Source organism: Manis javanica, chromosome 10, assembly GCF_040802235.1.
Source record: "Manis javanica isolate MJ-LG chromosome 10, MJ_LKY, whole genome shotgun sequence".
NCBI classification, from domain to species: Eukaryota; Metazoa; Chordata; class Mammalia; order Pholidota; family Manidae; genus Manis; species Manis javanica.
The window spans coordinates 59421197-59997912 of NC_133165.1; the positions used below are offsets into that span (position 1 = coordinate 59421197).

Sequence of the window (576716 nt, forward strand, 5' to 3'; positions counted from 1 at the left end):
AATATTTCTCAGGAGTTGTATTAATAATTTTACTCTGGACCAGGTTCCTTTGGTGTTTCATATTTGTATATGGCACTGTCTAGGGTCCACAGGCTCTACTCTCTGGAGCTTCTCAGCCCCTGAAGCAATGTTGTGGGTCACAGGGGAGTGGTATTTCTGCCTGGGGGGAGGAAAGAGCTGTTTCCTGCTTCCAGGCTGCTCTGCCTGTCTCCACTGCCTGAACTAGTGGGCCGAGCACACAGGTATAAGCTTTTGTCCCAGAGCAGCTGGATCTGGGTCCCTGCTTTCCACAAGCAGCTGGAATCTCAGTCTCTCCAGGAATTCTGTCTTAGCTTTCCAACCCCATAATCATGAGAGTATTATGAAAACACCATGAAATGAAGGTTTGTGCTCCCAGAGCAGATCTCTGGAGTTAGATGTTCAGCAGTTCCAGGCCTCCACTCCCTCCCCCACTCCATTTCTCTTCCTCCCACCAGTGAGCTGGGGTGGGGGAAGGGCTTTTGGGTCCCACCAGGCCAGAGCTTTGGTATGTTACCCTGTTCCGCGAGGTCTGCTCTTTTCTCCAGGTGTATGCAGTCTGGCGCAGTCCTCTTTCCTGTTGCTCTCTCAGGGTTAGTTGTATTAATTATATTTTCATATTATATGTGGTTAAAGAGGAAGCCTCTCTCTCACCTCTCACACTGCCATTTTTAATGATGACCTTAAATTTTGATAAATATTTTCCCCACAAATCATATTAACTCAGACCCTCCCAAAACCATTTCAATCACTAACACCTCTTTCTTTAAGCAGACAGATTTCATCCACATCATCTACATAAACCTTGGTCTGGCTTGACTACAAAAACTTTCACAATTCCTGTTTCTGTGTCATAGGACTTTGAATAATCTCTACTTTCTGTGTTCAATTTTTTTTTCTGATGAATAATGTTGTATACCATCTGTGGGTATTATTTTCAGTAAACACAGGGCAAACACAGCCAGATGGACAGCATGTAGTTTAACCTTTTAAGCAGGCTTACTTTAACATTTTTTGTCCCCTTTCTTTTTCTTTAATTATTTTATTACTTCCAGGTATAAATCTTTACCTTTTGATTTGAATCTCACAAAAAAATCAATTGCTGAGAATCACTGCATCTACTAGGCAGGAATTAATCTCAGGAGATGGAACTGTGCTCCAAGGGCATGTAATAGCCTCTGGTTTAATGTCCCCAGTATCTTCCTGAAAAGAAATCAGTTCTGTCTAATTAGGGAGCATAGTTGATCAATGACTTCTTTATGAGAAAGCCTTTCTGATATCACCCAGGACATTTGCCCACATCCTTCAAAGTGTTAACTCAGTACCTCCAGAGTCCCTGTTACAGACAGAATGCTGCAGTCTCCCAAATTGTGTTAAAGCACGAATCCTCAGTGTGTTGGTATTTGAGATGGAGCCTTTAGGAGGTTATTAGAGTTATATGAGATCATAAAGGTGAGTCTCATGATGGGATTAATGCCCTTATAAGAAGAGACACAAGAGAACTTGCTATCTTTCTCTCATAGGGAAGAAAAGCCATGTGGGCACACAAAGAGAAGGCAGCCACCTGTAAACCAGCAATGGAGGACTCAACAGGAACCAAATTGGCCAGCACCTTGATTTTGCATTTTCCAGCTTCCAGAAGTGTGAGAAATAACTTTCTTCTTTAGATTACCCAGTCTGCTATTTTTTTTTTTGAGAGGGCATCTCTCATATTTATTGATCAAATGGTTGTTAACAACAATAAAATTCAGTATAGGGGGGTCAATGCTCAATGTACAATCAATCCATCTCAAGCCTAATTCTCATCAGTCTCCAATCTTCTGAAGCATAATGAACAAGTTCTTACATGGTGAACGAATTCTTACATAGTGAATAAGTTCTTACATGGTGAACAGTACAAGGGCATTCATCACAGAAACTTTCGGTTTTGATCACGCATTATGACCTATAAACAATCAGGTCAAATATGAATATTCATTTGATTTTTGTACTTCATTTATATGTTGATCCCACATTTCTCCCTCTATTATTATTATTATTTTTATTTTTAATAAAATGCTGAAGTGGTAGGTAGATGCAAGATAAAGGTAGAAAACATAGTTTAGTGCTGTAAGAGGGCAAATATAGATGATCAGGTGTGTGCCTATGGACTAAGTATTAATCCAGGCTAGACAAGGGCAGCAAGACATCCACGGATGCAGAAGATTTCTCTCAAAGCAGGGGGGGGTGAGGTTCTGAGCCTCACCTCTGTTGATCCCCAAATTCTCACCTGATGGTCCCCCTGCGACTGTGCCTGTCTTAGGTTGTTCCTCCCTTGAGGAATCTTACCCGTCTCTGGCTAACCAGTCATCTTCCGGGGCCGTACAGGGAAATGTAAAGTTGGTAAGTGAGAGAGAAGCCATATTGTTTGAAAAGGTTAGCTTTTTACTTCTTTGCAGATTTATGCCCTGTGGCTTCTATGTCCAGCACTTGTCTCGAGGTATCTTTACCACCTGGAGGAATTATGATACTCGGTAAATTCGATATGAGGCACGAATTCTATTTAAGGGTTGTAATTAGGAAGGAAGAAGAAAAGCTATAGATGTAGCATATGGAAGGAAACATGGGAGGATTGATTATTTCTTTGACATATCTTCTTGTAGAGTACCTTAATTATGTATAGGTTTTAAACTACTAACTAATTTGCACACACATATTAACATAATAGGAATACAGTGACATAAACAAAGCAAATCTATAATTACCAGCCATCTCCAGTGAAGCCAAGAAAACCATTTAGGCACCCTAGGCATTTGTGAAAATTTATCTATGATATGATGGATATTGTCCAACTGTACTTGAACAATCAGACAAATTAAAGCAGCCCATTTCTGGGATCTGTTCACATCCCATATGTTCTTTTAACCGTAGATAGTCTATAGTCATGAGATTTTGGAGTGCTACAACTTGCACCCCTCCCAACTCCTGGTTGAGTTCCAACAGTACAGATCCGGTCAAATTCGTTGTCTCACTGTATGCACATGCCAGCCTAGACATCTCCCTCCTCATTCCTATGGCAAGTCCAGTAGACGGTGGGCTGGATGCAGCCACAACCGCAGCATCATCCGGATCCCTGTGGAGGCTTTTTGATGATCATCCCCTGGCACAAGTCCTCCAGAGAGTGCTGATGCTGGAAGCTCCTCCTCATATCGTATCTTAGTTCATTTTCTGGGTATCCAACCAGTCTGCTATTTTTGTACGGCAGTCTGAAATGACTATTAGAGTCTCCCAAACAGTCATAAGTCTATGTAAGTATTTTCCAAAATTGAAACCAACCCAGTAACCATTAGTTCTTCTTGCTTTGAGTAGTCCAAAAATAAGAACACATTACTAGATATTTTAGCAACTCCAACCTAAGTCATCTTTTCTTTTTCCTTTTGTTCTTTAGGCCCTGGAACCCTTATATAATTATAAGCCAATTCTACTCTGTCAGTTTCAAAACACTTTTTTCTGTGAATTTAGGAGCTATTATATCATCAATGTGGTTGAGTACATTTCATGAATCCAAGCCATCTGGCCCCAGTTGATTACAGTAGGTGTCCTTGAAGCAACATTATAAAAAATGATTACATACCTAACCACATACAGGTAAAATGGGATTTGACTTTCCTGTGCCATACAGTCAAAAAAGAAAAGACTGTTTTTTAAGATCTGTGACAACCAAATATTATACAGCAGCCTCCTTAATTTCCTGGACCCATATTTTTATCCTTTACTAAATTGTATAATCCTCATAACAAAGAAAAGTCGTTCTCACCCAGGGGTGATTTTGCCCTGAGGAGAACCTTTGGCCACGTCTGGAGACATCTGTGATTGTCACAACTTGGGGGTGGTATTTGGGGAGCATGGGGAGGTGCTACTGGTATTCAGTGGTTAGAGGCTTGGGATGTTGCTAGACATCCTTTAGGGACTAAGATAGCCTCCCACAGCAAATAGTTATTCAAACTACCAGTGCTGCTCAGCTTGAGAACCTAGGATGCCCACCAGCCCAGCTCTTAAACGTCTCCAGCCCTTTGTTTGTGGTGTTGAGTTGAATCTCTCTTCCCCATTACAATAGTCAAATAAAATCTTCTTTGCCTGGTTAACTTTCTCAGGTGCAATTTTTCTTTACCAGCACCAAGCACCCTAATTCCTTAGGCTCTGGATATTTGCTGTTCCTCCCTCTGGAATGTGTTGACCCTGAGTTTCATCTTTGTAAGCTACTCCCTCACTTCCTTCAGACCTTTGTTCAAAACACCTTCCTATCAGTGAGCTCTTGTCCCTTACTGGAATAGCAAGTTCTATCCCCCAGTCTTCTCTCCACCTTAACTTTGTTCATCCTTCTCCATAGGATTCATCATCAGGATTTACTACATACTCATTGTCTATCTCTCCCCAATTATGAATTGAGCATCAGTGGCTATATGATGCCTTTCTGTGTCATTGGAGGCCAAACCTTAAGTTTTAACTTTAATAATTCAGTTATCTAAAATTTGGTGATCCTAACTTAAACAGGCTGAGCAACTTCATTGGTATAATCTATGAAATAAGTCTGTGAATGCATTTAAAATGAGATTTTACTAGGACATTGACAGATACAAGATAAAATAGGAAAAGCAATAATTAAAAAGTAGGTTCCATTAGAAGAAACACACACCTCATAGATTTATCAATTTCCTTTGCTTCCTCTTAATTTCTGATTCAGCGACTATAGTGAGGAATCTACTAAATGCAATGTTATAAGACATAGCAATGAATAAAATGCACTTCCTATTATAAAAGATTATGCTATAATAAGAAATAAGACAATTTTGAAAGGGAAATTAGGAAGGAAGCTAATGAAAGTAATTGAACATCTGAAGCAAAATGAGGGTATATTTTAAAAGAGAAACTTGTGAATTGCTGGCTAACTGGAATATTTAGGAGAAGATATACAATATTGGGGGTTAGGATCTTTACTGTGCCCTGGACTACACCCCACTCCTCAGCCCATTCCAAGCTCTGTAACACCTAACTTAAGAAATGCTGAAAGGTTATTCTTCCTTAGCTTAGGTCTCTCCAATATTCAGAATAAAAATAATTAAAGCTAATATATAGAAAATGCTTACCATGTACCAGGTATTATTTAAAATACATGCATCATTTTATTTACTCCTCTCAACTATATGAGGTTTTATTATTAATATTCTCACTTACCTGCCAAAAGTCATGCAGTACTAAAAGGCAAAATCATGACAATTACAAAAATCAGATGAAGACATTGAATAAATTACCATATAAAATTGTGTAGGTACTAGATAAGAGAATCAGTGGTACTTAGTAGAAGAAATGTTTAATTACCCTATTTTCCACCATAAGACCCTAAAATACTTGTCTGCATCATTAATATCTACTCATAGTGAGCCCATGGGCTCCCAACACTCTCAGGAAAGTATCATTTATGATTCCCTCCTTTCACAATCTGTAGTGATCTCATTCAAATTCTGTGGCCAGTTTGAAGCACTTTGTAGGAACCCTGTTGTCAATGGTAGAGCATCATTTATTTTAAAAAATAAATTCTAATTGCCAATCTTGCATTTGCACATTGCAAAGCATGAAAATGAAAATGTGAACTCTCCAAGACCATTTTAAAACAAAAAAGAGGGAAATTAACGTTAACCTGAATAGAGGTTAAGAATGGAGTGTCTATGTCATGATTGTCAATGGCAGCCATTGTATTCCGCCATATGAAGGAACATCATCTGTTTGACCCTATTCTTCAGTATTGATGTTATTCAAATATTTGGCCATTAAAAATACTGATAGTAAAAGATGAAAAAAAAAGAATATAGATTCTAGAATCAGAAAGACAGGTTCAAAATAGAGCTTGACACTTACGGCCTTTGACTTAAGCAAGTTACTAAACTATTTGGAAGTAGTGCAGTCTTCTCATTTGTGAAGTGGAAGGTAAAATTAGTGCATATTTAAAAGACTGTTATGAGAATTAAATTAAATAATATATGTAATTTATTCAGTATATCCTACAATGGAATAAGCACTGTATAAAAGCTTTCTATTACTGTCAGCATTATTGCTATTATTTTTGCAGAATCACAAACATGTAAAGCATCAATAAAAATGTAGCTGTTCATACGAGATAGATTATTAATTATAGTATTATGGAATTTATTACAATTTTCACCTTTAGAAAATTCTAAAGCTTATTAATTATAATATGCTCTAATTTGTTTTTCTTCTTGGAAAGTCATTTGTTTCTTTTCCTGATAGACTTCAAGCTCATTGAAGACAGAGATTGTGTCCTTCAGTTCAACATATCTTTATTTCTTATCTGCTGTGTGTCAGACATCATTTTAGGCTCAGAGAAATAAAAAATAAACTAAAAAGAAAAAATCCTTACATTAGTGAGACTTTTACTTAGGGTAAAAACTGGTAATAAATAAACAAAAACATACAACATAAATAATATGCAGTTAGAGAGATATCCCCAATATCTTGAACAGGAAATGGCTCATAATAGGCACTCAATTTAAGTTTAATTCAATTTGATTATGTGAAATTATGTTATTATGAATATGCAGATGTATGCTGGAGAGAACTCTTTCAGGCTCAGGAGAGCCAATTCCATGCATTTGTTCCCAGTTCTGTGTTTAGTGATTTTGCTTTGGTAGCTTTAAATCTGCTATACTGGGAGTTTTTACACACAGAAGTAAGCAATGCTACAAACTGCAGCTATTTTTTTCCTGGAAACCATTTGTTACACATTTATCAAAACACACTAGATAAAGGCTAATAAAGTGTGGAATCTGAATTTTATACACTTCTGAAAAAAATGACCCTTAATATATCACATTAATATTGTAAGAATAGAAATAGGTTAGCATAAGCATAGCCATCTTAAAGGCCTAGAAGCCATTTTCTGAGTATGTGACTTAGAAAGAAAAACTGGAACTGGGTAAGGCCTTGAAAAACAAGTTAATCATGAGCACCGGGTGGTGGGCAGCTGTGACCCTTGGTCAGCTAACCTTGGTCAGTAAATCTTACATACCAAGCTTATCGTGCAGAACCTCCCTAACCATTGAGGAGTAGTCTTACCCTGCCCTTGCTTAACCCCAGGATATATGTCTTGCAAGAATAATGTATAGTTATAGAAAATTGCTATGAGTTAAGTGCTTTGAAATTGCTATATAAACCCTTGGCTCTGAGTGCTCGGGGTCCTTGTTGAGACCCGCTGCTTCGGGCTGACTTGGACCCCAACTAGTTGGCTGAATAAAGACTTTGCTTGAATTTACATCTCTATGCCTGTGTAGTTTGTTCTCTGGGGAAGCCTCAGAAGCCTGGACCCTAACATTTGGGGGCTCGTCCGGGATACGAGCAGCTTCCCTGAGAACAAAGGACAGCTGGAGGCAAGGTCTAATTGTCCGGACGGGGCAGTGTAATTCGAGGGTCGCCCCCTCGTGTCTGCATAAATCCATTATAAAGCGAGAGTCGCCATCCCGTGTATGGTCTCGGGTTAGTGGTCCCGAGTGAGGAAGTCCGGGCTGGTAGTCCCGGCCCCCAGGTTAGCGACCCTGGGTGAAGCCCAGGTAACCAATCCTGGCCCTAGGGTCCGAGTGACTCGGCCTTAGGAAGGCAAATCCGATCGGCAGAAAACTGGCGCCGGAGGAAGAAAAGATCGAGCTCGTCACCCTGCGGCAGTCCGAGTGGACGCCCTTCAGGAGAATTACGAGAGTTTTTGAAGACCCTGAAAGTGGTGAGTGTGGTGCGCACCAGAGTGAGAGAAGGACCGGTCCGAACGAGTGCGATCAGATGTAGTGTGTGTGTGCTTAGTGTTATCATTGACTGTTTTACTGTGTTTTGGTTTCGGTTTATATTTTTTTGCGCTTCTCATTTTAAGTTTCCTTGTTCTAAAGTTCTCCTGCTCTCTCCGTTCCTCCTTTCTGCCACTACATCATTCCCCGCGGGCACGGGTCGGGCAATTAAGAGCCATTAGGGCGCCCGCCGCTAGAAGACTCCCGTGACAGGATAAGGGGACCACAGCCGCGAATCCCAGATAAATTCGCGTCCCCCGTGGAAGGAAAACTGTGCAACGACAGGCACTCGTTCACAAGCACATACAACAGTCATTTTGTTTGAAGTGGCATCTTCATCCTTCGCCTTTGTCTCCCTCATATTCTTTTTCCTTCTTTCTCACCATGAGACAGACTCAGACGACCCCCTAAGTGTGTAAATGAATATATCTTTCTACCTCCGGATGGTATTAATGAAATTGATTTAAAGACAAGCGCTTGTGAAAATTGGGTATTCTAAAACTTCCAGAAAACCTGATAAAAAGTGTTAAGCATTAATGCTAATTTGAGTTTGCCTGAGGCGGGCATGTCCTTGTAGTTATCAGCTGCCTAAATTTACCTGAGGTCATTTAAGTCATGTTATCTGCTAAATCTTTTAAAAATAAAATGCTTAAAGGCTTGGCTTTGTCTAATATTCAGTAAAGGTCTTGTAAGTAATCTAGAATAGTTGTTACGAATGAGTGAACTAAATGACTGAAGCAAGTGAACCTCTTTTTAATTGTGTGTTACAGTGTGTATACCTACCTACTGCCTGAGAATCTTTGTAGAAACCTAAAACCTTAAAGTTTTGCTAAGTTAAGAAGGTATACTCTATGAGAGATTGTGCTGTAAAGCTCATGGTTACAGAAATTATAAAATGTGTTCATAAATTTGTCAATCTAAAGAATGTTAGTTTAACAGTTTACAATGGCCTGCTTCTCAGTGTTCACTAGAAATTAAAGTTTCTAATGGTTTTAAGTTTTAATTAAAACTATTTAAAGTAATAAAACATTTCTCTATGCTAAAAAATGTATGTTTTAATAAGAAAAAGTATAAAGAATGAAAAGTCTTCTGCATGCTAAAGAATGTGTTTTGTGATAAAGAAAGTAACTTTGTTCTAAAGTACAGCTATTTGTTTAAAGAGAGAAAACAGCATGGTGCCTTTTGTTGTGGAAGACCGGCTCAGCATGGTGCCTTTTGTTGTGGAAGACCCGCTCAGCCTGTTGCTTTGGGGGGGAGGGTCAGGATGTTTAGAGATTAAGTGAGATAAACCCAGTCAAGCCGCAGGCAAGCCCAGGCTAATTCTCACCGGCTTATGTGCTTGGGACCATAGGGCAAATGAAGAATAAATTACTATATTCTTACAGATATAGTCGTGCCTAGTGAAATTAAAGCAAGTGAGTCTTGATATCAAGTGCACAGCAAAATTAGAATCTCATTTCTAGTTAAACAGTTTTCTTTAACTGTTAGTCTGCTCTTAAATGTTGAAAGATCAAAGCAGTTTCTCATGCTTAAAATCTCAGTGAGTTGCCAGAATATTAAAAAAAAAAAAAAATGAAATCGTAATATTAAAAAGACTAAAAGCTAAAGTTTATTAACAACTGTATAAGCTTTATTTGCCTTTGAAATATTTTGTTATTGAAAACGATTGCATGGCCTGAGAAATTGAATTATTTATTCCATATATTTTTATAAGTGGAAAAATCTCTAACCAACAAATGATTAAAGTTGTTACTGATTATTTGTTTTCTTAATTTATCCTCCTAAGCAGAATGGTAACAAAGCTTTTTTCAGCTGATTAAATGCACTTAGTTAACAAACCAAAATTTATTCTTAAAAATTAAACTAGAATCTAGACAAGATTATGTTTCTCCCAGAAAAACAAGTTTCACTGTAAAAGTTTAAATGGACAAACGTGTGACCACTTTTGAGAAAGGTTGTAATAGATTTTTTTGACAACCACCAGGTCTTCTTGTTTAATTTATATGCTGTATGTTTAAAAAAAAAAAAAAACATGGGGGATGAAAGGAAAGGAGCGACACATAGCAGCAATTAACCGGAGAGTTCCGCTTTATTAGGGAAAGGTGCTGGGTTATATAAGAAGGGGCATGAATTGATTGAGGTGTCACTTCTACGGAGCTAGTGGCTGTTGGCTAGGTGCTGGGATTGGGAGGGGAGCGAGAGGTGATTGGGCTTCAGGTGGCGCCGGCGGAAACCAAGGACCCCCGAAGAGAAGCCGGAAGTTTGCCATCTTACTAGTAGTAGTCCTTCAGAGGACTCTTCATATTTTTTTTAATGCAAATGATCTTAGAGCTTTTAATAGAATTTGCATAGCAGCTTATATCTACTATTAAAGAGTAAAACATTCTTGAAGCTTTCAGAGAAGACCTGTAGACTTAAGCACTTTCTCTGCTTTTTTTTGTATCTGGTCTTGGACACTTATGCTAAGTTCAAAAAAAAAGTGCTTTTACCTCTAGTTAACTCTGATATTTTCCAGAGGGCCCCTGGAACATGTCAGAAGAATTTTTTCTCATTAGAGAAAGTATTTGACTAATTTGGCTTATTTATCTGATATATATTTATTTATTTACCAGGAAAGCACTGTCAAAGAGAATAATGCTAAACTTTGTTACTAAATGTTTTGTATTACAGAAATATCAGAATTTCCTTATGTCAACTGTCTTACAGTAAGCTCTCATCAGATCTTTAACCATTGTCATTTGTAAGTCTTTTGTCATTTATAGTATTATCCCTAAACTGGTAAAGAACTAGATTTCAGCAGAACAAGTATTAGTTACATAAGATTACATAAACTAAAAAAAATGATTTTGTGTCTTTTTGTTTCAAATGTTGCTGATAAAGTGTTTTAACCTTGTTCTCTTAAACTGACAACAGTTTAGTAAATGACTATCTTTATGAGCAGAATTGAAACTTCCTTCTCTCTACCTGATCCCTCCAGAGTTTAAAAACTTTCAGTGACTGTTTTTGTATTCCATGGCAGTATGTTTATTTGCATGAGTTCAATAAAAATCTGCTTTCCTTGTGAGAAGACTACTTAAGAACACTGGTTATACTGCCAGGGCTTTGACTGGAATGTCATACCTGAGAGACATGTGCATGGACTCAGATGTGAACAACTTTAAGGAACTAAGATTGACTTTATAAAGCCAACAAAGCCCCTTAGAAGAACTGGCCTGGTACCTTGCTTACAGAGTTCCCAGTAGCCTTACCAGGTGAGTAAAGAAGGTCACTTCCTGGCAGGTTCAGAGACCTCGAGAAGAGAAGAATTCATCCAAATCTACAGGTACTGCAGGCAAAGCCTGATGGCAAGTCTAGCTTGGCTGTCTGGCCTCAAGAGGCCTTTAAAAGTTCAATCTGAAATTCCTTACAAAAAGTTCCAGCAAAGCATATTTAAAAGAGCCTGTGTAATCAATTGCTCTTCTTGCTGCACTTGTGCAAATGATCAAGCCAGCTGTTAATTATTTTCTTAACCTGGTTACTTCTAATAAAAATGAGGGTGATTTTAGAGAAAAGTATTGTTTCAATAACTGCAGCCTCCAGAATAGAAAATCCAACTCCAAATGTTGCTACATAACCTAATAACACAATTTGTTTTATCTTGCCTAGAAGCCACAAAACTGCAAATAGTAATAGAAGCGCCAGCCTTCTGAAGCCCTCTCAACTGACCAGTAATAGAGACCTAGCTGCACCCTTTACTGCACCCCCTTCTCAGCACGAAGCAGCCAGAGCGGTCATCGCCCCTTTTCCCTAGCAGCAGCTAGAGTCCCTATCTGTAGAAGACAAAGACCGAGACTCACTTTATCCTCTGCAAGTAGGCAAAGAACCTGCATTGAGAGAGTTCCTAAAACTTACACCTCCCTCTACAACAAGACAGAAGTAATCAGCACCACCCCAGCTTATTCTAACAAGTAGTAGGCCCGCCAAACCGGAGTCACTCCATGTGTTACCTTTATCAAAGAACGCATTAGCATCGTGCAAATCATAGTGTTGAGACAGAACTATCAGAGTGTTAACCAAACAGATGACCCCTAATTTCATGATTGAAATAGATACAAGAAGAAGAGGGGAATGTAAGAATAGAAATAGGTTAGCATAAGCATAGCCATCTTAAAGGCCTAGAAGCCATTTTCTGAGTATGTGACTTAGAAAGAAAAACTGGAACTGGGTAAGGCCTTGAAAAACAAGTTAATCATGAGCACCGGGTGGTGGGCAGCTGTGACCCTTGGTCAGCTAACCTTGGTCAGTAAATCTTACATACCAAGCTTATCGTGCAGAACCTCCCTAACCATTGAGGAGTAGTCTTACCCTGCCCTTGCTTAACCCCAGGATATATGTCTTGCAAGAATAATGTATAGTTATAGAAAATTGCTATGAGTTAAGTGCATTGAAATTGCTATATAAACCCTTGGCTCTGAGTGCTCGGGGTCCTTGTTGAGACCCGCTGCTTCGGGCTGACTTGGACCCCAACTAGTTAGCTGAATAAAGACTTTGCTTGAATTTACATCTCTATGCCTGTGTAGTTTGTTCTCTGGGGAAGCCTCAGAAGCCTGGACCCTAACAATATGTTAACATATGTTAATATAATAGCACATTAATGTTTATAAATTTCAGAAATTCAAGTTCACAAATGACATAATGCAATGTTAGTCTGAAGATTATTAAAAATATATATACTTACGTAAATAGAATTATTTTCTCCCAATAATTATAACTATCCCTTGACTATTCAGGCCCATAGAATAAGCATAATGTGGATAGCCCAGAAAATCGACCAACTAAACAATGTTTCCTGTTTAATTTTAAATATACCTTTTCGATGACACAATTTGGATTTTGAATATGAATTTATTTGATATTAACCAATCTTGTATGCTTTAAACATAATAACCCACTAGCTATGGAGGGAAAAGAGAAGTTCTGGGTGTTAGGAGGAAGGATATTCGAAGTTATTTCCCTGTGGAAAAATCTCATGCAAATCATTTGGTGGACTCTAAGCAGAGCTATGATGTCCTGGGCTAGAAATTTCCCAGGGCTGCATGCCTGGGGAATATTAATTATTAAATCATGATTTTTTTAAAAAATGAAAATGATTTTAAATTCTGTTTTGTCATGTGGTTTATTGTTTAATTTTGCATCAAATTTACTTTGTGATATAATGCATCAAATTTACTTTGTTCTTATGTTTTATTCCTATTAAAATATTGGAAATAGATTTGTTTCAGAATCAAAAGTGTAAGAAAGGGAAACATTTGTGTATCCTTAGTCAGCAGGAGATCTCATAGAAAAGGAGCAAGTAAGTCTGAGCATTATCAGTCTGTTCTCAAAAACAACTTTAAACTGTATTTCTAGCCTATGCCCCAGTTGAAACATTCAGATCTTATTATATTTAGTTGCTATCATGCAAATTAAATAGCATGTTAAGTCTTAAGAGAATGGTCACATAATTTCTATTACATTAATCTGCAAGTGTTGATATTTTTCAGTGATTTCAATTTTAAATTATTTTCAATTATCAATGATATTTTTCAAAAATAATATGTATCATTTATCAAAAACTGCTCCTGTCCCAGACATAACTTTTGGAAATTCATATATAATCTCGAATGCCTATCACAACCCTATCAGGAATCTATTATTACAAATGAGGAAATTTATGCACAGAGACAATAAGCATTTCCTCCTAGGTAACATGACTAGCAAATGACAAAACCAGAAGCCTAAAAAATACCCTCTGGCTCCAAAGCTCATATGAGTTTATTGAACTTACTGGCAATTACCTACTCTTCATGATAATCCCCCTTAATTTGTTCTATGGCACCTTTTCCATGGGTGAAAGAGAATAAACATCAATTTGGCAATAGGGGCAATTATCTCCACAAACACTGCAATTCAAAACCAACTCAGAGCAGATTGAATTGGAACCAAAGGTTATCCGAGTCTTACCGTGGATGATCTGTTTTGATTAGTTTACAAATGGTACAAATTGTCCTTTTGAATTTACGCCAGGAGCAAAGTAGAAGTTTGGCTTTTATTTTTGCCAGGCTGTTGACTCCAATTTGTGACAAAGACATTGTTAAGTAAAAAGAAACTGTCTAGCTAGAACTTTCATTTCCAAGTCAAATGGCAGCCTCTGGTAAAAGGGGCCAAAAATCATTTTCAAAGGAAAGGCTGTCTCTAATGCTGGGGAGGAAGACATTTCCTCTCTCCCTCGAGGTTCTTCTAGCTGGTCCAAGAATCAAACTGACATGAGACATGAATAGGAGAAAATAAACTTTCATAAAGTTCAATTATTTATCTATCCATGGGGAAGCCATACACATGGGTTGCAAAGATAGTCAAAGAGAATGAGGTATTTATGTCATCCTGAACCAAGGAGAAGGCAGTTGGGGTCTGAGACTGGGGCCATCAAGGAATGGGGAATCAATTCAGAGGACTATGAAAAAGTAAATATTTGGTAAACAAAATACCTCTTGAGCCACCCAGAACCAATGAGGCACAGAGAGAAATTTTAACAGACTGTCATGTTCCTTCCTGTCACTCCTAGTTTTCATTATAATATAGCTCTCTCTGGTGATGGTTCTTCTGGGGGAGTTCCTCCCTCCACCTTCTTGTTCTGTTACTGGGAGTGGAGGGGGATGCCTGAAAGGAAAGGAGCGACACACAGCAGCAATTCACCGGAGAGTTCCGCTTTATTAGGGAAAGGTGCTGGGTTATATAGGAAGGGGCATGAATTGATTGAGGTGTCACTTCTATGGGGCTGCTGGCTGTTGGCTAGGTGCTGGGATTGGGAGGAGGCCGAGAGGTGATTGGGCTTCAGGTGGCGCCGGTGGGAACTGAGGACCCCAAAGAGAAGCCGGAAGTTTGCCATCTTACTGGTGGGGACCCTTCATTCCCCCCTTTCTCCTCTATGGGGTTGTGGACGTTGCTTTCTCTCTGACTGCTTCCTGCTGAAAAGGGGCGGAGAAGGGAGTGAGGGTTTGAGGATTGGGAGGAAAGGGTTGATAGGATTCCCCACAGTAAGGATGAGTAGATGTGGACTTCTTCAGGTTTGGAAATCAATGAAGGTTCCCTGTAACCATAGGTTGGCCAAGAGGATATGGGTGTCAGGAGCCAGGCGTCTGTAGTCATTGTTTCCAGGAACAGTTTCCAGTGGAGAGAGGGGTCCATCTCAGTGTGTGGTGAGGAGGTCACGTGAGGGTGAGGGATCTTCTGTGGCCAGAAGCTGGTAGTTCCTGAGTAAAAGCTGGTTGAAAGCTTGATTAGAGATTTTTCTGACTTGGGATTTGATTAACTTTATTATACAGGGTAAGAAGAAACAGGCGAGAAGAATGATTATTATGGGGCCTGCGATGGGCCAGAGCCAGGTGAGGAGGGGGTTTGTTAGTATTGACGAGAATGGGTTGGAATTGGAAGCAGAGTGGAGACGGGAGGCAAGGTCGGTGAGTTTGGTAATGTCAGTTTCTACAATGCCGGATTCGTTGATGTAATAGCAGCACTCTTCCTGGAGGAAGACGCAGGTGCCGCCCTTCTCGGCTGTAAGTAGATCTAGGGCCCACCGGTTTTGAAGGGTGACCTTAGGTAGCGAAGTGACCTGTCTTTGGAGAGAGGCTAGGGAATCGGCAGTGGATGTCAGGGCTCCCTCAAGTGTGGCGTTGAGATCTCTAACTGCCCATAGGCTTCTCCCGAAAAACTTGCCCCAATGGCTGAGGTGATCAAAGAGATGCCGACCATGATGGGAAGGAAAGTAGCTCTTTTTGTGCGCGAGGGCAAGGGAGGTTGGAGCTCAAGAAATTCTGTCATGCTGTAAAGTGTAAGCTGTGGGATTAGGGTGACGAGAATGCAGGGTGTATCGGAGCTGAGAGGCAGTGAGTTGAAAAGACTGCCATTACACTAAAAGAAGTGTCCCAGTTGCATAAAAGTCTTAGAGCCGGAGGTAGGGGTGTAGATAGAGAGGCAGTGAAGTGCGGTGGAGGGGGGTGGAGCTGGGCCTACACAGTGGTGGATGGTGAGATTATCTGCGCATTCTGGTTCCCATAGGGGTATGTCTGCCAGGGGGCAGAGGGGTTGTCTTTCTGCATGGAAGGAGTAGTTGGAAATATTAAGGGGCACAGCGGCCAGCAGTGGGCGCTGTAGTGATGCGCACAAGAAACAATTGGCTGTGTTAAGGGTGTGGTTGAGAAAGATGGTGGTGTCCTGAATGAGCTGTAATGAAGGGTAGGAGAAATGGGAAGAGGGACGGGGATAAGAAGATGAAGAGGCGCCGTCAAGAGTTTGGATAATGACTTTTTCGGAATGTCTGATATCTGATGCAACTTGAGAGATTTGGGAATGAGAGGGAACATACTTTTGAGAGATATGAAGGGTACCGTGGGGGGTCGAGGACCCCCCCCCATAGTAAACTGAGGCTGTGACTCTGGCAGCTCATTGAGAGTTCCAGGGATCTGGGATTGATAGGAAGAATGAGCCGTTGGGATATTTCATGAAACGGTTGGAGGAGTAATACTGTGGGTACTGGAAGTTACTCATGTTGTGAATGGCACAAGACCAGTAGGGACATCTCCTGTAGGTGTCTGGCTATCGCCTGCAATAGGCTTGTTTTTGGTCATAGAGGAAGAAGAGGCAGGGAGAATAAGGGTAGCTGCTAGTGAACACTTCGGTGGAGGGAGGAAAGTGGTGGTATAAAGGCTCAGAGCAGCTTTTCAGAGGGCAGTCTGGTGTGGCAATGAGGGCAGTAACTTTTGTTTGATGCTGTGTGTAAGTCTCTCTGACTTTGAATCGCCATACAAAGGAGGCTGGGGTGGTTGGGAATACAGTAGGAATGAGGAAAAAAAGCGAGAGAGCAGTAAAGGAGGAAAAAGTCATGATTCGGGTATGGATGGCAAAGTGGGTGAATGGGATTTTGGAGAAAAGAGGACAGTAAAGTCAGGAGTCTAGAGGGAGGAAGAGTCTGTAATCTTTTGTAGGTTAAGAGATCTTTTAGGTGATGTGGGGACAGAATGGTAAGGGGCGCCCTGAATGTCAGTTTATGAGCTTCCTTCTGCAAGAGCTGTCTAGCGGCTAATGCTCGTAGGCAGGGGGCCCATCCCCGAACTGTGGGGTCTAATTGCTTGGAGAGATAAGCTACTGGGGCAACGGATGGGCCATAATATTGGCTTAGGACTCCTAGAGCTTGACTGGACCTCTCATGAATGTATAATGAGAAGGGCTTTGACAAATCAGGAAGATGGAGAGCTGGGGCTTCCACAAGGGCTTGACAGAGCTTAATGAAGGAGTGTCGGGGTGAGGAGGATAATGGTTTTTTAGGGGGGCTCTTGCTGAGGTCGTATAGGGGTCTTGCCAACAGGGAGCAGGGAGAAGTTAGGGATCTACGTTCTAAAATATCTAGCCAGGCCTAGAAAGCCAGGGATTTCTGTCTTGGTTTTGGGAATGGGCAGGTCAGAGAGGAGCCATTTTCTGTCTAAGGTAATGGACTTTCCTTGTTGAGATAGAAGGAATCTGAGGTAAGTGACAGAAGGGGAAGAGATTTGAGCATTGACGGGGGATACTCGGTAACTTCTGGAAGCTAGAAGGCTAAGTAGGGAGGCGGTGTCAAGTTGAGACTGTTTCCACGAGAGACTGCAGAGTAGAAGATTGTCTATGTATTATAAGGTGGACTTGGAGTGATCATGATGAAACTGTTTGAGGTCCTGAGCTAGGACCTGTCTAAAAATATGGGGACTCTCTTGGAAGCTTTGTGGCAAAACTGTCTAAGTGAGTTGTTCAGAATGTCTTGTGTATGGGTCCGTCCAGGTGAAGATGAAAAAATCTTGGGGGCAGGGGTCTGGAGGGATAGAAAAATGGGTCTTTGAGATCTGGGACTGAGAAGTGTGATGCCGAGGCAGGGATCTGTGATAAAAGGCTGTATGGATTTGGAACTAAGGGATGGATAGGGACAACGGCTATGTTGATGAGGCGAAGGTCTTGGACAAGGCGGAAAGATCCGTTGGTTTTTTTAACAGCTAATATGGGGGTATTAAATGGGGAGTGAGTGGGTCTGTGGTAATTTTTGTTTAAGAGATCTTGAATGATGGGTTGGAGGCCTATGAGGGATTAGTGGTTAGGGGGCTGTCGAGAGCTGACAGATATACTGAGAGGGGTCATGTAATTTGATAGAGGCAGGGGGACATAGGGCCACGGAGGGGCTTGTAATGTCCCAAACTTTCGGATTTACAGGGTTATGAGGGCGTAACCGGAGCTTTCATTGGGTAGAGGGGGATTGTCGGCTATGAGGGCCATCAGAAAGGGAGTACTGGGGGCTGTGGGAGTGGATATAGTTATGGAAACGTGGAGGAGGGAAAGGATGTCTCGTCCTAGTAAAGGGATGGGACACTGGGGCATAACCAGGAAGGAGTGGGAGAAAGGTATGGGATTGTCTAGGATTGTGCATAAAAGGGGGGGGGTTAATGGGAAAATCTGTTTACCTCCTACCCTCACTATAGGAGTAATGGCTGGCGTGGTAGGGCCCCGGTATTCTCGCAAGACTGAGAAGGTGGCTCCTGTATCTAGGAGGAAGGAGATGGGGTGACCGTATACTGTTAAAGTAACTCTGGGCTCCTGTTTGGTGATGGAAATGGTCGCGTGAGAAGCCCCCGGGCCCCGTCAATCTTCTTCTGCCAGCTCCACTACGGCGGGCTTAGGATGGGGGTTGTTCGTCCAGCCTCCCCTTCGGGTGGTTGGGCAATCAGACCCCCAGTGGCCCTTTTTGTGGCATCTGGGGCATGGGGTGGTAGGAGATCTGGGGGAGGGGCACGCCCTTGACCAATGTCCCTCATTTCCGCACTTGAAACAAGCTCCTTGGTGGGGGCTTGTTTGTAGAGGGGCGCCCAGGTTGTGGTTTTATCAGCTATGCCAACATCTGGAAATTGGCCTGATCAGCTTTTTGTTTACCGCGTTCTTTCTCCTCCTCCCGGTTATGGAAGACTTTAAAGGCTACTGTTAGGATCTCAGTCTGTGGGGTAGCGGGGCCCTGTTGTAACTTTTTGAGTTTAGCTTTAATGTCGGGGTAGCTTTGAGCTAGGAAGTATGTCATAAGGACATGTCTTCCTTCAGGTGTTTCTGGGTCCAGGCTGGTATACTGTAATAGGGCTTGAGTGAGTCTAAGAACACGGAAGGGGTTTCATCTCTCTTTTGAATTATGTCTTGGAGCTTTTGAAAATTGACTACTTTACAAGCTGCCTTTTTCAGACCTGCTATTAAGCAGGAGGCAAAAATATGTCGAGAGCGGAGACCTACGGCGGTGTTATAATCCCAGTGTGGGTCTTGTTTGGGGACAGCAGTGGGGCCAGGGGGATAGGTGGGGTCAGTCCTTTGATTTTCGGTAGTGTGCGTTTGGGCGAAGTCCCAAACTCATCTACGCTCTTCAGGGAGGAGAGTATTGGCCAGGAGCATGAAAGTGTCACGATGTGTGAGGCTGTAAGTCTGAGGGGTCCATTGAAACTCCCTGATGTATGTCGTGGGATCAGTGGAAAAGGAACCTAGGCGTTTCTCTAGTTGGGCTAAATTTCCTAAAGAGAAAGGGACGTGAACACGCACGATGCCTTTGGATCCTGCTACCTCCCGGAGGGGGACGATAATTTTGGGAGGCCCTCGGGACGGAGTCTGAGGGGGACTGAAGGGTTCTGGCTCAGTCTGTGGGGGAGTGACGTGGTCTAGCCGTGCCTAGTCGAGCAGGTCCTGAAGTGCAGAAGGGGGGCAAAGAAAATAAAGAAAGATAGAATCAGACCCACGTGTCGCCAGCTAGCAGCCCAGCTGCTTACTTCTGCCGCTCTAGTTGGGCTTGAACTCATGACTCTGAGGTTAAGAGTCCCATGCTCTACTAACTGAGCTACAGCAGGGCTCTAGTTAATTGCTTATGGAATGCGTAAACAGAATGTTCTTTGTTCTCCATTACTGCCACATCGGTAAGTGGGGGAAGGGCATATCTAGAAGTAGGGGCGGTGTTTTTACACATCTTCAAGGTCTCCCTATTTTCAGAGTGCGGAGTCTTGGCAAGATATGTTTTGTGGACAGATAACTTCTAAGGACTGCACCGGTTGTTCTCTAGCTTGTGCTTTCTCATGCTGCGTTCAGACATGGGGGAAGGTGCTTTCCCATTCTCCCTACAAACATGTGAGAATACAAAGGCATTCCCTAACAGGGGAGAAACAGGTGATGAGGGCAAAGATGGAGGAGGCCCCTGGGACCTAGTTAAACGGCGGGCTGAAAGGCTCAGGCTTAATCTGCGGGGGACGAAGGCAGAGGAGGTGAGATGGGGGAGGAGATGGTGGGGGAGGAAGGGAGAAGGGCTGTTGTAGGAGAAGAAGGGTGAGGGAGTGAATGGGAGGCTTCTGCGGGGGCAGTGGCTTGCAGGCTAGGAGAACTTGGGAGGGGGCGGGGAGAGGAGGAGGCGGAAAGCTTCGATACAGGGAATCTCCTTCCATTTTTTCAGGCGCTGGCAGTAGTTAAAAAGATCGCGAGTGATGTTAGGATGAAGAGTTCCCCCTGCGGGCCATTTGTTGTTATTGTCTAGGGGGTATATCGGCCAATCTTGGGAGCAATATTTATGGAGAAGTTTTGGTTTTATATCAGGCGTCAGGGAGAGGGTAGCCAGATGCTTAAGCAGGCATTCAAGAGGTGAACTTTCAGGGAGGGATGAGGAGGCTCCCATGGCTAAAGGACAGAGAAGGAGACAAACAGGGGAAGACGAACAGAGATCCTCGGACTGGAAGCAGACCGCAAGGAGACAAAGGGCATCCCAGATGATCCTTGGTGGTCTGCGGAAACTTGTATACGAGTCGGAATTTCTTAGGAAGTGTGGTCATCGCCCAGACTTCCCTAAGAAGGCAGAGTGCCGGAGTCACGAGGTACCTAGCGCTAGGCGTTTTTGGTAGACAGAACAGATTTCGGCGGATGGAACAGAAGGAGGAGGGGGCGGGGAAAGGGAGCGTTTTCATCCGCAAAGGAGTTACCTCGTTTATGGCTGTTGGAGGGAGGGGCCTGAGAGTCTGTTGCAGCTGTGAAGGCCTGAGGCAGGGATTTATGGCTGTCAGAGGAGGGGCCTGAGGGTCCGCCGCAGCTGTGAAGGCCTGAGGCGGGGAGAGTTCCCTCCTCATCCCCGAGCATCAGGGCCTTGCCGGACGATCACGGTTAATGGCAGTGCGATAGCTCGGAGAAGAGTGGCCCACCCTGGGGAAATTTTGCTTAAAAACTTTCAGCACTAATCTATGGGACGGTGAATGCGTTTATGACTGTCGGAGAAGGGGCCTGAGGGTCCGCCGCAGCCGTGAAGGCCTGAGGTGGGGAGAGTTCCCTCCTCATCCCTGAGCATCAGGGCCTTGCCGGATGATCACGGTCAATGGCACTGCGATAGCTCCTATAAGAGTGGCCCGCTCCGGGGGGAAAACTTACCTAAAGGCCAGAGAGGAGTGGTGAGTGTGTTGAGCCAGCGCCAGAAAAAGAGAACGAGGGCAAGCTGCTGCTGGTGTCGGGGGGAAGACGGGGCCCAGTTGGGGTGTCCCGTCTCCCGGGTTTTGGCACCAATGAAAGGAAAGGAGCGACACATAGCAGCAATTCACCGGAGAGTTCCACTTTATTAGGGAAAGGTGCTGGGTTATATAGGAAGGGGCATGAATTGATTGAAGTATCAGTTCTACGGGGCTGGTGGCTGTTGGTTAGGTGCTGGGATTGGGAGGGGGCCGAGAGGTGATTGGACTTCAGGTGGCGCCGGCGGGAACTGAGGACCCCGAAGAGATGCCGGAAGTTTGCCATCTTACTGGTGGGGACCCTTCAATGCCCAAAGGATTTTCCTGAGTCTTTTGGGCCTTGACAGTTTTTCAGCTTAAAATAATCTTCATGTCACACTGGCACATCATGGGGTGGCATACCCTTGGTCCCTAAACTAATAAACTTAACTTAAAGGTAGCATAGACATATCCTAAGATTAGAGTTGAGAACAAGAGATTCAGGTCCCTCAAATAAAGCTAAGAAAGAGATTTTAGGTAAAAATGTACAATAGTTGTGAAATAAGTTATGTACAATCCAGAAATAATGAGTTCAGTGAGAAATACCATGAAATACACAGCGCCATAGTGATAAGCGCCAGAAGCCTAGTGTCTGATTTCCTGAAAACATGCCACTGTTAATTTGGAAGCATATTTAGGAGGTCTGATGTGACTTTAGGAGTGGAATATGCTTGCCTTTCTCTCTTCGTGCCTTCCTCCATTTACCCAAACATTAACAAGCAGAGCAGTTATTTCAGGCTTACCAACTTCTCATTCAGTGGCACATTTCTAAATATGCTATGAATTATGATTACACTCAACATACAGTTTCTGTAAATTTTAAAACTCTGTAACATTTAGCTGTTTGATTCATCTGGAATTTTTGTGTGAGACTAGGGATCCATTGTCTTTTTTATTTTTTCTGAATGGATACATAATTTCCCAAAACATTTAATAGCCTCTCCTTTCTCCACTAATCTGCAGTACCACCACTGCCATACATCAGGGACAGAGTAGTAATGTTTAAATGAGTCATGTCATGTGTGATAGTGCCTGCTAGATTGTAGCAACTATTATTTTTATTGTGCATAATAAAGGTAGTTGGGGTAGAGAGGAAAATGTCTCTCCAAAGATGCTCACATCCTGATCCCTGGAACCGTGAGTCATGGCAAAAAGGAATTAAGGTTGTGTAGTTACAGGAGGAAAGATCCCAGCATGAGGTGAATTAAACCAGTGAAAGCAGTGAAGCCAAAATCAGTTGAGGGAAAACCTAAAGTGGGGGAAACCCATTTATTGCTTACAAGAAGCCTGGTTCATGCCTCTCCTTCAGCTACTCCTACTCACCCATTTCTCTCCATCCAGGTGCACACTTGCCACTCACTGCTCATAAACACCTATTGATATGGAAATGGCTAAGGAGAGAACAGTTTCTCTCCACCCCTTGTAAACACATATTGATATGGAGATGGACTAAGGTCAGATGAGAGATTCTGGAAATACAGCAATTTTAGGCACAGCTCACCCCTCCAGAATTCTTGCCATACAGTCTACTGAGTTACCATCTTCCATAACAGCCCCTAAAAAGCTGGAAAACTGGAGAAGAAAGAGTGGGAAAACTGGAGCACTGTAACTAGACCAATAACATACAATAAAAACAGAAATAAATCATGATAATCCTTAAACCAGAGGATTCAGCTAGGTTCAAAGTGCTATGCAGATTAAGTCCATAGCTCCCCCATTCCACAGGAGGAGACCAGCAGCTGAACTAGTAGGGAGCTCTGAGCATGACAGCAAGCAGCAGCTGCAGCCAGGGGGTGGGTCCAAGCTGCAAGGACTGTAGAAGAAAATAACCATAAGGGCGATAAGATAAATGTCTTAATGACACCAGAATAGGCAAGTATTTTCCATCAGATAAGATGCAGGCTGGAGAGTGGTCCTGTGATAGGACAGTGGCAGGGATGGGATTTCATCCTGGTCCAGTATACCAGACTTTCACCCTGGGAGAGTTACAGATGGGTCAATATATAGGGCTCCTGGAGGTAAATGTAGTGGCCATAAAGATAAGACAAAACTCCATAAAATGCTCTCACCTCCCAGTGGTTTTAGGTACACTACTGTGATCTTTTGGGGCCACTCTATTGTTTCTCCAAGAACACACCAGAGACCAACTTCCAGGACTTGTTCTCAAGGTGCCAGAAGGGCCAGCCATTGCTGGTCCATGTCTCAAAATGTCCAAGGCCACATCCACTCAACAAAGTTTCCAGGGCTTAGTACAGTTGGGACTGGCAGCAGGATGTTGCTCTGCTGACCATATCCTGGCTTCAGTAACTCCTCTTTGGTTTGCACATACAGTTGTATAGGAGAGGCAGCAATGTGTGTTAGCATACCCACAGGGCTCAAGGCTCTTTTTAGGGCTTCTCATTCAAACACCATATTACTGTCCATAAGCAAACTGACCAGCTCTTTCTTGTTTCCAGCTGACTGTATTTGAACTCAACACATAACTCTATTCTAAGTCTCCAGCCTGCTGGCCTCCTCCATCAGACTTTGAGAGTGGCTCTAAGGATAAGCCTTCTGAATTGTTATGTGGTTTCTGGAATTGACTGTCTAATCTGATTAGATTTAATGACTATTTCTAGTAGTAAAGAAAGCATTGATAGTCCACAGCAATAGAAATACACAAAATATTGCCATTGGGTTCTCATAATTAAACACTTATAAGAATCAATGGTCTAGTTGACCATGTACTTAATACCTTTGAGCATTTTTGTCAAGCTAACAAATATAATGAGATTGGTTGGTTGTTCCTAAGCTCACCGAACATAGTGAGGAAAGAAATGGATGAGGGCAAGGATTTGAATTCCTAGCTCACACATCACATAAATGACCTGAAAGCTTCTGTGCCTGTCCTGTATTAAGGCCTGTATCTCCCGTAGGTAAGAACTGAGGTTGCTGAAAAACAAAACCAGAATCTCAATCTGTGAGTGACTAAATTACGTTACAAATCAAAATGCCAGGCTCACAAGTTATTTACTGTTGAAGTGAGAGCATAAGAACAACCTCCTTAGAGTTAGACTGGGGACGCGTGGGAAGATACTCATGAAGCTGGGAATGTTTGAGCTCCTAAATTCTGATAAATGTGTTTTGCCAGAAGAATTAACATCTCCACCCCAAGCAGAAGCAGTCCCTCCACCCCTGTCTCAAATTAATCCTGAAGCAGTTTCCATGCAAGACAACAGCTGATTCCCCTCAGGACTGACCCCCACCACGGCTTTTTGCTATTACTGTAGTTATAGACCTACAAGTAGACTGAAGTCCCCGCAGACCACTAAAGGTGAGGTACAAAGTATGACCCATGAGGAGGTACACTACATTCCAAAAAACTATTTGAGTTTTCTAATTTGTACAGACAAAAGTACTGAAATAACTAGGTATTAAAGATGTGGGATAGTGGCAAAAGGAACATAAAGTTGGATAAGACCAAAGTTGTTGATAGAGGCCCACTTAGCAGAGATTCTACATTTTAATGTTGCAGCTATTAAAGTGACAAAGAGCTTTAACAGTTTGGTTGGTTGGCCTAAATATGGACTAACAATATTTAGTTAACCATATTGCTCACTAACCAAAGTGTACAAGCTAGTAATGCCAGACATGCCTTGGTTTACTGCAGATGAAGGGATTCAAAGGCTTAGGGAGACTGGAGTGTTAGAATTAAGATCTACTCACAACCATAAAAGGGTCCAAGAGACCCTTTGGGTGTCCCTACAAAATTCATATGTTGCGGTCCTAACCCCCAGTACCTCAGAATGAGATCTTACATGGAGATTGGATCCGTATAGAGTAATCAAATTAAGATGAGGTCCTAAGGGTGGGGCCTGATCCAATATGACTTGTGTTCTTATAAAAGAGGAAATTTTAACACAAAAGCACACATAGAGGGAAGATGATATGGAGAGATGATCACATGAGGCAATCACACAAGAAGACAGTGATCCAGAAGCTGAAAAGAGGGGTCTAGCGCAGATTTCCCCTCCCAGCCCTCAGAAGGAACCAACCTGGCTCACACCTGGCTTTTAGATTTCTAGCCTCCAGAACTCTGTGACAATAGATTTCTGTTTGAGCCACTCACTTTGTGGTGCTTTGTTTTGGCAGCCCTAGCAAACTAATATACTAAATGTCCAAGAAGTGCTATTTCTGTTCTAACTTTTATTACTGCTACATTTTGGAAAGAGTAAAATATCAGTTAAATTCATTGAAATCTTTTATCTGTGTCAGAAGAGCAACTGCCCACCATTGCCATCATAAACTTAAGCTTAAATGTACTGCTTTTATGTTCAAGAGTCAGCAGGCCTACCTTCTTGCTAGCTTACTACATTGTTTGATTTTCCACTTATCTTTGTCATCCTTTACTTATTTTGTGTTTTGTTTTCTTCCTCCTTCTTGGCTGCTAGTTTACACCATTTAAACCAATAGACTTTTCCCTAAACTGTAATAGGAATAGGATTGGTCATTGCCGTTGTCTCCTTGGTCCCTTAGACAAAGTATATCACAATAAAATTTTCATTTATTCAGGAACAATATGTGTTCACATTCAAAAGAATGACATTAAAGCCTTCCTTCAGATTTTTCTCATTCCTCGTTGATTCTTCAGCATTTTGTGTGTAATAAAGATACACCCCAAGAGTTTGTACTTCAAGAAAGATACCTTTAATTGCCTTCTTAGAACCCTTTCTTCTTCCTCACAAGGTGAAGTTTTAGAAGGACACAGATCTGCTGGTTAAATGGAATTGCAGGATGTTCCCTATCAGCCTCCATCTAGACAGCTTTTTAGCTCAGCTCTTTTCTTACATCTTTTTCAAATCTATCTCACCAAGATATTTTTCTGACACAGTTTTCATTTCTGTCTGTGTAAACAAAATGATCATACCCCCATGTATTTGAAAGTGGGTAGACAGGGTACCATCAGAAGCCAGAAATCAGGGCCTATTACTTCACAAACTGGAATCACATCTTATAAAATATTTTAAAATAAATTATTTCTATAAATACTGACCCCTCCCCCATACACTGAAAAAGAAGCTATCACTAAGCTCAAGATGCATGCAAATATAAATACAGGGTGTCTCAACGTCTTAGTGAAATTATGGGCTTTAATAAATTCAGAAGTGTAAATGCTACAAACTTACAAAAACATCATTTGAAAGGTTAATTGTATTATTCTCCCACTTGTTTTTAAGTTTGAAGAATACATTTTAAAATTCTTGTTTCAGTCACCCTGTAGATGAAATTTCAAAAATTAAATGAAAATCTATTACACAATTCTAAGCAAGTACAAAAGAAATGAAAAGAATTCAAATGATGTCTCTTTTATATTTGTAAGCATTTATACTTCTGGAGTTATTAAAGTCTTAAAACCACACTAAGACTTTGGGGGCACTGTTATTAATTCACTTTTTCTCTATAATAAGTCCTTTACTCCTTTACTCCAATATGATTGTATAATTCTTGCTTTCTTGGTAGAAAAATGTTTGTTTTTCAGTTTTGAACAGGGCATATCTCAGCAGACAGATTTTGTAGTTGCCCATTAAAAGACATTGTTTGGCAACTTCCCTGCATAATAAACCAATCTTAGTCTCTTTCTACAATACATCAAAGTGTATTTCTATTGGAATTCCTCTAACATACTCATCTTAATCTCTAACTGTGGGACTTCATTGAATTTGTTTACATTTTATCTGTTATTGTTGCTGAGGGCCTGGCTTAAAAATCTACTATAAAGAAAATGTGAAGTCTCTTCCAAAAAGAATACTGCAAAACAGAGATCAAAGACACAATTTTACTACTCAATCTGTGCAATATCGGTTTACAATTAAAGAATGATTTTAATTGTCAAAATTTTAAATTTTATTAAATGTTTCTGGCAAGGCATTGAATAAATTCCAGACCTATATAAATACACAGGCAGCTGTTTGTAATTTGCATTTTGAAAAAGCACAATGTACTTCGTGCGTCTTATTTCAGAATTTGCATTTTATTATCTTTGCCTATCCACTATATAGTATGGAGTACTTGAACATTTTATTTGAATTTTCATTTTGATGGTAAATCAGATGGTTTCTGACACTTTTCTCTTTTCTCATTTTTCCCTTCTCTCAACCTCCAGGTTTATTTGCTCCCATTTCTTCTCGGTTCTAGTAATAAAACACATGAAATATTTCAATTATTTTCTTTTTCAGCATTCTTCAGTGTACCAACATTTTGTATGACTTTGGCCATTACTTACCATAAATCTAAAGGCAAAACAAAAACTAAGCTTATTGTTTTTATTCATAAATTTTCAAAATACCATTCAGCTAATTTCACATCTTTCTGAAGCTTGCTGTGTTTTGAATTTGGATGGAGGGATGGAAAGGAAAGCAAAAAATACTGTGTATAATATTGCACCATGGGGCACCCAGAATAAATGGAATGGATGTTCCATCCAATGGAGACAGATGCCTCCAGTCATGCCAGCTGTGTCCCTATCAGAAAGGACACGTGATGTCAAGGAAAGGCTGCCAATGACAATGACACCTCTACATACCTTCAACTCCTTTCCTAGATTCCCACAGACACATTTTCCTCTCCTAGTGCATCTTCCCCAGGGGCTCCTCTTACCCATTTCTACTCCTGTGGCCTTGGCTCCCAGATTTTCCTTAGAGGAACAGACCAGTGGTAGCTTGTGCTTTCTGCCTCCTTTCTCCAGCCATCCAACTGTCCACTGGAAAGTGTTGACATCTCTCTGACCTAGCAGGAAGTGCAAGGGAGGAAACTCAAGCTAATGTTTCTCTAGTCTGGTGAGGACCCCAGTTGGAAAGGATAAGAGTTCAAGGATTCCAAATTTCCCAGTCAAAAGCACAGGTAAACAAGAAAACTAACTTTATTTTGTTATAAGTCTATTTAATGTGTCTTGACTCTTAGTCCCCCCATTCTGCCTGATGTAGAAAACTTATCTAGTCCTTTGTACATAAGCTTAGTCCAAGTCAGTGATTTCTTAGTTATTTCACGTTTATATTTCAGTCACACTGAGATTTAAATTTTTCTCTCAGGGTTTTTCTCCCTTCCTCACCTCCTTGCTGCTCACCCTCATTGCTAGGGTTGGGATGGAGGAGAATGGTTGCTGCTGTGGGACAGCTTAAAAGAGGGTATCATCTAGACAATCTTGGGTTTCAACAAGGTCTGGGTCATGTGCTAGTGAATCATGGCCCAGACAACGTAGTCTAGGGTCTCTCAAACTATAATTTGCATTCTAATCATGTGGGAATCTGGTTAAAATGCAGATTTTGATGCAGCAGATCTTAGATGGAGATTCTATATTTCTAGCAGGCTTCCAGGGGATGTCGTTGCTGGTGGCCCTCAGACAATACTTCAAGTAACAAGGATTTGACCAATAGATGATAGCTTGATTTCCAATCAACTCCTTGGCAGAGCAATCTATTGAGATGCCAGCTGAGTTCTCCCCTGTAATAGGTTCCAACTGCAGAGGCATCATTCTGATGCCATTCCTTTTGTCCCAGTCAGGAGACTTTGCATAGACCCTCTCTCCCAGGAACTCACTCGCATTTGAAATTCACAAGAATATATGATGCAAGCAAGCTTGGAACTTGGAAATCTTAAGAAGCTTCTCATGTTCAACACAGCCTGCTTTCCGCTCCAACCCACCACCATCTGGTATTGAGAAACTCTCTCTAAAACTTTTCTCCCTAGGCTGCATCTGGGAAGTGCAGTACAGTTCCTCTTTATGCTCAGATTCTTATAAACTTCAAGGGGAATTCTATTATTGACCTTCCTACCAGCCACCTGGCAGAGCTGGAGGTGGTAAGAGACGAGAAGGAGATGAGTACTGAATAAGCGGCCCCACAGTGTATCTGTTCTCTTGCTGCCTTTCTGTTCCCTCCTCTGTAATTTCCAGGTTGAAAGAAAAGAGCAGCTTTGTCAGCTGACATCCCTCGTTACATTCCCTTTCTTGTGCCATATGTGGACGGTACATGTTTCATGCTCTTAAGTGACAACACCCTCCCCCAGATCCTTCTGTAATTCATATTTAACTATCTGGGATGGGACAAGAGCTGTCACTGGGACCTGAGGGGGTGAGGTGTACATCCTTTAATTCTCCAAAACCATCCCACCCACAAGGAAATCATGGAAGAAAAAGATGTGGCTTGGCAATTTGTAGTTTCATCCAGGATTTTTGTCAACTTTTCACCTCCTTCTTCCCTAAATTAAGTGCAACCACATGTGAAAACCCACACAAAATTAAGAGAAAATATACTCGGTCAAATAGCGCTACAAGCAGAGTTCTCTTGCAGAACAATAGGATTTGGGAACAGATGTGAAAAATGAAAAACAATTAACTCCAGTACATAAATATGTGTACAAGTTTATATATTGCATCACAGTTAAAGTCAAAAGAGCTTAGAGAAATAATGCTTTAGAATATTTCAGCAGTTTGTCTTGGGAAGAGGATAGTCTCTAGTCTGGATGTGTTCTGGCTCATTTTGGGAAGCTCTTACAAGAGTTTATGTATTTCAGATGATTCTGAAAGTTCTAGGCTATCGATTTAGGTAGGGACTCCCTATCAAGGGCTTTTTCTGAAAGGTTCATTTCTCTGAGAAGTAACTGAAACCATTTTATCCTGTGTGGCTTTCCAAAGCCATTGAACCAGCTCCAGGATAAGGTAGAAGAAGCTTTCAAGTCAGAGAACCACCTGAGATCAGATCTGCTACAAGCCTCTACCCTGAGGTTCTTCCCAGGGTCCCCACGCCTTCCTGGAGAACAGAGCACAACAAGGGGGAGACCACAGTTGCTCTGAACATCCTGGCCTGGAAACTTCATCTCTGATGCCCTTTCAGTCTGTACCAGCCCATATTTGTCTATGGTGGACACAGTAAGGCTGTAATGTTTTGGGTCAGCATGTGGTTTTATATCTTTGCTTTGCAGTTCAACAAAGAATGCATCTTAACGTATTATAAAATTGCTGCAACTGCTATACTTATAGCCTAGGAGAGAAATACATCAAAAGACTTCTGATAACACATAAAAATGAACAAAGATAAACACAAAAATACAAAGTAAAATGGCTAGTAGAGAAAATATCTAACTAAACAACTACTTGTTTATATGAAAATTTTCTAAATTTTCTAAAATAAGTTGCTTGAGCTTAAGAACTTGTCATTCATTTTCAGAATTATATGATGCATTAAAATCACTAGTAAATATTTACCTGTATACATCTTTTCAGTTTTTGAATATGTTTTTGAAAAAGGAATTCTTTTCTGCCATGCTGAACCATTATATGATGTTGATGTATATTTATCTGAGAAAAAAAGGAGACTGGGATTGAATATTTTATAACTTTAAAACCATAGTGCAGGAGTATTTCAAAGTTACTCTTTCAAAGCTAAGGCATCAGGGACATGAGTTTATTAAGACCATTTAAGTTCTCAATGAACATGGTTACACATCTCTTAATTAACTGTCTTATTCCTCAAATTAGGCTCTCTCCCATGAGCCTAAGCTAGACGAGAATATGATATCTCAATGTAATGGAAAGATTACATTGCTTTTCTTTGCCATGATTTTACAATTTTTAAAAAGCTTTTTTAAAAACTGGGAGGAAGGAAGCAGAGAAGGAAGAAAAGGAGAACGGAAGGAAGGACAACCTGGAAGGTACAGGCAAAGTCCCTTTCCTTCCACAAAGTGACTCCATGATGGCAGTAATCGCTCTGCCACAGTGAACTCTCTGCCCCAGGAAACCAAATATCTACTTTCCTCTGATGGCTCTGTATTTGAACAGTTAACTAACAGTGATATATTTGTGTTTTCAAGTATTACCACGCAGCTGTGATTCTCAAAGCATGGTCCACAATAATACTACAGATTTATTTTGATTTTTCCATGTTGACATTTGCACGAATGGTGCAAAAGCAATAGCAAGTGTAATTGCAGCCACCGTCACACAAATCTAGATAATGGCACCAGACAGTTCTGCTGGCCATTGTATTCTTCACAGGTCTCTGCTCACAGTAAAATAACAATAAAATTAATTTTTAAAAATTAGTAAATAAAATGACAAGCCTGCTTTACCTATTGGTATCCTTATTTTTATATGCAAATCCATACATCATTCTATTCTCAAACAAGGAGAAGAAAAACAATTTAAATAAAACTAACTTCTATTTAAATTATAAAATAAAAGACCTAAAAGAAGCAGAGTTTTTACTTATATTTCAGAAAGTACACAACATTCAGAACTCCACTGACTAGACTGTGAACACAGGAAAATACAAACATGAAATCACAGGGAGCTGAGTGGGCTTTGCAGCCCAACTTTAAAAGAGCAAAATTCATGTGAGACAGGAGGAAAAAGAGATTTGGTTCTCTCCTCCCTTGAGGCCTGTACCGCCTGACACATATTGTGATTTTGCCTATTACGTGATGGAATGATTTAGAAGCAATCTGTGTATGGTGGAAGAGATGAGACATCGTCAAAAATAATTGCCATTAACCCCCAAACTAACCCTTTCCAAAAGTAACCATGAGGTTCTCAAGAAAAGCTGAAGCACTAGCATGAAGTGATCATTGAGCAGTGTAGTAAGTAGAACAAGACAAGGTCAACCATTTGAAAACAATCCTCAAGAGTGAAGTAAAGCTATCCAGGGGGAACAGAGTGCTGTGCTCTGAGACAAAACTCTAGGGAGGTTCACAACAAATGATGTCACCCAACATATTTTCTTCCATATCCTTTAAATCATGTGTACTCCTACACATGGAAGAAATCCCTTCACTAGTTTTCTAAGATGTTATGGTGGTGATGGCCTTGAAAAAGAAGAGACGGTGGGTAACAGTGAAGATCAGTTGGACCATCCAGAAATTCCATGGGGATGCAGACTATAGACATGAGTAAATTATGTGAGTAATGAGCCTCACCAGAACAGCAGTTGGGTTTAGGTTCCTTGTTAACATTGCCTTTATTGTAGGAACTGTTCATGGGCCTGCTGTAAGGAGGTGCATTCATCGAGACAGGTTTGACAGCATCTCTCTGAGCATGGATATAGGATGCATTTTCAGCATTTCTGTTTTTATAATTGCGATGGTCCCTCATTTTATTTTGGGGATTTGGTGCCTGTACCACTGTAAAAGAAAGGGGGAAGGGAGTGAAAGAAAAAACAAGCTGATTTCTTACCCATAATTAACACATTGCATTTTTAAGTGCTTAACAGCACAATGGGAGACAATATAAGCTAAAAGGACTAAGTTTATTGAAGTTGGGTTGACATCTAAAATGACATCGCACAGTCATGATTAGTTTTTCAGGTAGAAAATACTATTTCATATTTAATCTCTTTTCAAATTATCAAAATATCAAATATAAAAGAAACTTTACCTCTCTGCATTCCTGGGCCAGGAGAGTTCTTTGGTTCATCATAAATCCATTTCCTTTTTTTCACACCTTTAAAATCAGGCTTCCTCACTGGCTGGACATCATACACTTAAAGAAGACACAAATTTTTACAGTTTTTTAAGAGATGCTTTCATCTGAAAATTACTGGAGGTGATAAAACAGACATGTGCATTCACATGTCAAGCAGGAGAAAAAAATAATGCATCACCCTAACACTATTTTTTGGTAGAACCAAGGGTGATTTATTTTAAGTACAAAAAAAAAAACTATCTTGGAAATTGATTGCTGAGAAAACTTTCAATAAGTAGTATTCCTTAGAGGAAAAAATGCTTTTCTCCAAAGGAAAGAATGGATTCTTTTAAAAGAACATACAATTACATTCCCAATGTTGTTTTTGAGTAGTTTTAGACTTGTTATTTTGAACACTACTTAAGAAATTGACTTAAGGCAAAATACCTCTAGTGAATTTTACCTAATTGTTTTGAGATCTTAAGAATTTGGGTGTATGGATAGTTTGGTGAAACAAAACTGAAGAGTCAGATTCTGTATGTGTTAAGATCTATATCATTCATATTTTACTTGCATTATTTACATCAAAAAATATATGTACATGCTCAATTTTCCATGAATTTTTAAGGTATAGTTTTACAGAGAATCTTAAACAATGGTAGAGAGGGGCATTCTTTGTTATTTCTTTGTGTGGAGATCATGAACATTCCCAAGTAACTACTTCGCCAAGGAAATGAACATCAAGTTCTCAATGTGATGACATTAGCTCACTGCAGTGGACTCATCAATCTGTCTTTGCCCTAGTTCTCTACTTCAGCATATGGATTGAGCCTTCAGTGATGCTAGGGTTCACTGCCTCTTCTCCAAATATCACACTCCACCTTTACTCTCAAGCTCCTGCTCCTAGGATTTGGAAACTATGTTTTTGACAAGTAAGCTGGACTTCTTGAAATGAACCATCGTGGGCCTTCCCTTCAGTTCCTCACTGGGATCCAAGAATATTACAGGGGTTCAATAAAATGAAAGAGGGGAAAGAAGGAAAGAGGAAAGGAAATGAAGGAAGATTCATTATTCTTAATTATGTCAAGAGAAGTAGCTCAGAGTACTGAATGGCAAGAAGCCAAATCCAGAAAAATAATCCAAAACATAATAAAAACCTGCCAATATAACCCACTATGGGTTACATTTAAAATGCTATACTAATGAATCTTCTGAAAAGCTGGCATATTATTAATGTTAACACCTAAATTAAACTAGTGGAAAGTATGTAATTTACTAGGACCTACGTCATAATTCATTGTCAGAGTTAGTAGAAGAATATTGGTTTTTAATTCTTGATCCTGAATAATTTCCAAACCTTCCTTTTTTCTTTCATTTTAAAATTCTATTTAAAATAAGCAAAATAAATCCATGGTAAGACAAATATATATATATATATATATATGTATATCTAAGGCCAAAAAGTTATAGAGCTAATGTCTCACTTGAAGAGGGATCCACTCTGCATTTCACCCTGACATTCTCAGTAGCATTTAATCCATGCGTTGTAGGTACTAGCTGGGTAGTTAGGGAACACTCTGGATCAGGATTGTCCTTGTTATCTTTCAAAGCAAATTAAGAAAATAAAATGTCAATATTAGTAGAAGTGTTTCAGTTGGAATTTCACTTTCAAACATATGATGGGTGCACCTCTTTAAATAATATGTATGTATATTAATTTTTACCATGTATCCTTGAAATTCCCTAATTACCACATTAAGTCCCTAAAGCTTGTCATTAACAAAACATTAAAAATTTGAAAATAACAGCCATTATCTTCAATATGTAAATTATATATTTCTGGCAATATTTTTAATCCCTCCAAAGTGTTAAAAGATGATCAATTTTAATAAAGATCAGAGAAGAAATAAACAAAATTGAGAAGAATAAAACAATAGCAAAAATCAACGAAACCAAGAGCTGGTTCTTCGAGAAAATAAACAAAATAGATAAGCCTCTAGCCCAACTTATTAAGAGAAAAAGAGGATCAACACAAATCAACATAATCAGAAATGAGAATGGAAAAATCATGACAGACTCCACAGAAATACAAAGAATTATTAAAGACTACTATGAAAACCTATATGCCAACAAGCTGGAAAACCTAGAAGAAATGGACAACTTCCTAGAAAAATACAACCTCCCAAGACTGACCAAGGAAGAAACACAAAAGTTAAACAAACCAATTACGAGCAAAGAAATTGAAACGGTAATCAAAAAACTACCCAAGAACAAAACCCCGGGGCCGGACGGATTTACCTCGGAATTTTATCAGACACACAGAGAAGACATAATACCCATTCTCCTTAAAGTGTTCCACAAAATAGAAGAAGAGGGAATACTCCCAAACTCATTCTATGAAGCCAACATCACCCTAATACCAAAACCAGGCAAAGACCCCACCAAAAAAGAAAATTACAGACCAATATCCCTGATGAATGTAGATGCAAAAATACTCAATAAAATATTAGCAAACACAATTCAACAGTGTATCAAAAGCATCATACACCATGACCAAGTGGGGTTCATCCCAGGGATGCAAGGATGGTACAACATTCGAAAATCCATCAACATCATCCACCACATCAACAAAAAGAAAGACAAAAACCACATGATCATCTCCACAGATGCTGAAAAAGCATTTGACAAAATTCAACATCCATTCATGATAAAAACTCTCAGCAAAATGGGAATAGAGGGCAAGTACCTCAACATAATAAAGGCCATATATGATAAACCCACAGCCAGCATTATATTGAACAGCGAGAAGCTGAAAGCATTTCCTCTGAGATCAGGAACAAGACAGGGATGCCCACTTTCCTCACTGTTATTTAACATAGTACTGGAGGTCCTAGCCACAGCAATCAGACAAAACAAAGAAATACAAGGAATCCAGATTGGCAAAGAAGAAGTTAAACTGTCACTATTTGCAGATGATATGAGACTGGACATAAAAACCCCTAAAGACTCCACTCCAAAACTACAAGAACTGATATCGGAATACAGCAAAGTTGCAGGATACAAAATTAACACACAGAAATCTGTAGCTTTCCTATACACTAACAATAAATCAATAGAAAGTGAAATCAGGAAAGCAATTCCATTCACCATTGCATCAAAAAGAATAAAATACCTAGGAATAAACCTAACCAAAGAAGTGAAAGACTTCTACAAGTCACTCTTAAGAGAAATTAAAGGGGACACTAATAAATGGAAACTCATCCCATGCTCATGGCTAGGAAGAACTAATATCGTCAAAATGGCCATCCTGCCCAAAGCAATATACAGATTTGATGCAATCCCTATCAAATTACCAGCAACATTCTTCAGTGAATTGGAACAAATAATTCAAAAATTCATATGGAAACACCAAAGACCCCGAATAGCCAAAGCAATCCTGAAAAAGAAGAATAAAGTAGGGGGGATCTCACTCCCCAACTTCAAGCTCTACTACAAAGCCATAGTAATCAAGACAAATTGGTACTGGCACAAGAACAGAGCCACAGACCAGTGGAACAGATTAGAGACTCCAGAAATTAACCCAAACATATATGGTCAATTAATATTTGATAAAGGAGCCATGGACATACAATGGCAAAATGACAATCTCTTCAACAGATGGTGCTGGCAAAACTGGACAGCTACATGTAGGAGAATGAAACTGGACCATTGTCTATCCCCATATACAAAGGTAAACTCAAAATGGATCAAAGACCTGAATGTAAGTCATGAAACCATTAAACTCTTGGAAAAAAACATAGGCAAAAACCTCTTAGATATGAACATGAGTGACCTCTTCTTGAACATATCTCCCTGGGCAAGGAAAACAACAGCAAAAATGAGCAAGTGGGACTACATTAAGCTGAAAAGCTTCTGTACAGTGAAAGACACCATCAATAGAACAAAAAGGAACCCTACAGTATGGGAGAATATATTTGAAAATGACAGATCCGATAAAGGCTTGACGTCCAGAATATATAAAGAGCTCACACGCCTCAACAAACAAAAAACAAATAACCCAATTAAAAAATGGGCAGAGGAACTGAACAAACAGTTCTCGAAAAAAGAAATACAGATGGCCAACAGACACATGAAAAGATGCTTCACATCGCTAATTATCAGAGAAATGCAAATTAAAACTACAATGAGGTATCACCTCACAACAGTAAGGATAGCTGCCATCCAAAAGACAAACAACAACAAACGTTGGCGAGGCTGTGGAGAAAGGGGAACCCTCCTTCACTGCTGGTGGGAATGTAAATTAGTTCAACCATTGTGGAAAGCAGTATGGAGGTTCATCACAATGCTCAAAACAGACCTACCATTTGACCCAGGAATTCCACTCCTAGGAATTTACCCTAAGAACGCAGCAATCAAGTTTGAGAAAGACAGATGCACCCCTATGTTTATCGCAGCACTATTTACAATAGCCAAGAATTGGAAGCAACCTAAATGTCCATTGGTAGATGAATGGATAAAGAAGATGTGGTACATATACACAATGGAATACTACTCAGCCATAAGAAGTGGAAAAATCCAACCATTTGCAGCAACATGGATGGAGCTGGAGAGTATTATGCTCAGCGAAATAAGCCAAGTGGAGAAAGAGAAATACCAAATGATTTCACTCATCTGAGGAGTATAGGAACAAAGGAAAAACTGAAGGAACAAAACAGCAGCGGAATTACAGAACCCAAAAATGGACTAACAGGTACCAAAGGGAAAGGAACTGGGGAGGATGGGTGGGCAGGGAGGGATAAGGGGGGGGAATAAGAAGGGGGGTATTAAGATTAGCATGCATGGGGGGAAGGGAGAAAGGGGAGGGTGGGCTGCACAACACAGAGAGGACAAGTAGTGACTCTACAACATTTTGCTTAGCTGATGGACAGTAACCGTAAGGTGGTTGTTAGGGGGGACCTGATATAGGGGAGAGCATAGTAAACATAGTATTCTTCATGTAAGTGTAGATTAAAAATTAAAAAAAAAAAAAAAGAAAGAAAGAAAGAAAGAAAAGGGGGATTACTCCTTGATAGGCTAAAACTATTGGTAAATCAAAGATTAATGCATGCTTTAAATATCCTTAATGTTGATCACTTAAAGGGTGTCAGATGATCAGCTATGGAGGTACTCTTTTCTGATAATATTCCTTTCTCTTATTAATAAAAAAAAAAAAAGCATTTACTGTGTGCTGACCTCCAATGAGTTCTGCACAGTGGTATAGAGGGCATGTCAAAGTGTGGGCAAAGGGTCTGTTTGTTTCTATGCAGAAGATCAAGGCCTAACTTGGATACCCAGAAAATGAAGTAAGATATGATATGAGGAGGAGCTTCCGGCATCAGCACTCTCTGGAGGACTTGTGCCGGGGGATGATCATCAAAAAGCCTCCACAGGGATCCGGATGATGCTGCGGTTGTGGCTGCATCCAGCCCACCGTCTACTGGACTTGCCATAGGAATGAGGAGGGAGATGTCTAGGCTGGCATGTGCATACAGTGAGACAACGAATTTGACCGGATCTGTACTGTTGGAACTCAACCAGGAGTTGGGAGGGGTGCAAGTTGTAGCACTCCAAAATCTCATGACTATAGACTATCTATGGTTAAAAGAACATATGGGATGTGAACAGATCCCAGAAATGGGCTGCTTTAATTTGTCTGATTGTTCAAGTACAGTTGGACAATATCCATCATATCATAGATAAATTTTCACAAATGCCTAGGGTTCCTAAATGGTTTTCTTGGCTTCACTGGAGATGGCTAGTAATTATAGATTTGCTTTGTTTATGTCACCGTATTCCTATTATGTTAATATGTGTGTGCAAATTAGTTAGTAGTTTAAAACCTATACATACTTAAGGTACTCTACAAGAAGATATGTCAAAGAAATAATCAATCCTCCCATGTTTCCTTCCATATGCTACATCTATAGCTTTTCTTCTTCCTTTCTAATTACAACCCTTAAATAGAATTCGTGCCTCATATCGAATTTACCGAGTATCATAATTCCTCCAGGTGGTAAAGATACCTCGAGACAAGTGCTGGACATAGAAGCCACAGGGCATAAATCTGCAAAGAAGTAAAAAGCTAACCTTTTCAAACAATATGGCTTCTCTCTCACTTACCAACTTTACATTTCCCTGTATGGCCCCGGAAGATGACTGGTTAGCCAGAGACGAGTAAGATTCCTCAAGGGAGGAACAACCTAAGACAGGCACAGTCGCAGGGGGGCCATCAGGTGAGAATTTGGGGATCAACAGAGGTGAGGCTCAGAACCTCACCCCCCCTGCTTTGAGAGAAATCTTCTGCATCCGTGGATGTCTTGCTGCCCTTGTCTAGCCTGGATTAATACTTAGTCCATAGGTACACACCTGATCATCTATATTTGCCCTCTTACAGCACTAAACTATGTTTTCTACCTTTATCTTGCATCTACCTACCACTTCAGCATTTTATTAAAAATAAAAATAATAATAATAATAGAGGGAGAAATGTGGGATCAACATATAAATGAAGTACAAAAATCAAATGAATATTCATATTTGACCTGATTGTTTATAGGTCATAATGAGTGATCAAAACCGAAAGTTTCTGTGATGAATGCCCTTGTACTGTTCACCATGTAAGAACTTATTCACTATGTAAGAATTCGTTCACCATGTAAGAACTTGTTCGTTATGCTTCAGAAGATTGGAGACTGAAGAGAATTAGGCTTGAGATGGATTAATGATTGTACATTGAGCATTGACCCCCCCCTATACTGAATTTTATTGTTGTTAACAACCATTTGATCAATAAATATGAGAGATGCCCTCTCAAAAAATAAATAAATAAATAAATAAATAAATAAACATAAAAAACATTTCTGAAAAGGAAGAATTTGATCCAATTCAAGATAAAAGAAGAAAGAACCCGTAGCTTGAGGAACGGATTCTATGAAAAATATTTACAAATTCAGGGAAAACAATTTACACACAAAAGGCTTAAGTGCAAAACTTCAATTGCATAGTCCCGATTAACTCCTGTAAGAAAGTCTCCATTAAGAACCGTCTCAGCTATAAGTGACAAATAAATATAAACACACACACACACACACACACACACAAAAAGATGATCAATTTAACATCAAATGGTCTGATTTTAATTAAAGTTCCAGAAATATTTAAAATGTAACAACTTTCACATATTCTATGCTTACAGCTGGGCCATCCAACAGAGCTTTCTACAACGATGGAAACATTCTAAACCCGTGCTCTCTGAAATGATTGCCACCAGTCACATGTGGATGCTGACACTTGGAATTTGGCTAGTGCAAACTGAAGAGCTGAACTTTTCAATTTTACTTCATTTTGATTAGCTTAAATTTACACAGCCACACGTGGATTGTGGCTATCATTATTGGTGTAGTGAGAGTTTTTGTTTTTATTTTTCCTTTTGATGGTTTGGGCAGACTTTCCCATCTCTGAATGAGAAAGAGGAAGATAGATTTACAAGTAATTTTCCATAAGAATAATTTGGACACAAGTGCCTTAATCTATTTTTGAGGACATTTATTTAACAGTGGAGAAACAGTAGGTGAAATTGGTTAATATTTGAATGGAGAGTATGTGAAGCCATCCTACCATCCAATTACAGGACTGGAATACTTTTAGTCTGTGAGTAAGCTGCTCAGTAGAGAGGTACCAGCTGGGATTTTGTAAGCATAGTAAGAGCAGAACTATAGAAGATGAGAAGAGAGAACTATAGAAGATGTATTTTATTATCATATCTCTTGATTAGTAATAAACCAAAACTAGTAATAATTATAAATGGGGATGTCATGAGATTAATACTCTTCACAGTATTGAAAAAAAAACTTTCTAAGAAAATTCAATCATACTGAGTATTTGAAGTTGGAAAAGAAACTAAAGTTAGGACTTGGTATTACCATTTGAGAGAACTAAGACCTGCAGAGCTAGCAAGACTCGTATGAAGTCCAACAGTCCAGTATTTCAGATAAGGACATTAGCTAAAAAAAAAAAGTCCCATTGTCAAACAATTAGGGACAGAGTCAGGGAACCTTAAGGCTCTTAACTCTTCTTATTTAGTGCATTTAGTAGTAATATATTTTTATTTATTACCTTGCCTCTTGTATTGGTTTCTAAAGCAGTCTAACTTTATGAATAACTTGTCTATTCAAATTACAAATGGATTAAAATTATAGAATGATTAATTACCTTCAGTATCTGAATGTTTTGACATGGTGATTTCTTTTTTTTCAGTTAAAGCTTTACTTTTGTCTAATCCAAGAACTATGATCCTCCGTCGGACGTAGCAGTCACCTCCTAGGACAACACCTTACTGTCAGTGGCAGTGATGGCAGTAAGTTGTACAAAGCCATCTTTCAACACAGGATTATCCACCCCCTACAATATCCCTTTTGCCCACTTTTGCCCACTTCTCAGTGATACCATCCCAATCTCTATTCATATCATATATGTTTAGATTAATACATGTGCAAATTTGAATATGAATATTCAATATGTACACTTGCATACAGATAATTTGCAAGAAAATTCATAGTCAGCACATTTTCCTTTAATGTATAACAATCTTTATTTCCACCTCTTCCACCCTGTAGAGATACAGTAAATATAATTAATCTTTCATATAATATCTTCAGAAATATGAAAGCAGTTTTTAATGCTCCTTAAAGGTCTTCTACTTTTCAGAATAAAAATCCATAGTTGATTTAAATATTACTTATATACTAAATTTTCAGATCCTTCACCATACAAGTTACCCTTCCTAACATAAAATATGTTTCAAGTAGGCTTCTTTAAAAGTGACACCAAATATGGACTACATTATGCAGAAATCAGTGGAACTGCTATAATAATAGCTCACATTTTTCTATTTGTCAGAGACTCTGTTGAGTACTTTAAATGACCTACCACATTTCATTATCTTCCTATAGTACTAATAATAATTCAATGTGAGTTTACTTTAGCTATTTGGTAGCTGAAGATGTTACTGACTCATTTGAAACTCTGTGGCCGACAAAAAATACTTTTTTCTTCACCATCTCTATCATGTCAGCTCTTTCCCAATTTTAAGAAAACCTGCCATGAATATCTTGAAACTAAATAAATGCAAGACTTTATGTTCATCCTTGTGTGAGTTTACCTTGTTAAATTTGACTCATTTTTCCAGCATATTAACTTCTAGTCATCTCTAAATTTTAAATACGTGTTCCCCATTTATCCATTCAGTTGTTTAAACATAAAATTATTTATTCTACAAATATGAATGGCATGTAAATCATGTACCAGATAGTCTACTGCAGGGATTCATTTACAGCAATTGATTATATATAGTTCTTGGCCCCAAGGAGCTTACTCAAACCCAGCAATAAAAATGTCAAAAAGATTTTGAAGAAACTAAGTTAGTTATGAGAGAGAAAATTCAAACTCATTTTTCAATATGATGATATATTCAGAATCAGCCAGTAATAAATTAACTCACCTCCATTTTCAAAAGCAGCAAGGTTAGTCCTTGGTTTTCCATCCAATGATGCTTTCATCTCCCCTTGTTTTTCACATAGGCTAAATTTTTTTGGAACTGTAAGACCGTCCCCTAGAAGTTTTTTAAAAAAGAAAATATCATCCTGGGAACTACTACATGCTTACATAAGTTTTGATAGATTCATGATGATAGTAAAATCCTAAAGGTTAATGCACATGTTGTTTGCATGGTGATATGATGAAAAGTAGATTTATAAATACATAAATTTTAGGCAAATGTTTTAATTATCAGGAAAGCAGCAAGCAAATTTATTTGCATGTGTGGATAATTTAGCAAATGGCAATTTAAAAATTCAAGCCTTCTAACACTATAGTTTGTACATAATACATTTAGTCTATTTGATTTGTTTTTCACATAATGAATTGTGATACTTCTTTTGTTTTTATTTATATACCATGAAAAGAAAATGAGTAAAAGCTATTTGCGTCTAATACTGACTAAAAAATGCTAACTGAACTGTGGTAATTAAATAAGTTTCACCATTTTTCTTATGTATCTCTAGATAATTTTCTTATAAAATAAACTGTTAAAAGGAGAATAAAAGAGAAATGAAATTCTAATACCACATGTTATTCTGGATTGGATTCTAAACCAGAAAACTCTACTTCTATTACACAGGGAGAATTGCTTCAAAATAAATATGTAAGCATAAAGGCAAATTATTTACAGAATTGCTGCATGGGATGTAGTGTCACCATATGTTTATGAAGGCTCCTCATTCTGTGGCATCTCTGGGAAAGCATAATTATATTAAGAGCAGCTTTTCATGTTAAAGTTGCGGTCATCTGAGAAAAGCACTTCATTCTCAGTCTCAATTCTGATGTCTTGTCATTTAACTCTAGTGTACATCTTACTAAATAATTCACAGCCTATTGGACTGAGTATCCTTTACAAATCACCTTGAAGTGCTGCCTTGTCATCCTTACCTTCTTGCAATTCACTGCCATTTTCCAAAGGCTTTTCTAATTCTTTTTCTGCTGTAGAAGTTAGGCTTTTTGATGATGAAATATCTGGAGAAGTATAAAATCTGTAGTATTCACCTAATCTCCCATAAGAAAAGGGATAGTTAGTATATCTGTCACATCGAATATTAGAAAAATCCACAAATGTTTGATTTCTTACCAGATTTAAAACATATCTCCTTTATTGCTCTTTCTTCTTCAATTTCTTCAGGGGTCCTTGTCCATAAACTAGATACATCTATAGGATATATTTTTAAATTAAATTGTTCCAAAGCCAAATAATCTGAAAATTTATAAACCATAATGAAAAATCCCAAATATTGTTTTCATAGATGGATTACTGTTTTTAAATCTTTGAAATCAGTAATTTGCATACGGCAAATGTTTCTAATTGCTGTTTTTCATGTATTAGAATCAGTTGAGAGAAATGAAATGCCTAATCACACATTAGGCATCTGAGATGAGAAGCAGGAGGGATAGCCTCGCTGAGATCATGTTCTTCGGAGGAGGATGTGAGTTTGGGGGATGCGGAGCTACAGCAGTAACATAAAGGAATGAGTAGTTCTGTGTATTACTGAGCACAGAGGCTGTGGTGGTCTGGAGCCCATAGGATGTGTTCAAGGGCAGGAAGGAAGAGTCTACTTTTCTGCATGTTTCTCTTGTTTGTATGCATCTACTGGCACCACAGTTTTGTGATGATATGGGAAGAATAGGATGCACTAGCCTGCAGAAAACCTGGGTTCTAATGCTGTTTTTAATTTGGCAAGGTTTCCTTGGGTTAATACAGACGGTAGCCTTTATAAACTATAAAATAGATGAGACAGATGTAAGCATATATCAGACAGAAGGATATGTCAATATTCAGTTACATATAAATAAAAGATATACAAATCAATTTTATCAATGTTCAGTTATATATAAATAAAAGAGGTTATTAGTATCCCTATGAAAAACTGTACATATTTAAACATGAGATCTGTCTCCCAGCTATTATACAAAAACCTTCCAGTCCAAAAGAGCATAAGCATGCGTAGACATAGAACAAATTAGAACATAACGATTTTAATATGCTTAATAAAATAAAATTAAAGCCATTTTCACACCCAAATCTGCCTTATATATCATGAACCTCTAACAGTTAAACAAATGTATGAAATATTATGAGGTCTTTTAATGTGCATTGTAAATCTGAGAAAAGGCTTACTAACCATTTTGTTCATCATCTTCCTCCTCTTCTTCCTCAAAGTTAATTTTTATAACTAAAGGATCATGAATGGGTAGTGATATATTCCTCTGAGGTTTCAGGGATTCCTGACTCTGGGTTGGGGGTGGAATTCCTTGCTGAGTTTCTTCCTGTAGTCTAATACCTACGAAGAAAATGCAACATTTCAGGCTTTTCAAGATACATATTATGCACATGTTCAATGATCAACCATTGTTCTCCTGATTAGCTACATAATTTGTTAAAAAAAAGATGTGTCTCCTTATTTCTGCAAAGGTTATTAAACAAACTTACAAAAATGTCAACAATTTGCTAGTTCATAGGCTTTAGGTGGTAATTATAACCATAATTTAGTTATATAATAATACCAAATTTTTTATATAAATGCAAAGTATTATTACTGTATTCTTACATTAGATTTGTGGGATGAAGACAACCAATTGCATTACAACAAATTAAAAAAGACAAATTTACATAGGCATAGCTTATAATGGTAGAATATGTATGTCCAAAAAAGGAAAAATAATCCAATGGTTCTCATTTTCTGTGGCTTGGGGCATGATTTCTTGAAAGTAAGAAGAATGATATTTTCAAATTCTTCTATTAGCCACACTGCAGATTGGCCAAAGTCATAGATTATATTTAAATGTTCTACAACCTTCAAAACCAACCTGCAAATAACAGAAAAAGCTAGAGAACACTTGTGTCTTCTATTATTGCTAACTCAGCTCCCGTTGTTTTCTAAACCAGTAGTTAACAAATCTGGCTAATTATCAGAACCAACTAAAGAAATTATTCAAAACATCTTTCAGGTCTCTGCTTCTGAACTACTGATTCAGCAGGTCTACATTAAAGCCTGAAAATCTGATAGTATTTTTTTAAATGTTTTAAGTAATTATGAAATCAGCCAAGTTTAGAAACCACTGCCCCAAATCAATGATCATTTTAGCAGGGTCCTGGGTTATAGGAAGCCTTTGGTGGATATGCCATCTCAGTAATTTGAAGTAAATCAACCCTATTCCAGATTCTCAATTTCCACACATTTTTCCTTTAAAATTGGTTTGCTTGAGAACAGACCTGAGTTCACAAAAACCTTTCCTCCAATATACAAAAAAAGAGTCCTACCCTTCACACATGTCAAAATTTACTATAGTACATTGACCAAAAAAGAAATCTTCCTTTACTGCTTAATCAAACTTCCATGAACCAGTAGGGCTTTCTCCAGTATCTTGATTTATATGACATTTCTACCAGTAGAAAATCATGATGTGGTAGGCAGAACAATGGCCCCAAACACATCTATGTCCTAATCCCTGGAACCTGTTTATATACTAGGTTCTGTGGGAAAGAGAAATTAAGGATGCAGATGTATTTAAGGATGCAGCTATCTTAAATTGGCAGGTTACCCTGGATTATTCAGGTAGGCCCAATCAAAAGGGTCCTTAAAAGTGGAAAAGAAAAATGGAGGAAGAAAGCCAGGAAAAGAGATGTAACAATTGAAGCTAGGTCAGAGTGATGCAGTGTCAGAAGGAGTTTACTACTCATTGCTGACTCTAAAGGTAGAGGAAGGGGGCGTGAACCAAGAATACAGACGTTCTCTAGAAACCAGAGAAGGCAAGGAAACAGACTCCCTCCCAGAGTCTCCAGATGGAATATAGCCCTTAATTTTAATCCAGACAAATCTGCACCGAATTTCTAAGCTATAGAACTACAAGACAATAAACTTGAAGTGTTGAATCTACTTGGTTAGTGATAATTTATTACAGCAGTGATAGAAAATGAATTCACATGGTATTAGAAATAGTGGTATTCATGTTGGAATGTTCTGAATTCAAATACACTGTCATAGTTTAGAATTTTTGTTGAAAAATTTCCTTCTTCTATTTCTGAACTATTGTCAAATAATATATTACTCTTGAAGAAAAGTCTCATACATCAATGATATGAGAGCACTAATAAGAAACTCTAAAGGGAAGACATGGTTTTAAACAAACCTTCTTAGCTATTCTTAGTGTTTTCCAATAATTATCATCAGTTGCAAAGAAAAGCTGCACTAAATATTCTAAACAATAAATGTTAGTCACATTTTTTAAAAGCTTTATTGAGATATAATTTGAGTACAAGTCACTCATTTAAGTGTTCAGTTGAATAGTTTTAGTATATTCATAGAGTTGTTCAACCATCATCATGATCAATTTTAGGACATTTGATCATCCCATAAAGAAACCCAAACCCTTCAGCAGTTAGTCTTCATGTTTTCCCAATGTCCCCAGCCCTACACAAGCACTAATATACTTAGTTTCTATGGATTTGCCTATTCTGGATATTTCATGTAAGTGGAATCATACAGTATGTGGTCTTTTCTACATGATTTCTTCCACTTACCATAGTATTTTCAAGCTATATCCATGCTGTCATCTATAATAATACTTCGTCCCATTTTATAGTCAAATATACCACAATTTATCCATTCATCACAGGATGATACTTGGGTTGTTTCCACTATATGGGCTGCTATAATATAGATAAACATTTGTGTTCAAGCTTTTGTGTAGATGTATGTTTTGCTTCTCTGAGGTATACACCCAGGAGTGGAATAGCTTGGACATATGGTGACTCTATGTAGCCTTTTGAGGAACTGCCAGGCTGTTTTCCAAAGAAGCTGTACCATCCTACCTGCAATGTATGAAGATTCCAATTTCTCCACGCCCTTATCAACACTTGTTATCCTTTTGATTAAATCATCCCAGGGCATATGAAATGGTGTCTCATTGTGGTTTTAACTTATATTTATCTAATATTAATGATGATGAGCATCATTTTATGAGTTTACTGGCCACTTATATATATTTGAGAAATGTCAATTCAGATTCTTGCCCATTTTTAAATGGAATTGTCTTTATATTACTTCTATCACCGTGGTTCTCAGAGATGATTTTGCCACTGCCACAGTAGGACATATTTGGCAATGGCTAAATGTAGTTTTGTCTGGGAAGATGCAAATGGCATCTTGTAGGTGGAGGCCAAGATCCTTCTAAACATCCTGCAATATGTACGACAAAGAAATATCCGGTCCCAAATGTTGGTAGTGCCAACACAAAGAAACCTGTTACATCGGGTTCTCTGTGAATTATTGTGCCCGTTAATCCCCTTCTCCCTTCCCACTTGCCCTCCCCAACCCTTTCCCTTTGGTAACAACTAAGCCTTTCTCAGTGTCTGTGAGTTTACTGCAATTTTGTTCCTTTTGTTTTGCTTTGCAGTTATTTGGTATTTGTCTTTCTCTACATGGCTTGTTTCACTGAGCATAATATCCTCCAGGTCCATCCATGTTGTTGCAAATGGTAGGATTTGTTTCTTTCTTATGGCTGAATAGTATTCCATTGTGTATATGTACCACCTCTTCTTTATCCATTCATCTACTGGTGGACACTTAGGTTGCTTCCATATCTTGGCTATTGCAAATAGTGTAGCAATAAACATAGGGGTGCATATGTCTTTTCAGATCAGGGAACTTGTTTTCTTTGGGTAAATTCCGTGAACTGGAATTACTGGGTTAAATGGTATTTCTATTTTTAGTTCTTTGAGGAACCTCCATATTGATTTCCACAACAGTTGAACCAATTAACATTCATACCAACAGCATAGGAGGGTTCCCCTTTCTCCACATCCTAATCAGAATTTGTTGTTTCTTGTCTGTTGGATGTTGGCCATCTTAACTGGTGTCAGGCAGTATCTCATTATGGTTTTAACTTGCATTTCCCTGATAATTAGCAATGTAGAACATCTTTTCATATGCCTGTTGGTCATCTGAATTTCTTCTTTGGAGAAGTGTCTGTTCATATTCTCTGCCCAGTTTTTAATAGGGTTATTTGTTTCTTGGGTGTTGCGGCATTTGAGTTCTTTATATATTTTAGATGTTAACCCCTTATGGGATAAATCATTTATGAATATATTCTCCCATATTGTAGAAGCCTTTTTGTTCTGCTGATGGTGTCCTTTGCTGTACAGAAGCATTTTAGTTTGATGTAGTCCCATTTGTTCATTTTTGCTTTTGTTTCCCTTGCCCGAGGAATGTGTTCAGGAAAAAGCTGCCTGTGTTTATATTCAAGAGACTTTTGCCTATGTTTTCTTCTATGAGTTTTATGGTTTCATGACTTAATTCAGGTCTTTGATCCATTTTGAGTTTACTTTTGTGTATGGAGTTAGACAATAATCCAGTTTCATTCTCTTAACATGTAGCTGTCCAGTTTTGCCAATGCCATTTGTTAAAGAGGCTGTCATATCCCCATTGTGTATCTATGGCTCTTTTATCATATATTAATGGACCATATGGGTGGGTTTATATCTGGGCTCTTTATTCTGTTCCATTGATCTATGGGTCTGTTCTTGTGCCAGTACCAAATTGTCTTGATTACTGTGGCTTTGTAGTAGAGCTTGAAGTTGGGGAGCATAATTCCCCCAGTTTTATTCTTCCTTCTCAGGATTGCTTTGGTTCTTCAGGGTCTTCCATGGTTCCATATGAATTTTAGAACTGTTTGTTCTAGTTCATTGAAGAATGCTGTTGGTTTTTTGATAGGGTATTGCATTGAATCTGTACATTGCTTTAGGCAGAATGGCCATTTCACAATATTAATTCTTCCTATCCATAAGCATGGCCTGTATTTCCATTTATTGTTGTCTTCTTTAATTTCTTTCATCAATGTCTTCTTTTCAGGGTATAGGTCTTTCATCTACTTGGTTAGGTTTATTCCTAGGTATTTTATTCTTTTTGATGCAATTATAAATGGAGTTATTTTCCTACCTTTTCTTTCTGCTAGTTCATCATTAGTACATAGGAATGCAACAGATTTATGCATATTGATTTTGTATCCTGCAACTTCGCTGAATTCAGTTATTAATTCTAGTAGGTTTTTGGTGGATTCCTTAGAGTTTTCTATGTACAATATCACGTTGTCTGCAAATAGTGACAGTTTAACTTCTTCGTTACCAAACTGAATGCCTTTTATCTCTTTGTGTCATCTGATTGCTGTGGCTAGGACCTCCAGGTATGTTGAATAAAAATGATGAGAGTGGGCATCCTCGTTTTGTTCCCAATCTTAGAGGAAAAGGTTAAAGCTTTTAGCCATTAAATATGCTGGCTGTGGGTTTGTTGTATATGGCCTTTATCATGTTGAGGTATGTACCCCCATATCTATTTTGTTAAGAGTTATCATGAATCGATATTGAATATTTTAAATGATTTTTTAGAATCTATTGACATGATATGTCATTTTTGACCTTCTTTTTTTATGTGATGTATGATATTGATTGATTTTTTAATATTGCACCTTCCTTGCATCCCTGGAATAAATCCTGCTTGGTCATGATGGATTATCTTTTTGATGTATTTTTGAATCTGGTTTGCTAATGTTTTGTTGAGGATTTTTACATCCATGTTCTTCAGGGATATTGGTCTGTAATTTTCTTTTTTTTGTGGTATCTTTGGCTGGTTTTGGTATTAGAGTGATGTTGGCCTCATAGAATGAGTTTGGAAGTATTCCCTCCTCTTCTACTTTTTGGAATACTTTAAGAAAGGTTGGGTAAAATTCAGCTGTGAAGCCATCTGGTTCTGGAATTTTGTTCTTAGGTAGTTTTTGATTACCAATTTAATTTCATTGCTTTTAATTGGTAGGTTCTCTGTTTTTTTATTTTATTTATTTTTCTTCAAATATTGAGTGCAAATCTTTTATTAGGATCATATCACCACATAAGAAAATATCTTTTTATTCTGTGGCTTATCTTTTTATCCTTTTAATGGTGTATGGTGAATGGAAATATTTATTTTAATATATCCAAATTTACTCATTCTTTCTTTAATAATTTTTCTGTGTCCTTATTACCTGCTGAAACCTTTACAAATTAGGTTTAATATACCTAGAATTGATTTTTAGATACAGTATAAGAGTAGTCCATTTTTCCCTCCTTAACTGAAAAGGCCATCCTTTACTCATTGCTCAACCATGCTACCTGTTACAAATCAAGTATTCATCTCTGCAAGAATATTTTTCAGCTTTTCATTGTGTTCCACCTGTCAATTTGTTTAGCCATTGGCCAATACTACACTGTCCTAAAGCCTATCACTTTTTAGGTTTTCATATCTTATTGAACAAGTCCTATCATTTTATTGTTTTTGAAGCAGTCTTGACTATTCTTGGTTCTGAACTTCCATACAAATTTTAGGACCTGTTTGAATTTTTATTGAGATTATTTTTCTTATATTTATTTACATAGATGATGAGTATCAAACCACTATGGCAATTCAAATGTCACTGGAATGAAATTTTTATTGTTAAATGTCAGTAATGGAAAAAGGTCAAATACATCCTTTACAACTATTTAAATTTATGATGAGTTCAGTTAGTGAAAAATATTTTATGGAATAGTTCATTAAAAATAAAGACCACTTCTTATTATACTTTACGATTCAGTGCATATCAGAAGGAAAAATTGATAGTATGGGAAAGATAGCACATTAAATGACCAGAAACTACACAGTTAGAAATATGGAATAAGAAATTCAGGTGAATTACTTGGTAATAAAGTAATGCCAAAAAAACCTTCATTCAAATAGTGGTTAAGTTTACCTCTCTATAATGGTTCAAACAATGGTGTGCTGAGAACTTTGGTACTTATCATTATGCCTTTGTTGATCTGCAGTAACTTTCCCTTGACAGCCCATAGACTGAAGGGTTTGCATTTTAAGGAACAACGATAATGTACTTCCCATGAATTTTACAGAAATGGATAACTTTTGTCACCTTGATTTTTCTACCCAAAGTGTAGCTTCATGCCGCTATCATCAACTGCAGTGTGTTCAGATATATCACATCTAACTTTTTGAAAAAGGTATTTCTTTTTATTTTGGTATCATTAATCTACAATTACATGAGCAACATTATGTTTACTAGACTCCTCTCATCATCAAGTCCGCCCCCTCACATACCCCATTACAGTCACTGACCATCAGTGTAGTAAGATGCTATAGAATCACTACTTGTCTTCTCTGTGTTGCACAGCCCTCCCCATGCCCCCACTACATTATGTGTGCTAATTGTAATGCCCCCCCCTTTTTTGCCCCCTTCTCCTCCCTTCCCACCCATCCTCCCCAGAGTCTTTCCCTTTGGTAACTGTTAGTTCATTCTTGTGTTCTGTGAGTCTGCTGCTGTTTTGTTCCTTCAGTTTTTTCTTTGTTCTTATACTCCACATATGAGTGAAATCATTTGGTACTTGTCTTTCTCCACCTGGCTTATTTCACTGAGCATAATATCCTCTAGCTCCATCCATGTTGTTGCAAATGGTAGGATTTGTTTTCTTTGAAAAAGGTAGTTTTTATATTATGAAGTAAACATGATTGTTTGTTTTTGCTTGCCACAATGTTATTCCTTCTCTTATTTTAGGTAAAGGACATAAACTTTCCTTTAGAGAATCACCTTTTTCCCATCTTCAAGTTATTTGAGTGAGGATGACATCTTAGACCCAAGACTAGCCATTCCCATGACCTAAACAGTTGTTAGGGTTGAACATGTTTCCCTGCCTCACCAGATGAAGTTCAAAGTTAAGGCTTTAAATGGAAAAATATTTATTTCTTCTAAAGTTTACTTAGAATGATGATGATAATGATGAAAATACAAGTGTTTACTCTCTGCCAGGTACTCTTCTAAACTATTAATGTTGGCTATCAATTCTTAAATACCTAAAACAATCCCATGACAGATATTTTCACTGCCTATTATGCAGATAAAGAATCTGGGCCACAGACATTAAGTTGCCCAAGGTTACAGTGACAAGTATGTGGCAAGCTGATGTTTTTAAACCCAGTCTGACACAGAGTTAGTTCTCCGTCTTTACTTATCCTGCCTCTGGGATCTACATCAGAGGCTCCTGGGGCAACCTCAGTACATGAGGAATGTTGTCTAGCCTGGAGCCATGCAATGGCAAAGGAAACCCTGGATCCAGCCTAGTCTGACATCAGCTCTGTCCCTAATCTCTTCAGTTACATGAGCCAATAACTTCTAGTTTTCCCTTAAATCAGATTGGCTTTCTCTTAAGATCAGGGGTATGCTGGGGTGGGATCAGACCAATATATGGGAACAGATTGCTAAATTTTCAGGCATTTTGTAAACCAATTGATGTTACATTTGTAGTGAAATCATCTATGGCAACATATTTCCTCCATGGAAACTTACAAATGCAGCCTTTTTTCTGTTTGTTTTTGGTAGAGTGGACATGGGTAGGAGAGCCAGTTTTAAACATTTAACAGGGCACCACTGCTTATAACCAAGACAGTCTTGTTTAGTACATATGATAGACTACTGTGTCATGCCCAGACATTTAAAAAATGAAAAACTGCTCTGTCTGCTTTGTCAAATTTCTAAACAAATTATTTTCAAATAGATGCCTTGTATGCTATCATCTAATGCAATGTTTCTTGCTATAAATCCCTTCCATAGCTAGAACATAAAGCAGAGGTAAAAAATATAATTTATAAGAATCTTTTGCATTAACAATTCAATTATTTTTAACTAAGTTAGTTGTTTTTCCCATTGCTTCCCTATACTTCCCATTGCTTGAAAGTGTAAGAAAGTACTTATTTTTATATAATTTCTAGAGCAGGGGTTCTTCAATTCTTTTTAGTCAATTCTCATTAATTTGTTAAGAGCACGCACATGTCATGGTTTGTCTAGCACATGAGAAACACATGCATAGATTTTTAAATATACTTATTTCATCTTTGTAGTTTTATTGACAAACTAATTTAACTGGGAGTAAACAACCAAAAAATTCCCACTGAAGGGAGATTCTGCAAAGTAACTGTCCTGAAAACTTTAAAATGTCAATGACATGGAAGGAAAAAAAATACAAGGAAATATAGATATTAAAGAGAGATGACAACTAACTGTAACAAATGATACCTAATTGAATCCTGGATTGGCAGACAAAACACAACAAACAACTATAAGACTACACTGTGCAACACATGATCCTGGAAACTTGACAGCTTGATAGAAATTCAGTATCTCAGGCCCCAGCCTTGACATGCTAAATCAGACTGCAATTTCACTAGATCTCCAGGTGATCCCCATGAATATCAAATTTGGAGAAGTACTGCTATAATGATCATTGTTGACAACTAGGGAAATTTGAGGATAGACTGGATCTTAGATATTAGTATTGTATCATTGTTAAATTTCCTGTAAATGAGGGTCATGTGTAGTGTAGTTATGGAGCTGCTGAAGTAGTTAGGGATGAAGTGTCAGGATGTTTGTAACTGACAAATAGTTCAAGAAAAGAAGGTATATGCATGTATATGTACTTGTACATTATATGAACATGTATGTATGCAATAAAGGAAAAAGAGAAAGTAAATGACAAAATGTTTATTGGCAAATCTGTTGATGAGCATGTGGATAGGTGGTCATTGAACTATTATTGCAACTTTTTTGTAGGTTAAAATTTTTTTGAAATGAAAAGTTGGAGGAGAAAAAGTACACTGATGTCTGAGCTCCAGCATTCATCAATTTAATTGGTGGCCTTGGTGGTGATCGGGAGTTGTTTTGGGTTTTTTAATTTTTTATCTTTGTTATTGTTAGTTATTGTTGTGTTTTTAAGCTCCTTAGGTGAATCTAATTGGGAGGCAGAATTGAGGACCTCTGGATTGTGTGAACACCAGATGGAGTACTGGGGCTTCTGGGCTTCAGATGATTAAGGAAACAAGTTCCACTGATGTATGGCCAGAAATAAATGGAGAAAAGAAAGAGAAAGAAAGAGAAAACTTTGTTTGGGAATACACTTAACTCAGAAATGCTAGAAGTAATCCATTGTTTACTGGAAATTAAAGCGAAAAAGAGAATCTTCTGTGAAATGTAAAGGACCTTAGTAGCTCCAAAAGAAAAATATAGGGCAGTGTGGAATAAAATTCCCTCGGAGAAAGCCAAGTTAGAAGGTCTCATGGGCAAGCCCATTCAAGTGACAAAAATGACTGGAGTACTCTATCTGTGTTTTTGGGAGACAGTTTTACGGTCAGACAGAACTGTGTTTGAATTCATGTATAGCCACTTATGCGATGCGCTATCCTGCCTAAAATGTTTAGCTTCTCTAGGCCTCTGCTTCCTCATTTATTGTGGGGTTTTTTTAAATTAAGGTATAATTGATATACACTCTTACGAAGGTTTCACAAGGAAAAAAGTGTGGTTATTACATTCACACTTATTATCGAGTGCCCCCATACCCCATTGCAGTCACCTGTCCATCAGTGTAGTAAGATGCCACAGAGTCCCTACTTGTCTTCTCTGTATTACACTGTCTTCCCCATGACCCCCCACACACCATATGCACTAATTATGATACCCCACAATCCCCTTCTCCCCCACTCCCCACCTGCCCTCTCCCACCCCTCCCCTTTGGTAACCTCTAGTCCCTTCTTGGAGTCTGTGAGTCTGCTGCTGTTTTGTTCCTTCAGTTTTGCTTCATTATTATACACCACAAATGAGGGAAATTATTTGGTATTTGTCTTTCTCTGCCTGACTTATTTCACTGAGCATAATACCCTCTAGCTCTATCCATGTTGTTGCAAATGTTAGGATTTGTTTCTTTCTTATGGCTGAAAAGTATTCCATTGTGTGTATGTACCACATCTTCTTGATCCATTCTTCTACTGACAGACACGTAGGTTGCTTCCATATCTTGGCTATTGTAAATAGTGCTGCAATAAACATAGGGGTGCATATGTCTTTTTGAATCTGAGAAGTTGTTTTCTTTGGGTAGATTCCTAGGAATGGAATTCCCAGGTCAAACGGTTATTTCTATTTTTAGTTTTTTGAGGAAACTCCATATTGATTTCCACAATGGTTGAACTAGTTTACATTACCACCAGCAGTGTAGGAGGGTTCCCCTTTCTCTGCATCCTCACCAGCATTTATTGTTCCTAGTCTTTTCTATGTTGGCCATCCTAACTGGTGTGAGGTGATATCGCATTGTGGTTTTAATTTGCATTTCTCTAATAATTAGTGATGTGGAGCATCTTTTCATGTGCCTGTTGGCCATCTGAATTTCTTTTTTGGAGAAGTGTCTGTTCATATCCTCCACCCATTTTTTGATCGGGTTATTTGCTTTTGGGCTGTTGAGGAGTGTGAGTTCTTTATATATTTTGGATGTTAACCCCTTGTCGGATATGTCATTTACAATATATTCTCCCATACTGTAGCATGCCTTTTTGTTCTGCTGCTGGTATCCTTTGCTGTACAGAAGCTTTTTAGCATGATGTAGTCCCATTTGTTCATTTTTTATTTTGTCTCCCTTGCCTGGAAACAGTTGCTTATATTTATATTCAAGAGATTTTTGGCTATGTTTTCTTCTATATTGTGGGGTTTTAAGTGTATCTATTTTACAGTTTTCTGTGATGATCAAATAAAATTAGGCATGCTAAGTGTCCAGCATAGTCCTTTCACATAGAAAACACTTAATGTAAGAGATTATTTGAAAACACTGAATATGAGATTTCTTCATTTCTCACAGCCCTACTTCATTTTTAAAAAATCATAATAAAATTTCAGTTTATACATTCCTCAGGAGCAAGGTTGTGGAGGTCTCAGACAGAGCTAACAAATGTTAAGCCTAGGGAATTAATATTTGAGTACCTGTCTTAATTGTTTTGCAGTTTTAGAAGTACTGTGGACCACAGATGAGAAGAGACAGTGTCCATTAAACTATTTAAAATACAATAATTAGATGATGGCTTTTCAAGACTTAGAATAAAAAGGTCATGTACACATATTAATTTAGGAGAGATGTTTTTAAAGTGAGCTAATCCAAAGTTCATTTAAAGTGGCCAAATAGTCAGTTGTTTAAGACATCTTTAGGATGCTACCTTAGGAAAAATGAGAACCAAATTATCCCAGTCCATACTCATTATAGAAAAATAACATGGCTCTTAACCAAGGAGATGAGCAATTGTTTCAATGTTGGAGCTACCATGTTTTGAACAAATGGTTTCTTAGCAAAATGTAGGGAGTTTCTTAAAAGGAAGTTTGGCGGAGTCCACTCTAATGTATCTCATAGGAAAAAGAACAAGTTTCTAGCTTGCAAAGAAAACATGAAACATACTCAGAAATGCCTAGCAAATTCTTATAATTAGAGCAAATACCAGCTGAATTTTGTTTTCTTAGCACTGTCATTTGGTTTAGCAGTTATTTGCTTTTAAACTAGGAGATGACAACTATAGAGATTATGTCTCTTTTTAAAATGTCCACTTGGGAATATTTAAATAAAGTCTCTTTCAAAAGTGTCCAAAATCTTTCTTAATTTGTTAGCAGATGAAAGTATAAATTGCAAAAAAGACTAATTGGCAGTTTTATATTCTCAGACAAAAAGTGCAAAACTTCATAATTACATTTAGTGCTTAAAGGTGACATACAACGGCAAATCAACTATTGAAAAATTGCTTTCTGCAAGTGCCTTATTCTTGAAGAGCACAATGGGTGACTTAACATTGCTGTGGCTCCAACTCACCCACTTAATATGAATCACCTGATGTGTTTCAATTCTTCAAGCAGAAGCCCTAGAAACTGTCTTCAAACTGTCACAGTTTGCACATTTTAAATATCTAAATTTTATCTTACTTTAACCTGAGACGAACTTACACATAAACTGCACAATGTGAATTGATACTGAATTATATTTTGTTACCAAAAAGTTTTCTCATAATCTCACCCTGAAATTATCAAACTATATGTACTTACTGAAACATAAAAAGGTGGATTTTAATAAAGGCACAGTTTTATAATACAATTTTTGTTAAAGGTGAGAAGATTTATAGTCCCAGTTTTAACTAATATGAACCCTGGTGGATCAGTGTTCCTGGAAATATTGTAGGAAATATTAGGTCTACAAAAGATCAAATTATAGTTTCTGAAGTATTCAACTATTTCCAAAATAAATAGATGATAAAGTAGTTCAATACATAATTCAACTGGGCATGGTAGTTTCCTAGTCTGGAAATTAAATCCTCTTTCCTACAGCAGAGAAAGGTGTCTGGGCAGAGGAAAAACAGTTGTCTGCTTAACACAAATGCATAGTGTTGAGGACTTGTTAGGGTAGAATTTGCCACTATGTGAAAGGTAATATATGTTAATATGTTAGGTGCTTGGGATTCATCAATGAACAAAATAAAGACTCCTGCTCTTTTGGAATTTTCATTCTATAAGGAGGAGTCAGACAACAATAGATGTAGTAAAGAAGTTAATTATATTTGAGAAAATTATGTAGGGAGGATGTGGGAAAGTTGACTACATATCAAATAGAGTGTTTGGGATAGACCTCATTTAAAAGTAATATCTCCTCTTACAGCACTAAACTATGTTTTCTACCTTTATCTTGCATCTACCTACCACTTCAGCATTTTATCAAAAATAAAAATAATAATAATAATAAAGGGAGAAATGTGGGATCAACATATAAATCAAGTATAAAAATCAAACGAATATTCATATTTGACTTGATTGTTTATAGTTCATAATACGTGATCAAAACCGAATGTTTCTGTGATGAATGCCCTTGTACTGTTCACCATGTAAGAATTAATTCACTATGTAAGAATTCGTTCACCATGTAAGAACTTGTTCGTTATGCTTCAGAAGATTGGAGACTGACGAGAATTAGGCTTGAGATGGATTAATGATTGTACATTGAGCATTGACCCCCCTATACTGAATTTTATTGTTGTTAACAACCATTTGATCAATAAATATGAGAGATGCCCTCTCAAAAAAAAAAAAAAGTAATATCTGTGCAAGGCCTTGAAAACATGAAGGAGTCAGCCATGAGGATACTGAGAGAAGAGCACTTCCTGTGGAGGGGCAAGGGCAGGCTACCCCAAGAGGTACCACTTCAGCGTGCAGATTACAGGTGACAGAGAGCTGAAAACAGTCAAGGCCCAAAAGACTCAGAAAGATACCTCCCTCTTCCCACAGCAACTCCATAAAAAGGATTTACATGGAAGATCTGTTATTATCATAGATAAATTACATTATAATATGAACTAGGAGTGGTAGACAAGGAGGAATTTAGCAAAATGTATTTGATGCCGGGGTTCTTGTTTGCAGAGCTGAAGAATGAACTCCGCAAACACTCAGGGTAGGAGAGCAAGGTAGAGGCTTTTATATTAAAGGTAAACTGAGAGGACAGAACTCCTGGCTCACGCTGGGAGGGGACAAGAAAGTCCGTGGTTGGCTCATTGTCTAGGGGATTTATAGTCGGTTGAGTATTTTCAGGTATCTGGATGAAGGGCTAGGGGTGCAGACTTGTACCATCTGCCCTGCCCCCAAGGTGTTCTGGGTTGTTGTCTGCTAGAGCTGTTTACAGTTGGGATTGCTTACCAAATTAGTCTTTTGTCTATGTTGCAGATTACTTGATTAGGATTAGAGAAAGGAAAACAGCACATAGGTACAATTAAAATAAACTGGGTGTTTTAGCAGGCTAAGGTAAATTTTACATTGTCATGATCTAATTGATATAGTGAAGTCACACATTAGGCTGAGATGCTGTTCTTAATTTGCAGAACACTCAAACATTCCAGGCCAAGTTGCTCCTGGCCTTTTGAGGTTTAACTGATTTCACTGAAGATGTCTATATACTTAGTATGGTATCTTTACCCTAGAGAATGAGTGTGACTTTGCATAATGCTTAACAAGGAATTTCCATAAGGACTTCTTTGCACATTATTACATTGTTCGGACTGTAATTATCTTGCTCTGCTTTTTCTCTGGAGACCATCACCCTACTCTGCTAAACCCACAGTTCCTGTCTCATATTCACTAAAATCCCTAGGTCCCAGTGTTTCTGTGTGGCCCAGAAACACTTGTTTACTACACATTTACTCTTTCATATTTCCATGAATTGCCTCCTTTTCCCTTTGAAGTCTCAGACCCCCACCTCCTCTTGTCCTTAGCTCAGGATGACAAATACACCTCATTTTGCCTTTAGAATCTCATGTCTGTGGATTCCCTTTATGAATGTAATTAAATTTGACTTTCTCCTATTAATCTGTCTGTGTGTAATATGGCAATATTTCCAGAATCATGTGCCTGGCTTTAGTGCATCTCCATATCAATAGGTGTTTCCAAAGGATGGAGGGAAGTAGTTCATCCCCGTATCAATAGGTGATTACAAGGGGGAGTGAGGGCATATCTGGACCAGAGAGGTTGAGTGGGGTCCCTTTTTTGCTGCCAGTTGTGAGAGACGGGCAAGCAAAAGTGGATGGCTGCTTGTAAGAAACAAATGGGTTTCTCCCACTTTATTTCTCCCTTTGACTGATTTCGACTTCAAAGGTAACTTGCCCCAGGCTGGGAACATATCTTTCCCCCAGAGTTACACTGTCACCATTTTGATCCTTAGACCAGCTAGAAGAACTTTGAAGAGTAAAGGAAAGTTTTCCCTCTCCAACACATGCAAAACGCTGAAAGCAGGAGCATGTTTGCATATGCCAGGACAAGCAGGAAAACTAGTGTGATTGGAGCAGAGTGAGCAAGCAGAAGAGTTGCAGGAGATAAATTCAGGGTGGTAACAGGGCACCAATCGGGTAGCATCATTTAAACCTTTGTTAGGAATCTGACTTTACTTTGAATAAAATGAAAAGCCACTGGCTAAGTAACATCTGATGTATGTAGAAAAGCATCACTCTGGCAACTATGCTCTGAACAACAGAGAGGGATAGTAGTTGAGGCAGGGAAACCAGTTAGGAGGCTATTGCAATAATCCAGGCATGAGATGATGATGGAGGCTTGGCTCAGGGTGGGAGTAGTAGGGATGATAAGAAAAGACAGATTCTGGGTATATTGGACAGCAGAGGTAACAAGATTTCTGTATGGATCAGCTGTGGGGTATGAGAGAAACAGAATTTGAAGATGATCCAGATGCCTTGAGCAGGCAGAAGTACAGAATTGTCATTAAACCAAGAGAGAAGGAGTATGGATGTAGCAGGTTTGGGAGTACAGGGGTAAAACCATGAGTTAAGTCTTGAACATGTTAAGCCGAAAATGTGTATTAGTCATCCAAGTTAAGAGCCTAAATGAAAAGTTGAAAATAGGGATCTGAAATACAGGAGTGAGGTATAAAATGCATATGTAAATTTGGGAGTCATTTATGTGTGGATCATAATCAAAGCCATGAGGCTGGATGAGAATTACCAAAGGAGCAGACAGGGAAGAGAAGAGAACAAGTAATAATTCCTAAAACATTCTAAATGTAAGAGGTTTGAAGAAAGAGGAAAAACCAGCAAGGGAGAGTGAAAAAAAAGAGTGAAACAAGGAGGGTACGGTGTCCTAGGAGCTAGATAAGGAAATTATATCTATGAAGAAGGGGTAACCAAACATGTCAAATGCTGCTAATGGTTCAAATGATACAAGGACTGAGAATTGCGCCCTGTATTTAACTGGTGACATCCCTGATATACATAGCATTAAAAGAGAATGAATGGGAGGGGAGAGTTTGATAACAGCAAGAATAGATAACTTTTCTGAGGAGAAGTGTTACAAAGGGAAAGAAAAGATAGGGTGGTAGTTTGTGAGAGTATGGATCAAGAGAAAGGAAAAAATTTTAAAATAATGAAATAAATAATGTTTATATGCTGATAGGAATAATCTAATAAGAATGAAAAAAATGATTATATAGAAGAAGGAGGGAAGAATTGTTGAATCAGTGTCTTTCAGTGGACAAGAGAGGGTAAGACCTAGCTAACAAATGGAAAGATAGGCTTTAGATAGGAGTATTGATAGCTCCTTGGAACTCCAGGAAGAAAATCCCGGGGCAAAATACTTTTGAAACCGAAATCAGTCAAAGGCAGAAATAAAGTGGGTGAAAGCTATTTATTTCTTACAAGCAGTTGTCCCACATCTCTCTTGACTTGGCTGCAGAAGAAGAGAGCTCACCCAGCCTCTCCAGTCCAGATAGGCCCGGGCTCCCCTTGTAATCACCTACTGATATGGAGATGGACTCCTCTCCACCCCTTGGAAAGACCTATTGGTATGGAGATGCACTAAAGTCAGGGGAGAGGTTCTTGAAATATTGAAATTTTACTCACGCTCCTCCTTGGTAAGAGTGGAGAAGAGGCAAGTTCAGATGCTAGTAAGTGGGTAGATGTAGTGATGGAAGTCTGTAAAGGTCCTCTTCTCATTATTACTAAAGTTTCTCAGTTCAGTAAGACACAGGTCATCACCAGAGACGGGGGTAGGAGGTTAAGGAGAGGGAAGAAGGTATGAAATAATAGTTTAGGAGAGTTTGGATGAACTGGGGAGGTACCATGTGGAATGATTGGCAGTTGCATGAAGGTCTCATTTGAGGTTTGAAGTCATGAATTTAACCCAGTAAGCATGGTTGTATATTTTTCTGCAGCTCCCTTCAGCAATAATGGATTGGCCCTGAGTGAATGGGAGTTGTGTTTTAACCAGAGTTATTGTTGCCAAACAAATATAGCGAAGCCAGGAAGTAGAAAGAAAGTGGCAGGTGTGTGCAAGGTACAGATAGAGGGAACAGAAGATTTCTAGGGGGGATGGGTTGTGAACAGATGGTGAATTGGAGGTCCCAATGGCTTTGAAGCATTATTTAGGTCAGGGTTCTAGAAGGATTGAAATAGGAAAGTCAGTCAGAGGGTGAAATGCATATAATTGAGATCATGGGGTTGGGGGTGGTAATTAACATTTAGAGGATGATTAGGAGAATGCCTGAGATGGGGGAGGATAAAACCAGTGAGAGAATTGAATTAAAGGAACTGAGAAGCTAGAGTGATGGATAGATCAAATATTTATATATTGAACACCAAAAATTAATGCAGGACTACTGTTAGAGTGACAGTGAGACAGAAGTTCATATTATTGCAAAACAAGGAAGGAGGACCTGGGTGGGTGTAGACCGAAGTGAAAACCAGCAGCAATGAGGGGTAATAATGCTATAATCTGTTCACATGGGATACACACTGAACGGTTTTAGGGAGAAATGACAGAGAATGATCTGAAAGTGGCAGGAAGGACAGGGACACCTTCTACCTCATCTCCAGGCCAAGTGGTACTGGGGATCTGGGAGAGCGAGCAGCCACCGCTCAGGAGGGTGCTGCAGGAGAAGCAAGGTCCATAAGAAGAAATGACACTTAGAGTAGATGAAGGGAAAGCATAGGGAACAAGGTGAGAAATAATGGTGCTGATAATGGAACTGGGGAGGGGTGGATGAAAGGAACCAAATAAGGACAAGAGTCACTGGTATTGACTAATGTGAAGTAAAAGAAAATACATTTGGTGTCTATCCCTGGTTCCTGGCACAAAGCCTCTAAAACCCTAGTACTTTCCTAAGTTACCAGAGCACTGAGAGCATCTTTTGTTCTAGTATTTGGTGTTTGACTCTGGTTCCTGACACAGAACTCCTCTAAGTGCAATAGGAGTGTCCTCGGTTCTAACAAGATGACTCAGGGTGGACTCCTGGTAGCTTCCAGGAGGAAGGGGTGGTCATCAGAGAGGCCAAACCACAATTAAAGGCTTGGAGCTTTCAGCCCCACCTCCCACCCCCATCCTCCAGGAAAAGGAGAGAGGTTGGAGATGGAGTTTATAGTCACTAATGCCTACATGATGAAACCTCGATGAAAATCCTAAAAGTACAGGTTTCAAACTTCCAGGTTGTTGAATACATCCAAGCACTAGGAGGGTGGCATGGATGGAGAAGCTGCTGTGCTCGAGATGCTTCCAGACCTTGCCTTATGCATCCCTTTATCTGGCTGTTCAACTGCATCCATTATGATATTCTATATTATATACATATATATATATATATATATATATATATATATATGACAGTAAAAGAGAAACCCACAGGAGTGTTTTTATTTTTCAAAAACAAACTGACATAAACAGGAATAAAGGGGTGATTGAAACTAGTCCTAACGGATTCAAAACAGATAAGTGGATGTGGATATGAGGAGGCTGTGTTGGAAAGTGAGATGGCTATATGAGGTTTCATGTCCCCTATAGATAGAGAAAAGGACGTTTGAGAAAGCAGGACTATGAACCCCCCTTATCCCCTCTTACAATGGTGGTAGAATGTCTGGACAAGGATTTGGTCCCAGTGCATGGATCTAGCTTTGACCCTATTGAGAGAGGAAAATTTACTCCAAGAGTCAGGCTCAGCCTTGACACCTGCTGAAGAAATTGAGACTTCCAAAAAAGGCTGAAAGTTAACTTGACCCCCAGATTCTATGACTAATAAATGATAATAATACATTTTATGAGAATACTAAAATGCACCCTTATAGAACTTAGCCTAGGGCATGTCTTATAGTGGGGAGCCCAATAATTATTAGCTACACATGCAGTCTACCCTTTCTTTGTCCAGAGGTGCAGTCTTTCTTTTCCTCTAGTCCTGAAAGAGCTAGTTTGAAAGCTAGTAATTTTACCCATAGACCATTAGGAAGCAAACTATTAACTAGATATAAATAATTGAGTACAACATTCTTCATGAAAAAAATCACCCTATATGTAAACTAATACATATAGTCACTTATCCAAGTTAATCACTTAGTAGGTGCAATAACTTTCACCCTGGTCTGTTAGCTTTCACTAGTCATCCATCCATCCCCACTCCATCTATCCATACATTCAGTTTTACTGAGCATCAGTGCTCCAAACTCTGTGGAAAGCACTGGTAAGGAAACCAGTTATGATCCCTATACTTACGGTGTTTACAGTCTAGTACAGAAGAGAAGCATTGATCAAGGTTTCAGAGTTTTCTGGAATGTAACAGAGGACCTAATTTTTAGTTATCTATTTCTAAGGATTACCTGAAGTCAAATTTTCAAATCCCAAAGGACTGATGCCCTGTAAGCTCATTTCTAGAATGATTCCATCATGAGAAAAACAGTGGCCATCACAAGAGAGCAGAGTAGCTACAGCATTAGTGGAACCTGACATTCCTAATTTCTTAAGCAAGCTTCTTGCCATTCACTCTTTTAGGGCATGGTGTCTTCTGTATCCCCTTTCCAGAACCTAGTTTACTGTTTACCACATATTAGAGTCTTCCTATCATTTAGGTGGGTTGAATTGTGCCACTGCTTTTGCAGCAAAGGGATTGCCTTTTCTCCAAAACTGAGGTCTCAGGAAGAACCACATTTATAGCTCCCTTCTAGAAGCCACAGTGTGTAACTCAGAGCGTGCCCTTGCTCTCCCACCTATGAGACAGGCTTTGGCACATTCACGGGGGGTAACCGTGAGACCGGGACGTCTGAGCGTAGCTCTGGTCGGTGATATAGTTTGCTGATACATGGTTTTCTTCCACCTAGTGAGGTCAGCAGTCATTCCATTTTTCAGATGAACAAAATCCTTTAAATACACCCAGTCAGAGAAAGTTTGACTTGCTCTTTCTTTGTTCCTACATCTTGTTAGCTACTTGCTGACTCATTCTAAGCTTCATCTCATGATTCCTGACAGAATCATCCCAAATCATCCAGAGGCTATTAAATCTCATTACTTACCTGGCCATACTTTATTTAATGTGTCATTCTATGCTGCTACATCAAAACCAGATTATAATATGGTATGTCCATGTTATTCAAACAATATACTCACTGCTACTTGGTGGCAAAAATAATCCATTGATATTCCGAGGTTTGCTGTGATAAAACATACAGGTGATCTTCACACAACCAAGAGGTTGAGTTTCCCAGAAGCATGAAATACTGTTTTGCTAGACAAAGGAGGTGGGGGAAATGTAATAGTCAGATGCCACATTCAAAATAAATACAATGTGCTACAACACAACACAATGTGACAAAAACTATTCCAATTACTGATTCGGGATCATGTGTGTTTCCTGGTTTCTAAACTTGCTATTTAATGGATAAAGAAGATGTGGTACATAAACACAATGGAATATTATTCAGCCATTAAAAAAATACTGTCAGTTGCAACAACATGGATGGACCTAGAGGATATTAGGCTCAGTGAAATAAGCCAGGTGGAGAAATCTCGACAAAAACCGTATGATTTCACTTATTTGTGGAATATACAAACAAAGCAAAACAGAAGGAACAAAACAGCAGTGGAGTCAGACACAGAAGTGACTGGTGGTTACCATGAGGAAGGGGTTGGCATGGTTGGGTGGGGATGGTGAGGTGAATAAACGGGCACAAAAATTCTCTGTCATAATGTAAGTTGGTCACTGGGATAGTACGCATGGTGAATATAGCCAGTGGTTCTGTAACATCTTTCTATGTTGACAGACAGTAACCACACTAGTGGGGGTGAGGATTTAATAATGTGGGTAACTGTTGAACCACTGTTTTGTATATTTGAAACCAATATAAGATTGTATATCAATGATACTTCAACAAAAAATAAATTAATAAAGAAGATACGATGGATATTTCTAAAACATGTTCTCTATTTTTCTAAGAATTTAAGTTGAGCAAAGTGTAAAATGCCTAAAATTATATACTGCGAGGGCAGAACTATTTTTTCTTTATTGTGTTTTAAGAGTTATAAGTTCACTATTACTGAAGGGAGACAGTTTTAACAAACATGATGTGGACTTAATTCTACCTGCATCTCCATGTGTCTAAATTTGCAAAGTGGCTTGAAACATTTTCGCTGTCTCCATAATGAGCACACAGTGTTACTGCCAAGGGCTTCTTCACAGTGTCGGAATCGGCACTGGGAACCCTTAAAAAAGAAAAGGTCAACAGTGTAGAAAACTCAATATACTAATGTTAGTGTTCATCAACAGTGGGGTTCTAATGAAAGAAAATATAAGTAGATAAAATAGAATCATAAAAACACTACAAAATAAGGCCGTAAATCTAAATTTTAGCAAATTAGTCTAATTTTAGTGAGAGACTGACAATATAACCTGATGCTTAAATAGTCCAACATGCCACAAATCATTGATAAAATGCTACTTTTTGTTATCAGTTAATCCATATGCCTCACTAAAGATAAATACATGAGATCAACGATAACTCTTGATCACAATCCAGGGACAAAACAACTTAATTTCTCTTTCTGAAGAAAGCCAGAAAGAATCACCAGCCATGTTCGTATTCTATTCCAATCACTGGGGTTCATTCTGACATGATCGTGAAGCTGAAAGTTTCTACATTTATTTGGTTTCATTGAGATCCATTAATCCTAATCTCTTAAATTAAATATTTTTACCACCATTTATCTTTATAAACTTGAATTCTTCCTTCGCTAATTTGTTTATATCATTTCTTTTACTTTTACCATGATATTAAATATTTCCTTTTACTTAGACTTTTGATGGGAAGATTCAGTAATTGGGTTAGTGAATTTCAAATAGGGAATCAATTAGCTTTATTAAAGTTAATTTCAATAGTGACCTGAATTTAACTCTTTGAATTTACATGACTGGAATCACATTAACCAAAACAGTATGATGATGTAAAGTTTCAGTATCAGGAATCTGATGTCTCAAGGAGCCATAATATAAGCAAAAGTACCACCTGAAAATAAAAAAGCTATATGTATGTAACCAGCATATATAAGGGTAGTTTCAATAAATAATCTAAAATTATCCCAGATCTCCTCAGAGAAAATCAGTATATCAAAAATAGATGATTAGCATTTACTTCAGATTTTAAATACATAAAATATTTTTGTGGGAAAACAGTAAATTTTGATTCAGCAATTACTGCCATATCTCATTCTACTAAAAAGCTTAAGCATATGAAGTAACATAAATTGTACAATATTTACCTTTATGCATGTGGAATTAAAAAAGAAATAGCAGTCATTCCCAACTTTTGCCATTTTCAACTCTCTTGCTGCTAATCCAATGTTTTTTAATATTAGAATTTCAGGAATGCAAATATAAGAATTATCAGTGTGTAAGGGGGTAAAGAACCTCTTTTCCACAGTCTTTCAGGCTATCAGTAGTATTCCTTTAAAACTGACCTCCTGTTGACAGTATATTACACAATAGGTAATTCTTAAAGAATTTAAGTTAGAAGATACCTTCTCCCTTCTCTAGCTTTGAAGAAATGTTGGAAGTGGTTGTTAGTAAACCACAAACTCAAAGTTCTGGAATTTTCCTTGTTACCTAATCCATTGTTTGCTCATCATAAAATGACCTCACATGTAACTGTAGGCTAGTTTACATCAGTGAATACTGTACAGTATTTCTCTTGCTGAATTCTAGCATATTAACCAAAAAGACTAGTAAAAATGAAATAGTACATTTATCTTTCACTGTCCTGATTGAATATTGAATACCTTTGGTGTATGCTAGGATCTAACATATCAGTCAGAAGGAAGTCTTTCTTTCAGAGTGTAATCCAGTAAGACCACTTTAAGTCCAGAAACTGGTAATAAGTCCTTGATGGCTCTTCAGGTTTATGAGAATCAGGCAAAGCTGCTGGCTGCTACCCATCAGCATAGAAATCCAGTTTATAACTGTGGATTGAACCTTTGGCTTTCCCCTGACTTGGGCTCTTCTGTCTCTGCCAGAGATTTTGCTCCAGGCACTAATGAAACCAAAGTACTGGGAATAGAGGGCTTCCTGAGAAATGGTAGCCATGCTGCTGCTATTCAAGGAGCAAGTGGAATGCTTTGGAAGATGATCCTTTCTCATAAATGAAGGAATGTTGAACCTAGAATATTCTGTGGCAGTTTGGGAAATGAAAGTTGATAGTTATGAGGGTTATTTAATTGTTTGTTTCCTTGAGACCCATGAAACAAGCTGCTTTTTAGGATTCCTCTGGAAGAACAAAAATTCACTGGTGCTTGACTATAAAATACTAAGAATTCTGGTCCCAATAACTCACTGCAGCCAGCATCAGGTGTTTTCTCCCCCTTAAATTTTTTTTTGGCCTTCTTGGGTTTTCCTATGAGAAATCAAAAATGACAAAGAAAGTAAACACTCTGAAATGGCAAACCTCTTCTTTCCTCTCTTCTCTCTCAATCTAGTGATGAAAACACAGTGAAATTTTTAAGGGATATTCTATTCTTTGAGAACCCCCTCATACATAGACACCTCCATTTTCCAAGGACTAAGTCAGGACAGTACCGGACAGTATGATACTTGCAGACAAGACAGAGAAATGAGAACTGGGCCTGTCCAAGCACATAAAAAATAGCACTAGACAACATTCTCCTATTTAGGACTACTAGGTTCAATGAAATAGGCTAATGTTATTTAATAATATTAATTATTGAGACTTAAATCTGTTGGTATTTGTATGGTCTTGAATTAGTCTAAGGCTAAACTCTGCACTCAGGAAATAACATCAGAACCTACTTTTGTTACTGAAAAACCTGGACTGGATCGCTGACGGAAGAACCAAGCGGCACTTGGAGGTCTTGGAGTGCTGAGGTTTTAATTTTACACTGGCGTGCTCAGAGGGGAGTAATCTCCCAAAGTCTGAGCCGCGAACATAGGCAAGGGAGAGCAATATATATCTTTCTGCTTCCTTATCTGCAACATTTCTACGAGCACAAGCAAGCAAGTGGGGGTAAGTTTACGGAGTGAGTTTAGGGAGTGAGTGCCTGGCAGAGCGGGAACTGAAGGAGGCTTCTTTTGTCTTTGCTGAGAAGCAGAAGGGAGGCTCCTGTACTAGATTGCTGTCCTTGTAAAATTTTCCCTATCACTTTGAACATATGCTGCCCAGTGAGGTATAATCCAAACAGTATATATATTTTTTTGTCCCGTGTTTTAATTGTAGCGTTTTCTAATATTCTTCCAGGAAAATCAGTTTTCTTTCCATCTTAGGATGTCTCTGAATATTTCTAAATTTCTACAGTGCTTTCCCCAGGAACTTATTAAAAAGAACGAGTAATTAGGTCTCACCAAAATGGTGTTAAATTGCCATCCGAAGTGATTTAATAAATAACTAAATAACAAAAATAAATTTAGTAAAAAATAATGTAAATAAAAAATTGTACTTATGCATTGTTATTGTTTAATTTTCATATACTACTGGTTAATAAGTGTGGTTAACTGCACACACCCAGAAGCGGATCCTTGTTTTTTTACTCTCTTCGCAACCTAGAGGACAGCGCGCGGGAGCGCGCGGCGGGGGTTCGCGCTTCTGCACTACAACTACCAGAAGGCCCCGCGGCCCGGCTCTGCTTCCGGGCGTGCGTCCCGGTCCGTGGCTCGGTGTGTGGGGCGCGGGGACGCCTAACCTGCTGTCGGGCGCGGTTTGCAGGCGCCCTGTCAGGTCGCACGGCGTGTGGGGCCCACCATGAGGCGCCTGGGTTCGGTGCAGCGGAAGATGCCGTGCGTGTTTGTGACGGAGGTGAAAGAGGAGCCCGCCACCAAGAGGGACCACCAGGTGCGGGGGTGCGGGGTTGCGGGGCGGGCGCGCGTTGCTTGCTCCCCGCGGCGCTGCTGGCGATGGCACCCGGCGCGCTGCAGCCGCCCAGCCGGCTGGGAGATTTTTTTAGGCTTGTCTGTGGAGGGCTGGGGTCCAGGTCTCTTACTCCTGAGCTTCAGGTTCTTAAACTCACTAGTTATAAGGGAGGAACTGATGGAGAGAATTTTTCTGCAGACAATTCAGACGTGCCTGCGCGTGGAAATTGAAAACCCACATCTTAAATAAGCCTCTCTTCTCAGGTTAACCCCTTCTGGGGAAAACTACCTTAAGAATTAACATAGTCCCCGCAATCCAAGCGTTACACATTTCAAGCACTTGGTGACAAAGTGGAGATTTTTAGAAGACTCGCTTTTCCTGCCCCTACTTGGGAACCGATGGCAGTGTTGACAGCCTAATTAGGTTCCCAAAGACCAGACTTCCTGTATTGTTACCTGTGATCACCTCCTTGATTCCAGCTTGTTGAAGCTTTCTCAGGGTTTAACGTTCTCTCCACTGTGTTTTACACCTAGAGGGGCCCTTAGAGAATGATGAGTGCCCTGTGTCAGCGTAATTCTTTAGTATATAACAAAAGTCCTTGATAGCAGAGCCCCCAGTTGTCAGTTGGGGGCTTCCAGCTCATCACACAAAATCAGCATGTGCATGTCGCAGACCCCCACTCTGCTTGCAGGATTTCCCCTGGCTTCTTGTCTTCCAGACTCAAAGACCTTTAAGGCCAAGACTGCCCTGTTATCTCTATGCCCAGTTTTCTAGGACCTGACACATGGTAGGCACTGGATAAATAACTGTTGAATTAAAGAATGAATGCTGGAGTCATTTCATGCCAGTTTTCCATTAATCTTAATGCTTTTTACCTTAAACATCTGGTTTTTACTGCTACCATTGTTAGAGTTCTTGGTATTTTATTCTCTGCTTATTGCATTACCTATTTCTTGCCTCCCAGAATGATCATCATTGGGTTCTTTCCTACTAAAAAGGTCACAGTTCCTACTAGTATCTGTAACAGTATCCTATTTTAAGCCGTAACCTAAATCCATGTGAACAGTGTTGCCCTGAGTAATGGGTCACTCCAGCTGTGATTCTCAACTTTGTATGTTGGGAGTGGGGACAGTTGGTAAAATTACCCTCCACCAGGAAAAATAAGCCACTTCTCTTGCCACTCTACAGTTAAGAATAGCCGATTGGTAGCATAGAATCCAAATCCTTAACTGTAATTCAAGGCTTCCTATTCATTAGGCCCATTCTACTCTTAAAGTGCCTCCTGGGCACCTGGGCTCCGTGGAAGTTGGCATATATGTCTGCAATGGAGGTGCCTACTTAAAGTGAAGTCTCTGTTCTAGCAAAGTTTGTTTTGTCCTGTAAACATACTAGGCACAATACTGTCTCTGTAATTTTATTCAGGCAATGCCCTCTGCCTGGATCACTTCTTGAATTTTTAATTTTTCAATTCATACTTTGTCTACAAAGTCTTTGATCATTTTATTTATCCCAGTGATTTCCATTACCCAGACATTTTAGGGGACCTCTTAATTAACATTCTCTATTAGTTTTTATACACACATAACTTGTTTTTACAGCCATATCTTGAAGTCTTTAATGGCAGGTAAAGGAGGACTTTGTGTACCCCTTGATATCTTATGTTGTCCTTTGAACATGTTGAGAGAAAAAGTGTAGATGATGATTCCTACAGAAGGGATATTTCAAGAGCTCCCAGCAGAGTAATCTGTCTCAGAATCTCTGATAAATTGAAATTTACACACATATACACACATTGTTAATGGGCCAGACCTTGGGCATTGTGCTACCACAGGTTAAATTGATACCCTCTGATAGTACTGTCATAAAGAAAGTAATGATAAATCCCCAGTCACTCGGTTTTGTCTTGAAAGTACTGAATCAGTACTAGGATGGAACTAATTTCCTAATTACTTGACTCCAAAACATTACTATTACTTTCACTTGTTAATCTTAAGGCCGCACACACCAGTGTAATGTTTATATTGTGCAGTTTTTCATATATGTAAGATGAATTTAGGCTGTAAAACAGTGGCATAAATCTTTTTCAGAAATTAAGATAAATTTTAGATAAAAAGTTGGTAGGGGCCATAGAAGCTGTTCTTTATTCCATTCTTGATGCTTTTTTGGCTTGTCTTCCTGAGAGTAGAAAGCCATAAATTATGCAAACAGTTTATTACTGATAAGACTGAAAGGGTCCCCATTTGTTTTTCTCCTCAGCATTTATCACACTTAACATTGTATTATGCCCTTTATTGCTGCTGTTTTCCTCATTAAAATGAAAGTTCTCCAAAGGCAGACTTTTTTGTGTTCACCTCTATTTCCAGTGCCAAGGACAGTACTCAACCTATAGGAGGCATTTAGCAAATCATTGTCAAATAAGTGAACACAGTGAACAGCTGTGCTAGGTAAGGACATGGTTCCTGGTGTCAAACTCCTTGTGGTAGATAAAGAAACATGTGAATAGTTACAAATCTGTGTGGGAAAAAAGGTACTGCGGTAATAGTGTAGAAGGGAGGGGGTGATGGGTGAGAACTTCACAGAAATAATTTTGAATTTTCTTAAAGGATAAACAGGAGATGACTTGTAGAACTACTAAAATCAAGACCATTCTGGGTGAGTGTGTGTGCAGCCACAGAAGCTGTGTATCTTAAACCAATTCTCTCTCTTTTTTTCAGCCATTTAAAGTTTTGGCAACTGAAACTGTAAGTCACAGGGCATTAGATGCAGATATACACAGTGCAATTCCAACGGAAAAAGTGGATGGAACATGTTGTTATGTTACTACCTACAGAGGTAAAATAAAACTGTACTACAAATTTTACTTATATTTCTTTAATCTATAAACTATATATATTTGAAGTGGGCATTTGTTCTTCATAAGCCCTTGAAAATGTAAGTGTAATAGCAAAATAATAAAGTCATGATTGTTATAATTTACTTATTTATAATATCATTGTTATTTTCTCGGGGGAGGAAGGGAAGGTAACTATCATTTACTTAATACTCATTAAGAGGCAGACTGACTTTATATTTGTTATCTCTAACAGCACCATAAACCTCTCCATTTCATAGATGTGGAAACCGAGGTTTAGAGAACTTAAACAATTTGTCCAAGGTCATATAATTAATGAGTGGCTGAGCTGCTAATAGAACCTTGGTTTTTCTGATCCTGGAGCTTCTTCTTACTCCACTGATCCCAGTGCTGATTCCATTGTTTTCTTTCACTGCTGGCAGTGTCTATAATTCATTTCTTTTTAATGTGACTTAAAAAAGGTAGAAATTAAAATGGGAATTGTCAGCAAATGTAAATGTAAGGGAGAAAATACAATGAAAAGAGAGGTAATCTTTGTGATTTTTCTGTGAAATAACCTCTGAATTCCAGCAGGAGAAACAGAGTAGTTAAATGAAAAATCAAATGCATTTCTCATATGAAGAAATCTCTTCTGAGATGCATGTTTTCATTTTTAATTATAAAATACATGACAAAATTTACCATCTTAACTATTTGTAAGTGTACAGTTTAGTGGTGTGTACAGTTGATATTGCGTTTCCCCCTTCTAGCCCTTGACAACCACCATTCTATCTTGTCCCTGTAATTTTAGCTCCTTTGGATATCTAATGTAAGTGAAGTTATATAGTATTTGTCATTTTGGGACTGGCTAGATGAATCACTTGGCATATTGTCTTCAAGTTGCATCCATTTTGTAGTACATGTCAGAATTCTCTTCCTTTTTAAGGCTGAGTAGTATTCCATACATGATGTTTGTATATACCACATAATTTCATGTATATACCAAGCAGCCATCAATGTATGCTTGGGCTGCTTCCACCTTTTGGCTATTGTGAGCAATGCTGCTATGAACACAGTATATAAATATCTCTGAGACCCTGCTTTCAGTTCTTTTTGTTATATATCCAGAAGTGGAACTGCTGAATCCTATGGTAATCCTATTTGTAATTTTTTGAGAAACTGTCATACTGTTTCCATAGTAGCCTCACCATTTAACAACAGTGTACAGAAGTTCCTACCAACAGTATACAAGAAGTCTAATTTCACCACATCCTCACCAACACTTTTTTGTTGTTGTTGATAATAGCCATTTTAATGGGTATCAGTGAAATAAGTTTTTTACATTTACTAGTAAAAAGAGCAAAAGGTCCATTCAGTCAGAAATACAGACTATAATTTTAACCTGGTTATTTATTGGGGTAGCTAATTAGTAATACAGAAGGTCTGAACCAAACTAAAAATAATAATTATTTAGTCTCTGATTTATATATTTGAAAAAAGTATAAGAAAATTTTTAGACTTTTATATTTATATTAAGAAATGTTATTGTGCATCATTATGTGTGATTATGTATAATGGTGGCAGTTGAACAGGATTGCCTTATCAGGACCCAAAATGGCAATGCTGGCAAATCCTGCTTATTACACTACACAATATAGCAAGGGCATTAATGTAAGGATGTGTACTGCAGCCAAAGACTTTCTCAGCAGGGGGTCTAAGTGAGGCCAGCTAAAGTTCCTATTGTCACCCCACCCTCAAGGTCCTGGCAGGACACATTTTCTCAAATCAGGACCCACTGTGTGCAAGGAACACCTTGGAAATGGGATCCATAATGGAGTCTCAACTGGAGATTTGTTCTCTTCTTGCTAGGTAACCAGCCTCAAAAACAGCTTCCAGGGTACTCACAGACCAGGTGCAACTCATTAGTCTTTAACTGTTACCAGTAAAGAATGCAGGTACATTGCCCTGAAACTTCACAGATCCTTGATCATAATGCATCACTATTACTAGTGTTTCATGCCTTGATCAGGGGTCAGAACTATGCAGAACAGTCCAGCCTAATTCCAGGTTTTTGGTAATTAACCCTTCTAGCATGTAGTTACATTTTAGGGAAGGTGTGAATACAAGCATCTGGTTAGGATTCCATTTAGTAGAGAGGTAACTTTAGTTTCTCCAGTGCTAGTTACTCATAAAAGATAGTTGTGTAATGTCCTTATGAAACGGTAACTTACTTATTTTTTATTTCATCCCCATCATCCTCTAAAAAAAGACTTAAAGTCTTCCTACATCATCAGGTACCCATAGGTAGGATATGTCTGTTAGACTACCTGTTTCCCTGCCTTCTACAGTTACTTCCTTAGATGATCCCAACTGTTAACCGACAAATTTCATACTGAAATGTCTTTCAAGATAAGTTTTATTGTTTTCATCTTAAACTTTTCTTATCCTTTTATTATTTTTTTAGGTCAGCCATATCTTTGGGCTCGGCTGGATAGAAAGCCTAACAAACAAGCTGAGAAAAGATTTAAACATTTTCTATGTTCGAAACAAAACTCAAAAGGTTAGTGAGTCTTTTTTTTTAAGTTTTTCATGATTTAAGTGAGCAGTAATTTTTGGCTTATTTCTTGTTATGGTATTTATTACATCTTTTATACAATTTTCTTGGGAAAAGAAAATTGCAGTTGAGTATCTTAATACATAAAAGAATATTCTTGAAAAATATTTTGTGTTCCTAACATTTCTGTGACTTTTTATTACATTATGTTTATTAAAACTACAAATTATTATTTATGTATTCTAATGAGCAACACATTTTGGTTTTGTGTGCCTAAGAGACAAATATAATTTACATTAGGCACAAATCTCAAAGCATTATTAATATTTTTATTACATTAAAATGTCTCAATATCATATAAGGTGATATAAGTCATCATTGTACGTCTGCTTATTCATATATATGTGTTTTTATTTGTAGTGACTCAAAAAGCCATCATAAATCTACATATACTGGGACATTGCTACTTTAGTTACACTGTTGTCCACTATTTATAGAGAGTGGTGAGCTAAAAATTGAAAATTTGAAGTGTTCGTACCCTGACCCTGAGAAGTATAGTTACATAATGAATGGAGAATAATTATATACCTGATACAATAGGGTTTGTTAGCTGTACCCACTTTGAATTTGTTTAGTATTTTGTATTTTTTAAAGTGTTGCCACATGTAAGATTATTTAACTCTTTTAGAATTTTTTTGGAATGTTGAGGAGGACTTCAAACCTGTTCCAGAGTGCTGGATCCCAGCAAAGGAAATAGAACAATTAAATGGGAATCCCATGCCTGATGAAAATGGACACATTCCTGGTATCATGAAAATGCTTCTAAAATGCAGTTTTGTGTTTAATAGTATAAAGAACAAAAGAGCCATTCAGTCAGAAATTACAGAATTTAATTTTAATCTGGTTCTTCATTATATTTATCTGTATTGCACAAAATTTCTGCATCTATGTTAAGTTTAACAATATATACTAACGATGTATTCATATCAAGAATGTTCTCTCGAATTTATAATCTTTTCTAAGAAGTGCCATTAACTACCTGTAGTCTGTAGAAATTAATAAAGCATTGTGGGAGTAGTGTATGTGTAGTTTTTGCAAAGATCCTAGACGACTTTCTCAATAGAGGGAGTTGAACATAGGTGTCTCCCACGGAGTTTTTCTGGGGATGGGAAAATTTTTACAAAAGTGTGCTGAGTAGGATACCCCAGATTAAGGTTCAGTACAACAGGGGTGCCCTGAGTACCTGTAATATTCAAAATACTTATAGGTTCTAGTAATAAAAAAATGAAGATGAGAACAGTTATCTTTGATGATGTTTTAGACTTTAGGGGAAATCCACCACTAATAGTAGTATGATTTAATAACTAAAAGGAAAGAATACACAGGGTACAGTTGGATAGAAGAGGAAGAATTCTAGTTCGACCTGCGTTGGTTAGAGGAGGCTTCTAGGCAGAGTGAGTATCTGTCCTGAAGCTTAAGAGGCAGAAGTTACCAGCAAGGAAGAGGGAAGGTCAGTTATGTAGTCCTCTGGAAATATTAGGTAATGCTTCATTGTGGCTGGAATGTTGAGGGTGTATGACATTTGAGGACACTAAAATGTTGAGGATGAAGTTTGGAATCTACTCAGATCTTACAGCGGTATTAGTATTCCATCTAAAGATGTTTGAAGTTTATCCTGAAGGTGATTATTAGGGATACAGTAAAATGGAATTACAATTTTTGAAATAGAACTATAGGGTGGGTTTCATTGGAGACTGGTAGACCAGACTGGTAGACCAGGTTATCATAGTGATCTGGGTGAGTAATGAAGGCCAAAGATGATGATGGGCACAGTGGTACATATGCCCTAGTTTGTCTGTTTTGGGGTAGAGGGAAGGCTTCTCTTCTGGCAACAGGAGTTAGCAGAGGAATTGCAATAACATTCAGTAAATGTGAAATCAGTAAGTTGTGCAGTAAATGTTGGAACAATAAATTGTAGAGCACTTACTGTATATGTCTGTTCCTGAAACTGGAGAGAAGGAAGAGAGATTAATTAAAGAAGGTTTTAATGCTTTGTCTTGGAATGGTTCTTAGTTCTTACTGAAAAGGTGAATTTTCTGGTAAAGGAGTGTTGGGTGCTCTGTAGTAAATAAGTAAACAGGTTAATTTCTCAGTAGAATAAAAAAGAAAACATTATTAAAAAATCATGATTAAGAAAGTAGTAAAACTTACGATTTTAAAAGTGGTAACTGTTTGATAGGATATCCTGAAAATTGGAAAATTTACAACAAAGATAAAGATGACCTTGTAACAATCCAAAGAAAAACAGTATAGTAAAAGCACTTTTTTCCTTAAAATGATAGGTTGGGTACCAGTGGAGAAAACCAGTAAACAGTATTGCTGGCATTCCTCTGTAGTTAACTATGAGTTTGAAATCGCCCTGGTGCTGAAGCATCATCCTGATGAGCCTGGTCTTCTGGAAATTACTGCAGTGCCACTGTCTGATCTCTTAGAACAAACACTGGAGCTTATAGGAACAAATGTTAACGGAAATCCATATGGTAAGTAAAGCCTTTTCCTTGGTCGTTGTAATAACAGTCATTTATAGAGAGAACTTTCTAGGTTCAATTTAAAAACAAAGACTAAAAACATGACTGATAAATTTGAGTAGCCTCCTAGGATTATAAACATTTTTAGTAATTTTATGTACTTGGAGAAATTTATACATAATTCTTAACATTTCACTAATGGGCTGATATTAGTTCCTCATTCTTTGCTGTACTATATTTCACTACTATTTTATTAAATGTAATTAAGGGTAGCTTCTTGTTGCTTTTTCAGACAGTGACTTGAGTTGAATGACAATCATGATGTGCTTTTCATGGCTAGATAATTAATTTAGCATTAATTAAGAGCTAAGAGTAAAGTAAATAAAGAATTGCCAATGAATAGCATATCAAACATCAAAATGTATAGGATGGATTGAGTCCATGTCCTGAGGGCGCTATGGGGCACATTGCTGTCAGGGATGCAGACACACCCAAGGATATTAAAGCTGGAATAGGGAAATCTTATATGGAGATCGGGAGCCTACGGACTTGACTGGCTCGTGGAAAAGAAGCTAGGGTAGTGAATATGCAGGGTCTCAGAGATAGGCGTGGCTTTGGGCAAGCGTTAAGTCATAGTTGAATGTGGTTGTTGGTATAGAGCAGGGGTTGGCAGACTTTTTCTTTAAAAGGCCAGATAGTAAACATTTAGGTTTTTGTGGGCCGTACCTCTGTAATAGGCTGTAGGCGGTTCTTAAATGAATGGGTGTGGCTGTGTTCCATTGAAACTTAAAAAAAAAAACAGGCATGTTGCTAGATTTGGCCTGAAGGTCATGGCTTGCCCCCCTGGTGTTACTGAGTACACAAAGGTGAATTTTAGATTTGATGGATAAGACACCACTTCTAAGTGAGAGCACTTGTAGTATCTCTGTCTTCAAGGAAATCAGCTAAACTGTTCGGTAGATTTATACTTAGTTATTTTCAAAGGCTTTTTTATTTCGAGAGGTAAATGTCGTCATTCTTTTTGAAACTTGTATGGCTAATGGCAAATTTTTACCATTTAGGGTTAGGAAGCAAGAAGCATCCGTTACATCTTCTTATACCACATGGAGCATTTCAAATAAGAAATCTACCTAGCTTGAAGCACAGTGATCTGTTGTCCTGGTTTGAAGGTTGCAGAGAGGGTAAAATTGAAGGAATAGTATGGCATTGCAATGATGGCTGTTTAATCAAGGTAATGGCAGAAAACAGCTTGTGGGATTATGTTGTCGTATGTTCTTAAAATAAAGTAGAAACGGCACTAAACTACTCTATACAAATTGCAGTAATTCTGACATGCAGTGGAGAAATTTAATTTACTCTCACATGCCACCATCCTTTGTATGATGAAATCATGTTTCCCAGGGTGTATTCATTCTCTGGTGCACTGATTCTTCTAAATGTGCTTCAGAATTAACATGATAAAAATACCCGGAAAACCCTGCATACTGCATAACCCCTTCTCAGAAATTCATGTGGCACATTATTACTCTCTGAGACATTCTGTACCAACTTAGTTTAACTCATTATTTCCCAAACTTGCTTGACTATAGAACTTACAGAGTTAAAAAAGTGCTAAGGTGACAGGTACATACATACAGAACGAATTATTTTACACTTTGTGCCCTTTTTGTCTCCCAGAATTGTCTATTTGATTTCTCACAGGTTCTTGAAATCTGTAATGTTCAAAACTAGACCTACTTACACCAACTCCCTAACTCCAGCAGTTCACTGAAGCCAAAAACTTAGATATCATTTTTAACCTCTCTCCATTACTTCATACATCCAGTGGCCAATTATGAAGTGTTACATCAGTTGAACCTGTGCACTTTTGTACAACCAATCAGCTGTTTAATTTTAAGTTAAGATTTAAGCTTGAATTATCACCCTCGTAAATTGAGAATGTTACTTCCCTGATTAAAACTGTTAAATGACGCCAAGATTTTCCTGCTTAACTTTCCAAAACTGCTCTCTTCCCCCATCTCTCTCTTAAACACACCCACAGTGTTTATATTGTAACCATACTTAGTACAATCAAAGCAAAAATCACTATTCTATCATGTGACATTTCCTTTGGTTAGAATGCCTCTCTGACCACATTTTTCAATTGGCTAGCCTCTGTACTAAGCAACAGACTCTTTATGCATTAAATATTTATGGAGCCCCTGATTATGTTCCTGGCATGTTTCCAGGTGCTGGAAATACAGAGTCAACAAAACAATGTCTCTGCCTTCATGAAGCTCACATTCTAATGGGGAAGATAGACAATAAACAAGTAAATATGTAATATGTCAGGAGGAGAACAGCTATGAAAAAATAAGGGTAAGATAAAGTAGAGCCTTACGTAGTGCCTGGCAGATGGTAGGCACTCAAATATTTGTAAATGAATGAAGATAACATAGGCTAAAGCTTTTTCTCTTTTCAGGTCCACCGCCATCATCTTGGTTTGTGCTGGCCAATTCCAGATACTTATCTGAATTCAAAACCAGTTATAATCAACATGAACCTGAACAAATATGATTATGCCTTTGATACTAAGTGTTTATTTAATTATTTTTCAAAAATAGATAATCAGAAATTTAGTAGGCTGAAAGATATAATACTTGATGTATAAACTGGAAATGCCGTTAAAAACCAGCTTTATTGTTATATTTGAATCTTCAATACCCCGCCATGTTTAAAAGGTAAAAATGGCTCATGGTTCCTAATTATTCAGTGTCTAATATAGCAATATGTCTTCCAGCATTTGAACAAATGAATTCCCCAATTGCAAATATCTATTCAAAAGTTTATTTAGAATCAACGAATGAATTTTACTTTGGTCTTGAAAATATAATAGTAAGCTCTCCAGTTTGTACAAAGGGTGGATTCTATCTATCATAAGAGGGTAGGAATTAAAAGACAACAATTAAACCAACAATTTTGGATCATTTATTTTCAAAATTAAATAGTTAAAGCTGAATTTAATCTTATATATTTAATAAAACGTGGCTCAACTTCACAACATACATATAAATGATTTGAGAATCTTAACACATAAAAGTATGTAAGTATATATAAAACTCCAATTTTAAAATCATTATTTACCCTCATACCAAAAAACTTCAAACACAAACATACAGAAATGCATCATAGCTTATTGCCTGTTTGATAAACCATAAATTACTTTAAAAGTCTTCAAAAATATACTTTTCTAATATGTTAAAAATATCACATAGTTTTATGCACTTAAACTTCCACTTTAGGTAAAAGTACAAGGTATTGGGAAGGAAATGTAGCTCAGAGACTTGCTTGACTTCCAGGTGGAATTTTAACTTAAATAGTTAATAAATGGGGAAATTAGTAGGACTTTCTTCTTCATCTTCCAGCTGTTCAGAGCAGCAGCAGGACTAGTTAATTCAACTCTAAACTGTTCAGAAAGTTTTTTCAACTTCTCTTCCAAGAGAATATTTTTTTTCACTTCTTTGTAATAATACTTCAGATCTTCGATTTCTTCAAAAAATGAAGGATCAGAATTTTCCACTTCTTTCTTCAGCTTTTTTACTTCCTCCTAATAGAAACATACAATCTTGAAAAACTGTGTCAAGGAATATAATACATTTTCTAGATTTGAACGAAGGAGATTTAGTTACAAACATGAGAGCCAAAGTAACCTGAATGGTCAAATATAAAGGCAGAAGTATGTCCTTAAGATTTTGTTCTTAAGGCCTCATTGCACAGTATAACTCACTTAACTTGTTAACTGTCAAATCGAATTATTTGTTAGTTATGTCCTAGTCTTTGACTAAAATTTATCAACTCTTAAATTACAGGGGATTGAATCTTTCTTTAAGCAAGTACTCCCAATGTGGCAACCAAAAAACTTGGCTATTCACAATATTGAAGTTATTTTGGTTAAAATTCCTTGGTTTATATTTTCTTCACAAATATCTAATTTTTAATGAATAATGGTCAAATTCTTATAAATATATTTATGATCAGGGAAACTGTAGGGCTTCTTCCTGGAAAAGAGGCATCTGGTAAAGAGACAATTTGAGCTTTAATGACCACTTAGAATGGTCACTAGTTAATTCTCAAATTTATACACCTCTGTTTATAGATTCTTAGATAAAAGATAGCAAATCTCTTTCTTTAAGGGAGCTATTCCTGAAAAGTATTTCAAAATAAACACTGTTCTCAATGTGATTCCAAACTTACAAAATGTTAATGAGCTGTATCTGTGACAATTAAAAAATAAATTTAATTCTATTTGTTTTGTCTAAGTTTCTTTTGGTAGCTCTTAAGAAATATTTATTTTTAACACAGATGAATATAATGAATTTGGCAATATCAAGGTCAGATATAAGATGCATTTTTAGGAGACATACTTAAAACTCAGATTATGATCATAAAACTAGTTTTCAAAAAACAGTGCTAATAATAGATATAATTAAACATCTAATTACCTTGAAGTGCTGCTTTTCTAGATCTGAGGTTTTGAGCTGTGTTTCTAGATCTTTTACCTTTTCCTTTAGTTGATGAGGATCTGCCAAAAAAATTAAAATCAGACTTAGCCCTTTCCCAGGCTGATAAAGGATTTATTTAAGAGAATAAGGAAAAAACTCAATGGCATCAGAGCCTGGAAAACATGGCATTTTATGGCTGAAACACTTCTCAGGCTATGAATCCTGTATGCGCTATATCAGGTATTATAATTCCACGGCAGACAAGGATGAGGCATCTGCTAGGTACCAGAAGCACAGAGTCAGGTCAACTCTTTATGTGGAAGAAGCTATTTTCCAGAGAAAACTTCTACAAACAAGAAAATTTGTTAGATACTAGAAGTACAACAGAAGCACACAGACGCAGGTACACCTGGCCTGTGAAAATACGCCGGTGAAATGCTTCTGTTCCCAAGAGTACTGGCTATTCCATGTAGGTACACTTAACAGTGTAATTACTATGTAAAAATGTTCTAAACGGGTGGGTAACACAAAGATGAATAAATCCTGATGACTTTGGTAGGAAACACAAGTATACAACTATAGCACAAGGACTTCAATTTACCAGAGTTAACACATGTCTAATATAACAAGAATCAATGGGCAATAGGACTAATTGCCATCTTTGCTAGAAACTTATTTTCTTTAAATACTACATATGATGTGTCTTGTGGTCACATTTTACAGCCACTGAAGGGTAAAATTTTTTAAATAATGCTAGTTAGAGAAAATACTGGGTAACCAATGCAATTTCATGAATGGGACAGGAAGCACATTCTATTAACGTGCCCTTGGAACAGTTTCCTCTCTAATTATAAGTTGGAGACAGGAAATTTTTTCCATATCCTCCCTTATGTGAATGGAGTCAGAACTCACCTTCCTTTGGAAGGCAGAGCAAAATCATACTTTTCAAAGCTCTCTTCACCTTTGTAGAAAGTGCTGATTTTTTTACACAGTTCGTTCACTCTCACTGGGATGCTATATATATTGAGTTGATTGTCTTAGTGGGACAATCACTATATGTTACACAGATTGGTAAGGAAATAATGCAGTAAAAGTAATTACTGTGTATCGTACTTTGCAAAAGTTAGCTTAGTGAAAACTTGTATTTGAGTAGTGCCTTAGAATTTCCAAAATAGTTTTGGTTTGATTCCGGGCTTTAACAGTATTTTAAATATGACTGGATCCTTATCTCCTAGGAGAGGATGAGGGTTCAGAAATTCTCTCTCAGGAAACTGAGGTTTAGAAAGAACTTGCATAATGTCAACAGCATTGACAGGTGGAGGGCACTGTATCTAGTAAGATGAAGCTGGCTGCCCCAGGACTGTTGAGAGGTTTATGTATGCGGCAATGCAGTGCAGTGGACAGCAGGGAAAGGCAAGCAGTGTTGGAGTTTCATAGATCTAGGTTTCATCCTGCCTCTGCCACTTCCTGGCTGCAGTGACCTTGGGGACAGGATACTTAACCTCTTTGAATCTGTTTATGGAGTCAGTGATACCCACCATACAGAATTATAATCATTAAAATGTAAAATGCTTGTAAAGCACTAAGCATAGTGTCTGGTACAACTCATACAGCATAGTCTTAATACGAAATAGCAACAGGACTGTGTGGTAGGATACTGAAAAAGCTATATGAAAATAGTCAAAAACTGTAATATACAAATATAAATTGATATTAATTGTTTGGAATAGAATTCGGCATTTCCATCAAGCTATCAAATATACAAACAAATAACTGATTCTCATTTGCAGTTCTGTTCTAGAAAGTCAACATGAACAATGACTAGGTGACGGGTCATTTCTCTTAGAACACATACACATATATCTCACATAGATTATAATCTTAAATCCTGGAAACATTTCATCTTAGTAGCTTCTATGTTCTTTTACAAAAGAGAAAACGAAGTTGAGAAGTGTCAAATGACTTCTGAGGCTGCACTGCTAACAAGTGTCAGAGCAGGGATCTAAATCCGTCCAGTTGGCCCCCAAACCGGAGTTTCTTGGCTCTTTACGGCACTGCTCCCTACTGTTTCCTTTCTCTGATCACCTCTGCATGAAAGCTGGACAAGCGCAGAACCTGTTGGAGTTCATCTGTTAAGTGTGGGTCATAACTTAATTTTTCACTGCTCTGTATCTCTGCAAAAGCACCATGAGTACTGACTTGGAGGTTATGAGTAAGTTTTAGTGAGAAGGTGAATTTGCAAGTACAGAATCTGCAAATAATGGGGATCAACTTCATTTTGTGTGTGTAGATATATATACACATACATTAAGTCTATATGTATACACGTGCATACGGGAGTCATTACTTCTGAATGCAAATGGAAGGGAATAGAAGAACAGACTGTGACTTTGTAAAAGGAAAAAAAATGTAGGCAAGATTACTTATGTAGTTTTAAAATTATCAACAAGATGACAGTAACATTTAGAAGATAATGTTCAGAGGGCTTAAAAGGGCCTGTACTTAGAAACTGGAAGCAACAGACCTAATATTAAATCTGTAACATCCATATGGAACACAAGAAGCAAAAACACTTGGAATAGTTGCTACTCAATATTACAAACAGCTCAATTTATTGTTGCATGGAGGAAACACCTCTAAAAACTTATATTATAGAGATTTGGTTTTCAAGGAAGATAGTTACCAAAAATCTGAACAAACAAAAAAGGCAAACCCTAATTCAAAATCTTGGGTTAGTAAACTTTCCATTATTAGTTATAAAATACACTTACCAGGTATGATGCTCTCAGCTCCACTTTGGTTTTTGTTAACTTCTATCTGATGGATTAATTCTGCTTTTTCTTTCTCCAGCTGACTATTAGCAAGTCTAGAACACAGTGGTAATGTGTTAAAACAAAAACACAGACATTGCTCTGTGAACTATATGGGCATTTCTTAAGAACTGTATGATGTACAGTGCTTAAGACTTGCTTATATCTATAAAGGTAAACATTTATTCATTTATCATCACTGCTCCAGTGCTACCATTCTCAGAGGTCATGAAATCAAAATTCTTCATGTTTTTCTTAAAACCTGACCTGATGTCATTTTGAAGAGTAGTTTTCCTACCAGAGGAGTCTCATGAGAGTATGTTATACAGACCCTGGCAGTGAAGAATTGTTTTTCTCTCATTATTATGTACCTCTGGAAAGCTAACGTTTGATATATTCTATACTATTAAAATTTAAATTAAATTACAAACTTGACACCCGTATTAGGATTTGGCTTGCCCTTTTTTTGTATCTATGATGTAGAAGAATGGTATAAGAATGAAAATAGGCTGATAAGCTATTTGGCAGCAAGGTTAAAAAATCCCCATCATCTCTAGACATAACAAACCTGGTTATATTAAAAGATAATTAATGAAAAAAAAGTAGGTGAACAGATAATGTTCCTAAGAACTTGAAGCTCCCACGAAGACTTTGTTCTGTCTCATCACCTTCAGGAATATGTTTGAGAATCTCAATCTTTGGGCACAGTGAAAAGTTGGAAGACAAAGTTGACATGGAAATGTATGAGGTTTTATAAAGATACACATTCCAATAAAGCAAAACATTAAAAATTGGGTTTTCAAAAGCTCATGAGCACACATTTATGGTGTTCTGTTCATTATTCATTTAACAGTTATTAAGTAACTGCTCGTGTTAGGCTTGTCCAAGGCATAGAGGATACAACATGTGAAAGAGGAAACCAGATGCCAGATCATGAAAACAGCCTTTAAATTTCATTCTGAGATAATTAGGGAACCAATGGAAGATTCTAAGAATGGGACTGCTGTGATTTTCTTTGTTTTGTTTGCTTGGCAATTACGTGGAGAATAGACTGAGTCAGGGAGAAGGTGAAACAAGGCAAGAGTAGGAGCGGGGAGACCAGTTAGGAAATTTTGCAAAAGTTCAGATGTGAGAGAATAGCTTGGCCTAGACTGGCAGTGTTAGAGGTGCTGAGACATTGTCACATTCGGGACATTTTGAAAATAGAGCTGAGATGATATAATAAAAAAGATGTGGGGTGTGAGAGAAAGGAATTAATGACCCAAGGTTTTTGGCTTAAACAAATGGGTGAATAGTGGCACCACTCTTAGACGGGCCTCTGGGGGAAGAGTTAATAGTTCATTTTTACCTTCAAAAGACAGTACCAAGAAGTGGCTTGACATACAACGGATTGTTTCACCATGTGAAAAAACAAAAACAAAGCTGCACTACTTGCCTGGTGCTCGATGTCTTCAGTATATTTCTTAACTTTTTGTTCCCTTTCTGTTGCTTGTCTTACAAGCTGTTTAAGATCAGTAAGGCTATGGTTTTTTTTTGGCAATATCAGTTTCCAATTTTTTCAACTTGGCTTCATACATTCTGAAAGTATAAAGGAAAAAAAAGATAGAGACATGGAAAAATTTTTTCTCACTGATTTAAAAGCTAGTTCGAATTTTTCCATTAAAAAAAGGAACAATATCTTGTCATATTGTTTCTTCTAGTCAAATCTGTGAGTATTTATTTAGCACTAGGTGACAAAGGTGAATATCCCTAGTTAACAGGTACATTAAAATAGGATTTAGATGTTTCCCTGGGATGGAGCCTGAATTTGATCACTGTAAAATACTAAAATTAATACCTTTTTCAGTCACAAAAAGCAGAAAGGAAAATTCATCAGAATATCAAATACTATATTATTGGATATTCTTAGGAATATAAACACTGCAAATTAAAGCATTTCACAGACACGTACCTACACACAAACATACCAAAAAATGAGGCATCCAAGTAGAAAAGAAAACAAAGGGCACTGCTGGAAGGGGAATAAGAAGAACATGCAAAAGCATGAGTGAGAGAAAGAGCATGTGATGAGGGAGGAACAAAGCTTGTAAAATTGGAATAGATTTGTAACTGAAAGAAATGATCAACAGTTCAAAAAAACCCAGACTCCAAAATAAATTTTATAACATTGTGCCAAAATGGTTTTATAAGCACATCATACCTAAAGGAAGACAACAATTAAAATATTGAAACTTCTCCAGAGACAAGAAAAAGAACACTTTGGTAACAAAATCAGGTAAGGGTAGTACAAGGAAGGAAAATTATCTTAATGCAAGCTTTTGATAAGTCTTAGAAACTTAGAAGGCAATGATCTTAGCCTGACAAACATTGCCAAACTGGTGGAGCATTAGAAGTGGTTCCCTCCTTTCTCATTCAGTTCTCAGCTCAAATGCCACCCAGTCAGAGAACCTCTCTGATGTCTCAGCAGTCAGTATAAGGCCTGACAAAATAGATACCATTAATTTGTTGAGTAAAGTATAAGGCAACTATAACGATTTCAGCATGAGGAAGATGTAGTGTGTCATGAGTCCCAGAAGCAATCTCCAAGCCACTTCACTGAGCTGGCTGTGAGATCCCAGCTGCAAACCTAAGCAATTTTTTGGTGGATTTAGGGAGGCTTGATGCCAAGGATCAGAATTAGTCTTCTGTCCAGTGGATTCCACTAGGACTTAAGTCTTTATCAAAGGGGTTTACCAAAGGCTTACTTTATGCTCAGCTACCTGTACAGTTTGTAGCTTAAAAACCAATCTAAAAGGCAAAGTCATCTTCAATTATGGTTAAATATCAACCACCCTCTCAAATGTTCATAAACTTTATAAACCCTATCACATTAATAACCTTGTCTGCATCTTCAGAGCCCTTTTTAGAAAGTAGGGCAGGGATTATCATTTCCACAGTTTAAAAAACTTGGGCTCACAAAAGAGATGTAATTTACTTAAGATCCCAGTGAGAATTAGGTATTTCTAAGCCATGAAAGCTCCCAGGTTCTCTGGAAGAACTTCGGCCAAGTAGGCCTTTTAGAAATACATTGAAAATAAAGGATGGTGTCTGGTATGCAGTAAGTACTGAATAGGTATCTGCTGAATGAACACATCCAGAAATCTTTTGAGTCCATATGTGACTGTAGAAGGAAATAAAGGACCAACTAAGAAATCAGCTGTGATAGCACTGCTGGTTGAGAGCCTCTCTGGGGTCCAAGCAGGCAAAAGTGACTCCTTTTCCCCTTTATTCTATTACACATGCTATTTCACCAAACCCTCACACTTGCCCTCTGATAGAAGTGAGAGAGGACCGCAGGGGGAACGAGTGGATCCTCAGTGCTCTTAGTAGGGTATTAAGATAGGAACCGAGGACCCTTCTGTAGGACTGCCTGGCCACCCGGGCTGCCCTCTGATCTACTTGCATAGCCTTCCCTTTGGCTGACAGGCAAGCGCAGTGCAGCAGGCCCACTGTGGGCCTTGCTGTAGCCTCAGTGCTGAGGCTCCTGTCCTAGTTGTATTGACGGTGACCAGCAATCCACCTCTTATCAAGTCCATTCTAAACAGCAGGTGGACATCAAAGGGGAAACTGGAAATATGTGGACATAAGGAAGTCTGTTAATATGGTAAGATAAAGATGACTTTGCATTTCCAAATAGGGCCAGCAGATGTTACTTCATACAAGACCATTTTAACGGGAAAGGACATGGCACAATCTCATTGCTCTCTGGCTTCTATACTCCTTGAAGTAGCTGCTGAGCAGTCTGGAAATGAGAATGACACCAAAGCCTTTTACTGACTTATCAGTCATGTTAAACTACTCATGATAGTGGCAGTGTATGTATGAATGCTTACTCATGAATTCCCATCACCGCTTTCACAGCCACAGTTTATGGGAAAGGCAGTCACACGAATTTGTAGAAATAGCTCATGGAGTGGAGAAAATCTAGTGCCAGAACGCAGAGGCCAGGAAGACACTAGAGCTGCTGCTGAATTCATCCATCGGGACTCTTTGAAGAGCAAGATGCCCAGAATGTAACTGTCAAATTGCAGAGCGGCCCAGATCTAGTATGGCGCAGGTTGTGACGAGACAGCTTAACTGTGCCTGGCTTATATTTGAGGTAGAAAATGAACACAATGAAGAAGTTGAGTTGTAGCTGGAAAAACAGAGCATGTAGGAGAAGCTGGGCACCATCAGTCCAAGCTCATGGCTGACAGCAGCTTCATGCTGCCCACCCAGCTCCAACACCCAGAGCCCAGCCTCTGCTCTGCTCTGTCCCGTGCCCTGCCACCTAAGTTCCTTAGATATTTTAAGGAAAATAAAGACTTTGATGATGCTAGGAAAGGAAAAAAAGCACCAACCAAACAGTTCATCGGGAAAGAGCTAAGTTAATCAGAACAGTGTCAGTCTTTTCAAAACAATAATGGCAGAATTAGATCTGATTCAACTTTGTGTGAGTTTTCAACTATGTGTTCCTACCTTGTAACAACAATAGATTTCCAGCTCTTGCTGTCAGCACCTTCAAGCTGTGGACTTCTGGTTTCCGCTGACTGTAACCTCTTACCAGTCTCTTCTAGTTGGACTGTCATCTTCTCAATCAAAATCTCTAAATTATTCCTGGCTATCCGCAGGTTCTCTGCAGCTTCAGTTTCCTATCATTAGGAGCCAATTAGTAATATATTCAAAATTATTGCTAGAAATTAGAAAACAAAAATAAACTCTAAATGCTGATTAAAACTGCAATAAAAATCCAACATTTCCTTTACTCTAAAACAGCAACATGATCATATTAGAACCACCAATCATGTAAATGAGGTTAGAAAAATATATTTACAAGTATTTTACTCTAGTAATTATTTTAAGTTTGTCATTTGGTTCCTTTAAATTAGTCATCTTTGTAATATAGAATAATGGGATAGAGAGAGTTTGTCTTTACACATTTAAAAATGTTTTGACTCTAAAACTTGAGAGACCTAGCCATAAACATAAATTATGTGTAAGTATCATAAATTATTTCCACTATTAAACATCCATACCCAAAGCAAAGTATCACTTTGGCTTCACAGTATATTTAGATACTATTGTATAGTAACTAGTTTAAAAATATTAATTTTAATTTATTCACTGCATCATCCATATAAATACCACCACCCACCACCCACTGTCTGGGGCAAGGAATATATTTTTGCCAGTTAAATAGAAAGGAATCTTACTGTTTAACAAAACAGTTTCACATACTCCTTAGTGTACATCAAGCATTGTTCTAAGTCATGTGCACCAATATTAACCCACTTCCTGATGTTACAGATGAGGACGTGGGGGGATGGAGAGGGGCTAGCAGCTGGCCCTGGTTTCCACAGCTGACAAGTAACAGAGCTAGGATTTGGATCCCAACCGTGTAGCTTCTACATTTACCGGCTCTTAATTCATTACTTTTTTATTTTCAAGGTTCCTCATGGTGAAAGTGGCAAGCAGAATCACAAACTTTCTAAATCTCTTTTACTATCTACTTTGAATAGACACTCTCATCACTTTTCATTCAGTTTTTATAAGATGTGTTAGTTAAAAAGTAATGATTAGCAATGAAAGTCATACTTTTTAAAGTTCTTTACGAAGCCTTTCATTTTCAGCAACAATTTTCTCTGTGCCTTTGGTCGTGGACTCACGGTGCACGCTCAGCTGACGTCCCAGGTGAGCTTTGACTTTTTCTAATTCAGCCTAATAGTAAAAACTATACATTATCGAAATGAAATAAAAGATGACCTTGTAAACTCATTAAACTTATTTCCAAATAGTTTTAGAGCCCATATTTGATAGAACTAAAGTCTTCCCTTTAATACCAGTCATCTGAAGTAAAGGTTCCCCACCTTGGCTACACATTAGAATAAAGTGATGACTTAAAAAAAAAATCACAATATCCCAAAAGAATCTAATCAATCTCAGAAATGGGTGTATAGGCATCTGCATTTTTGAAAAAAGACACACGTAATTATTTTATGTTGCCAGAGGGAGAACCATTGATCTTGAAATAATATGACCAAGTGGAGTTACTCTAATTACTCTTAGCCTTGTCTCCAGTGAAGTTTTTTCTCTGTAGTGTAAAATATCTATTGCATCCATTAAAACAATTTTATGCAGTACATTTAAAATTTTCCTAAAAAACTAATACAAATTACAGTAGTAAAACATTCTACCTCATGATCATATTTTAAATATTACCTTCAATTTTTCATTTTCCAGCTCAATTATTAGCCATTTTTTCACTGGTCATTATTCCCGATGCTTTTTTCAATTGTTCATTTTCACTTTGGACTTTTTCAACTACTTCTTTCATTAAACCAATGGTTTTTTTCTAATTCTGGAATTGTCTTTCCACTTCTACCAGACTGCAAAAGAATATATTAACTTTTTATTTGAGCAAATATTTTAGAGAGTGTAATATAAAATACCAATATTATAGGCTCATTATTATACTCACTGTTAATTCCTAATATTTGAAACCAAAGCCTGTATTACTTACATTCATTACAATAACCCTATGTGATGGGAATTATAATTCTTACTTTACATACAAGAAAATCAAGACTCACTAGAAGTAGATATTCCTCAAGTCACATAGCTAACAGCTAAGTAACAGCTAATAATCTAGCCTTCATGTCTGTTCCAAATGAATAAAGCTAAGAACCTAAATATTTTATTTAGCTAATGTCCTTTCCAGCATAGTTTTCTTTTTTTTTTAATGCATGCAAACCATGTTTATATTTTCTCATAAAAGGAAAAGATACTTCAACAGAAATAAGAGAAAAGTGCAGGATAACATTTCTCTTTCTAGAGAGGCTGAGGTGCTATGTTACATTCCACTGTCTCCAAAATGTTCATCTCGACCACAGGCACATCCCTGCTGGCACCAGGCTGTGCCAGGACATGGCAGAGGCCACATGTACAACAGCCAATTTGATTTTAACTCAAGGGACCTCTGGCAGAGAAGTGACACCACTGATATGAAATCACTATTACACGCTCAAATAATAATAAGGTGCCAATTCAGTGAAAAATGAGATTATTATTTTTTTTTCTGAAAAACATTATGTTTACTAGGCTCTCCCCTACCCCAAGTTCCCCCCACAAACCCCATTACAGTCACTGTCCATCAGCATAGTAAGATGTTGTAGAATCACTACTTGTCTTCTCTCTGTTGCAAAGCCCTCCCCTTTCCCCCACCCCGCACATTATACATGCTAATCATAATACCCCCTTTCTTCTTCCCCACCCTTATCCCTCCCTACCCTCCCATTCTCCCCAGTCTCTTTCCCTTTGGTAACTGTTAGTCCATTCTTGGGTTCTGTGATTCTGCTGCTGTTTTGTTCCTGCAGTTTTTCTTATGTTCTTATACTCCACAGATGAGTGAAATCATTCGGTATTTGTTTTTCTCCACTTGGCTTATTTCACTGAGCATAATACCCTCTAGCTCCATCCATATTGATGCAAACGGCAGGATTTGTTTTCTTCTTATGGCTGAATAATATTCCATTGTGTATATGTACCACATCTTCTTTATCCATTCATCTACTGATGGACACTTAGGTTGCTTCCATTTCTTGGCTATTGTAAATAGTGCAGCAATAAACATAGGGGTGCATCTGTCTTTTTCAAACTGGAGTGCTGCATCCTTAGGGTAAATTCCTAGAAGTGGAATTCCTGGGTCAAATGGTAAGTCTATTTTGAGGAACCTCCATATTGCTTTCCACAATGGTTGAGCTAATTTACATTCCCACCAGCAGTTTAGGAGGGTTCCCCTTTCTCCACAACCTCGCCAACATTTGTTGTTGTTTGTCTTTTGGATGGTGGCCATCCTTACTGGTATGAGGTGATATCTCATTGTGGTTTTAATTTGCATTTCTCTGATGACAAGCGATCTGGAGCATCTTTTCATGTGTCTGTTGGCCATCTGAATTTCTTCTTTGGAGAAGCGTCTGTTCAGCTCCTCTGCCCATTTTTTAATTGGATTATTTTCTTTTTGTTTGTTGAGGAGCCTGAGCTCTTTATATATTTTGGATGTCAAGCCTTTATCGGATCTGTCATTTATGAAAATATTCTCCCATACTGTAGGGTACCTTTTTGTTCTATTGATGGTGTCCTTTGCTGTACAGAAGCTTTTCAGCTTGATATAGTTCCACTTGTTCATTTTTGCTTTTGTTTTCCTTGCCCAGGGAGATATATTCATGAAGAAGTCGCTAATGTTCACATCCAAGAGATTTTTGCCTATGTTTTTTTCTAAGAGTTTTATGGTTTCATGACTTACATTCAGGTCTTTGATCCATTTTGAATTTACTTTTGTGTATGGGGTTACACAGTGATCCAGTTTCATTCTCTTACATGTAGCTGTCCAGTTCTGCCAGCACTATCTGTTAATCTGTTGAAAAGACTGTCATTTCCCTATTGTATGTCCATGGCTCCTTTACTGAATATTAATTGACCATATATGTTTGGGTTAATTTCTGGAGTCTCTAATCTGTTCCACTGGTCTGGGGCTCTGTTCTTGTGCCAGTACCAAATTGTCTTGATTACTATGGCTTTGTAGTAGAGCTTGAGGTTGGGGAGTGAGATCCCCTCCACTTTATTCTTCTTTTTCAGGATTGCTTTGGCTATTCGGGGTCTTTGGTGTTTCCATATGAATTTTTGAACTATTTGTTCCAGTTCGTTGAAGAATGTTGTTGGTAATTTGATAGGGATTGCATCAAATCTGTATATTGCTTTGGGCAGGATGGCCATTTTGACGATATTAATTCTTCCTAGCCAAGAGCATGGGATGAGTTTCCATTTGCTAGTGTCCTCTTTAACTTCTCTTAAGAGTGTCTTATAGTTTTCTGGGTATAGGACCTTCACTTCTTTAGTTAGGTTTATTCCTAGGTATTTTATTCTTTTTAATGCAATTGTGAATGGAATTGTTTTCCTGATTTCTCTTTCTATTGGCTCATTGTTAGTGTATAGGAAAGCCACAGATTTCTGTGTTAATTTTGTATCCTGCAACTTTGCTGTATTCCGATATCAGTTCTAGTAGTTTTGGAGTGGAGTCTTTAGGGTTTTTTATGTACAATATCATGTCATCTGCAAATAGTGACAGTTTAACTTGTTCTTTACCAATCTGGATCCCTTGTATTTCTTTGTTTTGTCTAATTGCCATGGCTAGGACCTCCAGTACTATGTTAAATAACAGTGGGGAGAGTGGGCATCCCTGTCTTGTTCCCGATCTCAGAGGAAAAGCTTTCAGCTTCTCGCTGTTAAGTATGATGTTGGCTGTGGGTTTATCATATATGGCCTTTATTATGTTGAGGTACTTGCCCTCTATACCCATTTTGCTGAGAGTTTTTATCATGAATGGATGTTGAATTTTGTTGAATGCTTTTTCAGCATCTATGGAGATGATCATGTGGTTTTTGTCTTTCTTTTTGTTTATGTGGTGGATGATGTTGATGGATTTTCAATGTTGTACCATCCCTGCATCCCTGAGATGAATCCCACTTGGTCATGGTGTATGATCCTCTTGATATATTTTTGAATTCGGTTTGCTAATATTTTATTGAGTATTTTTGCATCTACGTTCATCAGGGATATTGGTCTGTAATTTTCCTTTTTGGTGAGGTCTTTGCCTGGTTTTCGTATTAGGGTGATGTTGGCTTCATAGAATGAGTTTGGGAGTATTCCCTCCTCTTCTATTTTTTGGAAAACTTTAAGGAGAATGGGTATTATATCTTCTCTGTATGTCTGATAAAATTCCGAGGTAAACCCATCCGGCTCAGGGGTTTTGTTCTTGGGTATTTTTTTGATTACCAATTCAATTTTGTTTCCCGTAATTGGTCCATTTAGATTTTCTGTTTCTTTCTGTGTCAGTCTTGGAATGTTGTATTTTTCTAAGAAGTTGTCCATTTCTCCTAGGTTTTCCAGCTTGTTAGCACATAGGTTTTCATAGTATTCTCTAATAATCCTTTGTATTTCTGTGGGATCCGTCGTGATTTTTCCTTTCTCATTTCTAATTCTGTTGATGTGTGTTGACTCTCTTTTTCTCTTAATAAGTCTGGCTAGAGGCTTATCTATTTTGTTTATTTTCTCAAAGAAACAGCTCTTGGTTTCATTGATTTTTTCTATTGTTTTATTCTTCTCAATTTTGTTTATTTCTTCTCTGATCTTTATTATGTCCCTCCTTCTGCTGACTTGAGGCCTAATTTGTTCTTCTTTTTCCAATTTTGATAACTATGACGTTAGACTATTCATTTGGGTTTGTTCTTCCTTCTTTAAATATGCCTGGATTGCTATATACTTTCCTCTTAGGACTGCTTTCGCTGAGTCCCACAGAAGTTGGGGCTTTGTGTTGTTGTCATTTATTTCCATATATTGCTGGATCTCCATTTTAATTTGGTCATTGATCCATTGACTATTTAAAAGCGTGTTGTTAAGCCTCCATGTGTTTGTGAGCCTTTTTGCTTTCTTTGTACAATTTATTTCTAGTTTTATACCTTTGTGGTCTAAAAAGTTGGTTGGTAGGATTTCAATTTTTTTAAATTTACTGAGGCTCTTTTTGTGGCCTAGTATGTGGTCTATTCTGGAGAATGTTCCATGTGCACTTGAGAAGAATGCGTATCCTGTTGCTTTTGGGTGTAGAGTTCTATAGATATCTATTAGGTCCATCTGTTCTAGTGTGTTGTTTAGTGCCTCTGTGTCCTTACTTATTTTCTGTCTGGTGGATCTGTCCTTTTGAGTGAATGGTATGTTGAAGTCTCCTAAAATGAATGCATTGCAGTCTATTTCCTCCTTTAGTTCTGTTAGTATTTGTTTCACATATGCTGGTGCTTCTGTGTTGGGTGCATATATATATTTCTAATGGCTATATCCTCTTGTTGGACTGAGCCCTTTATCATTATGTAATGTCCTTCTTAATCTCTTGTTACTTTCTTTGTTTTGAAGTCTATTTTGTCTGATACTAGTACTGCAACTCCTGCTTTTTCTCCCTATTGTTTGCATGAAATATCTTTTTCCATCCCTTGACTTTTAGTCTGTGCATGTCTTTGGGTTTGAGGTGAGTTTCTTGTAAGCAGCATATAGATGGGTCTTGATTTTTTATCCATTCAATGACTCTATGTCTTTTGATTGGTGCATTGATTCCATTTACATTTAGGGTGGTTATCGATAGGTATGTACTTATTGCCATTTCAGGCTTTAGATTTGTGGTTACCAAAGATTCCAGGTTACTTTCCTTACTATCTAAGAGTGTAACAACTCACTTAGTATGCTGTTACAAATACAATCTGAAGGTTCTTTTCTATTTCTCCTCCTTTTACTTCCTCCTTCATTCTTTATATATTAGGTATCAGATTCTATACTTTTTCTCTGTCCCTTGATTGGCTTTGGGGATAGTCAATTTAATTTTGCTTTTGCCTCGCAATCAGCTGCTCCACCCTCCCTACCGTGATTTTACTACCTCTGGTGACAGGTATCCAACCCTAGGAATACTTCCATCTAGAGCAGTCCCTCCAAAATAGACTGCAGAGATGGTTTGTGGGAGGTAAACTCTCTCAGCTTTTGCTTATCTGGAAATTGTTTAATCCCTCCTTCAAATTTAAATGATAATCTCACCGGATAAAGTAATCTTTGTTCCAGGCCCTTCTGCTTCATGGCATTAAATACATCATGCCACTCCCTTCTGGCCTGTAAGGTTTCTGCTGAGAAGTCTGTTGTTACTCTGATGGGCTTTCCTTTGTATGTGATCTTATTTCTGCCTCTGGCTGCTTTTAACAGTCTGTCCTTATCCTTGATCTTTCCCATTTTAATTACTATGTGTCTTGGTGTTGTCTTCCTTGGGTCCCTTGTGTAGGGGGATCTGTGGATCTACATGGCCTGAGAGACTATCTCCTTCCCCAGATTGGGGAAGTTTTCAGCAACTACCTCCTCAAAGACACTTTCTATCCCTATCTGTCTCTCTTCTTCTTCTGTTATCCCTATAATGCGAATCTTGTTCCTCTTGGATTGGTCACACAGTTCTCTCAATATTTTTTCATTTTTAGAGATCCTTTTTTCTCTCTGTGCCTCAGTATGTTTGTATTCCTCTTCTCTAGTTTCTATTTCATTTATTGTCTCCACCGTATCCAACCTGCTTTTAATACCCTCCATCGTGTTCTTTAATGATTGGATCTCTGACCTGAATTCATTCCTGAGTTCTTGGATGTCTTTCTGTACCTCCATTAGGATGTTGATTATTTTTATTTTGAACTCCCTTTCAGGAAGAGTCATGAGGTCCATATCATTTAAATCTTTCTCTGGAGTTGTATTAACAATTTTACTCTGGACAAGGTTCCTTTGGCGTTTCATGCTTGTATATGGCGCCCTCTAGTGTCTAGAAGCTCTATTCTGGAGCTGCTGAGCCCCTGAAGCAATGTCAGGGGTCTCAGGGGAGCGATACTAGGGGTAGGAAAGAGCTGTTCCCCGCCTCCTGGCTCCTGTGCCTGTCTCCACTACCTGAGCCAGTGGGCTGGGCACAGTGGTATAAATTTTTGTCCCAGAGCAGCCAGATATGGATCCCTGATTTCCACAAGCAGCTGGAATCCCAGTCTCCCCAGGAACTCTGCCTGTATTAACTTTCCAACCCGGAGGAGTTTTCTTTACATAGAAAAAAGCTACAAAAAATTGTATCTTTAAAGAGTTCATGAGTTACCAAATTTGAATTGCAGAATTCAGCCATTGATTAGAAATTCAGTTTCTAACCAATGTAAATAGAAGAGATGTCTGAAAAAAACCTGTTGTAAAGTTACTAAGAGACTGGTCACCAATTAAGTTTAACTGCATATAATTTAAAGGGAAAACAGTTTTTTAAGAGCTGAGTAAAATAATGTTTTTACACTTTAGTCCATATTTACACTGTGCAATAATCCTAAAGTCTGAACTTTTAAATACTTTTAATATGTATTTTCATAGTTAACTTAGAAAAGGCCAAATTAACAAATATATTTTTATTATGAAATGAAATACAACTGATGGCTATCAGCAAGATACTTGTTCTGAATACTTCTTAAATAATGTGCATTATATTCACTAAATCCATCATATATCTAATAGTATTACTTGAATATGTTTTTGTATTACGATTGCTTCCATTTGTGCCACTCACCAACATGAGATCAGCAGGGGCTTGACTCTTTGGCCTTGTCCTCATAAGCAATATTTATTTATTACATAAAGTTACTACAAAATTACATGGGGAGAAAAATACAAAGAAAATTGGGCAACATATTTACAGAGCATTACACTAAGAAGTTGCCATGGATATCCTATAAAAACAGTTTAAAAAGTTCAGAATTAGACCAAGGAGCAGTTAGTAACTATGTCAGTGAACAGAAGGAGGATTCCTAAAAGTGAAATGTTTTCAAGGTGTGAAGGGATAAGCAATGAAAAAGAGATGATGTGGAGTCCAAGTAAGATAAAATGCAGGTAAGGTGTGGCAGCTGATAAAGGACATTAACTTGAAGCACAAAGAAACACTGAATGGTATTGTACACTGTAGGTGCAGTGGAATCAAAGCAGAAACTACAGGCACAGGTAAAGGCATATCAGCAGTGTTAGGACACAGCCAAACTTTTTTTATTTCCAGCTTTATCTCTTCTAAAATCAAAACAAAGACATGGTATATTCTCACATACTCACCCCTCTAACATGGCCAAGCTTCCGCTCAACTTCCGCTTTTTCTTTCTTAAGAAATTCACACTTCTTTCAAATCTCCTACTTGATTCTAAAAGATTAAAGTAACAATTTAACAAAACTACAGCCATTGAAAAGGAAAGGCACACTATTCACCTCAGCTATCAGCGCCTTCAAGTGTATAGCCAAACTGAACAAGGAGTGAATCTCTTCAGCAACAAGGAGGATTGTGAACAGACTTGTATTAACACAACAGTATTATGTATATGAATTTCAAAAAATATTTTCTACCTTATTGCTTTAAGATACAATGTAAATTTGAGCTCAGAACTCTTATTTAACTGTCTCATAAATTACATATATAGATCCTGGTAAAGAGAAACACAGACAACTGAAAACTTTGAACACTAGTTCTCACAGGGTAAGATCAGAATAAGAAGCAGAACACAATTTAGTTGTGTTATTTCCCATGGAATAAACAGATTACTATTATTCCCAGTTAGAAAACAGAACTGAAACAATTACCCAACCAAAGGGAATAAAAGATTCCCACAAACAGGGTAAGATTTGGAAAACCAAAGATAAACTTACTATGAACATTAAAAAAAAATTTCCAAAAGAAAGAGACAGCTGTCCTAATTTTTTTTAATGTAAAGACTTTCTTGTTTTAATGTTTAAAGTGTGACGATTGTTAATGGAATAAACTAACCATGCCCTTGCGTCAGGGCATTTGAATTTGCTATTTCTGTTGTCTGAAACTCTTTTCCCAGTATGTTTAATACCCACTTCTACCTGTCCCCTAGCTCTCTGCTAAAATATCACCTTTAATTATTAAGGAAGGTTTCCCCCCCAGGCCCTGACCCAACACAACACATACTGTCATGTCAGCTATGCTTTATCTCCTTGGCACTTAAGTGTAGTTGGCATACTATATATTGACTTGTTTATTATCATCCTTCTCTGCTAGAATGTAAGTTCTACATGTGCAAGGATAATTCTGTACAGCACCTAGCTGAGTACCTAACAACAAAGTAAGGTCTCAACAAATAATTTATGTTAAATGAACAGAAAGTATAACACTATCATGGCATTGTATGAATATGAGTTTTGACTCCTTCATAAGCTAATATGGTAAACATAACAACAAGTGGGAGAAAAAGGTTGTCAGGCATTAGATTTACTAACTAAAGAACATCAAAAATTTACCTTTAATCTTGGCACATCTTTATTTGCTTGTTCAAGCTGAAATTTTAGTTCAATATTTTCAGATTACAGCTTCAGGTTTTCTTTTTGAAGGTCCTGTTCTCTTTGTCCATGATCTTCTGACTCCATTTCTGAAGTCTTCAAGAAAATGAAGTTAGGAATATTTTTAAGGCTTAATAAATAAAAATGCATAAGGCATACTGGATAAGTAAACACTATGCTAAAACAGGGAACATTTTTCCTTAGAAAAATATGAGAGAATTGGAGAGCTCTAGAGAAATTCAAACCAAAATAAATAAGTCAGAATATAAAACTTGCAGGGAGATATGGTAATGGAGTTTGTTTAAATTAAAAAGAAAACAATTTCAAGTAGGACTTAACAATGTCCACACAAATAATGCTTCCATATATACTCATAATGACTAAACTGATTTATAGTGGCTTTTCGAGTCCAAAAATAAAGTATGACTTATCTATTAGGATTTTATTATGCCTCATTCCCACATTCCACCCACAAATTCATATGTTGAAGTCCTAACTACCAGTACCTCCAATGTGACTTTATTTGGAAATAGAGCCTTTTTAAAGTTTTAAACCGAGTTAAAATAAGATAATTAGGGTGGGTCCTAATCCAGTATGCCTGGTATTCTTATGCAAGAAAAAAACTTGGACATGGAGGCGGCTTGGAGGGGAGACAATGTGAAGAGAAAGGGAGAAGATGCCCATCTATACGCCAAGGAGAAGGCTTTAGAACTGATACTTCCTTCAGAGGTTAAAGAAATAATCCCATCCAGTACCTTGATTCTGGACTTTTGGCTTTCAGAACTGTGATAATATATTTCTGTTGTTTTAAACCATTATATCTATGGTGCTTTGTTATAATGACCTAGTAAACTAATACACAAGCCTGCAACAATCACTGCCTCAATCCCTTCATCCAGGAAGCCCTTTTCCTCCTTCCTTGAATGAAAATAATCGCTCCCTCTTCTGAAACCCAGTAACACTCAGATTATTATTTATGTTCAATTTTATTTCTCATTTTAAACTATCGGTTATTTGAAAGGGAAATCTGTGCTTGATTACTTTTTCTGTAAAGTGGGTAGAAGACACCTACCTCATAAGATTGTTATGAACAACAGATGAAGTAATTTTGTGAAAGCACACAGCACAGCTTAAGTTTTTTCTCCCCTGTCCCTTTCTCTCTCTACTGGCTTGACAGACTATCAATTTAGTAACTCCACAGACATTATAGTTTTAAAAATACAAAATCAAACAAATACATCTTTTTATACATGCTCTACAACATTTTTTTAATTAGCAGTAGGTTAAATATTGTACTTTCTGATATATTCAGCTTTAGGTAAAAAAGAAGTAAAAAAAATTAAAGAAATTAGAAAATAGGACATTAAGAAATAAAGGGGGGAGTGGAGCCAGGATGGCGGCGTGAGTAGAGCAGTGGAAATCTCCTCCCAAAAACACATAGAGCTATGAAAATATAACAGAGAAAACTCTTCCTAAAATAGAGACCAGAGGACACAGGACAACATCCAGACCACATCCACACCTGCAAGAACCCAGCACCTTGTGAAAGGGGTAAGATACAAGCCCCGGCACGGCGGGACCCAAGCGCCCCTCACCCCGGCTCCCGGCTGGTGGAAAGAAACCAGAGCGGTTTTTTTTTTTGGCGAGTGCTTTTTGGAAGCCTTAAAGGGACAGGGACCCCGTTGCTAGGGAGGCAAGGTGGCGGGACCGGTGAGTGGGTGACTGGGACCGGCACCTGAGGACAAAGATTATCGCGCTTTTTTTCCTACAGGACCAGTGGGTGGGCGCCTGAGACTGGCGCCTGAGGAAAGAAGAAATCGCGCTTTTTTCCCCTTTTTTTTTCTCTTTTTGGCGAGTGCTTTTTGGAAGCCTTAAAGGGACAGGGACCCCATTGCTAGGGAGGCAGGGCGGCAGGACCAGTGAGCAGGTGCCTGGGACTGGAGCCTGAGGACAAAGAATATTGTGCGTTTTTCCCTGTGGGACTGGTGGGCGGGTGCTTTTTGGAAGCCTTGAAGGGACAGGGACCCCGGTGCTAGGGAGGCAGGGCAGCAGGACCACTGAGCGGGTGCCTGGGACTGGCACCTGAGGGAAAAAAAAAATCGCATATTTTTTCCTTTTTTTTTTTTTTTCTGTTCCCTCTCTCATTGTTGCTGTTGTTTTGGTTTGGAGAGTGCTTTTTGGAAGTCTTAAAGGGGCAGGACAGGACACTTAGGCCAGAGGCAGGGAATCTGGGGATCTCTGGGCACTCTAACCCCCTGGGCAACAGGGAGCACAGAGGCCACTTATGGAGATAAATAGCCTCCCGGCTGCTCCCCCTCCAACGGGGCTCCACCACTTTGGAGGAGCAGCTCCAGCCAGGCCACGCCCACAGCAACAGCAGAGATAAACTCCATAGCAAATGGGCAGGTAGCAGAAGCCCTGTCTGCGCACAGCTGACAAGCATAAGCCACTAGAGGTCACTATTCTCCCAGGAGAGGAAGGCCACAAACCAACAAGAATGGAAGCTCTTCCAGCGGTCACTTGTACCAGCTCTGCAAACTATCTCTATCACCATGAAAAGGCAAAACTACAGGCAGACACAGATCACAGAGACAACACCTGAGAAGGAGACAGACCTAACCAGTCCTCCTGAAAAAGAATTCAAAATAAAAATCATGAACATGCTGACAGAGATGCAGAGAAAAATGCAAGAGCAATGGGATGAGATGCAGAGAAAAATGCAAGAGCAATGGGATGAAGTCTGGAGGGAGATCACAGATGTCAGGAAGGAGATCACAGAAGTGAAACAATCCCTGAAAGGATTTATAAGCAGAATGGATAAAATGCAAGAGGCCATTGAAGGAATAGAAGCCAGAGAACAGGAACATATAGAAGCTGACATAGAGAGAGATAAAAGGATCTCCAGGAATAAAACAACACTAAGAGAACTATGTGACCAAGCCAAAAGGAATGATATTCGTATTATAGGGGTACCAGAAGAAGAAGAAAGAGGAAAGGGATAGAAAGCCTCTTTGAAGAAATAATTGCTGAAAACTTCCCCAAACTGGGGGAGGAAATAATCGAACAGACCATGGAATTACACAGAACCCCCAACAGAAAGGATCCAAGGAGGACAACACCAAGACACATAGTAATTAAAATTGCAAGGACCAAGGACAAGGAAAGAGTCACATCAGGCTAACATCAGACTTCTCAACAGAAACCGTACAGGCCAGAAGAGAATGGCATCATATATTGAATGCAATGAAACAGAAGGGCCTTGAACCAAGGATACTGTACCAGCATGACTACCATTTAAATATGATGGCGGGATTAAACAATTCCAAGACAAGCAAAAGCTGAGGGATTTTGCTTCCCACAAACCACCTCTACAGGGCATCCTACAGGGACTGCTCTAGATGGGAGCACTCCTAAAAAGAGCACAGAACAAAATACACAACATATGAAGAAAGGAGGAAGAGGAATAAGAAGGGAGAGAAGAAAAGAATCTCCAGACAGTGTATATAACAGCTCAATAAGCGAGCTAAGTTAGGCAGTAAGATACTAAAGAAGCTAACCTTGAACCTTTGGTAACCACGAATCTAAAGCCTGCAATGGCAATAAGTACATATCTCTCAATAGTCACCCTAAATGTAAATGGACTTAATGCACCAATCAAAAGACACAGAGTAATAGAATGGATAAAAGAGCAAGACCCATCTATATGCTGCTTACAAGAAACTCACCTTAAACCCAAAGACAAGCATAGACTAAAAGTCAAGGGATGGAAAAACATATTTCAGGCAAACAACAGTGAGAAGAAAGCAGGGGTTGCAGTACTAATATCAGACAAAATAGACTTCAAAACAAAAAAAGTAACAAGAGATAAAGAGGAACACTACATAATGATAAAGGGCTCAGTCCAACAAGAGGATATAACCATTCTAAATATATATGCACCCAACACAGGAGCACCAGCATATGTGAAACAAATACTAACAGAACTAAAGAGGGAAATAGACTGCAATGCATTCATTTTAGGAGACTTCAACACACCACTCACCCCAAAGGATAGATCCACCGGGCAGAAAATAAGTAAGGACACAGAGGCACTAAACAACACACTAGAACAGATGGACCTAATAGACATCTATAGAACTCTACATCCAAAAGCAACAGGATATACATTCTTCTCAAGTGCACATGGAACATTCTCCAGAATAGACCACATACTAGCTCACAAAAAGAGCCTCAGTAAATTCCAAAATATTGAAATTCTACCAACCAATTTTTCAGACCACAAAGGTATAAAAGTAGAAATAAATTCTACAAAGAAAATAAAAAGGCTCACGAACACATGGAGGCTTAACAACATGCTACTAAATAATCAATGGATCAATGAACAAATCAAAATAGAGATCAAGGAATATATAGAAACAAATGACAACAACAATACTAAGCCCCAACTTTTGTGGGACGCAGCGAAAGCAGTCTTAAGAGGAAAGTATATAGCAATCCAGGCACACTTGAAGAAGGAAGAACAATCCCAAATGAATAGTCTAACATCACAATTATCAAAACTGGGAAAAGAAGAATAAATGAGGTCTAAAGTCAGCAGAAGGAGGGACATTAAGATCAGAGAAGAAATAAACAAAATTGAGAAGAATAAAACAATAGCAAAAATCAACAAAACCAAGAGCTGGTTCTTTGAGAAAATAAACAAAATAGATAAGCCTCTAGCCAAACTTATTAAGAGAAAAAGAGAATCAACACAAATCAACAGAATCAGAAATGAGAATGGAAAAATCACAACAGACTCCACAGAAATACAAAGAATTATTAAAGACTACTATGAAAACCTATATGCCAACAAGCTGGAAAACCTAGAAGAAATGGACAACTTCCTAGAAAAATACAACCTCCCAAGACTGACCAAGGAAGAAACACAAAAGTTAAACAAACCAATTACGAGCAAAGAAATTGAAACGGTAATCAAAAAACTACCCAAGAACAAAGCATCCGGGCCAGACGGATTTGCCTCAGAATTTTATCAGACACAGAGAGAAGACATAATACCCATTCTCCTTAAAGTCTTCCAAAAAATAGAAAAGGAGGGAATACTCCCAAACTCCCAACATCACCCTAATACCAAAACCAGGCAAAGACCCCACCAAAAAAGAAAATTACAGACCAATATCCCTGATGAATGTAGATGCAAAAATGTTCAATAAAGTATTAGGAAACAGAATTCAACAGCATATAAAAAGGATCATACACCATGACCAAGTGGGATTCATCCCAGGAATGTAAGGATAGTACAACAATCGAAAATCCATCAACATCATCCACCACATCAACAAAAAGAAAGACAAAAACCACATGATCATCTCCATGGATGCTGAAAAAGCATTCAACAAAATTCAACATCCATTCATGATGAAAGCTCTCAGCAAAATGGGAATAGAGGGCAAGTACCTCAACATAATAAAGGCCATATATGTTAAACACACAGCCAACATTATACTGAACAGCGAGAAGCTGAAAGCATTTCCTCTGAGATTAGGAACTAGACAGGGATGCCCACTCTTCCCACTGTTATTTAATATAGTACTAGAGTACCTAGCCACGGCAATCAGACAAAACAAAAGAAACACAAGGAATGCAGATTGGTAAAGAAGAAGTCAAACTGTCACTATTTGAAGATGACATGATATTGTACATAAAAAAACCCTAAACACTCCACTCCAAAACTACTAGAACTAATATCAGGATTAATCAAAGTTGTGGGATACAAAATTAATACACAGAAAACTGTGGCTTTCCTATACACTAACAATGAACTAACAGAAAGAAAAATCAGTAAAACAATTCCATTCACAATTGCATCAAAAAGAATAAAATACGTAGGAATAAACCTAACCAAAGAAATGAAAGACCTATACCCTGAAAACTACAAGTCACTCTTAAGAGAAATTAAAGGGTACACTAACAAATAGAAATTCATCCCATGCTCATGGCTAGGAAGAATTAATATCATCAAAATGGCAATCCTGCCCAAAGCAATATACAGATTTGATGCAATCCCTATGAAACTACCAGCAACATTCTTCAATGAACTGGAACAAATAATTCAAAAATTCATATGGAAACACCAAAGACCCCGAATAGCCAAAGCAATCCTGAGAAAGAAGAATAAAGTAGGGGGGATCTCGTTCCCCAACTTCAAGCTCTACTACAAAGCCATAGTAATCAAGACAATTTGGTACTGGCACAAGAACAGAGCCACAGACCAGTGGAACAGATTAGAGACTCCAGAAATTAACCCAAACATATATGGTCAATTAATATTTGATAAAGGAGCCATGGACATACAATGGCAAAATGACAAGTCTCTTCAACAGATGGTGCTGGCAAAACTGGACAGCTACATGTAGGAGAATGAAACTGGACCATTGTCTATCCCCATATACAAAGGTAAACTCAAAATGGATCAAAGACCTGAATGTAAGTCATGAAACCATTAAACTCTTGGAAAAAAACATAGGCAAAAACCTCTTAGACATAAACATGAGTGACCTTTTCTTGAACATATCTCCCTGGGCAAGGAAAACAACAGCAAAAATGAGCAAGTGGGACTACATTAAGCTGAAAAGCTTCTGTACAGCGAAAGACACCATCAATAGAACAAAAAGGAACCCTACAATATGGAAGAATATATTTGAAAATGACAGATCCGATAAAGGCTTGACGTCCAGAATATATAAAGAGCTCACATGCCTCAACAAACAAAAAACAAATAACCCAATTAAAAAATGGGCAGAGGAACTGAACAGACAGTTCTCTAAAAAAGAAATACAGATGGCCAACAGACACATGAAAAGATGCTCCACATCGCTAATTATCAGAGAAATGCAAATTAAAACTACAATGAAGTATCACCTCACACTAGTAAGGATAGCTGCCATCCAAAAGACAAACAACAAATGTTGGTGAGGCTGTGGAGAAAGGGGAACCCTCCTACACTGCTGGTGGGAATGTAAATTAGTTCAACCATTGTGGAAAGCAGTATGGAGGTTCATCAAAATGCTCAAAACAGACCTCCCATTTGACCCAGGAATTCCACTCCTAGGAATTTACCCTAAGAACGCAGCAATCAAGTTTGAGAAAGACAGATGCACCCCTATGTTTATCGCAGCACTATTTACAATAGCCAAGAATTGGAAGCAACCTAAATGTCCATTGGTAGATGAATGGATAAAGAAGATGTGGTACATATACCCAATGGAATACTACTCAGCCATAAGAAGTGGAAAAATCCAACCATTTGCAGCAACATGGATGGAGCTGGAGGGTATTATGCTCAGTGAAATAAGCCAAGTGGAGAAGGAGAAATACCAAATGATTTCACTCATCTGAGGATTATAGGAACAAAGGAAAAACTGAAGGAACAAAACAGCAGCGGAATTACAGAACCCAAAAATGGACTAACAGGTACCAAAGAGAAAGGAACTGGGGAGGATGGGTGGGCAAGGAGGGATAAGGGGGTAGGAATAAGAAGGGGGGTATTAAGATTAGCATGCATGGGGGGGAGGGAGAAAGGGAGGGTGGGCTGCACAACACAGAGAGGACAAGTAGTGACTCTACAACATTTTGCTAAGCTGATGGACAGTAACCGTAATGTGGTTGTTAGGGGGGACCTGCCATAGGGGAGAGCATAGTAAACATAGTATTCTTCATGTAAGTGTAGATTAAAAATTAAAAAAAAAAAGAAAGAAAGAAAGAAAGAAAGAAAGAAAGAAAGAAAGAAAGAAAGAAAGAAAGAAAGAAAGAAAGAAAGAAAGAAAGAAATAAAGAAAGAAAGAAAGAAAGAAAAGGGGGATTACTCCTTGATAGGATAAAACTATTGGTAAATCAAAGATCAATGCATGCTTTAAATATCCTTAATGTTGATCACTTAAAGGGTGTCAGATGATCAGCTATGGAGGTACTCTTTTCTGATAATATTCCTTTCTCTTAATAAAAAAAAAAAAAAAGCAGTTACTGTGTGCTGACCTCCAATGAGTTCTGCACAGTGGTATAGAGGGCATGTCAAAGTGTGGGCAAAGGGTCTGTTTGTTTCTATGCAGAAGATCAAGGCCTAGCTTGGATACCCAGAAAATGAACTAAGATACCATATGAGGAGGAGCTTCCGGCATGAGCACTCTCTGGAGGACTTGTGCCGGGGGATGATCATCAAAAAGCCTCCACAGGAATCCGGACGATGCTGCAGTTGTGGCTGCATCCAGCCCACCTTCTCCTAGACTTGCCATAGGAATGAGGAGGGAGATGTCTAGGCTGGCATGTGCATACAGTGAGACAATGAATTTGACCGGATCTGTACTGTTGGAACTCAACCAGGAGTTGGGAGGGGTGCAAGTTGTAGCACTCCAAAATCTCATGACTATAGACTATCTACGGTTAAAAGAACATATGGGATGTGAACAGATCCCAGAAATGGGCTGCTTTAATTTGTCTGATTGTTCAAGTACAGTTGGACAATATCCATCATATCATAGATAAATTTTCACAAATGCCTAGGGTGCCTAAATGGTTTTCTTGGCTTCACTGGAGATGGCTGGTAATTATAGATTTGCTTTGTTTATGTCACCGTATTCCTATTATGTTAATATGTGTGTGCAAACTAGTTAGTAGTTTAAAACCTATACATACTTAAGGTACTCTACAAGAAGATATGTCAAAGAAATAATCAATCCTCCCATGTTTCCTTCCATATGCTACATCTATAGCTTTTCTTCTTCCTTCCTAATTACAACCCTTAAATAGAATTCGTGCCTCATATCGAATTTACCGAGTATCATAATTCCTCCAGGTGGTAAAGATACCTCGAGACAAGTGCTGGGCCCACAGGGCATAAATCTGCAAAGAAGTAAAAAGCTAACCTTTTCAAACAATATGGCTTCTCTCTCACTTACCAACTTTACATTTCCCTGTATGGACCCGGAAGATGACTGGTTAGCCAGAGACAGGTAAGATTCCTCAAGGGAGGAACAACCTAAGACAGGCACAGTCGCAGGGGGGCCATCAGGTGAGAATTTGGGGATCAACAGAGGTGAGGCTCAGAACCTCACCCCCCCTGCTTTGAGAGAAATCTTCTGCATCCATGGATGTTTTGCTGCCCTTGTCTAGCCTGGATTAATACTTAGTCCACAGGCACACACCTGATTATCTGATCATCTACATTTGCCCTCTTACAGCACTAAACTATGTTTTCTACCTTTATCTTGCATCTACCTACCACTTCAGCATTTTATCAAAAATAAAAATAATAATAATAATAATAAAGGGAGAAATGTGGGATCAACATATAAATCAAGTACAAAAATCAAACGAATATTCATATTTGACCTGATTGTTTATAGGTCATAATGCGTGATCAAAACCGAAAGTTTCTGTGATGAATGCCCTTGTACTGTTCACCATGTAAGAATTTATTCACTATGTAAGAATTCGTTCACCATGTAAGAACTTGTTCGTTATGCTTCAGAAGATTGGAGACTGACCAGAATTAGGCTTGAGATGGATTAATGATTGTACATTGATCATTGACCCCCCTATACTGAATTTTATTGTTGTTAACAACCATTTGATCAATAAATATGAGAGATGCCCTCTCAAAAAAAAAAAAATCCAACAGAGGGAAAAAAAAGAAAAAAAAAACGATTAACTGGACACAGATAATTAGAATACCTTCGAAGGTAGTTAATGTTAAAACATGTATGCACTGTGCTGGGAGTATTCTTGATTCTGCCTCGGGCCGCAGTGTGAAACAGGGGGTTCCCAACCCCATAAGCCATCAGAGCAAACAGGCCACACCTAATGAGTGTTTGACCTTAGTGATTCCAGCTCTCACAGACAAGAGGATAGACAGGAGGCAATGACTGGAAGTAAGGCTTCCAGAATAAGATGGCTTGAGTTTTAAGCCTGCATCCTTCATGGGCTGGCCAAGGACTTTGAACAATTTTCTCCAATTGCATCTTCCTCAGAAGTCTTATCTGGGAAATGGGGACAAATGAGTATGCAATTCACAAGGTTGTTGTAAGGATTCAATGATAGAATCTATCTATAGTGTTTGGCTGTCAAATATATATCCTTTTACTTGCTCTTTTCCTGCCTCCCCCTGTGGGACTCCAGCCCCCTGAAGAATTCCACCTGCCACTAACAAATAAAGTGTCCTAGCCATTTAGCTGCCCTTAAATTGCCCAGTTTCTTCCCTCTGCTCCAGCATCCTGACAACTTAAACCCCTCACCTCACAGTGTCCTCCAGGAACCATAGTTTTCTACCAGATACCACTGCCATAACTTCTAGGCACTGTCCCCAACCAGTGTCACAATGGAGCCCCATAGGTGCCAAAACTGATTTGGGAGAATGATAGAAAGTACCAAGGCATATATCCTGGTACCCTGAAGTCTAACAAGAGTTTTTGAAAATGGCTCCCCCAGGTTTTACTGATGATACACCATCGTCACCACTCCACCCTACTGGATCCCACTTAGTCCATAAGGACTGGGCTAAGGGCAGGGCCACGGAACAACACAATGTTCTCAGAATTACCCCTCACCTCTGCCTTTCCAAGTCAAGTTAGTGGTTCCAAGAGATGAACCCAGTCCAAGGGGATTCTTTAGTCCCTGCAAAAAAAAAAAAAAAGGCCACTGGGAGCCTCACTAATTTTGTGGGCATATCTAACAAACGTGACCCCACTGCTGGTGAAGACAGCTGCCTCAGCAGGAGAGCTTTCCCTTGGTATAAGGACAGCCTGTAGCCCCTTTTTGGCTCCTCCAAGCTAAGCTCTCTCAAAGTACCAGGCAGCTCCCTATTCTCAAAGGGTGAAGTAAAGACAAATAGGAAGCCTCCAAGTTGGTTGTTTGGAAATCAAATCCGTTTTCCCAGTGAAACAGCGTGGAGAGGGAGATCACCATCTCTCATGTCCCAGTTCCTTGGCGAGTGCTGTCTGTCCTCTGGATGGGCCCCGTGGAGGAAAAGGGAGGTAGAAGAGTAAGAGTAAGAGAAAGGGAAGAAGTCATGCCCCCTATCCTGCAGATTTTACTTATTCCAGGAAAAGCCCCAGGCCTGGACAATGTCTTCTCCTCTTGCCACTGCCCTTTGTTTCTGACTTAATCCATTTTCCCTCCACTCACTGCAAAACCCAAACATTCTCTCAGCAATTCCTCTCCCCCAGAGCTCCCTTTTCAGGCTTCCTGTGGCTTTTTACTGTTACTGATGTTGGGTAAACCAGAAAAAGGGTAAAATTTCCAAGTGCTTTCAAAGATACACACTACAACTTACCACTGACATTCCCCAGAAAGTCCATGAGCACAGGTCTAAATCTTTTTCCCATTATACAATCCTGTATTTATTAATTTTCTTATAAACTTAGCCCACCCACCTCCAAATCTTCATTAGCCTGGGATATGTGGTCCTGAGCCTCTCTCTTTTGGAAAAAGAGGGTCTTCCCTAAGCTGCTTCCATCTTCCTTTTTCACTCGAGCTCAGGGTAAATAGAAATATCTGATAGGACTAAGAAAAAGGAAACTAATCTTAAATTTCAGCAAAAAAATCTCAAACAACTATTCCATGAGTGCTTTCCTTTATCATGGTATTTCTTCATAGATGTTATAAGAATCCCATGAGAAAATGCCACACCGATCTCGGGAAGAGGTGAAAGGATGTAACAGATGAGATCAGGGTTACTCTTATTTCTGACGCTGATCCAACTACTAGTGAATATGATGGTGATGATGATGATGCTATTTCCCATTTATTGAACCCAGATGCTTGACATTATTTGTATACTCACATGAGCCCTAAAGATACTCACTATTATCTTCAGTTCTCAGATTCAAAAGTTCAAGTCCAAAGATTATAAGTGATAAAACCATAAGCCAAATGTACTGTCAGTCACCTGTGGGCTGCTGCCTGACTCGACAATAAAACCAGCACCCCAATGAATGGTGTTCAGGACACTGCACTGTCCCGTCATCTTTTCCTGCCCTTTCTCCTATGTGTCTTGACATTGCCTAGGGTAGCAGTCAGTATTTACTGCAAAGCTGTGTAATAGAACACCCCAAAACTCAGTAGCTTAAAACAATCACCTATTCTTGTGCATGTGTGCAGGTCAGCTGCTGGGGCTTATGTGAGGTAGGCCTGGTCTTCAGTCTGAGTGAAAGTTGCATCCAGGCCTGTCCTATTCATCTTCCCCAGACTGGAGGACCAACTGGCCGGTGTTCTTTTCATAGCATGTACCTGAGTGGTAAGAGGCAAATCTAACCACATAAGCATACTTCAAACCCCTGCTTGTATTACATCTGCTGACATCCCATTGGCCAAAGCCAATCTCATGGCCAAGCCCAAATTCAAGCAGAGTAGAGTCGATTCACCATGTAGCTGTGGCAAGAGATATAGAATACTACTAATAGAGATGAAAAGTTGGGATGAATAATTTAATCTACAAACCCAAACCTTAGACAGACAAAGGAAGACTTGACCAGGGTTATGGCTCCATGATCACGGACATCTATAGCAGCAACGGGTTAGAGTTAAGTGCCTGGAAAGATGGAATGGGAAACCCTAGGGAAGAAGGTTGAAATATGGGGAATAACTTACTGCTGTGTTTGCTCTGCAGTTCATTTGGACTTACTTCTAGGCTGTGAGCCCTGAAAGCCTGGCCCAGCGGAAGCTCCAGGCACACCCAGCTGGGGCCAGACCTGCCCACATCACAAACAGAAAATGAGGAAAAGAAAATGCTTTCCAAACATCTCCATTCCTTTCTCATATGTGTTCTCCAACTTGGATTATCTCTCTAGATATGTGACTAAAATGAAGCTCAGCAAATGTGTCACATGTTAGATATCAACACTTGCAAAATTCAGGCTTTGCTGTTGTATAAACTAAGTTGCTGTTATAAAACTAAGTTGTATAATTCCCTATCAGTATATAAAAATGTCAGCTGGACAAGACCATGGGCATTTATCAATTCAAAAGAATAACAATAAGTTTAAGAAACTTTGGATGCTTATTACAAAACACTGAAAGTAGCCAAGCGTGAAGCAGTATTTTGTTTTCCTTACAATATCCGTGATACTTCGGTTCCTCACTATTTTCCCGTAAGCCTTCTCTGAAACTTAACTGGAAGCAAGTAAATATTTAATTAACTATTTGAAATACAATATTACCCCCAGATATTCAGTGAATGGCTTCTGAGAATCACAGATGTTAGCAAAAGGGTTGTGTACACTGTTTAATATCTCAGGTATAATTTCATATTGAAGGTGGTTGGAATAAGAACTTTGGTTTTTAGAGAAGCAGTGTGAGTTTCTAGAAAGATCTCTGTCCTAGTGCACCCATTAACTAACTCTACAACCCTGGAAAATTCATTCACATAGAATTGAAAGCTTTTAACACTCTGCTACCAACCAATTTCTCAAGAAATATTTTGAACTTCTCACCTTTACCTTTGATTCCAGCCTTCTTTCCCTCTCTTTCCCTCCTATCCCACTGCCTTTTCATTCCATTATTTTGCAGAACAGACAATTTCTCCATTTCATTGCATACCAAACCCTGAAGAGCCTCACTCTTCACTCTCAGAGAACTTCTAGGCATTTTTCAAACATTTCTTCTGCTATAAAATTTTCCCTGGTGCTAGTGTATCAAAGTCCTTATTTTTAACAAGTAGCAACTATTTCTTCCACTTATATCAGTATGGTAGTAGGCTTTCAATGAGATTTTTGAATAAATGTAAAATAATTATTGCTTTTATACCTACTGTGTTTTGACCACTAGTCTGACTTAAGCATTTTAGCAAGTCCTCACTTAGTTCTTACTTTGACTCTATTAATAATCTGTGAGAAAAAAGCTCAGGGAAATTAAAATAATTTTTCCAAGACCTCACAGCTTTTAAGTAGTGAAACTGGAATTTAAATCCACATCTATTTGATTCCAAAACCTCTTTTCTTGTCTACAAAAAAGAGGTTTAATCAGATAATCTCTGAGGTTCCCTCAGGTCCAAGTTGTGGTGAATCTAAAGACATTACAAAAAAAGAAAATTATCGAACAATATCCCTGATGAACATAGCTGCAAAAATCCTCAACAAAATATTAGCAAACTGAATTTAAAAATACTTCAAAAGTATCATTCAACAAGTGGGATTTAATCAGGAGATGCAAGGATGGTACAATATCAGCAAATCAATCAATGTGATAAACCACATTAAACAAAAGTAAAGATTAAAACCATGTGATCATCTCAATAAATGCTGGAAAAGCCTTTGACAAAATTCAACATCCATTCATGCTAAAAACTCTCAACAGAGTGAGTATAGAGGGGATATAACCTCAACATAATAAAAGCCATATATGACAAACACACAGCTATTGTACTCAATGGTGAAAAGCTGAAAGCTTTTCCTCTAAGATCAGGAACAAGACAAGGATGCCTACTCTTGCCACATTTATTCACCATGGTACTGGAAACCCTAGCCACAGCAATCAGACAAGAAAAAGGGAAAAAAATGTATCCAATTGGTAAGGAAGGTGTAAAATTGCCACTTGCAGATGATATATTATATATATAAAACCCTAAAGACTCTGCCAAAACACTGTTAGAACTAATAAATGAATTTAGTAAAGTTTCAAGATACAAAATCAGTATACAGAAATCTGTTACATTTCCATATGTTAATAATGAACTAGCAGAAAAAGAAATCAAGAAAACAATCCCATTTACAATTCCATCAAAAAGAATAAAATAGGAAAAACCAGCCAAAGAGGTGAAAGACCTATACTCTGAAAACTATAAGACATTGATGGAAGAAACTGAAGAAGACACAAATAAATGGAAATCTGTCCCATGTTCATGGATAGGAAGAATTAATTTCTCAAAATGGCCATCCTGCCCAGAGCAATTCACATATTCAAGGCAATCCCCAGCAAAATAGCAACAGCATTTTTTAATGAACTAGAACAAATACTCCTAAAATTTATGTAGAACCACAAAAGACCCCAAATAGACAAATCAGTCTTGAGAAAGAAGAACAAAGCTGGTGGTATCACACTCCCTGATTTCAAGCTATACCACAAAGCTACAGTGATTAGAAAAGCATAGTACTGGCCCAATAAAAGACACATAGATTGATGGAACAGAATAGAAAGCCCAGAAATAAACTCATGCATATGTAGTCAATTAATATATGACAAAGGAGGAAAGGATATACAATGAGGAAAGGAGTCTCTTCAAGAAATGGTGTTGGGAAAACCAAACAGCTGCATGCAAGAGATTAAACTAGATCACTGTCTTATACCATACACAAAAGTAATGAATTAAAGACCTAAATGTAAGACATTAAAAACATAAAACACTTATAAGAAAGCACAGGCAGGAATCTCTTGAATGGCAGAATGAGTAATTTTTTTCTGGATGTGTCTTCCCAGGCAAGGGAAACAAAAGCAAATACCATATGATTTCACTTATATGTGTAATCTAAAAAACAAACAAACAAACAGTAAAGAAATAGACCCATAAATACCAACAATAGACTGTTGGTTACCATGGGGGTTGAGGGAGGATGGGTGAAACAAGTGAAGGGGCTAAAGAGGTACAAACTTTAAATTATAAAATAAATTAGCCATAGGAATGGAAGTAAAACATAGTGAATATAACCAATAATACTGTAATATCTTGGTATAGTAGCAGGAGGTAATTATACTTATCGTGGTGAGGATTTAGCAATGTATATAATTACTGAGTCACTATGTTGTACATCTGAAACCAATATAATATTGTATATCAACTATATTCCAAAAAATAAATAAGTAAAACAAATTTTGGTGAGTCTATGTGTGCAAAAAGGATTAACTCAGTGGACCTGGGTTATTCAAACCCTGCACATTCCAAAGAACAATTTGATCCTTAACTGGCTCCTGGAAGGAGACATCTAAGACTGGGGAATACCCTGCCTAATAAGTATCCTTGGGCCACTCCAGACAGTTTATGCTAACAACATTATTTCTGATGGGTGCATGCACCATGTGGTATAGCTTGACTTCTGGAGGCGCCAGAGACTGAGTAAATGAGGTCAGCCACATGGGTGATCAGCCATGCTGATGTGACCAAGCCCCATTAAAAAGCCCAGAGAAGGTTTGGGTGAGTTTTCCATGAACGACGATATTTCATGTGTTTAGTGACACATCATTGCTGGGACAATTAAGCACTGTCTGTATACCTCTCTTGGGAGAAGACATTTGGAAGCTCATGTCTGGTCCCTCTCCTGGACTCTGCCTTTTAAGTCTTTTACCTTTGTTGCTTTTAATCTATATTCCTTTTCTGTACTAAACCGCAGAGTGAGGGTAATAACTTTTCCGAGTTCTGAGTCCTTCCAACTTATCATTTAACCTAAAAATGGTCTTGGGGACCACCAAAACCATATTGCGACTTCTCGATTGTTTGTTGTCAGCTCAGTGCTACTGCTTCTCTGCAGTCCAGAGGACAGCCCAAGAGTCACATCTCCCACAACTGCTTTCCCCATTTGATTCTGAGGATTTGCCAGTGAGAGGCTTTCTCATGTGACTTGGAAGGCAGGAGAGAGAGGAATTTCTTTATTTTTCATTTATTTTTCACTATTGCCAGAAGTAGTAGCAGCCTGATACATAGACCAGGAATCAGAAAACTTTTTATGTGAAGGGCTAGATAGAAAATATTTCAGTCTTTGCAGGCCATACAGTCTCTGTCATAACTACTAAACTCTGCTGTTCTAATGCAAAAGCAGTCATAAGCAGTATATCAACAAGTGAGTATAGCTCTGTTCCAATAAACATTTATTTGTGGACAATGAAATTTGAATTCCATGTAATCATCACATGTTGCAAAATATTATTTTGCTTTTGGTTTTTTCAACCTTTTTTATAAATCTACTCCTAGTTCACACACTGTACAAAAACAGGCAGCAGGCTAGATTTTCCCTATGGGCCACAGTTTGCCCTCCTTTCACTTGGAGAATCAACAGATACAAGATTCACACTGGCATCTGAATGAACTCTTAAGATCCATCCACTTCAGTGATTTAGGGTGACACTTTGTGGGTAAAATTGCAATATTTCCAGAATCTCTCCCCTGGCTTTAGTGCATCTCCGTATCAATAGGTGTTTCCAAGGGGTGAAGAGAAGTAGCCATCTCCATATCAATAGGTAATTACAGGGGAGAGCTAGGGCTTATCTGGAGCAGAGAGGTTGGGTGGAGCTCTCTCTCTTCTTCTGCAGCTGGGTTGAGAGAGATGTGGGACAACTGCTTGTAAGAAATAAATGTGTTTCTCCCACTTTATTTCTCCCTTTGATTTTGGTTTCAATGGTATTCTGCCCTGGCATTTCCCCCCGGAGTTACACTCTCAAAAACAGCTCTGATTCTGATCCTCTAGGCTTTCTGATGATTTGTAGGTCTTTTAATTCCCTGTATTAAAAACCCTTCATGCTGGAGCATACAGAGTGACTTCTGCTTTAATGACCAAACTCTGGCTCTTAGCACTCTGAGTAATGACAGCAATTTCAGGAAAACAGAACTTCAAAGAAGAGAATCAGGATGCATTCTATGATCTGAAAGAAGTTAAAGGAGTAATAACCTATTACTAATAAAAAGTGAGTTTTTTTTTTGATGTACAAATGCAGTGGCAAAATAATTCCTTAAATTTCCACTTCTAGTTGCCTGGAATTAAGGGTCTATAGAAAGCTAAGTGTTGAAAGACCTTAAGACTGCTGAAATAGAATGTTCTAGTAGAAAGTTTGATGACAAGGGCTATGGAGCTGACTGGATATGTAACACTGCAGCTAACAGAAGAAAAGCCTTTAAATCCCCAAGTGCACGCAGACAACCAAGAACCTTTAGGTCTGCCCTGAAAGAACTTTTTATTTCTTGTAGCTGCAGAGTTGAAACATCTGAAAATCAAAACTGTAATGGGATCCTATAGTTGGCTGGATAACAAAGAAAGTCGAACACAGTGAAATTTGTCAAGCCTCTCTTGTAAAAGTGGGGTTTTGCCTGGGAAAGATGGCCTGAGGGTCGGAATGGGCCCTTGGGGAGGTTCCAAGGGAGGGAGGGGAGAGGCCTCCTTCTCCAGTGGCGGTTGCAGGCAGATGCTGAGCAGAAGGAGATGGGAAGCACACACTCCTGCTCTTAAGGACCGCCCACGTGAGGGTTACAGACCCAGATTGTTTACAGGGGGCTGCTCTGCCTCCCTTCCCTATTCCATCTGACAGAGTGGGTCCGCTAATTCCCTACATTCAAATACAAGGAGCCCCTTCTGTTTGCTGGAATGAACACTGACTGATACAATGACTCACCATCAGTTATCCAAAATACTAGGAAATTGGTTAACATGGCCCTTCACTTACGAGCAATGTCAAACAAAAGGGTGGTGCTGACACAAAAAAGTAAGCGACGTTCCTAAACCAGGTAAGCGTGGGTAGACAGTGGTGAGTGCTCCCAGCCACATACAGCAGGTAACACGTTAGGCCCCATGTATGTTGGATATGCTAGACAGATTCAGAGGAAAGATATTCTCTCTGAATTTAGAGTTTTTGAGCCCTTTTTATCTTCATAGACCAAGCCCCTGTCCCAGTGCCTAGCATAGCAGAGCAGTCAATAAATGTTTGGCATTTGGATTTGCCTGGGCAGGATGAATGCCTCTCCACCCGAATGTAATTGACAACTTAATAGCTACCAGCAATAGTCAAAAGTATAGCATTGTCACATGAAAAGTCTCGTCTGCCCATCCACAAAGACCTTCAGATGGGGTTGTGCATTCCTTTATTTTATGTGGTCTGAAGCAACCCAACTTTCACTTCCTATTGGCAAATGTGCACATTTCTAAACAAGGTAATTTTACAACTCAGATGTATTCAATGGAATTATGACTTGTTTTCCAAAACTTATGTGAATGTGTTTTAGAACAAGAAGAACACCCTATTTCTACTGCCAAGATTATTTTCCTTGTTTTAATTATATATGACATGATTTCAACCTAAACAGATTTTTGAGGCAGGCATACTTGTCACGGAATTTAGCTTTATTACCCCAATCTTCAGAGAGAATTTCACTGAATATTTTTAAATTGCACTTGTAAAACTGCTATATGAAGGATATTTCAGTAGCATATTTGGGGTTATAAAGTAATTTCACACACATACAAAAAAATACCCCTCCTTGTGATATAGTTCTTCATCTATTTGGGTAATTGTCAGGGAGCTTTTGAAGCTAATAAAACTCAAGAAAAAATACATAAAAGAAGACTACTCTATCAATCAGTATTTCTGTGTATAGAAATATAAATGTCTTATGGGAATTAACTAGCAAATTTATGAAGTATTAGCCAATAGAGCACTTACGAAAAGTACAACTAAAAATGGAAAAGAGCAAATAAATGTGACATGTCTAAAAAAATAAATGTGACATGTCTAAAAAAATAAAAAAGTCGAATTTGATCTGTTTCTTTCTTTCTGAAGTAGCACTGGTCATTTAATCTCAACATTCTGTGTTTACTTCTACTGAGAATAAGAACTTCGAGAGTAGGCACTTTGTCTAGTTCACCACTTTAGCACTTTACTCAGCACCTAAATATCTGGTGGGAACAAAGCCCTCAGTAAATATTCTTTCAGTGAACATAGCATGGATGGATAGATAAATGATTTTCTTACCTTTATTGTACCTTTTCTTCTTTCACTCCAGCCCCACTCACTAAAGACTGCATTAAAATTTTTTTCAAATTCCGTGTCTGCTCCAATTACCATTAGCAACCTCACAAACCGTAAGTCTAGTGTTTTTTTCAAACTGTCACTTGAAAAACTTCCTTACAGACACTTCACCCTGGACTTGTGGTCTCTCCCTGCTCCCTGGTCTCTCCCTCCCCTGCCTCACCATCCCTACCATCAGTATGCCTCTGTCTCAGTAATCACTACCACTCCCACCAGCTACCTCCAGGGACTGTCCTTTATGTCTCCCTTTTCCAGATCCAGTCACTACCTAAAAGGAAAAAAAAGGGACGTGAACTCAACAGTCCAAGCAGGCTTATCGCTAAACGTGAGAGTACAGACCTCTCTGTTCTGGCCAGAAGAACAAAGAAGGCATCTCTTACAGGCTAAGCGGCTTTATATGGTCAGGTGTTCTGGGAGGCTTTTGAGGGGACAGATCAGGGAAAAGGTGGGCCTGTGGCTTGCTGATGTGTCCTCTGGAAAATGCTTGTAGCCTAAGTAAGATGAAACCTAGGTCTCTCTTAGATGGCGGGTGGGCTTATTCAAAAAGGCAGTACTCCTGTCCGGTCTCTATCACTAGCAAGTTCCATAAATTTTATTTCAAAATCCTTCTCCAATCCATCCACCTGTCACTATTTCCACTGTCACTAATCCAAGCCACCCTGTCTCTACCTGGACCTGGCAACTGGCTTTCACACTTGCCCCTGCACTCATCCACTTGCCCTCTTCCACTTCATTCCCTGTAACTCAGACACAGAGGCTTTTCTAAAACTCACATTAAATCAGGTCTGCCTCCTGCTTAAAAGTGGATGTGGAGAAAAGGGAATCCTTGCTGGTGGTGGGAATGTAAATTGGTGCAGCCACTATGGAAAACAGTACGGAGTTTTCTCAGAAAGTTAAAAATAGAACTTCTAAATGATTCAACAATCCCCTTTTAGGTACTTATCCAAAGTAAATGAAAACAGAACCCTGAAGAAATATCTGCACTCCCATGTTAACTGAGGCATTATTAACAAGGACCACATACGGAAACAAGTACCCATAAGTGGATAAATGGATAAAGACAGAGTGCATGTACACATACAGACACAATGGAATAGTATACAGCCACAAGAAAGGAAATCCTGCCACTTGCAACAACAGGTTGACCTTGAGGTTATTATGCTCTGTGAAATAAACCAGAGGATAAGGACAAATATCGCATGATATCAGTCATTTGTGGAATTTTTGTTTTAAGTCAAACTCTTAGAAACAAGAGTAGAAAACTGGTGGCTTCTGGATGGGAGACATAGTAAGAGGTTGATTAAAGGCTACAAACTTTCAACTGTAGGATGAATAGGTCTGAGGACCAAATGTAAAACATGGGGATTATAGCTGAAAACACTGTATCACAAAATTGAAATTTGCTAAGAGAGTAGAACACAAATTTTCTCATAAAAAAGATAAATATATAAGGTGATGGATGTGCTACACATGATTCCTTTCACAACATATATCAAATCAGAATGTATACTTTAAATATCTTACAATTTCAATTTGTCAATCATTCCTCAATAAAATGGAAAAAATAAAATATAGATAACCTTGTGGAGAAAAAAACACCTTTCAAAGGCTCATTTCTCTATGTCTGACACCTACCCACCTATTCAGCCTCATTTTGTGTCACCGTCCCCTCATCCATAACCACCCTGGGGTTGTGTTGCACAGACAGTGAGCCAGGATTAAATCTGAGGACATTTAGATAGCTTTAAGACTGTGTCCTGGCCAGACAGGAAGAACTGAGAAGAGGCAGGCAATAACTAGATTCGTTTAATTCAATCAAGTGGTGATGTAACCTGGGTTGGGATTTTCAAACTCAAATCAGATAGGATTAGATAGCATTCAACTTGAATCTAAGACATGTATATTGGAAGAACACACTACCTGGAGGGCATGGAATTAAAAGGAAAAAATTGTACATCGGTCAGTTGTAAGGTAAGAATCAAACAGAAGAGCAAGCCAAAAATTCTCTGGCTGGTCAGCAGCCTCAGTGTGCTGGTGCTTTTTAGCTCAGTTTGCTGAAGAGGATGACCTCCGTACTCTTAGAATAGTAAAAATGTTTCTCTGATAGACACAAGGCTGCCACAAGCAACTGTGCTGGGTGTGGACCCCCAGCTCGAGGGTCTACCTCCCACAGCCGCTGATGTACACGTTGCCCTCACGAGTTGTTCAGGGAACCAGTTATGCAGCCACATGTAGCAGTCTTCATGAGTAAGTTTATTTCCAGCAAGAATATTAATACTTTTGTGGGGAGCTCAAGAGTAAATATTTGTAATCAGTGATTTTGATCTTAGTCTGGTTACTCTTTAAAGCATTTGTAATACTGAAGAGAATTTAGCTTATTAGAGTAGCTAGAAGATTAGCTTTGTGAATCAGTAGGAAACACTAGCACACTCCAACAGGGGAAACCTGCGGAAAGTTTGAATAAAGAGACCATTAAAATGGGTAAATGCTCTGAAGCTAGTGACAGTTGGAAATGACAGTGGAAATGACCTTTCTAGGCTCAAGGAGGGGACATTACCAAAGCCCAGAGGAGGGGAGTGCTGAACGGTTTTGTGATCTTGAACTCAATTGTTTCAGTGTCCCTCCTGACTTCGATCCCACCAGCCGTTCCAAGGATTTTAACCCCCATGTTTTATCTCTTTCTACTTAAAATGTCTTGACTGGTTACTGTTGCCTGCATGGAACCACGACTGGCACAGACATTCAAAGCAGTTGGAAAGAATAGACCCTAACAGGCAGAAATGGGAACATGAATACCTTGATCTGATTGGATTGAAGACAGGGATTAGCTGGGCCCTCTGGAAAAAGGAGATATTTGTCATTCATGGATTAGCAAAATGGTTGCTTAGCTTATCACCAGTGGCTTCTTAGAATGAAGTGTCTACTTCAGCCAGAGTTTACCAGATTGCTTGGCAGCTAAACGTGGAAGTGGGTAATACAACTGTCTTGAAGAGCATAGAAAAACATTTTTAATTTTTATTTTGAAACATGGTCAGAACACCAGGAATCTCCTTAGACTGGTCTAAACAAATCTCATATCCTTAAACCATCAGGCTCATGTACATGAAAATCAATCAGAATATGAACCTGAAGAGAACCAATATAAATTTAATTCAGAGGCTCACCAGGATCTTTATGGGATGTATAGGATATTGATTGGAAAGACTGAGGCTTAAGAACTGAGATAGGATCATTGGATGATTTAGATGACCTAAACTCCACAAATCTACTAAATCTCCTAGCAGTTGCATTATCAACTGCTGCATGACAAATTACCCCAAATCTTAGTGGCTTAAAATAACAAACATTTATTATTTCACAGCTTCTGAGGGTCAGGAATCTGGACTCAGCACATCTGGGTGCTTGTGACTCAGTGTGTCTCACAGGCTCTATCAACCTGTAGCTGGGGCTCCAGTCATCTCAAGTTTTGACTTGAGTGAAGGATCCACTTCCAACCCATGCACATGGGCATTGGAAAGCCTATGACTTATTGAAAACTGCACTTGGTGGTGCCCTCACATAAACAGAGTGTGCAATCAGCAGAATTCAGAATGCAGAGAATTCTACACATGAAACAGACTGAGTTCTTCAAAGGATAAGTTTTAAGAAAAACAAAAGCATGAAAACTGAATAAATATATAGAGTAGAAAATGAGTGAAGTCAAAAATGCAGGAAAGACTAAACTAACACACGAGGGATGCACACTTGGGTACTAAAACTGAATAAGCACAAGGAGGTAATTATGATAAAAATCAGAACAGTGATTGCTTCATGGGGAGCAGGGGTCGGGACAGGACGAGGGCCCATGGGGGAGTGGTACAGATTGGGTCAGGGAAGCCACGTCTCCACCGGAAGTAGTTACAACGGTGACTGCTTTACAATAATGAAGCTATACATGTGTTCTGTGTAACTTTCAGCAATTGTGTCTTATATTACAACTTAAAAAAGTTAATAGTAATATAGATAATGGATTATTGACATGGAAAGAGTCATTCATTCAATTACTGTTTATTGATTACTCTCTCTGGGACAAATTCTCTGCCTTCATAGATCTTACTTCCTAGTGAGACAATAAACAGATAAATGCAGGAAAATACATAGTATGAATTAAAAATGCTGTGAGGAAAATGAAGCAGATAAGGAGGCTGGAGAGTGATGGAGGCTGACACAGCACATGAGGTCATGCCAGGAGTCCCGATGAAGAGAGGATCGAAGGGCACAGGCAGGCCCCGTGGGGGTGTAAGGGGGAGTTCTGTAGATGCAGCAGCGGGTCTAGTGCAGTCAGAGAAGAGAAAGTGTGGGGAGAGGAGAGGCAAGGAGGACCAGAGATGGCCTGAGGTCAGATCTTACATGGCCTTAAAGCCAGCTTTTGAGTAATGGATGCAGGTTTTGAAGCAGCACTGAAGGGCCCCCACCAGTAAGATGACAAACTTCCGGCTTCTCTTCAGGGTCCTCAGTTCCCGCTGGCGCCACCTGAAGCCCAATCACCTCTCGACCCCCCTCCTAATCCCAGCACCTAGCCAACAGCCACCAGCCCCGTAGAAGTGACACCTCAATCAATTCATGCCCCTTCCTATATAACCCAGCACCTTTCCCTAATAAAGCGGAACTCTCCAGTGAATTGCTGCTGTGTGTCGCTCCTTTCCTTTCATTGGTGCCGAAACCCGGGAGACGGGACACCCTAACTAGGCCCCATCTTCCCCCCGACACCAGCAGCAGCTTGCCCTCGTCCTCTTTTTCCGGCACTGGCTCATCACACTCACCACTCCTCTCTGGCCTTTAGGTAAGATTTCCCCCTGGAGTGGGCCACTCTTCCCCGAGCTATCGCAGTGCCATTGACTGTGATCGTCTGGCAAGGCCCTGATGCTCGGGACGAGGAGGGAACTCTCCCCGCCTCAGGCCTTCACGGCTGCGGTGGACCCTCAGGCCCCTCCTCCGGCAGTCATAAATGCACTCACTGTACCTTCCATCAGTGCCGAAACTTTTTAAGCAAAATTTCCCCGGGGTGGGCCACTCTTCCCCGAGCTATCGCAGTGCCATTGACCGTGATCGTCTGGCAAGGCCCTGATGCTCGGGGACGAGGAGGGAACTCTCCCCACCTCAGGCCTTCACGGCTGCGGCGGACCCTCAGGCCCCTCCTCCAGCAGCCATAAATCCCCACTTCAGCCTTCACAGCTGCGACAGGCCCTCAGGTCCCCCCTCCAACAGCCATAAATGAGGTAACTCCTTTGTGGATGAGAATGCTCCCTTCCCCCCCTCCTCCTTCTGTTCCATCCACCGAAATCTGTTCTGTCTGCTGAAAACTCCTAGCGCTAGGTACCTCGTGACTCCGGCAAACTGCCTTCTTAGGGAAGTCTGGGTGACGACCCACACTTCCTAAGAAATTCCGACTCATGTACGAGTTTCCGCAGACCACCAAGGATCATCGGGGATGCCCTTTGTCTCCTTGCGGTCTGCTTCCAGTCCGAGGATCTCCGTTCCTCTTCCCCTGTTTGTCTCCTTCTCTGTCCTTTAGCCATGGGAGCCTCCTCATCAGTCCCTGAAAGTTCACCTCTTGAATGCCTGCTTAAGCATCTGGCTACCCTCTCCCTGACACCTGATATAAAACCAAAACTTCTCTGTAAATATTGCTCCCAAGATTGGCCGACATACCCCCTAGACAATAACAACCAATGTCCCGCAGGGGGAACTCTTGATCCTAACATCACTCGCAATCTCTTTAACTACTGCCAGCACCTGAAAAAATGGAAGGAGATTCCCTATATCGAAGCTTTCCACCTCCTCCTCCGCATGCCCCCTCCCAAGTTCTCCTAGCCTGCAAGCCATCTCCCTCCCCTCCACACACTCCCAGTCCCTCTTCGATTACCTTTGACCCGGCCAACAAGCCTCCGCCATACAGACTTCCCCCTTCAGCCCCTCCCCCTCCTACAACCCCTCCACCATCCGCCGCCGCCGCTGCCTCTTTCCCCGCGGCGGAAGCCTCCCGTCCTCTCCCTTCCCCTTCTTCTCCTATAACAGCCCCTCCCCCTCCCTCTACTGCCGCCGCCTCTTTCCCCACAGAAGCCTCCCGTCCTCTCCCTTACCCCTCCTCTCCTCCCTCCACCACCATCTCCTCCCCCACCTCACCCCCTCCACCTCTGTCCCCCTCAACACCCCCTCCCTCAGATCAAGCCTGAGCCTTTCAGCCCCCCTCTAACTAAGTTCCAGGAGCCTCCTCTGTCTTTGCCCCCTCAAACTCGGTCCCGAGGGCCTCCCAAAATTATCGCGGCTTTGCCCCCATCACCTGTTTCCCCCGCACAGACTGAGCCAGAACCCTTCAGTCCCCCTCAGACCCGGTCCCGAGGGGCTCCCAAAATTATCGCCACCCTCCAGGAAGTAGCAGGATCCGAAGGCCTCGTGCGCGTTCACGTCCCTTTCTCCTTAGGAGATTTAGCCCAGCTAGAGAAATGCCTAGGTTCCTTTTCCACTGATCCCACGACATACATCAGGGAGTTTCAATGGACCCTCCAGTCTTACAGCCTCACACATCATGACATTTTCATGCTCCTGGCCAATACTCTCCTCCCTGAAGAGCATAGACGAGTTTGGGACTTTGCCTAAATGCACGCTACCGAAACCCACAGGACTGACCCCACCTATCCCCCTAGCCCCACTGCTGTCCCAGAACAAGACCCACACTGAGAGTATAACACCGCCATGGGTCTCTGCTCTCGAGATATTTTTGCTTCCTGCTTAATAGCAGGTCTGGAAAAGGCAGCGCGTAAAGTAGTCAATTTTCAAAAGCTCCAAGACATAATGCAAAAGAGAGACGAAACCCCCTCTGAGTACTTAGACAGACTCAAACAAGCCCTATTACAGCATACCAGCCTGGACCCAGAAACACCTGAAAGAAGACATGTGCTTATGACATACTTCCTAGCTCAAAGCTACCCCAACATTAAAGCTAAACTCAAAAAGTTAGAACAGGGCCCCACTACCCCACAGACTGAGATTCTAACAGTGGCCTTTAAAGTCTTCCATAACCGGGAAGAGGAGAAAGAACGCCGTAAACAAAAGGCTGATCAGGCCAATTTTCAAATGTTGGCCCAGCTGATAAAACCACAACCTGGGCGCCCCTCTACAAACAAGCCCCCCCCAGGAGCTTGTTTCAAGTGCAGAAAAGAGGGACATTGGTCAAGGGCATGCCCCTCCCCCAGATCTCCATGCCCCAGATGCCACAAAAAGGGCCACTGGGGGTCTGATTGCCCAACCACCCGAAGGGGAGGCTGGACGAACAACCCCCATCACAAGCCCGCTGTAGTGGGGCTGGCAAAAGAAGATTGATGGGGCCTGGGGGCTTCTCGCCTGACCATTTCCATCACCAAACAGGAGCCCAGGGTTACTTTAACAGTAGACGGTCTCCCCATCTCCTTCCTCCTAGATACAGGAACCACCTTCTCAGTCTTGCGAGAATACCGGGGCCCTACCACGCCAGCCATTACTCCTATAGTCGGGGTAGGAGGTAAACAGATTTTCCCATTAAACCCCCCCCTTTTATGCACAATCCTAGACAGTCCCATACCTTTCTCCCACTCCTTCCTGGTTATGCCCCAGTGTCCCATCCCTTTACTAGGACGAGACATCCTTTCTCTCCTCCACGTTTCCATAACTATATCCATTCCCACAGCCCACAGTACTCCCTTTCTGATAGCCCTCATAGCCAACAACCCCCCCTCTACCCAATGAAAGCTCCAGTTCCGCCCTCATATACCCTGTAAATCCCAAAGTTTGGGACATTACAAGCCTCTCCATGGCCCTATGTCCCCCTGCCTCTATCAAATTATGTGACCCCTCTCAGTATATCTGTCAGGCCCAATACCCCCTAACCACTTCAGCCCTCATAGGCCTCCAACCCATCATTCAAGATCTCTTGAACAAAAATTACCTCAGACCCACTCACTCCCCATTTAATACCCCCATATTAGCTGTTAAAAAAACCAACGGATCTTTCTGCCTTGTCCAAGACCTTTGCCTTATCGACATGGCCGTTGTCCCTATCCATCCCTTAGTTCCAAATCCATATACCCTTTTATCACAGATCCCTGCCTCAGCATCCCACTTCTCAGTCCTAGATCTCAAGGACGCATTTTTTTTTCTATCCCTCTGGACCCCTCCTCCCAAGATTTTTTTTGCCTTCACCTGGACAGACTCATGCACCAGACATTCTGAACAACTTACTTAGACAGTTTTGCAACAAGGCTTCCGAGATAGTCCCCATATTTTTGGACAAGTCCTAGCTCAAGACCTCAAACAGTTTCACCATGATCACCCCGAATCCACTTTATTACAATATGTAGATGATCTTCTACTCTGCAGTCCCTCGTGGGAACAGTCTCAACTTGACACTGCCTCTCTTCTTAACCTTCTAGCTTCCAGAGGTTACTGGGTATCCCCTGTCAAAGCTCAAATATCTTCCCCTTCTGTCACTTACCTTATATTCCTTCTGTCTCAACAAAGAAAGTCCATTACCTTAGACAGAAAATGGCTCCTCTCTGACCTGCCTGTTCCCAAAACCAATACAGAAATCCTTTCTTTCTAGGCCTGGCTGGGTATTTTAGAGCATAGATCCCTAACTTCTCCCTGTTAGCAAGACCCCTATATGACCTCAGCAAGGGCCCCCCTGAAGAACCATTATCCTACTCACCCCGACACTCCTTCATTAAGCTCCGTCAAGCCCTTGTGGAAGCTCCAGCACTCCATCTCCCTGATTTGTCGAAACCCTTCTCATTATACATTCATGAGAGGTCCAGTCAAGCTCTAGGAGTCCTAGGCCAATATTATGGCCCATCCTTTGCCCCAGTAGCTTATCTCTCCAAGCAATTAGACCCCACAGTTCGGGGATGGGCCCCCTGCCTACGAGCATTAGCCGCTAGACAGCTCTTGCAGAAGGAAGCTCATAAACTGACATTCAGGGCGCCCCTTACCATTCTGTCCCCACATCACCTAAAAGATCTCTTAACCTACAAAAGTTTACAGACTCTCCCTCCCTCCAGACTCCTGACTTTACTGTCCTCTTTCCTCCAAAATCCCATTCACCCCCTTTGCCATCCATACCCGAATCATGACTTTTTCCTCCTTTACTGCTCTCTCGCTTTTTTTCCTCATTCTTATTGTCTTCCCCGCCACCCCAGCCTCCTTTGTATGGCGATTCAAAGTCAGACAGACTTACACACAGCATCAAACAAAAGTTACGGCCCTCATTGCCATACCAGTCTGCCCTCTGAAAAGCTGCTCTGAGCCTTTATACCTCCACTTTCCTCCCTCCACCGAAGTGTTCACTAGGAGCTACCCTTATTCTCCCTACCTCTGCTTCCTCTATGACCAAAAACAAGCCTATTGAAGGCGATAGCCAGACACCTAGAGATGTCCCTACTAGTCTTGCGCCATTCACTACATGGGTAACTTCCAGTACCCACAGTATTACTCCTCCAATCGTTTCATGAAATATCCCAATGGCTCATTCTCCTTATCAATCCCAGATCCCTGGGACTCTCGATGGGCTGCCAGAGTCACAGCCTCAGTTTACTACGGGGGGTCCTCGACCCCCCACAGTACCCTTCATATCTCTCGAAAGTATGTTCCCTCTCATTCCCGGATCTCTCAAGTTGCATCAGATATCAGACATTCCGAAAAAGTAATTATCCAAACTCTTGACGGCACCTCTTCATCTTCTTATCCCCGCCCCTCTTCCCATTTCTCCTACTATTCGTTACAGCTCATTCAGGACACCACCATCTTTCTCAACCACACCCTAGACACCGCCAATCATTTCTTGTGTGCATCACTATAGCACCCACTGCTGGCCGCCGTGCCCCTTAATATTTCCAACTACTCCTTCCATGCAGAAAGACAACCCCTCTGCCCCCTGGCAGACATACCCCTATGGGAACCAGAATACGCAGATAATCTCACCATCCACCACTGTGTAGGTCCGACTCCACCCCCCTCCAGCGCACTTCACTGCCTCCCAACTCCAGCACACCCTGCATTCTCGTCACCTTAATCCCACAGCTTACACTTTACAGCATAGCAGAATTCCTTGAGCTCCAACCTCCCTTGCCCTCGTGCACAAAAAGGGCTGCTTTCATTCCCATCATGGTTGGTATATCTTTGACCACCTCAGCCATTGGGGCAGGGTTTTCAGGAGAAGCCTTGGGTCATCACTCTCTATGGGCAGTTAGAGATTTCAACACCAAACTTGAGGGAGCCCTGACATCCACTGACAATTCCCTAGCCTCTCTCCAATGACAGGTCACTTCACTAGCTAAAGTCACCCTTCAAAACCGGTGGGCCTTAGATCTGCTTACAACCGAGAAGGGCGGCACCTGCGTCTTCCTCTGGGAAGAGTGCTGCTATTACATCAACGAATCCGGCACTGTTGAAACTGACATCACCAAACTCACTGACCTTGCCTCCAGCCTCCACTCTGCTTCCAATTCCAACCCATTCTCCTCAATACCAACAAACCCCCTCCTCACCTGGCTCTGGCCCATTGCAGGCCCCATAATAATCATTCTTCTCGCCTGTCTCTTCTTACCCTGTATAATAAAGTTCATCAAATCCCAAGTCGGAAAAATCTCTAATCAAGCTTTCAACCAGCTTTTACTCAGGAACTACCAGCTTCTGGCCACAGAAGATCCCTCACCCTCACGTGACCTCCTCACCACACACTGAGATGGACCCCTCTCTCTGCTGGAAACTGTTCCTAGAAACAATGGCCACAGATGCCTGGCTTCTGGCACCCGTATCCTCCTGGCACCACCATTAGAATCAACAAGTCCTCGACCTATAGTTACAGGGAACCTTCATTGATTTCCAACCTGAAGAAGTCCACATCTACTCATCCTTACTGTGGGGAGTCCTATCAACCCTTTCCTCCCAATCCTCAAGCCCTCACTCCCTTCTCTGCCCCTGTTCAGCAGGAAGTAGTCAGAGAGAAAGCAACATCCACAACCCCATAGAGGAGAAAGGGGGGAATGAAGGGCCCCCACCAGTAAGATGGCAAACTTCCGGCTTCTCTTCAGGGGTCCTCGGTTCCCGCCAGCACCACCTGAAGCCCAATCACCTCTCGCTCCCCTCCCAATCCCAGCACCTAGCCAACAGCCAACAGCCCCATAGAAGTGACACCTCAATCAATTCATGCCCCTTCCTATATAACCCAGCACCTTTCACTAATAAAGCGGAACTCTCCAGTGAATTGCTGCTATGTGTCGCTCCTTTCCTTTCAGAGAGTAACACCATAGCATTTGGTGAGAATAATTTTGACCCCAGTGTGTTCCTTGAAAGGGTCGTGGAGTTCCCCAGTGTTTGCAGGCCACTTTGAGAACTGCTGGTGCAGACTATAAAGAACATAACTTTACATTATTTTCATAGGAATGTTAAGGAATGGGTGATAGGAGTACCATCCCTAGATTTTAGATGTAAGTCTCAACCCACATGTGTAGGATAGGATTTAATTAATAATATAGTTATACTTAATAACCAAAAGACATATAGCTTGCATTTTATATAACCTGCTTAAACTTTATATAGCCTTAGACACATATCTAAAAGTCTACATAATCTTATACACTTAAAGTAAAAATCATAGCCCACACGCTTAACCCACACGCTGTCTTATGCCATTTTCTGTTTAGCACCTAGCACGTAGCTTACATGAATTACTAATCACAATAGACTAGGGGAAAGTTAAAAATTAAATGTTAAATGGCTACTAGTAGAAGAAATAATGATATTTACTTAAGGGTAATAAGCTGAAATTATGTAAACTGACAGAAAAAGGATTGTATTATTCATGATTAAAAAATGTTTAACATTATGTAAACCTTAAAAAGATATTAAAACAAAGACCCTGCCGCTTGACATCAGGAGATGTTACAACTTTAATTGGGTGTTTCGTCTCCTCATTCATCTCACTTGCCGATGCTGTCCTTTCCTTCGTGACCCACCCCTCAGCTGGAGCTGGACTCCGGCAAGTGGCGCCCATGGTGGGGCACGAAGGTAAGCTCTTTATACTATGGCATTTGCAGGGACAGATAGGATTCTGCTCAGGGTGCTTGAGACCCCTCTGTGAAGGAAGGCAGGGTGAGAAAGGGCAGATATGTCAGAACTTTGAGAAGCCATGGGCCATACTGAGTCTAAAGAAAGAGGACTCTTTATCGAAGTTTTAATGCATATGCTTGTAGGTAGAAGTATAACAGTCACCAATAGACAATTAGCAAAATTCTTACATTTTGTCCAGGAATGTTGTCCTTGGTTTCCTGACCAAGGCACAGTGAGTCTCGCAACCTGGCAGAAGGTTGGAGATGAGAAAAGGGAATATTATGCCAGCCATGGACCTGAGAAGGTCCCTACAGATGCCTTTGCATTGTGGAATTTAATCAAAGAGGTTTTAAAACCTAAACAGCAGGTAGAGACCCTCCCATAAAAACCATCCAACTCTAGGTCTCAAGAGGAAGGCAACAGGCAGAAAACAAAAGGTAATAGGAAAGGATATGGCACTAATGAAATAAAAGACAAAAAGGAAGATCCCCTTGGGGAAGCTGATGAGGATACATTTAGTTACAAAAAGGAGAAACAAACAACACCTTTTAAAGTCATGCTGGCATCAGCTCCTCCAGATGATGATAACATTCCTGACCCACAGATCAGGCAGATTTGGAGGAGGAAGCTGCCAAATATAATAATGAGAATTATCCACCTAAATTAACTGCCCCTACTTTAAAGAAAAACCCTTCCTCCAAGAATCCCTTTGTAAGACCTTCTGAGTCTACTCCTATTAGTAAAACTCAGAGACCACCACCGTTCCAGCCTCTTCCTCCCAGATTTGATCAAACGACTCCTACCGGAGTAAGGGCTGCCTTAAAGCAAGCAGAACAAGAAGGAAACATAGAATTTGTGTGTTACCTAATTATTTTTGGAGGAGAATTTAACAATAAAAGCATCTCCTGGGAGCCCATCCCATATAAATTAAAAAATTAAAGGTTGCCTGCAAAAACCATGGTCTCTTAGCACCTTACACTTTGACATTAGTTGAGGCCTTATCCAGTAGATGGAAAACAGCGCTCCTCACTGTAGCAAAACTTCAAGTGATGCTGGCCTCTGCTCCCCTTTATGCTGAAAGATTAACTCCATAAAAGAAGGAAATTTAGGAGAAAATACAGCCCAATATAATCCTTTTAGAACAGGTGCTGCTCAACTAGTTAAAAAGCCTCCAGATTCCAAAATATCTATAATCAAGCAAACTAAAAAGAAAGAAGGCAATTAAATATTAGTAACTCAAGTCTTTGTGTCAGTTTGTCTGTGTATATGTTTTGTGAAGTGTTGCTAAGTGTAGTCATTGTGTCTCAATCTGTATGTTTATGTGTCTAAGTGCGTAAATAAAAAAAATATATTTTTAACCTCCAGGTGGTATTAATAACAATTGATTTAAAGACAAGCGCTTGTAAAAGTTGGGCATTCTAAAACTTTCAGAAAATTCTAATAAAAGATATTAAGCATTAATGCTAATTTAAGTTAAACTGAAACAGACATGTCCTTATGGTCATCAGCTGCCTAAGGTCATTGAAGCTAATTTATGTGTTAAATCTTTCAAGAAAAAATGCTTAAAGAGAGGCTTAACCTTGTCTATTGTTTTGGTAAAAGTTTTGTGAGTAATCTAGCATAGTTGTTAAGAATAAGTAAACTAAGTGTAGCAGGTAAACATCTTAATAATTGTGTTACAGTGTGTATATTAATAATGGTCAAATTATTAATTTGTGTGTAAAAATTAATATGGTCATACTATATAAAATTAAAGCAAATGAGTCTTGATATCAGGTACACAGCAAAATTAAAATTTTGTTCTTAGCTATAAGGACAAAGTTTGTTTTAATTATTAGTCTGCTTTAATGTTAACAAATTGCAAAAAGTTTTTTAATTGTTTTATCAAAGTAGTTTCTCATGCTTAAAATTTCAATAAATTATCTAAGTACTTAAAATAAGATCTTAATATTAAAAGGACTAAAAGCTAAATTTTACTAACAACTGTGTAGCCTTTTGTATTTGCCTTTAAAATCTTGTATTGCCATTCTAGTTAAATAGATAAGTATTGTTTCATAGTAACATAATTTTATTTAGGCTGTTTAGGCAAGTGCCTTAAAATTTTTCTGACAGCTTACCAAAATCAGATTTTAAGAAAGTGCTTTTACCTCTAGTTAACTCTGATATTTTCCAGAGGGCCCCTGGAACATGTCAGAGGAATTTTTTTCTTATTGAAAAAATATTTGGCTAATTTGGCTTATTTATCTAATATATACTTACCTGGAAAACACTGTCAAAGAAGATAATGCTAAACCTTATAACTAAATGTTTTATGTTACAAAAGTATCCAAATTTTCTTATGTCAACTGTCCTATAGTAAGCTCTTATCAAATCTTTAAACATCGTCATTTATAAGTTTGCTGTCTTTTATAGTCACTAATTATTTCTAAATTAGTAAAGAAATAGATTTTAGCAGAACAGGTATTGGTTACATAAGATTAAGTAAACTAAAGAAAATGATTTTGTGGCTTTTTGTCTTCAATTAATTCCAAACCTTTAGCAAAATAAAAACACCTGCTTACAGGGCAATAGAAAGAGCCTGATATTTTAATAACCTGTGGGAAAGGATATGCTTGTATTTTTAAACAGGACCCAGATACACCCGTGTGGGTACCAAACTCATCAGACAAGTCTCAACCACCACCTCCTCCCCCACACAACTTTCTGAGATGAAGTGAAAGTCCCCGCCCAAGAAAACCTTGAAGAACTTCTAGCACAGCATTTATAGAACCTCGCTATGCAAGATTCCTGAAAAGCTCACCAGACGCGACCAAGTTTCCTCCCCCCCCCCCCCCCCGCAGCAGCAGCGATTAGCAAGATCAACTCCAGGAAGTGACCCTCTGACTGAGACCAAATAAAGAAGCTGATGGAGAAAGCTGAAGCTGTAGATCGCCTTCAGGGTTTGCCTATTACTCGTAAAACTCTTTATTGTTATGCTTAGGTCCCACCCACATTAACTATATCTCTAAATGAAATATCTTTCCTACAGTCTGAATTACGGCGAGTTGTAGCATCTGTCAGACCAGTAACACTGCATAGACCCACAAAAAAAGCTGTTTATCAATTTCAAGCCTGTTTGTTAACTTTATACGCCTTTTTGCTATTTCAAAATTATTTATCTATAAATATTAGCAAAATTATAGATAAATTCATTATAAATTGTAATAATTGTACTCTACTTGTATTTTTGTAAAACCTAATGCAAAAGTCATTTTTATTGTGCACCATCCCCCATATTTGATAATTTCTGTTGCTTTAAATTCTATGTAGTTTAATGATTATGGGCTACAAGCACTTTGTGGTACCAGCACTCTCTTACTTTGGGAAAGCTTTTTGTGGCAACTTTCATTCTTGGTATTGCTGCACTCATTACCTTAGCAACTTCCCTTTCTTTTCAGCTGTAGCCCTAATACAAGAGACCCACACTGCCACTTACTGATTAGTTGTCTAAAAATGTATCATTGGCTTTAGCCACTCAAAAGTTTATTGATCAAAAATTAAAGTCTAAAGTTAATGCCCTTAAAGAGACCCTATTTACGGTCCTACTGTTTTTATGCTTGTACATCAGCCTTCTTATGTTATTCTTCCTGTAGTTTTAAAAGAGCCCTAGTATAATGATCCAGAAATACAAGTTCTTCAGTTTATTAATCATGCTTTAAGCCACCCAAAGCAGTTAGTAGCTGCCTTAATATTAGGAATCACTGCATTAATTACACTCATCAGCTCATTTGCATTATCCACTACTGCTTTAGTACAAGAAATCCACACACCCAACCACGTAGACACTTTAAGCAAAAATGTTTCAGTAGCTTTATATTTACAAGAGCAGATTAATTTAAAAATTGAGGCATGAATTAATGTTTTATAAAAAACCCTGCTGTATGTAGAAAATCAAATCCAAAATTTAAAAACCCGCTTGGTCACCAAATGTTACAGTCAGTATAATAAATTTGCATGACTCCCTACTTATATAATTCCACCGAAACTTCTTGGGACAGTGTGAAAAATCGTTTATTAGGTATTTGTGACAATTCTAATACTTCTTTAAATATGGCCAATTTACACAAAAAGATAAGAGCTATTAGTGAAACTCATGTATCCTCAGCCACAGCTCCTAAAGTTGCTAATTCTTTCCTGGCTACCCTGTGACCCTATACTACCCATACTGCTTGTTTTCCCTTTTTTATAAATTTCAGAATGTCAGCATTAATTATACTCTCCCTTCTACTCCTTTTCCCAGTCTTCATCCAACTGCTGAGCAAAAGAATATGAATAACCCATTTGAAATTGAAGATGCTTCAATTAGCTGCAAAAAATAAAAAAGGGGGAGATGGCGCAGGCCATGCTGCTCATGCTGTTTGACAAGGTCCAGGCACGAGGAGGAATCCTGAAAACAGGAAACCTCATAGCTGGCTAATTCCCGCACTTATTTTTGCAGTTATGATGTTGGTGATTGGGCTCATATATGGGAAATCTTATGTACTTAAGATTTATTCATCTTTAGTAAATAACATAACCCAAAATATTGACCAAAGCAGCAATTCCGGAAATGTAAACAGTGTTATGCGACCAACTGTTCCAGGCAGACTGCCGCAAATAAGTGAGGCAGAACAGCCCGGGCCTCTCTTAAAACTAGATGCAGTTTGTCCCCCCCTTTGTATCAATTCAAACATGACTAACCGGGATTTCTTTAGAATATTGGCAGAGAAGGAGTTATGGGAACCTAGGCCATGGAAAAATCCATTCTCCCAAGAAACTTATATGAAATAGCAAAGTAATAAAGATTAATAGTCTCCACTGCCCAGGGCCCCCCTATGTTGCTTATAATATTAGAAGACACCTCTGATAACAAATATCCCATACATAAAAGTTTATGAAAAATTTATAAAATATTAGTATATTAATAGTAAGGTAATAAGAGCAGATTTAGTGTTATTATATAAAGGATAAAGAGGACTGCAAGGCCCTGGTGCCTGTAGATGCAGGAGGAAAGGTGTAAACATCTGAAATTCTGGAATGAATATTATAAAAGAATAAGGTGTTTTTATTGTATTCATACGAATGTTAAGGAATGGGTGATAGGAGAACCATCCCTAGATTTTAGATATAAGTCTCAACCCACATGCGTAGGATAGGATTTAATTAATAATATACCTACACTTAATAACCAAAAGACATATAGCTTGCATTTTATATAACCTGCTTAAACTTTACATAGCCTTAGACACATACCACTATACACAAAAGTAAATACGAATTGGATCAAAGACCTGAATGTAAGTCATGAAACCATAAAACTCTTAGACAAAACAGGCAAAAATCTCTTGGACATAATCTTACATGCTTAAAGTAAAAATCATAGCCCACACGCTTAACCCACATGCTTTCTTATGCCATTTTCTGTTTAGCACCTAGCACGTAGCTTACATGAATTACTAATCACAATAGACTAGGGGAAAGTTAAAAATTAAATGTTAAATGGCTACTAGTAGAAGAAATAATGATATTTACTTAAGGGTAATAAGCTGAAATTCTGTAAACTGACAGAAAAAGGATTGTATTATTCATAATTTTAAAAAATGTTCAACATTATGTAAACCATAAAAAGATACAAAAATAAAGACCCTGTTGCTTGATGTCAGATGTTACAACTTTAATTGGGTGCTTCGTCTCCTCACTGATCTCACTCGCTGATGCTGTCCTTTCCTTCATGACCCACAAGTCAGCTGGAGCTGGACTCTGGCACCGAGCCCATTCCAAATCTGATGTGCAAACACAGATGTGTTCTGAGACATGCTGGCCACGTTGAAGGCAAAGGGTGTGCTCTGGCCAGCTGCACCTAGGGAGTTCGGATACAACCCTCCCCACAAAGGGGTCTTGAGACCAGTTCTCCCACTCTGTCCTGAACCAAACTGAATGTCCCAGTGGTGGAGCTGCTGTGGGGGGCAGCCATGCTCATCCTAAAGCCCCCACTGCCAGTGGGTCCTGCTCACACACTGGATGTGAAGGGCACTGAGATGGTGCTGCCAAACCCTGTTGTACTGGTCCCGCTGCTGGTTGTCAGGGTCATTGCTGCAAAGGCCGAGGTGATGGCTGCAAAAAGGAGGAAACATGGATCATTGTCTAACACTATACACAAAAGTAAATACGAATTGGATCAAAGACCTGAATGTAAGTCATGAAACCATAAAACTCTTAGACAAAAACAGGCAAAAATCTCTTGGACATGAACATGAGCGACTTCTTCGTGAACATATCTCCCCAGGCAAGGGAAACAAAAGCAAAAATGAACACATGGTACTATATCAAGCTTAAAAGCTTCTGTACAGTAAAGAACACCAACAACATAAGGAAAGGACATCCTACAGTATGGGAGAATATATTCATAAATGACAGATCAGATAAAGAGTTGACATCCAAAATATATAATGAGCTAACACAGATCAACAAACAAAAAGCAAATAATCCAATTAAAAAATGGGCAGGGGAGCTGAACAGACACTTCTCCAAAGAAGAAAATCCGATGGCCAATAGACAAATGAAGAGATGCGCCACATCACTTGTCATCAGAGAAATGCAAATTAAAACCACAATGAGATATCACCTCACACCAGGAAGGATCGCCGCCATCCAAAAGACAAACAACAACAAATGTTGCCGAGGTTGTGGTGAAAGGGGAACCTTACCACACTGTTGGTGGGAACGTAAATTCATTCAACCATTGTGAAAAGCATTACGGAGGTTTCTCAAAAAGCTCAAAATAGAAATACCATTTGAACAAGGAATTCCACTCCTAGGAATTTACTCTAAGAATACAGCACCCAGTTTGAAAAAGACAGATGCACCCTATGTTTATCACAGCACTATTTACAACAGCCAAGAAATTGAAAGAACCTAAGTGTCCATCAGTAGATGAATGGATAAAAAAGATGATACATATGCACACTGGAATATTATACAGCCATAATAAGAAAACAAGTCCTACCATTTGCAACAACATGGATGGAACTACAGGGTATTGTGCTCAGTGAAATAAGCCAGGTGGAGAAATACAAGTACCAAATGATTTCACTCATCTCTGGAGTGTAAGAACAAAGGAAAAACTGAAGGAACAAAACAGCAGCAGAATCAGAGAATCCAAGAATGGATTAACAGTTTCAAAGGGAAAGGGACTGAGGAGGATGGATGGGAATGGAGGGATAAGGGCAGGGAAAAAGAGAGGGGGCATTATGCTTAGCATGTATAATGTGGGGGGCATGGGGAGGGCTAGGCTACACACAGAAGATAAGTAGTGATTCTACCACATGTTACTATGCTGATGGACAGTGACTCTGATAGAGTTTGTGTGGGTTACCTGGTGAAGGGGGAAGCCAAATAAACATAATGTTCTTAAGGTAACTGTAAATTGATAACAACAAAAAAACATTTTAAAAGGCTGTGAATGATCTTCCTTTCTGCCTGTCTCTTAATGTCATTTTATCTCACTTTTCTTTTTAAACCTGTACCCACACCTGGTTCTTATCTGCTCATGAAAACATAAGCTCATCTCTGCCTTTAGGCCTTTGCTCCTGTGCCTACAATGTTCTCACCCCAGCTGCTGCCCCTGTTCCCAAATCTGGAACTGTGGCCATGGCCTCAGTTTTCTACTGTCTCTAAAAGACTGGCGCTGTCTACCAAAATAGCTCCTACAGTCATGAGTTACACCGCTACCTGGTGCTGTTTATGGATAAATTCTGTGATAACATCTAAATCTTCAACACAGGATACAGCTCCAAAAGCAGAGACTGTGTCAGCACTTAAGACAGCGCCGGCACAGCAGACCAAGATCATTCCAAATCTCACCTGCAATCCCAGATGTGTTCTGAGTTGTGCTGGCCATGTGGAAGGGAGAGGGTGTGCTCTGGCAAGCTGTACCCAGGGAGTTCAGATTCAAGGCTTCCCAGAAAGGGTTCTTGAGACCAGTTCTCCCATTCCGTCCTGACCCAAATACGAATGACCCAGTGGTGGAGCTCCTGTGGGGGGTCGCCATGCTGATCACAAAACTCCCATTGCCAGTGGGTCCTACTGACACTCTGGACGTGATGGGTGATAAGGTAGTACCGCTGAACACTGAGCTACTGGTCCCACTGCTCGTGGTCAGGGTCATAGCTGCAAAGGCCGAGGTGATGGCTGCAAAAAAGGAGGAGACATGGATCATCATCTAACCCAATACACAAAAGTAAATTTGAAATGGATCAAACACCAGAATGTAAACCATGAAACCAGAAAACTCTTAGACAAAGACAGGGAAAAATCTCTTGGACATAAACATGAGCGACTTCTTCATGAACGTATCTCCCCAGGCAAGGGAAACAAAAGCAAAAATGAACAAATGGGACTATGACAAGTTTAAAAGCTTCTGTAAAGTAAAGAACACCATCAACAGAACAAAAGGTCATTCCACAGTGTGGGAGAATATATTCATAAGTGACAGATCTGATTAAGGGTCGACATCCAAAATATATCATGAGCTCACACAGCTCAACAAATAAAAAGGAAATATTCCAATTAAAAAATGGGCATGGGAGCTAAACAGACAGTTCTCCAAAGAAGAAATTCAGATGGCCAATAGACACATAAAATCATGCGTCACATCGCTTGTCATCAGAGAAATGCCAATTAAGACCACAATGAGATATCAGCTCACACCAGGAAGGATTGCCGCCATACAAAACACAAACAACAAATGTTGGCGAGGTTGTGGAGAAAGGGAACCCTCCTACACTGTTGGTGGGAATGTAAATTCGTTCAACCATTGTGAAAAGCAATATGGAGGTTCCTCAAAAAGCTCAAAATAGAAATACCATTTGACCCAGGAATTCCACATCAAGGAATTTACCCTAAGAATACAGCTTCCCAGTTCAAAAAAAGACAGATGCACCCCTATATTTATTGCAGCACTATTCAAAACAGCCAAGAAATGGAAACAAACTAAGTGTCCATCAGTAGACAAATGGATAAAAAAAATTTGATACATATGCACAATGGAATATAATTCAGCTATAAGAAGAAAACAAATCCTACCATTTGCAACAACATGGATGGAGCTCGAGAGACTTATGTTCAGTGAAATAAGTGAGGCGGAGAAAGAGGAGTACCAAATGATTTCACTCATCTCAGGACAATAAGAGCAAAGGAAAAACTGAAGGAACAAAACAGCAGCAGAATCACAGAAAACAAGAATGGACTAACAGTTACCAAAGGGAAAAGGACTGAGGAGGATGGGTGGGAAGAGAGGGATAAGGTCAGGGAAAAAGAAAGGGGGCATTATGATTAGCATGTATAATGTGGTGGGTCTCGGGGAGGGCTAGGCTACACAGAGAAGACAAGGAGTGGTTCTATAGCATGTTACTAGGCTGATGGACAGTGACTCTAATGGGGTTTCTGCAGGGTACTTGGTGAAGAGGGGAGCCAAATAAACATAATGGTTTTAAGGTAATTGTACAGATACCAAAAAAAACCCCATTTTGAATGGCCGTGAATGATGTTCCTTTCTGTCTGTCTCTTAATGTCATTTTATCCCACTTTCCTTTATAACCTCTAGCCACACCTGGCTCTTCTCTGTTCATGAAAACTTAAGCTCATCTCTGCCTTCGGGCTTTTGCTCCTGTGCCAGTAATGTTCTCACCTCGACCCGCTGTCCATTCTCCCAATTCTGGAAATGCAGCCAGGGCCTCACTTTGTTATTGTCTTAGAAAGGCTGCCAATGTCTACCTAAATAGCTCCTCCGGTTGATGAGTTCCACTGCTACATGACGCTGTTTACAGATAACTTCTGTGATAACATCTAAATCTTCCCCAGCATACAGCTCCGAAAGCAGAGACTGTGTCAGCACTTAAGACAGCACCAGTTACTGCACCCCGAGGCCACTCTGAACCTCACCTGCAATCCCAGATGTGTTCTGAGGTGTCCTGGCAATGTGGAAGGGAGAGGGTGTGCTCTGGCCAGCTGCACCCAGGGAGTTCGGATTCAAGGCTCCCCAGAAAGGGATCCTGAGACCAGTTCTCCCACTCCATCCTAACCCAAAGCTGAATGTCCCAGTGGTGGAGCTGCTGTGGGGGGGCAGCCATGCTCATCCTAAAGCCCCCACTGCCAGCGGGACCTGATCACACCCCGGATGTGAAGGGCACTGAGATGGTGCTGCCAAACCCTGTAGTACTGGTCCCGCTGCTGGTGGTCAGGGTCATAGCTGCAAAGGCCAATGTGATGGCTGCAAAAAAGGAGGAAACATGGATCATTGTCTAACACTATACACAAAAGTAAATACGAATTGGATCAAAGACCTGAATGTAAGTCATGAAACCATAAAACTCTTAGACAAAAACAGGCAAAAATCTCTTGGACATGAACATGAGCGACTTCTTCGTGAACATATCTCCCCAGGCAAGGGAAACAAAAGCAAAAATGAACACATGGTACTATATCAAGCTTAAAAGCTTCTGTACAGTAAAGAACACCAACAACATAAGGAAAGGACATCCTACAGTATGGGAGAATATATTCATAAATGACAGATCAGATAAAGAGTTGACATCCAAAATACATAATGAGCTAACAGCTCAACAAACAAAAAGCAAATAATCCAATTAAAAAATGGGCAGGGGAGCTGAACAGACACTTCTCCAAAGAAGAAAATCCGATGGCCAATAGACAAATGAAGAGATGCACCACATTGCTTGTCATCAGAGAAATGCAAATTAAAACCACAATGAGATATCACCTCACACCAGGAAGGATCGCCGCCATCCAAAAGACAAACAACAACAAATGTTGCCGAAGTTGTGGTGAAAGGAGAACCTTACCACACTGTTGGTGGGAACGTAAATTCGTTCAAACATTGTGAAAAGCATAATGGAGGTTCCTCAAGAAGCTCAAAATGGAAATACCATTTGAACAAGGAATTCCACTCCTAGGAATTTACTCTAAGAATACAGCACCCAGTTTGAAAAAGACAGATGCACCCCTATGTTTATGGCAGCACTATTTACAACAGCCAAGAAATTGAAACAACATAAATGTCCATCAGTAGATGAATGGATAAAAAAGATGTGATACATATGCACACTGGAATATTATTCAGCCATAATAAGAAAAAAAGTCCTACCATTTGCAACAACATGGATGGAACTACAGGGTATTATGTTCAGTGAAATAAGCCAGGTGGAGAAATACAAGTACCAAATGATTTCACTCATCTCTGGAGTGTAAGAACAAAGGAAAAACTGAAGGAACAAAACAGCAGCAGAATCACAGAATCCAAGAATGGACTAACAGTTACAAAGGGAAAGGGACTGTGGAGGATGGATGGGAATGAAGGGATAAGGGCAGGGAAAAAGAAAGGGGGCATTACGCTTAGCATGTATAATGTGGGGGGCACAGGGAGGGCTAAGCTATACACAGAAGATAAGTAGTGATTCTACAGCATGTTACTATGCAGATGGACAGTGACTCTGATGGACTTTGTGTGGGGTACTTGGTGAAGGGGGAAGCCAAATCAAAATAATATTCTTAAGGTAATTGTAGATTGATACCAAAAAAAATGTTTTTTAAAGGCTGTGAATGATCTTCCTTTTTGCCTGTCTCTTAATGTCATTTTATCTCACTTTCCTTTTTAAACCTGTAGCCACACCTGGCTCTTATCTGCTCATGGAAACATAAGCTAATCTCTGCCTTTGGGCCATTGCTCCTGTGCCTACAAGGTTCTCACGCCAGCTGCTGTCCCTACTCCCAACTCTGGAACAGCGGCCATGGCCTCAGTTTTCTACTGTCTCTAAAAGGCTGCCGCTGTCTACCTAAATAGCACTTCCAGTCTTGAGTTACACTGCTACCTGGTGCTGTTTATGGATAACTTCTGTTATAACATCTAAATCTTTGACACAGGGTCCAGCTTCAAAAGCAGAGACTGTGTCAGCACTTAAAAGAGCGATTGGCACAGCAGACCGAGCCCATTCCAAATCTCACCTGCAATCCCAGACGTGTCCTGAGGTGCGCTGGCCATGTGGATGCGAGAGGGTGTGCTCTGGCCAGCGGCACCCAGGGAGTTCAGATTCAAGGCTTCCCAGAAAGGGTTCTTGGGACCAGTTCTCCCACTCTGTCCTGACCCAAATCCAAAAGACCCAGTGGTGGAGCTGCTGTCAGGGGCAGCCATGCTGATCACAAATCCCCCACTGCCAGCGGGACCTTCTGACACCTTGGAAGTGATGGGTGATAAAGTAGTGCTGCCAACCACTGACCTACTGGTCCTGCTGCTGGTGGTCAGGCTCATAGCTGCAAAGGCCGAGGTGATGGCTGCAAACAAGGAGGAGACATGGATCATTGTATAACCCAATACACAAAAGTAAATTCGAAATGGATCAAAGACCTGAATGTAAGCCATGAAACCAGAAAACTCTTAGACAAAGACAGGGAAAAAATCTCTTGAACATAAACATGAGCGACTTCTTCATGAATGTATCTCCCCAGGCAAGGGAAACAAAACCAAAAACGAAGAAATGGGACTATATCAAGCTTAAAATCTTCTGTAAAGTAAAGAACACCATCAACGGTACAAAAGGACATCCTACAGTATGGGAGAATATATTCATAAATGACAGATCTGATTAAGGATCGACATCCAAAATATATAATGAGCTAACACAGCTCAACAAACAAAAAGCAAATTATCCAATTAAAAAATGGGCATGGGAGTAAAATATACAGTTCTCCAAAGAAGAAATTCAGATGGCCAATAGACACATGAAATCATGTGTCATATCGCTTGTCATCAGAAAAAAGCCAATTAAGACCACAATAGATATCAGCTCACACCAGGAAGGATCACCGCCATACAAAACACAAACAACAACAAACAGTGGCGTGGTTGCGGAGAAAGGGGAACCCTCCTACCCTGTCAGTGGGAATGTAAATTCATTCAACCACTGTGAAAAGCAATATGGAGGTCCTTCAAAAAGCTCAAAATAGAAATACCATTTGACCCAGGAATTCCACACCAAGGAATTTACCCTAAGAACACAGATGCCCAGTTGGAAAAAAGACAGATGCACCCCTACATTTATCGCAGCACTATTCAAAACAGCCAAGAAATGGAAACAAACTAAGTGTCCATCAGTAGATGAATGGATAAAAAAGATTTGATACGTATACACAATGGAATATAATTCAGCTATAAGAAGAGAATAAATCCTACTATTTGCAACAACATGGTTGGACTAGAGGGTATTATGTTCAGTGAAATAAGTGAAGGGGAGAAAGACAAGTACAAAATGATTTTACTCATCTCGGGAGTACAAGGGCAAAGGAAAAACGGAAGGAACAAAACAGCAGCAGAATCACAGAAACCAAGAATGGACTAACAGTTACCAAAGGGACAGGGACCAAGGAGGATGGGTGGGAAGGGAGGGATAAGGGCATGGAAAAAGAAAGGGTGCATTATGATTAGCATGTATGATATGGGGGGGCACGGGGAGGGCTAGGCTACACACAGAAGACAAGTAATGATTCTACAGCATGTTACTATGCTGATGGAGTGACTCTAATGTGGATGGTGCAGGGTACATGGCGAAGGGCAGGGCCAAACAAAAATTATGATCTTAAGGTAATTGTAGATTGATACCAAAAAACAAAAACAGCCATTTAAAAAGCCATGAATGATCTTCCTTTCTGCCTGCCTCTTAATGTGATTTTATCCCATCTGCCTATTTAAACCTCTAGCCACACTGGCTCTTCTCTGCTCATGAAAATATAACCTTGTCTCTGCCTTCATGCCTTTGCTCCACTGCCTGCAAAATCCTCAACCCCAGACGAGGTCCCTGCTCCAAACTGTGAAGTTGCGGTCATTGCCTCACTTTACTATTGGCTCAGAAAGGCTGCCGCTGACTACCTAAATAGATCATTTGGTGATGAGTTACACTGATACCTGAAGCTCTTTACAGAAAACTTCTGTGATAACATCTAAATCTTCACCACAGCATACAGCTCTGAAAGCAGAGACACTGCCAGCATGTAAAACAGAACCTGGCACTGCAGACCGGGCCCATTCCAAATCTCACCTGCAATCCCAGACGGGATCTGGGGTGTGCTGGCCACGTGGAAGGGAGAGGGTCTGCTCTGGCCAGCTCTACCCAGAGAGATCGGTTTTAAGGCTCCCCAAAAAGGGTTCTTGAGACCAGTTCTCCCACTCCATGCTGCCCCAAAGCCAAATGCCCCAGTGGTGGAGCTGCTGTGGGGGGTAGGCATGCGAGTCCCAGAGCCACCACTGCCAATGGGGCCTGTTGACACCATAGATGTGAAGGGCGTTGAGATGGTGCTGCCAAACCCGGATGTATGGTCCCACAGCTGGTGGGCTGGGTCACAGCTCCAAAGCCGGAGGTGATGGCTGCAAAAAAGGAGCAAACATGGATCATTGTCTAACCCCTTACATAAACGTAAATTCAAAATTGATCGAACCCTCGAAAGTAAGCCAAGAAACCATAAAACTCTAAGAGAAAGACAGGCAAAAATATCTTGGACATAAACATGAGCGACTTCTTCGTCAACATATCTCTCCAGGGAAAGAAAGGAAAAATGAACAAATGGGACTATGTCAAGCTTAAAAGCTTCTGTACAGTTATGGGCACCATGAACAGAACAAAAGGGCATCCTACAGTATGGGAGAATATATTCACAAATGACAGATCCAATAAAGGGTTGACATCCAAAACATATAAAGAGTTAACACATCTCAACCAACCAAATGCAAATGTTCCAATGAAAACGTGGGCAGGGGAGCTGAACAGGCAGTTCTTCAAAGAAGAAATTCAGGTGGCCAATAGACACATGACAAGATGTACCACATCACTTGTCATCAGAGAAATGAAAATTAAAACCACAATGAGAAATCACCTCACACCACTAAGGATCACCACCATACAAAAGACAAAGCACAACAAATGTTGGCAAGGTTGTGGAGAGAGGGGAAACCTCCTACACTGTTGGTGAGAATGTAAATTTGTTCAACCATTCTGGGAAGCAATATGGAGGTTCCTCAAAAAGCTCAAAATACAAATACCATGTGACAGAGGAACACCACTCCTAGGAACTTACCCTAAGAATACAGCAGCCCATTTTGAAAAAGACAGATGTACCCCTATGCTTATCGCAGCACTATTTACAACAGCCAAGAAATGGAAAAAACCTACGTGTCCATCAGTAGATGAATGTATGCACAATGGAATATAATTCATCCTTAAGAAGAAAACGAATCCTCCCATTTGCAACAACATGGTTGGAGATAGGGGGGATTATGCTCAGTGAAATAAGCGAGGCGGAGAAAGACAAGTACCAAATGATTTCGCTCATCTGAGGAGAATAAGAGCAAAGGAAAAACTGAAGGAACAAAGAAGCAGCAGAATCACAGAACCCAAGAATGGATTGACAGTTACCAAAGAGAAAGGGACTGAGGAGGATGGGTGGGAAGGGAGGGACAAGAGCAGGGAAAAAGGGGGTATTATGATTAGCATGTCTAATGTGGGGGGGCACAGAGAGGGGTAGGCTACACACAGAAGACAAGTAGTGATTCTACAGCATGTTACCATACTCATGGACAGTGACTCTAATGAGGTTTGTGCGGGGTACTTGGTGAAGAGGGGAGCCAAATAAACATAATGCTCTTAAGGTAATTGTAGATAGATACCAGAGAGAAAAAAAACATTTTAAAAGGCCGTGAATGTTCTTCCTCTCTGCCTGTCTCTTAATGTCAGTTTATCCCACTTTTCCTTTATAACCTCTAGCCACACCTGGCTCTTCTCTGCTCACAAAAACATAGGCTCATCTCTGCCCTTGGGCCTTTGCTTCTGTGCCTGTAATGTCCTCACCAACAGCCACTGTCCCTGCTTCCAAATCTGGAACTGCATCCATGGCCTCAGGATGCCTTTGCCTCAGAAAGGCTGCCGCTGACGACCTAAATAGCTCCTCCAGTTATGAGTTATACTGCCACCTAACGATGTTTATAGATAACGTTTGTGAAAACATCTAAATCTTCACCACAGCATATGGCTCCGAAAGCGGAGACTGTGTCAGCACTTAAGACAGCACCTGGCATTGCAGACTGAGCCCATTCCATATCTCACCTGCAAACCCCGGAGTATTCTGAGGTGTGCTGGCCACATGGAAAGCAGATGGTGTGCTCTGGCCAGCTGCACCCAGGGAGCCCGGTTTTAAGGATCCCCAAAAAGGGTTCTTGAGACCAGTTCTCCCACTCCGTGCTGACCCAAACCCAAGTGTCCCAGTGGTGGAGCTGCTGTGGGGGGCAGGCATGCGAGTCCCACAGCCGCCACTGCCAGTGGGGATTGCTGACACCATAGATGTGAAGGGCGTTGAGATGGTGCTGCCAAACCCGGATGTATTGGTCCCACAGCTGGTGGGCTGGGTCACAGCTCCAAAGCCGGAGGTGATGGCTGCAAAAAAGGAGCAAACATTGATCATTCTCTAACCCATTACACAAAAGTAAATTCAAAATTGATCGAACCCCCGAAAGTAAGCCAAGAAACCATAAAACTCTTAGAGAAAGACAGGCGAAAATATCTTGGACATAAACATGAGCGACTCCTTTGTCAACATATCTCTACAGGGAAAGAAAGGAAAGATAAACAAATGGGGCTATGTCAAGCTTAGAAGCTTCTGTACAGTTAAGGGCACCATGAACAGAACAAAAGGGCATCCAGAGTATGGGAGTATATATTCATAAATGACAGATGCAATAAGGGTTGACATCCAAAATATGTAAACAGCTAACACACCTCAACCAACAAAATGCAAATGTTCCAATGAAAATGTTGGCAGGGGATATGAACAGGCAGTTCTCCAAAGAAGAAATTCAGGTGGCCAATAGACACATGACAAGATGTACCACATCAATTGTCATCAGAGAAATGAAAATTAAAACCACAATGAGATATCACCTCACACCAGTAGGGATCGCCACCATCAGGGAGACAAAGAACAACAAATGTTGGAAAGGTTGTGAGAGAGGGGAACCTCCTACACTGTTGGTGGGAATGTAAATTTGTTCAACCATTGTGGAAAGCAATATGGAGGTTTCTCAAAAAGCTCAAAATAGAAATACCATTTGACCCAGGAATATGGCTCCTAGCAATTTACCCTAAGAATACAGCAGCCCATTTTGAAAAAGACAGATGTACCCCTATGATTATCGTAGCACAATTTACAACAGCCAAGAAATGGAAAAAACCTACGTGTCCATCAGTAGATGAATGTATGCACAATGGAATATAATTAATCCTTAAGAAGAAAATGAATCCTACCATTTGCAACAACATGGTTGGAGATAGGGGGGGTTATGCTCAGTGAAATAAGCGAGGCGGAGAAAGACAAGTACCAAATGATTTCACTCATCTCAGGTGTATAAGAGCAAAGGAAAAACTGAAGGAACAAAACAGCAGCAGAATCACAGAACCCAAGAATGGACTAACAGTTACCAAAGAGAAAGGGACTGAGGAGGATGGGTGGGAACGGAGAGATAATGGCAGTGCAAAAGAAGGGGGGCATTATGATTAGCATGTATAATGTGGGGAGGGGGGCACAGGGAAGGCTAGGCTACACTACAGAGGACAAGTAGTGATTCTACAGCATGTTACTATGCTCATGGACAGTGACTCTAATGGGGTTTGTGCGGGGTCCTTGGTGAACAGGGGAGCCAAATAAACATAATGTTCTTAAGGTAATTGTAGATAGATAACAGAGGAATAAAAAACATTTTAAAAGGCCATCAATGTTCTTCCTCTCTGCCTGTCTCTTAATGTCAGTTTATCCCACTTTCCATTATAACCTCTAGCCACACCTGGCTCTTCTCTGCTCACAAAAACATAAGCTCATCTCTGCCTTTGGGCCTTTGCTCCTGGGCCTGTAAGGTCCTCACCCCCAGTCGCTCTCCCTGCTCCCAACTCTGGAACTGCAGCCATGGCCTCAGTTTGTTATTGTCTCAGAAAGGCTCCCTGTGACTACCTAAATAGCTCCTCCTGTGATGAGCTACAATGCTACCTGACGCTGTTTACAGATAACTTTTGTGAAAACATCTAAATCTTCACCACAGCATATGGCTCCGAAAGCAGAGGCTGTGTCAGCACTTAAGACAGTACCTGGTACTGCAGACGAGGCCCATTCGAAATCTCACCTGCAAACCCAGGAGTGTTCTGAGGTGTGGTGGCCACATGGAAAGCAGATAGTGTACTCTGGCCAGCTGCACCCAGGGAGCTCGGTTTTAAGGCTCCCCAAAAAGGGTTCTTGAGACCAGTTCTCCCACTCCGTGCTGCCCCAAAGCCCAATGGCCCAGTGGTGGAGCTGTTGTGGGGGGCAGGCACACGTGTCCCAAAGTCCCCACTGCCAGTGGGGGATGCTGACACCATAGATGTGAAGGGCGCTAAGATGGTGCTGCCAAAACCGGATGTACTGGTCCCATAGCTGGTGGGCTGGGTCACAGCTCCAAAGCCGGAGGTGATGGCTGCAAAAAAGGAGCAAACATGGATCATTGTCTAACCCCTTACACAAAAGTAAATTCAAAATTGACCGAACCCCTGAAAGTAAGCCAAGAAACCATAAAGCTCTTAGAGAAAGACAGGCGAAAATATCTTGGACATAAACATGAGTGACTTCTTCGTCAACATATCTCTCCAGGGAAAGAAAGGAAAAATGAACAAATGGGACTATGTCAAGCTTTGAAGCTTCTGTACAGTTAAGGCCACCATGAATAGAACAAAAGGGCATCCAGAGTATGGGAGTATATATTCATGAATGACAGATGCAATAAAGGGTTGACATCCAAAATATATAAACAGCTAAAACACCTCAACCAACAAAATGCAAATGTTCCAATGAAAATGTTGGCAGGGGATCTGAACAGGCAGTTCTCCAAAGAAGAAATTCAGGTGGCCAATAGACACATGAAAAGATGTACCACATCACTTGTCATCAGAGAAATGATAATTAAAACGACAATGAGATATCACCTCACACTAGTAAGGATCGCCACCATACAAGAGACAAAGCACAACAAATGTTGGCAAGGTTGTGGAGAGAGGGGAACCCTCCTACACTGTTGGTGGGAATGTAAATTCGTTCAACCATTGTGGAAAGCAATGTGGAGGTTTCTCAAAAAGCTCAAAATAGAAATACCATTTGACCCAGGAATACGGCTCCTAGCAATTTACCCTAAGAACACAGCAGCCCATTTTGAAAAAGACAGATGTACCCCTATGTTTATCGCAGCACTATTTACAACAGCCAAGAAATGGAAAAAACCTACGTGTCCATCAGTAGATGAATGTATGCACAATGGAATATAATTAATCCTTAAGAAGAAAAAGAATCCTACCATTTGCAACAACATGGTTGGAGATAGGGGGGTTTATGCTCAGTCAAATAAGCGAGGTGGAGAAAGACAAGTACCAAATGATTTCACTCATCTCAGGAGTATAAGAGCAAAGGAAAAACTAAAGGAACAAAACAGCAGCAGAATCACAGAACCCAAGAATGGACTAACAGTTACCAAAGAGAAAAGGCCTGAGGAGGATGGGTGTGAAGGGAGAGATAACGGCAGGGCAAAAGAAAGGGGGCATTATGATTAGAATGTACAATGTGGGGGGGCACAGGCAGGGCTAAACTACACACAGAAGACAAGTAGTGATTCTACAGCATGTTACTATGCTCATGGACAGTGACTCTAATGGAGTTTGTGCGGGGTACTTCGTGAAGACGGGAGCCAAATAAACATAATGTTCTTAAGGTAATTGTAGATAGATACCAGAGAAAAAAAAACATTTTAAAAGGCTGTGAATGTTCTTCCTCTCTGCCTGTCTCTTAATGTAAGTTTATCCCACTTTTCTTTATAACTTCTACCCACACCTGGCTCTTCTCTGCTCACAAAAAGATAAGCTAATCTCAGCCTTTGGGCCTTTGCTCCTTTGCCTGTAAGGTCCCCACCCCGATTCGCTATCCCTGCTCCCAACTCTGGAACTGTGGCCATGGCCTCAGTTTGTTATTGTCTCAGAAAGGCTGCCACTGACTACCTAAATAGCTCCTCTGGTGATGAGTTACATTGCTACCTGACACTGTTTACAGATAACTTTTGTGATAACATCTAAATCTTCACCACAGCATATGGCTCCGAAGGCAGAGGCTGTGTCAGCACTTAAGACAGTACCTGGAACTGCAGACGGGGCCCATTCTAAATCTCACCTGCAAACCCAGGTGTGTTCTGAGGTGTGCTGGCCACATGGAAAGCAGATGGTGTGCTCGGGCCAGCTGCACCCAGGGAGCTCGGTTTTAAGGCTCCCCAAAAAGGGTTCTTGAGGCCAGTTCTCCCACTCCGTGCAGCCCCAAAGCCAAATGCCCCAGTGGTGGAGCTGCTGTGGGTTTCAGGCACACATGTCCCAAAGCCCCCACTGCCAATGGGGCCTGCTGACACCACAGATGTGAAGGGCGCTGAGATGGTGCCGCCAAACACGGATGTACTGGTCCCACAGCTGGTGGGCTGGGTCACAGCTCCAGAGCCGGAGGTGATGGCTGCAAAAAAGGAGCAAACATGGATCATTGTCTAACCCCTTACACAAAAGTAAATTCAAACTTGATCAAATCCCCGAAAGTAAGCCAGGAAACCATAAAACTCTTAGAGAAAGACAGGCAAAAATATCTTGGACATAACCATGAGCGACTCCTTTGTCAACATATCTCTACAGGGAAAGAAAGGAAAGATGAACAAATGGGACTATGTCAAGCTTTGAAGCTTCTGTACAGTTAAGGCCACCATGAACAGAACAAAATGGCATCCAGAGTATGGGAGTATATATTCATGAATGACAGATGCAATAAAGGCTTGACATCCAAAATATATAAATAGCTAACACACCTCAACCAACAAAATGCAAATGTTCCAATGAAAATGTGGGCAGGGGAGCTGAACAGTCAGTTTTCCAAAATTCAGGTGGCCAATAGACACATGAAAAGATGTACCACATCACTTGTCATCAGAGAAATGATAATTAAAACCACAATCAGATATCACCTCACACCAGTAAGGATCACCACCATCCAAAAGACAAAGCACAACAAATGTTGGCAAGGGTGTGGAGAGAGGGGAACCCTCTTGCACTGTTGGTGGGAATGTAAATTCATTCAACCATTGTGGAAAACAATATGGAGGTTCCTCAAAAAGCACAAAATAGAAATACCATTTGACCCAGGAATACGGCTCCTCGGAACTTACCTTATGAATACAGCAGCCCATTTTGAAAAAGACAGATGTACCCCTATGTTTCTCGCAGCACTATTTACAACAGCCAAGAAATGGAAACAACCTATGTGTCCATCAGTTGATGACTGTATGCACAATGGAATATAATTCAGCCTTAAGAAGAAAATGAATCCTACCACTTGCAACAACATGGTTGGAGATAGGGGGGGATCACGCTCAGCGAAATAAGCGAGGCGGAGAAAGACAAGTACCAAATGATTTCACTCATCTCAGGAGTATAAGAGCAAAGGAAAAACTGAAGGAACAAAACAGCAGCAGAATCACAGAACCCAAGAATGGACTAACAATTACCAAAGAGAAAGGGACTGAGGAGGATGGGTGGGAAGGGAGACATAACGGCAGGGAAAAAGAAAGGGGGCATTATGATTAGCATGTATAATGTGGGGGGGGGGACGGGGAGGGCTAGGCTACACACAGAAAACAAGTAGTGATTCTACAGAATGTTACTATGCTCATGGACAGTGACTTTAATGGGGTTTGTGCGGGGTCCTTGGTGAACAGGGGAGCCAAATAAACATAATGTTCTTAAGGTAATTGTAGATAGATACCAGAGGAAAAAAAAACATTTTAAAAGGCCGTGAATGTTCTTCCTCTCTGCCTGTCTCTTAATGAAAGTTTATCCCACTTTCCTTTCTAACCTCTAGCCACACCTGGCTCTTCTCTGCTCAGAAAAAGATAAGCTCATCTTTGCCTTTGGGCCTTTGCTCCTGTGCCTGTATGGTCCTCACCCCCAGTCGCTGTCCGTGCTCCCAACTCTGGAACTGCGACAATGGCCTCAGTTTGTTATTGTCTCAGAAAGGCTCCCTGTGACTACCTAAATAGCTCCTCCGGTGATGAGTTACACTGCTACCTCATGCTGTTTACAGATAACTTTTGTGATAACGTCTAAATCTTCAACACAGCATATGGCTCCAAAAGTGGAGACTGTGTCAGCACTTAAGACAGCACCTGGCACTGCAGACCGAGCCCATTCCAAATCTCACCTGCAAACCCAGGAGTGTTCTGAGGTCTGCTGGCCACATGGAAAGGAGATGGTGTGCTATCTCCAGCTGCACCCAGGGAGTTTGTATGCAAGGCACCCCAGAAAGGGTTCTTGAGACCAGTTCTTCCACTCCATCCTGATGTAGTGCCAAATGCCCCAGTGGTGGAGCTGCTGTGGGGGGCAGCCACGCTTGTCCCACAGCACCAAGTGCCAGTGGGGCCTGCTGACACCCTGGATTTCAAGGGCGCTGAGTTGGTGCTGCCAAACCCTGATGTACTACTGGTCCCACAGCTGGTGGTCTGGGTCACTGCTCCAAAGCTGGAGGTGATGGCTGAAAAAAAGGAGGAAACATGGATCATTGTCTAACCCCATACACAAAAGTAAATTCAAAATTGGTCGAACCCCTGAATGGAAGCCATGAAACCATAAAACTATTAGAGAAGGACAGGCGAAATTATCTTGGACATAAACATGAGCAACATCTTCGTGAACATATCTCTCCAGGGAAGAAAAGCAAAAATGAACAAATGGGACTATATCAAGCTTAAAAGCTTCTCTACAGTAAAGGGCACCATCAACAGAATAAAAGGGCATCCCACAGTATGGGAGAACATATTCATAAATGACAGATCTGTTAACGGGTTGACATCCAAAATATATAAAGAGCTAAAACACCACAACAAACAAAAAGCAAATATTTCAATAAAAATGTGGGCAGGGGAGCTGAACAGGCAGTTGGCCAAAGAAGAAATTCAGGTGCCAAATAGACACATGAAAAGACGCACCACATCGCCTGTCATCAGAGAAATGCTAATTAAAACCACAATGAGATATCACCTCACACCAGTAAGGATTGCCACCATCCAAAGGACAAACCACAACAGATGTTAGCAAGGTTGTGGAGAGAGGGGAACCCTCCTACACTGTTGGAGGGAATGTAAATTTGTTCAACTATTGTGGAAAGCAATATGGAGGTTCCTCAAAAAGCTCCAAGTAGAAATACCATTTGACCCAGCAATACGGCTCCTAGGAATTGACCCGAAGAATACAGCGGCTCATTTTGAAAAAGACAGATGTACCCCTATGTTTATCGCAGCACTATTTACAACAGCCAAGAAATGGAAACAACCTACGTGTCCATCAGGAGATGAATTTATGCACACTGGAATATAATTCAGCCATAAGAAGGAAACAAATCTTACCATTTGCAACAACATGCTTGGATCTAGAGGGTATTATGCTCAGTGAAATAAGCGAGGTGGAGAAAGACAAGTACCAAATGGTTTCACTCATCTCTGGAGTATAAGAGCAAAGGAAAAACTGAAGGAACAAAACAGCAGCAGAATCACAGAACCCAAGAATGGAATAACAGTTACCAAAGAGAAAGGGACGTAGGAAGATCGGTGGGAAGGGAGGGATAAGGGCAGGGAAAGAGAAAAAGAGAAAGGGGGCATCATGTTTAGCATGTATAATGTTGTGGGGCACGGGGAGGGCTAGGCTACACAGAGAAGACAAGTAGTGATTCTACAGCATGTTACTACGCTGATGGACAGTGACTGTAATGGGGTTTGTGCGGGGTACTTGGTGAAGAGGGGAGCCAAATAAAAATAACATTCTTAAGGGAATTGTAGATAGATACAAAAAAAAAAAACATTTTGAAAGGCCGTGAATGATCTTCCTTTCTGGGTGTCTCTTAATGTCAATTTATTCCACTTTCCTTTATAACCTCTAGCCACACCTGGCTCTTCTCTGCTCATGAAAACTTAAGCTCATCTCTGCCTTCGGGCCTCTGCTCCTGTGCCTGCAATGTCCTCACACCCCCGCCTCTGTCCCTGCTCCCAACTCTGGAACTGTGGCCATGGCCTCAGTTTACTATTCTCTAAGAAAGGCTCCCACTGCCTACCTACATAGCTCCTCCGGACATGAGTTACACTGCTACCTGACGCTATTTACAGATAACATCTGTCTCTTCACTACAGCGTAGAGCTCCAAGAGTGTAGACTATGTTGGTACTTAAAATAGCACCTGGCTCTGCAGACCGAGCCCAGGACTGAAAGTGAGGGGAGGCTGCTGGTAGCCGGGGTGTGGCAGGGCTGGAAGATGCCTCCGTTGTGACTTGGGAATGGCTGCATGGCACAGGACCCTCCTTCCCACTTTTAGGTGGAGCCACAAAGATGTGCTTGAACATGGGACATGCTGAAGACACAGCAGGAGCTGCCGAGGCAGAAGGGTTAGCAGGTGGGCTGCTCAGTGTTCCAAAGAGAATACTGGGCTTCAGGGTGGGGACTGGGGCAGGCGGGGCCTGGGGTTTGGCAGATGTCTCAGCCTGAGAGGCTGGAGGTGAGTTGGTGGCATCACTGACTGGTATTGCGGGAGAGGCAGGGGTCAGCCCCGAGAAAGGGGCTGTGAGCCTGGGGTCTGAGGAGGGCCGGGGAGGGACCCTGGCTGTGAAGAGCCAATAGGACCCAGAAGGCCAGGTGTCTGCAGGGGTGAAAGGGCCATGGGCGTGGCTGTTAGGCAGGGAAATACATATGAGTGGGGTGGAAAGAGTACAGGGCCAGCAAAACCCCCTAGAAAGGACTCGGTTAACCAGTTAATTTTAGAAATCCAGAAAAGATTCAGAGTTAGTGAGTTAATCAGTTAAAGCTCAAAAGGTCAAGAGAAACTTGGCCTTGAAGGTTTGAATATTTCCCAGATAAAAGTATCTGAGCACAGCCCATGTCTTCATTGTGTCCATTAGATCATTGTATGATTTACTCTAGCCTGCTAAAAGGCCCACCTATAAACAGCAAAGTAAAGACAGGGAGATCCCACCTTAAAGCCAAAATTGTATTTAAAAAAACACTAGGAAGTTTCAGAAGAAAAATTCTTAACATACTCTTTAGCAAACAAATAACTCTGCCCACCTTGGAGGAAAGGCAGACAGTCTGGATAAGCTAATTTTGCAGAATTACCTAGAGGACGGATGAGTAACTTAATGTCTCATCAAAGATACTTGAGACCACTTAAGCCCACACCCTAGCCCTCTGTCACATTCCTGAAAAATCCTTAAAAGAGGGAACCCCCAACCTTTCACTGTGCTCCTATGTGAGGTCACCCGCACTTTCTAAGTGCGTAACCTTTTAACTTTAAACTCCCTCTTTTCAACCTTTCAGGGTGCTGCACTCCTCTCTCTGAGGTCACCTGCACTTCCTAAGTGCATAACTTCAACTCTTCCCAACCTTTCAGGGCACTCCTCTCTCTGAAGTTACCCACACTTTCTAAGTGTGTGACCTTTTAATCTTAAACTCTTTCTCTTCAACCTTTCAGGGCACTCCTCCCTCTCTGAGGTCACCTGCACTTCTTTCTAGCTAAGTAACTTTAAATAAAACTTTTACTCTGTTTCACTACTGTGTCTCTGCCCTTCAATTCTTTGTCACGGCGGGGACAAGAACAGAGGAAAATATACAATGCCTCCCACCCAACATTGCCACTGCAGCAGATTCTAGGAAGAAGAACAGAAAATGTCAACTATGGTATCTCAAATGTGACGGTATTTGGTGCTCTAGAAGCCTTGCTGGGCCAGGGATTCGGGAGTCAACAAATATGACTCTGGGAACCGTCTCTGGAGTGTGAAATTAACCCATATTCCTTACCAGTCTTATCCTCGAAGATTCTCTTCAGCCACTGTGACTGAGCTTGCTTCTCCTGGTAATACTCTTTGACCGTGATCGAGCGGCCGATCCAGGGAGCTGGAGGCTACCAAGAGAAAAAGGAGAAGCCAAGCCAGTCAGAAAGAAGTGAAAGAAACTTGTACTGACCCTTCCATTCCTGAGACGCAGTGGAGCCAGACTGGCGTGGGCAGGGGTGGGTGGACAGATCATACATACCAAGATCAGCAGGATCCCTCGCCTGGAGGGCACCAGGGGAAACTCGCATCTGTGTGGCTGGGAGCTGCTGGGTGTAGGTGGAGAATCCCAGTTCTGCTCCCTATATGTGGTTGTATCTGCAAATAAAGTATCAGACTTACTTTCTTCCTGCTCTCTTCCTGAAATGGAGAGGTTTGTCTATCCAGCCTAGTTTTTAATACTGAACTTTCACTAGGTGTCTCTGAGATTCTATCTTCTATGGTTTGGGCACTTGGATGGTGTTGGCAAGATTATTTCTAACAGACAAGACGACGTGAAGTGGTCATTGCTCCAAATACGTGCACATGGTTGCTTACTGGACAGAAATTGCCTGGTCTGCTCAGATTCTCCCACCTAGGCTTACCTTACCCCAAAACCCAGGTGGCCTGGGTTATGCTATATGAGTCTGGGCAACCTTTCTCCCTTACCAGACCATAAACCCTGAAGGACAGGAACATCTCTTTCTGTAACTACTAAGCCCCACACAAATCATGGCTCAGTACGTGTTGCCAGTGGGTTGTGGTCCATGCACCCTCCATACACTACCGCCAACACATGGGTGTGGCTGTTAGGCAGCCACGCATTCATCAACTTACCCTGTTCTCCCTGGGACTCCTTGTTTACCGGCGGAGCAGAAGAGTCAGATCCCTGAGGACAGTCCTCTTCTCTGTAGGAGGAAGAGGCACAATTAAGTTTAGAAAAGCACTGGATAACTTCTTACACCCTCCTAACTACCAACTGACCAAAGTCTAGAACAAAAAGAAGACAACAAAAAGAAGCAAAGAAAATTCCTAAAGAAATGAAGGGAGGCAGTTCACAGAAGCCATAGAGACACCTTTGTCTTAAAACCAGCAGAAAACTATCTTCAGAACCTTACATACAACCTGCCAAGTTTCTGAGAGTCCTAGTCACACCTCTATCTCTAAGAAAGTGGCATTCTAGTCGGGCACCTAGGGGGTCAGCTAGGGTCTAGCATGTGAAGCCTGCTGCCCACCCCCATCAGTGACTCTGTTCACTCTGTCCCGTGCAAGCCCTTCCCCTTACGCCCCAGCTCCTCATGCTGCAGCATGAGGGGAGGCAGAGGCCGGTGTGGTCACACTATGTGATGACTGCAAGGGATGAGAGTGATTCAGGGCGGCACCATCTCTGCCCTTTAGATGTGAACTATTTTGATTCTCCAATTCGGAGTCTCAGAAAGCCTAAGAGCCAAGTAAATTTCCCTCCTTTCCCACCCTCTCATTAATCCACACAGCAAATCACCGATTATCTCATTTTCTTTTCTGGACTCTCTGGTGTCTGTGAGCGGGACGAGGCTGGGCTGGAGAAGGGTGAGGCACTGGGATGCCTCTTCCAGAGCTAAAAGCCAAACACAAGTCACGTGACTGACCTTGGGACTAACATAGGATCTGACCTTCAACACAATTCTGTGGCTCTAATCCATTACTGTATATAAAGTCTCCTTTTCAAGTGACTAAAAAAACATTTCTTTCTGAAGTGGGGCTTCTGAAAAGTGAGTCCATTGTCAGTATTTGAAAGGGTTGTCATTGGCCAAACTTGGAAAAGTTGCATCAGAAAGAGCAGATACACTATACTGAGGATCATGAAATGTTTATAAAATATCATTAGTTCATAAAGATAACACAGCAAGAATCATACTGGTCACCTTTGGAGTTAACTACTGCATCAGTGCGTGCTTTTATTATCCTGCCACTCCTATAGATAGGGTTTGTTCTTCTATCTTGAATTACACAGACCTTCAGTTAACACATGCAGAGGTAAGGACAGAATTAGAACATCACCATTTTGCCACAATGGACATAGACAAAGGCAAAAAATGGCCACTAAAATCAGCAGGTGAAAAGCTCATAGGAACAATAAAGTGAAGGATCAGACTGACACCTGAGCGCAGTGGGAGGCAACCACACAGCACGTGCTCCCGATGTGATGCGATCAGAAGTGCACAGCAGCACCTCTGCCCATATCACTGAACTCGAAACTCATCAAGCCTCAGGAGCCAACTGCCCATTTACAGGGAAAATAGGGATAAAGTACTTGTCAAAATGGCACCATGACGAAAACAAAATCCAGAATGTAGTAAATTCTATAGAACATAATGACTCAGACTTTTCAAAAGGTAAGAAAAAGCATAGTAGTAGTACCGCTGATTGAGTCTAAGAGAGGCCTGACGTCCCCGCTGCGGGGGAGGGCGCGCTCGGCCGCTGCCTCAGCCCGTGTGCTACGCGCCTGTGGCGCCGGCGGCGGCGGCTGCGGCGGCGGCAGCAGCTGTGGGGACAGCCCGCGGGGGAAGCCTGACAGCTGGAGGCCGCCAGGGGGCGCCGGCCGCACGAGTCCGGAGCGCCCGGGGTGGCCGCGCTGTGAGGCCATCTACCTGCCGCCTGAGGCTCCTCGAACGGGATGAGGCGCTGGGAGCCGGGGCCCAGCAGCCGGGATAGCCGGCATCCTGGCGGGGCCTGCGCACCCCGGGGCTGTGTCTGGCGTGCCCCAGGACCGCAGAGGGGTTCTGCCACCGCGGGAGTTTGCCGGGCCGGCTGGCCGGCTGAGCAGCATGCCCGGGGAGGTAGAGGCCCCGGTGCACGCGCGCCTCCCGCAGTCGACCCCGCAGCTGCCCGTGAAGCGGGGGTGGCTTCCCGCGCGGCTGTGTGGCTTGCCCTGGGAATGCGGGCCCCGCCCCAGGGGGACCCACAGGCGGCGGAGGGCGTGTCCCTCGCCTCGCCCACCCCCGGCGTCCTGGCGCCCCGCCCCTGGCACGGAGCTCTGAGCATCATCGCTCCGCCCAGGCCTGTTAAAAGTTGATTATTTTTACCCTGTCTGCTTCTTAGGCCATCAGATACAACCTTGTATAATGCTAAGTCTGAAGCTCTGAGTGTGAATTAAGTCCCCTGAAATGTAAATTTCAGTACTTACTTTGGTGGCACTTCTTGAACGCTTACTATGGACAGTGTAGACGCATGAACTCTTTACAAGTACTGCCTCACAACTATCTTATGAAGTAGGTCAAAATCATTATTTCCATAAGTGTACAACCTTACCTTCAGATTTTTTGTTACATATATTAATTAAATACCTTTAATGCTAAAAAAAAAAGTCTAAGAGACATGTGAACCAAACACAATGAGTTGATTTTTGATCCCTGATTCAAAGTAACTGTAATAAGACAGGGAGGGTAAGAGGGGCAAATTGGAGTGATAATAACTAACATTAAGTCATTATTATTCAGAGGAATAGAGGCATTGTGGTTATTAATGTTCAAAAAGTTTTAAAAATACACTGAAGTACCTACAGGTGAAACAACGTGTTTGTACTTTAAAACACAAGAGGAAAACCAATTTGGGGTGGGGGTTGATGGATCAGGACTGACAAAACACTGTTAACTGCTGGAGCCACATGGACGTTCATTATGATATTTTTCCTTCCTTTTGTGTATGTATGACATAAAATTGTAAGAAGGGGCAATGACTATGTATGTCAGGTCTGTTGTGATCACTGATTGAGGAAATGTGTGTACAGTGCTCAGCAGATGGCCTAGTGCAGAATAGATCCAGGTAAAGCTTTGTACTCTTATGCTCTGCATTGTCAAAACTGCTTGGCCAGGGCCTTCATCTCCTATATTTGTCATTTATCATTGTGTCATTTATATTACTCTAAGAGCCTTCTGTATGGATGAAAACTTATGTCAAATTCTTTCTCCTCTCAAAAACCTCCTTCACGCATGTGTTACTTTTTTTCCAGCTCCTATATATTGGGTGCCTGCTTACTGACAAGCACTGTAATGGGTGCTTTTCAACATTACCTTCAATCTTTATAACAATCCTTTAGGGATGAGAAAAAGAGAGTCTAAGTCATTTACATGCCCAAGAGTCTATAGCTACTAAGTGCCAAAGCCAAGATTTGAACTCAAGTCATTCTGGTAGCAAAACTTGATCTGTTCTCCAGTCTACATTACATCCTTTCTAAAAATAATTATAACCACTTATTTTTAAAACTTTCATTAAATTCCCAGTGCCTAGAGGATGAATTTATGACCCAATGCAATTCAGACTCAATTTACCTTTTTATTCAAATTAGTACCATTTTTTGAATTATTCATCCTCTGTCTATTTATCTATAATAATGGCTCTGTCTTGTATCAGGTTTACACATAGGCATTCAGGGCTTTCTAGTTTGTTCCACTGGTCCATAGCAATCATTCAAGGGTTGGTAACTGCTGTTAGCTTAGAGGTGATCTCAGCATCTGACAGAAGGTGGCTAGTAAACACTGCATAATCAACTAATAAATGCAAAGAACCCAATTCTGCCACACCACCAGGTGCATGTACCTAAGAGATGCCTCCAGTAGAAGTATAGGAACTGGTAATGGCATTGCGGCTGGACATACGGATGCCACATGTGCACGTGCCCTTCGAGCAGCTCACAGCAGAGGTGCAGGTTCTCTTACGCAGCTCGCCATCTGAGCTCTGGGAACTGAGGCCTCTCTTCAGAGGCCCAGGTCTAACAGGGAAATAAAAGGGGAAAACACAGATGTGCTACTGAAAGACACCAACATTGTTTTAAGGCTTCATCCACGGTCACAAAATCGTTCTAACGCAATGGAAAAGGATAATGTTGTTAATTTTACTGTTAATTCAGCTAAACATGTCTCACAAAGTCAGAAAGGGAAAGCTCAGTATTTAAAAAATTAAAAGTATGATTCTACTTATATATACTCTAGGAAACATACACAAATCTATAGTGACAGAATGGGGACCAATGGATGCCTGGCAACAGGGACAGGATGAGAGGGAGATTTTAAGGCTTCACCAAGGGGCATTGGGAAACTTCTGGCAGTGATGGTGATGTTCACTATCTTGACTGTGGTGATGGTTTCGTGGGTGTGAAATTTAGACAAAATAGTTATTGTGGCAAGTTACTCAAAATGTTCCTCTCTGATTTCAAAGAGGAAAATTTATAGGACAATAATTCTGATAAGGATACATGTCAAAATTGATCAAATGGTACACTTCAAAGAGGCACAGTTTATCTATGTCAATTATACCTCAATAAAGGTGTTAAAAAAAGTTTAAGAGGAACCAACCACTTTTTCTAAGATTCAAACTGAAACAGAAATTCCCTAAACATCTGTCCTGTGAAATAGTCATCCAACCTTTGTGACAGCACAGACAGCTCACTGTCTCCTGGCTGATGAATGTGAACCACAGAGCAGTTTATCCCTGCACTAGATGCAAACATACTTCCTCTTTCACTTACTTCACCTATGGATCCCATCTGGAGCCAAGACAAGCCAATTGTCCTCCTTTCATGTGATAGTCCTTCAGGTTTTTGCAGGCCATTATCCTTCCCTCCCTCATTTCCTTACACCCTTGAGGTTTTTCCTCCTCTGGGCTAGTGTTTATGTACCTATAGAACCCCCTCACCCACCACCACCCCAGGACATCTTGAGTTGCTTCACTCTCTCGCAGTGAATTTCGGTCTGTGTCTGCGTCCTCTTGCAGGGCAGCACAGCCCACCAGCAGCCCTCCGCGGACAGCAGGACGAAGGCATTAGGACTACCGTTGACCTGCCTCCTCCTGGTCTTTGTTCTGCTATCAGCCCAGAGGAGGAGCATCATGTTAAATTTTGGCAGCCATATCATAGTGCTGACTCAATTTAAATATGTAACTTAACCCAAGCCTTTTCACACACATTTCCAGCCTTTTTCCCTCCCAGCCAATTCTTCCTCAAATATAATTAAGCTAAAAGGCAGAAATCTCACATTTTTCTTAAATTTCATACTGCTACATTCTATCCATTGCACAAACCTTGTGATCTTTTTGTTACATACTTGGTTATTCAGTGTATCTACAAACCCTCTTAGCCTTAGCATATTTTATGCATATTAAAGAAAAATAGTAAAAGGAATTAGACAAAATAGTTATTGTGGCAAGTTACTCAAAATGTTCCTCTCTGACTTCAAAGAGGAAAACTTACAGGTCAATAAGTCTGATAATGACCCTTTCCCAAACAGGAAACCTCATCCAGATGGATTCTCACTTACTCGGGCACAAAAGCAGCAGGGACTCCGACGGCCACCTCGGGCTTAAAAGCTGAATGGTCACTCCCACTGCTGTCATGGCACCTGTGACAAATCACAAACCCTCAGTTAGATGATACGACCTCTCCTTTAAAGTATACTCTCATATTCCTGGGATCTTATACTCTTTCTACAGAACATAGGTTCATGCTAGACAAGAAAAGGTTGCCTCACATCTCAAAGATTCAGGAAGGTCAATTTATTCTAGGACTGTCCTAATCTAATAAGAAAAGTATAAAAATGCATCAAGACCTTTTGAACTATTCAGGTGTACTGATTATTTGCTAACTTCTCACCAAAGCACTGTAATCACAAATTTAATATCCTACCATCTGTAAACTAAAGACAAAAAAACCAGTTTAGTGACCCACCTACACACATCCCCCAGTGCTCTCACTTAGCTCAGTCTGTAAGAGAAGAACTTCAAGGGTCACAGATAAGGGCCTGCGCATGGCGCACATAATCATGGCTTATTCCAATTATGGGAAACACAACACAGAGCCTTCAGTTATAGGCTCACTGGGGTCTAGACAAATTACCAACCTGGAGAACATGAGAAACCTGTTTTGACCATAAGAATAGTTATTTTCTCTCTGACCTCCACAGACCATCTCCCTCTGCCACTCCTGCTTAGTTGGCTGACATGAGCTCAGACTGCTCACTTGTAAAGCATATCCCTGTATTCATTACCTGATCTTCCAACATTACTTCCAATCAATCTTACAATGAACACACTTGCATTTATTAGTATTTCCTTACCTAATGTTGCCATCTACAGTATCAAAAATGGGCAGCTGTGAACCTGCAGGTTATGGCTAACCTGGTGTAACTGATGAGGACAATGGTTCTATTTCTCAAATGTAGGGCCCACTGTCTCCTCAGAGCATGTTTCCTTGACCACCTTATATACAGAGCTCCCACTTTCTCATGACCCTTTTATAGCACTGCTTTTTAAAAATCTTTATATACTTACAATCTATAATTACCCTGTTTCATTGATTACCCAAGTCCCAGGAGACCTTTGTCGTGCTCACTGCTCTATCCACAGTCCCTGGAGTAGGCTCTGGCACATGGTGGGTCTTGGAATTTGTTGAATTATAAGAAAATTCTTAACTGACTCCTTGGAAAGCCACAAGCAGTTCTGCAGCTTACTCAGCACCTTCAACTTCCTCTCTTTCCATCGAGGAAACAGACTGCTTCCTCTATTTTCGTTACATTTTCAAAAACCAAATAATGAAACTGGTTTTATTCTCATTACTCATAAAGCTACCATACTCCAGTCTTCACTGTTCTTTGCTAAGTATTTCCTTCAGCACAAACAAGACACCTAAGCTGATGGTCACCCAAATAACTGACCACCACAAGGGGAAGACTTTCAGCATTCTCTCAAAATAAAATTTAACACATTTATATCAAAAGTATGAAGCTGATGTGGCACTAACTGTTGGCTTTTCTCTAGTTCTTATGGAAAATGTATATTACAAAATGTAAAAATGTATGTAACCTGTGCCTAATGAAAGGCACAGCATTAAAGCGCTTGTTACCAAGCTCTTCCATGAAAGCCAAAGAAGGGGATCTGCCATTCACACACAGGAGGTGGCCTCTGATTCTTTTGGGGAGTGATCTCTCTTTCAACGAATCCCAGGAGCCCATGTGGGAGGCACGTTGAGTACTCTGCAGGGCAGGCATGTTACCTTCTTTTCTCCTCCTGACCAGCAGCAGATGTTTGGTCTTCCTCCTCCTCCACTGTCCTTTTCTTCCTCTTCCAACGTTCAAGGGCAAGCAGAACAGCCTCCTTTGACCATGGGTCTGGGGCCTTAGGGATCTGCGCTGCTCTGTAACAGAAAACAGGATTCTAGCATTAAGATATTCTGATCATCATGCTACATAGCATGAACTTCAGGTGCTGGAAATCAGAAGCTATCCAACAAGCAAAAGGGTACTTTATACACTCACACAAATGGCCCTTAGCTGTTAGGCTACAGTCTTGGGAAAAACCCAGAAAATAAAAAACTGCTCAATAACTGGAACTTGAGATTTCTCCCTCACATAAGGAGCTTCTTCCTTTCCTTTGAGTTAGTTATTCTCTCAGATGAACAACTGCAGAATAAAGTGGACACACTGGGAGTCTTTTCCTCCAGCAATGCTTACATTGGAAAACGAGCCAGGCTGCTCCCGGGAGGAGCGATCCTCACTGTCGAAGGCCTGCACACCACTCTGGAATGACCGCGAGACAGCACACGCTTCCTGTGATCACCATTCCGGCACAGCGTGGCAAGCACACAGGAATACTGGGCCTGCTGGATTGGGTATCATCTTGGACGTGTTATACCAAAGTGGTGTGGTGAAGTCCTACAGACCCTGTGGAGAATGGGAGACAGATTATGGAATCAAAGCCGCTTAGCAGAATGACAGAAAGTTTAAATTCCTTAAGAACCATGTGGGTTCAGTTATTTTTCAGAGAGCTTAAGCCTCTAAGCAATACAAAACACAGCATTTTTATGGCAACTTTCCCCATTCCACCTAAGGGCAGAAAGTGGCAGGAACTTGACAGCTGTCCCTGCAATGGATTCAACAACTTTGAGGGGGAAATTGAAAAACTGCCCACACAAGTAAAACTACAGTGGAAGAAAAGTGTGTGTAAGGACGTGCAGGGACAAATTTTACAAGAATCCTTCAATATCTTATGCTGTCATCAGAAATATACTCTCAAAGTCAACCATTTTAAAATCCTGATTGTTCACCTTTTCAAATAAATGTACTTATCAAGGATCTAGTGTTGTCACCGAAGTTTTGAATTTTGTTGTTATCACTCAACTGGGACTAAACAAAAACACAAGTCTTTTTAATCTAATCATCTTTATCAGCCAAGTTATATCCATCCAGGAAGTTTCCTGGGTACACCTCTTTGAGTTCGGCTGATACAATTTATTGGTCCAAAGATAAAAAAGTAACAAAACCTTTTAGAGCACTATACTTTACAGACAGAAGGTAGTCTCACCTGAAGAAGGGATATTTTAAGTGATTTACCAAGTATTCTGCTAAACCCATTCTGTATTAAAGTTCAGAGCTTTAAGAACTGAAAGAAGGATTTGTAACAACGTGGATGGGGTTAGAGGGTATTATGCTCAGAGAAATAAGCCAGGCAGAGAAAGACAAGCATCAAATGATTTCACTCATCTGTGGAGCATAAGAACAAAGAAAAAATTGAGGGCACAAAACAGCAGCAGACTCACAGAACCCGAGAGTGGACTAACAGATACCAAAGGGAAAGGGACTGGGGATGGTGGGTGGGAAGGGAGGGAGAAGGGGAATAAGGGGCATTAGGATCAGCATACCTGATGTAGGGGGGTAGGCATAGGGAGGGCATTATAGCACACAGAGAAGACAAGTAGTGACTATAGCATCTCACTACGCTGATGGACAGTGACTGTAATGGGATATGAGGGGGCTCTTGATAATGGGGGGAGTTTAGTAACCACAGTGTTGCTCAGGTAACTGTACACTGATGATCCCCCCAAAAATTAAAAAGTAAAAATAAAAGGAATAGAAAAATGACCCAAAAAAAAGAAATGAAAGAAGGGAACAGTTCTGGCAGCACATTTCATAGCAAAGGCTAAAGGGAGGCAGGTAGACGCGCACCAAGGTGTTTGAAGAGGTGAAAACTGCACAGAGCCCACTGAGGACTGAAGAAAAAAAAACTTTCAAAGTCAAGTCCTCCGTCTGGGGAGGGTCAGCGTGTCTTACCGGCGGGAAGGCCTCCGAGGGGACCCGAGGAAACGAGTGGGGACTGAGGGGTGAATGGGGTCACGGCGGGGCGAGGAGGCAGGCGGGGCGGGGCTTGTGGGGCGCGGGCGGCTTGCAAGGAAGGCCGGGCGCGCGGGTGGGCGCCGGCTTCTGGCCTCCGGATCGGGGTGCGGGCTGCGGGGGGCGGAGCTTGCTCAAAACTCCTCCCATTTGAAGCTACGAGCGAGCTCTGTCCGGGGGGCGAGCAGCTTCCGCGGCTCTCTCCTCCAGACTGCCTGCCTGTGCTAGCGCGCCCGGGCTAGAGGCGGGCGTGCATTGTGCGCGGGCGGGCATTGTGCGCTAGCGGCGCGCGCTCCCGTTGCCGGGAGACGGCGCGCGAATGGCAGTCAGCTTGGGGCTCGCGGCTCAGGCCCCCCACCCCCACCCAGGCGGCAGCGGCCCCCCAGCCAGCTCGACCAGCGCGGCCGCCGCGGGCACCAGGTAGCACGAGACCCGTTGGCGAGACGGCGAAAAATAAACAGGAAAGGGAAAAGAAAAGCATTTAAGTCTTTCATAAAAGTCAATTGGTATAGTGTGAACTATTTTTTTTAAGTCATCTCTTTTCATTTAATGTGGATATTGAACATATACTTCTCAAAAGACTGTATAGGAAAAATAGGAAACAACAACAAAAAAAAGCCATACAACTTAAGAAGCAAAACAGTGAAACACAAGAATTATCAACCACATCATCTGGTTATTCTTTCCATGACTGTATAATTTCAGATTAAACTAAACTGTTCCTTTGGAGAAGAGGTAAAAATCAGACCTAGGGAGTTATTGTTTTCAAAAAGAAGGTCTGATCATCCTGCCCTCCCCAAGTCTACCCCAGCGGACCACAGCGACACGTCCTGCCTCCCGAAACCAGTGCCAGCCCAGAGCCAGCGTCCAGCAGCTCCCGAAAGACCCGACCACCTCCCCTTCCCCAATGAACAGTCCTCCCCGCGAAAGGCTCCAGGCCTCCCCCCGAACAGCGGGACAAAGGTCAATAGGATGAACCCCCAGTAGTGTTTTGGGCTTCTTCCTCAAGGGGAATAAGCCTGCCCTCATCTTCAGGGGCGTGCTAGGGCTTGAGTCTAGTTAAAGGTCTAGAAGCAAAGAGATGTAGTTGGGTGAATGCTATGGAAATTTGCCTCAAGGGAAGTCTTTACAGTTTCCTTAGACAATGCAGGTTAATCTCTTCAGACTGAGAGGGAAAGACTGCTTTTACTTGCAAAGTAATGCTCCTGAAAATTCATCCCACCAACCTCCATCCCACTCCCCAGAAAGAGACCCAGAGCCCCCCACCAGGAATACCGTTCATCAGGGAAAAGGAAACAATCAGGTCCTTCAGGAGCCACCGGACACCGGCCCAGAACCAACACCGACCCCAGGAGACCAAACATGTGAACTTTTTTTTCTTTTTTATTAAAGTATCGTTGATATACACTGCTCTGAAGGTTTCACAAGAGAAACAATGTGGGCACTAACATTCACGCGTATTATCGAGTTCCCCCCCTACCCCATTGCCGCCGCTGTCAATTAGCGTAGCACGATGCCAAGGAGTCCCTACTTGTCTTCTCTGAGCTACATTGTTTCCCCGTGACTCCCCACACACCATGTGCACCAATCATAATACCCCTGAATCCTATTCTCCCTGCCATACTCCTCCTCTTTGGTAACCGCTAGTCGCTTCTTGCAGTCTTTGAGTCTGCTGCTCTTTTGTTCCTTCAGATTTGCTTTGTTGTTTTTCTCCACAAAGGAGGGAAATCATGTACTTGTCTTTCTCCACCTGGCTTATTTCACTGAGCATAATACCCTCTAGCTCCATCCATATTGTTGCAAATGGTAGGATTTGTTTTCTTCTTATGGCTGAATAGTGTAACATTTTGTATATGTGCGACCTCTTCTCTATCCATTCATCTACTGATGGACACTTAGGTTGCTTCCATATCTTGGCTGTTGTAAATAGTGCTTCAATAAACAGACAGATGGTATTCTCACCTGAAGCAGGTATATTTTAAGTGATTTACCAAGTATTCTGCTAAACCCATTCTGTATTAAAGTTCAGAGCTTTAAGAACTGAAAGAAGGATTCACAACAACGTGGATGGGGCTACAGGGTATTATGCTTAGTGAAATATGCCAGGCAGAGAAAGACGAGTATCAAATGATTTCACTCATCTGTGGAGCATAAGAACAGAGAAAAAACTGAGGGCACAAAACAACAGCAGACTCACAGAACCCGGAGTGGACTAACAGATACCAAAGGGAAAGGGACTGGGGATGGTGGGTGGGAAGGGAGGGAGAAGGGGAATAAGGGGCATTAGGATCAGCATACATCATGATGTAGGGGGGTAGCACGGGGAGGGCACTATAGTACACAGAGAAGACAAGTAGTGACTTAGCATCTCACTACGGTGATGGCCAGTGACTGTAATGGGGTATGAGGGGGGGACTTAATAATGGGGGGAAGTCTAGTAACCACAGTGTTGCTCATGTAACTGTAAACTAATGATACAAAAAAAGTTAAATATTAAAAATAAAATGAATAGAAAAATGACCCAAAAAAAAGAAATGAAAGAAGGGAACAGTTCTGGCAGCACATCTCATAGCAAAGGCTAAAGGGAGGCAGGTAGACGCGCACCAAGGTGTTTGAAGAGGTGAAAAGGACACAGAACCCACTTAGGACTGAAGAAAAAAAAACTTTCAAAGTCAAGTCCTCCGTCTGGGGAGGGTCAGCGTGTCTTACCGGCGGGAAGGCCTCCGAGGGGACCCGAAGAAACGAGTGGGGACTGAGGGGTGAATGGGATCACGGCGGGCCCAGGGGGCCGGCGGGGCGGGGCTTGTGGGGCGGGCGCGGCTTGCGAGGAAGGCCTGGCGCGCGGGTGGGCGCCGGATCCTGGCTTCCGGATCGGGGGCGGGCTGCGGGGGGCGGAGCTTGCTCAAAACTCCTCCCATTTGGAGCTACAAGCGAGCTCTGTCCGGCGGGCGAGCTGCTTCCGCGACTCTCTCCTCCAGACTGCCTGACTTCGGTAGCGCGCCTGGGCTAGAGGCGGGCGGGCATTGTGCGCGGGCGGCGCGCGCTCCCAAGTTGCCGGGAGACGGCGCGCGAATGGCAGCTCGGAGCTCGCGGCTCAGGCACCGCCCTGGCCGCGGTGGCCCCTCCCAGCCAGCTCGGCCAGCACGGCCGCCGCGGGCACCAGCACGAGACCCGTTGGCGAAATAGCGAAAAAGAAAAAGGAAAAGGAAAATCATTGAAGTCTTTCATGAAATTCAGTTGGTATAATGTGAACTTCCTTTTTCTTTTTTTCTTTTTTATTAAGGTATCATTGATATACCCCGTTCTGAAGGTTTCACAAGAGAAACAATGTGGGTACTACATTCACCCATATTATCGAGTCCCCCCATACCCCATTGCCGCCGCTGTCCATCAGTGTAGCACGATGCCACGGAGTCCCTACTTGTCTTCTCCGAGCTACACTGTTTCCCCGTGACCCGACACACATGTGCAACAATCAGAATTCTCCTGAATCCTCTTCTCCCTCCCACGACCCTTCTCTTTGGTAAAGGCTAGTCGCTTCTTGGAGTCTGTGAGTCGGCTGCTGTTTTGCTCCTTCAGATTTGCTTTGATTTAATACTCCACAAATGAGGGAAATCATTTGGTACTTGTCTTTCTCCGCCTGGCTTATTTCACTGAGCATAATACCCTCTAGCTCCATCCATGTTGTTGCAAATGGTAGGGTTTGTTTTCTTCTTATGGCTGAATAGTGTAATATTTTGTATATGTGCCACCTCTTCTCTATCCATTCATCTACTGATGGACTGCTTCCATATCTTGGCTGTTGTAAACAGTGCTGCAGTAAACATAGGGGTGCATATGTCTTTTTGAACCTTGGATCTTGTTTTCTTTCGGTTAATTCCTAGGAGACTAAAAATGGTAGTTCTATTTTAAGTTTTTTGAGGAACCTCCATACTGCTTTCCACAATGGTTGAACTAGTTTACATTCCCACTAGCAGTGTAGGAGGGTTCCCCTTTCTCCACATCCTTGCCAGCATGTGTTGTTTGTCTTTTGGATGGTGGTGTCCTAACTGGTGTGAGGTGATATCTCATTGTGGTTTTAATTTGCATTTCTCTGATGGCTAGGGATGTGGAGCATCTTTTCATGGGCCTGTTGGCCATCTGAGTTTCTTCTTTGGAGAAGTGTCTGTTCAGACCCTTGGTCCATTTTTTAATTGGATTATTTGCTTTTTGTTTGTTGAGGTGTATGAGCTCTTTATGTATTTTGGATGTCAACCCCTTGTTGGATATGTTATTTATGAATATATCCTCCCATACTGTAGGATGCCTTTTTGTTCTATTGATGGTGTCCTTTGCTGTACAGAGGCTTTTCAGCTTGATACAATTCCATTTGTTCATTTTTGCTTTTCTTTCCCCTGCCCGGAGAGATATGTTCATGAAGAAGTTGCTCATGTTCATGTCCAAGAGATTCTGCCTGTGTTTTTTTCTAAGAGTTTTATGGTTTCATGACTTACATTCAGGTCTTTGATCCATTTCGAATTTACTTTTGTGTGTGGGGTTAGACAATGATCCAGTTTCATTCCCTTACATGTAGCTCTCCAGTTTTGCCAACACCCTCTTGCCCTCTTCTTTTGTGTTTTGATGAGTTTCTTTAGTTGTACGCTTATATTCCTTTATCTTTCTCTTTTATGTCTTTACTATAGTTTTTTGCTTCGTGGTTACCATGAGGCTTACATGTAACAACTTACCTCTATAACCACCTATCTTAAGTTTATAACAACTTGAGTTTGGTCCCATTCTAAAACGTTTTTACTCTCCTTCCCCCAACATTTTATATTTTTCATGTCACAGTTTACGTCTTTGTATCTTGTGTATCGTTTAACTAATTATTGTGATAATTATTTTTGCTACTTTTGTCTTTTAACCTTCATAGTAGCTTTATAAGTAAATAGTCCACTACCACTACTATATATTTGCTTTTCCAGTGAAATGTATTTTTCATATGCATCCTTGTTAGTAATTATTGCCCGTTCTTTTCAGTTTAAAGAGAACCCTTTAGTATTTTTTGTAAGGCAGTTTAGCATGATAAACTGCATTAGTTTTTGCTTGTCTGGAAAAAATGTTTCTCTCTCCTTCAATTCTGAATGATAACTTTATTGAGTAGAATATCCTTGCTTGAAATTTTTTTTTCTTTCAGCACTTTGAATATATCATGTCACTTGCACCTGGCCTACAAAATTGCACTGAAAAGTCTTGATAGTCTTTTGAGGGTTCCCTTGTATATAACCAGTTGCTCTTCTCCTGATGCTTTTAATATTCTCTTCTTGTCTTTAAATTTTGACATTTTAATTAATCTGTCCTGGTGTGGATCTCTTTAGGTTCACCTTTTTTGGAACTCTTTGGGATTCCTGGATCTTGATGTCTGTTTCCTTCACCCTGTTAGGGAAGCTTTCAACCATTATTTCATCAAATAAGATTTCTGCCCCTTTCTCCCTCTTTCTCCTTCTAGGAGCCCTATAATGCAAATATTGGTCTGTTTGATGTTATCCTATATGTCCCTGAAGCTATCTTCCCCTTTTTTCATTCTTCTGCTCTGACTAAATTCCACTGTTGTGACTTGCTTTTGATCAAGGAAATGTTTGTTTACAGAAGGTACATGTGCCTCTTGAAGGCAGAGGCCAGTGATTAGCTTAAAACATTCTTTTTCCCTCTGCTCTGCTGAATGGCAGTGTCCCAGATGGTTATGGCTCTATGGGCCTGGGTTGCAATGGGAGAATGATCCGAGCATAGCCCCAGGTGACCAAGGAGGGGCGCTGGTACAGGTTGAATGTCTGTGTCCCCTCAAAATGCATTGTGATGATATTTGGAGGTGAGGCCTTTGGGATGTGATTAAGTTTATGCTGGCTCATGAAGAATTCATGTGCTTATAAGAAAAGACACCAGAGAACTTATTCTCTTGAATGCTATCATGCCATGGGAAGGACGCATTAAAAAGTTGGCCACTGAAAGCTAGGAAGAGAGTTCTCAGCAGCCACCAAATCTGCTGGTCCCTTGACCTTGGACTTCCTAGCCTCCAAAACTGTTAGAAATAAGTTTCTGTTGTTTAAACTGCTCAGCCTCTGATATTTTGTTTTAGCAGCCTGAGCAGCCTACGACCACCAAATTGCATGAATGGAATTTGGGTGGTGTTTGTTACTGCACCATGACCTCATCTCTCTTGACCAATATAGCGTCCAAAACCATGGGTTAATCACTGCAATACTGTCTCTTCACTGCCACCAGAAACTTCTTTATGAAACTTAATATTACTGAACAAGCCCTTTATAGTGTATTGCAGTCCAAAATGAAAGAAACCTAAAAGAACACAAAATTAACAACACACAGGAAGAGCAATGGATTGAACAGGAATCAAAGGGATTGCGTTGGAATTTGAATGGGATGGAATGGCTGAGAATGGAACTGGCTTTGTGTGGAATGCATGGAGGGATGTGGGGGTGAAATGTTCAGATAGGATGGAATGGAATGAATTGTATGGAACAGAATTGGGAATTGGATTAAAGACACAGATTGGGTTGGAAAGAACTCCTATCTTCTGGTCTCCTAGCTCCACCCCGCCCCCTGCCCCAGGGTCTCTGCTGCTTTGTGTACTCAACACACTACTGAGGAAGTGCCATTGTTAAGATGTCCCCTCTCTCATTAGCTCCACTAGACTTCAGGGATGGCCTCTGGCCTTTAATAGTATGTATGTGTTTGTGTGTGTGTGTGTGTGTGTGTGTGTGTGTGTGTGTGCGCACATGCACGCATGCACACACACACACACATGGTGAGGTAGAGGATGATTCTAGGTGGGGTACTCAGATTGCAGCCTTTGAACCAACTAGCAAGCACTGAACCAGGGGAAACATTGCTGGGTCAGGGGGCATTTGGCTGATTCTATCTTGGGGTAGTATATTTTCCTACACCATCAGCTTCCCTGCATCTGCCCCACTCTGGCTTCCCCCTCGCCCTTCACCCCTGCTCTCATTCCCTGTATCTTAACAAGTGGTTCTCTCTGCTCTTTCCCTCCCCCTCTTAGAATGAGGGAATGTGCTTGAAAACAGTTGCCGAGGGAGCAATCTTGTTTTTGAAAAAGAAACTGTAAAAAAAAAATGTGTTTGCAAGGATGCCAAAGTGGAGTGAGCCTTATTTAAGGGAGTGGGGTGGTGAGAATGTGTTTACACCACAAGAAAATGCAGGCTGGGTGTCTGCTGTTTCTTATGTGTATGGTATTTTGGAAGGACTTTATGATCTATCTTTTAGTTCGTTGTTACTTCTTCCAGCCCAGGAAAGTGTGCCTTCCTGGCATTATTCATGTAACTTGGGTTAAGCAGCAGAAAATTGACAGCCAGTCTAAGCCTGTGCTTAACTAACAAAAATCTGTGTATGTGCAGCTCAGACAGAGCCATGCACAAGTGCATAACTGGGTGCATCCATAACTGCTGTGAGGGTTAAATGCAGTGATATTTGCAAAGAACAGACCTGGCACACGGTAAGCTCAAATATGTGTTAGTATATTATTAACTGCATGCACATATGCGTGCACACCCAATCCTGCAGACACTCACTGGTAGGTCCTATCATATACACATATAAAATTACATCTTTGCACAACTGTGCACACCAATGTTAAGCACACCTGTGTGATTCTGTTTGTACACAGAACTCCATACATACCACTAATGCATATGTACAACCAGACGTATGGTCCTCTGTACACTGACTCCACTGTGTACACCATCAAAACACGAAGAAGTAATCACTTACAGAGTTTTTAAATAGATATAGATATAGATATAGATATAAGTGAATTGCAAATTTCCTCTGAAAACCTGGCGGAGGGCTTTTCAAGCATGTATCAGAGGGTCCCCATTTAGAAACATATTTCTACATTCTATTCTTTCTTGGTTCCAGATGGTGAAGTTCCATCCCTGGGTCCAGAGTACCTGGGTTCACATCCCAGCTGTACCAATTACTTGCTGTAATTGGACACATCATCTAACCTTTCTGTGCTTCACTTTCTCATCAGTAACACAGAGATCACAAAAGTATGCATTTCATAAGGTTTTGAGAGATAAATTCATAAGAATGTGTGTGTGTGTCTTGCTTCATGAGAATTTATATATGAAAAGCCCTGAAAACAGTGTAATGCATACTCAGTGCTATAGGTTACTGTTAAACTGCTATTGCTAACTTCTCTCAGACAGATATGTGCAGTCAATGGTGTTATCTGCATTTTGCATGCATGAAAACAGGACCAGAGTCATTTTGTGATCCCCCAGATGACTGCCACTGCCTCTCAGCTGTCCTCCCTGCTTGCTCCCAAGAGGGAGAGCTCCCTCATCTCCCAGACAATCATTCCTTTGCCTAGTTTCCCAGGAACTGTCAGTGATCAGAATGAGTCTTGTTCTGAGAAGACTGTTTCAGAAATAACTGCTCTAGGTCCAGCGAGGTCCCACCTCTCTGCTTGTCTGGCCTCCACATGTTCTTACTTCTGCATATCCGCAGGTTCTCATCCCCTCTCATGGGGGCTCCTCGGGTGGTTTGAAACAAGGTTTTTATGTTGGAAGGAGGTGGCGCGAAGTGGTGGGGCAGGGGGTAAGGTGCGGTACCTTAGAAATCCCCGGGGCTTGCAGCCCAAACCTGGGTTTTTCCCTTCCAGGCTGGGTGGCTACCTCCCCCTTTCTGTGCCTCATCAATAAAATGGGATGAGAGTTTTTCCAGTGTTTCCCTTCAGAACAGTGTAGAAACCATGGAGAAAGCCTGGGCTTTGCCTTCAGACTGACCAGAGTCAAATCTCAGCTCTGATTCTCCCTGATGTGGAGGTTCCTGAGGATGGCTATTCTTGAGATATGGGTCAGGGAAGCTCAGCAATGCCCAGTTCTGACAAGGAGTTCAGGATTGGCATGAGTACATGCCTGGAATGAGTACAATTTTGTTCAAGAGACTGACAGGAGTGGATTTGAGTGGCTCTTGGTACATTAATTAGAGCGTCTCTTGAGCATATGCTTTTTTCTTGATAAGCATTTGTAACATTTCTATGCCATCAAAGCATTCTTTGCATCATTACCTATAGTGGCCTCCATGGAAGACAACATAGGCTCATGGAGGTGTCCGAATCATCTGCCCATTCTCCGAGGCCCAGATTGAAGCCTGCCCCCTAGGTGCAGCTCCCTGTGACCATTCAGTTCCCAGAATTCTCTCCCTTCTATGAAGCTCTTGTAGCTCATACTGCTTGTCCATCTTTCTCAGCCCATCTTCCACAAGCATTCAATGAAGGCCTACTGTGTGCCAGGCACAGGAGGTAAAGTGAATAATAAAACAAACAAGCTATCTACTTTCAGAGAATTTTCATTGTAGTAAGGAAGAAAGAAAATAAACAATAAAGAAACAAAATAATTTCATATTGTGTTTGGTGAGGGCTAGGAAGACTGAAACAGTGACATCAGGGAAGGTTGGAGAACCCTATGTGTGGTCAATGAGGTCCCTCCTAAGAGAGACTGAACCATATAAAGACCCCAGGGAGAGAATTCCAGGGAAAGGAAACCAGGGGTGCACAGGTCCCGAGGTAGGCGTGAGCTGATGCATTCTGGGTACAGACAGAAAGTCAGCATGGCTAAAGAACCATGTGGGAAGGGGAGAGGGTTATATGGGATTGAGTTATTAGTATTTTGTGTCTTGGCTTATTATACTGGGCTTTCTGCAGTCAAGCTGTGTCATCTACCTGTTCATGTCTGATTGATATAATGGTGACTCAAGTGTGCAGTTACTGAAGGGGCACTTAAGTTGACACTTGTTGATTGACGTTAGCTCCTCCCTCAGTTGTCTATTATGAGGCGTAAGGGGTCCTGGTCCCTTCCAGTTGTTATATCCTATAAAATAGTGGAGCCCAAAGGCAGAAGATCATGACATCCTACTTGGCTTCGATGCGGTACAACTGATGAACGTCGCGTCATGTTTTGCCAATATAGTAACCCAAACACAAGCACCAAATACGAGAATAGATATCTGAGGAGAAAATTCTAGTATGTGCTCCTTGGGGACAGTTTTTACACCTCCTTGGACTCAATTTACAGATTCAGCTCTCTGAAGCTAACACGTTACAGCCTCCTTGTCACATCTACACATTGATCTATGAGAATGCTTTTGCTAGGAGCATTCCAACAGGAGGGAAATGATGATATCTCCCCAAAGCCTCCTGATACCACTGCCTCTGGCTGCAACAGGGTAGGTGAGAAATCAGCACTTTCCTTTTCAGGCTGGATGGCTTCAAGGAACAAGTAGATTCTCAGCCTCGGGGTAGAGACTGGTGTTGAAATGACCCTGGTTTCTCTCCCGTGTCTCATTTCCTATGACGACAGAAGTAGAAGGGCACGCATTTGAGCACGCAAATCTTTACAAGTAATTGGCTGGAAAAGGCAAGCCCTGGTTAGAGTCAAAGGCTTATGCAATTCAAAGAAGTCATGGAAATTCTCAGAAATTTTCTGCCCTGGCCAGCTCCAGGGAGTTGTGAGCAGAGTGAATTATAGGCTGTGGGGAGCTCCAGGAAGCCCAGGTATTTTCTTGATGTCCGAGGTTAAGTAGAAGCTCCGGTGACGGTTGAAGTCAAGGGAGGAGGGGCCTCTGCTATGTGGGATCTTCCCCAGCTGTGTAGGCATCTATGTCATCCTAGGCAGCTGCCCGTGTAGATAGCCCCACATCAGGCCTGGACCTTAACACCCTCTCAATGCTCTTTCTTGTATCTGAGCAAATTCTCTTAATCTATCCTGCAACATTTCTCTGACCAGTTTCTGAACAGGTTGATCTTTCATTTTGGTCTTGACTTTTGGCGTTTTTCCCATCCCAACTTCGTCTGTCCCCCTACAGCTAAGATGGCACATCCTTATGGGTTCCAAGGGATTTTTTCTGTCCCAGCCATCCTGAGTCTCCTGTATTGACTCAGAATCATGGGCAGGACCCAAGAAGTGACAAACCAAACTACCCTCCTTGTTTCTGCATTCTGCATCTCCATCCCCTGACTCTCTGTCTTCCAGCCTCTTTAATAGTCAGTGGATCCTCTGGGTACCTACCACATGCAAGATAAAATTATGAGTGAGAAAAGTTGGAGAGTTTGGACTAAGCCCTATATGAAAGACCAATTTCTGATTATTTTTCTCTACCAGTGCCAGAATGGGGAGTTTCCAAAGATTTGTTTCCTTGGAGACTTTATACTTGGGGAGGGGAAAGTGTGATGGTAGACCTCAGATGTGGCAGTCAATAGAAGATGAATCTGCCTATATGGCTCAATGTTCTCAAGTAGGTAACATAAGGTTTAGTAAAAATAGCCAGAAGGGTGGGTGTTTGGAACGGAGTGGGACAGAGCTTTTTCTTTGGACAGAGTATGCATATGAGTCTCAGGGTCTTTGGGGGCATAGTTGGTATTGAAGAATAAGGCGAATAAGTATGAATTCTTAAGATTTATGAGTGAATGTAGAATGGTGGAATTCTTGGGACATAGGGAAGGTGTGTGTTTCTTTGGATATAGGAGTCGTTAAGAAACAAATTAGATTGTCAGATGATTCTTGGAGAGCTGTTAAGGAAAAACACAGAAGTAAGGATGCTCTTTTATATTTGCATTACCATCAATCACTGTGCTGGGTCTAAAGAATATCTTTAATACATAGGAATGTTTGCTACAGTGATAAACCAGATTTCATAAAACAAATCCAAGCCTTCTCCAAATTATTTTCTGTGATATAATTAGGGGCAAATGGACTTGGAAATAAGTAGGCAATTCCTGGGCCTTGATGGTGTGTTACACACAGGATTGTTTTGTATGCCATGTGACATAGTGTAGATGTTATTGTGTAGGTATATAATCATTGTCATAAGAGAAATTGGGAGGGAATCTCAGAAAAGTAGATGTCAGAACACTTGAAAAAGACTTCAGCTGCAACAGCTCAGGAAAGGAAAGGAGATTACATTATCCATTTACATGAAAAAATTCTGATACAAGAAGAGGAAGTGATTTTGAGCACATATTGTTTCATCATTTTGGAGTAGTTATCCTGTCAAAAGATGGCTCTTTGCAATCCTAATTCTTAAGGCGAATGTGTTACTTGTAATGTTTTCTAATTGCTAGAAAGAGAGAAACAGAGAGAAAGGCTAAGTCAAGAGAGAGAGACTAAGTCAACCCATATATCCTTTTCTTTTTATTAAAGGCCATATCCTTGAAGAACATGGACAGAACTTGAATGACCTTGAGCAAGTTTCTTAGTTTACCTGTACCTCAGTTTCCTTGTCTGTAAAGGGAGCTAATAATGCTAAACTTCTAGGGTTATAGTAAGGATGAAATGAGAAAATGTCCTTGGGGGTCATACCTAGAACCGGCCCTGGGGAGAGAGGCATTAAGTCTCAAATGTCATTTAAGGGAGGGGAGAGGCATGATCTTCATTTAGTCTTGGGAATATTTAACATCTCTAAGCCAACTTTATTTTACTTCTTAAAGTTATTTTGCTTATAACTTTTGAATTTCTATATGAATTTTAGAATCAGTTTGTCATTTCTACAAAAAGTCTGTTTAATTTTTAAAGGGACTTCATTTAATCTATATATTTAGTTTGGGAAGAACTGACGTCTTAACAACACTGAGTCTTCTAAATCATGAATACAGTGCATCATTCCATTTCTTTAGGTCTTTTAAAATTTTTCTCAGTGTTTATAGTTTTCAGTGTACAGGACTTGTAATCTTTTATCATATTTATCTCTAAGTATTTAGTATTTTTATGCTATTGCAAACAGCATTTTTCTTCACATTCAATTTCTAATAGTCCATTACTCTTCTATAGAAATACAATTGAGTTTTGTATATTGATCTTGTGTCCTGCAAACTTGTTAAAATATTTTCTTCGTTGTAATAGTGGCCTTTTTTTTTGATAGATTCCGAGAATTCTCTACATAGATGATGATATTACCTGAAAATAAAGACAATTTTAAGTTTTCCTTCCCCAAATGGGCTCCTTTCTTTTAAAATAAATATATGAACAGAGCATCTGAGAGATGTGGGAAACATCAAGTGGTCTAATACATGTGGAGCCAGAGTCCCTGGGGGAGAAGAGAAAAGAGGAGGCAAAAAAAAAAAAGTTTGAATAATCAATGACGAAGAATTTTCCAAATTTATGAAAACTATACTCACAAACCCAAGACACTTAACAAATCACAAAGTACAAAAAACATAAAGAAATGCATACAAAAAACACATCAGAACCAAACTGCTGAAAAGCAGTGATTTACAGAAAATCTTAAAGAAGCAGCCAGAGGAAAAATGAACCCATTACATATAGAGGGAACACAAACAAGAATAACAGCAGACTTCTCACCAGGAACAATGCAATCCAAAAGACAATCATAGATGGACTACATTTTTGGGCCATAAAACAAATCTCAGTTATTTTAAAGGGGTTCATTTGCAAAGTATATTCTGTGACCACAAAAGAATGAAAATAGGAACCAATAGCAGAAAAGTATCTAGCAAATACCCTAATATTTGGAAATGAAAATATAGTTTTAAATAATCTTGGTTCAAAGAAATGTTAAGAGAAAATCAGAATGTATTTTGAATTGTATAGAAATGAAACACAACCAAGTGTGTGGGATGCAGCTTTATCAGTTTTTAGAGGATAATTCATAGCACAAATGCTCACATTAGAAGATTACAAATGATTGACCTTAGTTTCTAGCTTAAGAAACATTGACAGAAGATACAATATCAAGTCTACATCTCTCAGATGCTCTGTTCTTAAAAAATTTGTGTCTTAAAGAATTTCAGTGTTTCATTTTAACTGATTCTATATTAGGTCTTGCAGTTCACTAATATTTTCTTCTCCATTGTGTGATCTTCTTTTAATCCAATCCACTGTTGGATGTCCTGTTATATGTGTATTTCCTGTTATATATTGTAGTGTGTATCCTTAGAAGTCTGAATTGGGTCTTTTATATATCTTCCATGTTTACACTTAACATTGTATGTCCTCTAACTTCTTGAATATATAGAATTCAGTTATAATTAATGGCTTAATATCTTTGCCTACAAATTTTATCATTTGTGATGTTTCAACTGAATGATTTTTATTCTCATGATGGATTGTTTTTCCTTTTTCTCTGCATGCCTGGTGATTTTTTATTGAATGCCAGACATTTTTAATTCACATTTTAGGGAGAATATTTTTTGTTTTCATGAATAGTCTTGATAATTTTCTCTAGGATGCAGTTAAGTTACTCAAGACAGTTTTATCCCTTTGGGTATTGACTTTAAGTTTTGTTAAGTTAGGATCATAGATGTATTTATTCTAGGGATAGTCTGCCCTGATTTATGAAGTTTTCTATTATTATAGTGGTAACAGGAGCTATTCCCCGCCCTGAGTTTGCTCTGGGAATCATTCTCTCAAGTCCGTTGAAGTGGCTCTTTTCCCAGCCTTATGTAGTTTCCCAAGAAGCTTGCTTACCATATGCTAAGCACTGGGCTATGTTTTCTTGAGAAAAATGTTTGCTGGAGCAACAAGAACAAAAAAAAATTAATATTTATTGATTACATACTACGTGCTGGGTAATGTTCTAAAATCTTTTCATATTTATTTCAAATTTTTAATCCTTAAAATAAGCTATGAGTAAATCTTTTATTAAAATCTTATTATTTACTTATCTTAAATTATTAAATCTTATTGTCCACCAATCTTCAAAATGAGCAAACTGAGTGTCAGAGAAGTTAAGTGGCGTGCTTACTCAGAAAGCAATAGAACCAGGAGAAGAATTCAGGCAGTACACTTCACAGCCTGGAGGCGTGACCTCTACAACTCACTGCTTCTTTAGCACAGCAGCTCAGTGTACGTGCATGCCCCGAGGTGCACAAAAGACTTCAGGGAGCACATAAGTGAAATTATTGTAATTTCAACAATTTAATAGAAAAACTTCAGTTAGCACATCAAATCTGCAATTTTATAGGTGTTACTGCTTAAAATAAAGCAAAGATAGTGATATTAGATATGAGTTTAAGAAGAATTACTTAATAAACAATATTTAATTAGTGAATTATTTAATAAATATGGAGTGGACAAATTTGGCAAAACTATGTAAGTGTCACAAGCTCAGGAAAATTTGTTTTACATCCCCTATCCCATTGGATGGATGGGGAAACTGAGGCTGAGGTGATTTCGGATTCCTCTGACCGTGAGTGGAGAAGGCACTTTACAGTGTCTTCTCTACTTTCAGGGGTTCACAGTTCCACACATACGATCCTTTCCTCCAGTAGGCAGGGGAGTGGAAACACTGTCATATGCTGGTTAGAGAACAAAGTTCTTTCTGCTGTGAACTTACTAAGATTAATTTACAAGGGTGGTTGGGAATTATTAAGCACTTAAAAATGTTAATGGACAGAGTCCCCAATAAATCATGTCAACAGATCTTTATGAAAACAGTGGAGAGCTTTTAAATTGGACCCAAGAAGCAGTATTGGCCCACAAGTCGTACAACCTTTAAAAAAAATGGCAAATATCAGCCACACAGAATCTGGAGTCTGATTCTCTAACCACACAATTCTCAATGGGAAGTCATTCTCCTGATAACAGCTGTCATTTGTTAATGTCCACTGTTGAGCAGGAGATTACACTTGTGATTTTATATGTGCTCTTTATAAATCTGCAAATGTCAGTTTTATTGTCTCCCATTTCATAAATGAGATGATTCAGACCCTGAGAAGTGAAGGGAGTTGCCCAAGATTGTGCATTTTCTCCAAGTTCCTCTCTTAAGTGAAGCTACATCAGACCACTAACTGATCTTTTGTGCTTCTGGGCTTTTGCTGTTATCCCTTCTGCCTGGACCACCCTTTTGTCCCCCCTTTACATGGCACTGGCCATCTTATCCTTTACATCTCAGCCCTCTTGAGGAAACACCTGGTCATGGCATCTTAGAGCATCTTCTTTGCTTTAGGATCAAGTGCACCCCCTTTTTTTTTTAACATGGCTGACAAAGCAAGCCTGGAGAGAGCTTTCCTAGCCACTTCTCACAAATACCTTCTCCCATTTCCTCCCACACTCTCCCTATATCTTTTCCTGCTTTTCTCCATAGCCTCACTCTTACCTGACGTTTTGTATTTATCCATTGTGTCTGTTATAATTTCTCCCCCACTAGAATGTCACCACTGTGAGGGCAGATATTTTTGTCTCTTTTTAGCTACTGCTGTGTCCCCGATACTCAATCCAGGTGTTGTAGAGAAGCTGTCAAAGATAAGGGCAAAGGAAAGGTCACTGGATGGGATGAGTGGGAAGCCACTGGTGACCTTCACGAGGTGGTTCTGGGCAAAGAAGCCAGACCAAGCCAGAGAAAGTAGGGAAGCAGAAGAGGCAGTGGGTAGTATACACTCTTTAAGATTTCCTTTTTGTTATTAGGAGAGTCTTTTCCATTCTCATTTTACTCCCCTTCTTCGCAGCATTTGGCACAGTTACCCACTCCTTTCATTTCTGGCCATTCTTTCTGTCTCATCTCTTAGATTTTCTATGCTGTTCTATCTGCTTTGAGCATGTCTTCTTGTTCTCCCCATGTCTGATGGCTTCTCATTATTCAGGTCACATGTCTGTAATAACCATGTTTTGTAATTTCTGTATTTGGTGCTTTGAATCTGGGGACTTAGCTGGGCCCTGGTGAGACTGCCTATCCCAGGCTTAGCCAATACCTATAGATAATAAAGGGCTTGCCTCAAGCATGCCTTTCAGATGCAAACCAACCAAGCCTGAGTCCCTACCCCCAACCACCTGCTTCAAAAGGGTTCTTGTGCTGTGGATCACTCACTATTCCTCTACCTTAATCACTCAGGTCTAGGTACTACACAACTAGGGGTAGCTTCAATGTCCCAAAGCCCACCAAAATTATTCCAAGTAACTATGCCTAAGCCTGCTTACCCTGCCTCTCCCGTTCCTTCCCTTCAGGAACCACAGTTAAGGCTCCTGTTTATGTTTTCCCCTTATCCCTCCCTTTGCCTGCTGTCTGGCCCAGGTGCTTCTCCATGTGGCCCGCCCATTCCTCCTTAGGATGCATAACTATAATAAGCTATCTTTTAATGGTAATCATTTCCTGATCTCCTGGTATTTTGGCTTTGCCATGCCTGAATATTAATAAAACCTACATTTTTTTTTGAGAGGGCATCTCTCATATTTATTGATCAAATAGTTGTTAACAACAATAAAATTCTGTATAGGGGACTCAATGCACAATCATTAAGCCACCCCAAGCTTAATTCTCATCAGTCTCTGATCTTCTGAAGCATAACAAACAAGTTCTTACATGGTGAACAAATTCTTACATAGTGAATAAGTTCTTACATGGTACACAGTACAAGGGCAGTCATCACAGAAACTTAATAAAACCTACATTTTAAAACAATATCTCCCTGGAGATCCCTTTCTCGGCCACCTATGCTTCTCAGTCTCAACAAACTTGTTGGTTTCTTTCATGGAAAGCACCATAGGTTGTAATGATTTAAGATGCATGTTCATTTGTCTACTTGTTATCTCTCTACATCCAGAGTCTTTGAAGTTGTATTAATTAGAGAACCAGAACTAGAGGAGAAATAGCTGTATCTGTATTTATATCTGTATCTATATCCATATCTTTATACCTGGTGGAAGTTGCAGTTCAAAAGCCAGCAGCCTCAAGACTCAAGAAAGGCTAACTGTTCAGATTGAGTCTGAAGGCAGGAAAATGCAGATGTCCCAGCTCCAGGGATCAGGCAGGGCAAGTTCTTGCTCACTCAGCCTTTTGTTCTGTTCAGGTCTTCAACTGATTGGATGAGGCCCACATACACTGGGGTGGGTGATCTGCTTTACTCAGTTTACTGATTCAAATGTTAATCTCATCTAGAAATACCCTTACAAACACACCCAGAATAAAGCGTGTGGACGTCTGTTGGCCCTATCAAGTGAACACATGAAATGAAGCATCATCACAGGAGCCAGAACCATGTGTGCCTCAGTGGCCACTGTGTTTCTGAGGTCTTGCACACAGGAGGTGCTTAATAATGTCTGTGGACTGAATGGAGATGAGAGACATAGAGACTTATGGTTATTCTTTGAAAAGAGAATTCAGTTAAATGAGGTTGGCCATGCAGCAGAGATGAATAAACCTGGAAACTCAGTAGCTTAATACAATAAACCTTTATCTCTTATTTACACAAACTCTACCGCATATTGGGCAGCTCTCACAGCATCTCAAAGCAGTGCCATCCAATCATACGGCCTCCAAAATTGCCATGGTAGTGTCTTGGAAGTAACTTAGACCACTTCTGCCAACATTCCATTGACCAACATTTAATCATATGGTCTCAGTCTACGAGCAAAGGAGGTTGGGAAATGTAGTCTTCCTGCCTGCCCAGGTGTGGTGAACTGCCAGGCATTGTCTGTCTATACCACAAAAGGGAAGAAGGGAGGCTCTGAAGAGGCTGTGACTGCTTCTATGCAGAAAGCTGTCCAGGAAGAGTGAAAACTGAGGAGCAGATAGCGATTTGGGATATGCTCTAGCTTTTCATCACCTAGTGTCTCATTTTTCCAGCATCCTCAGAGAGGCTAGGAGCCCCAGAATGTGAAGTTAAAAAGGCATGATTCACATCCCCTTCTGCCGTTGATGAGCTGTGTGTCTCTGGGAAAGGTCACTTCACCTGTCTGAGCCCCAGATTCTTTATCAGTAAGAGTGGGTTTCAGTACCTGCCTCCTACAGTTGACGTGAGAATTGGAGGTTATATGTGCACTGTGTCTGCAGGAACAATTTGCTCAAGGAGTGACTGTCATCATTACAGTTGTTTTTACCATCCTGATAGTGAGACTGAAACCTACTGAGGCATGGACCCTACCCAGCCAAGTGGGCCGTTTCCATCTTTTTGGATTTCAGCCTCTCACATGTGGCAATTCCACAGAAGACCTCACACCTGTTTCAGAGAAGAGAAAAATACCCTGCCTGGGTTTGACTGTTTCCTCTAACAGTGATCTTCACCCCTCCCAACTCTAGTTGGAAGGTCAAATGCAATGTAGCCCTTTTCCAGGGTAATAAGTTTTTAATGTAGACACAATTAGTGAATAAGCAGTTGACTAGTTCATTATGAAAATACTGAAAACAACACCATTTGCCGTGGCAGAAGCCCTGGGAAGACAGATGCACTCCCTTTCCATTTTATCAGTCAGGTCAGAGTGCCAGGAAAGTTAACATATTTCACCATGATATTAAGCCCTTTTAACACTGAAAGGCCATTATGTCAGGAAAAAAATCCCCTTTCTGGGGGTATTAATTAGAGAAAGAGAGCTTTAAAAAAAAATCATAATCTCATTAAATTTCTCTCTTGTAGCCATTTTCATAAAGAATCTGTAATGTGAAATGTGGATAGAAAAACCTAACACTGGCTAAAGAATGTATGAAAAACACCAAGCAGCTGATCTATCATTTTTAAGAGAGACAGAAAAAAAGAGCAAAACATTTTGTCAGATTCCTGGCTCTGGATTTCTAAAACAATTACGAGCAGCCTGGCCCAGAAGTTAGAGCAATGCAGTCTTTGCAGTACAATCTCCAGCTTCCCCCAAAACTAATGATGATGGATGATCACTCTGGATGAAAATTTATGCTCTGTGTCCCAGCCCTGAGTCACTCCCATCTCTTGGGGGCATTTCTGAGTTGCACGGTCCCCTGGCTGGTGTCACAATCTAGGTCTGATTTCTTACGCATATACTTAAAAATACAGCCACTCTGCATGCCACCTACCTAACGTGCTAAAGGGCAGAAGGATACCATGGTGAATGGGTTGTCCCTGAACTTAGACACCTCTTGTCTAGTGGAGGGACTGTAGACTAGTCTGTTCATCACAAAGACTGGCGCGAGGTTGCAAACGGGATGGATGTGGGAAGGATGCAGGGCCAAAGAGGCGAATAACTGAGGATATATAGTCAGGGAAGGTCAAGAAAGGCTCCCCCTGCAGCTGACATGAACGAGGGGAGAGGGGTAACTAGGTAGGGGTCAGTGATGATTGGGGGGTGTTTCAGGCAGAGGAAACAGTATTTGCAGAGGTCCTGTGCTGGGAAATAACGAGGGACTTTTGGGAAGCTCAAAGTGTGAGTGAGCGGGGAGGGGTATGAGCTGCAGGGGCTGTGTAAGCATATTAAGGGCTGTCATCTACCCGAAGAGCACTGAAAACCGCTGGAGCATTTTAGGCGACATGATCACTTTTCCAAGTATGTGTACATGTGGACACATGTGCATACGATAGATAAAAATGCAACATTGACTGTGATACTGAATGAATTGCTCTCTCTGATCCTTTCCACATGTAGTAAATGAAACTAGTACCAAGATAGACCTCTAGTTTCAGGGTAGTTATTATATGAAGTAATCCAAGTACAAATGCTTCTCCTAGTGTTTAGTATGTCATATGTATGTAAGAATATTTCCTTCTCTCCCTCCCTCCCTTCCTTTTCTCTTTCCCTCCTTCCTTCCTCTTTCTCTCTCTCTCTCTGTCTCTCCCTCCCTCCCTCTCCTCCCCTTTCTGTCTTTATCAAACCATTATCCCCAGGGGATAAAAAAACCAACTAACCAAAGAATGTATTTTGTCTCTTTTAACTTTTAGGACCGAAGGCTAAAAAACAAAATACAAAACAACACTAGACACTCTGCTCTACTTACTGCACTTATTAAATCAATTGGTTATCAAATCCCTCAATCCATGAGTTTGAAATAGGCACTAACCTTATGCCTGGCTCTGCAGAGGTGGCCAGGGGATGGGCCAGTTCCCTACTTAGAGAGCCTGTGCATCTTTGTGGCATGATGCACATAGGAAGTCCCTCCTTAAACAGGTGGCACGAGGCCTAGAAACCTGCACAGAAACCAGGTAGCTCCCGGATGGCACTCTCTCAGAGGAATTTGTTATTGAGCTCAGCCATTAGTCACACATCCACTCAGCATGCAGAGCCTCTTTAAAGACACACAATCCTCTTGATTTTGGTTTTAAGGAGCCACACACCATGGCCCCTCCGTTCCTTTTGTTGTGAAGTAATAATGAAAAACACCATTTCACCATCACCTTCATGCTGGCGAAACAGCAACCATTCAGCCTGCCAGTGACACCTGGAGCGTGTTTTCACCTGTCTGTTTAGGCTCATAGAAAAGTGTTAAAAATATTCATATGACTTAATTGCAAGCCATTTAACCCGATGATTTTTTTTTTTGGTAAATAATTTTGATATAAATTCCTGGTGGGCCATGAGAGGAGGTGGGATTTTAATGAACTGGTGATGAAGTGGAAATATTTTGAAATGCTGAATAATGTATTTTGCTTGTCACCTAATTATCTGCCACCTAATAGCTCACTTCATAATATCTTACTACCCAATCTGTTTATCTGGCAATAAAAATTCTTCCCTGTGATTGCCGTGCACTCCCAAGTAAAGACCAGTGCGTTAGTAGCTCAACGTATAATGATGTTTTAATGGCCAGAAGATGTCTCTTTTCTGGAATGAAGAAAGGCTTTCTTGTTTCACTAAAAATTCATTTTGTGGATTCTCTGAGAATATTGTTTGAAAGACATCTATTATCAAAGGATATGAACACACACATGTCATACACACACAAAATCACCAATCCAGAAACAAGGGGTGGTTAAATTCTTGAACAGAACCAACATTTATTGTTATTTTAATTTTAACAATGCCACATGAGCACAAAGAACTGTTAAATGCATCCCAGAATGAAAACGGTGTATCCTTTGGCAGTTTATTTGGGAAGCCACAATGTGGGAATGCCATGTGCATGATTGCATACACACACATGCACACATACACACACTACATGTGCATTTTCATAAGTATAAAATTTAATTTATTGTATGTTCGTCATGTATCAGGCCCTGTGCTGCATAATATGAATATAAAGAACAAGCAGACCCTGTTTCAGACTCACAGTTGATCAGCAGTTCTCAGCTGGGAGTGATATTATTCTCGTGTCTGTGCCACCCATCCAGGGATATTTGGTGATGTCTAGAGACATTAGTGATTGTCACAACTTTTTGGAAGGAGGGTGCTACTGGCACCTAGTGGGTAGAGACCAGGTGCTAGATATCTACAGGACGCCACCCCCTTGCCCCAGTGCCAAGGAGGCCAAGATGTCAGTGTTTTGAGATGAAGAAACTGTGGTCTAGCAGAAACTAAACAAAAAATCCAGCAATAGAGACTGATAAGTAAATTCTGTGCCAAAGAAGTTTAGAAGGCTGTCAGGGGGGAAAGAATAGGGTACCTAACCCAGCTTGGGGGTTCAGGGAAGACTTCCTGGGGGAGGTGATGTCTAATAGTGTCTTGAAGGGTGAGATGATCCCAAGTAGAAAAAAACAGAGGAGAAGACGTCCTGGGGGACATGGCCCTAAGTGGAGATCAGAGCTGTAGCAGGGCCCACAGGCGGGCTCATGGTGTGGCCTTAAACACGTCCAGTCACCGCGCTGGAATTCTTCCCTTCACCATAAAGAAGAGACTGGATTAGATGATTTCCAATGCCCTTTTAACTCCATGTTTATTATTCTATGCCTCTACCTTGTATCCATTTGCAAAATACAGTATTCAATTTTTTTTTATTATGGAGCTTCTCATGTGACACCTTTCAATCTCCTGTTTATTTACCCCACCACGAATGACCTTCCCCTGGGTCCAGTCTCATGCCGGGTTCGGAGGACACACCGATTCCTCCCTCCGTAACTAAAATCCATCCCCCACATATGCTCATCAAAACTCCCCTCCACCTCTGTGAGGGTCCTCATGTGAGCCTCTCCTGTGAGTTGCAGAGCTGCGAGCCCACCAGTGCCTGGATGGTGGACCCGGGAGAGAGGCTGGTGGCCTGAATTGGGCATAGGGAGAATGGACATAGAGCTGGGGGCAGGGATGGGGACTGTGAGGTTTGAGGAGTGTGCATGAGGGGCTTTAAGGTGGGCGTAGACCCTGTCTCCGGCCACGCCTGGCCAGACAGAAGGCACAGGTTTTATGTGACCCTGGGACAGGCAGGGCTGGTTAAAAGGAAGTCTCCAGCTGGTCTTAAAGGGACTTGGGACTGACCCAGTGCTTCTCTGCAGGGCACTGTTACTGCATGGGGTGGGAAGAATCCCTGCCTGGGACCCCATAATTGAGGGACACTTAGCCACAATGCCAGTAGCTTACCCTTTATCATTTTGCCCATGAAAATATGGCCTTGCCCATCCTTCCCCATCCTTCCAAGGGTGGGTGGGGAGCGGCACCACTCCACTCAGAACATCACCTGTAAGGAAACCAGGCAAGAGAGAGCAACTCCCTGGGCCCAAAGCCATGTGGCTACTTAGTGGCATAACTGGGATTTGAACCAAGGTGCACTCTCTCTCATTCTGAAATGTAACTTTATGTATATTTTTATATTTACAACTTATCTATTTCTATTATTTACTTATATTTAGTTTTTTAACATGTATTTATATTATCTTTACTAATTTTAATTTTTACAACATACATTTATATATAAAAAACTTTTATAACTTCATCTCTGCTTTACACCTCTTATTCTGCTGAATGTTAAAATCTTACATCAGTCCATTAAGATTTCCTTAGTCCATTTGTTTTACCTTCCCCACTTGCCCCCCAAGAGGGCATCTAAATTCCAAGGGCCTGACAGAGTAGCCAGGTATATATGGAGTACAGGGCTGGCCGGTGTCATTTGGCATCTACAATGGCTTCTACCGATGGATACATTGCCCAGCCTGGTTCTTGGCTGATGTGAAGCATTCGTCCTCACAGCACAGAGGTGCCCTTTTTCTCCTTTGACCCGAGTTGTATGGACCATGCCATGCCTGCTCCCATGTCTCTCCATCCTCAAGGTCTGTCCAAAGTCGCACTGTCACTTTTCAGAGCTCAGATCTTAATCACTACCTCTTCTGTCCAGGATGGGGGGTGGGATGGGGGTCTTAAGCCAGTCAAGGCCAGGTGCTACTCACACAGTAGAGACCCAGCCCAGGGCAGCCAGGCAGAGCAAAGGGTATAGACCCCCCCACTGGGGTTCCAGATTCAGCCCAAGTCTCAGCCCCCTGCCATTTACATAATTAGAAGTGACATTTACATCTGTGAGCTGACTTTTTGACTCAGCCCTATTTTTTCTTCCCAAGTAAAATATAATTGCAGGCTTCTTGTTATAATATAACCTCATATGGAGGAGTGGGTGGGAGGGTGGGCTGAGGCTCAAGCAGATAATGGCCTTAGGGGCTGCAGCTCTTGGATCACCCACATCTCTTCTTCTTGTGTTTAATCTCTTTTTAAGACAATAACTAAGCCATGATGTTGACTCGGCATTATTCATCCATGTGGTCACTCCGAGGCTGGGCAGGGCACATGATTATAGCCTGTTTGCCGGCTTGTGGTCTTTGAGGACCCAGGGCTAGGGAGCCTCCTTATTTGCTGACTGGGGAGAACCTGATTAGCATAGAATCTGCAGTTGCTTCTGCCTGCTCAGACCCCCAGCTGGAACATCTCTCACCCTGGGCCAAGCTCTCACGTGTACTTGGGGGTCTGAGGTGCAGAGATCTGCATTTTGTTTCTACCATGGGCAGCACGCAGAACTCCATCCATGAAGATCCACACAATTACTCTCCTATCTAACTGTTTCCTTCCTCTAGCCCAGAATTCCTCCTCTCTTCTGGGCCACAAACAGAGAACTAGCTCAGCAAATGCTCATCCCTAACAATGCTGTGTTTGGAAGCTCAAAAACCTGGCATCTGACTCTTTTGTTGTCTGATTTCATTGTGCAACTCTCCGTCGAGACTCCGGCTGCCCTGTGGTCATCTGCCCAGGGAGGAGGGTCCTGTATGACAAGAAGAATGTGGGGAAAACAGGGCAGTCAGTTCTTTATAGTGTCCCAGGGCATATGAATTAGGCACAGCTAGGACCCAACACTTTTTATTTAAGAAACTGACATAGTTTGTAAGTATGTATGTATATATATCCATTCATGTGATTTTCTTTTTTGCTTAATTTTGTCTTGCCCACTAGATTATGAACTCCCAGAGGCAGGAGCTAAGTCCTTTTTTTCATTGATGTATTCCCAGTGCCTAGATGATGCTTTGCACATAGAGGCACTCCAAAACTAACTATTGAATGAATGAATGAATGAATGAGTGAATGTGATCAGGTCTATTCTGAGGTTCTGTAGAGAGAAAAACATGCTTGAACAAATGCAAGCATAGTGAAGAGAATTGGAATGTTTCATTCTCAAGTGCTCAGAGCATCTCCTCCACTCATGAGTTAGCTGTAAGTTGAGTTGGGTATGTCTGTGTGGAGAGAGAAATAGCCCAGAATCTGGAGTTGATACTCATCCTAGCCATATTTGTTGAGTAACCATGGCCAAGTCCACCCCCACTTTAGGTCTTAGTTTTGGGGTTTTTTTCTTCCATTTTTTTGTGTTTTCATCTGTAAAATATTTGAAGGGACTGGGGAGTCTTCAAGGTACAAAGCTGTACAATCTCCTGAGGAAGCTTCTGTCCCTCTCTTGGGCTTCAATCTTCACAGCTTGCTTCCTCTGATCCCCCTCTAGGCTCCTGGCATAGTAGATGGGGCTGGTGCCCGCCCACAACAGAGAGATGAGCCTCATTTATAGTCTTCAACATTTAACCACCTGGCTATCTGGCAGAGTCATCTAGCTCTCTGAGATGCTGGGGGAGCCCGCCCTGCACCAGCAACACACAACTTCCCACCCCTGTGCATTGGTCTTGGCCAGGGCCCTGGTAACAGGGAACAGAGAGGCCAGCCTCCAGCTACAGGTCTACGAGGCCTTAGAGAGAAGCCACATCAGGGCCCAGCAGTGTTGCCCAGAGAGCATGAGATGATGAAATGGCGAACAAACATTAGCGAGCTTGATCTACAACCAGGTAGTTTCTCAGAGACCACCTAGCTTATCTTTTCTGCTCTTTTCAGTAATAGTATCAGTCATTCTAGAGAAGCCTGATATTAATTATAAGGTGGTCTGAGAATAGAAACTATTCCTACCTCAGTTTTGACTGTGGAGGCTTTGAGTGTCCAGATATTTCCATAACAATAACAACTTCCTGATATCCATTGAGTGTTGACTATGTGCTAGGCATAAATATCTTTAACAGGTTTATCTTATTTTGCTCTCACAATGCCATTATAAGATAGGTACTGTGATCATCACTATTTCGTAGCTGGGGAAACAGTCAGAGATGTTAAGAAATTTTCTCAGTTACATAGCTACTAAAAGGCAGAACCAAGACTCACACCCAAGCAGACCCACATTGCTCCTCCCTTCTTTCTCAAGTAATGAGGGGGAATCTGTTAAATTAACACACAGAACCAGGTCACAGAAGTTTGGACAAGGGCTGGAGGATACTACCCCAGAGGCAGTCTATCTACAGGCTGATCTGTGTCCTCATGGTAAAATAAATAAATAAACAAACAGATCCAATGAGATCCCATGCAATCAAATGTTTGGAAACGGAAAACAGGCTGAGACATCCTTATGGATTCAGAATTATCAACACCACACAGCACTACATAGAATGAAGAATTCTACATCTCAGGGTACACATTTGGGGAAGGGTCTCCTTTTCAGAGGCAAAGTTATCCTGCTTCAGGAGACCCCTGGTGGACTCATGAGTCCATCAGAGTAATATTTGGAACCCCTGAAGTCAGTATTAATTCATTTTCTTCATCCAAAAACATGTGCTGTGCAGGTACCATGGGCTAGATATTGTGCTGGGTGCTGGCGTTAAACCAGTAAGCAAGTTGTGCTCACTGCATATTTAGTGGAAGGGATAAGCATCAATTAAATAATCATTCAAGTAAACAGATTTTGTGAACTAAGATTACGGAAGGGAAAACAGAGTGCTGTTATGATTATTATTGTTGTTACTATTATTACCATTGTTACTAGAGCAGGAGCGCCAGCTTTATATGGGGAAAGAGGCTCGAGTCCCTTGTCTGAACAAATAGATACAAGCAGAGCCCCCCAAAATGAATGGGAAACCAGGAGGACAGAGAGCATTCTAAGCAAAAGAAGGAATAAGAGAAGAGTGAGCAGGGGAATGACGCGTGCATTTGAGGGTCCAAATGAGAGCTAGTACAGCTGGGGTAGGCAGAGACTCATAGGGAGCAAGGAGCTGGAGAGGTGGACAGCTGCGGGGTCAAACAGGACCTGGTACATGGTACGGATTTTGAGTTTACCCAAGTGGGAACTGATTAAAGGCCTTTTTGCGCATACTGAAAAATTCCTGATATGGGGCTGTCTACAGGGTCCTCCAACCCCTGTTTAGATTGGTCTTTACTAGAGATGCGGCATAGGACACATTTCATCCTCCCTCCATCAGGTATGCGTGCTGTGGTAATCCTCTGCAGGACACACGCCTGAGCAGTATGTGTACTTGGTAATACAGTGTATGTATTTGGTTTCATGTTTGGTTAAGCTGAGCCCAGTTTTCTCATTTGTTAGAGTGCTTTGCTTTCTCATTATTCTCATCTGCTGTCTCAGGCATCACATCATCCATAAACAAAACACTTACCCACTGTGTGCTCACTCCAAAACGCAAAAGCAAATTTCAGAGCAATGAGCGTGGCTCTTGCTTCACCAGTGTGTTCAAACATTTCTCTTAGAGAAATAGCTGACTTTTAGGTAAAGCTCCTTGCCTGTCACATAGCAGGTGCCTGAGAAATGTTCTTTTTTCTCATCCTTTCTGGTATTAGTTAAAATTCAGTTGCATGCAAGGAGCTGAACATATCTCCTGACTTCAGGGGTGCAGGCAAACAGGCACTGGAAGTAAATAAAAATGTTCACGTGGACAAAAAGGGGAAGTAAGGGCAGTGATAGGTGTTGAAGTACATCCCTGCCAAATTGATATGTTGAAGTCCTAGTGCTCAGTATCTCAGAATGTGACCTTATTTGGGAGGAAGGTCATTACCGACCTAATTAGTTAGGATGAGGTCATACTGGGGAAGGGGAGTCCTCATCCACTCTAACTGATGTCCATATCAGAAGAAGAATTTGGACACAGATATGCACCCAAGGAGAACACGGTGTGAACAGGAAGGCAGAGCCTGGGCTTCCACATCTACAGGCCAAGAAGAGATCCTCCCTTAAGCCTCAGAAGGAACTAGCCTTGCCGACACCGTGATCTTGGACATCTAGCCCCCAGAGCTGTGAGATGATACATTTCTGCTGTTAAAGACCCCCAGTGGTGGTTACCATGGGGGAGGGGTTGGTGTGGTAGGTGAATGGGATAAAGAGGCACAAAATCTCAATCATAATATAGATCAGTCACGGGGATGAAAGTACAGCATAGAGAATATGGTCAATAGGTCTGTAACATCTTTCTGCATTGAACTACACTACGCCAGTTGGGGTGCACATTTAATGATGTAGATAACTGTCCAATCACTGTGTTGTATACTTGGTACCAATATTGTATACCGACTATACTTCAACAAAAACATAAAAATAAAATATCCAAATACATTTTTTACAAAGCCCCCCAGTCCACAGGGCTTCATTACAGCCACCCCAGCAAATGGATGCAGAGCCCCCCGAGTGTTTAGGAGCGAGGGGCCTCGGGAGGTCCCTTGGAGGGCATGAAGTTTAGGCTGACACTGGAAAGATGACTCAGAGTCGGCTTGGGAAAAGAAACAGTTAACAAGGACAGCATTTTGCAGAAGAAAATAGTGTTTTTGCATTTGGTTAATCGTTCCTTTCCAATTTGTTCTGACAAGCTTAGGTAACTAGGTTCTAATACCACAACACATTCAGAGGAGACACAGTAGGGACTGAGAGGACTGGCTGATAAAACACACGAACCACGATGGAGGGGAAAGAAAACTCTGTAAAACAATGAAATGCAGAGGAGGACTCGGGAGGAGAAGCAAAGGAGCAGAAACTCAACTGCCTTAGCGCTCTGGCCTCCTGATGGGGGCAGACATCCAGGGTTACAGCCTCTCACGGAGCCGGGGAAATGGCAGCTGTGAGCCTAAAACAACCTTAGGTCTTAATGGTGATGATGCTGAGCCATCAATGCTGAGTAAAGCCCCCTGAGAGAGGTCCTGTTTCAGAAGTGAAACCAAGAAATGGTAGTTTTTTAAACATAACACAAAGCCAGTTCAAATTAAAATGGCCCTCCTCTTCTTGCCACTGTCTTTGATGGTCTCTCTTATTTAAAATGTAGATGAGAAAGGTCTTCCACCTTCTAGAATCGGTTAGGGACTCTCTCCCTTGGGCCTGCACAGGGCTCTGTGTTTTGCTGCCTCATAGACGAACCACGCTGATGTTAAGGGTCCTCTGCCTCACCTGTGTCATTCTTGGTCCACCTCCCCTCCCAGACTGTCATCTCCATGGAGCGCAGCCCGAGACATGAAATAAATCTCTGTCCCCTAGAGCCTCGTAAAAACTGGTTGGAAGTGAACATTAAGTAAATATTTAGCAACTCCAGTTTCACAATATTCCCATCCCAAATGATCAAAAAAATTTTTTTTGCATGCTTACAGTTAGAAACCCTCGGGCAACACAAATAAATGCCTCATTTGCCAAAGGTTTTACAATAGTATATGTGCATTTTTTCTCCATTGAAAATCCCTGCTCATCCCCAGGAACCAAGATTCAATAAGATGGATTTAATTTCTCTTTCTACATAAACCTTTTCTTGTGAGAGAGAGAGCCTAGCTTGCTATGTTCTCCTTTGGCAAATTCAGGGTAATTTTGAGTTGGATGTGATTTTTTTTTTTTTTTTTTTGCTTACTTGCTTGTGGCCAGAGAAAGATCTACATGGTGTTTCAAACTATAATTTTCAGGTTTTTCTGTTAAAAACGATGCTAAGTATAAAGGTTGGGAAAGGATAGAAAGGAAAACAGAGCTAAAAGCCAGAGCTCTGTTGTAATTTCTGAATGTCTATTCTCTTTTTATGTGGTGAAGAAAATTCCAGTGTAATTGACTCCTGCAGGAACATCTCCTGCCTGATCCCTCTCTTGTGTTGGATTCTGGGACAACTGAATAATCTGGAGTATGCCCAAGAATTCTGAGTCCAGAGAGGGCCTTGTGGAAAACTAACACCCTCCTCTCATGGCCACCCAGCATGTTGTCTTGCTTCCCTGCATGATTGGAGGCAAGAAAACTTTAGCTACAGTATGTCGGATGCTTACCGTCTTTCAGGTGTGAGGCTGAGCACTGGGTACATGCAGTTTCCAAGCTTCACAGTAGCCCCATGAATAGCTGTTATGGTCCCCGTTTTAGATCTCAAAGAAAGTCTCAGAAAGGCTTTCTAACACATCCAAAGGTACCCCTGGAAAATGGAAGAGCCAGAATTTGAATCCAGAAATGACTGGCTTAAAAATTCATTCCTACTTCATTGTGTTCTCCAGGATGGTGTTGGTGTGTGTTGGGCGTGGGGAGTGATTGTAAGGCTGCATCGTGGGGCACAGAGAGTGTGTTGGAATGAGTGGGAGTGGAGAAGGACCATGGGCAAGGCCAACATGGCCTCAAGAGCCAGGCAACCTTACAAGCATTGTAAAAGCTTTGGGAAAATGTTTGGCATGCCTCTAGTTGGTAAGTGGTGCAAGAGCTGGCACCTGTCTGCTAAGCACAGTGCCCGGCACACTGTGGATGCTCAAATATGTGAGGAGGGATGGAAGAATGAGTCCAGTCAGAGAGGTCAGAACACAGGTGGGTTCCACAAGGCAGTAGGGGATTCTCAGGATTGGGGAGGCCTGCTTGTTCTTTGGATATAAGAGTAAGTTCTATTCTCTGGTTAAAAGAGGAAGCAAAAAGGCATAGGTCTGGTCAACAGATTACTTGTCTGGGTGAGAAATTTTATAAGAAGGAAGATACTCAAGATAGAAGTCTCTTTCTTCCTAGAGAAAGCTCAATGCTGAGCCTCCAGTTTCTTCCTGGTCCATGCTAGGAGCAGCCTAGCTTAGTGGAGGAAATACCAATTTTGCTATCAGACAAAAACCTGGGATCAAATCCTGAGAGTTACTAACATGCTGTGTGACTTTGGGAAAGTGCCTCAACCCCTCTGAGCTTTGGTTTCCTGATCTGGAAAAGAGGAGTGTAATACTTAGAGAAACAGGGGTACATTGTTTACATGATGAATGTGCTTTTCTGTCTGGCCTTTCTGAGTACCTGGGCTTTGTCTGAGTTGGCCTTGTTAACCATCTGCTTAGGGGAGAGAGGAGACCCACTGCTCCCACCGTGAGAGGTTCAGGGGCAGAATCCTGCTCTCAGGCCATCCAGTCTATCAGTCATCAAGGAATGCCAACCAGACAATCTTGTGCTCAGACCATACCACTGTTTCTTAACTGCTGCAGCTACCCCCTGACAGCTCAGAGCTTCTTCCCTGTGGATTCCTCCCAGAGTACCAAACAGCAGAGGGAGACAGGAGATCCTTGCCCTTGGAGTTTCTCTCACTTTGTCATCCAGCATTCCTCTCTCCACCTAGGTCTGAAGAGCAATGAGGGGAAGCTGAGTGACATGATCTCAGTCTCGCTCAACTCTCTCTCTTTTCATCCTCACAGTTTCCCAGAATCAGAAGAATCAGGCTTTCCATCCCTTTTCTGCTCCAGAACACCTTGCCAAAAACTCTGGTCTTGCCAACCAAGCCTAATTCTTACTATGCTCAAGAGTGGAGATAAAGGAATTTACTAAAAACACTTCCAAAGTCAACAGCGTGAATTTACTGTATTATTTTTACTTGATGATGAAGAATTTACTGCAAGAGCACTTTGTGGGTATCAGGAATTTGAACTTAACTCCCTAAGAGGCAGTAAGAAGCACCTATGAGCATGGCATGAATTCTAGAGTCAGGTTGCCAGGTCCAAAGCATGGCTCTCCCACTTATAAGTGGTGTGACTTTGGGCATGTTCTCTGGATATAACAGTATGTTAAAAGAGGAGACAAAAAGGCATGGATCTGTCCAAGGGTTTACTTTTTTGGGCATGTTACAAACCTGTCTGTGCCTTGATTTTTTCTTCTGCAAAATGAAGTTAATAGTATCTCATAGGTATTCTTGGGATGATTAGATAAGTTCACATATGGAATAGTGCCTGGCACCTAATAACACCTCAGTATTTATTATGTGTATGTGTGTCTTCACCCTCTTTCTCATTTATCAATGTCTTCATCATCATTCCTTCTGTAATAAATTCTAATTCCCAGTCTTACTCAGACATACAGATGCCGTGGGCCATCTGGAGCAAAGCTCATGTACTCAGAAAGACAAAAGAGAGAAACACATTAATAACTTGCAAAAGACATTGTCCTTAATGCTGTGCTCTAGTTGATAAATGTGTTTCCCATGGAAATATGGGTTAACAATTCTGATATTACTAGACATGTATACTGGAATTAAACAACTTAGTAAATGGGAAGGATCTGTGTGATAATGGGTTAGAGCTGGAGATATCAGGGGAAATTCATGTTTAGCTTAATATAGATACAGATGGCTCCATACATAAATATTTATTGATATGTGTGTATGTAAAAGTTAGGATGCACACATAGATTTCCTTACTCTGTTGGCTGAGAAGGACTGGAAGCCGTGAGCACACCTAGCACCCAGATCTTGGTTTCTACTACCTTCTCCAGGGCTCCTTGGAGAAATGGCTCATTCTAGGATGAGGCATGAAATATACACAATGAGTCTGGAGTATCTTGCATTGCCAGAAAGTAAGGAAATTATCAAAGAAAAAAAAAAAAGACATAGAAGCCAACTGAAAGAGTTTACAATGGCCAAATGTGCAACAATTTGAATAAAAGAACAAGGCAAAATCATATTGGTCAATAACTCGAAGTATAAAATGCATACCCATGTGTGCAGACTATCTACCCACATTAAAGTATACACCCTTTAATAAGTGATGAAATGAGTAATTAAATGGGAAAAAGAGACAAATCTCCCATGAAGGAGACTTCCAAATAATTTATTTAGGTACTTTACTCCAGGTGGAGTATAGCTGGCCACCTCTAAGTGTGGTTGTGTGTAATAACTTCCTTCCAAAGAGTGTGGTAAGGAAAGAGGGGGAAGTAGAGTAACTGTACAGTAGGGAAACTTGACAAACACTCCATCAGGCAATGATAAAGCTTAGCATCAGCAGTGATCAGTTCATAGTTATGTATCCCTGATAGGCTATCATGAAAATGTCACTTCATCCCCATGGTTCTCCCCGCCACATCCATAACTCCAGTCTGGTAATGGGAAAAACATCAGGCAGATCCCAGTCAAGGGCCGTTCTACAAACTACCTGACCAGCACTTCTCCAAACTGCTAAAGTCATCAAAAACAAGGAAAATCTGAGAAACTGTTAAGCCAAGAGAAAGCTAAGGAAACATGATTAAATTTAATGTGGTAAATGGATGGGATTCTGGAACACAAAAAAGAATGTTAGGTAAAAACTAAAGAAACCTGAATTAAGTGTGGACATTAGTTCATCGTAATATATCACTGTTGGCTCATTAATTATTAACAAATGTACCACACTAATGTAAGATGTTGGTAGGAGAGGAAACTGGGACTGGGATATATGAGAGCTCTCTGTGCTAGCTTTGCAGTATTCCTGTAAATCTAAAAGTGTTCTACAATAAAGAGTTTATTTAATTCCACTTATATGTGAAATCTAAAGAAAACAAAACAAAACAGAAATAGGCACAGAGAAGACTGGTCGTTCATTATCATGGGGGAAGAATTGGGGTGGGTGAGTGAAATAGGTGAAGGGGATAAAGAGATACAAAAACCCCAATTATAATATAAATTAGTCATGGGGATGAAAGTACAGCATAGAGAACAGAGTCAATAATACTGTCATTCTGTGTTTATAGACAGTAACTATGCTAATTGAGGTGAGCATTGAATAATGTAGATAATTGTCAAATCACAATGTTGCATTCTTGAAGCCAGTATAACATTGTATATCAACTATATTGCATTAAAAAATAAATTAAAAAGATGTACTGTTGTTATATCTGTGCTTCCTAGGGTTGAAATGGGGATTAAAGGAGATAGTATCTGAGGTTCTTTACCAAGTGGCTGGCACGTTATATAGGCTCCATGAAACAACACTTTGACCATCTTGTGCCTTTCTGTGCTATTCTTCCTCATGGTATGTCTTGAAAGACTTGCTATTGTCACCTTTCCTTCAAGATGAGCCAAACCAGTCTAGTTGTTACTTGTCTCTTCTGCACCGAGAAACCCAGAGCATCATCCCCGTGTTTGTGGCTGAACGTTTTTACCTTAATTGACCCTATTTAAATTGCATTCATTTCATTTCTCTGCTTAGTGACTAAGATATACCTCATAATAATGGTACTTACACAGCGGTTAGCTTGGGGTATGTCTGCCAGATGCTTCCAATTAGAGTAATTGTACTTTAACTTTCCTTGAAAACTGTTGTCAAATAGGAGGTCGCTTTTCTATTTTAGAAAGGAGAGCACGGTGACTTCTTCAACTTCTTGTTGGTTGACCCAGGGTCTTGAAAGAATGCGGCACCAGAGAACATTCAGTCCTCGTTAGTTGTTGCGATGGGTCAGAATGAGTTGCAAAACTTTAATGAGGTAGAGAAAGTTTTCTTGTGGCATTAGGCAGGAAGTACCTTCTACAGAGGTGAACTGTGTAAGATATCTCTGGAGCCGAGGTGTGTCTAGAAGAGAAACCATCCTCCTTGGGGCAACACATTGTTGGTCGGACTGGATCCTCTCAGTCATGACTGTGCTAAGGAAATGATAGCTAGGTAGCTGGATAGATAGACAGATCCATCAAATATGTGAATGGGTATGTGTACATATATACATAAAAATACATATGCATACACACATATACATACTATATATATACACATACATACATATCTATCTATCTAGCTCTATATTTCTTCTCTCAGTTGGCAAGGACAGGACTTGCAGATTATAACCCACATCTCACACACTCTTCACTCTTCATTCACCTTATTCTATTTTTCGGGGATGCCAATCTGGGCTTACTTCCCATCTACACTTTTGTTTCTTCTCCTTAAGTGGATATATTTGCAGAAAAATCACAGAAAAACTTGGTTGCCAAGTCTGGTCCATCTTCCTGTTCAGTAAAATGAAAATAACATTTAAAAAACCCAGTCACAAATGTCTGTTTAATAATTCTTGATTGCTACCATGAGACTGGATTTCAGTATTTCCGAATATGCAGTTCCTGGAAGCTAGCACAAAATGACTCTCTAAAACTGCCAGAAATTTGTGTCCTATGGTTTGGAATGTGAAGGCAGGGACGTGACTTGGGGGTGGCCACGTCTCTTCTTTTGTGAGGGTCACTTTGGCGGGCCCTCTTGGTCATGCCCACTTATATTAAGTAACTACTCTCTGCCCTTGATGTAGCTCAGGTCTTGGGAGAAATCATCCAGTAATGGCATAGTAAGTATCCTGTTTAATAATAAAAAAGGCTGTCCCAAGTGGGGAGGAACATTTCTACTTGGATAGGATACTTCTACAAAGACAGGAGAAGGGATCACGCTGGATGAGGCGCTCAAAAGGTGTCTGTCTTTTAACTAAATAGGCTAGAATTTGCGATCTATTTCCAGAAAGAAAAAAAAAAGAGACCTGCCATTATGACATTCACTGGGCATTTTCTAGGCACTACTAAGGCAATTGCAATTTCAAATTTCTACTGTATCTCTGTTGAAAATCCAGGGACAAGGGCTTTTGCATCTTGACACAATCCACTGGCCTTGCCTCATAGCCCCATGGGCAGCCTCCCTTCTGGTCAGCTACAGTTTCCCACAGGGAATCCAGGCAACTATTGTACAAGTCAGAACCCTATACTGCAAGCAACAGTAAGTAACACAAAAGCATAATAAATTATTAGAAAGGGGCTTCTTCCCTATCTCCTCTGCTTCTCTTTTGTTGTCCTTATTCCCACACAGTGAAGAACAATTTTCCTCACATGTAGGTTCAAACTCACTTCAATTCATGGCCTCCTAGCCTCTTAATCCCAAAGGTTCCAAATAGAAAAATTCAGGGAAGAACTCTGATTGGCCCAGCCTAGATCACAGGCTTGCTTCTGGCCCAATCACTGTGAGAAGAAGGAGGTGTTGTGATTGGTCTGATTTGGATCACATGCTCACATCTGTGTCCAGAGGGGTGAATTATTGGTCTGAGTTTCAACTGCCTCCTCTTATATCTGAGTAAGAGTCTCTCTGGCCACCAGAGCTACTCCACCGTGAACTTGGTGGGTTGCAAGCACTGAGGAATTACCATCTCCCAAACCAGCTCTCAACCAATGACTGATGGGAGTTGGTGTATAAATACTATGGTGCTCCTGTCCCACTGGTGACAGAATTCTGAGACATGCATTCAACACCATTTACCAGAATTCCAGAGTAGGATTAAGGAGCTCTTTGCTTAGCATTGCCCTCTTTATCGGCTCCTTTCTCTTCCCCGTGTCCCTCCGTCCCTCCTTTCTAACAGTATTTTCTGAGATCCCCTCCCAAATATGCTTGTACTTGAGTCCTTATGTCAGTGACATCTTCTGGGAAAACTCAAACTAAGACAATTACCATGAAGCTCAGCTCATCCATGACTCAAATGGGATGCAGCAGTGTGCCAAAGGAAGTGGTAGTTCTGAATATACAAAAAAAAATCAGGTATTTGTATCATATTTTTATCATGTATCATGAAAAAAAAAACCCCACAGAGCTGCAAACAATGAGAACACACAATAAACCTCTTCCCACTGGACCAACATTTAGGCACCAAAATGCACTTGTCCAGAGGAAGCAGGCAGACCTCCCCAGTAGATTGCTCTTGAGAGGAAAACTTCAGAGCACCTTGGGTCCAGGCTGCAATGAAAGCTATATTTTATGCAACACTTTTTCCACTATAATCTTGGGTCTCTCCCACCCCAGCTGAATCTCAGCCAAAAGACTATCATGGCAGAAAGATATGCTCACCTCTTCAGATGCAGTCTAGGGGCTGTGCTACTTGGCTTCTGTCTAGTGACATTCCCATTAGAGAGTTGGGTTCGGGTGATGGCCTATGCGTGTGTGGTGATAAAAATATTTTCCTTATCTCTGTGTCTCAGCTGTGGTATTCACTATTCACCTATTTTCCATTTGGGTTGATTGGTTTCTAAAGCCAAATGTATTCCATGCATGTCATGGGTTGAATTGTCTAGAAGCAGCATTTTAGAGAGGGGCTCAGGTGCATGAGACTCAGAGGGAGTGCTCTTCAGGTAAAACACACACACACACACACACACACACACACACACACACACACCTCTAAGGTTGTGAGGGAAACAAACTAAGAAAGATAAAGGGGCACCACGAGGATGGGGTCTCAGTCTCAGATAAAGTCTAGACTAGGAGTTGTCAAACTAGGGCCCTTGGACCAAATCCGGCAGCCACTGGTTTTTGTGAATAAAGTTTTATTAGCATGGCCACACCCATTCATTTACATAATGTCTATGTCTGCTTTCTTGCTACCAGGGCATAGTTGAGTAGTTGTAACAGAGACTGTATGACCTGCCAAACCTAAACTATTTATAATCTTGCTCTTTACAGAAAAGTTTACTGACTCCTGCTCTGAACTTATCCCAGTCCATGGGAGCTCCAGAGCATCCATTGTTCCATAAAGTTACCCCCACCTTGAGGCAAGGGACTGATCTCTGTACCTCGATGCCAGCCAGGCATTGGTTGCCAACCACCCCAGGGGTTGAGGGTGAGGTACATGAAGAGTTTTCAGTCCAGGGTGGTGACTTGTCAGCCCAGAACAATTTTCTGGATTCTAGGACAGCTGTGAGTTATCAGCAGCTGGCAAATAGATGCCTGTGCTGGTGCATGTGCTGGGCACCACCGGCATCTACTGCCATGTTTATCGGGACCCACACGTGTCCTTTATGAACCTGGAAAGAACATGTATGTACTGCCTGAAACAGCCACATGAACTCTCCTGGACTCCCTGTCTCCTCTTTCACTCTTGCCACCATCCCATTGCTCTCAGGGTGAAGATGGAAACCTTACAAGGTCTCCTGGGTCCTGCCAACCTCTCCAGCCCCACCTCAATCTACTCCCTCCCCCACTGTTCTCCAGCCACCCTTGGCAGTCTTTCAGTTTGTGAGAATGCAGTATTCCCTCCAACTCCAAGGCTGCTGTCCGTGCTGTACCCTCTGCTTGGGACATCCCCCCACCCTCCACCTCCCACCATACTTCTCTGCCATCTAGTTCTCCAGATCTCAACTTGAAGGATAGTTCCTCAGAGAAACCTTGCCGAACTTCTCTCCCCATGAATCCCATTCCCTCTGAGTAGCCAATATTCAGTTCATGTCTTTACTTATTTCTTCTTGTCTTTGCAAACCCTAGCACACAAAATTATACATAGGTTTTCCTTTCTTCACAAAAATACTATGTTATTCACATTCCTTGGATGTTTGCTTATTTCCCCTTAACATACAAACCATAAACTATCCAATTTGACATGTATAGAATTAACTGATTTTTAACTCATTTTTTTCTTACAGCTGCATGATAGTCCATCATACATATTATGCATATGATATAGTTATGCAATAATTTATTTAATAATTCCCTTATTGATAGAAGTTCAGGTTGTTTGTGTGTGTACATTTCACTTTACAAACAATGGTGCAAAAAAATGATTCTGAGGAAATATCCTTATATTCTAATGCTTATATTTCTGAAGTCTCAATCCCTAAAAGTGATATTATTTGGCTAACATGCACATCCACCTTAAATTTCATTACACACTGCCAGATTCCTTTCTGCAAATATACCAAATCAGCATTCACCATCCATTTATAAGACTGCCCCGTCTCCATCTTGGTCAGTACTGGTGTCCTTCAATGCTTTTAATGCTTTCCAAGCTCTTGACAAAGAAAGGGCTTCTCATTGCTGTTCTGATTTGCATTTCCTTGATTATTACTGACATTGATCATCTTTTTGTACATATACTGTTTTGATAACAAAAAGAGCTTCCATAGTGACAGGAACTTAAGTTAATTTAGAGGGGAGGTGGAAAGTTCTAGGCACATCCTTTGCCCTTTACCCATCTATCCTCAGCTGTTCTCCGATAATAAGTGTGGAGTGGGTTGTTCCCGGTATCTGCACAACCTCTGACATTGTTTCTGTCCCATCCCCAAGGGTGGGAAGTTTGGTCTCCAGGGATGTGGTGATGGTGGGGGTGGGTAAAAGGTCCTGCCCTATCTGTGACCATCTCCCACTGTCTTTGCTTGCAGACACTACCCAGATGAACAACGCAGTGCCCACCTCCCCTTTGCTGCAGCAGATGGGCCATCTGCATTCCTACCCGAGCCTGGGCCAGATCTCCAACCCCTATGATCAGCAGCCACCTGGTAAAGAGCTCAATAAGTATGCCTCCTTGAAGGCGGTCGGTAAGCACTGCTTCGCTTCTCTCTCCTCTCCCTCCCTCTTCTTTCCAGACCTCTGTCCTCCAACATTTTTCTTCTTCCATTTCTATCTTTCTCTTTCTTCTTAGATCTATCTATCATCTCTATATCTCAACATTTCTCTCTTTGTTTCTATCTGGAGCCCAAGTGACTACGGACCAGAGCCCCTCAGCCACTTTCTCTCTGATTCAGATCAAGTCCTCCCTCGCCATGTGGGGCAGGGTGGGTGGGAGAGGGTCACATGTGGGGGCTACTTCCTACAGAGCAGAGCCTGCCTGGATGCCATCTGGTCCCACTGACCCCCTGGCCCCTCTGTCATCCTCCACCTGCCCTAGGGAACCCTCAGGGAACCTAGATGCAGAATCCAGGGCACTCTGTCTCCAGGTGCCTTGCCCATAGGTGGCTAACACTCCTCATCCATGCCTGTATCCATCTTGCAAGGCACAGCATTCCCATCTCGGCAGCCTCTGCTCTTTGGGATGCAGTGGGCAGCCTGGACCCACTGCTGAGTGTTTAAATGCATTGGCCCTTTAATACACTCTGTCTCATTTTCTCATGACCATCCAAAAGGGAAAGCACAACTGTTATCCCAATGGTCAGATTAGAAAACTGAGACTCAAGGGGGATAAAACTTACCTTGGCCCAAATCAAGCAGCCCCTGGCCCACAGAGCTGAGACTTGAACCAGGAGCCTATGCTCTTGCCACTGTTCCACAGCCCTGGTCCTCCTTCAGTGCACACCCACCCCACCCCCTCCCACTCCTGCATGAGGGCATGGGTCATGCATGACCCTGACGGTGACCTGGCTCCCAAACAGATCACTCATGGAAGACTTGTGCAGGATGGAAGCAAACTCTGGGCAGGCCCAAGACTCACAACCCATGTGCTTTCTTTGATTCCCAACTGCTCATTTCATTTTCTTCCCCCGTTGCCAAGCCCCGTGTTAGAGATGGACTGAGAGACACTTGCTGATCGATTCCAGGAAATCTATTTCCAGTATAGCATAATCCTGGAAGTCATAGCACAGACACTGTGGCATGGCTCTGATGCTCACAGTAACCATGGTCTGCCAGCATCAGATTCCCCAGAGGAGCATACTGGAGCCCAGCAGAGAGCCTGCCACACACTAGGAACTAAGTAAGCATTTGAACCAGCAGTCTACCTTTAGGAACTTATGTTCTCTGATCTCCTGGAACTTCCAGATGCAATCATCCAAAGAGGAGTTGAACCTAATTTATAACAAGGGCCTAGGTTGTGCAGACTGACACATGCTTTTCTAAATCCCAAGCCTCGTACAGGCTTACATACCAGTCCCCACATTTCATGTTGAATTTCTGCACACAACTCAGTCCTCATCTATGACCCCAGGTTACCTCTATTCCATAATGTGTGTTTGCATAGCATATGCATCCTAAGCATGTTCAAATAGACTCAAATATTACTAGGGAGGGATGAGGGCTGTTTCCTAGGAGAGAGAGACTGAGGGCATCTGTGCCGATGGAGCTGCAGAAACCTTCTATTTGGTGGCCTGCCTCCCACTCTGAGCCTCGCATTTAGCTGATAAATAGCATCTGCTGTTATATTTTATTCTGCTTTTGGCATTAAAAACATTATCCCAGAGATCTTTTTCCTTTTGAACTGGTCACATTACCCTAAACAAGTCACTTCTTCAGTTTAGGCCGTGTCTTGCCACCTCCCCTGATTCCAGACCCAATAGCTCTTTGGGTAAATAATGAATGGATATTCCCACAGAGCTCCCTGATTCTCTCCAGGATTTATGCAGGGCCTCTGTGCGAGGCACATGTCTGCAGTGCATCTGGAATTAAATTTGCAGTATAAAATACAACACTTCTTGCATAACCCTTTCTTCCAGAAAAGAAGAACTCTTGAAATGTTTGCTGAATGAATGAATAAACTTGTCTTCAGCATAAATCAAAGAATAGCTTAGGTAAAAAGGAGCCCTCCTAATCTAGTGATCTCTGAAGGATCTCACTCCCCAGTCCTCTTCATCTCTGTCCTGCTTCTCTGACTATTGTGGGAGCTCACAGGGTTTATTTGGGTTACTGATGATCTTGTAAATCTCTAGGAGTAGAGGTCCAGAGAGGAGCAGAGGGACTGCCTGACCAATGGGCTACCAAGGTGTCCAACATCTACCCTCACAAATGAAATGCAAATCCCATAATAAACATTCTTTCAAGGGTTCTTTATTAAGGCATAATGTGACCACAGTGTGAATGATGAAATGCATTTCATTAATGAAATCATTACCACCCAGGAGAGCAGCTGCTTTAAAAATGGTTTGCTGTTGAAATCTCGGCCACTTCTGATAACCAGACTCATTTTCTAAAAAGTTTGACCCAGTTAATATGAGGAGGTTTGGACAGCCTTTAGGGTTAACCACCAAGTTCAAAAATGCTTCTGGGAAATGAATTTCTCTTGGCAGCTTTAATATCCAGAACACCAGGTGGGTTTGAGCCAGTCACCGTAACTCTCCGACCTCAGCTTCTTCACGTGAAAAAGGAGGAATGAAAAGTGAGGGAACTTTAAAATTAGAAAATTAACCAATTCAAATTGGCCCTTTAATAGACACTATCTAGTTGTATTAGAATATATTCTAGTTATTAGAATACTGGTGGGCCATCAATGTGCTGCATTCAGTCCCTACCAACTCAGAAGAGAAAAGGGTGGTAACTTGGATCTTTCTATTTAGTTTAGTTTAGTTCGCTTGTTGAAATCACATTCATGTTTAAAGCAAGCTCTTTTCTTTCTATAATTCTGAGATTTGGGCATGTGCACCTGGTTATATATAGTATGTGACTACAGAATGGTTTATATTCCCAAGGGGTTCACTGTCCAATTATTGTTAAAGACCAGCACGCACTATAGATGTGTCAGAGGCTAACCTCATGCGACTCCACACAAGGAATGAAGGGGCTGAATTATGGTTTGTTTGATCCATTCATTTATTCATTCCCTAGACATTCAATCTGGTATCCCTTGATTGTGGACCCCACTGAGGTATGAACCAAGTCAGTCCTATTCATTGATGTATCCCCAGCACCTAGCACCATGGGGAAGTTAATAAGTGCTCCCAGTACATATTAGTAAAGTCAGTGAACACTAGCATGTGGTAGACACCACACCAACACCACATCAAGTCAGGAGCTTGAGATGATCAGCAGAATGGCAGAAGGTAGCATGGCCCCTGCAATTGTTCAGGACTGAGTTTAAAACCTAGGTCAGACATGTATCAAGTACTTGCAGAAATTATTATTATTTAAGCTCCTCAGGTCTCAGTTTCCCCATCTGCAAAATGGCAATTAAAAAAATACACGGATAGAAATAATTGTGGAAAACTTCCCCAAACTAGGGGAGGAAATGGCCTCTCAGACCACAGAGGTACACAGAACTCCCATGACAATGGATCCAAGGAGGGCAACACCAAGACACATAATAATTAAAATGGCAAAGATCAAAGACAAGGACAGAGTATTAAAGGCAGCCAGAGAGAAAAAAAAGGTCACCTACAAAGGAAAACTCATCAGGCTATCATCAGACTTCTCAACAGAAACCTTACAGGCCAGAAGAAAAAAATACACAGATAAAGGTTTGTTTGGGAAGACTCAATAGTGTACGGAGAGTGCTGAGCCTGGCATGGAGGCAACTCTGTGAATACTGCCACGTATGAAAGTCTCCAGACCAGAGTAGCGTGTTGGCATCTTTTTCCTCACACCTCCAAAATGCACTGGTATCTGGGTTAACATGCAATTGCTTAGATGTGCTTAGAGGGAGAGAGTGTTGGATCCATATTCTTCATTCCACTTTGATGGGAGAGACATACACACATTGAGAACATGCTAAAATAAACCAGCAAACAAACAGCAAATGACTTTTCCTAGCTGTCCTGAGGACGAGCGAAGGGCCCAGACCTCTTCACTCTCCCCATCTATAGCCTGGACAGTGAAAATCCATGCCCAGACATAGGGCTACTCTAATCCATCCAAGAAAGATCCGGCTTCACTCAGTCGACTCTCTTCACTAAGTCAGAAGTGTAGATGTAAACCTTTTACATTATTGTCCATGGAGATTGAAGTCAGGAAGTGTGTGTTGTGATAGACTGAGCTCAAATATAACCTGAAAATTCAGTGAAGCACACAAGTCCCCTGGTCTCAGCCATCTGCATGAAGCATGGTTACAGATGTGAGAACCCACTTTACGGTTCCTCCAAGGTCAGTGTTTGCAAGACAGGAGGGTCACCTGATGACTCAGAGAGGGGTGGTTTTTGCCTCCAGAGCTGGAAAAAGATGACATTTTTGTGTGTGTAATTTCTGATGGGCTTTGCAGACAGGAAATTGTCTACATGTTGGCATTTATCTCCTATTAGCCCCGTGTCCAGCTTTCCCACCAGGTGTACTAAGAGGTGAACTGACCATGTGCCCTTGTGATGCTTCAGTGCAACCTAAGCTGTTTGGGTGAGAGTGAGAGAAAGAGGCTGAATGTACCAGTCTCTGTTACTCAAGGCTAAACTAATCCTAACTACTTTGGCTGGCCTTTATGGTGGCCTAAGAATCCAAATGGATGCTCAAAACTGTTTTGAGGCCTTGTTTCTGCAAGTAAAGGCCAGGTGAAGGCAAAAATATAGAAAAGGAGATGCATGACTTTGAAGCCTTTCCTCCCATTTCAGGGGCATTCTGATACCTCTCTCCCATACTCAGAAGTCCAGCCTACATGCCTGATGCACACAATCCATACTCAAAGGATCTGATAAAATTAGGTTCGTCCTAAGGTATAAATGACCATAAGGCATCTTTCTATTCTTCCTGGACTTCACATTTTATTTAAGACAAAGCCTTGTGATAGAATGTTTCGAAGAATCAAAAGGCCTATGAGGGAAATATATCTGGGTAGGAAAGGCTACACATATGGCTGCTGCACTAACATTGGCTCTAATTTAATATAGAGCGCTCCTTTTGTGTAAGGAAGTTAATGAACTTCTCAAAATGTTCACTTCCAACTCCCAGGGAGTATCAAGGGCTGAAAGAAAGGGAGGGGTGAATAATTGTCTGAAAAGGCAACTAAATAGCATCTTCAACTCCTGAGACCACATATTGTATAACTGCTACTTTAGCAGTCATTTTTATTTCTTCAGTTGCACAAAATTCTATGCATGATGTATTTCAGAATTATTTGATCATAACCTGTCTATGGTTGATAAGGAACCTAAACCACAATGCTCCCAACTCCTGGTCCACTGTTTAAGTACTTTTCTTTCTTTCTGAATGTAAACTGAATGTATATAATTGGCAGATTTCATTTGAACAACACAGATTTTGTGTATCTGAATTTAAAGTTCAGGAGTGACCAAATATCACCATCTTTTAGATTAAAGAGTGTGTGTGTGTGTGTGTGTGTGTGTGTGTGTGTGTGTGTGTGTGTGTATGTGTGTAATATGAAGGCCTCTACCCATAGAACATGACCTCTAACCTCAGCTGAGCATACTCTCTGTTTCAAGTAAAATATTCTTCCCAAGAGCTCCAAGTGATCTACAGATTACCTAATTACAGCCTCATTGCTTACTTCCTCTATCCCTTAATTCCTCTATTGACTCTTAGAGGTTAAATGACTCCGGCAGGGTCATTCAAACTCTGGTGGTCTTTTCTAAGGCCTGGTTCCTTCAGGCTTTCTGACTGATACTGCCTAGAGTTTTGAGGATCTGACACCTCCTCAGAAGGCCATTTGTTAGTGCATGTCAGCTCACTTGCTTCAACTATACAAAGTCTGCTAAATGTTGAAGTGTATTTGGTAGGCTGAATTCAGGAGAAATTTCACTATATGCAGTCCCTCACTGAGACAAAATCTTCATGACATTCTACCGATTTTTCTCATTTTCAACGATCAACTTTGTCTTTGCCACTGTTGCTCTAAGTCCTACTAGTGTCAGACCATAAATCAAAAGGATCTTGTCTATGCTGCCATGATAACCAGCATATTTCATTTTTAAAGTATTAGAGATTGATTTATCTTTCTAGGTAAAACAATGCACGAGTAAAGGGAATCACAAGGGAAATGCCACTAAGTCCTCATGAGAAAACAGCTCAGTGGAAGATGACACAGAACTTCTTCAGAAGTGTCAAAGGCATAGTGCTCGTGTAAGTTTTAAATTCTAAATCCAGGATTTCTAGAAATGGTTGATACTTTAGGTTATCAGAAATTAACAAGTCACAGGCTAAAAAAATCAACTTTATCATAAAAAACTCAACTTCATTAGGTATTTTTTATATGAATATGACCTTATAACATGAGACTTTTGTATGTAAAGCTAAACGTTTCTGAAGGGAAGAACTGACATATAGAAACTATCAATTCAATTTATTAAGTGAGGGTGTAGTAGCAAACATGCTATATAAAAATACAACTTTATCCACATGCACAAAAAACTTGGAAAGAGAACTTTAGATAAATATTCATGTCATAGAAGCTTAAAGCTACAGGTTCTTTTAACTAGCAAGCATCAGTGGAGCATTAAAAACAATTTAATTCACAAAACTGCACTTTACACGCATGGGTTTTAGGTAATAAATGGAATTTTTAAATCAAGAAACATTTTAATAATAATTTTCAGTTTTAATTTTCAGGTTTAATTTGTCTATAAATACTCAAATAATCTTGTACAATGAAAATGCAAATATCTGGAGTTAGAACAAACTAATACTATTCATTTCTCCTGTTATTCTTTCTTATAAAATAAAAACTCATCAAATTCCTCCAAAAGGAATTTGTACTTAACATGATCATTAGGTATTTAAAAAAAATTACATGAGTCACTCCAACTTGGAAGCTCATTGGTTTTCTTTTTCTTTTGATATTGAAGTGTCATTGATATACAGTCTTATATTGGTTTCAAATGTACAACACAGTGGTTCAGCAGTTACCCATTTTATTAAATCTTCACCCTCTCTCATGTGGTTACTATCAATGTACAAAGATGTTACAGAATCTGACTATATTCTCCACGCTGTACTACAGTACCCATGACCAACTTATACTATGACTGAGAATTATCGTGCCTCTTTATCCTCATCACCCCCACATCCCACACCTGCCCCAACCCCTTCCCTGTGGTAACCACTAGTCACTTCTCAGTGTCAGTTTTTCTAATTAACAGTTTTAAGTTGTTTGATTTCTTATTGTAATATGCAGAACCAGAATAAAATTTAAATTCAGAAAAGCAAACTGTTGCCAAAAAGGAAATACAGATAACCCCCCAAAATTTTAATCTTTTAAGTCATTAACCAAATAATTTAACTGAAATGGGGGAAAAAAAGACATTAAAACACCAAAGAAAGCCACTCTAAATTGCTCAAATTCTAGAATGGCTAACTTTAGAATGATAACAATTGAAAAAATATTCTGGAATTGAATATATGTACAGGTTACATATAATCCAACCAGTTAAAAACATGTCTTTTTGGTACAACTTACTCTAGTTTCTTAAAATGTGCTAACTGCATATATATATTTGTTTGACTACAGTCTCCCCAACTTGGGAGGAAGTGTCAAAAGAATGTAACAGTGTGCATGTATCTGCTTGGTTCCACTTCAACTAGAAGAGCATCCACTAATATATCCTATCTTGAAATGAGTTCTAATAAGAGCAGTGTTTCTGCAAACCAGAATTCTAAACTGAGTATTCCTGCAAAAGAAGGAGGATGTGCTTACCGTATACAGCTCGTTAAGAACCTTCACTAAATCCTCATGAAGTTGGAATGCAATCTCCTTGCTCTGTAATTAAGATAAAGAAAGAATATTTTTAAAAATGTAATGGAAAAATTTTTCTAAATCATGTACATCTTAAAAAGTCCACTGACCAAAACTACAAAATGCATGTAAAACAACAGAAGGCTATCAGAGTCCTGACATAATAAACACCTTTGAACAAATGGCCCTTTCTAAATACTAGCTACGTGCACCAACAGTCACCATAGAGGCAAACAAATGGACAGTCTGATGGCTCTCCTACTATCCAAGATGAGAGAGAATGTAAGTAAGCAGGGTGAAACACGTGCATGCTCAGAAGCTGAGTTGCAGAATGAAGTCATTCAAAGATGAATTCCAGCATCCTGTCTCCCCTCTTAGTATCATCACAAAGGAACTTGAAGTATGATTTCCAAAATGCTAATTTAGAAACCAAAAGGGGAATTAACTCTCCCTTTCTGAAATAACTAGCTGACTGGTTACAATTTTAACTTTCAAAGCAGTGAGACATTAAGACCACGTATGGCCCACCTATTTTTTGCCTCTGCATTTATTTATTTATTTTTTATTAAGACAAAAAAGAGAGTTTATTCTTCCAGTCATTGGTAAATAACAGCATTTAAAATATGCTTCCCCAGGCTCATTCTGAGAGTTTGATAGAGGAGTACTTGAATAATTTTTTTCAGCAAAATGTGTAAATTATTTTAAGGGAAATTGCATATCCACATTACATTTTTTCTGTTTTGAGTTAATTATGTTGTCAGCTACAGGGAATGGAAAAAACGTGCAGTGTGACTTAATCTACAGATTGAGATACTAACAATATCCATTGGTTCATCTGTGTGTCTTCTGCTAGACTGTCAGGGTATACTGGGGGTATGGGCCATGCCTTTGTCAGCTGTGGCCCTGGTCCTGCACTGTGCTTGGGCTCAAGGCCAGGACTAGGGTGGGGCAAGAGAGGCACTAGGGTATGGAATTTAAGGAGATACTCATGCTCACCCTGGCCCAGGTCCTGCTTGGGCACGTAGGAAGCTTTCAATAAACACTTGTTAAAGAATCCAAAAATGAGCTGAAACACTGTGTGTGTGTAATAGGTGAAGTAGTTACTACATTTGCTGAGAGCTGGCCACTGGTGAGGGGGCAGAAAGGAAGGGCCCACAGACCACTCTTAAGAAAATATTAGGAAGCAGATGAAACACAGTCTCTCTGTAAACACAAGGTCAGGGGGTCAGGCCACCCTCCAAAAAGGCCAAATGCAATGAAGTGAAAATCTGTGGAAGATAAAACAGTGTTGGATGATGACATCAGAGCAGTATCTAAACTTTGAGAAATTCAAATTTGTTACCAGTCTTTGTTGCTGGGGTTTCCTGGAGTGATAGAGTACTGCTACTTATCAAGCCCTCACAACTTTCAAAATCCCTAAACTGGAGTTAGAGATTTTATGTTTTGCTGGGTCCCTCATATGTGAAGAGGGGTGTTATGAATCAACTCAACAGTGAAAGTCAAGTCACTAGTGAGCAAACGAAGGCAACCGAAACTCGCTTTAGTTTCCCTGTCTTGTTATTCTGACCATATCCATTACACTGCAATCTCCTGTGCCTTCAACTTGGTGTTTTTTTAATATCAGGTATCACCGAAGGATCTGGGCCACCAATTCAGAACTCCAATGGGATCAAAGGGCACCAACTAACTGCCCAGCTGCCCACATTTCAGGTAGCAAGTCCAGAAAGAAAAATATTTCTTGGCCAAGACTTTAGAGCAATAACAACAAAAAAGAAACCCCAAAGGTCCAATTAGCCCCAAGCCAAGAATATTTAGAATCAGATTAAATAGGTAGGTTTGAAGTGATAAGGCTCTTGTCCAAGCTATCCTTCATCAAATATCTTAGAACAAGTGAGAGGATTCTTCATATATTTCACAGTTTACAAGATTTCAGGTAATGAAGGAGAAAACAATCTGGCATCACAGCTCAAACTGCTCTGCCAAGCAAACTCGCTTTTCTTTCTCCTTTCCCCAGAGGCCCTGAAATGTAAAGAATCTGTCTGGGAGGCAGTATAGTATAATGCTCGACAGCCAGGACTCTGGAATCTGAGGGCCTGGGTCTCAAGTCTCAATGACCTTGGGTTTCCTCGTGGCTCCATTTTAGATCTGCAGAATGAATGGAGTCATGGGGCCTATTTTGTACAGTTGAAGACAGCATTCATCAGAGTCACACACAGCACGTCAAGCAGTCCCTAACACATAGTAGACATCCCATAAATGCTGTTAAGTACTTAATTCTTTCCCATATATTGTTTGTAATGGCAACTCTCTTGAGTGAAAAGGCCATGTGGTATTTTTCTTTCTTTTGGTCTCTAAGGATGCTTGTTCCATTTATTTCCATGTTGGAAGTGCTTGGTAGATACTGGTTGATTTAATTTTGATGTCCCTCCCCATTGCCCTGGCCTTTAGATCCCTCCAAGTGACCCCTGATTTGGGAGGGCCCTAAAGCCCTTGGCTTTTTCTTATATCCATTCTCCCTTGCCATATATGCACACTAAATTTATCTTTCTATGTTCCATTTTTGTGGAGATCCTATTCCTTGTGGTACTAGATGAATTAATCACATCATCATATACCAAGCCAATGTGATATATACAACTCATGAAAGAGACCCCTTACGCAACCAGGTTCCCATGGGAATTTTATATTTTGGGAAAAATTGGTGGGGAGTTCCTTTCAAATATATACACCCCTGGCTATCCTCATGACACATCAAAGTATTTGCACACTTTAAATCAGTCTAAACTCTCCATGGTCTCATAAAAATAACCTTGAAATTAACTGCTGTCCTCTCAGCATTACTCTTTTAGTCTGCAAGCATTGTTAAAGAACTGGACTGCTCTGAAGCAGTCGTTCATGTGACCAACGTGTGAACCAGGAATACGCACACTCTTGTATTCACAGATACTTGGGCTGTACATAACATCAAGGGCTAGTCTGAGTGCTGGCAGCACAGCGCCAGTGCTCATGGCATGGGAGTACAGGGAAAGGATGACCCCAGGTTACCCCACCCCAACTTTAAACACATCTCCCACTTATTAGAGTAATAGTGAAAAACAACCTTCTCTTCTAAATACTACCCTGGACCCCAAAAGAAGCAATCTTAAACCAAACCATGCCCGCTGTGGCACTCAGTTAATATGCTGGCACACTTAGGAACCGAAACCCTCTAAGTGGACAATATCAGGATTATCAAAAGCCCATCAAATTCAATAGGTTAAATATGCCTCTGGATTCTGTTTCATTAAAAATTTGAAAACAGTGAAAGCAGATCCTTGATGCTTGAACAAGAACTGCTGAGTAAAAAATTGATACCAGTATTAAGGAGAGCAACAAAGGGTTCCTTTGTAGAGGAAAAAATAACTTCATGAAATGATATATGTTTGAAATAAAGTATTTTCTATGTTATTTGAGATTGGCTGGTTAAAATTACTCCTGCATAGAGAGTCCCATCAACTGCTTCAGGTATGAAGTTAGAAAAAGGAACAATTTTTCAGCTCATTAATGTAAGTCTATATAATATATAAGTTCAAGTAATGGTAAAAATTCTCATACACTGCAATAGGAGTCTGGAATTCTGACCCGGGGGAAAGGAAATGGTCAGAACTTCAATTCAGTAGACATTTATTAAATGTGTCCAATATGTAAGCCTAGAATTTAATACCAAGCCTATTTCTAACTGTTTATTATTGTCACTTTGATGTTCTGATACTTCAAAATAGGTTCCAAATTAACAGTCCCAATTTTTAGCTTTTTCCATTATAAAAAAAATTAAATAAATGGGAGACTATTGCAAAAATAGAAAACGACTATAATTATTTGATGTATTTATTTTAAGTTTATCTAAACATGGTTCTGAGGTATAATAATTCTATAATAATAGGGTGCCTTTTTCTACTCTGCTTTTTTCTTCAGTTATCATAAAATTTTTTACATTCTTAAATAATTTTCAGAACTATCATTACTGAATTCATAACTACCCAGTTCCAGTATGGTTTCCAATGTTTCCACAATTTTCCACCAATCACTCATTTATTTACTTATTCATTCAATTTCACCAATATGGTTTAAGCATTGAATTACTATCACAAATGCTGCTCTAAAGGCATATCTTGCATTTTATGTTGTTTCCATAAGATTGATTTCCAGAAACGAAATAACTAGGGTAAAAGGACTAACATTTTTAAGGCTCTTCATACATATCAGAAGACTATTTTCTAAAAGGGTTCTAATGAATTTATATTGCTTCCAGGACAATAGTGTTTCTCACATCATAATCTCAGATTCATGCGAGACTTGCTTCTTCTCTTTGAAAGGAAGTCACCATCCTATCTATTCTGGCTGATCCATTTTTCTCTATGTCATCAGAATTAAAAACATAAAAATAAAGATCTAATTTTGTCCTGTGTCTGTGCAAACCCCTCAAAGAGTTCAAATTTCTGAAATCACCCATAACTTACGCTGCCTAACTCATCTACTTCACTCCCACAAGCCTCAGACTACATCCTTCCTCCTGGTCATCAGCTGCTAACTCATAGGTCCCGCTTCCACATCCCTGTGCTTTCCCCGTGCCATCCCCTCTGCCTGGACTCGCCTTTCTTCTTGTGCCTAGTACAACCTTCTGTGCTACTCTGTGAAAACTTGCTTACAACTTCATCTTGTCCCCCTAAGAGAGAAATTAGATCCTCCTTCTCTCTGGTTTTATAATAAAATCACTTATTGCCATTCCTAGACCATATAATTTTGTGGTTAAGAGTTCAAACTATAAAGTCAAACTGCCTATTTTCAAACTATCTTGTTACTGTGCACCTGTTAAATAATTTTACAGGACCTCAGTGTTTTCAGTGGTAAAATGGAGATGCAAAGACTCTACCTCCCAGAGTTTTATGGGGATGGTCTTGAGTAATAAACACTTAACACAAAACCTGGCACACTGTGAATGCTAAGCTGATGTTATCCATTATTAGTTACTCTCTTCACATTTCTTTTTTCTTCTCGTAAACAGAGGGTTTCCTTGAGAGCAGGGACTACTTCCAAATCATCTTTGTATTCCAGGGTCTGCTTTAGTGCCTGGCACGATGCAGGTGCTAGGTAAAGGTCTGTTGAATGAACAGGCCCACAGCTGGGTAAGGCATGGCTTCCACCTTCCAGAGTTCTCAGCCTCACGGAGAGCCCCATGTGCCCCAAGAGCTCTCTGTGCAGAGCACGGTAATGAGCACTGCCCTGGTGGGCCCTGGCTGGGACCGCTATCCCTGGGGGCCCACACACCAACTCCCCAGAACCTACCAGAAAGGAGAAAGAGAAAGGCTGAACAAAAAACAGAATTAATATACCCATACGCAAGTACACCGAGCAATTAAGTGATCCAGGTGGTGGGATTAAATGACCAGTTTTGAGGGCTTTTGCCCTCTCACAGAGGTATTTTTAAAGTAAGTCTTGTGATGACCAGTCAAGGAATCCTGACCTCATGCTGCTTCAGAGTCGGAGTAAGAGAAAAGTAAGAAAACTAGATTAAATATTTAATGAGGAGGTCTCAAATGATTTTAGCAACTCATGCTCAGTGACTTTTGCATGTAAATCCTGGTTAAAAGGTTCAGGCCATATTTCCACAATGTGTGTGTGTTTTTAAGTTTCCAGAGCTCATGTGACTTGATAATAATAGATTCCCTTACTTCATATCCACTCAGAAGACAAGACGCAACATGCCTAACAGAGAAACTTGGGTTGGGCTTAATGGCGTAGACCACTTTCTGGGCACTGTTTATAGTGTTTCTGCATATTTCCCTTCTATTTTCTACTAAATAAAATGCACAACTAAATATCAATGCCTGGAATTGGTCTCATGATCTCCTACATTCCTGGGGAGAAAAATAATCAATATTCTTTTAGATAAAAATGCATGTAGTAAATATTGGAAAATTAGAAAGAATCTTGGATGCAGGGGAAATACAACTTCATTTTGAAATAAGACAAAATTAAAGGAACTATCTGGGGCATATCCTAGAATATTTACTAATATAACTGCCAGGCAAATGTGGCATTCAGCATCCTGGTGAGAAAGCTCTGCTCTTCCTGGGTTCAGCTTATGAGCAGTTTGAAGGTTCAAAGTCACATACACCAAAGTCACTAATAACCTCCCAGGTATAAATGGAACTTGAAGAGACAGATTAAGTAACTCAAGATTGAAATTTAAAATCCTACAGGGAATAAAGCAGATGAAACAACTTTTTTATTTTCGGCTTGCATTTCCTTTAACTCTTCAAGAAGCACAATTTTTCATACTAGGATTATTTCTCTACTAAAAATGATAATAAACTGGAAATGTCTTTTCAGTGTCCCTAAATGAATAATCACTTAGGCATAAACTTTCAGTAGCTGATAGAAACAAACCTACCTAATTAAAATCAGAATGTTAGAAAACTCTGGTCAGACTGTAATACAATGAACAAATATCAGGAATACAGTTCCAGACCATTTTCAGTATGCTGAACTAAGCAAAAATTTAGTAACTCAGCTTTATTAATAATGCTTAATATTACCACATTATTTTCTTTAGCACATGAACCTGAGTCTACTAATTTACCAGAAAACCCAACTTTCTCTCCTGAGATAAAATTGCATGTGATTATGAAGACATTCTAAGCTGGACTGACCCTCAGTGCGATTTTGGCCACACTGAGGGTCAGTCTGGCACAGCTGGCTGGAGTTATGAGTAGAGTCTGTCCTGAAGCAAATTGGTCCACACTGTAGGAAACCTGTGACCTTAGTCTTAATAGCATTGCAGTAAGACAAATCCAGGAACTATTAACAAAAAAAATCAATGAAGTAGTAGATTTTCTCATTTACAAGTCATCTGCTGAATTAGTAAGAAAAAGGCAGAGATTCTTTGAGATACTGATAAAAGCTCATTTGTTCACATACTTACTCATGCACTCATTCGTTCTGCTCATTTTTATGAGTACCTTCTACATGCCTGAGATAGAAAAGTGGCCTTAGTCTAATGAGACTAGTGAGAAAAGTGAAGAAAACAACTTTAGCCCAGTCTGATTTATGCTTATTCAAACAATTTAACCAAGTAAAATCTCTCTATATAACTCTTGAACCAAACCAAAATTTAGTAATCAATCTTCCAGAATTTAACTTAAATCAGAAACTTCCTTTAAAGATATATATTTAGCTTAATACTAATAGCATCATCTCAGAAATAGAGCTGCTTAATTATCTACAGAATTAACCATATTCAAGTAAAGGTAGCTAAAGTTCCTGTGGGTTAAGTATGCTTTTCACTAAAAACTAGGTTCCTTGAATACAACCAGTGAAATTTAGAAAACACTTGTGGCTAGTGGGCAAATGCACATGAGATGACAGCCTATTTGTAGGGGGGAACACCCTAAAATCCTCACGAAAGGTCAATGATCAGACTATTTAAATATCTTTTACTTCTCTTTTCCTCACCTGTAAAATGTAGATTACAATGTATATTACCCTGAGGTTCTTGTGAGGCTTAAATGAGATATCCACTGTTCTCTGCTGAACACAATGCCTGGCACATACTAAACATTCCATAAATTTAAGTTCTGTCATTCAAGACATACTTTCTGGGATACTTAGGCATTTGAGGTACTATACCAAGGAGAATGAAGTCCATTCCACAGAACAATGCAAAGCTACAATAAAGCAGAACTCTAATTCCCAGCTAGCCCTTGCTGACTCCAGACTGCAGTAATCATTAGAAAGTCTTCCTTAGGAGAAAGTGGAACTTTTCTCCACATAAGTCCTACCATTTGATATTAACTCCTGCAGACTTATAGAGCTAGTTAACATAAGCCAGCTTGTGGTCTTCAAATATTTGGAGACAGCTATTGTGTCCTAGCTAAGGCTTACTTTCTCTATACTAAATAGTCCCAGTGTCTTCACCTATTTCCTATATGATAGAGTTTAAAGAAATAAGAGCAAACTCTCCTTGCCTCCCAGACAGCTGCTCACTGTCTTGCAGCTAGTGGCATTAAGGACACTTCCTTTATATGTCAAGGGGTGGAGGCTAAGATCTTGGAGGGATTAGGAGGCAACACACACTTCCCAGTGATACGAGGTCACTCACAATTGCCATTTTGTGCAGGCAGTCCAAACCCATGTGTGCAGAGTTACTGTAAGTCCAAGAATCTTGGAATCACTGTTAGATTCTTTTTCTTTTTCTAGTAGACTAAAGAGCCATAAGCTAAAGATATGGAAGCCTTAAGAAAATCTGATTAGGACAGAACTTTTATAAAACAACAATGACCCCAAAAACTTATCAGATTAATTATTAATCTATATGGATAAGAACTTCTTGAAGACATTGTCATTATATGCATTGAACATATATTCAATGTACATAATTCATGATAGTGCAAGAAATTACCACCTGTTACTCATGCAACAGCTTCCGCCTGCACGAGGTTCCCCAAGACCAGTTTCCTCCATTCCAATTTACTCTTCAAAACGCTTTTAAAAAAACAAAGCTAATTACATCATATCCTTGGATAAAAAAATCTCCCAGCTTCCTTAGTTGCTTAGATGACAGTATACCAATTACTCACACAGAGAATAAAAATTCTTGCATGCCCTGACTACCCCCAACCAAACCTGCCTTTGTAGGTCTCAGATAGTTGTTATCTAGCTATATAAACTTCACCACAGTACAAGTTACACTCCTAACCCCAGCCAGCTGTGTAACTGATGTGAGCTTTAGGGCCAGGCAAAAAAGAAATGATCTAATATATCTTTAAAACTCACAACTGTTAAGAGCTGGGAACATGGTGCCACCAAGCACCCCACCTACCATCATCTTCCCCTAACATTATTTCCTAGATCAGAACACCAGGCCCTTAACTTTTGCTATTTTCTCTGTATAGAAGAATGCACTTCCCCTAATTCCTCTGTAAAACTTCACCAAGTTTAAGACATTGAACCAATGCCACTTTCTCTGTGAAGCCTTTCTCCATATTCCTTAGGCAGTGTGTCTTACTCAATCCTCTGCGTCCTTGTGGTCTTAGGGAATATCTCTGTAACAGCAGTTACCAATTTGTAATTTAACTTCTATCTTCACAGTTCACTTTCTTCTTACATTACAGGCTCCTCTAGGGTACTAACTGAGGATCTGTATCTTACTTTCATGACCTTAGAACGCAGCACTGTGCCTGTTACACAATGATAATCAATAAAGGTGTGTTGAATGAATAATGAAATGGAATGTCTACCCAGTTTTAGAAAAGAAAGCTGATTTCAGTAGTTTCCAAAGTGGAAGTTACAATGGATTTGTTGTGACTGTTCAGTGGAAGTATAATATCCTGACAAATAATAAAAGATGATTTTAGTAGACCCTTCCAATATCCATTTTTAGAGCTAAAGAGATGACATTTTTATGGTCATGTTTATTCAAGCCAGTGAACTAGCCAATTATTATTCTGTGCTCACTTGAAACTATCAAAGATTAAAAAGCAAAAATGGTACATATATTTATTTACTATCAATTATTGACCATTATTGGTTTTTCTTAATCTAAATAGTTCATATATCCAGGGTCAGATTTTATTATTTTTATATTTCCAGGTTGATCTGACAAAGTATTCAGCTGGTACAATTTTTGCTTGTTTCTATTTATTTGCTTCTCTAATAATAAAAAAACTTTATCTCCTTCAATTGAGATTTGAAAGTTACTGAAATCAATCTGACAGTCATATTCAGTCTGCAACTACATATTCTTGAGTTGCTATATTGAAGATATCACAAGTGTTTCTTAATTCAAATATTTGCTATATGCACAGTATCTTCCAATACGGCATTTTTGGCAGCTGCTGGAAATCTTTTACCACGCGAAATTAAACATGATCTTCAAATGTCAAGAAACCTTGGTGAGCAACCAGAATAATGTTCTCAGTTTCCTTAGAATGTGTTGATCTCAACTGCAGATACCTCGACATATGGTAAGAATGTTTTATCTTCATCAATTCTTTTCTTAAGGCTGCCACTTCCTTCCTGGTTGAGGGCAATGGGTAAGGATTCAGTGTCTATGGCTTTTTGAAAGTGAACATTATTAACTGCTAATCTAACTGAACCTAAATAAACCTGGACCGAACAATATTTTTTTACTCCTTTTTGTGACAGCACTGGGACTCCCATAAAATATGAGGAACTGGGTGCCTCTTGATTTATTCCATGTTTATTCATTTAATCAAGAGTTGTAAACGCTGTGATTGAAAAACAAACCAAACTGGAGTATTTCTTTTTAAAACTTGTTTGGGAAGATGGAGGACTTAATTTGGATCAATAGTTCTCAACTTGGGCCAATTTTTCCCCCAGGGGACACATTTTTAGTTGTCACAACTGCTATGATGCTGCTGGAAGTTAGTGAGTAAAGAAATCCACAGCCATCTAACTGCTGTTTTCCCATAAATAATGTATCATTTTCTCTGGTTACTTTCAATATTTTTTGTATTTATTTTTCAATGTTATTGGTGTCTTGGTTTGGATTTCTTTAGATTCATCTAGTTTAGGTTTTGTTGAGCTTCTTGAATGTGCAGGTTTATTGCCAAATTTGGAGAGTTTTATTACAATTATTTTTTCAAAAAATTTTTTTACACATTCTTTTTCCTCTCCTTCACACTCTGCTGATATTCACATCAGACCCTTTGGTATTGTCCCAAAGACCCCTGCAGCACTGACCTTTCCCACGACCCCCAATCTTTTTCCTCTCTCTGTTGCTCAGATCATTTCTATTAATCTATCTTTAAACTTAATAGAAATTAATCTGACTCTTCCCTCTGGTTAGCCATTCTGCTACTGAACCCATCTACTGAATTTTTAATTTTGCTTACTGTATTTTTCACTTCTAAAGTTTCCATTTGGTTATTTATATCTTCTATTTCTTTGCTGAAATTTTTCCCAGCTAATACTTTCATGAGCATTTGCCCTTATTTCTTGGAACACTGTTATCATGGTTGGCTTGAAAGTCTTTGCTAAATAATTCTATTTGTGTCATGCAGAATTGTTGTCTGTTGATACCCTGTTCTAACGTGAGTTGAGGTTTTCCAGGTTCTTTGTATGCTGAGTAATTTTGGATTGTATTCTGGATATTTTGAATATTATGTTATGAGATTCTGGGTCTTGTTTAAACCAAATGTAGAATGTTGATATTTTCATTTTGTCAAGAAATCAACTTGGTTGATTCAGGATGCAAATGCTGACCAGCCTTCCATGGGTTGTGGTTTCAATGTCAGTTTTGTTTGTAACACCTTTGTAGCACTACTTGGATCTGTCGTGCATATGTAACATCTAGTGGCTGGTCTGGAACCCAGGCAGTGATCTAATCCCAGTAGCTCAGTTCTCAAAGTCTTTGGCAGTTATACTGCTTAAGATTAGACATGTGCAGCTCGGGGTGAGCTCAGGAGTTTGTAAAGAACTTCACACGATTGTTTTTTCAGTCTTCATACTCTCTGTAATCTCCCTTGTACTTTCTGCTTACTTTGGACCCCTCTCCTTTTTAGTCCTCCGAAAAGAAAGCTGGGGATTTCATTACTCTTCCTTGCCACAGACTTCCCATGACTGATATCCCCTCTGATGTCTCTCTCTTGGGAAGCAGACTGAACCTAACAGTGCTGCTTAAATTCAACCCTGTTATCTTGCTGAAATGCCTTGAAATTTGTTTTGTGGTAAATACTCATTATTTATTCATTTACTATTTACTGAGCATCTACTATGTGCCAGTTACTCTTTCAGTGAACAATAGAAGGTTCCTTTCCTCTGCGAGGAGACAGGAAGTGAACAGAAGTGAAGTGAATATATGATATTTCAGAACGGGATAAGTACTACAGAGAAAAACAAAACTAGGGAAAGGACATGGGGGTACAGACTTTCATGCAGAGTGAGGCAGAAGCCCAGAGAGTGAACAAAGCAGTAACTGGATCCACCTGAAGTTAGAAGGCTGTTCCAGGTTTTCCCATTTATATATTTGACTTACCATTTCAAAGACAAGTTGGGAAGTAAGGCGACTGGAACCCACATGCAAGCTGCCATCTTACTCAGAAGTTCCCTGATTTCATGTTTTTTCATTTTAATCACCCTAATACTGTATATTCTAAGCACAGTTCTCAAGTGCATCTGGAGAATAAGGTAATTCTCCATTAATAAACAGTATCTGGGGCTGAATTAGTGACTGGGTATAGTTATCCCCCTCTTTACAGTAAAAGCTGGTATACTTTGGGCCAAGATTTTTTAAGGTTTTACTTTACAATAAATAGTTGTTTTCTTGTGTGTCTTATTCACTATGTTCCCTGTACAAAAATCAGAAATTACACATGAGTAAACAGAAGAAAACAAAAGTAACTTAGATACCTATTTAGAATTATTTTGTTCTATACACTTCCAGAATTTTTTAAACATAAATAAGTTTCAAGTGCTTTTTAACAACCGTTCTCAATGTAATTATGAGTTCAACTACTAGCATGTGAGTGTCAATACCCCCATCATGCTGTGTGACAAAATGTCCAACATAGCTGACATCAAATTTTTAAAATTTATACCACTTTCCAGTGAGAGACACAATATTACCTGCTTCATGTCCCCACTGAAAGTCTTTAATAAAGTTTCTGTGCTCATGTTGAATACTCTCATCAAGTAACTACATTTATAGCCAGATCCATCACACATGTCTTACTGTCACTAAGCAATAAAGGCAATAATAAATACAATAGGCCAAGCACCAACTGCTATTAAACACTTACTATGTGCCTGCTGTACTGATAAGCAATTTATATACACATTTAAAATACTTTCTAAAATATTTTAGAAAATCACATCATTGTGGAAATGATAGTTTGGTTTTATTTTTAGACTAATGAGCTGCCTATAGGGTTAAGAGAACCAGCTAATAATGTTAGCTGGAACTATTCTCACTTATTTATCTAGGGTCCATCAATAATTAAGCTGTACCTTGAGGCCACCAGCATACCACTTAATTCTTCTGCTACACTGCACTGAAATTGCTTTGAAAAAGTTCCTCTTGTTACATTATTTACTACTGTTGCATTAGTATACTAAATCACACTGGTAGCTCTCTGCTAATAAAATAGTTTATTTTTCAGGGGATAGATTACTCAGTGGTAAATCATAGCCATGACCATCTAAACTCCAAAAGAGCAAAAGGTGAAAATTTTATCCAAAGCATGAAATTCTAATGCTACCCTTTGATCTAATAATTCTACTTCAAGGAAGTACAGCATAAGAAAAATAAATGTCACAGATGTGTAAAAGATTTAATGCTCTAAAAGGAAAATAACATGGCCATGCAGATAGTGAAACACTATGCAGGCAGAAGTATCCTGTTGTAAAAGATTATTTCTAGATATGGAAACACTAACAGTATTTCACATGAAAACAGCAGGCTCCTAAGCTATATACATTGGGATCTCAATGTAAAATATATAATGTATGTATGTTTGTATACTACACATATACATGCATATACATATACATATGAAAACTGAAAAGATATAGCCCAAAATATTAAGAGTAGGTAGTATTAATACAGGCAATTATTTCCATTTTTATATTTTTTAGTGTTTTCTAAATTCAGACAAAGCATGTATATTTTTATACTAAAAAGAAATACTCATCCAGATTGGTAGCTTTCAGATTTTTTAAAACATATGGACCTTTTCCTAAAAAACAAGGTTAGAGCCTTAGAGATCTGTAGTGGACTAGTATCCTTAATTAACTTATATTAAACCATCTGTTTGAATATTAACTTATTTTAGATGGGCTAATGAAAACAACATTTTTACCCCTGTGAAATGTCTTTGTTTTCTTTAACACTGGGGTATTGAAACAGAATATGATTGGCTTTGATCAAAAATTTTTAAAAAGCACACAAATTCCCAAATCTTACTGGTAATCTCTCCTTCCTTTCAGATTAGGCCACACAATCAACAATACCAAAATGGGTTAACTGAATTCCTGTCAGTCTGAATCTCAGGACCTATGGTATTTATGGCAAAATCAGATAATTCTCAATGGCTTGGGGCCTGTCTCTGCTGCTTGAATCCCTGCCCATAACTTGGATGACTGACAGATTTTGCTGTGTCATCCAGAACTCTTGTTCTTCAGGATTTTCATAAAAAAATGAATAAGGCCAGGAACCACAGTGTCCCATTTTCAGAAGTCTCTGACCTATGCACTGAGTCACAGCTCCACTTCCTACTGAATAACTCCAACAAAGTGATAGTAACTATGAACTCTGAGACTTACAGGCAAAGACAAAATGCATACCAGCCAGCATGGTTCTGCAGTTTATATTTCTGAGTCTTGTTTCCTCATCCCTAAATGCGGATTCTCGTACCTGTTTACTAGGCAGCTGTAAGGAAGAGTGAGCTAATGTGTGAAAATATAGAGCAGAGTGCTTGGTGCACAGCTAGTATTCAGTTAAGTGGTAGCATACAGATGTCAGCATTACTGGTGAAGGAACAAAATTAATTATACTTGCGCAGCACATATGTAGGCAAACCAAGGAAGGATAGAAACATTAATAATTTGAAACAATCCATGGCAAAATGACAGACGTCAAGATAATTTAAACAACCCAGAGAAGATTTAACATATCCAAATGTTACCATTTTATGGTACTTCCTTTAAACTACATACTTTTATTAACATTCTTAAAATTGGAAAATAAAATCATGTGATAAGGTGCTTAAATACAATGATTACCACAAGTTGGCTGTGGTCTTTCCTGAATTTGTGACTGCTAGCATTAATTACATTTTTAAGCATAGCGTATGAGCTGCACGTTTCTTGGCTGTAGCACCACACTGGATGTAGACCACTCTCTTTCAGCATGAATAATAGAAAGAAGGCAGCAAAAAGATCTCACCACTCTGGGAAGGAAGGCTGGGGAACAGGGCAAGAGGCACCTCACCACCCCTCGTTCTTTGGGAAAGAAGTGAGGTTTGATAATGAAGCAAACCCATGTGTGCTATGATTCTCCAATTTCTGGCTGTCTCCTAAAATAGCAAAGCAGAACTTTAGAGTTAAGAGTACAGCCCTACTCTGTTCCTGTTTACACCATCCGTATCTAACGATGGGCCTGGAATTCAATACCTCTTATGGTTGAATGAATGAAGAAATCAATGAAGCCTCAAAGCTAAGACTCTTCATAAGAAATAGATGGAGGGGACCTGAGAGTCACAGAGGGGTTGGCCGACACATGTATTCACCAGCTTAGTCCTTGATTTCCCATGAATTGTTGAGGTGTGAGGACCTGAATTTTAACTCAGCTCCAAGCACAGATCCTGTGAGGGCATTCTGAGTCCACTTACAAATATGGTTCGGAATTTCACAGTGTGATGATATATAAATAACATGTGATGATCTGGGTGTGTTTATCACAGCTGTGCCACACATTTTCCTTAGAATGAGGACACATTTGGAATAATGTCTACTGTAATCTCATATTACATAATTATTACAGGCACATGGAATAAGCACTTGTATAGATAATAATAAAGATAATGGTTAGTTAGGACTTACTAAGTCCAGAGACTGGCCTAAGTGGCTTTCCATGTATAATTCATGATCTTCTAGACAATTATCTGAGATAGGTTACTGTATCTATTTTATAAATGCAGAAACTGAGGTTTAAGAGGTTTACAAATATTCCCAAGTTCAGTGGCAAAGCCAAGATTCATACCCAAAATATCTGATTTCAGAGCTTAAAAGATGAATCACTATATTATTCTGACCAATAGGCTTCATTTACAGCTCTAAAGGCCTAAATCTGAAATAAGCAATATTTGAGTAATTGGGTTCTGTTGTTTTGTTTTTAAAAATCTTTTTCTACTTGCTGAAAACTTTGTCAAGCACAGACAGCTATTTCTATTAACTGGTTCTGATGAGATTAAAATTTAAGCCTGAAGCTGTTCCCTATACCTATGCATGGAATTAGGTATTCCTATAAGTAGCTTGCTAAAAAACGCTCCTAAAATGACCTGCTCCAAAGTCTCTATTTGACAGAACAGTCTCTCTATCACTAACTGAGGTGAATACGATAGAGCTGTTTAAGAGACTGAAACTGTGAAGCACCCAGCATCTATCTAGTTCTCCAGATAGATGTGGGGACAGTTTTGAAAAATAAGGACATCTCAAAAATGTCTCCCAAGAAGGACAAGCATGATGCTCACTGAAGATTCCACAGCAGTTCTAGAGATCACTCCAGACTGGATCTGATGATTTCTTTCTGTTCTGATAGAAAATATGCTTCTGGAACCATAACAACAGAAGAACTGGAGAAGAAAAAGGCAGGGTGTTGGGGAAAAAAAGCAGAAAAGTCTAGTATTGCTTTTTAATCGAAAGAGACCTGGACTTGATAAATATGTGTCTGACCTCCTGTTCTTTCAGATAACAAATGTGTCCTCGTGGGCTGGCCTGGCTCCTCAATAAGCTCCTGTCTCTCCCTTTTGCCTTCTGCCTCTCTTGTCCTTTCTTTTCCCAGCAATAATATACCTGGCAAGGTGGGCTATGTAGTCTGCTGGGTTTGCTTGAGGGAGGTGGGACTGGGTACCTGTGGTTGTCCTGATTGATAAGTCTCCAGCCAGGCAGCAGTGGTTTGGTGTGAGAATACCACTCACACTACTAAATGCCAGAGTAACCAGGAGTTCACTGTAAAAAGGCAGTTTCCAGGAATTATAATTCTTGAGTCCCAGAAAATCTGGATAAGAAGTCCTTCTAGGTAGCAAGCAAGAAAACACTGTATTTACTATAGATTCCCCAGACCCTGTCTGTCTTCAAGAGCCAAGAACTTATTCCCCCGACTACTGGGAATGTTGGCTGTTGAAACTCACAGCTGACCCTTCTCTGGGCATTACCCTCTGGAATTAGCCTCCACCAAAGGCAGCAGCCTCAACCCAAGATTTCTCAGCCCCTCCCTAAAGGCAGCTCCAATCCAAAGACAAATCAAAGGTGAGGCCTCCTGGCCTAGGCAGAAGACAACTTCAAAGGGTCACCCCAGCTCCAGAGCCCCAGAGCCCCAGAGCCCCGGCTTCTTCCTCGGCGCAGCCCAGCCTTCCCCACTCCCTCAGAGAGTGGAGAGCACTCCTTCGAATCTGGAAGCGTCTCCCAAGATCACAAAGCAAGTAAGCAGAAGAGCTGGGATTCAAATCCAAATCCATTTGACTCTCAGCCCTACGTTTCCAGCAACTTTATCAAACCGTTGACTTGGATTTACAAAATACAAATCCTTACATTTTAGCAAAACATACAAAGTCCCTTTTTATTATGACTGTCCTTTCCAGGTCAGAGCACTCACTCCTACACAGCACAGGTCCAGTCACAACAAACTCTTTGCTTTCCCTTCCTCCCCAAAGAGTTCACTGTGCTTGTCTGCTGGCTGGCCGCCCCCTTCTCCTACAGGTCTCACTTCAAGTGGCCCCTCCCTGGGAAGAGGCCTAACCCTCAGGTACGGTTAGGATCTACAGCCTTCAAGCTCCCATAGTGGGCTGTATAGCTCTTTAACGTTAATTACTGTAATGAATTCCTGCAGGCAGGGACATGTCTTTTAACACTGCTTTCCCAGCCAGGCCTTTTAAAGGTGTTTTGTTGGAAGGATAAATGAATGAACTCAACTGAGGTGCTGATCTGAGGCCCTGGCTGAATAGCTGCTTGAATCCCTATAACTGGGAAGCATCATATAGTGCCATCCAAATTTGGATAAACTATGACATCCTTAAACATGAGGATTAGTTTTTCTTCATCTATGTTGCCTTCCCAAGACCTAACACCATTTCCTGCTCATGGAAGATGCTCAAAAAAAAAACCCTAAACCCAACGACGAGGTCTTGGTGCAAAGGGCTGACATGTGAGAAAATTATTTCATTTTCATGGCTCAGACTCAACTATTTTTTAAGATAGAAAGGATACTTCTCTAATTTTTCTCTTCTTAATATGCTCTTATTCCAAATTTTGAGAATTTCTCCTTTGTTTCCAATGTTTCTTTTCCCATTTAATGGAGCAAAAGACAACCTAGAGTTTGTTAAGTTCCATTTCTTGGCCAGAAATCAAATCTAATGTGGACACATCAAATACAACTAAGGAGCTTTCCAGCTGGTCTGATTAATACTACATCTTTGTTTTAAGGGGTCCCTTTAAACATAAATATGTCATTAATCTACAAGGTGGTTTCCCCCCCTCCCAACTTTCTGAAACTAATAATTACTTACTGAATAGAGGTACAGACACAGGCACCAAATGCCACAATTACAAAGCTGGGAGGGGGTGGAGAACCCTTGTCCTACAAACATAAAAACCGAAAGTCAGTCTTATTGGGCAAGTAGCTGCATTCTCTACACAGGAAATGGTCCAATTTTGTTATTGTTCTGCAGCAAAATGTCCAAACAACAAAAAAATTGCTGAGAGTTGATAAGAAGCCTTAGAAGCCCAATAATAAGAAGACTTAAAAGCCCACTTCCTATTTTTTTAATAGATTTGGGAGGGAGGAAGCTCTCTGGCATGTCAGGGGCTGCATTTTCTGTGCCCCACAGAATAGTTTTCATGTCTCTCTCTCATAGCCTCCACTGCCCATCTGGTGCGAGTACAAAAATACTGTGGTGACATTCTCCCAAGAGAGCAGCACATGTAGCCATCTTGTTCATGAGTCCAAAACACAGAATGTAAGGCTACTCCCCTCTGGTCTGCTTCTTCGTAACTGCAGGCAGTCCGTTCTTAAGGACAGAAGTGCAATTTGTGGCACTTCTCATTTCAGAATTCTGCTCACACGTTGTTCAGGTCACAGAGTCAGTGCGTCACAACTCTGTAAGTATGCCTGCTCAGCTTTAACTTTTTGTTCTGTGTCTTTAAAATATATGTTCACTTATTTATTTATTACCTAATATCTACTGAGTACAGTTACGACCCTTCTCAGGCCTGGACATAGGCAGAGTGGTCCCAGGAAAGCACTGCAGCAGGACCTGCGGTCGGTACCTTTTTGAACATCCTGGTGGAATCCTCACTGATCTGCATGAACCGCATAATGACGTTGTTCAGATAGATGTCACTCAGGGTCGCATGGTCTCTGCTTTCCCTCCTCACTTGGTTCAGGAGCAAATACCAGCAGTTCACCAGAGACAACAAGTTCTGGTCTTTCCTAAGAAGTGAGGAAAGGCAGAATTACCATCAATTTCAACACTGCCCCTACACAGCTCAGAGACATCACCGAGGCAAACGAGGAGCCAGATGGGTATCCCTGCTGTTCTCTCTGCTCTGGGCATTGCTCGTAGTGGGACACTCAGCTGCCAGCACGACAGCCTTCCAGGCTGTGATGGCACCGAGCCAGCAGTTCCCTAGGCCTGGAGGGAAAAACCTGGACCGAATGTTCCAGGCCAAACCCACACTCCTGACAAAGGCCAGGAGACCCTAACATACTCAGGAGGCCTTCAGCTTTAAACACGCCATTGAAGAAAGTACTGCATGTTTATATAAAAATTTACTGACTACTGCCTCACAGAGCCTGCGGTTTGCCTCTGCACACAAAGTCTGCTTTGAATGCCCAGTCTGCTGTTGGAAAACACTTGGCAAGGTGTACTTTCCATGAAACATAAATTTGAGGATTAGTTATTAATCCCCTGATATATAACCTCCAGCCTCCAAACAGTGTTCCTGGGAATCAGAACTTTGTAGCATTTTCTCAAGGTTCGTGAATAGGACCAAGAGGTACACTGGCTTATGGGCTAATGCCTTGCTGCACGTCCTGTTTAAGCCCATTAAACTCCTTCAGATTTATAAGTACTTTGTTTTATTATAGGTAAAAAAGCTAAAAGTGAGTATAATCCACAAAAGAATCATAAAAAAATCTTAAAAGAAAAACTCCATGCTCAAAAAAATAAATACAATGTTTTTTTGTTCTTTTACTTTAAAAATCTAACTGTAAAATGGCAAAATGGGGCGCTGGTAGATCCTAACTGAGGGACACTGTGCCTTTTATTGAAACATGTTATCATCTTATTCATGATCACTTATGAGTCTGAATATTTATTAAATTAGGAAAGAAATCATTAAGTTCGGTCTTTCTGCCCTTAAGTCTGTCAGCTTCAGGATTTAATACCCTATCAAGTCAAAACCCTCTCTAGAAGAAAGGGGGTAGACTTATGATGGAAGTAGGAATGGGTGTAGGGGAAGAAACCCCTGCCCTGGGGTCCTGGCACTTCTACCCTTGAACAAGCCTCCCATTCTCCCCACTGGCACACTAAGAGTTACATCCCCCACCCAGAGAATGCCATTTCTTCCCTCCAAGCCATCAGACAACAGGCAGTGGTTCTACAGCAGACAATGAGAGCCTTTCTGACATTTTCTATCCACTCAACCCAAAATTTAACATATATTTGGTGAAGAGGAGAAGGAATGTTGAGTATATACCCTAATACCAGCTGTCAGTCACATCAAGGACTTTGTCACATTTCTCATTTAATGGTCCTAAGAATCTCATTTTACAAGTTAGGAAATAGAGACTCAGAAAGGTTAAGTAATCTGACCAAAGTCACACAGTAGAGCCAGTATTCAAACCAGGTCTGTCTGACTCTTCAATAAAGACCGTCTTTGATTTTTTCCCCCAAGTCCTTTCTGTAGACTTATTATCCATCTATCTTCAGCTCCTATTCAATAATAAATTTACTCTAGTCAAAGAAAATTCCAAGCTGCTTACATTTTGATGAAAACAAGTGAACAAACCAGAAGAAAGAGTGAGTTACTGATTGACTAAGGTACATGGGCACCTGTATGTTTTCAGTTCACAATAGATTGCCAATATACAAGAATACATTAAAAAATATTTATTGAATGGATGAATGGGCTCTCTTCTTATCTGCACTTTTAAAAATGGATATTAGGTGTGCATGTAGTACTGATTCCAATATCTGTCAAGTACTTTCGGTATCTGTTCACCCTGGGAACCATCACTAAGATTTATTTCTATGCTAGACCAATACTAGAGGTTAAAATCACCCAAAAGAAAAAAGGTATTTTGTACCCAGAGTAGTTCTGTGTTTGCCTCTGTAAAGGTAACAAGGTCTAGTCCCACCCTACTTTTTATGCAGGATCCAAGACCACGGGAGGGTATAAAATGAATATGTCAAGCCAACGGTGGGTTTTTCTGCAGCCCCGACTGAGCAGACAGGCCTCCTTGCTGGCACCCTGTGCAGGCAGACAGGTGGTTTTCTGTTTTATCATCTCACCGAGCAGAGTTCTGCTCGCCCTGATTGTGGGCTGGGATGCAGTACAACAGGGCTGGTGATGGGAAAGCCTCACCTTCTGTCCCCACATGGGACTCGGAGGTGGATACAACTGCCACTTAGGTTTACAGTTACCTCCTGCTTTTTTTAGACTTGAAAATTTTCCTTACTTTCCTATGAGTTCAGTTATACAATTAAAATGATATCTATTATATTTTAATGAGCATTTCCAAGTTTTTGTAGCAGAAATACTTTTCAGACTATCTAGCCTACTGTATTTCCAGAAAAGAAAGACTGCGCTATCTCTAACATCTCCTAAACAAATTTCTTTCTTTCAACCGGCAGGGTTGCTAGTTTATGCCATCGGTCTTCCTCCCTCGATTCTCTCTTCCTCTAGTCCACAGGGCTATTGATGGTCTTTGCCATATTTTAAATTGCAGGTCTGAGCTGTTCATCCTTTCAAAAAGGCTTCCTATTGCCTCAGAAGTCCAAGCTGCCTGGTTTGATGCACAGGACTCCATGAACTGATACAATTTACACCAGTAGCCACACACCTCAGCACCTGACTACCCACTCCCACCCGACCACTTTCTGTTGCAAAGCTGCCCCACACTCCTTTCCTTCCAGTCCCTTATGTGTGACGTTCTCCTTGCCTGGAACATCCTGCACTTGTTACCTTAACTGGCCAACTAGTCCTTTGGGTCGTCACTTACATATCACTTCTTCAGACCTTCCCCTGACCTTCCCTTCCCCACCTCCATATTGAATGGATTTCCTTCAGGTCTGTCATTAGCTCCCTGCACTTAGCCCCTGTAGCACTTGTTCATCCTACTGGAGTTGTCTGTCTACATGTCTCTCTGTCTCTAGGATTTAAATTATAAAGTAAATTTAATTACCAGAAAAACCTGCATGTATTTTTGTAAATGAGTTAAGTATAATTAATTCAAGGTTTAATTACACTTGATTGTAAGTATTTTACCAAAGATCTTTGTTTTAGGTCAGTCTCAGTTGTAATGACCACAAGCATGACAGGATCAGGGACTAAACTTAAGCACTGTTATTGCTCATATGCATATAATATCACTACAGAAATCCTGAGGTCTTCACTGGAAGAAGCAACTACGCTGTTGTTGTCAATGTGCCAACTCAGTATCTACCTGTGATAGATATCAACCCTGGTTTTCTGTAATCAAGAAATTTATAAACATACACTCTTTCTTCTTGTATATATAGTTGTCCACAACTATATATTCACTAGAAAGAGAAAAACGTTGAGAATACTAGTTTAAAATGGGATAAATTGATGTTCATAAATTGTAAGTACAGAGGGTTGCTTTTATCTATAGGAATATGCCAGTCAATATCTTATACAAAAATGGAAAATTCTAAAACCAATAAGCCTGACAAAAAGGTAGGATATCACCTTAGAAAAGTGAATATAAGTAAAGTGTCTCTTACTTGTACTGCTGATGATCCTTCGTGCTTCTTGTCTCCGCCATGAACGTTTCTGCTAACTTCTCTAGGTTCCGAGAATATTCCATCTCAATTTCGGCTTTTTTCCGGAAGAAATCTTGCAGGTCCTGGAGAAGCTGAACTCGCATCTCTGTTTGCTGCTCTAGGCATTTTTGCTGTTCTACCAGTTGAGCTTGAATTTCTAAGGAGAGAGGAGAATCCATTTGATGATTTCACAAAAATTAGTGAGGTGTATTGCTATGGGCAAGATAAAAGTAATGAATCCTATTGTACAGTTAACTCTGTATTGGACCTTCATGGGATACTGTGCCCAGATTGGTGCTTTAATACGGTATCTGCTGAACCTTTAAAAGAATGAGACAAGCCTCAGGGAAGAATGCAATAAATTAGAGTTGAAACATGGGTTACATTTGTAATGCCACAAACATGCGGGGTCATGAGGGGAAAAAAGATCAAAGCCTTTCTTTCATATAACAATTCAAAACATGTGACATCTTTGGGTAGTTGAGAACATTGTAATTTTTTTCAATAACATTTTACCTTCTCTAGCCCTTTAGTATTTGAATGGCAAAAAAGTGAGCATCTTTTTCTTCCAGACTTCTAGAGCACCACACATTTGCCAGCTGGCACATAAAGACACCGACATCTGGTAATTTTTATTTAGTGCACAAATGTCTAGTTTGTAAAACACATAGCCTCAGGGTTTGCAGGGATGCCATGCCTAAAAATAATTTCTTTCTATATCCAAATAATCCATTCATAACCAGCAATCCTCAGATTCCACTTGATCATTCTTTTTACAACATCAAGGGCTCTTCACTTGGTGGTCACTTTTTACACATTATTTAACAATAACAGCTTCCTCTACACACGTAATCCTGAAAAGGATCCTTTGACAACGTTAATACACTAGGAATGTGAAGGTTAGTCATTTAGTGATTTAGCAAAAACACAGAAGCAAAAAAGTGTCATGCAAACTTCTCTGTAAGTGGCTGTAACAATGAAATGTGTTCTTTTTCAAAATGAGATACAAGTAACTAATAATGCACTGACTTGTTTTTCTTCTTAGACCTCGGGCTAGCCTCCAAAACCAAGATTATTCATACTGGAAAACTTTGTTACTTCACCTTTCCCCTTGTCAGTGCATATTCCATAAAAGTGATGGCTGAATTGATAGAAAATCAATGTCCAAATAACACCTCCTCCGTTTCTATTCTTCTTCTTCAATAGAGGAAGACTAAGTGACAATACATGCATGCGTACACACACACATGCGCACATACACACATACGACCATGTTTAATTGAGTTCATTAACAGCCAGGCAGTCAAGTTCTGAATGGGGAGTCTCAGGAAATTTGCTCAAATTAATAATAGGTAATAATAAAAAAATATTATTCTACACCCTACTGAGATAGGTTATTAGTATTATCTGCATTTCACAAAGAAGAAACTGAGGCTTAAGGAGATTCAGTACTTCAAGGACTTCAGGTAGTAAGTGGCAATCTCAGATCTGTTTGTCAGATTAATCCAAGATTTCTGCCCACCTTCTATCCATGCAACATGTTTTGAGCTTCTATTTTGTGCCAAGTCTATATCCTGACAAAGATACAGTAACTATGAAACAAGGTCTCTGCCCTCAATAAGGTCATGTTCCAAGCAACACTGGGGGAAAATAGGGAAGCATTTCTCTAGATTGTGGGATCCTATTATTAATCTCATAGAAGTGTGGGGAACACTAGAATGAAGACACTATCATAGGCTTTTAACTACCACAAACAGCATCTGGTTTTTAGTCAATCAAACTAAGTGTTTTTCAGTACATATTATAATCAGTATGCCTGCCCAGCTCTTTCCCCCACAAATACAGAACTATTTTTGTTTCATAAAGAAAAAAAAATCAAGGGTGTCGGTATTTCATTCAGGAATCCCAATAAGTCTTTTAAGATTTAGTAATTTTAGCACATCTTGCGATGCCAGGAGAAAATAAATCAACTGATTTTGGCTGTCAACTAATTTTCTCTGTTTTTTGAGTTTTGGGTTTTTTTTTTTAAGTTGCCTTGGTGCTAAATAACATAAAAAGTGGCTGAGATTACACCTCATCAGAAATACACAAAAATTCTAAGGGCTTTCTTCTTTAGTCTCATTTGTAGATGTTCTCTTGCTTACTTCCTTTAGGGTCTGAAACTGAGAAGTAGGGAGTTTTGAGCAGGAGGACTGTTTTTTTTTTAATGTTTGTAATATGGAGATTTATTTCTCACTCACATGAAGTCCAAAACAGGTGTTCCTACTGGTGGGTGGCTATCCTCTAAGTGATGTTCAGGATCTAGGATCCCTCCATTTTTTTTTTTCTTACATAGTGAATAAGTTCTTACATGGTGAACAACAGTACAGGGGCAGTCATCACAAAAATTTTTGGTTTTGATCACTCATTATGAACTATAAACAATCAGGTCAAATATGAATATTCGTTTGATTTTTATACTTGATTTATATGTGAATCCCACATTTCTCCCTTTATTATTATTATTACTATTTTTTAAATAAAATGCTGAAGTGGTAGGTAGATGCAAGATAAAGGTAGAAAACATAGTTTAGTGTTGTAGGAGAGCAAATGTAGATGATCAGGTGTGTGCCTGTAGACTATGTGTTAATCCAAGCTAGACAAGGGCAATAATACATCCACGGATGCAGAAGATTTCTCTCAAAACAGGGGGGGTGAGGTTCTAAGCCTCACCTCTGTTGATCCCCAATTTCTCACCTGATGGCCCCCCTGCGACTGTGCCTGTCTAGGAGGACTGTTTTTAGAATAGTTAAAACCTCATTCTCATTTTGCAGGGAGTAATTGCTACTTCAGTTATCTGTAATTTTGTAATCAAAATAGAACACTGGTAGAGTTTTCAATTGGGAAAATGTGGAGGGACAGAACCTAGGGTATCATGAGAAATAAAATATGGTCTAAAAACTGGAGGAGAATTTATTCAATTAACTCTTTAATTTAGGAACATTTAGGACAAATAAGGGAAAAAAATAAAAAATCCCAAGAAGATCTAAAGAAAAAAAAGTCAATATAAAAACATTACCATAAGAAATGTCTTATTAGGAAGAGAAAACCTTTGGATTCTTTATATTACACCAGAGCCACAAGGCAGCACAATGTCACAGAGGGTCACATCCCTGCACATATGATGTGGTTTTATTATATTAATATGACCTCACTAGATTTGAGCTAACCTCATGTGGCACCAAAGAATTTAAACATTTTAAGATAAATGAGGAAATAAGGACAATAAGTGGTTGCTCATATATATTTAGGCCCACAGCTCAGAACAGATCAAAGAAGTCCAAGTGCACTGGGCCACACACTCCATCAGTCCCTGTGATGGGACCAAAGGTGACCACAGGCTGTAGCACCACTGTCATTCCAGGTACTGCAGAATCATTAGGCTGGGACTTGTGAAAGCATCACATTAAGGAGTGATTTCTAGAAAAACTGTGAGCCGTATTTCTGTAGAAGGGACTGTAGTTTCTCTGCCACCTATAGGTTCTTTAAAGACACTCTTTCAGGACCCTTTCTCTTATCTTTCTTGTATTAATATTGATCTGGATCATTTTTTTCAGTCACAAGCTTCACTTTAATATAGCTGACCAGGCTATTACGGAGCTCCTGTCTTATGCTAGGCAGGCTCCTAGGTACTGGAGTTGCAAAGACTTGAAAGACACAACTCCTTCTGATAAGAATACAAATCCTAGGGGGTCGGAGCCAGGATGGCAGTGTGAGTAGAGCAGTGGAAATCTCCTCCCCAAAACACATAGAGCTATGAAAATATAACAAAGAAAACTCTTCCTAAAATAGAGACCAGAGGACACAGGACAACATCCAGACCACATCCACACCTGCAAGAACCCAGCGCCTTGCGAAGGGGGTAAGATACAAGCCCCGGCCCGGCGGGACCCAAGCGCCCCTACCCCTGGCTCCCAGCGGGTGGAAAGAAATCGGAGCGGTTTTTTTTTTTTGGCAAGTGCTTTTTGAAAGCCTTAAAGGGACAGGGACCCTGTTGCTAGGGAGGCAGAGCAGCAGGACCGGTGAGCAGGTGCCTGGGACCGGCGCCTTAGAACAAAGAATATCCCGTGTTTTTCCCTGCGGGACCAGAGGGCGGGTGCCTGAGGACGGAGAAAATCGCGCGTTTTACCTCTTTTTTTCCCTCTTTTTGGCGAGTGCTTTTTGGAAGCCTTAAAGGGACAGGGGCCCTGGTGCTAGGGAGGCAGAGCAGCAGGACTGGTGAGCGGGTGCCTGGGACCGGCACCTGAGGACAAAGAATATCGTGCGTTTTTCCCTGCGGGACCGGTGGGCAGGTGCCTGAGACTGGCGCCTGAGGACGGAGGAAATCGCGTGTTTTCCCCCCTTTTTTTTCCTCTTTTTGGCGAGTGCTTTTTGAAGCCTTAAAGGGACAAGGACCCCGGTGCTAGGGAGGCAGAGCAGCAGGACCAGTGAGCGGGTGCCTGGGACTGGCACCTGAAGACAAAGAATATCACGTGTTTTTCCCTGCGGGACCGGTGGGCAGGTGCTTTTTGGAAGCCTTGAAGGGACAGGGACCCCGGTGCTAGGGAGGCAGGGCAGCAGGACCAGTGAGCGGGTGCCTGGGACCGGCGCCTGAGGAAAAAAAAAATCGCGTGTTTTTTCGTTTCTTTTTTTTTTTTTCTGTTCCCTCTGTCATTGTTGATGTTGTTGATTTGGTTTGGAGAGTGCTTTTTGGAAGTCTTACAGGGGCAGGACAGGGAGACAATAGGCAGGGAATCTGGGGATCTCTGAGCACTCTAACCCCCTGGGCAACAGGGAGCACAGGGGCCCCTTACGGAGATAAATAGCCTCCTGGCCGCTCCCCCTCCAACGGGGCTCCACCACTTTGGAGGAGCAGCCCCAGCCAGGCCACGCCCACAGCAACAGCGGAGATAAACTCCATAGCAAACGGGCAGGTAGCAGAAGCCCTGTCTGCGCACAGCTGACAAGCATAAGCCACTAGAGGTCGCTATTCTCCCAGGAGAGGAAGGCCACAAACCAACAAGAAGGGAAGCTCTTCCAGCGGTCACTTGTACCAGGTCTGCAAACTATCTCTATCACCATGAAAAGGCAAAACTACAGGCAGACAAAGATCACAGAGACAACACCTGAGAAGGAGACAGACCTAACCAGTCCTCCTGAAAAAGAATTCAAAATAAAAATCATGAACATGTTGACAGAGATGCAGAGAAAAATGCAAGAGCAATGGGATGAGATGCAGAGAAAAATGCAAGAGCAATGGGATAAAGTCCGGAGGGAGATCACAGATGTTAGGAAGGAGATCACAGAAGTGAAACAATCCCTGAAAGGATTTATAAGCAGAATGGATAAAATGCAAGAGGCCATTGAAGGAATAGAAGCCAGAGAACAGGAACATATAGAAGCTGACATAGAGAGAGATAAAAGGATCTCCAGGAATGAAACAACACTAAGAGAACTATGTGACCAAGCCAAAAGGAATAATATTTGTATTACAGGGGTAACAGAAGACGAAGAAAGAGGAAAAGGGATAGAAAGTCTCTTTGAAGAAATAATTGCTGAAAACTTCCCCAAACTGGGGGAGGAAATAATCGAACAGACCATGGAATTACACAGAACCCCCAACAGAAAGGATCCAAGGAGGACAACACCAAGACACATAGTAATTAAAATGGCAAGGATCAAGGACAAGGAAAGAGTTTTAAAGGCAGCTAGAGAGAAAAAGGTCACCTATAAAGGAAAACCCATCAGGCTAACATCAGACTTCTTGACAGAAACCCTACAGGCAAGAAGAGAATGGCATGATATACTTAATGCAATGAAACAGAAGGGCCTTGAACCAAGGATACTGTATCCAGCACGACTATCATTTAAATATGATGGTGGGATTAAACAATTCCCAGACAAGTAAAAGCTGAGGGATTTTGCTTCCCACAAACCACCTCTACAGGGCATCCTACAGGGACTGCTCTAGATGGGAGCACTCCTAAAAGGAGCACAGAACAAAACACACAACATATGAAGAATGGAGGAGGAGGAATAAGAAGGGAGAGAAGAAAAGAATCTCCAGACACTGTATATAACAGCTCAATAAGTGAGCTAAGTTAGGCAGTAAGATACTAAAGAGGCTAACCTTGAACCTTTGGTAACCACGAATCTAAAGCTTGCAATGGCAATAAGTACATATCTCTCAATAGTCACCCTAAATGTAAATGGACTTAATGCACCAATCAAAAGACACAGAGTAATAGAACGGATAAAAAAGCAAGACCCATCTATATGCTGCTTACAAGAAACTCACCTTAAACCCAAAGACAAGCATAGACTAAAAGTCAAGGGATGGAAAAACATATTTCAGGCAAACAACAGTGAGAAGAAAGCAGGGGTTGCAGTACTAATATCAGACAAAATAGACTTCAAAACAAAGAAAGTAACAAGAGATAAAGAAGGATACTACATAATGATAAAGGGCTCAGTCCAACAAGAGGATATAACCATTCTAAATATATATGCACCCAATACAGGAGCACCAGCATATGTGAAGCAAATACTAACAGAACTAAAGAGGGAAATAGACTGCAATGCATTCATTGTAGGAGACTTCAACACACCACTCACCCCAAAGGATAGATCCACCGGGCAGAAAATAAGTAAGGACACACAGGCACTGAACAACACACTAGAACAGATGGACCTAATAGACATCTATAGAACTCTACATCCAAAAGCAACAGGATATGCATTCTTCTCAAGTGCACATGGAACATTCTCCAGAATAGACCACATACTAGCTCACAAAAAGAGCCTCAGTAAATTCCAAAATATTGAAATTCTACCAACCAATTTTTCAGACCACAAAGGTATAAAAGTAGAAATAAATTCTACAAAGAAAACAAAAAGGCTCACAAACACATGGAGGCTTAACAACATGCTACTAAATAATCAATGGATCAATGAACAAATCAAAATAGAGATCAAGGAATATATAAAAACAAATGACAACAACAACACAAAGCCCCAACTTCTGTGGGACGCAGCAAAAGCAGTCTTAAGAGGAAAGTATATAGCAATCCAGGCACACTTGAAGAAGGAAGAACAGCCCCAAATGAATAGTCTAACATCACAATTATCAAAACTGGAAAAAGAAGAACAAATGAAGCCTAAAGTCAGCAGAAGGAGGGACATAATAAAGATCAGAGAAGAAATAAACAAAATTGAGAAGAATAAAACAATAGCAAAAGTCAACGAAACCAAGAGCTGGTTCTTTGAGAAAATAAACAAAATAGATAAGCCTCTAGCCAAACTTATTAAGAGAAAAAGAGAATCAACACAAATCAACATAATCAGAAATGAGAATGGAAAAATCACGACAGACTCCACAGAAATACAAAGAATTATTAAAGACTACTATGAAAACCTATATGCCAACAAGCTGGAAAACCCAGAAGAAATGGACAACTTCCTAGAAAAATACAACCTCCCAAGACTGACCAAGGAAGAAACACAAAAGTTAAACAAACCAATTACGAGCAAAGAAATTGAAACGGTAATCAAAAAACTACCCAAGAACAAAACCCCGGGGCCGGATGGATTTACCTCGGAATTTTATCAGACACACAGAGAAGACATAATACCCATTCTCCTTAAAGTGTTCCAAAAAATAGAAGAAGAGGGAATACTCCCAAACTCATTCTATGAAGCCAACATCACCCTAATACCAAAACCAGGCAAAGACCCCACCAAAAAAGAAAATTACAGACCAATATCCCTGATGAATGTAGATGCAAAAATACTCAATAAAATATTAGCAAATAGAATTCAACAGTATATCAAAAGGATCATACACCATGACCAAGTGGGATTCAGTCCAGGGATGCAAGGATGGTACAACATTTGAAAATCCATCAACATCATCCACCACATCAACAAAAAGAAAGGCAAAAACCACATGATCATCTCCATAGATGCTGAAAAAGCATTTGACAAAATTCAACATCCATTCATGATAAAAACTCTCAACAAAATGGATATAGAGGGCAAGTGCCTCAACATAATAAAGGCCATATATGATAAACCCACAGCCAACATCATACTGAACAGCAAAAAGCTGAAAGCTTTTCCTCTGTGATTGGGAACCAGACAGTGATGCCCACTCTCCCCACTGTTGTTCAACATAGTACTGGAGGTCCTAGCCATGGCAATTAGACAAAACAAAGAATTACAAGGAATCCAGATTGGTAAAGAAGAAGTTAAACTGTCACTATTTGCAAATGACATGATATTGTACATAAAAACCCTAAAGACTCCACTCCAAAACTGCTAGAGCTAATATCAGAATTCAGCAAAGTCACAGGATACAAAATTGTCACACAGAAATCTGTGGCTTTCCTATACACTAACAATAAACTAATAGAAAGAGAAATCAGGAAGACAATTCCATTCACATTAGCATCAAAAAGCACAAAATTCTAGGAATAAACCTAACCAAGGAAGTGAAAGACCATTACCCTGAAAACTATAAGACACTCTTAAGAGAAATTAAAGAAGACACTAACAAATGAAAACTCATCCCATGCTCCTGGCTAGGAAGAATTACTATCATCAAAATGGCCATCCTGCCCAAAGCAATATACAGATTCTATGCAATCCCTATCAAACTACCAACAGCATTCTTCAAAGAACTGGAACAAATAGTTCTAAAATTCATATGGAAACACCAAGGACCCTAAATAGCTAAAGCAATCCTGAGAAGGAAGAATAAAGTTGGGGGATCTCGCTCCCCAACTTCAAGCACTACTACAAAGCCACAGTAATCAAGACAATTTGGTACTGGCACAAGAACAGAGTCACAGATCAATGGAACAGAATAGAGACTCCAAACATTAACCCAAACATATATGGTCAACTAATATTTGATAAAGGGCCATGGACATACAATGGGGAAATGACAGTCTCTTCAACAGATGGTGCTGGCAAAACTGGACAGCTACATGTAAGAGAATGAAACTGGATAACTGTCTAACCCTATACACAAAAGTAAATTTGAAATGGATTAAAAACTTTAATGTTAGTCATGAAACCATAAAACTCTTAGAAAAAACATAGACAAAAATCTCTTAGTTTTTTAGAGTCTCTTAGTTTTTAGAGGTCACATGGGTGACCTCTTCTTGAACATATCTTCCCAGGCAGGGAAACAAAAGCAAAAATGAACAAATGGGACTTTATCAAGCTGAAAAGCTTCTGTACAGCAAAGGACACCATCAATAGAACAAAAAGGTATCCTACAGTATGGGAGAATATATTTGTAAATGACAGATCTGATAAAGGGTTGACATCGAAAATATATAAAGAGCTCACACACCTCAAAAAAACCCCCAAATAATTCAATTAAAAAATGGGCAGAGGAGCTGAATAAACAGTTTTCTAAAGAAGAAATTCAGATGGCCAACAGACACATGAAAGGATGCTCCACATCTCTTGTCATCAGAGAAATGCAAATTAAAACCACAATGAGATATCATCTCACACCAGTAAGGATGGCTACCATCCAAAAGACAAACAACAACAAATGTTGGCGAGGTTGTGGAGAAAAGGGAATCCTCCTACAGTGCTGGTGGGAATGTAAGTTAGTTCAACCATTGTGGAAAGCAGGATGGAGGTTCCTCAAAATGCTCAAAATAGAAATACCATTTGACCCAGGAATTCCACTTCTAGGAATTTACCCCAAGAATGCAGCACTCCAGTTTGAAAAAGACAGATGCACCCCTATGTTTATCACTGCACTATTTACAATAGCCAAGAAATGGAAGGAACCAAAATGTCCATCAGTAGATGAATGGATAAAGAAGAAGTGGTACATGCACACAATGGAATATTACTCAGCCATAAGAAAAAAAACAGGTCCTACCATTCACAACAACATGGATGGAGCTAGAGGGTATTATGCTCAATGAAATAAGCCAGGCAGAGAAAGACAAGTACCAAATGATTTCACTCATATGTGGAGTATAAGAACAAAAGAAAACTGAAGGAACAAAACAGCAGCAGAAGCACAGAACCCAAGAATGGACTAACAGGTACCAAAGGGAAAGGGACTGGGGAGGATGGGTGGGAAGGGAGGGATAAGTGTGGGAAAAAAAGAAAGAGGGCATTATGATTAACATGTGTAGTGTGATGGGGGCATGGTGAGGGCTATGCAACACATTGAAGACTAGTAATGATTTTACAGCATCTTACTGTGTTGATGGACAGTGACTGTGAATGGGGACGTGGGAGGGACTTGGTGAAGGGGGGAGCCTAGTAAACATAATGTCCTTCATGTAATTGTAGATTAATGATATGAAAATAAAATTTAAAAAATTGTGCAAATCATTATTAAATAGAAATCATTATTTAAATAGGATTTTCTTTGTTTAATCTCATATTCATGACTTCCAAATGCCCACACATAGCAGTCTTCTCATCAGAGTTACTATTTTCTGCTTTGATACCCTACTACAATTTTCCATGTGGCTGCTGCACAACATAAGCAGAATATGAATATTCAATGAGTCCATCCTGATGAAAGTGTTAAATCCAATCTCTTGTACAAAAAGAGAAAAAAAGACAGTATTATTACTCAGAGGAAAACAAAGTTAGGCAAGAAATAGAAACTTCAACTTAGTTCTCAGAATCAGAGATAGATTAATATGTAGGGCAAATAATAAGAAAAAGATTTATTACACCCAGAAAGATGTGTAGCCCTAATGCTTATATTTTAGGAAATGAATGATAGACTCCTCCTCTTCTTGTCATTATGCTTTGACAGCTGACTTCCTTTTTTTTATTAAGGTTTCATTGATATACACTCTTATGAAGGTTTCAGAAGAAAAACAATGTGGCTATTACTTTTACCCTTATTATTGAGTCCTCCCCATTCCCCACTGCAGTCACTGACCACCAGTGTAGTAAGATGCCAGAGTCCCTATTTGTTTTCTCTGAGCTATATTGTCTTCCCATGACTCCACACACACCATGTGCACCAATCATGATACCCCACAATCCCCTTCTCCCACCCTCCCCCACCCCTTCTCTTTGGTACCCACTACTTACTTCTTGGAGTCTGTGAGTCTGCTGCTATTTTGTTCCCTCAGTTTTGCTTCATTGTTATACTCCACAAATGAGGGAAATCATTTGGTATCTGTTTTTCTCTGCCTGACTTAATTCACTGAGCATAATACCCTTTAGCTACATCTGTTAGGGAGGAAAATAGATATGAGCGGGGTGGAAAGAGAAAAAGACCAGAAAGGTCCACTAAAAGACCCGGAGTTAATCAATTAAAAGCTCAAAAAACCAGGAGCAACTTGGCCTGGAACGTTTAAATATTCCCCAGATAAAGGAGGGTACCTCAGCCTAGCCCATTTCTTTATTATGTTAATCATACAGGCTGCAGCTTATTTTTTAACTTTACCTATATGCTGTTTTTTTTCTCCTTCCTACCCTAATCAAGTAGTTTGTAACCTAGGTAACTAATTTAGCATGCAGGCCCAACCATAAACAACATAGTAAAAGGCAGGCAGGATTCCATCTTAACGATTGTATTTTCATGCGCAGGAAGTTAAGAAGTAAGTTTCCTAACTTACTCTTTAGCCAACAGACAATAACTCAGCCCACCTTGGGGGCTGGGCAGGTAGCTTTGTTTGATATGCTCCCGGAGTCAGAGAAATCAGAGCAGGAAGTTGTCCTGGAGTAGGAGAAAACAGAGCAGGAAGTTGCTTGTGTTAAGTTAATTGTAAATATTCAAAGACCACTTAACAGGTCTGCACCCCCAGGCCTTAGTCACAATCCTAAAGAAGCCTTAAAAGGGGAAACCCCCCAACCTTTCAGGGCACTCCTCTCTCTGAGGTTGCCCACACTTTCTAAGTGTGTAACCTTTTAAACTTTCTCTCTCCAAACTTTCCGGGTGCCTCTCCTCACTGAGATGGCCTGTACTTTTTCTCTCTTTAAAAACTTCAAATAAAACTTTTGCTCTGTTTCGCTACTCTGTCTCTGCTCTTCTACTCTTTGTTGTGGCAGAGACAGGGACTGAAGAAAATACACAACGCTCCCCCAACACATCCATGTTGTTGCAAATGATAGGATTTGTTTCTTTCTTATGGCCGAATAATATTCCATTGTGTATATGTACCACATCTTCTCTATCCATTCATCTACTGATGGACACTTAGGTTGCTTCCATATCCTGGCTATTGTAAATAGTGACAGCCAACTTCTTAAGGCTGCCTAATTTTGTCACCTCTTGTGCAGAGAAACAAATCTGTATACGGTTATCCCTCATTTTAAACATAGATATGCTCTTGGTGAGTATACCAGGGAAGTGCTGGTTTGGTAAATAGAATCCTATTTAAACATAACGGAGACACTTGCTACTTAAAAGAATCTCAATGTATAGCCTTTTGTAAAATAAACATTTTTGGACAATGATTATCATCTTTCATCTCTAATTTTTTAGTATAAAACTTGAATTTGTACATACTAGGTCTTTCTTTAAAGCAGTTCCCAAAACAATCAGAACCAGTGCCACCTTTAAAATTTTTTTAATTAATTTATTTTTTGAGTAATTTATGGAGGGCAGAAAAGAGAGATTGCCTGTATACTCCTTCACTCCTGCCATTTCCCCTATTATTAACATTTTGCATTGGTATGGTACATTTGTTACAAATGATGAGCCAATATTGATATATTATTATTAGCTTAAGTCCATAATTTACATGAGGACCCACTCTTTGTGTTGTAAATTCATGAATTTTAACAACTGTACAATGACATGTATTCACAAATACAGTACCATACAGAATTACCCTAATTGCCTCTTTCTTATACTTTGTAACTCCACATTTACTCTTCTAAAAGAAAATCTATAGAATATAAAATATCTGCACTTGTATTTTTCTTTATAAAATCAATTTAATATCTTATTTGTAAAATGAAGGTGAAATAAAAACAAAATAAATCATGATAAAATATGTATTTCACTATGTAAATACTCAGACTCAGCTACACTAGAAGACTTGAAGTAGAGGTTTGCAGCTACTTAGAATAAATAAACTTAGATATGATAGGTAATAAATCCAGAAGATACTCCATATAAGAGGTACAGGCAATGAATAAAAGGCAAAGGTATGTCTGAGTGTAGAATAAAAAGCAGTGTATCAATATACATTAAAACCTTGCAAAAAATACTCTAAACATGTGAAATGGAGTAAAGCTGAAGGCTCAGGTAGTTTACACCCATCTTTCACATGTATGAATGCCTGGTGGGGTAATTCTTCATTGATGGTATGAGACTGGTCTGGGATTGTAGGACATCTGGCCTTAGCCCCGACCCTTAAATGTTAATATCCCTCCTCCTCAGATACTGAGACAAGCCAAAATACTCCCTCATGTGTCCAAAAAGCCCCCAAAGAATCAAGTCAGCTTCTACTGAGAACCACTTTCTGGAAAGTCTAGTATAATTCTATAGGGTCTGGTGTCCCTATGTCCCTGAGGCTTTTTTCTGGACAATTTTTCCTGACCCATCTTCTGAATTTTCCTTAGAAAAACTCAAAACTAGATGTATATTTTATTCTGTAGGTAGGCCTACTTCATAATGAGGAACCCCCAAGGGGTGTAAGATGATCTGCTGTTGGGTTTGGAAAAACAACATTACCATGTCTATATTCTTTTCAAATTTCTATCTTGGTGCATGTTGTATTTTGTAAACAAAGCCCTACTGCAGTATTATATGTATATAATTTACTAAAAGATAAATATACAAATACTGAGGTTGCATGCTCAAAATTTTTACTGATGGGGTTATGTTTCTTTTTTTAAGTTTGCAAACCCTTATTATATGTATATAGTCAGATGCAGAGTAGTAGCTCGAACTTGTCTTTGACTTTCGCTATATCTGACAGTCTTTCAGGATCCTAGTAGTGACTCTTATTGTTTGGTTAAGGTACGTTTGTGACAGACATGAGGCCCGTTCATGATTGACCTTCATAGCAATACAGCTTCATCTCTTGCCACCAACCCCTCCGTTCTTTGCTTCAGCCACACTCCACCTCTTCCTGCTCTTTAGATGCATCTTGTCCCTCCCTCACACCTTCACACTTCTGCAAGTGCTATTCCTCTGCTTGAAACTGTTGGGAAGGAAAACTCTCCCTCTACCCTCTTATATTCTGTTTCCCCTGGGCCTGTGAATTAAACTGACAAAGGACTGATTAACAGGAGAAAAAAGTTTATTTGTATGCATACAGGAGTTAACAAAAGAATTAGCTAACTTGAAATGGTTAAAATTAGAGTCTTAGATACCTAACATAGTAGGGAAAAGGAGAAAGCAGAGAAAAAGTTTCTATTGGAAGAACAAATTGTTTTCCTCAGGAAAGATAAATGGATTTTTAGAAGAACAAAAGGGACATAAGAAAGTTTGATGTAATGTTTGTTTAGGCAGGTGTGAGAGGTCTTTCTAGCTTCTTCATGGCCATAAAATCTTCTGATGAGAGCTATTATGATAGCTTCATTTCCAGAAGTTGCTATTCTTAAGTAAGTGAAACTACAAGATTTCTTTCTGCATCAGTTGAATCTCAAATACCTTTGGCTTAAAAGAATCTTCATACAACTCTAGGATTCCAAGTGGGTCCCCATAGATTATACACATGAGTGTGCTCTGTACCTGTCAGATCCCCATCCTTTGCCTGGCTAACACCTCAACCTTTATAACCTCAGCTATAGCATTGATGCTGGGTTCTTGTTCACAGAGTCAAAGAATGAACTTCACAAACACCCCAGGTAGGATAGCAAAGGAGAAGCTTTTATTTAGAGATAAAGCGAGAGGAAAGAGCTCCTGGTGCAATCAGGGGGGGACAAGAAAAGTCCATAGTTGTGTGTTGTCCAGGGGATTTATAGGCGGTTAAGGATTTTTATGAATATGATAAAGGGCTAGGGGTGTGGACTTGTTAAGAGGTCTTAGCATTTTCATCATTGATGAGACATTAAGTCTCTTTTTTTATCAGTTCTCCATAATTCTGCAAAATTAACATAAAAAATTTACCATAGATTCTTTCCCAGAATAGCAGCTTCTTGGTCTGGGAACATATCAATCAAGACTGCCTGCCCTGCCCTCAAGGTGAGCTGAGTTATTATCCGTTTGCTAAAGAGTTTGTTAAGAACCGTACTGCTTAACTTCTTCGGTTTTAAAAGGCAATCTTATCTTTAAGATGGAATCTTTCTTGCTTTTACTATGTTGTTTATGGCTGGGCTTGCTTGCTATTATTAATTGCCCAGGTTGCAAATTACTTGATTAGGTCTGAAGGAGGAAAAACAGTATATAGGCCTGGGCCTTTTAGCATGCTAAAGTGAATCTTACCCATGATTACAAATTATTTGCATAAGAAAAACATGGGCTATGCTGAGGTACTTTCTTTTATCAGGGGAATATGAACTGATCTCACTGAAGAATGACTCTAGAGCTTAATGTTTAACACGGGGTTTTGGTAGGGGGTTTCTTTGCATATTGTTACATTGCTCTGACTGTAATTATCTTGCCTTGCTTTTTCCGGAGGCCCTCCCCCTACTCTGTCTGAATCCACAGTCCCTATCTTAGCATCATCCCGGAAAACCTTTCTCTCAACACCTGCCCCCAGGCCATATTAAGTCGCTTCTCATGCCCTGCTAGCACCTCATGCTGCCTTTGGTCAGAGCACTTGCTACACTGTGTTCTTATTATCTATTTGTCAAATCCCATTTCTGATCCGTAAATTGATGGAGCATGCTCAAATCCTGTTCCTGGCATAGAGTAAAGGCTCAATTAAGTGTCTACTGAAAAACATAAATGAATGATGACATCGTTTGACAAGTCGCACAATTTGGAAATTGTATTGCTTTTCAGAGAAAATTTCTTGTATCTGAGAAGCTTGCCTAATCTGTTTTAATGAGGTTAAATTATTAAAATGAGTAATGAAAGTAAAAGTTAAAGAGCTGTGATCCTTAACTTGAAAGTGGGAAGATCACGTTTTAGCTGAAAATAGGTCTAAGTTTGAGGCAGCCAAAGTGTAGCTTGGGTTTAGAGGCAAAAGACCTGGGCTTGGGCTCCAGCTCTGTTGCTTTACCTCTTTGACCCTTTGTTTTCTTGCCTATGAAATGACAGAAAGAACATGTAACTTAATAGCTGGAGGAAGAGAGCTCAAGTATTTAATCAGTGCCATAAACTTCAAAGCTCTGAACAAAATGTGATGTGATCTGTGAGGGCAGCCAAGGAGAAACCGATTTAATCACAGGCAGAGATTCCAGTGTGTCCAGGAAGTGGAAACATCTCCTGTGAGGGTATGTGGGGTGTTACTGGAGACAAGTCCCTGGCCTCGTTGGGACAAAGAATTGAAGAATGAAGGCAGAGAAGCTACTGAGCATTAAGAGTTTATTTGGAATTTTAGAGTTCAGGAAAAGACAAGAACACATGCCAGAGAGTTGGGGCACAGGGCAGACCCAGATGGGTTGCAAAAGGAACAAAAGGAAGCCTTTTTGGATGAATGGAGATGAATATTTACTAAGTGAGATTAGGTTTCAAAGGGAGTAGGTGGAGTCTTCCTGGAGTTCAGGCTTGCTCTACCCTCACTGTCCAGGGGGAGGATTTCTTATTCTATATTTGGTCCACTGTCATGGCATGGGGAAGTATGACTTTTACTATGGTAATGGATTTTGGGGTGACATTTGGGTCAATTTCTCCTCCATGTTGGAACTAGCCGGTTTTAGCCAGTCTGTTATCTATATTCTCACTCTACATCCCACAAGACAGCTTGCACAGAATGTGTACAATGCAATGAAGCATCCTACTGAAGTCCCCATACCTCTCTCTGCTGAAGTCTAGCTATCTACCTACTCTAACAGTGGGGCCTCAGACACTTCAGCAATCCATGAGGGCTGGGAATGCACTCTTCAAATTTGAATTGGAATCACTAATTTCTAGAAAGTTCCAGTTGCATTTGCATAACCCAAGGGGAGACTATCTAGGTGGATGTGGAGTTTCCAGATACATTTGTTTACCCACTATGGTCATAACTATAAGCTGCATATTAGTGCCAGAGATCACAATGGAGTCCGAGGAGGCAGAGCAACTAACTGCCCAGGTGGTGTGACTCCAGGACTCTCAAGAAGACCTTTGGCTAAAATGCGTCCCCTACTGACCTTTTCCCAGTGCTTGGATCTCTTTAAATATTACTCAATCTTTTAGATGGGGTCTAACATCTGATTTGGAATAAGAAAACTGTTACTACTGTCTATTATTCTTAACTAAGTCTCCACAAGGTTCTGTTTTCCTTCCAGAACTACAATAACAGGGAGCACTCATTTAGATGTGTATGGATGCAGCTCCAAGAACTTTACATGCATTGACTCACTTAATCCTCATGGCAGCCCTCTGAGTTTGGTGCTATCACTATCAGCCCATTTTATAGTGAGGACATCAGCACACAGAGAGTAATGAGTCTTTCCCAAGGACATATAGCTAATAAGTAACAAAGCTGGAATCAGACCATGGCAGTCTAGTTCCAGAGCCTGATATTTTACCACTATCCTGTTGACTATATATTTGTGGCAATGGAACAGAGTATGAACAGTTCACTAATTCCCTGTTAACAACAGGTCCCTATTTAAATGTAAGAAATTGTGCTTGCTTGCTTTTGAATGTTACTACTGTAAGGGGGAAATAACTCCTCCCCTCACTGCTTCCTGTAAAACACGGGAATTGTGATAGATGTCACTATTTAGCACAGGAAGTTCCTCTGAAGAAAGCAAAGCAGAGACCAGAACATCCTCCCTTCCCCCCAGAAACACTTTGCCCTCTTTTGAGTGGTCATCCACCTGCGGTGACAGTGGCTCTCCAGACAGCCCCTCTCTCATCTGTTCCCAAAGAGCCTCTGAATGGAGCCAGTCCTGAACTCTGGACCATTTGGATCACTGACACCAGAGGGCAGGGAAGAGCAGCTAATACCCAGCATTCTTGATGCTTGTTTCAAGAAATTAAGGGAGACTGAAACCTTCTGGCTAATGCCTGCCTTTTCGTATTCTTTATTTCTAATGGTAATTGAAAAAAATAAAAATAAGGACTAGCTCTATGTAAGAAAGCCCCCCTAAATCTGGCAAATTCTGAAATACTTGGTCCCTGTATTAGTTAGGGTTCTCCGGAGAAACAGAACCAATAGAATATATACAGTAAGAGACTTCTTATAAAAGGATTGGTTCACGCAGGCAGGTCATGGAGGCTGAAAAGTCCCATGATCTGCTGTCTGCAGGCTGGAGAGCCATGAAAGGCAGTGGTGTAGTCCAGCCCAAACCCACAGGCCTGAGAACCAAGGAAGCCAATGGTTTAAGTCCCAGTCTGAGTCCAAAGGCTGGTGAAGCAAGAGCACTGATGTCTGGGGACAGGAGATGGATGTCCCAGTTCAAGCACAGCAAGCAAGCTCATCCTTCCAGGCCAGAACAGGTCTGGGGCACCCTTTGCCTGGGAAAGCAGCTGTGACAGCCTCTTGGCTTGGTGGGTGCTGGGTGCTGACAGTAGGACAAGAGTCCTCTAGGGAAGACCTGTAATCAGGACCAGAGGAGACTGCTATCAGCCTTCTCTTCCCTCAGAGGCTTAGGTGGGCTTGTCTAGAAGTCATCAGTCTAAAGTTAATGAAATTAAATGCGGTAATGTACACAAAAGTCTTTGTAAGTTTGAGTTATGTTAGTATCAACATTAAATAAGGCGAAGGCTATATATATAGACATAAAAGGGTGGTTCAGTGATACAGATAAACATGGAAGTGTGATTTAGACTGACATAAAATTTTATTCTTTCACTCTCATGAATGTGATTTTAAAAAAATTGTGGACTTAGAATGACAGTGCACACTTAAGAAACTTGTATTAGGAGTGTTGGGAGGAAGGACTGTCCTCTACCCCTTGAGGTTTATCTAGCTGGTCTAAGAACAAATTGACAAGAGACAGATTAGCAGGAGAAAAAAAAGCAAAGTTTAATTATGCATGTTCAGGGAATCCATAGAATGAGATTTCAAAGCCAGCCAGGGAGAGTGAGGCATATCTGTCATCCCGAACTAAGGAGAAAGGGGCAGGGGCCTGGACTTCAAAGGGAAAGGGAAGCAGTTCACCACAGGAGAGTAAATGTTTGGCAAACAGATACTTGATGAGCCACACAGAACCAATGGGCCAGAGAGGAATTTTAAGAGATTTAGCCACATCCCTGGCTGTCTACCATACCACTTTTATATTACAATGTAGCCATCCACGGTGATCACTCTCTTCCTAGAGCAGTTCCTCCATCTAAACTCTTTTATGCAGTTGGGGGTGTGAGGTCTTTTGGACCTTGATTGTTTTCAGGATGATCTGCCCCTGGGCCCTACAGGAAACAAATAGGTGCTGATCCTAATAAGACTGTAGGAAAATGTATTATCCATTTGGCTTTTTCCTTGAGAGGCACTTCATTAATTATGTGTTTCATTTAGGGCCTTTCGCTTGTTGTCTTGTACCAGAGGACTGGATGACAAATTATCTTAACTAATATTGGGCAGGAAGAAACTTTTTCCTTCAACCCTTTTAGGTTCTTGTCTGGGGATCTGCACCAAAAGAGATTAACAAGAGCAAAGTCTGCAAATTTACTTAATACATGGGAGCCTTCATGAGGCAAATAAGACCTGAAGAAGCCATTAAACTTGAGCATTTTTATGCTGTGTTTGATAGAGTGGGAAGTTGTGGGAAAAATGTGATAGGACAAAAGGGGGTGAGCTAAGTGTAGTGAATGAGGGGAAACTAAGCAGCACCTGTCCCTTCAGTTCCTCCCCACCTTTGGGGATAAGGGTGCTGCATGCCTCTGGGCACAGGGAGGGCACCTCTTGCAGAGGTCTAAAGACCTGTACCGGGGAGAGGTCAGAGAGTCTGTCTAGCACCTGCCATTCCTCAGGTTCCTTTGGCTTTAAGTATTTATTATGCCAACATGCCATATTTCATGTTGAACCCCATCAGTGCTGACTGCATGTGCAGCCCTGACGGTATTGGTTTGTCTGCAGACATGAAGCTGGGGACGGGGGAAAGTCACAGAGGGCTTTTCTTCTTTCATTTGCAACATTGCCAAATTGACTCATCTTCTTGGAATGAATGTATTATAGAGGGAGTAAAGAAAAGGAAAGGATTTTCAAGAGAAAGGAAAAAGTAGATAAAAAAGGAGAAGTTGAGGGAATTTGAAGAGTGTTCTAGAATTCCTTGCAATGGGTCAGGATGGAAATTAAGCACAAAAGCCTGAAAGCCTATTTAGTCATGGAAACACCTATCATATTCTGCTTTAATCCACAAATAACTGGATTAAAGACAATGTCTATTACAACCTGAAAAATATCATTTATCCATTTGTTTATTTAATAGATACTTATGGAGGTTTTACTATGTATCAGGAATTATATTAAATGCTGGGGCAAATGTAAGTGAATAAAACAGATACAGTCCTTGCCATCAAGGAGTTTACAATAGCACAGGAGATAGACAGTATATGCACAAGAAACAAATATAACATAGGACTTAGCTCTAATAAACTTTTCAGGATTTTGTGATGGAGAATTAGGGAACCTTAGGTAGGATGGTTGTGGAAGGCCTTTGAGAAGAAATGACGTTTGAGCTCAGACCAGAAGCATGGGGTGATAAACTGTTAGAGGGTGGTGGTGGAGGGGAGTGCCCCAGGCACAGGGAGTGGTGTCAACAGTACTCATGGGGTTGAAAATATTTGATGAATTAGACAAAGGTCTACAACTTATAGAGATCTTGCCTTTGGCATTAACCAAGGAGCAGGGCTCCATGAATGCTAAAGACTTGGCAAAAAGAAATGCTTTCTTATTCCTGGGAAATTCAACTAACTCATTAGCAAATTCAAGCAACCAATTAGCAAAGAAATGGATTTCTGGAGAGTCTGTCAATTGGCATTAAGGTAGAATAGGTATGTTGGAGGGGGGGGGATGCCATTATAAAATCTACTTAGCCTGCTAATAAAGGCCTAGTTTATTCTTTTTTTTTTTGTAGATAATTATTTTTTGTTGAAGGGTAGTTGACACACAGTTTACATTAGTTTCAGGTGTACAACACAGTGATTCAACATTTATATACATGATAATTCTAGGTACCAGCTATCACCATACCAAGTTGTTACAATATGCTATACATTACATCCCGGTTACTTATTTATTTTACAATTGTAAGTGTGTACTTTTTTTTTTTTTGTGAGGGCATCTCTCCTATTTATTGATCAAATGGTTGTTAACAACAATAAAATTCTGTATAGGGGAGTCAATGCTCAATGCACAGTCATTAATCCACCCCAAGCCTAATTTTCATCAGTCTCCAATCTTCTGAAGCATAACGAACAAGTTCTTACATGGAGAACAAATTCTTACATAGTGAATAAGTTACATGGCGACCAGTACAAAGGCAGTCATCACAGAAACTTTCGGTTTTGATCACGCATTATGAACTATAAACAATCAGTCCAAATATGAGTATTTGTTTGATTTTTATACTTGATTTATATGTGGATACCACATTTCTCTCTTTATTATTATTATTTTTAATAAAATGCTGAAGTGGTAGGTAGATGCAAGATAAAGGTAGAAAACATAGTTTAGTGTTGGGGCCTAGTTTATTCTTTAACTTAACCTTTGTGCTATTCCTTATTCCAGTCACCTTAATCAATTAAGTAACATTATAACCAGACAGAAAACAGACCTCCAGGGTGTAAACAAACCTAGTAGATAAAGAATGCTGAGATAATAATCAATGCAGTTACCTAGATAACCCTATTCTTAAGACAAAGCTTCAAAGGAAATATTAATCACCTGTATACATCATGCCTCATACCGACCCCTACACCAAAGGTCCTATAAAACCCCAAACCCTAAATCTAAGTGTGCCTCCTGAGGTCACCTGCCCTCCTGAGTGTGTACTGTTCCTTTAAATAACACCTGCTTGGCGCTTCTTCTCTGAGGTTGCCCACACTCCCCCCAACTTCAAGTGTGCACTTTGTTTTAAATAAAACTTTCGTGCTGAGTAGCCTATTGCACTTTGAATTCTTTCTAATAACAAAGAACCCAGACCTTAATCAGCCTCCAGGGAACCCCTCTAACATCCCCCATTGGTGGGTGGTAAGTGTTGTGGGGACCAAGGGCAGGCTGCCCCAAGATGTGCCACTTTAACCTGCTGATTGTTTTGAGCTGAAAACCGTCAAGGCCCAAAAGACTCAGGAAGGTACTCTGACCCCTATCTCGCCTGAGGGTTTCAGCCCTGGGCAAGTTCACTCTGGATTTGATGAGACACAAAAATGACAATGGAACATTTTGGGGTAAAAAGGGGCCTATACCAAGCTTTATTCTCACCATGGCAGGTCAAGAGCTAGAATCTTGTCTGCCTCTGTCTCAGCCTCTGCCCCAGATGCTGCCTCTGCTGCAGACCCCTACCTGCTTCTCCTTGGCTCAGGATGACATATATACCTCATTCTCCCTGACTGTATTGAGAACTTGTGTCTATGGCTTCCCCATAGATATGTAATTAAACTTTCCTTTTTTTCTTCTGTTAATCTGTTTCATGCCGATTTGATTTCTAGACCAGCTAGAAGAACCTTAAAGGTTAAAGGAAGTTTTTTCTCCCTCAACAGTGTCTTTATCACTTTGCTATTCCATTCAACCTTCTAGTCTTCAGTGCAGACCTTCTTTACCTCCCTGTTTCATTTCAGAGAAGTAGGGAAAAGTAGGACCTCTGATTATGAGGGGCTTGCAAGCTCCCATCACCTAAGTGATGACCTGGACAGGACTTTGCCTTAATATTTTGTTCATTAGCAGCCTGCCCAAATGTCTTCCTTCCTTTCTTTGGGAAAGTTACAGGAACATAAACTCACTCTGTCCAGGGCTCTGCAGCTTTGCCAGTTCAGGGGTGGTAGGGATATTAACTCTTGTACTGTGCAGATCCAGGCAAACATTGGATACCAGGTGACCCTGGCTTTAGGAGTTGACAAGGGATTTGCCTTAAGCTGAGCAGGAGTCCAGTGAAATTTCCTTTTCTTCCTCTGTTCTTTCTTGCTGTCCCCTGCCTACCTAGCTGCACAGATAAAAGGGCCATTCTTCCTGACACTATTCACCTTTGACACTATTACTTTTGCTTTAATGAATTCCTTTCTTGCTTGCACTTGTTCAACCTGCTTGCTAATTCTTTCCCAATCAGAGTCAAGAAACCCTCTCCTGGATTGAGGTTTAACATAGTGCACAGGGAGAGACCTCCCCAGAGGGAACTGTCTGACAACAGTATGATCATCTTGTAAAATAACTCAGCTTTATCTTGTAGTGACTAACTCTTCAAGTACCATAAGACTCAGCAATTCTTTCCTAGGGCAGCAGTCTTCAGAATTTTTGCTCCTGTTTCTACCAAGATAATTTGTAATTTTATAAAACTCTCTACCCCTCTGAACATTTTTGGACTGATATCCAAAATGTTTTATCATATGTTCAAAGATAAATTATATCATATTGTAAGTACTCATATATTAAAATACAACTGTTATTTCACATTTCAAAATGTGTCTACTGGAGTCTATGAAAGTAATTTGGCACTCACCTTTATGAAAAAGATTGTGGAGAAGCTGTCTTTAACAGACAGGAATTTTACATTTTTTTTAATCTTTTTGAATTCCTATTTCCATTCTACTTCCCCCACAGAATTTTATCTTACCATATTTTATGCTAAAAAATGTTTTCTTGTCACAAATGGTCTCTTGTCATAAATCTGAGATAAAAATACATATATTTTAAGTTTCTTATGACCACAGGATTTAAGTGTTAAAATACTGTCTTGAATTATCATTAAAATTGTTAGTGCTACACAAACAGTATATTATGAATTTTTATCAAGTGATTATTAAATATAAAAAGTAAAGCCTCTCTGTGAAATGGATGGTGCTTTTATTTCCTAATTAGTTCATATTTCTTTGGATGATTTTTACTTATTTTTAAAATAAGACAGGGTACAGCATGGATTTGCTTTCCATTTTTCTTTTGTTTGTGATAAATTTAAATGTAATAAGGAATTTTTTTCACTTAAATAAGCAGATGGGGAAAGAATGGGTTTTGATTCTTTGAATTCTTTACAAGAAGTATTTAATAAGGTATCTTGAGTAAATTCTTTGTACAGGCATTGCTTTTAGAAGCCAGAGACTCAGGGATGAGAGGAAACAAAGTTCCTGGAAGCTTATATTTTAGTGAAAAGAGAGAGGAAGAGAAATTTTCTTCTGCAGGATTCAGTGGTTTGAGGCTCTGAGGTTTGCCTCTACCAGGAGACCCACTGTGAAGATGAAGTCAGCGATATAAGTAGAATTGAGAGATGTGACCACACCTAGTGCGGAGGGCTGAATCTCTGGATTAGTCTGTATCTAACTTCCCCATGTTGCTGGATTTTTGTTTCTGTGAGCCAGCAAATTCCCCTGTGCTGGTGGTGACGTTTAAGCAGATTTGAGATGGATTTTCTGGCATTTGCCACCCAAGTGCCAGTGGACAGAGCCCTAGAGAGCAAATCGTCAAGCCCTGTTGCCACCTGGTGGCATCAGTGACTCAGAGGGGATGTGTGTGTCAGTTCACTTCCTAATGTGACAGCTAGTTTATAAACATTTTCACAGAGCTTTCATATACATCATCTCTTTTGACTTTTAAAACTGACTTGCAACAGAAAAGTGAGAGGTGAAGGGACCAGCGTATGGCTGTACAGCAAATAGGGGTCCCTGGGACAGAGTACGGACTCTAAGCCTTGTGTTTTATGTTAGACCACGGGGAGTAAAGGAATCAAGTTCACTGATACAAAATTTCTTTAGGATTGGTTAATTCACATAGGCATCTTTCTGAGACAGTACCATGGTGTTGAATTCATATTTCCAGACATAATGAACTATTACAAGCTACAGAAGGCATACAGAATAACAAATACTCATGTTTGCTTCAATAAGCTTTATCAAATCTAATTTTGCTATTTTGCTTTAAATCTCATTTTCTCATTTTTTCCAAATAAACTAATATTGGCTATATTAAGTATCTGCATATTCCTCTGCTAATCTGTCCCTCTCCAGTCTTTTTTTATTCCCAAATTTGCACTTACCACTCATATACATGTTTTATACTTTAAATACACGTGTGAATCCATAGCAATATGTAGCAAGAGTACTGATTTAAATAACATACAGTGTTAATAGATAGTGCTGTGACTGTTTTGAAACTTTGCATGCACAGTATCATGTAATAGACATCACTCTTTAATTTGCTGTCTTTTATTCATATTTTATTTTTGAGATTTGATAGGAAAGTCCCACTTCCATCCCCCAAGATGTCCAGATTCTAATCTGTGGAACCTATGAATGTTACTACGGCTCTGGTCAGAGGGGGTTCCCAGCTCCAGGCAAGTTCACCCTGATTTGCTGAGACTGAAAAATGACAACAGAATGTTGGGGGCAAAAGGGTTTATACCAAGCTTTATTCTCATGGTGGCAGGTCAAGTGCTAGAATCCCATCCACCTCTGGCAGATCTGGATCTGCATGCAGCAAGCCCCTTTCCATCTCTGCGTCTGCTCCAGACTCTGCTCCAAGCACTGGCAGAGGTCTTTATACAGCAACACAGGCAATAATAGCTTATTGCCAACATGTGTGCAAGCACACACCTGCACCATAGGTCAAGTATTATGTCATTGCCTCTGCACAGCGGGCAACTAGATTAGGATCACGTGAGGATCCTGGCCATGGAACTTCCATCTTCCCTACAGTTACCTTCCATGGCAAACAGGAATTAAAGTTGCAAATTGACTTGAAGTTACTGATCAACTAACCTGAAGTAGGGAGATTGTCCTGGATTATCTGGATGAACACAATGTAATCATAAATGTTTTTATTAATTTTTAAAGAGAGAGGTAGAAGAGGGGGAACCACAGAGGTGGCAGTGTGAGATAAGACTCAGCCTCATGTTGCTGGCTTTGAAGATGGAGGAAGGGTGCCAGAAGCCAAGGAAAGCCAGAGGCTCCTACAAACTGGAAAACAATTCTCTCATAGAGCCTTCAAAAGGGAACACAGCCCTGCTGACACCTTGATTTTAGAATGGTGAATCCTATTTTGGATTTCTGATCTTCAGAAACGTATGATAATAATAGTAGCCATATGTAGGGGTCACGCAGAGGCTATCCCTAGATGTGGCCTTATGGCATGCAGATTATTTCAGAGCTGAAAACAAGGCCTAAAAGACTCAGAAATTTTGACCTCCCCCCAATTTAAATGCATAAAAGGGACTTAGATGGAGAAACTGTTCCAGGAGAGCTATCATTATAGAAAACTACATTATAATGTCACTCACTAGGTGTGGCTAAGTCTTATAAAATCCCTCTCTGTGACCCCCATTGGTTCTGTGAGGCCCATCAAGTAATTGTTTACCAGACATTTACTCTTTCCTATTTCTATGAATTGCTTCGCTTTGCCTTTGAAGTCCTAGGCCCCCAACCATCTCCTCCTAGGTTCAGGATGACAAGTATATTCCTTTGTTCCTGATCGCCTTTTGGAATCTTGTCTTTGGATTCCCTACAAGTGCATAAATAAACTTTGTTTTTTTCCTCCTGAATCTGTCTCATGTCAATTTGATTCTTAAACCAGCTAGAAGAATTTTGAAGGGTAGAGAAAAATTGTCCCCACCCCCAACACATAGGAAACAAGATCTATACATAGGCTTAATTTATTCACTTTAATTGTGATGAAGAATTTCCACTGCATGTGTTCATTGACTATTTCTCAAAATTATATTTGAGATTCAATCATGTTGCATCATGTACTTATAGTTTGTAGTTTCATTAGTTTTCTGTTGGATGGCCATACCACACTTTATTTATTCTCTTAATGGACATTTATGTGGCTTCTAATTTTCTGCTGTTATAAACAATATTGCTGAGAATATTCTTGAATTTGGCTCCTTATGCACATGAGCAAGAGTTTCTCATAGGGTGGTGGGTTGATAACCCACTGGGATAATGAGTCTCATGTGTAGCCAGGTTTTCAACTTAAGGGGAGTAGAATTGTTGGGCTGCAGGGTATGTGCATCATTAACCTTATTATATGTGCTAAATTGCTCTTTAGGGTGGTTGTACCAATTTCAACTCCTTCAGCAGTGCATTAAGGTGCCCATTTTCCTACAAACCCAAATTTGACTCTTACATTTTTGCCAATATGATGAATCTAAAATGGTTTCTCCTTTTTATTCCAATTTGCATTTCCCTGAATCCCCGCAAGGATGAACATATTGTTTATATATGTTCATTGGCTATTTGTTTTTCCCTCTTCCATGAATTGTCTGGATGTGAAACACAGGAGACAGACAACACTCACATAAGACATGCTGGATGTGAAAATGGAATTGGATCTTCTATGCCTTGATGGTTATTTAGGGTTTATTCATTTAAGTAACTTTAAGTGAAATTTACATGAGGAACTGATAAATGTATTACCTTTAATAAAATTTAAGTAATCATATTTATCTTTTCACATTAAGAATTAAAAACTGTTCTGGTTCTGAGAAATTTGAACATTGCTATTTTTGACAAGTTTCCTACTTTTTGTACTTCCGATTGTGCAAAGTTCCAGGCCCCACGCCATTTTTCATTCAATGAACACATCTGGTTTATGTCAAAAGAATGAAAACCTTGTAACAATAAGGATATTGTCTTGATTCTTAGGTTTAAAGGAAAGAGACTTGACAGAAAATCATGCCCAGGCAGTGGTGGATGGCTGTTCTGCTCAACGGTTCCAAAGCTGCACCGTGGGAGACAGTCACTCACTCCAAAAGTTCGTCTGTTCAAATGCCAATAGCCCTCCTTTCTCTAGTCCTGCTCTCCTCTGGCATCTCAGTAGAGAAGTTAACAAAAGCAGGCAGGAAAACCATGACGCTATTTGTAGTTGCACATCTCCCTCTGCTGGACAAAGCCTAGACTTGCACAGTCAAGGTTATCCACTTCACACTGCTTATTGCAATTAAACGTTTGTTTCTGTATTTCTTTGTAACCTAAGCTTATCTATAGCGAGCTATAATATGTAATGATTCAAAATGAATATATCTTATCTATCATCTGTCTCTATCACATGACAACTTGGCTTTCCTTTCTAAGTCTTTGTGATACGGAAATCCCCTCAACAAAGTATTTAAAAATGTTACCAGTTGATAATTTACCCTTCATTTGATGTCATTCCTCATATTCTATCTATTCTGTGCTTTTTAATCCTAATACTTATCTAGTTCTCTGATCTGATTCCCCCCAAGTAAAGCTGTGTCAGTACAAATCATTCTATTTTTTATTATTAAAGTATCATTGATTTACAATCTTCTGAAGGTTTCATATGAGCAACATTGTGGTTTCCACATTCACCCATACTTATCAAGTCCCCACAACCCCACCCACTGCAGTCACTGCCCATCAGCTAGTAGGATGCTATAGTCATTATTTGTCTTCTCTGTGCTGACTGCCCTCCCTGTGACCCACCTATACTGTGGGTGCTAATTATAATGCTCCTTAATCCCCTTCTATCTCCTTCCCCACCCACCTCCTCTACCCCTTTCCCTTTGGTAACCACTGGTCCCTTCTCTGAGCCTATGAGTCTGCTGCTGTTTTGTTCCTTCAGTTTTGCTTTGTTGTTGTACTCCACAAATGAGGGAAATCATTTGGTACTTGTCTTTCTCTGCCTGGCTTATGTCACTGAGCATAATACCCTCTAGCTCCATCCATGTTGTTGTAAATAGTAGGATTTCTTTTCTTTTTATGGCTGAATAATATTCGATTAAATCACAAACTTTCTTATAGCAGCCCATGTTTCTTTCTTTTCCTTTCCATTCCTTCCTCCCCTCCTTCTTACCTTCCTCCTTTCCTGTTTTGATTTTTTTTTGTAATTGTTTAATGAATTTTACTACAATGCAAGGAATACTGGGGAACCAGGTACAGGGAAGATGATAGTCATACATAATACTATGAGAGGGTTTGTCTATTTCTTTTGTTACTCATTAATTTAAGCCAAGGCTTTGTTAGTTTTACTCTTTGTTTGGAAATACATGCATATGATGCACAATTTGTGCAATATCAAAATGTATATAGGGAAAGTCTCTTTCACTCAAAAGCTCCCCTCCTGGGGGCAATCTCTTATTAATTCCTTAGCACACGTATTTTAAAAGCTAAATCCTCTGCACATGGCTAACAAAATGGAGTGGAAATTTCAGGGTGATGAGATTCATTCCTGATTTAACAGAAAAAAAAATCATATGCCCTCAAATACCCTTCTGTAATTTTCTATGAATCCTTTTTATACAACTTGTAGTAGTTCTCCAAATGGGAAGTTTCCCAGGATCATCATCTCCTGGGAACCTGTTAGCAATGCAAAAGTCTCAGCTCTGCCCCAGACCTACTGAATCAGAAACTCAGGGTGGACCTAGCAATTTGTGGTTTCACAAGCTATTCAGGTGATCCTGATGTTTGTTAAAGTTTGAGGACCATGACAGTTTAATACCAGTCAATGCCTGAACTCCACTCCAAACAAATAAACAGAAGAATCTCAAAGGTGGAGTAGTTAAAAATTTTCCTTAGGCATTCCTAATGGGCAGCTAGCATTAAGAACCTGGGCTGGCCTAACTGAAATACATGCCCAATTTCACCCCCACCCCCACGACCACCCATGCTTTTCTGATTCCCTTCCTTTTCATACTGTTTAATCTGTCTTGGGTGCCCAACCTCCACTCCCATTTTACACAGAAGAAAGCTGAGATTCAAAGTGATTTAGTTGCTGGTTCCATGAAAGTAATGGAATAGTGGCAGAGAGAGGTTTCAAAACTATCCTTGGAATCCCTTGTCAGTGCATTTCCTGTTTTGTAAAGTTGCGATCCCAACTTATTTGTGTACACGTTTTCTAAGAGGCTCTAAGCTTTTAAGTGATTTATAAATGTCAGTTAGTAGATGAAGTCTCAGTGTGGAGTAAATGAATATAGGCGCTCTGCTGCCTCAGCTGGGTAAGAGTTCAGCCATTTTGTCACAAATGGAGAAGCTGTAATAACAGTGAAATGCTGATCACACTGTATGGCAATTGCTAAGCAGCTAAATGGAAAACCAAGGCTACCAAGAATCCAGAAAAGAGTGTTAATGGTCTTAAGATCTAAGTATCCAGCTTTGAGCACTTTATGAATGGACTTTAATCTCTAACACTGTGGTGGTTCTAAAAGATTCTTAGTCAACTGTAGGTGTTGTCAATTTTAATTGTGCCCACACTAGGTCTTACTGCCAATTGCTTCTGGTTTATATCTATGAAAGAGAACAACCAGTCCTGTTTCCATCTGCCTCAAAGACACGGATTTGTGATGAATGAAAACTACTCTGAACGAGCATTCCAATACATCAGCAGAAAGGGCGATGCAACTCTCAGCAAGGTATCCTTACCACAAAGCAAGTGTACAATTATAAAAATTACACTTTTACTCCATAAGGATGGCAGACATTTAACTTAAGAGTTTTCTTTCTAGTCTAGTTCAAAATCTTCTTCTTTTTGGAATCTACATCCCTTATTTCACTTAAGTAAAAAATAATTAGATTTCAAGATTGTCGATTTGTGGGACAACAGCAGGATATTATGGTTGAGAGCAATCTCTGGAGGCTGACTTTTAGGTTTGAATCCAGGCTCTTTTAGGTGATGGTGGTGATTCTTGGGCAGGATTATGTAAGTCTGTCAAGAATTTCAAGATCTGATTACTAATGAGATTTATGAGCCATTTATCTTTCTCTTCTGGGCTACCACCATTGATTTCTTTTGCCTATTTCCTATTATGTTATTTTTTTTCTTGTTGAATCAGTTATTCATATATTCTGAATTCTAAGCCTTTGTCAGTTCCATTTACTACATGTATCTTCTATTTGTAGGTGACCTTTTCCCCTTCCCTTATGGTGCCTCCTGGTATTTTTAAATTTATTAGCTTTTCTTTATGGCTTCTGCCCATTGCATTTTTAAAAAGAAATCCTTCCCTATCCCAAAGTTATCAAGTTATTTTTTCCCTCTATTTTTTCCCTAAGGTGTTTGTAGTTTATGATTTTGCTTTTCATCCTATCTTTCACCTCCCTGGAATTTTATGCATGCTGTGAGGTACTGTTTAATTTCATTTTCTCCCATGTAGACAGTTGTCCCAGAACCATAAATAAGAAAGTACATTGTTTCCAATAACCTGCAATGCCCATGACACATAAATTTCCACACCTTTTACTTCTACTCATTCATGTCTTGACTACTCTCGATCCTTTGCTATTTTGAAGAATATCTCTCAGTTAGGTTCTTTCTGGTGTTTCTTCAGGAGTAAATTCAGAGTATACATTTTACCAGGAATGCCACAGAAGTGACATGTCATTCATAATGCATTCTTCCAGGAGAATGATGTATTTATCCCATTACTGATAACAGATTTGGTCACTTGGTTCAGTTGGTATCAAGTTTCTCATTGTAAATCCGTTCTTTTCTCCATAATTAATTCATATTTTGTGGGGAGATACTTTGAGACTATGTCAATCTCCTATTTTGTAATCAGTCTTTTACCCACTAATTTTAGAACCACTGGTCTAACTTATCAGAGAAGAGTGATTATTTCTGTTTACTAGAACTGCATCTGCCAGCCTATTAGGTGATCCATCCCTGAAAGCCGGACAGGATGGGCCTGGTTATGATGCTACAACAAACTTCTTTTCATGGCCTAAAATAAAAGTTTGCCTATCTTGTTCTCCTTGTTCATTGTGGGTGTTGGGGAGGGAGAAATTTCATCTACCCCTGGAGGTTCTTCTAGCTGGTCTAAGAATCAAACTGACATGAGAAAGATTAACAGGAGAAAAAAAATGCAAGTTTAATTATGTACATATGGGGAAGTCACAGACATGGTTTCCAAAGACAGTCAGGGAGAATGAGGTATATTTGTCATCCTGAACCAAGCAGCAGTTAGGGGTCTGAGATTTCAAAGGAAAAGGGAAGAAATTCACAGGAATATGAAGAGGGTAAACAAAACACTTGATGGGCCACACAGAAGCAATAGGGCACAGAGGGAAATTTTTAATAGGCTTTGTCACATTCATTCCTGTGTAGCACCCCTAAGTCACATTATAATACAGCCATCTATGGTGATGGCTCTCCTCCCAGCTAAATTCTTTTTTTGCTGTTGGGGGGCAGGAGGTCAGAGTTTCTTTCTGAGTTTTTTAGGCCTTGATGGTTTTCAGCTCACAGTAATTTGCATGTCACAACAGCACATCTTGGGGTGGCCTGCTCTTGGTCCTCAGAGTTACAAATTTCTTTTCCTGTGGTAAGGACTATATTAGAAATTATTCATACCATATAATCTTTAATTTCAGAAGTTCTACTTGCCAGGTATAGCTTTCACTCTCAAATTAGTTTACAGATCAAATAATATAGAACAAATAACATAGGCAAGGTTTTCTACATATAGTTTCCTAAATTTGGAATTAATCTCTGTAACATTGTATTATTTCTGCAGTACAAATATGCTGTCTGAAAAAAGGATTATCTTATTTAAAGATTTTGCCTAACCCAAATATAAATTCTAAGAGCAGTGAAAGTGCAGAACTTGCTAATTAATTGGAGGTTAGGGAGGAATAAACAGGAATGTACAGACTCTAGCTGGAGAAGCAGCATAGCTGGTGACACCCTTTACCGAGGTTAAGGCAGGAGAGGAAACAGGTGTGTGTGTGCATGTTTTGGAAGAGGAAGATAATAAACACAGTTTTAGTTATAGAGTTTAAGATGCATGGAAGACATCTACACAGAGCTAAGTCACTTTAGTATCAGTGACTTACAGAAGACACTATATCACATGGCAGACAACTAGTGGCAAGGGGACTCTACTTCCTTCCGAGAATACTTAAGAACAACTATTCTAGTGGCCCAGTTTTCAGTGATCTCCTTTGCGATGAATTCAGTCTGATGGATGGAGATGACTGAAATCCTTTGCTTGCACAGATCAGTGCTTCTGTAGACCTAGGGGCAGTTAACTTGAGTAGCCTACAACCACCCCAGGATCTGCAGTGCCCTCCTCAGCAGTGCACCTGGAAGGTCTCAGTCCCAGCTGATTTTAGAGGAAAAATAAATGCTGCCCCCCAGTGTCCCTTGGCTGGTCCAGAAAGATGCCACCAAATCTATTTATCCTCTAATGTCCACTCAGGACAAGTCTGGAAGATTTACCCCTGGACAGACAGGCAGGGTGGGATGAAGGGTGAAGAAAGGAGCTTAACACTGAGGATACCCAATAGGAAATAAAAATGTAACCTCAAAATCCTGGGAGCTGGAGCTGGAAACCCACCAGGAACCACTGCATAATCTCTGGGGTCGTATTTGTCTCATCTTGAGCTTGTTCTTTGCTTCTCTCATGACCCCAGCACTAAGTTAGAGCTCCTATTTCACTGCATCCTTCCAGTTTCTGCTCCTGCAGTTGACTCCCAGGTTCTCAGTACTTTCTAGTTCCAAATGGCCTTCAACTAGCTGTTTGCCTCACTTAGCACTATTTTTGGTAACTTCTGATGAAGTGGACACCTGGGTGGGAGCTCCAGGTCTCAGAAAGCACGGGGGAATTTACACTTACTGAGCATCTACAGCCATTCACATAATGAGGAGACAACAGCTCCTGGAAGGAAATGATGTCGGATGTTAACCCCCTGGTTTCACAGGAGTTAAGCCAGAGGATTCCTGAGATGATGAAGAGCCAGCCAAAGCAACAACTGAGTGCAAGGTCCCCTACATCCTTTAGGAGCCCAAAGCTCTGCAGGTACAAGGCCTCTTCTCAGGCCTTAAAGCCACTGCCCTCCAAGGGTATCAGCCAGTCTTTGCCTGAGGCTCTCTCCTCTAGTTTTACTTGGTACTTCCATGACAACTTATGTCGAGTTCAGGCACTAATTTTCTGGCTCAGACTACCCCAATCCATGTTTTTGTATGGATTATGACCAAATTCTGAATCCTGGCATCTAGCTCAACGTCATCCAGCAAAACTTGAGTAACCTAAAAGTCTAATTCTGTAGGATTTGTTCACATACATTCCCAACATGGCACATGGTCTCTCCAAATTATATAAATGACATGGGTTAAAATATTTAAACTTAGCCCTACTATTAAGTAGTAAGGAACGAAAAACAAATTAGAAATTTATATATATTTTATACATTCCTAAATAAATAAGAATTTACTTAGGAGTTTACTATGCATACTAGCTGCTTTATATATTCTTTCATTTCGTATTTACAACTTACCTGCCATATGAGGTACCATTATCTCCACTTTACATGGAAAGAAATCACGACTCAGCACAATTAGGTGGCTTCTCAAGGTCCTCAGATAGTAGGTGCAGAGGCGTGGCTTTAACCCAGGTTTTGTCTGACTCCAAAGTCCAGTATTTTCTACTACATAATGCTGCTTCCCTAGAGTGGGTTTAAATGGGTAAGAAGAGTTGATAAATGTTGAATCCTTCAACTTTGTAAAAGTGAATTTGAGTAACATTTTAGCTCCATTTTCAGGAGTGGTCCAATAAGGAAGAACTTGGTTATTAATGCTACAGACATAACAGGCCCCCCAAGGGTAACTTAAAGAATTTAAGTTTAATAATTACCTAACAACACATATACACACCCAGTATTTGAAATGATTTAAAAAATGAGAGCTTAGCTTGAAAAGATGACTAATATTTAACCTTTATAAGTGATTAAAAATGAACTTTCTAAAATATTAGTAAATCTCATTTTTAGCTATGTTTTGAATTGTTGGTACCGGTGAAGTAACATTTTTCTTCTTTGAATCTTTTCTTGTAAAATTATAGTTTTCTCTTTTTCTAGAACAGCAGGAAGTTCCTTCCAGTTCTTAATAAAGATAAAGGGCACGTCCGTGGACTTGAGTAACTGCAGAGGAGCAATATGGTAACCAGATGCATTTCCACAGCTGGCAGCTGGCATTACACCTTCTACCACAGGAACTGAGCCATGGGAGCAGGCCTCGTATATCCTATAACATCCTGTGCTTACTCCCACTGGGCACAATGTGGGATCACTCTGTAGCAAAGCATGTTGATAATTCTTAAGGCTTTCATTTGTTTCCTGAGGCTGCCACCTAGAAGATAAAAAACAACAACAACTGTAGTTTTCACTTTACTAAGCATATCTTTTGTGTAAGAAAAGATTTTGTCTTCTAATGTTAGTTAAGGAAATGGCTAACACGTCATAGAACAACAGGTAGAAGAGGTGTAAAATCTTGTAAATAGATTTCTTGAAAATATTTAAGAATTTGAAAAGTTTACAGCTACACATTTTTTACATCTAGTGACCTCCATAAAATTTCTTCATGACTGTTAATTCAGAAAATATTCTCTAAGTGCCAGGTCTTCTTTCTCTACTTCAGCCCCCAAATTCCTGCCCTTATGGAGCTCATATTCTAGTTCTAGTGGTAGAGATGGGTAGTAAGCAAGTCCAGTCAGTAAACTATTTAGGAGTTAAGTGCTGTGAGTAAAAATAAAGCAGAGAAGTAGGAGGGAGTTTCTGAGTGGACAGTGTTGTAACTGTAAATGGGTAATCAGGGAATGTCCCATGCAAGGACTTCTGAGCAAGGAGATGGAGGGAGGGGGGGAGAACAGAGTGTACAACATGCACAGAGGCCAGGGGACAGTGTGTGCCTGGCATGTTCATGGAACAGCAAGGAAGCTAGGGTAGTTGAAGCAGAGTAACTGTGAGGGAGAGATGCAGACAGTGAAGTCATAGCATCCCATCATGCAGGATTTCGATCAGGTGATGGACCTGATCTGTTTTATCAGAATTAATCTGGCTGCTGTGTTGAGAACAGACTGTACAGGGGCAAGACTAGGAGTGGAGGGAACAGTAGCAAGACACTCTCTCCTGACCACTCCTGTTTTCTCAGTGAAGTAAGCAGTAATGTCACAAGGAAAGAGTGGTTGGAAAGAGAGAAGAAAGCAGAAAACAGTCTTCCAGGAGAGGGGAGAGTACAGTGACAAGGGAGGTGTGACTTCTGGGCACCTGCTGTAATAATCTGACACCAGCAGTTTAGCTGGGATTTATGATCCATTGTTGTCACTGCCCTTTCATGGTCCTTCACTCACCTCACCTTTACTTTCTTCTTTACCCCACTTAAATTTCATAATCAATCATGACTGCAAGTACATTCCACTTCCCAGTGAGATCAATGGGCACCTTCCTCTAAGCTGTCTGGCTGCATGACTGCAGGTACGGAGAAGTATAAATGAGCTGGATTTAACCAGTTAGGGTTTGCTAGACTAGGCAATTAAGGAGTCAGATTATTACAGGGAATGAGCTGAAACATCAGGAAATGGTGTTACAGAGAGCTCTGCTGGCACTTGAGGTCATGGAGAAGATGCAGTATGAGTAATGATAAGGTCTAGGCAATGACCATGATAGTGAATGGCCAAGGTCAAGTGAAGACTCAGATCACAGCCAGAGGCAAGGGAACTGCCAGACCAGGGCCATGGAAGGACCACGTACGTAGAGTTGGGAATCACCAAGAATTAGGCTGGAGACGTTGGAGAGAGTGCAAGTATATTAGGAAATCAACTCTTCCAAGGACAAAGGGGATAAAAGCAAGGGTCAGTAAAAAACTTGAAAGAAGAAGAGTAATGGGTGGTTTTATCTGATCATGTAAGATTCAAAATGGGAGGTTTTAGGGAGGAAAAAAGGCAAATGGTCTGGAAGCAGCACTGAGAAGCAAGGACACCTACCCCACCTCCAAGTGCAAAGGTATGAGAGAGTTACAGGAATAATTCTATCCCCATTACATGAACTTTGCCATTTACACTGCCTCGCTCACTCTGTTCCGGGCACCTGGATGACTCTATATTCAAACACACACAAGGCTCACCCCTGCACTTATTTCAGGCTGGTGCCCAAATATGACCTTCATACTAGAGCTTTCCTTCACGGATCTACCACGGCAAATGCACAACTTCCAGTACCTTCCTCTCTCTATATCCCTCCTCTGCTCCATACTGTTTTACATGGCATTTACCATCTTCTGAAACACAATATATGTTACTGCTTTGTCCCCTCCAGCAAACATTTAAGTTTCAAGAGGGCATGGACTTCTGACTGTTTTGTTCACTGCTGTATCCCTCATGGCTAAAATAATTTCTGGCATATAGCAGTTGTTTGGTAAATATTTGTCAATTGAATAGATACTATAAGATTACACTAACAATAGAGTTGTGAGTTGTGCTTTCCAAAGGAGTTTCTGCTACAATTAATACAGTTTTAGATCTAGAAGGACATTTTGTAGGCATTACTTCTCTGATGATTGCTTTATATACACGAAACTCTGTTTATTTAAGAACAAACTAAATGATTCCAAACTTTCTTCTTTCACTCGTGAGCACTTGCTTCACGATTATTTTGTTAAAGATGGAAGAAACTTAACCCTATTAAGTCCATCCATCCCCCGACCCATCCAACCATCTATCCCCCACCAAGGCCTACTTATGCAAGGTCTTATGCTAGATCTGGGCAAAGAATATAATTCGTGGCCCCTGTCTTCTGGGGCGTCAGGTTCCTGAAGGTGTGAGGAATACTTCGTGCTAGTCTTGGAATACTCAACTGGTCTGCTGACCATCTCAGGGAGGAACCTAAGACCCGACTGGCATTCAAAACGTCCTGTTTATCAAGTCTAAATAACGAACATTACTGAGGAAGACTGAGCACCTGATATTTGCATAGGAGAGTTGCTATTGTTTCTCTTCAAGATGGACTACAGCTATAGGAGATTCTTCCTATTAAAGTTTATACAATCCAGTTTCTTTAATTACCAGTATATCTTCGGAGGAAAGGCAGGTAGTAATGGTGTTAACAATGTCTCTTTGGAAACCTGTACTGCCTCACAAGCGACTCTCAGACTGCAGAAGAAAATGGATGGATCAAGTAAACACAGAACTTACTGTTCTCTTGCTGAAACCCAACAAAGCTTATCATTCCCATCTTGTTTCAAAATGTTCATTAGTGCTTGTCTGGAGGAATTTTCATAAACGGTTCCTAAGAAATTGCATAAGTAAGGCCTTTCATTATGCAACATTGACCAACTTGCTTCCACCACTGGAAAATTCCTGTATCTATAAAAATAGGTACATATGAGTTAACAATATACACAATAGGATTGGCAAATTCCCATAACCCAACATCTGAGGAGCATGACCATATGGAGAGATTTAAAATATGATTTCTAAACCCCAAATTGTAATTTTCCATGTTTAATTTGGAAAAGTCCCTGACTCTACAGACTTAAAAAAGAATCTCACATTGACATCTTTATAAAATTTCTACAGAGATTATGCACCCAAAGTGCTTTGTTTCTTACATTCTTCAACTTCTATTACATGCTGCTAGGTATAAGGCACACTGAATTCAACCTTCAAAGTATAAATAGCCTTCTCTATTCATAACGATCATGATTTAATGAATGTTTTAGTTAGGTGATGCAAAGATTACAGAATACATATTGCAATGAAAAAGAGCTCTAATTCCAAAGGCTTTTCAAGCAGATTTATAAATAGAGCCTGTATGCCACACAGGAGAGGCTGGCTGCAATTGGCCCATTCTAATGGGCATTTGGAAATAACAGAGATCACACTGTGTGCCTGAGATACAAACTTCACATGGGAGGAAAGCTTTATATAACAGTCTCTCTCAGTCTTGGCGTTACTGCCATTTTGGGCCAGACATTTCTTGTTGTGGAGGCTGTCCTCTACACTGGAGGGTATTCAGCAACAGCCCTGGCCCTTACCTACCAGATACCAGTATTACGTCCTCCTCCCATATGTAACAACCAAAAATACCCCCAGACATTGCCAAATATCTCCCAGGGGTGCAGTATTGCCTCTGGTTGAGAACCAATGATCTACAATAAAGATACTGGCCTAGTCGAACAGTACCAGAATTACAAGGAGTTTTCATTCGATCAGGATGAACAGGTTATATACTGCTACTGGGAAAAGTAATTATGTTGTTTCAAAACATTTTACAGTATCAGTTCTACTCAAGGAAGAGATTCCTCAGAGTGTCTTAAGTCTGGCTATACTCAATATAAAACCTTTTGTTTGGCCCTATCCTCAACCTACTTGAATATTATAGTGGCAGGCCAGGGAATATGTCTTATTAAAGCGCTTCTGTGGTGGTATTTGTGTAGCCAATTTAGCAGCAGTCTAACATCATATCTGGTAACCATTGACAGAATAATAAATAATAAATACTGCATTCAAAAAGCATTTAGTGAGGTTTCTCACAATTCATCCATTTAACACCTATTTATTGAGTACCTACTCAGTGCAAGCACTGTTTTAGGCTTTGCAGATAAAACTGTGAACAAAAGAAACACAAATCCCCGTCCTCTGGAAGTTTATGTACTAGTGGCAACTCATTTAAAACCCTCTATTAATAGGAAGATAAAAAATAAGCATTCCACTTTGTAGACTTTATAGACATATTGAGAAGCCTTTGCCATTATTTAATTAACCTCTTATTATAGAAGAGATTTGTGCAAATTCAACCAGTCTTAGTGGCAGATGTGAGCATATTATAATCCTATCAAATCCAAGGGTACTCTATGCTCCTGATTTAATATGCCTTTAAAGTATGGTTCTTCTGTTTTTACTGTAAATTACAGAGATTAAATTTAAAGAAGGTCTATCTGCCTGGCACACACTGTTACACATCACTTCGGAGTACTCCTGATAAACTTGAAAATTCATACTATACCTTGGAGTTCTAAAACACAAAAACGTAACTCATCTGCCCTTGTCATAAAAGGCTAAAAAACACTAAAAACTTTATTATTGTTACTGAAGCATGAGACTAAACCACATTTTTTCCCTCAGAAAATATTGTACCTAGCCTCCCAGATGATCCCAGAAGAATTACATTTATTACACATTAAAAACACAACCTTCCTGATTTAGACATTTAGGTAATGTGTAATAATATTTTGCACTTACGTTGCTAGTCCTAAAGGCCACTGAAAAACATCCACATCATTAATCCAAGGGCTCTCATATATTATGAAGAGCAGCTCCACAAAGCCTCCATTTCTTTTGAGGAATCAGTTTATCCATTCATTATTACAATGTTCATTTCCAAGCAAAACAACAGCAAGATGCTGAAGTTTTTGTTTGCACTAAATTTTGTGCATAAAGTAACCACTGGGTGGCATACAAGATCTTAGTTTTTTCTCTTCCATTTAAAACAAGTACCACATTGTTCACATCAATGGAGAAGTACACTGGGACTACAGCAGGACCAGTGACAAAACTGTAAAAAAAAAAACCCAACAAAACAAAAACAAAAGTGTTTGTTACCAGAGAAATTTTAAATTTTTTTATATAAAATCTACAATAAGATTTACTCTATATTCTTCCTGGAAACAATTTCTGTAATACAAGTTTTTAAAACAACTTTGGATTATGGGGCATGGCTGTAGATTAATGAGAAATTTTGGTTGTAGGCAGATCAACTTGTATATGATAATTAAAACTGTGGTACGTTACTTTTTTTTTTCAAAACAAGTGCTGGCTAGAATTTGAATTGTTAAGCAAAGAAACACAGTTGAATAGTGTGCAAATCTGTGTAGTACCTACTGGAGAGGTTAAGGTCAGTAGTTTCTACCCCTTTTATGGTGTGAGCTATTATGCTCTTTGAATAAGTGTCTCAATCCATGGATGCGAAAGGGTTGATGAATTGAGAAATGGAGAATGGCATTATAAATATTCATGAAGTTTAAGTCTCAAAAATATGTTAAAGAAGCCACATACAATAGAATGAAACTGGATTATTAACTCTATACATAAAAGTAAACTTGAAATGGGTTACAGACCAAAATATAAAAGATCAAACCATGAAACTCTTAGATGAAAACACAGGCAAAAAATCTCTTGAACATAAGCAAGAGCAACTTTTCTTTTCTTTTTTTTTTTTTTTTGAGAGGGCATCTCTCATATTTATTGATCAAATGGTTGTTAACAACAATAAAATCCTGTATAGGGGGGCAAATGCTCAATGTACAATCATTAATCCATCTCAAGCCTAGTTCTCGTCAGTCTCCAATCTTCTGAAGCATAACGAACAAGTTCTTACATGGTGAACGAATTCTTACATAGTGAATAAGTTCTTACATGGTGAACAGTACAAGGGCATTCATCACAGAAACTTTCGGTTTTGATCACGCATTATGAACTATAAACAATCAGGTCAACTATGAATATTCATTTGATTTTTATATTTGATTTATATGTGGATCCCACATTTCTCCCTTTATAATTATTATTATTATTATTATTATTTTTAATAAACTGCTGAAGTGGTAGGTAGATGCAAGATACAGGTAGAAAACATAGTTTAGTGTTGTAAGAAGGCAATTGTAGATGATCAGGTGTGTGCCTGTAGACTATGTGCTAATCCGAGCTAGACAAGGGCAATAAAACATCCACGGATGCAGAAGCTTTCTCTCAACACTGGGGGGGTGAGGATCTAAGCTTCACCACTGTTCCCCAATTTCTCACTTGATGGTCCCCCTGTGACTGTGCCTGTCTTAGGTTGTTCCTCCCTTGAGGAATCTTACCCATCTCTGGCTAACCAGTCATCTTCCGGGTCCATACAGGGAAATGTAAAGTTGGTAAGTGAGAGAGAAGCCATATTGTTTGAAAAGGTTAGCTTTTTACTTCTTTGCAGATTTATGCCCTGTGGCTTCTATGCCCAGCACTTGTCTCGAGGTATCTTTACGACCTGGAGGAATTATGATACCTGGTAAATTCGATATGAGGTACGAATTCTATTTAAGGGTTGTAATTAGGAAGGAAGAAGAAAAGCTATAGAGGTAGCATATTGAAGAAAACATGGGAGGATTGATTATTTCTTTGACATATCTTCTTGTAGAGTAACTTAAGTATGTATAGGTTTTAAACTACTAACTAACTTGGGCACACATATTAACATAATAGGAATACGGTGACATAAACAAAGCAAATCTATAATTACCAGCCATCTCCAGTGAAGCCAAGAAAACCATTTAGGCACCCTAGGCATTTGTGAAAATTAGTCTATGATATGATGGATATTGTCCAACTGTATTTGAACAGTCTGAGAGAAATCAGACAAATTAAAGCAACCCATTTCTGGGATCTGTTCACATCCCATATGTTCTTTTAACCGTAGATAGTCTATAGTCGTAAGATTTTGGAGCACTACAACTTGCACCCCTCCCAACTCCTGATTGACTTCCAACAGTACAGATCCTGTCAAATTCGTTGTCTCACTGTATGCACATGCCAGCCTAGACATCTCCCTCCTCATTCCAATGGTAAGTCCAGGAAACGGTGGGGTGGATGCAGCTACAATCGCAGCATCGCCCGGATCCCTGTGGAGGTTTTTTGATGATCATCCCGCGGCACGAGTCCTCCAGAGAGTGCTGATGCCGGAAGCTCCTCCTCATATCGTATCTTAGTTCATTTTCTGGGTATCCAAGCTAGGCCTTGATCTTCTGCATAGGAACAAACAGACCCTTTGCCCACACTTTGACATGCCCTCTATACCACTGTGTAGAACTCATTGGAGGTCAGCACACAGGAACTGCTTTTTTTTTTTTTATTATTAAGAGAAAGGAATATTATCAGAAAAGAGTACCTCCATAGCTGATCATCTGACACCCTTTAAGTGATCAACATTAAGGATATTTAAAGCATGCGTTAATCTTTGATTTACCAATTGTTTTATGCTATCGAGGAGTAATCCCCCTTTTCTTTCTTTCTTTCTTTTTTTTTAATCTTTAATCTACACTTACATGAAGAATACTATGCTTACTATGTCTCCCCTATATCAGGTCCCCCCTAAAAACCACATTACAGTCACTGTCCATCAGCATAGCAAAATGTAGAATCACTACTTGTCCTCTCTGTGTTGTACAGCCCCCCTCCCCTTTCTCCCTCCCCCCCATGCATGCTAATCTTAATACCCCCATTCTTCTTCCCCCACCCCCTTATCCCCCCCTGCCCACCCATCCTCCCCAGTTCCTTTCCCTTTGGTACCTGTTAGTCCATTTTTGGGTTCTGTAATTCCGCTGCTGTTTTGTTCCTTCAGTTTTTCCTTTGTTCTTATACTCCTCAGATGAGTGAAATCATTTGGTATTTCTCTTTCTCCGCTTGGCTTATTTCACTGAGCATAATACTCTCCAGCTCCATCCATGTTGCTGCAATTGGTAGGATATTTCCTCTTCTTATGGCTGAGTAGTATTCCATTGTGTATATGTACCCATCTTCTTTATCCATTCATCTACTGATGGACATTTAGGATGCTTCCAATTCTTGGCTATTGTAAATAGTGCTGCGATAAACATAGGGGTGCATCTGTCTTTCTCAAACTTGATTGCTGCATTCTTAGGGTAAATTCCTAGGAGTGGAATTCCTGGGTCAAATGGGAGGTCTGTTTTGAGCATTTGATGAACCTCCATACTGCTTTCCACAATGGTTGAACTAATTTACATTCCCACCAGCAGTGTAGGAGGGTTCCCCTTTCTCCACAGTCTCGCCAACATTTGTTGTTGTTTGTCTTTTGGATGGCAGCTATCCTTACTGGTGTGAGGTGATACCTCATTGTAGTTTTAATTTGCATTTCTCTGATAATTAGCGATGTGGAGCATCTTTTCATGTGTCTCTTGGCCATCTGTATTTCTTTTTTAGAGAACTGTCTGTTCAGTTCCTCTGCCCATTTTTTAATTGGGTTATTTGTTTTTTGTTTGTTGAGGCATGTGAGCTCTTTATATATTCTGGACGTCTAGCTTTTATTGGATCTGTCATTTTCAAATATATTCTCCCATACTGTAGGGTTCCTTTTTGTTCTATTGATGGTGTCTTTCGCTGTACAGAAACTTTTCAGCTTAATGTAGTCCCACTTTCTCATTTTTGCTGTTGTTTTCCTTGCCCGGGGAGATATGTTCAAGAAGAGGTCACTCATGTTTATGTCTAAGAGGTTTTTGCCTATGTTTTTTTCCAAGAGTTTAATGGTTTCATGACTTACATTCAGGTCTTTGATCCATTTTGAGTTTACCTTTGTATATGGGGTTAGACAAAGGTCCAGTTTCATTCTCCTACATGTAGCTGTCCAGTTTTGCCAGCATTATCTGTTGAAGAGACTGTCATTTTGCCATTGTATGTCCATGGCTCCTTTATCAAATATTAATTGACCATATATGTTTGGGTTAATTTCAGGAGTCTCTAATCTGTTCCACTGGTCTGTGGCTCTGTTCTTGTGCCAGTACCAAATTGTCTTGATTACTTTGGCTTTGTAGTTGGGGAGTGAGATCCCCCCTACTTTATTCTTCTTTCTCAGGATTGCTTTGGCTATTCGGGGTCTTTGGTGTTTCCATATGAATTTTTGAATTATTTGTTCCAATTCATTGAAGAATGTTGCTGGTAATTTGAGAGGGATTGCATCAAATCTGTATATTGCTTTAGGCAGGATGGCCATTTTGACGATATTAAATCTTCCTAGCCATGAGCAGGGGATAAGTTTCCATTTGTTAGTGTCCCCTTTAATTTCTTTTAAGAGTGACTTGTAGTTTTCAGAGTATAAGTCTTTCACTTCTTTGGTTAGGTTTATTCCTAGGTATTTAATTCTTTTTGATGCAATTGTGAATGGAATTGTTTTCCTGATTTCTCTTTCTATTCTCTGTGTGTATTTCTAACACACAGAAATCTGTGTGTTAATTTTGTATCCTGCACCTTTGCTGTATTCTGATATCAGTTCTAGTAGTTTTGGAGTGGAGTCTTTAGGGTTTTTTTATGTACAGTATCATATCATCTGCAAATAGTGACAGTTTAACTTCTTCTTTACCAATCTGGATTCCTTGTATTTCTTTGTTTTGTCTGATTGCTGTGGCTAGGACCTCCAGTACTATGTTAAATAACAGTGGGGAGAGTGGGCATCCCTGTCTGGTTCTGATCTCAGAGGAAATGCTTTCAGCTTTTCACTGTTCAGTATAATGCTGGCTGTGGGTTTATCATATATGGCCTTTATTATGTTGAGGTACTTGCCCTCTATTCCCATTTTGCTGAAAGTTTTTATCATGAATGGATGTTGAATTTTGTTGAATGCTTTTTCAGCATCTATGGAGATATTCATGTGGTTTTTGTCTTTCTTTTTGTTGATGTGGTGGATGATGTTGATGGATTTTCGAATGTTGTACCATGCTTGCATCCCTGGGCTGAAACTCACTTGGTCATGGTGTATGATCCTTTTGATATACTGTTGAATTCTGTTTGTTAATATTTTATTGAGTATTTTTGCATCTACATTCATCAGGGATATTGGTCTGTAATTTTCTTTCTTGGTGGGGTCTTTGCCTGGTTTTGGTATTAGGGTGATGTTGGCTTCATAGAATGAGTTTGGGAGTATTCCCTCCTCTTCTATTTTTTGGAACACTTTAAGGAGAATGGGTATTATGTCTTCTCTGTGTGTGTGATAAAATTCTGAGGTAAATCCATCCGGCCCCGGGGTTTTGTTCTTGGGTAGTTTTTTGATTACCGTTTCAATTTCTTTGCTCGTAATTGGTTTGTTTAACTTTTGTGTGTCTTCTTTGGTCAGTCTTGGGAGGTTGTATTTTTCTAGGAAGTTGTCCATTTCTTCTAGGTTTTCCAGCTTGTTGGCATATAGGTTTTCATAGTAGTCTTTAATAATTCTTTGTATTTCTGTGGGGTCTGTCGTGATTGTTCCATTCTCATTTCTTTTTATGTTGATTTGTGTTGATTCTCTTTTTCTCTTAATAAGTTTGGCTAGAGGCTTATCTATTTTGTTTATTTTCTCAAAGAATCAGCTCTTGGTTTTGTTGATTTTTGCTATTGTTTTATTCTTCTCAATTTTGTTTATTTCTTCTCTGATCTTTATTATGTCCCTCCTTCTGCTGACTTTAGGCCTCATTTGTTCTTCTTTTTCCAGTTTCGATAGTTGTGATGTTAGACTATTCATTTGGGATTGTTCTTCCTTCTTCAGGTGTGCCTGGATCGCTATATACTTTCCTCTTAAGACTGCTTTCACTGCATCCCACAGAAGTTGGGGCTTTGTGTTGTTGTTGTCATTTGTTTCTATATATTCCTTGATCTCTATTTCGATTTGTTCATTGGTCCATTGATTATTTAGAAGCATGTTGTTAAGCCTCCATGTGTTTGTGAGTCTTTTTGTTTTCTTTGTAGAATTTATTTCTAGTTTTATACCTTTGTGGTCTGAAAAATTGGTTGGTAGAATTTCAATATTTTGGAATTTACTGAAGCTAGCAAGAGCAACTTTTTTCTGGGTATGTCTCCCCAGGCAAGAGAAACAAAAATAAAAATAAACAAGAGGACTATATCAAACTAAAAAGCTTCTGTACAGCAAAGAACACCATCAGTAGAACAAAAAGGTAACCTACAGTATGGGAGAATATATTCATAAATGACTTATTGATAAGGGGTTAACATCCAAAATATATAAGGAACTCATATGCCTCAACACCCAAAACACAAATAACCCAATCAAAGAATGGTTGGATGACCTGAACAGACACTTCTCCAAAGAGGAAATACAAATGGCCAACAGGCACATGAAAAGATGCTCCACATTGCTAATTATCAGGGAAATGCAAATAAAAACAAAAATGATATATCACCTCAGACCAATTAGGATGGCCACTATCCAAAAGACAAGAAATAACAAATGCTGGCAAGGATGCAGAGAAATGGGAACCCTCCTACACTTTTGGTGGGAATGTAAATTGGTGCAACCATTGTGGAAAGCAATATGGAGATTCCTCAAAAAAGTAAAAATAGAAATACTACTTGACCCAGTAATTCCACTCCTAGGAATTTACCTGAAGAAAACAAGGTCCCTGATTTGAAAAGACATATGCACCCCTATGTTTATGACTGCACTATTTGCAATAGCAAAGATATGGAAGCAACCTAAGTGTCCATCAGTAGATGAATGGATAAAGAAGATGTGGTACATATATACAATGGAATGTTATTCAGCCATAAGAAGAAAACAAATCCTACCATTTGCAACAACATGGATGGAACTTGGTGGTATTAGGCACAGTGAAATAAGCCAGGTGGAAAAAGACGAGTACAGTATGATTTCACTAATTTGTGGAGTATAAAAACAAAGCAAAAGAGAAGGAACAAAATAGCATTAGAGTCATAAGACACTAGGAAGGGATTAGTGGTTACCAAGGGATAGGGGTACAATAATTCATAATTACAGTATAAGTTGGTCATGGGGATGGTACTATAGCACAGAGAATATAGATAATGATTCTGTATCATCTTACTATGTTGATAGATAGTAATGCACTAGAGGGGGTGAGGATTTAATAATATGGGTAACTGTTGAACCACAGTTATATGTGTTGTATATTTGAAACCAACATAAGACTGTGTATCAATGATACTTTAATTTAAAAAAGATAATATGCACCCTATGTTTATTACCACATTATATACAATAGCCAAGATATGGAAGCAACCAAAGTGTCAACAGATGAATGGATAAAGATGTACATATACACAATGGAATATTATTCAGCCATAAAAAGAAAGAAATCCTGCCATTTGTGAAAACACAGATGGACCTAGAGGATATTATGCTCAGTGAAACAACTCATGCAGAGAATGACAGATACCATATGATTTCACTGATTTTCAGAATATAAAAACAAAGCCAAATAGAATGAACAAAATAGCAGTAGACTCACAGACACTGAGAGGTGACTGGAGTGTGTAGCTGGAGCATGTGAGGGGGATAAAGGGACACAAAAATTGCAATCATAGTATAAGTTGGTCACAGGAATGGCGGTACAGCATAGAGAATATAGCCAGTGATTCTGTAACATCTTCTTATGTTGACAGATAGTAATTGTACTAGTTGGGGTGAGGATTTAATTATATGTGTAACTGTTGAACCACTCTGTTGTATATTTGAAACCAATATAATATTGTACATCAACTATACTTCAATAAAAAATACACTTAAAAATATTTAAAAAGCAAGCTGCAAAAACTCAAAATATAACTATGTAATTTGAAACTGTAAACAGAAAGAATATGCTTCTCTGATTTTTTAAATTCACAATCAGTTTGAGCAGGTACAAAGAGTAGTTTAATAAAGCAAGGCATACACTCAAGGATGGAGTGTGGGCATGCAGCAGTGTAAACAGAAAATTTGATACACACCTAATTCATTACTGCTGTTGCCTGAGGAGGAAGGAAGAGGAAAGGGACTGGAGAACAGTATAAAGAAAGCTTCACATTTGTTGGAAATATTTAATTCCTTTAAGAGGGAACAAATCTTGGAAGCAAATAGGACAGAGAGCTGAAATTCATTAGTTCTAGGTGATAAATAAATGGGAAACTTGTATTACTCTCTCTTCTTTACTGTAGTAAAAAACATTGTCATAAAAGGAACAGACATGCTTCACAACTCACATATTATATGCTGCTTAGAATAACCAATACGACTGAAGTTTAATACATACTAAACATTTTTTTATGAAGCTATCATTGAAGGTTTATTATCAAGACCCCACCCCCAGTGCAGTCACTGGCCATCAGTGTAGTAAGATGCTGTAGTCACTACTTGTCTTCCCTGTGACCTCCCCACACATGTGTGCCAATCATGTCCCTCAATCTGCTTCTCCCTCCCTCCCAACCCGCTCTCCCCCAACCCTCCCCTTTGTAGTTCATTCTTGGGAGTCTGTGTGTCTACTGCTGTTTGTTCCTTCAGTTTTTTTTGTTTTTATGCTGCACAGATGAGTGAAATCATTTAGTACTTGTCTTTCTCTGCCTGGCTTATTTCACTGAGCAAAATTCCCTCTAGCTCCATCCATGTTGTTCCAAATGGTAGGATTTTTTAAAATTCATTTTGTTATCATTAATCTACAATTACATGAAGAACATTATGTTTACTAGACTCCCGCCTTCACCAAGTTCTCCCCACAAACCCCATTACAGTCACTGTCCATCAGCATAGTAAGATGCTGTAAAATCACTACTTGTCTTCTCTGTGTTGCACATCCCTCCTTATGCCCCCCACCCCACATTATACACACTAATTGTAAGGCCCCCTTTCTTTTTCCCCACTCTTATCCCTCCCTTCCCACCTATCCTCCTCAGTCCCTTTCCCTTTGGTACCTGTTAGTCCATTCTTGGGTTCTGTGATTCTGCTGCTGTTTTGTTCCTTCAGTTTTTCTTTGTTCTTATACTCCACATATGACTGAAATCATTTGGTACTTGTCTTTCTCCACCTGGCTTGTTTCACTGAGCATAATACCGTCTAGCTCCATCATCCATGTTGTTGCTAATGGTAGGATTTGTTTACTTATTATGGCTGAATAATATTCCATTGTGTATATGTACTACATCTTCTTTATCCATTCATCTACCGATAGGTTGCTTCCATATCTTGGCTATTGTAAATACTGCTGTGATAAACATAGGGGTGCATATGTCTTTTTGAATCTGGGATCTTGTTTTCTTTCGGTAAATTTCTAAGAGTGGAATTCCTGGGTCAAATGGTATTTCTATATTTCGTTTTTTGAGGAACCTCCATATTGCTTTCCACAATCGTTGCACCAATTTACATTCCCACCAACAGTATGGGAGGGTTCCCCTTTCTCTGCATCTTTGCCAGCATTTGTTGTTCCTTGTCTTTTGAATGTTGACCATCCTAACTGGTGGGAGGTGATATCTCATGGTGGTTTTAATTTACATTTCCCTGATAATTAGCGATGTGGAGCATCTTTTAATGTGCCTGTTGGACACCTGAATTTCTTCTTTGGAAAAGTGTCTGTTGAGATCCTCCACTCATTTTTTAATTGGGTTATTTTCTTTTTTAGGTGTTGAGGCATCTAAGTTCTTTATCTATTTTAGATGTTAACCCCTTACTGGACATGTCGTTTATGAATATATTCTCCCATACTGTAGGATGCCTCTTTGTTTTACTGATGGTGTTCTTTGCTGTACAGAAGCTTTTTAGCATGACGTAGTCCCATTTGCTCATTTTTGATTTTTTTTCCCTTGCCTGAGGAGATGTGCTCAGGAAAAAGTTGCCCATGTTTATATTTAAGAGATTTTTGCCTATGTTTTCTTCTAAGAGTTTTATGGTATCATGATTTACATTCAGGTCTTAGATCCATTTCGAGTTTACTTTTGTGTATGGAGTTAGACAGTAAAGTTTCATTCTCTTACATGTAGCTGTCCAGTTTTGCCAACACCAATTGTTGAAGAGGCTGTCATTTCCCCATTGTACATCCATGGCTCCTTTATCATATATTCATTGGCCATGTATGTGTGGGTTTATAACTGGGCTTTCTATTCTGTTTCACTCATCTATGGTTCTATTCTTGTGCCCATGTACTGTATTAAATACTTTTAAAAATACTGTTTAATCTTTCTTAAAATCAGTCACAATGGTTCTGGATTTTTTACAACCTGTTCAACCATTTCTTTGTAATGTGTTATAATCTTTTAATTTTTGTTACAAAGATGCTGAAATCTTTCTTTTACTGCTTATTATTGTTAGGGATAAAGACTAACATTTTTAAAATTCTTTTATAGACAAGATACATAGGCATTTTGCACAGGTCATCACTCAACCTCCACAACAACTGTGCAGAGTAAATTAGCCCCCTTTTTATATCTGGGAAATCTGGCTTCAGTTGCACACGCTAGAATGGCAACACCAAGTTTTGAATCAAGATTTGTCTAACTTCAGAGCTTAAGTTGTTCTCATGACACATTGGTTAACAAATACTAGAGTTAATAGGTGTTATTTAAGACTCAAAATCCAAATACATACTTTGTTTCTATGTGTACATACCATGTGACTCCTATGACATTATCTACAATGATAATATCCTCTGGGATCAGAACCATGTTCTGAGTTTGCCTTGAACAGAAGGTAGCACTGAGATGGCCAATGATTCAGTGATTATATATTTAGCAATTTAGGACAACCTGCAGAATCTGAGGGGCTAGAAAACACTTTTGGGATAATGATGATGGTACTGATTAGTCTAAAATATTTATTATTGGCTGTATATGAATACTTTCTTTCTCCCTTAGAATTACAGGCAGGCATAATCCTTACAGCATAAATCTTCCAGTCTCCTCCCCACCCAAGGTCAATTTTTTGAAGAAAGAAAAGGAAACACTGAGAGAGGTTGCATGACTTGCAGAAAGCTAGTAGGCATTAGACAGGCAATGATAGACAGATGGGACTCAAACATAGCTACTGGTCATTTGTGTGCCCAAACATTTTAAAGAGTGGCATATAAACTACTGTGTTTTTTTTTTTTAAGGACAGAAAACATTTTACAAAGGATAAAATCAACAGTTATCTAATAATATTTCAATTTCTAATTAGATTAAGATAGGTTTTGCCTAAAAATGTTTCTGTCAGCATAATTTATCATAAGAGAATCTAATAATACCATGAGTCTTTAACTATATACTGAGAGATATATCTTTATCTGTTATTGTTTATCTTTGATGTAATTGTTTTGAAGTATTGTTCATAGGGTAAGGTTCTGCGATAGAAAGCATTTTCAAATGATACTTTGAGGTATTGCCTTACATAAGCATATAATGGATGATAAACACTTATGCAGTGTTTTATAGTTCAGGAAACACTAATATGAGAGTATATATAAAATGCCAAATGAAATAATACAGAATAAAATTGCTAAAGTAATTTAAATGAAAGGGGAATCAGGAGAGGAAGGTAAAGTTGAAATCTTTCTAGGAAATATAAGTATTATGAACAAAGGCAGAGATGCAGATAAGCTAGTGATTCAAGGATATATAAGCAGAATGAGATTACATATGGGCAACAGAACTAAGTTGGAGAGACGCAGTGGGCTTGTAAGGATAAAAAGTGGAAATAGTTGTAAAGCACTTAATACTGGTCACAGAGCTTTCAGTTAATAAAGAAATGTTAGATATTAGGTGAAAAAGCAGGAAACAATATTCTAACTGTATTTATAATTTTAATTATACATAGGAAAAACACTGGAAGTAGACATGACAAAGTGCTGTTACCTTATTTTTAGAATTATGGGAAAAGTAGAATTATGAGTGATTAAAAACTCATCATCTGAATTTTCCAAGTTATAATAACCACTTATTAGTCCTTTTTATTATGTACTTATCTTAAAAAAAAGAATTTGTAATTTGAAAGTAAATGAACTTATTGCACAGGCCACTTAACCAACCATATGAAGTTGTAGCCTTGCTTGTAATGAGAAATGGCACTGAGATACTATTTCTCACCTGTCAAGTTGGCAAAAATCTGCAAAGTTTGCAATGTAGTCTGTTGGTGATACCGTGGGGAGGCAGGCACACTCACAGGTTTATCAGGATTTTGCCAAAATCCAGCAAAATTAACCACATTTATCTTTTGGCCCATAAATCATATTTCTGGGGCTCCATCCCAGAGATACACTGGCAAAAACATGAAAAGATGTAAGTATGAACAAGCCTAATCACTCCAGCATTACGTATAACAACTAAAGGTGGAAACAAATACCCACTGGTAAGGAGACAAAAACCTTCCAATCAAGCATCCAATCAAACCTCTAGACTCCAGAGTCTAGATCACACTACCAATTTACCAGAAATACAGGAATCAAAATATGCTAATAGAGATGCAATCAACAGCTTCAAAGCAAATGCACAGCAAACAAAGCAACTTCTTCACTAGTTAGACTGCAAGGGAATAAAATTTGTCTTAAATTTTGAAACACTAGATATTGGATAAAAAGTAATTTCTTCACATTAAAAAAGGTAAGTGAACTTATAAATCTGAATACTAAATATTAAAAAACAAATTTTTTGAGTCCTGAATATTTAAGATGTATTAAAAATCTTGTCAATCACAAACAGATTAAGATGGAAGAAGACATTTTATAATTTAGTCAGAAAAGTCAAGCTACACTTTTCCCTTTAAAAATTTCAAAAACTCAGAATGTCTTGGGCCTTTCTATCACAAAGGCCCCCAGTGACTAAAAATATGCTACATTTGAATAGGAAGAAACCAAAAGACAGGAACATTTTTATGCAGTATTAACTTAGCTGGACATTGCAAGACTTCTGTTCACATACCATGAAATTGGGAGCTGTGTAAGTGTTTTAATACCTGATTTTAGTCATTTATTATAATGAAAAAGTACAGTAAACTCTGTTCTCAAATTATCATTTTTATATGAAAGGAATGCTTCTAATTGCATTGATACACATAAATTAACAAAATGAAGCATGATTCATTCAGGGCACATTTGACTGCCTGGGAATTTTCACAGTTCCCTTTAGCACTTTGGTTCTTACAGAAGGAATGTCAGCCCTTAATGATAATTGGCTTTCTGGACCTCGAGGCCAAGCTTAGGTTATGTTGAAAGCCACAGAGTCAATACTGTGGAGCTGGTTATAAATCAGAGGTTCCAAAACTTTCTTGGTTCCCAGTGCCTTCAGTGTCTCAACAATTTTCAAAGTATCTTCCATGTCAAAAGAAATGACTAATGGTTCAGTTTTTTAAGTTGTTGCATCCAAACAACTTAGTATTTATGTCCTAACAGCATAAAAGCCACTTAAAAAAGCAATACGCACACACTGAAACAAAAAAAAATTCCAATTTCATTCTTTGCTAACCACAAATACTTCACAATGGGATGGATGTGTGTACCCGTTGAGCACTACACAACTTCTCACACCCTGGAATCGTAGTGGACACTACCGCTGTCTTTACTGGTCTAGCACTGGGTTTTGGATGGTACTTGGATTTTAGCAAAGCAACCATGGAAAACCCAGCTCCACAAAGGCCATCACTGAAATGAATGTAGGATGGTCTAATGCTGAGACTGTGAACTACCCTGAGTTAGTAGTTTGCATGGTGTCTGACAAGTATGATGGCATAACTGTTTCCCACAAATATTTAAAAGATTTTGTGTGCCCCTGGGTGCTTTGGTACCTAGTCTAGGAAGTACAGGTTTAGGTAAAGAAATGTAGGGTTAAAAAAATTCCTATAGGATTCAAATAGTTTGTGCGTGTGGGTCTGCCTGCACAGTTTCCTTCAAAACCATTTTTCCACTTGGCCACTAGAGAAATCTATACAAAAAACATATGTATCTTGCTTAATCTTCTTCAGCTGCTTTTCACTGTCCAAGAATAAAATCCAAGGGCCTTAATGTTGTATAAATAAGGCCCACCATGATCTAGCCCTTATCCTGCACGCCCAGTGTCAGCTATCCTACACCATTCACATGCTCTAGGGATTCTGAATGGCTTTCAGTTCCACTCACAAACCAGCTGTTTATCAGTTCTTAGCCCCTGGCAGTGCCTCTGTGGGAATATAATCTCTCACTGCCTTGTTAAATCCCATTAATCTTTTAAGATTTGGTTCAGCTATTATCTCTTCTAGGAAGCTTTCTTGATTGGCTCCATATCACCAGTTCTACTCAGACTGGGTTAGTTGCCTTTCTGCTGTATTTCCCCAACAATGTCATAGAGTGTGCACACCCTTATTATTATGCTTTATATAGAGTATGGATATTATTTGTATGTTTGTTTCAACCACTAGTCTGTGAACTACCTGAAAAGCATTTTACTCACTTTGAAATTATCAGAGCCTACTATGAGTTAACTAGGAGGCACTCAGTAAATGTTGAATGAATAAACAGTAATTCTTTTTAAAGGTGTTATGACTCTACTAATTTATTTAAGTTCTCCTATTGCATTTAAAATATGAATCAAGTTACAAAAATTCAATTTAATAATACCTTTTCCAGCTATATATTACATAATGTAAGGCTTCTGTGTGAAATATTACAATGTATTTTTGTGTGATAAAAGGTACATCTTAATTTCCTAAGGTTATTAGTCAATCATCAATCATAAAAATTCCATTAACTAAAGAATAAACATATTTAAGGAGCTCATATACAAAACTTTAAAACAGTGATTTACTCTTCTAGATTTCTCAGCATATATTTAATAGTCAGAACTTATAGTTCTCAATATTTTTTCCCTTTTCCTCTTTGGTCCCATTAAAAATTTTCCTCCCAGTCAGTACTTTCAATACCTAGAAAGTCTGGAGAAAATATTCAAATATTGAGGTCCAAGCTGAGTGTAAACAGAATATATTTTTTAGAATCCAATTAAATTGTGTCATTTTTTCTAAATTCTAGAAGCACTGCTGAACACTATACATACAAACACATATATACCATTATTACAGTAAGTAAGTTATAGATAAAATTACTAATTTCCCAGTTAGGAGTCTGGCAAATGCCTTGATAAAGAGTAAGTGCACATGCCAAACCATGCATATGGCTCTGTCATTGAATTCTATATACCTTTTGGTTAATACATAGTTTTGGAAATTCGGTTTTATAAAATAGGTATACCAAACTCATGAATGACCTTTGAATTTGAATAGTTGCTGCAATTCACCGTGCTTTTGTGGTATTCCTGCCACAATTCCACACCTTCCTAATTCAGTGCTTGTGATGGAACACTCCCATTCTCAGACTGGCTTGGCTGGAATGGGAGAATGGGTCTTAAGAAAAATTTAACTATATTGCTTTTGTATACCAATGAAAATTTTATTTGATGCCTGCACTTATCTATGGTCCAGTATTTGGCTTAATGTAGTGTCAGTAACCATTAATATTATCTATAAAAGCTTTCACTCACTGTGATGAGTAGTGAGCTCACAAACTTCTTATAGCAGTGATATCTAGAAATTCTAAAAATAGGATATTTTATCCTATCATGATTTAGAAATTAGTTCAAGTTTTCCATAAGTAGCAGATGCTCACTAAAATAACTTAAGTGGACTTGGGTAACAATGAATTAAGTAATTTGACATCTAGCTTTTATCAAATGGGTAGACATTTATGTATCTTCTGATAATGCCTGCACATGGACATTACAGGATTCTGAAGGCAATCTTATGGAGATGTGTAAAGGCCATGATGAGCAAAAGAGTCCTCCTAAGAAATAAAGGATAACAACAATAATGGAAACACAGAAAACAGAAAAAGGAGAACTGAAAGGTAGGAAGATGTTGTAGTACCTATTTAAGTAACAGTAAAAATAATAACAAGACTTCTATAGTGACTATTATGGGCCAGATACTGATCTAAGCACTGTACATCTATCAGTGCATTTATCTTTAAAACAATCCTGTGATACAGAAACTATTGCTTGCCTTATTTAAAACTTATGGAAATCTAGGCACATAGAGGTCAGAGAGCTAATAAGAGGTAAAGTTATAATCTGAACTGAGATATTTTGGCTGCAAAGTTCAGGCTCTTAACAACTCAATCATACTGCTACACTGTCCAGAGGTGACAGGGCAAACTGACTCAAAAGTTTAGTCTGTTCCACATGTATTCATATATTCATATCCTGAGCACAGGCTATGGATGTTATTGATTCAATGGTGAACATGGAATAATTTCTTCCCTTCTGAAACACAGAGATCTGGAAGTATTACATATATATTTTGATTCCATGTTTAATCAAACAACCTTCAAATAACTAGGCATCACTTGTAGCCTGCCTATATGGAAAGAATGTGCTGGTCAAGCCAATACAAGCACATGCACTGACTGTCAGGTCTATTTCCATTCTGGCTTATTTACTTGGTATTCTGGATTACATGCTTTGAACCTATGATTTGATAAGAATCAGCATTCATGAGCCTGATCAACCCTGGGACACTGATGGTATCCTTTTACTTCTGCTTCAGACCTATTTGTGGGGCTAAAATTAAATGACATAAGCTCTTTGTAAACTTAAAGATTTCTTAACCAAATGTAGTTATACTTATTTACAACAAAGAATTCTGACAGTACTTAGAATCTTTCAGTATCTTCAAGGTGACCAATTACTTCTGATTCACTTTTGGTCAAATAAAGCTGAACGTGGTGAAGCATTTAAGTTAGTACCCACTATCCCACTCAATTCAAAACTTGCAATTTCATACATATTTATTAATTTTGGAAAAAAGTTATGTACATTACTCTTCATGAGGCTAAAACTTTAATATGTCATTTTAATACAACTGTTGACTTCCTTGAATACACAGTTCTACTAAGTCCTAAGAAAAAATAGCATTGATATTTGAGAATAAGATAAAATCTCAGGTAAAAACTTTAGAAGGTGGGGGTAAATTTGGCTTTCTTTTGGGAGTTAATGCTGTTTGCTCAAATCCTTTCCTATTATTACAGTAACACTGTATACTAATTTCTCTGTGAAATCTTAAGAATTTTTCTGAAAAATCTATGTATTGTGGAAGAACTGTTAGACTAATGCACACAACACATACTTCCCCAAAACTAAAATATTAGATTTATATGCCTAATACCCATTTATTTTCAAATACTCAAATCCAACTACTGTAAGTTTAGGACTACACATAAATTTTTGAACAGCATTTTATCAATAGAAACCTGGGGGTGAGAAGAAAAATAATTATTACCAATAATAATGTAAAAACCTATAACTTTTAGAGAATGATTACTTTGAAAAGATACATGAAGTGAATTTACTTTCAAAAAACTGTATGAAGAAAGGATTAAAGGAGTGAAAATTCCAATGATTGTGAGATTTTTCTCTTGACTTTTGTGGGAAAGACATGGAATCCTAACAGAAACCAGAATCTTTGGTGCACATTTTTCCCCTAAAGCAATTGTTAGAAGAAGAAAGCAATTAAAATAATAATTAATTTTTTTTATTTCAGTAAAAAAGCAAAATCTAGTAGAAAACAACATTCTTTCATATACCGAAATTATCACAATTTTTCTAAACAAAGATATTAATTCAATTTAAAAACTTTAGAAAATATGTAATCACAGATATAAGTTTTATAAAAAAAGCTCAAAGTCTCAAGAATATGCAGGTTTTATTGAATCTAAAAAATAAGATTTCTGTGTAGGACAGGGAATATCGTCAATAATATTATAATAACTTTATATGGTGACAGATGGTAACCACACATTGTGAGCATTTCATAATGTACATAATTTGTGAATCACTACCTTGTATACCTAATACTCTATGTCAACTATTCTTCAGTAGAAAACAATTTAGGAAGAGATTTCTGGAGTACTGCAGTACAATGGTAATATACCATCATATCATGGTAGAACTCACATATGAAACATATTTTAGTAAATACAATATTCAAAACTCCTAAGAACAGCTTTGATACTATTTGAATATTATAAAAATATGTGAACATAACTATTATATGAAAGAGAAAAATGAAATTACTCTTAAGTTTACAAAGTATTTCTCTAAGAAATGGAATGCTAAATGCTTATCAACAATCAAAATGTTAAAAAATTTGAAGCATGAACTTTTCTATATAATCAGAAATATTTTGATAAAAATGAAACAAACATGGTTCGAATATGAAGGAATATTTTATAACATCCAACTTCATAAGAAAATGTTCAGGATAAGCTTTTAGCTACAAATACATATTCATGGGATTTACTCTTCTTCACAAGTTGAAGTAGAAGTATTTCCTATAAAAATATTTTCCTTATTTTTCCAGCACTTACATAACACATTGTATAGAAACACAGCAGAAGTTATTTTGCACAATTATTACCTGTAATGTGTTCTTCCTACAACTGAATTTCCTTCTCTCCACTGAGCTGTCACATCAGTGGGATCAAGTAAGCCTTCAAAAATGTGCTCCCAGAGATATAAACCTGGTATTAAAAACAAAGACAAAAAACATTTGCTAACTGATTTTTTCTGCTATATGAGATGTAGTTCTGTTCTGTTCTTTTATATATTTGAAATTAGGAAACCAGACTTTATTCCTCTTTGGTCCTTTGGCAGACAATTCTACCAAGCAATATCTCAAAATCATCAATATGGCAGCTAATGTATGAGTGACAGAACTCAGGTTGTCAGTGTAAAATGTAGCAAAATGTGGGTATTTTAAAGACAATAACGTCTCTTACTCAAAATTTGCAAAACCTCTAATTATCACTGGACCTTTACTATGTATTTCATTCTGAAATGTGTTATTATAATGTAAGTTATTATGTGATTAGAACTGTGTCTGTATTACAACAAACTGGGGGCATTCACCATTTTGTGCCAAACACAAACAGAAGAGTTCATGTATATACATATACATTCAATATTTCAAGGAGACAGTAACTCCTCCTCTCTTAAACACATATCCCTCACTGTATGATGCCTTCTGTAGACAAATGTCATTCCATCTGTTTTTCTTAGGGGAGCCCCTGATGTTTTATGATTTCACCTTAATGAAAGCTCTGAGAGTAGAGGAGAGCAGTGCCACACAATGAGGTCCTCTGTAGATAACCTGGGAGCCCTGTTCACTTTTGCTTTTGTTGCCAGTACATTTGGTGTTATATCCAAAAAATCACTGCCAAGGTCAATGTCAAGCTTTCCCCTATGATTTCCTCTAGGAGTCTTATGGTTTAAGATCTTATATTGAAGCCTTTGTTTTGAGCTGGTTTTTGTATATGGTGTGAGGTAAGGGTGTAAATTCTTTCTTCTGCATGTGGATATGCGTAAGTCCATCCACATCTTCAATCTTCCACCTTTGCTCCTTCTGGGCTACCTATGAACCAGCTCAGCCACTTGGTGGGACTTGTAAGTCCACGGGCACCCACTCCTTATTGGGACACTTCTCTCTCCACACAAAGTGAATGAGCAGATGCTCATTTTTTTCCCAAAAGCTCTGCTCATTGGGAGGATTTTCCATCACTAACATATTTCAAGGCAAACCTAGTGATGCTACAATACAGTAGCAGTCCACCTTCAGTCAGCACTAATGTTCCAGGCTTATCTCTCTGTTTTTTTTTCTTTCACCTGGACATAAGGAAATCCCAGTGAGACAACAAGCATGATTTGAGTGAAAGGCATCAATATTGTAGTGGCAGGTGCTTAGCCATAAGTTTGTTCAGTTTATTTGTATCCCCTGCTCTGCTTATGAAAAGAGAGTGGATCTTAAAAGTCCTCAGCACAAGAAAAAATACTGTTTATGTGAGGTGATGGATGTTAACTAGACTTACTATGCTGATCATTTCTTACTATATACATATATTGAATCCTTATGTTGTACATCTGAAATTAATATAATGTTATATGTTAATTACATCTCAATTTAAAAAGATAATACATTTGAATTGTTTAAGCCAGTATATTTTTGGCAAATGGTTATGGCAGCTATAGGCAACTATAAATTATGGCATCCAGAAATGGGGTGCTACTATAACATATAGTTAAACATCTGTAAGTGGCTTTGGAAGTGGGTAATGGAGAAAGGCTGAAATAATTTTGAGTTACTTCATAAAAAAAGCCTAGATTAGATTGCCTTGGACAGATTATAGGTAGAAATATGGATGCTAATGGCCCAACTAGTGAGAACTCAGAAGAAAGGAGCACAGTAAAAAAAGCCTGTATCACCTTGGAGAATATCTAAATCATCATAAGCAGATTTTTGGTAGAAATATGCACATTAGAAGTGCTGCTGGTGAGGGCTCAGAAGGAAATGAGAAACATGTTATGAGACTGGAGAAAGGGAATTCTGGTTATACAGTAGGAGGCTTAGCTGAATTGTGTCCTGTAGTTAAATGATAGGCTTGGATATTTAGTTGAAGATATTTCCAAGCAAAGTGCTGAAGCTGTGGCCTGGTTTCTTCCTGCTGATTACAGAAAAACGTTAGAGGAAAGAGAAGACTGACAGAAGAACTGTTAAGCAAAAAGGAACCAGGACTTGATGATTTAGGAAATTCTCAGCTTATTCAGATTGCAAAAGAGGTGAAAAACTGGGAGATATGCTCTCAGGAAAGCATGCTTTAGAAAGGTGGCTGAGGCTGTGATTGCATATCCTTTTACTAATGCCTCAGAAGGATAAAAAGGTCAGAATATTCAGTTACACAGAGGGCTTTTTAAGATATTTGGTATAATCTACTGATGTCCTCAACCATCTCAGCAGAAAGCAGAAATAGAGATGGGATTTCCAGAAGACCTATGAAGGAACTCTTCTATAATGGAGTGAATCCTTGTGGCATACATAGGAGATGCACAAGTTTTTTGAGAATGTTGTATCAGCAGAAACACTGCCAGCTTGGACTAAAAAGGATGGAGAGATGTTGAAATGAGAGAAGGCTGTTGGACTCCAAAAGTCCTTCCAGCAGGAAGTAGGCTGATAAAGCTACTGAGTTGCAAATATATGCTACCCTTCACAACAAAGAAAGTGTGCTCCAAGGGTGGGGGAGCTGAATGGCTGGAAGTAATGCTTTGAGCCACAAACTATTTCCCGGCCTTGAAACCTAATGGAGTTTTGCCTGGTTAGATTTCAAATTTACTTGACCAGTGCCTTCATTTTCCTTCCATTTTCTTCCTTTTTGATGGGAATGTCTGCAACTGGTATCCAATGATTGTGCCTGGAGACTAGGTTGATGAAGGTAATGTCTGTCAAAACTCATCTGGCCACTCTGCTAGACTGAGAAAAGTCTGAAATCATGAAAACCTGTTATGACATAGATTTAATTAAAAACAAGAGTAGGAAGTGGGAATTAAAGGAAAAAATTAATATAGATATTGTAAAGAAAAAAATTGCTACAACTTGAGAATTAGAGGTCTGAGTCTGGGTACTTGAAATTTAGAAGTCAGTAGTAATTTTATTTTTTTTTGAGAGAGCATCTCTCATATTTATTGATCAAATTGTTGTTAACAACAATAAAATTCTGTATAGGGGGGTCAATGATCAATGCACAATCATTAATCCATCTCAAGCCTAATTCTTGTCAGTCTCCAATCTTCTGAAGCATAACGAACAAGTTCTTACATAGTGAACGAATTCTTACATAGTGAATAAGTTCTTACATGGTGAACAGTACAAGGGTAGTCATCACAGAAACTTCCGGTTTTGATCACGCATTATGAACTATAAACAATCAGGTCAAATATGAATATTCGTTTGATTTTTATACTTGATTTATATGTGGATCCCACATTTCTCCCTTTATTATTATTATTATTTTTATTTTTAATAAAATGCTGAAGTGGTAGGTTGATGCAAGATAAAGTTAGAAAACATAGTTTAGTGTTGTAAGAGAGCAATTGTAGATGATCATGTGTGTGCCTGTAGACTATGTGCTAATCTGAGCTAGACAAGGGCAATAAAATATCCACGGATGCAGAAGTCAGTAGTAATTTTTAAGGATGTATATTTGTATTCAAGTTTGAATGAACTTATTAAACACCATGGGCTGGGCATTATTCTCAGTTTATTTTCCTCTCATCTGGTACTTTCTATCCATATCTCTTGTCATACATACATCCAACTCATGTTTACAGGCCAAATAAAGATCTTTCTGCTTCACTAAATTCTTTGACTCTTCTAATCTTCTCTGAGGGCCCCATTCTTTCATTGAGCATAATATGTAACTTGGAACACTTAAACTCTCACAGAAAAAATGCTTTTGTGGGCAATTAAGTTTAATCAGCGACATACAACCTCTCCTTCTTGGACATTCACAATGAACTCTGGCATATTAAAGGCTGTGAGAGAGGCCTGACATAAAGAACCTTGTTTTACTTTGTTAAGTTCAATGTTTTCCAAACTTACTTGGACATCAAGGGCAGGGGCCACATCTTATACTTATCAAGCGTCCAATAAAACTGTGCTCTGGTAAAACCAACAATAGAATATGTTTGTGCCTGTGTGTCTATGTAGGTAAAATTGTAATATTTCCAGAATATCTTGCCTGGCTTTAGTATATCTGCATATCAACAGGCGCTCAAGGGTGGAAAGAAGTATGGCTTTAGTGCATTTGCATCATTCCTCAGAGGCAGAGAGAAGTTCATCTCCGTATCAATGGGTGATTACCTGGGCAGCAAAGGGCTTATCTGTACCTGAGGGGGGTGTGGGGGGGCAGGAGGGGGCATGGTTTTGCTTCTGCTGGAGCAGGAAAGAGAAGGTCCCGGACTGCAGTTTGTAAGCTTGAATAAATGGATTTTAACTTTATTTCTCCTTTTAACTGAGTTCGGTTTCAGAGGTATTTTGCCCCAGGATTTCCTTTCCCCAGACATAGAGTCTGTTTACATGCCAGGAGCATCTACTAGGCTAGTGTCTTGGGGATGCTCTTTGGGAAAGGATGCTTCACAATGACTCCAGATGCTTCATCCTCAGTACTGCAAGTTCAGTTCTGCTACCCATATTTTGAGGTAAGAAGAGACTGTGTGTGTGTGTGTGTGTGTGTGTGTGTGTGTGTGTGTGTGTGTGTAAGAGATAGGACAATCTAGTTCTACTTCTTAAGATGCTTTTACTGATTAGGTAGCCAACATGGCGGCGTGAGTAGGACAGTGGGAATCTCTTCCCAAAAACATATATATTTTTGAAAATACAACAAATACAACTAATCCTAAAAGAGAGACCAGAAGACACAGGACAACAGCCAGACTACATCCACTCATGCGAGAGCCCAGTGCTTGGTGAAAAGGGTAAGATACAAGCCCAGGCCCAGCGGGACCCGAGCACACCTCCCCCCAGCTCCCAGGGGGAGGGAGAGGGAGCCCAGGACTGCTAAACACCCAGCCCCAGCCACCTGCACCAGAGCGCAGACACAGTGCATACATGGAGGGCTGGAAACTAGGGAAATAGAGCAGGAAGATCTCTGAGCGGGTTCCTAAGCTGATACCCCTGTGACAAAGAAAAGCGAGTACTTTTTGAAAGTCTTAAAGGGACAGGGATATAACAGCTGGAAGGAAACAACAAAAAGGTCACAGTCCAGTGGATGGAAATTACAGGGAAAACCAGGCGCACTAACCCCCTGGGCAACAGCTCTGAGACCCCTCACGGAGGTAAACAGCCAAACAATCTCCCCGTCCATTACCCCTCTGGTGCTGCAAAAGCAGAGAAGCAGCCTAAGGCAAGCCCCGCCCTCAGAAAGGGGGTTATCTACATATCAGCTGGGCAACACACAAAGACCCAGTCTACACGCAATTACCCAACACAAGCCACTAGGGGTTGCAGTTGTCCCAGTAAAGAAAGACCAGCAGCAAATGAAAAGTTTGGCCCTCCCAGCTGACAGTCAATAGCACCTGTCAACATGAAAAGGCAAAAAAATATGATCCAGACAAGACTAACCCAGACAGCTTTGGCATCTGCTACATCTTCCCCTGAGAAGGAACCTGGGGAGATAGGTTTAACCAGTCTTCCTGAAAAAGAATTCAAAACAAAAGTCATAACCATGCTGATGGACTTGCAGAGAAATATGCAAGAACTAAGGAAGGAAAATACAGAAATAAAAGAAGCTCTGGAAGGACATCAAAACAGAATGGACGAGATGCAAGAGACCATTAATGGACTAGAAAACAGAGAACAGGAACACAGAGAAGATGATACAGAGAGAGATAAAAGGATCTCCAGGAATGAAAGACTTCTAAGAGACATGAGTGACCAATTGAAAAGGAACAATATTCGCATTATAGGGGTACCAGAAGAAGAGAGAGAAAAAGGGATAGAAAGTGTCTTTGAAGAAATAATTGCTGAAAACTTCCCCAAACTAGGGGAGGAAATGGCCTCTCAGACCACAGAGGTACACAGAACTCCCATGACAAGGGATCCAATGAGGGCAACATCAAGATACATAATAATTAAAATGGCAAAGATCAAAGACAAGGACAAAGTATTAAAGGCAGCCAGAGAGAAAAAAAAGGTTACCTATAAAGGAAAACCCATCAGGCTATCATCAGACTTATCAACAGAAACCCTACTGGCCAGAAGAGAATGTCATGATATACTTAATGCAATGAAACAGAAGGGCCTCGAACCAAGACTACTGTATCCAGCATGAATATCATTTAAATATGAAGGAGGGATTAAACAATTCCCAGACAAGCAAAAGTTTCGTGGCTTCGTTCCCACAAGCCACCTCTTCACGGCATCCTACAGGGACTGCTCTAGATGGGAGCACTCCTAAAAAGAGCACAGAACAGAACACCCAACATATGAAGAAGGGAGGAGGAGGAATAAGAATGGAGAGAAATAAAGAATCATCAGACCGCATTTATAATAGCTCAAAAAGTGAGTTAAATTAGACAGTAAGATAGTAAAGAAGCTAAGCCTGAGCCTTTGGTACCCACAAACTTAAAGCCTGAAATGGCAATAAGTTCATACCTCTCAATAATCACCCTAAATGTAAATGGACTGAATGCACCAATCAAAAGACACAGAGTAACAGAATGGATAAAAAAGCAAGATCCATCCATATGCTGCTTACAAGAGACTCACCTCAAACCCAAAGACATGCACAGACTTAAAGTCAAGGGATGTAAAAAGATATTTCATGCAAACAACAGAGAGAAGAAGGCAGGTGTTGCAATTCTGGTATCAGACAAAACAGACTTCAAAATAAAGAAAGTAACAAAAGACAAAGAAGGACATTACGTAATGATAAAGGGCTCAGTCTAACAAGAGGATATAAGCATTATAAATATATATGCACCCAATACAGGAGCACCAACATACCTGAAACAAATATTAACAGAACTAAAGGAGGAAATAGAATGCAATGCATTCATTCTAGGAGACTTCAACACACCACTCACTCCAAAGGACAGATCCACCAGACAGAAAACAAGTAAGGACACAGAGGCACTGAATAACACACTAGAACAGATGGACCTAATAGACATATACAGAACTCTACATCCAAAAGCAACAGGATACACATTCTTCTCAAGTGCACATGGAACATTCTCCAGAATAGACCACATACTAGGCCACAAAAAGAGCATCAGTAAATTCCAAAAGATTGAAATCCTACCAACCAACTTTTCAGACCACAAAGGCATAAAACTAGAAATAAACTGTACAAAGAAAGCAAAAAGGCTCACAAACACATGGAGGCTTAATAACACGCTCCTAAATAATCAATGAATCAATGACCAAATTAAAATGGAGATCCAGCAATATATGGAAACAAACGACAACAACAACACTAAGCCCCAACTACTGTGGGACACAGCAAAAGCAGCCTTAAGAGGAAAGTATATAGCAATCCAGGCATATTTAAAAAAGGAAGAACAAACCCAAATAAATGGTCTAATGTCACAATCATCAAAATTGGAAAAAGAAAAAAAAAATGAGTCCTAAGGTCAGCAGAAGGAGGGACATAATAAAGATCAGAGAAGAAATAAATAAAATTGAGAAGAATAAAACAATAGCAAAAATCAACAAAACCAAGAGCTGGTTCTTTGAGAAAATAAACAAAATAGATAAGCCTCTAGCCAGACTTATTAAGAGGAAAAGAGAGTCAACACAAATCAACAGTATCAGAAATGAGAAAGGAAAAATCAGGACAGACCCTACAGAAAAAAGAAAGAATTATTAGTGAGTACTATGAAAACCTATATGCTAACAAGCTGGAAAACCTAGAAGAAATGGGCAACTTCCTAGAAAAATACAACCTTCCAAGACTGACCCAGAAAGAAACAGAAAATCTAAACAGACAAATTACCAGCAACGAAACTGAAGCGGTAATCAAAAAACTACCAAAGAACAAAACCCCCGGGCCAGATGGATTCACCTCAGAATTTTATCAGACATACAGGAAAGACATAATACCCATTCTCCTTAAAGTTTTCCAAAAAATAGAAGAGGAGGGGATACTCCCAAAATCATTCTATGAAGCTAACATCACCCTAATACCAAAACCAGCCAAAGACCCCACCAAAAAAGAAAACTACAGACCAATATCCCTGATGAGCGTAGATGCAAAAATACTCAACAAAATATTAGCAAACTGAATTCAAAAATACATCAAAAGGATCATACACCATGACCAAGTGTGATTCAGCCCAGGGATGCAATGATGGTACAACATTCGAAAGTCCATCAACAGCATCCACCACATCAATGAAAAGAAAGACAAAAACCACATGATCATCTCCATAGATGCTGAAAAAGCATTCAACAAAATTCAACAGCCATTCATGATAAAAACTCTCAGCAAAATGGGAATAGAGGGCAAGTACCTCAACATAATAAAGGCCATCTATAAAAACCCACAGCCAACCTTATATTGAACAGTGAGAAGCTGAAAGCTTTTCCTCTGAGATCAGGAACTAGACAGGGATGCCCACTCTCCCCACTGTTATTCAACATAGTACTAGAGGTCCTAGCCACAGCAATTAGACAAACAAAGAAATACAAGGATCCAGATTGGTAAAGAAGAAGTTAAACTGTCACTATTTGCAGATGACATGATACTATACATAAAAAACCCTAAAGACTCCACCCCAAAACTACTAGAACTGATATTGGAATACAGCAAAGTTGCAGGATACAAAATCAACACACAGAAATCTGTGGCCTTCTTATACACTAACAATAAACCAACAGAAAGAGAAATCAGGACAACAACTCAATTCACAATTGCATAAAAAAAAAAACCTAGGAATAAACCTAACCAAAGAAGTGAAAGACTTATACTCTGAAAACTACAAGTCACTCTTAAGAGAAATTAAAGGGGACACTAACAGATGGAAACTTATCCCATGCTCGTGGCTAGGAAGAATTAATATCGTCAAAATGGCCATCCTGCCCAAAGCAATATACAGATTTGATGCAATCCCTATGAAACTACCAGCAACATTCTTCAGTGAACTGGAACAAATAATTCAAAAATTCATATGGAAACACCAAAGACCCCGAATAGCCAAAGCAATCCTGAGAAAGAAGAATAAAGTAGGGGGGATCTCACTCCCCAACTTCAAGCTCTACTATAAAGCCATAGTAATCAAGACAATTTGGTACTGGCACAAGAACAGAGCCACAGACCAATGGAACAGCCTAGAGAATCCAGACATTAACCCAGACATATATGGTCAATTAATATTTGATAAAGGAGCCATGAACATACAATGGCAAAATGACAGTCTCTTCAACAGATGGTGCTGGCAAAACTGGACAGCTACATGTAGGAGAATGAAACTGGACCATTGTCTAACCCCATATACAAAAGTAAACTCAAAATGGATCAAGGACCTGAATGTAAGTCATGAAACCATTAAACTCTTGGAAAAAAACATAGGCAAAAACCTCTTAGACATAAACATGAGTGACCTCTTCTTGAACATATCTCCCCGGACAAGGAAAACAACAGCAAAAATGAACAAGTGGGACTATATTAAGCTGAAAAGCTTCTGTGCAGCCAAAGACACCATCAATAGAACAAAGAGGAACCCTACAGTATGGGAGAATATATTTGAAAATGACAGATCCGATAAAGGCTTGATGTCCAGGATATATAAAGAGCTCACATGCCTCAAAAACAAAAAACAAATAACCCAATTAAAAAATAGGCAGAGGAACTGAACAGACAGTTCTCCAAAAAAGAAATCCAGATGGCCAAGAGACACATGAAAAGATGCTCCACATCGCTAATTATCAGAGAAATGCAAATTAAAACTACAATGAGGTATCACCTCACACCAGTAAGGATAGCTGCCATCCAAAAGACAAACAACAACAAATGTTTGTGAGGCTGTGGAGAAAGGGGAACCCTCCTACACTGCTGGTGGGAATGTAAATTAGTTCAACCATTGTGGAAAGCAGTATGGAGGTATATCAAAATGCTCAAAACAGACTTACCATTTGACCCAGGAATTCCACTCCTAGGAATTTACCCTAAGAATGCAGCAATCAAATTTGTGAAAGACAGATGCACCCCTTTGTTTATTGCAGCACTATTTACAAAGCCAAGAATTGGAAGTAACCTAAATGTCCATTGGTAGATGAATGGATAAAGAAGATGTGGTACATATACACAATGGAATACTACTCAGCCAAAAGAAAAGGGCAAATCCTACCATTTGCAGCAACATGGATGGAGTTGGAGGGTATTGTGCTCAGCGAAATAAGCCAAGTGGAGAAAGAGAAATACCAAATGATCTCACTCATCTGTGGAGTATAACAACAAAGGAAAAACTGAAGGAACAAAACAGCAGCAGAATCACACAACTCAAGAATGGACTAACAGGTACCGAAGGGAAAGGGACTGGGGAGGATGGGTGGGTAGGGAAGGATAAGGAGAGGGTGAAGAAGATAGGGGGGTATTAAGATTAGCATGCATGGTGGGGTGGGACAAAGGGGAGGGCTGTACAATGCAGAGTAGACAAGTAGTGATTCTACAACACTTTGCTATGCTGATGGACAGTGACTGTAAAAGGGTTTATAGGGGGGACCTGGTATAGGGGAGTGCCTAATAAACATAATATTCATCATGTAAGTGTAGATTAATGATAACAAAAAAAAAAGCAGTTCCTGTGTGGTGACCTCCAATGAGTTCTACACAATGGTATAAAGGGCATATAAAAGTGTAGGCAAAGGGTTTGTTTGTGTTTACACAGAGGATCAAAGCCTAATTTGGCTACCCCGTAAATGAACTAAGATACGATATGAAGAAGAACTTCCAACATCAGCACTCTCTGGAAGGCTCATGCCAGAAGATGATCATCAAAAAACCCCAACAAAGATCCCCGTGCTGCTACAGGTGTAGATGCACTCATCCCACTGGTTCCTGGACTTGCCATGGGAATGAAGAAGGAGATATCTAAGCTGGCCTGTGCATACAGTAAAACAACAAATTTGACTGTATCTACACTGTTGGAAGTCAACCAAGAATTAGGAGAAGTGCAAATTGTAGCGCTCCAAAATCTTACAACTACAGACTATTTACTGTTAAAAGAACATATGGGATGTGAACAGTCCCCAGGAACGGCTTGTTTTAATTTGTCTGATTTCTCTCAGACTGTTCAAGTTCAGTTGGACAATATCCACCATATCATAGATAAGTTTTCACAAATGCCTAAGGTGCCTAACTGGTTTTCTTGGTTTCACTGGAGATGGCTGGTAATTATAGGTATGCTTCGGTTATGTAACTGTACTCCTATTATGTTAATGTGTGTGCACAATTTAATTAGTAGCTTAAAACCTATACATGCTGAAGTTACTCTACAAGAAGATATGTGAAAGAAATAATCAATCTTCCCATGTTTTCTTCCGCCTGCTACTTCCATAGCTTTTCTTCTTCCTTCCTAATTACAGCCCCTAAATAGAATTCGTGCCTCGTATCGAAGTTACCATGTATCACAATTCTTCCAAGTGTAAAGATACCTCAAGACAAATGCTGGGCATAGAAGCCACAGGGCATAAATATGCAAAGAAGTAAAAAACTAACCTTTTCAAACAATAAGGCTTCTCTCTCACCAACTTTACAATTCCCTGTATGGCCCCGGAAGATGACTGGTTAGCCAGAGACAGGTAAGATTCCTCAAGGGAGGAACAACCTAAGACAGGCACAGTTGCAGGGGGGCCATCAGGTGAGAAATTGGGGATCAACAGTGGTGAGGCTCAGAACCTCATCCCCCCCGCCCCCTCTGTTTTGAGAGAAATCTTCAGCATCGGTGGATGATTTAATGCCCTTGTCTGGCTTGGATTAACACATAAGTCTACAGGCACACACCTGGTCATCTACATTTGCTCTCTTACAACACTAAACTATGTTTTCTACATTCATCTTGCATCTACCTACCACTTCAGCATTTTATTAAAAATAATAACAAAGAGAGAAATGTGGTATCCACATATAAATCAAGTATAAAAATCAAACGACTATTCATATTTGAACTGACTGTTTATAGTTCATAATGCATGATCAAAACCAAAAGTTTCTGTGATGACTGCCCTTGTACTGTTCACCATGTAACTTATTCACTATGTAAGAATTTGTTCACCACGTAAGAACTTGTTCGTTATGCTTCAAAAGATTGGAGACTGATGAAAATTAGGCTTGGGGTGGTTTAATGATTATACATTGAGCATTGAGTCCCCTATACAGAATTTTATTGTTGTTAACCACCATTTGATCAATAAATAGGAGAGATGCCCTCACACACACAAAAAATTATTAGCTTTGTTTTTCCTTAATTTCAGAAAAGTAACAAATGCATCATTTTGTGAAAATTTATTAAATATTTTTATAGTTACTCGGTTTAAAAAAAAAGATGGTTTTACTGAAATGCTCAGTCTTCAAAATCAAGAATAGCATTGTCTATCTGTCTAAGCTTGTGGGTCCAGCTCTGTGGTACAAACTGCTGTGGCAGCTCTAAGTGTCGATCTAGGGCAGCATCTGGTGTGTCTGTCTGGGGGCAATGTGTCCCACCCAGGCAATGGATCTTGAAGGGGGAACTGGAGTCCTACCCTGATGGACTTCAGTAACATTTGTGTGTGAGCAGGAAGTTTGCATTCAAGCTGAATGGCGAGTAGCAGTAATTATAAATGATAGCTTTGTGTGCTGAGGCCACCCTTCTTTTCATCCTCCCTTCTTCCTGGCCTTTGTAGGCAACCAGGGAGAACAACAAAGAAAAGCCTTTTTCTTTCTTTGGTAAATAAGTCTCACACACCTTTACACCTGCATCTGTTCGTGGGTGATCCAGAGCAGAGCTTCTCAAACTAAGGTGCAAAAGAACCCTTTGGAGATAATATTAAAAGTGCAGGTGTGGATGTAGTCAGTCTATGTGGGGCCAGAAATCTGCATTTCTAGTCACCTCCCAGGTGAGGCCAGAGCTCTGGCGAACAGAATACACTTCAAGTAGCAGGGATATAGAGATGATTAGTTCTCAAATTTCAGTGTGCCTGTGACTCCCTGGACCATTTCCTAAAAATGCCTATATTGGACCTCACTCCTGGAGATTCTAATTTTGTAGGTCTGGAGTTTTACCTTATCTTTTAACCCTCATATACTTTAGTGTACATTTCTTAAAAATAAGACTATCCTCTTCATAATCACAGTGCAGTGATCAAAATCAGCAAATTAACCTTATTATAATAGTGTTATTTACTCTGCAGATATTATTCAGATCTTTCTAACTGTCCCCATAAATTCCTTTATAGCACATATTACCCTCCCCCACCGCCCAAACGAAAATGTTGGTCCAGGTTAAAGGGTATAGGTATTTAAAATTCTCCAATTAGCTCAGACCTAAGATAATAAGAAATACTAGGAGATGGTGGGAATTGTGGCTACCTGGGATGAGGCTCTTGCCTGAAAGCATTTCAATGAAAACATCTAAAGACCACAGTGCCTGTGGAAGCTGCCAGTCACTCACACACTCTCACGCCCCCACCCCCAGCCTCTCTGCCTCAGCCATACCTGGGCCATGACCTTGAAGTTTTACGCCTCCCAAGGGTGCAGTCTCCTCATTCACAGCTCTTAGTTCCCCTAAGAGAACTACTTTGCCTTCCCATGAAACATAACCACAGTCAGTTATGATGCCACTGAGGTGATCCATTACCCATTCAGACAAATGGGTAAATGCTGGTTATAAATGCCAGGTGAGCTTGTGAGCTTTTATGCTTGTTAAATGTGAGACACAACCATGCCTTTTTAACTCCTGATGTGATGCGAGTTGTCAAGGATTATGACTGGAAAACTAGGCATGGTTCCTTCCGCTGGTGAGAATCAGGTTCCATTCTGGTGTCCAATGCTTCCTGGGAAAACAACAGCCACTGTCAAGACAATAATAGTTCTGATTAGACATGTCTAAAAGAAACCTCCTTCCTTCAGAAAGACATTCTCCCTCCCTCGTGTTTGGAGGAAGTTGGCTGCTCAGAAGTCAGACTTCTGACTTTCCTGAAAATGGGAATCTGGGCCATCAAAGCCAGTCAGCACAAATGAGGACCTTTGTCAATCCTAGCCCATAAGCAGGACACAGTGTCTGCCCATTTGCGTGATGGTCTGCAGGTGCACATTGTCTTATCTGCTACCCCGGTGCCCAGAGGTATTCCAGAAATCAGACGTTTTTGGAATTTAGGAAAGCAATACAGACCATGCACCATGATACTGTGCAACACCCCAACAGAATCTGTGGCCATACCTCATAAGCAACATTAATATTTCTGCAGCAAGACTGTGAATAGTCACAGTCAAATGCAATAAGAGTAGATTTTCTCAAGAGTCCTGGTGAGGGTTAGTGCCACATGATTTAGGTCAGCTCAGATTTTACTTTCAAAGAAGTTGTGAAAAAACTGCCAACTTTTTACGCCTTTCTGTATTTTAGAGTTGCAGATATGGACCTGTTCACTTAACTGTTAGTGTAGGCTTTAGTCTGTTGTGCTCCATAACATAGATTTTTTAAAAAAGAGTTGCAATTATGAAAATGAAGGAAGTGAAGTGAAAGTGAGAGACATGATAAAATAGGTAATGCTGGCTTATTTTGTCCATTACAGTAAATAACATCAGGTGGAAGCTCTGTTAGGAATTAGGCTGGATGCTTTCCATTGATTACATCATGACAATTAAGAACCCAGTGAGGATGGTGCTATTATGAGGAAACTGAGGACCAGAGGGGATAAGTAACCTGCCCAAGGTTACCCTGCTAATAACTAACAGAGCTGGAAGTGGAGCTCGGGTCTGTCTGACCCCAGGGAGCCTCAGATCTACATTCATGATGCCGCTGTGACCTCACCAAGCTGGCACGCAATGTGTTCTGTTGTCTGTGCTTATGTCTGCAATTAATCGAGGGAATCATCTAATGTCTGGAAGTGTAATTGGCTATTGTGAAATATAATCAGATTACTTCTTTGTTCCTACTTCAATTTGCAACATTTCAGTCAATTCATTGATCCAAAGTCTGTTACCCCCATTACACATTATTACCACGTTAAAATAATGTGTGTGTAGCTTGTGGAAGTGATTCACTGTGTTATTTACACTTTTATTCTCAAGAGTAGTTGTGGATTAAAGATATTCTTTTAAATTTTGATACACTGAGGACTGCTAAAGAAGAGAGCAGCTATTGCCCAGTGTTAAACAACCAGTTACAAATGGAGTCCCGTGTTTAAGTGAGAGGGTCATTACTGAGCCCTACTTTGTGTGTTATACTGAAGGAGTTACTGAAGTGAGTGAAGCTCGGGCCCTAAGGCACTCATAACTGGGTGGCAGGCAGGCAAGGAGACAAGTCATTTTATGGCAGGGTGGGAAGAGCCACACAGGGATGTGAAGCAAGGAGCTTAGAGGGGAAAAGCCATAGAGGAGACTGTCACCCCCGGGCACACACAGCCTTCCCTCAGGGCTGTTCATAATATAAACTGTTCCACTAAAAAGAAGCCACAACACACTTTGTTAATGCACGTGTGTGTGGAGGGGAGACAAAACCAGTCCTGACTGTGAAGTGAGGGAAACATTAGAATATCTTTCTTTAGGGTTAAGTTTACATTTTCAAAATGCCTGGCTTGATCAAATTCCCCCCTCCTTGCCTTCAGGCCTTCTGTCTGTGACATCACCTTCCCTTCTCCCTCTCACTCACCCCACACCAGCCCTGCTGGGCTCCCTAGCTGTGCTTTCACCAGGCTTCTGTACTGGCTGGGACAGCCTTCTCCCAGGTACCTACACGGGAGGTCCTGGCTCCCTCACCTCCTTCAAGCTCTAACCCCACAGACGCCTTCTCAGGGATGCTTACTCTGATTATTCCCATGCCCTGCAATTCTGTGCACCTTCATTGTGCTGTTTTCCCCACTTCAGTCATCATGAGGGGACACATTCTGTACTTTAGCTGTTTGTTTATTAGGTATGTGTATGCAACCATACCCAGTAGCTCCCCGGGGTCAGGAGTTTTGATCTAATTCACTGCCGTATCCCTGCTTTGGGCTCAGTATTTGCTAAGCATCTGGCTTGCTCAGTATTTGCTGATGAATGAGTACATGTCTATCGTCAGCCTGGTCATAGCCTTCTGACTACTGGTGTTAGCCAAGAGTTTATTAGAGTTGTTATCCTCTGTTAATAAGAAAGAAGTCCCAAAGAATGTAACCATTTTACAATCCTCAAGCATTTTTTTCTAGAAAAGCCCACCTGTCACCACTGTCCTGGAAAGCCTTCTCTCAACAATGAAGAAGGCTTATTCATGCTTTAATGGAGGTCTTGCAAGATCGGGTGTCTGGTGAGCAGGCATACTCAGGGCTGTTACAAGTAATTTATTTCCTAGCACGTAAGTCCCTCCTCTGGTTGCTCATTGGCCAAGTACTCCAGGGTTCACATTCTTTCCTGGACATTGCCTAAGCCAGTTATATCTATATTAGGCTTTCTTTACATTTGTCTTAATTTTACTGGTTGGTTCAAAACTTTTTCTGCATTTTTCTGAAGTGATGCACAGCCCACTCTTTCTCAATCTCCCTCCCCCTCCCAGATGGAGTGACTCCCTGATGCATGTTCTGACATGTAGGCTTCTTGTTAATACCCTTTAGTTTAAACATTAATTCCTCTGGGAATAAATCGCATTTAGTTTTATGACACTTCTAACAAGGGACTTCAGGTTTCATCAGTGAGAGCACCCAGCCCCTCACGGGGGATTTGTCTGCCACGGACCAGGGCCAGGGAACCTCTTTGTCTGCTTTGCTACACACACATGCCTCTTTCACTTCTCCAACTCTCTTTAGATGACCAGCTGCCCCAAGAAACATTGTTTTTCTTTGGATGCATCAATTCCTTCCAACAGAGAGCCAAGTCTTGCTCTGTCCTGTGAGCTGCTTTATCTTGTGAAGGTAACTGCCGCTCTCTAACACCTCCATTGATTTCGCCATTTAACTCTGAGAGAGCTACTGGATTTTTAATTTCTTAGAGAGCACTTCCCCTATGGCTTCCAATCCTAATGAATGAAAATACCATCACTGTCACCTTTGACTCTTCATAGCAGACAGTGAGCAGTTCTGGATAAATAAATATGTCTTCCACTGAGATTTGTATGTGTGGCCACAGGAGGTGGCTTCTACGATTTCTGTGCACTCAGGCAAATTGTTGGCTTATGGAAACTGCGCCCTGTCTCTGTAATGATTTCTAGGCACCAATTGATTTCAGGGTACCGACTGTCTTAGAATTTTATTGAAGAGATATCCAGTGGGGCTGAGGCATAAAGTTGTCACTCTGAATACTGCATCAAGAGGACTGGAGATTCAGTGCCAAGAGAGACCTCTAGTGTTCTGCAAGAATTTTGAATCAATAATGCTGAAGAAGTTACTTTAGATGCTGTTTCCTATTTTCTATTTGTCAAACAAGAGTGTACTTTTATTCACAGTTTGCTGTTCTACTATGAAATAAAGAGGCAAAGCCTATTCAGATTTCTGTCTAGGTACTTCTAAGCCGATGAAGTTAAATGCCCCATCTGTGCTGGAAATGCTTTCTATGCAGCACCAGGACACACTGTTTCCATCAGCCTAGAATGACCCCAGATCCCATTTACTGAGCACTTACTACATGCCCTGCACTGGCACCTGGCTCAGCACAACACGCGCATAGCTTCTTGTGAGCATTAACTGCACTATTCTGAGGACCATACAAATAGCAACAGAATGACATTTAGCCATCTTCATTTACTTTACAAGTATATAATGGATGCTTCATATGTATGCAGCCTTGTACTAAGCCCTGAAGATATTGTGCCACTAGAAGGAAGACATGATCTCTGCTTACACTGAGCTCACAGTCCAGGGGGATGGTCTGGCAAGACACCAGAGCAGTGGTGTAAATGCTTTGACGGGACATGCACAGGTGCTCTGGACTCACAGGAGGGCACACAACCTAGGCTTTAACTGTGGGAGGTGAATATCAAAGAAGACTTCCTGGAGGAAGTGGCTTCTACAGGGAGGTCTGTAGGATGAGTCACTTCAGCCTGGAAATGGAGATGGGGTCGGGGGACTGTGTCAGGCAGATGAGTCTTAACTTGAGTAAGGTTCAGAGGCAAGAGGGAGCCCTGAGAGGCCTGAGAGGACCTGAGAGGACTATGCCAGCAGGAGGTGACTAGAACTGAGGCAGGAGTAGGGGACAGATAATGATGGGTTTCGTAAGCAGCCTGTAGGTTGGTAGTGCTGTCATGACATGATAGCAGAAGGCTTTGAGCTCGGGGGGTAAGTGACTTGCCCTGCCTCACACATACAGGTGGCAGATATCTGCCCTGCCCCCAAATAGGGAGCACTTTCTACATTAGTCCTCTGCAATTTTTTTCTTTCTTCTTTTACTTGGGGAAAAGTTTGATTAAAATTTGTACCCAAATAAATAATGTATCTATCTCTAATAGACCCCTCTGCTCCATTTTGACCCAGAAGTCACTTGATCCTCTCAGGATTCCACAATTGAAAAGTATTTTTAACTATTCTTCCCTGATCCTGATGGAGGCAGCAAATCACCAGGAACATGGCTCTGTGCTCAGGCCTAAAGTAGCTGTGAGCAAAAGCTTGGATGAGCCAGGCCCTATTTGCATTCTAAGTGAGAGAATCCAGACAGAAAAATGCACAGCGGTTTCTTTCATGAAATTTTTAAAAGAACCAGTTTGCTCATGGCCTTGGTTGATTAGGGGTAGGAACTTTTCATGATAATGCTGGACAGACCAGGAAAATTTGTTCACTGGCCGGTGTTCCTCCAGATCAGCTTTTCCAGCTTTAACTTCACTGCACTTAGCCCATAGGAAATACAAGTTGGTTTGAAGATTTTTTTTTCTTTGCCACTCTTAACATTTGGGGAAAAATCCAGCATAACTGCAACATTTAAGTGAATGCCACATCCCACTGATAAGTGAAAAATAAAGTTCATTGAGAACAATAAGCATTCTCATAGCTCATTAAGAACTCACAGCACCTACATCCACATGGCTACCTTCCTGGCCAAACATCTGAGGGCAGGCTTTCCATTTCATCACAGGGCTTTGCGCTGCAGCCACTCTATGTCTCCCTCCCCGGGGCATGACAGACCCCAGCTCATCTTGGAAAAAATTTGAGAAATAGGCAACAAATGCCTATGAGGATGTCAATTTGCCTTTTCTCCATCTGCCTGTGGAGGTTTACACTCCCTGGCTTAGGTGCCCAGTGCCACAAAGTTTCTCCTTCCTCTCTCATCAAAATGACACGTAAGAAGGAATCTCAAACTTAACCATCAGAAGAGAGGAAGGAGTAACTATGACAATAAGAGGCTAATGTTAGTGCACCCATTGTGCAAGACATGTGATACTCAGAGTTTGGTGTGCATGACTCAGTGAGTTACTTCAATAGATCCTTGCACTAGAATCATTATTCCTCCATGTTACAGAGAGGTTAGTTTACTTATATCATTAGAATGTGGTAGAGCATGGTTTAAACCCAGGAAGTCTAGTTTTGTCCATTGTGTTAGGAGAATGGGAATGATTTATTAACCAAGATGTTGCAGGCACTGTGTTAGATACCATAGTGCATTATTTTATTTAGTGCTAACCAGCTTCTGATAGAAGGTTCTATAACTCCAGCTTATGAAAAGGAAGACAGAGAGGATAAGTGACTTGATGACATTTTATACTTAGTAAGTGGCGGAGCAGAACTGAAGCCATGGTCTGAGTGACTGCCGATTCCACTGTCCACCACATCATTCCATCCAGGTCATCAATCACAGAGTGTCAGTCTCTTCAGATCTTGTACTTTAAAAAGTAGCAGAGTATTAAGTTGGACTATTGCAGCTATGATCATCTGAGGTGGAACTTTGGGTAGCAAACAGGAGGCTGGAGAAACATTGTATTTGGGAGTGGCAGAGCTCGTGCTGAGACGTGTGTGGACACCGAATTGTAGTTTGTAGGCCAGTGACCACTTGGCCATGCTTGCTTCCCAGCCTCACCTAGAAGCTTTTTCTCCTTGTTCTAACCCAGTATATTTGTCTGTCTTCTCCCAGTTTCACAGCCTCCCCAAAGTGGCCATTTGTGAAACTAACCTCAGCTTCCTTCTGTTCCCATCCAGGCTTAAGAGGATCCCCTAGGCTGGAAACCCCTCTTCTCCTTCCCCTGTCACGTCTGATCAGCCGGTGAGTTCTGCAGGTTCTGCCTTTGCAGTTATTTCTGGCTCATTCTCCTGTACCTCACCACTCACCCTTCTCTGTTAGGTCGTTTATCATCATTCACCTAAATTATCAGAGTTGTCTCCCAAGTGACCTCCTTACCCCCGGTTTTCTCTCTCCCCTAATGTACCATCATTGCTGCCCCTGGGTAATTGCTCTAAGATGGAAATCTGATCTTGTCACTTCCTTTCTCAAAAGCTGTCCGAAGTGGGCCCCAAGGACCTATGTAATACTTGCTTAAACTTCAGGGTATGGTCTTCAGCAGTGCACTCTTGGGGATGATGGGACGTCTCGGGCATTAAAAAAAACCCATTTTTAACTTCAAGGACAGTTTATAAATTGAGTATATGCATCTTCAAGGTCATTTGATGACCACTTGTAACCTGGGGCCAACTAGCCCTATTTATTGTCCCAAGCTATGGAGAAAGGAACAGAGATGAACTTGACACATAGGGGTGTGGTGGCCATATGACATCACATAGTTTCTTTTGATGGCAGCTCCATGCTAGTCTGACTAGAAAGGAGTGGGAAAGTTGACTCATTACTTAGCACACGGTCATAGGCATGCTGAATTTAAAATAGTGCACATGCATTTAGCAAGTGTCATGTTCACATGCCAGAAAACATTTGGCTTCAGTTGAACAAGAACATGCATTGCATTAAGTGAATTTCATTAAATTACATTAGATTGGATTTTGCTTTGTAAGTTTGTTTTGGTTTTATTGTTTATAATGGCTGTAAACATTGAGAAGTTACACCTGGGTTATGTTGGCATATATTTAAGTAATGTTGCAATAAAAAGAAGTTGTCAATACCAAGAACATTTAATAAATTCTTTCTTTCAGTTGATCCATAGTTTTTCATACCCAAGTTCAGGAAATAATGATCCAAGGACTGAGGGCAAACTCCTTAGACCAGTATACGAGGCCCTTTGTGTTTTCTCTCTCCACCCTTTAGCCTCATTCTTGCACTTTTGCCCTGTGCCTGCTCCTTCTTACTTGGCTAGAGCTCCTTGACAGCACTACTAACCTACATGAATGAAGGAATTAACATGTAATGGAAGGCAAAAGAAAAGGAAGAAGGCTATTTCCTAGACCTAATGGTGAACTCCTAATGTTAAAATGATAAGATGTCTCTTTTGAAATGCAAGCTGGGAAACCTTCCAGCCTCTCCTATCTCCTCAGCCACAATTTTATTTTTGAGTAAGTCATTTACAGGCAGAAGGGGAGGGAGGAAACGAGGGACAGAAGGAGGAAAGGAGAGAAAGAGGGAGGGAGAGGGATGGGGGAGGGAGGGAAAGAGGAAGAGCAGGAGAGGGAGATTGAGATTCAAAACTAACATCCCTAAGGGTCAGATGCAGCCTGTATCCCAAGGGAAGGAATCACCTCCCCATGGTACTTCAACTTGGAAACTCTCAAGAGATCAAAGAGATGGTCCGCTTTGCCACTGGTCCCATAGCATGTCAGCTGTTTCCCTCCCACCCCTTTTAACTTCCAAAACAAGATTGATTCATTTAAACACACTTTTATGTGTACATTTAGACCAGGAAGTTATTTGCTTTAAATGTTCATGCATGGGAATGTGAATTCAGATCAGCTGATGATGGGGGCAGACACCTGGCTGCAGTGGGGCATAAACAACTTGGCACACAGAACTGCACAGCTTATGTGATCGCCAAGGCCCATCAGTTCCAAAATTCCATGTTCATATGTTCAGATGATCAACCGCAGGGGGACTCGGCTATAATATCATTCTCCTAAGGAGCATTTGGGTGCACTGTGTAGCCAATCTCACCCCCTAAAACCGAACTTCCTTCTTTTCTTCTTTCCTTCCACCATTCAATAATTGCCAGGTGCCAGGGACTGTGCTGAGCCTGGCTAGTCACTGATCCTGATCAAACACAACAAAATTATAAAATAGGTTCCTCTTGTATCTGCATAAAGCTTTACAGAGAGACAATTTGGTTTTAACAAAAGAGGGGGTTCTTTCCCGAGAAATGTGCATTTTAATACTGCCTTTGGAGATGAGGAGACCTGGGTGTTCTCAGTTCTCTTACCTGGAGCAAGTCACTGACTTCTTATAACTTTATAAAATAACTCTTATAACCTCCATAAAATGATGAAGGAAAACACCTCCTCTTTTTTTACATAAAGTACTATGATGAGGGATAAAATAAAATGAGATGATTCATGTGAAAGCTTTGTTAACTGCATAATGTACTAAACAAAAGTCTGGGAGGGTTATGGTCCCTGGCATGTCTTTCCTGCCTCTTATTAGAACATTGCATCCTCTATAAATAAAGGCCGTTATGTAAATAAGGCCTTAGCTTCATACTGTTCAACAGCTACAGTCAACACCCTCAGTCATTCTGCTGGACAAGGGTACCAGATAGAACCAGGCTGGGGCTGGCTGCCTCGAGACAGAGGCAGACACCTACCTCCACTTGGGGGAAATGTCTGGGGGATGTGCACTGTAAATGAGGGTCCATTGGCGCTTGGAATCCTGAGCTGCAGGGAGAGATGGAAAACAGCCAGATGCAAGCTGTCCATGCTTGCTGGTGTCCTCTCCCTGAGTGCTTTCCCATGGACGGCAGTGGTTCGAGAGAACTGAAGGCGTTCCCAGAGATTCTCGGTTACTTTCATTCCATTTCTCACTGCACGCAAATGGTGAGACAAAGCCATCTTCTGCCTTCTGGGAGCTGTATGTAAACACTGGCTTTAAATCCCAGTGATAACTTAGTTTATTAATTCTGTATTGCCTACCCTCCCCCTACAGCCTCATTGCTGCCTTCTGGGGTGTCTATCCACAGGCAGAAATGCACACTGGGGAGGAAATGCTGGGAATAAAGAGCTTTTCTTGTGTTGGAAATAACCACTTTGTCCCCTGTTCCCCTGCCTTTAGGAAATACACACTTCCTCTTCAAGGGAAGAGACCTACACTGTTAGTACCAGGAGGCGTTTTTCCCACTGCCATCTTTAACCTCATATTCAGCTACTCACTCCTTCCTTTGTAAGTTTAGTACATAGTGGTTGAGGACCAATATGTGCCAGACACTGTTCTAAGTGCTTATACTAAAGCAGTAAACACAAGAGACAGGGTCCCTGCTTTTATGCAGCTTCTGTATGGAAAGTACACAGTCAGAAAAACAAGTACATGTGTAAGATGGCTTTATATACTGAGCAAAATAGAAGGAGTGACATGATAGAGGACGGGGATATCTGGGGAGGACTCTGAGGAGGTGCATTTCAGCTGAAACCTGAGGACAAGATTCTGCTGCAGGGGGGTCGGTGCAGCGCATTCCTCTTTAGGGGAACACCAAGGGCAGGTCTGAAAAGCTCCCGTCTCACTTGCTCAGAAGCCAACGATTGCTTTGCTGAAATTGGCAACAGCTGAGTGTCCAGATTCCCAGGCCAGTTTTCTTCTCTCTACACCATGTCACTAGTGGGTGCCCATAGATTTAAGAACATGCAAAAGGGGAACAATGGACTTGCCTGCTGACTGTCCCCCTCTTGCAGGGTTCTCTCCAGCAAAGACAATAACACAGATTACATAGCTGCTCTCAAGGCCCTGCCTTTCCTCCATCACCCCTATTTCTGGCTAAGCCTCTAAAACCTTTGCTGAGATCTATGCCTACAATGCTTACTGAAGCCAAAATTATTACACAATTATTCCCCTTAACTACTACTACTATTAGAAATCTTGGCCACTTATCTTCAGACATGGACCTCAATCTGAGAACTTACAATGGGCCTGATGTAATGTCCATTTAAGGAGGGATATTGGTGTATATGGGTTTGTTTTGCCCTGATGGGCTTTCTCAAGAATGGAGACTGGGGAGACTCTCTTTACAAACCAGTGATACATAAGAAAGAGAAGCAGGCTTCAGATAGGAAAATTATTTACTAGATGTTAAGAGCTGTCAACTGGCAATGAAACACCCCATGAGGACATTTTTATGTAAATTCTCCCAGACTTGTAAAGGAAATGGCTTTACAGGGTCCCTCTCCATTCTTTTCCCCATTTACATGCCCATCAGCCCTGGGAGTATTTGAAACACACAGCAATCATTTTTCCCCATTATACAGTATAAGGAACAGAAGAAAATACTCTGCAACTCACATCAAACAAGGTGAGTGTTGCAAATATACAAGATTTTTAGGCCAACTCAAGAGGCTCTTTTGTCTCTTTGATAAATAATGCCACAGGTCTTCCTGCCTTCTTGTTTAAAACCTGCCTCTGAATCCATCCAAGGGGCTGACTTTGATCTTCCCCAAGTTGTGTGCTATGCCCATCTTCATTAGGATATGCTGCTAATTTCTTCTTCATGGTAAATCTTTGCATACATCATTCATTTTCTAATACTGATGACACATTTATTAAGCATCTACTAGGAGCCTACAGCATGTCAGGCTTGGGGATACCAGCCTATTCACCATATGGACAAGGACACATGGCTCCAGCCCACATGAAGCTTGATACAAAGGGATGTAGACAAATAGGCCAAAATGACATGGGGTGACAAATACTTTGATAGAATAAAACAAGAGGTATGGGGAACACAGAGGAGAGAAAGAGGAATGCTACTGAGGTAGGGCAGGCTCATGGGACAAGCATCGTGATTAATTTTTCCTGCCTATGATAAAAATGCCAAGACATAAATAGTATAGTAAGAACAGGAGGGACTCCATCTTAAGGCTAAGATTCCATTTTAAAAACCAGGGAGTTAGGAGGTAAGATTCCTAACATATTTTATGGTAATCAACCAATAATCGACCCTATGTTAAGGCAGGGTAAGCAGTTCTAAATGATATGTCTCCACTGCTTGAGGGTAACCACTACCTTGGAGAAGAACAGGATCAACAAATTTCTTGTGTTGAGTTTATCTTACAGAATATCTAGAGGACTGACTGTGGATAGTGATATAATGTCTCTTACTGGAGATACACATCATGAGACACCACGTCAAGCCTTGCCCCTCTAGGCCATTAGCCCATTCTTGAAAACCTTAAAAGACAGAATCCTAAGCCCTTAAGCACACCTCCTCCTCTCTAAGGCTGCCTGCACTCCCCTTTCTTCAAGTGTGTACTTTGCCTTAAATAAAGACTTCTCACTGCTCAACTTACTGTGTTTGGTCTCTGTGCTCTTCCAGTGGTAAGCATCTTTGTAACGTTGCTATTTCATTCCATTTTCTAGAATATAAGCAGAAATCTTCACTAGCTGTCCTACTTCAGAAAAGTAGGGAAGGGCTACTGAGGCCTCTGATTTGGCTTCAGGTTTCTGTCACCTGGGTGACTTGGACAGGACGGCAGCTGTAAGATCATGCTCTTAAGTAGCCTTCCCAAAAATCTTTCTTTGTTTTGGGAAATTCTCAAAATATAAACTCACTCCATCCAATGCTCTATGGCTCCTCCATATCCTGGGGTGGTAGGTAGGGGTTTAGTTCTCATGCTGGGCAGATTCCAGTGGACACGGTTGCCAGGTGACCCTGGCTTCAGGAATTGGGAAGAGATCTGCCCTGTGCCGAGCAGGAGTTTAATCAACTTTCCTTTCCTCCCTCTGCTCTTCCTGGCTCTGTACTGCCTGCATAGTTGCAGCCATGCACTACTACTCTTGCTTTAATGAATTACTTCCTTGCCTACACTCATCAGACTTGTTTGAGAATTTTTTCTCAGAGTCAAGAACCCTCCACCAACCAGGTTGAGGTTTCACCTAGAGCAGAGTGAGCTGCCTTCACAGACACAGCTTCCTGACAACAGTACTATTCTAAGGAAGGGCAGAGAAATTTCCCCTTTCCTGCTGGTGTCATCTTCTGGGTATGCCCATTGCCTGTCTTCTTTCTTCTGGCTCTATCTGGCAAATCCCTGTTCTGCATCATTTTTGCCAAACAAAGCTTCACTCCTGGCCTCCTCTGGCCACCCCTGTAACAAATGGCCAATGGTTTCCTGTTTATAGGAATGGAGGCCTACTGTCTCAGTGGGACAAGGATTTGTTTGTTGTTTCCCTTTTATTTTTAATATGTTGCTTTATGTCCGTCAATTTGAAGATGCTTCTGTGATGTTGCAGAGATAATGTTTGCCTGCTGATCTCAGCCAGAAGGTTGTCACAGAAGCAGCATTCCTCAGGATGTGCAGCATTTGCTCCCATAACTTCCCAGGAGTTATGATATCCTTGTGTTATATAGGCACCTTGTGACATGTCCAGATTAAGGGCTTAGAAGAAGAGTTTTGTGGCAGTGGAGAAAATTGTGTCTTAAGATAACAACCATATATGGGAATAAAACCAGCTCCTGAGGCTTCATTAGAATTGAGCTCTAACCCAATGATACAGGGTAGAAATAACAATATTAAATCAACTCTTCAAATGAGGAGATGTGCATCACTTCCAAGTCCAATTAGTGTGACCTTCAGCACTTATTTATTACACATTGGCTGACTATACTGAGTAGAAAAAAATGCATTCATAAAGTCTATTAGATACTTCTGGGGAGGGGGTGAGATTTTTCAAGATGAACTGTGTATATTTCTGTGACAATGACCACAGATCTCACTGTGATTCTTACCCAGCCCACATAAAAGGCTCTGTTCTGTTCTAGGGACCCTCTTCCTTTAACAGAATTGTTACTTTGCTAGGGCACCCATTGGATCGAGACTGTGAATTTATAAGGTTTCGGTGTTATTTCTTCCTCCACACAGACATCAGAGGCAAACACCCTCTCCATCTCTGATTCAGGCCTTATCCGATAAGCAAGCACCATAGAGCTGGGTGAGCAGAAATCTCAGACAAGGACCTGAGTCATCTTAGATGAGGGCCTCAGTGGGGCAGAGTTCTGGGCCCCATGCTTTTCTTCCATAGCTGTGCTGACAGTGTCCTCAAAGAATCCTTGGCCTCAAAACTCCCCTACTGGTCTCTCAATTCCAGAGCTTGGAATTGTTTATTTTCTATATAACCAATCCTGGGTTTTTTTTTTCATATTACCCAGATAATATATGTTCCTTGTCGAATAGAAAATTAAAGTCAAAAGTATGAAGTTAATCCAGAAATCCAACTTCTTTAGACTGTTAACATCTTGTTGATTTTTCTGAACTCTTCAGTATGCACTCTACATACATTGTATGTGTGCATGTGTGCACAGATTTTAAATGTCTGCTGTACATGTTTGAGAATTTATTTTTTTCCGTTAGTTCCTTATGATAGACTTTTTAATATTATCACATGTTCTTCTATGTCATTATAATGGATGCATAGTTTATTATATAGAGAGGTTTGATTAAACCTCTCCATGTGGGTTATTTAGACTTTCCAGTTTTTCACAAATTTAAAAACAAAAAGACCATTTCTCACAGTAAAATTTTTGCAAGGAACTTCTCAATGTTTATTTTTAGGAGCATTTCTCTGGGTCAAGGCCAACTAGGGTGTCTTAGTCCATCTGGGCCACTCTAACAAGTACAATAGTCTGGGTGGCTTATAAACAACAGAAATTTATTCCTCGCAATCCTGGTGGCCAGTCTGAGGTCAGTGTGCTGGCCCGGCTGGGCTCCAGTGAGCCTTCTGTGAGGTGCAGGCTGCTGGCTGTCACTGCCTCCTCACGTGGCAGAGAGCAGGAAGCGCTCTCGTGGCTCTTGTAAGGGCGCCGAACCCATTCATGAGGCTCTGTCCCCACGACCTCAGCTACTTACCTTCCAGAGGCCTCGCCTTCTAACATCACGTTGTGCGGTAGGGTTTCCACATATGAATTTTTCTGGGACACAAACATTCCATCCATAATACTAGGTAACCTATGACAGGAGACAGATGCATAAAATCACAGATTCTTTTCAAGAGGAAAGTTAGTGATGCTGTTAGCTGAAATATGAATAATATTATAAAACCTGAAAGGCGGAGCCAAGATGGCAGCATGAGTAGAGCAGCGGAAATCTCCTCCCAAAACCACATATATCTATGAAAATATAACAAAGACAACTCTTCCTAAAATAGAGATCAGAGGACACAGGACAACATCCAGACCACATCCACACCTGCGAGAAACCAGTGCCTTGTGAGGGGGTAAGATACAAACCCCGGCCCAGCGGGTCCCGAGCACCCCTCACCCCAGCTCCTGGCAGGAGGGGAGGAGTCAGCAGGGAGGGAGAGGGACAGGGAGCCCAGGACTGCTGAACATCCAGCCCCAGCCATCCGGACCAGAGTGCACACACACTGCATGCATGGGGTCCTGGATACTAGGGAAACAGGGTGGCAGGACCGGTGAGCAGGTGCCTGAGGCCGATGCTGGAGAACAAAGAAATGGGAGTGGCCATTTTTTTTCCCTCTTCTTTTTTTGGCGAGTGCTTTTTGGAAGTCTTAAAGGGACAGGGACCCCAATACTAGGGAAACAGGGCAGCAAGACCGGTGAGCAGGTGCCTGAGACCAGCGCCTGAGGACAAAGAAAATTGTGCGTTTTTCTTTTTTTTTTAATTATTTATTTTATTTTATTTATTTATTTTTTTTGCTGTTGTTTTGCTTTGGAGACTGCTTTTTGGAAGTCTTAAAGGGGCAGGGCAGGACACTTAGTCCAGAGGCAGGGAATCTGGGGACCTCTGGGCACTCTCACCCCCTGGGCTATAGGGAGCATGGAGGCCCCTTATAGAGATAAATAGCCTCCCAGGCACTCCCCCTCCAATGGGGCTCCACCATTTTGGAGAAGCAGCCTGAGCCAGGCCATGCCCACAGCAACAGCGGAGATAAAGTCCATAGCAGCCGGGTAGGAAGCAGAAGCCCTGTCTGCGTGCAGCTACCCAGCACAAGCCACTAGAGGTCGCTATTCTCCCAGGAGAAGAAGGCCACAAACCAACATGAAGGGAAGTTCTTCCAGCCATCACTGATCCCAGCTCTGCAAACTATTCCTATCACCATGAAAAGACAAAATTACAGGCAAACCAAGATCACAGAGACACCAGAGAAGGAGACAGACCTAACCAGTCTTCCTGACAAAGAATTGAAAATAAAAATCATAAACATGCTGACAGAGATGCAGAGAAATACGCAAGAGAAATGGGATGAAGTTTGGAGGGAGATCACAGATGCCAAAAAGGAGATCACAGAAATGAAACAAACTCTGGAAAGATTTATAAGCAGAATGGATAAGATGCAAGAGGCCATTGATGGAATTGAAACCAGAGAACAGGAACGCATCGAAGCTGATATAGAGAGAGATAAAAGGATCTCCAGGAATGAAACAATATTAAGAGAACTGTGTGACCAATCCAAAAGGAACAATATCCGCATTATAGGGGTACCAGAAGAAGAAGAGAGAGGAAAAGGGATGGAAAGTATCCTGGAAGAAATAATTGCTGAAAACTTCCCCAAACTGGGGGAGAAAATAATCAAACAGACCACGGAAATACATAGAACCCCAAACAGAAAGGATCCAAGGAGGACAACACCAAGACACATAATAATTAAAATGGCAAGGATCAAGGACAAGGAAAGAGTTTTAAAGGCAGCTAGAGAGAAAAAGGTCACCTATAAAGGAAAACCCATCAGGCTATCATCAGACTTCTCGACAGAAACCCTACAGGCCAGAAGAGAATGGCATGATTTATTTAATACAATGAAACAGAAGGGCCTTGAACCAAGGATACTGTATCCAGCACGACTATCATTTAAATATGATGGTGGAATTAAACAATTCCCAGACAAGCAAAAGCTGAGGGAATTTGCTTCCCACAAACCACCTCTACAGGGCATCTCACAGGGACTGCTTTAGATGGGAGCACTCCTAACAAGAGCACAGAACAAAACACACAACATATGAAGAAGGGAGGAGGAGGAATAAGAAGGGAGAGAAGAAAAGAATCTCCAGACAGTGTATATAAGAGCTCAATAAGCGAGCTAAGTAAGGCAGTAAGATACTAAAGAGGCTATCCTTGAAACTTTGGTAACCACGAATTTAAAGCCTGCAATGGCAATAAGTACATATCTCTCAATAGTCACCCTAAATGTAAATGGACTTAATGCACCAATAAAAAGACACAGAGTAATAGAATGGATAAAAAAGCAAGAACATTCTATATGCTGCTTACAAGAAACTCACCTCAAACCCAAAGATGTGTACAGACTAAAAGTCAAGGGATGGAAAAACATATTTCAGGCAAACAACAGTGAGAAGAAAGCAGGGGTTGCAGTACTAATATCAGACAAAATAGACTTCAAAAGAAAGTAACAAGAGATAAAGAAGGACACTACATAATGATAAAGGGCTCAGTCCAACAAGAGGATATAACCATTCTAAATATATATGCACCCAACACAGGAGCACCAGCATATGTGAAACAAATACTAACAGAACTAAAGGGGGAAATAGACTGCAATGCATTCATTTTAGGAGACTTCAACACACCACTCACTCCAAAGGATAGATCCACTGGGCAGAAAATAAGTAAGGACACAGAGGCACTGAACAACACACTAGAACAGATGGACCTAATAGACATCTATAGAGCTCTACATCCAAAAGCAACAGGATATACATTCTTCACAAGAGCACATGGAACATTCTCCAGAATAGACCACATACTAGCCCACAAAAAGAGTCTCAGTAAATTCCAAAATATTGAAATTCTACCAACAAATTTTTCAGACCACAAAGGTATAAAAGTAGAAATAAATTCTACCAAGAAAACAAAAAGGCTCACAAACACATGAAGGCTTAACAACATGCTTCTAAATAATCAATGGATCAACGAACAAATCAAAATAGAGAGATCAAGGAATATATAGAAACAAATGACAACAACAACACAAAGCCCCAACTTCTGAGGGACGTAGCTAAAGCAGTCTTAAGAGGAAAGTATATAGCAATCCAGGCACACTTGAAGAAGGAAGAACAATCCCAAATGAATAATAGTCTAACATCACAATTATCAAAACTGGAAAAAGAAGAACAAATGAGGCCTAAAGTCATCAGAAGGAGGGACATAATAAAGATCAGAGAAGAAATAAACAAAATTGAGAAGAATAAAACAATAGCAAAAATCAACAAAACCAAGAGCTGGTTCTTTGAGAAAATAAACAAAATAGATAAGCCTCTAGCCAAACTTATTAAGAGAAAAAGAGAATCAACACAAATCAACATAATCAGAAATGAGAATGGAAAAATCACGACAGAACCCACAGAAATACAAAGAATTATTAAAAACTACTATGAAAACTTATATGCCAACAAGCTGGAAAACCTAGAAGAAATGGACAACTTCCTAGAAAAATACAACCTCCCAAGACTGACCAAGGAAGAAACACAAAAGTTAAACAAACCAATTACGAGCAAAGAAATTGAAACGGTAATCAAAAAACTACCCAAGAACAAAGCAACCGGGCCAGACGGATTTGCCTCGGAATTTTATCAGACACACAGAGAAGACATAATACCCATTCTCCTTAAAGTGTTCCACAAAATAGAAGAAGAGGGAATACTCCCAAACTCATTCTATGAAGCCAACATCACCCTAATACCAAAACCAGGCAAAGACCCCACCAAAAAAGAAAATTACAGACCAGTATCCCTGATGAATGTAGATGCAAAAATGTTCAATAAAGTTTTAGGAAACAGAATTCAACAGCATATAAAAAGGATCATACACCATGACCAAGTGGGATTCATCCCAGGAATGTAAGGATAGTACAACAATCGAAAATCCATCAACATCATCCACCACATCAACAAAAAGAAAGACAAAAACCACATGATCATCTCCATGGATGCTGAAAAAGCATTCAACAAAATTCAACATCCATTCATGATGAAAGCTCTCAGCAAAATGGGAATAGAGGGCAAGTACCTCAACATAATAAAGGCCATATATGTTAAACACACAGCCAACATTATACTGAACAGCGAGAAGCTGAAAGCATTTCCTCTGAGATTGGGAACTAGACAGGGATGCCCACTCTTCCCACTGTTATTTAATATAGTACTAGAGTTCCTAGCCACGGCAATCAGACAAAACAAAAGAAACACAAGGAATCCAGATTGGTAAAGAAGAAGTCAAACTGTCACTATTTGAAGATGACATGATATTGTACATAAAAAAACCCTAAACACTCCACTCCAAAACTACTAGAACTAATGTCAGGATTAATCAAAGTTGTGGGATACAAAATTAATACACAGAAAACTGTGGCTTTCTATACACTAACAATGAACTAACAGAAAGAAAAATCAGTAAAACAATTCCATTCACAATTGCATCAAAAAGAATAAAATACATAGGAATAAACCTAACCAAAGAAATGAAAGACCTATACCCTGAAAACTACAAGTCACTCTTAAGAGAAATTAAAGGGTACACTAACAAATAGAAATTCATCCCATGCTCATGGCTAGGAAGAATTAATATCATCAAAATGGCCATCCTGCCCAAAGCAATATACAGATTTGATGCAATCCCTATGAAACTACCAGCAACATTCTTCAATGAACTGGAACAAATAATTCAAAAATTCATATGGAAACACCAAAGACCCCGAATAGCCAAAGCAATCCTGAGAAAGAATAATAAAGTAGGGGGGATCTCACTCCCCAACTTCAAGCTCTATTACAAAGCCATAGTAATCAAGACAATTTGGTACTGGCACAAGAACAGAGCCACAGACCAGTGGAAGAGATTAGAGACTCCAGAAATTAACCCAAACATATATGGTCAATTAATATTTGATGAAGGAGCCATGGACATACAATGGTGAAATGACAGTCTCTTCAACAGATGGTGCTGGCAAAACTGGACAGCTACATGTAAGAGAATGAAACTGGACCATTGCCTAACCCCATATACAAAAGTAAACTCAAAATGGATCAATGACCTGAATGTAAGTCATGAAACCATAAAACTCTTAGAAAAAAACATAGGCAAAAACCTTTTAGACATAAACATGAGTGACCTCTTCTTGAACATATTTCCCCGGGCAAGGAAAACAACAGCAAAAATGAACAAGTGGGACTATATTAAGCTGACAAGCTTCTGTACAGCAAAAGACACCATCAATAGAACAAAAAGGATCCCTACAATATGGGAGAATATATTTGTAAATGACAGATCCGATAAATGCTTGACGTCCAAAATATATAAAGAGCTCACATGCCTCAACAAACAAAAAACAAATAATCCAATTAAAAAATGGGCAGAGGAACTGAACAGTTCTCCAAAAAAGAAATACAGATGGCCAACAGACACATGAAAAGATGCTCCACATTGCTAATTATCAGAGAAATGCAAATTAAAACTGCAATGAGATATCACCTCACACCAGTAAGGATGGCTCCCAGTCAAAAGACAAACAACAACAAATGTTGGCGAGGCTGTGGAGAAAGGGGAACCCTCCTACACTGCTGGTGGGAATGTAAATTAGTTCAACCATTGTGGAAAGCAGTATGGAGGTTCATCAAAATGCTCAAAACAGACCTACCATTTGACCCAGGAATTCCACTCCTAGGAATTTACCTTAAGAACGCAGCAATCAAGTTTGAGAAAGACAGATGCACCCCTATGTTTATTGCAGCACTATTTACAATAGCCAAGAATTGGAAGCAACCTAAATGTCCATCGGTAGATGAATGGATAAGAAGATGTGGTACATATACACAATGGAATACTACTCAGCCATAAGAAGAGGGCAAATCCTACCATTTGCAGCAACATGGATGGAGCTGGAGGGTATTATGCTCAGTGAAATAAGCCAAGCAGAGAAAGAGAAATACCAAATAATTTCACTCATCTGTGGAGTATAAGAACAAAGGAAAAACTGAAGGAACAAAACAGCAGTGGAATTACAGAATCCAAGAATGGTCTAACAGTTACCAAAGGGAAAGGGACTGGGAGGATGGGTGGGTAGGGAGGGATAAGGGGGGGGGAGAAGAAAGAGGGTATTAAGATTAGCATGCATGGGGGTTTGGGGGGGGGAAAGTGGAGGGCTGTACAACACAGAGAAGACAAGTAGTGATTCTACCACATTTTGCTATGCTGATGGACAGTGACTGTAAAGTGGTTTATAGGGGGGACCTGGTATAGGGTAGAGCCTAGTAAACATAATATTCTTGATTGAAGTGTAGATTAAAGATAAAAAAGAAAGAAAGAAAAGGAGGATTACTCCTTGATAGGATAAAACTAACTGTAAATCAACGATTAATGCATGCTTTAAACATCCTGAATTTTGATCACTTAAAGGGTGTCAGATGATTGGCTATGGAGGTACACTTTTCTGATAATATTGCTTTCTCTTAAAAAAATAAAAAAGCAGTTCCTGTGTGGTGACCTCCAATGAGTTCTACACAATGGTATAAAGGGCATATAAAAGTGTAGGCAAAGGGTTTGTTTGTGTTTACACAGAGGATCAAAGCCTAATTTGGCTACCCCGTAAATGAACTAAGATACGATATGAAGAAGAACTTCCAACATCAGCACTCTCTGGAAGAGTCATACCAGAAGATGAACATCAAAAAACCTCAACAAAGATCCAGCCGATGCTGCAGTTGTAGCTGCATCCATCCCACCGGTTCCTGGACTTGCCATTAGAATGAAGAAGGAGATATCTGAGGTGGCCTGTGCTTTCAGTGAGACAACAAATTTGACTGGATCTATACTGTTGGAACTCAGCAAAGAATTAGGAGAAGTGCAAGTCGTAGCGCTCCAAAATCTTACAACTACAGACTATCTACTGTTAAAAGAACATATGGGATGTGAACAATTCCCAGGAATGGGTTGTTTTAATTTGTCTGATTTCTCTCAGACTGTTCAAGTACAGTTGGACAATATCCATCATATCATAGACAAATTTTCACAAATGCCTAGGGTGCCTAAATGGTTTTCTTGACTTCACTGGAGATGGCTGGTAATTATAAATCTGCTTTGGTTATGTCACCATATTCCTATTATGTTAATATGCGTGGGCAAGTTAGTTGGTAGTTTAAGACCTATACATACTTAAGGTACTCTACAAGAAGATATGTCAAAGAAATAATCAATCCTCCCATGTTTTCTTCCATCTGCTACCTCTATAGCTTTTCTTCTTCCTTCCTAATTACAACCCTTAAATAGAATTCGTGCCTCATATCGAATTTACCAAGTATCATAATTCCTCCAAGTGGTAAAGATACCTCAAGACAAATGCTGGGCATAGAAGCCACAGGGCATAAATCTGCAAAGAAGTAAAAATCTAACCTTTTCAAACAATATGGCTTCTCTCTCACTTACCAACTTTACATCTCCCTGTATGGCCCCAGAAGATGACTGGTTAGCTAGAGACGGGTAAGATTCCTCAAGGGAGGAACAACCTAAGACAGGCACAGTCGCAGGGGGGCCATCAGGTGAGAAACTGGGGATCAACAGTGGTGAGGCTTAGAACCTCACCCTCCCCCCTGTTTTGAGAGAAATCTTCTGCATCTGCGGATGTTTTAATGCCCTTGTTTAGCTTGGATTGACATATAGTCTACAGGCACACACCTGATCATCTACATTTGCTCTGTTACAACATTAAACTATGTTTTCTACCTTTATCTTGCATCTACCTACCACTTCAGCATTTTATTAAAAATAAAAATAATAATAATAATAAAGGGAGAAATGTGGGATCCACATATAAATCAAGTATAAAAATCAAATGAATATTCATATTTGACCTGATTGTTTATAGTTCATAATGAGTGATCAAAACCGAAAGTTTCTGTGATGACTGCCCTTGTACTGTTCACCATGTAAGAACTTGTTCGTTATGCTTCAGAAGATTGGAGACTGACGAGAATTAGCTTTGGGGTGGATTAGTGATTGTGCATTGAGCATTGACTCCTCTATAGAGAATTCTATTGTTGTTAACAACATTTGATCAATAAATATGAGAGATGCCCTCTCAAAAAAAAAAATCTTAAAAAAATTTTATCCAAGGTTTATATTTCTGAAAATATAATTTCATGTGAACTTACTGTGAAGAATAAATGTGGTTTAAAACAAACAAAAAGAAATGGAAGGGAAGGGAAAGCAGAATGGATGAATGAACGCTGGTGGGCTGCTGAGACACTGAGACGCTGACGGGGCGCTGAGGCCGAGCCCTTTGTGCATTTCTTCTGTGGGCCTGGTGACTGCACAGCACAGTCTAAGGCTATTGATGTTTTTCAAGATCGTGGACTTTGGGGACAGGCAGGTGCTGATTCAGATCTTCAGACAAGATACTTAACCTTTTGAGTTTTAGTTTGATTCTGCAAAATGAGGGTAATAACCATCTTCACTAGATTGTTGTGAAGAATGAATATAAGACATATAAAATCCCAGTGCAATATTTGACATATAATGAATGATCAATGAGTGTTAGTTTCCATTTTTTGATATTATTAGGCATTCCACACTGGCTTTTTAATAATTAACAATTCTCTGTACTGCCTCCCCACCCCACGGCAGCACTGGCTCTTACTCTAAATTCTTTAAGGGCAGAATCTGTGTCTCGTCCACCAGGGATGCCTCAGTGCCTTGGCGCCGGGCCAATACTTCATAACTCCATGAGCAATTGTTGAATGAATGAATAAACAAACAAATGAATAAATGCGTTAATGAACAACAGCAACAACAAAAATTGTGTAGGTACTAGATAAGAGAATCAGCAGTAGTTAGTATAAGAAATGTTTAATTACCCCATTTTCCACCACAAGACCCTAAAATACTTGTCTGCATCATTAATATCTACTCATAGTGAGCCCGTGGGCTCCCAACACTCTCAGGAAAGTATCATTTATGACTCCCTCCTTTCACAATCTGTAGTGATCTCATTCAAATTCTGTGGCCAGTTTGAAGCACTTTGTAGGAACCCTGTTGTCAATGGTAGAGCATCTTTTATGTTAAAAAATAAATTCTAATTGCCAATCTTGCATTTGCACATTGCAAAGCATGAAAATGAAAATGTGAACTCTCCAAGACCATTTTAAAACAAAAAGAGGGAAATTAATGTTAACCTGAATAGAGGTTAAGAATGGAGAGTCTATGTCATGATTGTCAATGGCAGCATTGTATTCCACCATATGAAAGAACATCATCTGTTTGACCCTATTCTTGAGTATTGAGGTTATTCAAATATTTGGCCATTAAAAACACTGATAGTAAAAGATGAAAAAAATGAATATAGATTCTAGAATCAGAAAGACAGGTTCAAAATAGAGCTTGACACTTACGGCCTTTGACTTAAGCAAGTTACTAAACTATTTGGAAGTAGCGCAGTCTTCTCATTTGTGAAGTGGAAGGTAAAATTAGTGCATATTTGAAAACTGTTATGAGAATTAAATTCAATAATGTATGTAATTTATTCAGTATATACTACAATGGAATAAGCACTGTATAAAAGCTTTGTATTACTGTCAGCATTATTGCTATTATTCTTTGCAGAATCACAAACATGTAACATCAATAAAAATGTAACTGTTGGTACAGAGATAGATTATTAATTATAGTATTATGGAATTTATTATAATTTTCACCTTTAGAAAATTCTAAAGCTTATTAATTATAATATGCACTAATTTGTTTTTTTTTCTTGAAAAGTCATTTGTTTCTTTTCCTGATAGACTTCAAACTCATTGAAAACAGAGATTGTGTCCTTCAGTTCAATATATCTTTATTTCTTTTTTTTATTTCTTTTTTCTTTGGTATCATTAATCTACAGTTACATGAAAGACATTATGTGTACTAGGCTCCCCCCTTCACTAAGTCTCTCCCACATACCCCTTCACAGTCACTGTCCATCAGAGTAGTAAGATGCTGTAAAATCACTACTTGTCTTCTCTGTGTTGCACAGCCCTCCCCGTGCCCCCCCACACTATACATGCTAATCATAATGCCCCCTTTCTTTTTCCCCTGCCCTTATCCCTCCCTTCCCACCCATCCTCCCCAGTCCCTTTCCCTTTGGTAACTGTTAGTCCATTCTTGGGTTCTGTGATTCTGCTGCTGTTTTGTTCCTTCAGTTATCCTTTTTTCTTATACTTCACATATGAGTGAAATCATTTGGTGCTTGTCTTTCTCCTCCTGGCTTATTTCACTGAGTATAATAACCTCTAGCTCCATCCGTGGGCATCCCTGTCTTGTTCCCAATCTCAGAGGAAAAGCTTTCAGCCTCTCACTGTTCAGTATGATATTAGCTGTGGATTTATCACATATGGCCTTTATTATGTTGAGGTACTTCCCCTCTATGCCCATTTTGTTGAGAGTTTTTATCATGAATGGATGTTGAATTTTGTCGAATGCTTTTTCAGCATCTATGGAGGTAATCATGTACTTTTTGTCCTTTTTGTTGATGTGGTGGATGATGTTGATGGATTTTCGAATGTTGTACCATCCTTGAATCCCTGGGATGAATCCCACTTGGTCATGGTGTATGATCCTCTTGATGTATTTTTGAATTCGTTTTGCTAATATTTTGTTGAGTATTTTTGCATCTATGTTCTTCAGGGATATTGGTCTGTAGTTTTCTTTTTTGGTGGGGTCTTTGCCTGGTTTTGGTATTAGGGTGATGTTGGCTTCATAGAATGAGTTTGGGAGCATTCCCTCCTCTTCTATTTTTTGGAAAACTTTAAGGAGAATGGGTATTATGTCTTCTCTGTATGTCTGATAAAATTCCGAGGTAAATCCTTCTGGCCCGGGGGTTTTGTTCTTGGGTAGTTTTTTGATTACCGCTTCAATTTCCTTGCTGGTAATTGATCTGTTTAGATTTTCTGTTTCTTTTTGGGTCAGTTTTTGAAGGTTCTATTTTTCTAGGAAGATGTCCATTTGTCCTAGGTTTTCCAGCTTGTTAGCATATAGGTTTTCATAGTATTCTCTAATAATTCTTTGTATTTCTGTGGGATCCGTCGTGATTTTTCCTTTCTTCTTTCTGATTCTGTTGATGTGTGTTGATTCTCTTTTTCTCTTAATAAGTCTGCTTAGAGGCTTATCTACTTTGTTTATTCTCTAGAAGAACCAGCTCTTGGTTTCATTGATTTTTTCTATTGTTTTATTCTTCTCAATTTTATTTATTTCTTCTCTGGTCTTTATTATGTCCCTCCTTCTGCTGACCTTAGGCCTTATTTGTTCTTCTTTTTCCAATTTTAAAAATTGTGACATTAGACTATTCATTTGGGATTGTTCTTCCTTTTTTAAATATGCCTAGATTGCTATATCCTTTCTTTGTAAGACTGCTTTTGCTGCGTCTCACAGTAGTTGGGGCTTTGTGTTGTTGTTGTCATTTGTTTCCATATATTGTTGGATCTCCATTTTAATTTGGTCATTGATCCATTGATTATTTAGGAGCATGTTGTTAAGCCTCCATGTGTTTGTGAGCCTTTTTGCTTTCTTTGTACAATTTATTTCTGGTTTTATACCTTTGTGGTCTGAAAAGTTGGTTGGTAGGATTTCAATCTTTTTGAATTTACTGAGGCTCTTTTTGTGGCCTAGTATGTGGTCTAGTATGTGGCCTAGAATGTTCCATGTGCACTTGAGAAGAATGTGTATCCTGTTGTTTTTGGATGTAGAGTTCTATAGATGTCTATTAGGTCCATCTGTTCTAGTGTGTTTTTCAGTACCTCTGTGTCCTTACTTATTTTCTGTCTGGTTGATGTGTCCTTTGGAGTGAGTGGCGTGTTGAAGTCTCCCAAAATAAATGCATGACATTGTATTTCCTCCTTTAATTCTGTTAGTATTTGTTTCACATATGTTGGTGCTCCTGTATTGGGTGCATATATATTTATAATGGTTATATCCTCTGTTGGACTCAGCCGTTTATCATTATGTAATGTCCTTCTTTATCTCTTGTTACTTTCTTTGTTTTGAAGTCTATTTTGTCTGATACTAGTATTGCAACACCTGCTTTCTTCTCTCTGTTGTTTGCCTGAAATATGTTTTTCCATCCCTTGACTTTTAATCTGTGCATGTCTTTGGGTTTGAGGTGAACCTCTTGTAAGCAGCATATAGATGGTTCTTGCTTTTTTATCCATTCTATTACTCTGAGTCTTTTGATTGTGCCTTCAGTTCATTTACATTTAGGGTGACTATTGAAAGATATGTACTTATTGCCATTGCAGGCTTTAAATTCGTGGTTACCAAAGGTTCAAGGTTAGCCTCTTTAGTATCTTACTGCCTAACTTTGCTCGCTTATTGAGCTCTTATATACACTGTCTGGAGATTCTTTTCTTCTCTCCCTTCTTATTCCTCCTCCTCCATTCTTCATATGTTGGGTGCTTTGTTCTGTGCTCTTTTTAGGAATGCTCCCATCTAGAGCAGTTCCTCTAAGATACCCTGTAGAGGTGGTTTGTGGGAGGCAAATTCCCTCAACTTTTGCTTGTCCAGGAATTGTTTAATCCCTCCTTCATATTTAAATGATAATCGTGCTGGATACAGTATTCTTGGTTCAAGGCCCTTCTGTTTCATTGCATTAAATATATCATGCCATTCTCTTCTGGCCTGTACGGTTTCTGTTGAGAAGTCTGATGATAGCCTGATGGGTTTTCCTTTGTAGGTGACCTTTTTTTTCTCTCTGGCTACCTTTAATACTCTGTCCTTATCTTTGATCTTTGCCATTTTAATTATTATTTGTCTTGGTGTTGCCCTCCTTGGGTCCTTTGTCATGAGAGTTCTGTGTGTTTCTGTGGTCTCAGCGACTATTTCCTCCCCTAGTTTCGGGAAGTTCTCAGCAATTATTTCTTCAAAGACACTTTCTATCCCTTTTTTTCTCTCTTATTCTTCTGGTATTCCTATGGTGTGAATATTGTTACTTTTGGATTGGTCACACCATTCTCTTATTATTCTTTCATTCCTGGAGATCCTTTTATCTCTCTCTGCATCAGCTTCTCTGTGTTCCTGTTCTCTGTTTTCTAGTCCATTAATGGTCTCTTGCATCTTGTCCATTCTGCTTTGAAGTCTTTCCAGAGATTGTTTTATTTCTGTATTCTCCCTCCTTAGTTCTTTCATATTTCTCTGCAAGTCCATCAGCATGGTTATGACTTTTGTTTTGATTTCTTTTTCAGGAAGATTGGTTAAATCTACCTTCCCAGATTCCTTCACAGGAGAGGATGTGGAAGGTGTCTGGGTTAGCCTGGTCTGGATCAAATTTTTTTTGCCTTTTCATGTTGATAGATGCAGTGGTATGCTATTGACTCGCCTGTCAGGTGGGAGAGCCAAGACCTTTTCCACTTGCTCCTGACCTTTCTTTACTGGGACAACGGCGACCCCTAGTGGCTTGTGTTGGGCAGTTGCATGCAGACTGGGTCTGTTTCTTGCCCAGCTGCTATGGAGGGAGCTCCCTTGCTGTGGGTGTGGCAGCCTCAGGCTGCTGCTCTGCTATGGCAGGGTGCTGGAGGGAGAATGGACAGGGGGTGCTGTTTATTACTGTGAGGGGTCTCAGAACTGCTGCCCAGGGGTTTAGGGCACCCAGAGTTCCCTGGGATTCCCAGCTGTTGGGCTAAGTGTCCTGGGATGCTTCTGTCCAGCAGTGGAGTCCCTGTCCCTTTAAGACTTTCAAAAAGTACTTGCTTTTCTTTGTTCCAGGGGCACCGGCTGTGGGGATCTGCTCACAGGTCTTACTATCCTCTTTCCCTAGTATCCAGCACCCCACGCCTGGGTGCGGATGGCTAGGGATGGCTATTTAGCAGTCCTGGGCTCTCTCTCTCTCCCTGCTCCAACTCCTCCCACCGGGAGCTGGGGTGAGGGGTGCTTGGGTCCCACTGGGCCGGGGCTTGTATCTTACCCCCTTCACCAGGCACTGGGTTCTCGTGGGTGTGGATGTATTCTGGCTGTTGCCCTGTATCTTCTGGTCTCTCTTTTAGGGATAGTTGTATTTGTTGTATTTTCAAAAATATATATGTTTTTGGGAGGAGATTCCCACTGTCCTACTCATGCCGCCATCTTGGCTCTGCCCCCCATATCTTTATTTCTTATCTGTTGTGTGTCAGGCATCATTTTAGGGTCAGAGAAATAAAAAATAAACTAAAAAGAAAAAATCCTTACATTCGTGAGGCTTTTACTTAGGGTAAAAAGTGGTAATAAATAAACAAAAACATACAACATAAATAATATACAGTTAGAGAGATATCCCCAATATCTTGAATAGGAGCTAGTTCATAATAGGCACTCAATTTAAGTTAAATTCAATTTGATTACATGAAATTATGTTATTATGAATATGCAGATGTGCCAGAGAACTCTTTCAGGCTCAGGAGAGCCAATTCTATGCATTTGTTCCCAGTTCTGTGTTCAGTGATTTTGCTTTGGTAACTTTAAATCAGCTATGCTGGGAGTTTTTACACACAGAATTAAGCAATGCTACAAACTACAGCTATTTTTTCCTGGAAACCATTTGTTACACATTTATCAACACACACTAGATAAAGGCTAATAAAGTGTGGAATCTGCATTTTATGCACTTCTGAAAAAAATTACCCTTAATATATCACATTAATATGTTAACATATGTTAATATAATAGCACATTAATGTTTATAAATTTCAGAAATTCAAATTCACAAATTATGTAATTCAATGTTAGTCTGAAGATAATTAAATATATATATATTTATGTAAATAAAATTATTTTCTCCCAATAATTATAACTATCCCTTGACTATTCAGGCCTATAGAGTAAGTGAGACAGGGACCGTGGATGTAGTCAGAGCAGGGTGAGGGCCTCCAGAGGGGGCAGGGTGGGGTATTTGCAGTCAGAGCAATGTAACTACATGCAAAGAAACCCCCCTGCTAAAACTCTATGTTAAACATTGAGCTCTAGAATCATTCTTCAGTGAAATCAGTTAATGTTCCCCAGATAAAGAAGAGTAGCACATGTTTTATTATGCTAACCATTTATAATCATGTGTAAGGTTCACTTTAGCATACTAAGAGGCCCAGACCTATGTGCTGTCTTTCCTCCTTCAGATCTGATGAAGTGATTTTGCAAACTGGGCAACTAATTTAGCAAGTAAGCCCAGGCATAAACAACACAGTAAAAGGCAGAAGGATTCCACCTTAAAAATAAGATTGCATTTTATTACCCAAGAAGTTAAGATGTTAGAAATTCTTAACTTACTTTTAGGAGGACAATACCTCAGCCCACCTTGTGGGGCTGAGCAGGTGGCCTTATTTCATATGCTCCCAGACCAAGATGCTGATATGTCAGAGAGAAATCATCAGAGGAAGTTGCTTGTGTTAAGTTGATTCTAAATATTCAGGGACCATTTAATAAGTCCACACCCCTAAGTTTTTTTCATGTTCTCGAAAAATCCTCAACTGCCTATAAAATCCCCTAGACAGCGCACCACTACGGACTCTCCTGTCCCCTCCTGGCATGAGCTGGGAGCTCTGTCCTTTCACTGTATCTCTAAATAAAAGCCTGTACCTTGCTCTCCTACCTTGACTGTTTGTGAAGCTCATTGTTCGGCTCCACAAACAAGAACCCTAGCATCATAAGCATAATTTGGATAGCCCCGAAAATCGACCAACTAAATAATGTTTTCTGTTTAATTTTAAAGATACCTTTTTGATGACACAATTTGGATTTTGAATATGAATTTATTTGATATTAACCAATCTTGTATGCTTTAAACATAATAACCCACTAGTTATGGAGGGAAAAGAGAAGTTCTGGGTGTTAGGAGGAAGGATATTCGAAGTTATTTCCCTGTGGAAAAATCTCATGCAAATCATTTGGTGGACTCTAAGCAGAGCTATGATATCCTGGGCTAGAAATTTCCCAGGGCTGCATGCCTGGGGAATATAAATTATTAAATCATGATTTTTTAAAAAATGAAAATGATTTTAAATTCTGCTATGTCATGTGGTTTATTGTTTAATTTTCAGTGATATAATGCATCAAATTTACTTTGTTCTGATGTTTTATTCCTATTAAAATATTGGAAATAGATTTGTTTCTGAATCAAAAATGTAAGAAAGGGAAACATTTGTGTATCCTTAGTCAGCAGGAGATCTCATAGAAAAGGAGCAAGTAAGTCTGAGCCCTATCAGTCTGTTCCCAAAAACAACTTTAAACTGTATTTCTAGCCTATGCCCCGGTTGAAACATTCAGATCTTATTATATTTAGTTGCTATCATGCAAATTAAATAGTGTGTTAAGTCTTAAGATAATGATCACATTATTTCTATTACATTGATCAGCAAGTGGTGATAATATTTTTCAGTGATTTCAATTTTAAATTATTTTCAATTATCAATGATATTTTTCAAAAATAATACGTATCATTTATCAAAAACCGCTCCTGTCCCAGACATAACTTTTGGAAATTCATATATAATCTCAAATGCCTATCACAATCCTATCAGGAATCTATTATTACAAATGAGGAAATTTATGCACAGAAACAATAAACATTTCCTCCTAGGTAACATGACTAGCAAATGACAAAACCAGAAGCCTAAAAAATACCCTCTGGCTCTAAAGCTCATATGAGTTTATTGAACTTACTGGCAATTACCTACTCTTCACGATAATCCCCCTTAATTTGTTCTATGGCACCTTTTCCATGGGTGAAAGAGAATAAACATCAATTTGGCAATAGGGGCAATTATCTCCACAAACACTGCAATTCAAAACCAACTCAAAGCGGATTGAATTGGAACCAAAGGTTATCCGAGTCTTACTGTGGATGATCTGTTTTGGTTAGTTTACAAATGGTACAAATTGTCCTTTTGAATTTACTCCAGGAGCAAAGTAGAAGTTTGGCTTTTATTTCTGCCAGGCTGTTGACTCCAATTTGTGACAATGACACTGTTAAGTAAAAAGAAACTGTCTAGCTAGAACTTTCATTTCCAAGTCAAATGGCAGCCTCTGGTAAAAGGGGCCAAAAATCATTTTCAAAGGAAAAGCTGTCTCTAATGCTGGGGAGGAAGACATTTCCTCTCTCCTTCGAGGTTCTTCTAGCTGGTCCAAGAATCAAACTGACATGAGACATGAATAGGAGAAAAAAAACTTTCATAAAGTTCAATTATTTATCTATCCATGGGGAAGCCATACACATGGGTTGCAAAGATAGTTAAAGAGAATGAGGTATTTATGTCATCCTGAACCAAGGAGAAGGCAGTTGGGGTCTGAGACTGGGGCCATCAAGGAATGGGGAATCAATTCAGAGGACTATGAAAAAGTAAATGTTTGGTAAACAAAATACCTCTTGGGCCACCCAGAACCAATGAGGGCCAGAGAGAAATTTTAACAGACTCTGTTCACATTCCTTCCTATCACTCCTAGTTTTCATTATAATATAGCTCTCTCTGGTGATGGTTCTTCTGGGGGAGTTCCTCCCTTCACCTTCTTGTTCTGTTATTGGGAGTGTAGGGGGATGCCCAAAGGATTTTCCTGAGTCTTTTGGGCCTTGACAGTTTTTCAGCTCAACATAATCTTCATGTCACAATGGCACATCATGGGGTGGCATGCCCTTGGTCCCTACACTAATAAATTTAACTTAAAGGTAGCATAGACATATCCTAAGATTAGAGTTGAAAACAAGCAATTTAGTTCCCTCAAGTAAAGCTAAGAAAAGACAATTTAGGTAAAAATGTACAATAGTTGTGAAATAAGTTATGTACAATCCAGAAATAATGAGTTCAGTGAGAAATACCATGAAACACACAGCGCCATAGTGATAAGCCCAGAGGCCTAGTGTCTAATGTCCTGCAAACATGCCATTGTTAATTTGGAAGCATATTTAGGAGGTCCGATGTGACTTTAGGAGTGGAATATGCTTGCCTTTCTCTCTTCCTGCCTTCCTCCATTTATCCAAACATTAACAAGCAGAGCAGTTATTTCAGGCTTATCAAACTTCATTCAGTGGCACATTTCTAAATATGCTATGAGTTACGATTACACGCAACATAACAGTTTCTGTAAATTTTAAAGCTTTGTGATATTTAGCTGTTTGATTCATCTGAAATTTTTGTGCGAGACTAGGGATCCATAGTGTAAAGGAGGGCAGAGGGCATCAAGAGTCAGGAAAAAGGACTAATAACATTTAACCTAACTGCCTAAAGCATGGGCCACCTAGTTTTGAATAAACAACCCAAGGCTAAGCTTAGAAATGCGCCTGCTTTAAGTTAGATAACTAGAAGTGGGCAACAGCCTGGGGGCGTCATCCGTGTTAAGTCACATAGACATGCTTGGGTAAGCAAGAGATAACAATTGAAGCGGTCAGGCGACTGGAGTGTTCCCTAGAAGGTTACAATATAGAATGTGTTTTAAAATTATTGGTTGTAGAAATGCGCGGGCTTCGGTGTAACGGCTGTGAAAATCCTATATAAGCAATACCTAAAGTTGCCTGGGGGTCGGCAGCTCTGACTCGGCCTGCGTGTCAGGGGAGGTGCTGTCGACCCCAGCTTGCTGGCTGAATAAAGACTTTGCCTGTACTTACATCTCCATGCCTGTGTGCTTTGTTCTCTCGGGAAAACCCTGAGTTCCTGGACCCTAACACATAGTCTTTTTTGTTTTTTCTGTATGGATACTTAATTTCCCAAAACATTTAATAGCCTCTCCTTTCTCCACTAATCTGCAGTACCACCACTGCCATACATCAGGGACAGAGTAGTAATGTTTAAATGAGTCATGTCATGGGCTATAGTGCCTGCTAGATTGTAGCAACTATTATTTTCATTATGCCTAATAAAGGTAGTTGGGTTAGGGAGGAAAATGTCTCTCCAAAGATGCTCACATCCTAATCCCTGGAATCTGTGAGTCATATGGCAAAAAGGAATTAAGGTTCTGTAGTTACAGGAGGAAAGAATGTTCCCAGCATGAGGTGAATTAAACCAGTGAAAGCAGTGAAGCCAAAATCAGTTGAGGGAAAACCTAAAGTGGGGGAAACCCATTTATTGCTTACAAGAAGCTTGGTTTACGCCTCTCCTTCAGCTACTTCTACTCACCCGTTTCTCTCCATCCAGGGACACACTTGCCACTTGCTGGTCATAAACACCTATTGATATGGAAATGGCTAAGGAGAGAACAGTTTCTCTCCACCCCTTGTAAACACTTATTGATATGGAGATGGACTAAGATCAGATGAGAGATTCTGGAAATATTGCAATTTTACCCTCAGCCCACTCCTCCAGAATTCTTGCCATACAGTCTACTAAGTTCCCATCTTCCATAACAGCCCCTAAAAAGCTGGAAAACTGGAGAAAAAAGAGTGAGAAAACTGGAGCACTGTAACTAGACCAATAACATACAATAAAAACAGAAATAAATCATGATAATCCTTAAACTGGAGGATTCAGCTAGGTTCAAAGTGCTATGCAGATTAAGTCCATAGCTCCCCCATTCCACAGGAGGAGACCAGCAGCTGAACTAGTAGGGAGCTCTGAGCATGACAGCAAGCAGCAGCTGCAGCCAGGGGGTGGGTCCAAGCTGCAAGGACTGTAGAAGAGAATAACCGTAAGGGCGATAAGATAAATGTCTTAATAACACCAGAATAGGCAAGTATTGTCCATCAGATAGTATGCAGGCTGGAGAGTGGTCCTGTGATAGGACAGTGGCAGGGATGGGATTTTGTCCTGGTCCAGTATACCAGACTTTCACCCTGGGAGAGTTACAGATGGGTCAATATATAGGGCTCCTGGAGGTAAATGTAGTGGCCATAAAGATAAGACAAAACTCCATAAAATGCTCTCACCTCCCAGTGGTTTTAGGTACACTACTGTGATCTTTTGGGGCCACTCTATTGTTTCTCCAAGAACACACCAGAGACCAACTTCCAGGACTTGTTCTCAAGGTGCCAGAAGGGCCAGCCATTGCTGGTCCATGTCTCAAAATGTCCAAGGCCACATCCACTCAACAAAGTTTTCAGGGCTTAGTGCAGTTGGGACTGGCAGCAGGATGTTGCTCTGCTGACCATCTAATGGCTTCAGTAACTCCTCTTTGGTTTGCACATACAGTTGTATAGGAGAGGCAGCAATGTGTGTTAGCATATCTACAGGGCTCAAGGCTCTTTTAAGGGCTTCTCATTCAAACACCATATTACTGTCCATAAGCAAACTGACCAGCTCTTTCTTGTTTCCAGCTGACTGTCTTTGAACTCAACACATAACTCTTTTCTAAGTCTCCAGCCTGCTGGCCTCCTCCATCAGACTTTGAGAGTGGCTCTAAGGATGAGTCTTCTGAATTGGTTGTGGGGTTTCTGGAATTGACTGTCTAATCTGCTTAGATTTAATGACTATTTCTAGTAGTAAAGAAAGCATTGATAGTCCACAGCAATAGAAATACACAAAATATCGCCATTGGGTTCTCATAATTAAACACTTATAAGAATCAATGGTCCAGTTGACCGTGTATTTAATACCTTTGAGCATTTTTGTCAAGCTAACAAATATAATGAGATTGGTTGGTTGTTCCTAAGGTCACTGAACATAGTGAGGAAAGAAATGGATGAGGGCAAGGATTTGAATTCCTACCTCACACATCACATAAATGACCTGAAAGCTTCTGTGCCTGTCCTGTATTAAGGCCTGTATCTCCCATCGGTAAGAACTCAGGTTGCTGAAAAACAAAACCAGAATCTCATCCTGTGAGTGACTAAATTACATTACAAATCAAAATGCCAGGCTGACAAGTTATTTACTGTTGAAGGGAGGGCATTGATTGGGAAGGAACACCCTCCTTAAAGTTAGACTGGGGATGCGGGGAAAGATGCTCATGAAGCTTGGGAATGTTTGAGCTCCTAAATTCTGACGAATCTGTTTTGCCAGAAGAATTAACATCTCCACCCCGAGTAGAAGCAGTCCCTCCACCTCTGTCTCAAATTAATCCTGAAGCAGTTTCCATGCAAGACAACAGCTGATTCTCCTCAGGACTCACCCCCTCCCCTGCTTTTTGCTATTACTGTAGTTATAGACCTACAAGTAGACTCAAGTCCCCGCAGACCACTAAAGGTGAGGTACAAAGTATGACCCATGAGGAGGTACACTACATTCCAAAAAACTATTTGAGTTTTCTAATTTGTGCAGACAAAAGTCCTGGAATGTGTGTAACTAGGTATTAAAGATGTGGGATAGTAGCAAAAGGAACATAAAGTTGGATCAGACCAAAGCTGTTGATACGGGCCCACTTAGCAGAGATTCTACATTTTAATGTTGCAGCTATTAAAGTGATAAAGAGCTTTAACAGTTTGGTTGGTTGGCCTAAATATGGACTAACAATATTTAGTTAACCATATTGCTCACTAACCAAAGTGTACAAGCTAGTAATGCCAGACATGCCTGGGTTTACTGCAGATGAAGGGATTCAAAGGCTTAGGGAGACTGGAGTGCTAGAATTAAGATCTACTCACAACCAGAAAAGGGTCCAAGAGACCCTTTGGGTGTCCCTACAAAATTCATATGTTGCGGTCCTAACCCCCAGTACCTCAGAATGGGATCTTAGGTGGAGATTGGATCCGTACAGAGTAATCAAATTAAGATGAGGTCCTAAGGGTGGGGTCTGATCCAATATGACTTGTGTCCTTATAAAAGAGGAAATTTTAACACGAAAGCACACACAGAGGGAAGTGATATGGAGAGATGATCACATGAGGCAATCACACAAGGAGACCGTGATCCAGAAGCTGAAAAGAGCGGTCTAGCGTGGATTTCCCCTCCCAGCCCTCAGAAGGAACTGACCTGGCTCACACCTGGCTTTTAGATTTCTAGCCTCCAGAACTCTGTGACAATAGATTTCTGTTTGAGCCACTCAGTTTGCGGTGGTTTGTTTTGGCAGCCTTAGCAAACTAATATACTAAGTGTCCAAGAAGTACTATTTCTGTTCTCATTTTTATTACTGCTACATTTTGGAAAGAGTAAAATATCAGCTAAATTCATTGAAATCTTTTATCTGTGTCAGAAGAGCAACTGCCCACCATTGCCATCATAAAATTAAGCTTAAATGTAGTACTTTTATGTTCAAGAGTCAGCAGGCCTACCTTCTTGCTGGCTTACTACATTTTTTTATTTTCCACTTATCTTTGTCATCCTTTATCTTTACTTATTTTGTGTTTTGTTTTCTTCCTCCTTCTTGGCTGCTAGTTTACACCATTTAAACCAATAGACTTTTCCCTAAACTGTAATAGGAATAGGATTGGTCATTGCCGTTGTCTACTTGGTCCCTTAGACAAAGTATATCACAATAAAATTTTCATTTATTCAGGAGCAATATGTGTTCACATTCAAAAGAATGACATTAAAGCCTTCCTTCAGATTTTTCTCATTCCTCATTGATTCTTCAGCATTTTGCGTCTAATAATGATACACCCCAAGAGTTTGTACTTCAAGAAAGATATCTTTATTTGCCTTCTTAGAACCCTTTCTTCTTCATCAGAAGGTGAAGTTTTAGAAGGACACAGATCTGCTGGTTAAATGGAATTGCAGGATGTTCCCTATCAGCCTCCATCTAGACAGCTTTTCAGCTCAGCTCTTTTCTTACATCTTTTTCAAATCTATCTCACCAAGATATTTTTCTGACACAGTTTTCATTTCTGTCTGTGTAAACAAAATGATCATACCCCCATGTATTTGAAAGTGGGTAGACAGGGCACCATCAGAAGCCAGAAATCACGGCCTGTTATTTCACAAGCTGGAATCACATCTTATAAAATATTTTAAAATAAAATATTTCTACAAATATTGACCGTTCCCCACATACACTGAAAAAGAGGCTACCACTAAGCTCAAGATGCATGCAAATATAAATACAGGGTGTCTCAAAGTCTTAATGAAATTATGGGCTTAATAAATTCAGAAGTGTAAATGCTACAAACTTACAAAAACGTCATTTGAAACGTTAATTACTTGTATTATTCTCACTCTTGTTTTTAAGTTTGAAGAATACATTTTTAAATTCTTGTTTCAGTCACCCTGTAGATGAAATTTCAAAAATTAAATGAAAATCTATTACACAATTCTAAGCAAGTACAAAAGAAATGAAAAGTTTTCAAATTATGTCTCTTTTATATTTGTAAGCGTTTATACTTCTGGAGTTATTAAAGTCTTAAAACCACACTGAAACTTTGGGGACACTGTTATTAATTCACTTTTTCTCTATAATAAGTCCTTTACTCCAATATGACTGTATAATTTTTGCTTTCATGGTAGAAAAATGTTTATTTTTCAGTTTTGAACAGGGCATATCTCAGCAGACAGATTTTGTAGTTGCCCATTAAAAGACATTGTTCAGCAACTTCCCTGCATAATAAACCAATCTTAGTCTCTTTCTACAATACATCAAAGTGAATTTCTATTGGAATTCCTCTAACATACTCATCCTAATCTGTAACTGTGGGACTTCATTGAATTTGTTTACATTTTATCTATTATTGTTGCTGAGGGCCTGGCTTAAAAATCTACTATAAAGAAAATGTGAAGTCTCTTCCAAAAAGAATATTGCAAAACAGAGATCAAGGACACAATTTTACTACTCAATCTGTGTAATATCAGTTTACAATTAAAGAATGATTTTAATTGTCAAAATTTTAAATTTTATTAAATGTTTGTGGCAAGGCATTGAATAAATTCCAGACCTATATAAATATACAGGCAGCTGTTTGTAATTTGCGCTTTGAAAAAGCACAATGTACTTCCTGCATCTTATTTCAGAATTTGCATTTTATTATCTTTGCCTATCCACTATATAGTATGGAGTACTTGAACATCTTGTTTGAATTTTCATTTTGATTGTAAATCAGATGATGTCTGGCACTTTTCTCTTTTCTCATTTTTCCCTTCTCTCAACCTCCAGGTTTATTTGCTCCCATTTCTTCTTGGCTCTAGTAACAAAACACATGAAATATTTCAATTATTTTCTTTTTCAGCATTCTTCAGTGTAACCAACATTTTATATGTCTTTGGCCATTACATACCATAAATCTAAAAGCAAAACAAAAACTAAGCTTATTGTTTTTATTCATAAATTTTCAAAAGGTCATTCAGCTATTTGCACATCTTTCCGAAGCTTGCTGTGTTTTGAATTTGGATGGAGGGATGGAAAGGAAAGCAAAAAATACTGTGTATAGTACTGCACCATGGGGCACCCAGAATAAACGGAATGGATGTTCCATCCAATGGAGACAAATGCCTCCAGTCACGTGAGCTGTCTCCCTATCAGAAAGGACATGTGACATCAAGGAAAGGCTGCTGATGACAATGACACCTCTACACACCTTCAACTCTTTTCCTAGATTCCCGCAGACACATTTTGCTCTCCTAGTGCATTATCCTCAGAGCATCCAACAACATCTTCCCCAGGGGCTCCTCTTACCCATTTCTACTACTGTGGCCTTGGCTCCCAGATTTTCCTTAGAGGAACAGACCAGTGGTAGCTTGTGCTTTTTGCCTCCTTCCTCTAGCAGTCCAGCTGTCCACTGGGAAGTGTTGACATCTCTCTGACCTAGCAGGAAGTGCGAGGGAGGAAACTCAAGCTAATGTTTCTCTAGTCTGGTGATGACCCCAGTTGGAAAGGATAAGAGTTCAGAGATTCCAAATTTCCCAGTCAAAAGCACAGGTAAACAAGAAAACTAACTTTATTTTGTTATAACTCTATTTAATCTGTGTTGACTCTTAGTCCCCCCATTCTGCCTGATGTAGAAAACTTATCTAGTCCTTTGTACATAAACTTAGTACAAGTCAGTGATTTCTTAGTTACTTCACGTTTATATTTTAGTCACACTGAGATTTAAAATTTTTTCTCAGGGTTTTTCTCCCTTTCTCACCACCTTGCTGCTCACCCTCATTTCTAGGGTTGGGACAGAGGAGAATGGTTGCTGCTGTCGGACAGCTTACAAGAGAGTATCATCTCGACAATCTTGGGTGTCAACAAGGTCTGGGTCATGTGCTAGTGAATCATGGCCCAGATGACGTAGTCTAGAGTCTCTCAAACTATAATGTGCATTCTAATCATGTGGGAGTCTGGCTAAAATGCAGATTTTCATGCAGCAGATCTTAGATGGAGATTGTACATTTCTAGCAAGCTTCCAGGGGATGTCATTGCTGGTGGCCCTCAGACCATACTTCCAGTAACAAGGGTTTGACCAATGGATGATGGCTTAGTTTCTAATCAACTCCTTGGCAGAGCAATCTATTGAGACCCCAGCTGAGTTCTCCACTGTAATAGGCTCCAAACGCAAAGGCATCATTCTGATGTCATTCCTTTTGTCCCAGTCAGGAGACTTTGCATAGACCCACTGTTCCTCTCTCCCAGGAACTCACTCACACTTGAAATTCACAAGAATATATGATGCAAGCAAGCTTGGAACTTGGAAATCTTAAGAAGCTTCTCATGTTCAACACAGCCTGCTCTCCGCTCCAACCCACCACCATCTGGTATTGAGAAACTCTCTCTAAAACTTTTCTCCCTAGGCTGCATCTGGGAAGTGCAACGCAGTTCCTCTTTATGCTCAGATTCTTATAAACTTCAAGGGGAATTCTATTATTGACCTTCCTACCAGCCACCTGGCAGAGCTGGAGGTGGTAAGAGACGAGAAGGAGATGAGTACTGAATAAGCGGCCCCACAGTGTATCTGTTCTCTTGCTGCCTTTCTGTTCCCTCCTCTGTAATTTCCAGGTTGAAAGAAAAGAGCAGCTTTGTCAGCTGACATCCCTCATTACATTCCCTTTCTTGTGCCATACGTGGACGGTACATGTTTCATGCTCTGAAGTGACAACACCCTCCCCCAGATCCTTCTGTAATTCATGTTTAACTATCTGGGATGGGACAGGAGCTGTCACTGGGACCTGAGGGGGTGAGGTGTACATCCTTTAATTCTCCAAAACCATCCCACCCACAAGGAAATCATGGAAGAAAAAGATGTGGCTTGGCAATTTGCAGTTTCATCCAGGATTTTTGTCAACTTTTCACCTCCTTCCTCCCTAAATTAAGTGCAACCACATGTGAAAACACATGAAATATTTCAATTATTTTCTTTTTCAGCATGTGTTTTGAATTTGAATGGAGGGATGGAAAGGAATAATGTCAAATAGTCAAATAGTGCTATAAGCAGAGTTCTCTTGAAGAACAATAGGATTTGGGAACAGATGTGAAAAATGAAAAACAATTAACTCCAGTACATAAATATGTGTACAAGTTTATATATTGCATCACAGTTAAAGTCAAAAGAGCTTAGAGAAATAATGCTTTAGAAGATTTCAGCAGTTTATCTTGGGAAGACGATAGTCTCTAATCTGGATGTGTTCTGGCTCATTTTGGGAAGCTCTTACAAGAGTTTATGTATTTCAGATGATTCTGAAAGTTCTAGGCTATCGATTTAGGTAGGGACTCCCTATCAAGGGCTTTTTCTGAAAGGTTCATTTCTCTGAGAAGTAACTGAAACCATTTTATCCTGTGTGGCTTTCCAAAGCCATTGAACCAGCTCCAGGATAAGGTAGAAGAAGCTTTCAAGTCAGAGAACCACCTGAGGTCAGATCTGCTACAAGCCTCTACCCTGAGGTTCTTCCCAGGGTCCCCACGCCTTCCTGGAGAACAGAGCACAACAAGGGGGAGACCACAGTCGCTCTGAACCTCCTGGCCTGGAAACTTCATCTCTGATGCCCTTTCAGTCTGTACCAGCCCATATTTGTCTATGGTGGACACAGTAAGGCTGTAATGTTTTGGGTCAGCATGTGGTTTTATATCTTTGCTTTGCAGTTCAACAAAGAATACATCTTAACGTATTATAAAATTGCTGCAACTGCTATACTTATAGCCTAGGAGAGAAATACATCAAAAGACTTCTGATAACACATAAAAATGAACAAAGATGAACACAAAAATACAAAGTAAAATGGCTAGTAGAGAAAATATCTAACTAAACAAGTACTTGTTTATATGCATTGTGAAAATTTTCTAAATTTTCTAAAATAAGTTGTTTGAGCTTAAAAACTTGTCATTCATTTTCAGAATGATATGATGCATTAAAATCACTAGTAAATATTTACCTGTATTTATCTTTTCAGTTTTTGAATATGTTTTTGAAAAAGGAATTCTTTTCTGCCAGGCTGAACCATTATATGATGTTGATGTATATTTATCTGAGAAAAAAGGAGACTGGAATTGAATATTTTGTAACTTTAAAATCATAGTGCAGGAATGTTTCAAAGTTACTCTTTCAAAGCTAAGGCATCAGGGACATGAGTTTATTAAGACCATTTAAGTTCTCAATGAACATGGTTACACATCTCTTAATTAACTGTCTTGTTCCTCAAATTAGGCTCTCTCCCATGAGCCTAAGCTAGACGAGAATATGATATCTCAATGTAATGGAAAGATTACATTGCTTTTCTTTGCCGTGATTTTACAATTTTTAAAAAGCTTTTTTAAAAACTGGGAGGAAGGAAGCAGAGAAGGAAGAAAAGGAGAACGGAAGGAAGGACAACCTGGAAGGTACAGGCAAAGTCCCTTTCCTTCCACAAAGTGACTCCATGATGGCAGTAATCGTTCTGCCACAGTGAACTCTCTGCCCCGGGAAACCAAATATCTACTTTCCTCTGATGGCTCTGTATTTGAACAGTTAACTAACAGTGATATATTTGTGTTTTCAAGTATTACCACGCAGCTGTGATTCTCAAAGCATGGTCCACAATAATACTACAGATTTATTTTGATTTTTCCATGTTGACATTTGCACGAATGGTGCAAAAGCAATAGCAAGTGTAATTGCAGCCACCGTCACACAAATCTAGATAATGGCACCAGACAGTTCTGCTGGCCGTTGTATTCTTCACAGGTGTCTGCTCACAGTAAAATAAGAATAAAATTAATTTTTAAAAATTAGTAAATAAAATGAAAAGCCTGCTTTACCTATTGGTATCCTTATTTTTATATGCAAATCCATACATCATTCTATTCTCAAACAAGGAGAAGAAAAACAATTTAAATAAAACTAACTTCTATTTAAATTATAAAAGAAAAGGCCTAAAAGAAGCAGAGTTTTTACTTATATTTCAGAAAGTACACAACATTCAGAACTCCACTGACTAGACTGTGAACACAGGAAAATACAAACATGAAATCACAGGGAGCTGAGTGGGCTTTGCAGCCCAACTTTAAAAGAGCAAAATTCATGTGAGACAGGAGGAAAAAGAGATTTGGTTCTCTCCTCCCTTGAGGCCTGTACCGCCTGACACATATTGTGATTTTGCCTATTACGTGATGGAATGATTTAGAAGCAATCTGTGTATGGTGGAAGAGATGAGACATTGTCAAAAATAATTGCCATTAACCCCCAAACTAACCCTTTCCAAAAGTAACCATGAGGTTCTCAAGAAAAGCTGAAGCACTAGCATGAAGTGATCATTGAGCAGTGTAGTAAGTAGAACAAGACAAGGTCAACCATTTGAAAACAATCCTCAAGAGTGAAGTAAAGCTATCCAGGGGGAACAGAGTGCTGTGCTCTGAGATAAAACTCTAGGGAGGTTCACAACAAATGATGTCACCCAACATATTTTCTTCCATATCCTTTAAATCATGTGTATTCCTACACATGGAAGAAATCCCTTCACTAGTTTTCTAAGATGTTATGGTGGTGAAGGCCTCGAAAAAGAAGAGAAGGTGGGTAACAGTGAAGGTCAGTTGGACCATCCAGAAATTCCATGGGGATGCAAACTATAAACATGAGTAAATTATGTAAGTAATGAACCTCACCAGGACAGCAGTTGGATTTGGGTTCCTTATTAACATTACCTTTATTGTAGGAACTGTTCATGGGCCTGCTGTAAGGAGGTGCATTCAACGAGACAGGTTTGACAGCGTCTCTCTGAGCATGGATACAGGATGCATTTTCAGCATTTCTGTCTTTATAATTGCGATGGTCCCTCATTTTATTTTGGGAATTTGGTGCCTGTACCGTTGTAAAAGAAAGGGGGAAGGTAGTGAAAGAAATAAAACAAGCTGATTTCATACCCATAATTAACACATTGCATTTTTAAGTGCTTAACAGCACAATGGGAGACACTATAAGCTAAAAAGACTAAGTTTATTGAAGTTGGGTTGACATCTAAAATGACATCGCACAGTCATGATTAGTTTTTCAGGTAGAAAATACCATTTCATATTTAATCTCTTTTCAAATTATCAAAATACCAAATATAAAAGAAACTTTACCTCTGCATTCCTGGGCCAGGAAAGTTCTTTGGTTCATCATAAATCCATTTCCTTTTTTTCACACCTTTAAAATCAGGCTTCCTCGCTGGCTGGACATCATACACTTAAAGAAGACACAAATTTTTACAGTTTTCTAAGAGATGCTTTCATCTGAAAACTACTAGAGGTGATAATTACATGTCTGTGCATTGACATGTCAAGCAAGAGAAAAAAAATAATGCATCACCCTAACACTTCTTTTTGGTAGAACAAAGGGTGATTTATTTTAAGTACAAAAAAAAAACTATCTTGGAAATTGATTGATGAGAAAACTTCCAATAAGTAGTATTCTTTAGAGGAAAAAATACTTTTCTCCAAAGGAAAGAATGGATTCTTTTAAAAGAACATAAAATTACATTCCCAATGTTTTTGAGTAGTTTTAGAATTGTTATTTTGAACACTACTTAAGAAATTGACTTAGGCAAAGTACCTCTAGTGAATTTTACCTTATTGTTTTGAGATCTTAAGAATTTGGGTGTATGGATAGTTTGGTGAAACAAAACTGAAGAGTCAGATTCTGTATGTGTTAAGATCACTATATCATTCATATTTTACTTGCATTATTCACATTGAAAAATATATGTGCATGCTCAATTTTCCATGAATTTCTAAGGTACAGTTTTATAGAGAATCTTAAACAATGGTAGAGAGGGACATTCTTTGTTATTTCTTTGTGTGGAGATCATGAACATTCCCAAGTAACTACTGTGCCGAGGAAATGAACATCAAGTTCTCAATGTGATGACATTAGCAGTTGTGATGACATTAGCTCACTGCAGTGGACTCATCAATCTGTCTTTGCCCTAGTTCTCTACTTCAGCATATGTGTTAAACCTTCAGTGATGCTAGGGTTCACTGCCTCTTCTCCAAATATCATACTCCACCCTTACTCTCAAGCTCCCACTCCTAGGATTTGGAAACCATATTTTTAACAAGTAAGCTGGACTTCTTGGAGTAAACCATTGTGGGCCTTCTCTTCAGTTCCTAACTGGGATCCAAGAATATTACAGGGGTTTAATAAAATGAAAGAGGGGAAAGAAGGAAAAAAGAGAGGAAATGAAGGAAGATTCATTATTCTTAATTATGTCAAGAGAAGTGGCTCAGAGTACTGAATGGCAAGGAGAAGCCAAATCCAGAAAAATAATCCAAAACATAATAAAAACCTGCCAATATAACCCGCTATCGGTTACATTTAAAGTGCTATACTAATGAATCTTCTGAAAAGCTGGCATATTAATAATGTTAACACCTAAATTAAACTAGTGGGAAAGTATGTAATTTACTAGGACCTACGTCATAATTCATTGTCCGAGTTAGTAGAAGAATATTGGGTTTTTAATTCTTAATCCTGAATAATTTCCAAACCTTCCTTTTTTCTTTCTTTTTAAAAATTCTATTTAAAATAAGCAAAACAAATCCATGGTAAGCAAATGTATACATACATACATATATATATATATATCTAAGGCCAAAAATTATAGAGCTAATGTCTCACTTGAAGAGGGATCCACTCTGCACTTCTTCACACTGACATTCTCAGTAGCATTTAACACATGCGTTGTAGGTACTAGTTGGGTAGTTAGGGAACACTCTGGATCAGGATTGTCCTTGTTATCTTTCAAAGAAAATTAAGAAAATAAAATGTCAATATTAGTAGAAGTGTTTCAGTAGGAATTTCACTTTCAAACATATGATGGGTGCACCTCTTTAAAAAATATGTATGTATATTAATTTTTACCATGTATCCCTGAAATTCCCTAATTACCACATTAAGTCCCCAAAGCTTGTCATTAACAAAACATTAAAAATTCAGAAATACAGCCATTATCTTCAATATGTAAATTATATATTTCTGGCAATATTTTTAATCCCTCCAAAGTGTTAAAAGATGATCAATTTAACATCAAATGATCTGATTTAAATTAAAGTTCCAGAAATATTTAAAGTGTAACAACTTTCACATATTCTATGCTTACAGTTGGGCTATTCAACAAAGCTTTCTACAATGATGGAAATATTCTAAACCCGTGCTCTCTGAAGTGATTGCCACCAGTCACATGTGGATGCTGACACTTGGAATTTGGCTAGTGCAAACTGAAGAGCTGAACTTTTTAATTTTACTTCATTTCGATTAGCTTAAATTTACACAGCCACACGTGGATTGTGGCTATCATGATTGGTTTAGTAAGAGTTTTTGTTTTTATTTTTCCTTTTGATGGTTTGGGCAGACTTTCCCATCTCTGAATGAGAAAGAAGAAGAGAGATTTACAAGTAATTTTCCATAAGAATAATTTGGACACAAGTGCCTTAATTTATTCTTGAGGACATTTATTTAACAGTGGAGAAAATAGTAGGTGAAATGGTTAATATTTGAATGGAGAGTATACGAAGCCATCCTGCCATCCAATTACAGGACTGGTATACTTTTAGTCTGTAACTAAGCTGCCCAGTAGAGAGGTACCAGCTGGGATTTTGTAAGCATAGTAAGAGCAGTATAGAACTATAGAAGATGTATTTTATTATCAGATCTCTTGATTAGTAATACACCAAAGTAATAATTATAAATGGGGATGTCATGAGATTAATACTCTTCACAGTATTAAAAAAAAAGCTTTCTAAGAAAATTCAATCATACTGAGTATTTGAAGCTGGAAAAGAAACCAAAGTTAGGACTTGGTATTACCATTTGAGAGAACTAAGAACTGCAGAGCTAGCAAGACTCATATGGAGTCCAACAGTCCAGTATTTCAGATAAGGACATGAGCTAAAAAAAGTCCCATTGTCAAACAATTAGGGACAGAGTCAGGGAACCTTAGGGCTCTTTACTCTTATTTAGTGCATTTAGTAGTAATATATTTTTATTTATTACCTTGCCTCTTGTATTGGTTTCTAAAGCAGTCTAACTTTATGAATAACTTGTCTATTCAAATTACAAATGGATTAAAATTATAGAATGATTAATTACCTTTAGTATCTGAACGTTTTGACATGGTAATTTCTTTCTTTTCAGGTAAAGCTTTATTTTTGTCTACTCCAAGCACTATGATCCTCTGTCGGACGTGGCAGTCACCTCCTAGGACAACACCTTACCGTCAGTGGCAGTGATGGCAGTAAGTTGTACAAAACCATCTTTCAACACAGGATTATCCACCCCCTACAATATCCCTTTTGCCCACTTTTGTCAAACACTTCTCAGTGATACCATCCCCATCTCTATTCATATCATATATGTTTAGATGAATACATGTACAAATTTGAATATGAATATTCAATATGTACACTTACATACAGATAATTTGCAAGAAAATTCATAGTCAGCACATTTTCCTTTAATGTATAACAATCTTTATTTCCACCTCTTCCACCCTTTAGAGATACAGTAAATATAATTTATCTTCCATATATTATCTTCAGAAATATGAAAGTCATTTTTTATGTTCCTTAAAGGTCTTCTATTTTTCAGAATAAAAATCTGTAGTTGCTTTAAATATTACTTATACACTAAATTTTCAGATCCTTCACCATACAAGTTACCCTTCCTAACAAAATATGTTTCAAGTAGCCTTCTTTAAAAGTGACACCAAATATGGACTACACTATACAGAAATCAGTGGAACTGCTATAATAATAGTTCATGTTTATGGAGCATTTTTCTATTTGTCAGAGACTCTGTTGAGTACTTTAAATGACTTACCACATTTCATTATCTTCCTATACTACTCCTAATAATTCAGTGTGAACTTACCTTAGCTATTTGGTAGCTGACAGATGTTACTGCCTCATTTGAAACTCTGTGGCCAACAAAAAATACTTTTTTCTTCACCATCTCTATCATGTCAGCTCTTTCCCAATTTTAAGAAAACCTATCATGAATATCTTGAAATTAAATAAAATGTAAGACTTTATCTTCATCCTTGTGTGAGTTTACCTTGTTAAATTTGACTCATTGTTCCAGCATATTAACTTCCAGTCATCTCTAAATTTTAAATACAGGTCCCCATTCATCCATTCAGTTGTTTAAACATAAAATCATTTTTTCTACTAATATGTATGGCATGTACATCATGTACCAGATAGTCTACTGCAGGGATTCATTTACAGCAATTGATTATATATAGTTCTTGGCCCCAAGGAGCTTACTCAAAGCCAGCAATAAAAATGTCAAAAAGATTTTGAAGAAACTAAGTTAAGTTATGAGAGAGAAAATTCAAACTCATTTTTTAATATGATGATATATTCAGGATCAGCCAGTAATAAATTAACTCACCTCCATTTTCAAAAGCAGCAGGGTCAGTCCTTGGTTTTCCATCCAATGATGCTTTCATCTCCCCTTGCTTTTCACATAGACTAAATTTTTTTGGAACTGTAAGACCGTCCCCTAGAAGTTTTTTAAGAAAGAAAAAATCATCCTGGAAACTACTACATGCTTACATAAGTTTGTGATAGAATTCATGATGATAGTAAAATCCTAAAAGTTAATGCAAGTGTTGTTTGCATGGTGATATGATGAAAATAGTTGATTTATAAATACATAAGTTTTAGGCAAATGTTTTAATTATCAGGAAAGCAGCAAGCAAATTTATTTGCATGTGTGGATAATTTATCAAATGGCAATTTAAAAATTCAAGCCTTCTAACACTATAGTTTGTACATAATACATTTAGTTTATTTGATTTGTTTTTCACATAATGAATTGTGATACTTCTTTTTTTTTATTTGTATATCATGAAAAGAAAATGAGTAAAAACTATTTGCATCTAATACTGACTAAAAAATGCTAATTGAACTGTGGTAATTAAATAAGTCTCACCATATTTTTTATATATCTCTAGATAATTTTCTTATAAAATAAACTATTAAAAGGAGAATAAAAGAGAAATGAAATTCTAATACCACGTGTTATTCTGGCTGGATTGGATTCTAAACCAGAAAACTCTACATCTATTACACAGGGAGAATTGCTTCCAAAGAAATATGTAATCATAAAGGCAAATTATTTACAGAATTACTACATGGAATGTAGTGTCACCATGTGTTTATGAAGGCTCCTCATTCTGTGGCATCTCTGGGAAAGCATAATTATATTAATAGCAGCTTTTCATGTTAAAGTTGTGGTCATCTGAGAAAAGCACTTCATTCTCAGTCTCAATTCTGATGTCTTGTCATTTAACTCTAGTGTACATCTTACTAAATAGTTCACAGCCTATTGGACTGAGTATCCTTCACAAATCACCTTGAAGTGCTGCCTTGTCATCCCTTACCTTCTTGCAATTCACTGCCATTTTCCAAAGGCTTTTCTAATTCTTTTTCTGCTGTAGAAGTTAGGCTTTTTGATGATGAAATATCTGGAGAAGTATAAAATCTGTAGTATTCACCTAATCTCCGATAAGAAAAGTGATGGTTAGTATATCTGTCACATCAAATATTAGAAAAATCCACAAATGTTTGATTTCTTACCATATTTATAACATATCTCCTTTATTGCTCTTTGTTCCTCAATTTCTTTAGGGGTCATTGTCCGAAAACTAGATGCATCTATAGGATATATTTTTAAATTAAATTGTTCCAAAGCCAAATAATCTGAAAATTAATAAACCATAATGAAAAATGCCAAATATTGTTTTCATGGATGGATTACTGGGTTTTTTTAAATCTTTAAAATCATTAATTTGCATACTGGCAAATGTTTCTGATTGCTGTTTTTCATGTATTAGAATCAGTTGAGAGAAATGAAATGCCTAATCACACATTATGCGTCTGAGATGAGAAGCAGGAGGGATAGACTCACATGCTGAGATCATGTTCTTTGGAGGAGGATGTGGGTTTGGGGATGCGGAGCTACAGCAGTAACATAAAGGAATGAGTAGTTCTGTGTATTACTGAGCACAGAGGCTGTGGTGGTCTGGAGCCCACAGGATGTGTTCAAGGGCAGGAAGGAAGAGTCTACTTTTCTGCATGTTTCTCTTGTTTGTATCTATCTACTGGCACCACAGTTTTCTGATGATATGGGAAGAATAGGATGAACTAGGCTGCAGAAGACCTGGGTTCTAATGCTGTTTATAATCTGGCAAGGTTTCCTTGGGATAATACAGACGGTAGCCTTTATAAACTATAAAATACTCCATGCATATCTAGAACTTCCAGGATTAAATATGAGACAGATGTAAGCATATATCAGACAGAAGGATATGTCAATATTTAGTTACATATAAATAAAAGATACATAAATCACTTTTATCAATGTTCAGTTATATATAAATAAAAGAGGTTATTAGTATCCCTATAAACAACTGTGCATATTTAAACATGAGATCTGTCTCCCAGCTATTCTACAAAAACGTTCCAGTCCAAAAGAGCATAAGCATGTGTAGACATAGAACAAATTAGAACATAATGATTTTAATATACTTAATAAAATTGAAACCATTTTCACACCCAAATCTGCCTTATATATATATCATGAACCTCTAACAGTTAAACAAATGTATGAAATATTGTGAGGTCTTTTAATGTGCATTGTAAATCTGAGAAAAGGCTTACTAACCATTTTGTTCATCATCTTCCTCCTCTTCTTCCTCAAAGTTAATTTTTATAACTAAAGGATGGTGAATGGGTGGTGATATATTCCTCCGAGGTTTCAGGGGTTCCTGACTCTGCATTGGGGGTGGAATTCCTTGCTGACTTTCTTTCTGTAGTCTAATACCTACGAAGAAAATGCAACATTTCAGGCTTTTCAAGATACATATTATGCACATGTTCAATGATCAACCATTGTTCTCCTGATTAGCTATATAATTTGTTAAAAAAAAGATGTGTCTCCTTATTTCTGGAAAGGTTATTAAACAAACTTACAAAACATGTCAACAATTTGCTAGTTTGTAGGCTTTAGATGGTAATTATAACCATAATTTAGTATACCAAATTTTTTATATAAATGCAAAGTGATATTACTATATTCTTACATTAGATCTGTGAGATAAAAATAACTAGTTGCATTACAACAAATTAAAAAAGACAAATTTACATAAGGCATAGCTTATAATGGTAGAATATGTATGTCCAAGAAAGGAAAAATAATCCAATAGTTCTCATTTTCTGTGGCTTGGGGGATGATTTCTTGAAAGTAAGAAGAATGATATTTTCAAATTCTTCTATTAGCTACACTGCAGATTGGCCAAAGTCCTAGATTATACATAAATGTTCTACAACCTTCAAAACCAACCTGCAAATGACAGAAAAAGCTAGAGAACAGTTGTGTCTTCTATTATTGCTAACTCAGCTCCCATTGTTTTCTAAACCAGTAGTTAACAAATCTAGCTAATTATCAGAACCAACTAAAGAAATTATTCAAAACATCTTTCAGGTCTCTGCTTCTGAACTACTGATTCAGCAGGTCTACATTAAAGCCTGGAAATCTGGTACTATTTTTTTAAATGTTTTAAGTAATTATGAAATCAGCCAGATTTAGAAACCACTGCCTGAAATCAATGATCATCTTAGCAAGGTCCTGGGTTATAGGAAGCCTTTGGTGGATATGCCATCTCAGTAATTTGAAATAAATCAACCCTATTCCAGATTCTCAATTTCCACACATTTTTCCTTTAAAATTTGTTTGCTTGAGAACAGACCTGAGTTCACAAAAGCCTTTCCTCCAATATACAAAAAAAAAGTCCTACCCTTCACACATGTCAAAAGTTACTATAGTACATTGACCAAAAAAGAAATCTTCCTTTACTGCCTAATCAAACTTCCATGAACCTGTAGGGCTTTCTCCAGTATCTTGACTTATATGACATTTCTACCTGTAGAAAATCATGATGTGGTAGGTAGAACAGTGGCCCCCAAACACGTCTATGTCCTAATCCCTGGAACCTGTTTATATACTAGGTTCTGTGGGAAAGAGAAATTAAGGATGCAGATGTAGTCAAGGATGCAGCTATCTTAAAATTGGCAGGTTAGCCTGGATTATTCAGGTAGGCCCAATCAAAAAGGTCCTTAAAAGTGGATAAGAAAAACAGAGGAAGAAAGCCAGGAAAAGAGATGTAACAATTGAAGCTAGATCAGAGTAATGCAGTGTCAGAAGGAGTTTACTACTCAATGCTGACTCCAAAGGTAGAGGAAGGGGGCGTGAACCAAGAACACAGACGTTCTCTACAAAACAGAGAAGGCAAGGAAACAGACTCCCTCCCAGAGTCTCCAGAAGGAATATAGCCCTTAATTTTAATCCAGACAAATCTGCACCGAATTTCTAAGCTATAGAACTACAAGACAATAAACTGGAGGTGTTGAATCCACTTGGTTAGTGATAATTTATTACAGCAGTGACAGAAAACAAATTCACATGGTATTAGAAATAGTGGTATTCATGCTGGAATGTTCTGAATTCAAATACACTGTCGTAGTTAAGAATTTTTGTTGAAAAATTTGCTTCTTCTATTTCTGAACTATTGTTAAAGAATTTATTACTCGTGAAGGAAAGTCTCATACATCAATGATATGAGAACACAAATAAGAAACTTTGAAGTGAAGACATGGTTTTAAACAAACCATGTGTTTTCCAATAATTATCATCAGTTGCAAAGAAATATTCGAAGCAATAAATGTTAGTCACATTTTTAAAAGCTTTATTGAGATATAATTTGCATACAATTCACTCATTTAAGTGTTCAGTTGAAAAGTTTTAGTATATTCATAGAAACCCAAACCCATCAGCAGTTAGTCTTCATGTTTTCTCAATGTCCCCAGCCCTACACAAGCACTAATATACTTAGTTTATGTAGATTTGCCTATTCTGGATATTTCATGTAAGAGGAACCATACAGTATGTGGTCTTTTATACATGATTTCTTCCACTTACCATAGTATTTTCAAGCTATATCCATGCTGTCATCTATAATAATACTTCATCCCATTTTCTAGTCAAATATACCACAATTTATCCATTCATCACAGGATGATACTTGGGTTGTTTCCACTATATGGGCTGCTATAATATAGACAAACATTTGTGTTCAAGCTTTTGTGTAGATGTATGTTTTGCATCTCTGAGGTATACACCCAGGAGTGGAATAGCTTGGACATATGGTGACTCTATGTAGCCTTTTGAGGAACTGCCAGGCTGTTTTCCAAAGAAGCTGTACCATCCTACCTGCAATGTATGAAGATTCCAATTTCTCCACGCCCTTATCAACACTTGTTATCCTTTTGATTAAATCATCCCAGGGCATATGAAATGGTGTCTCATTGTGGTTTTAACTTACATTTATCTAATATTAATGACAATGAGCATCATTTTATGAGTTTACTGGCCATTTATATATATTTGAGAAATGGCAATTCAGATTCTTGCCCATTTTTAAATGGAATTGTCTTTATATTACTTGTATCACAGTGTTTCTCAGAGATGACTTTGCCACTGCCACAGTAGGACATACTTGGCAATGGCTAAATGTAGTTTTGTCTCAGAAGATGCTAATGGCATCTTGTAGGTGGAGGCCAAAGATCCTTCTAAACATTCTGCAATATGTACAACAAAGAAATATCCAGCCTCAAATGTCAATAGTGCCAACACAAAGAAACCAGTTTCATCAGGTTCTCTGTGAATTATTGTGCCCTTTAATCCCCTTCTCCCTCCCCACTTGCCCTCCCCAACCCTTTCCCTTTGGTAATGACTAGGCCCTTCTCAGTGTCTGTGAGTCTACTGTGATTTTGTTCCTTTTGTTTTGCTTTGCAGTTATTTGGTATTTGTCTTTCTCTACATGGCTTATGTCACTGAGTATAATATCCTCCAGCTCCATCCATATTGTTGCAAATGGTAGGATTTGTTTCTTTCTTATGGCTGAATAGTATTCCATGGTGTATATGTACCACATCTTCTTTATCCATTCATCTACTGATGGGCACTTAGGTTGCTTCCATATCTTGGCTATTGCAAATAGTGCACTGATAAACATAGGGGTGCATATGTCTTTTCAGATCAGGGAACTTGTTTTCTTTGGGTAAATTCCGTGAACTGGAATTACTGGGTTAAATGGTATTTCTATTTTTAGTTCTTTGAGGAACCTCTATATTGATTTCCACAACAGCTGAACCAATTTACATTCATACCAACAGTGTAGGAGGGTTCCCCTTTCTCCACATCCTAATCAGAATTTGTTGTTTCTTGTCTGTTGGATGTTGGCCATCTTAACTGGTGTCAGGCAATATCTCATTGTGGTTTTAACTTGCATTTCCCTGATAATTAGCAATGTGGACCATCTTTTCATATGCCTGTTGGCCATCTGAATTTCTTCTTTGGAGAAGTGTCTGTTCATATTCTCTGCCCATTTTTTAATGGGGTTATTTGTTTCTTGGTTGTTGAGGCACTTGAGTTCTTTATATATTTTGGATGTTAACCCCTTATGGGATAAATCATTTACAAATATATTCTCCCATATTGTAGAAGCCTTTTTGTTCTGCTGATGGTGTCCTTTGCTGTACAGAAGCATTTTAGTTTGATGTAGTCCCATCTGTTTATTTTTGCTTTTGTTTCCCTTGCCTGAGGAGAATTGTTCAGGAAAAAGCTGTCCATGTTTATATTGAAGAGACTTTTGCCTATGTTTTCTTCTATGAGTTTTATGGTTTCATGACTTAATTCAGGTCTTTGGTCCATTTTGAGTTTACTTTTGTGTATGGAGTTAGACAATAATCCAGTTTCATTCTGTTAACATGTAGCTGTCAAGTTTTGCCAATACCATTTGTTAAACAGGCTCTCATTTCCCCATTGTGTATCTATGGCTCTTTTATCATATATTAATGGACCATATGGGTGGGTTTATATCTGGGCTCTCTATTCTGTTCCACTGATCTATGGGTCTGTTCTTGTGCCAGTACCAAATTGTTTTGATTACTGTGGCTTTGTAGTAGAGCTTGAAGTTCGGGAGCATAATCCCCCCAGCTTTATTCTTCCTTCTCAGGATCGCTTTGGCTCTGCAGGGCCTTTTATGGTTCCATATGAATTTTAGAACTATTTGTTCTAGTTCATTGAAGAATGCTGTTGGTTTTTTGATAGGGTATTGCATTGAACCTGTACATTGCTTTAGGCAGAAAGGTCATTTTGACAATATTAATTCTTCCTATCCATAAGCATGGGCTATATTTCCATTTAATGTTGTCTTTAATTTTTCTCATGAGTGTCTTGTTTTCAGGGTATAGGTCTTTCATCTCCTTGGTTAGGTTTATTCCTAGGTATTTTATTCTTTTTTATGAAATTATAAATAGAGTTATTTTCCTGATTTTTCTTTCTGCTAGTTCATCATTAGTACATAGGAATGCAACAGATTTCTGCATATTGATTTTGTATCCTGCAACTTTGCTGAATTCAGTTACTAGTTCTAATAAGTTTTTGGTGGATTCTTTAGAGTTTTCTATGTACAACATCATGTTGTCTGCAAATAGTGACAGTTTAACTTCTTCCTTACCAAACTGAATGCCTTTTATCTCTTTGTGTCTTCTGATTGCTGTGGCTAGGACCTCCTGTAGTATGTTGAATAAAAGTGATGAGAGTGGGCATCCTTGTTTTGTTCCCAATCTTAGAGGAAAAGGTTAAAGCTTTTAGCCATTAAACATGCTGGCTGTGGGTTTGTTGTATATGGCCTTTATCATATTGAGGTATGTACCCCCATATCTATTTTGTTAAGAGTTGTCATGAATCAATACTGAATTTTTTAAATGATTTTTCAGCATCTATTGACATGATAAGTGATTTTTGACCTTTTTTTTATGTGATGTATGATATTGATTGATTTTTGAATATTGTACCATCCTTGCATCCCTGGAATAAATCTCACTTGGTCATGATGGATGATCTTTTTGACGTATTTTTGAATTCAGTTTGCTAATGTTTTGTTGAGGATTTTTGCATCTATGTTCTTCAGGGATATTGGTCTGTAATTTTCTTTCTTTGTGGTATTTTTGCCTGGTTTTGGTATTAGAGTGATGTTGGCCTCATAGAATGTGTTTGGAAGTATTCCTTCCTCTTCTACTTTTTGGAATACTTTAAGAAGGGTTTGATAAAATTCAGCTGTGAAGCCATCTGGTTCTGGAATTTTGTTCTCAGGTAGTTTTTGATTACCAATTTGATTCCATTGCTTTTAATTGGTAGGTTCTCTGTTTTTTTATTTCATTTATTTTTCTTCAAATATTGAGTGAAGATCTTTTATTAGGGTCATGTCACCACATAAGAAAATATCTTTTCATTCTGTGGCTTATCTTTTTATCCTTTTAATGGTGTTTGGTGAATGGAAATATTTATTTTAATATATCCAAATTTACTCATTCTTTCTTTAATAATTTTTTATGTCCTTATTACCTTCTGAAACCTTTAAAAATTAGGCTTAATATACTTAGAATTGGTTTTTAGATACAGTATAAGAGTAGTCCATTTTTCCCTCCTTAACTGAAAAGGCCATCCTTTACTCGTTGCTCAACCAGGCTGCCTGTTACAAATCAAGTATTCATCTCTGCAAGGATATTTTTCAGCTTTTCATTGTGTTCCACCTGTCAATTTGTTTAGCCATTGGCCAATACTACACTGTCCTAAAGCCTATCACTTTTTAGGCTTTCATATCTTATTGAACAAGTCCTATCATTTTATTGTTTTTGAAGCAGTCATGACTATTCTTGGTTCTGCATTTCCATACAAATTTTAGGACCTGTTTCAATTTTTATTGAGATTATTTTTCTTATATTTATTTATATAGATGATGAGTATCAAACCATTATGGCAATTCAAATGCCATTGGAATGAAATTTTTATTGTTAAATGTCAGTAATGAAAAAAGGTCAAGTACATCCTTTGCAACTATTTAAATTTATGATGAGTTTAGTTAGTGAAAAATATTTTATGGAATAGTTCATTTACTAACTAAAGAACATTAAAAATTTACCTTTAATCTCGGCACATCTTTATTTGCTTGTTCAAGCTGAAGTTTTAATTCAATATTTTCAGATGACAGCTTCAGGTTTTCTTTTTGAAGGTCCTGTTCTCTTTGACCATGATCTTCTGACTCCATTTCTGAAGTCTTCAGGAAAATGAAGTTAGGAGTATTTTTAAGGCTTAATAAATAAAAATGGCATAAGGCATACTGGATAAGTAAACACTATGCTAAAAAAGGAAACATTTTTCCTTAGAAAAATATGAGAAAATTGGAGAGCTCTAGAGAAATTCAAACCAAAATAAATAAGTTAGAATATAAAACTTGCAGGGAGATATGGTAATGGAGTTTGTTTAAATTAAAAAGAAAACAATGTCAAGTAGGACTTAACAATGTCCACACAAACAATGCTTCCATATATACTCATAATGACTAAACTGATTTATAGTAACTTTTCCAGTCCAAAAATAAAGTATGACTTAACTATTAGGATTTTATTATGCCTCATTCCACATTCCACCCACAAATTCATATGTTGAAGTCCTAACTACCAGTACCTCCAATGTGACTTTATTTGGAAATAGAGCCTTTTTAAAGATTTTAAGCCAAATTAAAATAAGATAATTAGGGTGGGTCCTAATCCAGTATGCCTGGTATTCTTATGCAAGAGAAAAACTTGGACATGGAGGCGGCTTGGAGGGGAGACAATGTGAAGAGAAAGGGAGAAGATGCCCATCTACATGCCAAGGAGAAGGCTTGTAGATACTTCCTTCAGAGGTTAAAGAAATAATCCTGTCCAGTACCTTGATTCTGGACTTTTGGCTTTCAGAACTGTGAGAATATATTTCTGTTGTTTAAACCATTGTATCTATGGTGCTTTGTTATGATGACCTAGTAAACTAATACACAAGCCTGCAACAATCACTGCCTCAATCCCTTCCTCCAGGAAGCGCTTTTCCTCCTTCCTTGAATGAAAATAATCGCTCCCTCTTCTGAAACCCAGTAACACTCAGATTATTATTTATGTTCAATTTTATTTCTCATTTTAAACTATAGGTTATTTGAAAGGAAAATCTGTGCTTGATTACTTTTTCTGTAAAGTGGGTAGAAGACACCTACCTCCTAAGGTTGTTATGAACAACAGATGAAGTAATTTTGTGAAAGCCCACAGCACAGATTAAGTTTTTTCTCCCCTGTCCCTTTCTCTCTCTACTGGCTTGACAGACTATCAAGTTAGTAACTCCACAGACATTATAGTTTTAAAAATATAAAATCAAACAAATACATCTTTTTATACATGCTCTATAACATCTTTTTAATTAGCAGTAGGTTAAATATCGTACATTCTGATATATTCAGCTTTAGGCAAAAAAGAAGTAAAAAAATAAAAGAAATTAGAAAATACGACATTAAGAAATAAAGATATTCTGGGCTATTTGATTCTGACTCAAGGGCATGTAACAGAACACTGTTAGAAACACTGTACGCATCCACCCAATGTCTATGTGTTTGAGGGAGTGTGTGCGCATATGCACACACACAGTAGCAAGAAAAGGATGTGCTGGTATCTGTAAACCGCAGGAATACGTCCCTACTTATTCTGTTAAATAACCTCAAAATACATTCCGATTCTTCTACAGTTAAGTTAATGCTAAGCAAACTATACCACCTGTAAGGTCCTCAGTTTTTGCATCTTACAAATGAAGCCACAAGAAGGAATAGTTATTAAGATCTCTTCAGACATGGAAATCTATAATTTCCTGTCTGAGCTCTTCTGTCTTTCTCACATTTCTTCTGTCCATGGTAGCTATCTGATTTAACAAAAAAACTGGTAAATACCTGAGTACTACTGATTGATCGACATAAATTATATTAAATATCACTCACAGAAGAGCGTAATTGTGATGAGCTCACATAAGGGTATTTTTCTTAACACAGTTCTCCCACAAATATGGATGCCATTATTATGTAAGTAAATATGGATCATCGCTCCCCCCTTAGTCTCATCAAACAAAACTAGAAGTATTAGTTGAGATTGTCCAAATTTCTGGAAAATGAATTCTAATGAAACTACCCATGAAAGTAATAAGAATAAAATTCTTAAATAATGAATTTTATGAGACTTTTACATAAGTGGAATCCTGTTAAAAGGTAGAAATTAAATTCTTAGTGGATGGGTGTTAACAATAACATGGTGAAAGTCTCAAATTTACAATTACTGATTATCAAGTGAAAAACACTATAAATGAAATAAGAATTAAGTCACTTTCATCCACCTTCTCTTAACATTTAAATGCTTGATTTTAGTTGATGTTTTTAGGACTTAGGTGACTGGAATGTGTAAGTAGAAAGGATAAATAAAAAAGAAGATAACTACTATTTTATTTGAATTGGGGAAAACTTGTCTTATTCTGTCCTGCAAGGTAAACGGACCAAAAATAGTGTATTGATGAAATGTCCATGAAGAACTGTTAAGTCAGACCTGCAGTTAAATTCTGGCTATGCGTCTTCTTGATCACTGGAGATTTTACTTACTCTCCAAGCTTCCCACGTAAATCAGGGTACTGTGAAAATTAGACTTAGGTACAGATTCTAACACAGCATAGATAGCAACCCATGCAAGCTCCTTTTTCTCAATATAAATAAGATATCCATTACAAGGCAAAAAGATGAAGAGTTTATTTTAGAATGTCCCACAGTATCACAACACGTTTTCACTGAAATTTTATCTGTAGTGAGATTTTATAGATGAGGTAGGAATTTCTCTAGCAAAACCAACACCTCTAACGTGCTCTATTTTTGTTATTGTTATCTAATCTAGTACTTTTTAGGTGAGTACCAAGGGTAAAACAGTACTAAAATGAATAAGGAAATGTATAAGCATAAATTTTCTAGGAACTAGTCAAATATGAGGGCTTAATAAAAGATGAAGTTTTAATAGTTCATACTTTTTACAAATTCTGCAGTTTATCTCCATTTGCAACATACATATATACTACTGGCTGTAAGAAGACTCTGCTAACAAAGAAGCAAAGGACTGCCGTGTACTCACACTGCTTCGCTGGACGGGCGTGTGAGCTTCAGAATCCGCCTGTGCCTCCCGCTCCGCCCACCAGTCACCGCAGCAGCAAGTATGGCTTGTTGTAGAATCACGGTGATCCTGCCCAGGAGGTCATTCTCGATGCACGTGGCAGTTGTGACTCACACCTTCAGCTGTGTCCCCCTTCCCTTCCCTTTCTCTTTCTCGCCCAGCTCTTTCTCCTCCTTGTCTTTATGTTCCTGTTATTTTTACAAGTCTTGATTATTTTCTCAATTTCAGGATTTGGTTCCTTTTTCAAATTTGGAGTTAAAATCTGCCCCAGTACCATTTGTTGACCTAAATGGACTTGATTTTTTATGTGGTCTCGCCTCAGATTTATCTCAGTGGGACCTACACTATCTTCCGCTTTGTGTTTTTCCTCATTACTGTGACAACGGAGACTATTTCTAGGTGTCTGATGATATAAGTTGTCATTGGCATCTATTCCCTTCCCATATTTTAATTCTGAACACACGGGGTTTTGTTTGTTTCCATGTAAAGTGTTCTTTTTGTGAAAAACATTATGCCTGTATTTATAATACTGGTAGCAAGGGTACAAAGAGGAGTTGTGTTACGTAACAGATTCTGCTTGAAGCAGAGAAAAGAAATATGAAAAGATAAAAGGAAAAAGACAAAAATATACACGCTCAATGTTTTAAAGACATACCAAACAATTCTATGTAATGATTCTTTATAAAGAAAAAGAAGAAACATGTCACGTTTGAATGGAAATAATGCTCTATTTTCTTTTTTTATCTAATTTTATGTTCTTATCACAGCAAAACTTATGATAACTACACTTAAAATCTTCAGAAATCATTTGTAATGAAGTTTTATGCAAAAGCAAAACAATCAAGTTTACTATTTACTGTTGTTATGTAAGAAGAATTAAAGTCAACATATATTACTACCTGGTAAAAATAAAAGTTGAGTTTACTGCATTAACGTTAATGAAAGGGATCAAATGTTTCTGACTGGATAAAGGCAGAAGTTCATTTTACTTCTGAGCTTAAAAATGAATTAAAAAAAAGATGTACACTTACTTAAGGCCTAGAATATGCATCCTTTGAAAACTGTTTTTCTAAAAGCATGGAGTTTTTCTTCTATGACAGAATCTCGAGGAAGAGCTTGGTGAGTTCTAGAAATTAACCATAGACTCTTTACTAGTCAAACTTCAAGTTTCACTGTTTTTACTATATTAAAATATAGGAAAGAAAGAAAACACAATGGATGTATTTATTAACACTGTATTTATTTTAAATTTTCTAAAATTTACAAACTTTATAAAAATAGGACATGACTATTTATATTATAAAATGACCGTCTACAGAGGATTCACTGCAGGACTCTCTTGAATTAGGAGTAAAGAAGTAAATTTTGGTTTACATTAACATTTTGAAAGAACATGCATCTAATCTATTTGTATGGAATTGTGTAAGATATCTGAATTAAACACTGGTGTTTTTTAAAACATGTAATAATTCCATATAATCCATGTGCTTCTCAAGCTTCTCAGAAAGTTCAAGCTCTTAGTGGTGACAGATAATCTGTCACTTCAAGTCTGGTCATCTGTGTGACCTACAAGGCCCTGCACATCTGTCACAACCACACCTATTCAACCTAATTATGCCAGAGTCTACCTTTATTGAGGCAATTAAATTCACTCTTACCCACACATGAAAGATTCACCCTTGCCTCTACGTCTCTGCTAGGGGTTCTCTTTCTGGAAATGTCCCCCTTCCCTTTAACATCTAGATCTGATTCTTAAAGTTTAAAAATTTACACTTGAACTGAGAGAGAAGATAAGTTCAATCTCTTCTATTAAGTCTTCTCCAAATATTTTAACCAGTATAAACTCACATTAGAAAAAAGAACAAGTAAACCTCTAAAATCATTAGGACTGCAAACTAAAGAATTTTGATCCTTGTGAAAATTGCAAAGCATTTAGTTTTGTTTTCAACATATGTTTAGATCAAGAAAAATCAGGAAGGGAAGGAGCCACTACTGAGATCAGATAGTAACTATAAATAGATATTAAAAGAAAGACAAATTCTTCAATCACTTCTTTCTTCATCAAGGAAAATTCTGAAGGATTTAAGGAATAAGGACTTAGAAGGAAAAGAGACGGAATGTAGTTTAGAAGCTCATGAGTGTTCCTTTAAAGGAATTCAACTACATATTCTCACATTACATTAACACTGACACAAATATAGACTTTAATTGAGAAGCACTAATGGTAATTTTTGAAGATTAAAGGAAAAAAGTGTGATAAATTTTAAATAGTAAATATGTTCATATCCAACATTATATGTAGGTACCAGACTTTGACAGTAATCATTAACATGATCCCAAACTTCATTAGCACACAGAAGAGGAAGTAACAGATTATAAAAAAGTAATCTAAATTCATCTTGGAAGAAATGAGTGAAACAAAATTATAAATAGTTTTAATTATTGTTACTAGTTCTGATTTTATTTTGCATTGCATGACAGTGATTATAAGAAAAGACATAGCTTGTAAAGAGACAGAAAAACAACACAAAATCTCAGAGGCTCTGCTAAAGTAACATGGTGGGGAGGAGAGGTGGTTCTGGTTCTAGGTAGAGTGGAGTGAACACTTCCAATCCTGTATCTCACAAATGCATGGAGCAGCTATTTGAGGACTGTGAAGAGTAAATATTTTAGACTAGGAAAGAATACCAGAATTTGAAGTATCAGCAAACAGGTGGTGAATGTCCTCTGGTATTTTTTGGCCTGAACACAGACAGCACTGCTGGAAATCTGAAAGTGAGTGTTAGCACCAAGGGAGAGAGCTCCAAGGAATCCATAAAGTTGAGTAAGGAGAAATGGCACTTAACAATACGAAGTGCAAAAATCCCTTATTTTTTCTTCTCTGATTGGTAGAGCTGTGATAGTTAGGAGGCAGAGCAAAAGTAGCCGCCGCTCCCCCGACTGCCCCCACATCCGCTTTCTGCCCTCTGCTGCTTGCTTGGCTGCAGGGGTGTGTGCAGTTGCTGACGTGCACAGGATAGGTAACTAAAGTTCCAATTTGATTCGAAGTACCAAAAGGCGAAGCCCTAGGGAAACGAAGCATCAGGGAGATGGCAAAAAGGGAGAAGCTCAAGAAAGGAACCTTGTTGAGTTGTTTACAAACCTCTGAACTCACCCTTGGGCTGAGCATGTATGGATCTGATCAGATCAGAGTACCAAAGACTCTTGAGAACTGAGCCAACACACAGAGGGTGGCTCTTGTGCCGCCAAGTGTCACCGGGAAGGAGCACAGCCAGATCCAAAGAGCGCTGTCAAGGTTTTGAAAACGGAACTGATGTTAGAATCACAGATCTCAGATAGCAAGTCAGAACTTGAGACCTGAACCTATTCGGACCACCCGTCTGCTAAAACGAAGATATCTACATTTCCCACAGCATTTAACCAAGATCCCTCTCATGACATAATATTCAAAAGTTCAAGAATACAATCCAAAATTGTATACAAAAACCCAGGAACATCTCAACTCCCATGGCAAAAGACAAGCAACATACCACAAACTTAAAATAACACGATTATGTCAGTTTCTATGGGTCAACCAGTTCCTTCATTATAATGGGTAGCACATTTCCATGTAATAGCTTACCTCATATACGATATGTCATTTTCTAAGTCAAAATTTCCCTTTTTTAATTCTTCCAACTCTTTTTCTGACTCCAAAGCTCACACTCCCATAACTTGGTCAACAATAATACCAGTTGTTTTTAGTTTCTTCTGTAAAGTAAGTTTCTCTTTATCAGCTCTGTGAGACAGAATCATGAAAATACACCATTCATTGTTTGGCATATTCAATTTATTAAACTGCTGCTTACTCACAACAAGACCAATATGCAAAAAATTGGATCCTTCTATATTTGCTATGAGCTAACATATTTCAAAATTATACAAAACTCCGTTTATAAATTAAGATATATTTAAAACACATTTTAAAGAAAAAATGAATCATAGGTAATATATAATTAAAACTAAGAAATTTCTCATACTATCAAGTATGATAAAACAATTTAACTTCCAAGTCAATTAAAGACTTTATACATAAGCTTACATTAAATAAACTCACTTGGCAAAAAGATCCTTCAAAGTATTCAACTGCTTTGTTAGAGTACAGACTTCCCCCTCTTTCTCTTTTAACTTGTTTCGAATTCCTTCTATTTTGGCTTGCCATTTCTTACCTTCTTCCCACCTAATTAATTCTTCTCTAGCACTCTGTAAACAATAACAAAGGAGGGAGGATTACCAATATTTTTTTCATTTTAAATCTATCACGTATAATTTACTAGACAATGGTAAACCAAACTTCCTAGAGAATATGTAAATACATTCATTTTGCTATGTAACTTAGCTTAAGGATTCTGTATTTTATAACTTGATAGAAGAAATTCTGGGGAACAGATCACTAACATTAATGCCCTTAGGAATCTCTAAATAAAGGTTCTAATACAGATGATCGTGACTGGAGTAAGCTTCAAACAAAGAATATGTATGTATAAATAACCCAATTTTGTCACCATATAGCATCACAGCCCCTTCAAATCCTCAATGAGCATTACTTCTCTTATTCAACAGATATTTGTTTAATACTAACCATATGTCAGGTACTACTCTAGGCACCAGGAACAGAAGCAATGAATAAACCAGACAGAAACCCCTATCTACATGGATATTACAGTCTAGTTTTTGTTGGTTGTTTGGATGAGCAGAAGGAAGTAAAATAAAGACAAAAAACAAGAAAATAAATTTTGGTATGCTTGCTGGTGGTAAGTGCTAAACAAACAAACAAAGCAGAGAAGGGAATTAGTAGGTATAGTGGTCCCAGTTCATTATAATTGAGATGAAGTCACCAAGAAAAATACATATAATGCAGAACAGTCCAATATGCTGAACCTTCAAACGTTCTCCTGGACATTCATGTAACTAAAAAGTCTGTTCAGTTATCTGAGCCAATAACTTATCTCCATTCCACAAACCAATTTTTTAATGGCTTACTATATACTGCATTTTCTAGGAATGAAACAGCCTTATAGAAGGAAAGACTGTAGAGATCATTTTGCTGAAAACCATACCAACCACTACATACCATTTTGGAGATTAAATTACAACTGGCAATGGTATTGTGACACACTAGCTCCCAGCAGCATGCATTCGTGTCAGTCTGTATTACAGCTCTGAATTCACATGATCATGCATAAAGGTACATGCACATGCCTACTTCATTGTGTTTTCTACTGTAGTATGCCATAGCATTTTCATGCTGAAATAAGAAAAAACATGAGTATATTTATTATTTTTATGTTATTTTCCTTTTATTTTTCTCTTATTTCATTAAGGTTATTTCAAACAATATTTTTGAAATTATGCATGTAATAGTTTATATTAACCATGAATTTCATGGGGAAAAGGAAAGAGGATATTCTGAAACACTGTATTTACTGTAAATAAGGCAATGTCGGGGCTGAAAGGGTTAAAATCCATACCTTAAAGTCATTTGCCCAACTAAAATAACTTGCCCTATCAAAACTATCTTCTCAATTTCTGGCCAACTTTTTGACCTTATTTATTTAGTTCAGCTAACAAGTAGCCTTTAAAAATATATAAAAACTTCAGTGTTTGATACTTATTAACTTCTTTTTTCCCAAAATATACAAAAGGAATTTTATGTACTTCCAGAAATGTAACTATTAATTGGGGTCATAAAGTATGTAAGTAAATATTCTGTGGCATGGAATGCTTTGCAGGGGATGGGCAATTCTGTCTCACCTGACGTTGCCATCTGTGGTAAGACTGATGGAAGCAAGAATGAAATAATTTAAAAATGAACAATAAGAAATAACAGGTAAACGTCAAAGATCTGTTACAGACCGGGGAAGAAAAAGGGAGAAGGGGAATGGAGAGAAGTTCTCTTCTCATATTTTCTGTACCAATAGCCCCCTCTATAGAGATATTGAAATGTTATTGTATTTAAAATTTTTCATTCATTCAAAAAATACTGAGCATCTACTACATGCCAGGTGCTAAGGATACAAAAATAAACAAAACAGGTAAGTTTCCTGCCATCAAAGATTTTGTCCAAAAGATGAATACATAAATAAGTAAATGTCTAGTGTGAGACAGTAACCAACACTATGGAAAAAGTATAGAAGCATAAGAAAAAGGAATGTAGGGCCTGGGGGTGGGTTTTTTAAATGTCATGTAGACTGGCTACAAATATTGTTTGCAGAGAAAAAAGGTGGTGAATTTCAATATGAAAGCATCTTTGAGTATAGAAACATTCATAAATTAGAAATACCCAGCACCTTAAAAACTGAATATTCTTACTGGATTCCTATATACAGAATTTAATTTTAGTGTTCTTCTTTGTGTTCTTTTTTCTAATTAGTAATAATACTGTACAGTGATACGGATTTGATGGCCTACAAAAGACTTTCACATTATTCATTTGACTGTCAAAATGATTTTGAGAAGTTGGCAATGCAAATGGTATTATTTTTATTTTAAGGAGAAATACACTGAAGTACAGAAGTCAGGAGTCCAGGCAAGGCCACAACGCTACTGAGGTATTCTGATTGCCATCGGGTTAGGGATTGCTGTCCGACAAAGAGGCCTATGCCCGACTAGGGAGGCAGTGAAGAAAGCAATCTGGATGAGTAAGGACACCTCGGCTCGAAATGGACCCCAACTACTCCCACCCCACTGGTGGCTCCTGCACCTGTGCTGGCTCCTGCAAATGCAGAGTGCAAATGCATCTCCTGCAAGAAGAGCTGCTGTTCCTGCTGTCCTGCGGGTTGTGCCAACTGTGCCCAGGGCGGCATCTGCAACGGGGTGTCAGACAAGTGCAGCTGCTGTGCCTGACGCAGGGGAGAGCCTGCTCCCCATGAGAACAGAGCAGCATGTATCAGCCTGTATTGTAAGGGTATTTTAGTACACCGCCAATCCGTTTTCTACATTACAGTTTGTATGAAATAGTGAATCATAATAAACATTGTTGATTATAAAAAAAGAGTAAGGACATTGCGATCTTGCAATTTTCACCAGCAAAGTCTGTGACAGCAATGTGTTGGGGTTCTACTTAAATAAATGTATGACCTTGATCAATTTTCATAGGGAAAGGATATTTTGAATATAGTCTATTATGACATTTTAATCCCATTATCTGTTTATTCTTCATTGCCATTAAAGATAGATAATTTTCCTTTCTATTGTCATGTTTATTTTAGATATCAAATATTTCATGGGTAAATTTTAGGATAAATTCTTTTCTTAACCATGGATCCTCCACTGTAACTTTCTTCAGGGGCAAACATTACTATTAACACCAATATTTTCCAGGTCACCTTTGGTATTAACAACAAGATAAATATTTTGTTTATTATTTACAACAAATTTAACTGTATGAAGTTTAGCTAATTTTAGGGTTTTGGGGAGTTGATTATTTCTATCAGCAATATCTTTTAGAAACAGTTTGTTAATCTATATGAAATTTTTTTTCTCACATTATAGAATCAATCAATGAGTGGGTTGATTATTATTGCAAAATCTGAATATATTCCAAGTCATTTTGTTTACCCTGAAATAACAGACCAGTTTATAGAAGGATAAAAAGGACACATTAAAAAAAAAAAAAAGGACACATTTGGGTCAAGGTAGAAGACTAAAAATGCCCAGCTTTCTTTCTCAAAGATTGAAAGCACCAATCTATGTGAACAATTACATTGGGGAGAAGTTAGATATGTAAGGTATATGAGGGTTTGGAGGTGCTGTAATGTCAGGGAGAGGACACGGACATATTGTAGCATCTCTGAATGACAGTTACGTTATAGGGACCTCCTCAAGTAGACTGTGAATTCCTAAAGGACAGAAATTTATCTTAGACTTCTCTACATTATCCTGTACCAGGTATAGTATGTAGTAGGTCCTCAAAAATTATGTTATCAATTACACATTTAACTTAGTCTTTCACTACCTTAAACATATTAATCAATATGTTTCCTCACATACCTTTTCTTTTATAGGTTTTAGTTCTACTTCATCCACCTTTCTTTCCAGTTGCCTTTCTAGTTTTTTAATTTTCTTTTACAGTTCTTCAGTTAGACTGTTTATTATCTATCACAGGTTTGCCCTGAAATATAATATGTATTTTTATATCTTAGGTAAAAAAAAAATTAAACAAAATACACAATAAATATGCCAATTATAGAAACTTTCTGAGGCTACAGCTAAACCATACTTCCTAAATGACACTATTGATATATAAATATAGCATGGTAGCTGCTTCTGCATTTTAAAGATGCTACTCTGAAGCTACAAATAGAATAGAGGTCAAAAAAGAATGAGCTACCTTAATCAAAGTGACTTAAAGGCTAATTCCAGCAAATATTATAAATAAAATTAAGAAATGGAATAAACTACTACCTATGTATTTTCAAGCAGACATGATCACAATTAAATACAAAAGTACCTGTAATCTACTGGTTAGTCTCTTAATTTGCCTTTTCAGGTCATCATTCTCTTTATCAATTCCATCTCTCTCTCTAAGCATTTTATTATAGGCTTTTTGTTTTTTTGTCAGTTCATTGGTTAAGTCATTCAAATTATTAGTTTGTGAATTTTCTCTGTTTTTACTTGCTTTAAGAGCTTCTTTCAATTTTAAAAGATTGTCACTTAAGTCTTCAATTTGTGACTAATGAAAGATAAATATTTAATTTATGAATCTTCAAATATCAAGGATAAAAGCAATATAATACAGAACGTATACAATTAATACTTTCAATCCAAGAACGTTTCAATCTAATTTTCTTAAGTACACAAGGAAAAAACAGCACGTTATATATATTTTTCCATCTTCATTTCAAATGAACCAAGTCTACTTGAAGTAAACAGAGCAAGAAACAGGCTAAAGCAATTCATCTTCAACAAATACTCAGAAACAAAATTTTACCAAATTAGCAAATGTTTCATTATGGCTGATTTAATTTTTAGTAAAGAGACAAGTACATATCAGTGTACAAGGCAATGTTTTACACACTACAAAGCATAAGAGTGGCATTAAACAAAACCTCTGACTTGAAGTAGTTTCTAACCTACTTTGCAAAGACAATAACTTGCAATACTGAACAATATACATAAGCCACTGGAAAGCAGTTGCTAGTTGTCCTATATAGTAAAGTGAAGGGAATGGTAGCACTTAAAATATATTTTGTTGCATAAATTATTACCGGCATAAAGCATTACCAATAACACTCATAGGAAATTAGTAGTATTATAATGTAGTTAGAAGAAAAACATAAATTGTCCTGGAGAAGTCAGAAAAAACTTCAAGAAAAAAGACCTGAGAAATATGAAGAATTCAACAGAAGATATTTCAGGCAAAGAGAAAGGTGCTAGAGACATCAACAAAGGGCTATTTTGTGTTAATATATTATTAAGAAAACAGAGTTTTACTGTCAACTATGCTCATAATCTTGATGGGTATAATGGAAGACTTAAAAAATCTGAGTAAAACCCAGTCCCTAGACAGTTTAATGATGTTGAAAGGCATGTACAAAGAAAATAAGAGCAAATCAAAATCATAAATAAAATAAAACATATAGAAAGCAAATTTTTTATTTTCTCCATAATATATGAAACTTTGTGTAAGTAAATTTGAAAATCATTATGAAATACATGTGTTTTATAAACAAAAATTTTAATCACCAAATCTAATGATCAGGTTAGAAAATAATAAAATACATTGCCAAAAAGTAAATAACTTCCAAAAAACAAGGCTTTAGAGTCACCAATATGTCAAGAGCTACATGGTTTCCATAAACTATTTTGGGGGGGTGGCTGGAAAGGAAAGCTAATTAACATGGGCAAACAAAAATTAGAAAATTCTGATAAGACAAAAGAAATAAAACAAAACAAAAACTACACATCTATCTCACTTTTTAGCAGATAAGTAAAAATCCTATGTATGTTTCTTAAATTTAATTCTATTAGGAAGAGTAGCTTATGGCCTATCCTTTGCTAATCTCCAAGATGATAATCAGTGCCTAAATTCAATAAAGATAGCTATTGTTCAAAAGCGAGTGAACATGTGTGTATCTATCTACCAATAATTCATCAGAATACTCTATTCATTATCAGAATTATTATATATCAAAGGGGATTCTGCATGGTAATTGTCAGAAATTTTGTTATATTAATGCCTGGGTTTACCTTTAGCTCTTTAGTATGTTGATCAACAATTTGTTGAACATTAAGATTTGCCTCTTTCTGAGAAGTTGCAAAAATAATACGTTCCTCAGCTGCCTCTGTCATTTCTGCCCGGAGTTCCAAAAGTGCTCGACTAAGTGCCTAAAAATTACAACATATATACATTTAAAAAAATTAGTATTTTATATGAGCAATATGTAATACAACAAAATAACTCACACTTTATTACTATTAACTATTTTCCTAAAATACCATGTGCTTAATCAGGTGCAACTTACAAACCACCCAACTCTTTCAAATGAATCTCCTTTAGTAATCGCACTCAATTCTTTCCAAATTGAATGTGACAGTTCAAGATCTTGATAATAAGAACTCAGCATTAAATCAAACAATTTGCAATTCAGAAAACAGGTATGTTTTATTTACAAATATCCAAGTTTAACTATTTATCTGAATTTCTCAGTATAATTGAATTTAAGTAGACAATGAAAGTTATAGGATTGGAAAAGGCTTAAAATTTGCCAATAAACATGAGCCAGCACAGAGAAAACAGAAGTACTTCTTAAAACAATTGTGTATTTTAAAGCTGAGAGAAATTTAAAAAACTAATAAAGCAGAAATGCCACTTACAAACTCCTTCTCATAAACTATCTCTGTGACTTGCTTTTTAAATTTTTTCTTCCCACTGTCCTATCTCCCTCTTAATACCCCAAATTGCTCAAAATTGTTCAATTATTCAGATTGTTCAAATAGCGTCAGTATCATAAGATCTCAGTAGAAAAGAGGGGAAAGATGAAGTTAAGATTTTCCATTATTTCCTACAGACAACCCACAAATCAGACTGATGACAACATAAGAAGATAAATTGGACTACACGTTTAAAATCACCACTAATAGGGCTATTTAAACTAATTATCTTGAGACCTCACTTGACAGCATGAAGTAAGACTCATACTTTTCATTAAAGCAGACAGATACGCTATCATCTGTTTCCGGTCTTCTCTTAAGAGCGATCTCCCACACGTTATTTCCAAAATGTTGTTAGTTTTCTAATGTTACTTACTTTTTGCTGTTTCTCTTTCAAGGCTAATTGACTCTTTAGTCGATCTACCAGATTTCTCACTGTGGTTATTGGAGCTCTGGAATTTGCTTCTTTTTGAGCCTGAAGTTCAGATTTTAAACTCTGTGACTCCTTTTGTGACTGGGCCAGAAGACACCTTAAGTCCTCTACTTCTCCTTTCACTTTTTTCACTTCCTCTGCATGGTTTTCTTGGAGCCTAATAGAAGAAAACATTTGGATCTGATAGACTGGTTCCTCCAATGAACACTTTGATTTATATAAATTTTATGAAGAGCAAATGCTTGGTCCTAAATATTCTTCCAAACTAAGTCTTATCCAAATCCAAAAGAACAATTCATTATTCACTTAGCTTTCTTAAACTTACATAAAATAAATTTTTTTCCCTCTAGTTTCTGTCTCCTATTTTTGGCAATAATTGCATCAAGTAATTTTGTGGCTCTAGACAAACAACACAGAGAATCAACAAAACATAGCACTTTAAATACTGCCTCCAGCAACACGTGACTTCCTCTACATCATGGTTTCCCAACCCCAAAACTATTGTCATTTTTGACTGGATAATTTTTTGTGGGGAGGGCTGTCCTGCCCACTGACAGGCTTAGCAGCCTCTCTTGCTTCTACCCACTAGCTGCCAGCAGCACCCCCTAGTGGTGACAATCAAAAATGTTTCCAGACATTGCCAGGGGTCCCCAGGGGAGGAGTGCAGAACTCCCTCTGTTGAGAACTACCACCCCATACGGTCGTGATGCAAAGACAAAATGTAAACTCTCGCAGAAGTCACATGAATTACTAGTTTGCTTATGGTCCCAAAGTCACTAGAATTTTATCTATAAGTAATAGCTGTCTCTATACATATGGAACTGGATATATTATCCGCAGACTTAGTTAATTCAATTAATCCTCCTGCTCATTCAGCATTAGTAAGTCTGATACATTGAATTATATCCAGTTCGCTGTGTATACAGACACTACATTAATAAGGTTATCAATATGGAGATTCTGAGACTTGTTGCTTACAGTGAAAACGTGTCACTTTAATCATCAAATTGGAGAATATAAGGTTTTACTAAATAAAACACAGATCTATAATCTCCTAAGACATATTAAAATATGCATACCAATGTACACACAGAGAATAAAAGTATGATTTTAGGCTAAAATGATCTAGTGAAGTATGAAACAACTACTAGAGTATTTCATGTGGCAAAAATTATACATAGCAGGCAATTTCAAAAGATGATTTTTTTACATCCAGGAATTAAATTCAAAAGCACAAGCAACTCTATACTCCAAAACATGACAGAAACTTACTATACAAAAAGTAACATCTCTGGTATACAGTTAAACAGAATGGGGAAAATTACATTAAAAAGATAGTATGTTACTGCTAATCCCCTTTTCTTTTAGAAAGTAATTTCTTAGAAGGGGCAGCTTCTTAATAAAGCAAAAATAGTGTTAATTTTGTCTTGGATAAACAATTAAAGGTTTTAATAAGAGCTTCAGAGCTGGAATGGAATTATATACTCAAGTAGTACAACTTTCTCATTTTTTCAGATAAGAAATCAAGGCTCAGAGAGATAGTTCTACAATGACTACATAATACATAATTATAAGCCTACTTTAGGTTTACAATCTGAATTCTGATAAATTAAGTGCTGAGAATCTCTAATACAAAGAATGGCTGCTGTGACTTTTACTGGTACATGGTTAATAAAAAAATAGTTGATTTTTCATTCAACAAGTATTTGTTGAACCTCTGTTGTGTGTCAGAACTGTTAAAAGTTGTAGACTATAGTTTTACATTTATATGTTGCCTTATAATTTGCAAAGTATTTTTTCATATACAGTATCATTTGGCCTTCATATAACCCCTCTGAAAGACCCAGGGTACGTACCATCATTTCCATTTTACAGATGATGAAGCAGAAGCTTAAAAATGTTAAAAACAAGATTCTGGACAAGAATGTAGGTTGATTTTTTAGTTAGATTGACTAGGTTTAAATCATGGCTTACCATACTGCCCTTAGGCATTTTACTGAGCCTTCATGTGGCCTAGTTACCTATGTGAAAAATAGGGAGAATAAAACCTATTTAAGCAGTCCTGAGAATAAAATGAAATAATATACATCAACTTTTTAGATCAGTGCACAACACAGCAAATGTATGCATTTATCCTCATTATATCATTATTACCATTTGTTTATTTTTATATTTCTAATACTTACCATAATTTGATATTTTCAAATTCTATGATTTTTAATTCAGTGATTTCTTTTAGTCTTTCTAAATATTGAGATAACGTTTTTTAGTTTCAACGAAAGTGAGGAGAGAGAGTCATCTTGTTCTGCTACCATCTGTTCCATCTCAGCCAGGCAAATAAAATGCTTGTTAGTAGGAACTAGAGTAGGAGACTGTTTTATTAAATCCTATAAAATATGAGTAAGTTAGCCAAGAGCATATACAATTCAATGCCATACATACTCCATCATTTTAATTTGGTTCCCTCAAATGATCAAAATATAGTATTTAATCTAAAATGTAATGATTTAATGGGCAATGAAGGCTTAAAGAAGACAGGACACAGAGATCTCATTCTTTGTATTCCCAAAGTACCTCAATGTAGTGGAGGATCAACAAGTGTTGACTGAATTAATGAGTTAAAACTTGACGATGCTAATGTTTGCATGTCTGGAGATGAAAGATAGGCCATTTCACACATATAGAAGGCAAAGACTTAAAGAGGCAAATGTGACCTGAATTTAGAACAGGAAAAGCAGTTGGATGTAGGTAAACATATAATGAGCAGAATTTGGAAAGGTAGAATGGGGTCAGATCTTGGAAGCCTCTGAGTACATGGCTAAGGTACATGATTTTGTAGGCAGCAGTGAGTAATAAAGGGTGTGGATATAGGGAAAAGAATGACAAGAGTTGTGTTTTGTAGATTATTCCAGCAACAAAAGGTAGGTGGCCTCTACTACAAAAACAAAAAACAAAATACCCAAGAGTGCTAAATTTTCTATTATATGGTCTCAAAAATCAATAAAGAATAGAACAAAGTTCTTAGATCTTACCTGAGCTGTTTGTTTGAATTTACCGAGTGAACTATCAGCCTATAGTTCTAATTTATGATGAAGAATATGAATGTCTTCCTCATGCTTCTTGACAATTTCTCTTTGCTCCTGTTTTACAGCAAATGAAAACTGTTATCTTAAAATAAGATTTAAATAGAGTCACATTCTGAAGATCTTAAATATTTTATTATCTTTAATCTTCCAAGATTCCTATGATAGGAAAGGAATAATTATCTGCCTGTATACATTTACACCAGTATGCATTTCCTCTAGCCCATGTTCAAGTTGACAACCTTGATCATAATTTACTTTTAATACTAGAATAATACCAATCATCTTTTAACTTATTTCTAAAAAATGTTTTAAATGTTTTATTTCCTCTCCCCCCACAAAGTTCTAGCAAATCTGATTTCTACTGATGACTAGTGTGATAGATTTCCTTCTTACCTTTGCCCGTCTTTACCTATAAACTCAACTGATATTTTTGAAAATTATATGGTCTCACCAAGATGGCTTTCCTGGTTTAGTCATTCCATAAGAGAAAGATACACATACACAAACTGCCAGTTTTACTGACAGATTTCTAATCCAATCACTTGAAAGTAACAATTCCTAGATAGAATGATTTGAAGGTAAGAAATGAACTACCACTTCAGGACAGAATAATATTTGACATTTGACTAAAATACATATTAATTAAATAGTATAACATAATACCTCTCTGGCTGTTTCCAGAAGATGTTGATACTTCTTCAACACTTCTTCCTTTTGATTTAACCTTGCTTGCATGTTTGCAATGGTCTGATGAGCAATTTTCAATGTATACTGTGATTTTGGTTCTACTTCCTTTCTGCCTAGTTCGGCTATAAGCTTTTCTCATTCTGCAGTGGCTGGTAATCGAAGCCTCAGTTCATTGATGACTTTGTCTCTTGATAGAATATTTTGCTCTGCTAACCATAAAGCAGATTCTTTTTCTTTCAATTTCTGCAATGATAAATAGTAAGAAATGATTTAAGTATATTTTCTTCTTTCAAAAAAGTTTCATCTGAATTTTAGATTAGTTGTAAACCAAAAAAAAGGAGTTTCACTTTATTAAATATTATTTGGCTATTGTAAGTATGATGTAAAAAATAAGGTTAAATTGATTAAACTCCTGGGTGACAGTTCAGTTACTGCAAGTGTACTTCATTTATTTATAATATTATCACATGTTAGAAACTTCATTGTTATGATGAAAATAAAATTGAATTAAGGTAATTTATTTAGATCTTGTAGTTTTAAAAGTAGAAATGTCTGATAGTGATAGATTTAGAAAAGAAATATAATAAATCATTCATTTTATTTTGGTCCATTGACTTTTATTTTGGTCCACAACACTAGAAGAACAATCCATCCATAAAGGTAAGCTGAGTATAAAAATTGAAATGTTAGGTCCAAGACAATGAATCATTACTATAAAATCTGAAGTTTATTAAAACAAAACAGAAAAAAATGTTCACTTTTCAAAAGATTAAGGCAAATATTTTAAGTAACTCAGGCAACTCATATAAATGACTAATAGTCCAATTACTGAAGAAAATCTAAGTTTCCTCAATTAATTACAAATGTATAATTTTACTTGCAAAGTTACTTTTAAATGTACTTACAATTAATATGTTTAGATGTAAACTAAAATGAAAATATTTAGTTTATATTATTTTCTCTTTAATACAGATTTGATCACCTACTAATCAAATTGAAGACCTCCATTAAACTAAGAAATAATTTCTAGCTCTCCTAATGCCTGAGCCACCCATAAAATGAATGAACCGAAAGCTGATCAGAGTATACAACATGCACTTCAAAATTAAATAGAAATCAATAAGGATAAAAACATACATCATACATATTGCTTATAAAACTACAACTAAATGCTTTTTGTTTCCTTTCAAGGCCACTTCTACTGATCAGAATGCCCAAAAGTCACAAGTAGTAATTAAATAGATTGTAAATTCGAATTAGCTATACATGCTTTTTTTCATTGTCTATGAGAAACATTACCTGAGAGTGGAAAAGGAGATTGGAATTACCAACAGATTCATCATTCAACACTTCATCCTTTTTAAAAAATATTAGAAAATTCCACAAACATACCCAATAATACACTGATCAAAGTGCAAATTGTTCTAATTACCTCTTCTAGTGATTTACAAGATGCCCGTGTTTCTAGGATTACTCGAACATTCTCCTTAATTTTTCTTAGAGTAATCTCAAGTTGATTTGGAAGAGGTAAACTAGGGTCTGGCATTGATCCTATTCAAATTATTAAGATACAATAAAAAAAAGCAGTTGCAGCGTTTAGAAGAACAATATTAATTTGTACAACTACTATGACAAAACATGGTTAAACACCACTTATATTGGAAATATAAAAAACATCAATTAAAATTTCATCTGACTTTAAAAAAAGTACATGCTACTGGATTAATACCTTTTGTGCTGCACTTAATATTTCATTTTGCTGAAGGTCAAAAATGTCTAGTTGACATTCCAGCTCAACTTCTCTTTGATCCTAGGCCATTTGCCTTTCTTCATGAAACTGAAAAGAGAAGGTTTTTCTTTTTTCATACATAGACACAGACACCCACCTAGCATATAACAGGAACTTTTACATACATTTCTTATTTTTAATCTCAGAACAAACCCTTTGAGGTCACTATCATTCTTCTCCTTTCGGGAAGGAAAGGGAAGCAAACTCAGAGAGGGGAAGTAACTTGCCTACGATCACAGAAATAGGCACATGTGGAGTCAGACTGTCAGTCCATCCATGTACCCATCCAGAACATATTTAATGACATGTACCATGTGCCAAGCATTATTCTAGGCAATAAAAACAAAGCAATGAACAAAACCAAATCCCTTTCACCATGGAAAAAATATACTAGTGTGGGGTAAACAGTAAATAAATGACTGAGTATGTAATATGTCAGAGGGTGATGAGTGCTATAGAGAAAAATGAAGCTAGATAATCCCCACCTGGGGAATCCTAATGGTAGGATTTACCTGTATGTAGTATACAAGTAAGCAATACACTTGGTGGCTGATGAAGGTCTGTCTCTGTGGTAAGACATTTGAGCTAAGACCTGAAGGCAGTGCAAGCATAAATACAGGTATCTCAGTATAAGTTATTTGCCTCCTTAACTATCAGAGAAGGAATAACAAAATTTCTCTCAGAGAAGGAATAACAAAATTTCTAAGACAAGCAATCATGCTTAGTGAATTTCATCTGTCTCCAAAGCCTATGTACTTCATGCTACACCAAGCTGCCATCTCCTACTCCATCAGTGAGAGCCAGTAGTAACTTGTAACTGGAAGAAGGCAAATAACTAATAATGAAATAAAAATTAACTTACCAAATAAATTTGGCATTATTCCTTTTAAGTTTAATACTACTATTAAAACATAACTATGCAATTTTAGAAGGCTTTGGAAAATAGGAAACAATATTTTAAACACAATAATAGTGGGAAATATGTTCACTAAGGAGAATAACATAGTTATCTTTAACTATGATGTTCTTATGTTTAAAATCTTAGCAACAAAACACCAAAATAAATATTAAATGAAACCTTGTTCTGCTGTACAATTTCTTCCTCTAGACTGCTGATTGTATGGTCATATTCAGAAATAATATTATTCAAATATTTTATTTCTTTTTTATCCTTGACTAATTCTCGATTTACTTTAAACTCTTGAAGACGAAGTTCTTCTATTTTCATATGCCAATTGACTACCTAAAGATTTACAATTACATATACAAATGTAAATACTACATATATAATATATATCTGTATCGATTAAAATGATTTAAATAGAAATTAATGGATATTCTATAATAAAGATAAAACTGTCATTAATTGAGTCACATGGCAGTTTATTTAGAATTTCATAGACTTTTCTAAGAGTATGTGGTAGCTTAGCATAAAACATTTTTATGTTGGAATGCAAATGACTAAAATTCACTATCATTTATTTATTTACTTTCTTCTATTTATTGGGTACTTATGTAAATACGTAACTTTTCCACTTAACTCTGACCAAATGAGGGCAAAATTAAATTATACTAAAAAATAACCATGGGCCTATTACTTATAAATAATTTTGAACAGATTATGAAGGGTAATCTTATTATGGAGGGTGGAATTCAACTTATAACTATTATAATGTTTATGAATAATTATAATTAGTATTTAATAAATATACACAGTATTTAAAATTTTTTGATATTACAAAATCTAAGTATTTCTACTAAAACTATCGCTTAGAAGAATCTCATTTTATTTTTAAAAATATTCATACAAATCATCAATACTCCTAATTTCAGGAATCTAAACTAATAAATGATAATTGGAGTTTTCATTGTATGTTAAGTATTTTTCATATAGGCACATGTTAAGAACTTAAAACTATTACATAACTCTTTTGGAAACATTGAACTAAAACAATGTTTTACCTTCTGGGCTCCCCTGGTGTCCTTTAAAGTGCTTATTAACTCTTCCAGCCCCTTTAATTTTAATTCCATTTCCATAGCTTTGTTCTCCATATTTCTATGTTCTTGCTGAGAATTTTTCATTTCTTGCATTATCTTAAGTTTGTCATTTTGTCACTGAATCATTGTTTTAGAGAACTTCTGTTGTGCCAAGGGTAAGGCTCCACTGAACTGTCGTCGTAGAGACTGAATTGTTTGGTGTAGATGTTTTGCTTTGTTTCTCCCCTTGGAATGGGTATAACAGAGAGCCTGTTCTTTCTCATCAAGTTTCTGCTCTAAGTGCAAATTATAGGCCTCCACCTTCTGCAGTTTGGATGTAATTGACTCCAACTTACCAAGGGCAGTAGCTTTGCTCACTTGAAGAGAGACAATGTGTTGGTGTAACTTGGCAATCAGCGACTTTTCATCAGATTGTGCCTAATCTAAACATATATTTGTGGTAAACTTTCAAGTTTTTCCAGTGCAACTTATCGTGGATTGAAAATCACAACTTACTAAATAAAATTTAAAAGTGTGGTACTTGAGAGACAACAAAAATCTAGCCTTGTTTTAATATAAATTATCAAAAATTTATAAAAGAATCAGAATCAAACATTTTAAATCCAAATCTGGCATCTAATTAATTAACAGTTGCAATATCACTGTTTTTGTTTTAACTCCCATATGTAAAAAAGAATTCTGGTATTAGACTGGGGTGAACATTTTTTTTAATCCTAAATAAATGTATAATGTGAGAATGTGTGAAAAACTACATATAAATATAAGAGAAAATACTATTATGAGAGACTTGGTATTTCCCCTCCCTGACTTTAACTTTGATGAGCAGCCAGCACAATGCATTTTGTGGGCATTTAAATGCTTTTTCTGTGTTATGAAATTTCATGGCATTTCAAATTAAAGAGTACTTAATAGTATTTCAAATTAAAAAGGTTTTCTAATCAGATTATACAATCAGTAAGAACAGGAGCTTCTATTTGATATATCCTCTGACTGAAGGTATAAAATCACTCTGATATCTAATGTAAATTTAGGAAAAAGGAACAAATCTGAGTAGAAGAGCCAACACCATACACACCTGGTAGTCTGACAGTTGCATTCTGATGGACTCTACTTCCTTTTCCCTGCATTGCTGTTGTGCATTCAAAATGTCGACTTCCCTTTTGGCAATATCAGAAATCTCTCTCAGTCTACAAAGTGATAAGATATTTCCTGAATGATTAAGTTACATTCTCTAAGTAAATACCAGAATTTCAAATTTCTAGACCTTTGGAAAAGCCATTAGTTTCCAATATGTCTTCTCTGAATGAAATACCAAAGTCAAGTTTTTTAAACTGTTTTCATGAAACATAATTCTATGAGAGGTTAACAAGTGGTCTGAAAAAAAACTCCATTTCCAACATTCTTCCCCCTTGAAATCATAATTCATAGTATCATATTAAATATTGAGAAGGTTTAAAGTAAAACATTATCTCAAACTGGACATGTACAGCATACAGCATCTTTAATGTATATGGCCAAAGAACACCCCCACACTTTTTTTCATAAGACAGTTATTATCATAGTTTGGCATAGCTAGAATAAGATATTAAGTAGGTTTATAACTTAAGAAGTTACTAAAGAAATTTAAAATTCCTAGATTCTCTATGTGGATGTATGTTTTTATTTCTTATTTTCATTTACAAGTTATCAAAAATGTGAAGAAGAAAGATTATATACTTAAACTAGAATTCCAAAAAAAAGGGGAGAGCTTGATGGTAAGTTATCAAATTTCTTATATGAATACTGTGATAAGTTTACATAGGTAAAGTAAAATGCATTTTACTTCTGAGCTGGAATAATTTTAGTTCAGTGTGACAGATAAGTCATACTTCCTCATATTGATTAAAAACTCATCACAAGTGATCAAAAAACTACCCAAGAGCAAAACTCCTGGGCCATATGGATTTACCGTGGAATTTTATCAGACATACAGAGAAGACATGATACCCGTTTTCCTTAAATTTTCCAAAAAATAGAAGAGGAGGGAATACTCCCAAACTCATTCTATGAAGCCAACACTACCCTAATACCAAAACCAGGCAAAGACCCCACCAAAAAAGAAAATTACAGACCAATATCCCTCATGAACATAGATGCAAAAATATTCAATAAAATATTAGCAAAAAAAATTCAAAAATACATCAAGAAGATCATACACCATGACCAAGTGGGATTCAACTTAGGGATGAAAGGATGGTACAACATATGAAAATCCATCAACATCATCCACCACATCAACAAAAAGAAGGACAAAAACCACATGAACATCTCCATAGATGCTGAACCATTTGACAAAATTCAACATCCATTCATAATAAAAACTCTCAACAAAATGGGTATACAGGGCAAGTACCTCAACATAATAAAGGCCATACATGACAAACTCACAGCCAACATCATACTGAACAGTGAGAAGCTGAAAGCTTTTCCTCTAAGATCGGGAACAAGACAGGGATGCCCACTCTCCCCACTGTTATTCAACATAGTACTGGAGGTCCTAGCCACGGCAATTAGACAAAACAAAGAAATACAAGGCATCCTGATTGATAAGGAAGAAGTCAAACTGTCACTATTTGCAGATTACATGACATTGTACATAAAAAAACCCTAAAGACTCCACTCTAAAACTACCAGAACTAATATCTGAATTTAGCAAAGTTATACAGGATACAAAATTAATACACAGATATCTGTTGCTTTCCTATACACTAACGATGAACTAGCAGAAAGAGAAATCAGAAAAACAATTCCATTCACAATTGTATGAAAAAGAATAAAATACCTAGGAATAAACCTAACCAAAGAAGTGAAAGACCTATACCCTGAAAACTACAAGACACTTTTAAGAGAAATTAAAGAGGACACTAGCAAATGGAAACTCATCCCATGCTGCTCTTGACTAGGAAGAATTAATATTGTGTAAATGGCCATCCTGCCTAAAGCAATATACAGATTCAATGCAATCCCTATCAAAATACCAACAGCATTCTTCAATGAACTGGAACAAATAGTTCTAAAATTCATATGGAACCACAAAAGACCCTGAATAACCAAAGTAATCCTGAGAAGGCAGAATAAAGTGGAGGGGGGATCTTGCTTCCCAGCTTCAAGCTCTACTACAAAGCCACAGTAATCAAGACAATTTGGTACTGGCACAAGAACAGAGCTACAGACCAGTGGAGCAGAATAGAGAGTCCAGATATTAACCCAAACATATATGGTCAATTAATATACGATGAAGGAGCCGTGGACATACAATGGGGAAATGAGAGCCTCTTCAACAGCTCGGCTGGCAAAACTGGACAGCTACATGTAAAAGAATGAAACTGGATAACTGTCTAACCCCATACACAAAAGTAAATTCGAAATGGATCAAAAACCTGAATGTAACTCATGAAACCATAAAAATCTTAGAAAAAAACATAGGCAAAAATCTCTTGGGCATAAACATGAGTGACTTCTTCATGAACATATCTCCCTGGGCAAAGGAAACAAAAGCAAAAATGAACAAGTGGGACTATATAAAGCTGAAAAGCTTCTGTATAGCAAAGGACACCACCAATAGAACAAAAAGGCATCCTAAACTATGGGAGAATATATTCATAAATGACAGATCCAATAAAGGGTTGACATCCAAAATACATAAAGAGCTCATGCACCTCAACAAACAAAAAGCAAATACTCTAATTAAAAATGGGCATAGGAGCTGAATAGACAGTTCTCCAAAGAAGAAATTCAGATGGCCAACAGACACATGAAAAGATGCTCCACATCGCTAGTTATCAGAGAAATGCAAATTAAAACCACAGTGAGATATTACCTCACACCAGTAAGGATTGACACAATCCAAAAGACAAATAACAACAAATGTTGGTGAGGTTGTGGAGAAAGGGGCACCCTCCTACACTGCTAGTGGGAATGTAAACTAGTTCAACCATTTTGGAAAGCAGTATGGAGGTTTCTCAAAAATCTCAAAATAGAAGTACCATTTGACCCAGGAATTCCACTTCTAGGAATTTACCCTAAGAATGTAGCAGCCCAGTTTGAAAAACACAGATGCACCCCCTATGTTTATCGCAGCACTATTTACAATAGCCAAGAAATAGAAGCAACCTAAGTGTCCATCAGTAGATGAATGGATAAAGAAGATGTGGTACATATACACAATGGAATAGTATTCAGCCATAAGAAGAAAAGAAATCCTACCATTTGCAACAACATGGATGGAGCTAGAGGGTATTATGCTCAGTGAAATAAGCAAGGCAGGGAAAGACAAGTACCAAATGATTTCACTCATATGTGGAGTGTAAGAACAAAGAAAAACTGAAGGAACAAAACAGCAGCAGAATCACAGAACCCAAGAATGGACTAACAGTTACTAAAGGGTAAGGGACAGGGGAGGATGGATGAGAAGGGAGGGATAAGGGTGGGAAAAGAAAGGGGGTATTATGACTAGCATGTATAATGTGAGGTGGGGGGCACGGGGAGGGCTGTGCAACACAGAGAAGACAAGTAGTGATTCTACAGCATCTTACTACATTGATGGACAGTGACTGTAATGGGGTTTGTGGGGGTCTTGGTTACGGGGGTGTCTAGTAAACATAATGTTCCTCATGTAATTGTAGATTAATGATACCAAAAAAAAGAAACAAAACTCATCACCAGTTAGGTAAGTTTTTTTTTTTTTTGAGAGGGCATCTCTCATATTTATTGATCAAATGGTTGTTAACAACAATAAAATTCTGTATAGGGGACTCAATGCACAATCATTAATCAACTTCAAGCCTAATTCTCAACAGTCTCCAATCTTCTGAAGCATAATGAACAAGTTCGTACATGGTGAACAAGTTCTTACATAGTGAATAAGTTCTTACATGGTGAACAGTGCAAGGGCAATCATATCACAGAAACTTTCAGTTTTGATCACGCATCATGAACTCTAAACAATCAAGTCAGATATGATTATTAGTTTATTTTTTTTTGAGAGGGCATCTCTCATATTACATTGATCAAATGGTTGTTAACAACAATAAAATTCTGTATAGGGGAGTCAATGCTCAATGCACAATCATTAATCCACCCCCAGCCTAATTCTCATCAGTCTCCAATCTTCTGAAGCATAACGAACAAGTTCTTACATGGTGAACAAGTTCTTACATAGTGAATAAGTTCTTACATGGTGAACAGTACAAAGGCAGTCATCACAAAAACTTTTGGTTTTGATCACTCATTATGAACTATAAACAATCAGGTCAAATATGAATATTCATTTGATTTTTATACTTGATTATATGTGAATCCCACATTTCTCCCTTTATTATTATTATTATTATTATTTTAATAAAATTCTGAAGTGGTAGGTAGATGCAAGATAAAGGTAGAAAACATAGTTTAGTGTTGTAAGAGAGCAAATGTAGATGATCAGGTATGTGCCTGTAGACTATGTTAATCCAAGCTAGACAAGGGCAACAAAACATCCATGGATGTATGCCGCGGGCTGCTGCAGGGGAAGAATGGGGACGACCCAGACTTAGAACAGATCAGGCACGGATTTGGCAGATGACAGACAGAGCCCAAACGCAAGGGAGGTTTCAAGCTGCTGCTGCAAAATTTATTATTCAAACACCAAGATATATATTGTTCCTTTTTGCGGAACAGGAACATAAGTTTTTTTGGCAAAAGTTCAGAGGATTGCAATCTCAGCGATAAGCATCTTAACAGGACCTTCTCAGTTTCAAATTGTACAGGAAAGGGATATTTTTACCATTTGCAGTTACCATGCTAGACATTGTGGTTAATACATTATGATGTGCATTCTCAAAGCCAGTTTAGATTGTTTTCTAAAACTTGTAAAATTTCTCTCATAGTTCTAGGATGACCATAAACATTATATTTTATAGGATGAGTAGTTTTTCCATAATCAGCCAGAAATATAACCACTTGCCTTCTCAATTGCCATTGTTGTTCTGCTGTCAATGTGCATCATGGAGCAAGTGCTCTTGTTATGCTTTCCCACCAGGAAAGATCTTGATATTTTATTCTCTTCCCGTTTTATTTACCCATCTGTCTAAATTACTGTCATATACTCTTGTCCATGGGGTTGGGGCATCGGTAGGCCTAGGTCTATATGGACCTCTATATCTAGGAGGTTGCCACCATCTGTTGTTTATAAGATATTCTATGCTATTATTTCTAATCTTGACTACAAACTCCATGGTAAGCAGCTTCTGCTTTTCTGCCTCCAATTTATCTTCTGGAAGGTCCTTTCTTTTCCTAGAAGTTCTTTGAATCTCCAACTCTAACCTTTGTAACTCATCAAAATATCCCCAAATGTGTTCTTTGGGATTTTCAGCATTTGCAGTAAAAGATATGCTATAGGGGAACAATCATCTGGCAAGGTGACAAGCAAAGCAAGCTTATGCAATTTATTCTCTATGTGTTTTTCTATCTGGGTGAAGGAGGATGGGTCTGAGGTTGCCGTGCTCAAGAACAGTGAGTTCACTGTCTGCTGGACCGGAACTTGTGGTTCCTCAGTTCCTGGATTATCTAATGGCACATCTCGATTCACTGAAGCAGAGGAAGTGCTGCAGACTGTTATGCCAAATATCAATAATACAAGGCACATTCCGGCCCCCATGCACAATACACCTGAACCGGAAAGCATGCTTCTAAGATATCTTTTTATGAGCATCTGCCAGGGACCTCCAGGAGATCTAGCCGCTCTTGGCGTGAACCTCGGGACTGGCAGCCATTCAAGCTCTTTGAATTCCATGCTGCACAGACTCCACTGGAGTTGGTGTGGCAGATGTAGAAGATTTCTCTCAAAACAGGGGGGGTGGGGGTGAGGTTCTAAGCCTCACCTCTTTTGATCCCCAATTTCTCACCTGATGGCCCCCCTGCGACTGTGCCTGTCTTAGGTTGTTCCTCCCTTGAGGAATCTTACCCGTCTCTGGCTAACCAGTCATCTTCCGAGGCCATACAGGGAAATGTAAAGTTGGTAAGTAAGAGAGAAGCCATATTGTTTGAAAAGGTTAGCTTTTTACTTCTTTGCAGGTTTATGCCCTGTGTCTTCTATGCCCAGCATTTGTCTTGAGGTATCTTTACCACTTGGAGGAATTATGATACTCGGTGAATTTGATATGAGGCATGAATTCTATTTAAGGGTTGTAATTAGGAAGGAAGAAGAAAAGCTATAGAGGTAGCAGATGGAAGAAAACATGGGAAGATTGATTATTTCTTTGACATATCTTCTTGTAGAGTAACTTAAGCATGTATAGGTTTTAAACTACTAATTAAATTGCACACACACATTAACATAATAGGAATACAGTTACATAACCAATGCAGATCTATAATTACCAGCCATCTCCAGTGAAGCCAAGAAAACCAGTTAGGCACCCTAGGCATTTGTGAAAATTTGTCTATGATATTGTGGATATTGTCCAACTGTACTTGAACAGTCTGAGAGAAATCAGACAAATTAAAACAACCCATTCCTGGGAACTGTTCACATCCCATATGTTCTTTTAACAGTAGATAGTCTGTAGTTGTAATATTTTGGAGCACTACAACTTGCACTTCTTCTAACTCTTGGTTGAGTTCCAACAGTATAGATCCAGTCAGATTTGTTGTTTTACTGAAAGCACAGGCCAGCTTAGATATCTCCTTCTTCATTCCAATGACAAGTCCAGGAATTGGTGGGATGAATGCAGCTACAACTACAGCATCGCCTGGATCTTTGTTGAGGATTTTTGATGATCATCTTCTGGCATGAGTCTTTCAGAGAGTGCTGATGTTGGAAGTTCTTCTTCATATCATATCTTAGTTCATTTTCTGGGTAGCCAAATTAGGCTTTGTTCCTCTGTATAAATACAAACAGACCCTTTGCCCACACTTTGATATACCCTGTATACCATTGTGTAGAACTCATTGGAGGTCACCACACAGGAACTGCTTTTTTTTTTAAGAGAAAGGAATATTATCAGAAAAGTGTACCTCCATAGCCAATCATCTGACACCCTTTAAGTGATCAAAATTAAGGATATTTAAAGCATGCATTAATCGTTGATTTACAGTTAGTTTTATCCTATCAGGGAGTAATCCCCCTTCTCTTCTCTTTCTTTCTCTTTGTTATCTTTAATCTACACTTACATGAAGAATATTATGTTTACTAGGCTCTCCCCTATACCAGGTCTGCCCTATCATACCCTTTACAGTCACTGTCCATCAGCATAGCAAAATGTAGAATCACTACTTATCTTCTCTGTCTTGTACAGCCCTCCCCTTTCTCCCACCGCCACCATGCATGCTAATCTCAATACCTCTCTTCTTCTTCCCCACCCTTATCCCTCTGTACCCACCCATCCTCCCCAGTCCCTTTCCCTTTGGTACCTGTTAGTCCATTCTTGGGTTCTGTGATTCTACTGCTGTTTTGTTCCTTCAGTTGTTCCTTTGTTCTTATACTCCACAGATGAGTGAAATCATTTGGTATTTCTCTTTCTCCGCTTGGCTTATTTCACTGAGCATAATTACCTCCAGGTCCATCCATGTTGCTGTAAATGGTAGGATTTGCCCTCTTCTTATGGCTGAGTAGTATTTCATTGTGTATATGTACCACATCTTCTTTATCCATTCATCTACCTATGGACATTTAGGTTGCTTCCAATTCTTGGCTATTGTAAATAGTGCTGTGATAAACATAGGGGTGCATCTGTCCTTCTCAAACTTGATTGCTGCTTTCTTAGGGTAAATTCCTAGGAGTGGAATTCCTAGGTCAAATGGTAAGTCAGTTTTGAGCATTTTGATGAACCTCCATACTGCTTTCCACAATGGTTGAACTAATTTACATTCCCACCAGCAGTGTAGGAGGTTCCCCTTTCTCCACAGCCTCTCCAATATTTGTTGTTTGTCTTTTGGATGGCAGCCATCCTTACTGGTGTGAGGTGATACCTCATTGTAGTTTTAGTTTGCATTTCTCTGATAATTAGTGATGTGGAGCATCTTTTCATTTGTCTGTTGGCCATCTGTATTTCTTTTTTGGAGAACTGTCTGTTCATTTCCTCTGCCCATTTTTTAATTGGATTATTTGATTTTTGTTTGTTGAGGCATGTGAGCTCTTTATATATTTTGGACGTCAAGCCTTTATCGGATCTGTCATTTACAAATATATTCTCCCATACTGTAGGGTTCCTTTTTGTTCTATTGATGCTGTGTTTTGCTGTAGGGAAGCTTTTCAGCTTAATATAGTCCCACTTGTTCATTTTTGCTGTTGTTTTCCTTGCCCGGGGAAATATGTTCAAGAAGAGGTCACTCATGTTTATGTCTAAGAGGTTTTTGCCTATGTTTTTTTCCAAGAGTTTAATTGTTTCATGACTTACATTCAGGTGTTTGATCCATTTTGAATTTACTTTTGTATATGGGGTTAGACAATTGTCCAGTTTCATTCTCCTACATGTAGCTGTCCAGTTTGGCCAGAACCATCTGTTGAAGAGACTCTCATTTCACCATTGTATGTCCATGGCTCCTTTATCAACTATTAATTGACCATATATGTTTGGGTTAATGTCTGGAGTCTCTATTCTGTTCCACTGGTCTGTGGCTCTGTTCTTGTGCCAGTACCAAATTGTCTTGATTACTGTGGCTTTGTAGTAGAGCTTGAAGTTGGAGAGTGAGATCCCCCCTACTTTATTCTTCTTTCTCAGGATTGCTTTGGCTATTCGGGGTCTTTGGTGTTTTCATATGAATTTTTGAATTATTTGTTTCAGTTCATTGAAGAATGTTGCTGGTAATTTGATAGGAATTGCATCAAATCTGTATATTGCTTTGGGCAGGATGGCCATTTTGACGATATTGATTCTTCCTAGCCAGGAGCATGGGATGAGTTTCCATTTGTTAGTGTCCCCTTTAATTTCTCTTGAGTGACTTGTAGTTTTCAGAGTATAGGTCATTCACTTCCTTGGTTAGATTTATTGCTCGGTATTTTATTCTTTTTGATGCAATTGTGAATGGAAATGTTTTCCTGATTTCTCTTTCTATTGATTCATTGTTAGTGTATAGGAAAGCTACAGATTTCTGTGTGTTAACTTTGTATCCTGCAACTCTGCTGTATTCTGATATCAGTTCTAGTAGTTTTGGGGTGGAGTCTTTAGGGTTTTTTATGTACAATATCATGTCATCTGCAAATAGTGACAGTTTAACTTCTTCTTTACCAATCTGGATTCCTTGTATTTGTTTTGTCTGATTGCTGTGGCTAGGACCTCCAGTACTATGCTAAAAATCAGTGGGGAGAGTGGGCATCCCTGTCTAGTTCTCAATCTCAGAGGAAAACCTTTCAGCTTCTCGCTGTTCAGTATAATGTTGGCTGTGGTTTTATGATATATGGCCTTTATTATGTTGAGGAACTTGCCCTCTATTCCCATTTTGCTGAGAGTTTTTATCATGAATGGATGTTGAATTTTGTCAAATGGTTTTTCAGCATCTATGGAGATGATCATGTGGTTTTTGTCTTTCTTTTTGTTGATGTGGTGGATGATGTTGATGGATTTTTGAATGTTGCACCATCCTCGCATCCCTGGGCTGAATCCCACTTGGTCATGGTGTATGATCCTTTTGATATACTTTTGAATTCAGTGTGCTAATATTTTATTAAGTATTTTTGCATCTACATTCATCAGGGATATTGGTCTGTAATTTTCTTTTTTGGTGGAGTCTTTGCCTGGTTTTGGTATTAGGTTAATGTTGGCTTCATAGAATGCGTTTGGGAGTATTCCCTCCTCTTCTATTTTTTGGAAAACTTTAAGGAGAATGGGTATTATGTCTTCTCTGTGTGTCTGATAAAATTCTGCGGTAAATCCGTCTGTCCCGGGTGCTTTGTTCTTGGGTAGTTTTTTGATTACCATTTCAATTTCTTTGTTCGTAATTGGTTTGTTTAACTTTTGTGTTTCTTTTTTGGTCAGTCTTGCAAGGTTGTATTTTTCTATGAAGTTGTCCATTTCTTCTAGGTTTTCCAGCTTGTTGGCATATAGGTTTTCATAGTAGTCTTTAATAATTCTTTGTATTTCTGTGGAGTCTGTCGTGATTTTTCCATTCTCATTTCTGATTCTGTTGATTTGTGTTGATTCTCTTTTTCTCTTAATAAGTTTGGCTAGAGGCTTATCTATTTTGTTTATTTTCTCAAAGGACCAGCTCTTGATTTTGTTGATTTTTGCTATTGTTTTATTCTTCTCAATTTTGTTTATTTCTTCTCTGATCTTTATTATGTCCCTCCTTCTGCTGACTTTAGGCCTCCTTTGTTCTTCTTTTTCCAGTTTTAATAATTGTGATGTTAGACTATTCATTTGGGATTGTTCTTCTTTCTTCAAGTGTGCCTGGATCGCCATATACTTTCCTCTTAGGACTGCTTTCGCTGCGTCCCACAGAATTTGGGGCTTTGTGTTGTTGTTGTCATTTGTTTCTATATATTCCTTGATCTCTATTTTAATTTGTTCATTGATCCATTAATTATTTAGGAGCTTGTTGTTAAGCCTCCATATGTTTGTGAGCCTTTTTGTTTTCTTTGTAGAATTTATTTCTAGTTTTATACCTTTGTGGTCTGAAAAATTGGTTGGTAGAATTTCAATATTTTGGATTTTGCTGAGGCTCTTTTTGTGTGCTAGTATGTGGTCTATTCTGGAGAATGTTTCATGTGCACTTGAGAAGAATGTATATCCTGTTGCTTTTGGATGTAGAGTTCTATAGATATCTATTAGGTCCATCTGCTCTACTGTGTTTTTTAGTGCTTCCGTGTCCTCACTTATTTTCTTCCCAGTGGATCTATCTTTTGTGGTGAGTGGTGTGTTGAAGTCTCCTGAAATAAATGCATTGCTGTCTATTTCCCCCTTTAGTTCTGTTAGTATTTGTTTCACATATGCTGGTGCTCCTGTGTTGGGTCCATATATATTTAGAATGGGTATATCCTCTTGTTGGACTGAGCCCTTTATCATTATGTAGTGTCCTTCTTTACCTCTTGTTACTTTCTTTGTTTTGAAGTCTATTTTGTCTGATATTAGTACTGCAACCCCTGCTTTCTTCTCGCTGTTGTTTGCCTGAAATATGTTTTTCCATCCCTTGACTTTTAGTCTGTGCATGTCTTTGGGTTCGAGGTGAGTTTCTTCTAAGCAGCATATAGATGGGTCTTACTTTTTTATCCATTCTATTACTCTGTGTCTTTTGATTGTACATTCAGTTCATTTACATTTAGGGTGCCTATTGAAAGATAAGTACTTATTGCCATTGCAGGCTTTAAATTTGTGATTACCAAAGGTTCAAGGTTAGCCTCTTTAGTATCTTTCTGCTTAACTTAGCTCGCTTATTGAGCTGTTATATACACTGTCTGGAGATTCTTTTCTTCTCTCCCTTCTTATTCCTCCTCCTCCATTCTTCATATGTTGGGTGTTTTGTTCTGTGCTCTTTCTAGGAGTGCTCCCATCTAGAGCTGTCTCTGTAAGATGCCCTGTAGAGGTGGTTTGTGGGAAGCAAATTCCCTCCTCTTTTGCTTGTCTGGGAATTGTTTAATCCCACCATCATATTTAAATGATAGTCGTGTTGGATACAGTATCCTTGGTTCAAGGCCCTTCTGTTTCATTGCATTCAATATATGATGCCATTCTCTTCTGGCCTGTAGGGTTTCTGTTGAGAAGTCTGATGTTAGCCTGATGGGTTTTCCTTTATAGGTGACCTTTTTCTGTCTACCTGCCTTTAAAACTCTTTCCTTGTCCTTGATCTTTGCCATTTTAATTATTATGTGTCTTGGTGTTGTCCTCCTTGGATCCTTTCTGTTGGGGGTTCTGTGTATTTCCGTGGTCTGTTCGATTATTTCCTCCCCTAGTTTGGGGAAGTTTTCAGCAATTATTTCTTCCAGGATACTTTCCATCCCTTTTCCTCTCTCTTCTTCTTCTGGTACCCCTATAATGCGGATATTGTTCCTTTTGGATTGGTCACACAGTTCTCTTAATATTGTTTCATTCCTGGAGATCCTTTTATCTCTCTCTATATCAGCTTCTATGCGTTCCTGTTCTCTGGTTTCAATTCCATCAATGGCCTCTTGCATCTTATCCATTCTGCTTATAAATCTTTCCAGAGTTTGTTTCATTTCTGTGATCTCCTTTTTGGCATCTGTGATCTCCCACCAGACTTCATCCCATTTCTCTTGTGTATTTCTCTGCATCTCTGTCAGCATGTTTATGATTTTTATTTTCAATTCTTTGTCAGGAAGACTGGTTAGGTCTTTCTCCTTCTCTGGTGTCTCTGTGATCTTGGTTTGCCTGTAATTTTGTCTTTTCATGGTGATAGGAATAGTTTGCAGAGCTGGGACCAGTGATGGCTGGAAGAACTTCCCTTCTTGTTGGTTTGTGGCCTTCTTCTCCTGGGAGAATAGCGACCTCTAGTGGCTTGTGCTGGGTAGCTGCACGCAGACAGGGCTTCTGCTTCCTACCCAGCTGCTATGGACTTTATCTCCACTGTTGCTGTGGGCATGGCCTGGCTCGGGCTGCTGCTCCAACGTGGTGGAGTTGCGTTGGAGGGGGAGTGGCTGGGAGGCTATTTATCTCTGTAAGGGTCCTCCGTGCTCCCTGTCGCCCAGGGGATTAGAGTGCCCAGAGATCCCAGGATTCCCTACCTCTGGACTAAGTGTTCCACCCTGCCCCTTTTAAAACTTCCAAAAAGCACCCACCAAAACAAAACAATGACCACAAAAAAAAAAAAAAAACATGGCCGCTCGTTTTTCTTTATTCTCCACCACCAGCCTTGGGCACCTGCTCACCAGACTTGCTGCCCTGTTTCCCTAGTATTGGGGTCCTTATCCCTTTAAGACTTCCAAAAAGCACTCACTAAAACAATACAACAACAAAAAAAAATACAAAAGAAAAAAGAAAAAAAGGTGGCCACTCCTGTTTCTTTTATTCTCTGGTGCTGGTCTCTGATACCCGCTCGCCGGTCTTGCTGTCCTGTTTCCCTAGTATTGGGGACCCTGTTCCTTTAAGACTTCCAAAAAGCACTCACCACCACAAAACAACAACAACAACAAAAAGATGGCCGCTCACTTTTCTTTTGTCCTATGGCACCAACGTCTAGTACCCACTCACCGTTCTTGCTGCCCTGTTTCCCTAGTATCCAGGGCCCTGCGCATGCACTGTGTCTGCGCTCTGGTCTGGATGGCTGGGTCCTGGGCTCCTTCTCCCTCCCGCTCAGACCTCTCTACTCCTGCCAGGAGCTGGGGAGAGGGGCACTCAGGACCCACCAGGCCGGGGCTTGTATCTTACCCCCTTTGCAAGACACTGGGTTCTCGCAGGTGTGGATGTGGTCTGGATGTTGTCCTGTGTCCTCTGGTCTCTATTTTAGGAAGAGTTGTCTTTGTTATATTTTCATAGATATATGTGGTTTTCGGAGGAGATTTCTGCTGCTCTACTCACATCACCATCCTGGCTCCGCCCCTCTATTCTTTTGATTTTTATACTTGATTTACATGTGAATCCCACATTTCTCCCTTATTATTATTATTATTATTTTTAAATAAAATGCTGAAGTGGTAGGTAGATGCAAGATAAAGTTACAAAACATAATTTAGTGCTGTAAGAGGGCAAATGTAGATGATCAAGTCTGTGCCTATAGACTAAGTATTAATCCAAGCTAGACAAGGGCAACAAAACATCCATGGATGTAGAAGATTTCTCTCAAAACAGGGGGCATGAGGTTCTAAGCCTCACCTCTGTTGATCCCCAATTTCTCACCTGATGGCCCCCCTGCGACTGTGCCTGTCTTAGGTTGTTCCTCCCTTGAGGAATCTTACCTGTCTCTGGCTAACCACCAGTTAGGTAAGTTTTAATTAAAATACAATAGAATGAGTGTATTTAAAAATTAGTTTACTTCAAAAGGTGAGGTCCAGGAGGTGGGAGGAAGGATAAAATAAAAAAGGAGTCCTTTATAATGTAAAGGCTGCAAATGACCGATATTCCCCAAAGGACTATCAAGGCTCAAAAAGAAGAAAAAAAAAAACAAAAAGTCTCTAACTTTCTGGGTAAGCTATAAAACCATTTTTACTAATTATCTGTGTTTGATGGATCAACTCAGGCCTCCTCATACTTTTCTACTTTTGTAACACATAATTACAAAGGAGAGTAAGTACATGGCATTTACCTGGCACACAGTATTTACATATATTTTGTAAATAATAAGCTAATAAACTGTTTCAACATGAAAATGAAAATAACAATGTTACTTCAGGATTATTAAGTATAACTGTATAAGTTAATATATATTTAATACCTAGCATAGTACATAGTATATTCTTAATAAATGTAAACTAAATCAAAATCTGAACTTGTTTTTATAGCAACCTTATGAAACAGGCAGAAGAGATACTATTATTGCTTTAATGAAGTAAAAAAATTTAGTTTTGAATAAATTAAACAGCCACTACCTTTCCGTCCAAAAATAATTAGTATGTAGAAAAACTAGACCTCATAGGGTCTTGATTCCAGGTTCAGTTTCTTCTGCAATTCTATTCCTGGACTCGAAAAATGTGACATCTTGAGAAATAATTTACTCTATTTACACCTATTAAAATTAATCTTAATATTATTTAACCCTGTTCCTATAAAAACAAACCACTTATTATTCTACTAAGAATATTACATCTCTACCACTGGAATTAGGTTTCTTAAAGATAAATTAGAGGAGACACATCTAATCAAGTGACTAGAAAGTTTGCATGCACTTACTTTGACACTTCAACTTTTAATTCCATCTCATTCTTCTCTAATTCTAGAATTCATTGCCTATCAGCATCACTTACTGTCTTGCTCACACTCTCAGCTAATTCATCTTAACATCTGTTCTACCTTCTGTACTTCCAAACTGATTTTGGTAAGCTAAGAAAGAGTAACAAAAAATGTTCAGAAACATCAGTTTTGGGTAAGATTTCCCTTTCAATTTAGCTTTTGGTGTAAGACAGTCTTCTTTCCTTCGTGTTAGTCCAGATACTGAAGCCGGTGTGAAGTATAATAATAGACTGAAGAGGGTAAAGAGAGAAAGAGTCAGGGACAAATTATGAGAACTCTGTTTATATGCCAAACCACCAAAGTCATTTATATTAGGCAATTCACAATCTAATAATATCTGAATCCTGGATATTATTAATTTGCTTGGATTGCAGTAAACATATTATATTTTACTTCAATTACATTATCTGTAAATAAATCCAAATGAGAAAATAAAATCTTACTGATATCTATTTAGAGACTCAAAATAAAATGAAATATGTATTTTGAAAAATATACTAATTCTAAAGGTGCTACTTCATTATAAATTGTTGAATATTTTCAAACTATATTTATTACCATCTGGTTTAATAATTTGGACCATATTAAAATAAATCCTAAAACCTATTACACTATAAAGTCCCTGAGAGCAGAGACAACTATTTTATTTTCTGCTATAACCCCAGCCCCTGTATAGTAATAGACATTCAATATACATTTGTTAAATGAATGGATGGTAGTGGAAGGCAATTTTATTATTAAGCAAATAATATCTTTTTGCACATTGTATCTAATAATGAAATGCTGATGAGAAATAACTCATTTCACAGAAACATGTGCTTTCATTTAAACTTTTTCAGATTTAAAAATACATCTTTTATGTATCCACTACATGAAACACAAGCATTAATAAATATGCTACTCCAGAGATGAAAACAAACCTCTTACAATAAGACAATGTCTATCATGCTAATTCTTTACTCTATAATTGCATGATTAAAATTGCAATATGAAACCTCAGCAAATTTGGTTTCCAATTCAAAATTACGTTCTTCCATTTGCTTTAATGAAGTCTTCACATGTTCGTACATTTTTTGAGAATGTTCAGCCCATTGCCTTTCATTTAATTCCTTCATCTCAAACCTAGTGATTTTTTAAGAAATAGATACAATTTCGCTGTTGGTTATTGATTTCTCTGCCTTATCCATGTTAGATTCGTTATCTACATGTAACAATACTTTGTTATCAAAGTTATATCCCAGACATTTTAGACATTGCATATATGGAGGAAATTTGATTCCAGCGGAAAAAAGATGAGCCTTTTGAAGTATGACAGACCTAGACTCCAGTCTTAGCTCTGTTACTGCCTGCCTGCATACTACCTATCCCATTCAATCTCTGGAGAACTTACACTCTTCATCAATCAAATGATAATAAAAATTATTCCTCTTAATATTATTGAAACAAGGTAAAAGATGTAGTGTAGAAGGTATCATATGTGGGTAACTAAAAGGGCAAATAAATATTTTGTTAGCTGAAAGGATATAAACTGTATAAGAAGCAATACAGAGAAGGGATACTGCTTTGTGATACAAGTGCAAAGACTTTATTTTTAAAGTCACACAGAGTGAAGCTGAAAAATAAAATCTGATGCCATGTGATTTAGGGATTTCGCCAAATCTTCTTTAACCATCAGTACTATGTGGCCTTTGTATACATCTAATATCAAATATTTTAAATTCTTTTATTAGTTACTACACCCTAATCTTTTTCTCTTTTTTTTTCATTAAGGTATATATTCCTATGAAGGTTTCACAAGAAAAACAATTTGGTTGCTACATTCACCCATATTATCGAGTCCCCCCCATACCCCACTGCAGACACTGCCCATCAGTGTAGTAAGATGCCACAGAGTCACTACTTATCTTCTCTGTGCTACACTGTCTTCCCCGTGACCCACCCCCCACACCATTACTACACCCTAATCTTATATGCAGAGTTGTATGGCTTGTCTTGAAACATAAAAGTCTGTGGTTAAATGAAAAGAGAATTAAAAATTCCTAATTTTCCATGAAAAGGCATTACATGGGATTGTCACTAGTTACTTAATCATTTTTTTGTGAAGAAAGAGAAAACTAATACTTTTGTTTTGCATAACAGACATGACATGCTCGAGGAAAAAAACAAAATTTGGTAGCGTTTTATTTTTTAGGGAATCAATCATATGTTCAAGGATGTCAATTATTTTAAGGACCTAAGCAGTGATTCACTTCACAGAGTCTCTGGTAACACCAATAATGCCCCCTATTTTTCTAGCTTTACAAGCTTGAGTTTAGTAACTGAGTTTACTCAAAGAACTACGAATGTTTTGGAATCAAACAAAAAGCTGTTTGGGTATCTTCCTGTTTTCAGAAGTACATCATTTTGTTCTGTATGTATCTTTCCAGATACGATTTTGGAATAACTGATCTAATAATGAGCAGCAACAATTACTAAAAGAAGCTGAGATAGTAAACCAGTCCATTATGGAAGAGCAACTCATTCAGGCAAGCATAATGAAAGAAAGAAAAATCTACTGAGTATAAATACACAAGGAACATAAAAGCCCTTCTCCATTCTATTTTGTGCTGAACAATGAGAATGAGGACAGGCATGTCACAGGGGCTGCAACAGATCAGCTATCTGTATGTCCTTGTCTTTGGCGTGTTCTTAGAGGGTAGAGCACAACAGCCTGATACCAACCAATTCTTGGATGATAGAAGCTGGTAAGGTGACACTTTTAAGCAACAATGTAAGGGCAACAGGAAGTAAGAAAAGCTTTAAAACTTCACTGATAAAGCCATGCACAGGAGAGATTAAGGGATTTGAAAATTAAGGAGTTTCCTTAGGGAATTCAACACTTATTAAAGAGAGTTGGGGTAATATGAACAGAGAACTTGCATGTAAAACTCGCTTTTACATCTTATTTTAAAATGGTATTATCTTCTTTCATGTAGGAGCTACATGCAAGGCAATTCGCTTTTATTGCTTAATGAATTGAAAATTGCATTTCTGATAGCAGCTTATTCTAGACTTCCCAATGTGAGGCCTCTCTAAACTACACGTCTCAGTTACCAGTCCAATAGAACAGCTCTATTTAGTAACAGAAACTTGGAAGCATTAGAACTCTAAGTCTTGGAAAACAAGTAAAAACACCTGATCCAAAGCAGCAAATTTATTTGATGTTGGTCAATACAAATTCCTTTCACATTTTTTGATGTTCTATGATTATCTTTTAATTTAAAAATATTCAATGATATTTTACTTTACACATAAGTAAAAAAACTCAATAGGATCATTAAAATATAGGTATTTCAAAGTTATCACCAATCTTGATTATCAAATGGTTCAAAATAGCTAATGCTTACTTATAAATTTTTAGCATATAATTTCATGAGTAAACCTAATTCAATATATAACTGAGAACCAAGCTTTGGTAGAGATTAGTACAAGATATTCATCAATTGCCTGACAAATTAAACTGTTGGGCAGAGTTTATTTTTATCAAAAACCTCATTTTCATCTGGTACATAAACTTTAAATGACAAATATTCAGTATTACATCTTAATTATTTTATATTATCAGAGTCATCATACTTACCTAACTTAGTTTTTTGTTCCCAGGCTTGCTCAATAGTGTGAAGTTTTTCCTTGGTAATCTCCAGTTCTTTGCTTACAGACTCCACTTGTTCTTTAGAGATTCATTTTCACAGTGAATAGAACAGAAACATCACCAAAAAAACACATTGTGATTAAGACTAATACCATAGAAATGACATTGTCCTAACTTTATATATTATCTCCTAAAACTCACAAGATTGTTTTTGTTTGTTTCTTTGTAAGAGTAGAAGTTCCCTCACAGGTAAAACACATATATATATATGGATACACACACACATATAAAAATATTATTTTAAAATAATCATCAAAATCTTTTGTGTCCAATATGAGGCCCTAGACTTCTGAGTATTAGCTTCTGTCATGCTCTTCCTGGCCAAGCTGGAGTACTCACTCAGCTTCACAACCTTCCCAAACCAGCTTACTTTCCTCATTCACACAGATCGTGACTGCACATTCCTAGCATGCCGTCCATGACAGGTTCTGCCTGTTCATAGTAAAAAGAAACAGACAAAATTCTGGCCTTTCCAAGTCCCACCATTTGGTATCTGTGGGTATGTAAATGCAACAGGAGTTGGGGAGGGTGTGGAAGGCAGCAGACAGTAAACAGGTGAGCAAACAAAATCATTAAAATAGTCGAGTTAGAAAGAAAAAGAGTATGGACTCAGAGAATAATAAAAGGAGGTATATCTAGACAGCATGGTTAAAGAAGGTATTAAACACTTAAAAGGTGGCATTTAAGCTGAAACTGAAGGTATGAGAAGGAGCCAATAATGATGAGAAAGCAGTCATGGAAAGAGCTGATACATTGTAAACCCAGGTGCTCTAAAGCAGGAAAGCGTATGGAGTGTCATAGGGCTTGAGCATGTGAGCAGAAATGAGAGTGAAGAATGGTTGAAGATAAAGTTGGAGAGAGAACAGAGGCAATTCCAGGCAAGGCATTGTATGTCAAAATAAGGAACTGGCATTTAGTTTAATGTAAAATAGGGGATCATTTAAATATTTCAAAGAAGATATTTTAAGCAATCATTCTGGGTGTAAAGTGGAGAATAAATGAAGGAGTAAATAGAGAAATCAGCAATTAGTCAGGAAGATACTGTAAGGTCCAGGTGAGTGATGACCTGGTTTGGACTAGGGTCACAGCAGTGAAAGCAAAAAAGAGGATACACGTGAATTAATTACATTTATGAAGCAAAAATGACAGGCAGGAGGACTAGGAAATAACTTCAATGGTAGCCTATATTGATACAGGAACAATTATGAGAGAAATAGATATCAGGAGTTCATTTTAGATATGTTAAATTTGAGATCCCCTTGAAAAATGAGTTGTAAAGTAGGTAATTCCATATAGTACTGAGAAATCAGACTGGACACATCAGTGTAGGAGTTGGCACATAAATAAAATATTTTAAAGCTTGTTTATTCTTTCTTCTAACAAATAGAATGTCTGCTATATGTCAGGTTCTCTAAGCAGTGGACTTCAGTGGTAAAGAAATTCTGTCCTAGAACTTAGGTGTTTGTGAGGTAGTTGGAAAACAAGCCAATAGGCAACACAGTACCAGGTAACAAGTATTGTGAATAATAAAACAGGGTAATGAGATTCTTACAAAAGGGGGTGTTACAATGAAAAGCAAGATAAGGAAGTAAACTGTGACTTTCTGGTAATGTGCACAATTATAACCCAGTTCTAGATACAGTAAAAACACAGAAGGAAAACAAAAGAGGACTTAGAATGTTTTAAATATCTTTCTACCCCTTTTCCTTTACTTTGAGACTCTGTCAAGAATAATTCTGGTCTTGCCCCAGATTCTGCTTTCTTCCCCAGCCCTAATAATGCCACTCACTTCTACCATTCTCATCTCTCATCTTTAGTCATTCTCTCCCTATTAGCTCTGAATTTTCTTTCCCTCTCCCCTCCAACTTCACTGGTCTCCTTCATTAAAAAACAAAAACAAAAACAAAAACTGATAAAATAAAACAAATCCTCCTCCTGATTCTACCTCAACCTATATCTATTTCTCTTTCCTTCAACCATTACATTTCTAGTATTTTTATTGCTTTATCACCCATTCAGTTTTGTATTTCCTTATAATGCACTCTATTTTTTATATTCTGAACTTGGATTTTCATCACCTTTATTCTCATGAAACTTTACTCTCAAGAGTACCAATGATTTCCTGATAACCTTTGCACCATGACTTTACACCTTTATCTCTCTCTGAGGCATCTATTAACTGTAATTCTGTGGCAAACCAGAGGTATTAAATACATAAAAATGAATGTAAATAGAGTCCTGATACCAAGAAGCTTATATTCTGGTAGGGTAGGCAGACATATAAACACTTATAATATAATGTTATATAACTAGGTACAAAATTAAGGATGAATACAGACCCAAGAGAGTGACTTTGTTCTGTGAGGGATGATGCTCCAGAGAAAAAAAAATAATGCCTGAACAAAGTATCAAAACTGGAAAAGAAACTCACTAAGCAGATGAACTGGAAGAGAGGGAAGGGCTTTTTAAAAGACAAAGGAAAGAGCAGGTATAAAAGAATATACTGAGGAAAAAAAACACTTGCAGAGAGTTGGCAGTTCAGCTTCTTAAAAAATAGTGTGAAACTCAAGAGTGTCATAGTGACGCAAGTGAGGGATAATCACAAAAGAACTGGACTTTTATTCTTTAAGTGGCAGACTTTAATAAGCAAGGGGGTGACAATGGTCAGATGCATGTTTAGAATGATCATTCTGGTGGTAGTAAGGATGTAATGTTGTAGATAGGGATATGAGTAATGGCTACTACAATAAACGTAATAAAGAATGAAAGTAAGACATTGTTAATAGATATGTAGAGAAATGCTTAGAGATCTATTTAGAGACACAGAATTAAAACTGAAATGTGAGGAGAGAAAGCATACAAACACAAAATTTTTAAAATTCTAAGATGAAAAATATTCTTCAAGAAGATAAAGTTAAAAACTACTTGATGTTTTCTACAGGAGATTCCTTACTTAAGGATTTTCTAATGCTAGAGAGGAGAGGAAAAGGACATGAAAGATGAAAAAAAAAGAAAATAAATTGTTACCACACCTAAATATTAAGAATATTCTATAAAAATTAACATAATCATCTCTCTTCAGCAAAAATAGTAAAAATTAAACTGACCATGATTATTTCTATTTAGTATTAATAAATAATGATTTAGATAATTTTGTCATTGAAAGCTATTCAGAAACTATATGTATATATGAAAGCTATATAAGTTTTGCTTTACTAAATGTGTCCTTCTAAGAAAGTTAAAGCTTTTAAGCCAACAGTACTAGATCTCATTCCACTCCTATCAGAGGATTAAAAAGAGAGTAAGGCAAAAGACATAAGCTGCCAATTCTGAAGATGAAGATGAACAAATCAGGAGCTTGTTTTGCCTACCGCGTGTAGGGAGGCCCAGTGGGTCACATTCACAGACTGAATGAGTCTTAGCATGCTCCATCCTGCTTTCCTGTATTTACAGTAAGAAAGGATGGAAATCTGCAGAGCTCATCCATGGTCCAGGAGGAGCCATTTTCTTATTCACTCTCAGTCACATCCATCCCAAGCAACACCAATCAGCCGGAGACCATGAGAGAATAATTTACACCATGATCAGAGCTAAGGGAAAGGGATGGGTCCTTAATGATGCTTCTCCTTAGATTAAAATATCCTATCTGCTCCATGCTCTTTTTTTATTTTTAAGTGCCTGGGAAAGAGGTTTGAATGAGCAAAGTCATGTAAGTGGACCAAGGAGGATGACCTGGATGAAGTCATTCAGAAGTCACTGTGTACCTATAGGTTAAGTTATCATCAAAGCAGAATGGCTAATACTACAAGATTCAAGGATTACACAAACTTACCTCTAGGTGTTCCAAGTTACTTGCTCTTTGCACAAGCATATTATCTTTTTGTAAGATGTCCTTGTACTTTGCAGTTAGTTCATTGTATTGTTTATTGGCCAATTCTAGTTTAGTCAGAGGAACACTATTATCTAGAACTTTTTGGAGAGCTGCAATCTTGAAAATGGCCATTTCCTATGTAAATAAGGATACACTGAGTTAAGCTGGTATTTCTTTCTGGTGAAGCACTAGCTATTTTTGAGGAGGCTAAGGTAATACAACTGGAAGCAAAACACAGTTCAGAATTACTTAAAAAAAGAAGATTTCTCATGTAATAAAAATATTGCAATAATTATTTTCTTTCATATAAGAAACAGTATTATTTGGCAATTTAAAATCATAATAAAAATAAAAATAAAGGGAATCCTTTTATAACTCCTGTTATAGTAAAATGGAATTCAGTTAATTTCAGAAAAATGTAATACACAGTGGCAAGGAAACATATTACTCAGAATGTATCTTTGGATGGCTTTTCTAAATTCCGTTAAGACTACAAAAAGAACTTACCTTTAGACAGCTGAATGGCGAAAGGCAAAATTAGCCTTACCACAGGTAACCTTTATAGCTCAGCTATTATACAGATGGAAGGGTTAAATAAGAGGAAACTTTTTGTTTACATTAAGGAAACAGTACTTAGGGACAAAAACCTCCCCATCATAGCTACCTGTACTAAATAATACGAAAGGCTGTAAGTTACTTGGCTCATGTTCTACTCATCAGCTGGAGAACTATATAAAAAGTCACTATTCAAATACACTGTATTAACATCAAACAAAGTTTGAACTTTGAAGTTCTCTCCAAAGGAACTGATGAATTAGTACAAGGAATAACCAAACTTATGAAGTGAGGAAGAAAGAATTTCTAACTCATTCATGAAGGAAAATATTTGTAATGGTGCTTTTAGATCTCATTTTAACAACTTCTGTTCCTAAGCAAGTATACACTGCTTTACCCTTGGAATATAGTTTCATTCATTAATGGTTGGGGGAGGGGTTTCCCATTCCTTAAAAATACATACACCTCTTTTTTGGCCTACCAATTGTTGCCAAAAAAAATTCAGGTTGAACAATCTGGTTGAAGAAAACATTTAATTCTTTTTTCCTCTGTATTTCACGCACTAGATATATTTGTAATATTCCAAGAAAAGTATATTCTACAAAATTAATGCAAAAATAAAAACAAGAATATTTCCTAAGTCTCAAAATTTCCTTATTACATGTCCAAATAAAAAGAGCTCATTTTCAACAGGTTCCTTGTTACATCAGGTGTCAGCTCTAACATCACACTGATGATATTTTATGATATTTATAAAACAGTTTTATAGTTTTAGCTCCTCCATTTAGGTCTTGAACCATTTTGACTAATTTTTATATGTGGCATGAGATGGGGCTCTGACTTCATTCTTTTGCATGTATCCAATTGTCATGGCACCATTTCTAAAAAAGACTATTCTTTCCACCTTGTGTTGTCTTGACACGTAATTTTAACATACAGTTTTTCAGGGTCATTACTTTAAAAATGGTTTGTAGTTAGCAACTTTCATTTCCTAATGAGTTAATATTTAAAAGGTTTGCTTTTTATTATCAAGTGATTAAATTTTTAAAGGTTTTAAAACCCTTAATGTTTTATTTTTTATCACATTGTGGTGACAGACTATCACATACAAATAAAATATTTTTAAAATCTTATAAACCATGTAAGATGTGTGTTTTGGTAAATGTTTCCAAAAATTTGGGAAAACTGTATTGAATCTTTTTAAGGTAAAATGTTTAATCTTTATTAATTAAACTTATTAATTATATTAATAAAATCCCTAAAGACTTTTTATGTTCTTGATTTATGGATATCAAGAATAACATGCTGAAAATTCTCTCATTTCTAGTTTTTCCAAATGCTTTTATTTTATCTTTAATGCATTAAATTTCATGGCAATTTTATCTTTACTGTGATTTTTTTCTCTTTCGTTCACATAAACTGAGCATCTTTGCATTGTCCCATACGTTTTTTTACGTTAGATTTTCCACTGTTATGTTTTCTTTCGGTTTGTGTTTATTTGATATGTCTGCCCATATGCATTAATTTTCAATTTCCTTGGCATTTTACTAATTATATTAATCTTTTCCTTTTAATAAGGAGGGTTAAAAGTCATATGGAGGAGTAAAACAAGAAAATAAAAAGCTGCTAGTTTTCTAATTGAATTTTTAAAATATTTTATCAAAGTTTATCTATTTAAATTAATTCTTATAGCTGACATATACTGTTATACTTTTTAGTAAATAATAACAATAACGACCATTGTTTAAACTTTTTGAGTCAGGCATTCTTAAGTACTTTTTTGAGCATTATCCTATTAACCCTGAAAATTAACCTATGAGGTTTACAATAATATACATTACAGATGAAGAAATACACTTTAAAGGGTTGGTATTTTATCTTTGTTTTTCTGTTTGCCTGCTTCTTTCTTCTTGTTTTCTCTTTTTGGTAAGTTTTAAAAATGTTTTTAAACCTCTATAACTAGAAAGGTTTATACATATGTTGTTAATTACCTGATAAGCTTCTTCCAATCTTATTTCATGCTTTTTTCAAAAGCATGCACTTGAACTGATATGTATTTAATTACTATTTCCAGGGAAGGACAGTTTCTATTTACAACTTTACATAAAATTAGAAAATTAGCAGTTTTTTATTTTCTTGTTCTTCTCCTCCATCTGACTTAGCTTTGCAACAATCTGAGATTTTAAAAGTGTGTGCGTGTTGTGTGTGTGAGAGAGAAAGAGGGGCTGCTTCCATTTATACGAACATTTAAAAAAGATATGCACTATCTCACTCCCCAACTTCAAGATCTACTACAAAGCCATAGTAATCAAGACAATTTGGTACTGGCACAAGAACAGAGCCATAGACCAGTGGAACAGATTAGAGACTCCAGACATTAACACAAACATATATGGTCAATTAATATTCAATAAAGGAGCCATGGACATACAATGGGGAAATGATAGTCTCTTCAAGAGATGGTGCTGGCAAAACTGGACAGCTACATGTAAGAGAATGAAACTGGATCACTGTCTAACCCCATACACAAAAGTAAATTCAAAATGGATCAAAGACCTGAATGTAAGTCATGAAACCATAAAACTCTTAGAAAAAAACATAGGCAAAAATCTCTTGGACATAAACATTAGCGACTTCTTCATGAACATATCTCCCCGGGCAAGGAAAACAAAAGCAAAAATGAAGAAGTGGGACTATATAAAGCTGAAAAGCTTCTGTACAGCAAAGGACACCATCAATAGAACAGAAAGGTACCCTACAGTATGGGAGAATATATTCGTAAATGACAGATCCGATAAAGGCCTGACATTCAAAATATATAAAGAGCTCACGCACCTCAACAAACAAAAAGCAAATAATCCAATTAAAAAATGGGCAGAGGAGCTGAATAGACAGTTCTCCAAAGAAGAAATTCAGATGGCCAACAGACACATGAAAAGATGCTCCACATCACTAGTTATCAGAGAAATGCAAATTAAAACCACAATGAGATATCACCTCACACCAGTAAGGATGGCTACCATCCAAAAGACAAACAACAACAAATGTTGGTGAGGTTGTGGAGAAAGGGAAACCCTCCTACACTGCTGGTGGGAATGTAAATTAGTTCAACCATGTGGAAAGCAATATGGAGGCTCCTCAAAATGCTCAAAATAGACTTACTATTTGACCCAGAAATTCCACTTCTAGGAATTTACCCTAAGGATGCAGCACTCCAGTTTGAAAAAGACAGATGCACCTCTATGTTTATCGCAGCACTATTTACAATACCCAAGAAATGGAAGCAACCTAAGTGTCCATCAGTAGATGAATGGATAAAGAAGATGTGGTACATATATACAATGGAATTTATTCAGCCATAAGAAGAAAACAAGTCCTACCGTTTGCAGCAACATGGATGGAGCTAGAGGGTATTATGCTCAGTGAAATAAGCTAAGCGGAGAAAGACAAATACCAAATGATTTCACTCATCTGTGGAGTATAAGAACAAAAGAAAAACTGAAGGAACAAAACAGCAACAGAATCACAGAACCCAAGAATGGACTAACAGTTACCAAAGGGTAAGAGACTGGGGAGAATGGGAGGGAAGAGAGGGATAAGAGCGGGGAAGAAGAAAGGGGATATTATGATTAGCATGTATAATGTGGGGGGTGGGGAAAAGGGGAGGGCTTTGCAACACAGAGAAGACAAGTAGTGATTCTACAACATCTTACTATGCTGATGGACAGTGACTGTAATGGGGTTTGTGGGGGGGACTTGGGGTAGGGGAGAGCCTAGTAAACTTAATGCTCTTCATGTAAATGTAGATTAATGATAACAAAATAAAAATTAAAAAAAGTAAAAAAATCAAAGTTCAATATTAAGTAACTATCAAATCAAACATCTCTTAATAATTATGTAAAAAGAATCTTAGATAAGTTGTATAAAAAGAAAACCATGGTGTATGCTATTGTTAAAAAAGATATTTATATATTATGTTTTTTGGAGTCAACTAAATGAAACAGATGTATAAAAGTAAAGGAACTATTGAATATTAGGTAAAAGTTTCATTACTTCAAGAAATACTAATTTCTAAGAGTACCTCTAACATTAAAGAGAAGGTTCCAAAATGATTGAAGATGGAATTACTTTGTATTTTTCAAATTATATATTCAACTTCAGGGCATTTAAACAATTAACATCTTGCCAGGCAAGATGAAAAAAAACCAATCATATTTATAAAACATTTCATTTTATTTCCCTATATCTTTAGTTTTATTCATTAAATTACCTCTTAATTAAAAAAAACACCTTATGATCCCATTTTCTAATTATTTCTTCCAAAAGGCTGTATCCATTTATGTTCTTCTTAGCATTCATGGGAGTGTACATTCCTCCCATATCTGCAGTATTTAGTGTTACCATGGGTTTTTGTTTTTTGCTACGTTACCATATCCTAAAGCATCATCTATTTGGAAGACCTCATTTTTTGTCCTTCTTGATTACTTCTGAGGTTAAATACTTTTTATATGCTTGTTGATCATTTGTTTTACATCTCTGGGAATTTATTTATCCATTACTTCACTTTCTCCTGGAGGAATTATTCTTTTCTTTTTTATTTGCAAGAGTGCTTTAAATATAGGAGAATAAACTTTCAACATTATATCATAAATATATCAGATGCTATGTAATATATATTTCAAATATTTTTCCAGTTTTGATTTTTATTTTTGGTGTGTCAATTGCAAAATTTTGATTTTTTTATAAAATCCATAAAGCTATTTTTTTTTTGAGAGGGCATCTCTCATATTTATTGATCAAATGGTTGTTAACAACAATAAAAATCAGTATAGGGGGGTCAACGCTCAATGTACAATCATTAATCCATCTCAAGCCTAATTCTCGTCAGTCTCCAATCTTCTGAAGCATAACGAACAAGTTCTTACATGGTGAACGAATTCTTACATAGTGAATAAATTCTTACATGGTGAACAGTACAAGGGCAGTCATCACAGAAACTTTCGGTTTTGATCATGCAATATGACCTATAAACAATCAGGTCAAATATGAATATTCGTTTGATTTTTGTACTTGATTTATATGTTGATCCCACATTTCTCCTATTATTATTATTATTTTTATTTTTAATAAAATGCTGAAGTGGTAGGTAGATGCAAGATAAAGGTAGAAAACATAGTTTAGTGCTGTAAGAAGGCAAATGTAGATGATCAGATGATCAGGTGTGTGCCTATGGACTAAGTATTAATCCAGGCTAGACAAGGGCAGCAAGACATCCACGGATGCAGAGGATTTCTCTCAAAGCAGGGGGGGTGAGGTTCTGAGCCTCACCTCTGTTGATCCCCAAATTCTCACCTGATGGCCCCCCTGCGACTGTGCCTGTCTTAGGTTGTTCCTCCCTTGAGGAATCTTACCCGTCTCTGGCTAACCAGTCATCTTCCGGGGCCATACAGGGAAATGTAAAGTTGGTAAGTGAGAGAGAAGCCATATTGTTTGCAAAGGTTAGCTTTTTACTTCTTTGCAGATTTATGCCCTGTGGCTTCTATGCCCAGCACTTGTCTCGAGGTATCTTTACCACCTGGAGGAATTATGATACTCGGTAAATTCGATATGAGGCACGAATTCTATTTAAGGGTTGTAATTAGGAAGGAAGAAGAAAAGCTATAGATGTAGCATATGAAGGAAACTTGGGAGGATTGATTATTTCTTTGACATATCTTCTTGTAGAGAACCTTAAGTATGTATAGGTTTTAAACTACTAACTAATTTGTACACACATATTAACATAATAGGAATACGGTGACATAAACAAAGCAAATCTATAATTACCAGCCATGTCCAGTGAGGACAAGAAAACCATTTAGGCACCCTAGGCATTTTTGAAAATTTATCTATGATATGATGGATATTGTCCAACTGTACTTGAACCATCAGACAAATTAAAGCAGCCCATTTCTGGGATCTGTTCACATCCCATATGTTCTTTTAACCATAGATAGTCTATAGTCATGAGATTTTGGAGTGCTACACCTTGCACCCCTCCCAACTCCTGGTTGAGTTCCAACAGTACAGATCTGGTCAAATTCATTGTCTCACTGTATGCACATGCCAGCCTAGACATCTCCCTCCTCATTCTTATGGCAAGTCCAGGAGATGGTGGACTGGATGCAGCCACAACCGCAGCATCGTCCGGATCCCTGTGGAGGCTTTTTGATGATCATCCCCCGGCACAGGTCCTCCAGAGAGTGCTGATGCCAGAAGCTCCTCCTCATATCGTATCTTAGTTCATTTTCTGGGTATCCAAGCTAGGCCTTGATCCTCTGCGTAGAAACAAACAGACCCTTTGCCCACACTTTGACATGCCCTCTATACCACTGTGCAGAACTCATTGGAGGTCAGCACACAGTAACTGCTTTTTTTTTTTTTTTTAAATTACGAGAAAGGAATATTATCAGAAAAGAGTACCTCCATAGCTGATCATCTGACACCCTTTAAGTGATCAACATTAAGGATATTTAAAGCATGCGTTGATCTTTGATTTACCAATAGTTTTATCCTGTTAAGGAGTAATCCCCCTTTTCTTTCTTTCTTTCTTTTTTTTTTTTTTTTAATTTTTAATCTACACTTACATGAAGAATACTAAGTTTACTATGCTCTCCCCTATATCAGGTCCCCCCTAACAACCACATTACGGTTACTGTCCATCAGCTTAGCAAAATGTTGTAGAGTCACTACTTGTCCTCTCTGTGTTGTGCAGCCCACCCTCCCCTTTCTCCCTCCCCCCCGTGCATGCTAATCTTAATACCCCCCTTCTTCTTCCCCCCCCTTATCCCTCCCTGCCCACCCATCCTCCCCAGTTCCTTTCCCTTTGGTACCTGTTAGTCCATTTTTGGGTTCTGTAATTCCACTGCTGTTTTGTTCCTTCAGTTTTTCCTTTGTTCCTATACTCCTCAGATGAGTGAAATCATTTGGTATTTCTCTTTCTCCGCTTGGCTTATTTCGCTGAGCATAATACTCTCCAGCTCCATCCATGTTGCTACAAATGGTTGGATTTTTCCACTTCTTATGGCTGAGTAGTATTCCATTGTGTATATGTACCACATCTTCTTTATCCATTCATCTACCGATGGACATTTAGGTTGCTTCCAATTCTTGGCTATTGTAAATAGTGCTGCGATAAACATAGGAGTGCATCTGTCTTTCTCAAACTTGATTGCTGCGTTCTTAGGGTAAATTCCTAGGAGTGGAATTCCTGGGTCAAATGGTAGGTCTGTTTTGAGCATTTTGATGCACCTCCATACTGCTTTCCACAATGGTTGAACTAATTTACATTCCCACCAGCAGTGTAGGAGGGTTCCCCTTTCTCCACAGCCTCGCCAACATTTGTCGTTGTTTGTCTTTTGGATGGCAGCTATCCTTACTGGTGTGAGGTGATACCTCATTGTAGTTTTAATTTGCATTTCTCTGATAATTAGCGATGTGGAGCATCTTTTCATGTGTCTCTTGGCCATCTGTATTTCTTTTTTGCAGAACTGTCTGTTCAGTTCCTCTGCCCATTTTTTAATTGGGTTATTTGTTTTTTGTTTGTTGAGGCGTGTGAGCTCTTTATATATTCTGGACGTCAAGCCTTTATTGGATCTGTCATTTTCAAATATATTCTCCCATACTGTAGGGTTCCTTTTTGTTCTATTGATGGTGTCTTTCGCTGTACAGAAGCTTTTCAGCTTGATATAGTCCCACTTGCTCATTTTTGCTGTTGTTTTCCTTGCCCGGGGAGATATGTTCAAGAAGAGATCACTCATGTTTATGTCTAAGAGGTTTTTGCCTATGTTTTTTTCCAAGAGTTTAATGGTTTCATGACTTACATTCAGGTCTTTGATCCATTTTGAGTTTACCTTTGTATATGGGGTTAGACAATGGTCCAGTTTCATTCTCCTACATGTAGCTGTCCAGTTTTGCCAGCACCATCTGTTGAAGAGACTGTCATTTTGCCATTGTATGTCCATGGCTCCTTTATCAAATATTAATTGACCATATATGTTTGGGTTAATTTCTGGGGTCTCTAATCTGTTCCACTGGTCTGTGGCTCTGTTCTTGTGCCAGTACCAAATTGTCTTGATTACTATGGCTTTATAGTAGAGCTTGAAGTTGGGGAGTGAGATCCCCCCTACTTTATTCTTCTTTTTCAGGATTGCTTTGGCTATTCGGGGTCTTTGGTGTTTCCATATGAATTTTTGAATTATTTGTTCCAATTCCTTGAAGAATGTTGCTGGTAATTTGAGAGGGATTGCATCAAATCTGTATATTGCTTTGGGCAGGATGGCCATTTTGACGATATTAATTCTTCCTAGCCACGAGCATGGGATGAGTTTCCATCTGTTAGTGTCCCCTTTAATTTCTCTTAAGAGTGACTTGTAGTTTTCAGAGTATAAGTCTTTCACTTCTTTGGTCAGGTTTATTCCTAGGTATTTTAGTCTTTTTGATGCAATGGTGAATGGAATTGTTTTCCTGATTTCTCTTTCTATTGATTCGTTGTTAGTGTATAGGAAAGCTACAGATTTCTGTGTGTTAATTTTGTATCCTGCAACTTTGCTGTATTCCAATATCAGTTCTAGTAGTTTTGGAGTGGAGTCTTTAGGGTTTTTTATGTACAGTATCATATCATCTGCAAATAGTGACAGTTTAACTTCTTCTTTACCAATCTGGATTCCTTGTATTTCTTTGTTTTGTCTGATTGCCGTGGCTAGGACCTCCAGTACTATGTTAAATAACAGTGGGGAGAGTGGGCATCCCTGTCTGGTTCCCGATCTCAGTGGAAATGCTTTCAGCTTCTCGCTGTTCAGTATAATGGTGGCTGTGGGTTTATCATATATGGCCTTTATTATGTTGAGGTACTTGCCCTCTATTCCCATTTTGCTGAGAGTTTTTATCATGAATGGATGTTGAATTTTGTCAAATGCTTTTTCAGCATTTATGGAGATGATCATGTGGTTTTTGTCTTTCTTTTTGTTGATGTGGTGGATGATGTTGATGGATTTTCGAATGTTGTACCATCCTTGCATCCCTGGGATGAACCCCACTTGGTCATGGTGTATGATCCTTTTGATATACTGTTGAATTCTGTTTGCTAATATTTTATTGAGTATTTTTGCATCTACATTCATCAGGGATATTGGTCTGTAATTTTCTTTTTTGGTGGGGTGTTTGCCTGGTTTTGGTATTAGGGTGATGTTGGCCTCATAGAATGAGTTTGGGAGTATTCCCTCTTCTTCTATTTTGTGGAACACTTTAAGGAGAATGGGTATTATGTCTTCTCTGTGTGTCTGACAAAATTCCGAGGTAAATCCGTCCGGCCCCGGGGTTTTGTTCTTGGGTAGTTTTTTGATTACTGTTTCAATATCTTTGCTTGTAATTGGTTTGTTTAACTTTTGTGTTTCTTCCTTGGTCAGTCTTGGGAGGTTGTATTTTTCTAGGAAGTTGTCCATTTCTTCTAGGTTTTCTAGCTTGTTGGCATATAGGTTTTCATAGTAGTCTTTAATAATTCTTTGTATTTCTGTGGAGTCTGTCGTGATTTTTCCATTCTCATTTCTGATTATGTTGATTTGTGTTGACTCTCTTTTTCTCTTAATAAGTTGGGCTAGAGGCTTATCTATTTTGTTTATTTTCTCAAAGAACCAGCTCTTGGTTTCGTTGATTTTTGCTATTGTTTTATTCTTCTCAATTTTGTTTATTTCTTCTCTGATCTTTATTATGTCCCTCCTTCTGCTGACTTTAGGCCTCCTTTGTTCTTCTTTTTCCAGTTTTAATAATTGTGATGTTAGACTATTCATTTGGGATTGTTCTTCCTTCTTCAAGTGTGCCTGGATTGCTATATACTTTCCTCTTAAGACTGCTTTCGCTGCATCCCACAGAAGTTGGGGCTTAGTGTTGTTGTTGTCATTTGTTTCTATATATTCCTTGATCTCTATTTTGATTTGTTCATTGATCCATTGATTATTTAGTAGCATGTTGTTAAGCCTCCATGTGTTTGTGAGCCTTTTTGTTTTCTTTGTAGAATTTATTTCTACTTTTATACCTTTGTGGTCTGAAAAATTGGTTGGTAGAATTTCAATATTTTGGAATTTACTGAGGCTCTTTCTGTGAGCTAGTATGTGGTCTATTCTGGAGAATGTTCTATCTGCACTTGAGAAGAATGTATATCCTGTTGCTTTTGGATGTAGAGTTCTATAGATGTCTATTAGGTCCATCTGTTCTAGTGTGTTGTTCAGTGCCTGTGTGTCTTTACTTATTTTCTGCCCGGTGGATCTATCCTTTGGGGTGAGTGGTGTGTTGAAGTCTCCTACAATGAATGCATTGCAGTCTATTTCCCTCTTTAGTTCTGTTAGTATTTGCTTCACATATGCTGGTGCTCCTGTATTGGGTGCATATATATTTAGAATGGTTATATCCTCTTGTTGGACTGAGCCCTTTATCATTATGTAGTGGCCTTCTTTATCTCTTGTTACTTTCTTTGTTTTGAAGTCTATTTTGTCTGATATTAGTACTGCAACCCCTGCTTTCTTCTCACTGTTGTTTGCCTGAAATATGTTTTTCCATCCCTTGACTTTTAGTCTGTACACATCTTTGGGTTTGAGGTGAGTTTCTTGTAAGCAGCATATAGATGGGTCTTGCTTTTTTATCCATTCTATTACTCTATGTCTTTTGATTGGTGCATTAAGTCCATTTACATTTAGGGTGACTATTGAGAGATATGTACTTATTGCCATTGCAGGCTTTAGATTCGTGGTTACAAAGGTTCAAGGTTAGCTTCTTTAGTATCTTACTGCCTAACTTAGCTCGCTTATTGAGCTGTTATATACAGTGTCTGGAGATTCTTTTCTTCTCTCCCTTCTTATTACTCCTCCTCCATTCTTCATATGTTGTGTGTTTTGTTCTGTGCTCTTTTTAGGGGTGCTCCCATCTAGAGCAGTCCCTGTAGGATGCCCTGTAGAGGTGGTTTGTGGGAAGCAAATTCCCTCAGCTTTTGCTTGTCTGGGAATTGTTTAATCCCACCATCATATTTAAATGATAGTCGTGCTGGATACAGTATCCTTGGTTCAAGGCCCTTCTGTTTCATTGCATTAAGTATATCATGCCATTCTCTTCTGGCCTGTAGGGTTTCTGTTGAGAAGTCTGATGTTAGCCTGATTGGTTTTCCTTTATAGGTGACCTTTTTCTCTCTAGCTGCCTTTAAAACTCTTTCCTTGTCCTTGATCCTTGCCATTTTAATTACTATGTGTCTTGGTGTTGTCCTCCTTGGATCCTTTCTGTTGGGGGTTCTGTGTAATTCCATGGTCTGTTCGATTATTTCCTCCCCCAGTTTGGGGAAGTTTTCAGCAATTATTTCTTCAAAGACACTTTCTATCCCTTTTCCTCTTTCTTCCTCTTCTGGTATCCCTATAATACGAATGTTATTCCTTTTGTATTGGTCACATATTTCTCTTAGTGTTGTTTCATTCCTGGAGATCCTTTTATCTCTCTCTATGTCAGCTTCTATACGTTCCTGTTCTCTGGCTTCTATTCCTTCAATGGCCTCTTGCATCTTATCCATTCTGCTTATAAATCCTTCCAGGGATTGTTTCACTTCTGTGATCTCTTTCCTGACATCTGTGATCTCCTTCCGGACTTCATCCCACTGCTCTTGCATTTTTCTCTGCATCTCATCCCACTGCTCTTGCATTTTTCTCTGCATCTCATCCCATTGCTCTTGCATTTTTCTCTGCATCTCTGTCGGCATGTTCATGATTTTTATTTTGAATTCTTTTTCAGGAAGACTAGTTAGGTCTGTCTCCTTCTCAGGTGTTGTCTCTGTGATCTTTGTCTGCCTGTAGTTTTGTCTTTTCATGGTGATAGAGATAGTTTGCAGAGCTGGTACAAGTGACCGCTGGAAGAGCTTCCCTTCTTGTTGGTTTGTAGCCTTTTCCTGGGAGACTAGCGACCTCTAGTTGCTTGTACTGGGCAGCTGTGCGCAGACGGTTCTTCTGCTTCCTGCCTAGTTGCTTTGGGGTTTATCTCCGCTGTTGCTGTGGGCTTGGCCTGGCTGGGGCTGTTCCTCAAAAATGGTGGAGCCCCGTTGGAGGGGGAGCGTCCAGGAGGCTATTTATCTCCGTAAGGGGCCTCTGTGCTCCCTGCTGCCCAGGGGGTTAGAGTGCCCAGAGATCCCCAGATTCCCTGCCTCTGGTCTAAGTGACCTGTCCTGCCCCTTTAAGACTTCCAAAAAGCACTCTCCAAACCAAAACAACAACAGCAACAATGAGAGAGGGAACAGAAAGAAAGAAAAAAAAAAAAAAAAAAAAAGGAAAAAATAAGCGATTTTTTTTTTTTTTTTTTTTGTCCTCAGGTGCCGGTCCCAGGCACCCGCTCACTGGTCCTGCTGCCCTGTCTCCCTAGCACCAGGGTCCCTGTCCTTTCAAGGCTTCCAAAAAGCACCCACCCACCGGTCCCACAGGGAAGGAGCACTCGATATTCTTTGTCCTCAGGCACTGGTCCCAGGCACCCTCTCACCAGTCCCGCCGCCCTGCCTCCCTAGCACCGGGGTCCCTGTCCCTTTAAGGCTTCCAAAAAGCACTCGCCAAAAAGAGAAAAAAAGGGGAAAAACGCGCGATTTCTTCTGTCCTCAGGTGCCGGTCTCAGGCACCCACCCACCGGTCCCACAGGGAAAAACGCGGGATATTCTTTGTCCTCAGGTGCCAGTCCCAGGCACCCGCTCACCAGTCCCGCCGCCCTGCCTCCCTAGCACCGGGGTCCCTGTCCCTTTTAGGTTTCCAAAAAGCACTCGCAGAAAAGAGAAAAAAAAAAGGGGAAAAACGCGCGATTTCCTCTGTCCTCAAGTGCCGGTCTCAGGCACCCGCCCACCGGTCCCGCAGGGAAATACGTGGGATATTCTTTGTCCTCAGGCGCCGGTCCCAGGCACCCGCTCACCAGTCCTGCCACCCTGCCTCCCTAGCACTGGGGTCCCTGTCCCTTTAAGGCTTCCAAAAAGCACTCGCTAAAAAGAGAAAAAAAAAAAAAGGGGGGAAAACGCGTGATTTCCTCCATCCTCAGGCACTGGTCTCAGGCACCTTCTCGCCGGTCCCGCAGGGAGAAACACGGGATATTCTTTGTCCTCAGGCGCCGTTCCCAGGCACCTGCTCACCGGTCCCGCCACCCTGCCTCCCTAGCAATAGGGGCCCGTCCCTTTAAGGCTTCCAAAAAGCGCTCGCCAAAAAAAAAAACCGCTCCGGTTTCTTTCCACCCGCCGGGAGCGGGGGGGAGGGGCGCTCGGGTCCCGCCGGGCCGGGGCTTGTATCTTACCCCCTTTGCAAGGCGCTGGGTTCTTGCAGGTGTGGATGTGGTCTGGATGTTGTCCTGTGTCCTGTGGTCTCTATTTTAGGAAGATTTTTCTTTGTTATATTTTCATAGCTCTATGTGTTTTTGGGAGGAGATTTCCACTGCTCTACTCACGCCGCCATCCTCCCATCAAGCTGTTTTTTAACTTAGCAATTCTATTATGTCTGAAATTAATTTTGACAAATGATGGGAAAAAAGGCTTTAGTCATCTCAATATCATGTATTTTAAAATTAATTTTCTGTATGAAACTAAAATGCATTTTTCATATTTTAAATTATTAAAGTCAGTATTGCAGAATGAATAAACACATAGGATTTGGCATTATAGAAAACCTATTTTTATCACATTGACTTCTTCAAGTCTTAGCTTCCTTAAGAAGGAAAGACGAAAATAGCAATAGATTGTTGTATTAAGTAAGATAATAGATTAAAGTATTTAACCCAGTGCTAGGTCTACAATAATCATCAGCAGATAATAGTATTGTTACTTTTATGTTTGAATATGGTTCTTGATTTTTTAATTTCTTCATTGGTTAGTGTATCCATTTTTGCAATCAGTGTCATAGTTTTGATTATTTTGTAATTTTAAGAACTCTTTAATACTTAATAGGGCAATTTTAGTAAGTTACTAAAAAATATTCATTGAGTACCTTCTACACACCTCAAATGATCTCAAAGCTTTGATCTGTTGGTACGTGGGTGAAATCAGCACTGGTTCCAGATTAACTAAGCCTAAAATCACATCTTCCCAGTGATTTGACCATTTTATCAAAATCAAAGTTTTCAGAATATCCTTTTTTGTTTGGTTCTGAAGATGCCTTTGTCCAATCAATAACAGCATTCCTTTTAGCAACATACCATTAAATCTAGTTGATATCTACTGATGGTTAATTTCATTCATTTTAATATTGAGTTTATGAGTTTCAGTCTCAAAGGATAAATTTGCATGTTCTTATGACAATACTATTGAGCATGTCTTATAACACTGGAATCCTGTCATATTCTTGAATAAGTCATGTTGGATATAAATTTTTTTAAAAACTTGAATTATACCATTTGATATGTAATATAAAGCAAATCTGTTTGTTGATTTTTGAAAAAAGGGATTGACCACTTGGACTTATCAATCTTTACACAGCACCACCCAAGAGACACAAGTAATATAAGCAGGGGAAAGCATCATGCTTGAAAAGGAATGGGCTCTTGGAAAGAAATGGATCTGGACTGTGAACTGTAGTTCTCTCCATTCCTAAGACATCTAGGGTATGATCCCTTTAAGTTTCTTGTGGTTGCCATTACAAACTACCACAAACTTACTGGTTTAAAGCAAATGTGTGCTCTTACAGTTGTGGGGGTAAAATATCTAAAATCAAGTATTTCTAAGGCTATATTCCTTCCAGAGGCTTCTGGGGAAATTCCATTTCCCTGCCTTTTCCAGCTTCTAAAGGCTGCCTACATTTCTTAGCTCAGAATCTGTTCCTTCATTTCAAAGCACATCACAACAGCCTCTTCCACTGGTCATCAACTTTCTGCTTCTAACGTCCCTGTCTCCCTCTTAGAAGGACTCTTATAATTACATTGGGTCCACCCAATTTATAGGTAATATTCCATCTAAAGATCCTCAATTAATTGCACTTATAAAAGCCCTTTTGCCAGATATGGTACCATATTTACAGATATCAGGGATGGAATCTTTTGGGGACCATTGTTCAGCTTACCACAATCGTTTTCTAAGGAAATCAAAACTAACTGGAGAAGAGACACTGATTCATAAGCTTATTTACTCATATCCAACCTACTTTCATAAAAGTGATCCATTGTATGGATGCACATTTGGTCACATGCCAGTTTTCTGAAGAACCTTGTGTCCTTCACCTGTAAAATGGAACTAATGCCCACTAATATATAGGGATGTTCTGAGAATCAAATGACATAGTGGATAAAGAGCAGTTCCCACTCCATTATACAGTAGCACTGTGGGCATTGTGCTAAAAGGTGACTCTTCAGTGCAAAAGGGATAAATTCATTTCTTGTTGCATGTTTTCAATACTTTGGGATTTCCTTCAAGTCACATTGAAATTACTTGAATTAAACTGCATGCTTGAGGAGACAAATAAAAATAATATAACATACACCATTCTACCTGTCATTCCATCAAATGGGCACTGTGAAAAATGTGAAAGAGTGACTCTGAGATGAATCCCTGAAGCTACCCTTCCTTTGTCAGGCTCAGTTTCCTCATGTCTCTCATAGCATGAGACTTTTTGGGATTAACTGCTTAAATATATGTACTCTTTCAGATATTATTGCAATTATTTACATGTCTGTTTTACACTATGAAGTACATCTGACACGGACATTAGCTTCCATATAATACCTAGCATGTAGTCAGTGCTCAATACATGACCACTATTATTGTTATGCAAATAAATATTTATTTCAAAAAAATGAGAACTCACCAATAAACTGGCAACATGTAATAAGGGAGAACAGCCTAGTAGACTGAACTGATTTTATAGTTATTACATTTAGTTCAAATCTTGAATTCTTCATTAACTCTTTCTATGGTTATTTTACTTAACCTCTTTAAGCCTCGATTGTATTATTTATAAAACAGAAATTATAATTTGATCCTTTTAGATGTGAGGATCAAATGAGAAAATGTACTTAGACTCTTAGAATATCTTCTGTCAATAAATGATAATCATTACCTAAATAACTATTTTCTTAAATATATTTATCAAACAACTTTGTGAATAGTAAACATAGGTATTATAAATGGAAAAATAGAATTATTTAAATCCTTCTGAAGGATATGAACTTGGACCTATGGTCCATTACAAATTGTGTGATACTAAATAGCTTTTCAAGGCTAGTAGTAGTCTGGCTATTTAAAATTTCATGTATGCTCACATATACAGACACTAACGCACCTTCAATGATGGCGTTCACAAGGATACAAGGAAGAATAGTGGCACAGTTCTCAAATGTGAGCAACAGCACACACATTGACCATGGTCACTATTGTGGCTTAAATTATGTTTAAGAAATATGTTTAAATCTTAACTCTTATTACCTCAGAATGTGATCTTATTTGCAGATAAAATTGTTGCATATATAATTAGTTAAGATGAGGTCATACTAGAGACTGTAATCCAAGATTGGGCTCTTAATCCAATACTACCCATGTCTTTCTAAGAAAAAGAGAATAGGCAGAGAGAATGCCATGTGAATGGAGGCACAGATTAAAGTGATATATCTACAAGTCAGAGAGCATAAAAGGATAGCTGACAACGGTTAGAAGTTAAGAGGAAGTCACGGAACCGGTTTTCCTTCAGTGCCTTCCAGAAGGAACCAACTCTGCCAACGTGTCGATTTTGGACTTCTAGTCTCCAGAACAGTAAGACTATAAATTTCTATTGTTTTTTTAAGCCATCCCAATTTGCGGTAGTTTGTTACAGAAACCCTAGAAAACTAATACAGCCACAATGCACTGCCAATCCCTTTAATCCTAAACTGACTGCATCTCTCATTGCTCTTTGGTCAAGTTCTCCTTCCTAAATGAATCACAGTAGATGAGTCAGTGATGATGCTTAATGACAGGTCTGAGTCACAAGCTCTGGTCTCCACACATCCAGAAACACATGGACCAATCATGGACTAAATCTCCAAATGGATGTTTGTAAAATGGGGTAAACTGAAGCCAGTCAGAAAATATGAATTACAAATATGAAAATAAAAATATTTCTTATTGATTAGTATTTGAAAACTACTAAATTCTGGAGGCTGAGAAATCCAAGATTAAAGTGCTAGCAGGCTGGTTCCTGCTGAGAACCCTCCCCTGGCATGCGCAACTCTTCTCTCTCTCCCTTTTCATCCTGATCTCTTCCTCTTCTAATAAGGACACTAATTTATCACGGGGGCTCTGCTGCCAAGACCTTATCTAAACCTAGTTACCTCCCAAAGGCTTTACCTGTAAATACCATCACATTAAAGGTTAGGGCTTCAATATATGAATTTGGGGTGAGGGTGGACACAAACATTCAGGCCATTGCAGAATGGAAGAAGCCAGACAAAATAATGTATGATTCCATTATGTAAAACTGTAGGATAAAGGTAAATAAATCTATCCCTATCACTGGTTTAGGGACAGGGCTGGGAGGGGTGGGACTGGAAGGATTACAAAAAGAAATTTTGAGGGTTGATGAATATACTATTATGACTGTGGTGATGGTTTCACAGGCAGGTACATGTGTCAAAAATTCAACTGTACACTTTAAATATAAGTTCATTGTATGCCAATTTTATCTCTATAAAGCTGTTTTTTAATTATTCTATTGTATACTCTTCCAGGCATTCTCTACATTGATATTTCTTACTAAACTGTGATTGTAGAATTCTCTTGTATTTCACTTGTTTTTATTGTATTTTTCCATTTCCCTAAATATCTTTTAATATTAAACTTTTGAATATATGTATCTAGAAAAAAGCATACACCGTGAATTGTCAAAAACTGAACCTACCTGTGCAATCTCTCAGATCAAGAGATAGAATGACACAGAACATCAATGGCCAGCATCACACGCTTCCTTCCAGGTAACACCCTCTTGTCCTCCCTCAGGTAACCACAGCACCAATTCATGTTGCTAGGTTTTGAGCTTCGTGTAAATAGAATCATACAGAATTATTTTTGGATTGCCTTTTTATCCAATACTGTATTTTTGAGAACCATCCACTCTGTTACATGTAGCAGTAATAATGCATATTTATTGTATATTCATAGCATTTCACTGTATGACTGCAACATGATTTAAATATCTTGTCTAGTTTCATGAATATTTTGGTCATTTCAAGTCTGGGACATGTACAAATAATACTAAAAATATTCTTGTGTCTTTGGTGCACATGTAGCTGTATATGCATTTCCTTTGTCAATATACCAAAGAGTGGAATTACTGGGCCAGGGACATGCGCATCCCTTTAAGTTCCCCAGGGCTTTTTTCATGTCCCCACCCTGTAGTTCTAAGCATCCACTATTGATTAGATTGTCTTTTCTGGGATTTCATATAAATAAAACTATATATAATGTATCCCTGTGAGTATGGCTTACTATTTTTTTATACTTGCCAAAGAGTATTTCATTGTTTGAATATATTACAACATGTTTATCAATTTATCTACTGATGAGTATTTGGGTTGTTTCCAGTTCTATTACTATGAATAAAACTGCCTATGAACATTTGCATTATGATTGAAGAAGAGAGTCTTTTGTTTTTTGGAATTTAGTGGTTTCCTCTGTGGCCTAAGTTTCTTCTGTAAATATTCCATGTATGCTGGAAAGTAATATATATTCTCTGTATCAAACAGGAAATTCTATATGCATTTAATAGTTTAACTTATTAAGTTTTTAATCTGCTTTTTTGTTTGATCCACTAAATTTCTCAGAAAGTTTTGTTAAAATCTCTAGCTACAATTTCTGATTTATGTTTCCTTGTACTGTTATTTGTTATTATTTTTAGGTCATATTGTTAGGTTACATACATATTTGATGGACATATCTTTTTGTTCTATTCTTCCTCTTACCAGTATTATGTGTCATTCATTCCCTTTTCCTTTTTGCCTTAAATTCTATTTTTGTCATGTATTAAAATTGCTTCCCCAGCTTGCTTTGGTTCATATTTGCTAGTAGACATTTAATTTTTCAACTTTTCTGTATACAGGTGTGTTGCATAGACAACATATTGTTGGACCTTATAATTCAATGTTATATAATTAAATTGAATATAATTAAAATATGAAAAATAGAACTTCAGCATGTTAGGCTAAGTCGTTTTACATTTATTTTAATGAACTGCTATGTCAGCCCTTTAGTTTAACATCTTTCATACTGCACTATTTGCCCTGTCTCCATCACTATACTCCATTAGGTTTCTCTGATGGATTACAAGTTATAGGTTCTTTGGGTATTTTTGTAGTACATGTTTTTAACCTAAGCCCCATAATGATGTCTACTTATTCTAATGATATCTTAAATTTTGCCAGTTTGGAGCAAACTATTAGCAAGATCTTCTGTTTATTTGGTCTCTCCCTTATCTCCTTTCCCTGCTTAAAGGTGGACATTATTTTCTTCTTTCTTAGACATTATCCAGTTAGGCATAATGGGGTTTAGAAGAGACGAAAGGGGGACTGGATGTGACTGGATGTGTTTGTTTAGTAGGCCACTGAATTCATGGTTCTGGGCTTAGAATCTGGATCTGGACTTCAGATTTGGAATCATTTATAGCTGAAACCACCTCTCCAAGGAGCAAGGAGAAAAGGGGTACAAAAGAGACTAGTATTTAAGGTATAGACAGAGATAAAGAAGCCTGCAAATGACACTGGAGATCCATCCACTGAAGGATACGGGGTCATTTAAAGAGACCATGTATTAAAAGTATACACACTAGAGAGTCCCAGACTTAGGTTTGACTTAACAATTTTTCACTTTTACAATAGTGTGAAAAAAAGATAAGCATTCAGTAGAAACCTTACCTGGAATTTGGATGTTCTCCTGGGCAGCACTACACTCTCTCATGATGCTGCCGCAGCTCTGTCAGCTACGCGACCATGACGGAGACCAACCAACACACTTGCAACCACTCTGTAACCACACGGCCATTCTGTTTTCATCTTCAGTACAGTATTCCATAAATTACATGAGATACTCAAAATTTTATTATAAAACAGGCTTTATGTTAGATGATTTTGCCCAACTGAACGCTAATATAAGTGTTCTGAGTATGTTTAAGGTAGGCTAGGCTAAGCTACGATGTTCAGTAGGTGTGGTGTATTAAAAGCGTTTTTGACTTAAGATATTGTCAAACTTTTGATGGGTTTATCAGGGTGTAACATATTGCAAGATGAGGAAGCTCTGTATATCCACTGTCCAGGAATTAATTTTACAGATATACTATTAGGCCGAGGTCAGATTCTGCTGACAGTCTGTGGTTACTCTGATTCCACTCCCAAAAGGCAGGCACCTGGCCTACCAGCACCTGTTGAAAACAGAACTCTGGTCAGAAGCGGCCTTGAGGTTATAAAGCCTTTTTATAGCCTCTCTCAGTTCTTTGCTTAGATAGCCATGCCCCTTAAAGAATTCCCTTATACTGCCTGCAGCTTCACAAAGCAAGAGATTCACTTGAATCAATGTTGAGATGATTAACAGGATCCATTTAAACTTCAATATGGATTAATTTAATCAGACTACTTTCCTAATACCAGAAATGAAAGCTATGGGGGAAGGAAGTAGTAAAGAACACTGAGTTTTAACCATGTAAGTGTTTAAGAAAGGACAAGCAATACTAAGTTGGCAGGGGTATTTTGTTCAAGGCAGAAACATGATACGTACTAGGTTCTTATAAAATATAATGGCGGATGGGATTGAAGACGGCGGCGTGAGAGGAGAGACAAAGGTTTCCTCCTAAAACTGAATACAATTAGAAAATTTAATTGGCGCAACTAATCCTGAGAGAGCAACAGGAAAGAGGATGGCATCCGACTGCACACACCTGGAGAAAAGAGCAGACCTCAGTGAATGGGGTAACGTACCAGAGCTGTGGCTCTGGGACCCAAGCCCCTCCCCCACCCCACCTCACGGGCAGGAGGAAGACAAACGGAGCAGGGCAGGAGTGGAAGGCTTGGGACTGCTGAATACCTATCACTGGAGATCTGCGCTGGGAGCACAAACCTACATCTCATGGTGCTTTCATGAGACTCGCATGACTACTGGGTTGGAAAGTTAATACAGGCAGAGTTCCTGGGGAGACTGGGATTCTGGCTCCTTGTGGAAAGCAGGGATCCATATCTGGCTGCTCTGGGACAAAAACTTATACCTGTGTGACCGGCCAACTGGCTCAGGCAGTGGAGAAAGGCACAGCATCCAGGAGGCGGGGAACAGCTCTTTCCTACCCCCAGGCACCAGTACTGCTACCCTGTGACCCCCAGCATTGCTTCAGGGGCTGAGCAGCTCCAGAATACAGCTTCTGGACACTCTAGGGCACCATATACCAACATGAAATGCAAAGGAACCTTCCCCAGAGTAAACTTGCTAATACAACTCCGGAGAAAGATTTAAATGATATGGATCTCATGACTCTTCCTGAAAGGGAGTTAAAAGAAAAATCATCAACATCCTAATGGAGGTATGGAAAGACATCCAAGAACTCAGGAATGAATTCAGGTCAGAGATCCAATTGTTAAAGAGCCAGATGGAGGGTATTAAAAGCAGGTTGGATATGGTGGAGGAGACAATAATTGAAATAGAAACTAGAGAAGAGGAATACAAAGAAGCTGAGGCACTGAGAGAAAAAAGGATCTCTAACAATGAAAGAATATTGAGAGAACTGTGTGACCAATCCAAGCGGAACAATATGCACATTATAGGGATACCAGAAGCAGAAGAGAGAAAGGGATACAAAGTCTTTGAGGAGGCAGTTGCTGAAAACTTCCCCAATCTGGGGAAGGAGATAGTCTCTCAGGCCATGGAGATCCACAGATCTCCCAACATAAGGGACCCAAGGAAGACAACACCAAGACACATAGTAATTAAAATGGGAAAGATCAAGGATAAGGATAGACTGCTAAAAGCAGCCAGAGACAGGAATAAAATCACATACAAAGGAAAGCCCATCAGGATAACATCAGACTTCTCAGCAGAAACCTTACAGGCCAGAAGGAATGGCATGATGTATTTAATGCCATGAAGCAGAAGGCCCTGGAACCAAGATTACTTTATCCAGCAAGAATATCATTTAAATTTGAAAGAGGGATTAAACAATTTCCAGATAACCAAAAGCTTAGAGAATTTACCTCCCACAAACCATCTCTACAGTATATTTTGGAGGGACTGCTATAGACGGAAGTGTTCCTACGGTTGGATAGCTGTCACCAGAGGTAGTAAAATCATGGTAGGGAGGGTGGAGCAGCTGATTGCAAGGCAAATGCAAAATTAAATTGACTATCCCCAAAGTCAATCAAGGGATAGACAAAAAGTACAGAATTTGATACCTAATATATAAAGAATGAAGGAGGAAGAAAAAGGAGGAGAAATAGAAAAGAACCTTTAGATTGTGTTTGTAACAGCATACTAAGTGAGTTAAGTTAGACCCTTAGATAGTAAGGAAAGAAATCTGCAACCTTTGGTAACCACAAATCTAAAGCCTGCAATGACAATAAGTACATACCTATCGATAATCACCCTAAATGTAAATGAACTGAATGCACCAATCAAAATACATGGAGTCACTGAATGGATAAAAAAACAAGACCCATCTATATGCTGCTTACAAGAGACTCACCTCAAACCCAAAGACAGGCATAGACTAAAAGTCAAGGGATGGAAAAACATATTTCAGGCAAATAATAGGGAGAAAAAAGCAGGAGTTGCAGTACTAGTATCAGACAAAATAGACTTCAAAACAATGAAAGTAACAAGAGATAAAGAAGGACATTACATAATGATAAAGAGGGCAGTCCAACAGGAGGACATAACCATTATAAATATATATGTACCCAACACAAGAGCACCAGCATATGTGAAACAAATACTAACAGAACTAAAGGAGGAAATAGATTGAAATGCATTCATTTTAGGAGACTTCAACATACCATTCACTCCAAAGGGCAGATCCACCAAACAGAAAATAAGTAAGGACACAGAGGCACTAAACAACACACTAGAACAGATGGACCTAATAGATATCTATAGAACTCTACACCCAAAAGCAACAGGATACGCATTCTTCTCAAGTGCACATGGAACATTCTCCAGAATAGACCACATACTAGGCCACAAAAAGAGCCTCAGTAAATTTAAAAAAATTGAAATCCTACCAACCAACTTTTTAGACCACAAAGGTATAAAACTAGAAATAAATTGTACAAAGAAAGCAAAAAGGCTCACAAACACATGGAGGCTTAACAACACGCTTTTAAATAGTCAATGGATCAATGACCAAATTAAAATGGAGATCCAGCAATATATGGAAATAAATGACGACAACACAAAGCCCCAACTTCTGTGGGACTCAGCGAAAGCAGTCCTAAGAGGAAAGTATATAGCAATCCAGGCATATTTAAAGAAGGAAGAACAAACCCAAATGAATAGTCTAACGTCATAGTTATCAAAATTGGAAAAAGAAGAACAAATTAGGCCTCAAGTCAGCAGAAGGAGGGACATAATAAAGATCAGAGAAGAAATAAACAAAATTGAGAAGAATAAAACAATAGAAAAAATCAATGAAACCAAGAGCTGTTTCTTTGAGAAAATAAACAAAATAGATAAGCCTCTAGCCAGACTTATTAAGAGAAAAAGAGAGTCAACACACATCAACAGAATTAGAAATGAGAAAGGAAAAATCACGACGGATCCCACAGAAATACAAAGGATTATTAGAGAATACTATGAAAACCTATGTGCTAACAAGCTGGAAAACCTAGGAGAAATGGACAACTTCTTAGAAAAATACAACATTCCAAGACTGACACAGAAAGAAACAGAAAATCTAAATGTAGCAATTACGGGAAACAAAATTGAATTGGTAATCAAAAAAATACCCAAGAACAAAACCCCTGAGCCGGATGGGTTTACCTCGGAATTTTATCAGACATACAGAGAAGATATAATACCCATTCTCCTTAAAGTTTTCCAAAAAATAGAAGAGGAGGGAATACTCCCAAACTCATTCTATGAAGCCAACATCACCCTAATACGAAAACCAGGCAAAGACCTCACCAAAAAGGAAAATTACAGACCAATATCCCTGATGAACGTAGATGCAAAAATACTCAATAAAATATTAGCAAACCGAATTCAAAAATATATCAAGAGGATCATACACCATGACCAAGTGGGATTCATCTCAGGGATGCAGGGATGGTACAACATTGAAAATCCATCAACATCATCCACCACATAAACAAAAAGAAAGACAAAAACCACATGATCATCTCCATAGATGCTGAAAAAGCATTCAACAAAATTCAACATCCATTCATGATAAAAACTCTCAGCAAAATGGGTATAGAGGGCAAGTACCTCAACATAATAAAGGCCATATATGATAAACCCACAGCCAACATCATACTTAACAGCGAGAAGCTGAAAGCTTTTCCTCTGAGATCGGGAACAAGACAGGGATGCCCACTCTCCCCACTGTTATTTAACATAGTACTGGAGGTCCTAGCCATGGCAATTAGACAAAACAAAGAAATACAAGGGATCCAGATTGGTAAAGAACAAGTTAAACTGTCACTATTTGCAGATGACATGATATTGTACATAAAAAACCCTAAAGACTCCACTCCAAAACTACTAGAACTGATATCGGAATACAGCAAAGTTGCAGGATACAAAATTAACACAGAAATCTGTGGCTTTCCTATACACTAACAATGAGCCAATAGAAAGAGAAATCAGGAAAACAATTCCATTCACAATTGCATTAAAAAGAATAAAATACCTTAGATAGTAAGGAAAGTAACCTGGAACCTTTGGTAACCATGAATCTAAAGCCTGCAATGACAATAAGTACATACCTATTGATAAGCACCCCAAATGTAAATAGACTGAATGCACCAATCAAAAGACATAGAGTCATTGAATGGAGAAAAAAACAAGACCCATCTATATGCTGCTTACAAGAGACTCACCTCAAACCCAAAGACATGCACAGACTAAAAGTCAAGGGATGGCAAAAGATACTTCATGCAAACAATAGGGAGAAAAAAGCAGGTGTTGTAGTACTACTATCAGACAAAATAGACTTCGAAACAAAGAAAGTAACAAGAGATAAAGAAGGACATTACATAATGATAAAGGGGTCAGTCCAACAAGAGGATATAACCTTTATAAATATAAATGCACCTAACACAGGAGCACAAGCATATGTGAAACAAATACTAACAGAGATAAAGGAGGAAACAGAATGCAATGCATTCATTTTAGGGGACTTCAACACACCATTCACTCCAAAGGACAGATCCACCAGACACAAAATCAGTAAGGACACAGAGACACTGAACAACACACTAGAACAGATGGACCTAATAGACATCTACAGAACTCTACATCCAAAAGCAACAGGATACACATTCTTCTCAAGTGCACATGGAACATTCTCCAGAATAGACCACATACTAGGCCACAAAAAGAGCCTCAGTAAATTCAAAAAGATTGAAATCCTACCAACCAATTTTTCAGACCACAAAGGTATAAAACTAGAAATAAATTGTACCAAGAAAACAAAAAGGCTCACAAACATATGGAGGCTGAACAAAACTCTTCTAAATAGTCAATGGATCAACGACCAAATTAAAATGGAGAACCAGTATATGTGGAAATAAATGACAACAACAACATAAAGCCCAAACTTCTGTGGGATGCAGCGAAAGCAGTCTTAAGAGGAAAGTATATAGCAATCCAGGTATATTTAAAGAAGGAAGAACAAACCCACATGAACAGTTTAATGTCACAATTATCAAAATTGGAAAAAGAAGAAGAAATGAGGCCTAAAGTCAGCAGAAGGAGGGACATAATAAAGATCAGAGAAGAAATAAACAAAATTGAGAAGAATAAAACAATAGCAAAAATCAACAAAACCAAGAGCTGGTTCTTTGAGAAAATAAACAAAATAGATAAGCCTCTAGTCAGACTTATTAAGAGAAAAAGAGAATCAACACACATCAACAGAATCAGAAATGAGAAAGGAAACATCATGAAGGACCCAACAGAAATACAAAGAATTATTAGAGACTACTATGAAAACCTATATGCTAAGAACTGGAAAACCTAGAAGAAATGGACAACTTCCCAGAAAAATACAACCTTCCAAAACTGACCAAGGAAGAAACACAAAATCTAAACAAACCAATTACCAGCAAAGAAATTGAAGTGGTAATCAAAAAACTACCCAAGAAAAAAACACCCGGGCCAGAAGGATTAACCTCAGAATTTTATCAGACATACAGAGAAGATATAATACCCATTCTCCTTAAAGTTTTCCAAAAAATAGAAGAGGAAGGAATACTCCCAAACTCATTTTATGAAGGCAACATCACCATAATACCAAAACCAGGCAAAGACCCCACCAAAAAAGAAAATTACAGACCAATATCCCTGATGAATGTAGATGCAAAAATACTCAATAAAATATTAGCAAACCAAATTAAAAAATATATCAAAAGGATCATACACCACGACCAAGGAGGATTCATCCCAGGGATGCAAGGATGGTACAACATTCAAAAATCCATCAACATCATCCACCACATCAACAAAATGGACAAAAGCCACATGATCATCTCCATAGATGCTGAAAAAGCATTTGACAAAATTCAACATCCATTCATGATAAAAACTCTCAGCAAAATGGGTATAGAGGGCAAGTACCTCAAAATAATAAAGGCCATATATGATAAACCCACAGCCAACATCATACTGAAAAGAGAGAAGCTGAAAGTTTTTCCTCTGAGATTGGGAACAACACAGGGATGCCCAACTTTCCTCACTGTTATTTAACATAATACTGGAGGTCCTAGCCACAGCAGTTAGACAAAACAAAGAAATACAAGGAATCCAGATTGGTAAAGAAGAAGTTAAATTGTCACTATTTGCAGACGACATGACATTGCACATAAAAAACCCTAAAGACTCCACTCCAAAACTACTAGAACTGATATCGGAATACAGCAAAGTTGCAGGATACAAAATTCACACACAGAAATCTGTGGCTTTCCTATACACTAACAATGAGCCAAAAGAAAGAGAAATCAGGAAAACAATTCCATTCACAATTGCATCAAAAAGAATAAAATACCTAGGGATATACCTAACCAAAGAAGTGAAAGACCTATACCCTGAAAACTATAAAACAGTCTTAAGAGAAATTAAAGAGGACACTAACAAATGGAAACTCATCCCATGCTCTTGGCAAGGAAGAATTAATATTGTCAAAATGGCCATCCTGCCCAAAGCAATATACAGATTTGATGCAATCCCTATCAAATTACCAACAACATTCTTCAACAAACTGGATCAAATAGTTCAAAAATTCATATGGAAACACCAAAGACCCCGAATAGCCAAAGCAATCCTGAGAAGGAAGAATAAAGTGGGGGGGATCTTGCTCCCCAACTTCAAGCTCTACTACAAAGCCAAAGTAATCAAGACAAGTTGGTACTGGCACAAGAACAGAGCCACAGACCAGTGGAACAGACTAGAGACTCCAGACATTAACCCAAACATATATGGTCAATTAATATTTGATAAAGGAGGGACATACAATGGGGAAATGACAGTCTCTTCAACAGATGGTGCTGGCAAAACTGGACAGCTGCATGTAAGAGAATGAAACTGGATCACTGTCTAATCCCATACACAAAAGTAAATTCAAAATGGATCAAAGACCTGAATGTAAGTCATGAAACCATAAAACTCTTAGAAAAAAACATAGGCAAAAATCTCTTGGACATAAACATTAGCGACTTCTTCATGAACATATCTCCCCGGGCAAGGAAAACAAAAGCAAAAAGGAACAAGTGGGACTATATCAAGCTCAAAAGCTTCTGTACAGCAAAGGACACCATCAATAGAGCAGAAAGGCACCCTACAGTATGGGAGAATATATTCGTAAATGACAGATCCGATAAAGGCCTGACATCCAAAATATATAAAGAGCTCACGTAGTTCAACAAACAAAAAGCAAATAATTCAATTAAAAAATGGGCAGAGGAGCTGAATAGACAGTTCTCCAAAGAAGAAATTCAGATGGCCAACAGACACATGAAAAGATGCTCCACATCGCTAGTTATCAGAGAAATGCAAATTAAAACCACAATGAGATATCACCTCACATCAGTAAGGATGGCTACCATCCAAAAGACAAACAACAACAAATGTTGGTGAGGTTGTGGAGAAAGGGAAACCCTCCTACACTGCTGGTGGGAATGTAAATTAGTTCAATCATGTGGAAAGCAATATGGAGGCTCCTCAAAATGCTCAAAATAGACTTACTATTTGACCCAGGAATTCCACTTCTAGGAATTTACCCTAAGGATGCAGCAGCCCAGTTTGAAAAAGACAGATGCACTCCTATGTTTATCACAGCACTATTTACAATACCCAAGAAATGGAAGCAACCTAAGTGTCCATCAGTAGATGAATGGATAAAGAAGATGTGGTACATATACACAATGGAATTTATTCAGCCATAAGAAGAAAAAAAATCCTACCATTTGCAACAACATGGATGGAGCTAGAGGGTATTATGCTCAGTGAAATAAGCTAAGCGGAGAAAGACAAATACCAAATGATTTCACTCATCTGTGGAGTATAAGAACAAAAGAAAAACTGAAGGAACAAAACAGCAACAGAATCACAGAACCCAAGAATGGACTAACAGTTACCAAAGGGAAAAAGACTGGGGAGAATGAGATGGTAGGGAGGGATTAGGGTGGGGAAGAAGAAAGCGGCCTTATGGTCAGCATGTATAATGGGGGGGGTAGGGGAAAGGGGAGGGCTGTGCAACACAGAGAAGACAAGTAGTGATTCTACAGCATCTTACTACATTGATGGACAGTGACTGTAATGGGGTTTGTGGGGGGGACTTGGGGTAGGGGAGAGCCTAGTAAACATCATGTTCTTCATGTAATTGTAGATTAATCATAACAAAATTTTAAAAAAGTGAAAAAATATATAGAATGGCTACTTGACGGGAAAGATGCTCTCTTTTGGCATAGTCACAGAAATGTTATTTATGAAGAAAGTGGGTTCCAAAGAACATGAATTTACCTGAGATCAAGTCTTCAGAGACTTTTAGACACTAATCTTAGTTTGAGTTCTCACTGTGCATTTTAATCATTTATTAGATAAATTTAACTTATAAGTTTAATATTTAACAAAGATATTTTATCTTAGGCTATAAATATATTTTACCTGCTGGCTTAGTTAAGGAATAAGCATTAACATAAGATATGTAATAATTTGTGGCCATGATCATTATTGATGTTATCTCTGCTAATACATATATAAATCAAATCTTATATATCAAATGCAAGCCTAAGCTTTATGATTACATTAAAACATGTACTACTTACTTTGCATCCTAAGCAATTTAAGTATATTAACATATTTTATATTTAATATATTTTTCCATTTTCTAAGTTAAAAAAATAAAATTAGAAATGTCATAGAATTAAACAAAGCTTCTGGCATGTAAACATTCTGCCATGCTCCGAAAAAGATGTTAGTATCTGATGGATGTTAGTAATTACTTTTCAGGAAATTACCCATTAATAAGGCCAGTCTTCAGCAAAATTGAAATCATTTTGTTAGTTTTCCTAGTTTGTCAATACAATGCTACAAAACCACAGCCAAATGTAATATACAACAGAAAATGGATAGGTCAGTACCATTGGTTATAGCTGCTCATTTCATTCTTGAAGCCCCATTAAGAAAACTAAGCTAATCATATCAAATCAAATAACTCATGTTTTTGTTTATAACAATTTCCTAATGATCTTAATTATGGTATTTGTCAATCATGTTTGGTAAAGGTTATTTACAATGCGATGGTTGAGCATGCATTATTTACTGTTACAGAGATACCTGCCCAAATTACTACAATAGGATATGTATATATAAATGTATGTATTTTAATGTTACTTTATGTTATTTATATATATAAATAATTATTGGAGAATATACTTTCCTCATTAAGTTATTAAGATTATATATGTATCTCCAACTTGCAGAAGATAAAACAGAGTACATACATATTAAATAACTTCCCCTATGCTATATAGGTGGCACCAGAATTTGAATCCTGGCAAATCCATAACGTAAATACCTATTTTATTACACTGACTTCCAATTCTGTATGTTATAAAACTCCATGTTTGAGTTTAACTGTTTCATTTTCTTGTTTAGTTTCTGTCACTCAGGGTTGAAAATATATCACTGTTAGGAATTAATGTAACAGGTGCCTTTCTCAGATTATTGCTAAACTACTCAGCAGCTCCTCTTTCTTTGTACAGGAAAAATCTCTTGATACATTACTGTATTTTTCATTTTAAAACTAAAAGGCAGTTCAGGTTAAGGTTTTGAAAAGTATCAATTTAATACTGAATATTTAGAAATATGGTAGACATTGACACCATGGTAATATAAAATGTATAATTTTGAACTGTTTTCTTATAAACCCTTAACATGGATGGCTGTTAGCTTCCAACAAGTAAAATTTTGAAGTTACCAAAAATTTTGGGAGGTTTATTTTAAATACCATTTAGTCATGCAATTAAGAGTTTTTTAAAAAAATAAATATGACAAATACATGGATTTCTAAAGTACAAATCGACATACAAATCTAAATATTTTCATAATATTACTCATTAAAGCATCTTTAAAGAAGCATTCTGTAACATGAAGTTGAGAGATCAAATTAGATGTAATGAAAAGGCATCATGTTTTATTAGAATTGTGTAATTCACATACCAAATATTTACATAAAAGTAAATACAAAATTGCAAACTTATTTTTTATCCTCCAAGCCATCATAAAATTACTTATTAGAGTGTTAATAAGGAAACACAAGTAGGAACAATATGAGAAAAATTAATTCTTCCTTCTCAGAAGCAGTGAAGGAGTAACATAAATTCCCCTTTGGGGACTGTCAAAGCTTTTTTAGAACTCCTGGGGAATAGGTTCTTTTAACAGAACTAAAATTACATCCTTCTGCCAGCACACAAACCTACAATAAGAATTCTTTTCCAAACACAGATGCTAACAACTCTGAATCACAGCTTAGTGAACAGGGATAAAATGTCCCTATTGCTCCACTACCCCCAAAAGGCAGCTCCAAGTGAAAAAAAAATCCATTGCCTTTTTCACCTGAATTGGAATAACATTTCTATAATGAGTTTAAAGAGAAGAAATAATCATTTTACACATAAGCAAGCCTTGATGGAGTTTAAGATGGAATAAGTTCTAGTTATCAGAGGAGCATATTCCTTATTAGAACTTAAAACATCAAAACTTAATTGGGCTATATTACTAACTAAAAAAGTTAAAACAGGAAACACAAAGAGTATTTTCTTGAACTAATTAAGAGCAGTGGTCACTAACATTGACTACAAATTAGAATTACTCATAACTTTTAGGAAAACTGAAGTATGACTCCACCCCTAAGAAATTCAGATTTAACTGTTGTGGGCTGAAGTCTACATTAAGAGCCCTCTAGTAATTCTAATATGAGGTAAGGTTTGACAAAAACTAGTTTGGAAAAATTAATTACTCAGAGTGGATGTGATTTAAATTATTTTAAATTCAAATATAGAGCACTTCCTACATGATAAGCACTGTTCTAAGTGCTAATAAGAAGGAAATTTTTTTTCTATAAAAACCACTGAGTAACATTAGTACATTTATTTTGAATAGTTATATAATCTAATTAAAATATAGTCTAAACTTTTTTATGGTGTGCTGTAATGAAAGATCTCCTATTTTGCTGAATTAGCTTCACTTGATACTGTAACACTAGTGACTAAACTCAGTAACTTTCTCCTCAAGAAGAGAAAACATTAGAATAACATAGATATCATTTTTCAAATCATTGTAAATGAGGTATCATCTTCTATCTCGAATTGCAAAGCCATAATTTAAGAAATGAAATTAGATATTGCTTTACTGCTTAATAGGATCACATATAAAGGATCAAAATGAACTATCACTAGTGTCAGTACTTGCCTAAGAGCCTTGGGGAACCTAGTTAGAGTGGGTCTTAAATGCAGACCACATTTCTTGTGACCTATTTATAAAACATTTCTTTAAAACAAGTTTCAGGAATATGGTTTTGAAACATACATAATCAGAAATCAGTTCTCTCAGAGGAACAGAAATACAGTTTCTGAAAAACTGCGTAGAAATTAGTTACTATCCCAGTATGACAGCTTGAGCTTTAACATTTTTAATTAAAACCAGATTTATTAGGTATATAAAACTCATCTGAAATAGATTTTAACTCAAGAAAAAAATCAGATGTAAATTGATACATTTAATTTGTATCTAATCTTCAACCTAACAGTTTTCAGGTTTAAATTTACTAAAACCAGCTAACTTATTAATCCTCCATTAAGCTAATTGTCTTTTACAGATGGAGAGGCCAAAAATCATGGAATTTTGGTCAAACTAAAATATGCACATATAAGAAAATGCAATAGTAATTTGTTTTCCATACTTGATGGAATTAAAACAGCTTTAACATTCTATGAAAATTCAGTAGTCAAAATAAATATTTAATAAAAATATACACCATAGCAGGATAACAAGAACCTAGTGTTTAAAAATAAACTCTTTTTTTAAAGATGTGTTTTTGGAAACAAAATTAAAATAACACTAGAGAGATAAAACTAAGAAGAAAGAGAAATTACTTTTTAACTCAAAAAGTTTAAATAAAATTATAGTTATTGGGACTTCTCAATATGACTACGACCCTTTTAATAAACATGACTAGTAAATGTCAAAGACAATCATGATCATGTGGTTCATGCTGTGAAACTCAGTATATAAAAAATGAAAATACAGTATATATGAGCACCATTAGAAATGTATGTACGTGTGTGTGCGTATATATATATATATATATATATATATATATATATATATATATATATATTATTTAAAACTTTACCTGATTAAAAACTGCATTTTAGAGTGAAGGACAAGCACACAATCATGAAAATACATTCTTATGCTAACACATCTTATTTTAAAATGTTTCATCTGTCATTCCTTCTAAAAGTCAATAGTGAAATACAACATAATGGAAGACACCATTCTTTTGTAGTGCAAAATCCCTTAAACAGAAGTTACTAAAGAAAAAAAAGAGGTGTTCAACAAGTGTTTTCAATCCACAATCAGATTCTAACAGGTAATAAGAAAATGAAGTCAGCTAATAAATGTGAATTCATAGAATAAACCAGCACATGCTGGATTTACCCCTAAAGCATTATTATCATTCAGGCCTCAGAGTATTTTTAATTGATAATAGTCAAGGTTGCTCTGCTGGAAGGATTTTTTTTCTATAACAGAAGATATGACTTTGCCACCTATAATTTAATATTTCTGCTACATTCACCAAAATGCAGAAAACTACTGTCATATCTTATATAATACATACCCTGGGGGAAGAAAAGTTTTCAGTGAAAATCTTATTTTGATCCTATGTAGAGGCAGTTCATGATAGACAATTACATATCCTTGCTGTTTTTCAAAGCTCCCAGTATAAGCAATAACATGATGTAAAGTGAAGTTCTTTGAAAGCCACTGCCACATGATAAAGAGTAATGCTATTCACCATTTAAAATACATTCAATCTCTTCTAGTCTTTTTAAAGCAGCAACTCTTTTCTTCTCAATTTCTTTGATTTCTTTTGCTGTTGAAAGGAAAGGAGCGACACATAGCAGCAATTCACCGGAGAGTTCCGCTTTATTAGGGAAAGGTGCTGGGTTATATAGGAGGGGGCACGAATTGATTGAGGTGTCACTTCTATGGGGCTGGTGGCTGTTGGCTAGGTGTTGGGATTGGGAGGGGGGCGAGAGGTGATTGGGCTTCAGGTGGCGCCAGCGGGAACTGAGGACCCCGAAGAGAAGCCGGAAGTTTACCATCTTACTGGTGGGGACCCTTCATTCCCCCCTTTCTCCTCTATGGGTTTGGGGACATTGCTTTCTCTCTGGCTGCTTCCTGCTGAACAGGGGCGGAGAAGGGAGTGAGGGCTTGAGGATTGGGAGGAAAGGGTTGATAGGACTTCCCGCAGTAAGGACGAGTAGATGTGGACTTCTTCAGGTTTGGAAATCAATGAAGGTTCCCTGTAACCATAGGTTGGCCAAGAGGATATGGGTGTCAGGAGCCAGGCGTCTGTGGCTATTGTTTCCAGGAACAGTTTCCAGTGGAGAGAGGGGTCCATCTCAGCGTGTGGTGAGGAGGTCACGTGAGGGTGAGGGATCTTCTGTGGCCAGAAGCTGGTAGTTCCTGAGTAAAAGCTGGTTGAAAGCTTGATTAGAGATTTTTCCGACTTGGGATTTGATGAACTTTATTATACAGGGTAAGAAGAGACAGGCGAGAAGAATGATTATTATGGGGCCTGCAATGGGCCAGAGCCAGGTGAGGAGGGGGTTTGTTAGTATTGATGAGAATGGGTTGGAATTGGAAGCAGAGTGGAGACTGGAGGCAAGGTCGGTGAGTTTGATAATGTCAGTTTCTACAATGCCAGATTCTTTGATGTAATAGCAGCACTCTTCCCAGAGGAAGACGCAGGTGCCACCCTTCTCGGCTGTAAGCAGATCTAGGGCCCGCCGGTTTTGAAGGGTGACTTTAGCTAGCGAAGTGACCTGTCTTTGGAGAGAGGCTAGAGAATTGGCAGTGGATGTCAGGGCTCCCTCAAGTTTGGCATTGAGATCTCTAACTGCCTATAGAGAGTGACCCAAGGCTTCTCCCGAAAACCCTGCCCCAATGGCTGAGGTGATCAAAGAGCTACTGACCATGATGGGAAGGAAAGCAGCTCTTTTTGTGCGCGAGGGCAAGGGAGGTTGGAGCTCAAGAAATTCTGCCATGCTGTAAAGTGTTAACTGTGGGATTAGGGTGACGAGAATGCAGGGTGTATCGGAGTTGAGAGGCAGTGAGTTGAAAAGACTGCTATTACACTAAAAGAAGTGTCCCGGCTGCGTAAAAGTCTTAGAGCTGGAGGTAGGGGTGTAGATAGAGAGGCAGTGAAGTGCGCTGGAGGGGGGTGGAGTTGGGCTTACACAGTGGTGGATGGTGAGATTATCTGCATATTCTGGTTCCCATAGGGGTATGTCTGCCAGGGGGCAGAGGGGTTGTCTTTCTGCATGGAAGGAGTAGTTGGAAATATTAAGGGGCACGGCGGCCAGCAGTGGGTGCTGTAGTGATGCGCACAAGAAACAATTGGCTGTGTTAAGGGTGTGGTTGAGAAAGATGGTGGTGTCCTGAATGAGCTATAACGAAGAGTAGGAGAAATGGGAAGAGGGGTGGGGATAAGAAGATGAAGAGGCACTATCAAGAGTTTGGATAATGACTTTTTCGGAATGTCTGCTATCTGATGCAACTTGAGAGATCTGGGAATGAGAGGGAACATACTTTCGAGAGATATGAAGGGTACTGTGGGGGGTCGAGGACTCCCCGTAGTAAACTGAGGCTGTGACTCTGACAGCCCATCGAGAGTCCCAGGGATCTGGGATTGATAAGGAGAATGAGCTGTTAGGATATTTCATGAAACGGTTGGAGGAGTAATACTGTGGGTACTGGAAGTTACCTATGTAGTGAATGGTGCAAGACTAGTAGGGACATCTCCCGTAGGTATCTGGCCATCACCTGCAGTAGGCTTGTTTTTGGTCATAGAGGAAGCAGAGGTAGGGAGAATAAGGGTAGCTGCTAGTGAACACTTCGGTGGAGGGAGGAAAGTGGAGGTATAAAGGCTCAGAGCAGCTTTTCAGAGGGCAGTCTGGTGTGGCAATGAGGGCAGTAACTTTTGTTTGATGCTGTGTGTAAGTCTCTCTGACTTTGAATCGCCATACAAAGGAGGCTGGGGTGGTGGGGAAGACAATAGGAATGAGGGAAAAAAGGCGAGAGAGCAGTAAAGGAGGAAAAAGTCATGATTCAGGTATGGATGGCAAAGGGGGTGAACGGGATTTTGGAGGAAAGAGGACAGTAAGGTCAGGAGTCTGGAGGGAGGGAGAGTCTGTAAACTTTTGTATGTTAAGAGATCTTTTAGGTGATGTGGGGACAGAATGGTAAGGGGCGCCCTGAATGTCAGTTTATGAGCTTCTTCCTGCAAGAGCTGTCTAGCGGCTAATGCTCGTAGGCAGGGGGCTCATCCCCGAACTGTGGGGTCTAATTGCTTGGAGAGATAAGCTACTGGGGGGCAAAGGATGGGCCATAATATTGGCCCAGGACTCTTAGAGCTTGACTGGACCTCTCATGAATGTATAATGAGAGGGGCTTCGACAAATCAGGAAGATGGAGAGCTGGGGCTTCCACAAGGGCTTGACAGAGCTTAATGAAGGAGTGTCGGGGTGAGGAGGATAATAGTTTTTAGGGGGGCTCTTGCTGAGGTTGTATAGGGGTATTGCCAACAGGGTACAGGGAGAAGTTAGGGATCTACGTTCTAAAATATCTAGCTAGGCTTAGAAAGGGCCTAGAAAGGAAAGGATTTTTGTCTTGGTTTTGGGAATGGGCAGGTCAGAGAGGAGCCATTTTCTGTCTAAGGTAATGGACTTTCTTTGTTGAGATAGAAGGAATCTGAGGTAAGTGATAGGAGGGGAAGAGATTTGAGCTTTGACGGGGGATACTCGGTAACTTCTGGAAGCTAGAAGGTTAAGTAGGGAGGCAGTGTCAAGTTGAGACTGTTCCCATGAGAGACTGAATAGTAGATTGTCTATGTATTATAAGGTGGACTTGGAGTGATCATGATGAAACTGTTTGAGGTCCTGAGCTAGGACCTGTCTAAAAATATGGGGACTATCTCGGAAGCTTTGTGGCAAAACTGACCAAGTGAGTTGTTTAGAATGTCTTGTGTATGGGTCCGTCCAGGTGAAGATGAAAAAATCTTGGGAGCAGGGGTCTAGAGGGATAGAAAAATGGGTCTTTGAGATCTAGGACTGAGAAGTGGGATGCTGAGGCTGTATGGATTTGGAACTAAGGGATGGATAGGGACAATGGCTATGTTGATGAGGCGAAGGTCTTGGACAAGGCAGCAAGATCCGTTGGTTTTTTTAACAGCTAATATGGGGGTATGTCTTTGAGATCTAGGACTGAGAAGTGGGATGCTGAGGCTGTATGGATTTGGAACTAAGGGATGGATAGGGACAATGGCTATGTTGATGAGGCGAAGGTCTTGGACAAGGCGGCAAGATCCGTTGGTTTTTTTAACAGTTAATATGGGGGTATGTCTTTGAGATCTAGGACTGAGAGGTGGGATGCTGAGGCTGTATGTATTTGGAACTAAGGGATGGATAGGGACAATGGCTATGTTGATGAGGCGAAGGTCTTGGACAAGGCGGCAAGATCCGTTGGTTTTTTTAACAGCTAATATGGGGGTATGTCTTTGAGATCTAGGACTGAGAGGTGGGATGCTGAGGCTGATGGACATGGAACTAAGGGATGGATAGGGACAATGGCTATGTTGATGAGGCGAAGGTCTTGGACAAGGCGGAAAGATCTGTTGGTTTTTTTAACAGCTAATATGGAGGTATTAAATGGGGAGTGAGTGGGTCTGCTTGAATGATGGGTTGGAGGCTTATGACGGCTGAAGTGGTTAGGGGGTATTGGGCCTGACAGATATACTGAGAGGGGTCACATAATTTGATAGAGGCAGGGGGACATAGGGCCACAGAGGGGCTTGTAATGTCCCAAACTTTGGGATTTACAGGGTGTATGAGGGCAGAACCGGAGCTTTCATTGGGTAGAGGGGGGTCGTCGGCTATGAGGGCCATCAGAAAGGGAGTACTGGGGGCTGTGGGAGTGGATATAGTTATGGAAACGTGGAGGAGGGAAAGAATGTCTCGTCTTAGTAAAGGGATGGGACATTGGGGCATAACCAGGAAGGAGTGGGAGAAAGGTATGGGATTGTCTTGGATTGTGCATAAAAGGGTGGGTGAGGGGTTTAATGGGAAAATCTGTTTACCTCCTACTCTGACTATAGGAGTAATGGCTGGTGTGGTAGGGCCCCAGTATTCTCACAAGACTGAGAAGGTGGCTCCTGTATCTAGGAGGAAGGAGATGGGGTGACCGTCTACTGTTAAAGTAACCCTGGGCTCCTGTTTGGTGATGGAAATGGTCAGGCGAGAAGCCCCCGGGCCCCATCAATCTTCTTCTGCCAGCCCCACTATGGCGGGCTTAGGATGGGGGTTGTTCGTCCAGCCTCCCCTTCCGGTGGTTGGGCAATCAGACCCCCAGTGGCCCTTTTTGTGGCATCTGGGGCATGGGGTGGTAGGAGATCTGGGGGAGGGGCACGCCCTTGACCAATGTCCCTCTTTTCTGCACTTGAAACAAGCTCTTGGGGGGGCTTGTTTGTAGAGGGGCGCCCAGGTTGTGGTTTTATCAGCTGGGCCAACATCTGGAAATTGGCCTGATCAGCCTTTTGTTTACGGCATTCTTTCTCCTCCTCCCGCTTATGGAAGACTTTAAAGGCCACTGTTAGGATCTCAGTCTGTGGGGTAGCGGGGCCCTGTTCTAACTTTTTGAGTTTAGCTTTAATGTCGGGGTAGCCTTGAGCTAGGAAGTATGTCATAAGGACATGTCTTCCTTCAGGTGTTTCTGGGTCCAGGCTGGTATACTGTAATAGGGCTTGAGTGAGTCTAAGAACTCGGAGGGGATTTCATCTCTCTTTTGAATTATGTCTTGGAGCTTTTGAAAATTGACTACTTTACAAGCTGCCCTTTTTCAGACCTGCTATTAAGCAGGAGGCAAAAATATCTCGAGAGCGGAGACTCATGGCGGTGTTATAATTTCAGTGTAGGTCTTGTTCGGGGACAGCAGTGGGGCCAGGGGGATAGGTGGGGTCAGTCCTGTGGGTTTCAGTAGCCTGCATTTGGGCGAAGTCCTAAACTCATCTACGCTCTTCAGGGAGGAGAGTATTGGCCAGGAGCATGAAAATGTCATGATGTGTGAGGCTGTAAGACTGGAGGGTCTATTGAAACTCCCTGATGTAGGTCATGGGATCAGTGGAAAAGGAACTTAGGCGTTTCTCTAGTTGGGCTAAATCTCTTGAGAAAGGGATGTGAACGCGCACGCTGCCTTCGGATCCTGCTACCTCCCGGAGGGGGGCGATAATTTTGGGAGGCTCTCGGGACTGAGTCTGAGGGGGACTGAAGGGTTCTGGCTCAGTCTGTGGGGGAGTGACGCGGTCTAGCCGCGCCTAGTCGAGCAGGTCCTGAAGTGCAGAAGGGGGTCAAAGAAAATAAAGAAAGATAGAATCGGACCCACATGTCACCAGCTAGCAGCTCAGCTGCTTACTTCTGCTGCTCTAGTTGGGCTCGAACTCATGACTCTGAATTAAGAGTCCCATGCTCTACTAACTGAGCTGCAGCAGGGCTCTAGTTAATTGCTTATGGAATACGTAAACAGAATGTTCTTTGTTCTCCATTCCTGCCACATCTGCAAGTGGGGGAAGGGCATATTTAGAAGCAGGGGCGGTGTTTCTACACATCTTCAAGGTCTCCCTATTTTCAGAGTGAGGAGTCTTGGCAAGATATGTTTTTGTGGACAGATAACTTCTAAGGACTGCACCGGTTGTTCTCTAGCTTGTGCTTTCCCATGCTGTGTTCAGACATGGGGGAAGGTGCTTTCCCATTCTCCCTACAAACATGTGAGAAGACAAAGGCGGTCCCTAACAGGGGAGAAACAGGTGATGAGGGCAAAGACGGAGGAGGCTCTTGGGACCTAGTTAAAGGGTGGCTGAAAGGCTCAGGCTTAATCTGCAGGGAATGAAGGTGGAGGAGGTGAGATGGGGGAGGAGATGGTTGGGGAGGAAGGGAGAAGGGCTGTTGTAAGAGAAGAAGGGGAAGGGAGTGAACGGGAGGCTTCTGCGGGGGCGGCGGCTTGCAGGCTAGGAGAACTTGGGAGGGGGCGGGGAGAGGAGGAGGCGGAAAGCTTCGATATAGGGAATCTCCTTCCATTTTTTCAGGCGCTGGCAGTAGTTAAAAAGATCGCGAGTGATGTTAGGATCAAGAGTTCCCCCTGCAGGCCATTGGTTTTTATTGTCTAGGGGGTATGTAGGCCAATCTTGGGAGCAATATTTACGGAGAAGTTTTGGTTTTATATCAGGCATCAGGGAGAGGGTAGCCAGATGCTTAAGCAGGCATTCAAGAGGTGAACTTTCAGGGAGGGATTAGGAGGCTCCCATGGCTAAAGGACAGAGAAGGAGACAAACAGGAGAAGACGAACGGAGATCCTCGGACTGGAAGCAGACCACAAGGAGACAAAGGGCGTCCCCGATGATCCTTGGTGGTCTGCGGAAACTCGTATACAAGTCAGAATTTCTTGGGAAGTGTGGGTCGTCACCCAGACTTTCCTAAGAAGGCAGAGTGCCGGAGTCATGAGGTACCTAGCGCTAGGCGTTTTCGGCAGATGGAGCAGAAGGAGGAGGGGGGGAAAGGGAGCGTTCTCATCCACAAAGGAGTCACCTCGTTTATGGCTGTTGGAGGGGGGTGCCTGAGAGTCGGCCGCAGTCGTGAAGGCCTGAGGCGGGGATTTATGGCTGTTTGGGGAGGGGCCTGAGGGTCCGCCGCAGCCGTAAAGGCTTGAGGCGGGGATTTATGGCTGTTTGGGGAGGGGCCTGAGGGTCCGCCGCAGCTGTGAAGGCCTGAGGCGGGGGGCGTTCCCTCCTCATCCCCAAGCGTCAGGGCCTTGCCAGACTATCACGGTCAATGGCACTGCGATAGCTCGGGGAAGAGTGGCCCACCCCAGGGAAATTTTGCTTAAAAACTTTCAGCACTGATGGAAGGGATGGTGAATGCGTTTATGACTGTCGGAGGAGGGGCCTGAGCGTCCGCCGCAGCCGTAAAGGCTTGAGGCGGGGATTTATGGCTTTTGGAGGAGGGGCCTGAGGGTCCGCTGCAGCCATGAAGGCCTGAGGCGGGGAGCGTTCCCTCCTCATCCCCGAGCATCAGGGCCTTGCCGGACGATCACGGTCAATGGCACTGCGATAGCTCGGGGAAGAGTGGCCCACTCCGGGGGGAAAACTTACCTAAAGGCCAGAGAGGAGTGGTGAGTGTGATGAGCCAGCGCCGGAAAAAGAGGACGAGGGCAAGCTGCTGCTGGTGTCGGGGGAAGACGGGGCCCAGTTGGGGTGTCCCGTCTCCCGGGTTTCGGCACCAATGAAAGGAAAGGAGCGACACATAGCAGCAATTCACCGGAGAGTTCCGCTTTATTAGGGAAAGGTGCTGGGTTATATAGGAGGGGGCATGAATTGATTGAGGTGTCACTTCTACGGGGCTGGTGGCTGTTGGCTAGGTGCTGGGATTGGGAGGGGGGTGAGAGGTGATTGGGCTTCAGGTGGCGCCGGCGGGAACTGAGGACCCCGAAGAGAAGCTGGAAGTTTGCCATCTTACTGGTGGGGACCCTTCAGCTGTTTTGTGAGTGATCTCTTTGTATTTTTTCCTAATTGTTTGTTGGATTGAGACTGACTTTTATCACTTGTTTTTATTATCTGTGCAGGTTCACTTCTGGTATCGTCTCCATTTTCAGTTGGAATTTTTTCTCCTTCTACACCTGAAGTCTTACCAGCTGGCAATATTGGCTGTTCTACAAAACTACATGAGGAAATTTTATCCCTGACTATATTCAAATGGCGCTGAATATATTCTTCATGTGGTGCTAATGCCAGTGTTTCAACCAGGCATCTTTCAGCTTTTAATAAGTCCTTCTCTTCAAAATAAACAACACAAAGATTGTGTTTTCCCTGCATATTGCTTGGATCCATCTCCAAAATCTTTTCAAAACATTTTTTTGCTTCAAGAATATCTTTCTTTTGATTCATAAGAATGTCTTTTAAAATGAGACCCTTAATATGATCAGGATAGTATCTGAGTAACTCTTCCAAAACTGGCAAAGCCATTAATTCTTTTGTAGTCTGAGAATACAGGAGAGCCAGATTAAACAAAGCACTTCTGAAGTCGGCTTGCAATTTATGGCTTTCTTCATCCACATCTCTGCTTCAGTGTCCTTTTTGTCATCCATGGCAAGCATTCCCAAGTTGAAATAACAATTAGCATCTTGTGGCTCTTCATTTATATAGCTTAGAAGTCGTTTCCTAGCTTCAGGTCTGAGTTTAACCTCACCTAAAAATAGTTTTTTCAAAAAGAAAAAAAAATTTGTATTGTTAGCAAGTGAACTAAGTCTGAGGAACAAAGCCACTTTATCTGTGTTTATCTAGTTTACAGAGACAGCATCAGAACAACTAACTGCTGTATCTAAATCCAAAAGCACAAAGCAAAAACCATGAAGTTTTTCATGAGAAAGATAATGTCTGAAACACTGAGATGATAGCTCATTTCCTTTCCTTTAAAGCAGTAAGAATTGCTCAAACACCAAAAGAGAAGCATCTCCTTATGGTATAGAATCTGAGAGCAGCAGCAGAAGAAAAGACAATCAAGAGGAAGAGGCAAGGGATTTGCCAACAAAGATGTATTCAATCTTGACTTTATGCACTGAACAAGTTATTTAACTTCTCTAGGTTATCCTACTGATTTTTCTAAGTATTACATGAGACATATAAAAAGGCTCTAATAGTAACTATTGTATAAACAAAATGTTTCAGTCTTACAAAATCAGACTTTTTTCTACATTACTTCAATTTTTTAGGACTTTTAAAGGTACAAATAAACCATTCAACATAAAGCTTACAATGTAAATATAAATTAAGATTTAGGAAACAAATAGTCATGAAACAGTTCTATTACAAATAAATACAAAGACATTTAAGTTCTACAATTACATCCCTTATGGAGCAATCTTGTGTTGGACAATTTCATGATTAGCATTAGCTAACCTTACAAAAATATTAGTTTCTCTCTAAATTTCTTTTTTTGAATACCAGGCATGAACATCTCCCTCTATTCTTTAATTTGACAATATAATGAATGAAGAAAATTTCAGAATAAATCAGTAGGCTTAAGTTCTTATCTTGGACTAGTTAGTAAATTAGCCATATGACGTTATGCTGGATTTTAGATCAATCTGGTCCTTACTCTACAATCTACTAAACAGAAGATGGGCAAAAGTAAATTCAAAGGTCCTCTTTAGCTCTAAAATAATATAATTTAAAGAATTAATTTAAAAATGTAAATATGGAGATTTTTCCAAACATAAAAATTAAGATTATAAATTATACACACTGCTTTCTGAAGTAGTACTAAAATTCCTATATATCAAATATCTTGATTTATTGTGAAGAATAAATTACTTTTGCTACATTATAGGAAATTAAAATAATATCTCAGAAAATAGTAAACTGGATATAAAATGGTACCAAATTATTTGGTCTTATAAATCAAGAGAATACAAAACACAAACTTTTCTAAAACATATAATATTCTTGGCTCCCTAGGAATAATTATGTAAAATAATTTTACAAGTTCAGATTACTTGGCCAGCATACTATTTATATTTAAGAGATTATATATTTCCATGTGTAAAATCCCAAAATAGATTAGAAAGGCATTGCTTACTTAACAGACTGCCTGACAAATCAGCCTTAACATATTATCAGAAGAACTAAGAATTAATAATGTCATATATGTTAGTGCACCCTACTTGAAAAGTTTACTCCAAGGATTTTAAATATTTTCATATAAATCATTTATGCATTTGATATAAACTGTCCACTCATAAAAGACTTGCTACATGTAGTATAAACTTTTATTGCATTTCAAACTACAATATGTTTAAATATAGAAATTTTTGAGAAAACATACCTGATTCTTGCATTAATATAGCAGAATTAAATAATGCTAGCTTATACTTTGGATTTAGTTCTAAAGCATGATTAAAGTTTTTTAGGGCTTCATTTGGTTCTTTAAGTTCAATATGAACAATCGCCAAGTTGTACCAAAGATCTGCATTACTTCTATTCAGCTCTAGTGCTTTAAGATATGCTTCTTTTGCTTTAAGAGGCTTATTCATTTTTAAAAGCAATTCTCCTCTGTGGAAAAATCAAACACAAGATTTACTTACAACACCACCGTGTCAGTTTGTAGATATTATTTTTTTATTTATTTAGTATTAAGGTTTTCCCACACATTCAGAGCTTTCCTTTTTCCTTTAAAGTTAGGCTCTTTAAGTTTTCTTTCAAACATAATAAGTACCTGAAGCTGTCCTCAACCTCAACTCAATGGTTTAGCAAATTTGGCTTGATAGGTTTCCAATATTAAAGGAAAAAGCATGCCTAACTTTAGAGGGTAGGATGTGGGGAGTTATCCGAGAAACGGGGAGAGAAAATACATTCTTTAAATATTTCTTAAAAGGACTAGACTAGCTCAGAAAACTAATGTCAACCAGAGTGGGAGATCGATTTGTCAGGAGATGAAGTAATAGCATCTGAAGAAGGAAAATAATAAATACAGTAGTAGTGATGGGGAAATTCCAGTATTCAAATCTATGTTACAAGTCTCACTACACAAAAAGCAGAACGTTTGAAAATTTTTATCTCTTCTTATATTAACTTAGTCTTATTTAATATATTCTTATAAAATCACCATTCATTAAAACAAACAAAAAAGAATTTAAAAAGCTGATCAGGTTGGGTGGGAATGCACTAGTGCCATCTGCAGGTACTTTTGAGAAACACATTTGGAACTGAGCATCACAATTAAAAAACATTACAAATCTTTCTAATATGGTTCTATTTTATGTTAGAGAACTTATGAAAGTCATTTTTCTCTAGTACATATGGACAAATTAATTTAAGTAGCAATATAAGAATAACTTTTCTTATGATACTATTATTTCCTAAAGTATCAGTATAGGAATGAAATGAAAGAACTATTAATATTCTCAATTAAACCAACTTCTAGAATGAGTGCTGGTCCAAAATATTATTTTCTTAAGGCAGAGACTGTCGAATAATTCTTTATAGGTTAAAATGACAGGTTTTATTTATAAATGTAATCCCACTAAATTTAGCAAGTTTCAACAATTGCTTGGTAAGGAGAAACAAAGACAGCTTCCAACTTAGGAAGAGATTTTTATTTCAAAAACTTAACAAATTCTGAATACATTTTACTCATAGGTATAATGTTATAAACTATTATTAGGTTTCTGAGCCAAGTTAAAAAACAAAGTTTAACATATAATTTTCCTCAAGTATAATAATGAATGATAACACTTACATGGGAAAGCATATCAATTTCTAACATGTGATGCCAAAATTTTTTTTACTGACAACTGAAAAATTTCTTTGTGGTAAAGGCATCAATTACCAGTCAATTCTCAGTATTTACTTAAGAAAGCTCTTGAGAGTTGGGTATTGTAAGTAATTATTATAAAATGTTATATTTCAGGTGTCTTAAGTAAAAATGAATTTGGTGATGAGGAGCAAATGAAACTAAGAAAGACCTACCTTTTCTTTCATTTAGAATCTGAGTTATATTAAGGTGTGAACTATAATCCAATAAACAGTGATTTAGTCCTAACAAAAATCTTATATTTTTGTGTATTTACTTCAAATTTTTTAGGACTTTCAAAGGTAAAAATATACCATTAAACATAAAGTCTACAATGTAAATATAAATTCAGATTTAGGAAACAAATATTTTTAAGTTATGGACTCCCTTATCAATTTCAAATTAAATCAACTAAATTGACTGGTAGTCTAAAACAGGCTAAGTTTCTATGCTCTTGGTTGCCAATTAAGACTACTAAAAGAAAAAAGAAAACCAACTTGGTTAAGATAGTCAAAATTTTATGCAGATAGATGCAGCTTCAAGCTCCTATAATCATAGCCTAAAGTGAACTACAATACCTGCTAATGTAAGCTTGCTTAAGTCTGGCCTCATGCTCATCGCTTGTCAATACAGCTGATCTGCTTCTTCCAGTCGGGACTCATTTGCTCGGATCAGGTTGGCCAGATTGATAGGTGGTTAGGGGCAATTCTGGCTGCATATTTTTTACCAGGAATAATCTGTTCAGAAGAAAAGGCATTTTCATAATTTGATGCTTCAAGTACCAAATTTAAGTAAAAAATAAGTATTCCTGGTTGCTTGCTTAAAATAAAAATAGAACATAAAAAGATTATGCTACAAATCTGCAAAGAAGTAAAAAGCTAACCTTTTCAAACAATATGGCTTCTCTCTCACTTACCAACTTTACATTTCCTGTATGGCCCCGGAAGATGACTGGTTAGCCAGAGACGGGTAAGATTCCTCAAGGGAGGAACAACCTAAGACAGGCACAGTTGCAGGGGGGCCATCAGGTGAGAAATTGGGGAACAACAGTGGTGAAGCTTAGAACCTCCCCGCCCCCCCCCCCCCCCCCCCGTTTTGAGAGAAAGCTTCTGCATCCGTGGATGTTTTAAGGCCGTTGTCTAGCTCGGATTAGCACATAGTCTACAGGCACACACCTGATCATCTACAATTGCTCTCTTACAACACTAAACTATGTTTTCTACCTTTATCTTGCATCTACCTGCCACTTCAGCATTTTACTAAAAATAAAAATAATAATAATAATAAAGGGAGAAATGTGGGATCCACATATAAATCAAATATAAAAATCAAATGAATATTCATATTTGACCTGATTGTTTATAGTTCATAATGCGTGATCAAAACCGAAAGTTTCTGTGATGAATGCCCTTGTACTGTTCACCATGTAAGAACTTATTCACTATGTAAGAATTCGTTCACCATGTAAGAACTTGTTCGTTATGCTTCAGAAGATTGGAGACTGACGAGAACTAGGCTTGAGATGGATTAATGATTGTGCATTGAGCATTGACCCCCCTATACAGAATTTTATTGTTGTTAACAACCATTTGATCAATAAATATGAGAGATGCCCTCTCAAAAAAATATATATATATATACCTAAAGTAAGACATTGACAGTTTTTATATACCCAACTTGCTGATTTTTATAATTTTACTAATGTAAGTAACCACTTCATATTGAAAATTGAAGAAACAAAATAAGGCATGTTTCACACAAGATAGCAGAATACTGCTTCTGTACCTTAGCATTACTTTGCATAATATTGATGGGTCACAATCATTTAACAGAGGCTTAGAAAATAATAAAAATAAAACAGCCCCCTTTAAATAATCTTTTATTCTATAAGAATTTCTAAAATTTTAACACTGCACACTGAAATAAAACATCACAAAAATGCTTAGGTTCTTTTTGCCATTTTGAAAATGGGATGGCATATGGTTTTCACATTATAAAACCATTTAAAAGGTAGGACACCAATAACAAGCACACAAATAACTGTGGAAGGAAGGAAACTGGTTGACATTAGGACCTCTGTTTCTATGGACATCTGCTTCCATATTTTGTTACTCTGATTTGTTTTATGTATCTAACCGAATAAATTTATGTAAGTTGTTCTTTCACCTTCATAAATTTGAGTTTCCTAACAGTTCAAGGGGGAAAGAATGTCTTCTTTTTATTACGCTTTATTAGTGAAATTTAAATGCAGAGAGGTATATACACTAAAAAGAGTACTTTCCCAATGGATCACAAATGGATGATTTGTAATGAAGAAATACTGAATTTTAAAAAACACTATCATCAAACAGTTCAGTATGATATCAATTTATATGTCTGAGATTTAAGTGTTTTCCCTTTAATAAAAAAGGTAATAAAATAGTAAGAGTATATAATTCACTTTCCATTTCCCGGAAGTACTTGATAAAAATAAATAGCTGGCTGTGAAACAGAGATGTTTTTAAACGTGTAGCCCTTTTCTTTTTCTTTGTAGTTAACATACAATATTACATTAGTTTCAGGTGTACAACACAGTGACTCAAAAGTTACATATTACAAAATGCTCACCATCTGTAACTATAGGTAAGTATTGGTATCACCTGTCACTATAAGTCATTATAATATTAATGACTACATTTCCTATGCTGTACTTCATACCTATGACTTATGTTACAATTGGAAGTTTGTACCTCTTCAACCTTTTCACCTATTTCACCCATCCCTCTCCCCTCCATCACGGCAACTAGCATTTTGTTCTGTACATCTGCGACTCTGTTTTTGTTCTGTTTATTCATTTGTTTTTTAGATTGCACATATAAGTGAAATCATATGACTTATCTATTTCACTTAGCATAATACTCTCTAGGTCCATCCATGCTGTTGCAAATGGCAAGATTTCATTCTTTTTTAGGGCTAGGTAATATTCCTTCATATATATGTTATACATCTTCCTTATCAATTCATCTATCAATGAACACTTAAGTTGCTTCCATATTTTGACTACTGTAAATAATGTTGCAATAAACAGGGGTGTACATATCTTTTCAAATTAGTGTTTTTGCTTTCCTTGGTAAATACCCAGAAGTAGAATCATTGAATTGTCTATTATTTCTATTTTAAGTTTTGAGGAATCTCTATACTGTTTTCCACAGAGGGTGTACCCATTTACATTCCCACCCATAGTTTTCTCCACAGTCTTGCCAACACTTGTTATTTCTTGCCTTTTGATACCAGCCATTCTTTTAAAAAACATATTCCCGATTAAATTCACGGCTGCTGTAAAGCAATTTAAATTGAAAGAATTGAAAGTGTTAAATTCACTCAAAGATGTTTGATGGACTGACTGAAGCCTAAGCTACCCAATGAGAAAAGCAAAATCTCAAAAAATCTACTGGTTCTTGGATAAGTACTGTCTCTAATGATTCACTTATTTTAGAAGTTCTAATATGTTCTGTATTAATTTTTGCCAGTCTAGTTAATATGATTAACATAATTTCCTTCTTCCAGTGGTATAAACTCTCTGTAAAAGGAAAATGGTACTAGAAAGAGCAAAGAGTTTGGAGACAAATGCTTCACTTCCTACTTCCTATGTAATATAAAGAGAACTATTCAATAACCTTGTTACTCTGTTTCTTATTAAATAATAACTACTTACTTATTGTTGATACACATATGACATCTTAGTTAATAAGTGCTTAACATGGTACCTGGTATACTTGGTAGATACTCCTCCTCTAAACTACTTATCCCTTTCAGAGGTCTTCAGAAAATATCATCATAAGAAAAATAACATGTTTAGAACTATACTTAAAACAGTTATACCTAAGGTCACAACTGCCCCTTTTTATACACATGAAATATAATTTATATAAGCCTATGTTTATTTCATTGGCACTATTCTCTATATTTTATTTAGGTTACATTGTACGAATCCTTATTGTACTGGCCAAAACTTTAATTCACCTACCCCTCCATTTTTTTTTTTTTTGGCAGAACCTGAGTTCTACATGATTCTACAATATATCTGTTTTGCATTTATTTGAGCAGTAAAGCATTCTTAGAAATGGTCCCAAAGCAGAATAGATTAATAATATCATTATAAATTCATGATCACCAACTTCAAATTGATCCTTAAGACTGCCCAGAGTCTTAGGTCTTTGGTAGGCTCACTCCACTCTCCTTATTTTTAATCTTGACTATTTTTCTCAAACTTTTGGCCCATGTCACTTTCAGCAGGTGATCACATGCCCAAACATAAAGAGAAAACCAAAGCCATTAAAGAGTACCTTCAATTCCCTGCTATTAAACCTACCAACATCCACATTCATGCTCATTTCCTTCCTTCTTGTAACACAGAAGTGAGTCCGGTCAAGCCTGAACTCTATACCCCTCTGCTCCTCACAAATATCAGTATTATCATCCCTTATTTCATTTACTCAACCACTTTCTAATCAACTGTATTCCTAAAAAATATTCTCATTGGACAATGTATCTTCAAGTTTCCTTACCTATCCATTATATACTTTGGGTATAAAACAAGTTCCCACACCCTTAAGGAAAAGATTTTTGTAGTCAGGGCAACAAGTGGCTGGTTTTAACTCCACTTAATCGACATTTCAACTCAATGAATATGTTTATGCAAGCCAAAGCCATCAGTGTTATCCCCTTGCTTCTACAAGTCAGCCAACTGAGTACTCCAATGAAAGTGATTTTTAATGCCAACAAATCAACAATCTCCCCTTAACCCCACATCAACCTGCTTCAAAATTTGAAGATCCGTCAATTCCAGATCTTTTTACTTCCCCAACAGCTACATAAGATCGGCAGTTTGTTGTGCTTGAAGCCACTGCTTGACTGGCACAGTCCTTTCTTACTTAGGTGGGCAATAAACTCAGGCTTGTCTCTCATTCTTTGAAGTATGCAAAGTGAAACTACCCTATAGACTCATCTACACTAGAAATCTTCCTTTTCTCATCTCCTAATCAAATCACACCACTGAAATAAATTTAAGTTGATTATTTTTAATCTTGACTATTTTTCTCCATCTTGACCAATCTTGACCATCTATAAACGGTCAAATCCAACTGATCTCACTTTTGTACTCAATGGCATTTGTTAGTGTTAACCATTCCATTTTTTCTTGAAATACTTTGATACCTTTCTATGCATGTGGTCTATCTCCTATTCAAGTCCATTCTCCTCTACACATCATCTAAACATGGTTTTTCAAGATATAATTATAGGCCTCTTCTCTTTCCACTCTATTTACCCCCTTCAACTATTTTCTGAGGGAGAATTAAGACCAATTATACTCAGGCATTCCTTATGTGTATGAATTAACCTCTATTCTATCCATCTAGAATGGTACTAGTTAGTTACCATCTTGAGGGAGTAACAAAAACCTCAGGGGAGAAAGGCTGCTCTATAACCTCTCCATAGGTCTTCTTATCCACATCCTAGTTTCAATTACTATTTCCGTACCAATCAATCAAATTTCTATGTGCAGCTCAGACTTCTTGACCTTTAGGTACAAAGTGCTATTCCAAATCTCCATAATGTTTCAAAGACACCTAAAATTCCAAAGACAATAGTAAATATAATCTTTCCCCCAAGCCCTATATTCTTTTGATCTTCTCTACACCTCAGCAATTAGCTTCAAATTTCTCTAGAATGCAAATTCTCTGGAAACGGGGACCTTATATTTCTTTTTATCATAACCTCAGAGCCTAAAATGCTACCTGGTACACAGGCAGCAATGAAACATTTTTACTGGATGAATAACTAAGCCTAGTGGCTACAGCCAGAAATAATACATTTGCAGTGTACTTTCTGGCATACTATAAATGCTCAAGAAAATGTTAAAGAGTATTATTGTCTTCAATAATTTAAAGCAAGAGGCAACAGAACTGCTGTTAGAAGTAACAGGAGAGTGAGAAAATTACAAAGAAACAGGTTGCAGAAAAACAATAAAATGACTTTACAAATAATCATTTACTGAACATAGTAAGAAATAGCTCAGAGAATAATGAAAATTTTGCTAATGAGAACTGAAAAGGTATATACTTCTAGCTGCATCTTATACAATACTCTGTACCAAGAAAACAAAGCATGTAACATGATCCATTTCTGCAAAAAGTGTGTAAGTTAGTTGGGTAAAGTAAATAAATATAAGAAAATGATGCCAGAAGGGATGCTTCATCACTTCAGAGTTCCTACAGAATTAGGGAAATTCATATCAGTTTTTAATTTTACACTGAATATACATGTCAAATTATGCCTGCATACCCAATTCTGATATATAATTTTAGGATAAGCTAAAATAAGTTTGTAAGTTAGGATGATGTTGAATAAAGAAAGATGCTTGTGATGAATTAAAGGCAGTTTCTTAATTAATCAACTATACGTATTATCTGCAAAAATAAGAAAGTTTCTTACCATTTAAACAGTCTTGGAGGAATCACCAGGATATCTGAGACTAAATACTCCCAAAGCCCCCAAAAAGCAAAAGAAAGCAAATACGGCAACTTTTCGAATATCTAGAAATGACTCTGTAAGTGGCATTGTTCCCATGGTCCAATCACAGCAGAGCTCTGAAGGATATAATAGAAGCCAAGCATTCAAAGGAAGGAGGTAGTTAAAAGTTAAAAACTGCCTTGTAGGAGTTGGGCTTACAGCATCTGGGTTGTCAAACCTGTATAAAGAATGAAAAATAAAGTTATTTAAACTAAGACAGTTTTAAAAACACAAAATTTATAACATAAATAAAATACTGAACAATAACCTCATTAAATATGACACATTTTTTTATGGATACCTCAGATTCTTGCCAGAGTTCAAACTGTCTAACCTTATGAAATGTCTAATTGAAAAGAATAATATTTATGAAAAACTGATAAAGGGTAAGTAGGTTATTTATTTCAAGTGTATTATTAGAACAAATCAGACATGCATACCGTAAAATTTTATGACACACTGCAGAAGTGGTTTCATTAAATTATGGGTTTCTCATTAAAAGTAATAAAAATTTTGTAAGACTCATTGTTGTATGTGTTGTACGAATGCTTCTGAAAACACTCACCAATGTTTTTCTACATGAGATGCTTCTTTCAGCACTAAATCATAGTAAGAATGTCTCCTAGAAAAAAATTATTATGTTTTGCTCTTGTCATGGAGAATACTCTTATCGCCCACGAGCTTTTCCTCTTCACTTAGACTTCCAGGGAACTAAAAACCAAATTTCCAGTGTAGAGTTACTAACTGTATAGGCCTATGTTACATTTTATATTACTTTATCCTAGTATATATTAATATAAGCTTATATCCTAGCTTATATTTCCCCAGGACATCATATATTAAACGTACATTTTATTAATTTAATCTATTTCCTACACACTAAGTCAAATAATTTATTTTAAAGTATTTCAAACGAACAGCTTTAATTTTCTACTTCTTTAGGCTATGTTCTAAATTCTACTGGCTATATTAGTGTATAGTCCTTTAAGAACCCAATTTCTCACTTTAAAAATGACTAGGTCATTGAAAAACTATCCTCTACCACTTATTTGACTCAGTCTTCTTTTAATCAAATCACTGAGAGAAAGTGAATACTATTTGAATAAGTAGTATCTTTAAAAACTTTCACATTTGAATATCTACATATATGAAAAATAGTTGAGTCTTGAGAGTCAGGGCGTCAATTTTCAAAATAACCAAGAGAACTGAATTCAAAGTTTTCTTTTTTACTGTAATCACTCTTCAGCTATTTAGGATATATAGGAGAACTGATTTAATAACTGAACTGCAGAGAAAAAGCACATGTCAAAGCAAAGCAAATCTTACATGAAACGTTAGTCACTTAAATAAAACTGAATAGGGAACTAGTGTAAATTCCATTTTAAATTTTAGTGAGAAGATGAAACGCAAAAACAATGCTAAATGCATAGAGATTGTTAAAATTCAGTATAACTTGCTTTTGGCTTTAAACAACTAAAAAACTGGAGAAGTTACATAAACTTTTTTTTAACACACTGAGCATCAGGCAAAACGGTCAGTGATACCTGAAAGAAGAAAAACAAATAAGGGAGCCCAGACTGAAGAGTTTAGTACCTGAATAGTTTTTTAGTCTACAGAGCTGTGAGCAGGAACCCTGGCAGAGCCTCGTGGTAACCCTGAGTTGAGAAGATGGAGCTGGGAGCCCTAGGAACCCAGGGAGCTGGAGTTTGTGGGCGGAATACCAGAGAGAAGGAAGCTGTTGAAAAAGAGAACGCAGGAGATCTGTACAGGGTCTCTCTCCAGTTCCCCGTCCTGTAAGAACGGGTAACGTGTACATGTGAGGATAGACCCAAGGTCAGTACGGTGGGTTGAATCACATCTCCCAAAAATTCTTGTCTACCCAGAACCTCAAAATGAAACCTAATTTGGAAATAGGGTCTTTGTTAGTGAAATTATTTAAGATGAGGTCATACTGAACTAATAGGACCTAAATCTAATAACTGGTGTCCTTATACAAAGAGGCGAGAATAAAGGAAAACACACAAGGAAGAAGGCCAGTTAAAGATGGAGCGATTGGAATGATGAAGCTGCCAAAGATTGTGGGAACCACCAGATGCTAGGAAAGAGGCATGGAACCTCCAGAAGGAAGAGCCTTCAGAAGGAACCAACTGTGCCTGACACCTTGGCTTTGGACTTCTGGCCTTGAGCACTGTGACAGAATAAATTTCTGCTACTTTAAGACACCCAGTTTCTGGTAATTTGTTTTAGCAGCCCTAGGAAACCTGATACAGTTAGGAAAGTATCTCTCAAAAGGATTAGATAAAAATTCCCAAGTAGCAAACACAGTTGGGATTATTAGCAGTTCCTCATTAACCAAAATGGATGTCCTCATAATTCATAGTCTACCAGGTAGAGCAGTCAGACAGTTGTATCAGTAGTGCAGCAAAATTAGCCCTATCCTAAATGCTGCTGGGCTCAAAAAACAAAGCTTAAAAGCAAGATAAGAATAGGAAATATTTTTCAAGTAACTTAAAAGCATCACAGAACGAGGTTTTAAAATATTTTAAGGTAAAATTCACATATGGCATCTATTAAAAAATCACCCGGCATGTGAAAAAGAAAATACCACTATGAGAAGAAAAATTATTCTATCTAAACTGAAAAGAAATGACACAAATGATAAAATTAATAGACAAGGACATTAAAGCCCTAGAACATGTATGGACATGGAACACAAAAAAAAGGCTCACACAGAACTTCTAGAGATGAAAACAATGTCTGAGATGAAAAATAACTAGAAGAATTTAAGGACACATTAGATATTGCAGAAAAAAGATTGGTGAACTTGAAAACAGTAGCAAAAAAAGTATCCAAAATGTAAATGGGGTGAAAATAGTTTTGGGAGAGTAATAAACAGAACATCAGTGTAATAACTTCAAGAAACCTAATATCCATGTAATTGGAGTCCCTTAAGAAGCAGGGAGAGAAAAGAATTTGAAAAATATTTCCAAGAACAGCTGAAAATTTTCCAGAATCTATATAAAATAAAACCTACAGAATTCTAAGAAACTCAATTAACATAAGCACAAAAAACATGAAAATAGAAGAAACAGTGGAAGTTTGTAACTTGACCACCCTTAACCAAACTTCCAGTTACGAGTCTTGGGGATATAATATACAGCATGGTGATTATAGTTTACAATACTGTATTGGATATTTGGAAGTTGCTAAGAGATTAGATCTTAAAAGTTACCATCATACCTGAAAATATTTTAACTATATGTGTTTATGGATGTCAAGTACAGTTACTGTGGTAATCATTTCTCAATATACATATATCAAATCATTACACTTTATACCAACTAATACAATGTTATCTGTCAATTATGTTCCAATATAAAAAAATAAAAACAATGATAAAGAGAAAATGTTAAAAGCAGACATAGGAAAAAGACATTATCCACAGAAACATAAAGATAAGGATCACAGAAGATTTTCCATTGAAAATAATGCAAGCCAGAAAATAGGAGAGCAACATTTATACAGTACTGAATGAAAAACAGTCAGTGTAGAATTCTGCACTCAGGAACATACTTCTCAAAATCAAAGGCAAAGTAAAAATATTTCCATGTACAAAAGCTAAAAGAATTCATCACCAGCATACCTACATGTCAAGAAGTGTTAAGGAAAAGTCCTTCAGTCATAAGGAAAAGTAGTACCAGATGAAAATCCTAACCTAACAAAGAAATGAAGAACACTAGAAATCAGAACTCTGGATTAATATAAAGGATATTTTATTAAATTTCTTTCAAAGATAATTGTTTAATACAAAAAATACAATTATGTATTGTGGAATTTACAGTGTATACTCAAGGAAAATGTATGCAACCACAAAAGCTAAGTTCTTATAAGTTTATATATTTATATTTTATAAAAACCTATGTATTACATATGTTTATACTATACATATTAACATTTATGATATATATACTTAAAATATCCCTTGAAAATAAACTGTGATAGCAAAGGATGATTTGAAAAACCCTAGAACAGTCACTGAAACAACACAGCAGATTTATAGCTAATAAGCCAACAAGGAGATAAAAATAGAATAGTAAGACATACTGAGTCCAAAAGACAGAAAAAGGGACAAACAACAGATGGGACAAAGAGAAAACAATTGGCAGGATGGCAGATTTACATCAAACTATATCAATAATCATATTAAATGTAAATAGTTGAAAAACCTCATTCAAAGATTTTTCCGACCAAAAAAAAAAAAAAAAGAAGATCCCAGTGTATGTAGGCCTACAAGAAATCCAGTTTAAATATAAAAAGAGACAAAAGGTTGGAAAAAGATAGCTGGTGTGGCTATATTAATGTACGATGAAGTGAATTTCTGAGCAAAAACTATTTCCAGGGATAAAGAGATTCTTTTAATAAGGATGAAAGGATGAATTCATCAAAAGGACATTACAGTTCTAAATGTTTATGCACTTAATAAAGCAAACAAAAACTCAGAGCTGCAAGAAGAAACAGACAAATCTACAAATCTAGTTAGAGATTTCAATATCCTTCTTTTAAAAATTAATAGGAAAAGTAGACAAAAATTACTAAGAATATAGAAGACAACATATTGTGGTGGTTTCATGAGTGGTACATATATGTCAAAACTTATTTATTTGTACATTTTAAATAATATGCAGATTAAAAAAAATAATTATACCTCAACAGAGCTGTTAAGGAACCTCAATGTAAATCAAAGACTTTCTGGAATATTTAAAATCACTTAAAACTTAAAGTTTAAAAAAAGGATGAAAAAAAAATCAAAGAAGAAACAAAATTTCATATCTGGTGAATACTGGAAGTTGAGACTGAATCACCTGCACTCGAATTACAACAAGCAATAGTGTACTGAACATCAAAACAATGAGTTTTATTAGTGTCTGCAGCATAGAAAATGGAATACTACCCTTTCCATGGAGAAACTGCCCAGCAGTGGTACACAGTAATGGCAAAGTGTACTGGAAAACAAAAAAATAGTTTTAAACAACAGTAATAATATACTACAATGTTTTAAAAAATGGAGTACTTCCTAAATACAAGATTAGATACAAAATGACTGTAACTATAAAATCAATATGGAACAACCTGTGGAACTGATAATGAATAAAACTGTGCCCAATAATATAAAATTATGTATTAATACTGAACAGTATTACAGGGTATTTTTCCAAATTGCCTAATGATTCCATTACTGAAACTGAAAAAGTAGTTCTTAAAAAACTGAAGGTGTTATTTTACTTTTCAGCGGCATGAGGACAAAACATGTTTATTTCTTGAAAATTTTTGGAATCATTATTGGTAAACTGACTTATATAATGATACATTTAGAATATAAGTTTATTATAGTATGATTCAAACAGGATAAAAAAATAGCAACAAGACAATTTATATTTCTCCTTACCCCTTGGACAATAAATACTTCGTACACACAGCAAATTCCCACAACAATACCTTGTTCTTTACACAATGTTGCAACAGCCACTAAAAACACTGTCAACACAATTGGAGTCCACACTGCAATTAAGAACAGAAAAATATAAAACTATACAAAACAATTTTATAATACCATAAAAGGATATTTTAAATTAGACAACTATTAGATATCACTGAGAAACTTTACTTGTGATTATATACCCACATTTGCGTTATTTCCCATTGACCTATACTTTATATTTTAATTGTATTTAAATGTAACTTTTGCTCCATATATTCAAAATAAAACATCAAGATGTATAATTTGAACTAGAAAAATTTTTGTGGGAAGGAAAATTATTTAACCAAATACAAACTTATAAAACAAAGATATAGTGGCCAACTTGGAAAGGAGAAACTTAAAGGCTTGAGTACTGTGATTAAAAGATGAACTTTCAATTTGAAATGAAGAAAATACATGAGAATATCACACCGGTAGCTATATATTTTATTATATCTGCAGTTTATTAAAAACTTGAAACTGAAAACTACAAATTAGTTTTGGCAAAACAGTGCCCTTCTAATTTTCAGAGAACTATGAAAATTGAAACAAGTTAACAATAAGCATTTAAGCCAATACTGTTCTTTAAAAATTCCCAACAAACTAGTCACAAGTTCTATTTAAATGGAAAGCTTCCTTCATCAACTTTAAGTAAATGTATACTATTTTTTAATAACTTGATTATAAGAAAAATGAATTGTTACAGTAATTTTGGATCTACTCTAACTTGCTTTGTGACTTTGGAAGACTCTTATGAGCTTCAGTTTTCCTACTGGGAAAACATGAACTCCAATTCTTTTCCAGTTTAGAATATATATGGTAGTATGACTGTGTGACCACAGTTTTTACTAAGACCATTAGTCAAAACAAAAACTCAGTAACTGGCTTATGTTTATATGTAAATAAGAACACAATCCATGAATCCATTTTCTTCTTTCATTGGGCTATTATATTCAAGCATTTTTGAAATTCTTTTCAGTTTTAAAGTACTTTATACACTAAAATTACTGAAAGGAAAAATAACTCAAAAAGCCCCAAAACACTGCTGGGGATGCTAAGTATAATAGTATTTCTTCCTCAAAAAATATCTTACCTTCTAGCTAAGCCAAAACCATCAATACTAATGTAATAAAGAAAGGAAATGTAATTTCTTTCCTCCAAGAAATTCATGGAGGAAAGAAGTCAGAAGATGATTCTTTACAAAACAAGCTGAACCTAAAGTTGGACCTTGAAAGATATATAGGACATGAAAAAATTGGGAAAGGGGTATATATGAATAAAAGAGCAGAGAAGGAAATAAGCTTGGCAAGTGAATGATATACAGAATAGTATGACTAGATGGGTACTCAGATATTAAAAATTAGTGGAAAAAATATCCTTAAAAAAGGAAATTTTAAAACTATATTAAACAGTTTATATAACCAGCATAGCATATATTACTGCACTGAGTCTCAAAATCACTCTATGGGATAAGAGGGCAGATATAAGTCATACCCATTTTTTAAGATAAGGAAAGAATTTTGGAAGTTTAAAAGAAGTCATGCATAATAGGGAGACTAGAAGTTTAACTTGGTTCTTCTGATATTAAATTCAGAACTTTCGACTAATTTGCAAGTCCACTCTAAGGCAGAGAAAGCAAAAAAGGTACTAAAGCTGTTTGGCTAAGTCACTTATTTCTTGAACTTTAGTTTCCAGACATACAATAGTAAGCTCCTTATAATCACTACTTTGAGTCTCTAGTGTGAAAATTCTCCAAGAATGTAGGAAAAAAAACTCAAGTTAAATTTTAAGTTCAAGCAAATACAAGTTTAGGCCATTATGTGAAGCTCCTTTCATGCCCATTATGTCTACACTCTTAAAAAGTCATTTTTATTTCCTGGAACTTGTTTTCTGACAATGCTTAATGCATCATTAGGACTAATGAGCTATTGTATACAAAGTGCTTTCCAGGGTAGGCTACACAGTAGGGACTCAAAACATAGCTGACCTATGTGATCTATACATAATAAAAGTTATATGCTAACAGGCTTGTAACTTTGCCTGAACAATACAATTTACAGCCTTTACAGGTGCTATTTATAGAAAGACAACAGAAGTACTGGTAATTGTATCATTTATAGGTAATATCAGATGAAACTAAAAATGACCCTAAAACTCCTATATCCTAGGGCAATTTTTTAAATGAAATCATACAGAATCTGTCATAATAAAATATAAACTATACACAAACACTTTTAATATTAACAACGTTGCATACTTTCATATGTCCGTACAAGCTGAAATAATATAATATATAAAGATAAATCCCGTGTGTATGTTTTATAAGAAGTGCTTGGAATAATAAAAATTACTTGATCAAGGTTTATAGCTATAGGAATTAAATGTCAGACATTTACCTATGGAATTATCTTGTCCTTTTGATTTGGTATATGACAAAAATGCAGCTAGAAAAAAAATAGACGACAGAAGTTCTGCTCTTACTACAACACCTGTTACCTAGAAAAGAAAAAGGGACACAGGTTCATATTAATAAAGAGCATCTTGAAAACTTAACCATATATAATAGTAGCTGAATTTTAACTAGAAATTATCCTTTCAAATGCCTGTTTTTTGTACATTCTTTGAGCGCCCTCATGTGGTGAATTTGTGCCTCTTCCATAAAAACAGTATCTTTTTCTAACAGTTCTTTTATTATTATTATTTTGAAATACAGACTCACAGCAAATTGCAAAAATGTTAGAGAGGTCCTGTGTACCCTTTACTCAGTTCCCCCAAATGGTAACATCTTAAATAACTGAAATACAATATCTAGAGTACTTCTTAAAAAAAAAAACTAAGTCCTTCTTACATATTTTTTTAAAAGATAAGTGTTCTTATAATACAAGGGTATAAGATTCAGTTAATTGTATCTCATAAGAAACCTGCAAATTAAGGTTTAAAAAGACTATTAATAAACTTTAAAAAGCCCTTTTAAATCCTAAATATTGAAATATAGAATCCCCAACACCTGCCTTAGAGTATTCTGAAGTCACTGTAAAATTTCAAACCACCTGTCATTTTTGTAAATGTATGGAAAAAATGTCTGTTCAGTTGGACATCAAAAGGTTCAAGACACTAGGAGAGACAGACAACCCTTCTCCCACTGCTTCCCTGTCCCCCACACAAACATGCACATAGTAACAGAGTTTAGACATAATACACTTTTGCTTACAACTGAAAGCTTGTAACAAAGCAATTGAACAGAGTCCTCTTTGCTCTGCTGACAGGCAATTTTGGGGCTTCAAGATTTCCAAGAACAATAAAGTTATAGTTCGAGTACATCTTCCTAGGTGGGGGCTAACTACTGGCAATAACAGCTCACATTTTTGAAACACATAGTAATAGGCAATATGAAACTACTAAGTATCATCATTTATTAGAACATTTGTTTATCTTGTGTATTTCATACACTAACTTTGCCTTATTATTTTGTCCTTTGAAACCATGTGCCAAGTTCTTAAATACTTAGTATTTAAGTATAAAAAAAATTAGCAAAGTAAAAATCTGTATTCATTAATATTTTATATTACTAAAGTTGACTGATTACACCTATGTTCTTAAATATGTTTGTTTCCAAATTTGTTTTAAATTTAAATATGTAGTAGGAAGTTACACTGTGTACTAGGAAGCTAAGACTTTTGTACTAACTTAAGAGTCTTCAAATATCTGGATTAAAGTCATGGATAAACTTTTTTTTTTCTTAAAAATACATAGCATTATAATCAACATGTAGGCTTTGTTAAAAAAATTAATAATGAAGAAAACATCAATTTACACTTATACTTACTGCCTCTGTGGGTACTGGGTGCACTGCAAAAAGTAAAGCAGCAATCACACTGCTCTTGTGGTCCAGAAAAAGTTTGCAGACTTAAAGAAATATCACATTAACCACAGCATGAAAAACCATATTTAGGAGATGATATGACATTGGTTTCAGTTCACTAAACAAATAATTTAAACGAAAGGTCAATACTGTTAAGGGTCGGTAAGATTTGTGGCTTATCTCCTAAAAGGAAAAGAAACAATCATCAATTATTAAACTTTGGCCCTTTGGGGTACATAAATTAATCACTGCATTTACTAATGAAAGTATCTACATTTGGCTGAGAAATAACAATAAAATAATAAATTGACCCAAGAATAACACAAACATAAAAGATAGCTTTATAATCTATATTTTCCTATTTCCTTAGTCCAAACACAAGGCATTTCTTCTCTGATACAGAGTGGTGAGAGAATTAACAAGTAGAGGAAGAAAATCTATTAGTTCTTCTTCAATACACGGATTTTTTTTTAGAAAGAGTAGGACAATAGTGGCATTGATCAAACTGAAGAACAGGATTCTCCCCAAAGCTGACTTCCCAATCTATTACCAATGCAAGCATTTATGTAACTTCTGGCTAGATCTTCAAAAGGAAAGGTAAGATTGGGATGCTTACCAGTGCAATTTAAATAGTGGTGACTCAAAAAGGTACTGTCTAGCTGTTTTATGAAAAATACCTCCATAATGTATAAATCTAAGTACATTAAACCAAAACACCCCCAAATATTCCAGGGTGATACAAGAGCAAAAACTTTCTTAGAATAAGAGAATAGATAGCAGTTACAATAGTCTCTATTGTAGATAGATAAAATTTTATGTGAAGAACTGCATTTTTTTACAAATTAGAAGTTAAATTTAACCAGAAATATTTTTACCCTAAGACAAAAATACTTACCCTAACAAAAAAACACACAGGTCAAAAGTATATAAAATATTATCCTGGTAATTTTTTGTAATTTTAGTTAAGGGCACTCACATCCAGCTTCTCGTGGTCTCCTACCTTTTACCACGTTTTTCTGTAACCCTGGTATACAGGTACAGATTTAAGCCTATTCATCCTTACTAGGGAACATCAGGAAGCACAAAAAATAAATGTCCCAATTTGAAATTAGGAACATTTTAATATTTCTATACTGACCATACACACCATCTACCTAGAATATTCTTCCCTGTTTAATTCCTGTACATCCTTCAAATTTCAACTCAGGAATACAATATTGTTTTTAAGACACTATATCAAACTTGCATGATTTATATTAGAAGGTAAAAGAGATTCTAAAAACTTTGTGAGTGCTTGAAATGTTACTGGGGCTCCGCTGGTACATATTTGCCAGTTAAAAGGATGAAGTCAAAAAATATAGGAAACAGGTATTTTTAATTACATACATAATTGCTTTGTCTGTTTGATGTATATAGCCATAAGTAATGGCAAACTGTAAGACAGATTAATTATTAACAAAACTTATTATTCACATAACTCATTAGTAACCTAAGACTACAACATGACAATAATCATCTTAGCAGATATCAGGTTTACTCTGTGAAAATATAGTGAAACAACCAGTCCCATTATGAACAAAACAATTTAGATCATTACTCTGTTCAGGTATATTTAAGAAAAACTTAATGACTCATAGTATTAGGTGGCACTAGATAGGTAAGCATGAATATAATGAATGAATAAGCTAACAGTTCCCTGTTAATGGTTAATGTGAATACCCATGTAGACATGGCATAAACATAGTGAGACAGGATATTTGCAGAAGTTACTCTAATATCTTAATACTTTCATAGGCCAAATGCTAGAAGAGTGTGGTTTATTACATATCAGTGATTGATTTTCAACTATGGCTACATGAAAAAAATACCTAGCTAACTTAAAAAAAAAACCCTTTTGCACAGCCCTCCCCTACAAAAGTCCCACAAAAAACAACAGAAAAGCAAACACACACAAACAAAACAATATAAAAATACTGACACCCATATCCAACTCTGAGATAACTGTAATTAACAGGTTTGGTAGAGTCTTGGTAATATATTTTAAGAGTCCCAGGCAGATTCTAATGTACAGAATTAGAATACACTGAAGCATCAATAATCAGAGGACTACATATTTAAAGAATGGGCTTACTAAGGAGATAATCTAAACACTGAGAGGCCCAGAGGAATCCAAAGACCCTTAATATGGTGTATTCATATAGCTCAGGAGAGTGTCCTAACCCAAAACCGTGCCTTTAAGATTTCCTCTGGCACAAAAATGCTTACAAAGGTCTGGGCACCTACACACAGACTTCAAGGCTATCATTGCTTGACATTAACCCTGAGCACTTTAAATGTGCTAATTCCAAGTTTGTCAAGAAACCTTAGGGACACCCAAATACTACTTATAATAACTTTTCCTTAGTGGCACATTTCCCTCCAGGGAGAGAATATGCCCATCAGAAAATAGAAGGACATGACACTCTTCACTATAAATTGCAATTCTAATTTGTTCATCCATTCCATCTGAGTTATTATGAGACTTACTCTTAGTTGTCCACTTACAGGTTCTCTGAACAAAATCAAATTTTCAATCTGCAAAGCTGAGAAAACACAAAGCATAGCCTTGACACCTTGGTATGAAAACTTTAATGAGCCCTTTAATCTGGCCAGCTAACCTTTCAGGTCAAAATCTCAATGTCATGAATAAAATCACAGCAGATACTCCCATAAATTGGGGGAAATGGGCAAGTGTTTCTAAGGATCTCTGGGGAAAAAGAGTAGGTGTAGAGGGGGAAAAATTCTCTAGAAAATAATGTATAATAGGACATATTTTTACCTTATCAACAGATTTATTTTAAAGGCTAAAATTGGTTGAGAACAGGAAGGTTGAAGGAAAATAGTCTGTTTATTAAAAAAAAATTATCACGTGCTTGTGACTAGAAGAAGACAGACCCTATCCTCACTCTTGAGAAGCTTCCAAATCTGGAGATATCAGAAAGGGGCCATGAATAATAACTGAAAAAATATAAAAGAATGCTATATGTTACATTTCAACAATTATGTGCCAGGTACTACAGACTAAATAATTTGTTTATTTACCTACAAGGTATTATTCTATTATAGATCATGAAAATGACTTGTCATTAGAAACCTGTATTCCCACCTATTTCACACAGCTATTATTAAAACTAAAATTAGAACCCAATCTATGTGATCCCAAGCTGACAGGGTTTAATCCCAAACAGTTTAATACGACCTTCAAAATAAAGTTATGAAAAAGTAGAAACAGCCTCATAAAAATGAACTAAATTTTTTTGAGCTCTCAATATAAAATCAAAATAAACATTAGGTAAGAAATATAGGATACAAATTTAAACAATTTAATAAATCACTTTTTTCCTGCAGAAAAATTGGCAATATGTGTACTTGAGATTTTTATCCTTAAAATCTAATCTATGTATACTGAGTATACTGAAGTTACTATTATTTTTAAATGGCTAAATATACCACAAGTCATCATTTTTTGCCTGACTCACAAATGAGAAAAAAGAAGTAAGAAATAGACTTGTATTACATCTATTGCTACCCTAACACATTTGGTTTTCACATACATACGCTACTTTAAAAAAGATTAAACCAAAGTACACAACCAAGGAATGAATCAAGTACTGCTTTAAAGAAAATAATCATATTTTCAACTTCTTAATTTATTACAAACATCTAATGTTTCATGTAAAATTTTGTGGGAAAAAAATCTGCAATTGCTATGATGACACTGTTGAGGAAAAAAAGAATTAGCAGTAAAAACTACCAGAATATTTAAAAAATCTGAAATACATACAATAATAATTACTTACCTCAGACATAGGAGTTCCCCAGAAGTCATTCTGAAATAAAGTTTTCAAAGGTGTAGATGGATGCAAGTCTTTATTGTCCAGTATTGCTGAAACATCATCAAAAACAAAACCACACAAGAGGCTGTTCCAGTAGCAGGCAGTAACCACACCTACTATTAAGGATACTTCTTTAAGGTTAATATCAGCCATCTTTTCCATAAGCACTTGTGGACAAAATCTGGAGAAAAAGGAATCATGAAGATAAAATGAAATAAGAATCTTTTTTTCCAACTAAGTGACATTTCAATAGAAGAGTAAGTAAAGTAAGACCAAATGCTGATTCTCCTGAAGAATTAATTCTTCAAAGCTCAGTTCAAGTATCATCCACCCCTAACAAGCAATAGCTGAGCACTTCTCAAAATTCCTAACCTAAGATAAAATTGATTGCTCCTTCATATGTTTTCATAACTTTATTACAATCCATTATCATATCTCTTAATCACTGGACTTATCTTTCTAGCTAACTAGAGAGTGAACTCCTTATCAATTATCACAGGTTAGGTTACCTGGGAAACAGATACACACACACACACACACACACACACACACACACACACAAAGTAACTTTTAAAAACTAGTATGATGTGTTTCATGGGTAGTTAAGTACATGACTGTGGGAAAAAACTTCAAGACACCGAACATGGGTTTTCTGAAATGTAGATGAAGATCATATATACTATAACTATCTAACTATTACCTAAATCAGAAGTCTATATACTTGTAGCCTGCAGCCTTGTTTAGTTTGGTTAAAAGCCTTTTAGAAATATTTGTCTTAAATGCCTTTAGGATAGCTGTATACTAGCCAGTCAACTATAGTCTCATTGTCTTTCACACAGATTGTTTGATTGATTTATATTATCTGCATGGCCCTTGCAGAATATGAGTTTATGATGCAGCCCTAAATCTTTTTCATTTCTCATTAAAACAAATGATTTTAAGAGAATTCAAGAGAATGGACTTCAGAAATGACAATTTGTAATTCAGTCATTGCTTTAGGAAGGATTCAGTGTAAAATAATAAATATTCAGTGAGAATACAGTAGAAAGAACTGTATTAACTGGAGGATCCTGAAGAATCAGCCCTACAAAAAAAATAAGGCTGGAAGGTACTCTTGGAAAGCTTGTTGTTATCACTTGTTGAAAGCAGAATAATGGTGTGAGTAAAACTGCAATATTTCCAGAATCTGTCGCCTGTCTTAGTGGATCTCCGTATCAACAGGTGTTTCCAAGGGGTGGAGAGAAGTAGTCCATCTCCCTATCAATAGGTGATTACAAGGTGGGTGGGGAGTGAGAGCACACTGGGACTGGAGAGGTGCAATGGGGTTCTTCTGCAACAGGGTCATTAGAGACACAGGCGAGCAGGAGTGGACAACTGCTTGTAGGCAATAAACGGGTTCCTCCCACTTTATTTCTTCTGTTGACTGATTTGGTTTCAAACATTATTTGCCCTGGGCTGGGAACATATTTTCCCACGGAGTTACACCTGGCAGTAGTCAGCAGGACCTCTAAACCCGAAATCTGACTTCCTGGGTGACAATGTCCAGGCTTTCCTTATCCCTCTCACTGTGGCAGTATTACAAGAGTTTTTGGGTCTTTTGGGCTACTGAGACTGTTTATCTCACACTTGGCACCAATTCTGAAGCCCTTATACTGGTTGGGGACGAAACATGGGCAGCTGCTCTATGGCTGCTAAGCAAGCAATCAAGGCTGTACAGGCCTTGAGTCTAATGGACTCATCAAGGCCCTGTGAGCTAGACGTTCATGTAAATGAAGGTGGTTATGGACTGGGCCTTTGGCAGTGGCTTGAACAGTGCAACCTAGTGGATTCTGGTCACAACTATGGAAAGGAGGTCCGGTACACCTTTATAAAGAAGCAACTGGCTGCCATGTACCACGCCTTGTCAGCTATGGAGCCCATAACTGGAACAGTTCCAACCAAGGTAATAACCACCTATCAATCGCAGGGTGGCTGCGAGACTGGACCCAAAGGACATGGAGTGGCATGGCAGATGCCTATACTGGCCAAATGGGGCACATACTTAACAGCAGCGTAGCATCATCTCTACTAGCCCCTTAGTGGAGAACTCCAACGCTTATTGGAGCCAGCGATGTATACTGATGGAAAGAAGGAAGACCCAGTGGTAGCCAAGAGTCCTATTTATAGGGGGAAAATCCCCTATACCTGAAGATGCTTGGTATACAGATGGCTCCAGTTGTGGGCAGGCCCCAAAGTGGAGGGCTGTGGCTTTCATCTTAAGATTGAGACAGTATGGATGGGGGACGGAGAGCAGAAGAGCAGCCAAGGGGCTGAGTTGTAGGCAGTATAGCTTGTAATCACCCAGGAGCCCTCTCCTATAGTTGTATGCACTGACAGCTGGGCTGTCTATCAGGGCTTGACCCTGTGGCTACCAACATTGTACCATGCCAACTGGATGGTTGGTCACCAGCCCATTTGAGGGCAAGAGTTGTGGCAAGACCTATGGGCCTCTGGTCAGACTAAGACAGTTACCGTATATTGTGTGACTGGCCATTTGCCTTTGGTATCCCCAGGGAATGATGAAGCAGACACACTGGCCCAGGTGCATTGGCTAAAAGGAAAGCCTGCCTCTGATACAGCCCAATGGTTACATCAGTGTTTGCTGCATGCAGGGCAGCAGACAATGGGGTCTGTAGCCCGTCAGTAGGGCTCACCACTGACCTCTGAAGAAGTCAGCAGAGCCCAGAAGGAGCGCCTTGTGTGCTCTAAGAGGGACTTACACCAAGTCCCACAGCAACACAGGACAATAGTAAAGGGGCCAAATACCTTGTCAGGTGGTAGAGAGACTATATTGGGCCTTTGCCTGTATCAGAAGGATATCAGTATGCCAGGACTTGTGTGGACATGGCAGCTCAACTACCAGTTGCTTTTCCTGAATGTCGTGCAGATCATCAAACAACCAAAAGGGGCCTAGAGCATCCCTTTGCAGACTATGGCTGGCCGTAGGCATCTGAGAGTGATCAAGGCACCAACTCTACTGGACGTTGTTACAAGAATGGGTGCAGCAATCAGGAATAAAGTGGAAGTTTCATGTACCATATAACCCTACCGGGTCAGGCATGATAGACAGGTATAACAGTTTGTTGAAATCTGGCCTGAAGTCAGACACCAATAGTCTACAGGGCTGGTCAGTTCATTTACAGACAGTGCTATGGCACTTGAATGTGAAGGCCTGAAAAGGAGCCTTGAGCCCTGTGGATATACTAACATGCCTTGCTGCCTCTCCTACACAATTGTATGTACAAACCAAAGAGGGGTTATTGAAGCCAGGATATGGTCAGCAGAGCAATATCCTGCTGCCAGCCCCAACTGCACTAAACCCTGGAGACTCTGTTGAGTGGACTTGGCCTCGGACATTTTGACATGTGGACCAGTGATGGCTGGCTCTTCTGGCACTCTGGGGAAAAGGCCGGGAAGGTAGTCTCCAGTGTATTCCTGGAGTAACAACAGAGTGGCCCCCAAAGATCATGGTAATGTACCCAAAACATTTGGGAGATAAGAGGATTTTATGGGAAAGTTTTGATTTATCTTTATGGCCAGTGCATGTACCTCCCATAGCCCTGTATACTGACCCATCTGTAACTCCCACAGGGAGGGGGGTGAAAGTCTGGTATACTAGACCAGGATGAGATTCCATTCCTGCTACCATTCTATCAGAGGACCACTCTCTTGCATGTATCCTACCTGATGGGCAAGATTTAAGACACATGCTGGTGTCATTAAAACATATATCCTGTCACCCTTAAAGTTATTCTTCTACAGTCACTGTGGCCTGGACCTGCCCCCGGGCAGCACCTGCTGCATGATGAGTGCAGTGAACTCCCGACTGTTCAGCTATTGGCCTCCTATGGAATGGGTGAGCTATGGAGTTAATCTGCATTGGACTTTGAAATTAGCTGAATCCTCCAGCTTGAGCATTATCATGATTTTTATTGCTGTTGTTATGTTATTCGTCTAGTTACAGTGCTCCAGTTTTCTCACACAGAGGCCATTGCAGAAGATGGGGAGCAAGTAGATTATGAGGCGAGATTTCTGGAGGGGTGGGCTGTGGGTAAAATTGCAGTATTTCCTGAATTGCTTGCCTGACCTCAGTGCATCTCCCTATCAATAGGTGTTTCCAAGAAGTGGATAGAAGTAGTTCATATCCATATCAATAGGTGATTACACAGGTGATGAAGAGTGAGTAGGCACTGGGACTGGAGAAGTTTGATGGGGCCCTTTTGCAAACAGGTGACTAGAGACACAGGCAAGCAGAAATAGTCAACTGCTTGTGGGCAATAAACAGGTTTCTCCCACTTTATTTCTCCCTTTGATTGATTTCAGCTTCAAGGGTTATTTTCCCCAGGCTAGGAACGTATTTCCTCCCAAGAGTTGCAAATGGCATCCCCAAGTTTTCCTTATGAATTCTCTGAACGTGTGAGTATGTTACCTTTCATGGAAAAAGACCCAGGGGTGTGATTAAATTGAGGGTGCTGAGATGAGGAGATTATATTCTGGATTAATTGGGTGGACCAATTCAAGGGCAAGAGACCATACAAGTGAAAGAGAGAGGCAAGAGAGTCAGAAAAGCAGAGAAGAGAGTGATATAATGGCAGGCTATGGGCCCTGACTGCCATCTCCAGAAGATGGAAAAGGCAAAGAAACACATTCATCATTAGAGTCTCTAAAGGGACCACAGAAGTAAGGACATCTTGATTTTAGTCTAGTGTCACCCATTTCAGACCTTCAGAATTATAAAATAGTAAATAAGTGCTATTTTAAGCCACAATGTTTGTAGTAATTTGTTACAGCAGCAATAGGAAACTAATACATCACTCACAGAGCCAGAAGATTCAAGACCTGAGATAAACCTGTAGGAGTTCTGGCCAGATATAAGAGGGAGAATAGGGCAGAGAGGATGTGTAGACATTTAAAATCAGGTAGAAGATGTATATAAGAACATAGAAATATTTATAAAAGAGCCTATGGGAAAGTATACAAGTATCTTTAGAATCTTATAGGGAACCTAGAATACATTAAAGAAGACAAAATTCAATCTAACAAACCAGGAAACAAAATTAGCTGTACCTTTTGAAGAAGTATAGTTTTCAACTAAAAGAAAAAATATCCAAGTGCTTACTTTGAATCCAGTAGTGATTTGTCATCTCTAAAGGGTACGGACTTGTACCACCTTACTATCACAAAAAAATTAATAGTACGTGTTTAAAAACTGGAGACTGACTAGGTATTTGCTCAATCCATCCCAAACACATGCTGACAGTCAATGTATTAAAAAAGAGTTATAAAGTCACAAGATAAATACAATTGGAGAGGTGATCATAGCAAACTTTGGAAGCTAGAAATACAAAAGGATTAATAAGTGACTGAATAGAGCTCAGGAAAGTGAATCTTAGGCTGAAGGGGGAAAGCTGGAAAGTTTTTTCTACCCTGTCTAGAATCAACTTCAAATACTGGTACCAAGGACCTCAGGAAATAGGGCTAGAACAGATGGATTTGTTAAAGTTCATACTCCTCTCTCAATGGCTACAGTCAAGTAACTTTTCCTACAGGAAGGCAGAAGACTGGAGACTTCCCCTCTGAGTAGATGAAACACAGGTTATTTCTGATACACAGGAATATCTGATGCAGGAGACACAAGTGAGAACAAAGGTAGCATATTGAAAATGATGGTTAACTAAAAGTATGTCTATATAGTTTAAGACCCTCATGATCTCCTCTACCAATGGGGCACAATACCTTGTAATATTTTATAATACTGGAAACAGAATTTTAAAAGCTTCCAGAAAGAAATAAAGCAGGTTCAATACCAAAGATCAGAAATCCAGAAAAATCATTATTTTTCCTCCACCAACACTGGAAGAAAATATGTAGAAAACAAACTGTGAGTAATGCTTCATATTTCGGAGGAATAATAATCTCCAACTTAAAATTCTTATATTAATAAACCCAAATTTCCCATGTAGGACAACAGAATAAAAGTATTTTCAGACATTCAATGTCTCAAAAAATTTACCCCAATGCCTTCCTTCTCAGAAAAACAGAAGAGGTACTCCAATAAAAAGATGAGGACATATATCAAGAACCAGAAAGATAGGGAACTCAGGATACAGAGGACCCAATGCAAAAAGAAACAAAGGAAATACCCAAAATGGCAGCTAGTGAGCAGGTCTACTAGCTAGTCCACAGTGGGACAGGTCAAAAGGCTCCTGAATGACAGTTTCAGAAAGATATAAGCAAGAGAATACAAACAACAGAATGAAGAACTGTTTTCTCTTAAATCATGTGTGTGTGTATGAGTGTATGAGTGTACCTGTGTACTATAATTAGGAAAACAAACAACTCAGAACATCCACCGGTGGGTAGGTGAAAATTAAGTCTTGTGTATGGGTCAGAAACTTCCCACAAATAATTTCAGGTCCCTGACCTGGTTGTCACCCCAAAATGCTGCTTGTCAAATTGCAATTTGATTAAATGTTCTTTCTACAGGAAAGTTTAAAATTAATAGAGGGAAAATAAGTAAATTAAATCTTGTAATGTTTAAGAGAATTTGACATACACCAGAGACTGATATATTAGGTTCAAAACTAAAACCTGAAATATATAATATGTATAATAATAAATCACTGATTTTGCAGTTCTGGATTTAGGATTTTTAGTTGAGAAGTATAATTTGCTAGTCTAAAAATGCTTTAAGAAAGTTTTACTTTTTTTAAGTTGGATATCTCAAGCCCTGGAATAAAAAATGCATACATTAAAATTATAATGCAGCTTTAATGGAAGACAATTTAGCCAAGTTTTATATGTAGCTGATTAAGAGTGTTTAGTCCTTTTAATTTGAGAAATTTCTTTCATATATATATATATATATATATATATGTATGTATATATACACACACACACATATGTATATAAACCCTGACATGTAATTTTATAAACAGAATAAAAATTTTAGGTGGAATTTAAAGGCTTAAAGAACACAAGGTTATAAAATGTTACTCTGAGAAACTTCGGCAGATTCCAATATTTCAGCAGGTAGTAAGTTATAGTCACTTTAAGTTACAACAGTTTCATTCAGTAATTGAAATGCTCAGATCCAACATAAAAATGAAAACTCTCAACTTGATTGAACTTTGGGGATTGTCCTGTGCTCCAAGCTTTCAAAAGAGAGGCCTCTGATCAGGGAATGAGGGTATGGTCTGTTCTTTTAGAGATGATAGTACCTTACATTCCTGTTAAACATAGTTTTTGAACACAATAGCATTAAAGCAGAATGAAGAGAGGAGAAAAAAAAGGAAAGCAAAAGTGTTTACTTGACCACTATATTCAAAGTTGAGACTCTTATGAGTGTTACAAAGTTCTTCAGAAACAAAACCGCACATTATTGGGGACCTAAAGTTTCCTTTACCTCTATTTCATCTTCCTTCTAAAGGAAACTGGTGATATTCAGGTTTTCTTTGTTGAGGTCCTTTGTAACCACTACCTGTACCTCTAACCTCTGCTCCCACAATTGGCTCTTTTTTTGGGCAGAACCTCAGATGACTCCACAACTGAGGTCATAAGCATATATTAGAACTAGCTCCCTCACTTTCTTTCACTAAACTCCCTTGGGTAATCTTTAAAATTTCTATAATGTTGGCCCTTTATAAATTGGGTATGCATGAGGGGTTTAAGAAGCACCAAGTGGGTTTAACGAGGTGCTAATAATCACTGGGTAGAGGGCATTACAAAATATATACTGTTTCTGATGACTAGTGTTATGGTTAGTTTTATGCACAAACTTGGCTAGTCTACAGTAGTATTTAAACATTAATCTAGGTGTTGATATGAAGGTATTTTGTATATGATTAACATTCACAATCAGATGATTTAAATAGATTATACTCCATGACATGGATTGATCTCATCTGTTCAGTTGAATCACTTTAAAAGCAAAATTGTTCTTTCCCTGAGAAGGAATTTGACCTAAAGAGTGAAACATCAAGTCCTGCTGGGGAGTTGCAAGACTGCCAGCCTACTCTACAGTTTGGATATACCAACCCCATGATCCTGTAAGTCCATTCTTGGATATAAATATCTTTATTTAATAAATATAAATATAAAGGGAGGAGAGGGAAAATGATGGGGGCATGAGAAGTGAGGCAGAAACCTCCCCTCAGAATCACATAAAACAGGAAAATACAGGAAAAAATAACTAATCCTGAAAAAGTGACCCAAAGACTGCAGAACAGACTGCCTACATCTGGGGAAAAGAGAAGACCTTACAGAAAAGGGTAAAGTAGCAAAGCTGTGATCTGAGAGGACCCAGGCACTGCCCCCACCCAAGCCCACAGGCTAAACCTAAAGCCTAGAATGACAATAAGTACATATCTATTGATAATCATCCTAAATGTAAATGGACTGAATGCATCAATCAAAAGACACAGAGTCACTGAATGGATAAAAAAAAAAGATCCATCTATATGCTGCCTACAAGAGACTCACTTCAAAGACAAAAACATACACAGACTAAAAGTGAGGGGATGGAAAAAGATATTCCAGGCAAAAAATGGAGAAAAAAGCAGCAGATGCAGTACTTACATCAGACAAAATAGATTTCAAAACAAAGAAAGTAACAAGAGACAAAGAAGGACATTACATAATGATAAAGGGCTAAGTTCAACAAGAGGATATAGTCATTATAAATATATATGCAACCAATATAGAAGCATTTAAATATGTGAAACAAAAACTAACAGAATTAAAGGAGGAAATAGAATGCAATGCATTCATTTTAGGAGACTTCAACTCACCACTCACTCCAAAGGACAGATCAACCAGATAGAAAAGAAAGAGACAGAGGCACTGAACAACACATTAGAACAGATGGACCTAACAGACATCTACAGAACACTCCACCCAAAAGCAGAAGGATACACATTCTTCTCAAGTGCACATAGAACATTTTCCAGAATAGATCGCACACAGGACCACAAAAAGAGCCTCAGTAAATTCAGAAGGATTGAAATTGTACCAAGCAGCTTCTCAGACCACAAAGATACGAAACGAGAAATAAATTATGCAAAGAAAACAAAAAAAACCCACAAACACATGGAGGCTTAACAACATGCTCCTAAATAATCAATGGATCAATGACTAAATAAAAACAGAGCACAAGCAATATATGGAGACAAATGAAAAAAAAAAACAATTCAACAGGCCAAACCTATGGGATATATCAAAGGCAGTTCTAAGAGGAAAGTATATCACAATTCAGGCCTATATCAAGAAAGAACAACAATCCAAAATGAACAGTCTAAAATCACAATTAATGAAACTAGAAAAAGAAGAACAAATGAGGCCCAAAGTCAGTAGAAGGAGGGACATAATAAAGATAAGAGCAGAAATAAATAAAATTGAGAAGAATAAAACAATAGAAATAATCAATGAAAGCAAGAGCTGGTTCTTTGAGAAAATAAGCAAAATAGATAAACCCCTAGCCAGACTTATCAAGAAAAAAAGAGAGTACGCACATAAACAGAATCAGAAATGAGAAAGGAAAAATCACTTCAGACACCACAAAAATACAAACAATTATTAAAGAATACTATGAAAAATTATATGCCAACAAACTGGATAACTTAGAAGAAATAGACAACTTACTAGAAAAATACAACCTTCCAAGACTGATCCAGGAAGAAACAGATATCTGAACAGACAAATTACCAGCACTGAAATTGAATTGGTAAACAAAAAAGTACCCAAGAACAAAACCCCTCGACCAGATGGCTTCACCATTGAATTTTATCAGACATTTAGTCAAGACCTAGTACCCATCCTCTTTGAAGTTTTCCAAAAGTAGAAGAGGAGGGAATACTTCCAAAATCATTCTATGAGGCCAGCATGCCTTTAATTTCAAAACCAGGCAAAGACAGCACAAAAAAAGAAAAGTACAGACCAATATCCCTGATGAACATAGATCCAAAAATTCTCCACAAAATATCAGCAAACTGAATTCAAATATACAACAAAGTTATTAATCAGATTAAAGATGGCAGGGTGAGAGAAGAGACAGAGGCTTCCTCCTAAAACAGGATAAAATTAGAAAATATAATTGGCACAACTAATCCTAAGAGAGCAACAGGACAAAGGACAGTGCCAGACTGCATACACCTGGAGAAAAGAGCAGACCTCACCAAACTGGGTAACATACCAAAGCTGTGGCTTGGTGGGACCTGAGCCCTTCCCCCACCCCAGCTCACCAGCGGGAGGAAGAGAAACTAAGCAGGGAGGAAGTGGAAGGCTTGGGACTGCTGAGTACCTAGCTCCGGAGATCTGCTCTGGGAGCATGAACCTACATTTCATGGTGCTTTCATGAGACTCACATGACTACTGGGTTGGAAAGTTAATACAGGTAGAGGTCCTGGGGAGACTGGGATTCTGGCCACTTGTGGAAAGCAGGGATCCATATCTGGCTGCTCTGGAAAAAAAGCTTGTATCTGGGTGCTCGGCATTCTGGTTCAGGCAGTGGAGACAGGCACAGCAGCTGGGAAGTGGGGAACAGTTCTTTCCACCCCCCAAGCACCAACACCACTCCCTTGCGACCCCCGACATTGCTTCAGGGGCTGAGCAGCTCCAGAGTAGAGCTTCTGGACACAACAGGGCACCATATAGAAATATGAAACGCCAGAGAAACCTGGTCCACAGTAAAATTATTAATACAACTACCGAGAAAGATTTAAATGATATGGAACTCATGAATCTTCCTGAAAGGGAGTTCAAAATAAAAATCATCAACATGCTAATGGAGGTATGGAAAGACATCGAAGAACTCAGGAATGAATTCAGGTCAGAGATCCAATCGTTGAAGAGCATGATGGATGGTATTAAAAGCAGGTTGGATATGGTGGAGGAGACAAATAAATGAAATAGAAACTAGAGAAGAGGAATACAAAGAAGCTGAGGCACAGAGAGAAAAAAGATCTCTAAGAATGAAAGAATATTGAGAGAACTGTGTGACCAATCCAAACGGAACAATATTCGCATTATAGGGATACCAGAAGAAGAGGGAGAGAAAGGGATAGAAAGTGTTTTTGAGGATGTAGTTGCTGATAACTTCCCCAATCTGGGGAAGGAGATAGTCTCTCAGGCCATGGAGATCCACAGATCTCCCAACACAAGGGACCCAAGGAAGACAACACCAAGACACATAGTAATTAAAATGGAAAAGATCAAGGATAAGGACAGACTGTTAAAAGCAGCCAGAGACAGAAATAAGATTACACACAAAGGAAAGCCCATCAGGCTAACATCAGACTTCTCAGCAGAAACCTTACAGGCCAGAAGGGAATGTCATGATGTATTTAATGCCATGAAGCAGAAGGGCCTGGAACCAAGACTACTTTATCTGGCAAGATTATCATTAAAATTTGAAGGAGGGATTAAATAATTTCCAGATAAGCAAAAGCTTAGAGAATTTACCTCCCACAAACCATCTCTACAGTCTATTTTGGAGGGACTGCTATAGATGAAAGTGTTCCTAAGCTTGAACAGCCATCACCAGAGGTACTAAAACCACAGTAAAGAAGTAGAACAGCTAATTACTAAGCAAATGGAAAATTAAATTAAGTATCCCGCGAGGCAATCAAGGGATAGACAAAAAGTACAGAATTTGATACCTAATATATAAAGAATGGAGGAAGAAGAAAAAGGAGGAGAAACAGAAAAGAACCTTTAGATTGTGTTTGTAACAGCATACTAAGTGAGTTAATTAGACTCCTAGATAGTAAGGAAATTAACCTTGAACCTTTGGTAACCACAAATCTAAAGCCTGCAATGATAATAAGTACATACCTATCAATAATCACCCTAAACGTAAATGGACTGAATGCACCAATCAAAAGACACAGAGTCACTGAATGGATAAAAAAACAAGACCCATCTATATGCTGCTTACAAGAGACTCACCTTAAACCCAAAGACATGCACAGCCTAAAAGTCAGGAGATGGAAAAATATATTTCATGCAAACAACAGGGAGAAAAAAGCAGGTGTTGCAGTACTAGTATCAGACAAAATAGTCTTCAAGACAAAGAAAGTAACAAGAGATAAAGAAGGACATTACATAATGATAAAGGCGTCAGTCCAACAAGAAGATATAACTATTATAAATATATATGCACCCAACACAGGAGCACCACCATATGTGAACCAAATACTAACAGAACAAAAGGAGGAAATAGAATGCAACGCATTCGTTTGAGGAGACTTCAACACGCCATTCAAAAATACATCAAAAGGGTCATACACCATGACCAAGTGGGATTCATTCCAGGGATGCAAGGATGGTACAACATTCGAAAATCCATCAACATCATCCACCACATAAACAAAAAGAAGGACAAAAACCATATGATCATCTCCATAGATGCTCTAAAAGCATTAGACAAAATTCAACATCCATTTATAATAAAAACTCTCAACAAAATAGGCATAGAGAGCAAGTACTTCAACATAATAAAGGCCATATAATAAACTCACAGCCAACATCATACTGAACAGGGAGAGCTGAAAGCTTTTCCTCTGAGATCGGGAACAAGACAGGGATGCCCACTCTTCCCACTGTTATTCAACATAGTACTGGAGGTCCTAGCCACGGCAATTAGACAAAACAAAGAAATAAAAGGAATCCAAACTGGTAAAGAAGAAGTTAAGCTGTCACTATTTGCAGATGACATGACATTGTACATAAAAATACCCTAAAGACTCCACTCCAAAACTACCAGAACTGATATCGGAATACACCAAAGTTGCAGGATACAAAATTAACATGCAGAAATCTGTGGCTTTCCTATACACTAACAATGAACTAACAGAAAGAGAAATCAGGAAAACAATTTCATTCACAATTGCATCAAAAAGAATAAAATACTTAGGAATAAACCTAACCAAGGAAGTGAAAGACCTTATATACCCTGAAAACTATATGACACTCTTAAGAGAAATTAAAGAGGACACTAGCAAATGGAAACTCATCCCATGCTCTTGGCTAGGAAGAATTAATATCGTGAAAATGGCATCATGCCCAAAGCAATATACAGATTTGATGTAATCTCTATCAAATTACCAACACAATTCTTCAGTGAACTGGAACACATAGTTCAAAAATTCATATGGAAACAACAAAGACCCCGAATAGCCAAAGCAATCCAGAGAAAGTAGAATAAAGTGGGGGTGATCTTGCTCCCCAACTTCAAGCTCTACTACAAAGCCACAGTAATCAAGACAGTTTGGTACTGCCACAAGAACATACTCAGGGACTAGTGGAACAGAACAGAGACTCCAGACATTAACCCAAACATATATGGCCAATTAATGTATGGTAAAGGAGCCATAGATATACAATGGTGAAATGACAGTCTCTTCAAAAGATGGTGCTGGCAAAACTGGACAACTACATGTAAGAGAATGAAACTGGATCACTGTCTAACCCCATGCACAAAAGTAAATTTGAAATGGATCAAAGACCTGAATGTAAGTCATAAAACCTAAAACTCTTAGAAAAAAACATAGGCAAAAATCTCTCGGACATAAACATGAGCGACTTCTTCATGAACATATCTCTCCGGGCAAGGGAAACAAAAGCAAAAATGAACAAGTGGGACTATATCAAGCTGAAAAGCTTCTGTACAGCAAAGGACACCATCAATAGAACAAAAAGGTAACCTACAGTATGGAAGAATTATTCATAAATGACAAATCTGTGAAAGGGTTGACATCTAAAATAGATAAAGAGCTCATGCAACTCAACAAACAAAAAGCAAATTATCCAATTAAAAAATGGTCAGAGGAGCTGAACAGACATTTCTCCAAAGAAATTCAGATGGCCAACAGACACATGAAAAGATGCTCCACATCGCTAGTTATCAGAGAAATGCAAATCAAAACCACAATGAGATATTACCTCACACCAATAAGGATGGCTACCATCGAAAAGACAAACAAAGGTTGGTGAGGTTGTGGAGAAAGGGGAACCCTCCTACACTGCTGTTGGGAATGTGAATTAGTTCAACCATTGTGGAAAACAGTATGGAGGTTCCTCACAAAGCTCAAAATGGAAATACCATTTGATCCAGGAATTCCACTTGTAGGAATTTACCCTAAGAATGCAGCAGCCCAATTTGAAAAAGACAGATGCACCCCTATATTTATTGCAGCACTAGCTACAATAGCCAAGAAATGGAAGCAATCTAAGTGTCCTCAGTAGATGAATGGATAAAGAAGATGTGGTATATATATACAATGGAATAAATAGTATTCAGCCATAAGAAGAAAGCAAATCCTACCATTTGCAACAACATGGATGGAGCTAGAGGGTATTATGCTCAGTGAAGTAAGCCAGGTGGAGAAAGACAAGTACCAAATGATTTCACTCATATGTGGAGTATAAGAACAAAGAAAAAGTGAAGGAACAAAATAGCAGAAGAATCACAGAACCCATGAATGGACTAACAGTTCCCAAAGGGAAAGGGACTAGGGAGAATGGGTGGGAAGGGAGGGGTAAGAGTGGAGAAAAAGAAAGGGGGCCTTATGATTAGCATGTGTAATGTGGGGGGGTCATAGGAAGGGATGTGCAACACAGAGAAAATGTAGTGATTCTACAGCATCTTACTATGCTGATGGACAGTGAGTGCAATGCGGCTTCTAGGGGGACTTGGTGAAGGGGAGAGTCTAGTAAACATAATGTTCTTCATGTAATTGTAGTTTAATGATAACAAAATGAACGAATGAACAAACAAACAAACAAACAAATAAATAAATAAGGTCATTCATCATAACCAAGTGGAATTTATTCCAGGGATGCTAGGATGATACAGTATTCAAAAATCAATGAACATCATACACCACATCAACAAAAAGGACAAAAATCACACGATCATCTCAACAGATGCTGAAGAAGCATTTGACAAAATTCAACATCCATTCATGAAAATACTCTTAACAAAATGGGTATAGAGCACAAGTACCCCAACATAATAAAGGCCATATATAACAAACCACAGCTAACATCATCCTTAACAGTGAAAAGCTGAAATCTTTTCCTCTAAGATGGGGAACAAGAGAAGGATGTCCACTCTCCCCACTTTTATTCATCATAGTACTGGAGGTCCTAGCCATTGCAATCAGACAACACAAAGAAATAAAAGGCATCCAAACTGGTAAGGAATAAGTAAAACTGTCACCATTTGAAGATGATATGATATTGTACAAAGAAAAACCTAAAGAATCCACTGAAAAACTACAAGAAAAACTGAATTTACCAAAGCTTCAGGATGCAAAATTAATACACAGAAATCATTAGTATTCCTATATACTAACAATGTATGAGCAGAAAGAGAAATCAGGAAAACAACTCCATTTACAATTATATCCAAAAGAATAAAATGCATGGGAATAAACCTAACCAAGGAGGTGAAAGACATATACCCTGAAAACTAAAGGCATTCTCGAGAGAAATTAAAGAAGACACCGACAAATGGAAATACATCCCGGGCTCATGGATAGAAGAATTAATCTTATCAAAATAGCTATCATGCTTAAAGCAATCTGCAGATTCAATGCAATCCCTATCAAAATACCAACAGCATTCTTCAATGAATTCATTGAACCACAAAATACCCCAAATAGCCAAAGCAATCCTGAGAAGGAAGAATAAAGCAAAGGGTTAAGTTCCCTGACTACAAGGTGTACTACAAAGCCACAACAATCAAAACAACTTGGTACTGGCACAAACAGACCCATAAATCAATGGAATAGAATAGAGAGCCCAGATATAAATCCACACATATACGGTCAATTAATATCCAATATAGGAGCCATGAATATACAATGGAGAAAAGACAGCCTCTTTAGCAAAGCTGGACAGCAGTATGTAAGAGAATGAAACTGGACAAAATGTTGCTCATGGGATTGTATATTAATGATATCAAAATAAAAAGAACAAAAAAAGAGAATGTCATTGGATTACTGTCTAAGTCCATACACAAAGTAAACTTGAAATAGTTCAAAGACCTGAATGTAAGTCATGAAACCATAATACTCTTAGAATAAAGCATAGGCAAAAATCTCTTGAATATTAACATGGACAACTTTTTTCTGAATACATCTCTGCCAGCAAGGAAAACAAAACAAAAAATGAACAAATGGGACTACATCATACTAAAAAGCTTCTGTACAGCAAAGGACACCATCAGCAGAAAAAAAAGGCATCTTACAATATGTGAGACTATATTCATAAACTACTTATCTGATAAGGGGTTAACATCCAAAATATAAAGACAACTCAGACGCCTCAACACCTAAAAAAAAGATAACCCTATTAAAAAATGGACACAGGATATGAACAGACCCTTCTCCAAGAAATAAATTCTGATGGCCAACAGGCACATGAAAAGAAAAGATGCTCTACATTGCTAATCACCAGGGAAATGCAAATTAAAACCTTAATGAGATATCACCTCATACCAGTTAGGATGGCCAACACCCAACAGACAAGAAACAACAAATGTTGGAGAGGATACAGAGAAAGGGGAACCCTCCTACACTGTTGATGTGAATGTAAATTAGTTCAATTATTGTGGAAAGCAGTATGGGGGTTCCCCAAAAAAATAAAAATGGGAATACCATTTGATCCAGTCATTCCATTCCTAGGCATATACCTGAAGAAAACAAAATCCCTGATTCAAGAAGACATATGCACCTCTATGTTTATTGCTGTACTATTTACAATAGCCAAGGTATGGAAGCAACCTAAGTGTCCATCAGTTGATGAATGGATAAGGAAGAGGTGGTACATATACACAATGGAATATTATTCAGCCATAAAAAGAAAATAATCCTACCATTTGCAACAACATGGATGGAGCTAGAGGGTATTATGCTCAGTAAAATAAGCCAGGCAGAGAAAGACAAGTACAAAATGATTTCATTCATTTGTGGCATATAACAACAAAGCAAAACTGAAGGAACAAAATGGCAGCAGACTCACAAACTCCAAGAAGGGACTAGCGATTACCAAAGGTAAGGGGTTGGGAAGGGTGGGTGAGAAGGGAGGAAGAAAAGGTTTAAGGGGCACTATAATTAACACTTACAATATAGGTAGATCACTGGGAAGGCAGTACAGCAGGGAGAATCAATTAGTGACTCTATATCATCTCACTACACTGACAGACAGCAACTGCAATCGGTTGGGGGGGCAGTGAGGAATAGATAATATGTGTCAATGCTGAAACCACAATCTTGTTCATGTGAAACTTTTATAAAATTGTATATCAATGATACTTTATAAATGATATATATATGTATATAGTTCTGCTGGTTGTGTGTGTGGTCATTTATGCGCTTACAGTTCTTCTGCTTAATTAAGGATGGATATCTAAAAGGAACAGGTCTCAGCTTGGAAAGCTAGTCTCTGCTACTTATGGTCATACTCTGTAGATTAACCTGAACTTCTTAAATGATGCTCTCAGGAGGGCAAGTCTTAAGGCACAAACCCCTTTCAAGTCTCTGCTTAATGCATATTTTTTACTATCCATCAAGCAAGGCAAACCCAGAATCAATGTGGAAGAGGTCTCAAGAGCAAAGGTAACACAATTTTTCAAGAGTTTCCAAGTATTTTATGAGAGAAAGGGAGAGGGAGCTAGTTCTTATGCATGTCATGAGCTCAGTTTTGGAGTCATCCTAAGTTACGTCCAAAAGAGCCACTTGTAAGGGCAGAGGCCAGCAAAGGGGAGAGGGTGACATAAAGGCATAGACAGAGGGAAGCACATTCACAGGGGCCATTACTGTACAATGTAGCACATCATTGTTAAATGTTAGTTGCAGGAATGATAGACTGGATGTTTGTATCCTCCCAAAATTCACGTTAAATTCTAATACGCAATGTGATAGTATTTGGAGGTGGTGCCTTTGGTAGATGATTGGGTCATGAGAGCAGCACCCTCACCGATGGGATGAGTGTCCTTATAAAAGAGGCATGAGAGAGATCCCTTGCTCCTGCCTTGTGAAGATACAATAAAAAGATACCTTTTATGAACCTGGAAGGGGGCTGTCACCAGACACAGATACTGTGGATGCTTTCCTTGATCTTGGACTTCCTAGCCTCCAGAACTGTGAGAAATAAATTCCCATTGTTTACAAAGTACCTAATCTAGGGTACTTTATAGCCACATGAATAGACTAAAACTGGAAACTTCCAACTCTTTTTCTAGGCACACAAGCATATTCATAACTATTGTGCCAGACGGGGATTTCACCTCTGGGCAAGTTCACTCTGGATTCGCTGAGACTGAGCGACGACAACAGAATGTTGGATGTAGAAGGGTTAATACCAAGCTTTATTCTCACAGTGGCAGGTCAAGTGCTAGAATCACGTTTGCAAGTGGCAAGTTTGCAATTCCCCTAAGCTTCTGTCTCTTCCAGCCCAACACAGCACTGGGTGGAGCTCTTATAAAGGCTCATTTCCAATACAAGTGCAAGCACATGCCTGTGGGCATTGTATGTGTGTGCAGTGGGCAAGTAGAATAGGGTCAGGTGAGGATCCTGCCCACGGAAACTTGCATTTTCCCTACAGGAAACACATATTCTGAATAGATGGGATGACTGATTTATGTTTGCTTAAAAAAGTGAAAGGTCACTAAATACGTGCAAAAAATCCAACTGCACTTGAAAGTCACTCATGAGCTATATTACAGAGATCCAGAACTTAATATAATTCCTCAACAGAATTGTACTGAGTGCCCACTTTTTCTAATAATCCAACAGTAAAATTGTGGAAAAATTAACCGGTAGAAAAACTACATGGATCTGGAATATTTAGCTTGCAAAGTTAAGTCCTCTCAGTTCAAAAATTTCATGATTTTAACTATTTTAATAAAAACAACCTAATATACTTTATTAAAGTTTGTAAAACTTTGGCCTGCAGCATCTGCAAAGTCTGCATTCACAAGGACAACTCATCTTTCCAGTCTTTTCATGTCCACAGCTTGCTGCACACTGATTTCTCTCCCTGAGAACACAGCAAAATGAAACATTTACTACAAATAGTGGATTTTAAATTTCTCATGGCCATGTTTTGTATTAGATGCTGAAGAAGTAGGTTATCATTCATTTTCTTGATAAGGCAGCAAAAAAGTGAATGGAATATAGATTGACTGGTACAGAAAACAGATGAAGCAATTATAAAAGTCAAGACTCCTGTGAAGTAATTTTAGTCAGATAAAACTGCTCATAAAACCACAGAGAAGAAAGAATGCAAGTTCAGACAAGTGTTCCAGTAGTGAGACCATTTATAAAATTGTCACATAAATCCTTTCTCTTGGTAAAAATTGACTCATGCAGAAAATTTGATGAAAAAATAATGGCAAGTTTAAGCAATTTTCTGCAAAATTATATAGTGAGTGACTGAACTTGAGCTAAATTTTATTCACAGTTAGCTACAAATACACTACAGTACATTAGGACTTATACCATAGATAACTTGTATCCTGCTTATCTCCAGTGTGTAGCATGATATACAAGCCCAAAAATATTAGAATGAGCAAAAGAATGAAATTTAACAAGATTTTGCATTTAGTCATGACTGTAATGACATATGGGTTACAATCTTACCTTCATTAACTATTAGGAAATTACGTGGTTTCTCTGAACCTGTTTTCACTTCAGAAAAATGAGAATAAAATTTACCATTTGACCAGGTAACCTGAGTTGCTGGGAATATAAATGTGAGGGGAGCAAGTGTAGAAAAGACCAATAGTGACAAAACAAAACTAGTAAATGAATAAATGGAAAATAATAGCTATAATGAATGGAAAAACAAGGTGCTGCAACAGATTCCTACTATGAAAATAAATAAGCAGTTTTAAACATAGGATATGACATTATATGTGCTCAAGATTTATTAGATTTTATCCCTACCTTCCCGTGCTAAATAAGGAATATGTAATTCAAACTATTGAGTAAACAAAGTTATATAATAAGAATATATTTACTATAGATAGCAAGACTGAAGAAGCACTTTACAAATAGGGTTCCTAGCATGCCTAGGAGACAGCATAACTGTTAAGAACATGTCTTCCAGCCAGAAAGATCTCTGTTCAATTACACCATTTAAGTTTGAGCACAGCATAAACCCACTCCAATCCTCAGTTTCTTAACTTCGTTGGAAAATGAGGACAATATAAGCACCTTTTACAATGGATTGTTATGAAGATTTAATGGGATAATGACAGTGTAGTAATCAAAACAGTATGGTATTGGCATAAACACACACACACACACACACACACACACACACACACACACACACAGACACGGGTGGAACAGAATAGAAAGCCTGGAAATAAAAGACCAGAAATATTATGAAGAAAGGATAGTCTTTCTGATCAATGGAAAACTGGAGGGCCACACGCAAAGGAATGAAACTGGGACTTTATCTTACAGTACTCATAAAAATCTACTCGAAATGGATTAAAGACCTGAACATAAAACTTGAAACCATAAACTCCTACAAGTAAATACAAGGGTAAGCTCCTTGACATTTGTCTTGACTACGATTTTTTGGGTTTGAAACCAAAAGCAAACGCTACAAAAGCAAAAATAAACCAGTGGGACTACAGCAAACTAAAAAGCTTAGCACAGCAAAGAAAACCACCAACAAAATGAAAAAGCAACCTACAGAATGGGAGAATGTATTTGCAAATCATCTTTCTGACAAGGGGTTATTACCCAAAATATATAAAGTACTCACACAACTCAGTAACAAAAAACAATCTAATTTAAAAATGAGCCAAGGATCTGAACATTTTTCAAAAGACATACAGATGGCTAACATGCACCTGAAAAGATGCTCAAAGTCACTAATCACAGGGAAATGCAAATCAAACCATAATGACATATTTACCTCATACCTGTCAGAACGGCTATTATCAAAAAGACAAGAAATAACAAGTGTTGGTAAGGACGTGGAGAAAAGGTACCCCTCAGGCACTGACTGGTGCAGCCACTCTGGAAAACAGTATGGAGATTTCTCAAAAAATTAAAATCATAACTACCACATTACCCAGCAATTCCACTTCTGGTCATAATCTGAAAGAAATGAAATCACTACCTTGAGATATCTGTACCCCATATTTACTGCAGAATTATTTATAACAGACAAGACATGGAAATAGCCTCAGTATCTGTCAACAGATGAATGTATAAAGAAAATGTGTGTATATACACAAAGAAATATTATTCAGCCTTAAAAAAGAATGAAATTGTGCCATTTGCAACAACAGGGATGGGCCTTGAGGGGATTATGGTAAGTAAAGTAAGTCAGAGAAAGACAAGACTAGTCCTGGGGATGTAACGTATAGCATGGTAAAAAATAATAATGAACGGTACTTGGATATAATCTCTCAGTAAAGGATTAGAAAAAATTACGATAGTTTCAAATCTGATGAATGTCTTTAAAATACTCCTCACAAAATCAGTACTGTTTTTGTTTTCTACTGAGCTATTTCTTGTTTTACCCAAACACATGGTCTGGAGATATCTACTATTTTTTTTTATTTTCAAAGGAATGTCTACTGTCAACTATATTTTTTAAGTGCTTTAAAAAAAAAAGGTAAAGATGAGAGGGGCTTGTCCAACCAGTGGAAAATGTCATTTAGATTTCAAATCTACATCTTAAGGAAGTTACCTAGTGGCATATTATACTCCAGAACGGCTGAAAACAGAGGGATGAGCAACACTTGCACAAGAAGAGCTGCAAACACCTGAGCAGGCACTTTCATGTAAGGGCACACTTAGTAACCAAGCAAGTTACAGAATAGGACTGGTGACAATTGAGGCCCCTTAGTCTCTCTCCACTCCCAGCAGTTAGCTGGGACAAATTCTAAACTCTTCTCTCTAGAGCCTTCGCTCTATCCTAGCTCCTCAACCTTAAAGTCCTCCAGTTCGCAAAGACAATGGTGCTACAAGAAAGGCAGGCGGTATCGGAGAAAACGAGATGCCCTCTACTCAATGCTTCATTTACCCCAAACCACGATCTTGGCTGCGCGGCCCCCACTCCACTTATGGAGTGGATTCTGACAGCAAAAAAAGGCTAAAACTTTTTTTCCCCCCGCTTACAGAGGGGACCCCCTGGAGTACCACTTGCAAACGTCTAAGGAGAAGACGGGCTTTTCCCACCTCTACACCGGGAACGAGTCCTTCCGTCCACACAGTCCGAGCTTCTCGTAGCCGGGACCGCTCCCCTCAACTCCACCCCCGCCGCTGACCAGCAGTCCTACCTCACCTGGGAGTTGTTCCCTAGGAGATGGCTTAGGGAAACCTCAGGAAGAGCGGTCTGGCGGGCGGCGCCTTGGGAGTCGCAGTCATCCTCTACTGTACTCAGGTCACCAGCGGAGACGCGCCTGAGCCCTGCGCCTCCCGCCTCCAGCTCCTTCCCCCAGCGCCCCTGTACAGGCGCAGCCCGCCGCACTGCACGCCGGGACGGCCTCCCTCTTCTTCCCAGAGACTTCAGCTCCCAGCATGCACAAGCTGCCAGGGAGAAGTGCACTCTGGAATTTGGAGTCCTCATCCCGCGCCTTCTACAGTCTTTGCCACAGGGGAATCTAAACGTAAAGCATTATCCACCGTCGTGAAATGTAGGCTCAACTTGCAACCGGGGCCTTTTCCCTGCCTTGGCCGGTTGGGAAATGGGGTCGCCTAGCAGCTGTGGGGCGCTATCATTTACTCTGGACCAGGTGGCGGGATCTAGGGTTTTGCTGTCACCGCGCTAGGGAGCGGTCAGGCTGGGCGGCGGGGCCAGGCTCGGGGGTTGCAGTAAATGAGACACCGCTGCTGGTTGCCAGACTTGGTGTAGGTAGGTGGATTTTGGTGAGCGGGAGCAGCGAGTTCCATCCCATGCAGGTTCCTTAAGCCTCAGGGTCCCGTGCAACAGTCCAGCTTCCCGACCCCTTAGTCTTTGGTCTGCAGTCCTTTTGCCTTCTTCTAGCTTCACCTGTGATTTCCTCGGCCCAACTGCACTCATTTCAATCGGTAATTACCGTAGTTTTTAATTTTACCCTTAGTTCCAGTTTCTCCGAATCAGGGCTCATTTTCAGCCTTCCAAGGATCCCAGGGCTTGGCACCCTTAGATGTTCTCTCGCGTCGGTAGGGGGACGTGGAGGAGGGGATTCAACCTTAGTTCTGACCTAGGTTAGTTTTAGAAAGGAATCCGTCATTGTTTATTTAGCCAGTACAGTATCTGATGGTTTGTGCTAATTGCTGTAATTTTGATGAGGATTATTTTGCCCACTTACCTGTTATGCGGTTAAGGAGCCATAGCTCTTCGCTAACACCATAGACGTAATATGTAAAAACTGCATATTGCTGTAAAAATAGTAATGTTTTTGCCTTGAAAATGCTAATACCTGCCTGTTTTGTTACAGAAGGTAAAGCACAGTGAAATAGTTCAGGATGGCCCCTAATATAAACTGGAAAGAAATCATGAAAGTTGACCCAGATGATCTTCCTCGTCAAGAAGAATTGGCAGATTATTTATTGATTTCCTTATCTAAGGTACTTAATTAATAAATAATGCATAGATATATACATACAACTATGATTAATCTTGTCCCTGAAATCACTGAATGATACAGCTATAAGAGTTTTTATATTTTGCTTAGGTGTTATTTATAAAATGTAAAATGGTTGCTTTTCTGTTTACTTAGTTGGAAGTAAATGAGCTAAAAAATGAAAGTCAAGAAAATGTGATACACGTTTTCAGAGTTAGTCACTAATGAAGGTTTGTATGCAATAGTTTTTAACAATAGCTTTGACTATTAGAGGAAGTTTCATTAAAGTACTCTGTAATGTCTAAAGCACCACTCAAAAATAAGATATCTTCACACATGGATCATGAGTTGTAGTGTGCAGAACATTGCTAGTTTCTGCTCTAAAGTTCTTTAAAGAATGTATAGGGGAAACAGAATAGGTATGTTTAAAAATAACATAAAGGGGTCCTATGTTAGTTATGTTAATGGTAATCTTGAGGCTGAAATGAAAAATACAGATGACTAACTGTATAGATTTGTTAGAAAGGTAAGAGGTTAGGTGTGAGAAGACCTAATAAAGGGCAAAGACTGATAAGTAGTTCTAGGTAAGTAGAAGGCAGTGGTAAAATGTTAAGGAGATTGTAGAGCTGGAGGTTATCATAAATGAAAACTGGGAATAGAAAATATGCTTACTGTTTGCTTTTGAGGAGACAGGTGCATAAAGTTTATAGCAGATTGTGGAGAAAACAGAAGTTGGGTATAATTTGGAATAGCCTTTCAAGGGCTTTAAAGGTGTATCTCAGGGTGTCAGCAATAAGGAGCCACTGAAGTTTTCTGAGCGATAGTTGATATATAACAAAAATATACCTTAAGTAGATAAAACTAGGTGTGTTAACAGGACAAACTGAAGGGACTTGAAGCTATTGCAATATAATGTTATGAAGGAGGTTAGACATAAAATTATAGACTGTAATAGTGACAGAACAGAAAAAAGTGGAAAAGTTGCAATACTAAAAGATAAGGTTTGAGGCATAAAGAGGAATCAAAGATGTTTCAAACTGTTAGGAATCTAGAAATTATATCCTTAAGAAAATTGTCTGTTAATTCAACAAATATTTACTAGAAGTCTTCATGTGTGCCAGGCTTTGCAGTTGGTAAGTATTGGGATAACAAATGAAAAAAATACTTATTTTCTTTGCTTACCTTCTAGTGTAAAGGCATATTGATATAACCCTTTTTTTAGTTGTTTAGATGAAAGCTCAAGAGGTAGAGCTAGCTTTAGAAGTCGAAAAGGCTGGAGAAGAGCAAGCAAAATTTGGTGGGTACCTTGGGAAAAAGAAGTCTATTGTGATGTTTAATAGTGTATTCCATTTATTCATTAAGACATAGAAAATTAGGTTTATCTCTAAAATGTGTAGACTCAATTTATTTTGAAGATATTTCTAGAACTCCTATTTCCACATCCCAAGTATAAAATAGTTATTTTCTCTTATGTTGCCATATTACTATAATCATGATGGGATCTACGAAAAGAATAATTTTATTATCTTGTTGATGTTTATGTAAAAGCTTGTTTCGAGACAAGTCTGGGCAATTGAAACATTTATCTTTTCTTTTTAATAGAAAACCAATTAAAAACTAAAGTAATGAAACTGGAAAATGAACTAGAGGTATGTTCTTTTGTATTCCTTAGGATATATTGTTACTTGTATGATTTTGAATTAATACTTTAAAATTCTATTATTGGCTAGAGAAGTCACAAGAATGATACTGTGCTCATAATTATTTGTGCAGCATGTATTACATGCCTTCACATACCTTAAATTCTAAGGATTGAGCATCCAATTGTTAACAAAATAAAAACATTCAATAATCTCATGGAGCTTACAGTCTAGAGAAGTAGACAGAAGGAACACTAGTAACTGAGACTGAGTGGAGGCATGCGGAAACTTGAGGAATAGTGACAGAAGGGTGTGGTAAAACAAGTAAGAACAAGTAGCTTTTGATCATGCCAAGAGCCAGAGTATGAATGTAGTGTTAAGGAACTGAATACATTGAGATTCTTGAGAATGTGGGAAGCAAACTAATACAAGTGGATTAGCCTTTGGAAGGTGGAAGGACCTTCCTTTGTAATAGGAAGGGAGGAATAAGGGATATGTACAGAGCTTTTGTTTGTAGGTTTAGTGACTGGAAATTGAGAGGTTGTAGAGAAGGTCATCTAAAAATAGGAGTTGGTAGATGTATGGTCAAATTTTAAGAAGTCAGGTAAAACTTCAAATATCTTGGGAAATGAGCTAGGAATTAGGAGATCTGGAATCAGACAAGTTTAGTTCAAATCCTGATTATTTCATTAATTCTATGAACTTAGATGTTATTTTTGATTCTTTACTGTGTATTCTTTACTACTACTGTGATTCTTTACTACTATCAATAAGTATTTACTAAATGAATTATGAAGTTGGATCGATTCTGTTAGCCAGGGAGTTGGAGATATTGGTAAGAAAGTAGTGTATAGATGATTATGAAATCTTTGCCAAATAGGCAAGAAAATCAAGATTGGAGAGGTAGGGAGAGATTAGAGAGGAGTAAGGGATCAGAATGCCCTGTGGGGTTAGAATGTTGATATTCCAGAAATAATTGAGATTATGTTTCTGCTGGAACAAGGACCTGCCTGGTGTGGGCATGACTGTAGGAGGTTTTAGTGAATTCAATTAATTTTGAGAGGTAATGACTGGAAAGTTGGTAGTTTGTGCTATCAGGAGTAGGCAGGGATCGATCTGATGTGAATATCATGTGAGATTCACAGCAGCTGGAATTTTTGCAGGGTAGTGAAGGAATGATAGCCTCGAAATTGCAGGTTGTGGTAAATCAGTACTTTGGATTGTCTGTGGAATGCAAAAGAACAAACATCTCCCAATTGAAAGGATTCCAAAGTTATTAGTAGACAAAAGGAGCCAAATTGCAGCTAAGGCAAGGAGATGGAGAGGATGATTCAGCAAAAGGGCTGAGAATATAACAATTTTTCCATGGAAGAGGATTTTTGAGAGCACAGTGGAAAGCTTTGAGAAGAAGGGAAAGTGAAGAATTTTAGTTAATGTAGAGGAGTAAAAGAAATGTAGAGGGAAGAGGTGAGTGTGAGGCAGGTTAGATGACCAACAGTTTTGATGTTTCTGACCATGACTACAAATAACAGGTATATGAAGTAAAATGGATTAGTCTGCCACAGGATTTTAATGATAATCTTAGTCTGGGCTGTCCAGTATGGTAGCACTAAACACCTGTGCCTGTTTACTTTTAAATTCATTACAATTAAAATTAAAAATTCCATTATTTAGTTGCACCAGCTGCATATCAAGTTCTCTTTAGCCACATATAAATCATGGCTACCATACTGAACACTACAAAGAACATTTCCATTAACCTAGATAGTTCATCACCTGTGTTCTTAGCCTGGTGCCTGTAGTTCAGTGGCTATAACACAGCCTGAGTGATTGATGGTCAGTTCATCACTCTGGGAGCCTCAGGAAAACCTTAAGAGGTTGTCAGCCTGCTAACTAAAGCTTAAATAACCTAAGTTTTAAAAACAGATCCTTAAGCTAATGATTTTAAACATCTGATGCTGATTATAATATAAATTTTTTTGAATTCATTTTATTATCATTAATCTACAATTACATGAAGAACATTATGGTTACTAGACTCCCCCTTTCACCAAGTCCTCCCCCCACAAACCCCATTACAGTCACTGTCCATCAGCATAGTAAGATGCTGTAGACTCACTACTTGTCTTCTCTGTGTTGCACATCCCTCCCTATGCCCCCCCCACATTATACATGCTAATTGTAAGGCCCCCTTTCTTTTTCCCTGCCCTTATCCCTCCCTTCCCACCCATCCTCCCTAGTCCCTTAACCTTTGGTAACCATTAGTCCATTCCTGGGTTCTGTGATTCTTCTGCTGTTTCGTTCCTTCAGTTTTTCTTTGTTCTTCTACTCCACATATGAGTGAAATCATTTGGTAGTTGTCTTTCTCCGCCTGCCTTATTTCACTGGGCATAATACCCTCTAGCTCCATCCATGTTGTTGCAAATGGTAGGACCTGTTTTTTTCTTATGGCTGAGTAATATTCCATTGTGTATACATACCACATCTTCTTTATCCATTCATCTGCTGATTGACATTTAGGTTGCTTCCATATCTTGGCTATTGTAAATACTGCTGCGATAAACATAGGGGTGCATCTGTCTTTTTCAAACTTGAGTGCTGCATTCTTAGGGTAAATTCCTAGAAATGGGATTCCTGGGTCAAATGGTATTTCTATTTTGAGCATTTTGAGGAACCTCCATACTGCTTTCCACAATGGTTGAACTAATTTACATTCCCACTTGCAGTGTAGGAGGGTTCCCCTTTCTCTGCAACCTCCCAACATTTGTTGTTGTTTGTCTTTTGGATGGTGGCGATTTTTTCTGGTGTGAGGTGATATTGTGGTTTTAATTTGCATTTGTCTGATAACTAGCGATGTGGAGCATCTTTTTATGTGTCTGTTGGCCATCTGAATTTCTTCTTTGGAGAAGTGTCTGTTCAGCTAGTCTGCCCAGTTTTTAATTGGATTATTTGCTTTTTGTTTGTGGAGGTGTGTGAGCTCTTTATATATTTTGGATGTCAACCCTTTATTGGATCTGTCATTTATGAATATATTCTCCCATACTGTAGGGTACCTTTTTGTCCTGTTGGTGGTGTCCTTTGCTGTACAGAAGGTTTTCAGCTTGATCTGTTCATTTTTGCTTTTGTTTTCCTTGCCTGGGGAGATATGTTCGTGAAGAAGTCGCTCATGTTTATGTCCAAGAGATTTTTGCCTATGTTTTTTTCTAAGAGTTTTATGGTTTCAGGACTTACATTCAGGTCTTTGATCCATTTCAAATTTACTTTTGTGTGTGGGGTTAGACAGTGATCCAGTTTCATTCTCTTACATGTAGCTGTCCAGTTTTGCCAGCACCATCTGTTGAAGAGACTGTCATTTCCTCATTGCATGTCTATGGCTCCTTTATCATGTATTAATTGACCATAAATGTTTGGGTTAATATCTGGGGTCTCTATTCTGTTCCACTGGTCTGTGGCTCTGTTCTTGTGCAAGTACCAAACTGTCTTGATTACTGTGGCTTTGTAGTAGAGCTTGAAGTTGGGGAGCCAGATCACCCCCACTTTATTCTTCCTTCTCAGGATTGCTTTGGCTATTCAGGGTCTTTGGTGTTTCCATATGAATTTTTGAACTATTTGTTCTAGTTCATTGAAGAATGTTTGTGGGTAATTTGTTAGGGATTGCATCAAATCTGTATATTGCTTTGGGCAGGATGGCCATTTTGACAATATTAATTCTTCCTAGCCAAGAGCATGGGATGAGTTTCCATTTGCTAGTGTCCTCTTTAATTTCTCTTAAGAGTGTCTTGTAGTTTTCAGGGTATAGGTCTTTCACTTCCTTGGTAAGGTTATTCCTAAGTATTTCATTCTTTTTGATGGAATTGTGAATGGAATTATTTTCCTGATTTCTCTTTCTGTTAGTTCATTGTTAGTGTATAGGAAAGCCACAGATTTCTGTGTGTTAATTTTGTGTCCTGCAACTTTGCTGTATTCCGATATCAGTTCTAGTGGTTTTAGAGTGGAGGTTTTAGGGTTTTCTATGTACAATATCATGTCATCTGCAAATAGCGACATTTAAACTTCTTCCTTACCACCTTGGATTCCTTGTATTTCTTTGTTTTGTCTGATTGCTGTGGCTAGGACCTCCAGTACTACGTTGAATAACAGTGGGGAGAGTGGGCATCCCTGTCTTGTTCCCAATCTCAGAGGAACAGCTTTCAGCCTCTTGCTGTTCAGTATGATGTTAGCTGTGGGTTTATCAGATATGGCCTTTATTATGTTGAGGTACTTGCCCTCTATGCTTATTTTGTTGAGAGTTTTTATCATGAATGGATGTTGAATTTTGTCGAATGTTTTTTCAGCATCTATGGAGATGATCATGTGGTTTTTGTCATTCTTTTTGTTGATGTGGTGGATGATGTTGACGGATTTTCGAGTGTTGTACCATCCTTGCATCCCTGGGATGAATCCCATTTGGTCATGTGTATGATCCTTTTGATGTATTTTTGAATTCGATTTGCTAATATTTTGTTGAGTATTTTTGTACCTACGTTCATCAGGGATCTTGTTCTGTAATTTTCTTTTTTGGTGGGGTTTTTTGCCTCATTTTGGTATTAGGGTGATGTTGGCTTCATAGAATGAGTTTGGGAGTATTCCCTCCTCTTCTATTTTTTGGAAAACTTTAAGGAGAATGGGTATTATATCTTCTCTGTATGTCTGATACAATTCCGAGGTAAATCCATCTGGCCCGGGGGTTTTGTTCTTGGGTAGTTTTTTGATTACCACTTCAATTTCTTTGCTGGTAATTGGTTTGTTTAGATTTTGTGTTTCTTCCTTGGTCAGTCTTGTATTTTTCTAAGAAGTTGTCCATTTCTTCTAGGTTTTCCAGCTTCTTAGCATATAGGTTTTCATAGTAGTCTCTAATAATTCTTTGTATTTCTGTTGGGTCCATCGTGTTGTTTCCTTTCTTTTTTCTGATTCTGTTGATGTGTGTTGGTTCTCTTTTTCTCTTAATAAGTTTGGCTAGAGGCTTATCTATTTTGTTTATTTTCTCAAAGAACCAGCTCTTGGTTTCATTGATTTTTTTCTATTGTTTTATTCTTCTCAATTTTATTTGTTTCTTCTCTGATCTTTTCTATGTCCCTCCTTCTGCTGACTTTAGGTCTCATTTGTCCTTCTTTTTCCAATTTTGATAATTGTGATGTTAGACTATTCATTTGGGTTTGTTCTTCCTTCTTTAAATATGCCTGGATTGCTATATACTTTCCTCTTAAGACTGCTTTCGCTGCGTCCCAAAGAAGTTGGTTCTTTGTGTTGTTGTCATTTATTTCCATATATTGCTGGATCTCCATTTTAATTTGGTCATTGAGCCATTGACTATTTAGGAGCATGTTGTTAAGCCTCCATATGTTTGTGAGCCTTTTTGCTTTCTTTGTACAATTTATTTCTAGTTTTATACCTTTGTGGTCTGAAAAGTTGGTTGGTAGAATTTCCATCTTTTTGAATTTCCTGAGGCTCTTTTGTGGCCTAGTATGTGGTCTATTCTGGAGAATGTTCCATGTGCACTTGAGAAGAATGTGTATTCTGTTGCTTTTGCTTGTAGAGTTCTATAGATGTCTATTAGGTCCATCTGTTCTAGTGTGTTGTTCAGTGTCTCTGTGTCCTTACTGATTTTGTGTCTGGTGGATCTGTCCTTTGGAGTGAATGGTGTGTTGAAGTCTCCTAAAATGAATGCATTGCATTCTGTTTCCTCCTTTATCTCTGTTAGTATTTGTTTCACATATGCTTGTGCTCCTGTGTTAGGTGCATTTATATTTATAAAGGTTATATCCTCTTGTTGGACTGAGCCCTTTTTCGTTATGTAATGTCCTTCTTTATCTCTTGTTACTTTCTTTGTTTTGAAGTCTATTTTGTCTGATAGTAGTACTACAACACCTGCTTTTTTCTCCCTATTGTTTGCATGAAGTATCTTTTGTCATCCCTTGACTTTTAGTCTGTGCATGTCTTTGGGTTTGAGGTGAGTCTCTTGTAAGCAGCATATAGATGGGTCTTGTTTTTTTCTCCATTCAGTGACTCTATGTCTTTTGATTGGTGCATTCAGTCCATTTACATTTGGGGTGGTTATCGATAGGTATGTACTTATTGTCATTGCAGGCTTTAGATTCATGGTTACCAAAGGTTCCAGGTTACTTTCCTTACTATCTAAGATTCTAACTGAACTCACTTAGTATGCTGCTACAAACACAATCTAAAGGTTCTTTTCTATTTCTCTTTCTTTCTCTTCCTCCTTCATTCTTTATATATTAGGTATCAAATTCTGTACTTTTTGTCTATCCCTTGATTGACTTTGGGGAGAGTTAATTTAATTTTGCATTTGCTTCGTAAATAGCTCTTCTTTCTTCACTGTGGTTTTATTACCTCTGGTGACAGCTACTCAACCTTAGGAACACTTCCATCTATAGCTGTCCCTCCAAAATAGACTGTAGAGATGGTTTGTGGGAGGTAAATTCTCTAAGCTTTTGGTTATCTGGAAATTGTTTCATCCCTCCTTCAAATTTAAATGATATTCTTGCTGGATAAAGTAATCTTGGTTCCAGGCCCTTCTGCTTCATGGCATTAAATACATCATGCCATTCCTTCTGGCCTGCAAGGTTTCTGCTGAGAAGTCTGATGTTATCCTGATGGGCTTTCCTTTGTATGTGATCTTATTCCTGTCTCTGGCTGCTTTTAGCAGTCTATCCTGATCCTTGATCTTTCCCATTTTAATTACTATGTGTCTTGGTGTTGTCTTCCTTGGGTCCCTTGTGTTGGGAGATCTGTGGTTCTCCATGGCCTGAGAGACTATCTCCTTCCCAAGATTGGGGAAGTTTTCAGCAATTGCCTCTTCAAAGACACTTTGTATCCCTTTCTCTCTCTCTTCCGCTTCTGGTATCCCTATAATGTGAATATTGTTCTGCTTGGATTGGTCACACAGTTCTCTCAATATTCTTTCATTGTTAGAGATCCTTTTTTCTCTCAGTGCCTCAGCTTCTTTGTATTTCTCTTCTCTAGTTTCTATTTCATTTGCTGTCTCCTCCACCATATCCAACCTGCTTTTAATACCCTCCATCGTGCTCTTCAATGATTGGATCTCCGACCTGAATTCATTCCTGAGTTCTTGGATGTCTTTCCATACCTCCATTAGAATGTTGATGATTTTTATTTTGAACTCCCTTTCAGGAAGAGTCATGAGGTCCATATCATTTAAATCTTTCTTGGGAGTTGTATTAATAATTTTACTCTGGACAAGGTTCTTTTGGCATTTCGTGTTTGTATATGGTGTCCTCTAGTGCCTAGAACCTCTATTCTGGAGCTGCTCAGCCCCTGAAGCAATGTCAGGGGTCACAGGGGAGTGGTACTGGTGCCTGGGGGAGGAAAGAGCTGTTCCCCGCCTCCTGGCTGCTGTGTCTTTCTCCACTGCCTGAGCCAGTTGGCCGGGCACACAGGTATAAGTTTTTGTCCCAGAGCAGCCGGATATGGATCCTTGCTTTCCACAAGTGGCCAGAATCCCAGTCTCCCCAGGAACTCTGCCTGTATTAACTTTCCAACCCAGTAATCATGCGAGTCTCATGAAAACAACATGAAATGTAGGTTTGTGCCCCCAGCGCAGATCTCCGGAGCTAGGTATTCAGCAGTCCCAAGCCTTCCACTCCCTCCCTGCTCCATTTCTCTTCCTCCCGCTGGTGAGCTGGGGTGGGGGAAGGGCTCAGGTCCCGCGGAGCCACAGCTCTGGTACGTTATCCAGTTCGGTGAGGTCTGCTCTTTTCTCCAGGTGTGTGCAGTCTGACGCCATCCTCTTTCCTGTTGCTCTCTCAGGATTAGATGCGCCAACTATATTTTCTAATTGTATCCAGTTTTAGGAGGAAGCTTCTGTCTCTCCTCTCATGCTGCCATCTTTGGTTTTGTTGGTCATATTTTGATCAGGGTACTTACACAGCCAATTTCCTTAATCTTAGGTGTGGGAGAGTACAAGCTAGGTCTCTAGAAAGGCTGGGGTTTATTGTCCAATGTTTCTTGGGGCCACTGCTTTTTCCAAGTGCACCCTAAGGACAGAGTTCATGTTAAAAACCAGTAAGCAGAGAAAACAAAGCTATATTCTGAAAGTGGAAAGTGCATGATCAAGAGCTCTGGGGGACCTCTATTCAAACTCTGTGTTTGACACTACCAGGACAGGTGCGGGTAATGCAGCCCATTGTGTCCAGGGGCTTTAAAGGAATAGGAATATCATGACTAGGTAGTGTCCCCAGCAGCTGGCCCCCAGAACAATCCTTCCATGGTAGTGGCCATGCCATTGGTGCAACTCCCATAGCAGTTGCCAGCAGAGTCAACCTCCAGGAGACTGCACCAGGAGCAACCAACCAGGAACAGGCTGATTCCAGAGCCCCTGGAATCATGCAGGATCCCTGCACCCAGTAAAGGAAAAACAAGTAAGAGAGGCAGTAGCACCTCTGAGAGCAACTCTTTACTTGAGAGTTCACTGTAAAAAAAAACAGTGGTGCATCCAAAAGACAAGAAACAACAAATACTGGCAAGGATGTGGAGAAAGGGGAACTCTCCTACACTGTTGATAGGAATGTAAATTGGTGCAACCATTGTGGAAAGCAACATGGAGGTTCCTCAAAAAACTAAAAATAGAAATACCATTTGACCCAGTAATTCCACTCCTAGGAATTTACCCAAGGAAGACAAGATCCCTGATGTGAAAAGACAAACATACCCCTATGTTTATCGCTGCACTATTTGCAATAGCCAAGATATGGAAGCAACCTAAGTGTTCATCAATAGATGAATGGATAAATATGTGGTACATATACACAATGGAATATTATTCAGGTATAAAAAGAAAATAAATCCTGCAATTTGCAAAAACATGGATAGATGTAGAGGGTATTATGCTCAGTGAAATAAGCCAGGTGGAGAAAGACAAATACCAGATGAATTCACTTATTTATAGAGTATAAAAACAAAGCAAAATGAAAGGAACGGAATAGCAGTAGACTCATAGGCACCAAGAAAGGACTAGTGGTTACCAAAGGGAAGGGGTTGGGGAGGGTGCAGGGGTATGGAGAAGGGGATTAAGGGGCACTATAATTCTTAAACACAATATAGGTTGGTCATGGGGACAGTAGTACAGCATGGAGAATACAGTTACATCTTACTATGTTGATAGACAGTGACCACACTGGAGGGGGTGAGGAATTGATAATATGGGTGAATGTTAAACCACTGTGTTGTGAATTTGAAACCTTCATAAGATTATATATCAATAATACTTTAATAAAAAATGAAAGAAAAAATAAGAAGAAAAACAGTGGTGCAACTCTGCAAACTAGAGAACTGTAGTGGGGGAAGGATCTGTAATATTCCAGGTCTTGGGCTGCTCTAACCAAAAGTAATGCCATCTAGTAGCTAGGAAGGAACAAGTGGGAAGGAATAGCCTGTTCCATGAGCATTGTGAGCACTACATGGAGCACTGCTGCTGGTTTGCTTCACACAGACTCAATAAATGCTTCCTGAACGGGACTGAATTTATCTTAGCCAAGGATGGGCTAAGGGCCAACATCCACATTCAGATCATCAGAACTGCCTATAAACAAAGAAAAGGGACCCAACTTCACTAAGTGATACATATGTACATATTATATATATTTAATATATATAATATATACATAATATATGTATATATAATGAATATATATTCAATGTATATATAACCCATTATATATATGTATAATGCATTATAAATATGCAGATAAAATCATATTATCAAGTTTCTACTATTGTGGGGCACTGATCTAAGTATTTGGAACAAAGTAGATTAAGTCCATGCTCCATGGATCTTATATTCTAGAGCAGAAAGAATAACGAGTAACAGACAATATGCATATTACATGGCAAGTGGTGGTAAGTATTATGTGGGAAATGAAGTAAGGTGAGAGGAAAGGGAGAGGTGGAGATGGGTACTTAGGGCCATTAGTGAAGTCCCCCTAATGAGGAGGGAGACTCAGAAGTGACAAACACGTGGAAATCTCCAGGCAGAGGGCCCAACAGATGCAAAGGCCCCGAAATGGAAACACATTCCAGGCACCACGTGAGGGCAGGTGGCTGGAGCAGTGAAGTGCACAAGAGGGAAAGCCAAAGAGATGAGGTCAGAGGACAGCTAGGACCCAGGCCATGTTAAGGAATTTTGACTTTATTTTGATCAATTTGGGAAACCAAGGCTTAGGTGCTTGAGAAGATACCAAGACTGGGTGGGAGGTTACAGTTGATTTTTTTTCCACTCTTCAGTGTCTATGCATGTTTACACCATTTATAATTTACCTTGAACTAAGCATCGTAGAAGGTAAAGTGAAACACCAGCCATGGTCTCTACTCAAGGAGCTTTCAGTCTAGCTTGGGAGAAAATTCATACTCCAGGAAGCATCTAATGCACACAGTAAAGAGCACGTGCTGTATATTTTCCTGTTGCCCTTCAGATCCACTCTTTCCCACCCTGCTCTGCACTGGGCTAGACTGTGCAGATGCCATCAGTGGGCTCCCTGGCCCACTAGCTTCCCATCAGATTTAACCAGTGCAAGGTCCTGGCAAGAGACCCAAGGACTGGAGGACAGTGAGGCCAGGCTATTTGGCTCCCTGTTCTCCCCATGCCAGCTTGCCCCAGACTTTCTATGTCCCTTGACTGAGGCCCTCAGCTCCTGTCAGGCAGCCCTTTCCTACATAGCTAATTCCCTTGGTGTTCTGGACAACAGTCAGTCTCTCCAAGCCTCTAGAAGAGGCTAAGGGTTTCTTGCTATCGCTTGTCTATTGGGCTTCATTTCCCCTTGCTGATTTCCCTCCACCCTACCCATACTCTTATACATAGTCCTTTAATTAAACTCTGGTTGCACCATGTTTTTTCTGCCAGATTGTGACTGGTACAGAGGACAACATATACAAAAGTCCTATATAGTGTAGGCTATGGAACCTAAATGCCATATAACTGTAAAGGGCTAGGAGAATATATTCTTATTCTTATTGGAGCAATTGGGATTCCTGGAGAAAGTAGGATTTGATCTGGGCCTCAGAAAATAACAGACTTCCCTTATGCCGCAGAAAAGCACTCCAGGCTAAGGAACGAGGTAAGCAAAGGCAGAGAAGTGGGGATAAACATTGCAGAAGACGCAGCCACCCCTAGAATGAAGATGGGAACTCAGGGGTACTAGAAAGAGAGATGGTGGGCAGCAGGGTGGGGCACACCAGGTCGTGCACTGCAGTGCAAGTCAGAAAGAAGGGTTTCCACTTGGTTGGGAATGGAAACAAGGGACACCGGACAGAGTTCTGGGCAGTGAGTTGACCTGAGGAAGGTGCTAAGCAAAGACCATAGATCAGTTTGGCTGCATCATGTTCGAGACTGGAGTGCAGGGGGAGTTAAGACAGGAAAGACTGGTTTGGAGTGGTTTCCAGAAGTAGCCGAGGGTGGTCCCATAGAGAGGCAGGGGCAGACACTGTTTATTTTGATGCTCTCTCTGTAGAGCCCCAGACAGGCAGTTTTTTCAAGGAAGGAGAGGCCAGAAGTAATGGGCACCAGATATTTTCCTTGCTCCCTTCAGGGTTCAGAAGCATACACAATTCTTAAATCTGCTTATCTAGGTACTTTGCAATAAAGCTCATTAAAATCATCAGCTGAAGTGAGATGTAATTAAGAGATGAAAGGTCAGGAAAACTTGGAATCCAAAAATATTCCCCCAGAATATCCTTTCCCAGTGGTCTATAGACAGGATTTGTCATTCATTCAGGGAGAAAATAAGGCAACTTGGGTAAGGAGCACATAATTTGTTCTGGGGCTGAGTTTTATTAGCTGATGTCTCATCTAACATGAGGATTAATGGAACTCATTTGGGGTACAAGGTGTTTAAATTCAAACTAGGCACACATATTAAAAGAGAACGCAAAGATCTGAAGACACCCCCTCTTTTCCTTTCATTAGCTTGCTTTTAAGAGGTATTACAAAGATGAAGGAGAGGGGCATTCAGGTACCCCAAGATCTGGAGTGATTCATGCCCCAGTTTACTAGATAGCCCTGGGCACTTGGGTCCCATACACCTTGGACATATGATCCATTCCTGCATATTGGACCTTCTAGCTCCAGGCCTGCATAGACCAAGTCTTGGGCTGCAAATCTGGTCTCTCTCAAGTATAGGTCTGATAAGTTCAGAAGAGTTTGGCTCAGTATGGCCCTGCTCATCAGAGAAACCCGTAGATGCTAAACCAACTCTGGTTCTGATAGCTGATGACCTGGGTGAAATGGAAAGAATTCAGCAGGTGGGTTCTAAGACTAAGGGACCCTCCTGAGGAGTAATGGTGCCATTGGGAACATCTTAGCTGCCTGAGCACCCTCAAAATAATAACTAATAATTTCATAAGGCACTTGTATGTCCAGGTTGTATCCTAAGAACTTTACTCATGTCAACTAATATGACTTTCACAACCTTCAGTGTGGAAGGTACTAATATTAGTTCTATTTTCAAGATGAGGAAATGCAAGCACATAGAGGTTAACTAACTTGTCCAAGTCACACATCTAAGAAATGACCAGGCAATTACTCTGGCTGTAGAGTCTGTGTGATTGCAGCTCTCGGAACTAGGTGGAGATTTGACCGGATAAGCATCGTGATCACTTCAGTCTCATCATCACTGTCAATAACTGCATGTCACAATATGAACATTTCAGAGAAGCCTTCCATGTCTGTATGTCGTTCAGCTCTCTGGTTAGTCTCAGTAACCTATTACTCAAGAGAAACTTACTTCATCAGTGAGAACAGTGAGATGGAGAGAAGAGAGTGGCGTGCCCAGAGACACAGGCAGGGCTAGAGGAGGTGTTAGAGTTAGAACCCAGGTTTGTTGACTGCTGACAAATTTTCCTTTTGTTTTGTCCTCAAACCAATTATAAAATTTCCTCCATTTCAGAGATGAAGGGATAGTTTTGCCACACAATGGTCAAGTTTTGATGTGCCGCGACTTGGGGCACAAATTCCTAATGTGGCTTCCCCAAGAATGATTTGAGTCTGATCTTTCTTAAAGGCCAGAATTAAAGAACTAACTTTGCCAGATAAGCAAAAAGTCCAAACACAAGTTAATTATTTCCTCTTAATACTTTTGTAGCAAATCAGCCCCTCTGCCTCAAGCAAATAGGAAAGAGGAGGCAGGTAAGTTAGTAGAATGAGTCCTCTCTACCAACACGGTGAGCCCCTGATGGAGCCTAGAGCACCCTAGATCCTTAGGGAATTGCTTTCTGTTAATTTACATAGTTATGGGCATCTGCGCTCTTATTGAGGTTAAAGTCTGAAAGGCACTTTTATATTTCAAAATATCTTTTATTGGGGAAAAGCTACTTTCAATATCATTACAGACAATACATTGTGCTTGTTACACCTCATAAGATGATATTGGACAGGGCCATTGTTCACACAGCAACATTCTCTCGTGAAAGTTTTGAAATACAGAAAATCTAAATGCCTGTAAGCAAAGACGTGCATTTAGCTCTCATGCAGATGGGTGGCCCTTCATTGGCATCCCCAACTGGCAGAAAGAATAAAAAATTAGCCAAGAAATAATGAGCTACTGGTAGGCAGATAATAAATAACTGGGATTAAGAGGGAGTTTGTTAAGTGGTCAGAATTGCTTTTTGGAGAAACAAAGAATAGTTTACTCATGACCAGGAAGGGTCAAAAAATAAAGTAACTGGTAGGCTAGGGAGGACAATACTTTAAAAGAACAGCAAAAGAGAAATAAATCATCATGGAGGTACTGGTAAGAATGAAAAGGAAGAAAATGGGTGTGGGGAAAGAGCAAGAGTCAGAGAGAAGGGGGGTAATTATATAGAAATTTTTATAAGGAAGAAGAGACACATGATGTGTATAAGGTACATTTAAGTGGAAGATAAAGGTGGGAAAACAGAATGTAGAAGTAGGACTAGGATGCTAAGATCAAACAATTTTCTTACAACACATGTGGTTATGCCTGGGGCCCACCTTACCAAGTGCTCTCTCTGCTTCTTTGGCCCTCTCCATTTAGTGCCACGTGTGTTCTCCCCCTTCCTGGATGGTACCAGTCCAGCTGTCTCTCTTCCCTTCTCTCTCCTCCTCTCATCCCAATGTCCTCTTAGGCTTTCCTCTTTGCTTGATCCCCAGTGAGTGAGGAAGCTGCCAAACATTTCATGTAATACACACTTTAGAGAAAGGAATTCCTCCATTGCTTCATCCTTGAGCTATGTCATTCTGTGTGCTGTTTTGCCTGAACTATCTCTAGAATCCTCACACAACCCAAAGAGGCGGGTGTGTTACTCTCATTTTAGAGATAAGTAAACAGAGGCTCCGACTGGTTAAGTGACTGGTTAGTAATGAACAGTGAACGGATTTGGATTCAGGGAAATCTGAGGCCAAAGCTCATTCCTACTCACCCAGAACAGATTGTGTATTGCTGAGGGTGTGGAGAATGCCCACATAGTTCCACCTGATCTTCAGTGGCACCTTCAGCTTCTGTGGTGGTACTTCTGCACTCCTCTTAATGGCTGGCAAGTAGAAGGGAAGAGGAATTGCCTCCATGGAAGTCCAGCCATCAGCACACTCAGCTCAAGCAGAACCCAGGGTCTCTTCCTCATGTGCTGTTTGTCTGTTTCCATGGTGCTGTCTTCGAGCTTGGCCCTTATTTTGCTTTCCCTTATGTGCCTATCTCTACTGAACAGAATTGCCTCATCTAACTTCTGATCTATTAAGACAGCATCTGGGGGGAAAATGAAGCAAGGGAATTTATGCAAAGAAATTCTCTATCACGTATGTGAGCTGGGATAGAATTACACATTTCTGATCTGATTCAGTCAAGTACCATCATATTTGTAAATGGGAATGTTGACTACTAATCTAACTTGGTAGAGAAAGATTACCCAACACCAAAACATCACTGTCTCAGATCTTTGTAACAAACCAAAAAATATGTATAATATCATATTTGTTAAGTTTTTCCTCCTCAAGAAATGAAAAACCAACATAACCCTTTGATGAAAGCAACTTTATCTAAAGATGTTGTGGGTTGAAAGCACAGATCCCATTAGATGACTAAATATCCATAACCGATAGTTATTTTAAAAAATAAAATAATACAATGACCCTCTTGGTGGAAAATAATTCTCTATCTTGACAAGGCAATGAGAAAGAGAAAGGCAGCTCTCCCTGCCCTGCCTTTTTTAACAAAAGTAGTTTCACGTGGCGCTAACTGGTAGCAAAGCATGTCTAAAAGGACTGTTCGTGAAGAGTAAGGTAAGAGGAAACACTAATATCCTGAAATCCTACAAGGTCTTGCAAAGTGCCAAATAAATCACTGGGCTGTTACATGGCTAGCTGGCCCCTGCACCAGAGCCCATAGCAGACCGAGAACTTCCTTATTTGTGCAAAGGGCCACATTTTCAAAAGAAACTTCTGACTTCAGCTTACCCCTTCTAAGCCTGTGTCAGCAAATCTCCCCAAAATTTGCAAAGAAAGATCTGCTGCATTTACGGTAAGTGACCACGATACATTCTTGAGCTTCCCCTGGAGACAAGCTCTTCTGTTTTCTCTCTCTTTCCTCCAGAGCCTCCACTCATCTTCTTCCTAGTCATTGAAAGTTTTCCTGAAAGGATTGGGACTATGCGTAAATTGGAGGTGTGGGTGGAGATACACAAAATAATCATTCTTCTCTCTACATTCTAAGTCATTATCTATTTTCCTTTTAAGCAAGAGATAATTTTATTTTCATCCCCTAAAAAAAAAAACCTGAGGACATTTTGACTTACCACTGGTGGGACCATATGAAACGTGATTTCAGACTAATCTGCCCGTTCACTCTTCTGGGAATCGGGAGCTTGGCATACGCAGAACTGCCTGATGCCCTCACACTTCCAGGTCGCCATCCTTGCAGACTCTGGATCTCCTCCATTCCATCACGGTCTTGCTTTCTCAGCTCCTGCTCATGACGAGAAGAAAAAGAAGTCACTCTCCCACCTAGGGTGTTAGCTGATAAGAGTTTTAAGACATTACCCTAATTCTGGGGAGATCTGCTCTCTCAATTACTTAGCAAAGAAAAAAAAAGCAAATAAGATGACGATGACCTTCTCCTGGCCCCCAGATCTATCTGTACAGGTACAAAGAGTAGGAATGAAGCCCCCATAAGGCAGGAGTCTCTTAGGAAAGGTCCCTGGAAGACAAAACTCTTCCCAGAGCCCTCTCAAATCATGGCACTGAGCAAGGATCGAACAAATTGAGTTTAAATGTTCCCTCAAGTCTATTTAATCATCCAGTATTCTTGCTTGCTGATTTCAGTATAGAATGATGGAGAAAATGAATAACTAGGAAAGACTATGAAGATTAGCCTTAATCATAGAGAAAAAGTCCCTCTCCACTTGTTTATCATCTGAAACAGCCCTTTCCCATCAGCCCATATAATTTCTGAAGCCAAACATCCTTAAAAAATATTCCAGGAGAATCTTGTGAAATGTCAACCTATTTTGGAAGGAGCACAGCATGACTCTGCCATATTTAACATCATACATAGTTGAGTGCAGCCTTACCTTTAATTTGAGAAGATTTATAGTAACAAAGGTCAGTAACTTCCATTTCCGAAAACCCTGAAAAGGAAAGGGGTTCTTTTTGTTCTTCTTCTTCTTATGATTATTACTTATTATTATTTTATTTTTACTCTTTCGTATTTGAATATTAGGACTTCATTTTGAAGTGGAAACTTAGGTCGTATACAAAACAAGTAGGATTTCTCTTGTGTAGGAGAAATAGTTGTCCTATGTTGGAATTTGATGGCTCAATTTAGTTAATAATTAAACCTGTTTGTACGTAAATGAAAATGTTAGAAGTTGCAAAGCGGGGGCCTAAAGACCAAAAGCAGCTTGCAGATATATTTCATTTGGCTTACCCAGTGCATTTTGAAAATGTGAACTCAATGCCAACATTTAAAAATCAGGAGAGTTCATATTAACATCAAAATCTCTGGCTTTTCAGGAAATAAGGCAAGATCTGGCAAGACTGTGCTCCCAGTCTTGCATGGCATCAAAGGACCCCACTCCCTTTCAAAGGAAACCTGTGCGCTGCTGATCACCACAGTCTCTACCACTTCCTGTTATTATGCAAGGCTGGTTTTACTCATTGACAGGAGCCTGCCTTTCTCCAGCAGGCATTTAGGTTTTTAATCTTCACTTGAGTTTTGTATTTTCTGAAGTTTCCTCACTGCCATTCCCTGTTGCTCCAAATTCATCCCTACACTTCTTCCTTCTCATTCCTTATGCCCCATTGCTTGGCCTACTGCCATGCCTGACAGAGGTCAATTGCAACTTGGGAATTCATACTGAGGTCTTTCAAACCGGTTTTGTGCAAAAACACATATCTGGCACAAGAAACACTGTTTTCCCTTGTGCTTGAAAGTCAAACCAATTTATATTTAGTACCAAAGCATGTAAAGACCCTAAAAACCACTGCACATTTGAGACCCAATTGCAATTTTTTGTTTTGCCCTTTTGGTGACCTGTATAGTAGCTGTAGACAGAGTTAGCTCTATTTTGGGACTCTATTCATTGTAAGCACACATGTTATATTCTTACTGTTAGCAATTTACTTTCTCTGAAAGCAGTGTTGAGGTTCTGAACTTCCTACAGAAGTTCATAAACATGTTTTATATCCGGTAGCAATTCAAATGTGTCTCAGTACTACAGAAACATTTAGCTCTAAGGAATGTTGGATTCTCCCAGAGGAGGATGCCGCCCCAAATCACTCACGAAAGGCGTCTCTTGATGCAATAAGCAAGAGGAATTTATTCAGGAACCAGCTAGCTGGGGTCCAAGTTAGCCCGACGCAGCGGGTCTCAACAAGGAACCTGAGCACACAAAGCCAGAAGGTTTTATAGCATTTTCAAAGGGGGCAACATTTTCCACAATCACAATACAGTGTTTTTTCATAGACACATAAATCTTTGGCTGGGGCCACATCCTGGGGTCTGGTTAGATAAGATTACCTTCGGAATGTTTAGGGTGGTTCTAGCAAGATAAGCTTGGTGTGTATGATTAACTGATTTGAGGTCAGCTAATTAAAGGTCACTACATTTAACACTGGCTGACTAACTTGTTTTTCAAGATTCTAATAATTTTCCTCCTTCTAGGTTAGGGGGTGGTATTTAAGCCTTTAAGATGGCTGTACTTACGCTAACTTTTGATTCTTCAGATCCTACAGGAATACATTCAGGACCCAGAACAATCATAAAGCAAACTGCTCTTCCAACATTGCTGCTTAGCTATATAATAAACAGTTATCTCAGATATAATATGTCAAATATTGCATGTTTGATTCCATCTTTCCAAATGTGTTTATCTTGATGTGTTCCCTATTTCAGCAAATGGCAATTCCAGCCTTTCAGTTGCTCAGGCTAAAAACCCTGGAGTCATCCTTGATTTCTCTCTTGCTCTTACACCCCATATCCCAACCATCTGCAAGTCCTGTTGCCTATATTTCAAAAAAAGTCCAGAATCCATCCACTTCTCACTACAGCCACTATTATCAGCATAATCAAAAGCACCCTTACCCCTCACCTGAATTACATAAGTCACCTCTTACCTGGTCTCCTTTGCCCCCTTTAGTCTGTTCTCTACACAAGTCATACTGATCTCTTTGAAAGGTTAGATTGTATCACTTCTCAAAACTCCTCACATTTCCCATTGGCCAGAGTAAAAGCCGAAGTCCTTAGAGCAGCCAAAATCTCCAGTATGACCTGCATGCTCTCGCCATATGTCCTTACATCTGTAGACCTGCGTCCCGTTCCCCCCACCTTGCTCACTGCATTCCAGCCACTGTGGCCCTACTGCTGTTCCTCAAACACACCACACATGCCCCACTTCACAGCTTGTGTGTCTCTTGGTTCCTTTGCCCAGAATGCTTTTCCCTAGAAAGCTGTCATCTAACTGAGGTCTTGGTAAATGCTGCCTTTTGGGAGAGGCCTTCCCTGACCCTCTATTTTTGTCATATTGAGTGTTTTGCTCACTTGTTTTCTGCCTGCCTCCATCCACAGTGCATACATTTCACACTGTATGTGCAGGGATTTGGGCATTCTTTTCTCCACTGCTCTTTTTCAGTACCTAGAACAGTGCCTGAGACATAATAGTTCTTAAATATTTGATGAATGAGTTAGGTAGTAATACCATCAGATTAAACTTTTGTACTTTCAGCATTAAAGTCTGAAAAGAAGAAGCCTGCTTCCAGTCATGAGGGTGTTTGTATGATCTTTAAAAAGATAGAAGCCAAAATAAATGGATTTATTTCTTACATTTTTTTTTGGACATGACCAACAATTCTTGGTTTATCAAAGCTAACCTCTACCATTGAGTTCCAAACATGTGGAACCTTAATATCTGAATAAAGGGAAATTCAACATTTCAAGTTAGGTCAGACTAAGGAGTAAAGGATTTAATTTTGCTATTATGGTAACTCTGCTGGCTCTTACCAACACATCTGAAATAAGGCCTTTTGGACAGCATGTTTAGGTCCTTGTGGCTGTGGGGTATGTTTTTGGGTCCGAGTTCCACTCTGTTAATTCAGCAGCATCATCGATGGCTACATTTGTTTTGTTAAACCAATTAAGCAAGGAGGCCTTTGAACTGAGGTGGCTCTCATGCCTTAATAACTTACATACATAAGTAAATCAAAAGCTTAGCCTGTATATCCCTCAAGATTAAGAAATCAAACAGCCAAATAGGCTTTGCCATATAAAGCAAATGCTTAAGCTATAGCCAATGAAACAATTCTTTGCTTTCCCTCCTCTCTATAAAAATCTTTCCCCCCAGCCCCTGCTGGTGGAACACTCCTACCACTTCCCATTTGGCACTGCCTGGTTCAAACTGATATTTGCTCAAATAAACTGATAATGTGTAATATGCCTCAGTTTATTTTTTAACAGTCCTAACACCTTAATGTGGGTTAAGATGTTATAACTCATGGGCCTATATTATTCAAATGCAGCATGCTTCTTCTGAACTTAAAACAATGTAACTGCTGAAAAGGAGACCACACACACACACACACACACACACTCACATGCACCAGAAAAGTCTGCTATTTTCGTAGGAAAAATTTTGAAGCAAAGCAAAATGGACACTACATTGTCCATCTTACAGTTCTTGTTAACTGTTGATCTGTCAGGGTTTGTTTAGACATGGGTGTGATCACTGTTCATTTTATATGCCGTCAAATATGTTTAAATGGGATGTGATCGATTTTCCAAAGTGATTATTAATTCTAGAGTTGTTATCCACCTATTTCAGGGTATTTTTTAGTGCTGACTTTTCTTCAAAGCACTGTGAGGTGATGTAAAGCTGGGTCCATGATAATAGCCAATTTTTACAAAGCTTTCACCCTGAATCGGCATTGCCACAAGGGCTATGCACAGGGCTATGAAGTGGACACTGTCGTATAGGGGGAGAAAGTTTACCTTGACCTTCTTAGGGCCCCTGGCTGGGTCACTAAATATAACTGACAAAAACAGACTAACGAGAAAAGGATACAAATTTTAGTCTTTACATATACTTCCTCAGTGAATGGAGTGACCAGAGCGGGAAGCTTTTATATCTTTTAAACAAAGAAACAATAAATTAGTGACAAATTAACAAGACCAAGAGGTTTGGGCTTTGGGCAGTAAGCAGTGAAGGAGTCACCGGGAAGATAAGCGTGAGTTTAACGAGGTTTGTGTGTACAGATTTCTTGACTCCAGACTCCCACCTCTGGTGTGAGAGCATCTTCCTTCCTCCTGGTTGGGAGGGCATCTGTCACATGTGTGTCTTAAGATTTGTTTCAGGGAAGAGTGGCAAGGAGGGAAAGGTCAGAGTGACCTTCCTACTTCTGCCTTTTTAAAAAATTCCTTCAGCTTCAGATGCTTAATGTACCAAGGTTCTACATTTTGGGGTAGCATGTCCTGAACACCATCACTGTTATCTCCATTTTACAGATGGGGAAAGGTAAACAAAAAGAGGTTAAGCAGCTGGCCTGAGGTTGCACATCTAATTAGTTGCAGTGTTTGGTTTGGACCCAGGTACCCTAGCTCTAGAGTCCATGATCTTAACCATTGCTATACCAAATAGAGAATAATACAATAAGGAATATATTTGCTCTTTGTTCCTCCTCATTTCTGGTAGAGTTCCTAAAATCCTTGGAATTTCCTGAGAGATTGGAGTGTCCTTTGTGGTTCATGAGGGGCCCCTTTGGAGCATGCTTGAGTGCATGCTACTGAAGTGGCTGAGGTCGGGCTCCTAGGGAGTCTCAGAAAGCAGCTGGTCACCAGAAGACAAGTGATTAGCATGCTAGAACTTTCAGTCCTGCTCACCAACCTCTGTGAAGGGTGCAGTGGGGGCTGGAGATCTCCAGGTCAATAGTGTCAGGACTGAGTTACATTTGTAGGACACTCAGTGAGTGTCTGCTGAGAATGGGAGAATTACTTAACTTGGTGGCATTGGAAAACACTTGAGAAATACAATAAGAGCACTCAAATAATGAAGTTATTTATAGCCTTTTTCAAAGGTAGTTCTGTGGAAGGTACAGGGAAAGATCCCTCTCTTGCAGAGTCAATAGCACTGTTTTGAATTAGACAATCTTTGAACAGATAGATCCAATTAAGAATATAAGAATCTAAACGCAATCAACAAAAACTCTTACAGAAATGCCTTTCATCTCCCCGCAATCCCCATCTCTCTGATATGAAACCCCAGAGGTGACAAAATATCAGGCAACATCAGAAAGGTAGTATAAGGGCATAGCAGGATATTCTGCCCAGAGAGTTTTTTATTGAGGCCAGAGCCAGGGTACTCATCACACCACTGGACATCCGGAGGGTGTAGCGTGGGGTAGCTCTTCACACCTCGGCTACACCCATGACAGGACATGACACCAGTGGCCCAAGGGTTATCCTCCCCAGGCCCAAAAGGCCAGGAATTTGTAAAGAACAGCTTCACCTCTTTGTAAATTCTAGTCACATGTGTCAAATATGCTTTCACGATATATACCCAACTTGCTTCTTTCAGGCTTCTGAAGCAGCAACAAAGTCTATAGACATTGAGGTGTAAATGTTTCTTTTGACTTCTCAGTCAGTGTTTTGGACCACTTTTTTGAGTTTTTAATCTTAAGAACTAAAGACAATCAAACTCCTTTAAATGATTCAATTTAATAATGTAAAAAACAAAATTTTGAAAAGAAAAATAAATAATTCTTTAACATTAAAAATATTTTCATATCTTTTCCAACATAAAAATATTGAGATTGGTTTTGGAAAAATGAAACTCCTTCAATACCTCTTGTTCTTATGCTTAGAGCATGGTTTATCAATATAGTTAAAAAAAAAACTTTTCCTAGACATACCATTCTAATTTTCCCCAAACACAAAGGAAGAGCATTTTGATTATAGTATTATTAAATGTATTGATTAAAGTATTATCAAATTAAATGCTTGCTTAACACACCTTGAGAATAGAGGACAGGGATTTTTGTAAGATGTAAATGTGGCTGTTACGCTCTATTGCAATGTTTCTGTGGCTCCCTACCACTTTAAGATAACATCCACATTCCCAGCATAGAAATTAGGGTAAGCAGGACCACATCATGCCAGACCACTAAACATGCTAACTCTTTCATCTGGAATGCCTCCTGCATGCTCTTTCTCTCAGATGCCTCCCGCTCAGGCCTTCTTCTGGCCTTTGCCTGCTCCAGGTCTCAGTGTCACACCCAGTCTTTCCTGAACAGTCACCAGCAAGACAGGGTTGGATGCCCTCCTATGTGCTAGTCTACAAATTCACCCACTGAAGATAGAGGTTCTATTTCCTTTCTTACATTCCTAGGGTCTAGCATGGTACTGATACATAGCCCATGACTAATAAAGGCTTATCCAATCAACCAATAAGCAATGTGATCTCTATTATCAAAAAAGTGGCATAAGACAAAATTAGATCATATACTTCTTCTAGATACCCAGTCAAATGCCATCCATAGCACTCCACTCTCCATCTGTATTTTCCTTTCAAAATGTGTGTAATTTAGTCCACAAATATTGTTTGAATGTCTGCTACTTTCCAGGTGCTGTTCTAGGCCTTTGGGATATACACTGGAGAACAAAACAAAGATCCCAGGCCTACTGAACTTATATTCTCACAAGGAGACTGACAATAAACATCAGAGTAAGTAATTGTAGGTGTTAGGTGACAATTACTATGGAGGAAGAAGTTGAGTCAGATAAGGGGTATCAGAAATGTGGGAGAATAGGGGGCAGGCTGCAATTTTAAATAAAGGCATTGGGTAGGCCTCATTGAGAGGATAATACTTGAGTAAGTGTTGGAGCAGAAAAAGCAAGCAATTGTTGTCCACATGGACGTGCAGGGAACAAACCCTAGGCAGACATCAGATAATGCAAAGGCCAGATTGAAAGTAAGAGCTTGCTTAGCTTATTCCAGGAATAGCCTCGAGGCCAGAGTGGTTGGAGCAGAGCAAATGAAAAGGGCCGAGGGGAAGGTAAGGCAGAGAGGAAAGGGTAGAGGTGGGCATGCTGTGGAAGGGGTGCAGGGCCTAAGTTCTACTTCAAGTGAAATGGAGAACCACACAGGGTCCTGAAAGAGGAATGACATGATTTGGCTTACATTTTTAATATAAACTCTAATTAGAGAACAAACTCTATTTTAGTAAACAAGAAAATGGTCTTTCTTAATTGGTAGCTTCCTCTTTCTAGTACAGTCAATTCTGTGCCCTGGTGAGAGTTTCATCCTATATGTCTGAAACACATTCAGCATTTCCCAGCCACATTACCATGGCAAGCGGGAACATTATGATCTGTGGGTAGGATTTTCCCAAAATTCACAGCCAAGTTGATTTTTAGGGCACTGTCTTAAGATAGAACATAGAAAAATATGTAATTTTAATCATGATTTTAAAATGTCATCTCTAAATAAGTAGTGGTAAGAGTTCTTTTATAAGGGGCACAAGATTCATGATGTGGTCCAAGAATTTATAATTACAGCCATTAATTATCCTGAAAAATGTTATAGCATCATGCTCACATCAGCAGCACATTTACTAAAATTGGAACAATACAGAGAATATTAGCATGGCCCCTGTGCAAGGATGACATGCAGATTCGTGAAGCGTTCCATATTTTTTTGTGTTTATAATAGCATACTAAGTGAGTTAAGTTAGACTCTTAGATAGTAAGGAAGTTACTCTTGAACCTTTGGTAATCATGAATCTAAAGACTGCAATGGCAATAAGTACATACCTATGGATAATCACCCTAAATGTAAATGGTCTGAATGCACCAGTCAAAAGGCATAGTCACTGAATGGATAAAAAACAAGTCTCATCTATATGCTACCCACAAGAGACTCACTTTAAACCCAAAGACATACACAGACTAAAAGGGAAGGGATGCAAAAAGATATTTCATGCAACTAATAGGGAGTAAAAAGCAGGAGTTGCAGTACTTGTATCAGACAAAATAGATTTCAAAACAAAGAAAGTCACAAAAGATAAAGAAGGACATTACATAATGATAAAAGGGTCAATCCAACAAGAAGATATAACCATTATAAATACCTATGCACCCAACACAAGAGCACCTACATATGTGAAACAAATACTAACAGAATTAAAAGGGGGAAATAGAATGCAATGCATTCATTCTAGGAGACTTCAACACTCACTCACTGGACAGATCAATCAGACAGAAAATAAGTAAGGACACAGAGGCACTGAACAACACATTACAACAGATGGACCTAACAGACATCTACAGAACTCTACACCCAAAAGCAGCAGAATACACATTCTTCTCAAGTGCACATGGAACATTTTCAAGAATAGATCATATACTAAGCCACAAAAAAGAGCCTCGGTAAATTTAAAAAGATTAAAATTGTACCAACAGTTTCTCAAACCACAAAGGTATGAAACTAGAAATAAATTACACAAAATCCCACAAACACATGGAGGCTTCACAAGATGCTCCTAAATAACCAATGGATCAATGACCAAATAAAAACAGAGATCAAGCAATATATGGAGACAAATAACAACAATAATTCAACACCTCAAAATCTTTGTGGGGCACAGCAAAGGCTGTGCTGAGAGGAAAGTATATTACAATACAGGCCTACCTCAGGAAAGAAGAACAATCCCATATGAACACTCTAAACTTACAATTAATGAAACTAGAAAAAGAAGAACAAAGGAGGCCCAAAGTCAGTAGAAGGAGGTACATAATAAAGATTAATGCATAAATAAATAAAATTGAGAAGAATAAAACAATAGAATCGATGAAAGCAGAAGCTGGTTCTTCGAGAAGATAAACAAAATTGATAAACCCCTTGCTACGCTTATCAAGGAAAAAAGAGAGTCTACACACATAAGCAGAATCAGAAATGAGAAGGAAAAATCACTATGGACATCACAGAACTACAAAGAACTATTAGAGAATACTATGAAAAATGATGTGCTAAAAACTGGATAACCTAGAAGAAATGGACAACATTCTAGAAAAATACAACCTTCCAAGGTTGATCCAGAAGGAAACAGAAAATCTGAGCAGACCAATTACCAGAAACTAAACTGAACTGGTAATCAAAAAACTACCTAAGAACAAAAACTCCTGGACCACATGGTTTCACAAAGGAATTTTACCAAACATTAATGAAGAACTAATACCCATCCTCCTTAAAGTTTTCCAAAAAGCAGAAGAAGAGTGAATACTTCAAAACTCATCCTATGAGGCCAGCATCACTTTAATACCAAAACCAGGCAAAGACCCCACAGAAAAAGAAAATTACAGACCAATATTCCTGATGAACATAGATGTAAAAATATTCAACAAAATATTAGCAAACTAAATTCAAAAATATATCAAAAAGATCATCCACCATGATCAAGTAGGATTTCTTCCAGGGATGCAAGGAAGGTATGATATTAGAAAATCCATCAACATCATCCACTACATCAACAAAAAGAAGGATAAAAACCACATGATCATCTCCATAGATGCCAAAAAAGCATTTGACAAAATTCAAGATTCATTCATGATAAAAACTCTCAACAAAATGGGTATAGAGGGCAAGTACCTCAACATAATAAAGGCCATAAATGACAAACCCACAGCCAACATCATACTTAACAGCAAGAAGCTGAAAGTCTTTCCTATAAGGTCAGGAACAAGACAAGGATGCCCACTCTCCCCACTTTTGTTCGACATAGATCTGGAGGTCCTTGACACAGCAATTAGACAAAACATAGACATAAAGGGCATCCAGATTGGTAAGGAAGAAGTTAAACTGTCCCTGGTTGCAGATGACATGATATTGTACATAAAAATCCCTAAAGAATCTACTCTCAGACTAGTAGATCTAATATCTGAATTCAGCAAAGTTGCAGGATACAAAATTAATACACAGAAATCTGTTGCATACCCATACACTAGCGATGAACTAGCAGAAAGAGAAATCAGAAAAACAATTCCATTCACAATTGCATCAAAAAGAATAAAATACCTAGGAATAAACCTATCCAAGGAAGTGAAAGACCTATACTTTGAAAACTACATGACCTTCAAGAGAGAAATTAAAGAAGATACCAATAAATGGAAACATATCCAGTGCTCATGGATAGGAAGAATTAATATTGTCAAAATGGCCATCCTGCCTAAAGCAATCTACAGATTCAATGCAATTCCTATCAAAATACCAATGGCATTCTTCAGTGAACTAGAGCAAATCATTCTAAAATTCATACGGAACCACAAAAGACCCTGAATAACCAAAGCAATCCTGAGAAGGAAGAATAAAGCTGTGGGGATTATGTTCCCCAACTTCAAGCTCTACTACAAAGCCACAGTAATTGAGGCAATTTGGTACTGGCACAAGAAAAGAACAATAGACCAATAGAACAGACTTGAGAGCTCAGATATAAACCCAACCATATATGGTCAATTAATATATGATAAAGGATCTATGGTCATACAATGGGGAAATGACAGCTTCTTCAGCAACTGGTGTTGGCAAAACTGGACAGCTATATGCAAGAGAATGAAAGTGGATTACTGTCTATCTCCATACACAAAAGTAAACTCAAAATGGATCAAAGACCTGAATGTAAGTCATGAAACCATAAAACTCTTAGAAGACAACATAGGCAAAAATCTCCTGAATATAAACATGAGCAACTTCTTCCTGAACGCATCTCCTTGAGCAAGGGAAGCAACAGCAAAAATGAACACATGGCACTACATCAAACTAAAAAGCTTCTGTACAGCAAAGGACACCATCAACAGAACAAAAAGGCATCCTACAGTATGGGAGAATATATTTGTAAACGACATATCTGACAAGGGGTTAGCATCCAAAATATATAAAGAACTCACATGCCTCAACACCCAAAAAGCAAATAACCCGAGTAAAAAATGGGTGGAGGATATGAAGGGACAATTCTCCAAAGAAGAACTTCAGATGGTCAACAGACACATGAAAAGATTCTCTACATCACTAATCATCAGGGAAATACAAATTAAAACCACAGTGAGCTATCACCTCACACCAGTAAGGATGGCCAGCATTGAAAAGACTAAGAACAACAAATGCTGGTGAAGATGTGGAGAAAGGGGAATCCTCCTACACTGCAGGTGGGAATGTAAATTAGTTCAACCATTGTGGAAAGCAGTATGGAGGTTGCTCAAAATGCTCAAAATAGAAATACCATTTGACCCAGGAATTCCACTTCTAGGAATTTACCCTAAGAATGCAGCACTCCAGTTTGAAAAAGATAGATGCACGCCTATGTTTATCACTACACTATTTACAATAGCTAAGATATGGAAGCAACCTAAATGTCCATCAGTAGATGAATGGATAAAGAAGATGTGGTATATATACACAATGGAATATTACTCAGCCATAAGAAAAAAACAGATCCTACCATTTGCAACAACATGGATGGAGCTAGAGGGTATTCTGCTCAGTGAAATGAGGCAGGCGGAGAAAGACAAGTACCAAATGCTTTCACTCATATGTGGAGTATAAGAACAAAAGAAAACTGAAGGAACAAAATAGCAGCAGAAGAACAGAACCCAGGAATGGACTAACAGTTACCAAAGGGAAAGGGACTGGGGAGGATGGGTGGGAAGGGAGGGATAAGGCGGGAAAAAAGAAAGGGGGCATTACAATGAACAAGTATAGTGTGGGGGGGCATGGGGAGGGCTGTGCAACACAGAGAAGACAAGTAGTGATTTTGCAGCATCTTACTATGTTGATGGACAGTGACTGAACGGGTATGTGTGTGCGACTTGGTGAAGGGGGGAGCCTAGTAAACATAATGTCCTTCATGTAATTGTAGATTAATGATACCAAAATAAAATATAAAAAAAGAATATTATGTTTACTAGGGTCCTCCCTTCACCAAATCCCCCCCACAAACCCCATTACAGTACTCTCCATCAGCACAGTAAGATGCTGTAGAATCACTATTTGTCTTCTCTGTGTTACACAGCCCTCCCCATGCACCACCCCCCATATTATACATGCTAATTGTAATGTCCTCTTTCTTTTTCCCCACCCTTATCCCTCCCTTCCCTCCCTTTCTCCCCAGTCCCTTTCCCTTTGGTAACTGTTTGTCCATTCTTAGGTTCTATGATTCTGCTGCTGTTTTGTTCCTTCAGTCTTTCTTTGTTCCTATAGTTTTTGGGTTTGAGGTGAGTCTCTTGTAAGCAGCATAGAGATGGGTCTTGCTCTTTTATCCATTCTGTTATTCTGTGTCTTTTGATTGGTGCATTCAGTCCATTTACATTTAGGGTGATTATTGAAAGATATGTACTTATTGCCATTGCAGGCTTTAGATTCATGGTTGCCAAAGGTTCAAGGTTAGCTTCTTTAGTATCTTACTGTCTAACTTAACTCACCTATTGAGCTATTTTAAACATTGTCTGGTCATTCTTTATTTTTCTCCCTTCTTATTCCTCCTCCTCCGTTCTTTATATGTTAGTTGTTTAATTCTGTGCTCTTTTGTGCCTCCTTTAACTGCTTTTGTGGGTAGTTGATTTTATTTTTTGCCTTTAGTTAGTATTTGGTTGGTCTGCTTTATTTGCTGTGATTTTATTTTCTCTGGTGATATCTGTTTAGCCTTAGGAGTGCTCCCATCTAGAGCTGTCCCTCTAAAATACCCTGTAGAGGGGTTTGTGGGAGGCAAATTCCCTCAACTTTTGGTTGTCTGGGAATTGTTTAATCCCTCCTTCATATTTAAATGATAGTCGTGCTGGATACAGTGTTCTTGGTTCAAGGCCCTTCTCTTTCATTACATTAAATATATCATGCCATTCTCTTCTGGCCTGTAAGGTTTCTGTTGAGAAGCCTGATGATAGCCTGATGGGTTTTCCTTTCTCTAGCTGCCTTTAAAACTCTGTCCTTGTCCTTGATCTTTGCCATTTTAATTATTATGTGTCTTGGTGTTGTCCTCCTTGGGTCCTTTATGTTGGGAGTTCTGTACACTTCCATGGTCTGATCAATTATTTCCTCCCCCAGTTTGGGGAAGTTTTCAGCAATTATTTATTCAAATACACTTTCTATCCCTTTTTCCTCTCTCTTTTTCTTCTGGTACCCCTATAATGTGGATATTGTTCCTTTTGGATTGGTCACACAGTTCTCTTAATATTGTTTCATTCCTGGAGATCCTTTTATCTCTCTCTGCGTCAGCTTCTATCATTCCTGTTCTCTGGTTTCTATTCCATCAATGGCCTCTTGCATCTTATCCATTCTGCTTATAAATCCTTCCAGAGATTGTTTCATTTCTGTAATATCCTCTGGACATCATCCCTTAGCTCTTGCATATTTCTCTGCAGCTCCATCAGCATGGTTATGACCTTTAATTTTAATTCTTTTTCAGCAAGACTGATTAGGTCTATCTCCTTCTCAGGGTTTGCCTCTGTGATCTTGGTCTGTATCAATTTCTTCTGCCTTTTCATGGCAATAGATATATTTGTGGGGAGCTGGCGTGTGTGTTGGGTAAGAGAAAGTCCCTTCTTCCCCATTTGTGGCCTTCCTCTCTTGGGAGAACAGTGGCCTCTAGTGGCTTGTGCTGGGCAGCTGCATGCAGAAGGGTCTTCTGATCTTGCCCGGCTGCTATGGAGTTTATTTAGCTGGGCAGTTGCTGTGGGCATGGCCTGCCTCAGTCTGCTTCTCCAATATGGCAGAGCCTCATCAGAGGGGGAACAGGCAGGAGGCTGTTTATCACTGAGGGGCCTCTGAGCTGTGCTGCAGGGGTTTGGGCACCCCGAGTTCCCTGGGATTCCCAGCTGCTGAGCTAAGTGTCCTGGGGCACTTCCATCCAGCTGTGGGGTCCCTGTCCTTTTAAGGCTTTCAAAAAGCACTCGCTTTTCTTTGTCCCTGGGGCACCAGCTGCAGGGACCCGCTCACAGGTCTTACTGTCCTGTTTCCCTAGTTTCCAGCACCCAACGCATGCACTGTGTGTCTGCGCTTCAGTGTGGATGGCTAAGGCTGGGTGTTTAGCAGTCCTGGACTCCCTCTCCCTCCCAGCTCTGACTTCTCTCCTCCCGCTGGGAGCTGGGGTGAGGGGCGCTCGGGTCCCGCCAGGCCACGGCTTGTATCTTACCCCCTTCGCAAGGCACTGGGTTCTCGTGGGTGTGGATGTAGTCTGGCTGTTGTCCTGTGTCTTCTGGTCTCTCTTTTAGGATTAGTTGTATTTGTTGTATTTTAAAAAATATATATGGTTTTGGGAGGAGATTTCTGCTGCTATACTCACACCACCATCTTGGTTCTCTCTCTTGGGCCCTTTCTTTTATCCCTGCTGCCCAACCTGCAAACTCTTCCAGAAAAATACTGTGAATATTCATTTTTCAAACAACAAAGGAAGACATGTCTTAGATACTTTTTAGTATGGCTTCCCAGCTTCTTTGGGGACCAGAGATGGCTGTCAGCAGCCATTTATAAAATGTGAATGCTTAAAGCACTCTGGCCGTGGCCTGTGGGTCCAGGGCAATGCTCAATCCAGTGTAGGACCTATAGAACATATTGCAACAAACAAACAAAACCATGAGAAATCCAGACAAAGGGAGTCACTGGATTCTGTTAGGGGTAACCCTCTCAAGCAATTCTTCTTAGACATGGGTCATATACTTCAGTATCCATTCAACTTGTTAAAAAATAGAATTTTATTTTCTTTTAATTTTTCCTTGTTGAACACTTTCTGCAACTTGCAGCCAAAGAAGCATAATTAATAGAACATGATTTTACCAGTGTTCCCCCTTCTGGGCCTTAAACTTGTCTTTCCACATAACATCCCCTGCTTTATCCAAATGCATTTTCCTCTTCATTGATTATTTTCTCTGCATTTCTCTAACAATAGCAAAGTTGGGGGTACTTTTTATTTTGGCCACATTTTCCCTGTACTCACCAACTATTGACCCTCTCAGATGACCATGGAGAAAAATTAAAGGCTGGAGAGGAAAACCACACTAAGGTCCTTAAGAGGGATGAGTGGACTGTCAGAAAGCCAGTGGGATTGTGCAATCCCTGTTAAATTAAGAAACTCCCTGTCAAACTGCCTCAGTTCCTCTGCACACTAAGCAGGTATGAACAGTTTGTCTCCGGCACATCAGAACCAGCTGGTTGACTCACCTGGCAGGTTAGGTATCCTTACATCGCCTCCCTTTTGAGTAGAGTTTACAGTTCACATAATAGCAGATCAGCAGGCTCTAGGTAAAATAACGCTCAGAGGAAGAGTATTATGAGCTCCAAGCTTGCAAGTGCAGTTATAAAAAAAAGTCATCTATTTAAACTTTAATCCCCACCTTTGCTGGAACTAAGGAGACAAGGATGAACTTTCAGCTGCTCTTCCATTTGATATGACTGAGTGCAGGGCTGTAAATTAGAAAATAACAAATATTGCTGCTAGGTAGCATTTGCAGCCCCCTGGGGCCTTCCTGGGGCTTTATTGACCACTGTGCAGGACTATGGGCAAGGCATCTCGGCCTGGACACCAGTAAAGGGGAGTGATTTGCACAAGTGCCCAAAGGACTTCACAAGGAGGCCTTCTCATCTCTAGGTAGTGCCAAGCATGGGTAGCCAAGAGGGTATTTTATGAGCCTCCAGTGTCTACTTCAGTGTGGCTAAAGGTGCTCTTAATTGGTTTTGTATTCAGAGGCATTAAATTAATTTTACCTAAAAATATTGCTTACTTCATTCAATGAAGGAAAATTGGATTTAGATTTAGAATCTCTGTACAGATGCAAAATTAGCTCTAAAACCTCACATTTTACCACAGCATATGGGCAAAGCAAAAATGCAAATGACTTTGCAGTTCTTGATTTGAATATAAGTACTATTGTGTCTGACACCAACATACTTTTCCACTTTTTCAGTTTGAAGTTGAGAAGACAGATGGGAGAGGTAAGGAAAATAGAGTCAGAATTGGCCTCCTCTAAGTCATTAGTCCCCTCAGGTGGGAATGCATCTCATTTAGGATGGGTCAGTATCAGAGCCAAGCAGATCAAGGTCTTGCTCTTTCAGTCAAATACATGAAGAGAGAGAAAGATCACTGAGCAGGGAGGCCTGAGACTTTGATAAGCCCTTTCTCATGGGTGAGCCTAGAAAATAAAGGATCTCGAGACTAGATTATGTCTAAATATCCTTACAAGTCTAAATCATGCTTATAAATGACCATTTTCTGTATTATTTCTTATTACTCTAAAATTTAGGGAAAAATTTATCTCACAAAACTCTGCACAGAATCCAAACATTATAAACTCTTATTTATCTAAAATCTAAATACCTTGGAAGTTCAAATAATCAGAACAGTTTTTGTGAAACCAAATAATGTTCACAATAATGGTTGCTCTGTTGTACAATGTACTAAATTAGCTTCAGAATCATAAAGAAAAGATTAATTGCTGTTCAGTTTGGTTTAATAAAGTGTGTTCTAATTCTCTTCCAGGGAAAATCTCAGGAATGAGAAACAAATCAGAGCAGGTCAGAAAAGATGAAACATCCTCCATTATTGCACCAGATTCTGTCACCCTCAACAGAGAGGTTGTGGCTGGCATTGATTTTTTTTCTGATAGTAAGTAAATCTCCTTTCATTTGCACTTGCCTTGTTCCCATCAGTTATTCTTGGCATCCAGAAAATACATACTTTGTATGTATTTGTTTGTTTGTTTGTTTTACCAGAATCAGAATATTGTCAGGCCAGGAACAAGAAGAAAAGAGTCACTGACAGCTTTATTTCTTGGGATCTTGAAGGACTGACCCAACTTAGGTGAGAAGTTTCCTAAAGTCCAAAATGGTATTAGAAAAAACTTGTGTTGTTATTACAATAGAGAGCTAAGTGCAACATTTAAGATGTTTATCTCTTTCTAGCGATTACACAGCTATCCAGTAAAGACGCTCAGAGCAGACCACAGGCCAAGCACTCAGCAGACACTGAGTACATGCTGATGGGTGAGAAGTTTTCCCATGTTCAAAGCCATACAGTCTCTGGGGATACAGACAAGCCCACCCTGGGAAGCATCAGTCCCATGTAACTCGAAGCCCCATGGGGCAAAGGACCCAAAGAGAGACCTCCTGAGTGTTATTTGCATTCAGGGAAAACTTCAGAGAGAATTTAACTTATTTTTTTTTTCCTTTTCCTTTTCTTAAAAACAGCTCAGATCAAGACCATCAGAGTTAGAGCCAGACAGGCTGGGCTCAAATCCCAGTTTAGCCACTTGCTAGCCCAGTGACCCTGGGCAACTAACTGAACCTCTGTGTGCCTCATTTTTGCCCTTGTAAAAACCTGCTTCCTCGGGTTGTGAAGATAGAAGTGCTTTGACCCATGCCTGTCACATAGTGAGGGCTACCTAAAAGAGGTTCTTAATGATCTCAGATGCTTTAGGTTTTAATGTCTCACCCATTTATTGTCACTTTAACAACTTCAGTGCTCTCACACATGGCAGAGAATATGAAAGCGAACAGCAAACTGTCGGGAGAGTCAGCTTGGTTTCCTAGCCACCCGGCCACCGCCGCCCTGCGCGGCTCTGCCTTCTGCTCTCTGCAGGGCGCTCTGTCTGCCCCTGTCCTCCTGACCGCCTTCCCCACCCCCCGGGCCCCCAGTCTTTCAGTGTCCTGGTCACCGTAGACTTCCCCATGGAGACTCCTTGACCTCAGGCGGCATTCCCTCTCTGGGGTGCTCCTGAGGACACAACTTGCGTTTGCATACTGCTTTGTACTGCATACTTCTTTTAATCCCCTAGTCTTACTAGATTGTAGATTTTTTGAAGGCAAAGCCATGTCTGGCTCATTTTGATAACACCCACAGTTCTGAGCACAGTGGCCTTCACATAGCTGGTCCTGAATTTGTTTCATAAATAAGAATAGAAGTAAAACCACAAAACCTACAGAAACAGTGAAGTAGAGGGTGGGTGCTGAAATCAGACAGACTTTAATTCTGGCTCTGTCACTATATGCTGTAGAATCTTGGACAGTAATTCTACCTGTTCCCCCATCTACTCATCAATAAAGAGATAATCACGGTACCTCTCTTACAGGGCTGTTATAGGATTAAATGAGATAACGTGTAAAAGGGCCTAGAGGACAACCTGGCATGTAGTGAGCCTCAGTAACTGTTAACCTTAGCTGTTGCTAACACCTCATCAGCTCCCTCATTATAATTAGCCTGGGCTCTTTTGCTTATAGGGAACCTCTCCACCTACTAATGATCCCAAAGGAAAAAAACATCTTCTATTGCAGCACAGGAACTAAGTTCGGTGTTTTAGAAACATGTCCATTAAACAAACACTTTAAAATGTCAGCACTTCAGAAAAAGTTTGCATCTAAGGAACAATTCTGTTACTACGATCTTTGGAGCACCCATCTGAAGGTGTGGTAAGGGACACTCAATGGCAAGTTCTATTTTCCCTCCATACAGCTAGGGCAAAATGAGGCAGAGAAAGATTTGGCTCCAAGCTAATAGAATCAGTGGCATAGCTCATCTAAAAAATTTATTCATTCTCAAGCTAATAGAAGTAGAGGCATAGCTTATCTCAAAAATCTAGCCATTGGCTAGCCCACATCCACACACCAACTGCAGAAGCAAATCACATTTAGCTGTTTCTTTTAAGTGTTACTTTTAGTAAAAGGGTAGATCATGAAACTGAACCTTAAAAAAATCTAAATCTCCAGACGGTTAAGATGATGTGATTCAAATATTCAGCATTCTGGTGGTCTTTCTTGTTGAGAGAAGGAGCTTCAAGCATTATATCATTCAGACATTGACTCAGTCAGGAGATGGAAACTGCATGAGACATTTTCACAGAGAAAGTATAAAAACTTGTTAGCTGGATATTGAAAAAGCAAAAAGGCAAAAAGAGAAGGCTATCATAGGAGTTGCAGCAGTAGGAAGCACCTACCTCTCCCAGGCCTGGAGGAACAGAGGGAAGGTGCTTGAATTACTACAATTTAGAATCAGAAGCTCAGAGGTGGGGCCCATAGGGCCCAAATCAGACATCTTAGAAGGGGCAGCTGTTTGGCTGAGGCTGGTCTCTCTGAGCCTGGAGAAGGGGCTGCCTGACCCTGGGACACAGGGACACAGATCGCTGAGGAAAGGGTATCAGCTGGCTGCTGCTGACCTCCTGCAGGGTGTGGCAAGCTGACTCTGAGCCTTAGAACAGCAGCAGCCTGGCTTCAACTGCTGCTACTGGAATGAAAGGTGACTGGGAACAAGACACTTTGCAAGGCAGATCCAACAAGAGCAGGAAACAAATGCAGAGAAGGAAGTTGCTTCTCCCTCCTCCCATCTTCTAGTCTGCGTCTAGCACATGCAATTACCAGAGGAGGACCAGAAGCAGCTGGCAAAGCAACAAAGTGCTTTGAAGAGCCAAGTTTGGTTGACATCACCAAATATCAGAGGAATATCAGACAATAACTGGCACGAGTGCCTGGAGGAGGGGAAATTTTAAATATTTTTCTGTGCTCTATTGTTATTTATACCCTATCTTGTAATGTATCTCTCACCCTTTTCTTGGTTCTTTTTTGCATGCTTTTTTAAAAATCATAACTGAGGTAAGAAAACTGTCCTACCAATCCAAACATGTGTTTTTATTAGACTTGTAGATTAAAATCAGAGGTTTCTTAAAAAAGGGTGACACCAGAGTTTTAACCTGAAATTCCTACAAAATTATGATTTATCCACTATACTTTTTTCATAAATGCTACTTATCTTCAAGAAAAAAACATTTATTAATCTGTAGTTTAAAAAGATGATTGGAATATAACACTGAGAACCTAATGGACTCCATAATGTATCAGTAAATAATTATAATGAACCACTTTAGTAATGGGTGGTGCTAATGGAATCCACACATCACTAGAAAATTCTTAGTGTTTTTGTCATCAATGTCTTCATTTGAATTGTTACAAAGAATGAATTGTCAAAGACATAAAATCCCTAAGCAAACCTATTAAAAACTTGATTTTGTTTTCCTCGGAAGTAACTACGAAGTTACATTCAGATACAATGGAGACAAAATCTGGGAAATTTAGCCAAAGTATAGTACTCCTAAATGAATAGGAGTGCTGTCAATTTAAAAAGCATGTTAGGAGAGCAATTTTATGTCTGCCACTGAACATAACTTTGTGAGTTAAGGCTGAAACAAAGTCTCTAATTCAAGGAGCCAATAGTTTAATTGAAAATATGTTCCTAGCACATCTCAAAGGGTCGGAGTCTGAGACAGATGGCTGATTGCCTCATGGCAGGGGGCATTTGGGCCCAGCTACAGCACATCTCCCAGTCCCCCTTGCAGCAACCTGTGGCCCTGTGGTTAATTTCTCTCCAGTGGACTCTGACAGACATGGCATGCCTGTGTCACACAACATCCCACACATGCTCCTCCATGTTTCTCCGTTGCCTTAGAGAAAATGGCAGAGACAAAGACCAGAGTAATGTTGGAAAGACACATGTTGAGGACAAGAAAGTGACATCATCCTGAGTTTCTATGTGACTGTACAGAACAAAGACAACTCTCTGCCACCTCCCCCAGTCCCCAGCCTGGAACTTCTTCCCTGGACGGCAATAAGAGAAATAAACCTTGACTACATTTAAGCTAAAGTATTTTGGGTCAATTTATTATAGGGTTTTAGCTTACTCTAATTAATACATAGTTGAAAACCAATATATTGTATAGAAGAATTTGAATTGCATTAGAGTTCCTAGATGTGATAAAACCTAATCTGGGTGTTAATTAGTAACAATTACAAATAATTTAGAAATTTAATGTGCCAAGAACTGTGCCAAGAACTGACATGTACTATCTAATTGTCACAATAGCCCTTTGCATTATGTGTTATTGAACCTTAACTTTGCCTGTGAAGTAAGTTTAGAACAGCCATGTATACAGCTACAATGGATGGTAGGCCCATAATCTGAACACATCTACCTCTGCCTATGAAGTCAGCATATGCTGGTGGGGGCTAGTGTAAAGGAAAGGTGTGTAGGTGTGTGTTATGGGGCAGGTTGGGGCTGGGTGTGACAATAGCTGTAGGACTTTTCCTTTCCAGTAATATTCTTATAGAAAAAGAGTTCCCTTTGCTCTCCTGTTCTTCAAGCCAGTCTTGACTTCTGAAATCTGAACTTCTCTTTTCTCCGTCAATGCTATGGCAATGGGAGAACCCAGAATAAATTATCTAGGTATTTAGAGCTGAAAAAGGAGCCAAAAACCCAGCCCTCACCAACCAGCATGCCCACTCCCTAACAGGAGCCCAGTCAATCTGAGGGACCATTAAATAGAGAGCATAGGGCAATTAAATGAATGACCCTTCCTTTGGAGAAGGAACCCCTGAAGGATCACACACTGAGAGGCAGGGATTTGGGCCACAGAACAGAAGAAGAAGCCCAGTCAAAGGCAAATAAATACCCATTTTGTTCAAGATTACCAACTGCTAGTACTGATAATCAAGAGCTAACTGTAAGTCTTCTTTTCTTTTTGCATCCAGATGGTCCTGGAGGAATTCAAAGCAAATAAATACATATACACCTGGGTATGTCTAAATAAATTTATTTCCAAGAACTACTGGGTGTTGAGAAACCATGCAGAGTTTTGGACATCAACTGCAGGTATGGACAGTATTTCCAGTGTTGTCTTTGAGCTAACATGTTTAAAGTGTTAGAACTGGTCTTTTTATTTTTAATGGAGGACATTTATAAGTCATTTCTATTGCAAATGGTTCAGTGGCTCAGACTGACATTCAATAGCTAAATAGAGCCTTCTGCTTAACCGGCTGTACGCCAAGACACCCCCACTTGAAGCCCTTCCCGGAAGCCTGCAGTTCTCCTTAACCAGCAGTGACAGCCAGCAACCAAAGAGGTTAAGCCCACTCAAACTGAGAGCACCAAATGCTTTCACTTCAGAAGCATAACAGCAACAGAAACAGTGGATGTCCTAAGTGTTGTTTGCCAAAAATGCTTGTTCCTGCCTTCCAGGCATGTGGTGGGTGGCACTTCCTGGCCCCTGGTGGGCTAAGTGTGGCTCTGTAACTCATTCTGGCCAATGAGGTAGGCGCACAGGTGATAGTGCTGCCTTCAGTCTGCAGCATTTAACTGCTGGGGCAGGACCCTCTAGACTTCTGGTTACTCCGTCAGAGCAAGTGGCAAGTTTGAGTCAGTGATTACTCCATGAGAGACATGCACCTTGAGCAATAAATAGCTTTTAATTATTTCACACCACTGGGAATTTGTAGTTATTTCTTACTCTTACAGTTATTTTTGCAGCATGAGCTCACTTTTCCTGATAGGTAACCATAATTAAATCTCATTAAGTGCTCACCCACACCTAACTGTAACCAGAATCCTAACCCTAACCCTAACTGTAACACTGAACCTTAAACCTGACTCTAATTGTAACTGACATTCAATAGCTAAATATTCTTACCCTAAACATAATGCTAATCTTAACCCAAACCCTAATCTTAAAGCTCACCCCTAACCTGGGGCCCAAACCAGATATCCTGATCCTGAAACCCCAAAATCCTAAACCCGAACTCAAAGACTTACATCTGAACCTGAACCACAACTGTAACCATGACCCCTTACCCTGAATTGAGCCCCTGTACCACTGAACACTAATCCAAGCCCTAACCCTGAACCCTGAACCTAAACTGTTGAATCTCACCTGGACCCCTGACCCAGACCTTTAGGAATCCAAAGGAACAACCATGTCCTATTCAAGCCCCAGTTGCCTATGATAAAGCAATGCAGTGGAATCATCATTTCATTCCTTAGATCTGCTCTTTTGGTGCATGGCTTTCTCGTTAGCCTGACCTTTATGTTCACGCTTTCCTTAAGGGACATTTGTATCCACAGAAAGGAAATGATTCTTGTCAATGAATCTCTATTCCAACAGGATTGGGCTAGAAGCCTGGTAAATTGAGCTCTTTTTACACTTGTGTGGATAAAATGGGAGTTCCTGTGGCCAGGATTCTCACCTGGCCATGGCTGACTAGCTCATTGCACACCTGTGGGCACTACATGTATGTTGACTCTATGAAAAGAGCTCTGCCCAGTGCTCTGGGCACAACACAGTGGCAGAGCTGCAAGGCTGCAGGAGAGCAGAGCAGAGCCTGGAGTGGAGGCAGCACCAAGGACAGAGGCCCAGAGGATGGCTGTGCAGGACAACTGTGCAGAGAGGCCCAGAGGACAGCTGTGCAGGACAGCTGGGTGGACAGAGGTGCCCAGAGGCAGAGACCGGCTTGCTGCATGCAGACTCAACTGAGTGAACAGAATTTTAGTGACTGATCTGCCACCTGGAAATAAAGCTGGGTATAACCCTTTTAACCCAAACAGCATTTTGCTGTCAGTTTCTTTAGTCACATCAAATCCATAGCAAACTTGCCCAGGGCTGAAACCCACTGGCAAGACAACTTGTGATTGTGGTTCTTCTTTTAACCCCAACCCTAATCCTAACACTCACCATAACCCTAAACATAAAACCTAACCCGAATTCTAATGGTAACCATATCGTTGCCTTAAACCCAAAATGAAAACTAAACCTACCACTACACCTACTCCTAACTCCTCAACCTTACCCCCACCTTCACCCACATATAACTATAACCCTAAACCTAAATAAAAAACTTATACTAACCTTAAACCCAAAACCTATCTCTAACCATAACCATGTTCTCAAACTACACCTCAAACAAATCCTAAACCTACCCATACCCTCCATCTTCACCATTACTCCCATCTTCACCTATACTTACCCTAAGTATGATTGTAATCATAAACCTACCCTAAACCTAACCATAACCCTAAAAATAGCATTCACCCTCACCGTCACCTTCACCCACACCTTACCATAACCCGAAACCTAAACCTAACCCCAACCCTAAAACTGAACCTGAAACCTAACTGTAACCATAGCCATATCCTCACGCTACACTTAATCCTAAACCTAATCCTACCCCAACTCTAGCTCTAAGACTAAAGCCTCACGCTCACTCACACAGAACCATAACCATTAACCTAACTCTATTGCTAACCCTTAACTTATACCCAAAACCTAACTCTACCTCTAACCATAACTTCATCCTACAACTAACCCTAACCCTAACTCTACACATACCCTTACCTCCTCATCCTCACCCTCATAATCACCCACACACAACTGTTACCCTAAACCTAAATCTAGCCCTAACCCTAACAATAAACACTAACACTAACACTAACCTTCAGTATAAACATATCCTCAAACTACACCTAACCCTCAATGTACACCTAACTCTAACCCTAAACCCTAATCCTTCTCTCACCCACACTTCACTCTTAGGCTAACAATAAACTTAAACCTACAACTAACCCTAACCCCTCGCCCTAACTCAAACCGAAACTATAACTTCACCCTAAACCTTACCCTAAACCTAATGTTGAATGTAATCCTAATCTGGGCCCGAAACCGGACACCCTGGAACTGAAAACCAAAAGCCCTGAAGCCGAACACAAACCCTAACCCTGACTCCTTACCCTGAACCAAGCCCCTGAAGTGGATCCTGAAACCCTGAACATGAACCCAAAACCTAACCGTGACCCATTACCCTGAACCCAAACCAGAACCCCTGAATGTGAATCTGAACCCAAACCTTGAACCCTGAACATCAACTGCTGACTCCCACCCGAATCCCTGACCTGGTCCTATAGGAATCCAAAGAAATAACCCTGTCTTGTTCAAGCCCCGGGTGCATATGCTAAAGGACTGCAGCAGAATCAGCATTTATTTCCGAAGATGCACTTTAGGCATGTGGCTTTCTTGTTAGTCTGACCTTTATGCACATGATTTCCTTGAGCGACACTGAGGACATTATTCCTCTGGAATGAATCTCTGCTCCTGAGGGACTGGGCTAGAAGCATGGTGAATTGCACTGTTTTTGTTTTCTGACTGTAATCATAAACCCACCCTACACTTAACCCTAAAACTAATCATAATCCTAACCTTCACCATAACCCGAATCCTAAACCCGAATCTTAACTCTCATGGTAACCATATCATTTCACTACACCCAAGAGGAAACCTAACATTACCCCTAGCCCTACTGTCAATTCCTCACTCTTCCCTCACCTTCACCTACACATAACCATAATCCGAAACCTAAACCAAACCCTTAACCTAACATTAAGCCCAAAACCTAACTCTAACCACAACCATATTCTCACCCTACACCTAACAGATCCTAACCATACCTGTAATCCTCCACCCTCACCATCACTCTCATCTTCACCATATCCACATTAACATAACCCTAATCCTAAATACGGCCTTGACTCTTACCATTAAACAATACCTTAAGTCCTATTATAACCTATAATAACTAATCCTCACCCTATGCTTAACCCTAAACCTCACCCTATCCCTAACCCTGGCCACTCACCTTTATAGCTCAAGCTCACCCTAACATGCACCCACACCTTAGTGTAACCCTAAACCTAAACCTAACTCAAACCCAAACACTTAACCCAAACCCTAACTATATCCATAATAATATTGTAACCTTACACTTTACCCTACATCTAAACCTACCCTAACCATGGCCACCAACCATAAACCCACATTTACCATAACCCTAAATCTAAATCTAACCCAAACCCAAACACTGAATGCAAAGCCTAACTCTATCCATAACCATATCCTCACCCAACACTTAACCATAAACCTAACCCTGGCCACTAAATCTAAACCCTCATCCTCACCCTCACCTTCACCCACACTTAACCATAATTCTAAACCTAACACTAATGCTGACCCTCACCCTTAACCCAAATCCTAACTCTAACCCAAATCAAACCTTCATCCTTACCCTAACCCTTCACCTAACACTAACCCAAACACCTCATATACCCCTAACCCCTCACACTCACCCATATCTTCACCCACACCTAACCATAATAGTACACGTATCTGTAGTCCTAATGCTAACATTAAACCGTAACCCTTTTACCATAAAGATATCATCACCTTACACTACACCTAAACCTAACCCAAACCCTAACTTTAGCCACTAACACTCACCCTTCACCCTCACCGTCACTTTCACACACACCTGTCAGCCAAATCCTAAAGCTAATCCTAACCTAATACTGAATCCTAAACTGCATGCTAACTGCAACCATATCCTTACCCTACACCTAAAGATAACCTTAATCCTAACGCTGATCCTAAACCTAATCCCTCAACCCCACCCACACTCAGTTGGATCTAGAAACTGAAATCTATGTCCAATGCTAACCCTTATATAAAGCCTAATCCTAACTCTAATGCTAACCAAGCTCATCCTAAACCTATCCCTAAACTACCCTTACTCCTAACCTCTCAACCTCACCCTAACCTTCATCCACAGCTAACCATCATCCTAAACCTGAACTGAGCTCTAACCCTAACACTAAGCCCTTACCCTAAATCTAACTGACGCCATAAACCCATCCCACCCTAAACCTAACTGTAACATTAATAACCCTGGACACTCACCCTCACCTCACCTGCAACCTTACCATAACCTGAAACCTAAACCTAACCCCTACCCTAACACTTAACCTGAAACATAACTGTAACTATAACTATATCCTCACCCTACAGTTAACCCTAAACCTAATCTTAATTCTAACTCTGGCCACTAACACTGAACACTCACATTCACCCTCATGTTCACCCATGCCTAACTGTAATCCTAAACCTCAACCTAACTCCAAACTTATTACTGACCCTAAACCTAAGTCTAACCATAACCATATCCACAGCCTACACCTAACTCTTCACTCTAAAACTAAAGCTAGTCCCAGCACTTAACCCTCACCCTCACTCACACGAAATCATAACACTTAAACTAACTCTATTGCTATCCCAAATCCTAAACCCGTTCCCTATGTCCTTCCCTAATCATAACTTCATCCTAAAACTAACCCTAACACTAACCCTATATGTGCCCTTAACCCCTCATCCTCAACCACATCTTCCCCCACACAAAATGTAACCCTAAACCTCAACATAGCCCTAAATTTAGCAATACAAACTAACCCAAACTTTCAGTGTAACAGTATTCTCAAACTATACCTTACCCTCCACCAAAGCCTAACTCTAACCCTAGAAACTTACCCTTCCCTCACCCACACCTCACTCTTAGGCTATAGATAAATTTAACTCTACAACTAATCCTAACCCCTCACCCTACCTCAAAGTGAAACTATAACTTCACCCTAAACCTAACCCTGAATCTAATCCTAATCCATGCTCCAAACCTAACACCCAGAATCTGATAAACCAAATCCTTGAACCCAAACAGAAACCTTACACCTGAACCGAAACCCAAACCTTAACCCAGAACTGAGCCCCTGAAATGGATCCTGAAGCCCTGAACCCAAACTGAAACCCTTACACTTCAACACAAATCCCAACAGTAACACTGACCCCTTACCCTGAACTGACCCCCTGAACCCTAACCTTAACCCCTGAATGTGAATCTGAACCCTAACCCTGAACAATACCTGTGGACTCTCACCCAAACCACTAACCCAGAAATGTAGGAATCCAAAGAAAAAACCATGTCTTGTTCAAGCCCCAGTTGCATATGCTAAAGAACTGCAGCAGATAAAACATTTATTTCCAAAGATCTGCTCTTTAGGCGCATAGCTTTCTTGTTAGTCTGACCTTTATGCACATGATTTCCTTGAGGGTCACTGGTATCATGGAAATGATTCCTGTGGAATTAATCTCTGTTCCTGCAGGACTGGGCTAGAAGCATGGTGAATTGCATTCTTTTTGTTTTCTGACTGTGCTTATTCTTCTAACCCTAGCCCTAACCCTTGCCACCACCCCTAACCCCTGACCCTCACCTTTACTCATACCTAACTTTAACCCTAAGCCTAATCCATGCCCTTACCCTAACACTGAATACTGAACTACCTCTAAGAGTAGCATAACCTCACCCTACAGCTAATGTTTACCCTAACAGTATCGCTAAACCTTTTCCTCCTAACCTTCACTCTCTCCCTGAGTTACATACAGAGAACCAGAACCCTAAATTTACTCTACCCCTAACTCTCACCATAACCGTAAAGCTGTCTGTCACCCTAACAGTAGCTTTAACCTAAACCTAACTCTACACTGACCGTACCTGTAACCTTTCCCCAACCTCCAACATATCACTTTCACCTTCAACCACCCCTACTCGTAAACCACAACCTAAATCTAGCCACAACCTTTACATTAAACTAATCCTAAATCTAAACTTAACCATATTCTCACCATACACCTAATCCTAACTAATCCTAGCCTCTAACCCTTCTCTTACCCATACCTCACTGTTAGTCAAAAGCAAAAGTGAATCCTCCACCTAACGCTAGCCCTAATCCTACCCATACTCCTACACTCTCACCCTCACTCTCATCTTCACCCACACCTAACTGCAACCCTAAACCTAAATCTAGCCCTAAACCTAATATCAAACCCTAACCCTAACTCTAATCATAACCCTGGCCACTATCTCACACCCACCTTCACCCACTCCTAACTGTAACCCTTAACCTAAGCCTTACTCTAACCCTATCATGAAACCCTACACGTAACTCTAATCTTAACCATATGCCACCATTAAGTTTAACTCTTGTTTGCATTTAATGGCAATTATCTTATAAGGAGAAAAAAATTGGCATTTGAAATAATCCCCTCCCAGATTGTCACTACTTGAGTTGCCAAGTTGCATGATAATTTTAACCAAGCTATGTGAAACAGATAACATTTAATCATGTAGTCTGCGTTGTCTGCAAGATTTGGGTCTACATTCTTGAACCTGGGCTCCCTGAGTTACAGTCGTACCTTTAAAGAAAAAACAGAAACTGGAAATGTTACCTATTTAGCAGGTTTCACTTTAGATTAAATAGATTTTACTCTCTGTTCCCTCGTAATTATATATAATTAAAAAGCACCGAGGAATGTGTGTAAAAGCACAATGAAGTAGTAATCATGTGAACAGTGGTTTAGTTTAACTTACTGCTTAGGGGAAGCTGCTTTTATTCAGATTAATTTGTGAAAAGGCTGATGAGAACATGACAGTGAGAGAGAAGGGAACATGTTCTTTCAAATTGCTCTGCTGAGAAAACACAATTAATGAAACACATCTAATTGCACAAATGCTTCAGAAGGCATTACTACAGAGTACACTTTAAAGGTTGTGCTCCTATGTAACGACTTCCTCTTGGGGGGAAACCCATCCTATTCTTCAGAACCTTTATTGAAGTCATATTGACTCAGATCGCTGCTGTAAAAGAAGACTGAGGTGAGGATCTCTAACCATTGGGAGCTGGACACAGGCGTCATGTTAGTGCGGGGCTGCTCCTCACTGGCGCTTATGCTCCAGAACAAAGACAAGAATGGAGATGCTGACTCTGCCAATCAAGTCACTGATTTGTTAAAAAGCAATGTACTGGGCATCCACTGTGGTAAGATGCTGCCCTTGGTGTTCTGGGCACAAAGCATAAGCTCATTAACACTTGCTGGACATTCACTGTGTTGGGCACCACCTCATTGAATCTCACACCCACTCTGTGGGATCAGGTCTGTTACTGCTATGCTTAGACCAGGTAGGAAATAGGCTTATGTAACACATATAGAATGCTAGATCATGATTTAAGTGTTAAAAAGGAAAATAAGGCAACGGAAGGAGGGTAGGAAGAGCTGGGGCTGCATCACTGCAGTAAAGAGGGTGGCTAGGAAATGTCACTAGAAGGTGACATTTGAGTAAGGACCTTAAGGAAAGGAGGAGAAAGCCATGGAACCCTCTGGGGAGGGCACACTAAGCAGAGAGAGGAGCATATGCAGAGGACTTGAGGTGGAAGGATGTGGAAGGGATGGCAGGAAGGCTGTGTGGCCAGGAGGAGAGAGGTGGAAGGAGCAGGGGGTCCATCAGAGAGGCAGGGGGCCAGAGCATGGGGACCTGGGTAGTTCACTGAGGGACTGTGGACTTTAAGTGACAGGGACAGTCCTTAAAGCTGTCTGAGCAGAGGAGGGTCATAATGTGACAGCAATAGAACCACTCTAGCTGCTGTGTTGAGAATAGTTGGGATCCTGGTTAGGATGAGGCAGTCTGTGGGGGAGAAGGTGACATGGTCTGGCCCCAGGCCGCAACAGTGGAATGTAAAGATAAGGCCAGATTCTGGATAAACTATATTTTAATAGTAGAACAAGAGGATCTGTGACAGCTCTGATGGGGAGGGGAAGAGGGAGTGGTGTTGGGCTCTGCAGGTCTGTGGCCAGGCTCCAGAGATGCAGGGCGGGCAGTCCTTCACTAAGGTGGGAAAGACAGACAGGGGCAACTTCGGAAGCCCAGTTTGAGACATTTAAGTCTGAAATACTCATTAGGTGACCAAGTGGAGATGTCAAAGAGGCTAACAGTCCTGAGCTAAAGAGATGAACAGAGCGGGAAACATACTTTGGAGCAACATTATCATAAGCACAGAACTTACAGTCAAGGAATGAGGGAGGCCACCAGGAAGATGGGTGTGCGGGAAGCAGATGCCCAAAGGCTGAGTTTGGGTCATGCCAACCTTCCAAGTTTGAAGATGAAGAACCAAAAAAGGGGGTCTTAGAGCAGCCACAGAAGCAGGAAGAAAACCGGAGTTCAGACCCTTGATCTGGGGGTCTACTAGGCTAGAAAAAATAGCATTATTCCAGCTTTGCCTACTTTCATGGTGTTCTGAAATAAAATGAGACGATAAATATGAAATTCTTTATAAAAACGATGCAGCCTTCTATGTTTCTAAAATTCTCAAGGACTTCCCAAGGGTGCATGCAAATGAAGTGTATTGACTTTTTTAAATAAGTGTACACATGTTTATTATACTGATTTAAGATAGATTAATTTAAATAAATCAGTCAACCAAAATTATGAGGTAGACCTCTAGGAGTAATAATACATTTAAAAACACTGAGAAAATTATAAAACCCACCAAGGTTCTTAAACATTGCTGAGGCTCCCTGCATCCTCCAGCCATTTGATCCATCTTTCAGTGGCTGTGGCAGCTTGAAGAGGAAAATATTTGCCTTTTATGGTACCAGTACCACTTCGGGATTTAACTTCCCATTCCTCTACCAGAGGCTACACAGCTGTCTCTGGACAGGACCCAAGAAATAAGGCTGTGTCCACATATGTCCTAAAGATAGTGACATCCTAAACCTAATGACTCTTAACCTTGTATGGCATCTATATACATTTCAGATCTGTTTTTAGGATTGTAATATTTGTGTTTATTGAACTTAGAGCTTATAATAAGTCTGAGTCTTCAGGTAATGGTAATGACGGAAGCAAAAATGCTAGAAATGCCCCATAAGGCAGTTGTCTAGTGCACAGAGAACTTGGAATCAGACTGTCAAGTTCAGATCCTAAGTGGGCACCTATAAAATAGAAATAAGCCTGGGACCTCCCTGCTAGGCTTGTTGTGAGGATTCAATGAGTTAATATTTGTAAAGCTCTTAGGATGGTGTCTGGCATTTGATGGGTGCTACACAAGGGCCCATTCCATAAGAGGAAATACTCCACACACACCCACGGTGTGCACAATGTTGCCTAAGCATGGGAGATACAACAGAGAACAGGACAAACCCATCAGGGTGGTGGGGGTCTGGAGAGCAAACCAGGAAACAAACACATGGGATAATTCTCGTGTGTGTGAAGCAGTCAACAGAGATATGGGGCAGAGAGTGGCTAGGAGTGGAGGGCAGGGAGGAAGGCCTCTGTGAAGGGGGAGTCTGAACCAAGGCCTGGGCACTGCAGAGGCACCAGGCATGTGAGGAGCCAGAGGCAGAGGTTTCCCAGCAGAGAAAACCACAGCAGCAAAGGTGAGGCAGCCAGGAAGGCAAAATACCAACCTGAGCTCAGAAAATGAACCATCTCATTAAATGTGGGAAAGGCGTATGAGTGAGACATGCAGGGCCCAATTAAGTCATTCAGGAATCGGGTGGGAACGTATCCATGGGGGAGCCTTTCACACCTCTGGGCACAAGTCTGAGAATGTATTGATGAAGCATCCATCAAGCTTAATGCTACAAGGTAAGGATGTTTAAATTGTAATGTGAATGACAGGCACATTTTCACAGCAGGATTGAGGAGTTTGCCTCCTCTTTTCACCCACCCATCCACCCTCTTATTAACATGTAAATGCAATCTTTTTATGTGTTCTTTGAACCAAGGCTGGACAAGGGACAAGGTAACTCTCCCCTAGTATAAAATGGCCTTTCTGGATGTCTTATTTTGCCCACCTAACTCTGCTGCTAGGATAACCTGGCCCAATCTCTTCTGTCTGAGACTATCCTCAAATATTAAGTTGATAGCCACCTGGGATCAGGCTTTCTGCCTCAGCCCCCCTGGCCTTTTGGCCTGCACAGCCTGATGGCGGAGCTTGCGCCTTTCTGCTGTCCCCAGCCCTTTGCTTTGTTTCACTTGTGACAGCTATGGACCTTGAAGAGAAGACAAACAGGTTTAGTGACCAGTTTGGTCCCAGCAGACTTGCACAGTGGGAACTCACCTCTACCCTGCGATCTCAGGCAGTGCCTGCCTGGGCATAAGGAAGTCAGCCAGGTTCCCAGAGAGCCCAAAGGCCTCCAGTCCAAGCAAATCCGTCAGTCTGCTCACTAAGGGAGCAAAGCTGGCTCTCCCACCGTAATTACAGGGTGACTGATTTATCATTCTGAACTTGGGTGCATGGTAGGGGTAGTGTTATTTGTGCTAGTTTCTAGTATTGGGCCAAAAGATGAAATACCAAGCTAGTCTGATTGGTTCCAAGAATCCATCTGCACAAACAGAGCTCCTGTATATGCCAATGTGTGTTTGAAGATTATGCCACATGGCTCTGTGTCTTTGGCAAAGCCCTTTCAAAAGGAAATTACAAATCTTCATATATTCAGAGCCATTTAATAACTGGCAAGCTACTGCCAGTCACCTAAGCTGCTGCCAAATCTACAGAACTATCTTAAAGGATCCATCCTTGTCAGGTTAGTTTTATACCTAAATAAACATACTACAAATGACAGATGCTACATTTTCTCTAAAAGAAAGAAACATTCATTTATCTCTAGCCCTGGCCCATGTCAGTGTAAACATGCTAAACTCCAGATGGGAAAATAATACTTTGTAAAGATTGTGGAATGCAGTGTGAGACTCGGCCCCAGAAATGAACTATGGATGGCAGAGGTGGAGATTAGAATTATAGCTCCTCCATCTGACAGCTTCGTGTCCTCCAGCAAGTTTCACAACCTCTACAAACCTCAGTAACTCATCTGTGCAATGGGAATTACACATTTTTACGGTGAGTGAGTCAGCTACTGTAGAAGAGAGGCAGTCAATAAACCAATGTTTCTCAGACTGGCAGGGGTCTCATGAGGAATCCTCTAGATTTGGAAATTCTCTATGAAGCAGTTTTACATTTATGTTTACCTTTCAATCATAATCTTAAAATCAATATAGCCATATTCTAGGTGGGTTGAAAGATCCATTGGGATTAGATTTTAGGGCTCAACTTGGAATCTGAGTTTATATGTACATTGGCCCAAATGATACTGCTCGAATGGTCATGAGCTAGAGAGAACAGGAGAAAAATAGAGCTGATATAAAGGAAGCAAACATGCCAAGTGAAGGTCCATGGTGCCTGCAGGTTGTGTGCATGTAGGTGCTAAGAGTTCAGAAGAGAGAGAAGTGGGAGAACTAAGGGCGTGCATGGCACAGACCCTACAGGCACCAGGAAGGCCATATGCTTGCACCATAGCTGTGAGCCACAATTAAACTCACAGAACGGTGTTTGTCATGTTTAATTAAAACCATTATTTTGAATCTTATTGGTTTTAATTAATACCATTATTTTGAATCTTATTGGTTTTATAATTTTGTTTCTAACATGTAAAATTGTTTTGATGTCCTGGTAGTTTGCAGTAATAAAGAATCTCACACCTGGTTTTAGGCTTTACATATTTAAGTAAAAATAGAAACAATTGTTATCAACAGTGGATGTTCATTCAAACTTTTTTTCCCCTATAGAATGGTTTCAAAGTTTCTTCAATCTTCAGAAACCCAGCAATAACTAGTCACTGTTAATATAATTATGAAGGAAATAAAGAAACTGATGTAAGAAATAAACAGCCTTATGTTATTTTAAGTGCAAAAGCAGATTCTATATATTACATAGATAGTATGACTAATATTGTGTGGAAAAAATTATGTCCAGGAAAAACAACAACATAATGGGATATTCTAAATAATAATTGTTAGGTGATAAAATTATGAGTGATGTATTTTTTCTACTTTAAAACATTTTGTATTTCATAGAAATGATTTTCATAATTCTGAAACACGCCTTAAATGGGAGGAGCGCCTCCAGGGTGAGGATGAACAGTGCAACTAACACAGGCTGATTCCAGACCTGCCACTGAAGGGCGGGCGGGGAAACCGGCACTTCCAGCATTTCCACCCCAAGCCCCAGCCCCTGGCATCAACAGATTCTTGTACTGCTCACTAAATACCTCCTTGGTAGCTCCAACAGGTGTGATTTACAGGGCAAGTTTCTCTCTTAAAACACGTTTCCGGGAACTCCAAATCTTTGCAGTACTGCTAAGTTCCAGGAACAGTCTGTGCAGGCGTGAGGGGGTCTCCCCCGAGGCTTCTCCCTTGGCACGTCCTCTCTGCCCACTCCTTTTCCCACTATGGGGAGATAGGTGTCTACTGGTTGGTTTCCTGTCTTTCTAGCACCGCTTTTTCTCACCTCTGCCTTCTTTCTGGTGTGCTTCCCCAAGCGGTAGTCATCGCACCATGCCCAGCCAGACGGTTGGTGGCTGCACTTCCCAGTTCCATTCCTCCCTGATGCTTAACTTTGGAGAGCATGGTGGGAATTCCTACTTAACACCAGCTGTACTCTTTAAGTGCCTAAGGCTAGTTACAACGGGCACACACATGATCACTTTGTTAAAATACCCAGGCTGCCCCAAAGCACACACATCAGTGTCTTTGGAGTTGAGTGCTGGCATTGGTGATTCTAATGTCCAGCTGAGGTTGGGAGCCATCAAATCCGTGGCCCAGAGCTGAGGCAATATTGTGAGTCTGAGAACACGCACTCGGAACCAACTGCCTGAAACTGAAACCTGGCTCCGCCATGGACCTGCTAGCTGCATAACCTCCAGCAATTTAATTGATCCCTTTGACCCTCCGTTCCCTTACTCTCAAGGGGGAGAGGACGCTGCTGGTGATATCTACCTCCTAGGGCTGAGGTGGGGATTAAATACTAGCACACCTATGAAGGACTTAGGGCAGGCCAGCATGCATTCAGGCTGGTTCTTCTTACTGATAATTATTATCACTCATCATCCTATAGGCACCTGGCCCAGCGACACCCAGGTGGCAGCTCCAGGAATAAAGGAACAGGAGTTTTGGTCTTGGGGAAGAGTTGAATCTGCTCTGTAGGATGGAAGGCTGTAGACAGAGGTTGTAACGTCCTCCTTTTCCTCTGAAACAAGATTTTATGGAAGTTCCTGTCCTGAACAGACCTTTGCTGGTCTCCAGTCTCCACCAGGCACTGCAGCTAAGGACACTTGGGAGTCGTGTATATCAGCCACACTGTGTGGACCTCTCCTAAGCAGCCCCATGGAGCTTGAAGCAGTGCCTGACAGGAGCTTTTCATGTAAGCACAAAACCCCATTTCTGCAGCCTTCTCACAGGCAGACCTGATTTCAAAAGGACCTGCAGCCCCCAGAGGCCTTCGGTGACCCTTCCTCCCCCTGCCCCCACCCCAGGCTTGTGGGAACTGGGGTGTGTGGCCTGTCACGATGGGGTTCATCCCCCCTCCAGTTTGCTAACTCTCGCCTTAGAACAAAAGCTCTCCCGCCTGTATGTGCAGCACACTTGCGCGTGTTTGTTTTGATGTGAGTGTTGATTTAGCATCAGGCTCAGCGGGGGATGTGGTTATGGCGCTGCGATAAGGGCCTCTGAGCAGCTTTGCGGACTGGAGGAAAATTTCAAGTCGGGTAATGAAAACCGAACCGCCCTGCTCTCTGGCTTAAAAATATCTTCACCAAAATTATGAAAGCACCGCAAAAACAAAACAAAGTAGAAACCATCCCTCTATCTTGGGGAAGTTTTCCTCCCCCGCCTCGATCCCCAGAAAGCAGTGGGGCCTGTTAGAACAGGTACTCAACTCGCGGTGAGTCCGGTTTTCCACTGGCGCTTCCCGCACTACCTGCACTCCGCACCCGAGCCCCTGCCGCGATGCGCTGCCGTCTGCCATCCCTTCCATATGCCCTCGCCTTGCCTATCATGTCGGTGAATCCCTGGATTGATGCATATGTAGCCAATTATTAAGAACCAACTATTCATCGGGTACTGTGGGAAATGGGAGAAGAGGGACAGAAGCAGGCCAGGCACTGTCCCTGGGCGCAAATGTGTAAACAAATAGGTACAACCAGGGGTTTGGTAAATACATGCTGGCAACGACATGCGTCTAGGGGAAAACTTAATTTTCACAAATGAGGACCAGCAGTATTTCGTAAAGAAGGTGACTCTGAAATTGAATGTTGAGTGATGACTAGGTGCTTGCCAAGGCTGGGTGGGGTGGAAAGGGTGATGTACAGACAAAGCTTCAACAAGGGCTGAGTTGCAGAGCCTGGTGGGTGAGGAATGGCAGACACTTCCGGGCGCCAGAAACCTAGGTTGTGAGAGGTGTGTGCATATGAGAGAGGCGAGGAGAGAGGAATGCTGTTGGATACCAGAAGAGGTGAAAAGGGAGTAGGGGCCACATTCAAGATGTTTGATCTAAAGGAGTTTAGAGCTCCCTACAAACACAGAGGAGCCAACGACAACGAGCTGTAAGCACAACCCAGTCAGATCAGGGCCACTGGAAAGTTCATGCAAAATAGTTAGGTATACAAATGGCTAAACATTAGAATAGGTGCTTTGTTTCATTTGCCACCTTTTTTTTTAACCTTGTTAGGTAAGAAATCTGCAAGCAGTGGTATAATCCTGTTCCCTTGCTTACTTCTTAAGTGACAGTACTTAAAGTTTCAGGACATAAATTTACAAATTGTTGCTTTGATTTTCAGCCTCCTCTGTGGACCTTCCATTTAGACAGTGCAGATTGAGAAAATGTCATATCCTAAAAACTTTCAAGATTAATTCCATTGTACTCTTACCACTCCCTTACTCTCCTTCCCGCATCATGCATTTTTCTTCTTTTTTTGTGTACCTTGATTATCATCTGGCAAGAAGAGATCATATCATGAACATTTTACAACCCCATAGTGCCAGCATAGAAGAGGCTATTAATAGCTGAATGACTTAAAACAATATCCCCACATGCAGTTGCATATGCCTGGCACAGAACAGGTGCATAATTAGAAGAAAGCACATAAGCTATGGAGTCAGAAAGTGCAGGGATTTAACCCTGGCTAGGTCACTTGATCATTAGTAGTCCTAGGCAAGTCGTTGTAGTTTCACTCTGAGCCTCAATTTCTCCATCTGTAAAATGGAGCTAATAACATTGTTAAAAGGTTTTTTTTTAGAAAGATAAAATCGTGACTCTCATACAGATATAAAATGAACACATTCTAAAGATTTTATCTACAAGATTAATGTTAAATTGTTTCACAGTAGAAATAAAGGAAGCACAAATTTATATGACATACAGGAATGTGGAAATGAGTTTACAAATAGAAACTGGCTTTTTCTAATGGGGCGGTGAGTGAGAGGAGAAGCCACTTTAATTCCATCCAGTCAGAATATATTTGGGTATCCATAGACCAGAATCTATGCACTGCTATCTGTTATCTGTAACCTACAGAGTAGCATTAAAAGCCATGAAAGGCTCAGAGTCACCCCTCTTAGAAGCAGAATCAGGTAACTTGTAAGAGAACAGCAAGGGAACCTGAATGACTACTGCCATGGTGCTCGTGTGAAAGTCAGTGGGCCTCAGCTCCCACCAATGTAAAATGATAGTGGGTGAACACTGCTCCGCCATGACCCCTTCCCACTGGAGGCCAGCACCAAACAATGTGTGGTTTTCCACTGAGACACAAACTTTCCTCTGTAACACCTAGCTGGTATCCTATGGTTGCTGGGAGGATTGGATCTCACATATGTGGAACATCTTGCATAGTTCCAAGAATGTACCAGTTGCCCAGCAAGTGATACCTGGGTTTATGGTTATCAATATAAGTTATTAAAGAAAATTGCTTCTTGGCTAAGTTTTTGCCCATCCAATCAGAATGTGTATCTTTCCATCACTATCACCTAGTGGCCTGTATGAGGGCCTGTGCACAGGCATGGTACTAAGTTGATTTTTGAATGAAAAATTTATATTCAGGACAATAGTCTGATGAACAGTGAAATAGATTTTTAAAACAATTGCTGATTGACCTTCTGAGTTAGGAGAGACAGCAAGGGAACCTGAATGACTGCTGCCATGGTGCTCGTGTGAAAGTCAGTGGGCCTCAGCTCCCACCAATGTAAAATGATAGTGGGTGAACACCGCTCTGCCATGACCCCTTCCCACTGGAGGCCAGTGTGAGTTCTACTGAAAGTGGGCATTTGCTTTACCCTGGTTCTAATCCTTATTCGAACACAGCTCTCACTGATGAAAACTGGATTTCCACTGTGCCTACTATGACTTTCCGGAAGCACTTTCTTCAGGGGACCAACACCAAGCAATGATGGCACCACTGTCGCTGGCAGTTCAGTTCCTGTGGGAAGCAGACTAGACAGTTTCCTGAACTCACTCCATGTGAAATGATGAGGAAGCACAGATGGAAGCGGAGCTCAGTAGAGTATGTGTGTGCACATGTGTGTGATTAAATAGTGGTAATCAAAACAGCCAACCTAAATTTAAAATGATTGTCCTTGCATATAGCCAAAATAGATTTCTGCTGGTAAAGAGGGATGGGATAGGTACAAAAGTTGGGTGTAGTTTGGAACTGTCTCTTCTTTTAGTGTTTTGGATCCCAAAGTGGCTCCACTTGTCTATGTCTTTCCTTTTTCAAAGCCTTTCATTTTAAAATGGTAATAAGGAATCATACAATTTGTACTCAACAGTTGACATATAATAAAGATTGGTTATCTGCACCCAGTTGGGGAATTGAGTTAAAAGGGTCTGAAATGGTGAAGTCATCCAACAGAAGCTCATTTCTCCCCAAAGCCTGTAGCCGTGTACAAAATAAGCAGTTTTAGCAATACTCTGTGTGTGCAGTAGTCCTCAGGGTAGGGGTCCCAGGCTGCTTCAGACCTTGGTCCAGACCACATCCCTGTGGTCATCCATTGCACACAACAGAGGCTGACTCTGGCCCATTTAAGGAAAAGAGGGATTTAGTGGCAGGAAATGGAACGGAAGAGGAAACAGAGCTGATCTGGGATCCAGAGAGCAGGAACTAATTCCTAGTGGGCATGATTTCTCATGGCTGTCAGTGATTTTCCCCCTGCCATAAGCAAGATTTTCTGAGGAATTCTTTGGGCTAGATTAGCCCCTCAATGGCTACAGGAAGTGCAGGTTACTGACTGGTAGTGCCACCAAAACAGAGCACTATTCAGGGGGGATCAAGGCCCTCAAGGGTGTCCTGATATTACCGAGAGAGGAGGGAATGATGCTGACAAGCTAAAACCACAAATGTCCACTAAACACACCTACTCATGGAAGTCTGCATATCATGTGAGTGGGGAAGCCATGGAACCTTATCATGGACCCCAGCTTTAAAAACGGGGCTCTAAAAACCCCTGAGTATGTCTACTCTGTGACCAATATTGAAATGCCTTCCTAAACATACTCTATTTCCTGAAAGTATGCTTGCTGTTTGAGGACCTAGAATTAAAGAAAAATTGGAGAACCTGTTAAAAAAAATTAGAATGAAGATACCAAAGAGTGACAAGAAGCAAATAAAGGAGCCGGGAACAGACCAACTTTTCCCAGTTCTGATCCTCGATTATGTCATCTCCATGTAAAGATGTATCTACTCTTCCACCAGGTGATCCACCTGACATGCGTGGGGTCCGGTGACATCACAGCAACTGAAGTCCCAGGGAGGATGATGGAGAGAGACCTGTTGTATACAGACTGAAGCTATGGGGCAGTGAGACTGTAGAGCCATGCCTCTGGGCTTGACTTCTGATTTCCCTGAGGTGGGTACAGCACCAGAGAAACCCGTGATGGAGGGGGAGCATCTCCCCGATCTCAGCAGGATGTGGTGTGGACCGAGGCCTGAAGCGGCCTGGGTTCCCTACCCTGCGGACCAGTGCACACACAGAGTATCTCTAAAACTGCTTATTTTGTACATGGCTACAAGCTTTGGGGAGAAATGAGCTTCTGTTGATGACTTCACCAGTTCAGAACCTTTTAACTCAATTTCTCAATTGGGTGCAGATACCCTCTAAGGCCCCCTGTGAGTTTTGCCCCTGCCCACCTCCCCAGATGCGTCTCAAGCTCCTCTTGCTCTTAATTCTAATCTTTAGCTACATTGGCCTCCTTTCCAACTCTCATCCTTCCTCAGACCTCAAGGCTTCATCATACATTATACACCCGGCTGATGTGCCCCTTCCCAGCTCTGGCTGATTCCAACTTATTTCTCAGTTCCAGCTTGAACTGGATTCCCCACAGAAATCATCACTGATCCAAATTAGATCAGGCCCTCACCTGTCAGCCCATACTTGTTTTTCATGGCACTCACCATACTGGTAAATTATCTGTGTGCTAACCTAGTATATCCCTGTCTCCCAAGCCTGATAACGTCTGGAAGGGTACAGGCCAAATCTGTCTCATTCACCTCTAGAACCCCAGAGCCAGGCACATGGTAGGTCATCGTTCAATAGACTGAGAGGAGCTATCAAGAACAAATAGTTGAAATGAAATTGGCTAGGGTATTAAATTTTGAGAATGATGTACATGCTAACAAGTGTAGAGGTGGAAACAGATGTAAAGCATAAAATAGAATTGTAGAATATTTTCCATTCTTTCAACCTCATGAGTGAAGGGAGCTGAGAAACCAGAAGGAATGGAGCCAAAGGAGTTAAGGTTTTAGTTAAAGCTAAAAGTTCACGTACCACATTTGGTTGCCCTGGCAACAGAACGAGCATCTTATGATAATGATATTATAATATGAAAGCAAATACAAATAAATTAACAACTTACCAGAAAAGGAGCAGCAAATGGTCTAGTTAGCTTCACCTTTGGGGATAATATGAAGTGAAGTCTTGGAAGGGGCTCTATGCTGCAAAGGACACTGTCCAAAACTTGAATTATATATAAAGGAATCAAGTCATGGAATTTGACAAACCAATTTTAAAATCTATATGAGGAAGCACATAAGGCTATGATCAAACTAAGATGGTTTTAAATAACAGAACAAGATATGATACTTGCCCTATATGTCAGTTACCTTTTAGCACAATTATGTTGTGGAGACTACGACTACAAAACCTCAGTGATTTAGTTTATTATAAAACAGTAAACATTTATTTTGGCCCGTTAGTTCATGAGATGGCCGGGCAGTTTTGGTGCTCTAAGCCGTGTGAGGCTATTTTGACTGGGTTCTCTCACAAGGGCAGCTGGTGAGCTGCTGGCACTGGTTGGTCTAAGATGGTCTCAGCTTGGATTGACTCTACCCTGCATCATGTGTTCTCTCATCCTTCAGCACCTGAGTGAGCTTATTCTCATCATAAGGCAGAATCCCAAAAGAGGGAGTGAAAAGCATGGAGGGTCTCTGGAAGCCTAGGTTTGGAACTGGCACACTGTTACATTTACCACATTTTATTGGCCAAAACAAGTAGCAGGCCAGTCCAGATCCAAGGGTGGAGAAATAGACTTAACTTCTTGATCCAATGAGCTGTAAAGTTGTATTGCAAATGGCATGGATACAAGGAGCCCATTAATTATACCCATCAGTGCAATTAGCCTACCATACCAGAAGTCAACTTATTATAAAGCTACAGATAGTAACTAATTCTGTATGCTATTGGTGTAGATATAAACAAAATAATGATAATGTATTATGATCCAAAAGGGACTTGTATAATACTAAAATATCATGACAGAGGTAGCAGCAAAGATTATCTATGTGGGAAATGATAGACTATTCAACAAACGGTGCTATGACCATATGCTATCTAATGGGGTAAAATGGATCATTACCTCACATCATATACAAAAATCAATTCTAAGTTTATTAAAGATATAAATGTAAGAAGCAAAACTTTAGAACTTTTAGAAGAAAAGAGGAGAGTATCTCTGCAACTTGAGTGTTGAGAAAGATTTCTTAAACAAGACACAGAAAGTTCAAATCATAATGAAAATGTAGATAACCTTGCTTATATTATAATTTATAACTAATATGCAAAGAAACCTCCAAAAAAAAGTGAAAAGTAAATCCCTAGTCTTTGGGAAGATATTTACAAAGAAAATAGTTGAGCAAAGATTAGTACTGAGAACTAATAAAGAACTTACAAAGTCTGAGCAAAAGATAAATCAGTAGAAAAAAATAAACGAAAATTAATATGCAAAGGAAGAGGCAAATCACAGAGGAGGTAACCTGAATGGCCAATAAGCATGTTATAAGACCAGTGATTGCATTAGTAAATGGACAAGTGCAAATTAAAACTATAATTAAATATTTCTAACCATTAATTTGGCATGGATGATGTAGTCTGAAAACAAGAGTTAATGTGGAGCCACTGGAACTTTCACACAGTGAGTAGGAATTGAACTCAGCATAACTACTTTAGATACCAGCTTAGCAACACAAATTTTGTAAAACCAAACATGCATATATGCAACTACCCAACTCTTCTACATATATGCTAAAGAAAGCTTCTCATACTTTTCTCACTTCAGGCATGAGACTATTCATTGCAGGATTATTTGTAATAGTAAAATGGAAAAAAATAAGAGGATGCACAAATATATATTGGCATATTCATGCAATGGAACACCATGTTATAGTACAAGTGAATGAACTAGAGGTAATATATTAACATGGAGAAAGTTCACACACATAATGTTGAAGAAAAATGCAAGTTGCAGGAAGGTGTATACAATGATACCAAGTTTAAAGACATCTTAAACCACACCATATTGTTTAAGAATGCATACATATGTAATAAAAATATAAATATGTGCATGTGAATAATATTTAAGAAATTCAGGATAGTAGTGGTAGCTACCTCTAGAGAGCAGGTGAGGTTATAAAGAAGAGAATTTCATTGGAAAGTTACACAGGAGGTTCCAACTGTATGCATACTGCTACATTTCTTAAGCTGAGTGATGTTAATATGAGTGTTTTTTATATTATTCTCCATATACTATTTGTATGCCCAGTGTTTAACTTAAAAAATTATTAATATTTGAGAGTCATGCTATGAAAGAGTAAAAGAGGTGATGGAATTGGACAAATAACTTAACTCGCATTAGGATGTTAACTCCCGTGTAGACTCATCTATAGGCCTCTTTGCTCCAGCTGCTCTCTCTGGCCCACAGAACTTGTTCTGTAACGTTAGAGATAAACAGCAGCAAAAAGATTCCATAATTAAATAAGTTTGAATAGTGCTGGGTTAAACAAAGTTAAATAGAGTTCTTTTCTGCAAAATTTGTCAGAGTATTTAAAATGCTGAGGGATGCCATGAATCTCTGAGTAGGAAATAGAGTAAGCATCCTTTCTCCCAGTTGGGTAACCCTGGAACCATTTCTTCATGCAGCATGCCAGGCTGACAGGTTTCCATGAAATACATTTTTGGAAATGTACCCCCGAAAGTTTCATTTTCCTGTCATCTGCTTCTATCCCCATGTCTCAGTCTGCCCAGAAATTCCACTTCCTTTTCAATAATTGTGTCCTTGTCATTTCATTTCTACTGCTCTGCAGCTCTCCCATGCCTTTGTCTCCCTTTCATGGCATTGTGAAAACAACACTCAATTTGAAATCCTGGCCCCAGCGCTTTTTAGCTGGGGTACCCTGGTTTCCATGCCTTGGTTTCTATCTACAAAACAGAGGGAATAATAAAATCCCTACCCTTAAGAGCTGTGAGTATTGAGTTCATGCATATAAGATGCTTGATCCTTTTCTGAACTTGTTAAGTGTTGACTATTATTTGTATGATGGGGGAGAATAATTGTTTAGTCTCTTAAGAGACTACTTAGATAGAGACAATGTTAGTTACTAGGGCTGCCATAACAGTATCGCAAACTGAGTAGCTTAAACAACAAAAAACTATTGTCTCCTAGTTTTGGAGGCCGGAGGTCTGAGATCAAGTTGTTGGCAGGGTTGGTTGGTTCTGTGAAGGAGAAATCTGTGCCCAGCCTTCCTCCTAGTTTCTGGGCACTGTCTTGGCGCTCCTTGGCTCTGCTGCATCACCCTGACCCCGTCTTCATCCTCACATTGTGTTCTCCACCTGAGCATGTCTGTCTCCGCATTTCCCCCTTTGAGAAGGACACCAGTCATAGGGGATCAGCGGCCCACCCTGCTCCAGGCTGACTTCATCTTAACTAATTCCATTTGCAAGGATCCTTTTTCCAAATGTGGTCACATTCAGAGACAGTGGAGGTTAGGAATTCAACATATGAATTTTTCAGGGGACACAATTCAACCCCCAACAAAGACCAATTAAAAACTTCTATGAAAGTGTGCTGCATTCTTGTTACAAAATGTACAATTCTGTGTTTATCACAAATTCTACATCGTGCAGCACCTAGTAACCTACTTCACTGCACACACAGCCAGAACCTGGCATGGCATAGCTTAGATGGTTTTGGGGGATGATGTTAACAGAGCTCCTCCAGGGACTCTTTAAAGTGAATGCCCTGTTCACTTATAAATCTATGCCCAGTAATTGATTGCTTTACCTCTGTTGACAGAGAAGAATCTGTTCTGTTAAGAGTTATTAGATACGTAGGGTTTGTGTATAACAGGAGCTATAGCACTATACAGAGAGATTAAATAATTCTTGGAGTCAGGGACTTGAGGAAATTTCCCACATTAGCTGGGCTGTTCCATGGTTAAACTGAACAGAGAATCCAGCTTTTCTTATGTGCAGGATTGCATTATGCCCACTGGCCCTAAATACATGTGCCTTCTTAATGGACTACTCAAAATATTTTTCCCCAAGAAGATTCAGAATGACATTGGTCACCTTGAAGCTAGAAAGGCTGTTCAAGTCAAAATGACCTTGTTAAACTTAGGCAGGACAGCATGATGGCAAAAAGCATGAATTCTGAAGTCTAACTATCTGGGTTTCTGTCTCAGATCTGACTGTAAGATCTTGTGCAAGAGCCTTCAATGTCCTTCGTCAAATAAGCAAATAACCACACTCGCCTGACAGGGCTGGTATGAGGATTAAATGAGGTAATCCATGAAATAGAACAGGGTCTGGAACATAGACTGTGTTCAATAAATGTTAGTGGCCATTACTCTCAATGTTATCACATAGCCTTAGAAAAATCCCCTTGAGATAACCTTTCCCTTTTAAAATGTGAAAAGTAAAAATAATACCAACCAACACAACCACTTTCATTTTGGTGTATTAACTTATAGTTCCTAGACACTGGGAGTGTGAATATAATCTTGTATTGTTCTATATTAATGTAAGCAGTTTCTGTTTTCTTACACAGTTGCTCTAAATGGCTTTACGAGATTCAATTGCATTGATACACCAAATATTACCTAATAGTTCTCCTATGGTTTAATATTTAGAGTTTTTGTTTTGTTATTTTAGGTACCACTAATATCACTTTATCAAACCAATGAATTTTTTCTCATTAAGAAAAATTAACCAGGACAGTCTCCCCGAAACCTCTGCCTAAAGGTCTTTGTTTCATTTTAACCATCCATATTGTTTTGACTTAAATTACCATCCTCACCATCTATGCCTCCGCCTCTCTGTTCCTTAAGCTCTAGTTATGAAAAAGCCAAACCAGCATTCCTGTTTCTTATTCTCCCTCTGCAGTTTCTAGGCTTCCTGTACTGTTCCTTGCTGTGTCATGTCACCCTAGACCTGCTCCTCCTTCTCCCATGCTCTTCAAGGAGTTCACATCTTCTTCCAGGGACATAGAACAGGAGGAACGCAAACAAGGTCAGGGGCATCTGGCAACCTCTGTGCTCACTTTCTGGGACTAGGCATGTTCTCGGAGTCCAAAAGGGAAACAATATGATTCCTTCTAAAGCATTTTTCCTCCTGTTATTTGCCAAAGTTCTGCTCATCTTTCAACAACCAACTCAAATTCATCAAACTCTAGGCAAAGCTCATTGCTCCATCTTTACTGCTCCCAGAGCACTTGTAACATATCTTGGTATTCTTGGTAATTCATAGTGATTGTACCTTGTAGACGCTCAGAAATGGTCAAAAACAGGGATTGCACATTGTAGATGAGAAGTCAGTTGTGGATGGGTCTGTGTATGAGAAGTTAAAGAAAGGGCTTAAGTTGCCAATTTTGACAGGATTGGATAGGAGGACAGTGATGGTGAAGAACAAGGACTTTGGAATAGACTTTGATTTTGAATATTCATACAGTACGCTAACTGGGAAACTTGGGAAATGTAAGCCAACCTCTGAGTCTCAGTCTCCTCACCTGCAAAATAGGATGATTTCTGTCAGCAACTTTCCTGAATGGTTAAGAGGTGGATTAAATGGGTTAATAGATATAAAGCACATAAGCACATGGTTTAAGTGTGTAGCAAAAAAAACTGGCCCAAAGTATTGCCCTCACCAATGGATTTTGTCCCTGGATCCCAGACTCCCACCTCTTAAAAAATAAATAGAAGCAGTACCATTAGCTTACCAGGAGGACTGAGTAATGTGTGTTTTCAGTGAGTTTCTGGCATTACTATCAGTGGGTATATTCTGCTCTGGTCTCACACTCAACTCTTGTTTCTTGCTCACTCTAAGGGGATGCTCATTTAACAAAGGCTGCTAACTGCATGCTTATCTGGCCCTGTTCCAACTCTGGTCCATCCCAAGGCCTTTAACACAGCTGCTTTGTTGCCTGAGATCCATCTCATTTTTTGTCTTTTCTTTGAGCTGAAGGTTTTTTCTGCACAGTCCGTTTCAGGGTGCGAATTCAATGTGCGATCTGGAAGGATTGACGTATCAAGTCACCAACAACCATAACTCATTGATTATGACCAATAACTTTAATCTAATAAAACATTATTGGTCCCAAAGAAAGAGTCCTCACCAAGTAGAACTGTTATGAACAGAGGAGGAGGAAGCACAAGGGAGAAAATAGAGATGTGGATGGCCTTCCCTAAATGTAGCCCTGAACAGCAAGAGGGTGTAGACTATGGGCATCTCTCAGGAAAGGAAGGGTAAGTACAAATGGGGGAAGGGAAGACAGAGGAAGAATGGTGATCACTTCAGGTTTTTCCAGGCATCGACCTTCCTGTGCCCAGCAACACTCATTTGCTAGGTTGGTGAATGGGCTGCAGGTTCTGAGTAAAGCCAAAGTCACAGGGTCAGATCAAGGTCGCAGGCCTTGGTAGCATGGGCCAGTGCCTGCTAGTGACATGCATTCTTATTACAGGCTATTTGACCATCCAAAGGCAAGTGAGGTATGCTCACTGGCCCTAGGAAGGCTCTTTAAAAACTCAAAGCTTTGCATTTGATTAGGAACCATCAGATAAAGAGGGAGTATTAACGTGTAGAAGGCTGCTAAGGGATAAAACTGAAGCAATGCCAAAAAATTTAATCTAAAAGCAGACACAAAATAAAATCATAACTCTGCTTGGCCCAGATGCCTGAAGCATCTTGAAAGATGGCATATTTCTGCACCTGAATAATGTTAATCTTGAGTTTGAAAAGAGAGTGAATATAGAGAATTCTGAGACTGCTAAAAATCACTTCTGATTACACTTAGGTACTTTAGTAAATCAAACATTTATTAGGAAATTATGAAGTAGACAACATAGTACAAGAAAATAACGAAAACAACAGCTAATCTTTACAGCTGACACAAAGCTCTCATATGGCAGAGGACACTCATGTTACATGTGTGCAACATAGTACACGTCACGATTTTCTCCTTTAAGGAGCATACATTCCAGTAACAAAAGAAAGGCATGTACACAATACATTATATAATACAAGTTGGATGATAGTAAGAACTATAAGAAAGGTAATAAATTATGATTGTCAGTGAGTAGGCTGCATAAAGGAAGTATAATTTAAAATATACTTTGAACTTTTGATAGGTGGAGGTGTGAGACAGGCACAAAGAAAACATCATGTACAAGGGCAGGAAATGGAAATTTGCAGCATGTGTTCGAGGAACAGTAGGGAATTCAGGAAGAGTAGGTTGTGGCGGACTTCTGTTACTTTTTCTTACTCAATCCCTTCTCTGCATTATGGAAACTCTTTCTTTTGGGGAAACCCATGTACTCTTAATATCTGCAGACCAACTGACTCTGCAGAGTCTGTGGTCATCACTTGACCCATCACTACCTTCCATTTCCCTGGATGTAGTAATTGCTTCATAATTAGGTACATGACATAAGTTATCCAATGTCCCAAGACTAAATTCTAGGAATTTTATTGGAATTTTAAGAGTCTCTTTCCATGAGAGTGGTAGCTGTAAAGGAGGATGAAAACTTGAAATTTCTAATGGTCTCTCTGAGGAGAGTGCCTGCCCTAGAGAAAGGTCACCTCATTTACACACCTTGGATCCTGTCATGTCTAAAGAAATCTTTCACTTGACTTTTCAGATAGAGAAGACAAGACATTCCCCATTTGTTTACCCAGTTGAAATGGTTTTCACTTGTGACCACTAGAATCATAGTGCATAGCTGAGGACAGATCAGAGAGATCTTTGAGTGTCCTTGACTTCATTCTCCGGTCAACAATATGTCACAGAATGTTTCAGAAAGTGATGGACTTTTGCTATTCCATACCCAAAACAGTTTTTTGAGGCAGTGTGGTAAACACGGAAACCAGGTAAGCCACTTTTACAAAGGCAGAGCCAGGAGTAAGTATTGTTGGCTTTTCTGAATTCTCTTTGTAAGTCCTACGGAATCATCATTGCCACCTTCTCTGAAACTTCGTTTCCTAAGTATTTTTGTAAGCACCTGCATATGCATTACCTCACTTGATACTCATGTGAACCCTATGAGAAAGGTCCGGTTATTGTCATTTAACATGATACCAACTCTACAAGGATGGTCCAGCTATTATCGCCAGTCTGCAGAAGATAAAATTGAGGCATGAGGAGGTTAACAAATCCCCAATGATCCAAAACTAACCACATGGCAAAACTAGGATTTGGACTTTGGGAGTCAGGTCCTAGAGCCTGTCCTCAAAGAAGACAACTGTCCACACCATGAAGTCTCGCCTGCCACAAATTCTCCTCCCTAGTGGCCCATCTTCTCCTCCTGCTAGCCTGAAGGTACATACTTAGAGTCATTTCTTTAACCAAGAAAAGGAAGCTGCAGGTGTTGTTTCTAGAATACCATCAAACTGTTACTTGAGTAGGAGAATGGGATGCTGGCCTCTTCCCTTTAAAACAACAACAGAGCCTTAAAGGGCACAGGGAAGTTTTGAAGAGCAAAATGTGTGGATGAGTTCAGATATTGGGGCACTACTTGAGGAAATGCCAAGTTTCCCTGGTGTTGGCAGAAGGGCTTCTGGTGTGCAGGTGAAGAAAGAAGGGCCATGCAGAAAGATTTTGCCTCCTCACAGAAATCCTCTCTCTAAAAATGCCAATTTTTGTGAAAATTCCTCCAAAGCCAGGCTCACATCCATAACTAGCCCTGGTGTGCATTATTTCAATCCGTCCCCTGCTACAAGGAGATGAAGCTACCTACGCCTCCCAAGTACTACCGCTGTCAAGTATTTTTCTCTGCCAGACCTTCCCACGGCCCCAGATGGTCTATTTCTTCCTCCCTTGTCATTTCCTAAGGGGGTGAAAGAGAGGAAAGAGTTAGAAAAGAGGCAAGAAGCACAGAATTTGCCAATCCCAGCCCTGGTCCTCACACAACATGCCAAGCAGGGCTGGTCTCAGGTTGGTGATTGGTTGAGACTCAGCCCCATGCTGGTGCGCCCCTGCCTGCCCACCTTCCCTCCCACCTCAGGTTACCAGGTGCTCTATGCCTTGACCTAAGTAATGGGCACACACAGAAGGCATGTCCTTCTGGGTCACTGGGGTGATGGCAATGAAGGAGCACTGGGGGGAGAATTCAAAGGAGGAGGCAGCAAGCTTCTGGCATTATCCATTTATTCATTTGTTAAACAAACATTTATTGAGAACCTATAATACACTAGGGGCGTTTCTTGATGCTGCGGATAGAGTGGTGAACCACTGTCTTCATGCAATTTTATTCTGATGGGGAAGACAAGTGACAAACTAAGCCACGAATATACAGGCTAGTGTTAGATGGCAAAAGGTGCTATGAAGAAAAAAGTCTGGATACGGGTAGTTAGAGAGTTTAGACTTATAATTTAGGAAGAGTTGTCAGGGAAGACCACACTGATAAGGGGGCAAAAAACGTGACTGGGGGCCAAGTGAAAGTCAGACGGAAGATCATGGCAGGTTGAAGCAAAGGGAGAGGCAGAACCGTTTTCCCGGTGAGGCAGACGGCACAGCTGGAGCCCAATTACCAAGCAGAGGAGTTGCTGGGGATAAAGCTGCAGAGGAAGCCAGGGGTCCGTGAGAATTTGGTCATGTATTCTCAGGGTGATAGGAAGCCCTTGGAGGATTTTGCCTCTAAGGGTGGTATGATGTGCTTCCAGGGGTGCTTGAGGTGCAAAGAATGTAGGAAGGCAAGTGAGGAGGCAGGAAGACCAGTTTGGGAGGCTCTGCAGAGGTCCAGGTGACAGATGAAGGTGGCCTGGGCCTGGGTGATGGTAGAGGTGGGAAGAAGTCAAGTTGGAGATACATTTTGAGTTAGAGCCTCAAATCTCATTCTGTGGTTGTGCGCTGGAACCCTCTGGTGGCTGTGTTATTTGCCTTGGCTCACCTCTGCCTTCAGCCATGGCTGCGATAGTTCCCAGGAGCTCCCTCTCACCTGTGGCTACTTCTCCAGGACTGGAGGAGCCCTTTTGGCCTGTGAACAGCCTACACAGAGTGCAGCCTGGGCCATTATTACACCAGAGCAACCTCAACTAACAGGGGACTGGAGTCATATAAATGCTCCAGTCACTTGTCTTTCAAGTGGAAGATTGTAGAGCACAATCCATATACTTCTCTGAAGTCCAGTCTGCAATACTGACATTGAACATGTCCCCCCACGTTAAATCATTCTCCATTCCTCGCTTTTCCTGCTCTCTCACTCCTACATCCTAGGATCACCTCCCAAATAAGTTACTTTGACTCAGTTTCTTGCTTCAGTCTCTGCTTTGGGGAAACTCACACTAATATAGGGAAATTGCCCACTCCAACCATCACTCACCTGCTACAGCAGTCCTAGTTTTCTCTCCAGGCCTTAGGCTCTTGAGGGAAACGTTCAGGAGATTCAATCCTGTATGCTGGTTTCTAATTTTCTTCCTAGGGTCTCTGATGTTTACAACCAGAAACAACTTTTTCTCAACTCCTCCAAAACATCCGCCATCCATCCCCATTCAAAGGTCAACATCTACAGCCCAGCTCATAGAAATTCAACTGAAAACAACTGCACATTACAGGGAAAAACAATCAGGGACTTTTACAGTTAAGAGAATATGGGATACTATAAAGAAGACACAGTCTCATATACATAAGTGACTTTGTAATGTTCCTGAATGGACACATTGCCAAGTTTATAAATGATAAAAGGACAAGGATATGGCTGAGTGATAATTTGGCTGAGAGATATTATGCTTAAATGAGACTTGCAAGAATCACTTAAAGTGCTTTGGCTGGTAGGTTCTGAATGTTCTTTATAAGAAATGACTATAGATTAAAGAGATATGAGACGAGTGAGTAATGCAAAGCAGAAGAAATCCTTAAATCAAAATAGACATTTTAATAACTATGCTTTAAATAAATTCCCCCTCTGAAGTCCTCTAATGTTTAACAGCTGCAAATAAATATGACACCAGGAGAAGCTAATCAAAAAGTTTAATAATATAGGAAACAAAAGAGCAAAAAGGAAACTGAAATGACCCATTTTCAGTCCCCCCAGGATTTCAAGCTCTCTCCTTTTGCCCTCCTGCTCATGTTGTAGCCTAACACCCTGTGGGCTGGGCAACCTCCTGACTAAGAATTAGGGTGCCAGCCAGACTGGGTTAGAATCTCAGCTCTGTCATGTTTCATCTCTGTGTGTCTAGGCAAGTAACTTAACCTTCTAAGCCTCAGTGTTCATGTCTGTACAATGGTACTAAACCACCTGACAGTGTTGTTCTAAGAGTTAATTGGGCTAATATGTTTCCAGGCAATGTGCCCAGGCAGGTTGACATGCTGGCCTTAGATTAGATCAGTCACTACCAATGCTCCAATTAGTTGATAAACTTTGAAAATCATTCCTGCCTTGGCTTTTCCTGTATTCAGCCACAAAGAATCCACAGGATGTAAACGTTTAGATAAGAAATCAGTATGGTGACACATATCAGAGGCCCTTAAACCAGCAATACTTTATCCCACTTCTGGGAATTTATTAAAACATAACAAGCTGAAGACCCACCGCTACTTGCAGAGGTGTGAGCTATGAAGGCAAAACACTACGAGCAATGTCAAAATCCAACAACAGGAAAAGGACTAAAGTTGTTGTCATTCTTTTCTTCAGTGAAAATTATGTACTAGTAAAATTATAATTATGAAACCCAGAAACCCATAGAAATCTGCAGTGCTTATGATATAATGTTCAGTCAAAAACGGTAGCATAGAAAATTGTGAATACGCTCTGATATAATCTGTATGTTACATGTGGACAGGAACGACAGAATGTGCAAGAATAACTGCGGCATTACTAATTTTCTTTCTTTTTTCAAAACCATTTAGCATGTTTGTTACAATATTTTAACAATTAGGGCTGAAGGTGGGTGAGAAAAGTGGCCCTCCCTTCCTCAAACCGCAAGCTCAGAGACAAGGAATAATACATATAAAGCATGGGCCAGAGTTCTCTTTCTCCCAGACACATCATTAGTCATGGGGATCTTTTATGCAAATTAAGAAAAGGATACCCTCTCTAAAAATTGAAGTCATTTCTTTTGTATCAAGCTCTGTTCAGAGCTTTACCATCCACCATTGAAGGCTGGGGAAACAAGATTCTTCTAGGAATATGTTAGCAGGATTGCCAAAGGGAAAACTACTGTAGACCCAGAGAGTAATTATTTTAGATAGTTTGCAGATGAGAATTAGAAAAATGGCAGCTGAACAAAGAAATCTGAGTGGTATAGAAGCTGAATTGTATGTATAATAGGAACTAGAACTCTTTCCCCTTGACACCAGCAAGGTGTGTACCTTCTAAGCATTCCTCTTCTGCCTTCTGAAGATTATATTTAGACCAAGCCAAGAAAAATATTAAATCCAAGATCCCACAAAAAACTTGAGATGTTAGTCCCAGTTGTAGAAGAAAGTGAGTTTGCCAAACCAAACATCTACATCTTTTCCAGAGGCAGCCCCATTCTGGGCCTCTGGTGAGGGATGAAGACAATTCTCCACAGTGCTGAGGGAGGCAGAGATTGGGAGTGTAGGTCCATCACAGCTGAGGCCCTGGCTCATGCCCTTCATTTCCATATGCATCACAGGGGCAGAGGAGGGACCCCAGCCACCCCACAAGATGGGTTGTGTCCTTCAAAGGAGACTGAAAATGCGTGAATAGTTCAGAAGTACATAAAACAGTTCTATAAAAAGGGAGCTTTTACAGTCAGCTCCTGCAGTCAGGACCAAAGTTTTAGAGCCATGCTCCCCAAATACTCCAACAGCAGGGCCATTCCCATGCACTGACTCTTCAGTTGTTCCTGCCCCTGGTGAAGAATAAGGGAGAAAGTTCTTCCTCCCTGTCTTGCCAATGGGTTTCAGTCCCAGGCAAGTTTGCTATGGATTCAGTGTGACCAAAGAAAATGACAGCAAAACGTTCTTGGGGTGAAAGGGTTATAGCCAACTTTATTTCCAAGTGGCAGGTCAGTCACTGGAATCCCATTCACTCAGAGCGAGTCTGCATGCAGCAGGCCGATCTCTGCCTCTGGGCCCCTCTGTCCTCACAGCTGTCCTCTGGGCTTCTCTGCACAGTCCTCCCACACAGCCATCCTCTGGGCTTCTGTCCTTGGCACTGCCACCACTCCAGCCTCTCCTCTGCTCTCCTGCAGCCTTGGAGCCCTGCCACCGTGACGCACCCAGAGCACTGGGTGGAGCTCTTTTTATAGAGTCAACAGCCATGTACTGCCCACAGGTGTGCAGTGAGCTAGTCAGCCACGGCCAGGTGAGAATCCTGGCCACAGGAACTCTCATTTTATGCACACTCCCTACCTTGGCTCCCCTACATCCTGGCCTTGTCACACTTTGCTGGCAGGTTTGCCTGAACACATGCACCTGCACGAGAGGTTTGAATGAAGTTTCTGTGGGCCTGAGGCAAACATGCGATGTCTGTGGGTTCAGCACAGATTCCTATGTCCCAAATGTCCTTCTTACATCTCCTACTGGAGTGTACAGAGCTGATGACCCCTACTGAACCTGAAGGTGTGATTTCTCTTGGGTGACCCAGAATTCATGCCTGGCAAAGCCCCGTGAGCCCCAAAGCAGGGTGCTGTGGCCCTGGGGAGTGGCTGCCTTCACCAGGGAGCAGCTTTCAGAAACCAGCAATTCCAGATCCTGCAGACTTCCCTCTGGCCTGCACACCTGCAATGTGATCCCTGGTGGCACAGTATGCACTAACAGGGAGGGCCTCTCCTGCCTGGACAGTCCTGCCAAACCTGCCCAGTGCCCCAAACACAGGGGATGGCATCAAGGGCTGGGCTGTAGGTCACATCTCCCAAACCTGGTGAGTCCGTTGTCTTGGTAACACATACTTTACATTTTCTGGAATAATTTCACCTTCATGTTACGGTGTGGTAATCAGAAGGAAGTCATCAGGAAGACATTAATACCAATGTCACTGTGCGTGTCATTCTGCCCCTGAGCAACAGCAGCCTGTTCAGATGCCAAAGGATATCAAGAAATTGGTGGGGAGGCGCCAGAGACAGAAGCCTAGTGGTTCCTTTTCCTGGTCGTGCAGCAGGCAGCTTACTGTCTTGGCAGCTCTCCAGCTCTGCTGCCTTTGTTGAGGGCTGTAGGTACACAGACTCTATGCCACACTGCCTGCTCATTCAGAGCACGTTTGCACTCTGCTTTGAAGGGGACAGCCATAAACAAAGCACTCGTGGGGAATCCAGGGCAGGTGCCATCATGATCACAGCCCTGTCTCTCAAGGAGGGAACCATATTCTGAGACATGCTTGTGGCTGGCGGTTTGACTTTGAATCTGTCAGCTACCTGGCCAAAAGTTTTTATTCTGCATAACCCCCAACTATGGCAGAGCCAAATGAGCCTGTTTCAAAATGGAAAGGACTCCCTGCCCCTCTGATAAGCAGCTGGAGAAGGTACGCCAGTGATGGTTTGGGGAACCTGTATTGTTCTATTCCTCTTGCCTGCTACTTCCTCTGCCTGGGAGAACATCCCTTGTCCTCACAGCCAAGTCCAACTCTCCCCGTAGGACTGAGATCATATCCCTTCACTTGATAAATGTGGCTTAAGCACCCACTTTGTATGCTGTTACTGAACTACCAGTTTCCCAGGGAAGATGACAATTACAGGAGTGATGTGTGTACAGCTGGAGGATGTGACTGCTATGAGAGGAACTTCATTTGGGCAGGGGTGTGGGGTCACAGAAGGAGGTCACCCCTTCCCCAAATCCTTCCTGGCTTTCCCCAGGCCCCTTTCCTGCGGCACTCTCAAGTCTTCTCGAGGGCACATACCCCATCAGCTCACTATGCGGCATTTCTCCATGATGCCTCCCCACAACGCCACCATCCCTGCCATTTCAGTAAGAAGTCTTCAAGTTCATGGATTGTCCTATTAATCAGTTACCTGGGAAATGCTCAGCGATTAAAATAAATAAATCTCCATGAAAGCAGCTGTTGTCTACCTGACCCCAAATATGATCAATGAACCTTTTAAAATCTCTGGGCAATCTCAGAAGTGACAGCATATTTTGTTATTTGGAATGGAAGCATGCAAATGAGCATGGCCAAGCAGGTGGGCAAAAGCTGAATGAGGTCGCTCATGCAGGGGCCAGTGAGTGGAGACAATGAGGTGAGTGAAAGAAAGTGGTGAGCAGCTGCTGAATCAGAGGGTAAGCCAGCTGGGAGCAAGTGCTAGGATGGACACCCACCTAAAGGCAAATTTCACCCAACTGTTTCTGGATCCTGGGCATCTGATCTACTAGAAATGTGTGGAAGTTATGCCAGACATGCCAGAAAGACATTTGAAATCTTATTAACCTCTTTGTACAGAAAC

General features: G+C 39.2%; 5 protein-coding genes, 1 non-coding gene and 2 pseudogenes across 11 annotated transcripts; 3 read left to right on the top strand and 5 right to left on the bottom strand.

Annotated features, from left to right (window-relative positions):
• Positions 1–27313: 27313 nt before the first annotated feature.
• LOC108392737 (uncharacterized protein C12orf50 homolog) lies at positions 27314–67748 on the bottom strand. Of its 3 annotated transcripts, none has more exons than XM_073215559.1 (14): positions 67416–67714; positions 66243–66362; positions 65271–65388; positions 44621–44779; positions 43573–43650; positions 43377–43490; positions 42391–42501; positions 41103–41210; positions 34337–34453; positions 32826–32930; positions 32369–32572; positions 30663–30755; positions 28058–28186; positions 27316–27591 (listed from the first exon to the last, which is right to left on the bottom strand). In XM_073215559.1, the coding sequence occupies exons 1-14, from the start codon at positions 67467–67469 to the stop codon at positions 27566–27568; spliced, it is 1536 nt and encodes a 511-aa protein (XP_073071660.1). In that variant the 5' UTR covers positions 67470–67714; the 3' UTR covers positions 27316–27565. The 3 variants fall into 3 exon arrangements, with proteins under 3 accessions (XP_036880160.2, XP_073071660.1, XP_073071661.1); XM_073215560.1 differs by having other exon boundaries at positions 27317–27591; positions 67674–67748; XM_037024265.2 differs by lacking the exon at positions 28058–28186 and having other exon boundaries at positions 27314–27591.
• A 1998-nt stretch (positions 67749–69746) lies between these two features.
• RLIG1 (RNA 5'-phosphate and 3'-OH ligase 1) lies at positions 69747–82205 on the top strand. Of its 4 annotated transcripts, XR_012122315.1 has the most exons (8): positions 69753–69991; positions 72724–72841; positions 75304–75399; positions 76082–76198; positions 77736–77933; positions 78983–79152; positions 80150–80279; positions 80383–80520. XR_012122315.1 is itself a non-coding variant. In XM_037024282.2 (7 exons), exons 1-7 carry the CDS (start codon positions 69902–69904, stop codon positions 80569–80571), a joined length of 978 nt encoding a protein of 325 aa, XP_036880177.1. In that variant the 5' UTR covers positions 69750–69901; the 3' UTR covers positions 80572–82205. The 4 variants fall into 4 exon arrangements, 3 of the variants coding, with proteins under 3 accessions (XP_073071662.1, XP_036880177.1, XP_073071663.1); XM_037024282.2 differs by lacking the exon at positions 80150–80279 and having other exon boundaries at positions 69750–69991; positions 80383–82205; XM_073215562.1 differs by having other exon boundaries at positions 69752–69991; positions 80150–80516.
• On the bottom strand, positions 81281–414182 carry LOC108400952 (centrosomal protein of 290 kDa-like; annotated as a pseudogene).
• LOC118970352 (ribitol-5-phosphate xylosyltransferase 1-like) lies at positions 273078–276783 on the bottom strand. Its single transcript, XM_037007282.2, has 2 exons — positions 276275–276783; positions 273078–273435 (listed from the first exon to the last, which is right to left on the bottom strand). The coding sequence occupies exons 1-2, from the start codon at positions 276406–276408 to the stop codon at positions 273078–273080; spliced, it is 492 nt and encodes a 163-aa protein (XP_036863177.1). The 5' UTR covers positions 276409–276783.
• On the bottom strand, positions 348581–363655 carry LOC140843688 (uncharacterized protein C12orf50 homolog). Its single transcript, XM_073214139.1, has 11 exons — positions 363577–363655; positions 360973–361131; positions 359886–359963; positions 359690–359803; positions 358696–358806; positions 357394–357501; positions 355924–356043; positions 354388–354492; positions 353931–354134; positions 352226–352318; positions 348581–349062 (listed from the first exon to the last, which is right to left on the bottom strand). Exons 1-11 carry the CDS (start codon positions 363653–363655, stop codon positions 349037–349039), a joined length of 1197 nt encoding a protein of 398 aa, XP_073070240.1. The 3' UTR covers positions 348581–349036.
• Positions 377135–377382, top strand: LOC108410084 (metallothionein-1A-like; annotated as a pseudogene).
• Positions 414183–454465: 40283 nt separating the features above from the next.
• On the bottom strand, positions 454466–501125 carry LOC108399616 (protein O-mannosyl-transferase TMTC3-like). Its single transcript, XM_073214272.1, is given in 11 exon segments — positions 454466–455414; positions 455417–455563; positions 457199–457425; positions 459244–459265; positions 459268–459357; positions 459360–459543; positions 470574–470776; positions 473132–473231; positions 474562–474780; positions 478437–478653; positions 500821–501125. Coding segments are annotated over 11 exon segments (2283 nt in total). The 5' UTR covers positions 501111–501125; the 3' UTR covers positions 454466–454830.
• A 26698-nt stretch (positions 501126–527823) lies between these two features.
• On the top strand, positions 527824–527930 carry LOC140844121 (U6 spliceosomal RNA). The gene has a single exon (XR_012122373.1). It is a non-coding gene; the product is annotated as a U6 spliceosomal RNA (small nuclear RNA).
• Positions 527931–576716: the final 48786 nt, after the last annotated feature.

Bases quoted from the DNA above. Each gene is read 5' to 3' on its own strand.
- RLIG1 (XM_037024282.2), top strand. From the start codon at position 69,902: ATGAGGCGCCTGGGTTCGGTGCAGCGGAAGATGCCGTGCGTGTTTGTG. The intron at 72,842-75,303 runs GTAAAATAAAAC...TTATTTTTTTAG, and splicing joins TTATGTTACTACCTACAGAG to GTCAGCCATATCTTTGGGCT. The intron at 76,199-77,735 runs GTATCATGAAAA...TTAAAATGATAG, and splicing joins TGAAAATGGACACATTCCTG to GTTGGGTACCAGTGGAGAAA.
- LOC140843688 (XM_073214139.1), bottom strand. From the start codon at position 363,655: ATGCCCTGGGATGATTTAATCAAAAGGATAACAAGTGTTGATAAGGGC. The intron at 359,964-360,972 runs GTTAGTAAGCCT...TATATCCTATAG, and splicing joins GGAAGATGATGAACAAAATG to ATGCATCTAGTTTTCGGACA. The intron at 349,063-352,225 runs GTAAATATTTAC...TTTTGTTACTAG, and splicing joins AACTGAAAAGATAAATACAG to AGCCAAGAAGAAATGGGAGC.
- LOC118970352 (XM_037007282.2), bottom strand. From the start codon at position 276,408: ATGTTGCATAATGAAAGGCCTTACTTATGCAATTTCTTAGGAACCGTT. The intron at 273,436-276,274 runs GTAAGTTCTGTG...TTTATCTTCTAG, and splicing joins TGGGTTTCAGCAAGAGAACA to GTGGCAGCCTCAGGAAACAA.
- LOC108392737 (XM_073215559.1), bottom strand. From the start codon at position 67,469: ATGGCAAAAGTTGGGAATGACTGCTATTTCTTTTTTAATTCCACATGC. The intron at 44,780-65,270 runs GTGAGTATATTG...TTTTCTTCGTAG, and splicing joins ATTTTTGCCACCAAGTAGCA to GTATTAGACTACAGGAAGAA. The intron at 32,573-32,825 runs GTAAAGTTTCTT...TTTCTTTTACAG, and splicing joins TGGCCCAGGAATGCAGAGAG to TGGTACAGGCACCAAATCCC.